At 41.1% G+C, this 450000-nt stretch overlaps 12 protein-coding genes, 3 long non-coding RNA genes and 1 other non-coding gene across 42 annotated transcripts in view; 7 read left to right on the forward strand and 9 right to left on the reverse strand.

Moving 5' to 3' along the window:
• LOC120789302 (nesprin-1-like) overlaps positions 1 to 59700 on the forward strand; it is a 78077-nt gene extending 18377 nt beyond the window's left edge. For 2 of the 4 annotated variants that reach the window (XM_040125944.1, XM_040125947.1), the window contains 80 exons: positions 1115 to 1441; positions 1907 to 2059; positions 2748 to 2915; positions 4139 to 4315; positions 5602 to 5748; positions 6025 to 6150; positions 6271 to 6447; positions 6618 to 6883; positions 6977 to 7133; positions 7243 to 7641; positions 7876 to 9480; positions 10189 to 10526; positions 10720 to 10864; positions 11120 to 11338; positions 12534 to 12820; positions 13313 to 13478; positions 13582 to 13737; positions 14150 to 14302; positions 14777 to 14959; positions 15140 to 15277; positions 15593 to 15778; positions 16515 to 16637; positions 16872 to 17054; positions 18084 to 18227; positions 20640 to 20870; positions 22894 to 23034; positions 24409 to 24522; positions 24950 to 25111; positions 25565 to 25759; positions 25891 to 26064; positions 28631 to 28822; positions 29662 to 29793; positions 29992 to 30092; positions 30271 to 30421; positions 30650 to 30778; positions 30910 to 31083; positions 31354 to 31569; positions 31710 to 31811; positions 31895 to 32014; positions 32148 to 32348; positions 32493 to 32666; positions 32854 to 32985; positions 33154 to 33350; positions 33547 to 33679; positions 33805 to 33987; positions 34172 to 34321; positions 34490 to 34666; positions 34787 to 34942; positions 35036 to 35191; positions 35294 to 35464; positions 35699 to 35832; positions 35953 to 36157; positions 37018 to 37200; positions 37370 to 37516; positions 37768 to 37922; positions 38455 to 38602; positions 38690 to 38784; positions 38903 to 39137; positions 39364 to 39558; positions 40945 to 41070; positions 42352 to 42507; positions 43156 to 43314; positions 43984 to 44150; positions 47083 to 47245; positions 47977 to 48164; positions 48443 to 48593; positions 49069 to 49251; positions 49420 to 49557; positions 50223 to 50414; positions 50913 to 51231; positions 52129 to 52197; positions 52663 to 52796; positions 53059 to 53185; positions 53320 to 53531; positions 53931 to 54137; positions 54625 to 54753; positions 55066 to 55329; positions 55463 to 55552; positions 56213 to 56271; positions 58189 to 59700. In XM_040125944.1, coding sequence (XP_039981878.1) covers positions 1115 to 1441; positions 1907 to 2059; positions 2748 to 2915; positions 4139 to 4315; positions 5602 to 5748; positions 6025 to 6150; positions 6271 to 6447; positions 6618 to 6883; positions 6977 to 7133; positions 7243 to 7641; positions 7876 to 9480; positions 10189 to 10526; positions 10720 to 10864; positions 11120 to 11338; positions 12534 to 12820; positions 13313 to 13478; positions 13582 to 13737; positions 14150 to 14302; positions 14777 to 14959; positions 15140 to 15277; positions 15593 to 15778; positions 16515 to 16637; positions 16872 to 17054; positions 18084 to 18227; positions 20640 to 20870; positions 22894 to 23034; positions 24409 to 24522; positions 24950 to 25111; positions 25565 to 25759; positions 25891 to 26064; positions 28631 to 28822; positions 29662 to 29793; positions 29992 to 30092; positions 30271 to 30421; positions 30650 to 30778; positions 30910 to 31083; positions 31354 to 31569; positions 31710 to 31811; positions 31895 to 32014; positions 32148 to 32348; positions 32493 to 32666; positions 32854 to 32985; positions 33154 to 33350; positions 33547 to 33679; positions 33805 to 33987; positions 34172 to 34321; positions 34490 to 34666; positions 34787 to 34942; positions 35036 to 35191; positions 35294 to 35464; positions 35699 to 35832; positions 35953 to 36157; positions 37018 to 37200; positions 37370 to 37516; positions 37768 to 37922; positions 38455 to 38602; positions 38690 to 38784; positions 38903 to 39137; positions 39364 to 39558; positions 40945 to 41070; positions 42352 to 42507; positions 43156 to 43314; positions 43984 to 44150; positions 47083 to 47245; positions 47977 to 48164; positions 48443 to 48593; positions 49069 to 49251; positions 49420 to 49557; positions 50223 to 50414; positions 50913 to 51231; positions 52129 to 52197; positions 52663 to 52796; positions 53059 to 53185; positions 53320 to 53531; positions 53931 to 54137; positions 54625 to 54753; positions 55066 to 55329; positions 55463 to 55552; positions 56213 to 56271; positions 58189 to 58465 — 15294 coding nt within the window. In that variant the 3' untranslated portion in view covers positions 58466 to 59700. The remainder of the gene's footprint in view (positions 1 to 1114; positions 1442 to 1906; positions 2060 to 2747; positions 2916 to 4138; positions 4316 to 5601; positions 5749 to 6024; positions 6151 to 6270; positions 6448 to 6617; positions 6884 to 6976; positions 7134 to 7242; positions 7642 to 7875; positions 9481 to 10188; positions 10527 to 10719; positions 10865 to 11119; positions 11339 to 12533; positions 12821 to 13312; positions 13479 to 13581; positions 13738 to 14149; positions 14303 to 14776; positions 14960 to 15139; positions 15278 to 15592; positions 15779 to 16514; positions 16638 to 16871; positions 17055 to 18083; positions 18228 to 20639; positions 20871 to 22893; positions 23035 to 24408; positions 24523 to 24949; positions 25112 to 25564; positions 25760 to 25890; positions 26065 to 28630; positions 28823 to 29661; positions 29794 to 29991; positions 30093 to 30270; positions 30422 to 30649; positions 30779 to 30909; positions 31084 to 31353; positions 31570 to 31709; positions 31812 to 31894; positions 32015 to 32147; positions 32349 to 32492; positions 32667 to 32853; positions 32986 to 33153; positions 33351 to 33546; positions 33680 to 33804; positions 33988 to 34171; positions 34322 to 34489; positions 34667 to 34786; positions 34943 to 35035; positions 35192 to 35293; positions 35465 to 35698; positions 35833 to 35952; positions 36158 to 37017; positions 37201 to 37369; positions 37517 to 37767; positions 37923 to 38454; positions 38603 to 38689; positions 38785 to 38902; positions 39138 to 39363; positions 39559 to 40944; positions 41071 to 42351; positions 42508 to 43155; positions 43315 to 43983; positions 44151 to 47082; positions 47246 to 47976; positions 48165 to 48442; positions 48594 to 49068; positions 49252 to 49419; positions 49558 to 50222; positions 50415 to 50912; positions 51232 to 52128; positions 52198 to 52662; positions 52797 to 53058; positions 53186 to 53319; positions 53532 to 53930; positions 54138 to 54624; positions 54754 to 55065; positions 55330 to 55462; positions 55553 to 56212; positions 56272 to 58188) is intronic. The other 2 variants (XM_040125945.1, XM_040125946.1) reach the window with 2 other exon arrangements.
• Positions 49181 to 50302, reverse strand: LOC120789304. Its single transcript, XR_005707367.1, has 3 exons — positions 50201 to 50302; positions 49407 to 49519; positions 49181 to 49283 (listed from the first exon to the last, which is right to left on the reverse strand). It is a non-coding gene; the product is annotated as an uncharacterized LOC120789304 (long non-coding RNA).
• Positions 59701 to 60846: 1146 nt separating the features above from the next.
• Positions 60847 to 74495, reverse strand: esr1 (estrogen receptor 1). 9 transcript variants are annotated; one of them, XM_040125953.1, is made up of 10 exons: positions 74385 to 74495; positions 73250 to 73549; positions 72018 to 72232; positions 70878 to 70994; positions 70005 to 70228; positions 69705 to 69858; positions 67212 to 67350; positions 66070 to 66203; positions 65147 to 65330; positions 60847 to 62455 (listed from the first exon to the last, which is right to left on the reverse strand). In XM_040125953.1, exons 1-10 carry the CDS (start codon positions 74393 to 74395, stop codon positions 62101 to 62103), a joined length of 1833 nt encoding a protein of 610 aa, XP_039981887.1. In that variant the 5' UTR covers positions 74396 to 74495; the 3' UTR covers positions 60847 to 62100. The 9 variants fall into 9 exon arrangements, with proteins under 9 accessions (XP_039981887.1, XP_039981886.1, XP_039981885.1 ...); XM_040125952.1 differs by having other exon boundaries at positions 70023 to 70228; positions 73250 to 73675; XM_040125951.1 differs by having other exon boundaries at positions 73250 to 73675.
• A 1670-nt stretch (positions 74496 to 76165) lies between these two features.
• On the reverse strand, positions 76166 to 79927 carry armt1 (acidic residue methyltransferase 1). The gene is made up of 5 exons (XM_040124895.1): positions 79842 to 79927; positions 79416 to 79521; positions 79053 to 79294; positions 78451 to 78616; positions 76166 to 77876 (listed from the first exon to the last, which is right to left on the reverse strand). Exons 1-5 carry the CDS (start codon positions 79901 to 79903, stop codon positions 77094 to 77096), a joined length of 1359 nt encoding a protein of 452 aa, XP_039980829.1. The 5' UTR covers positions 79904 to 79927; the 3' UTR covers positions 76166 to 77093.
• A 41-nt stretch (positions 79928 to 79968) lies between these two features.
• Positions 79969 to 83212, forward strand: LOC120788783. The gene is made up of 4 exons (XR_005707301.1): positions 79969 to 80070; positions 80144 to 80189; positions 80839 to 80894; positions 81124 to 83212. It is a non-coding gene; the product is annotated as an uncharacterized LOC120788783 (long non-coding RNA).
• Positions 83213 to 83647: 435 nt separating this feature from the next.
• zbtb2b (zinc finger and BTB domain containing 2b) lies at positions 83648 to 93310 on the forward strand. The gene is made up of 3 exons (XM_040124894.1): positions 83648 to 84055; positions 87823 to 88003; positions 88325 to 93310. Exons 2-3 carry the CDS (start codon positions 87831 to 87833, stop codon positions 89739 to 89741), a joined length of 1590 nt encoding a protein of 529 aa, XP_039980828.1. The 5' UTR covers positions 83648 to 84055; positions 87823 to 87830; the 3' UTR covers positions 89742 to 93310.
• A 437-nt stretch (positions 93311 to 93747) lies between these two features.
• akap12b (A kinase (PRKA) anchor protein 12b) lies at positions 93748 to 106319 on the reverse strand. Its single transcript, XM_040125042.1, has 3 exons — positions 106047 to 106319; positions 97522 to 101901; positions 93748 to 96184 (listed from the first exon to the last, which is right to left on the reverse strand). Exons 1-2 carry the CDS (start codon positions 106069 to 106071, stop codon positions 97526 to 97528), a joined length of 4401 nt encoding a protein of 1466 aa, XP_039980976.1. The 5' UTR covers positions 106072 to 106319; the 3' UTR covers positions 93748 to 96184; positions 97522 to 97525.
• A 42196-nt stretch (positions 106320 to 148515) lies between these two features.
• Positions 148516 to 191630, reverse strand: mthfd1l (methylenetetrahydrofolate dehydrogenase (NADP+ dependent) 1 like). Of its 6 annotated transcripts, none has more exons than XM_040124943.1 (29): positions 191511 to 191630; positions 185001 to 185309; positions 183888 to 183972; positions 183541 to 183591; positions 183385 to 183438; positions 182443 to 182567; positions 181228 to 181328; positions 178615 to 178751; positions 177888 to 177999; positions 177366 to 177433; positions 177162 to 177259; positions 176761 to 176934; positions 176273 to 176409; positions 175707 to 175753; positions 174934 to 175041; positions 174555 to 174629; positions 173675 to 173777; positions 173002 to 173078; positions 171569 to 171709; positions 169847 to 169915; positions 165939 to 166050; positions 160753 to 160892; positions 159796 to 159837; positions 157626 to 157729; positions 157239 to 157416; positions 155956 to 156063; positions 155657 to 155809; positions 150016 to 150134; positions 148516 to 149824 (listed from the first exon to the last, which is right to left on the reverse strand). In XM_040124943.1, the coding sequence occupies exons 2-28, from the start codon at positions 185225 to 185227 to the stop codon at positions 150045 to 150047; spliced, it is 2916 nt and encodes a 971-aa protein (XP_039980877.1). In that variant the 5' UTR covers positions 185228 to 185309; positions 191511 to 191630; the 3' UTR covers positions 148516 to 149824; positions 150016 to 150044. The 6 variants fall into 6 exon arrangements, with proteins under 6 accessions (XP_039980877.1, XP_039980875.1, XP_039980876.1 ...); XM_040124941.1 differs by lacking the exon at positions 191511 to 191630 and adding an exon at positions 187425 to 187666; XM_040124942.1 differs by lacking the exon at positions 191511 to 191630 and adding an exon at positions 187110 to 187351.
• Positions 187149 to 193575, forward strand: LOC120788806 (syntaxin-11-like). 2 transcript variants are annotated; one of them, XM_040124949.1, is made up of 3 exons: positions 187149 to 187753; positions 188987 to 191675; positions 192068 to 192179. In XM_040124949.1, the coding sequence occupies exon 2, from the start codon at positions 188994 to 188996 to the stop codon at positions 189885 to 189887; it is 894 nt and encodes a 297-aa protein (XP_039980883.1). In that variant the 5' UTR covers positions 187149 to 187753; positions 188987 to 188993; the 3' UTR covers positions 189888 to 191675; positions 192068 to 192179. The 2 variants fall into 2 exon arrangements, with proteins under 2 accessions (XP_039980883.1, XP_039980882.1); XM_040124948.1 differs by lacking the exon at positions 187149 to 187753 and adding an exon at positions 192377 to 193575 and having other exon boundaries at positions 189903 to 191675; positions 192068 to 192173.
• A 1803-nt stretch (positions 193576 to 195378) lies between these two features.
• Positions 195379 to 195461, forward strand: trnal-uaa. The gene has a single exon. It is a non-coding gene; the product is annotated as a tRNA-Leu (tRNA).
• Positions 195462 to 197989: 2528 nt separating this feature from the next.
• On the forward strand, positions 197990 to 379455 carry utrn (utrophin). 9 transcript variants are annotated; one of them, XM_040125316.1, is made up of 79 exons: positions 197990 to 198385; positions 200304 to 200468; positions 216301 to 216362; positions 217541 to 217633; positions 219026 to 219103; positions 220689 to 220781; positions 221617 to 221789; positions 222851 to 222966; positions 223625 to 223791; positions 227378 to 227608; positions 229056 to 229237; positions 229954 to 230104; positions 230443 to 230562; positions 230957 to 231058; positions 231551 to 231658; positions 231869 to 232048; positions 232735 to 232898; positions 233006 to 233129; positions 233227 to 233314; positions 234022 to 234266; positions 235188 to 235356; positions 236703 to 236830; positions 238754 to 238891; positions 239005 to 239118; positions 239378 to 239533; positions 239887 to 240057; positions 240143 to 240334; positions 241096 to 241230; positions 243060 to 243209; positions 243912 to 244073; positions 244562 to 244693; positions 245013 to 245186; positions 245410 to 245565; positions 245722 to 245892; positions 246694 to 246873; positions 247527 to 247655; positions 248506 to 248676; positions 248840 to 248896; positions 249180 to 249344; positions 250082 to 250219; positions 250349 to 250444; positions 250651 to 250821; positions 251318 to 251490; positions 252641 to 252791; positions 253762 to 253937; positions 254366 to 254501; positions 254969 to 255118; positions 255258 to 255410; positions 255525 to 255626; positions 255832 to 255952; positions 256491 to 256708; positions 256855 to 256972; positions 257170 to 257375; positions 258302 to 258456; positions 258616 to 258805; positions 306094 to 306266; positions 308044 to 308200; positions 317754 to 317883; positions 320947 to 321215; positions 322173 to 322319; positions 324994 to 325072; positions 326397 to 326457; positions 332498 to 332559; positions 333808 to 333882; positions 338037 to 338238; positions 340639 to 340724; positions 342211 to 342368; positions 345499 to 345665; positions 349170 to 349281; positions 352705 to 352841; positions 358687 to 358725; positions 359206 to 359271; positions 363383 to 363448; positions 370464 to 370625; positions 371938 to 372175; positions 375478 to 375553; positions 375788 to 375871; positions 377417 to 377442; positions 378608 to 379455. In XM_040125316.1, exons 2-79 carry the CDS (start codon positions 200396 to 200398, stop codon positions 378614 to 378616), a joined length of 10635 nt encoding a protein of 3544 aa, XP_039981250.1. In that variant the 5' UTR covers positions 197990 to 198385; positions 200304 to 200395; the 3' UTR covers positions 378617 to 379455. The 9 variants fall into 9 exon arrangements, with proteins under 9 accessions (XP_039981250.1, XP_039981252.1, XP_039981251.1 ...); XM_040125317.1 differs by having other exon boundaries at positions 197995 to 198105; XM_040125318.1 differs by lacking the exon at positions 358687 to 358725.
• Positions 379456 to 382778: 3323 nt separating this feature from the next.
• Positions 382779 to 384411, forward strand: LOC120788901. The gene is made up of 3 exons (XR_005707319.1): positions 382779 to 383089; positions 384060 to 384169; positions 384322 to 384411. It is a non-coding gene; the product is annotated as an uncharacterized LOC120788901 (long non-coding RNA).
• A 16274-nt stretch (positions 384412 to 400685) lies between these two features.
• LOC120789316 lies at positions 400686 to 404975 on the reverse strand (the record flags this gene model as incomplete). The annotated part of the gene is given in 2 exon segments (XM_040125973.1): positions 400686 to 400973; positions 400976 to 404975. Coding segments are annotated over 2 exon segments (4143 nt in total), but the record flags the coding sequence as incomplete, so codon positions are not given.
• On the reverse strand, positions 404976 to 406256 carry LOC120789317. The gene has a single exon (XM_040125975.1). The coding sequence runs from the start codon at positions 406254 to 406256 to the stop codon at positions 404976 to 404978; it is 1281 nt and encodes a 426-aa protein (XP_039981909.1).
• Positions 406257 to 433935: 27679 nt separating this feature from the next.
• On the reverse strand, positions 433936 to 443207 carry epm2a (EPM2A glucan phosphatase, laforin). Of its 2 annotated transcripts, XR_005707318.1 has the most exons (5): positions 442779 to 443207; positions 441567 to 441741; positions 437140 to 437384; positions 434900 to 436010; positions 434540 to 434562 (listed from the first exon to the last, which is right to left on the reverse strand). XR_005707318.1 is itself a non-coding variant. In XM_040125155.1 (4 exons), the coding sequence occupies exons 1-4, from the start codon at positions 443023 to 443025 to the stop codon at positions 435727 to 435729; spliced, it is 951 nt and encodes a 316-aa protein (XP_039981089.1). In that variant the 5' UTR covers positions 443026 to 443207; the 3' UTR covers positions 433936 to 435726. The 2 variants fall into 2 exon arrangements, 1 of the variants encoding a protein (XP_039981089.1); XM_040125155.1 differs by having other exon boundaries at positions 433936 to 436010.
• A 6056-nt stretch (positions 443208 to 449263) lies between these two features.
• The window catches only part of si:dkey-17e16.9 (hydroperoxide isomerase ALOXE3), a 7638-nt gene continuing 6901 nt past the window's right edge, over positions 449264 to 450000 (reverse strand). Inside the window, exons 13-14 of the mRNA XM_040125153.1 lie at positions 449585 to 449755; positions 449264 to 449443 (exon numbers count right to left, since the gene is read on the reverse strand). Of these exons, the coding sequence (XP_039981087.1) occupies positions 449264 to 449443; positions 449585 to 449755 (351 nt within the window). The remainder of the gene's footprint in view (positions 449444 to 449584; positions 449756 to 450000) is intronic.

Raw genomic sequence — 450000 nt, forward strand, 5'->3', positions numbered from 1 at the left:
ATTTTATTCCTGATTGAATGAGTAGATGCTGAATGGAACTAACCACTTTTTCATGTAAAAAATCAAGATCTCTTGAAGGTTTGAATGGTTCTTAAAATAGTCTTGGATCTACACTGCACAGTTTTCGGCCAAATCAGATTTTGGAGAACTAACTATGGAGTACTTACTAACTGCCAGTTTCAACAAGATCTTGCAAGTTTGATTCAACATGCAGACAACCAGGACTGCCAAGAAGGATTCTTAATGTCAGGTGTGAGATAAGAGCAGATGTTTTCAATATGAAGTGGAGACAAGTAGTCATACCAAACTGAATCTACTACTAATGGGAGTCACCACAGAGTTTCTTGTTTTAGCTTGCATGTTGATCACACAGAATTGTATGGAATTGAGATATATTGAGTGTCTCCTATTACGGTCATAAGGCAGGGACATAGGCCTTGTTGCTGTAATGATGAACATGCCTGTAGCTTCATATTAAGCAGCAAACATGGATGTGTAAGAACAGGCACAGCTCTCATTATATTATAATATCAACAGGAGTAGCCTGAGATCTGGGGTTGTTGCAGTGTGAAGCTACTCTCTACTCAAGCAATAATAGACTGATGATGGAAGCTTGATGGCATCCCACCGAGTGGAGGTCTGTGTGTGTGTGTGGTGTGTTGTGGTTGCCCTGGAAACCCCTGTGGCTACTTCTGCCTGTTAAGGGTCCTTATAATTGGGTCCTTCTTTCATATTATTCACTGTGGTTTCTCCACACCATGACCTCCCAGTCTTATCCACATCTCACCGTGCAGGTGTCAGTCTACCTGATGGGTTCAAAGACTTTCAAACACGCTGCCAGGCTGGTCTCACTGACTGGGGCAGCACTGAAGGTGAAAGACAAAGAAATAAGTGATACAGTGTTCGAATGTTAACCTTAAAGTCATGGTAACTATGATAGTAGGATTTTTTCATCCAATTTTGGTACATCGGTACAGAGAAAAAGTCTTACTTTTTTCTTTAACTCAGCAATGTGTAAAATGTCTTGGTTGAGGGTTATTTAGTATAAAGGAATGGTGATAATACTGTAGCAACACTGATGCAAAGTTGTATTTCTAATCTCTCTTTCACCCAGGCTCTCCAGTTTGAGCTCCAACATGGCCACAGTTTCCTGAAATCCCTGAGGGAGCGGGCAGAACAAGCAGCAAGCTCCCTGGATGAGGCTGGAGCTGAGAGTTTGGGAGGGGAGGTAGAAGCTCGTCTTGCCCAGCTGGAGGAGCTCGCAAGTGGGCTGAGGCAGGAGCACAGCTTTTTAGAGCGGGCATTGCTTTTAGCTAAGGAGTTCCAGGACCGGTACAAGGCTCAGGCTCAGTGGTTGGTGGAGACCCGAGCTTTGCTCAACACCCCGGTGGAGCCCAAGGCTGAACTGTACCAAAGGAGAGCACAGCTGGCTAAGTATAAGGTATAGCAACTATTTAATTTCTCAGTCTTCTCTATCTGACTGTAGTATATTTAAATTTAAATCATGAGCATGAAGCCCTACAGGGCGTTGCATTAATACTGAGTGATTTTACACTTTGGTGAGTCCAAATGGCAGCGAGACGTTACTGAATATTATTAGCCTAATGGCTCACATGAGTGTCCTTGCATGTCTTAGCCCATTAACTCTAAAACTGAATATACTTTACATAACTGTTGATCATTTTCCGGAGTGTACCTTTGCTTTTTATATTGATAAATATCCACTGTGTAAATGGTCGAGAGTATAGTAAAACCCACTGGTAGAAAAAAACGCTTACATATCCACACATAATCTTTCAGTATTGAGTAATGATCTAATAATGACAATAGTAACTTCATATAACAGATGGTCTTTTCTCTATACTAGAAGATATAAAAGATACACGTTGTCCGTCTGTGTCCGCAGGCTCTGTTGTTGATGGTTCAGTCCCATGATGGATCCATCAGGTCAGTAGTGGAGAAGGGAGACGCTCTGCTGGCTTCTGTCCACTACCCCTCCATCAGAGACAAAATGAACAGACTTCAAAGGGACTACACTGAACTCTGTAAAAGAGCCATGGTGAGGACCTGTGCTCAGATTATTATTATAATAACAATTATTATTATTATTATTTTTTCATTTAAACTCGAAATAACTGAGGGCAAAGCTCTCAATTACAATGATGTCGAGCAGATACAAAATAATAAAGATACAAGATATGAGAACAACAATCCATTAAATCAAACATATATATACAAATAATAAATAATGTAAGGACAACAAACGGAATTAAAACAGGTGCAAACTGAAGTTAAAAGATGTGAGATTATGGATTTGACCAAGAGTTACCATCAAATTAATTTTTAACGCACTTTGTAGTGAGTTCCAAGTGGGAGGTGCAAAGAAACCAAAAACAGATCTACCAAGCTTTAGAGTCGCAGCCAAAGCATGCCCATACAAGATGTCACCATATTCTTAAACTGATACAGATTGTACAGAGAGGAAGAGTTAAATAATCTTCCCATGCAGAACATTTAGCAGATGAAATAAGGCAAAAGGTATGATCCCTTAAAAATTTCACTTATTGATTACATGTAACTCTTAAGTAATACAGACAGGACAAGGTTTAAGAAGAGTTTTTAATCTTTAGAGTAAGTCAGATATACTGTAGATAAAGGGCATGTAACTCAGTGCCAGGAAGGTGGATATAATAGTTTGTTCCATAGGATGAAAGTATTTTGTCTGCGTGTGTGCTCATATGATCCAGGCTCATTTGGAGAACCTGGAAGGCCAGGTGAAGGAACAGGAAGCTTACCACAACGAACTCCAGGAGGTGGAACGCTGGCTGCTCCAGATGTCCAGCAGGATGGTGACTCCTGATCCCACTGTGGGCGGAAGCTTGGAGGCAGCCACTCAACAGCTGGCCAGGCACAAGGTGAACAATCACATTACTTGGTTTTTTGCTTTTGTCTGCAAAGTTTGTAGCATTTGATACACATCAAGCAATGAGCCTTGAATAGAGAGCAAAAGTGCTGGGTTGCATCTATTTCAATCCTCAAGGAACTACCAAATATTCAGACTCTTGCCCCTTGGTATTTGCTGAACTTTCAGATGCAAAGTGTTACAATTGTTGGTGTTATTATAATGAATGAACACTTCGTACATCTAGTTAAACTTACCATTGTTTAAGTGAGGCAGGCATGTTTGTGCACATGCCTTTTGTATCAAAATTGCTGAAGATTTCACTAAAGCTGTCAGCAGGCTACTGTTACTGTTATATGATCAATCCTGGGGAGCTCAAATTATATAATATGGATGAAAATCATTAATAATTAGTATCAGTTCTGCTGCTGATTTAAATAATGTTTTTAACTACTTGTTGTTAATGTAAATTTTGCCATGCAAGAGAGACTTCAGTTGCCCAGACAGTACACGATGTCCAAAACTGTAGCATAGTTTTTTCCATTTTACATGACTGTAAACATATACAATAACATGGGGTAAAATGAATTAATTACTCAAAGCAAAAGTATGACACGGTACATTTGTGGAAAAATAATTGTCCTTGTTGGTTAACATGAAAGTTCATGCTGCATTTGGATAAAACTGGCAAAAATGGTCTGTGTCTTTTTTTTCCATGAACACTGAGATGTATGAGCTGTTTTAATGGATTATAACACATTGTTTGCTGAGTTCAGTTTCACTTGATAATTGTGTGATCAGCTACATTTCACCGTTTCATGTTATGTTCTTTTTTTTGCAGACTTCAAATTAATTTGGATAAAATACTCATATATTGATTCAATGATATATAAACAATACTTTGAAAAAAAATTACAATTCAGTTTCATCATAAAATATTGTCTCTTAATAATTTCTGTTTTAGTCTATAACTGACTTTGTGTTTTGAAACCCATAAGGGCCCATTCCTAATTCCCAAAGCTGTTGTCCTCTGTGAATTTCATCTTCTTTCAAGTTCATCCATTCAGGCCTGTCCGATACCAGGAGTGACCTCACTGTGCAGTTTCAGTCTGTTCTGACCTCTTATGTCATTGACCGGTGGACAGACTCATCCTGAAATATGTCATGTATATATAATGTATCATCCATGGACACTCTTTCTAACATGAGCCTACTTCGTGACTTTGTCCTTCACAGGCCATCATGGAGGAAATAGCAGGCTTTGAGGATCGCTTGGCAGGCCTGAAGGAGCGTGGAAACCACCTGGTACAAGGCTGCAGTGACCGTGTGCAGAGCAGGCTCAGACAGCAGGTCCAGGCTCACCAGCAAGGCACCAGAGACAGCTACTCTGCCATCTGTAGCACAGCACAGAGAGTGAGTGAGGAGGAGGAGAGCGAAAGAGGGAGGGGATGCAGAGGAGAAGGACAAAGACATGTATTCAGCGTTTGAAATTGTGAAATGGTTCTTACACATTTAGAATGTAAGATTTGTAAGACATATTGGTGCATTGGATACACGTACATTTGCACATGCATCCATGGATGTGTATGTGACTATGCGTGCATGCACAGACATACATGCTTTACATGTCAGTTCTGTTAATATTCCAACAGCCTAGGCATCCACTTAATCCTAAACCATTCTGACACTTAAACCCGTCTCTCAAGATAGTCCTTCTCTGCCAGTGTAGAGGGCACCACCAATTAACGCTGCCAAAGTGGAGCTCAACAGCAGCCATACTCAGATGGACCCCACCAGCCAGAATCACTAACTCAATCTACCCATATTAATCTCAGCATATCCCCTGTCAACTTCACTTTTTCATGCCTAAGCCAAAAATGGTCACACGCCACTATTCGGTAGATCTGGCGAGCCCTCTAATCCAGCCCCACTCTGTCATTTTGGCAACCTCTACTCTGTCATCATAGCTCACCTCCCAAGACTCCAACTCCACCACCTCTCATACATCCAATCTGGCATTGTGTGATCCAGCCACACTTTACCACTACACTGCTGGCTTCTCTACAACTGTGCCTCCAGTATTACGATGGCTGCCAACTGTGTCCCAGCACAACACAGCTCTAATATCCTGCCTGCCACTTGCCACCATGCCAACCTTCTAGCCTTTGCCAAATACACTGGGCAGTTTGCCAATACATGCCCCCCCCTTTTTTCAGGCTCTCATATTAACACTGTCAATCAGACCTTGCTGTTTGCTCTCCCCTGGAGGGCGCCTCCACATTCAACACCTGTCAAATATAACACTGCATAACTGCCTACTTGTTCGGGTTCTACTAATTAATGTGTCTTTGTGTTTAGCCATGCTATACTGACTTCAAATCTATGTAGTGTAGCGTTGTGCTCTCTACCTACAGTAGCATTTCTTTCATTTAATATTTGTGCTCTTGCATGTGTGTATTCTGCTGCTGTAGAAAACATTTTTTCCTCACTTCAGTTTCGTTGTTGAACTGAGTTTCAGGATCATACATTTCATGAATGTATGATCCTGAAGAAAATCAAGAAAATTGATCAAGAAAATCAACCCAAAAATGAGATTTCAATCTCATTTTTGGGTTGATTTTCTTGAAGGTTTATTATATATTAGTCTGTCATTCAATCCAGACAAATGGCACTTAAATGTATCTTTCTGTGTCTTACAGGTGTATCAGAGTCTGGACCATGAGTTACAAAGACATGTGAGTCTCCAAGACACACTGCAGCAGTGCCAGACCTGGCTGACCTCTGTTTCAGAAGAACCAGAGCCTCCTGCACATCCTCCTCTCAGCCTGGAGGAAGCACTACAGCAGGTCAGTAAGCCCCTACACAATCCTAAACAAGGGTTTGGTATGTGGCAACGTCATAATTGATTGGTTGATATTACCTCCTGAAATTATGAGCAGATCTCTGAATTAATAGTGTTCATATACATGGCTGTCATATAAAAATCTTACAGTTTGCTTGAATTCATGTTTTTGGATGGGGACCAAAAAGGCCAAATTACATGTAGTTTTGCAGATTGTCCTTAAGGGATAATATGATCAGTCAACAAAATTATCAGACCATTAACAGGCACTTTTTGGCAGGTGAAACAGGAGCGGGCTCTCCAGGAACAGGCCAGCACTTACCTCCAACTTGTGTGCTCAACCTGTGACCTGTCAGAGCCAAGGGTCAGGGAGACTGCAGCAGCTATCCAGCAGGTCAAATTGCAGGTCAGTTGACTTGAACAAGAGACAGTCTCAGTGCCATGTTTGCTGCTGTAGTGGTCAGTTGTTCAGCTTTCAAAATGAAATACCTTGTATGAAAAAATTCTGATGTGTATTTGTGTCTAGAATGATGAGCGTATGCTGCTTTGTGAGGAGGTAGCAGACAGCTGGAGGGACATTGAGGAGCAGAGGGGAGATCTGGAGGTCCAACTGAGAGAGACAGAGCAGCAACTTCAGAACCTCATCAGGAGACCTGCAGAGCTGGAGCCCAAGATTGCACAAAACCACCTCGACAAGGCACAGGTCTGTGTTTGGTTTGTATGCTAAGGATAAATGATTTGTGCTTAAAACAGTTTGTTTTATTTTCTATTGTAGTAAAGAAACTTCTCAATGTCATTGTCTAGACAAATTGTAATTGTTTTAGACTAATCAAATAAAGTAACTGACTTCAGTGTCTGTAATCTTTCCTGCAGGAGTTCCTCCAGCAGATTAAGGAGAGACAGTCGGAGGTAACCCATTTGAATGAAGCCATTGGTAGGCTGACAGATGGACAGGTCTCTCCTGCCCTGGAGGAGATAAGGAGACTTAGAAGAAGCTGGATGGACCTGGGCCAGCGGGCTGAAGAGCTGGAGGCTCAGCGGGGGGAGGACATGCAGCGAAGTGGGGAGTACCAGGAGAGCGTAGTTGCTGTGGAGGAACTCTTCCACCAAGTATCCAGGGAATGGGATTACCTCGCCAGGTATCTGTACATACATTTCTAAATGAATGTGTGATTTATATATCAAGACTAAATAAACCAGATGTCCCTCAAACCATGTCTGTTTGTACTTAGGGCTGACACAGAAAGTACAAGTGAGCATCTAGAGGCTCTAAGGAAGCTGTCCAGTGACCTGGAGGAGCAGAAAACAACTCTAGAAGAGCTCAGAGACCAGAGACAAGCTATTCTACCTCGAATCAGCCTGCTAGACAAAGAGCTGGCCAAGCAACAGGTGGAGCTCGATTTCTCATAGTTCTTCAGCCATTTCCTAACATGGAAACATTATAACATAGAGTTTGAGTATTTCATCCAGTTTTATACCGTGCTCTGCCTCTCACCAGGTGGGTCACCTGGAGCAGCGCTGGGCCCAGCTGGAAACCCTGATTCAGCAGAAGATCCAGGACTCTGCACAGACACTGGAGGATCTGGCTCGGGTGGAATCCCAGCTGAGGGATGCCCGGGAATGGGTGGAGGAACAGCGGCCTGCACTTAACTCTGCGCTGAAAACCAGCCCGCCCCCCGATTTGGCACAGAGTTTTCTGTTCGACCATCTGAGTGTGTGTGTGGAACTTGAGGCGCGTCAGCAGCTGCTGGGTCAGGCAGTGAGCGAAGCCCAGGCTGTGGCTTCCAGACTGGGGCTGAGTGAGAAGAGATGCCTTCAAGGGCTTGTTGAACAAGCCCAGACTGAAGTGGAGGCTCTGGGGGCTCGGGTGGCCCAAAGGAGGAAGTACCTCAGTAAGGTAAACAGCTGGATTTTTGTATTGGATGCAAGTAAAATTTTAATTATGTCTTAAAGGACCAAACTTGCTTAAGGTCTGGTGGGGGGAAAAAAAAGGGTGGTCCAATAAACAGATTGTAAAATAGCCCCATGTTTTTACTGATTAGACTTTATGTAGCAGGAAAAATATGTTCTATCTTTTTCAAGCTCTTAAAACTTTATAAATAATTTGAAGCGTTTAATTCTTCCTCTCTAGGCCTTCACAGAGAGGACACAGTTCCTACAAGGCTTGGGGAGAGCAATGTCTTGGGTACAGCAACAGGAGAGGAAGGCTTTAATAGATGACCACATAGCGCTTCTCCCTGAGGACCTGGCCAAACAGGTTGCTGCATGTCGGGGTGTCCAGAGCGGCTTACGAGCTTACCAGAGGGAGCTGGCATCTCTCTGGGTACAAGGGCGAGAGCTGGAGAGAGATGCCACCGACAAAGAAAGAGCAGAAACTCTGGCAAAACTTGAGGAGCTACAATCGGTCTTTGAAACCGCCCTCCAGAGGACCACTCAGCGTCTCACAGACCTAGAGAAAGCCTTAACCTCTAGGAAGTACTTTCAGATTGACCTGGACAAGACCTGCCACTGGTTGAGACGAGCAGATGCCATCACCTTCCCTGAAATCAATTTAAGCAATGTTGATGAAAACTCAGAATTGCAGACACAACTTTCTAACTTTCAATATGTCCTGGAACAAGCTTCAGAATATGAGAACCTCCTTCTAATCGTCCAAAGAATAGGCCAGGAGATCCTCCGTACTCTGAATGAGATTGACCATTGCTACCTAGATGAGAGGCTTAATGCCCTGCCTCAGCAGTACAATGCCATCCTAGCTCTAGCCAAAGAGAAAAAAGACAGAGTCCAACAAATAATCCTAGAGAGAAAAGAGTTCAGCACTTTCTTTGATATTACTCGTAATGCACTGGAGGAGCTTCAAGAGCAGTTTGACAGTCTGGAGAAGCAGACTATCAGTATTAGAGAGGAGGACGTTGTTTGTCTAATTAATGAATACAGAAATATTAATGAAAGTTTATTCCACATTAGCCCTGCTGTGAGAGAACTTCATGGCAAAAATGAGGGGTTCCTCTGTAGAGGTCAGCAATACAGAGCTGAAGAGACACAGCATCTAGTCAGTCTCCACAACACACTGAAGAGAAGAAATGATAATAAAATTAAACACTTAGATAATTGTTTAATAACTGTAGTTGAACACAACAGAGTATTAACCAATTTGGACTTAGAGATAAAGTCTGTTAAAGAGAAGTTGGTCAGACTTAAGTCAGACAAAGAAGTAGGTGCCATAGATAAAATCACAAGTCTTTATTCAATGCTAGAAAGACTGGATGTTGTGAGCTCTCAGACTGAAAAATGTATTTATCAAACTGAGGGCCTTGGTCTGAAGTTTGAACCTGCTGCCTTTCAAGAAGCTACATTGCAGCGAGAATCCTTGCAGTCCTTACGGCTTGAGGTAAAATCTTCTGTTGACGAAATTGAAATGAAAGTCACAAAAAATGAAGATATCACAAGAGAGACTGAGAAAATGTTGCAGTGGCTGAGGACCATCAAGGACAAATTGGAAGAGCCTTTGACCTTTTCAGAGGTCAAAGTTGAGAGGGTACATGAGGAAGTGCGCAAGCTGGAAATCATGGAAGAGGAATTTAGAAGTAGATTGAGGATAGCAGATGCCTTTGGTAGCAGAGAAAAGCAAATATATTGCAGTAGGAAAGAAATGGTTCCTGTCCATGTTGAAGAGAAACTACAGGAACTGGCAAAGCTGGGAGCTGAAGTTCAAGAAGAAATTCGCAAGAAACAGGTATGTGTACATTCAGAAATTACAGTCATAGGGACATTTTCTGTCCATTTATTTTTCTAACCATGGAAAATACTACTTCAGCCAAGTTCACATTCTCAACTCATCTGAAACCCGATCCATCATTCATGACTCGAGCCTACTAAATATTATTTTCCATTTCCTGTTTGCCCATACTATCAATATTAATAGGCTCAGGGAAGCTGAAACATTTAAAAGGCAGTTCAAGAGATTCCATGAAGTCTGAATTGAATAAGTTATTAATTTATAACTGTTGTGGGGATTTAATATGTTTAAATACCATATTCCAAAGATTCCATTATGCTGAATAGTAGGTAAAAGTTACAATCACATATCAGAGCCTTTTCTAACCTGCAAAGTTTTACAGAGAAAAAATGTAAATACCATTCACTTTATTCCCCACTGAGGAGAATTTTGACCTTTGACATTTTGAGAGGAAGCTTTATGAAAACTTGAATTCCAAAATTAGTTTTCCAACATATTATACATACTACTACAGTTAAAACTGACAACTGAAGTAAGGCTGTAGAACAGTATTTTGTTACACATCGGCACACAATATCCTAGATGTATTTTGCTGACATGGTTGTTGCAATGACCTGCATTTTTAACTGCATTTATGTAAAGAAAAACTCTTGTAGAGAAGTAGCAAATACTGATGTTCATAAAATCACTTTCTGCATATTCTAGCTGGCTGTGGATAAAGTTCTTGCCCTGGTCCAGAGGCACCACCTATCACTACAGTCCATGCAGAAATGGCTGGACTCTGCCGCGGCTTTGCTCCAGAGGGTCAGCTCCGAGGTGGAGCTCGAGAACCATACAGATTGTATGCTGGACCTGGAAGAGATTTCAGCCCAGGAAAAGAGGTTTACAGCTGGTTTAGAGGAACAGAGGACTTTGGATTCTCTGCTGGTGGATTTTATGGAACCAAGGGTGATGAGTGGACTCAGAGAAAAAGTTGAGAAACTGCACCTCAGAAACACAGAAGTCAAACATCAACTGGATGCTTATAGAGAAGTGTTGCAAAGGTGTGTGTTAATGTCTTCATATGTCCACTATTGTTCATGTTTGTACAGTATATTAAGCCAAATAATGAAAGTGTACATATGCAGTTTCTATTCTACATTTACATTTAAATATATTCAACATTTCTACACTTACACTCTACCTATTTTTATATTATTTCACTCTGTGGTTGGTAATTTGTGTAATTTTTCTCAGATGTGCAGCTCTACGGAGCTCCTTCCAACATGAGAGAGAGACACTGGTTGAACAGATGAACGACGCAGAAAGCAAGATGGCCATGTTCACCACAGCTAAAGCTACCAGTATCCAACAGGCAGAGGACAAGTGTCAGCGATACAAGGTGGGTCACTGTCTTACTGTACACTTAGAAAACGGATGGCTGTTACATTAGATTCCAACATTTGTTCTTGTCATGGCAGCGTATGCACATTAATATTTAAACAGTTGAGTGTTTATGCATTATTCTTTGTTGCTTGCGTGTCTGTGAAATTGAAACTTTTAGGAGAGAGTTTTAGTTTCCCATGGTATAAATGTCTCAGAAGAATGTGTTTATTTAAAAGACTTTTGTGTATCTTTTGTCATCTTCTGACTGTAGTCTCTTGTGGCTCACATCGACCTGCTGGAGTTGCCTCTAAACTCCTTGAAAGAGAATGCAACAGAGTTAGAGCAGATCATCTCTCAGTCCAGCAAAGGTGTCACCAGCCACTCTGTGTCGTCACTATGGCAACGGTGGAACAGGCTCCGCGGTGTGGCCCGAGCCCAGGAGAGAGCGCTGGAGGATACCGCGAGGGAGTGGAGGAACTTCACAGAGAAGGTAAGAGAGGATAACTAGCCACCAGCATGTCCGGTGTCATTCCCCAAAACTGCTAGCATTTACTGACGAGGCTGTTTATACTCACCGGGCATTCATTGCCAACGAACAGACATGTATACCAAACTGTTCTTGCCTCTGCAGATTTAGGTCTAGCGCGGCAACAGCTGAATACCAGTTGGTGTGCTGTGATGTAACTCCAGGCTTCAGGCCAGTTGTTTCCGCCTGCCAAAACACTGTGTCATATGAAGCGTTTTCCCGCCTTTTGACCTATTTTGAGTGTGAAAACTGTCAGTTCCCAAGAATCCTCACAAAGCCCTGCTCCTAAAAAGGAAATGAGGTCAAACTGTAAGGAATAGTCACTTCCTCATAGGTGGCACATTCCTGTTGTCAACTGGTTTTGAATGGCCCCTTTGTTCAATTGGACATGATGTCATTCTCTACAGTTGAGTCCCTGGACTCTGGTCTCTGCCTATGACTCTCACGGAGAATACTGTGGGCAGGAATTTAAAAGATTATTAGTGAAAAGCAGTCACAGGTGAGGGCAAAAGAAATATTTCGCTCTCACATTTGAAGGATTTTTAGATGCTTGAAGAAGTTAAAGTGTCCAATATTTTAAAAAAAACTGGAGACAAGTGACAAAAAATAAACTTATAAAACAAATCATCCCTTTACTTATCTTGTGTCCCCTTAAATTTATGTGTCCCAGCCTCCATTTCTGGAACAACTGCAGTTTGGTTTTAAAAAGTTATGTTTACACTCAATGTGTCTCACCAAATGCATTTTGTGTATCCTTGAGGTCTAACTAATGTGTTGAAGGCAATTCCTTTCTCATAAAACATTTTGAATTCTTTAAATTCAACATTGTTTACATCGTTGCCTGCTGGCAGTGTTCTTCTTCATTGCCCTTGTGGGTGCATTGCTACAGTTTATGCATTTTATCACCATCAGCTGTCGTCAAGTGGATCAATGTGATACTGGATGGAGGAATTTGCCTGGTGTTGAGCACATGTACATGCACTATACAAACCAAATGGGGACCCACTCATAAATAAAACTGCTCCATGGTGCTACTAGTGGTCAAAACCTCCACAGAGTAAATACTCACAGATCACAGATATACTAGCCTACTCTGAACCATAAATCTGCTGCATCAACTGAACTGAAATCCTTGAACATACACCTCTCTGGCCCTCAGATGGAGAAGGTGTGCTCTGTGTCCAAAGACCTCCACAGTCGTGTCCCAGACAGCACGGTTGAGAAGGCTGCAACTAGGACAGCGCTTCAGAGCCTCCTAGAGTACCATGACTCCTTCAGCCAGGAGGTGGAGAGGGAGCAGTCCATCCTGGCCCTGCTTAGGCAACACACCCGCAGCCTCAGAGGAGAGGAGGAGGAGAAGGAGGTGATGGAGAAAAAGACAGAGAATGGACACGAGGAGACACCGTGCCTACAAGAGATCAGAAGCATGCAGGAGCAGTATGACAGGTGAGTGACCCAGTGGCTGCTCCTGGCAACCAAAAACAGGATTTACCGTGACTTTATCTGAGCTGAAAATGTATATTGATAGCTTTTAACTAGAGAATCAAATTTAAACTCACCTCAAAGGGGAATGACTACATAAAGAAAAGGAACAAGAAGCCTATCTAGAAAACATTTGATATTTTAAAATAAAAGATGATCCTTGTTCACTTTAAGTTTTATTTTGGCGAGTGGATTTTTTAGTTGTTTCACATTTTTTTTACATTGACTTCTGTCACTGTACTGCCTGTTATTTTCATTCTGAAAAGCCATCAGTGTTTTCAATATTTATGATATTTTTAATAGAAAATGTTTTTTTGTGTGTGTGTACAAGACACAGTTTTATTGTATTTTATTTTCTTGCCAGTTACATATCATCGTATCAAGGAAAGGGACAGGACATATTTCTCATTAAGAGTGAAACATTTTATATCAATTTCTATGCTGTGTCTTGTCTAGTCTTGTGTTACGGGTGCGGGCAAGCAGGGCTCAGGTACACCAGGAGTTAAAGGAAAGAGAGGAGGTTGAAAAAGAGTTGGGGTTGGTCAAAGGATGGATCCAAGACACTCGTGGCTTATTGCTTAGTCCAACTGCAGACCTGGATTCACTGCTTCAAGAGCTAGAGGTAGGCCACTACATGTACACGCAGACACGAAAAATGTTATCATTTAATATAACAGAAAAGACTGTGATTTTCAGTACATCATCTGATGTTTTGTGGGTTTTAGACTGCACATGGTGAGGTCATCAGCAGACGTAAGAGTGTGGAGCGCATGACAGAGCTGCAGCAGTCTAAGTACCAGGACCTCCAGGCTGGTCTGCCCTCAGAGCTCAGCATGCAGCTGGCTGAGGTGGCTCTGGCTTTGGGCTCCGCTGAAGACCAGGTGACTTCTATTGGCTACAGTTTAACATTTTATTAAGTGTGGTAACTTTATTAAGTAGTTAGGACTGTCACAAAGGTGTTGCGTAGGTTTTATAATCAAATACTATGCATAAATACCAGATGTTGACTGTATCTTGTGTTTGTTGTGTTAAGGGCTTTATATTATGTATTTAATTTTTTAGTAAATAAAAAAAAAAGCTGTGGCAACAGTTTAAAATGATCAAATTACTTCCTGGTATGTAAATGTACTGTATGCACCAGTGTAAAGCTTACACTCTCTTGTATGTGCTGTGCTGTACTGTCTGGAGTATGACTTCCCTGCTGCAGGACTCTTTCCATAACCTTTTGACATTGCTGAAAGGCTTATGTTAGACAGTTAAGTGAAATGTGTGCATTTCTGCCATTTGCTTTAGGTCCAGGCGAGGGAAAGGGAGGTGCAGCAGACCAGAGATGTGAAAGAGGACTTCAGCTCCCGACTCGAGGATATCGAGGCAAAGCTGAAGACCATTGCTTTGAAATTGGAAGACAAGAATGCCGACCTGGAGGAGGCTAAAGAAGAGACCAAAGTAATCAACCAGACAGACTGACTAATTAACAAGCAATTAACCCCGGTTAAACTGGCCATTCACTTTGCAGATGTTGAGGTTAATGAGTGTGTTAGAGTTGGAATGGCATGAACTGAATTCTGCCATCAACAGTGACCCACTTTTGAGAGGAGCAGTCCAGATGGGAGTCTGGGCCCCTTCCCTTATGTTCTCCTTCTTGTTGCCCAAACTTTTTTCTTCTGTCACTCCTCTGCCCATCTGCAGACCCAGAAAGCTTGTGTAGTCAAAGGAATAGTTTGTCTGATCTGTAAAACCACAACTTGTTGCTGTTTTTTTTACAGATTACAGATGTTTAGTGAGCTTTAGAGGGGCTGGTAGGCAGATTGTGCTACGTTTTTAGTTTTCCCCTGCTCTTTAACTCCCCCCTTTTCCTTAATCTTTCTCCACTTTCTCCTCCCTTTTTGGCTTACCTTCTCACTCTCCTCTCCTCTCCAGGCTCTTTGTGAAGAGTGTGAATCCTGTTGTCGCTCTCTGGCAGAGTTAGGAGTAGCAGTGCAGGAGTTTGGTGAGCAAAACCCTCTGCTGTGTAAGCAGCTGGGCGATGCCGTGGCCAAACTGACAGAGCTGCAGCGCCACACAACACAGCAGGCCCAGGACAGAGCCAACAGACTGAAGAAGGTGAGATGTCCATTCAGTTTACCAAAGACAAAGACAAGTTCCCAGTATTGCTTGTATGAATGAACAACAAATATATGGAAATCGTTTATATCTTTGTCAGGATTTTGTATAATTTACATTCCTTTACATTAATGTTCCTTATGCATTAATTCTTGACCCTGATCTTTCACTTGTGAACAGGCGGAAAGACAGGTGGAGGAATATCAGGGTATGAAGGCATTCATATTGGGCTGGACAGAAAAGGCAGAGGCTCTGGTCACTGGTAACATCATCTGGAGCTCTGCTTCCCAGCTGCAGGAGCAAATTCGAGCACATCAGGTGAGTCTTACTGAGTCACAACGCAGGGAGTGTGAATGGCTTTAAGAAGTCTTGAAACTGCTGTTCTCCTATGCAAAACACTGGGTTCCGATACACTTTATATTTACTTTTCCACAAATACTGCTTTTTCCCTCATGAGCCTATTAAATCTGAAGATACCGCACAAATTTGCAGCTAATTAAACTCATACACTTGTTTGATTTCCAATGAAATGTCATGTACTGTACAGTGTGTTGGCCAGACTTAATTAGTATAATTGCTCCATTAAAAAAGGCTCCTCTCTTTGACTTGTAATTTATGTTCCTATGGTGACAGGCATTGCTGCGGGAGTGCCGGGGTCTCCATGGTGACTTGGAGGCCATGGGGGAGAGGGAGGGGCAGCTGGGGGAGGTGTTGCAGATGGAGGGCTGGAGCCAACAGGTGAAACACCTCAGCAGATGTACTGAGGAGCTGCAGCAAACTGCTAAGACTCGCCTCCAGAGTCTGCAGGATGCAGCAAAGGTAAACGACATTCTCACTTTCAGGCAACCATTACAGGAATTAGACATCAGTAACACTTAACCTCAAAATCATTTTAGGGTACTATGACCAAATTATCTTCATTAATTAAAATTCTCAAGAGTCACAACTAATTTTATTTCATAAATCCAAACATATTGGTGTATGAAAAGAGGTGCTTTTCCCTTCAGAGTGAGTCAAATACACCAGAGCCACAACCCAACAGTGCCCCCTTGTGGTCAATGACTAACCACTACACCATCATGATGGAATGAACTGTTTGCGCAGCAGTAATCTGTTACACTCATTTGATGATATTCTGTCGCTGATTGTTGCCTAGAACATTGCATGTTGAAAATATGTGTACAATTCCTCTTGAGTATGGATTTTTTTTTCTTGCTCTAAACTGCAGACTTATTTATTTATTATGAGTGGCTTCCACATGAAATACATCTAGGTCAATTAAAATTTGTAGATGAAGAGCTTTGTTTTAAAGGCATACCTAGCTTTCTATTCATAGCTCAAAGTGAATGGAAAAATGCATTTGCAGAGTGGTGTGATTTAAATATCTATTACTGGAAGCAGGTCCACTTCAGCAATAATAGTTTTTTGAAAATCAATTTTTATGTCCTGTGTATAGAAGCTACATTGTATGTTTACGATACGTACATTATAAGATACTCAAACTCCCGCATGTGCTTTCCCTTTATTTTGTTTATCTGTCCATGTCTGTCTTCAGGACATGTTGCGACTGGAAGCAGAGGTAAAGAGCCTCCATGCAGGAATAGACCAGATCCAGGTGACACTTGCCTCCCCTGACCTCAACAGACTAAGCCTCAGAGAGCAGCTCACACAGAGACAGGTAGACTCACACATTTGAAATGCTTTCTGTGTGTTCAGCCTTTACACAAGACAGATCAAGTATTAGAGTTTAAGAGACAGAGAATACATACACACAGTGCATGCCTGCAGTTGTAACAGGACGGCCACAAACAACTTGCAGCTTAAAAGCAGCTTTTCTGAACACAGTATTGCTATATCATACTCCCATTAAATTCTCCTTGCTCTGTAACATCCCTCTTCTTTCCTTCATAAGCGTCTGTTAGTGGAAATGGAGGGCTTCAAGCAGCAGGTGGTGGCGGTACAGCACTGTCAGAGCGCCCTCCGGCTACCAGAGGAGGTAGTGGTCAGTCTGCCTATCTGCCGTACAGCTCATACTCTGCAGCAAGAGGCCAGCCAACTGCAGCATACCACCATCCAGCAGTGCAACATTCTGCAGGTAGAGGGCAGTCCTCAAATTACAAATGCTGTTGATTACACATATTAAGTCAAAGTTTATATAAACAACAGAGCTCAGAGCTATAATCCTGTTAAAGCATGATATTGCCAATGAATGTGATGAAAGGTAATATGTTTTCGTATTACCTTATTTTCATCAGTCTTTCCCCAAATTGCTTTATCTTTCAAGTTACACACTGCAGACTTGAAAATCCTGAGTAGTAAGTAGTAGACAGTTGCCTCTGAGCAGTTGAGCTGTACAGAAAAAATCATTATTTCCCTGTGAGAAGAGTTATGTAATTTTACTTTGTCACTTGCTGAAGTGGATGCTCTGAATTCTGCTGTAGTGTCCCAACAGGCCTCCTTAGGTATGTCTGTGTTTTCTTTTAGCCCCCATCAGACCAGTATTATCCTTAAATCCTTTGGTTCTGGACTGATTTTGCATTTAAGCTCATTGTAGTGAAGATTAGCTGTCAGACGAAGAAACAACTGACCCTCAGAGACTATCTGGATGACGGCCACTTAAAGCATCTGAGCATTTTTGCTCGGAAGATTTAAATGAATCTGTATGTGCTCACAGTGGTCTGGCTCAGGCTCATATTTGAGATAAACTGCCTGTATGCATATTCATATCTTAAACACAATAACCACAATATTCTGAATGTAATGGAAATGTAGCATACACAAACTACAGAAGTCCACAATGAACAGAAAAGGTACCGTGTTGCTCCAATATCAGCAAATCTCAGATAACATGCGGGATTTTATATATTTGAATATACTGCATATTTATCCTGTTAATAAATGCCACACTAGAATATTTTATGTGAATACAATTTCATTATCATGGTAGCATTGCGACATAGAGAGTGTAAGAAATTATTTCACTTAGATGACATCTGGTGACACTGACCTTTGACCACCCTGGAGAGAAATGATTATTTGTCTTCAGGGATCAATAATATAAATCACCCTTTAAGATGATTTAGTGCAGCCTCAGACTTACCTTCTTATGCTTCCTCTTCGCCAGGAGGCTGTGGTGCAGTATGAGCAGTATGAACAGGAAGTGAAGAACCTCCAGAGATTAATAGAAGAAGCACATCGCATCATTCAGGACCGGCCTGTCTCCACCAATAACATACAGGAACTTCAGGCTCAAATACACCACCATGAGGTGAGAGAAGACACACACTTTGTCTCTGAAACTTATCAAATTATAAGTATGCGGACACCCGAGCATTACAGCCATACTGTGTGTGATTTTTGAACATGACATTCCATAACTATGGGTATTAATATGCTGTTATTAAAGTCTTCTATGTTCTGAGAAGGCTCTCCACAAGATTTTGGAACCTGACTGGTGGGATTTTCTCCCATTCAGCTATAATTGTATCAGTGAAATTGGCCACTGATGTCAACCAATAAAGAGTCGCTCGCAGTCTGCATTGCAGTTCATCCGATAGGTGCTGGATGGGATCAGGCCTCTGTACAGGCAAGTCATATCCCTCAAGACCAAACTTGGACAACCATATTCTATATGGACTTAGCTTTATCATGTTGAAACAGGAAAAAAGAAAGTGCCTTCCCCAAACTGTCGCCTCAAAGTTGTAAGAACACTATCGTCTAAAATATAATTGAGTGCTGTAGGTTTTTAGTTTTCCTTTAATTGAAACGAAAGGGCCTAGCCTGAACCATGGACAGAGGGTCAGACCAAAAATATACTTTCGGCCATATAGTGCACTTTAGGATTTATGGGTCTTTATTCGCAGAAATAGTCTTTATTCACAGAATGCATAACTTGTCAGGAAAAAGTACCCCATAAAACAGCAAAGCAAAGCAAGAAGAACCTACAGAGCTTCAGTGGTTCAACTGTAGATGAGCAAGCAGAATCTTAAATAAACCAGGATGACAGCATAATTGTTTTCCTTTAGAGCTCCTACAATATTTTTCCTTTACCTTAAAGGGGCACTCCGATTGACATTTAAGAGAAATAATGCTGATGTCTTAAATGGCTTTTCTAAATAGCTCTTTTTTTAACATCAAAGAGCTAAGATTGAGAACAGACAACTTGAGTCATTAGATATTTCCTGTATTTGTAAGAGTGTAAAACAGCTAGAAAGGTTGAGGCAGCAGGAAATGTACAGTATATCTTAAAATAGTTATGGGCAGCCCTGAAGACTGAATCAGACTGTGCTTCCGTCATTTAGTCATTCAGCCATAAGAGTAGTTGAAGACGTCAAAATCATCAGTTCAGTGTCACATTTCTGCAGTTTTTGGGCTTGTTGTCATTGCTCAATGTGAATTTTTTTCCTATTACCAAAAATGCAAACAATGGTCAATTAATTGATGTTTGTATAAAACTGCCTGAAATCCCAAAATGAAAACATCATATTTAATCCCGTTTTCACACTGTTATCAAAGCAGTCCTGCCAGACAACAACTCTGGGAGAATATTTACTGTGTTGTGACTCAACAAGCCCAACTCTCGCACATTCTTCCTTTATCCGATGGTGCATGTAAATCTAATCTTCATGGATTCCTGTTTGATGCAGTGTAGATGGTTAGAGGGGGTTTCACTTGCATTATTTAAGCCCTGTGCTCTCTGTTGCAGTTGAACTTTGCTGAGTAAGTGTGTTTGATCTCCCATGTGGTGGTGTGGTGTGTGGGGGGCAAGGCAACACATTTTTTTAATTACATTTTAACTTTACCTGTGGGGTTCTGGCAGATTTGATTTACTTCTGGTACTTGACAGGGAACACATGAGGTGTTTGGAGACATTTTCTTGTGCAATCTCTCCATTGCTGCAGAGTGGCTTGGCATGGCAGTGTGTTTATGTCTGAGTTTGATCTCTAAGCTGAGCAGCATAGTTGCAACTCCTGTCACATGACCTGATTATCAGTGCATTGACCATCTGCGGGACAGAGGGAGGAGGAGGAGGAGGAGGGAGGGAGGAGCTGGACCAGCCTGTCGGCTCATACCATAGCTGTAATTTGACACCGTCTCTGTCATTCTTCCCCCATAAACACTCCCTCTCTCCTTGCAGCTCTCTTTTGTTGAAGGGAATCTGCCCCTAGGATTGGTGGAGGAGGCAAGCAGCAAGGGGGGGTGCAGGCAGTGAGATCACTTCCTGTTTTTCCTCACCATTTGTGTATGTGTACGAGAGGGAGTGTCTGAGGGATTTTGAACCATTTCTGCAAGGGTCTCTCTCTCTCAGCGAAACATCCTGTCTGTTGGCTTCACCGCCGATCTGAGTCACCCGCCTCTGTACTGCTCTCATTCGCTCAGAGATACGGAAGAGAGAGAGACAGAGAAAAGAGAGAGAGGGAGAGTGTGAGGCAGTCCTATTCTCTTTCTGCGCTTACACACTGTGATGCCAAAAGCGAAAAACCAGGGGGAGAACAGTATGCGTCTGCTCTGCTTACTCCTCTCATACCGGCACCACATTCAACGCTGAACCAACTCAGCCATCCCCTTTTTTCAGCATCTTATTTAACCAGGAACTATTGATCTTCCATTGTGGCCTGAGCTACGCTCTCCTGACCCTGGGGGCGGTGGTGTTTTCTGTTTGGGGGTGATGTTTTGACAGGAGCTGGCCCAGAAGATCCGTGGCTACCAGGAGCAGATCGCCTCGCTCCACTCCAAGTGTAAGATGCTGACGGTGAAGGCCAAACATGCCACCATGCTGCTGACGGTCAGCGAGGTAGAGGGCCTATCGGACGGCATGGAGGAGCTGAGCGATGAAGAGTTGCCCAGTGCTGTGGCAACCGCTACCCATGTTGCCACCAAGCAGCTTCCAGCACACCCCTCTGTCGTCATGGTGAGTGGCATCGCCTTTTTTGGACACATACACAATCACACAGACACTCACACATGCACATACTACATAGCTGTATGACTGTCTGGCTGATATTTGTGTGCGTTTGCATGTGTAGCCTTTGTCTCCCTTTCTTTTCCAAACCACTGGTTCTCAAAGTGGAATACAGGGATCCCCATGGGTCCTTTTGGAGTTTCTAGAGGGCGTATACATTTCACAGTTCACAATAATGTAATTAGGTTAAAGTTAACCCAAATTAGAGGGTGTCTGAGGATGAAAGTTATGATTGCAGGTTTAACTCTGCTCCCACAAAGTTATATCAGTACAATTCCATTGCAAGTTAACAACAATATAAAAAATCTCCTATATGTGGGCCCCTGGGATTGCATTTGCCTAAATTGGGATGCAGGTTCTTGTGCATCTATTCAGTAGTTCGCGATAGGCAAATATGAAAGAATTCCAGGTTCAGTATAGTTTGTTTCTCTCGGATAGTATCCCGTTTGTCTCCTTCTCTTTCATTATGTTTCTGATTTTTGTTCTGCACAGAAATAACAAGTTTTTTTACCTATCTTCCTTTCACCTCAAATGTTACTATTCTGGCAGTATCCTGTTGTGTATTACAGCACTGATACTCTGCTGTGTCATTTCATTTTGCTTCATATCAGCCCAAATCTGTCTGCTGGCTACTACACTATGTCATCCTCAGCTGGATCATTCCTTTTTCTTCAGTATTCGCACATTAGTAACCACCTCACTAGATTTTCTTCCCCTGTCTTTCTGTGGCTCTCTTTCTGATTCAGATTTCTTCGCTTCCTTGCCTTGTTAGTGCAGTTTGCGGTGTGTTCAGTCTCAGCAGGCCAGGAAACAGGATATTACTGCATGTGTGTGTGTGTTTGTGTGTTTGTGCGTGAGCAGAGCACGATAAGATTTTGTGTATGGCATAAATAGGATGCTGGAACTGCTGATAAAGTCATTCAGTTTCCCCACACAGGCCCGTGTGTTTATGCTCTTCGTTGCATTGCGTTGCATCATAAAGCCCAGGAAAAAGTCCTCAGAATATAACAAGGTCCTGAGTCAGTCGGCCAAGTTCTGAATTAACTGCCAGAAAGCAGCCCAGCAGGGCTGCGCTCACATTTCATCTGTACCTCTCTACTGAATCATGCAGGCAGACAGACAACTGTGCTATGTCTGTGACAGCTGCTGCTGCTGCTTCTGATGTATTCACTAGTCCCAATCTCTGTTAGCTATGCCATGCTTTAGTTATGCTATGTGTAAGTTTGGTTGTGGTACTCCTGGGGATTTCATTTACACTTCTTCCCCTTACTGTTAATATACTGTTTTTTTTAATTTCACTTTGAACTTACTTGTAGTGCGTATTTTTAATTGTGCTTATGCATCAGAGGAGTAGATAAAGAGGAGTATTTCAGGAAAACATAGCATAAATATCTAAGAGAAGATTCAGACTTGTCTGTGATATGGATACTGTTTCTGTGATGGAAAGGAAATTACTGTGGTTCTGAAACTGCAACTCTACAGTATGCATGAGTATGCGTGCGGTGTGAGCAATTACTGTGTGTGTACTTACTGTATGTGTGATTTTTCCGTTCCCCTGATTTATCCTGTAAAAAATCCTTGTGGCTCATTCATTGCCTCTGGAATCCAATGTTTGTCCGTTAGCACAGAGCAATGCTACACTGAATTATGTCTCCTTAATGCTGTGCTATGGCAGCGTGTGTGCTATGGTCGCAGTGTTATATGTCAATAGCAGTATTGTGATCTAATAGGTCTCCTCTCCATGTCATTGGATTACTGACTGTGTAGTTAATCAGCAGTGTGCTCACTGTAATCTGGCTAACCTGCACTCCCCCATTAATTTTATGCTCTCTCTTCCTTTGTCTCTTCATTTTTCTCTCTCTGTTTCCTCTCTCCTTTTTTCTGCCTGTTTTCTGTTCGGTCGCCCTCTTCCTTTCCCTCCGCCTGCTTTTTTGATGTGTGTGTTTGATGTGCCACGTGTATGTGTGGTCAGATGACAGCCGGCCGCTGCCACACACTCCTCTCCCCTGTGACGGAGGAGTCAGGGGAGGAGGGCACCAACAGTGAGGTCTCCTCTCCCCCTGCCTGCCGCTCCCCCTCCCCAGGGGCTAATGCTGATGCTCCTCTTAACCAGGTATTGCAACCACCAACCAAAAAATTCCACCCAATTTATGTGGCATAAAATGTCTGTCTTTATAAGTAACTCAACCAGATATTTAGTCTTAAATGCTGCCAATGGGATGAGATCATTTTGATGTTTTCCGTAGTTAATGAACATGTCTCAAAAGATGTGTTTGTACCCAGTGACATTGCTGGATACAAGTGGAGCCATTTCATTATTAGTGCAGTTTTTATATGCATTTAATTTCAAGATATTGAAGATGAAAGAAACAAGCGAGTCTGCATCTGGAGGTGTCACATTTTTTTGTGTGTTTTAATAAATATAAAGTTTTAAGACTGAATATGTGACTAAATAACTTGTAAAGATGGACATGCAAACTCTGCCACCCAATCCCATCCCATCGCCATCTGATTCCCAACACCAAACCATGACCTCGCCATCATCACCACTACCAACACAATGGATGTTTGAGTTGCTGTGCTGCCCCTGCTTTCTCTCTTTATCAGCATTATGTTTGCAGACTGACTTTGCTGAAGACAGTGTGTTGGCCACTTGCTTTTTCGCTGAGATGAGAATGAGACTGTATCATTTTGTAAACATAGCTAAGTTAATATAAAGTAGCTTTTTTTGTGTGTAACCTGTTACTTAGAATGATGCAGCAGTGAAACGGCAGCACTTTGTTCTGGGAGAAACAGCAAAGGTCATGGTTGCTGTGTAGCTATTATTGTGACTTGTAAATACGGTCCTTCTATTTTGCAATGCATCAGTGAGCCTAACTGTTGAAGGAAGACAAAAATCAATAAGGCGGAGTGTGGGGCAGTTGGAAAGTGATAGAAGGAAAATGTCATGGGAGAGAGTTTAAAGTAATCTCATGGGACCATAACCAGATACTGCTGTGAACACATCCACAAAGAACAAAACAGATATAACTCGCAAGTCATAGGTAGTGCTTACTACTTTAATATTTTGGTCCATACTAGTCCTGTTGATGTATTTGAGCTTGTGGGTATCCGGAAAGACCATAACCGAAGGCTAGCATAACCATTAACTCAGTGATATGTGGCTCTGTCAATTCCGTTTAGAAAATTAGGACAGATTGAGGTCATTTTTTTCAAATGCTTACGTTAGTTTGTATTTGAAAGTGGATAATGTATTACTGTGTACTCCATGTATATAGAGTACAGTATTATATCTACAGCAGATATGGGCTTACTTCCTTAAAACGTTCCAATTGAATTGCATCGTTGACTGTGTTTTTGAGGACATAAGGACGTATCAAAATCACCACACCTCCTCAGTCAACATGAAAAATACTGTGGCAAGTGTATACTGTACATACATTTGCACAATAATGAAACCCACAATGACTGTGTCGTTGTGTCACAGGGTCGAGGCGCCTTAAGCCGAGCGCCCCTCCAGGAGCTGTATGACCCATCCATGGAGACAAGTGCTGCTAACCTTGATGACCTGCAGAGATCCTGGGAAACACTCAAGAATGTGGTACGTCACATCATCAGCTGAAATGAAATAATTGAAATCAAATAGAAAGTATTTCGCTATATTCCCCTTATTCCATACAGTATATTCGGTATGCCATTTCTAAAAATTTCCTTCAACCAACCAAATGGTAGAAATGGGCCAGTTCAATAAAAGCTGCTACGCTGATACATTTTTAATTTAAAGTACATGCCCTAATTTTTTTCATAGCAAGGAAATCTTCCGTTTTGAGGCTCTATTGTGGACTGTACCAGAATCAGGGAGTTTATTTGTAGCAGCACGACATTAGTGCCAAAACTGGAATTGACACAAACACAAGCAGTTCTGCAGCAGCCCTTTGTCCGAGCTCCTGCCCAGCTGCCATCTAATTTTTCCCATCATTCATCTCTTTCTTTCTGTCTTTCTTTCCACCCCTCCTCTCCTGCCACAGATAAGTGAGAAGCAGAAGAGTTTGTATGAGGCTCTCGAGCGGCAGCAGCACTATCAGGAGTCCCTACAGTCCATTTCCACCAAGATGGAGTCCATCGAGGGGGCACTCAATGAGGGCCTGGAGCCCAACAAGAGCCCCGAGAGCCAGATGGCTGCACACCAGGTGAGGGGGGGGGTGTTCATGTGTGTGGTTTAGAGAAAGAGAGAAGATGAGTGGAGTGCAGTAGAGAAGTAGTGCATGTGAAGTGTAAATTTTAAGGCAGAGAGGGGATATCTTTTGGGGAACTGACAAAAATGACAAAAAAACGAGTCTGCTCAGGGGACCCAGTGAATGACTGAGGGTTTTAATATTGCACCAGCCTGTGCACTGGTTGCACAGACTGCATGGCACTGTTCTCCGTTGCTATGCCAACTTCACAGCGATGGCCCGTACAGTTCCTTTTTGTCACACTACTGTCAGGCAGTTTGGACAAACCCTCTATTGCTGCTCTCTCACCATCTTCATTTCAGTCTCTTCTTCCTCTCCTTCAACTATTTGCATTTTCTTCCAGTCTCTTTTTTTCTGTCCATTCTCTTCATTTCACCTCTCACACTTTTCTGATTTCTGTCTGTCTAGGCTCTGATGGATGAGATCCTGATGCTGCAGGATGAGATTGGTGAGTTACAGACTTGTTTCTCTGAGGAGCTGGCAGACAGTGACAGCGATGGGGAAGCAGGTGACCAACTGGCGCTACAGTCTACTCTTACTGTACTGGGAGAGAGGATGGCCACCATTCGAATGAAGGCTTCAGGAAAACGACAGCTTCTTGAAGTAGGTGCTAGGAGACTAGAAGAGATCTTATTCACACACTTTTATTTCATAAAAATTCTCCTTATTTACCTCGTGCTTCTGTATAACGATGAATACCAGTGATATCCAACATTTCACACTGACCACTGCAGGAGAAACTGAGTGAACAGCTAGAGGAGCAGCGGCAGGAACAGGCACTGCAGCGTTACCACAGCGAGGCTGAGGAGCTCGACCACTGGCTGCTCAGCACTCGTGCCACTCTCAGCTCCGCACTTCAGCCCCAAAACGATGACATGGATATGGAGGAGCAGCTCATTGACTGTCAGGTGAGATCTCCTCAAAGGTTGGACTGAAAACTGAAAGATTTTGAGCTTGGTTAACTTACATTCCCAAGGATGACATTTTTGCAAATGATGGATGGTAGCTTGTTGCTCTCCTGATATGTGCAGATTCTTTTAAAGTTTTCCTCTACTGACACATTCAATGAAAACTTTTTCATTCTTACTACTGCCCCAGGCTCAGTATAAAAGTCCTTATGCTAATGTTTTATCAAGAGGGAGCTACCAAAGGCTGCTTCTTTGCTCCAGAAATAGAGCCTATCCTTGGATTCATGCCCTCGGTATTATATTACTGTTACTATTTTAAGCACGTGTAAACTGTTTGATTCATCATCAAAACCAGAAAAAAATTACAGAAATATCACTTTATATGGGACTCTTTAAAAAAAAAACAGAATAGGAGCCCACTAATGTCCAATAAATTGACACTTTTTTAGGATAAAGGCACTGGGATTAGGATTAGGGTCTGACCCTGTACCCCTCTGTGATCAACCTCCTCACTAGGTCCTCAAACATTCTTCCACTCATCATGTTTCTATGGTAACGTCACCTTTATCTGTGGGGTAATTAGGATCCATGGCTAAATGGTACCAGTGGTCACTGATCCACAATCGTGTGTCCTTGTGAAGGTTTTATTCAGGTCTTTGAAGCAGTAAATAATATTCCTTTTTCGGTGATTTTGATCACAAACCAATGTCTGAGAAAAAACTTGTTTGAATAGGTTAGGTTAAATTTTTAGTGACAGTGTTTAACTTGTGCAACCAAATTGGAGAAGTGTTGATGGCTTTCTAAAACAGTACCACTGCTTTTCTTTGGAGTGATTCATTTGCCTTTCCTGGCGGTTCAATTCAATTCTGTCACTGACAAAGGTGTACTTTGATTGATTTTGCACTGAAGTATTACTTTTAGATTAAACTGGCTAAAAACAAGTGTTTTTGTGGAAATATTTGACTTGAACTCTTGAGGACCAAAACATTACAGTGTTTGAAACATTGTAATTGGCCTCTCAGCAGTAAAATGCTATTTCTGTGGCTCAGTCAGAGGAAATCAGTGTTTAAAGTGTGTGTTATTTTAGCAGCCGGGAGACAGTAAGCTGATTATAGCTCACATATGGCTCCTGTTGAGCTCAGGTCTAAAGGTCCAGCCCATGTGGATCCTCATCTCCAACTGTCTGCAAGCGTAGATTATTACAGTATAGATCCACAGGAAAGGATAAGTTGTCAGAAACAATGTGAAGTTAGAGAGGTGAGGCGAGGAACAGTGGTGAGAGAAAGGGAAGAAACTGATGTGGCGCAATTCAGGCAGGGAGAGAGCAGTAAATTCCAGGAAAGAAAACAGTATGAAATATAAAACGCTTTGATTATATAATGACTAAAAATAATTTGTCATTTAAATGTTGTATCAGATGAATGTGGTTTCTGCATTGGGATAGTTAGGATACTAGTAGTAGTTTGGATAGTAGGATTATTTTTGCCCTTCACTTTTGTTTGGCTGATTTAAGTTTGTAAGATGTTGTTAACTCTTCACTAAACAACCACAATCTGTTCATTTGAACACTTATACACTACAAGAAAATGGCTACACTGTAAACAGCTCAGAAACCACTTAAGCATAGTGTCTCATGCATTAGTGCTTAATCAAATACTTTGCTGAGTCTAAACATTTGGGCACACATTGTAATACCATATATAGCAAACACCACCTATCTTGAAATTGTCAAAGCAAGACTTGAAAAACTTTTTAAAAACTATTTGTTCCTGGATCAAAAGAGAAGAAGAGACATTTTTGAATTTCATTTAGAATTCCTTATGGAGGCTTTTTGTGGTAAGAAGGTGTAGAGACAACAGTTTCTCCATCCTCCCACCAAATGACTCAGTAGAAGGAAAAGAGTTATAAGAAGCTCTCTGCATTGTTGTGGAAAATTCTCAGTGGAGAATTGCCAAGGGCTCTTGTAGCCCTGTGTGAATAAAGGGGACACAACCTTAACAACCCTCTTTTCCACTTCTATACAATTCTACCACTTTTCTCACACAGTCTGGACAAGGAAAGGGAGGGTCCCTTTTACTCTTGTTTCTCTTCTAACGAAATGTAGGACGAGAGTGAGTGGCATCTGTGGAAAAGAATTTGAAGGGAAACATATAGTAAACTTGAAAAAAGAATATGAGAACTGATGAACTAATAAGGGGGTCTAAAGAAGAGTGAGTCAAGGAGAGGATGTACACTACTGAAAGGATGCTGCATGTATACAGTGCACACTATGAAGAACCCTCTAAACCACTTGAGCTCTACCTGTCAGTCATGTCCGGATCACCACAGGGGGTCACAGTATAAATGTTAGGGGTCGTAAGATAAAAGCATAGAACTTGGCAGTAACTTATTAATTACTGCTGTTTAATGATGTCGGTATATTTCAAGTAACTATACCAATAAAAAAAAGATTTTAGATTTGTTTATCATCAACCATAAATGAACCTTAAAATGATTTGAAAAAGTTTTACTGTTAAGTTGAAAAAAACACAAAATTTCTGACTTTGCATCGCTCTTGCCTTTCCAGAACATGCTGTTTGAGATCGAGCAGAAGGTGTCGTATCTGTCAGAGCTGTCGGTCCACAGTGAGAGTTTGCTCTTGGAAGGCCGGGCCGAAACCAAGGGAGAGGCGGAGCAACTCACCCTCAAACTGCGCTCCCTCAAAGACAGCCTTCTGGAGCTGCAGCAGATGCTGCAGGACAAACAGGTTGACATACAGGTGAGATCTGAGGTCATGTGTGTTTTGTTTCCCCTCCATCTAAGTGCTTGTTCTCTCCTGTTCCGTGCCTTCAGTTCCCCTTCCCCTGCGCATTCCCACATGTTTTTCAATTTCCCAGCTTTTCCTTCCTCCCAGCTTCTGTGTCATTTTCGTTGTGCTGTGCTGCATTATGTTGCATTGGGTACAGCATCAATGGCAGTATTGTGCAAACACTAAAGGTCATGGCATGCTCCTTCATAAAAGTCCACTGTTTTCCACTATGGAACAACAAGGGCCTGTGGATCTCACAATGGGCCCTTAGTAACCAGACAAAAGGGTGCTACCTCATCACATGCTAACACTAAAGGCACTGCATCAGGTGTGTTTCTGATGGCACAACATTTTGACTTTTTTGCTTTGTGGTTTGAGACAAACAAAATTAATTTCCCTAAAAGGAAATCCATTGTATTGAGTTGCTGGCTCTGTCAACACACTCTTTTAATAGTGACATTCCTAAGCCACTAAATCACTCTAAAATGTAAAGGAACTACAGTAGCTGTCTGATCCAATTAGAAATGCTGGCAGGAATCTCAAAATGCTAAATGTTATTTTATTTAAATAGGATTTAATTTAATCTAATAATTTCTTCTGCCATAGTTGTCATCTCAGCTGGACTTCAGTGGACATCGTAAAGTAGATATAGTTTATATATAGGATGTACCAAAGTCAAAAGGGAACTGCTGCTGTGTTCCTTTCTCTGTTCTTCATAAACTGGCAAACTTTATCACCCCTTCCCCAAACAGAAAAAGGCTTTTTAAGGCTTTTGAGCAAGTGTTGAAGTCCCTCTCTCTTTCTTTCAGGGTTCACTGCAGGAGCAGGAGGACAGTGAGCCAGACTCATCTCTGTCCCAGAGTCCTAATGTCCAGGATTGGCTGTCTCAGGCCCGTTCAACACGCACACAGCAACACCACGACAACGTGCTTCGCCAGAGGGTACGAGGAAGCTGAACATTAATATGCTTCTTGTAATGCCCGGAGTACTGTATGCCTGTAATTTTCCGACTAAATCGGTTTAACTAGTAGTACTGCCATGTAAAACAAGTACGCTCTTTTAAAATAATTCAATCAATTGCAGACTGAAATGTTGCTATTTTTTATAGATAAATCTAATACATGTCTTATATTTTCTAGGCGCTGCAGGAGCAAGTAGCTGAACAGAGAAGGCTGCTCCAGTCTGTGGCAAGTGTTGGGGAAGAGCTACTCAGCCAACAGACCACACCCAATGGGGACAGGTAATTTTTGTCCTCTCTTTAGTCTTGTCACAATTACTTTGTTATCCCTTCCACAGAATGAGCAAACATTACAAAGAGATGGGTAAACCTTTAATTACATTGGAGCTTGCTGGCAAAACAACACTGCAGGGACCAGATATTAGTCAATTATGACAACACACCCCTCTCTCTCCCACAGTGAGGTTTCCATCCCGGGGGGAGTGTTGCTGGAGACTGAGACGCTGTCTCCTTTGGACCAGCTAAGACAGCGCTGGGAAAACCTGAATAAAGATCAGAGCACAAAGCTGCAGCTATCCCTTAACTCCCTGGAACAGGATCAACTCAGCCCGGTACAGATGCAGTGCATACAATGGATTTATGAATTTTCTGTGACATTTTTTTAAAATGTTTTTTGAAGTGTGACCTTTTTTTGTGTTGTGTCGTTTGTGTTTAATTTGACCTACATTTTGAACACTCTGTTGGTACTTTTTCATTCTGCCATGTAATCTTACACTTTTATTGTCATATTTGCTGCCTGACTGACGCTCAGATGTGTCATTTGTCACTGTTGTGTGCAGGTCCTCCACCGGTCCTGTCTGACTAGTCCCGTTGTGGTGTTTAGAGGTGAGTCTGGCAGCCAGGACTCTCACTCTCCCAGAGCTTTGTTTGAGACCTGCAGCCAGACTCTGGAAAGAATCGCCCAAGAGGTAAAGCATTAATTTTCTAACAAATTTTAATCTCTCTTTGTTTATAGTTTCCTAGGTACTTCTTTGTCTTTGTCAAGAATGTCTTACTGACAGCTTTCGATGTACTAAGTAAATATTATTCCTTCTCACAGGCAGTGAGCGGTGACAGCAAACTGGCAGTGTCTTTTGCTGGGGTGACGGTCCAGCAGGACTTGTATGCTGCAGTTTCAGCAGCCTCCCTCTGGCTGGATGCTGCTGAGAATCAGCTGCTCTCTGGTCCTGTGCTGCTGTCCGAGGGTACAGAGACACAACTCACAAATCTAGAGGTGAGTGGAAACAAACACAACGATCAGTTTTGTTTGCTCTTACAGAAATATAAAACTAACATAGAAATCACAGCAGAAAGCGAATGCTATTTAAGAACCTTTATCTTTTACCAATACTGGTAGTTTTGTAGGATGACCTAACTTGTATTGTAGTAAGACTGCCAACAGAGAATGTTAGACACAATGGGCTGACATAAGCAGGGAACACAATTAAAACTCTTCTGGACAGAATATACTTGCTTTGTCCCTGACCTCAACTCTTCTGTTCAGGGTCTGAATAAACAGCTGAAGGAGATGACCAGGGAGGTGAACCAGTGCAGAGATATACTGGGTGGAGGAGCAGGCCGTCTGTGTGGAGGAGAGGAGCAAGCTCTGATGGAGGACACCCTGGAGGGCCTGCAGGAGAGGATGGGCCTGCTGGACTCCACCCTGGAGCAGCACTGCGACAGCATGAGGGACAGGCTGCAGGAACACTCAACTTTCCAGGTGTCAAAGCTAGACTGTTGCACTGCCGGTCTGATTTTGATTAGTGTTGGGATGCATCTTGTTAATGATAGGGCTGCCTGCATCACTGATGGGAGTCCGCATTTTTTACCTTTTAAAATTGCTTTTGTTTTCCTTGCCAGAATGAAATGAGGATGCTGTTCACAGCTCTCAGTGAAAGTAAACACCAATTGCTGCAAAAGATGGCTGGAACTGCAGACAGACCCGCATCCAAACAGATAGAGGTATGATACTGTCCAAGAACAAATACACAACTTAAAAGGACTCCGGAGAAGAGATTTTCATTGAATATGTTGCTCTTTTGTAGGTATTATCAGAAGTGGAGGACAGTCTGAGGGAGTTTGAGCAGAGAGTGACTGAGCTGAAGACCAGAGCAGAGGGACTCAAACCTGAACAATTCTCTAATCAGGAACTACTCAAACTACAGGTAATATCAAATTCACCGTGGAGCTTGTTTCTTTTTCTCTTAAGCTGTGGTCATAACTAGTGGGGTGCACGGTGTCACTAGGGTCATAACCTCCCTGAACTGTTATACTTAACATATTGTTGGTTTTATGCAGGATGCATATGAGGAGCTGGTGCTGATGGTGGGCTCCAGACGTAGCAGCCTGAACCACGGCTTGTCTCTCAAGGCTCAGTATGAAGCTGCACTTCATGACCTCACAGACCTGGTGGACACCGCTCAGGACAAGATGGCTGCCGACCAGAAGATGACAGTGGCCTCTGTCATAGAGGTCCAGATGTTGCTGGATAAACACAAAGTAAGGTGGTGGAATGGAGTAGTATAAATTTTAATCATCAAACTGCAATGTATAAATTTTACTGCAATGTTTTTGTTCACTCAGAGGTCAATGATTTCTTTCCACTCTAACATTCTGTTTCAAATATGTTTTGTTCTGCTTCAGAAGTTCTTTCAGGGTCTTGAATGCCACATGATCCTCACACAGACATTTTACAGTAAAGTGTCTGGTCTGGTGGCACAGAGGGAAAGCCAGGCCCTGGAGGAGACCATGGCTTTAGCCCACAGTGTGCTCAAACAGGCCCACAGGAGGGGAGTGGAGCTGGAGGGCATACTGGAGGTGGGAATTAGTAGTTAATAAAAGGATCGGGAAAAGGAGCAGTACCATTTTGTTCAGTTCAATTCCAAAGTGCAGTTGAAATACATACATACTTTCATAGATAACAATCCATAAACAGAAATTAGATTAAACACCTGCTGGGAATAAAATAAATGACACTCTCTCTTTTTCCGTCTCTCTCCGACAGTCGTGGAGCAGGCTTGTGGAAGACTACCAGGCACTGTGTAGACAGCTGGAGGCTGTGGAGTGTAGCATCCCCACTGTAGGTCTAGTAGAGGAGACGGAGGAGAGACTCACCGAAAGGATCAGTCTCTACCAGGTGAGCAACGTTATACTGTCTGGTCACAGATAGATGCACAAATAAATCTATCCATGCAGTATCAAGATGTCATCTGACTTACCCTAAAAGTTGCAGCCAAGCATGCTTGTTAGAATACTGAATTTCTAATTGAGCACTTATCCATCCGTCTTTCCCTTTGTCCTCTAGCGTTTGAAGGCCAGCCTGACAGAGCATCAGCCCCAGCTGTACCAGGTTCTGGAGGAGGGCAAGAGGCTTCTTCTGTCTGTCGGCTGTTCAGACTTAGAGAATCAGCTGACCCAACTGGGAGAACACTGGCTCTCCTCCACCACCAAGGTCAACAAGGAGCTGCACCGCCTCGACTCGACGCTCAAACACTGGAGCAGGTCAGTAGTCCTAACTTTGATTTGATTTGTCATTAAATCGAATAAGGACCCTTATTGAGTCAGCCAAATTGTTTTGATCTGCAAACCTGTTTATGATACCTGGAGGCTGAATACTTTATAAATTACCACCTAAATCTTTCAGACTCTGTCAGAACTAGATTAAAATATAACATTTTCTTGTGTAAAAAAATTGCAGGTACCAGAGTGAGTCAGCAGAATTGAGCCACTGGTTGCAGTCAGCTCTGGACCGGCTTGAGTTCTGGACAACCCAGTCAGTGACAGTGCCTCAGGAGCTGGAGACTGTCAGAGACCACCTCTATGCCTTCCTGGTCAGTTAGGTTATCACATCAGCAGCAAACATGTACTACAGACATAATTATAATATCTGTACCCAGTATTCAAATCATTTTAATGAAGGTCTGGTTAAACTTCTCTTAACTTCTGTTTCTGATAGGAGTTTTCCAAGGAGGTGGATGCGAAGTCGTCTTTGCGTTCTTCAGTGCTAAGCACGGGCAACCAGCTTCTGCGATTGAAAAGAGTAGATACAGCTGGTCTGAGGACGGCGCTGGGCCAAATCGACACTCAGTGGGCTGAGCTGCTGACGCGTATTCCTGTAGTGCAAGAGAAGTTACACCAGGTCAGCACACTTGAATGATTGTCGTTTGTCAGCTCCTTTTGTTGTAGCAAGATTTTTCTGCTGAGAGATTTTTGTAAAAAATCTTAATTTTTATTATAATCTTTACCGAATGTTTTGGCTAATTGGTATCAGAATTGACATGACACAGATGATGATGCTGTATTTTGGCTGTTTGTACCCTCAGTTACAGATGGAGAAGCTGGCATCACGGCACGCCATCACAGAGCTGATGAGCTGGATCTCTCTCATGGAGAACATCATAGATGAAGACCAGGAGAAGATCATGGGGGCTGTAGGCTCCGAAGTGGTCCAGAACTTCTTGCAGAAGTATAAGGTACAAAACTGCGTCCTCTGTTAACACCACAGTCTCCAGTAGTTATACCCCTCTGGTCAAGCTGCAAAAGATCTTGACATGCTGTACATCAAAAAGTTTAATGGCCTTCAGCTAAATGTAACTCGTCTTTTCGCCTCCTCATCACAATGTCTCATTTGTATGTCACAGGGTTGCCGCATTGATCTGACCTGTAAGCAGCTGACTGTGGACTTTGTTAACCAGTCCGTGCTGCAGATCAGCAGTCAGGATGTGGAGGGAAAGCGCAGTGACAAAACAGACTTTGCTGAGAAGCTGGGAGCTATGAACAGAAGATGGCAGATACTGCAGGGACTCATTGCTGAAAAGGTATGGTTTCAGTTACAGAGCAATCAAGAATTAGACCTGAAATTTTCGACTGTTTTCTTTTCATATTCGTAGTTTGCCTTTTCTGAGTTGTTAAATTGTTCTGAATTGTCCATATTTTAGATTCAGCTATTGGAAGGACTTTTGGAAGGTTGGGTAGAACATGAAAATGGAGTCCAGGCCCTGAAAACCTGGCTCACACTACAGGAGGAGAAGCTGAAGAAGAGACACAGGATAGAGGATGTAGCATCAGTGCAGAATGCACTTAAAGATTGTCAGGTAGGGACACAGCAATGCTATGAATGCGACACATTTTTTTTTTTTTTTTCAGAATTCTTATTTTTAATAAATGTAATTACGTCATTCTCACAGGAGTTGGAAGAATTAGTGAAGGAAAAAGAGAAGGATCTAGAGAAAGCAGAGGAACGAGGAAACGCTCTCATTCAGGATAAGAAAGGAGCAACTTGCTCTGTTGTCAAGGAGAATCTGAAAGTGCTGAACCAGTCCTGGGCTCATTTGGACCACATGGTGAGCTTCTTGGATCCTTTACCCTCATGGTTGTTTCCTAAATTTTGCTTTGCACTGTGCCTTAAGACTATTACAGATTTTGACTCCCATCCTTTCTATCAGATAAGTCAGATGAAGGGCAGCCTGCGGTCAGTGTTGGAGCAGTGGACACTGTATCGGCGAGCTTCAGAGGAGATTAACGGTTACCTGATGGAGGGGAGGTACTCTGTGTCCAGGCTGCGTCTCCTAAACGGGTCTCCAGAGGCAGTGCAGCAGCAGGTGGAGAGTCTGGAGGTGAGGATTGGAGATAGACTCTTTATTTTGGAAAGTGGCACACCCCTGAAAAAAAAACTTTTTAACAGCTGATAGTGAGTAAAGTCATCCTTAAGGTATTTTACTAAATACTGTCATTGTGAACAGGAACATCCACACAGTGTTCTAAAGAAAAATGTCAGTCTTAAACAGCATGTGTTGAGCAAATTTAACAAACACTGAAGATGATTTTTAGTGGGTGTCTGTGTTTTTAAGAACCTGCAGGAGGAGATGGATAAACAGGAGAGCAGTCTTAGGAAATTTGGTTCCGTAACACACCAGCTACTGACAGAGTGCCACCCGTCTGTGGCTGAAACACTCAACAGAGCCCTCCAGGATGTCAACATCAGGTAGGGATAACGAAAGCCCGTCTCTGGGGGGCTTTAACTCAAATTGCACCTGTAATCCTTAACATAAACTAGATGCGGACCTGAGCTCCAATGTAACTTCTTTCATTTTCTCTGTTGCAGGTGGAACCGCCTACTAGAGCAGATCTCAGAGCAGCTGAGGAGTAGTAAGGCCTTGTTGGGGCTGTGGCAACGCTACAGGGGATTGTACGGCCTGTGTGGGACAGCAGTTCAGAAACAGGAAGAACATGCTGATCGCCTGCTGAAGAGCGCCACCGACAGGGAGATCACAGAAGAGGAGAGCATCGCCTGGATAAAGGACTGTAATGTGAGTAGAGATGGGACATTTTAATATCGGCCTCTAGATTGTGTCAGCATTTTTTCATTCTTTTATAGTTATTGCTCCTCAGTTCCCAGGTTTGTTGTTAGTTCATCACTAAGTCCACATTTGTTTTGTATTTTAAAATGTGCATTTTTCTTCATATTGTAACAGAATGCTAAAAACCCCGCCTCCCCCCAATCTACTTTGGTGTGCAAGACCTTGCGAATAAGCTCTGAAACGGCTTGTCAGCACACTATGAGGATTCACAAAGCCTCTATCCCCCTCTGCAGAATACCAAATTGCACCCTGTCCTTTTGTGTGCTTGAATGTAGACTCCAAGCACAATCTAACAAAAGCCTTTTGAGAGTAAGACTGCTACAGAAGAGACAGCCCCCTGATTTACACTACAGGGGTCCCCTACTGTCACACTGGGCTTGTAGGGCCATGCTGGGCAATGTGTAGAGACATGCAGTCCTGATACTGTAAGCAGACCGAGGATCACTGATGCAAGCTGTTGCTAGACACTAAGTAGTTGAGAATTCAGTGTTTTTTATGGTTTACCAAAACCCAGAGAACACACAACCCTTGTTTTACTAATCCTGAATGTATTTACAAAAATGTGATTTTCATGACTTCAGCAAAAGGATTGAATTGTCCTCTTTGGGTTTGGAAAAAATGCATCATTCTTTGATAAATCCAACCCTTTCAAAACCCACTGGATTAAAAAAAATGTAGAAAATGTGACAGTCTCTCCTGAATCCAAACACTTTGGATATGATAGGTTTTCTTCTTACAAACTCATATATGTCTTCTGTGTCTGCACAGACATTCAGTGACTATGTTCATAACCTGTCTCTCTGTTGCAGGCGTGCCTTGGTAACCAGGCCTCAGTGCAGGAGTCCCTGCAGCAGCTGCAGGATTTAGGGGAACAGCTGAAGAGCCAAGTCGATGCCTCTTCCTCTGCAGCCCTCCAGTCAGACCACCTGTCACTCACACACCGTCTAGCAACACTGGAGCACGCCCTTCACAGGCAGCAGGAAGTACTGCAGGTAGGATTGTAGGGATGGGTGGGCATGTGCAGAATGACAAACATGACCTCTCTCAAACACACAACCCCGTACAACCCCTGTGTATGAAGGAGATATGATTGGCAGGACGTCACTTCAATATTCTCTCTCTTTCTTTTCTTTCTTACTCTGTCTGTCTGACCGTTTCTAGTCTGGATCCCAGGCCTGTGATGGTTTCAGAGACCAGTTGAATGCATTAATATGTAAGGCTGAGGAGGCTGAGGAGGTGCTAAAGGAGTCTGACTCAGTTGGCTCATCGGAGCTCAATGTGGTCCAGACGCGTATGGAAAAATTGAAGGTACAAAAAACGCTGCTGTCTTGGCTATTATTGTATTCTCCGTGTTTGAGCATCAGGTGCTTTTTTCACCAAAAAGACTGGACATCTGTGTAATTTGATCATAATACCCTGTCTTATTCAGAAAAAAATCTTTGCTATAAATGAAAATCTATTGATTGATTTTCTTCTCTCTCTGGCCTTTAATTTTTACTGACAAAAAACATGTTTGACCTTTACACAGTCCTTCTGAAAATGTGACAATGTGTCTCCAGGTTCACTTGTTGAAGTTGAGCAGTCTATCTCCAGACCTAGAACGGGTTAACGAGCTGGTGTACAGACTACCAGTCAGTGACCGAGATGTCAAACAGCTGCAGAGTCTCAACAGAGCCTGGGCCGCTCACTGCGCTCACCTCACTGAGAGGTTCAGGTACATAAACTCTTCATATTTCACTTGTTTGTAGCAGCATTCTAAACTTAGAGCAGTCAGTGACCACCATGTTGCAAGTCACTCATCAAAATCAATATAAGGTATAACTATATTGTTTTATGACCTTAAAATGAGACATACTTTAAGAAAACGTTTATAATTTGTCACTAATAACGTCATAAATATTTAGCAAGAAAGTATAAGGTCAGAAAAGTTCCTGGGGTCCTCATTGATTAATAAAGAGGTTACTAGAAAGGTAAGGTGAGTTACGCATTGGAGGGGATATATCTATGTTTGTGTCCTTCACTTAAATATTAGCTTACAGTCCAGCAACTCACAAGTTCTTTATATTTATGGATTATAAGGTTTTATAACTGATCTGTAATATGAAAAAATACATATATACTATATGTAAAGTTAGTAGTGGCAGCATGTAAAGTTCTTATTATAAAGTGGTGCTAATCTTAATGTTGTGTCTTAATCTTAATCCTAATGTTAACGTTCTGAGTGACTTTCCTCTGTCCCTCTCCAGTAAACTGCAGGCGGTGTTGCTCCAGCAGCAGAGCTTCCTCCAGAAGTGCGAGGCCTGGATGGACTTCCTGTCTCAGACTGAGCAGAAGCTGACTGCTGAGATCTCAGGCAACTACCAGAGTCTGCTGGAGCAGCAGAGAGACCACGAGGTCAGAGAAGCGCTACAAGTACACGTGGAATAATTGCTGTCCCTCTATGTACAGTGTTGTTCTTAATAGATACATGTGTACTTGCAGTTGTTCCAGGCAGAAATGTTTAGCAGGCAACAGATTCTCTACTCCATCATCAGTGATGGCCATCATATGTTGGACCAGGGACAAGTGGATGACAGGTAAACCAATAACCACATAAGAAACACAAAGTCTTATTTAACAGTTACCTGTCTCATGAAAATATGTATCCAGTTGTGAGCAGCATACATGCTATTCTGACTCTTCTCCCACCAACAGAGACGACTTCAGTGTGAAGCTGGCCTTGCTGAGCAATCAGTGGCAGTGTGTAGTGCGGCGGGCTCAGCAACGAAGAGGCATTATTGACAGTCTGGTCCGCCAGTGGCAGAACTACCGGGAGATGGCAGAGAAGCTGCTACGGTGGCTCCAGGAAGTGACCCATGATCCAGACGTTCTTCAGCCGGGAGAACCAGTGGCCCTGCAGCAGGCCAGAAACCTGTTAGATCAGATCCAGGTAGGTTACAGTGCTATGGAAGAGCTTTTAACTCATCCACTTCACCCTGAACTAATTATTTTCTCATAATGCTATACATTTTGTATATTCTGTTTAATTAAACACAAAATTAGCCCTAACAAATCTTAACCCCTCTGCTAATAAACCCTCACCCCTTCTCCAACTTTAGACTCCCTTAGTTAACCTGTACCACCCCTGCCATTTTTCTCTGTCTGTGCTCGTCCAGCTGAGGGAGCGAGTGCTCCAGAGGCAGCAGGGAGGCTACATCCTCACTGTGGAGGCTGGCAGGAGCCTGCTGCTATCAGCCGACGCCAGGGCCGAGTCCACCCTGCAGACAGAGCTGATGGAGATTCAGGAAAGGTGGAGGCATGCCCACCACCGCCTGGACCGGCAGAGGAGGGAGCTGCACGGCTTGCTCAAGGTCAGTAAAAACTACACCTGGAATAACAGTGAAGTTTCATTCATACTTCTTTTATGGTTTGTTGCTCTTTTGGTCATCTCTGTGTTTAAGTAAGTACTTGATTGCTTAACATGGCCTAGTTTCCTCTCTCACCCATTAGGATATGGCAACATAAAATTAGGACTTTTTAATTTCATTTTATGGTGATTAGTGCCACTCAGTCTTCTATGTTTGAGTGGCTATGCTCATTGGCATGCAATGTTAAAAAAGCCATATTTTCTATTATTATATATACATGACTATCAGCATTATAATTACTTTGTAATGACAGTTTGTAAGGTTAAAAATATTATTGATCAAACAAAGCGGTTTTGAGGGACATCCCTAACTCTTGCAGGTATCCAAAGCCTCATTGGAGCACGGCATGTGTTGCAGGCTGAGCTGTGTCTCTAACATGCTGCAATGTAAAGGTGCCTACGAAGGGTGGTGAAGAGCTGTGGCCCATCTGAGCCCTTAATGAGCCTGCCCGGTTGTACATGAAGCACAGTGAAACCAGGTTTTCACATGAATTATGCAACGTTGTACGTCAGGTCCTCAAAAGAAGTTAAGGATGGAGATGGAGCACACTCACTTCTGTCTTCAGATAAATGGCAGATAAATCATACAAACATGTGCATGTAATGATTTGTTCTCTGATCTGTGAGGTAGATATTACGGGCTGAGATAATGCCATGTTGTGATAGGGACAGAGTATATAGATTCATCCGGGAATTTGACGTTTTTGTCAAAGGTGGTTCTCTCTTCTCTTCTCTTTCTCTGAATCCTCCTACGGTTGTACTTACTGTGTCTTTATCGTCCTTGGTTTGCACTTAGAGAACAGCTTCTATTCTTGTCCTTTCCTGTTCTTTTATCGTGACTCTTGCTTCAGGTATGCTACTTAGCTGCTGCATTTCTTACCAAATATTACCCCGTTTTACCCTGCACTGAATCATTATTCAGACACTAAAAATAGCTGTAATCCGTGCCCTCTGGAGCAGAAACTTGCTCCTTTGTTATGAAGCTGTGTTAATTCTCCTCTTTGGTTGTTGGATTTTTGCTGTATCACTCTGTCTCACAGTGCTGCTTGAGAGGTTCAGAGCTAAGTGGGATATCTATGGCATGGTAATTTATGTGGCCTGACTGCACCCTGGGGTGTCTGTATGTATGTGTGTGTGTGTGTTCATGCGTATGTATGCGTGTCAGCTTATCATTGTGTATTCTGCAGCTTCCTCTTACTGATGCTAAAGCGACAGCTGCAGGAAGAATTTATAGCTACTTCTCTTGAGTCCGAAAGGATCTGCAGTCTGAGCGTGCGCTTCAGTGTACATGTGTTTATTTTTTATGCTCTGATTCTTATTGTGTGTGTAGAACTGTGAACGATGTGAGAAGGGCATAGATGCGTCGCTGGAGAAGCTGAGGGCCTTCAAGAGGAAGCTGTCGGTGCCACTGCCTGACCACCATGAGGAGCTACACTCAGAACAAATCAGATGCAAGGTGAGGAGAACATATACACACACAAATATTCAAAGAGTTTTTTCCTTGTATATTAATTTTTTGAATGAATGCATAGACACTCCTCGCTCACATTCACACACCTACACACTCACAGACTCAGACTTGTCCTCCCGCTACCCTTTTAATCTTGCTACGTAGACAACCAGATAATCAGACAGACCAGAAGCCAAAGAGAAAAAAAACATCTTTATCTATCAGTTGCTGGTTCATTGTGTAACCTTGTTTTTTCAATTTTCAGTCTGTTGGTGTACATTTTATTTATTCTTCTGCATTTCAAGTCTTTATGTAATTTAAAAATTGATGCTTGGTATTTTAGTGGTCTTGGATATAATTTGTTTTCTGTGTTAATTTAAAAAAAAAAAGTGTTAGTAAAGAATTATCAATATGGCCAAGAGAGAAATAATGCCCAGATGTTGCTGGAATTAGCAAACAGGGATGCTCTTATTTTCTTTATTAGCGTCCGCAGCAAACATCTAATTTTTTTGTGAAAAGTCAAATTATGATCCCCTGCGGTTTGTGTTAACCACTGGACACTGTATGCAGTCATATTTCATGCATGACATGTCCCCAACTCTTCGGAGAGGAGGAGGGCAGTGAGAGTAGCAGCATGTAGTTAGCATCAGCTGACGAGAGAGAGGGGGTGGGGAGAGAGAAAGAGAGAGAGGGCGCATGCGAATGAGAGTGAGCGAAAAAGAGAGAGAGAGCATCCCTGCTTGCTGTGGGGGTGTATGTATGTATGTGTGTGTGGGCATATGTGTGCTTCCTTTTGTGCGTGTTGCATAATGGAGACATTATCCGGGTCCACAAATGATTGCACCGCAGCAAAACTGAGACAGTGACGGAGGAGGAGGAGATGAAAGGTTAGATGCCTCCGCTGCCTTACCCTGTCTTTAACCTTGAATGTAGCTGATGCATTTTCACCAAATCTAACATGTTTCTGTTATTTTTATGCTATTTTCAGAAACCTAAAACTGAATTCTCGCATTTAGAAGGATCGTGTGTCTTTTTGGGACTTGCCCTGCTGTAATACTCAATGTCAGTTTGCTGTTGTGCTTTTCCCTCATCACTGTTTCTGAGGGTGCAGCAGCTGCAGTTGATCTTCCGTAGTCCTGCTCTGTGGTTTTTATTGCTCTACTGTGGCTGTTTATGGGGGGGAAGAGCCTTCTAGACAGGCCAGTCGGAGAGTAGCTTTGCATTTAAGGCTATGGATCACCTTTCTGCGTGTTGTAGATAATTTCTTGACATGTCATGTGGGTGCAGGAGTTGGAGAGCAGTGTGGAGGGCTGGACCGATGACCTCACTTCCTTGTTCCTGCTGAGGGACTCCTTGGAGGGCGTGGTCGGTGCAGATGACATCACTGTCCTACAGGAACGCCTCCAGCTGCTACAGCGCCAGTGGGAGGAGGTCTGCCACCAGGTATATACAGCCAGTACTTAGTACACGTGCTTCTGATGTTTTCTTTTCTTGGGTGTTTCAGAGGTGCCAGTGTTAGTTTATTTCCCCATGTAAGTGCTCAAAGTGCTTTCACTGTGTAATCACAGACTAATTTGTGGTTTTGTCTCCTCACTGTATCTGAGACAAAGTAGATTTAATTTAGCTGCTTTGTGCTCTTGCAGAGGACATCTAAGATGAGGAGAGACAATATCTACGTCAAAAAATGTTGGCTTGAGCAGCGCGCATATTCTCATTTAGTGCCCATCCTCAATGAAGGCAGACAAAGCGAGCATCTGTGGTATATTTGACAGAATCAGTGTTCAGCTGTGGCTAACTCTGCATATCCATGGCTCACACTTCAGGCACCACAGGAACAATTAGTGTTAGTGTGAGTCGAGTGTAATTGTGAATGGCTATTTGGGTGGGGTTTTTTTTTTTTTTTTTTTAAAGCTTTCCCCCGGACAATTTTAGCATATACTGTGCAATCAAACCTGTAATTATTTTTGTCTTTTCTTTATCTTCCACCATTGCCAAATTTCATCACTCAATCTTTTTTCATGTTTTGACTGTTTTTGTTTTCCTGTCCTCTCTCGAACAATCTTCTCCCTGTCCTCCCATGTGTCCCCTCAGCTGTCCCTGCGCAAGCAGCAGGTGAGCGAGAAGTTGAATGAGTGGGCCGTGTTCAATGAGAAGAACAAGGAGCTGTGTGAGTGGCTCACACAGATGGAGAGCAAGGTCTCTCAGAATGGAGACATCGGCATTGAAGAGATGATTGAAAAACTGCGCAAGGTGATTTCAGCACACAGCCTTGACAAAAAAAACAAAAAAAAAATGCACATATGTAGAAATTAATGAACACAACACTCACTACAAACAGGGTCAGAGTCCAGATTGTTTCAGCTTCAGCATTTCCAGGTCTTGGTCCTTGCTATGCACTGATTGATTTATTTACATATATAGTGTATGCACTGAACAAACAATGCCTGAAAGTTCATTTTTTACTATGATTCTAGCAACAAAAATCCAAATAGGGAATTATCCTAAGACTGAAATGTCTTGTAGACAAGGGTTATCAGCACTTGCGTATGGCTTTAAAGTTGTCTTGAAATTAGAGCACATACATTTGGATTTAAATAAAATAAGTAAACAAAAATCAAAAGTTAATTATTAACTAGTTAAGAGTTACAATAATAACTTTGACTTATATGTTAATGGTATAGTTAGAACTCTGATAAGATTGCTTACTTAAAATCACCCTTTAAAAAAACAATTTGAATCACTTGAATGCAGCTACATGATATTAAATTAACTGCTCATTGAGTGGATTGCTCTGGCAATTATGCTACACCTGGTCTTGACTGACTAATGTGGTCTCATCCCCAGCCGTAATGCACAGTTGCGTGAACACACATTTACAATGTACACCACAATGACAGCTCAGTGGTGTTTCTCTGCCAGGACTACCAGGAGGAGATCGGCGTAGCTCAGGAGAACAAGCAGCAGCTGCAGGTGATGGGTGAGCGCCTGGCCAGGGCCAGCCAAGAGAGCAAGGCGGCCGAGATCCAACACAAACTCAGCAAAGTCAGCGAGCGCTGGCAACACCTGCTGGACCTCATTGCTGCCAGGTGGGTCCACAAAACTCTCGTGAACAGGTGGAGAGTGTTGTTTGATAGTAGTTTGAGTTGTGTCTGTGAAGGGGGAAAGGAAACTTTCTGGTGTTCACTTTGTTTTGAAAGCTGAAACTCAAAGGTATTCATCAGTGTGTTTGCACTTGACCCTACACATCACACTTTGAATCACTCCTCCTAGTGGAGAAGGGTTTATATTAGCGAAGGCAGGCCTTGGCCTGGCTTCGTTTCCATGGTATCCCTCCTGACACTCCAGCACACATGAATGGGAGTCCATTTCCCACAATGCTGCTGAGGCATTTCCTGAGCTCCCTACTGGTGTCAGTGGGGCTTCCACTTAGTGGAGCTGCAAACCCAGCAGAGAGGTCACATTCCTCATCACTCCTCATCTCTTCTGTCTCTTTCTTTCCAACTCTGGATGCTTCTGCTTACCAGAGTTGGAACCAGTTTGCTACTGACTGAGTCGACCCAAAATGCACTTTGAAACTGCTGTAGACTAGTTAGAGACATAGGATCCATTCTCATTTTTATGCTTATTTGAAAGAAAAACTCCCTTTCTGCCTGTTGGGAAAGTGACCTGACCCAAACTTGGACTCCCTCAGCTACCCCTCCCCCAAAGCCTTTTTCTGGCTGTTGCCCTCTGGGACTGTCCTGGAGGAGGGAAAAAAGAGAGGACAGTGTCTGACCTCACACTGACAGCTGCACTCTCTTTGTCTCTTATATCCGTTCATAACTAAAAAACAACAAGGACAGGAACTGTGCAGCTGTCACGGAGACCGAAAACCTCACAATTTAGCGTTTCTGTAGCGTTTTTATCTTGAGGAAGGATGTACCAACAGTCTGTAGAGTTTTTATTCACTGAGGAAAAAAGGATCTATTTTTATTCTCCTGCAAACATGTTTTATTGGAAAACTTTTCTTTTCGTTGTGCACTGTTGAATGAGGTTTACTCACATGCATGGAGCCTGCAGCCTTTGCTTCGGTTCAGACCCCCTCTGTTTGTGTTTGGTGTCTGATATTCCAACACAGGCCAGCTCTGGGGCACATGCCTCTGACTGTAAGTCTCTTTTTAGAAACAGCAGCACTTGTCACTCTCAGATAGTCACACTCGCACAGACACACACATATACACACACGCCTGTTTGGAGTTCTCTTTTTTTAACCTTGGAGAGCAACAGTTGATAAGTCACAGTTGTGCCACCCCACCACTACCTGCTGACCCTCCCCCCTCTGCACAGACAGAGTTTAGAGAAAGTCCCGTGTGGAGCTCGCATACGAAAGAGAAGAGTGTTTGGATCGACACTGTAACACTTCCTGAAGTTAACGTTGTCTACGGGAATTCCGCACCCTCATGGTTTTGGATTTAGGGACGGATAATATGGCAGGATGCCAGAGTGAGGAGGATCTGCCAGACTGCGACTGCGATGTCAACAGGCAGGACTAACTTGAGAATTTCTGTTCAAGTTATTTTTTGAAGACTGTGCAGTTTAACAAATATGTACAGTCCTCAAAAAACCAAATTAGCCTCATGCAGTGTTATTTTAACCCGTCTGTGTTCCCAGCATAGGATGGTGACTGCCACATGGGGCTGTACAATAAGTTCCAGACAGTTTAGAGAATAGCAGGAGTGTTAATGTCAGTGTGAATATAGCATCAATTTCTGACTGAAATGGTAACCAACTTGACCTGATGCAATGAAGCTGCACAACCTTGTCAAACATGCGCGTTAAAACTAACACTCACAAATAAGAATTATTTACAGTTAGTGTTTGAATAGGCTCCTGTGTAGGCGTTGTTTCATTTGTAAAGCAATGCAATTTTTGCCCTATAATGTTAACAGTCAAACTACTTTGTCCTACAGCATGTTGCATAGTGAGATTAACAGCAGGTTTTGGAAATTTTGAGATGTGGGTGTGCAACTGAAACCATGCCGCACCTAATGCCATAGAACCTTACAGCTGCAGGTGATTCACATGTCTCCTGAGACAACCACAGTCAGTTATATAGTAACAATGAGTATATAAGGTGGGACAGAACTGCTGAATGTGTCTATTGTTATTGGATTCTTGTCTCAAATTTGTTTATGCAAAGAAGAACAACCACCGCCTTCATTCTCATCAGGTTTGACAGTGAGAGTTGCATTGCTTTGCAGGGCGAGGCGGCGAGTGTTAAGCTTGCTGGGCAAACTGTTGGAAGAGCTGGATGTTGGCTAATTTAAACATGATTCACATATTATAGATTGCAGTAGTCAGAGTAGGGAAATGTCTGGCATTTGCAGATCCAAAATGCTTCCCAGTTGTCGTGTAGGGGTCAGATAAGGTTTCATCACTTCCCAACAAGAATGAACTAAAATAATAAAACTGAAATAATAATTCTCATACTCATGTTACCCTTCTGCTCTGTTTTTAACATGGCACACAGTAACACTTTTTTAATCTGTGTCCACTGCATCGATGGACCCAACGAGTGCTTTCTTTGGTATTCAGTCTCAATACTTTTTTTTTTCCATTCTTAGTTCAAATTCAAAACCAGATCAAAGATTTCTTCAGTATTTTTCTCTGCTGAATTAAAGTATTTCTTCCTGTTCTGCATTGTTCTTGGTCACATGTCTTTTATGTCTTTTACTCTACAAAAATCAACAGTAATTAAACACCAATTCTATGAAAATAGGACACTTTGCTGAAAATGCTTCATTTTAAACTTTTGCGCATTTCAACAACTTTTCATGCCCTTTAACACTGATATAGGCTGGAATACACTTTTATTTGATCCTTTAATTTTATCCGATTTACCAGTTATATTTAAAGCATGTCTCAAATTGTGCAAGCACCTGTCAACAAATTTCTCCCTTACCAGACTGTCTCCCTCACTGTTTACAGTCGTCCCATGCATTGACTCTGACTTCCTCTCTGACTTTGTTTATCTAACAGGGTGAAGAAGTTGAGGGAGACCCTGGTCGCAGTGCAGCAGTTGGATAAAAACATGAGCAGCCTGCGTTCCTGGCTGGCTCACATCGAGACAGAGCTGTCCAGGCCCATCGTCTACGACACCTGTGACCACCATGAGATTCAGAGGAAACTCAACCAGCAGCAGGCAAGTAGACCCACACGCAAACAGCCCTGGGCTACAAAAATGCAAAGCAGAAAAAAATGACTCATTTGTTTACAGGCCCTACGGGGAACGCAGGGTTATCCAGCAAACTCTGTCCTCAAGAGAATGTGTAAGACATTTGCATCACTTGACGAACATGTGGTAATAATATCCTGTCTGGCACAATTACTGTAGGCACACTCAGATATACAAACACCTTCACAGACACAAACAAACACACAGGCAAATTGTATATACAAGTATTTACTTTTCTGTAAAAAATATATCCTAATAAATTATAAAATAAATAATTGCAGAACAATGTGACTCGAACAGAGCTGGTGGAAAATGAGTGACAATGAAAGCACATGAGGAAATCATAGCATGACTCATTCATATTTCTCTGCTGTTTGCTCCAAAATAGCATAGATATCAATATACTTCTTGCTGCTGAGATGCCGCTTTAAATCTGGACTGGATTCTGAGAACCCACTGACCCCCTTTCTCTCCAGAACACAAGCATTTAGTTTACCAGGCTGACTGTTTATCTACTGTATACTGTTTGCAGACATTAGCTGAACTGCAGGGGGCAGTAGCCATCGAATCACGCCCTCTTTGCAGCTTAAAGCAACAGTGGTTTATGTGAAATGCAGTTTTGATCTAGAGAAATGCAGAATGCTACACATACAACCTTTGAGTGCTGCAAAAATCAAGTTATTCTCACTGATTTCTAGGAGCTGCAGAGGGACATAGAGAAACACAGTACAGGTGTGGCATCCGTCTTGAACCTGTGTGAAGTCCTGCTCCACGACTGTGATGCCTGCTCAACAGAGACTGAGTGTGACTCCATCCAGCAGGCCACCAGAGGGCTGGACAGACGCTGGAGGAACATCTGTGCCATGTCAATGGAGAGGAGGCTCAAGTCAGTGTCTCTTGGATAAATTCAGTCCTATTTACGTTGTTCATATGCATCCACTGGTGATAAAATTCAAACATTGTTTGCCAGTGCGGTTTTTTGTGAGTTACAAAGTTAAATGTAATCATTATAGTTGAGAGTTTATATCAAAGATTTTCGCCAAGTGTGTTCCATTGCCTTCTGCAGTATACTGTCATACTTCTGATTATACTACCACCGATCATACAATCCTAAGTTTATATTGGAGAAAATTTAGCCATGACATGAGCGATTTTTCTTTGCAGGATTGAGGAGACGTGGAGGTTGTGGCAGAAGTTCCTGGATGATTACTCCAGGTTTGAGGACTGGCTGAAGACCTCAGAAAGAACAGCAGCTCTGCCGAACTCCTCTGGAGTTCTTTATACTGTCGCTAAAGAGGAGCTTAAGAAGTTTGAGGTGCGTTTATTTCACTTTTATTATCTGAATGTGTTATAAAAGACAGCTGTTATTGCACTGTGTTTGCATGTATACATATCTGAGTTGGTAGCAAAGTGTGTGTCAGACATTTAAATTTCTCCTTGTTAGCAAAATAAATTTCTAGACAGAGAAAGTCACTGCAGGGTAGTGGAAACAGAGAAAGAGAGAAGTGTAATGTTACTGAGACTCGTCTGTACTGGTTGCTCAGCTGCTGCAGTCCTTCACTCTGCACGTGCACATTCCTGCTATCTCACTGTCTGAGCTGGGCCATCACCATCTGCCCTGCTTGTGCCTGACTGGAAAGCACATTTCAGTTAAACATTACATTTCTCAACATATTTCAGGATTTCAAGGGTGAGCTGTAGAAAAAAAATTAACATTGCATGTATATTTCCAAGAAATTGTGTCTTATTCAGAGCTTTAATGTGTGTGTGTGTGTGTGTTTTCATTGCAGGCCTTCCAGCGTCAGGTGCAGGAGTGTCTGACCCAGCTGGAGCTCATCAACAAACAGTACCGTCGTCTGGCCCGTGAGAACCGCACTGACTCCTCCTGCCGTCTCAGAGAAATGGTGCATGATGGGAACAAGCGATGGGATAACCTGCAGAGGAGGGTGGCTGCCATCCTACGCAGACTCAGGGTAACATCCCGTTGGGCGTTGACTTAATCGATCTGAAGTCAGCAAGTCATTGTGAATTTATAGGGATCTGATCTAACTTTTAAATTCATTAGGAAACAAGCTAGTTAATTTGAGATAACGAAAAACACAAGTAAATTTAGAATTGTTTGTCTCACCGTGTTCATGCAGCACTTCATCAGCCAGAGAGAGGAGTTTGAGACGGCACGAGACAGCATCCTGGTCTGGCTGACTGAGATGGACCTCCAGCTAACCAACATAGAGCACTTCTCTGAGTGTGACGTGCAGGCCAAGATAAAACAGCTCAGGGTGAGATGGATGCACACAATGTTTGAATAACACAATTTATATATTATAGTTTAAAAAGGGAAACTCCATGTATCAGTACAAAGCATCTGTTAATATCTACCCTGTTTTTCAGCTTTTTTTATCTGCGACAGTATGAGGTAGCTCTGCAGTTTATCAAAACAGCCTGCCCAGTTCTAGGATTGACATGAAAATTGATTAGATGAGGGTAATGGGAAATGTGGCTGCTGCAGCAGCTAAAATAACTGAATACAATGGAGAAAAAGACAGAATAGTGTGATGATACAAGTGAATTTGGAAAACTCCTTTGCTGAAACTGTTACTTGGATAATTGATTAGTTAATAACCAAAAATGAAATCATTATTTAGTCACTTATCAAGTAAAAATAACAAACATTTGCTGGCTAAAGTTCCTCAAATGCAAACATTCAATTCCTGTTCTCGTGTTTTTTTTATCACTGTAAATTGAAATTCTCAAAATTCTAACTTTAAGCTTGGCTACAGTTAATTGTGAGTGGAATTTTCTATTATTTTAATAATTTTACTGAATATATGATTAATTGATTACTCAAAACAATCTACAAACTATCAATAGATTATTCGGTAATGAAAATGATCATTAGATGCAGCCCTCCTCAGCTCTGACCTCTGCTGTGTGTGTTTCTCAGGCGTTCCAGCAGGAGATCTATCTGAACACGGGGAAGATTGAGCTGGTGTTCAGGCAGGGTGAAGCCCTGATTGAGAAGAGTGAACCTCTGGACGCGGCCGTCATCGAGGAGGAGCTGGAGGAGCTGCAGAGATACTGCCAAGAGGTCTTCGGACGGGTCGACAGATACTACAAGAAACTCACGCGTCTGCCTGTGAGTACAGATATAAAGATGACACATCGTGTAGCGTTAAGAAATCAATATCATGTAGCAATTAATGTACTGCGGGAAAAAGTGAAACCGTCCGCAGGCTCGGTGTTGTGACAGGGAATAGTTGACTCAGGGAGCTCAAAGCGTTCTGTAAACACATTACAAAATGTACACTACAGCTGTCCTCCTTTACCTCCCATGACATGGTGAAAACATGTGTCCAACATAGTTTCCCACCGACAGCTGGTATGGAACAGAATACACACACGTATTATATTAGCATGTTAACAGTCAGTACAGGACACACGCTCACCTCTCAGTGCCTCACGACCTGCGTTCTCACACCTCTTAGTTACACAGTTTGAAATTTGATATCATTTACAGTGTCCTACCCTCCATTTTCTGTGGGCATTTTTCTGTCTCGCTTGCATTATCCTTTCCTTCCTATCCTGGTGCTTTCCTCCCCTCTGCTAACGTTTTTCCTGTCCCTCTCTCTTCCAGCTGGCTGACGATGAGCTCGATGGTTCAGACAGAGAGCTTGACATGGAGGAAGGGGGCGACCTCTCTGAGCTGCAGTGGGTCGACTCCTCTTTGCCCCGGACATCCAGCCGTCAAGCCTCGGGTACGACCGCCCTCATCCGGGCCGACCGCTCGGGACGGGACACTCCGGCCAGCGTGGACTCCATCCCGCTAGAGTGGGACCACGACTACGACCTGAGCAGAGGTCTGGAGAGCCCCGGAGGACGAGGCCAGGGGGAAAGGAGCAGAGGGCAAGAGGAGGAGGATGAGTATCTGAGGACGGCTGCCACAGTGCTGTCAGGTTGGTCCAACTTTAAAGACCTTTATGTATAAATGCTCTTTTTTTGTGGATGAAACCATAAGACGATTTGGTACTGCTTTATTTTACGGGTCTATAAAACATAAAGTCTTTTTTTAATTTCTCTACAGGCAAACAGACAATTCAACATAGATGATGTATAAAATTTCCTGAAATAAATAATAATAGTAATGAAAAATATTTACTCAAAGTAGCCATTTGAAAAATATATATGTCATTAGCTATATAGCAGCTCCCATTTGAGTAATTGCTGTGTTTTTGAGATTATGAAAATGTAATTTAGGTATGATTTTGAAATAAAGATTTTGGTCTAATAGGATTGGTTAGAGGTGTTTTAGTGGTGAGGAAATAATCATTGTTCCTTCCTACATATGGCAAACAACATGACACTTAGTCTGCCACTAGAAAAATATAAATCATAGAGCGGTAAATTATTAAACAAAAACATATATTCCCATTATAGTAATTTGTTAACATTTTGCTGTGGAAGCCGCCTTGAAAACAAGGCACCTATCGTATCTTTTCAAATAAGGGCTATCCCAAGCAAGTATACAAGTGAAGTCCTGTCATTTCTAAAGATCTGTCGCCAGTTACACTCTCAGTGGCCCGCATTTTGAGACAATAAACGAAAACAGCAACCAGCCTCGATGAGAAAAAAATTAGTAATCTCTTACACAAACATTTACAGAAAATAAGAACCGAAGAAACGAATAGAAACAAAACTCAATAAGCGCTGAGATGAGTTGAACATCCAGATCCGGCATGAGGACATCGGTGCTGACGCATTGTCAAATCTTAGAATCTACAGATTAGCATAGATATCACATTCAGTCATGAGCACATTATAAGCAGTGTATGTTGTTATGTCTCTCTTCCCAGATGTAGTTATCCCAGAGAGCCCAGAAGCCTATATAAAACTGACTGAGAACACTCTGAAATCGTCCTCTGGTAGGCAACAGCAGCCCTGTGGTGCTACTAGGGAATGCCACAGCACGAGTTAGAAGAGCATGCCATGAACTACGACCAAAACGGGCTTTTTTAACAGACGTCTACCCCCACACTAGAGAACATAATCAAAGTTGCATGTCCCACCATCTAAAAAATCTTTGTATATCTCCTTGCAAAGATGACACCACCGCATGCTGAGGTCTTGCTCACTAAATGCTACCTTCACCCATCACATTTTTAGTATCGTCTTGAATTTTTGTCCTTCGTTTCACAGCTAATATCATTGTTTGACGTGTTGAAACCTGACCCCACTGTCTCTCTCTGTCACGATGTGCCGTCATTCCGCGTTTCAGACTAATGCATGCCATCACAGCATTTGTCTACCGCCTGCTAACGAAAAACGTTGCCATCGAAAAACATTTCCCCCGCCTAGTTTTGCTGACCCCGGCTGTGTCCTCTGTGCAGGTGAGCCAGGCCAGCTGGAGGCCAGTCTGAGACAGCTGGATCAGGCTCTGGATGCAGGACGATATCACCTCCAGCAGAGAGAGGCCAGCGCCAACCGCTCCAGCCCCGACATCGACTCCACATACATGGGCTATGTGAGTCCTCTGCATTTTTCATCACTGCTTGCTGCCTTAAATCACACTCTGACATGAGTGATAAGTAGATCCTGCTGAAATACTTATCTCCATACAGGCCAAATCTCCAGAATATAAAGTTGTCAAAAAGTTGTCACTTACTTTATAGATTTACAAAAAAGAAAATGTGTTATAAGAAACTTCAATCAGTCAGAACAAATTAGTAGTGTGCTAAAACTTACTGCAAAAAGAGCTGTCGAAATGATTGTAACTCATATTCCAGATGCGTCTGATGGGGGAGTGTCGAGGCAGTATAGACGCAGTGAAGAGAACAGAGGGAGAGCTGACTGAAGACGAGGATGACGTGCCGGGGCTCACCAACCCCACCAGCACAGACACTCAGAGTGCAGGTCAGTAACTCACACTCACACACACACACACACACACACACAGATATCATTTTCAGTCACTGCATACACGTTACCCCCTCCTGTAAATACTATGCGAGCTGTGTGACCCGGATCTATGAACTGTTTACCTCCAGGGGTGATCGAGCGCTGGGAGCTGATCCAAGCGCAGTCCCTGAGCGAGAAACACAGACACAAACAGAACCTGCAGCAGTGGCAGCAGCTGATCTCAGATCTGCAGACCATGAGGGCCTGGCTGGGTCAGTCCGAGGCTGAACTCGGCCAGCTGCGAGGGCTCGATCTCAGCACCGACATACACACCATCCAGCAGAGAATCAAGAAGCTCAAGGTTAGTGCACTGCATGTCTGTGTGTGTCCCTCTTCACGTGCAGGGTGCCCACAATTATGTCTTTTAACTCGACCTCACACATTCAAACACACACTAACACAACACACCTCCAGTCCAGCTCTTGCTGTCTATAAAGCATGAGGCAAGATATCACTATTCTATAAATACACCCCTCTGAAGTCTAATAACCTACATCTGATATGTCCCGACCACCTCAGCCTGATCCTGCTGCACTCTTATCTGCTGGCACCTCATCTATTCTCAGCCTCCTCCATCTAGTAGCACCATAAAGTCTGGCCTGGCTGGTGGTTCAGTGTCATTATACATGTGTATACATGGATATACGCGTGTAGATGCTGTTCTGAATACTTTCCTCTCTCTGAATACTCTTGCTCTCAGGAGCTGCAAAAGGGGATGGACGCCCACAAGTCAGAGGTCCTGTCCATCAACCTGAGCAGCGCTGACTTCCTCCAATCCGAGCCCGACTCTGAGGAGGCCTGGGAGTTGAGGGACGGGCTGAAAGAGATGAACTCGCGCTGGGATCGGCTCGGTACCTCACTGGAGGACTGGAGGGAGGAGCTGCAGAGGGCGCTGATGCAGTGCCAGGTACAAAAAACACGCGAACTCCGCGAAAGTGTGAAAAGTAATAAACGTCTTTATTTTGGAGCCGTGCTTTTATTTCACGCCTGCTTACAGGCAACAAAAAAAATAAAATAAATGACATAATTTTTTTAAGTCAGGAATGCTTTATATAGAATCATTAGAATCTTGCAACAAAGCAAATTTTAAAATGTGGCATACAAAAATTAAAATACATGCCATGTCTTGAGGTATAAAAGTCTTTCATCTTTCCCATCTACATTTTCCCTTTATGAATCCAGAATTAATACTAAATAGACTAAATAAAAAATGTGTACTAGGTTTAACTTAGATGTGTTCTATCAAATTGTATCCACACTTTTCTGTGTGATCATTGCCTCTGCAAAAAGGAATTAACAAATAGGAAGGAAGCGATCGATAGCAGAGTAAAAATAGTCTAGTCTAGAAAAAAAAAACACATACTCAGTGCCAGTTATACCACGTTTCCTTTCAGGAGTTCCATGAGATGAGCCACGGTCTGCTGCTGTGGTTGGAGAACATTGACCGCAGGAGGAACGAGGTGGTGCCCATCGCTCCCAAAGTGGATCGTGAAACATTACGTGCTCATCACAAAACACTGACGGTACTTCTTTTGACTACTAGCTTCGTGCTCGGCAGATTTGCCTATGGTGTGGGGCTTTTCATCACCTCTGTTTTTTATTCATCGCTGTCACTTAAAACCTCTTTGGTGCCTAACGGCCAATTTTGGGAACTACTGAGTTTCAAGAGGAAAGTGGAATTTGTTAAGATCGTAAGGTTTCTGTGATGATGATCCACGTAGAACACAGACAATCATATGATTGGGGAAAAAAAAAGTATCAAATGCTGGTGTCGATTTGTTTAGTGGTTACACACACACTGACTGAGCCGCCCCTGTCTCTTTATTGTCCCGTAGCAAATCAAGCGCGAGCTGCTGGACTCGCAGCAAAAGGTGTCGTCCCTTCAGGAGCTCTCGGCTCAGCTGCTGGTCAACACTAAACCTCACGCCCCGCTGCTGCAGTCGCAGACCTCAGAGCAGATCCAGGCTCAGGGCAGCGAGTGTCTGGAGGCCCAGGAGAAGGTGCACGTGATCTGGAACAGGCTGAGGCTGCTGCTGAGGGAGGTCAGCTCGGACCTGGAGGGGCTGGAGAGGAGACTGGAGGCCGTGGACACACAGCAGGTCAGACGATACTGAATGCAGAGTGAATGAAGGAGCAGTCAGTTTATGTTGAAATAACTAGATGTTCCTCTCCGTTAGTAGCAGTTTTATGTGGATCAAAAATAGTGACTCAGTGTTTATATGTATTTTTCAGGATTGCTTACCGCTGCCTGTTGGCAAATCAGAAATCTGCGGATCAGCTGCTCCTGTGTCAGACATGAACGTCGAAAGTCGCAAACGATTGGTAATGTTATCCCCTATAATGTCTCCGGGGGGGGGGGGGGTCCGGGGTCCATAAGGGACAGCAAATTAACATCACCAGCAACCTACCTTCTCATTCCCAAATAGATGTCTCATAGATATTCCCACTCTACCCCCTTTATTTTTATGGTTAACGTAAATGTTTTTCCCTTTTGCAACAGCTCTGCTAACATGTACACGCCAAGATTTGTTGCTGCCCCCCTCCCCCACCCACCCACCCCTCCATTTCTTGAGATGTTTTTTGCTACACCATGTTGATCTGCTAAAAATGTACAAGAAAACCTGGCTTTTCATTTCAAATGATAAAGCTGTTCTGTAATGGATTCATTGATATATTGTAGAAAACATGCATGAAAAGACAGTTTTATTGTAAATAACAGTTAAACATTTATAATTTTGTCAGTTTCTTTTAACGTGACTTTTCAGGATTTAGTCTTGAGAAGCCAGATTTCTTGGTTCTGTAAGTCAATCACCGTCATTAATTATGTTGCTGCTCTTTGGTTGTTGATGATTCTTTCTCTAGTGATGTTATGGCTCTCTTTATGTTTTGATTTTTCTCTCATCTGAGGCTTGGTCTTTATTTGCCCTTGACTGAAACATTCTTTTCTTTCTTTTACCCCTCCCTGCTCATTGCGTCGTACAGCCCAGAGGCAAAAGTAGTCAGGCCCACCCGGGACACCCTGAGAGCGGCCCGCGCCACAGGTACCTCTCTCCTGGACTCTAGAAACATGGGATGATGATGGAACCAGAGCTACGCCCGACTAAAAAACTTGATTTTTATTAATACAACTCGTGAGAAAATCAATTAATCACAATCAGCCATGTAGTTTTACTCATTGGACTTTGTAAGTGATTATTTTTAAGGCTTTGACCCTGCGTTCCATGATCCTCCCTTACTCTAGAGGCCATGTTACCAGCTCTTAAACGAGTGGGGAATCGCCTACATCAGGCCGCTCCCTTTCTCTTTTAAATGTTTTATTTCACTGCTTCTCTTTGCCTTGCTGCTTTTCGAATGGCATTTTGAAATGTCGCCTTGTCATCCTTTTTGCTTCTCCTTTCTCAGAGTGACTCTGTAGCACCCTCCTCGCCCACTAGATGTCATTATCTGAATCCCAGTGACCCCCCCCCCCAAATCAGCCCTGGTTCCTTCAGCTCTGTTTTTCTTTCTCATGTTTCCTTCCTCTTTCATTCTCTTCGAAGTTTTAAAACAGGATATGATGTATACACTCCTGCGGCTTTTCCCTCTACCTTAACTCCCACTTTCTTTCCTTTGTTTCCTTTCCAGACCTCTAAACTCACCCACCTCTGACTCTGTCATTTCTGATGCAACTTTCCATGATTTTCATTAAATGCCAATAATAATACACCGGCCTGGTTCAAGACTCAGCCTAAACTAGTCTTGCCATGAGTGTTTGTAGTAGAAATAATGCGTTTGTTTTCCCCTGATAGCATCCAACATATGAGAAGCAGTGACTCTTTATCAGATTCTATTGGGCTGCAGAAATTGAAATCCAGCAAAGCAGGAGAGATTGCCTGGCCTTAAACATAAACATGATCCACATACATAAACACGCACACACACACATGATGTGCACATGTTGCTCATGCATGTTCACAGCAGCTGTTTTTTAGGACATAGGAGGACCAAATGAAATTGGCTGCCGAGTGAGCGGCTGGAGGGGCGTCGGAGTGTCTGACCCTCCTTTAGCTCCCATGAGGAGGAGTCGCAGTAGGAACATGCAGTTCCTCCCCTCGTGTCTTGGCTCTGACAGTGGAAATCTCCAGAGAGGCGTTTGGCTTTTCTCCTGCTTCTGTTTGGAATGAGACGTGGCATTGAACTCTCACACACTCAGCTCTAAATCCAGAGCATTTCCCCCCAGCAAGACACAGCTGGCTACTTACAAATGCTTGTGGTTGAATCTTTTTTTTTTTAAGTGTGTTTGTGCCCGTTTTGTGTGTATGTAGGTCTACTGTTCATGTGTGTCTCTGTGTTCAACTTTCTTGGTCTATCTACCTGCTGGATCTGGGTCCATTCGCTTCATTTTTGCCTTCCTTCTTTTGTAAGACATGGGTAAAATAGTATTTGCAAACAACCTATTTGTTTTAACCTACTTAAAATGTCAGAATTGTCAGAATTATTTCAACTATGGATTATTTTCCTTATCAATTACTTATCAGTGCTCAATTAATCGTTCGGTCTATAAAATGTCTGAACATAGTGAAAAATGCCCATCTCTGTTTAAAAACCAAAATGTATTTAATTTCCATTTATATAAAACAAAAAAGCAGTTTTCAGAAACTTAAACCAGAGAATGTTTGAGAAGTTTTTGCTTGAAAATTACTTTAAAAAAAATAGTTCATGATTAATTTCTCTGTCAGTTGAATAATCACTTGGACTAATCCTTTCAGCTCAAGTTAGGAAAGTGTGACAATCAGGAAAAAAAAACAAAAAAAACAGAGGCTGGAGCATTTTTCACTATACAGATGAACTTCCAAACCTCCAATTTTAGCAAAAAAAAATCTAAATTATCAAGCAGTTTTCGTAACACAGCAGTGATTTGCAAATACTAATGACCCCACGTCTGTTCTCTGCATTTTAACTTGTATGTCTTCCTGCAGCCGGAGCAGATCACCAGGCGCCGCTGGCTGCGTTTCTTCCCGTTCTGACCTTCCGGATGGCGTCTCCTCGTCGACCGCCTGCTCCTCAAGGGGCCCGTCCTTCCTGGTGCGGGTCCTCAGGGCCGCGCTCCCCGTCCAGCTACTCCTCCTGTTCCTCATCGGTCTGGCCTGCCTGGTGCCTATGACCGAGGAGGACTACAGCTGCCACCACGCCAACAACTTCGCCCGCTCCTTCCATCCCATGCTGCGCTACACCAACGGACCTCCGCCCATATGAGGAGCAGCTGAATATCTACCTACCGCTTTGCCAAGGACTCCACTGACCCCTGTGAATGTTTCTTCTTCACCCCGTGCCCTAAAGCTACAAACTCTTCCCCTGCTGGGGAGCCACATGCATTATGAAGTGATTCAGAGGTGATATGAGACTTATCCCAGTAACGTTGCACACCCACTCTCCTGAGGAATCACCTCAACCCTTTAAAACCCTGACTCTCCAGACTAAATGGACCTTCATCTGGAACCCCCCCCCATCCAAATGTTTCGTGTTGTTTTAACTTAAATGTGTATATTATTTTTAAGGTTTCTGAAGAAACCTGTGAAATCAATGAAAAACAAAGCACTATTTATATACTCTTTGTTGGGAGCCAAAGTCGACCGTGCTATTTGTCCATGATATCCAGTGCTGCTACTATTTATTTAGTGTTCAATCCATTAATAGATTGTTAGTATTGAAGAAGCTAAAGCACCACCAGTGTGGGATATTGTAACGGTAAACTGTAGAGTAGACGTGCAGTTTGAGTAGCAATCATTCACAGTCTTAGAAGTGAAGAGTTTCTTTCCAAAAGACACACTGAAGAACTACTCACACAAAACGCCTGAAATGGCACAGAAACAAAAGTCAGCAGGAAGGGTGAGACGTAGCTTTGTGTTCTTTGCTTTACACGCTTGAAAAAAAAAAAAAAACTGCTTGAATTTCGAAATGAAGTCTTCGTAAGATGTTAAAGCTAAAATCTGAACCTATAGCACTGACATGAGCACTGTCGGAGGTACTGCACTGAAGCCGTCCAGCCAAGATGGCCGACTTCTCTCCCCAAAAGCCAAGCCTTGTATTCCTGTTTTTAATTTCAATATTTAATCAACCGGAGCCAATATGAAAAAAGATATGAGCTCTCTTTTTAAAAAAAATGCAATTGATTTGTATAATATTGTTGAAATGCCTTTGAATACTGGCAGTTATTTTTTTACCTTTCTGTTTGAGCATGCACTTGAAAGTCCCCAGCTTTAGAGAAAGCCAAACAATCACTGGTAGTGTTTTAGTAGATGGCTGTGACATTAAATAAATAGTGTGCTTTGTAATAACTGCGCAATGATGATGAGACATCAGAATCACTGCGTTGTTAAAACAGAATCTGTAAAAAGTGATGAAATATGAAAATGGTTATTTATGTATGTACAGTTTGCTAATGCCGACTTCATGAAGAATACTCTCTTTGAAAATAATAAAACATGAAATATTTACTCCTGTGTATTCTTTTGGAATATCAAGTTAAGAGAAACATGGTGGTGAACAATGTTTTCCCAATTTATGCTTTTATTTTTATGCACAGTAAACGTATGGCAGTCAGGTCAGGTTTGACTGGATTTACAATTAACAGCTCAAGTGGCTAAATCCAAATTTCTGATCCCGTATGGAGGCTTTCCAAACACATCTGTGAGTGGCACAGATCAGACTGGACAGCTTAAGACTGCACCGTTAACTGCGTGTCTTTGTTTCTTGCTTCTACCCTGGCAACGAGAATTTTATTTGCTCGCAATATCTACGTGTCAGTCAAGTGTTGGCCATTTTCCAAACATATTTGATGCCTGTGTTCAACTGGACCGCATCACTAAGACCACACAGAACAGCGTCCAGAGTTTTTCCACTGATTTGACGTATTACAAATCAATGGTGCAGTAGTACATGCTTACACAATATCATCAACCAAGGATAAAGTGGCTTTAATTAGGAACAGCGTCTTCCTGTCTTTATAGGGAGCTAGGTTTAATAATCATGTCCTGTGTTGAATTGTAAATTTAGATCTAAACCATGTGGTAAAAATTCACAAATTATTTTTTGCGACTTTTTGATTGTCAATTTTTAAAATTATTATTATTTGCATTTATTTAACGAAATAATGTAAATAAGACACATTTCATATATCCTCAGAAAGGAAGAGGTTACTATTTTTAACAGCTGGGTGGTATTTTGGTACTCAATTAATCAATCAGCGGATCAGCAGGAAATTGATGGACAATTACTTAGTCAAGTAGCGAACAATTCGCGCCAATCCCGAGACTCAATGAATCTTTCATGAACACACAGAGACAAGAAGAAAACTTCAGGAGACAGACTGTAGGGAAACGCTAGAAATAAGCGGCGTTTCTTGCGAGGTCTGAGTTCAGTCAGAGGCTGAGCTGAACGAAAACACGGAGGCATTCACCCTGACACGGTAGCTAGCTTTCGGCTAACAGAGTTCGCACATCGACTGTTCGGGGGGAACAGAGGTCTTCATGTCTTTACACACATTGAGGATTTTCTGCTTTTCTTTGTCGTTTGTGATAGTGAATCAAATACGTGTGGGGTTTGGATTGTTGGTCAGAATGAAAAAGCTATTTCACTTGGGCTCTGGGGAATTTTTTTTTTTTTTTACTATTTTCAGATATTTTATAAACCAAAGAAGCACATTTACACTTGGCAGTGTACAGCGGTGATAAAGAAAACACCTGAGCATGTCCACATCAGATATCTTCTTTACAACTGGATCAAATTTGGTCCATTTAAACAAGATTAAAAACTACTTGGAATGTGTGCATACAGCACATCGTGATATTTGGGTTTTTGGAGGTGTGTAAATCCAGCCAAACTCAAATTGTAATCACTGAATTAGTGGATGAATAGTAACTGGTTGTAGTGTTTACATGGTTGAAATGTCAAGCAACTGCATCAAGACAAAGATCTATGCATCAAATGAGTTTGGAACCACTCATAGCTCATTGCCTCGGATGCTTTCAATTTCTCTCTTGCAGTCTCTCTGTCAGACACACACGCACACACGCACACACACACACACACACACACACACACACACACACACACACACACACACATGTAACAAATTCAGAAAAAAAACTTTGGTGCAAGTAAGCATAGAGAACAAACCTGCTGTACACAGAAAGCTGTGGATAAGGTGAAGTTACCCAACAGTAAAGTGTGGCTTCCTTCATTATGTAATCAGTGCTCTGGGATTTGATCATGCAATTTTTAGGTATCCAAAATTCAACAGATACATCCTCTGCCGATGTTCATTTTATAGTTTCATCATTTAAAAATGTTTTTCCGAAATATTTTAAGTTTAAAATTGTGTGTGCATGAGACACAATACCTGACGATTAGTCTTTACTTGTGTAAATAAATTATACATTCATTTTAACTAGTTTTAAAATAGTTTAATGTGTAATCCTCCTTTATATGTAAAAGTAAAAATAATGCCCAATAGTCCCTTAACCCCAAGAGGAAGTGCACTTTGGTCAAGGCGAATAAAAAGAAAAATTAGCTGCTCTTCGTTTGAAATCACCATAGGTAACAGATTGCCACAATATGACCCAACACCGTTTTGGAAATAATACGCTGTGATGTAAAGCTGTTAGAGACTGAGTCAAAGTCACAGATATTATGAAAGGCAGTGTAGAACGATTAACTGCATTGAAGCTCACCTTGTAGTGAATTGGAATAGTGCAAAGGAATAATTTCTCCCTAAACATTTACAACAACAAAAAAAATCACCTAATTTATAAATAATTATCCCATAAAATTAATTCAAATGCAACCGCTATCTTTCGCTGCCAAACCACTTTCACTCTGTACTACACGCATCATTCATAAAAATGACCTTCAGATATGCTTGTGGCGCTCTGTCTCATGTGCGTGCAGTTGGAGCGGGACCCTCCATACTGCAGGACACCAGGACCCGTCGGGGCCCTGCTCGGGCTCCCGTGGCTGCCTTGGGGTCCTGAAGTGGAGCCGGCCGAAGCGGAGCTACTGCCGCCGCTGCCGCCGTTGTTGCTGCTGGTGGCGGTGGTGGAGGGCTCTCTGTTAGCCTGGAGCCAGGACTGCGCGGGTCTCACTGGGTGGTGGAGGCGGTGCGCGTCCAGCATCTCCAGCAGCAGGTCGTACAGAGGCACTTTGTTCTTGCACTTCATGCTGTAGAGGTGCTCCATGCCTTTGTTGCTGCGGGGAGCGTAAACATAAGAGGGTTGAGGAATCAGAGTTGGCTTGATCATGAGTGATGCTTCAGATTCCTGAACGCTCTCGTCTGTGCCAGCAGCTTTTGATTTCATTTTATTTATCTTTCATTTTTCTGGTTTTGCCCTTCAGCTGCTTATTCTTATTTATTTACTTACCGTTCAGTCTTTTATTCAACTAGTGCCGTGCCAGTTCAGACGTACTTGTCAGCTCATTAATACTTCAATATTTTGTTCAATCATCTAATTATCATCGTCTGATTTTTCAGATCACTGCTGTGTTACGATATCAATTAATAATAAACCTTATTTGTCAGATACCTGATCAGAAAATACTGGTCCACGAATTCAATTGCTATGACACATACACTCACTTGCCAATTCATTAGGTACACCTAGATAAAAACTAATGCAGTCTAATACAACAGACCTGCCATAAATCCTCCCTTCATGAGGATTATAATGTTCAGTTTTCATTGCATCTGTTTGAAAGATGTTATATTTTGCAATGTTTTGTCAACCTTAATTCATATAAATAGAATGGAGAAAAAAATTTGGGAACACCTCTCAGTATAACCCGGTACAGTTCAACAGCACCACAAATTACAGCCTCCAAGATGACCATTAAAATAAATCAACATCCTCTTAAACAGATTAAATAAAAACTGAACATTATAATCCTCATTAAGGGAGGATTTAGGGCAGGCCAGTTGTATTAGAGTGCATTAGTTTTATGCAGGTGTGAAATTGGTAAGTGAGTGTAGATTACTTTAATCACTGTGTGTCATTGTAACCCTTCCCCTGAACTGGAGAACCAGCATTTTTACTGAAGAACTTGACTCATAACGTAAAATGGTTATGGCATGGATTTCTTTCATCAGTGGAGTAGTATGCAGTTAAGAAAATCACTGGCATATGTATTTCTGCATCAGGGAGGAAAATATTTGAAATGATTTACAGACTCTAACACCAGTCTGTAACAGTAGTTTAAGCCATTTTCTCACTCGTGCATGTCTGTTAACGGAAACAGAAAATATACAGCAGCCGAATAACAGCGTTAGATGACGCGTAGTAGTAACGTCACGTTACCATAACAGCAGCGGTGCATAAATTATTTGTTCGGCCTGTTAATAATCCTAATATATCATGCTTGGGTGGGGATAAAAAGTAAACAAAACGGTGCCGTCTTTCTGTCCCTGCGTCTTAAACAAAGCGCTCCGGACGCTTTCGCTTCAAGTGACCGTGCACAGCAGTTGAACTGCTTTGATAAGCCATGTCCAATTTGCAGAGCTCTGTCTAAAATGCTCTCACACTTGAGATGATCCTGTGCGAGGTTCTGTAGCTGCAGCTTGTTTCCCCGGGGAATCCATTCTTTGACCGGGCGCAGCCATCTTTGTAACGCGCTGTTGTGCAATTGATAACGTCGGCTGACACGGATGAGTTGCCCCTGCTCTAGCCGAAGGTCCTTTAAAATTTCTCTTTTTGTGTTCCTCGAGAACCGCCCACCCAAAACCTTCACAGTGCACTTCCTTGGGTCCTCAGTAATACACACATGGAGTTTGAAGTCGATCGGATGAGCGGTTGTCGAGGAAATCAAAGGACAGAAAGAAAGAAAGAAAGACAGAGCTTTATTAGTAGGATACTCTTACTGGAGATTTATCTCCCCAGGTAGCTTCAATTAAAGGATACGGCTGGTGTTACTCTGTATTTTTCTTACTGTCAACCAATCCCATGAAAAGACCAAAACCAAGTCCATCTCTAAATACTTATCTAAATATATCTAAATATATCTTCAAAAACAGTCACAAATGTATAGTTTGTATTTTAAAAAAAGACCAAATAATTTCATAAAACAGCCGTTTTTAGCAAATATTACTCAAACTGGAGTAAATGCTGCATTTGTCATTTTCAGATGCGGACTAATATCGTTTGCAACCACCGTGTCCACATAAAACATTTGCAAAGAAAAATGTTGCAAATTGCTTGCATCCACTGCTTGCTAGCTTGCGGTGTTTGCTGGCGCGTTGCGGTGTTTCGCGATGCATTACCGCCACCTGTGGAGCGGTGAAACAGTCTGACACCCTTCGTGCATGTGCGTCCTCGTACGAGCCCATGCGGGACAGTGCACAGTATGTGGGACTTACTCAAAATAAGCTAGAGTGCTCGCTGAGATGAAGAAACACATCGCCCACTGCAACTATGTGGCTGTTCAATGTGTTTTTTTAATGGTTTTTTTGGATAACAACAAAGCTCAACGGTGCAGGGCGATAAGCTATATCACACGTATTTCATGTTGGTTTTGGTCTTTGCCTGGGATTTTTTTCTAGACAATAAGAAAATACAGAATACCACCAGACTTATCTTTTGAGCACCTGTTAACTTTTTTTTTTTTTTTTTAATTTTGTAGTTATTTTGTCGCTTCTACTGTGATTTACTCTACAAGCCATCAGCAGATTGAAACAACTTGGAGATGAGGCAAAGTATCCCCCTGCTTGTTATTGATGATCCATACTAAGATCAGCTTACTCAAAAAATAGCCTATCAATTATGGTTCTAAAAAGGAGCCTTCACCCTTTTGAAGCATTTACGTTTTAAGCTCCAACCACCTTCAGATGGACGTGTCTGAATCAAAAGACTCTTAATATGGTAAAAGAAACCTTTTGGATTTGAATTTCACCTCATGTGCCTGATGTGGGAGAGCAGGAGGAGCAGCTGGGCCTGCCGTCTCGACTGCTGCTGAACTGAGCATCCCGATTGGCTGATATGATGTATGAGAGTGTCCGTGATAGTATCCAGCATGTCCTGTACTGCCGGGCTGTCGTGTAGGGGCTCCATTGTACCGGTGCAGTGGGAGAAAGAACCTAATAGAGGAAGAACATAAGCTTACCGCAGCTTTTCAAGCCAATGCCCCTTTCTTTTCTTAAACAGGGACTTCAGCGGGCGGGTAGCACAACCAATGCAGATATGCTCATGTGCCAAAGTACATGTTAAAGTACATGTTAAAAACCAACAAATACCAACAACGCCAAGGTTTGGGTGATAAAAGATCAGACTCGCACAGTACTGCAATATTTCAATAATGCCCACACAGTAATCAAAGGTTCATCCAGCTCCAGCAGCTGTGCCAGTAGCGTCATCACACTGGTATTTCAAGTCTGCTCAGCTTTTCATATAGAATATCTCAATCTCCAGGAAAAAAAGAACAGCCCCCTGACCTGTGTCATGTTGTCATGGAAACAGTTATTGGGCATATTGACAGTTCAGGCCTTTCCAGAACACGCTGTTCGCCTAATGTGCCAGAGCAGTGCTCAGAGCTTTTCCTCCGTGGTTGCAGTTTGACACTGTTCAATATTTACACTCTGGAACAGAAACGGAAACCTGCAACAAAACTGATCTGCATGCAAGACAAAACTGCGTGGAATTAAATAAAGTAAACTAGAGAGGGGGTATTTTTATTGGAGAAGGGTCTTCGACACACACTGTCAAGTGTCTCCAGGCACCAGTTCACTCTCACTTTCTCTGAAGATGTTTCACAAGGAAGGGACTAAAACTGTAAACAGATGCGGACGATGTGTGGCACACTCACACATGTTGCCTCACCAGAGTTGAGCAAGACGATAGCTTTAAGACAGACAAACTCCTCCGGTTTGAGTTTGAGCATGCGGAAGCGGGAAGTGGTGGCCAGCAGCATGTCAAAGATCTCAGCCATGCCCTCGACACAGTCGCCTTCGTTCCTAGAGGGCGGAATGAAAGAAACACATGAGGACTTCTTGGGTGCTTAAAATTCTCGAAGTCACGCGGGAATAAATGGGATTTTAATATTCTCCCCTTTCCTCCTCATCTCAGAGGTAAAAACAACCTGAATTAATCTGTGACCATGAAACTATCCAGAGAGTGGCCACATAAACAACTAATGGACTGAATCACTGCAGTGCTCCATTTGTCGGCACTGTTGAAAAGTGATGGAAAGATGGATAATATCCAGTGGTTGGAGTGCAAGATAAACTTGGACAGCAAAGAGCCAAGGGAATTTGTCAACCCTGACCCACAGCGTTTTAGTCATCATGTCCAATTGGTGAGGACACTCATATGGGGACTAGGTTTTAAAGATAATACTCTGTAATACAATTTTGAATCCAATGGGACCATCAGGTACATCAGACGGTAAAAGCTCTGTCTGTCTGCATGTCTCCTACATCCCTCTCTGTCTCTGCCTCTTTTCTCTCTGCAGTAGATACTGTGGTTTGGCCAGCTTGTTTACTTTGAAAACGGGGGGGTGGAGGAACAGGCTGTGCTTGCAAGGCAGAAAAGAACTCCCGTATGTCTCATGTCCCCCTGCATCTCTATTTCTCTCTCTCTCTCCTTCACCTCCTTCCCCGTCATCTGTCCCTCCGTCCTTTTCCCCTTTTCTATCATTCCTTGCATTAAGGCTTTGATTAAATCTCTGTCCTGGTTGCCAGCTCAGCACTGTAATGATGAGGGCGCATTTCAAGTTAGAGAGAGGCTGCTCTCCTCTCCATGGGGAACGTGATTAGTCTTTCACTCTATGAAGGATGTGTTGGGATGGCACAATGGCTGGCAAGGTGTGAAATGGAAAATCTACAATGCTGATGTATCACTCTTAAGATCCGTGTGAGAGTCAGAGGAGGACGGAGAAATAGGCAGGAAAAGTGGGGACAGAGATATGAAAAAGTAAAGAGAGGTGCATGTCACAGAAAAGTAAGGCAAGTGTTCCTCGCCACCTGTCCAGTACAAGGTCCTGTGCGAAAATGAGTTTGCCAGGGCAGTGGATGGACCTCCAGATGAGCCCAATCATCAGCACCTCCAACCACGAGCTCTCCAGCAGCTGCACCTGGTCATGGAGGGACAGCTGCTGGAAACCTAGAAAAACACACACACACACAAAGTGCACAATAAAGAGCATTTTGTCAAAGGACCAAGCTAGAGGAGCAAGGTGATCCACACCTAGTCAGAGTACATTTAACACTTTTGTCAGCTCTTTGACTAACTAGCTCTCAAGTCATCTCCAAATAATTCTCACTGAAAACTGTTATTGATAAACACTGGACAATATGTGTTTTAGCCTGATCTTAGCAACTATTTTGCATCCAGATCAAACCCAAACACAGAAAAATATCTGGTATAAGTGCTGTTTTATTACATGGCGTGGAATGTTAACACTCACAGAGTTTAACGTTTTCTATGCACCTTCATCCCACTCATAAAAATAAAAACATGCAAGCCCTTGTTTTCTAGCAGGGAACTGCTACTTTGACGGCACCATCTGCAATCTCTCTGCTTTCACAAGAAGCCTTATCGCTGGCACTCAGCTGTCTTAACTCATGCGTTATTACAGCCAATTAACTCCCATTGTCCCCCTATGTATCCTGTTTGGGACCCCTCGCAATTAAAACGGTGTGCCTTTGGGCTTTTAGTGACACACAAGGTTATAATACCTCAAAATCAGGATTTACTTACTTAGAGAGCCTTTCGGGGTGTTTGTATGTGTGTGTGTGTTTGTGCGTGTGTGTGTGTGTTCGTGCATGCAAAAGGGTGATGTGTCTTATACTGCAATTATGCTCTATGGGGTGCCAGCAGATTGGCCAAACAATCCTCTCAAAGGTGATGACTGTAATTACCATCAATGTAATGGCTCCGTCTGCGCATGTGTGTGTGTGTGTGTGTGTGTGCGCGCGCGTGCGTGTAGGCGCCCAAGAAGGTCTCCCATCACCTTGCTGTTGCCTAAGCAGTCAAACAGACAACAACCGAGGGCTGCCGCCTTTGTCAAACAATGCATGTGCTGTACATTTGAATGTTTGAGAAAGACACCGTTTCCAAGCTTTTGAGAATACACCGATCAGCCATATGTATATATATATATATATATATATATACACACACACACACACACACACACACACACTGTACACCGCTGATCGGTGTATCTCTTACTTTAGACAAGACATGCGATAAATGTCATGGTGCTCCGGCAGACCTGACTCACATGTTTTGCACCTGCCCTCTAGAATCTACTTACTGAGCAAGTATTCATGAATGTCTCTCCGGGGCCACGGGCACAAGCTTGCCTGAGGGCCAAATGTTTGGACGGCTATCTTCTGGATTCCGACCAACGATCAGCCACAACCACCGAATATTGTGGCATTGGTTTCAAGCCATCAATCTGGCTTCAAGAACTGATGATGTTTATGAACCTTGAGAAATTAAAGTTTGCACTCACTTTTATTCCATTTGGGGTCCTATGATCCAATATGTTGATAATCTTAAGCATCCTCTCTAACATTTCCTGAAGGCATTTATTGATTAACTATCTTCATTTCATGTTTTCAGTAACTGTATCATTATTTTTTTTATCTAAATTTTTTTTTATTAATCTTGCACCTTGTCAATGACAACAGACAGCAATGTATCAGGTAATGGAACAAAAAGGCCTTTTTGTTTATGGGTTTAATTAAAAACGTATAAAAATTTGATTTTTTTTCTGTTATCATAGTAACTCTGAGATTGAAAAAAAAGACACTGTTTTATTGGTAATGTGATCTTTTTCTGTCTTTGACACAGCCGTAGTGCTGAGAAAATAGACAAGACTATATTATAACAAGGCTGCCACACAGAAGTCAGAGAAAAACACATTTTTTACCCGATGGTTTGACTTTGCGGTCACGACATCGCTTCTGTCAGTTCGTTTGCTTATGTATGTAAAAACACGGTGTGCAAAGGATGATCATTTTGGACAATGACGGAAGGTGCATTGTAATAATTCCCGACAGACCACATTAGGACCAGGATATGTTTGCTGTTAATGGCCCCATGGACATCACCAGACTTCTGGTATACTCCAAAGTAAGTCTCAAGACAGTCTTAGCAATTCCAGTTAGTAGCAGGTTTATGTTCCAAAACACAGTTCAGGCCAGATAGTGCGTCTGGTAAAGTAACTGTCACTGATCAGTCACTTTATCCACAACTTGTAGCTACCGTCTATTATGGTAATTTTGCAAAACGCTCAGCAAACCCACCCTGCAGTGGGTGGAGATAATTTTACCTGATTCTAACGCAATTTCGTTAAAATCTTTAAAAAAAAATATATCTTAAAAAATGGCTAACCACTGCAGCAAAATAAACTGTGTTAGAGAGTAATTTAGGATGGTTTATTACTGCTGAGAAAGGATTAAGAATATTTACTGGTGGTGTGGCTACATTGCCACTTTGAGCAGTACCTGGAAGCTTCTTGGCCCAGGCAATCATGTGGACCAGCTCTTTGTCAGCCATGCTGGTGAGCAGGGTCATTATGGTGACCTCGGTGTAGGGCCGGCTCAGCTTCTGACGGGAGCACAGTATTGGGGGCTCGGCGTCCTGGAGCAGGAGGAGCACCTGGGGAAGCGGCAGACAAACAGTCACAATGTCAGTCAGTCTAAAAGCCTTTCTCAACAACTAATAGCCAGGCTGCCCATTGTCATGATCCCCAGAGGGCCACTCTTGTGTCTAGGGCCACTTTCAGATCCAAATTTCCTCCTCACCCCCCCAAGAATCAGCACCTGGTCAGGCAGCATGCCAGTGACCGATGATTTTCCTCCTCCTCCTCCTCCTCCTCCTCCTCCTCCAGTGCTGCTGCTGCTGTGCTTCCTCCCATCCTGAAGGAGCACTGTTCTGCGCTCCAGGTCCTTGGAGGCCTTATCTCTGTCACTAGTGCCAGTTCGTCGTTTGTCGCGCCGCAAGACGCGTCCGCGGTCCTTACGCACACCTTGAGGACACAGCAAGTGTTTAATGCTACATAATATGCAGACACACGGAAAAAGCCACGCAAACAGTACCCACACACACAGTACCCACGCACACAATCGCACACGAACTCAATAACGTGCATTCTTCAGGCTTTTCACTCAAAACCACATAAGCATAACTTCATATCCTGTTCTTGCCATAAAATCCAACACTGCTGATTATATGGATGCCTGTGTGATTCAAGAACTATGAAAACAAAAATGTGGGTGTGTGCTAATCAGTGGTTGTACTCCTTAAGAGGAAATAATTTCAGGGTCATGTTAAACTTAGTCTCAAGCTTATCTTCATCCACCAGAACTCTCATATTTGCGGCAATCCTCTCTGCAGCAAGCTATGATTGATACATTTTATTAAAAAGAGGACAATCAAATCCGTTTATTTTGCTGAAATAAAAAACACACAGAAAACATAAAACTGTACAAAAGAAAAATAAATCATAGAGGACTTATCAAACAATTTAACCAAAAAGGAAACAAGTAAAAACAGTAGGATAGCAAATAATAACCCAACCAAATTTACTGACTGACAGCAAATTTCAAGAAGACATTTGCAAGCCCATTTGTCTTGCAAAGATGACAAATCTTCTTTCTGCTGGTGTTTCTACCCACCTCCTTTCATCATGCCCACTTCATAACACTTCCTAAGACGGCAAGCCTGGCAGCTCTTCCTCCGATTCCTGTCAATAGTACACTGATTGGTTGCCGGGCACATATAGTCATTGTGACCTGAAATGGAAGAAAATCTATTACTCCGAGCCCCCCACTCCAGTGTTCAGTTCAGATTTAGGTTATTTAGTAGCCAGGAACACTCTATTCCCATTTTAATCGGATCCAAGATGGAGAAAATTAAAACATGGCATCTTGGCTTTGTCATTGCCATGGAGACTATTGATTTCTTTACGACCAGACTTTCATTGCCAGACTTTGCATCAATGTGCCGAAGCAGCATATCACAAACGTGACTAAGCCACCGACAGCAGACGCAGCTTAGATTTGTAGACAGAGGCAGTGGTACGTGGAGGTTGTTAAAATAATAGCAGTAAAAACTAACTTCTTGAAACATAAATTCTTCTCCCTTTATTTAAGATCTCTGTTTCACAACATCACAATTTATGAATTGTATTTTTCCTCTTTCTCTCCTTTTATATGACAGAGACCAAGGTCAACTTTAACTGCTTATTTCTCTGTTGAGGTTACAGCCAGTTCCCTTCGGTACCATGAGCCTACTAAACAGCTGGTACACTAAATCATCATCCTGTAATATCCAAACTTTCATTTTCTCTCTTATGGATGTTCTTTAGATTCCAAGATGTACCAAATTAAACCACACTAAATTTTCTTTTGTCGACAGTCAGACTAATTTTTTATGGAGCACAGTGCTCCATGTCATTAAGTATGATAAGACAAATTTATGAAGTTCACTATTGTACTTAGAGGGTTTGCTATACAGATTGTAAAGCGTGATTTGGGATACTGGGCTATATAAATAAAATTGACTTGACTACATTTTTGTGTTTTGATATGGTTAATTTTCTTTCAGACATACAGTAAAAGACATAATTTAATCGTGAGAATTTCTTAGGCTAATTAACTGTAATTAATCAATAGAGCTTTAGAAACTTCAGATCATTTTTATATGAAATTTGAACACTAAACTACGACAAAATAAGACATGATCCTTAACAAACAGGCGACACATTAGATTTACATCCACTGGTCACATCTGGCAGAAGCTTACACTCTACCTACCCTGGATGCTCCTCTTGAAGAAGGCCTTGCAGCCCTCACAGGACCACACCCCGTAGTGGTACCCAGAGGCATAGTCACTGCACACCGCACAGAAACGTGTCTCTTTAGCCATCTCAAAACCCCCGGCCCCGACTCCAGCACCTGACTCCCCCACACTGTATGACTCATCACTGGTGCCACAATGGTCCACTCTGGACAGTGGCTGCTGACTGGACCTATAACAAGGCATGGATTTCAGCCCAGTTAAAAGATACCACATATTACCTGATACTTTTGTAAATAAAATGAGTATAAATTGTGATAGTGATGAAACAATAGAGAAAATAGTTTTCTTGCACAAAATATAGTTAAACATTTTGTCCAAAAATGATCTATAGATGTTATTTATCAGAAAAAGGTTGAGCCAACTACTTAAGTACAGATCAATTCTGACATTTACGACACTGACTTTAATTTGACAGTGGCTGAGAAAAAAAGCAGAGTGCTATTTTCCACCTGAGCCAGGATACAATCTGTACTTCTGTTGTTCTTACGTATTGTTCCTTTCTCAAGGTCCTTGACAAAGTCCTTAATCTCTGGAATTAAAAACCAGGGCAAAGCTTGATCCTTTCTATAGAGATAATGGCAATGTTTTGTATAAAGCAAGAGATTAAAAAAACAATGCAGTTATATAATTATGTTTTGCTTATAACATGCATTTTGAGGACTGAACATAGTGCCAATGCCATAATTCATGAGTTAAAGATATGAAATCTAGTTGTGCAACAATATTTTGTCATATTGCCACTCAATAGGACACACAAAGTAGAGTAAATCAACTTAGGAAATATTTGAACCAATTATTAAACATAAACTAAACACTTATTTTCTTAACGGATTATTAAAATTGTATTGAAAATACATGATAGCAAAAGCTAACGGTGCTGTTTTAAGAGTCTGATATTTTGATTGCACTGCTCAAACCAGCTATATAAATACCAAACTACAGCACAAACAAAACCGACCAAACAATCAGATTCAAGCACTGGAGGTGGCACGGTTCACAAATTACTTACGTCCCATTAGATAAAATGCTAAATTTAGAAGGAATGGCCAAAAATACACCAACTTCACCTAATGATTCTAAAAAAAAATCAGAGGAATGACTCAGTCGATAAAAAATGAACTTTTTGTCCAAGCCCACAACCGACACTTTTCACACTCTGGTTATACAGAAAACTGTATTTTCTCACCTGTAGATGGGTGTTGAGGTGGTTTCCAGATAGTGGTGGCCAGGCGGGTGCATAAAGGGGCTGAGTCGGGGGCTGGAGGGCACAAACACAAGAGGACTGGTCGGCCCACTGCCCAGGGACTGAAGACTGCCATCAGAGGGTGGTCCATGGGCGTCTAGAGGAGCAGAGTAGTAGCCAGTGGTGGAGTGGTTGTAGAGAGGAGTCGGGGCAGGGGTGGGGGCAGCAAAGTCATACGTCCCTTCCAGGAAGTCCACAGTGGCTACCCCTCCGGAACCCCGGCTCTCTTCGGGGTACATGTCACTGAGGGGGGCACGCGGCGGAGGTGAGAGACGTGGCGGGGAGAGGGTCTCCAGTTCTGAGAAGGCTGGGCTGATTCGGGGTCTGAGTACTGGTCCACAAGGCTTCCTGTTCTGTGCTGGGCTCTGCCTGAGCAACATCACAGCAGCGCAGCACTGATAAGCAACATATTCTTGACTTGCTATCCCATTTGCTGAGAGGGGGAGTGGAGACGAGTACTGCTCTCCCTCCCTCTTTACTTTCTCCACTATCTCTCTGTCTTTCCTTTTTACCAATAAAGTCTGTCAGGCAACTTGAAGGGTCCACTATACTTTCAGTCCCTTTGCCCTATTTGCCTTGAGCTTCCGCCCACCAAGCTCCAGAATGGAAAAAAAAAACCATCCAAAACACTCCTCCCAACCTCGCTCAGGTTCTTCCTGTAATACATCTTCACTAATTTGTAGAAGGGGGGTAAGGCTGGGGAGAGAGAGAAAGAGGAAGATGGACGGAAATATAGTCCCCAAAAAAATTTCCCTTGTCCTCTCCCACATCACTATAAAAATGTAGTCTTCCTACTTCACCTTTGTCTTACATTGAAAAGCTTTCACTGGTTACAGCTGATATCTAGAGAAAAACCGTAAACTAACTGTACGTCCCTCTCTGAAGATTTATCGTTCGTTTAGCTGATAGTCTGCACACTACCAGCATGACATACGACCAGTCTATTTGTAGCCAGTTTCTCAAATACACCTGAGACTCTTCAGTAAATCAAATCACTGTGGAAATGAGACACATTACGACAATGGTTTAAACAAAAAGGGCTAAAAGAAACCCAAATTCTACGATGATACATACTCACCTCTTACACATGAATCCTCCTCATGTCTGCTATGCGACACTGGGGACTATTTGGCTCTTGCCTCTCCCTCTCTGCTTGCCTCTCCCATCTCTCTGACTCTCAGACATCTAACCTGGGCTCATTGGACACAGTTAGAGCAGTGGAAAGGTTAAAAAAAAGGATAAACAAATTAGAGAAGCAGCCAAATCGATAACCACTGTGTGTTAAATTGCCAGGTCGCCATAACACAGCAAACAAAGCAGGAGGTCAAATCTCATTCTGACAGCCAATAATTACACAATGAATCCCAAATGAAGGGATTCATGGTTATTTTAATCAGACTTTGCGCGGCTTAAATTTTATCTTTTGATAAACCTTGACAGAAATAAAAAATTCTTTCCTGGTGATATTTCATTAAAGGAGGCTGACGTATATTAGAGGACCAAAATATGGACCAGTTAAACATTACTTTGTCATGTCATGATGAAATAGAGCACTGTAAATAAATATCAAAGCAAAGGGGCAGAGCATTTATGCAAATAAAGTTTTAAGGAAATCAAGGTTTTTCTGTCTATAGCCCAAAAGTTCCAGGTTTGTGATTTTCAGGGTTCTTCTTAGTCCTTGTATGTTTTGGAACCAGGCGCCAAGGTAAAAAAAACAACCTTGTGAGCTGAAACGCTTCTGAGAAAAAGTAATAACAAACTATAATGTAGGGGTTATTTAAACACATTCATAGCAGGTGTAAAATGGATCCAGTTACCACAAATGTAGATAATATCAAATGCAGAAATAATAACAAATTTTTAATGTATAATCGCTGTATAACAAAAAGGTCACTTTCAGATTATACATTCCAGATCAAATGATGGAAAACCAAATTATTTGGGAGGTTTGAATTAAAAGCTATTAATTTACATGTGATACTGACAGTTGAGACACGTCGTGAATTATGCAAGAAATTCATAATGATAAACATGATCATAAAGAACTATTGAAAACCACCACTGAGGAAAAACTGAACATTTGGCATAGAGGCTTCATTTTCCCTTCTTTGTGCAACATCTTTCCTGAGTAAACAGCCCAATTTGCAGGACATGTCAGGTCAAGTGGAAAACAAGTAGTCCCGATGATGATATATATTTTTTTTTGCATTTTCCCCCGGGATAAATGAAGACAGTTACATTAGAAAACAGAAAAATGTCAAATGACACAGCTAAATCACCTAAATGGCTCCAGATAGAATGCTTCTTGCAATAATTGACTTCATTTTCATAACAGATCACATTCACAAAGCATGTAAGCAGCCTAAAGGATGCTGTTTAGTTTCACCAGCTCATCCAGAATTGTAATACACATGTTGCAGCATTTCCAGCTGTTTTGTTGGCTGTTTTTCCGGGTTCAACCTGACCCTAAATATATGAAAGGTCGATAGGTGACGACAACGGTCATTAAATAACAAAGTAAAATGCCACACTCCAGCTGAACGATCTAATGATGGATTGTTTTGAGTGTGTACAGATGCATTTGTCCACAGTTTTAGGTCAGCTGGTTCACGTTATTTAGCTGCATATGAATGTAAATAAAATATTGTTGCTGCACAATGGTGATCGAGACTAATAAACTGTCTGGCTGTATACACTAGATAAAAAGGCCAATCAGGTCACCATTTGAGGATTTGCACAAAGAGATACTCTTGAGAAAATAATGTTGCAATATTAAGTCATTAATACCCACATTAAGTCATTAATACCCACCCATATTCAATTTCTCATGCTTGTAAAGTACGACAGTGGAGAAAGAAGACCAGTTGTTGCAGTACTTTATTAAATCATATCCATTAATCAAAGTGATATATTATTCCCCCAGCAGCACTGAGAATCCAGTTAAGATCACCCCTGAAGTACTGAAACCGACAATGAGGATTTAGATGACATAACAGTGTGCACAGATCAACTTTTATCTATGAAGGTACAGAGGTCTGGGTTGCCATTTAAAACAAAACAAGTACACATCGTCACTGTTATTGTTACCCTGCCCCAATAACACTGTACCAACTTTCAAACTGAGCAAAACAGTTATCGAATGATGTTAGGATCTGGCTTAGGTGAATTTAAATAGCTGTCTGCATGTTTTGATGCATGCATATCAATAACACTGAGAGCAACAGTAAAACAACCTGAGCTGAGCTGAATTACAATAAAAATAACTATATATTACATTTATTATCATTCTCCTCAATTGCATGCACAAATTACTGCTGCTTAGGACGGAGATTTATAAAGCCAAATGCTTACTCAATTTCAACTCAATAATTGTTAACAGCATCTACATTCCCCTGTAAACATTGCGACTTAATACACTGTGCACAACACATAACCTATTAGCAAATAAAATGCAACCTTGATTTGTTGCCTTTCATGATAAATATCTCACCGTAAACAACTGTTGTGTTCAAATCATCACCAAACACTTACATCCAAAAGTGCTAGCATTTTAAGTATGAGATCTATACAAATCTGTATTGAAAATAAAACTTTAATATTTTTGTTATCGTGCATTTCTGTATCAAACATGTTTAAGTGCTAACCTACGATGAGGAACAAAGACACCATTTAACAAACTTTTATAACTTAATGGTTTTATGGCTTAAAGGTATGTCCTGCTTATGGTGCTTCTTACTTTAGCGGTTTTATGAATCCACATCTTCCTGGCGAGATCCTGTGGTCAGTCTTACTGTTCTGTTTTTGGGCTGTAGAACTGAATGATGGCGTACTTGCCGCTGGTCATCCAGTCTGGATCTTGGGAGGTGAGCTTCTCCCCTTGGCCCGGCTGCAGACCGACCTGAACGTTGGCCTTGAGAGTCCTCAGGCTACACAGTGGCGCAGGCCCAAAACCTCGTAGTGCAGTATCAAAGCCCACTGTGTGGTCCCAGTCCCTGTCCCCCGTCAGCTTTCTGTAGTTTAGATCACCTTTAAAAAGCACCAGGTCTGCCCGCTGCAGGGTTGCGTACAGGTCAGGAGCATCAGCTGCCATGTCACAGAACTCATGGGGCTGTGTCCAGAAAGGATGGTCATGATAGGACCACACACCTTCCTTCAGGTACCTCTGCCACTGGACACCACTCTTGGACATCCACTTGTGATTGGCTGCAATGGTCTGCTGGATTGTCCACTTAAAATCGTTAGCTGTGACGTCTGACACAAACCACGGTAAGGATTTGCCGTGAAAATGGATCTCACGTGCAAGGCCGGAAGCAACCAGGAAATCTGCCAACACCAAGTCAGAGACTAACTCAAAGCCAGCATTGTCTAGTACAATGTCCACTCTGCCTGCAGTGACTTTCCCTGACTGTTCTGGCTTTTGGGCGGAATTAAGAGTTGACCATACCATGTTGGAGTCGTTCACCAAGATAAAGGGTTGGAGGCTGCTGAGGGAATCTATTGGACTGGTCTTCTGGGAGTTCTCTTTGCCAGCAGAGATAGACAGGTCACACTTGTTCCCCCACAGAGAAACCTGGGAGGAATCAAATAATAAATATGAATGTCCAATAATCAGTTTGTGTTGAATAATATATATCTTTAGAACATTTAAAGCTTTTTTTGTTTAAATAGTGCATAGGAATTAATGTCATATCACACTGGATTCTAAATACTTCAAGTGCTAATCCCCATAGCTGTAAGGCACATCACATTTTTTAACTCACTACTAATCAACCCCTATAGGCTACCACAAACAACACTGAACAGACTGAAACACTAAAGTTGACTACTTGATGAAAACCCTGAGCCTAATAGCATGACAGATAAGCGCAGCATCGTGTTATGTCTTTCTTCCAATCCCGACAGGGATGCATGAGAGTTCAGCTCATCTGGCCTGTAGTCAGTAACACTGATTTAACTTAATTATAAAACATAGTTTCTAAATAAAGGAATAAAGTTAAAGCTGATTATTTTTCAACTTGAAAGGAATAAGAAATATAGAAAAGACATTGGTGGCTGAATTTGTTTTTTACTGCTTCATTCACAATGTCACTCATTAAACTTTACACTGGGCTGTGAAGTATTATGAACGTTTTGGAGATACTGACCAGCAGCAGTTTGTCGAAGTGCTCAAGCCGCTGATTCTTAGACAGCTCTTGCATGCTCTTGTTGATGCTCTCCAAGTATGTACACAAGGCCATTACAGCCTGTTGAGACTCAAAAAAGCTCTGAGTCTTTCCCTCATTGAAGACATCATAGTCACTGATGGGAGGACTGCAATAAAAGCAGAAATAAAGTCTGGACTGGAGGAGAACTGCAGCACAAAATAAAGAAAGAAGGAAAGCTGAATTTACTTCTCCTAAGGCTAATACTTTACTTTTTTTTTATCATTTAACAAATATTATCATTCTTAAAAGTGTAATTTCCTTGAAAAATTCATTGCATAATAAATAATTAAACTCAATTTAGCAGTATGAAATAACAATATCAAGAAATTACTATGGCAGATTTTTCCAAAAATTATTTCTGGACAACTGAGAGTGAAAGCAGATCTTGATGTCAGATAATTTTCTTCATTTTAAATTACCATTTCTTTACAGTCAAATGTGACCAACATCAGAAAAAATAAATAACTGCAAAGTCCAAAAGACTTTGTACTCAAAAGCAGATAATAGGGGAGTTCTCATTAAAAGATGTAAATGTTCCTCACTTGAGCCAGACGGCCTCCTGTATCCTACGGTACATGTAGCACTCCACATAAAGCCACGGTGACTTGAACCAGCTGACGGACTCCTGGTCCCCTTGCAGTCCCTGATGTCTTTGCAAGTACTGGTTCCAAGACTCGGTGTCTTGAAGGCCGTCTGTCAGCGGCAGTATTGCTTTATCAGTTTGCAGCTCATTCCTCAGCTTAGACAGTAGAGATATTGTTTGCTTCTCTGCCTGGATGCCCTCCTGATTGAAAATAAAGAGGAAACACACGCATGACTAAATTCAAGTTCTCAAATGTGCCTCATGATTCCGGATGTAGTTAAAAAAAACCAACCCGATTCAAGCTAGTCAAAACAATTCTTACCTCTCCATGTTCTTCAAAAAACTTGTTTTTGTTGCGATGTATTGTGTCTATAACTTTAGTCAGGATGGTCGGCAATCTGTCTTTTACAGTCAAATAAGCAAATGACCTGCAGAGAAACCATATATCCATTAGCGTTACACAGCCAGTTCTTGATAGTGGAGCAGGTGTATGCTCCAGAAAGCTAGCCAGCTAATAAGCAAGATGTTAGTTATCCCCTTCGTAGCAAACATTTCGCCTGCAAAAATGTTACTTGCAAGTATTTAAGGCAAATATATTTGCTTTAATTTAACTGAGCTTGTTAGCAATGAGCTAATGCTACTGTTGGTTTGAGCACGACAGTCCTAACATTATCTAGCCGATTTGTTACAGCAGTGTAGTTAAACACACTATGTAACGTGGTGACAAAGCAGTTAACTATCAACATACCCAACCACTTTAGCAGACAGTGGCGGAGGAACTCCGTGTACAGTTTGATCGTCCGCCATCATTTTAGCAGTGACAGACGGTCCAAATTCAAACTTTATCGATAAAATTTCCAGGACAAGAACAAATTCCGGGAGTCTGCTTGAGCCTTGGAGACGGTGTGAAACGTTTATTATTCTATGGACGTGACGCAGCAAACGGATTATATCACGCTCGACCTTCTCTGTTTCTGGTAACACATATTTTACATTTAAATATATCTTTCCTGGTTCTCTGTAGACTTCAATTTTTATTTTTTTTTTTAGGATACGATGCTACTATCTAGCGGTTAATGTGTGAACTGCAACGTCGGTAAGTGGTTTTGTCCCATGCCCATGCGTGTTATTACGCCATTATATTTCAAAAATGCTGAACCGTACCGTGTTTAACGTCTTGTGACTGGCTCTCTGTACCACATATTGGCTTTCAGTCTTAGAGGCTTCAAAGTGGGGGGTTTTTCTGAGGTCGATCAGGTCCGTGGTACAGGTTGCTGCATTGCGCATGGCATTCCGTTGTTGCTGCAGCCCCCCGAGCATCCCTCGTTGCCCAGTACAGCGGTCGTCATGGAGACATTGATTCGCCCTATCAACCCTTGTACACCCCCACGAGGCGTTTTGGCGGGAAAAGGAGGGGTTAGAGTATGATTTTGGTAAAGGAAAGCATTTCTCTTGTGAGTCCCTGCTGGGGACCCGGATTAAATACTAGTATACATGAATACAGACGTACAGTATAGTGGGCACAGCATGGCCAAGTCATTTGAGTGTTTAACGTAGCCTGAGTTTATGTGGTATGTTATAATATTCTTTTAGCAAATTACATGAGACTGCCTGTACCTATTTTCTTTCCAAAATGGCTGTGAAGGCTATCTTTGCTGCTTTAACCTGTGACCACTGAACCACTGTTCCAGTATCTACAGAAAATAAGAATGTTTTTTTTTTTTTTTTTTTTTTGTGCATTTTAGTTTCCACTCCAACATGCCGACCTAGAACAAAAGGATAAAGCACAGCGGCGCTTCAAGTAAGCTTACCCGGTGACAAAATAAGAGCGTAGGCAGCTAAGTAATGGCATACGGTTTGGTTTACGGTCCATTTTTGATTTGGGAACCGAGAGGGCCTCTCCGCTCTTGATTCTCTTTTTGAAGAACATGACCAATTGATTGGCTGCACCCACGATTACTAGGCTGGAAAGATACGCATATCTGTCAATTCTGTTTTTTTTTTTTTTGTTTTTTTTTGTCCTCTCTCAGATCAGCCCCGGTCACTATGGGAACACAGCGGGACGTTGCCAGGATGTGGGGTCCTTGGGAGTGGGAGTCCAGCTGCGTCCACCTCCGGTGTTCATCCACCGCCGGCCTCCCATCCCCCCGCCGGGCCCCAGCCTGGCCGGATCTGTTTTTCTAAACCGAGAGAGGAGTGACTCACCACTCCGGTTTCAAAACAGGCCACCAAGGGGGGGGGGGGCAGTTAACGTTAGAGGCCCTGTTTAAACAGGTGTTGCAGCTCACCACACAGTCATTTCATGCAACAACAGGCTTACAGAGTATTTCATTTGAGCGACTGAATACCCTGTATCTAAAGTCGCTTTTGGTTGTGCACTTACGTCAGCATCGGCAATATCAGACGCAAATCTCGCCATACTTTTTAACGTTTTAAGCAATTTCATGCAGACTGTTCTGCTGGTTTTGAAAAAATGGATTATTGCGGGCAAAATCAATTTAGTGGAAATCAATGGCAGGGCAGTCATGTGAAAGTCCAGTCTGCATCTCTTTGGAATAAGCTGTTCTGAGAAAAAGAATCCGGAGAAAGATTAAAAGGGAATAAGAAAGCCTTATGAACAGAGACAGACAGGAGTTTTTCCTAATGGCAGAGCATTATCATACAAGTCTATTGACTAGAATGTAAAGATCTTAATGATGAAAAACGTTGAGCCAGAGTGGTAAACGTTTATCTTCTTTCAATAAACCCCTGCTGTGGGCCTTTCAGCAAAGTAAACATGCTTTTGTTTTGCTGCCATTACCATCTACTATTGCTCTACCACTGGTCTCAATCAATGTTTTGTTTGTGAAAAATGTTGTTTTCTCACAGCCCTAGATTTTTAGCTAATTAGTTTCAGCAATATTGTGGACAGGATCAGATTTAGTTCAGTTGTTTGTTGACTGAACAGAGATTTTGGGTCCCCAGGCCCTGTTTCATAGACATTTCTGTCCCCTCCCATGTCTTCCGTCTCCTTTTACAGACTCTCCACCCATTCTCTGCCTGCCCAACAAGCATTTTCAGAGAGATACAACTTGCTTAGCCTGGTGCTGCTGTAGACTCCCTGTCCTAAGGCTGAAATGCAACTCTGTAATGTCAGGTCTGGGAAAAAAAAATTGCTGTTTAGACTGGGACAACATCCACCAACTCACTGATGACAACATTTAACGGTGAAATACTAATGTGATTCCAAAGTGCGCGTGTGAAAAGGTCCTTCTAAACTTCCTGTGCCTCTGGACAAGCAATGTGTGGTTGAAATCCATTCCCAAGATCTACAAGAACTTTGTTGCAATCATAAAATAATGGCCGGAACTGAAGAGCTCATTAAGGGTCTACAACAAGCAGGGATAATTACTTCTTTCACACAGAGGCAATGAGTCAAAAAAACTGTGTATGCTGTTGGTGTGACGGGGTTATTAAAGGTTATTCAAAGTAAATTAGGTCTATGATACTGTTTACAACTAGGGATTTATGCAGGCCTGACATTGCTTGGGTATGGTATGCAAGGGTGAACACAGGTTACTATACACTGGTATTGCTTACGGGACCAGCCTTTGAGTAAAGGTCTCTTTTCCTATGTATACATTTGCATCACTTAGCTCTCCCTGCCATCATTTGCACTCTTTTAAATAGGTGCTTGGAAATGAGTCCAACATCACAAATTAAAGAAAAAGTGGAGGACTACCCAAACAGCAGATAATCAGCAGATAATCATGTACAGCAGATAATCGGACATCAAAACATTATAATGCTGTATTTACAGTGACACTACAAACTAAAAACCAGTATTTACCAGTGAGCACTATAGTCTGGTAGGAATGGTCAAAGGTCAGTTGAACCTGTTCAATATTTTATGTCATGCTGTTCATAAAATTTGTGTGGGAACTGGGTAATACAGGTCAGGAGAGAATGTGTAGTTTTTCCCATATTTACACTAATAATACAAGTCCTGCATCCACAGAGGTCTGTATTAAAATCAAAGCCTTGTCAAGGGTGAATCCAAACTGTACTCTTAAAAAGAAAACAAATGTAAACTCAGTCATTTGTCCTTTTAAATGTAAAGTTTATATAAAGCTCTCTGCAACTGCCTCAGAGTATCAATTGTGATACATAAATAAACTTTCCTTGTTTTATCTCTTACTGTGGTTGTCACATCAGTTACCGAAATTATGGTTTCAAAGAAAAAGATAAAAAAGCTATGCCCAGCCAGATTTACTTTGAACAAGTCATTTTATAATCATGCTTTCTGTCATCTCTACATTGAGTGTTTTAATATTCGTGTTATTAAAGCTAAAGAACCTTGTTTTGATATATGCATAAAGCCCAATTAGAATATTTTAAATAAAGCTAACCAGGTGCTTACACTAAATAGTTGTATACGTCCTTCAAAATTTGAATCTTCAACAAAATAAAATTTAGAGCTTCAACCAAAAAAATGCAAATGTGAGACAACAGTGGGCAGTGTTATTTCATTATTGCAGTGAGAGACGGTTGGGGACAGCACTTGGTTTTTAGTTTCACATGTCGTTAACGGCAGAGACGCAATTACCAACTACCACATGGAAAGTCAACGTAGCTGTTAGCCGTTTATGTTCGACCTCACCGGCTGTCAAAAAGCTGGCTAGCGGGGGTTCATCTCACGGCGGTTACACAGTGCGGGAAATTAACGTTAACTCAACCGCCCTTTTGCTCAACGGATTTTTACAACGGCTGTTTTTTGGCTGGTTTTTACCCACAGTCATGTGATTGTAACGTAAAACCCCTAACCGGAAAACACCGACGGACGACCCTCTCCGCCGCCAACGAATGCTGCGTTTGCAAGGAACAGTACAAGCTGCTGTGAGCCCAGAGAGGACGGACGAGTCCCCGGTAACAAACAAACAACGGCGACACGGCAAAAACTCCACGGATTTACGCGGAGTGCAGGTACGGCTCTTTTTAGCTATCTGGTCACCGACTCGTTTACTGGCGGAATTACGTTATTTGGCTACTTGTATGCGCTTTGGCTAACTGTAATTGTCACGGGGAAGTTAAAAGAAACGCGTTCGTGACCAGCCCCATCCCCCTTGCGTCGCTCGCTCTCTTTCCCCGCGTGTGCGTGCGTGCGTGTGTGTTGTGTGCTCGCGTGTGCGTGCGTGCATGTCCGCTTTCAGCAGTAGCGAGAGAGAGAGAGAGAGAGAGAGAGAGAGAGACGGAGAGAGAGAGCGCCACCGAGACCCGAGGCAGAAGCAGGAGCCAGTGCCGACGCGCTCGTTTTTGTGTGTACCCCGCATAGGGCTTTATGTACTTAGCTGATATTTCCTATTCGCATTATTGAACCGTTTTATCCCTTTGGTGTGCTCACCTTCCCCACACGCCTCACACACGGGCGGTTTTAACGATGAATAACAGAAAATCTCACTACGGAAGTAACAGTTCCACGTGTCTACATCACAGTAGGGGCGGTGCTTCATTGTTGCAAACAAGTTAGCAGCCTATCGACCAACACATGGTACCGTGGCTAACTTACTGGGTCGTATGAACTCAAGCTGGCCAATTGTGGTCGGTCGACAGTTTGTTTTTTTTAGATTCATTTTTATCTGTGTGATGACAAACATCTGGCACATCCCACATGGGATTACAAGACCCAAGACGCTATTTTACATGCGTCTTCCGGAAACAAAACAAAAAGAGCAAAAAAAGTTACAGTATTATAAGTACTTATATATTCTTTCAAATAACATTATTATGTGAAGGAAAGAACAGCTACATATCCACAGTTAATCCTGATTACTGGTTTATTTAAATGTCTCATGTGAACAGCCAGCTCAGTTTTTGTAAAAATCTATATTCAAAAAGTCACCATCTGTTTTTGTCTTACTAAACAAAGTATTGCGCATTTCTGGGTAAAAGGGACATTAAAGACCAAACTATTTTTCTTTGTCATTCACACAGCACATTGAACAAATCGCTTTTCTTGTTCCAGACTGACATACCATTCAGTTTCAACAGCAAGTGGTAAAATACCAGATCTCATTTGGCCACACAGACATCTTTGTTTTTGGAATAAATTGTACTCTGTACCATATTCATTTTTTATCATCCTAAATGTCTGCAGTTTTGGTTTAGTCCATATATCAACAGTTCACTGCCCTTTTAAAAAAGGGCAAAGATTCTTTGAAAAATCAAATGTTCAGCTTTTCGTTAATACTAAATTGTGGCACACAGGCACATATTCATAATACTTATTCAGAAAACTGAAATGATCTGTGCAGCCACCAAACAACCATGTTAGATGCCCTTTGGCTGACCTGGAGGCAAATCGTGTTTTCGGGGTGGCACTAAACTAAAGCCTCTCATGGATAATTCAATTTCCGCAATAAAAGTCATTATGGTATATGCCATCCAAACAAACTGCACTGTGATGTACTTAGGGAACATGGAGGAGGCTAATAGAGCTGAAATAATAAGCAAATTAACTGATTAGTCTATCAACAGTAAATTCATTTGCAACTATTTTGATAAGTGATTAATCATTTAATCCTCTTTTAAGCAACAATGGCAAAAATTCAGTGGCTCCAGCTTCTCAGAAGTGAATTTTTTTTACAGTTTAAAGATGTGTTAACAGGCAATGAGAATTTCCAATTACCACGTAACAACCCTTTTTTGTGATGTTGTATTTTTGCTGCTTTCACATGTTGAGGTTTTTATAGCTGAAAACCAAACCAGAGTTTATATGTGCAACTTCCCATAAATCAAATATCTTTATTTATCTTCAAGAGCTGCTACAGCTCTAGTGAGATGTGCTGAAGGAGTAGCAACACAGCACATGAGTCAGTGCAAGATTTAATGAAAAGGTATATTGTCTTTCATGTGTTTGGATGATGCAGGGAATGGATGAGGAGTGTTTAATGGGCCACACTCAGTTGCCAGTTTATTAGGTACACACTGTAGATAAAACAGCTCTGCAATAAATCATACTGTCAAGACGGTTATAATGTTCAGTTTTTGTTGAAACTGTTTTAGGCAGGTGTTGGATCAACTTGTATTTGTGGTGTTAAATTGTATTGTGTTACATTGAGATGTATTTATAATATTTCATCTAGGGTTGCAACGAATTATTATTATTTTTTACCGATCATTTTGCTGATTGTTTTCCTTATTAGGCATTTTGTCAATAAAATGTCAGAAAAAAATGAAAAATTTCCAGAGTCCAAATTGCTTGTTTTTTTTATTGATATGAATGGGGGGGGGGGAAATTACTATAAACATATCAGAGTGTAACACAATACAATTCAACAGCACCACAAATTACAGCCTTGAAAATGACCAAAAAATGAATCAAAACCTCTAAAAACAACAAAGTGAACATTCTAACTTTTATGAAGGTGGAATTTTTTGCAGAACTACTGCATTAGACTGCATAATTTGTAGCTAGGTGTATCTGATAAACTGGCAAGTGTATATAGAAGTTATTGGTCACTAGAGTATGGCTGGTGGGTATTGTACATCTTTAGTGCTTGCTGCTGCTTCAGCCCCCTTGCACAAGATGCGGAAACCTAGCCTTTTCCTGGAGTGCCGCAGCGCCAGCATCTTTGCACTCTGACCTCTCTGATGAAATACATATGTGCAGAGGGCTTTTTGAGTGTTATATACAACAGATGTATGCAGAACTCTGATCTATCGGGGTAAATTAGCTGATGAAGTATCTATCATCTTCTGTATTAGCCTGTGTGGGGTGGAGAAAGTGTTGGAGAAAGGAGATTCAACCTGCCCAAAGGCTGTTTCCATGCTCTACTGGAAGGGGGTAGAAGCCATTCTGCCTCAGGAATGTGCGCTAACACCCGTAACCCTGATCATGTGATGGCCTGAAGCCCTCATAGTCCTCCAATGACCTTTGAGGTCAACAACACCCATCTCATTGGTCACCAGAAAGCACGGAGCTCTTAAACGTTGAGACTGAATTTGGAGGGTTTGGGCTCCATCAGCTCCACCAAGTAAAGCCAGGTGGTGTTTCTTCAGACTTTTCAGTGCATAGACAAGAACTGCAGAGATAATAATACTCTATTGTTCAACTACTGTAAGACCCTGATGTTGAAGTCAATTTCTATTAAAGCAGGAGGAACAAATAACACATTAGAGGCGTACAATAGATTTTTTTTCCCATACCCTTGACATTGTATCCGTGTGCTAGAAATTTGACATTTTTTTTAATCACAAAGCCGTGAGTTAGTCCTATTGATCCCAGGGATTCTGGAAATTGTCACAAGAGGTCAATAGGGAACCCTCTCTGCCTGAGTACAAAAATGGTTTTAAAGCTATTAAGGCAGCCTGTACAGGAAGCACTGTGGTTGTCATAGATTTCAAAAATGTCCAGTGTCCTGGAAAAAAAATTTGAATTCACAAATAACTGGTTGTAACTCTAAATTACCACTGCCAAGCATTTCCAAATACTCACTAGTACAATGCAATGAACAAAACAGATCAAGATTTTTTAGTTTTCTAGAGCCATACAATTAATTTCTGTGAAGTTAGTGCTAGTCAAATTGTCTCTAGTGTCGCAAAATTATTCCTCACTGTTATGTTAAGTTAGCCTTTACAAGGTCGTTAGAACACCCCTGTCGGCCTGACTCTTTGTGGTCATAATAAACTCTGGTCTCCTTCCAGACAGGAAACTCATTGCTGCTTGTGTGTGTCTGTGCGTCTTTGTGCAGGTTGAAGAATGGAGCTGGCCAACCATGGTCTTATCCTGCTGCAGCAGCTTAACGCTCAGAGGGAGTTTGGCTTCCTGTGCGACTGCACTGTGGCTATAGGAGATGTCTTCTTCAAAGCCCACAAAGCCGTCCTCGCTGCCTTCTCCAACTACTTCAGAATGCTCTTCATTCACCAGGACAGGTACGGGAGGAATGTAGTAACAGTGATATCAGACTCAGGCTCAGTATCAAGTTAAAAAAACACTTTAAGGTGGTCACATCAGAAATTTTTACCTAACTCCAAATTCTGATGCCAAAACTTACAGGTAACATGGCGAAATAACATTGACAAAAAAGAAAGAAATGAAGAGCAATCACTTCTCCGTGTTGTCCTCTTCTGTTGATAGCTGAAACCTGTTCAACCAGTGCAGTGCTACGTTTGATAATGCACAACGTCATCTAACATTATCAAAACCTCCCACATCATTTCTCACTAGTTAACTGTGATCTGTTTGTTTTTCAGTGACTGTGTGCGCCTGAAGGCTGCTGACATACAGCCAGATATCTTCAGCTACCTCCTCAACCTGATGTACACAGGCAAGCTTGCACCCCAGCTGATAGATCCTGCACGGCTGGAGCAGGGGGTCAGATTCCTGCATGCCTATCCACTCTTGCAGGAGGCCAGTCACTCAGTGTATTCACACCCTGAGCACAGCATCAACCTCTCCACCTCCCTCTATGGCATCCAGATCTCTGACCAACAGGTGGCACTATCAGCCAGACTGCCTGCTCGACGGCAGCTGTCCTCACCTTTTGACGTCGAGCAGCTCATGTCAGAGGGGAAGTATCCATCCACGCCGGCTGCCACAGCTTCATACAGCAATTCCTTACCGTCCAAGCCGGCTTCCTCACCCCCAGACACAGAGGCCTCAACAAGTGGCTCTAAGCCTGCAGCCGAGGACGGGGGACCCGACTTGCTAAGTGCAGGTGGGTCCTCAGCCAGTGCCATCCTCCATGTGAAGCCCAGCATCATGAAGAGGAGTTCCTCCTTTAGGAAGCATTACTCCTGTCATCTGTGCAGTAGCCGATTCAACCAGAGATGTCTGCTGAGGGAGCACCTCCTGCAGCACACCCAGGCTCTTCAGCAGACCCCGACTGAGCCCAGTAATGCCTTCTCACCTGTCATTACTGGAGAACACAGCATGCTAGAGCTGGAGGGGGTCCTTAAGGGAAGCAAGATGGAGTCCAGTGCCTCGGCCGCCACTGCAGCAGTCGAGATAATCAGTGACAGCGAGCAAATGCCTGTTTCAGGTACCAACTCGGACTCTCCCCGAGCAGAGGTATCCACATCCAGCTGGGGGGTGGGGGGGTTGAATTCTCAGGCAGACACACCACCTCCCTCAGACATTGCGGACATCGACAACCTGGAGAGTGCCGACTTGGACCGGGAAGTGAAGCGACGGAAGTATGAGTGCTCCACCTGTGGGCGCAAGTTCATTCAGAAGAGCCACTGGCGCGAACACATGTACATCCACACGGGAAAGCCCTTCAAATGCAGCGCTTGTGGCAAGAGCTTCTGCCGGGCCAACCAGGCGGCCCGCCACGTGTGCCTGAACCAGGGAGCCGACACCTACACCATGGTGGACCGACAGAGCATGGAGCTGTGCACTGCAGGCGACGACAGCAGCCAGATGGAGGCCATGTTCTTGGGCTCGTCGAAGCCTTACAAGTGTAACATTTGTGCGACCACCTTCTCCAGTCCCAACGAAGTGATCAAACACCTGTGCTTCACCCAAGGGGGGTTAGTGGGACTGCAGGGAAACACGGGGGCGGGGATGCTGCTCCAGCGTGAAGAGTTTTCCAAAGATGAAGGCTCTGATTTGTCCAACTCTGGCACCCCATTAGAACCCATAAAGACTGAGGAGATCTTTGTAGAGTAGTACCAAAACTGTGTTTCTGTCCTTTTTAACATGTATGTTTATTTTCTAAATTATGGTTAATACGTAAGCTGAAGTTAATCAGGGTATGTATGTTGGAGATTCTCGATCTACTTAAAAATGTTTTTTTTCTGTTTTGGTTTTGAGTACAGTATTTTGGATTTTTTTGACCCTGTGTATGACATAATATTTGTAGTAAATAGCCTATAGCTCTCAGGAGTTCAAACAAACATCGTTAGAAAAGCAAATAAAAGTAAGATTTGGCTAAAAGTTAAGTTAAATACCAATGAGGGAGAGGAAGGGACTATTACCTTGTTTCATATCATTATTTTATTACTGGTGTACATCAGTAGTAGACTCTCACATCTGTCTGTACCACATTGTTTCTTCGTAAGAGCTACCATTTTGGTTAGGCTGCAATGCCAGACTTTCGGTATAAAAGGAAGAGGAAGCTGAGACGGTTCCGGAGGAGACAGCATGTTGTGAGATGAGTTGGCCGCGCTAGGTTTGAGGAGGGGAAAGAAGTGGAAACTACTAACAGTTGCCCTTCAGCTGCACAGAAGAGTTGTTTCTACATGGTCATAAATGAGGGGCTTATTCTGCAGATCAGGTATAGATTATATTTCCAGCTAAAAGCACACAGACCTGAGACAATCTGTGCTCTTTTGTGAGTTGACACCCGATGTGTAGGAAAGTACATTTGTCTTCCATTTATGTTTTGCTTGGGGTGTTGGCTCAGCGGAATGAATATCTTGAAATGTAATGTAATGACCATTCATTTCACCCTTTTCTGCAGCCATTTAGTTGTTTGTTCTGTGTTTTGTTGAGTTAAGTGTGGTTATGATTCCTGTCCGATTGCAGCATATTATAGCACAATTGTTCGTCGTCGTAAGAGTTGGAAGAGACCAGAAATTGGTCACATCACAAGCAAGAAAGGTCATTGTGTTTACAGTTGTGCCACCTTGATTATTTTATTAATCTCTCATTTTTACTTATGTTGTATAACCTATTGGTTACTGATTGAAGAAGCAATATGTTTCACCCAGACACACATACCTGTACCTTGATGGGAGGCTGTCCTGTACAATATTGTACATCTTGTCTGTTATAATTTGCTTCAGTCTACTCTTAAAAGCCCTTAAATTTTGTTCGACATGCTTTTTCTAATTTTATATACAGTGCTATATTTACAAAGAATACATTATATTGCAAAGGTGTATATATATTAGTAGACAAATATCTTTAAAAACAGAAATACATTAACATTAAAAGTCTATGTATTAGGGATGGGCATGATAAATTTATCTTAATTTCTTCAAGATGTTAAGTTAAATCTGATCTTGATCATCATTTTTTGAGTTTTTAAAGATACGTTATAATTAAAAAGAATATTGAGGGTTTTATGTCTCTTTTCCCATTGTCAAATATGTAGTAATTGCTAACCTCACTCATTTTGTGCGAGGGGAAACATTTTCTCTGTATTGTAGATTGATAATATTGTAGAGACTGATAATATCGTAGACCATCGGGCATTTACATGTGTTCTTTAACTTTGTCCAAATCAGAAACAAAAAGTAGTTGTGGCAACATTTATCATTTATTACAAAAAAAAAACCTTGTGGGAGATGAAATATGCAGATGAACGATGAAATGTATGGGATGTAGAGGTTTAAAGCAGTAGAATTCCGCTGTTTCACTTGTCAGTGTGGGGGTAATGTAACCTCAGGCAGGGATGACAGCTTTAATAAGAAGATATTTGCAAGAAATATAATAACAAGGTGATATCTCTCTATATACCAGGCTGTCTGGACTCGTGTGTTATGGGAATATTAAAGGTGCTATTTATTATAACTAACAGCAACATCAATTCTTTGGGATAACGCAAACACTTTCCGTCTACTACTGATGACTGGAAATTGTGAAAAGTATTTACATGTCCAATAAATGTGAAGTGAGAAGGCAGTTATATAATTTGTCATGTTAAAACTTGTCAAGTGTGATATGATTATATGATTTTAACAATACCTGTTGCAAACCTGCAATTTAACTGCGACGTGCCAGGATAACATGAAATATAGAAATTTGGTTTTTATTTTTTGTTTTTTCTTATTCCTCCATCCTATCTTTCACAATTCCCTGGAGATAGTCTTGTAAAACTGTCTCAACCTTAATATTGTTCTTTCCAGTAGGAACTTAAAACTATAAAGCATCATTATTTAGTTACCTTTTTTTTTGCTGCTAAAACTACAAATTGTTTGGGATCTTCCCAATTTATCTAATCTAGTACATTTTCTCTGTATTGTAGATTGATAATATCGTAGACCATCGGACATTTACATGTGTTCTTTAACTTTGTCCAAATCAGAAAAAAAGTTACAAAAACATGTCTTCCAACTTTCTGTGAGGCATCTGAGTCTAATAATTTTAGTATCCTGTTATCCTACAAACTGAAACAGCAGTGATCACCGTAGATACCAGTTTAACAATTCACAAGATTTAATTATATCATTTTTAATATAACTTCAAAGATGAGTGATTAACTAAGCCACAAAAAAGCTCATTGTGTATTGTAAAAAATATATATTTTAAATGTAGTCTTTGTTGGATTTATTGACCTGTTTCCACCTTTAAATTGTTTTAAGCATTTTGTGGAAAAAGTGCCCATCCCTAGTATGTTTGATATGCATTGTCTTTTTTCCTGTTTTTATTTTGAGCCATTTTCACATATTCTTCATCGCCTAGTACAGTTTTGTGACATGGAGGATGAGGCCCAGTTTAAATTAGTTGTAGGTGGGATTTTTTTTGTACTTTAAATCCTACCACGATAAGTACCAGAAAGCAGTTGCTGCTCTGATGCAATGAGCCCAGTGTTTGGTTAGATGGAGCTGTTTTTCTTTATTGTCTATTCAGGTCTGACATGAAGGGGAAATCTTATCAAATTTGAATGGTGATATCTTTTACTGATGTGGTTGTGTGGTTGCCAAATATGAAACCATCATTGCTATCTTTTGAATATAACCAATATTCCGTCACATTTTAGTTCACATGAAAACACAAATATCTGTGAATTTAATCTTACAAGTGTTTAGTGTTGACTAACGGAAGGATTCGTGTTTGTGTCTTGTCTCGATGTGGGTTTATCGAGGCAGTTGAAATGCTGTACTACTGACATTCATTTCTCAGAGCTCAATTGATACACAGAAACGTGCTTTATGAAAAGTTTAAATCCTTCTTCGGTTCAAGTTATAGGTATTGTTCTTCTGTAGAAGCAGTCTTGTTACTCAAGACACATTTTGGATGTGTGTGTTTAAACATCTCAGTATCTCAGGAAGATGAGAAGTTTGACATTGTCTTTTTTGTCCACTGTTGTTAATCCAGACAATAATTTCAGGACTAGTGAGGAACCCAACTCATGATACTTGAGTGCACACAAAAATACCCTGCTCTCCAGTGCCCATCTGACATCTACTGTGATCAGTCTGTGTTCTCAGGAATGTGAGTAATTTTCTGTATAAACACAGTTTTGTTTTGTTTTTTTTGTTTTTTGCTTCGTTTTTTTGTTTGTTTTTTCAGTGAAGAAATAAAAATACATTTTTTATAATTGTGTATGTTTTTGTCTGGTCTTTACCTCAACACCACAGCACCCGGCGACTTACTTATGTTTGCCTTGTAACACTTCACTAAACGGTGTATAGCACAATAATGTTGCTATAAGCAGATATTAAGGACATTTTTGTGTTTTTGTCACCAATTATAACTTCTTCTATGAAGACACATTTGATATTATTACAACTATGATTCACTTAATTGTCATTCATGTCTGTTTATGCACAAGCCTCCAATTCTGGATGTCTACAAGAAGAATTATAGATGTTGACAAACACTTAAAAATGTCCTTATAGAATACTTATATGTGCTTACCACTACATTATAGCGTGTCATAAACCATTTATTTAATGGTTATGTATTAAAAGATCCAGGAATTAATACGAAGCACACAATTCTCTCTTAACTTTATTGAATGAAATATAGACAAGTTTCTGCATCCTTACTATTAACAGCTTGGAAAATATAAAAGAAAATTAAGACCATGCTACATGAATATTATGCTAAATGGCTGCAGGTTATGAGTTAATATTACAACAATATGATTTTTAAGTAAATACAGTAGGTATACAATCTGTACAAATGTTAAAAGGTTCATAGTTAAGTGTGTTACAAAAAGCAGGGAGGACTGAAGATGGGCGAGTGCCCAAACTAAATGCTTTAAATTATACAACAATAGCAAAAGTCTTTAGTTCACTTTGTCATTTTCATTCAATTATTTTACATAAAGCAAGTGTCATGAATGCGTCACACCCTCTAGAGTCAAAGTAAAGGGAAGAGCTGACCTAACAGGGGTCTGTACCGCCTGATCTTTTTCTCGTTTGGTAGTAAAGCTTAGTGAGATGTGAGCCCCCAAATTATAATGAATGGATTACAGAAGCACTCACCATTAATTCTCAAGGTATCCGAATGGCTTACACGGTTCAACTTCGCCAGATTTGGTTGGGAAATAAACAAATACCAGTGTAACCCGCAGTCACATGTTTGTTTTGGTGGTAAAACTGGAGCCAAGGAATGTTTCAGACATTCCTCCATCCCATAACATCTCTCACTTTGCCTTTAAACAAAACTGCAAAATGAGCCCTGACCTTCTGACTTAGGTTTGACGAGTGAATCAAAGTAGCAGTAGAGTAAATGCTTTAAGAATTTAACTTAAAAAAAACAACTTTCCTATGAGCAATGGAAAAACTGTGACTCCCTGATTTATCCTAACTCGATTTGGCTTTTAAATCAAGAGTAAAATAAGCTTTTGTTGTTATTTCTGGTCCCATGCAGTCTGTGCCTCTCTAAATCCACAGCCAAGTGACTACATTCTCCCTGTTGCCAGTTTAATGAACCTGAGCTATCATGCTTGGTGAAGAACACCACATAGTGCAGGTTTAGCGTAAGACTGAACAGAACAAAGGCCGTTTTCCTACTTTATCACCCTTTTTAACACATACAGTTGAAGTCAAAATGACACAAATGACTGAAGACTAGAGGGTGTACTACTTTTTGTAGACAGCAGAGGGCGTCAACATACTGTCTTTTCATCAAGAAAGCTGATTATGATACATGTCACACACTAATTCAGAAAACATGGCCATCAAACACTGTGAACATGATATGCTTCGCAGGTGTTTCTTACATGCACGTGCCTACCCGGTCTGACTCTTCCAGTGTCCAAAACTGGCATACATATCCTTTACACATCACTGCTTATCAAATACCTCTGCCACATGATCAAATGAGGGTGTTATAATAATATTTTATTGTATTATTACATGAAACACGGTTCAACAATGTCTTTTTCACAGTAAATCAGACAGTGGTTGTTTATCTACATGAAGCTTATTAGGCATTTAGTCGGGATGCAGAGTGAAGAACACATTGTGACGAGAGAATGTGTCAAAAGTCAAAGATGTGCATCTCTGGTGGATATCATCATACTCTCTGCATTCCTGTTTCTGCAGTCACTATTATCACACTTGTACCATGGTTTAGTTCTAATTGCTACAGATACTTGAAATAATCTTTGAATATGACAGTTAAAGCTGTGACACATGAGGCACTTTCATGCAACAGTTTCACATTTGTTTTGGTAAATCTTACTGGAAACTTTTTTAGATTTTTCTCCGTATCAACCTTCAAACTCAACATCATAATGTTGCTCAAAAGAATACCGAATGTTTCACAGCTTAATATTGGAATTTATAAACAGGCAACAACGTTCACACAATAACAAAGCAGGTCAAAAAAATTAAAAAATAAAAACTTAGGGGTGAATGAAAGAATACTCGAGATATATAAATACAATATACAAGATAATAATCCTCCATCTCTTCACCTTCTGACGCCATCTCACTCTCGCTACTATACACGTACACACAAACGTGCACACAAGCATAAATGCACGGATACACACTCGACCAGGTTGCAGACTCTCAACTTATGCAGCAAGGGCAACAGAAAGTCACTGAGACATTGAACATACATCACACCAATTACAAGCCAGATGGGATGCTTCTGAGGCCCAGAACATGCGTGAGTGTGCGTGAGAGAGTGAGTGAGTGGGTGAGGATATGTCGGTGGGGCGTCATGTCTTTGTGACAGGGCCGCAGGATGGGGTCGGAGAACAGGTGGAAGAGAATGGCAGAGCTGTTGCTCAGTCACTCGGTCACTTGGGCAGGATGGGTGAAGCCCAGTATCAGCGTGTTACCACCGACCACTCTCTTTCTACCTCTCTCTCTCTCTCTCTCTCTCTCTTTCTCTCTCTCTCGCTCTCTCTCTCTCTCTCTCCATTATCATTCATTTCCTGGTCCAGACAGTGTGTCTCCCAGGCATTAGTCTTGTAGCTTCAGCTGTGGTGGAGAGGCACAAAAACAGACATTAGGAACAAGAAAAGACAAACCATCGGAGATTGAGATTACAAGAACTCATACTCTGAAAAAAGGATCTTTACGGAGCAAATCATTAGTTCAATTTAGTCATTCAATAAATGTCAATAAAGATATTCAGCTCCTCTGTGATCCAAGATGTGCCTTTTTCCTAGCCTGCTAGAAACAACCTTGTCCAACCTTTTCCAGACTCCTATCAGTTCATACCTTAACTTTTTTTTATATGTACTGTATATTGTATATGGCAGTGTCAGTAAATAGATAGAGAAACAGGTACCACATAACATGTAAGTTATTTATATACTGTGCACATAAACCATGATTCCTTAATTACTTTAATTCCCTTACAACATTCTCCATTTCGTATTCCTTCTTTTAGTTTTTGGTTTTCTATTTTAATGTTTGATGTTTCCAACCTTCATCTTTCATTTGTCCTTTTATGCCTCTTGAAGTATGTTTATATTATCCAGCACACACTTACTGTGAGAGGGCTGCTGTACCTCTGCTGCTATTAAGCTGCTGTAACTCACTAAGCTCTTTCCTGCTGTTCTCTACCATTTCTGTTCCTCTCCAGATTCGCCTCTGCTGCAGAACTTCATGTCTGCTTAATAAGTATAAAATTGAACTACGCCCAGTTTCTTCCTCCTCTTCATTGGTTATATAAGGCAATTTCAGACACTGTCACTAAAACATCCCTCTGGACATACTGAAAATATAATTCAATCAAAGCAACTGAAAAAAACCTATATTTGAGCTCTTTGAAGCTTTGTAACCGAATCTAACAAATGCGCACTCTGACATGGTTTCTTGACTCCTTACTGAGCCTGTGATAGAAGGAAAACAGGAGAAGGGAGTGAAGGAATCATAATCAGTCTTTCAGCACAAGTTCATCTGCCCCTCAGACACCGCTTCCCTTTAAGACCCTGGCCTACAAAGAAGGGGTCAACAGCGGCATTCCTGCTCTGATATCAAAGGTCCCCTGGTTACTCATAGCCCGAACAAAAGCTTTTTCATCTGGTCAGTGGGCAAATCCCCTCCCTTTCTCCCTAATAAAAGTAGGGCCCATTGATGTTTCGAAAAAGCCACTATGAGAAGATTGTATGATAGGCCAACAAAGGAATTTTTAAAATAACTACATTTTTTCATTCCTTACATTTCCATCACCATTTTTTCCAGCACAGAAAAACTAAAAAACACTACTTAAAAAATTTTTTTTAGAACTTGAGATTACTTTTGATCACCTCCAAATTGATTTTCATAAAACATTCAAACATGTATCAGAGTTTTTAGATCAGTTTCACCTGCTCATGATGCAGTTGTGATCTCTGTGGACAGAGGTTCGATATCCTTCACAGCCTCCTCAATCACTTCGATCACCTGCGCCATCACTTCTACGCACTTTCCCGATGCTGTTTTCTCTGCCTCTGTCTGGCTGGCTGCTGGCTCTGTGACTTGGCTGGCAGCAGGGACTTCTCCTGAGGCTGTCCCTTGAGCTTCCTCTGACAGTGTTGAGCGTTTCTTTGCACTTGCAGGGCTGTTAGTATTTATACTGGTGTCTTCAACCATGGGACCATTGCTGCCAAACTCTTCCACAGCCTCTTCTTCCACTGATGGGTCCTCAACCACCTGCGCTGTCTGCAGGACCACCTGGACTGGCATGTGGATCTCAAGCACTTTCTCTTTGTTTTCCTCAGAAGGGGCCTCTGGCTTATTTTCCTCTGATTGTGGTTTCACTTCCTCAGCTGCTTCTTTTACATCTGGTTCCTGAACCTCTGCTTCATCTTTGCACTGTTCCTCCTTGACCTGTTCAAGCTCTTCACCACTCCGACTCTCTATGACTTCTTCCACTACAACAGTTTCTTCACTTACTTTTACCTCAACTGCTTGCTTCAGCTCTTCCTCTGGTTTCTTCTCCTCCTCTTCTACAGAGTCATCAAGGATCTCTGTGACCTCTATTGGGATGGTGTCAATAACCTCCATGGCAACATGAAGTGCCTGAGGTAACTTTGGTGCTGGTTTTTCACAAATGACAGTAACAGGGGCTTTAATGATAACAGGGGTCTCAGTTGTGATCTCAATCTCTTTCTCTGTTGTTGCTATTGCCTGGACTGGAGTTGGGGTGATGGTTTTTTTTGGTTTAGACGTGTCTTTTGAAATTTTATCCATTTTATCCTGAATGGCAGGCTGGGCAGTGACCATGCTCTGAGCCTCAATCTCACTGGCTTGTCGCACATCCTCCTTGATTTCTTCCATCTTCTTGCTGGCCGACTCAGTGACTGCACTGGTCTCTCCTGTTTGAACCGTAGTGGACTCCACAGTCTCTACAGCTGTACGCTTCTTATCGGTTTCCTGCACCTGGTTCGGCTTATAACCAACTGGCTCTGATACATTTTGCACTTGGTCAGACTCCACACTGAGCAGGCTTACAACATCCACTTTTTCTGTGATAACAGGAACCTCCTCACTTGGTATGACTATAGGGATGGCTGGCTCAGTCTCCTCTGTGATAATGTTTTTTGTAGTTTCACATATAGTAGAAGATAACTCCTGAGTCAAGAGCTGAACTACCTCTTTTATAGCTGTATTTTCTTCAGTGGCAGAAAGCTGCTCCATGTCCATGTTCACTTCCTTGGACTCTACAGTTGGCTCACTGACTTCTGCGCTTGTTGTACAAACAGCTGTTTCAGCTGTTGGTGTAATAGCACTGACTATTACAGTTCTAGGAGAGTTCTCGCTCAAGGTAGTGGCCTGAACGAACTCAGACTGCTCAAGAACAGTGCTGATGACTCCAACCTTCTCAATCTCGGCTTCATAGCTCACTGTGGCGGATTGAATGTCAGCCACTTCACTCAAGGAATTCCCAACAACAGGCTCAAGTTCAGTGGTTTCTACTTGGTGCACTTGGGCCTTTAGCACTGCATCTTCTCCAACAATGGCTTCCTCTGTCCTTGCTGGCTTCTCTACCACTGACACTTCTGTGCTCAGAGCATCACGGACCACAGCCACACACTCTGCAAGGGGCATCACAGGCTTCTCCAGAGCTACTTTGGCAATCTCCTTGGTGCCTAGGCCAGTGCAGATAGCCATGGCCTCATTACGAGTATGTCGCTCCAGGATGGTATTCTCCTTAGATTCTGCATTCTCAGTTAATGGTTCATACTCAGTTGTTTCAGAAGCTACCTGTACTGGTACCTCTTCAACAGTCACAGATGTCTGGGTTGGAATTTCACTGATTTGGGCCTCAATACCCCCCACAATCTCCTTGGCGCTTTCCAATTTGGGTCCCTGCGGAACAGGGGTTGTTACTGCAGCTGGAGCTGGGGCGACGGGCTTAACTTCAGCTGTCGACAGCCTACGCCCCATGCGACCTGGAGCTTTAGGGGACAGCATAGCCTGGTCCTCAGTTTCATCCTCTGCAGTGTCAGTGTCAACAGACTTTGGCGTGGCAGCATTCTCTGCCTCCTCTGGGATGTCACTCAGCTGATCGTGTTTATCATCAGAGTCTTCAACAGTGGCTGGAATCCATGAGGGGGATCTATCTTCAGAGGACACTCTAATCTGGACTGCAGCTGGTTCTGCCGCCGCTTCCTGTTCAGCCTCAACTTGCTTGTCATACTCTGAAAGAGGAACGACAGCTGGGGTTTCAGAGTCCTCCTCACCTGAGCACAGTTCAGTGGAGGCTTGTTTTTCAGACTTCTTCTTCCTGCGTCCAGGGAAGAACTTCCTCAAAGAGAAAGATGACTCATCTTTTGGTGCTTCACTGTCTGACTGGGCTTGGTCTGCACTCTCCTCAGGCTTTTCCTCAACTTTGGCCTTATTCTTTGACAGAACTAAGCGTTTCAGTGTGTCCCAGGCAGATTCTCTCTCAGGGGGGCTGCTTAAAGGTTCAGGGGAGGAAACAACTTCTTTTTCAATGTCTGTATTTTGGGAAGTGACAATGGCAGCCTCGGTTTTGCCCTCCTGTTCCCCTTCTACTGCTGCTGTTGCTGCCACTGCCGCTGCTGCTGCTGCTGCTGCTCCTGCTGCTGCTGCTTCCTCTTCAATCTTGGTCTCCTCATCCTCAGAATCAGAGGTCCTCCTTGTCCTCTTTTTGGCTCCACCCATACACATCAGGGCCTCCCACGAGACAGAGGTGTCCATTTTCTTTTTGGGCTCCTCAGTGCTGCTGACCAGTTTTTCAGTGTTTTCAGTCTTTGGTTCTTCCTCAATCGGCTTTTCCTCCTTAGTCTCCTCCTCAACACTGTTATCTGCTAATGCAGCACCCTCAGAAGAGGACAGCGTAGCTGACTTTACTGGTTTCTCACCTGTGGCTTCATCTTCGCTCTCAGACGACCTTTTCACAAGTTTCTTGGGTGTTACTAGTTTCTTGAAGGAGGACCAGGCAACAATCCCCTCTTTTTTCTTCTCTCCATCAGAGGCAACTTCACCTTCAGTCTCTTGGCTAGACCCATTCTGGGTCACCTCAACAGCAATTACATGCTCTCCTGACTCCTCTGGAGATGAGGGCCCACTGTCAGCTTGGGGAGCCTCTGCTGACTCAGTCGAGGACTGAAGTTGCTCAGCTCCCAGCTCCCCAGACTCAGTCAGTTTGCTGTCAGTATCTGTCTTGTTCCTCTTTTTCTTAGTTGACAGCTTCTTCAAGCCAGCTCCTGTGAAAAGTTTCTTCAGTGGGCTTCCCTGGGGCTTTGCCTTCTCCTGTGATGATAACAGCTCAGCCTCAGATGACACCTCTGCAGGAGCCTTCTCCTCTTCTGCACTACCTTCTGCCTTTTCCTCTTCTTGTTTGGTCTCATCATTAGTGGCTGCTTTAGGAGCAGGGGTTTCGACAGTTACCTCAGGCACTGGGCTTGCCTGTGATTTTGCTTCCTCAGGAATAACTGGTGTATCCTCCTTGGGCTCAGATTTTTCTTCCTCAGGACTTGCTGGTGCCTCCTCCTTGATATCCTGCTCCGCCCCGGCCTTTTCCTTCTTTTCATCCAGTGCAGCAGGAGTTTCCTCTGTCTTAGCGTTCTCCTCATCAACAGCTGCCTCTTTCTCCTCTTCCTCTTTTGTCTTCTTGATGCTGGCCTTCTTTCGCAGGTTAGAGAAGATTCCTGCAATGAAGAGCTTTCTGAAGGGGGACATGGTGGTGTCCTGAGAGGGTGGAGCAGACTCTTCTTCCTTCTCGGCTCCTTCCGCCTTTACTGTTTCATCGGTAGCTTCAGCAGCAATGCCTTTAGCAGGGGTATCATTGGTTTCAGCTTTGTCAGTATTATCATTATTGAGTTCTGCTTCAACAGTAGGTGCCTCTGTGTCAACTTCCTTTTCTTCAGCTGAACTCGTCTCTTCAGCAGTGAGAGCCTCCTCCTCCTCCTTTGTGGGTTCATCAGTCCCACTAACCTCCTCTCCTTCTTTATCTTTGACTATCACTAGCTTCACAGGGTCTTTTTCGTCACTCTTGTCCTTTTTCAGCGTGAACTTAAAGCCCACAAAGCGGAAGATCTTCTTGAAGCCCACTTCACTGGCATCATTAGGTTTCTCATCCGCTGCCTTCTCCTCTACAGGGGAGATGTCATCGGCATCATGAGACTCTTTCTCCTCTTTCTCACCATTCACTTGAGGAGCCACTTCATCCTGGATGGTGCCCATAGTCTCAGGAGCCTCCTCCTTCTGAGCCACAGACACACCATCAGGCTGGCCAACTAGAAAAGAAAGAACTCTCAGTTAGATTTTGATAAGATTTCTCACTTAAGTTTTACTACTTCCCTTTACAGCTCATACTCTGCTACAGAAAGATCAGTGACAACATTCACATGATATTCATATAAAATGCTTTGACCATTCAATTCAACAAATTCAAGTAATGATGAGGAAATCAACTCACTGGCCCAAACAGCATAAATCATTGAGTTCAATAAAAATTTCTATGTCATTACCCTGAGGAGAAACTACATTAAAAACAAATGAGATTTTTATATCATCAATGAAAGTCTCTTTGCCATCTGCAGATAATTAGAGATGCTGTACAGAAAGTATTTACTGAGATCCTGACCCTCTGAGATGATTTTATCAAGCATAAGACTACTTTATTATTATCAGATTACACTTTGGTCCTGTTTAACCCGTGCTACGTAAACGTGCCAAAGGAATGAAAGTTTTGGCCTTGACACAAATAAAACATTAATGACCTAAACGGAGATACATAGAAAATGTCGCCAAATGAGAGTAATGCTATTGCCAATTTGTGGACCTACAACGCAACCTTGCAATTGGTGCAGCGTGTGACCCACTTCTAGTTTCTTTTGACGGTCAAAAAGAACAATTATTCCATTATCGTGAGTAATTCCTTGGTATTCATACAAATATAAGACAAATTACATGCTAACAGCTGGGATAAGAGACACCGTCTTTCTGTGTTTTGACAGAGGAAGGCGTAGGGGGATGACGAACTACCAGCGTCTTTGGCTTTTCTTCTTTTTTTCCCCTTTCTACTCAGATCTCACCACAGTCTGGAAAACCTCACATTTGATACCACTGGACTCTCAAAACAAATTCCCGGGACTTTTAATGCTTAGATATCAGTTTACCAGATTACATACACTGGGAAACACAAAGATGCATACGCATTGCCGAAAAACCATGCACATTATGGGAACTATGTTGAGATGTACCCCCTACTCTTTGTATCTGTCTGTCACTAACAAAACGCACATCAAACTACTATACAACTATTAACTATAAAATGTTTCAAATTACTTTTTATAATTCAAGACAAATACAGTAAAAAATTAAGGGTAAAATAATTTTCAATATGCTATCTTCTATGAAAATTTTATTCAGCTGGTAAATCTTTCCATATTCGTGAAAGAAGTGTTCACACACAAAAATGTAAAGCTGTGTGCCCACATCTGTCCACATCCTTTACCTAAATCATAGGCATGAAGCTTCAACTCTGTAGCGCTGCATTCTCGGAATATTTCAGCTTTAAAATAGAAAAAGTGATATTTAACAGTTTATCTCACCAATTGAAATAATTAGGTAAAACATTCGCCAAACACTGCTGCACTTCACACTAAATTTGTGTGATACAATAAAGAAGCGCTTTCATATACTAATTATGTTAGCGGGGCACGCCCATATCTTATGTATAGATTTGATTTGAGAGGAATTTGAGCTATGTTGCTCGCTGCATGTTTGTGGAAATTATTTTAGGGTGCTCTAAACATAACCTGCATTTAAATGCCAGGGGACTTAAAGAATGTTTTTTTTTTTTTCAGTTAAACTGCATCTCATCTGCTCCCGTACAGGATTCAAACCAAACAATACAGGCCTCTCCTACCCCTCCTTAAAATAAGTCCCAATCCCCTTGACCCAAATTCCGCCACAGCAGGATGGATGGGGACCCACCCCCTTCCCAAGGCACACACTCATGCAAACACAATAGCCCCCTAACCCTCTCTGGCCCCCGAAATAAAAGAAGGGGGTTAGCCAACTTTCTGATTATCAGGACATACGGCAGTTTGCGGTTTGCTGACTTTACCAAATTGATGTAAACATAAATATAGACAGGACTTGGGCAATATATAAGATACATGAGTGTCACATGGCAGTGGGGTCCGTCTCACATACGTGTTATTTTCAGGGTACTTGTCCAATCACACTGTTATGCAAGTGAGTCAGGACCAGAAACACCACAAACATCATATAAGCACAAGTCAGCAAGCAAATGTTTATCTGATATGAAACCCAGGCTTTTAATTGGCTGCCATTGAGTTCAGCTCAGCTGCCTAAATAGTAAATGCGTGTTAGTGTACATAATGACACCAGTTCGTCTAAGCTGTTCTCCAGAAAGTTCTGGTGGATTGAAGAGTTTTTGTGTGAAGGCATCTGTGTGTGTTTGTTTGTGTGTCTGTGTGTATAGGAATGGATAATAAAACGGGAACCATGTTGATTTAACAGACTACTGGCATCTCTCATGTCTTTTTGATCTTTGTTTTCCGGCCCAACTTTTTTTTTTTTTTTAAACTGACACACAACTGTTAACATCCCTAGACTGATTTGGTTTGGAGAAGGAGTAAATCTGAGGAGGGAGGGCGGGTGTCTTTAATAACGACTGTACCAGAAAGAATGTGAGTGTGAGAGTTGAGGCTACAGGGGGTGAGTAGGGGACAGTTAAGAGATGATGGGACAGGGTTAAAGGGGGTGTGCAGCTGGGGCTTCCCTGAGGCTGAAACTTTAACTCACTTTAGAGGGTGTTACATATCTCAGAAACACACATTCATAGGTGAAATGCTTCTGTCTGCTGGAGACAGGTTTTGTTTATATGTGAGTGTGAGAGCATGCGGTAAGGCGATGCTCTCGTATTAAATATCATCGCCACAGCCAAAAAAGCAAACGTTGTAAATCTACTCCAGTGAGATCAGATAATGTTTCTTTTGTGGCGGTTTCACCACTACTATGGTTGTAAGGGGGGGTGGGGTTTGACAGCTGAATGGCAGCTATTCTTCTTGGGCACTATCTACAAACTTTTCCAAATATATGCAAATCCTTGTTATAATTATTGTTGTCTAGCGCAGAAGCCCTTTAAACAAAAGAAGTCAGTTAAAAAACAGGGCAAGGAGACAACCCCGTACCCTCCCCCAACAGAACCCCTACTAGCGCCTCCTCTCTGTATCAAAGGTGTGGTCACAGTGTCTCAGTGGCTCCAGGGGACCCTACACATCAACAGTCATAGCACTAATAACAACCACCTTTACACCAAATACGTATTTGTTATCTAATTAACATCAAGTCATAGTCAAGTAACTGTATGCTGTACTAGCTCAAAGGAAAATATAGAAAACACAAATGTTTACCTATTAATATCAGTGTTTTGGCATTCCAGACATATACTGAAACCCAAAACCTGAGGTCAGCGTGAAGCAAAATATCCAAGCCCTGCTCCATTTCAACCATCACCTCCAGCTATAAGGCCTGAAGAAGAATGGGTCTTGGCATGTAATTAATTCCATATACCTCCCTCTCCACCCTCACTGTCTTCTGCGGCTAAGTTGAATAACCCCACTGGGAATTAGGATCCCACTCTAATCTAATGAATTGCTTCACATGACAGGACATTGGGACCTGGCTCGACTGGTGACATGAGCTAAAAGCAGACTTTGAAAATATTTCTGTGAATGCATCTTCATATATTTCTATCTGGCAGCTGTCACAAATTCTTGGGCAGTTGTATGGGTTATATATTCCAGAGTTTAGTGCAGTTGGTGTGGGGCAGAGGTGGTTACACCGCTGTGAATGGTATTTGTTAGTACAGTGGATAAACTAGTTTTTACTACAGAGCCACTTTGAAAGGGGATGGTTTGCAAATACCGGGACTTGTTCTTACACACATTCTACAAAACCACTGGTGATGCACAAGAAAGAGGAATGAACACTCAACAACTAGAGCTCAAAAACAGTTTAAACATCATGAAATGTGAAAAATACAAGAGTTAAGCATTATTTTACTTTTTACACAATGAGCCTCTGCAGTGGTCAAAGCAAAACCATCTCCAACTGAAATCACTTACTTGTGCCAGGACATCTACAAACCGCAATGTAAACTAACCACACCCTCAAGACAACAATGCCTTCAGCTGCGTTCATTCATGTAAGAAGATACCATTGCTTTGGTTTTCAATATATTCTAAATAAATGACTAACAGCCGGCAAAAATTATGAAAAGTCAAAGTTTTAACTTAACGTTGGTACAAGCCCATAAGAGCAGCCACAAAGTTGCATATATATATGGTAATAAATTAGATGCCCGACATTGTAAAAAAAGTTATAAATTAGGCCTTTTGCCTACCTGTTAGAGTAATTGTTCCAAGCATTGGTAAAAGTCCAAAAATCCTTTCTCCAAAAAAATCACAAAAATAAAAAAGATACCAAAAAAACTTAGATGATCAAAAAAATATTTAAAAAAAAAGTATTCTATTTAGTCTTTGTATTGTTCCCCTTCACTTGTCTGCACACTCAGTAAAATCTGAGATTTGTTTCTTTGGGTTGACTCTTCCTTAACTGTTAAACTCAGTCTTGAGGGCAGGAGCTGTCTCTCGTTCTCACTCTCTCTTCCAGCACTTCTCGGTCAGTATGAACAGAAAAGAGGGCTCCACACACATTTCAACAGACTGACACACATGTCATGTTGGGACCACCCCTGCCTCCCTCTTCCTCCCACCCCCCTCTCCTTTCTTCAGCTGTTCTGAATGAGCCGCCCTCCCACCACCACCACCACCACCACCACCACCACCACCCTCTCCCTCTCCTCCTCTTCCTCCTCCTTCCTTATCCACTCTCCCTCACTCGGAGCTCAGCGTTCACCCATGATGACTAGAGCCCATCATGTGATCTCTCAAGGAAGCATTTGTCGCCGACTATTGTACATGTTCAAACTCCATATAACCCCTCCAACCTGCCAGCCCCCACCCTGTTACACACACACAAATACACATTGTTTCTTTGGAGGGCTGGGGGGGGGCTGTACTGTCTCCCTCTCTCTCCTTAATAACCACTTGTGCCCTCAAATGACAGTTTCTCACACACTTTTTTTTAAAGCGACTGGATACCACCTTTTCTCCCCTCTACTCCCTTTTTCAGGAGGCAACAGGGCTCTCCCCCCTTATCTCATGGCTCTTGTCAATAGTCATGTAGGAGGGAATGTTGACAGAGGCAAACCAGAGAGAATGTCAGGATTTTAGTTGGACAAATGGAGAGAGTCCCCATCTGTTCTAAACTGGAAAGGGCTGATTTTTTTTTTCTCTAAAGCAAAATTGATAAAATGGACAAACTTAGATCACTGCACAGTCCAAAAACTCCTCAAACATGTCACTGTTTGAGGAGTTCATACCAAGGGCCTTAACCCAAACTATGGGTGGGGGTGTAATCGAGTTGCCGCCTGCCCCCTCTGAATGTTAATAGGCCCCTCTCAACTACTCCAATACAGACACATTTAATTCAGCTTTTGTCTTGGGGGGTGGGGGGAGTACAGGGAATGCAGATAAATCCTCAGGTACATACCAGCATAATCAGATATGTCACACTTCAGTATTGTCCCGGAGGAATGTGTGAATTCCATCTAGAGGGCTCCCAAATAGGTGATAACAGCAGTAATCAAGTACCGTCTGAAAGCAGCCCCCAACCCAAAGGTGTGTATGTGCATGCTTTAAAATGTGGTCTATAACAAGTCTAGTCTCAAAAATCAAGCAACAAGTCAGTTTCAGTGTTTACCGTTAGCTTTTAAACCCCCTAAATGTCCAATACACAACCAAACGAACATCATTTAAGATCAAACTGGGTCAAAACAAGACAGCCCAGGGTCAAGCAAAACATGGACAAAAAAACCAAACCATCTTATTTTCTCTTCATTTGACACCACTTCCTGTGAGTTTCTTCAGATCCACTGAACGGAGAAGGACGTGAATACCAAGGTCTTTGTCCATGAATGGAAAAGCTTCATGGTTTATTATCAGAGCAGCCAAGACTGAGAAAAACAGGAGTGGAGGCAGAAGGAGAGAAGATAGTAACAAATCTAATGAGATATACTATATTCGGGAGAAATGTTCCAAGGGATAATAAAAGAATCTTTATAACATTACGGATAAATGCTTGCTTTTTCTTTTTTTTTTTCTTCTGGTCTATTAGCTAGTCTTGGTACCTTAGTTACATAAGTATATAATTTAATTCCATCTATGCATTATTAAGTATCAGCAAATTAAAAGTGAATTCCTATTGTTGTATAATGAAGGACTCATCCATTTTCATGACAGTCATTTACAAAGAATTCCATTTTGACATGCCAGCTTTCTGTTATCACAGTGAGTCATGTGGTTGGTTTTTCACGATTGGTACTATGCAACATAATGTCTACTATTACAGTACATTAAGCTGAGTGGGCAGTGAGTCAGCGTGAAGGGAATTCAGGAGTCGGATGAGAGCACCTCCATTGGGTCGGTCCACATCTTCCTTTTCACCTCCCAACTTCCTTCATATGACTCATGTACATCAGTCACATTCCTGGACTTCCATGCATACAGAGATTTTAATTTAGGCACACGCATCGCTTCGGGCTGCACTGAGCTGTATGGGAAATACTTCTGGAGAGAATCCATGTGATTCATCCCACAGTTACAGGACAAGGCTTTTTCAAATATCTTTTTGATTATTATCCAAAAAAAAAAAAAACCCAAAAAACATCTGAGAAAACAATAACCAGCTCTGAACTTATCCTGCTGACAAGTGTGTCTATATGTTACCTTGTCCTGATATCACTAATGGCTCTACTGTATGCCTTAGACCTTCATTGTAATAGAATCACATTTGGATGATATATTCCTTCATTACTATGCAGCAAAGAAGACCAAATAAAACCACTGGTGTAATTCTCTAAATTCACATAAATCTTTTTTCTTCTCTCTTATCCCTTTTGGTCTCAGTGCTAATTTGATCACTCGAACCCTGCATACCTGCAAACTAATGGTCTGCAGCCAAACACTGTTCGAACCCACAGTACTTCATTTTAAACTTGAGTAGAGCTGTAATTTATTATTTTTCAATTAATCATTTGCTCAGTAGAGTTTTAGCACAAAAAACGCAACTTCCCATTGTGTCATTTTAAAATGTCTTGTTTTGCCTGACCCACAGTCCAAAACCCAAGCTATTAGTAAACACCCAAAGAACAATTAATTGATTGTTCAAAGTAGTTGTCAGTTTGTTTTTCTGTCAATCAACTGATCAATGAACTCAATTATCGCGTTAACTCACAGTTTGAGTGGAGATCCCGAATACTGTGTGTCAGGTTGAACTTGTGTATAAAATTAATCACAAGACATCTGGTGCAGCCACATGAAAATGAATATTTCACACACTGTAAATATCACATAGCTGAAGCTAGCTGATAAAGAAATGGTAAATGGAACGGTCAGACTGAGTGGAATATGATTATTTCTTAAATTGATTAAACAGTAATTTGGTTGAAACAGACTTGAATCACAGCAGCTCATAAACTGGAGTCTCATAAACTTAAGCCTTCATAACACGGGGCCAAGTATGTGGGGGTGACGCCCCACATACCTCGATAAATCAGAAAACGTGCCTGAGTTGAGGAATGTTTGAGGAGGGGTCTTGAATGCTCAGGCGGGTGAGGGGGTTGGGGGGGCTGCGTGGGCAGAGGGGCCTTTTGTAGCCTCTAAAGAGGTGCATGACATCATCGGACAGCACAGAAGAAAAAACACCTCCTACTCCTCCAAGAACTGGGTATGATGATGTTGAAATAATTGGAGGAAAGGGAAACGAGGGTTGCGAGTGTGTGACACTGCCAGAGATCATAGAGATTTTTCATGCAGTACTTCTCTTTTCTTCTCCATTTTTAAATTCTTTTCTCATCCTTTCATAGCCTCCTGTTTTCTCCCCAATATCCACACTCCAGTCCTTAATCCGTCTCCCTCTCAAACCCCCCCCCCCCAAACTTCTTTCCCTGTGAGCCCCCATCCCACCCCTCCTCCAGTTTGCGTGTGGGCCGGAGGGATGGATAAGAATGTTGGACAGGAAACAGTCATTTCTTGACATCACTGTTTCCTCTTCCTTTTGCATGTTTCCTCGAGTTACACTTCATTCTGTACTCTGCACAGTCTGTCCAGCAGCCTTTCCGCCTTTTCTTGTTCCGATTATGTCCGTACATTACGTGATGTAGTGTGATGAGATGAACGCTGTGGCTGTGAAATCTCAGATTCAGGTATTGTGTTACTACCTTTTGTTTATTTTTTGCTCTAAAACAAGGGAGGAGCATGACGGCAGCTCTCAGCATTGAGAGAGGAGGTCCAGAAAATCAGTATTATCTTGCACAAAACCAGCTACAAATCCTATCTGAGATCTGAATATGTGTCCTACTATTACTGTTGGCCTTCCTAGCTGTCCAGTTAAAGTCTTATGTCCTATGACCGATGACAAGAAGGGTGCTTTTAAATATGGGTGAAGTGCAGCGACACCAGCTTCCAGAAGAGTTATGTATAGCCAGTCTTTGCCATCTGTTATACTTGTCTTCACTTTTCTTTGCAATCCTGAAATATTTGCACTACCTATTTGGCATTCCAGTTGTTGTTATACATCATCTTGTCTTGCAGTACAGAATGGATTTTAAAAATGGGGAGATGGAGATCTAAAGAGCCCCATCCTGGAGCATAAAAAGGCCTTTGAAATGGTCCACAGTAACAAACAGGTCTAAGAGAAAAGGACCTGTCGGCTCGTCAGCTCTGACAGGGATGTAAACTTTGAAGCATCTCCTTAATGATTTTATGTATTCAAAGTGAGTCTATGATGAAGCTTTGTACCAAACAGTGGAGAGAAGTTTTAAAAAAAACAATATGTTGTTGATAAAAATACCAAGCCCAAATCTTGCTTGACCCCAAAAAGTGGCCCATCTTGCCAGATGCCAAAAGAGAGGGTTCCCATTCCCTACCCAGCTGTATTTCTGTATTTCATGAGAACTTGACCAAAAATGCTGCTCTTATCCGTCATGCTGTTCCTGGCTGCTTATCCAGCTTCCTTACCTCAGTCTCATGCACAGCTCTGTTTAACATTAGGATTTGGCAGAGATCCATTAAGTTGTGCTTAAATCTACACTCAAAAAAATCTCAACAGGTAATTTAATCTCAACTGAGTGTGTAAATCTAATTTTTCCCAAAACCGCCAGCGGAGTGAGATAATTCCAGTTGTTTCCACAACAATTTTAGCTGTGGACTTTTATCCAAACAAATGCCGGTAACTTCAGTCAAGGTGGAACAAGGAAAATTGCTGAAGTATCAAGTATCCAGTACCGAGAAGATTACCTGTAATACTTGCATCGGACACAAGTGAAACACCTCACCTCACTGACAGATCAATGGCTGTCATTTAAAGAAGATTCTATTTTTAAGTGCAAGGTAAAAATGACTTATTATATTACACGGATATGTGCTGCATTGTAACAGGGGTCGTAACACTATCAAGGAAGGAGGAGAAGGAGGGGTCAGTCACATTCCTGGTCCATTCTCTCAATCCCTCATGTGCCTGGGGGAGGTTAGGGGTTGAGGAGGGAGATTAGGTTCCCTGATGCCGGGAAAGATGAGAGAGGAGTGCCTGTGGAAACGAGCAGGTCCTGGGGGTCTGAGAGCCCTGGCGGGAGCCCACCGTGAGTTTGACCTTATTACTGTAATTTTTGGCCCGGTAGGACTATTGTTTGAATACTGCTGAGCTTGATAGTTTAGTTATTACAAATGATTTGGGTTGTGACCGGGATGCACTCCTTGTAAACTTTTAGCCTCATGTTTTGAACGCGTTACACTTATTTCAAGTGGATTAGGCACCAAGTGGGATGTTGTGTCAAGGCAAAAGGGCAAAAGGAGCATCACTGTATCATGTCTCAGTAGAGTGTTTTAATAGACCATCTGATGGCTGCCTATGTTTTGGCAGGCGCAGCGAACTAAGGGATTGGATTTTTGATCAGCTTGCAATCAGCCATCAGGCTGCTACCGATTATGTGGACTGTCAGAATTCAGTCAGGCTTACTTTCAATAGCTGTAGTGCTTTTGAGGCTCTTCCTTGCATTTCGTTACTAAGAGTTGCACAATGTATTTGAGAAGAAGGAGAAAAAAAGTCTCCCGTCTGGTTAGTTTAGAGGCTTAGGCAACCATTGACAAAAGGCAGCTTTCTAATAGAGTTCTCTATCCTCTCCTGCCCTGAAGTGTATCCATGAAGCACCCACTACATAACAAATGACTAAATAAAACATGCAGCACAGATGAACATAATTGAAAAACGGACTGGACAGTGATGGATCTTGAGGGACTGAGGGGCTTTCAAGCACTCAAATCTAAAACTCTGCCTCCCTAACACTTTCCTCTGGTACCTCTTCCTTTCTCTGAGGGGAGAGAAATCGTTCTGATGTCTCACAGCTGGTTAATGGATCAGTGTCTGCACACACCTACAGCACAAACCAAGGACAGTAGAATTCCTGTAGTTTAAGTAAAGTAGAAAAAGATGCACAGGAACATCTTCATCGACTGTAATGAGTATTGTCAGTTGGAATGTAAATGGAATATAGGCAAAAGTCAGAAAGGAGCAATCTGGCAGATGGATTGTGTTATTATTTCTGTACAGCGTGAATCCATACTGGCGGAGATCAGACAGAGTTTAAGCGAAGGGAGAGGTCCCTTCCACAAGCATGATGAACATTTTGGCAACACGAGTATGTACGTCCCTGGAGCCGAGCCTGAGTAAGTTCATCCTGGAATGAAATCATGGCAGCACACATAAACACACACACACACACACACACACACACACACACTTACAGTACACACACAGATTGCGCTATATCCAACTCTAGAAAGTTTACACCTGAAAACAATAGAAATCAAAATGTAGCACATGGAGGCTCTAGGCAGTAATTTCTGACAATTCATGACACACCTGGAACCAACAGCATTTGAAAAATCTGTCTTTACTTTTTGACATACTTGGACTGCTACATGTATGTGTCACATTGTACAAAATTGAGTTGTAAGTACTACGTGTTTTCATTATCGATTAATACTGTATATCAGTTACTTTTTGAACTGAATCAATTTATTGTTTAGTCTACAAAATGACAAGACAACAATGACTGTCCATCGCAAGTTGCCACAGCCCTTAGTGCCATTTTCCAATTGCCTGTTTTACCTGGCACCAGCAAATGTTGGGAATTTTTATTTGCTAAATTACTTAAAACAAACAAAGATTATTACATTTTTTTGTTAATTCATTATCTATTAGTCGACTCTCAAGATTTCGGCGCTAGTACAGTGAGAGGTAGACTTTAAATTCAGTGCTATCCTTCTCTTGGATTGACACCTTATAGTATCCGAGACCGATTTGTACACACACTTCAATAAATGAACAAAATTACTTGATTTAATGTGCCGAACCACACCCAGGTTGTCCCTTTAGTAGGATGAAACAGACAGACATGCAGTATGTGAACTGTGACTGATGTCCAGCGTTCCTACAAATAAAACACAACACTGCAATGAACACACTAACACACTCACATAGACAACATTATCTCCCTCTCAAGCCTTTCAGAAAACTTCATCTGTCCTCTTTTGCAGCCGGCGAGCCATCTGGGAGGGACTGCCAACTCTCCAGCCGGTGAATTACATCACCTATGAAGTCATTCTTTGGGCTCCCTCTGCACCCCATACGCCCACACCCTTGATACTAGCAACCCGCACACACATGCACAAATGCAGGCTTATATGCATATTTATATGGAATACGCGGCACAGAACAAATCTTACTGTTAATAATGAGATTAACATGTGAAAAGATCAACTTCAATTATTTACCACTGTACACAAAAAGAAATCTAATTGGAGAGACTGCTTTTATTCTGACGAAAACAAAAGCGAAAACAAAAGCGATAATGTATCTCATTTTGATTAAATTCACAGAAATGATGTACTTTGTTAGAGACTGGCGCAATAGTGTGTTAATGTCTTTCTTTCTTAATATCCTTATCTATCTTTACTCCCACTGGCTCTGACTCTTTCCCATCCTTTAGCAAAGAACCATTTCCGAGTGGTCCCCTCAAAACTCTACTCTCATGTAATATTTATCCAGTTCCTATCTGTCAAGTAACCTGCTGTAAACTCTGCATTCCTAAGCCTGAGGCCTCCTGCCTGTGCTTTCTCAGCCAATCTGGCACCCAAAGAAGGTTGAAACAGACTTTAAGAATGATTTTTCCAAACAGCATTTCAGCCAACTGGTTGTCTGTGTTTTAAGCAAAACCGAGGGCCTCCGAAGAAGAAGTCCCAAGGTGTCTGCACAGGAGGAAAAGAAGCAGCGACCACACGTTTCCTCTTCAAAAGACCAATATCATACCAAGTAACAACAAAAACGAGAAACTCTGAGCTTGGATTCAGCTATTTATGCTCTTTTCTTATTTATCAGAATTTTCTGCCTTGCATTTTCAGGGTCTCTCAATAACCAAAATACGACTGTTTCCACATCCCCTTTGCAGGGCAAAGTCACCTTGTGTGAGCCAGCAGATTCAGTGTTAATGTTCACAAAGATGTTGACTACTGATGGACGCACTGGAAAGTGTAACTCTCACACCTTCCTCATACTTTGATGCCATTTTAAACCAAATACTTGTGGTAATTAAATTAAACATTCAATGAGAGATGATAGAGAAAAATATTTTTACTGCAACATATATACCTGCTCTTTGCTTATCAAACATTCACACAGTCAAACTATACTTAGACCAACCAATGTTCTCACTAAAAATGCCTACATGTCTGCAGGGGAGTCCAATATTAGGAGTTTTTAAATTATCTTTTAATTCTTTTAATTAAGGTCTATAATTCAAATGTCAAAAATGGGAAACAGAACCAACAGGTATTCCTTTTTCAGGAATGTGAGTTAGATGTGGCATGTTATCGGGGCTGCTGTGTGGCGTGTTTCGGGCGTTCCACCACCGGGCTGGTCCCTAAACTGTAAACACTCTGCCATACCTGATAAAGAGACTATGATTGTGTGCTTGCATGCGCGTGTGTGTTTGCTCATGTGTCAGTCTTTTGATCTGCAGCTTGTCTTTTGTTGTTTTTTTTTGTGTGTGTTGTTATCAGAGAGATTCCTCTTCTCTTCCTGTCTCCCACAATGCTTTGCTGTCTTTATCAGGCTGCACAAGGGGTAGAGCAGTGCTGGGATGTGAAACCCCTCCATACCTTTCACTCCTCTATCTTCTCTCTCTCTATTGTGTATCTCCCTTCCTTTCACTCCCCTGCACCCCTCTACTCTTTTGCCTTTAAGCTCTTTCACAACTTCAGTTGTTTTCTGTTTGCCTCCTGTTTTATTCTTGCTAGTGAGAGCGCCAGGCTCTGTGATGTACGACTAGCAGCTGATTGGTCAGTCAGTTCAAATTTCATGGATCCACTCTACGAGTCGAGTAGTGTCCCCTTTTAACTACCATGGGTCTGTTTGTGAATGCATGTAATACCTGAATGAATCTGAGTGGATCTGCAATGGGCTCTGATCATGTTCTGCGTCAATATCTTCTCAGATGAAAAATATGTTTTTTTTTTTTTTTATGAGAACAGTGTGCAGGAAAAACGGCATTTGTTGCTTCACCTTTTGACAGACGCCACGATGGCTGAGTGGTTAAGGCGTAGGACTTATGGACATATGTCTGTGGGGGTTTGAACCCTGCTCATGGTAAAGTTTTTGGGCGGCTGTGGCTCAGGTGGCAGAGCAGGTTGCCCACTGATCACAGGATGGGTGTTTTTATGCCTGGTTCCTCCTGTCAGTGTGCTGAAGTGTCCTTGGGCAAGACTCTGAACCCCTAATCTGCCTCATTTGTAAATTGCTTTGGATAAAAGCGTCTGCCAAATGCGTAAATGCTTGTTATTTGACAGAGAATCATACTGTTTCCAATGTTTCTATATATTAGATTATTATATATATTATATTTCTATTTGAGTCTATTCAGGTTGGGTGTAAACACAGTATCCTCAGGTCTCTTTCTTTTGGGTTCCTTTCCTTTTTGAAGATTAATATATGCGCACTGGGTTCAGGCAGGTTTGCCATGGGTCCATTTTAGATCACATCCAAAAGTTTGATCACGAAGAGTATAAGGAGCAGAGCATCCACTAGAGGATGCTTGCCAGGATTTCAGCATCAGACGGTAAAGACAAAACCAAATGTCGTGAGGTAGGTGGGGTGGCTGCCATATTCATTTTGCATGATTAGTGGCAAATTTCTAGGCAAGAAGTATGACTCAGGTGGTGAGTGACAGGTGGAAATTAAATCAAATTAAAAATTTCATTGACGTTTTTGTGGACTTTTATTCAAGCAAGAAAGGAATACTGCATCTTATATTTGCCTGAAAACCTTCACACGGTCTATCCCAGTTAGAGAGGGCAAATATGTGGTTCCCCCTCGCTTCTGTTCTATATCTTTCCACATTACTAATTTACTTACAGTACATGTCCATAGACACAACTACTTCAACAATCAAATTACTCTCTAGCAGTCTCCATGCCATATCAGCTCATGCACTCTGCATCTATGTCCTGAAAAGTGTATTAGGTTACTCTCTAAACGGACAGTATCGCTTCATTAAATAGCTTATTAAAAAGGTTATTTGACAGAGTGCTGTGTGACATATCTCTGTGTTTTAAGTAGTATAGGGTTTCTCCTTCCCCTGGGCTATAACATATTATGATGTGCGCAGGTTGCTTTGTGCGGGACCTGGGTCACGGCCTGCAAAATATTTGGGGAGTGCGTACACGCCCCTGCGGCCCTCCCAGACTGAGGGAGACACGATAGAAACGACAAAGAAAATAAACAAACGCAGCTTTGGCGATGGGCGGTTGCTGCAGGAGATGGACGGAGCAGGTTGGTGCACATGTTAATTTAAGGGGAAATAAATTTTACACAGTTTAATACTGGGTAATGATCATGTAAGATTAGAAGATTTAAAATTTCCCTTGTGTCCTCAGAGTACCCGTCACAAGACCACAGCCCTCTTTAAATATTTCCACTTTATAAGAGCAGTGTTTTGACCAGTCCATTAAACAATGTGACAAATGAGCCCTACTTCAGTGTTCATTGGCTTCTACTACAAAACAGACGATTTGGCATCGGGAGGTTCAGAGAGAAACATTTTTTGAAAAAACTTGGTATATCTTCATTCAGATTATGTGAGTAAACATTTATATGCAATCACTTGGTGGGTTAAGGAATAATGAGGGAAACATAGAGAGAAAGAGTATGTCAGGTATGTGGGTGTGTGGGTGTGTATGAGTGTGTGTGTGTGTGTGTGGCTCCTATGCGAAAAGACCATGTAGGTGTCCCATGTGTGTTGACAAAGGGATTAGTTTAGGATCAAGCAGATCTTGCAGAGCCACGAAGACATCTGCAGACAAGAATTTGCAGACACTGACACACACACACACACACACACACACACACACACACACACACACACACACACACACACACACACACACACACACACACACACACACACACACACACACACACACACACACACACACACACACACATGCTGAAAACTGACCCCACACAAACAAGCTTACCTTCTGCCACCGCTGAAGAAACAGTACAAAATCCCAGACACAAACACACACAAACATTGCCACCACTCACCCTACCCATAGTCACACTCTGTAAATAAACAACAGGCTATTTACAGAAGAGACACACACACACACACACACACACACACACACACACACATATACACACACCTTCTGCCAGGGTGTTGTCCTCTGAGTGTCCATTCAGGCTGGTCATGCTGGAGATCTGTCCATTTTTCTGCTGAAAAAGAAATAGACAGCAAAGACACTCTGAGTCAAGAGGTATTTTTTAAAATTTTAATGCATTCGCATACACAGAGACATGAGTGAGAAGCTTGCTCCTTTGAAGGAATAGTTCAACATTTTGGGAAATACTCTTATTCACTTTCTTTATGAAAGTTATATGAGAAGATCGATGGCGTTTTCCTCTCTGTGAGCGAAGCACAGAGCAAGTGTCCAACCACATTTTGTCGCCACTCACCATCATACACTCTATAATGACATTAAAATAATACAAACCAGAGCAAATATTATTACGATTAGCAAAATTATCTCAACCGCCCCATCATGTTGTATGATCAGTGAATCAGCCTACAGGACACTGTTAGATCCTTAAATGGTGTTTGTGCTGCCGCTATTTTATGCAGCAATAAATAATTTTATTATCAGGCAGAACAATTTATTGGTAAAAGAAAAAAACACCAAAACAAGAACCATAAATGGTTGAATTCACCTCAGGTGACATTCACAAAACCTCTTTAAAATGATTTTTATGTTGCTCAGGCAGCTGATTTCCTTCAACAGTCTTGTTACTGGCAAGAGCTGCAGAAATCCTGCAATGAACTGTTAACATACCAACATGGCAGCAAAAAAGAATATTATAGGATTACTGGTGACACAATAGAAGATCAAGAAATACAATTTTACTGTCATTTTTCAATATGGACATACTACAAGTGTGTTTACAAGTTAAAAAGACACTACCTGGCTCATAGCACCTTATCAGTGGATCTTAGTGCTGACATAGCTTTTTTTCTGGCAGCGCTCAGCTTCAACTGACAGCCGTACAATAACAGCCAGGCCAGAGCTTTTGTCTGGCCCTGGCCAGGGTAGGGGGAACCAGAGCCTCCCCTCAGAGCTGCTAATTTAACTAATGGACAACCCAGGCTCCATTCCCACCAGCCCAAAGTCCTTCAGGAAAGACCTGGAAAATGACACCACAGAGAGGGCACTCTGCTCGGGAGCGATTGGAGAGATGCACTAAAAGATGAGAAAATGGAAGCGAAAGCAGGTTGGAAGAGTAGAGGGAGGGAGGGACCGGTCAAGGGGAAGGAGAGCTGTCCTACATGGTGTTGCAACTGTTTGTGAGGAATACAAGAATGACCTCTACAGAGAGGAGAGGGACGCATATTATTGCATGGAAACAAAAGAGAGAGAAAAAGAAATTAAAGTGTTTAGAAATGTAAAACTTATCAAACTGAAGGTGCAAGTACGATCTAGCAAATTCTATACCATGCTTTTGGTTCTTATGCCTACCCTTTTCACCAGTGAATTAGGGCCAAACAATCCCTTCTTTGACAATTATAACATTTAAGGATGTAACTAATGATCCGTTTCACTATCTGTTTTACTGCTGATTATTTTCTTTATCAATCACGTCATTGTTTAATCTATGAAAAGTCAAGAAAACAGTCAAGAAATACCCAAAATGCTTGTTTTGTCCAACCAACAGTTCAAAACCCAAAGATATCTAATTTACAATGATTAAAAAAAAAAAAAACAGAAAAAAGTAGTAAATTCTCACATTTGAGAATTTGTAACCAGAGATTGCTTATTATTAATTGATAATCAATTATCAGAATAGCTGTCAGTTATTTTTCTGTCAGCCAACTAGTTGATTAATTTAGCTCAGTTCCATTCAACAGGTTGTAGGAAGCAACAAATGGAAACACTTGGTTCTCACTTCAGTGAAATACCTGATTTTGTTTGTACTGGCCCCTGATCTGCCAAACTACTTGGAGAGGGGGCTTTGACTGCAAAGTGACCGTGGTTAGTTGTAGATGTAATCAGTCATCTGAGAACACATTTACTTCAAAAAACACAATACAGCCACGCCTCGTATTCTTGTTCACTGCTAGCCAAGTGCTCCCACCCAGGAAACTTCACAGAGGAGTGGAGAACCTCGCAGGTCGTGTACAATATGGCTCCTTAAGTGCCCATGGTGCCCTTCTGTCTAAAAGGCTGGATCCAGTCACGAAAACAGTACTTCAGTGAAAACATGCAAATGCAGCTGCCACATCAGTGCACCGTTTGTGTAGCTCCTAACCCCTCTAGACAAACACAAAGGAGAAAATGACGGCATGACATTTCCCAGAATCTTTATAACCTTTTATAATCTTTTGTTTGTTTAAATATTACACTCGACGATGAAATGGAAACAATGATCTGATCTCAAAGCCCGCATTCAACTGTCAAACGGGAGAACAAATCAAAACTGACTGATGTGATTGGTTATTCAAATGCTGGAGCCAAACCTGCAATCATTCCCTCTCCTTTTAATTTTGACGACTAATAAAACAAACACCATACTTGCAATCCATGTGGGAGTGGTCAAGAGCACGGCAGAACTTGCAAATGGTGGCAATTATTTGTGAAATGTGATGCTGCCACCATTTGCAATCTGTAGGTAAGCAGGGCTCACAGATTGCTTTTGTTAAATGGGCGCCCAATTCTTTACAAGAAATAAGAAATATATTTGAAGCCAGATTCCTATTGCATATTAGGGGCCTTTACACTCTCACACATAAAAAGCTCATTGGTTCAAATGCTTTCACACAGAGGAGGATGGTCCTGTCATGTTTGTCCTTTTAAAGCAATCAGGACCTCTCATCAGATGTGGTGTGTGAGCCCTCAGCTGACCTCCAGACCTGCAGCGACCCCACCCCTGGTCTACCACATGACTGGCATTCCCAGCATTCCTTGCCCTCTTCGCCAAAATTCCACAGATCCCCCAACACCTGACTCTGCCCTCTTTTTTCAGCTCACCTCCCCTAAAATGTTCACCCTTTGGCCACCTTTGTACCTCATAAGCCAACTTCTGACCACTGTCAAAGTGCCACTCCCTCTGATGGGTGTCAAAATAGTCCCACTGCAGGAAGTGTGAGCAATGGCAAGAGTATTTGGACTGACAGGGAGTGCTTGGGTTTGGGATAAATGAGGTTTCAGATCCGCACCTCATGGTTTTTATTTGATGCCAACGTTCAGATCAGATGCAGTAAACATTTTACTCTGTATGTGGCGAGGTGTTAGGTGTTTGGGGTGTGGCGATCAGGGTGGTCGCTAGGGGTGTAGCATGTCTGATCTTCATGCAGAAGACTAGAGTTTGTGTCACATCACAAACCTGCAATGAATGTATGGCCATTTATTGACGGTAACTATAATCTTTCTCTTACTTTAAACAAGTGTTTTAGTTTAGTTAACTCTAACCACGCCATAACCATATTTTATTTGCTCTAACAACAACATTTTTCTGACTATAACGGCAGCATAGTTTCCACGCACAGATATTGTAGAAAGCGAGATTTTTAAAAAATGGAAACGTATAAAATGTTGTCATTGAACTTTTCATGTTCTCATAAATGGTGTGCATCAGAGTGATGCTATGATCTTGTCCCAACATGTAAATAAAATAAAAGTTAAACAAAAATACCATATACTTTTTGAGAAAATTCACTGCAGCCAGTTTCTCTTTTAGGCTTTTTGGCTAAATGAGTTGAACATTTAGCTCACCAAGCCACAGTTCTTGGCCACCCACAATATCTTGACTGGAAAACTCTGGTAGCGAGTGCATTCAAACTTTCAGACATATGGTTCATATTGGCATTTTTATTAATATTTTATTGCATTTGTGTTATATTCTGATCGATTGAAATATACTGTACCGTCTATTTTATGTTCTTATTCTGTAATTAATTGTTATTGCTGTCTTTCTTGGCAACTCTTCAGGGTTGAATCTATATACAACACTCTCAGACTTCTAGGTATGGAGACTTAAGTGCTTGATTTAAACTTTTCATCTTGCTTTAACACTGGTGGAGAGAGTCATCAATATTTGTGCTAAGCAACTCTCATGTAATCAAGCAAGGAAAGAGGATTTTTCTCATATGCCGTCCAAATAAAAATGACTGAGAGTGAAGACTGTGTAGGAATGAGAAGAATTCCAGTTTCAGTTTATCATTTCAGTGAAATGAGACTGAACTAACCCAAAAACTGATAGGCACTGCATTGTCTGAGCTGCTCTGAATTCCTTTCACGAGTCCCCAGATAGAATATGTTAACATTTCACTGCCAGTTGAAAATTTTTGCCGACTGCCACAGGGATCTAAAGACAGACTTACAAAAAAGTGCACAAAGGAACGGCCATCTGCTAAAACAAAAAAACATTGGGGAAAAAAAACAGCAGGTTTAATCGAGCTCATTGGAAAAAACATTTGACCAACCTTATTTCCTATTTATGAATAGATGTATCATTTCTGTTTAGAGAAGGTACATACTGTACCTGTATATGCTTACAATATTCTTGGACCTTGAATAGCCCTTTGAGCTGCGTTTACTAAGTACCTTAAGCCACAGGGAACAAGTATTGGAAAACACCTTTTGCCTCTATTACGGCCTCTTTCAGCTCTTTTCATTTGTTGGTGGTCTCATCTTCATTTATCACAAGAGGCTAAATACTCACAGATAATGTTTTTATCTTCTGCCTTCCCTCTCTGCAGCCCCTTTCCCTTGAGTGTTTACACATCCATTAGGCAGCGGGTTTCTGTCAGCAAGCAGACTTGTGAGGTACTTACGGGAAATGCTGCGTCACCATTCAGACATAGCAGAAATAACTGCTCTAGTTTGTTTCATCATACTTGTTATAACAAATTGTTCGAGCAGGCAGCAACAGTGACTGGCAGAGCAGGTAGCGCTGAACTGGAAAAAGGCAGCCACCTCCAAGAGTTAAATAACAAATCCCAGTTAGCACATTAAATATGGATAATGGTATTGATATGATACAGTACATACATATAATTCAGTTACAATGAACACGGGTCCTGTCGTTTATTCTGAATTAATCACACATACATTGTCCTGCTGGCATAAATACTCACATGAACATTAAACATGTATTCATCCATAAATGAATATAATCCTAAACAGATGTTTGTTTACACCTGTTTGAGTAACGTTGGCTGAAAAACTACAGCACTCAGCTGTTTAAAGACATTACTTAAAGTAGGCTTTTGGGCTGAGAGCCACACAGTAATGAAGTCAGAAAGTATTGCAAGACGCACTACCCCATTATATGGTTATGATCTTTTAATGGGATTTGTTGACAATAAGAAACATACAGACTAAAAGCAGCCTTATCCTAGAAATCCAAACAAAAATGGCATGTGCTTCAAAGTCTCATGTTACCTTGGAGAGGTCCCTCTGTCGACTCCCCCGCTGACATTTCATTTCACTGACTTTTTATAAATTGTGCAGAAAGTGCTGGGAGATAGGGAGTTAATAACTGAAGTCATATTGGTTGACAGAGCTGTGTTTTCCCTCAATTCAACTGTGATGCAACAGTCCTAAGGCTAGGGTGTTAACAAAATAATTTGTCTCTGCACCGAATCATTAGAGCATGCACATGTTACAATTGCTCTGTTTCCATGACATGGAGCTGAACCTTTAGCTCATCAAGCCCCAGTTCTTGGCCAGCAACAATATTTCTTGACTGGAAAACCCGGGTGTGACTGCATTCAAACTTTCAGACATTTAAAGATTTCATCTTGCTGCCATGTGGGGAAGCCATTTTGTGGAAATGACTCTGGCGCACCTTTAATGACAAAGAAATACCCCAACATCTAATTAGTCAGTCCACTTTGTGCAAGCAAACACCTTAAGATGATAAAAGTAATATCCCTCACATCTGATTGTCCAGAATTAGAATGGCCTACAATTTCTGGATCAGCACTGTAGTGAAGATTAGAATTTCTCCATTGCCATTTTCCTATGATCTTTTCTCTCGCTTTACCACTCTTTCTACTTTCACTTTTATCCCCAAGTTATCTGTGATTCTTGTTTCCTTCTATCTGAATCTCTCATTTACTTCTGGGCTGCACTGCTTTACTCAGTGGCTCCTGGAGAGAGACGACCCGCTGTCTCCTAAATCACTCCACAAAGGCCAGCAGAGGAGATTTATATCCCTTAAACCAAACACAGGATGCAAGAGGAGGGGGTCAATGGAAAAGAAGAGGGTGACGCAGCTGGCCAGTTGCATCTCAAACCCAGATCTCCAGTCTCAGAACAGTCTGAGAGAATAGGCCGAACTAAGTATGCAGAAAGAGGATTGATGACCTTTATTTAAATCTGGCCCACTCAAATTAAGCAGAAGAGGCTTGTCTTCATATGTGAGGGTGGAATTGACTTAGGATTTCATGTGTACAAAAGGCCTGCATTTAATTGGTTTCTTCTAAAGAACCTTTTATTTTGTTTCGATTTATACAACAAGCAATTATCAAGATGGTTTTAAAGGTCTAATTCTGAAATTTGGGGTTCATGCAGCAGAATAGTGGGGCAATGAAGCTATTATTGGATTGAATATATTTGAGAATCCTTGTAGAAATAAGCAAATATTGGATACAGATACAGAAGGCTAATATTTTCCAGCTCACCACTAAACTAGCTTTAAACGTCAGTCAAAACACAATAATGATAAAGTGGGAACAGCAGTCGTAAATTAACTCCATCTGGCCACTGTGGTCTTTTTATTGCCAGTATATTGACTATGACTCAGTGGGGTGCTGCTGAAAATGCACAAGGAGAAAAACTCCAAACCTTTTAGCCTCGTACAAATGTGAAGTAAAGAAAAGTTTCAGAAGAGTTTCAGCTGTCTTGGTGAATGACTGCCTTGCAGAACAGAGCCACGCGCTATCACATTAATGTTATTCCCATATGAACATATGCACGCATGCAAACTAGCAGTAGGAGATAACAGACTTAAAGACTCTCTGGGGGGTCGTAGTTTGTTCATGACAGTTAACCTGACAACCTCTGACCTCTGAGGTGTGGACAGTCTCAGAGAAGACGAAAGGAGGATGACGCCTTTGGAGGGGGGGGGGCTGAGGAGAGGAGGAGTGTGAGGAGGTGAAAGCAGATAGTGAAGACAGAAAAGGAGAAGACAGGAGAAGAAAGAATGAGGAGGAAGAAGATGAAGAAAAATATACTGAGAGCGATGGGGAACAGTCCTTCCCTAATTGCTCCAAGTCTATAGGTAAGGGTAACTGTTGTTGGGTCTTACTGAGCTCTTAATGAGCTTTTGAGGTGCTGGTAGGTGGATTTTGATGTTTGGTTTATAGTAGATGCCCAAAAGCTTAGACATTTCAAAGAAAGTATAAGAAAATCAACTATTCAGATGATGAACCATCATCATCTGAATAGTCCTGATGAATCAAACTCCACCACGAAGCTCCTCTGAGCAGGATAACACAAGCCGCGAAAAGTATTTGCCAATAAATATTATTTTGTGAGGTTTCAGGGGCCTGTGTGACCATCATGTCTGTCTCTCTGTGCCTTCATGTCTCTTCAACCCTGCCAGCCCCCAATCTATTATCCCTGACATCCCCACATTCAGTACATACCAAAGATCAAAGCCTGACAAGACCCTCGAAGAACACTCTCACTGTTTCCACAAGCTATTAACTCTGCTCAGGTGTTCAGACTGCGGATACCTGTTCCTCTGGGTGCATATCATGTGCACTGTATGTGTGTGCGTGTGCAGTACAGAGCAGTGTTAATTGGAATAAAGAAACACTGAACAAGTCAGTCTGACAGCATTAAGTCATATCCAGATGTATTACAGATTTACAATGGTATGAAAAGTAACCACCTACTCTTTTCTTTCTTTTTTTCTCTTGTTCACTCTTTCCTTCCAGCGGTCCCGTCCACTTCTGCTCTATATACAGAACAGGTTCAACTGTGTGATTTCATTTATGGCGGCTCTCAGGAAGAGAGGCAGTATACAATAAATCTGCCAACTCTTCACTGGCAAACAAACAGACACAATCTGTATATTGAAAAACTCTGTGTGTGTGTGTGTGTGTGTGTGTGTGTGTGTGTGTGTGTGTGTGTGTGTGTGTGTGTGTGTGTGTGTGTGTGTATGAATAAATTTCAGACTAAATTGTTAATTGTGGGTGGCTTGTCCAATTGGGGAAAAAAGTTGTGTCCCCAACTGGGAAAAAGCTAAATGGTGGGTCAGTGTTTAAGATTAGGGTTAGGCAGGTAGTTGTTATGGTTAGGGTTATGGTAAGTCTGCGGGAAATGAATGCATGTATATGTAATGTCCTAGTGGTCCTAAAGTAACCTCGATCAACGTGTGTATGTGTGCGTGTGTGTGTGTGTGTGTGTGTGTGTGTGTGTGTGTGTGTGTGTGTGTGTGTGTGTGCCTGTGTGCATGTTTTTGTCCAAAGGTGTGGCTGCCAGTTTTTCCATTTGTTTATCTCACATATCTCACATTCAGTGTGGTGTTTCATTGAAAGTTAAAAATGTATCCTACAGTTCATGAAAATATATGGGGATAGCCCCATATACGAGAATGTCCCTGAATGGGAAAGTGACTGAGTGACTGAGTGAGTGATAAAGTTACACCATTGGTCAGCCGAAAGTCACATGACTGAGTACTAATGTTACAACATTGGTCGGTCGGCTGATTGATGGAGTTTCGCATTGGTTTTTGGTCTTTTGAAATGAATTGGTGTAAACAGTTTGTTTTGCGTCATCAGGGGGGTGTTTACAGGCAGTACTGCCAACTTGGCAACCTTTGTCCCAAGATCTACTGATTTTTCACACCCTTTTAGCAATTTTTCTTAACAAAAGCACCCAGCGGCAAATCTAACGACTTTTTGGAGAAAACCTTAGCTACTTTCTGTAGAAGAGAGTCGCTAGTATTGCCCCGCGAGCACGAGGTTGGGCTATCCCTCCACAGACACACCTCTCTATGCTTGTCATTCAAATTGACCACACGGCAGCTGACACTGACGTAAACAAGAATCTAATTTTCTCTCTGAGTGATTATTTTACAAGTGAATATAGCCGAAATCACAGCACAACCGTTGTCTTTAACTTGTGTGTAAGGTGATTTTGTCAGACAATGTCATTCTCACAGTGCAGAGCAGCAGATTGGAAATGCTGTTTAATATCTTGTCTTAATGGGTTTCAGTCACTATTTCATACCGGTTCCGTTGTCTGACAAAGTAAACAGAAAAACATGTCAATGAGACCAGCTTTGTTTGAATTCAGCTGTATTAAAATACTGTATTTGTGAGGACAGACAGTAGGAGAGAAGCAAACAGATAAAGGCCGGTCCATCCATATACTAGGTTTTGACCTGGTCTTGTTATTTGATTAAAAAACGAACCCAGGAAGCATTGTATTTCTTTCAAAACTTATCTGCATAGTATATTAATCAAATTTCTAGGAAACAGTATTGAAAAATTATAAGACCAAATCTTGGAAGAATAAAGAAAAAAGAAAAAAAGAAAAACAATGGTATTCCATGATATGCGGTCCACAGCCTCTAAACACTGAAGACCACATCAGTCAGCTTGTGTAACTGTCATCTGTATTTGATCTCAGTCTGGTTCACATACACAATATAAGAACAGAACATTAGGGACACTGAATTGGATAAATGAAACAGCAGAAGGATAAAAGTAGGCCAAGACTCAAATGTGTTTGTGTGTGCGTGCACGCGTTTGTGTGTGAGAGAAGGGGCGGAGTATAAAAGAAATAAAGAAATGCAAACTAAAACAGTGACCCTGAAGAAGCTGCAGCGTCTACACACCTGTTAGCTGCTATTTTAGGACAACAGATGAAACCAGGTTGTCCTCCTCTACCTACATCAGTGCATCCAGTGACCCTTTCACCCCAAGTCTCTATACCTCCCACAAATTGTCTGTTTTTCATCACCCCCATCCTTTCATCTGTGCGGCTGCTATACTTGAACAGCAAACGGAGCAAAACAACAACAATAGCGTTGTTGCTGGAAAGACCCCCCAGGACACGATCATAATCAGGCTGCCCTAGCCAACGTTTGACCCCAGGGGCCTGCCTCTCTAACTGGGCTGAAATAACAAATCCACCCCCTTTTCTGACCCTCCTGTCATGAATCTCTAAATATCTCTGAGCTATGATAAGCATCAGAGCTCCAGAGTCATATGTGAGAAAAGATGAATGGTAGGGGGAGGTGTACTTGGATTTTTGCCATAGTAGTGTCTATATGTTTGAGCTAAGTTTTGGCTCAGAAACAAAATTCATGGTTAAATGCGTCACTTCAGTTTGAAGCTATCCCAATAGTAGAAGAACATTCTCATGTCTCACATATTTTTGGACACTGTTTATTATCGAGAGGCAGCGGATATTGCTCCTTAAAGTTGAAATCTGTACGTTACACTCCAGCAGGAAGAATAAAATAAATGATTTTCAAATTGCAATTAAAGCACTGAAGAGTGGAGTTGAGTTGAGCATAACTGGAGCTGGACACAACTCTAATGATTTATATTTTATTAGTAGGGCCAATGAAGTCTTCGTTATGTTGGATACTTTCCTGAAAATTTTGCAACACGACCATGTTGTTTTGTTTATGTGCAAAAAGAATTGTATTGTTGTCTATGGAATACTGTTTGGACCTAATATTTCAATTCGATTACCTAAAGACGTACTTTACAGTTTTTTGTTATATAAAAGCTAATAAACTAGCTAACGCACAAAAAGCTGTTTACATCCAAAAACATAAATATTGTTATTATAAATGATCCAAAACTAAAATATTAAAATACAAAAATGGTGTAAGTTTTGCCTCTATTATATAACTATAATGTAGTTATAATCTATGTAACACTGTCAACTTGAACAGGTGCAATAAAGCAAAATGATCAACATTTCGCAACAGCAGAGTTCAGAGTTTCCAGAAATGTGTTACCTGTGTAAACTTTATTATACATATATATATTAACAAAAAGGTGAATACTATCTTTGGTGAACATAAAACTGAATGATAAAGGTTAAATTAAAGGTGCTTTCATGGATTTTTTTTTTTGGCCAATTGGAGGCAATAGAACAAGGTGAAAACACAACATTGACATACTCACCTTGTAAGGTTGTTTCATCAAAAGTGTTAACAAAGTATTGATAATTTACACATTCAGCAGATACGGAGAAACAATAGCATGTATTTGGAGTCCTGTTTCTGACTACCAGACAAACGTAACATATTCACTTTAATTTTAGCTCTGTTTTGGTCTCCACCAACAACTGAGGGAAATATCTGGCTCTTTATCTCAATGTGCTAAATTTGAAGAGACAAAACATTGATCACTGCAGCTTTCAAGCATAGGAACAGATACTTACCTGTCAGCCAGACATTAGGAATTTTAGAAGAAACCTTAATCCTGTCTTTTTAATGACATTTTTCTCACATGTTGCTGGTAGCCATTAGAATTTAACACAGTTAAAAAGACATGTGAAAGAAATCAGCTTTAAAAAGAGGCCCGTCTTCTTGCCAGGAGAAAACCAGTTCTTCAGTGTTCTTTTCCTCGTCTCATTACTTTCATTCGTCTGCTTCACAGAGCAGGAACAGTTTATGGGCTTTAGTCTGCTAATGCAATTATCTAATCTAAAAAAAAAAAAAAGTGAATGGCTTAATCGCAAACAAGCACATGAATAAATCATGGTTGCTTGTTGTCTTAATAAATCATGCAGAATTCTCCACTACAACTTGGAAAATATATTTTTTGTTGTCACCGGACTAATGCACGAGATTATTAACTTTGCCAAGGAGGTTATGTGATCACCCGCAAAAAGTGCTGGACCGATTTGCACAAAACTTGGTGGAGGGATGGGGCATGGGCCAGGGAAGAACTCATAAAATTTGGGGACAGATCTGGACATCTACTATGAATTTGAATTTTTTCCTTGGGAGTCTGGTAAGTGTATGTTGTTTGACATTGGCGTTGGCGCAGGTCTGCGCTCTACTGAATGCATTTTCTATTTATGAATGAGATATTGTTGTTATGAAAGCAAGTCAGCTTATGAAACCTGTTTATGTCTAGAAAATAGGTATTTTACAGTCAATAAGGATGTAGTTCAGTCCCCAAAGCAGTGAGCAGTTGTTCGCCATTTAAAACAACATTTCCATTCAGCTCAAATGAGTAAGCAGTGACCACCTGATTCACTTTGCTGTTTGTTTCTAATTATCCTGTGACAGAAGTGGGTATCATAAGACTTTTGAGAGGCAGGTTTATATCAAGTTTTTTTTTCCCCACAAAGACACAATCAGTGGCAGAACTCCATATGAACCTCTGTCCCTCTTTTTATCAATTTCTGTTTTCAGAGCGTTTGCTTAAGTTAAAGTAGCAATACCACAATCCGTAAAAAACTGCACTACAAGTAAAAGCTCTATACTCAATTTTACTTAGGTTAAATAATTAAATATTATCAGCAAAGCTAAGTATCAAAAGCAGGTAAATATGCAGGCAGAATGGCCCCTGCCTGTGTTATATTGTGGTATATTATATTGTTGGTTTATTGTTTTGATGCATTTACACAAAAGCAGCATTTCATGGTTATAAAATCTTAATCTGCAAAGTACTGATTTACAATAGCTCTCTGATAAATATAGTGGGGGAAAAGTACATTTTTTCTCCTGAGTTGTGGTGGAGTTGAAGTATGAAGTACCTGAAAATTGTACTTAAGTACAGTACTTGAGCAATTCTGCTGAGTTGCTTTCCACCACTGCTCTCTGTTTTTCAGGTCAATGGGATGTTTTTGTTATTGGACAGGGCTTGTGATATACAAGTCATGTGTTTCGTCAATACAGTAAATCAAAGTACAGCTGCTACAAGCGCCCCACGTGAGTAGGCTATGCTGTGATTCACATTTTGTCCTTCAAAAGCTCCGACTCCCACCAGTCACCAACACTAAAAAATACACACCCACATGCACACAGTCTCACACACACACACACACACCCACACACGCACACGCACACACGCACACGCAACATGACCTCACATATCATGCACTCTGCTATGTGATGCATGCAGTTGGTGCTGCATCAGGACCAGAGATGATGAAAAATGGATGTGCAAAAAAGAACAGCAGGGAGGAAGGCAGCAAGGGAGGTGAACAGGTTCATGAAAGAAGGGATGAGGGAGGGAAAGAGGAACACTATGAATAACTCACTTTTTTCTCTTTTTAAGCATTCCGCTTACAGCCCTACAAAACAAACCTGATGGAGCTCTCTGATGCTTAAAATGCAGTGATTCGGGCAGAAGGTTCTTCAGCTGACAACGAAGACTGTTCTAACCAGAAAAATGACAGCGATAGTTGTTTGTTCTAATACTTAATTCTTGTCATCAGGTGTCTCATATCTGGATAAAATTTAATACACTTTTGTTTACACTTAGCCACATACTGTATATGTGTCTCAATTAGCTAACAACTATCCATAAACTACCATGAACACATAGGTGACTTTCACGTATGGACTACAAGCAGGACAAAGGTTTTACGTTCTTCCTGTCGAATGTCCTATAGAAGATGTCCTAAACCTCCTCCCAAGCAAACTTCTTCCACTTCGTCACTAAACGCTTCTTGGTTGCGTTTACACCTAGCTTTTTTGACATTGGTTAGCCGTACAATCTACCGAAGAGGCACGAAGTGGCTAAGTGTAAATGGGGTACTTTACTTACCTCACATCGTGTCTCCTACCAACAGTCAAAAATGGTTTCTTTAAACCAAGACCAGGATCTCTCCACAACCTTAAAGCAATATTTCAATGATTTAGTATCGTGCTTTCATAAAGTTGGGGGACTCGCAAGTGCCATGTTAAAAAAAAAATGGTCAAAAAACGGTAGAGCAGACACTGATTTGTGGTCCCCAGTGCAGGGTCAAGATCCAAATAACACCGGATCCTTCATTTCCCATGATGCAATTCAATAGCATCATTTGTTAGACTTTCCCTTCATTGTAAATGTCTAAACCTGCTGGATACTCATTTGAATATTTACAGTGGGCATATGAGTCGTTTGTTACGGCCTAACAAACGACCTATTTTGTCATTTAGGTATGAGGACTTTTTTTTTCTTTAGCAAAGACACATCTTCACAAACTGTGCCCTCCTCTGTGCAAATGTTACAGTTGTCTCACATACTGTAAACTCTGTGGGATTAAGAGCCATTTTGTTTCAGCTCTTGCAGAAATAAAGTCAGACAAAATGGGAGGCCTGGTGCATCTCCACTATTGTTTTTACTGAGTAAGAGCCGACAGGTGCATGGAAGGAAAAAGGGATGAATCATGGACCAAAAAGAGAGGAGGGTAAAACAACAGTAGAGGCAAGATGGGCGAGCAAGTCCACAGAGGCTCATGATGTAATGGAGTTAAGATGTTATTTTCAGCACAGTGTCGCAGTGGAGCAGCCTGCACAAACTTTAACATGGAGCGAACGTTCTTGAAATATTGAACATGCAAAAAACCAGGAGTGTTCTTTTTTTGTGATGAGAAATTCATGCCTCATCCGTTCTAACTTATAGACATCGACATGGGACTAAATAACTTTATCCGAAACACCCGAAATCAGACAACAATCCGCTGTTTCATGCACAGATGATGGGTCAGAATGGAGTGGCTTGTAGCTAAACTATTCAGAGCAGTCTGTGAGAAATGAACAAAGGAATGATTGTGTATGTCAATTATTGTGTGTGTCAGATTATGCGCAAGACCACAATTTAATTATGCAAGGAAATGTAACCTCATTTATTCAAGATGCTGCAATGTATTAGTAATCTTATGCTTTTTAAGGCAAATATCAAACAATAATTTGATTCTGACAACACAAAAACCTCTTAAACTTGGTGGAGCATAAAGAACGGCTGCGCTAAATGAGGATGCTGATTTGGCAGTGTCTTCCAATCATAATGATTGACTGGAAAAGAGTAGCTGTAACCGTCCCTGTGGGGCGGTGAACAAGCCAAGGCCTGCTGGCTAGACCTGTGATATTCAATAACACATCATCACCACAAGACAACGATTGTCGGGGAGGAAAACCCCTGCTCTACTGCCGAGGACAAGATAGTGATACTGAACGGTCATGTGTGTTTGTATCCCGCAAATCTAACTTGTAACTTCTAAACTGAATTTGTGTTAACACAATTCCAAACTAAGCCTCAGTATGAACAGGGCTCCAAAACCAACTTATCAGTTCGCCTCTCTTTTCATTATCAATGCACTCAAACAGGATACTTCCCAAACTTTTTTTCGCTTGTGGTCACCTAAAACAAAGCTGCAACTGCTGGTGACCCATGTTCACCGGTAGTTCAATTTGAGAATTCTCTCCAGTACTTTCTGTACTTTCTACAGGCCTAAAGAGGTAAAAATATGTGGCAAATAACGACAAAAAAAGCAAAGATTATAGGAGAGTGAAAAATAAGCAGCTCTTTTTTCAGCTTTTCTTTCTTGTTAATCATCTCGCAGTCCATCCGATTTATGTTTCAACCATGACCACAGGTGGTTGGAAACCACCGACTAATTAACATTGAACTTAATTTGTTCCAGTGCATCTGTGAAATTGATTAAAAACTTAGGTCCACAAACACATTTTCAAGCAAAACATCAATACTGTATGAGTTAGTTAAATGATCTCGTAGCTTTTCTGTGTTGTTCAATGTTCTCTAACTCCTTCTGTTAACTTGCCTATTTGGTGGAAAGATGAAAAAACTTACTTATTCCACTTTTGCTGCAGTGCAGCTGCAGTGAAATTTGATAATTGATCTGGAAAAGTGAACACTGAACAGACACTGTAAAAACAAAAACAAGCAGTGGACACAGAAAGAAGCATCGTCCCAACTAACATTTTGATGTTGATGCCATTTTAGGATTTGATATTGTAGACCCATGATTAGATCTAACTATTGAAATCTAATTTGAAGGGGTGGAAGGGGGGGGGCAAAAGGAAAAAGAGATCTGGTTTTTCACATCCTCGAACACACACGTCTGTTTTATTCTGCAAATGAGTTGGCAGTGGATCTCAGCGATGGAAGACAGGAAGCGGCCTGAGAGACACTCTAATTAGCAGCAAGCCACTTTCCTTCGCTCTTCCACAAGAATCAGAAAAAAGAATCATAAGTTTGATTTGATCTCCTTTTTTTGACAAGATATAATGATGGAAAGTTGTCTGGTGTCATTCATAGAGTGGTTGTAGTTTATCTGTCGGAGGCCATTTAAGACTTGATGAACAATTCACACTTTTTTTTTTTCTGGAATAACTTGACACTATTTCAGTAAGCCATATATGGTTAACATCAGTTTGATGTTTTGGAAAATTTTTAGCAATTTTGGTGACTTCATGTGCATAATTTATCACGATTAGCCAAGCTCTTACAGTTTAAATCATAAGAGAGCAAGTTTGGACAGTAAATTTCTCAGAGCAGAAAAGTATCATTACTCTTTATAAACAAAACTCTACTGTAACAGTATGAACACTTAAGTTAAAGTTTGAAGGTTCTGTTTTTGTACTATTTTTCATATCTGTCCATGCATAAAGCATACTTCATTTATTTTGATAGGAGCAGTAGGAATGGTATTTTGCAAAAACTTTGTTTTCACTTACAGAATAACCTTTGTCATTTGACTTTCTGCTCTAACTCGATTAGTTGAATTACTTTGACTCTTCTGGCAGAAACTCAGTGAATCCACATTGGTTTCCATGACAAAGCTAAATTATTGGAGCGGTAAATTCACTCTTGCTTAGTAGACGTGATTATTTTTTTATTCTATATTACTGTAACATTCAAATGATGTGTAGTCTACAGAATGTAAAAGATACAGACCAACAGGAAGATGTGTTTCTTGTATGACTTCCTAAACAGCATTTGCTGAAAGTTAAAGAATTCTGTTTTGTTTTGTTTTTTATCTTTGAATGAATGTCAGTTTGTTTTAAAGCTAAACAATTTAGATACAGTTTAGTTTAAGGGAGCTGCTTTTCATCACAGTAATCTATTAAACTTAAACAGAGTTTTGGTCAATCTTGAAGACATTTCATTCCTCATCCAAGAGTTGGATGAGAAGCGAAATATCCTCTAGATTTACAACCAAGCCCATCTGCCCTCGATTCAACTCTTCTTGGACAACAACTGGTGTTTTCTTGCTTGATATGAATGATAAGCAGATGAAAATAATGTGTGGAGTAGAAATAGCTGATTGATTGAAAAGTGAACATCTCTACGTCAAAACCTAGTATATCGCTGTATATTCAAAATACTAGAATCTGTAGTAAATTACCAACTTAAATCATTCCTTTTGGCACATTCTATTTTAAGTACACACCAATCTGGTTTAAGAGAAAAGCACAACACTGCCACCACTTGTTTTAAATGACATAATTTCAACTTTGGATAATAAGAAACACGGTGCAGCTTTTTTTTTTTATTGATCTTTCATAATCATTTGATAAGGTTGATCATGCATTGCTCTTTAAAAAAAAGTACAACAGTATAATTTTGGTTTTGATGAAGTTGCATATAATTGGTTCCAGAATTATCTCATGGATAGATGGCAGTGTGTGGCAATAGAAACTGTTAAATCTTAATATGTTCAAATTGCAAAAGGTGTCCCACAAGACTTAGCCCTCAGACCTTTATATATTCACTCTTTATATAAAGAGTAACTGCTGTAGCTGGATGTGATATTCATCTTTATGCTGATGATACTATTTTGTATTGCATAGCTGCTACTTCACAGTCTTCTGTAGAATCTCTCAAGCACTGCTTTGCTGTGATTCACCCAATAACCACAAGTTAGTTTTAAACACAGACAAAACTAAATTTATGTTTTTCTCCAGAACCAAAAATATTTATTTGGATAACCTCATCATCACCACTAAAAGTGGCACAAATATTAACAGAGCAATGGTGTACAAACACCTTGGCGTTTGGATTGAAGAGAAGATGTTCTTCAAAAATCGAACCAACTCTGCTTTCCGTTGCACTGTAGAAACCCTTCCTGAGGCAATTTTCCTTATCAGTTTAAGATTATGCATTACTGGTGATGCTTACAACACTCATCAGTGCGTCCTGTACAGAGAGGTTGGATGGTCCTCTCTCTCTGAGAGGCGTGATTTGCATTCATATTTGTTTATTTACAAGGCACTTAATGGAAAGCTGCCTTCATATATTACTTTCATGCTAGTTTGATCCACCGGACCACATTACACTAGGACTAGTGACTGGCTTATTCGCCATGTCCCTCGAATTAACACAGAGCTCGGAAGACCCGCTTTTGGTTTCTTTGAACCTTCCACTGGAAAATCACTTCAAAGCTCTTTAAAAATGAATTTGTTGAAAGCTCTTGGTCATTTTAAATCCTTAATCTCAAACCTTTTAACTTCTGTTTGTACCTGTTTTGTTTGTGTTTGTTGTTGTTACATTATTTATTAATGGTATTTATATGGTTGTTTTAATTGATTTTTTTTCTTTGATCTCGTATCTCTATTATTTTGTTTTGTATTATACTTGTATTTGAATTGTAATGATTTTTTATTTCAAATAAATAAATATATAATAATGTTAATAATAAATAAAAACGCTGATTAGTGTAATTATGATGTAATTGCACCGTATTTGTATTCTGCCTAGTGCCAGCTAGTTTCACCCCTTTATCTGCTTTTCTCCTACTCTCTGTGCTCACAGAGAGTATTTTAATATAGCCGAACTTTTTTATTTTTTCGGTTGTCCGACAACGGAACAAGTATGAAACATTGACTGAAACACGGCCCAATAAGACTACATGTTAAACAGCAGTCACTTCCAAGCCATTTCCAAGCTGCTGCTCTGCAATGTTAAATTCCTGATTTTACAACTTTGACATCGTCTGACAAAATCACTGTACACATAAGTTTAAGACAACGGCTGTGCTCATATTTCGGCTATATTTACTTGTAAAAATGATGACTCAAAGAGAAAGTTAGAAGCAAGTTCACATCTGTATCAGCTGCAGTATGGTCAATTGAATGAGATGCATAGGGAGGTGTGCCTGCAGATGGAAAGCACCACCTTGTGCTCGCAGGGAATACTGGCGACTTTCTTCTATGGAATGTAGCTAAGGTTTTTTTCAAAAAGTCGCAAGAATTGTCGCTAGGTGCTTTTTGCGAAAAGTTGCTAAAGGGGTCTGATATGTTAGTAAATCTAGCAACAAAGGCGCGAAGTTGGCAACACTGCCTGTAAGATTTTTTTTTTGTTTATTACAGGTTTGTCATCAGTTTGTGGGGCTATGATGGTAACAACAGTAGGCCCCATACCTACACTTTCAACACAGAGTTTTCTCTTTTTTGGGCCTGAGCCAGTTTTCACTCAACTTCAATCATCAGTGCCTGTTAAAATCAGGCAGGAGGGTGGACTGAGGGAACAATCGGCCGATTCATCTGCCTTTATGTCACACTGGCGGGTCCCCATCTAACTCTCTCTCTCTCTTTCTCAAACTCTTCTTCCCTCCCTCGCTCTCTGGGCTCCACACCAATCCCCTCCTCCCCTGCCCACCTAAAACGCTGCTCCACCCCCTCCCTATTGGTTCCTTCTTCTTGTTTTGGGCCGCTGCACTCAGGGGCCCCTGGCTTGTCCCCGTCCCGGCTCGTCCTCAATGGATCCTCTGTCTGACCTCTTCCGTCTCCCCCTTCACCCTCTCTGTCTCTCTCTGCTAAACAGGATAATCAGAGCCACAGCAGGCTCTGATCAGCCGCAGCTCATTATTCAGTAACATACAACCCTTAATAAGCGCACATTACATTACATAACACGATGTTGGATCATTGGAGTCACCTGCGGCTGCTATTGTGATGGGTGGAGAACCTGACATGTGATGCAGGTCTCATGTTCAGAGGGTTATGTGTGGTGTGTTTGCCATTGTTTCTTTGTGTGACAGTGTAGGTATCAGTGATTACACTGGCATTTACTGTAGTTTCATAATAGTAGCAGTAACAATATATTTACAGAGAGCTCCTGTCTAGCTGGGGTGCAAGAAAGCGAGGTCGCTTAAGAAATTAAGGAAGAAGAGAAAGAGAAAAAAACTCATTTGTACACAAGCACTTTAATCCTCTCTGTCAATTAAGCATGTTGGTAAAGTTTAAAAATTACAATTAGTCATTTCTCTGTAAGATGTCCTAGTAACATTAAGATTTTCCACATGGACTAAAGAGCAACTTAAAAACCTGCAGAAAATCTTGTTTTTGCTGCATCACCTTGCTGCAGTGATGTAAAGTGTGCAGCAAGGTGTATCAGTTCACTGTTGGGTGCATTTACATGTGCAAAAGAGCACACAAGAGGTGAAACTTTCAACCAGAGAGGGCAATGAAACGCTGCTTTTCAGACTGGTGTGAATAAAATACCAGTAATGACAGTGTAACAGATTTTTTTCCTGTAGCATATAGCATGCAAGGAAATCACCCACACCACAGACGAACTTAAGCATACGGTTTCTTCTTCGGTGTAAGCAAATGTGCAAGGGTGCCGTTCAGAGGCATTTGCATGGCTTTGGTCCATGTGACGTAACTGTCATCATCCACCCATGTCCGCAAGGGTCGACGTGGACCCCTACGCACAGCCCAAAATGTTTGAAAGCGTGGACTGTAAGCATGGCAAGTGCGCGGATTGTGCATGCTCCGAGTAACAAAATGGATTCTTGTTTTACCAACATGGATATGATTCTTGTTTGTAACAATACAAAGACAGCCAAATGGCATTGAACTCCTGACGAGAAATCAAGAAGATGCTCGGGAGAGATGAAAATACCTGCCGTCAAAAATGCTTCTTCATCACTTCTTGATTTTTAATGGCAGTTGGCAAACAACAATGTGGTGTATTACTGCCACCAACTGGAATGGAGTGTGGATCAGGAAATGCACATGCGTGGAATGGCAGACTGGCGCAGACCGACACGGGCCATCAATTCTAGCTTGAATGGAACAACACATGCTCATCCATGCAACCGCAGAAAAGTCTGCAGCTGTCCATGGATGCGGAAAGCATGTCCGAGCCTTAACGTACTTGTAAAATCATGGACATATTTTTCTTCCTTTTCTCTTTCTATGTTGTTGCACGAGTCTATTGTTCGGTAGGAGTGCAAACTGGCTAATCTGTAAGCATCTGTGACCGATGCTTACACACAATACCCTTCCCAACAGATCCACAGATCTGTTTATGTTCATGTATCTCTGTAGACGTATAATTCCAGCCTCACAAAAGACCTTTGAAAACTTTTGCAAGAAATAGAGAATTGCTCTCCTCCCACTTTGAGGATGAGATTAAAGTAGAGATGAGCAGGAAGTCGCAGTCGACAGTCTCTCGCTTCATACATTAAAGGTCACTGCCCACATCAACCCTAATGTACCAAAATTTGACAAACATTATGCAAGCTTTTTAGGTTTATCCATAACAGTCCTGACATGTTTAAACAGAATTTTCAAAACATTTTTTCAAAACAGAAACCCGTTGTTTGCGTGAACAACGGGTGAACCCAGCAATTATACGGATTCCATGTCTGACAGGGGAACCTGAGAGAGAGAGGAGATTCCAGGAGATTACGTTGTGGATGTCTGTTTGGGAAATAAAAGTATGGTATAGACAGACAGACAAACAACCGCAGGTGAAAGAGGTAACATGTGTCAAGTGCGTTTACATACAGTCTTATAATTGTAACAATCTGGTGCAGAACTCTGATAAATTGTTTAAGAATATCAACCAGATTAAGGCCAAATAGGAATTTTATGTACAGTAGGGTAGTAGGAAAGTAACTCATCTTTCTGCAAACCTTGTAAACAGCCTCGTGCATTACAGCCCTAATTATTATTATTTTGATAACACTCGTGAAGTTGCTAATCTCGGAGAGGTATGAAGTAGGCGGATCGGTGGTGGCGTCGGAGAGGAGAGGCATTGCTAAAATTCCTCTGTGGAGTGAGGAGGATATTTATCGGCTGCCTATCAAGCAGGACGGCTCCGTCCGTTCCAACCAAGCACGCACTCTCTCTGACCAAAACACACCACCAGATGCGAATATACTCCAATTTAAGCAATTAACTTCGGTCTCTATGCTCATCATTTAATCTGGATAAATGGTTTAAAAATCAGCAATTTCATCTCGGGAAAATGTGATTCACTCACAGAGACTACACGGCACAGTTGAATCTGAAGGTTTTTCTGTTACTCCCTCTTTTCTCTGAGGTGGTTCAAGAATAAAAAACTTGGTGCTACAGCCAAGGTCATGGTCCTCCTCTCTGCTTCATAACAAACCGTGCAGGTTTTGCCTGAATCTGAAAATTCAGTGCATCCAGGAAGGCTTTTCCTCACTAGAGGTGAAACAGTGATTTGATTAATCGGTTTTGGATTTAATCAGCAAATATTTTGATAATTGATTAACCTTTAGAAAGTCATTTTTTTAAGCGAAAACACCAAAAATTCACTGATTTCAGCATATAAAATTTGAGGATATGCTGCTTTTCTTTGCCTTAAGTGACTGTAAACTAAATGTCTTTGGGTTCTGGACTACTGTTTGGAAAAAAACAACAATGTGATAACATCTCCTTGTGCTTCAGGAAGTTGTGACGGCCATTTTAAGTCTTTTCTGACATTTTCCAGACCTAAAGATGGAATCAGTTGATTAAAAAATAATTGGTAGACTGATGGTCAATGAAACTATAATTACTTGCAGCCATTTTCCTCACTTTTTAGGATCGTTTAACAGATCTGTAGTCGGATTTGTCTAAGAGCAGCCACATGAGGTGTTACTGAGCACAGAAACCGTCTGCGGCAATCTGGATGTGCTACAACACGTTAACCAAACGTGCTGGATGTCATTTCAGCAGAAGAGACTGTCATGGCATCACGTCATCATATTGCTCAGCTCCCAAAAAGAACAATCATAAAATTCACTCAGACAAATAATCTCAAGTTGCAGGGCTCTTTCAGCCAGTCATGCTGATATTAGATCACATTAAAATTTGTTATGCCGATTTCACTCAAATGTGTTTAGTGGCTTGGAGAATTGATGTGTTTCTTGTGTTTCCACAGCTGAAGTAAAATGATCGATTATCTCTCTGATCTCCCAGTGCTCTGGCTGCTATTGATCTAGAATGTGAGTGCAACAACAAACAAACAACATAACAGTATATTGGCAGGCACTGGGACCACCAACCTGCTACATGGAGAGACATTTTGTCAGTGGTAGAAACGTGGGTCTACAGTCACCGACCGTATCTGCCCCCATCACAGCCGGCCTCACGAAACACAACAGACGTACCTAAGTCCGACTAGCAGCTTTGAAACTTTTCATGTCATACATTCCAGTGTCACTGGCAAAATACGGGTGACAACACTGCCACCGCGAAGATATCTTCGAATACAGGTCAAGGCTTAACAAAACATCCAACTGCCGCACAGATGACGTCAATTCACTGGAAAGCAGCTGCACAAACTCGCCAGCATGGAAAAACACGAGCAAACAACACACATTCTTGTGAATTAAACAAGAATGAACAAATGAAGCCGTGATTAAAATCTCAACCTCTTCTTGGCCCTTTCTGCGTTCTGTCTCCCTTCAAGTCCCCCTCACTGTCATTTGACCTTTCTGGTGACCTTTCAGGAAAGAGACGAGGGGGGGGGGCCACAAAATCTGACCTGTTGACCTCCCGCCTATAAAATAGTCAATAAATCCAATAGGTTATACGAGGTGCGAACAGAGCAGGTGGCAAAAACACACACAGTCATTAGTGGGCACTTTTCAAATATTCATTCACACAGTGCTGAGCAATTTACACAAAGGTAACAGTGCAGAGTCGGCAAGATGCCTCAGATGATGGCAGCTGGACCACAAGGTGCTGCACGGCTGAAGATATGAAAGAGCATGCTGATTCATAACTAGGTCTTTTTAGGTCTTGGGTTTGTTTCATTTAAATATAGAAAAATGGTGAGGGGAGTAGATGAAGCATAAAACTGTACAGTGACACAAGAACACGTAGTAAAATTCTCTGCTTATACGCTGCGGTGCAGGTTTTCTCTCCAAATACACTGACGAGGTAAAGTTTTTTTATCCATTACTCATCAATACTTTATCAAACTCTGGAGTCCTGAGGGTAAAATGCTTGATTTGACTTGATAATTACATGATTTGAAGTAGAGCTGAAAAAATTAGTTCATTAACTTGGAAAAATTAATCAGCAACTGTTTTGATAATCACTTAATCGTTGCAGTCATATTTCAAGGAACAAAAAAAGCCAAAAATTTTCTTGCCTCTTTTCAGCCTCTCGAATCTCTCTCTATTATATCACTGTAAACTGAATATCTTTACGTTTGGGAGCGTCGCTGGCGTTTTCTTGACAAAGTGATTAACTGAAATATAATTAGTAGAAAATGACTGTAAAAAAAAAAAAAAAAAAAAATAGATGTTTGTTTCAGCTCTACTTGAAAGAAAATGGTATTTTGGTCCTCTGACTCCTACACATCTGCACAGGATGGAAAAAAAGGATGTCAACATAATGATGGAATTACGCTTGTGGTTTTAAACAGTGAGTTTACGGTGACTTTCACAATACCCTATTTATCAAATTTCTCTTTGAAATGTGTATTTTTACACATGATTCCACTTTTTCCCTATTCCATTTCTATTTGTTTTATGTTAACCCTTTAATTTGCTGTTTTTTTTGTTGTTTTTTTTTAAATCTTGTTTTCCTACTTTCGATATGCACAGGTAGACTAAACAGAAAGGTGTCCATTTTAGATGAGGGGTTTTTCTGTAATTTTTTGCAAAGAAACCTTGTGAAATATAATTCAGGGTTCCCATTTTGGAAGTGAAAAGGTAAGTAAAATTGTGATCATTTCGTGGACAGAATGACAGAGGAGTGCAACCCCAAGTCACCTGTGAGTTATTTTCATAGTGTTGCAGTCTAATTCACTAATCCATCGCTGCTCTCTTCAAAGCTTTGCTTGCTCCAAGAACCTGGCACAGGTTCGATACATGAACAAATCGATAGACGGATGAATGAATACTGTGCTTGTTAGTCATCCGGAGTGTTGCCGAGTAACACCCCGGGCCCAGGAGGCCTGTGAGGCTGTGCATGAGGACCGGGCCGGGCTGCTGACGTTTCATCCCCCGCGGGACTGCAGAGACGACTCGACCCACATTACTCAGCAAAAACGGCGTGAGGCGCGCACGGAGCCTGTGCGCTGCAGCACGTTAGTGATGCGCACCAAGTGAGCCAGAGAAAGCTAAGGAGGGGGGGGGGTGAGGTGGGGAAGGGAGGGGGGGGGGCAGGGGGGGCAGGTAGGTTGGCAGACACACAGGCAAACTGTCTGGCACGAAAACCCCAAAGATAACAGGTACCACACAAACGTCCGTATCAATCAGCAAATGTGACACAACATTGCGGTCTCGGGTTTGTCTCCAGGTCTGCCTGACAGGGACGGGGGTTAGAAAGGAGCCGGTAAGGGCTGTACCTTGCTGTCGAGGACGCCGCCTTCCCCCTGGAGCACCTTCACCTCCGCGCTCAGCTCCCCGGCGGAGGCTGAGGCTGAGGCATCCTCCTGGCTCCTCCCGTCCCGCTGCGCTGAGCTCTGTGCTCCCATGGCGAGCGATCGGAAAAGGTGAACTTCTTCCCGTCTCTTTTTTTTGGGGGGCTTCGGTCAGTCTTAAAAAGAGCAACCCCACCACGCCAAACGCGACCGGGATGGCGCGACTGTGCAAGTGAAGAGAGAGAGAGAGCGGGTATCCAAAAGCGTCCAAATTACGAGCCTCTACAGTGCGGCTCCGCCCCGGGGTGGCCTGGCTCCGGAGTGATGAAGTGTGAGGAGGACCAGCAAACTCTTTTAACACACCACTCCGCCCCCCCCCCTCCTCTCCTTCTCCATCCCCAACACCTCCCTTCAGTATCACATGAGGCTCCGGTCCGCCGCGGCACGCCTTGCACCATCAAAGACGGTGTTGATGGAGGACATTCAGTTAGAGATGTTATAAGACACACACCACCGACACAAACCCTGCCAGGTTAGCAGAGACAATCAAAACCTATGGAAGCCAGTGGGGAGCTGTAAGGAAGTTTTATTGCTTTGTCACAATGTAAGGAAGAAGAAATTGTACAGTAGGAACAGGAGAGAAATACATAGTTTCTTTCAGGGGATTTGGTAGAGGGACACACCAACAGTTGGCAGGTGAAATGTACAAGTCCTGCATGTACGTTAAAATGCAAATACAAATGTAAGCTTTGTACTTCTCCTGTATTTCATTTTAAATGAAAAAAAAAAATGTATTCTTACCTCACCAAATGTATCTGACAGGCGTGGTTGTCAGCAGAATAAAGAATGTCTGCCTAAAACACAAAAGAGAGATCTGAAAACGAGGCATTGTTGCAGCTGAAAGGCCCTGAGGATCCATTTCCTCAATCAGCCTCTTACTATAGCCAATGGGGAATCTACTGTATATGAACACATTGTTTTCCTGCCAAAGTCGGAGCAGTTCGGGTTTTTTCTCAGCAGAAATTCCCCTGTTTATGTTACAACGTGTGCAATATTTGAAAATCTCAAGGCAGTTGTGGGTTTGTTTGTTCACGTTGCCAGGCCACTGTCAATGAAATCAAACCACATCCACACATTCTTGCTGAAGCAGATTAACTGCGCTTTTGATGGTTAAACTCTTCACGAATATCTACCTAATTCTTTAATACTAACTTTGATTGTTTCTTATTTTGGCTTGACTATTACATGTTTAATAATGAAATAGTCATGGGGGGGATTTTCCTCGATCAGCCCTGTAAATGAAATGTAAGCTAAAAAATGTAATAATAATCAAGTTTTGATTCCCCGATCTAACCCCTCTATGTGACATATTTAACTATGTCCTACTTGTTGAAATAGGTTACAGTTTGCAGCGGTTCACTGCCCTGATAGCGCCCCATGAAGGGTGTTAGCGTTTAGCGGCTCTGTCTCTCTGTTGGGGCGATGATGTTCAGGTTTAAATGTTAATTTGCAGGTCGGGCCATGTGTTTTGTTTGGAATTTTAGAACGCGCAAATTACAGCCCGAGTGCTCAGAGCCAAGTTCACACAGGCCTAGACTGAGGGTCCCTGCAGCTGAACCAAAACCAAAACCCAAGCACACAGTTCAACAACACAAACAAACACTTTGAACTGAGAAATGCCCTGTTGAAATATGAAATCTTGGTGGGTTATGACCTGACAAAGTTTATCCAGAGAGCGAAAAGTAGCAACTTGACCTGAAAGTAACTAGAGCAGTCATTTTACTCAGACTGTTGGGGGGAGGGGAGTTATCAGTAATGTGAACAGATGTCATGAAAACTGAAGAAATAATATTTTTAAAAATATTTAGAGCTGAAAAGGGAGCGCCTTCAAGCAGAACTGTAGAATTGAGACTTGGACTCGAGTCAAGACTTAAAGCTGCATTAATTCATTTTTATGGCCACTTACATGCTCACATAGTCATTTGAGCCATTGTTTATACATACATACTGATAAGTGCAGCTTCAAAAAATACTAGTCGGTCCCCTTATCTTTACATGTGATATTCCCAGAGCCAGAAAAATAATTAAGCAGCTCACTGGCTAATGCTGTATGTGGTTTGACTCTATCCACGCTAAAGAAGGTGGTACATTGGCCTACACAGGAAGCAGTTCCCACGTGTGAAAATTAAGACGGACATGAATGTGCAACTATTTTATTAGACTGTTGCTAAATAAAAATACTTTATAAAATACTTTATACAAATACTTTATACTTACTTTATAAAAATACTGCAGGTAAGTTTTATCATTATTGAACCTCCCCAATGAACATGACTTGCCAAAGTGGAAATCTCAAAAGTGTAAAGTTTACAAGTCTTGCTGTCATGACTCTCCAGTCCGGTTTTGTAATTCTGTTTTGCACTGAAGTGGTTTCGGGTTGAATTTTTCTACCTTTTGCAAAAGAGTTACATTTCTCTGTTTTGTTTTACACCTGACTTCCTAAAACACGTATGGTAGCAATGTGCAAGAAAGTGTACATTTATGAAGATGACACCTTAATTTACATTGATGTTGTGCAGGTTTGTTACGCCATTGATAACAAAAGGTTTCTTAACTCCTAAAACCAATTCATGAAAATTAGATTTCAGTGACCAACACATGTTTCGAGCTTGCATGACGGTGCCACAAAAATAGCTAGCACACTGGGGTTCTTCTCTGGATTTGTAATATTTCCACCGGAGTGTAATTCACAAAACAAACATTCTGTTAGGCAGCTTTCCTCCACAGTTACTGAAAAAACAATGGTGGTAGCTGCATGTTTTGTTAAAATCCGGGTTGCAAAAACAAATGAAAGTCACTATAAGAGTCCATCAGCCAGTTGAAGCCAGTTTTAATGTTTGTCATTGAATTAAAGATGTAAAGATATATTTGTAAATTCTTACTGGTTAATATTTGTTTATAAGGAATAGGCCAAATTGCCTGGTATAGCAACCAATGTAGGCTATGTCAGAATCGGAGGAAACACTAGTAGCCTCAGTCCTGGACTATTAATGCTTCTACAGAGCATGAGAAAAGATGTAACTTGGGTTATGATAGTCATTCACTGAGCTGCTTTCAATTACTGGATTAATACAAGCATGTGTCAGGACATTAATGCCTCAGTAACCTGCCTCAGTAAGGCGAGACAGTAGAACTTACAGGCAAGAGTTCATATTTAAGTTTTGAAAAACAAAAATGTTTAAATCTTAAGACAGAGTCGCTGCACACAATAAGTTTTACAATCATTATGGGGGAAAAACTAAAGCACCATTGATATAATTGACACCAGTATTCCCCTATCATGCCAACAGTTTCACTGAGGCTGCAGAGTAGAGGACTGTGTTTATACTGCTCTGTTCCCAGGGGTGCATGTGTCTAAACTGCGCAGGAAGCAGGATGTTTCTAACAACAGAATCTCCAAAACCACAGGAATAAAATTTCCCATCACCTTTGTGGCACAAAATGATTTCTGACTTTGTAAAACAGCATATTGTTAATTGGATTCAGGCTGCTCTCGCTGTAAAATTACAGAATCATTTCAAGCATGTCTCCACAAGACAGAGTGAACCAGGAAAGGAAACCTCATTACAGTCGAACAGTACATGTAGATGGATGAGTTAGCCAATGACCTTCGGCGTGGCAGGCCCATCAGCAGTGAGGGTGATGTCATCTGAAAGACGAGGGGGGGGGCAGAGGAGTAAGAAGGGGGAAGGAGGTCCTCATTAAAGTGAAAGCCTTACAGTGTCTGTCATGGTCTCCGCTCAATAAAACAGTAATGTAAGGGCACGTTAAAGGCACCACGCATGCTTACACCCACACACACACACACAACTTTTAGAGGGGGTAGGGTTCTTTCACACTTACTATCCTATTCTTGTTCTAAAGGCAATGGCCATCCACGCAAGGACTTTGTCCAAATACACCTGAGCTGTTGTGTTCTGCTGATCACTGGGCAATTAAATACAGCATAATGTCATAATGTTTGTAAGATCATCGCTCTACTTAAACGTGAGAGGATGAGAGAGAGATATTCGAGAAGGAACAGCCATCCAAACAACAGATATTTATAAAACCTGTTGTCTTTATGTGAATTGTTCTCGACTGTGTTAGCCGGAGGTGAAACTGTAAAGAATCTCTGGTTTTGCTCCAAAACAAGATGGGCGAAAAAGGACAACTATTTTCTTTATATAACTGTGATAATTATTGGGACCAAATGTGGCGTGAGTGTGGTTTTCGAGTAACTGAAAAACCACAAATTTAAATGCTGAGCTCGATCAGTCATGGCCAGATTTCCGTGTTTGAGGCCCTGGAGCAAAAAATTGCTGTTGTGTCCCTGCTTCCTCGAAGTTTCCATCAACTACAGTGCACACAGCAGACTACAGAGTAGATGGTCAATCAGTCCTCTTCTACTGGAAAACTACCTGACCCCAGGTCCTCTGTATTTCATTTAGTTTGTGAAAAACTTGACAAAACACAACTTTAACTCATAAAAATGTGAATAATATAAACAGGGAAACAATTTTACATAATAATGCAGCACCCAGTAGATATTGTACTTTAGTGGTGCAAATTTACAAACAAATTTGCTAGTAATCCAATTAACAAAGGGCGAAATGATACATGGTGAATCTGAGACTTTTGAGTTCCCCAGAGGTCTGGTCAGGTCTTTGCCCACTTGATAGTCCAGACTCGAATCATCTGAGCCATTTCCCAGCAACCCAGACAGACATTTGAAGGGACCTGTCCTTGGTACTGAAATTAGCCAGTCTATTAAATGTGAGTGCTAAAATGACGGAGCTTAAACGACCCTGCAGGCTTCAGCAGAGCGAGTCAGAAGCTCAACGTAGGCGACTCTTGATGATGACAGAACGGGAATTTTCCAGCCCGTTACAAAGCAATGATGAAGCCCCATCCTCATCACCACCATGTCTTCTAATCTGTCATCAGGTCAAAACAAGAGGGTTCATTCTCTCACACACACACACACACACACACACACACACACACACACACAATAAATATGCTGTTGGAGCACTACTGTATATATGAGAGCATTCCTGCAGCCTTGACTGTATTTAAAGTGCCAGACCCTGCCTGGTGAAAACAGAATAACAGACTGAGCAGGTGTGGAATGCCCGATATGACAGGCACACACATGTGCACACATGTACATTGGCTCCATGCCGCAAACCCAAACACCTCATAATGACAGATGCTGGACCCTGGGGTGCTGCCTGGGGGCGCGATCGTCGGCTTTTAGACATGCTTCCAACACAGGGACCGCCCCCCTGTGGGGTTAAATTTGCACTCGGTAGAAAAACACATGAAAATGATGAAAAATTAAAAAAAACAAACAAAAAAAAAAAAAAAAACAACTGATATAGAGTGAGTGAGTGGAAAGAGAAAGAGAAAGAGAAAATGGTTTTTTTTTTGCATTGAGGCATTGCCTTTGAGAACCATGAGACAACAGGAAGAGAAGGCATGTGTCCAAAGAACAGATGGGCTGAGTCACGAGTCAACTACTGAGTGTGAAAACACAAACGCATGGTTTTGGAGTAAATAAGAGGTTTATTTGAAAGGCAAGTTTGATCTCTGAGAATTAAAATGTTAAAATACAACTGCTGTCAATGAGAAGAATACTAAATAGGTTTTCAGAGCAAACATAGGTTGCTTTCAAATCTAATGCTTGGTTTAGAATTTGTAACCGTAGTTTCGGTCACATCTGACATTTCATCTCTCGTTTCTGTCATTTAATCAACCCAATGAGGGGAAAAGTCAGGACAGGCAGATGCTGGATGTTATCCATGTTGGTATCAGACCATCAAAAGGTCGAAGTGGCCGGCTTGCTTTGTAAGAGCAGCGTTACATTTAACAGTCTGGATGCCAAGCAGCCACCACCTGTGTGTGAGCAATGCAGGGAGGTGGAAAAGGCAAAATTCTGTTGTATTAAAATGTAAAATGTAAAGTCAGTGTGTCCCCAGAGTTTTCTACAGTGAAATGTGGGCAAACTCGCTTGAAATAAAAGGCAACCCCTACTAACATCATAAAAAATTAGTACACTTGCATGAAATAAACCATCAACTTTCAGAGAAAAACAGAAAAGGTGATATTTTACATAGCAAATGACATATTTGATCATTGAGGCTATTGTTTAGGCTGTTATCTAGTACGTCATGAGGTAATACGTGTAATGATGTGAGTTGTTTACCACCACTGCTGAACAATTACCTGGGGTAACCCTCAAATCTCAAAAATGGCTTCAAAATGATGAGTATAATGTGTGACATGTAGTGATTTTCACTTTGGCAGGACAGCAGCTTGGACATTTGGCGGAAGGTTAGGACACTAGACTAGGCGTAATTTGATGGAAAAAAGAAAGACAACAATACATTAATGGCTTTTTGTGCATACATCAGCAATTTTGTTAATAAATACACAAACTGTGCCCATTTCAGTTAAAAAGCTTAGGTTGCAAATAAAAATTGCAGCACTGTTATAAGACGTTTGAGTAGCCTTTTTCACACAAAAAAAGACAACATAAAAAACATTAAAGTAAAATGTAGTATGGTTTGAAGACTTAAACTAACTCTTCCATACACAGAAGATATGATATACAGGATAAAGCTGTAGGAGGTCATCTTTGGCATATCACACAAATGTGCAAATACAGCAAAAATTGGTAATTTCTATTCTTTTTTTTTTTTTCCTCTCCTTTTTCCTCCTTCCCAGAACATGTTACTGTGAAGCGGGGAAGAGTGTGGACCGCTGGGAAGAGGGTGAGAACGTTTGTCCGGTCAGGCCTGCAGTGGATGGACGCATCACATGGAGCTGAAGATCTTGAAGACAGAGCAGAGATCCTGTGAGAAAAACAAGATGATGACTTTAACTATGTGCGTGAGTGAGATGGTGTGGAGCCTCACAGACTGGAGCCTCGGCACTGAGAGGATGTAGTCATGCAACAAGTTATGTAGACAATGATTACTAATTTCAGCTCCTTTAGATGACTGGAATGGCAGAATATTTCATATTGATGTATAAGTGACAATACCTATATGGATATCTTTCATTCGAGCATGCTCAGAAGAGCCCAGTGATCTCCTCTGTGACCGGGTCAAGGTCAATGTCATAGAAACAGGGTCGGGTAGGCAGGCCGGGCATGGTGCTCATCTGGGGAAAAACAACAAACGCAGCGGGTAAGAACCTTGCTGGTAGGCAGAGTTAGAGAAAATGAGAGAAAGAAATGGCTCATGATGGTCAAAAATCAACCTGTAATCCCTTTCCTGGTCAAACTGTTCATGTTTTCAATGTAACTATTCTTTCAGGTTGTTAGGTCCAGTTCAGAATGGTAACAATGTTGCACCCAACCTGATCAGCACTGCAGAACTGGCTGAACATTTTCGAGGACTAAAATAAGTAAGTAAATAAATAAAATCCCCTAACCAAATGTTTTCTGATTAAAAATATTCTTTTCTTTGTCAATTCAAATCTTCACCTTATGTTTGAATTTGCCTCCTCACACCAAAGGTCTGCAGTCAAGCACTCTGACTGACAAAGGCGCACAAATTTAGTATTAAAGTTCTGTGTTAACTGAAACAGGGTGTTTCAGCACTGCTGAAAGGATGTGAATGGATCTCACAAAGGAACAGCACTGGCAGCTGGTTCATAATTTTGGTCTTGATACAGGAGTCTCAAGTGACAACAAAACTAAATAAGTAGGTAACATTAAAATCTATTCAATAACCAAAATCTCATATTAAAGCCTTGAACACAACACAGCTGTTCTAAACCAAAAGACAATCTATTAAGATTCTGTATCAAACCTTACTTAAATGAGACAGAATAAAAATCAACCCCAAGCAGGTTCAACGATTATAATCTGGACTCATTTAACCCCAGAGAGACAGACAATCACTTTAGCACTGATGAAGTTAGCCGTATACAATGGTTGCTTTTTCTCATGGAGATCAAAATGTAGATAACAAAAGGCTGCCTTAAAGAAATTAGACAATGTTAAGGAGATGGATACAAAGTCACAGTGGCAATACAAGCTACCATGAGTACCATGGCTCGAGATCAATGCCAGAAGAAAAAGGAGTATGGAGAAACTCCTGGCTTTTTAAGAATCACAGTGAGTTTCGATTTGTCCAGTAAGTAGCAAAAAGCTGCTGCATTTATCTGAAAAACTGAAATAACTGAAAGGTAAATAATATAAATTTGACCCTATGAAGGTCTGAGGACCATTAATAAAGTGACTACAGGCAATAAACAGTTTTTTTGTGGTTTTTTGCAGGTTTTTTGTGGTCCTTTCACATTAAAAGCTTTTCATATGGTTGTATGTAAGACATCCATGCATGAAAAAAAACAAAAAAAAAAACAAAACAAAAAAACAGCTGATATCTGAAATAGAGGGAACTCCTAATGTTTGGGGTTCCTGAACTGACAATAAACAATGGGGTGTCAAACATTGATGATCATCAGCATAATAATGAAAATTATTTCCCAAAGTACATTTCCAAATTGGTGTACAGTTACATAACATTCATTCACAACAAATTTAAAAGGCTCGGGTACTTGAGAGACTACTTTTGTTCTGTCCAACCCTTTGTATGTGTGTGCGTGCGTGCGTGTGTGTGTGAGGGAGAGAGATAAAGGGGGGGGGGGTCATGCATGTGGAAGCCCAATTACTAGAGCCAGCTTCTGTCAGAGAAGCAAATAACAGAGGAAATTCGGGCTAATGAAATTTGTGAGATGGACAGGAGGGAGCATGTGAATGGAAGCTCACACGTACAGTCAAAAAGAGCTTTATTGACAGCATTTGCTATGAACAACATTGCAATAATGAAAGGCTTTTTCATTAAGTCTATGTGCCAAAACAAATGTAAATCTACATTTTCTAGTCAATAAATGGAGTGGTTTTTGTATGGCAGATGAAAACTAGGTATTGGTTTTTTTGCACTCTACAATTAATCAAAGCCAACTGTCTGACTCATAAAACACTTTGCTCTCCTAAAACCCAGCCGGATCATCCCGTCCAAGCCGAAAAGTAAATTATCTTGCTCATTAGACAGGGAGTGACATTCTTTGGATGCCTCCTTCCTTCTGACCCAGGGCCAGTTTTATGGGCCCATTAGTGGAAATGAGACAGGAGGAAGTGACCAGCCAATTTCCTGCTTGAGGAAATGTGGCTCTGCAAGTAAATGACGGGACAAAACACGGAGTACATGCTTACACAGTCTGAAAGAGCGGATGCTATCTGCTCAGTCTCCTTGTTGGCTGGTCTGATGTAAACTGTGACCAGTTACATGACGCTGTTCTGACCACGTTCACCAGTGAGGCTTTAACCACTGATGACTCAGACTATGTGCAGATTTCAAGGACTTCAGTATCAGGGATGAATTAAAAAACGATTATTTTTTCCACTCAAAAATGTCTTTTGCTTGTTATTACTTCACTTTGATATTTGATCTTCACTGTGTAGAATAATGTGCTGAGCTTGACACTAGAAGAGTCTTTTCCCATTAATCCGCTGAAGGGGGAAAGTTTTTACGTGCTCACCTTAAATATGATTTTAACACGTGTACATACAGTACGAACATGATTTTGTGACATAACAACTAGTTTTAAAGCCAGTCGTAGTCCAATTTACAACATACACAAGTGTGATGTTTGAAACCTGAACTGAGACTAGCCTTTTTAGTGGAGGGAGACATGTTGTGTCCAGCGGTTAAGCTTTTGAGATAAACATTTTTGGGTGTGTATGTAATCAAGATTTTTTCTTTTACTTGCTAATTGAACCTTTTTTATGGAAAAACCATATAAGACACAAATTGGTTAATTATTTAATATGTGTCTTAAAACATCTCTACCATTAGCTGCAGGATGTTCTTGCAGATTCAGTTGATTGTCCATCATACACCTGGCGTCTAGACTCCGGAGAGATCCTGTCCTACCTCCTATCTTCATGTTGGCCTGTGTTTAATGAAGATGCTTCACAGTGATGGAGTCTATTCGCTAAGGTCTTTCTATGATGCTAACCTCAGTTAATACTGTTATATACTTCCAACTGATCTCTCCTGATTGAAATAAGACCAAAAAGCCATGACTAAAAAAGTGTTTTGGTCCACACTCAGCTATGATATCATGTTATTCTGTACCTGCCCCAGCCCCTCTACAAATGTCCAATAAGTCTAGACATAGACCAATATCGACTGTATATACTGTAGGTCTGTTATAGATTACAAGTGTGTTAAATGACCCAAACTGCATATTTAAGTAAGCATCATTATTGCAGACTGTAATAACAATCAGCTGAAGAAGAAAGCAGGCAATACTGAGAGAAATGAACTATAATTAACATAAAATGTGGTCAGAAAGCATGACGTGGTAAAACTATCAGTCTTTCCCCGTCGTTACAACACTAGACATGATTTTTGTGTAAAAATGCACCTGCCTTACCACCCTAATTGACAAAGTAGGGCTGCAAATGAGAATTATCTTCCATTGCTCCTCTCCAGACTGACCCCAGACTTTCACTTTTATTGCTCAAATGAAGTAGATGAAGACTACAAAAAAAAGCTGCTAATACGAAAGACAAACTATTGAGGTTTTGAAAGCAACAAAAGATGTCCTGTTCTGCTGGTCCTCCTCTAAAGGCTGAGAACAATTTGGCACTCGCGAAAACACATAACACTCCGTGGCTAAAGTTTGAAACTCCACTCAGCCAAATCAGTCCCCCCATTATGCCCAACCACAATGTGCCTTTGTCAGGGAAAGGCCCTGGAGGAGACAATGTAGATGGATTTCTAACCCCCTCTGATTTTGGAGAAGAGTCTCGGTCAACAAACAGCAGAGTTTCTAAAGAGGAGGATTTTGGAGATCATGAAATTGAATTCACAAGCAAACACTTGAGCCATTTAAAATTAATGGACCATCAGAGGGATACAAATGTCGAAATTAAAAAGAAAAGTGAAATTAAAGATTAAATTAAAAGTCAAAGTGATGCTTCTTATGCTGACTGTATCATTCAATGAAGTTGCATTCTTGGCTGTGAGACAATCTTGATAAATCAATGGATAAATCGCTCAGTGACTGGAGGGGAGCCGGAGTTACGAGATTGAAAAGTTCATGGGTGTAGTTTGAACTCTCACCTGTGAAAGCGCATTGCTTCCCTAAGGGAGCACTTTGAACTTCCCAGTGACAAGCTGTAAATATCAGAAAGTTAGTCTGTGTCTTGTAAAAGACAAGAGTGTTGCTGAAGATTCAGGTTAGAGTGAAGCGTGCTCAGTGTAATTTAAAGCCAATGTATGTGGAATTTAATACAACGTAGTAATGAGATCTAAAGCTTAGGAAGTAGCTGAGATAGCAACATTAGTTGATGTGGTAACGTACTGTATCGTAATGCTGTGTGATTTGTTTATTTATCGCTGCACTAGTTTTATTGTAACTCAAGATGAAGTACATGTCAGTTTCAATGATAAAAATATGCTTGGATTTAGCGAGCTTGATGGACTCTGGGTCATTGCCATCAAAGTTAGGGAAAATACATTAAGCTCTGCTTTCATCTCATGTGCTTTCTTTCATAGGTATAATCACAGTCCCTTAACCAATCTACAGCTTGTTAGACACTCACCAGTTATGACCATGTGGAACACATAGGAAAGGGTTTTTTATAAATCTGAACTGGTTTGGGTTTAATTGTGCAGTGGAGGTTGCTCTAACGGGATATGAACTCTACAGAGATCTATTGTTCTGCTTGCGACCCCTCCCTCACATATCTGAAGAGTGACATCAGCCTCTTCCTGATTCTTCATCCTGTGAGGACCCTTAACCCACCCCTCCATCTAAAGCTCCCCCTCCTCTCATTCTCACACCCTCATCGCCTCAGGAGTTTTGCTGCTGAGATCTTTCCACTTCTTCGAGTCAAGTATGACTTGAGGGTCTGTTACTAGTTCTAATTAAATTTTAAAAATAGCAAATCATTATGAAATAGCATGAAAACCATAATCAGAGACAAAGTACACCCTCCAGAGACTTTATTTTAACAGCCTCTATAAAAATATGAAATATGATACCAGGGTTTTCATTCCATATTATAGTGGCCCCTTACTACTGCACTGGACAGTAAAAGTGTGGCACCTTGTTATTTTAACCAAATAATTATTTTAAAAATTGACTAGCTGAGGCCAGAAAAACAGAGGCTTTAAAAATTCAATCGATGGATCAGTCTGGCAGAAAGAGGTGAAGCTAAAGAGTTCAAAGAAGTATTTGGAGACACACTTTGGGTTATGAGTCACAGTCAAGGGTCGTCAACGTGCCAGTGGCTCCGCGGGCCATAGCAGATCAAAGGCATGGTGGGGAGGCTGGACTGACACCACACCAAGACACTGTCACCCCTTCCCAGTATGCCCAGTATTTGACACTTCTGCCTCAGCTTATCAAAGCCTAGCCCTCAGGGCACACTGGTGAAACAGCAGGAGGCAAAATGCTCAGGAAGCTGCTTCTTTCCTGCCTGGCCCATCAACAACCAAGGGGGTTCCAACAAGCCCAATTCAGCTCTAACCAGCTCCATAATATAGGTTAAGGAAAAGCACAGGACACGACCAAAGCCATTAATGTGACTATGACCTAAAAGGCATAGACAATGAAGTTAGCATTAGCCTGCTGTTTCTGTTCTCTTCCAGACAACGTACCGTTCCCACGAGCGGGTAGATGAAGCCACCCCCGACGCTAGCACGAACATCTCTGATTGGCAAAACAAACCCGGTGGGTGCACCCTTCTTGTCAGGCATGTGGGACAGGGACAGGTGGGTCTTGGCCATGCAGATGGGTAATGAACCGTAGCCCTGGTTATAGGGAAATGAAAATTTAATGGTTAATTTGACTCTGAGCGGGAATGAAAGTGATACACATGGAGAGAGAGAAAGGAGATGAGCTACATGACTCCTGTCTATGTGTGAGTCAGTTGTTATTGTAGCAGCAGTGATCTCACCTGCTGATTGTAGTAATCTATCTTGGCTTTGGCCGCTGCAGACAGCTCGATGTCATCAGCTCCATACACTTTCTGGGCAATTGTTCTGATCTTCTCTGCTGTCGGCATCTAAAGGAAAGACAGTGCATCGGAGACAGGTGGAAACACATGAGCACTCCAGTCAAAGGGGAACAATCAGGGGAAATAAATATCTGATTTCGTGAATACAAACCCGTGTATCTTCAGGGTTTAAAAGAGGTAAACAGAGTAAATTAAATCTTTCCATATGTTTGACTTTTACTGTTTTACTCTTACTGGATAATTTATGCCTTTCCTCTGCTGTCTCAGCAGTCCAGCATCTGAGAAGTCGACCTCCTGAGCCTTTTTATCTTTTTCAATATTATATTTATAATACCAGAACTGTGGCTCAGTAAAATTTATGATTTCCACTGTGACAGCCACAAGACCTTAGAAGAACATGTGCTATCACCTGACAGGTGCTGAAATCAAGTTACAGTGGCGTGGATTCGCAAAGTGAAGGAGAACTGCAGCTTTTCTGTATCGTCCATCGGTGCCATTAAAATAGAAAATAACAGGGGCGGCTGCTGTTGGTTCGCTGGTGTCTGCCGGATGCCCTGCTGCCTCCACCTAGTCAGACAGGTTGGGTTTCTGCTACATCAACTCTGGGCTGTTCTCTCTGGGGCTGTTCTGTGTTCTAACTCGTGTTTAAATTAACCTGGAGGTTGTCTGTCACTCCATGTATCCTCCAAGCTGCCGGGTTCATTGATCTTCTTCCTGTCCTCTATCCGACCTAGTTGGCAATATGAACTTGGAATAATATGAAAATTGAATACTGGACTTAATAATTAACTAATTTCACTGGCCTTCAACTGGATTCATTAAATTAGCCCTGGACCTATTGTATTACAATTGTTGGACTGGTATGCAGGCAAATACTGTAAATACTTTGTACACACAAAGTACACAAAAACACATGTCAGTGTAACAGGATCAGTTAATTTACGTCATAACTTCCCAAACTACCTAACTGAAACCAGCTGATGTTTTTTACCTCGACATTCTCTGGCTATGCTCCCAGAGACATCATCAGCAATTACTGCAAACAGAAAGTACCCGATACAGAAAAAGTAGGAATAGGGATAATTACAACTGCCTGTCATATAGCAATGAAACAAAGACATCAAATTGGATGACATGTTTTTCAACGCAAGGCTATATTCCGAGTTATGATCAGCTGAGAAACACACAACATGAAGGTTCGCATTTACAGCACCAGCTTTCACCTCTGGGTTGTACAGGAACTGGAAGTTGCTGGGTCTGCTGGTAGCTTCATTCACAGCCTGGGCCAGCTCTATAGACCCGCGCCCACCCTGCGCCCAGTGGTGACACGGCACAGCGTCCGATGCTCCGCACTCTTTTGCAATCTGACACACCAGGTCAATCTCTGCCTGGGTGTCTGTCCTGAAGCATTACCAAGGGAAAAATTAGTAGTGCTTGGTGGCCTTGACAACAAATTATGTATTTAAAGAAAAAATTAACTACACAAAAATGGTGCTTTTGTGAGTCAATATATGGGCAATTCCATTAGTACTGATAAGTCTTTTAATTTACTGTATATTATGAAAATGTTGTTTTTTTGTGGATTATGAGCCAGTCTTTATGCGTCTTACTTGAAGACATTGAGCGCCACCACGACTGGTACCCCAAACAGATGTGCGATTTGGATCTGCTTCCTGAGATTGCTACGGCAACCATCTGCAACCAGGCTCAGATTCTAGAGGAGAAAGACACAGAGGAAAACAGAAAGGTCAAAGGTCAGGAATGTATGATAATTCCATTGAAATTTTTAAAAAAACCTTTAAAATGTACTACAGCTGGCAGTACTATGGCCACAAAAGAACATATTAGCAATCATTTAAAAAAAAACTCGGACAAGGCCTAAGGCTCCAGGATTTCTCCCACTTTCAGAAAATACAACAAGACTGGTTTCGGCTCATAAAAACAGAGTGCTGAGTTTGTGCGTGTGCACGAGTAAATCAGTCGATTTCCTCGGACATCATGGTAGCCTGGTGGGGACCTTTGTTGCATGTCGTTACCAATTTCTCTTCCCTCTTGATTCCTGTCATATATGTCCAGCGACAATAATTCCCTTAGAATTACTGAAAAATCTATGGCAGTTCCTATTATATTGAACATTTACGACACTTGTAAAATCAAAAATTCCTGTATCACAATGAAAATGGCAAACATGATTGGAAGTATTCTCAAAGAAAAGCAGAATGAGATGCTAAAAACCCAGCCTGGTATGTGACTCCATACTGACTACAGTTTTTTTAATCACACTGTCAACACAAAAAGGAAAAATGCTGGCGACCCCCATTTTTTTCCCTTCACTGCAGAGTAGTATGACCGGAAATCTGTAATTTCAGTGAAAGCTTAGTTTAAATGGCCTCACTTCCTTTGTACACATCTAACTAGAGCTGTCCGAAATAATAGTAGTTAAATCAGAATCATTTGTGCCTCGTTAGCAACAGCTAGTTTTACTTTTCCTTTGATGTGGTATCTTGTTAGCATTTGGAGTCATTATACTTGGTCTGGTAATGGTACTACAGTATAGAATAAGACTGTGGTAGTAGCCTAGTTTGTGCAGTTAATCATTATAGTACTACATGCAGAAGTCAAGTTACTCCCAGGCACATTAACAGCATATTCATTCAGCTACTCCAAGTTTTACCACAGTAATCCAATCTTGCGTGTGTGTGGGTGCGTGCCTGTCTGTCTGTCTGTCTGTGGCTGCAGGCTCAAAGCAGTAAGGCCATACAGGTCCCATAAATTCATTTCCCTGGCTCTGTTTTCCCCAGTGCTTCTGGTTCTTGTTACAGGCTTCAGAATTAACTTATACTGCTTCATTATTTACTCAGCTGAACCTTTCTGAGAGACCAGTGATTTTATCCAGATATGAACACGCGCCCACACGCACAAACCAAGAGAATCCCACCTCCACTCTGCTAAGGCCCAAATACCCTGAAACAACATGCAAAGGTTCTATTTGTGCTGTTAATCGAATGAGTGCTCTTAACCATGTTAGTGGGCGAAGTATTTATGCATATGGGTGGGAAATGAAATGTCAGTGAGAATACAGCTGGAAGCCTGAGGCAGATAGGTTGAGTACAATTTGAAACTTCCTTTAATGCACCACACATAAATCTCTATAAATGTGTCAAATGACGGCTCATTGCCCAAGTTTTTCCTGGCCCCTACCACCCACACTTGGCCTAAAGGACAAACCTTGAATAAAGGATTTGATAAGGATATGCAATATTGTGCCAGCTGTGTTGTCCCATTGCTTAAGTGTGCAGTAACTCATCTCCATGTAAGTTAGGGTGATCCTGATGGTTCACATCTTTACAGAAGGTCAGGGTAGTAAGAGGCCCTAAGGGTATGTTGGGAATGTGGAGGGCCACAAAGCTACTCTAAGAGGATGCTGTATCGCCACCCATGGTTATCCATGTCCATGGCTGCTAGTTAACTCAAAAACACAATACACAAACACACCACAAAATAGTGTCATGTTAATAAGCACATGATTGTCTTATGATAGCTTTAAATTTTCTTGAAAACATCCTGACCTTTACAACTAAATGTAATAAACATAGGCTCAGTGAATTTTTTTTAATTTGATTGGAACCCACTAATGTGTCAGCTGAAAATGTTTGTCACAACTCCCTCATGTTTATCTTTTTACCACAGTAGCTATGCTTATTTGTGTGTGTTTTTGGGCATGTTTGTGTCAATACATGTATATTACTGTCCATATATGTGGCTCTATATGGCTCATACCTCATCAATGTACTCTTTAGGGAGAGGTGCGCCTGCAGACACCTGAAAACAAAAACAACAAATAATCACACACTTCAGTATCATCTTGTATTCAACAATATTAAAATTTTTCATATTGTTGAAACATTTATTTGTCACGAAGAACGGATGTATTTCTTGCCTTATTCCTCTTTTTAATGGATCCATGGAAAAGCCAGCAAATACTGCTAATAATTTGAGCCATTCATTTCAGTGAACCGGATGCAGACCAATAAATATCAATAAATTCTAAGAAGATTTCTGTAATTGTTTTCATTGTATGAATGTGGGTCATTCAAGTAATTTTTTTCCCATGGTGAAACGCACAAATATCTGTAAGTTTTAAATTGGAAAAATTGCCGAGCTATCAGAGATGTTGTCTTGCCGTTAAATGCCCTTCATGTTTGCACTAGGGCATATACTGTGTGTACATCCTGTGTTATTCTCAATGTCTGTATGAAGGCATAGCAGGTAATCCTAAGGGCTGAAGACTCGTTAACAGCTGAAAGGTTGGTGGATTGAGTTAAAACACGCAGAAGAGCGTTTACTTAATCATCCATAAAAAGGCATGAAACAATGTGTATGAGTAGTATAATAAAAATGGATATACACAAGGATAATTTTCAGTGACTTAATTCATCAATTTCCATTGAGTTACAGCTCCTTTAAAACATTGCAACTCTTTTCATGACCATTAAAAGTACATTACTATTTATGCGGTTGTTTAAGATGCTGAATGCCATCAATTACTTAATTCCAGTACAACAGAGATGATTTCTGTGTCTACATTGTGATATGTTGAGACAGAGTTATGGAGAGAAAAACATTTAACTCAATAATGTGAGCTAGCCATTATAATGTTGTACTTATCCAATGTAATTCATACATGTCCCTGTGTTGACTGCAGTGTATTTTGGTGACAGTGCCGTGTTAACTTACACTTGGACCTCCTCCATGCATCTTTAGCGCTCGGACAGTTGAAACTAGCACCACCACATTGGGCCTCAAACCTGATGCCCGACATTTGATGTTGAAGAATTTCTCCATCCCGATGTCCGCTCCAAAACCAGCTTCAGTCACTGTGAGGAAACAGACAAGATGTTTTTATACAAGGCACAAGAAACCCCAACTATACGGCACATTAACATATCTACCAATAATTTCTCGAGTGTATTATAAGATTCTGGTCAGCATACAAATATAATGTAAGGAGATAGTGGTAAAGTGATGATGTTTGTAGCAGCAGCGCTGGGTTATCATCTGTGACATAAATTATGGTGATGCCATTGGTAGGCTGACCTGATTATGAGCCAGGCATCTTTCTACTTGTATCCTCTCTACCTCTTTACTTTGTTAAAATACGATGATTTGACCTCAAAACAACCTTACATACTCATGTGAGCTCAGTTCGTGGCTATCATGGGAATAAGAAGTGAGTCCAACTATGTTTCTATCTGAACAGTAATGCTTTATTGAGTAATGGGTTCATTGTAAGAGCTCTCAAAGAGACAGAGGGCCTCTGATATTCACGGCCCTACACACAGGCCTCTTGGACATGCTCCAAACAAAGCAAATAGTCCACCTGGAATGACGGCCTTGTTAAGATAAGGTTTCCTGTTACTGTTGTTATATGTGTATGTGTGTGGGACTGCGTGTATGTGTGTGGCATCACTGTTCTAATACACTCGTTGGTGGCCAAAACTACAATTTCAGAGGAAGATTATGGTTGATTTCATACCCTAACTTGTTTAGTGAGGTTTTTAACAATGTCTGGCATATTTCCCCATTTAGTGCAGTCTGTTTAGCCTGATGGGAATGCTGGGAATGCTGAGACTTGTTTGCAGGCAGAGGAATAAAGTTTGTTTTGATATTCGCCCCCCCAAGTCCATATAATTACATGAGTTACTAGTCTGTCCAAGTGAATCCATGTTAACAACTCACGGTACATTAGAAACAGCTGAACCCTAAATGGCCTAGAACTAAAATGCAAAAAGTGGATCCTTTTTGCTTCGGTTCAGACTGAATGAACCACAGTTAAAGTGTGTGAACAGGTGAGTTAAGCCAAGGCTTTTTGTAATACTGTTAAAATGATGATGAACTCATGAATGTCAAGGCTGAGAAAGGGCTAGAACTACCATGTCAATGTACTCTGATTAAAAACAAACTAAAACACTAAATATGTTTAAAAAGCTAATGTCATAAGCTTTATACCAATAAAACTCACCTACAGATTCTAAGGGAGAGAGGAAGAATCAAAATAAAGTTCCATAAGAAGAAGACAATATTAGGGGATACACGTGTGTGTGTGTGTGTGTGTGTGTGTGTGTGTGTGTGTGTGTGTATACACACACACACACACACACACACACACACACACACAGGTGAAAGGCTTAAGTTGTTGAACACTACCTGTTTGTTTGTGTGTGGGCAGCCTGTGTGTAGAACACAACAACCTAAAGCTAACTCTCTTAACATTTAATTTAATTACAAAGATGATAATTAAATGTGAGCAGGAAGCATGTCAGGAAACACATTAAATTAACATGGTAAATGATGTGTATGTTATTTGCATGCTTGTGTGTGTGTGCACATAGCTTATCTATACAGTAAATGCACACTTTATAGAGTAGAGTTAAGCTGTCACAGCTCCAGGAATGCTTTGTATCAATTCCTTTGGGATACAAAATTCATTTTGTTATCGATTATAGATGAAAAAACAAAGTTAAATTACATTTAAAATAACCCAAAATAAAAAAACAAATTAGCTCCCATACATTCTATTAAATAAAGATAGATTTACTATGAAATTCAACAAAGAAGAAAAGGATCGAAAACATTCATTGTTTGGTTACAAGAGAACATTATACAAATGAGGCCTTTGGTAAGAAAAGAGCTTTGAGTGTTTCTGGCTGACACTTGATAGAGCACATCTCTCTGAGGCTTTGGTAAGAAAATGACTGTTTCCATGTAAAAATGCATCACTCTGCTTTGTTTGATTCTCTGTATTACTAGTGAAAATACAATTTATTTCAGCAGAGACAAATAGAATAGGAGACCTCAAGGAAGGGGAAGAAGAGAGAAGAGAGAAAGAAATAGAGAGGAAATGGAAACGAGACAAAAAGTTAAAATAAATTACAAAGACGAGGAATTTGTCTGGGGGAGAAGAACAAGAGGAGAATGGTGAAAAATAGAATAAGCACAATTTTGTTACTGGGACTTAATAGTTTCTGACATTAAGCAGAAATTTTGGTTCTGAGGGCCTTGGCTGCATCATCTCCAACTTAACAAGTCTCTCTGAGTAAAGAGCAACAAATAAAGCCTGAGGGATGAGCACAAGGATGTAACTAGACTTTATTTGGCCGCAGACTGCTGACATAGTGTAGTGTTTCTCATTAACACCACACTTTAGTTTTGGCTTTATATACTGAACTAGCCTGCCATTCTTAGATACAGTATTTGTGGATATTATCCATACATTCTGTGATGTCCCACAAAGTGAGCACAGGAGTACTCATACCACACATGCACGATAAGCAAAGCATATTCAGAGAGAAAAGAATGGAAATAAAAAAAGACTGCTAATATGTAACAACAGCAAATACGACCAGCTTTACATTACACAGTACACCGAGCAGGAGAGTGACCTCAGAGGATGACATGAGGAAACACTTGCAAGCTTCCTGTTCTGTGTGACAACCTTGAACTGTCCGGAGAGCAAGGGGGGAAGAAAAAGGTCAACATTGCTGTAAATAGGGCCAGCGAGAGACGTAGATGGTGTCAAAGCATTGGTACGAGCAACCGGGCCAACAACAACCATAACAAAAACACTGGAAAGTAGGCTAGATCAGCAGGACCTTCTACAGTACTTCCTGTTTGAATTTTCCATAATAAGCTATGCTGTATTTCTAAGTAAGTGTTGATACTGATTTAATTACCAGTGCAAAGATTCACACTGCATACTGAAATCTTGGAAGGAGAATTAATGACCAATTGGACAATAATTACACAATACAACCAAATGAGTCCAAGAAAATCTTTGAAAAATGTTATATTTTAAATTCAATACAATATGTTGACAAACAAGTTAAAGCAGTACATGTATGTGTCTTGAAATCACCAGGATATACGTGGTTTTAAAAAAACGTGACTCAAAATGAAAACATTTTAGACGCTGAGTTATCATCATTTCTCAGGGGTCACTCCTCTAACAGCCCGAATGATTTGTTGCTCTAATTTAGGAAGGCTTTGCGGCATAGGAAACCTTACGGTAAGTCAGTATCAGGGGGTTATCTGCATTCAATAGTTCAGACTGTTAATGATAAAGGAATCCCTCACATCTGGCATGAGGAATTCATCCCTGAGCAGCCCCCTCCAATAGCAGCATTTCTCCATTTTAAGTCTAGATTCCAAAGTGACTTGAGAAACCCCACAATAATACTGAGCATGATGAAGCTTGGCCCTCAGTATGTCATACACACCTTCACAGCCCTCAATGAGTTCGCAAAGAGTTCATGTACTTCCTTTGCCACATGATAGGAGCTTTCCAAGATAATTAAACTGAACTGTATATTATTTGAAGACACTGTGCTGTGGTTACATGAGGGTCAAAGACTTCAAAGACATCAGAAAAAAAAAACCTCTAGCATCTTGGGTCTAATTTTTATAGTCTTGGCCATTGCTTTTCACTATCCCATCCATTTCCCATCCCTATATAGACTCCACTTAGTTGTACGAGTTTGCGCGTGCAATGAGGGATTACTACCAATATTTCAAGTGCTCTTTCTGTTTTATCTCCTAAATAAAGTGGTTTAGATAATGTAGTTAAAATGTTTGCTAATTTACAACCTGCCTGATCACTCGTTTCTTACTCCCTTCATGTAGGGTTTTCACTGTCCACCGAACTTTCTCAGCAATTACTTTGTTGAGTGCAATGTTTTCATAACCAATAGATATGAAAGCCACAACACGAAAATAAGGCCCCACTTGCAATAAGTCAAAATTACCATTTAACTTAACGATAAAGCTAGATCATGCGAAAAGATGACCAGATTATGTTTGTGGAAATTTCCATTTTCTTAACTTTGCTGTTGTGTTATTAATCTTTTCAGTGATTCAAGGGAAAAGAAAGCAACCCTTGTAGCATCAGAGAAAAGACATGAGGAAAGGGTGTGGGAGACTGAGGAGGTGAGACAGAGGGGTACATGCATCCCAAGCGCCGGGGGGAGGAAAAGGAGGGAGGTTGAGTTCCTGTCATACCTGAGATTCAGGTAACAATCACATAGACAGAGAAGGGAGGGAATGAGACGGACAGACGGAAAACAAGTGGGGTGGAGGTTTAAAAACACATACAAGCCTCCATGCTTCTCTTCTCCAGTGTTGTGACATCCAACTCTCTGCCCATGCTGCCTACACATTTACCCAGCTCACAGATGACAGCTGTTTTTTATGTCACCTTTCTGCTTTTACCTGTTATCGCCCCTCACACAGAAAACATGTCTCACATACACATAAATACAAGCCTTGAGGAGATTTGCATGTACATCAAACGCACCTGACAAGCCCCACAAACTCACACACACACATTCCAAACATATTTCTGTAGCCAAAGTAAATGAAGACAGAAAGAGAGCAGCAGGATAGATGGACAGATAAAAGTGGAAATACTCAAGTATGCTTTGACGTTGAAGGGATTAGTGTGGTTTACTCTAAAGCATTCCCGGGCCTTTTAAGATTATCAATCTGCTTCCTTCCTCTCTCGGTGTTTTTTTCAATGCAATCTTTCCACCAGTTTCCTAGAAAGTTACGCAGGAGCAGGTCACTAGAGCAGTACAGCAGTAAACTCGAGGCAAGTAGAACAGAGCCAGAACCAGAACTAAGACAAACGCAGGCCAAAAGTCGCAACTGCAGGGGAGCAAGCTGAAGTTCATGACTGGAGTAAATTGTAAATTGTAGTTTAATTTGCCCCGCTAAGGAAGCTTGGGCTCTAAATCCCCCCCAATCTAGGACTCCAAGACACATGCATTAACATAAGTTAACGTCTTGTCCGTCATCCCTAAAAGTTTTGTGGTTGCGCATCTGCCTTAGCTCATGTGTGTGATCTGTATGCACAGACAGTTTGCTCTTACCCACAAAGCCGTCCTGTCCAACCAACTTCAAAGCCAGCTTGTCTGCCAGCACCGAGGAGTTGCCATGGGCGATGTTGGCAAAGGGCCCAGCATGGACAAACACTGGCGTACCCTGCAACAATAAAGAGGGGCCCACAAACATACAGGAGGAGTTGAGAAAACAGTGTAACCCACAGCAACTTACCCAACCAAGCTTATATAAGGACTAACCAGCTCTTTCATACTAAATTCAACAGCTTTCAGTCAAACATCCAGGATAAACATTAAAGTGTGGACGCACTTTGGCTGGCACTGTGTTTGTCTAAACATTAGGCAGAAGTTAAGAGGTACTCGACTGGCATGCTGGCCTGATTGAGGGCCAGGCTTCCTTCTCCTGCTGATTTAGATTACTTCCTAAAGGCTGGACACACACACCCACACACACACACAAACTACAAGAGCACTTCAAGTGCAAGTCTCTGTATCATGCAGACACTCAGGCCAGAATTATTTATTTATTACGTAATTACTTTCAGTTGATATTTACAGTGAGACTAACTTTACAACTATGAACATAAACACAACAGTGAGTAAAGAAAAATGCAATTATATGTGATGAACATGCCATATGCTCAGTAGGCACAGATGTTAATGGGAAAGGTTTAATTTATACGAGTAGAGCTTTGACAGTTTGAACGCTTACTCCTGAGCATATGTGCGATCAGTTCTGGGTCAGGACTATGTTGAACTAAACCTGGCTAGTAACATGAGTTCAGAATAGCTACCATATATGTGAAATGATGACTTCAATCTCACAATAGATGAAACAAACAACACTGGTAGAAATATGGCAAGATTTGAGAAAAGAGATCGAGATCCTGTAACAAAACCAGATAGGCTTGACAGAAATGTGCTCAAAATGTCAAGCAGAGGTGGAGTTATAGGCACTGTATGTGGACATGTATCCATATTTGGGAGTACGGAGGTAAAACTATTGGTAAATTTTACTTGAATCTTGATCTTGTCCTACTTGAAACAGAAGCTCAGTATTGGTTCCTCTGTTCACCCAGATCTTAGACTCTCAAAGAAGGCTGTTCAGTATTCTTACATTTGCTGCCTGGAAAATATATTGTTCATTGGTCGATCATGGATCAATAATACACCTTCTACAATTGTGGGATGGCATAAAGCTGATATTTGAGTTAACACCTATGGAATATCTAACATACATATTTAAATTTAAAATGAAGGATTTTTGTATGACATGGACAAGTTTCTTTAAATATAACAATGATGATCAATGATGATCAAAAACAAATGTTATTTTAAAAAAGAAAACTGGCAAACTTTTTTGGACATTTTTGGCTTATAATGCAAAAAGTGTATTTTCGTGTTAATTTAAAAGAACATAAGTTATTTTGAAAAAGTAGTTGTGTGAGAATATACATGACAAATATATCATCTCAGACCAATTTTCTACAAGTGCCTCTAATGGGTCTTTTTTTCCTCGACTAAGGTGAAACTCGGCTACTGCTGCTCACAGTCACAGCTGCTGATAGCTTACAAGCAGCAGACCTATCCTAAAAGGTTTGCAGGAAACAGGTTGGCTTCAACTTTGATTCTGAATTATTCAAAGATATTTTGCATTCAGCTGACACAGGGCAGGGCATCTAAGAACATGGTTGCCAAGGAACAATCAACTCTTCAAGATCACAATCCTTCTGCTGCACTCATGACATACTTTAAAAAGCCTCGGGACAAAAACGGGGGAAAGCCAACTGACCCATTGTTACACTTCAAATTCCTTGAGAAGGAGGGAAAAGGAAGGATAGGAAGTCCTTGCATGATTTTCTAAGCTTTTGTTTGCATACCTCTACCTCTCCCTGTGTAAACAGCCCCCCCCCCGGGAGTAAATCAAACATTTAACAATGCTCTGACAAATGCTGCCACCTTTCTATTTGTCTATGTAAACTAGAAGTACGGATTACAGTAGCATCCCCCTGCATGAACGACAAAGAGGGAATAGATGACAAAGAGATGCAAGTAAAAGGAAAACGAGGGAAAGACAGCACAATATAATGACAAAAAACATCCTTTTAGTATTTTTATTCATTCAGTAACACGTTCTTTTCTCTTTCCTAATGAAAAGAAAACACACGTCGTACATTACGTGGAGTTCCATGTGTGTTTGCAACCACTGACCTTTAACTTGACCCCATTCACACGTTTCACTCTTTCCACATCCATACGAGGGAAAACAGTTCAGGAAATAAATAAGCCAAAACAGAGTGATGACAGTGGAAATACATGAGAAGTCCAGCGTGTCAACTCTTAAATTGATGGACAAGCGGATTATGAAGACTGGGAAGGGATATGAACAATAACAGGAAAATGGAGATCATTTCACTATTTCCTCCTCTTGTGGATCTCTTGTACTGTCCACCGCGCCAGCTGCAGAGAGAATGTCACACTAATAAAATATTCCAAGCCAAGATTTTAGGAGCACAAGGACTTGCGCCCGAGAGCCTGGAGTAACAGGCTGAACTGTCAGGAGTATGCTCTAGTGCCCCTCCCCAGGAAAGATGCATGCCGTTGTTCTGTGAAATTCCACGTAGGCAGGATGTTTGAAAAACGCACAGAAAGACTGAGGTCTGCTTAATTGACACGTACACAGTGAGTGAGTGAATGAGTGAGTGAATGAGAGCCCCATCTGAATGAACATAGAAATGCAAACTCTAACACACAAACACACCAGCTTCCATATGTCAGTTCGTGTCTGTCTGTATAACACACACAATCACAAGCGAAGAGGGCACAAAGAGCACAGGCGGCCGAGCACGATGGAAAATTCTCATGGAGCTCTGGGGCCCGGTCGGTCCCGATACCAGTTCCCTGACCAAAATCACAGGAAACCCACACAGGAAACAGGACCGCAATACTTCCTCCAAAAAAACAAAGCAACCAAATCTCTGCTGAGCAACACGCCACCCCCTCTACACCCTTGAAAACACCCAATCTGGGACAGTCTGTGTTTACTTTTCCCACCCATAGCCATGTAATCAAGCTTTCTGTTCAAAAGCAACAAAGAACAAACAAACGAAAAATAACCCTACAACAACAAAAGAAAGACAAAGCTGCTATCAGAAACGTGACTGCTAACATTGTGTGTATTGTAAACTTTAATGACTAACCCCCTGTTTTTTCTACCACTAATATTTATGCCTGCTGATGAGCCCCAGGACGATGGATTATTTTGAAGCCCACATTCTCATCCCTTAGGGAAGTTAGTTAATGGGCCGGGAGTCTGTAAACTTGATGTTTCTGTAGGCCTCTGCTGTAACAGAAAGGCAGACGAGCTGTTCGGCATGTTGTCTATTAATGAAATAACCTTCAGACTCCACACCCCATCATTTCTCCATCCATCACCTTGAGGGTTGGGTGTTTTACCCTCTAGAGCTGGGACAGCTTAGGGTCACTAATGTGTATGTGTGTGTTTGTGCACATACAGGAATTGTTTCTGTGCCTGTGTGTCCATTCATCTTATAGTCCTGCCTCAAAAGCAAAATGAAAACCAGATGTTGTGAGAGGCAGAGTTATGGTTTAAGTTGTCACACCCAAATGAAACCGTTTCCTCAGGACAGTTTTATGAATCTGGACCGGGTGGCCTCCTGTCTGTGAGCTCCACCTGCCCTCTGCACACTGCTAAACTGCTATTAGGATAAAGAGCCTTGGGAGGAAAAGGTCGATCTATCATCCTTTCTTAAAAGCTCTCAGTGGAGCACTCTCTCTCCTTCTCTCTTTTAGGTAGTAGGTTTAGTGCACCATTTCCCCATGGACTTCCAGCCTAATTATTCTACAAGATATTCATCAGAAGACGCTAAGTTGAGCAGGATAATGACTATTTAAGTGGGGTTATGTACGTGTCTCACCTCAAGGGTCTGCATCAACGTGGGCTTGATGGCATCTTTCATTAACACTGCCAGTGCTCCGCTCACACCCTGACAGGGAGGAAGAAAGAAATACGAGAGTGGTGGTTGGAAACGAGAGCAAGTTATTGGGATTCAGACAAAAAATTTCATCTCACTAATACAAGCAACTGATACTGATGTAAAGAATGTTCAAATGGTTGCCTACTTTAGATGATAAATGGCACTACAGTCCATTGGTAGGTCTCTGACCTTGTAACATGTTGTAACACTTCAAGCAAAGGTTTCTTCCCAAAATATGCCTTGCCAGCAATCTGGACAAACTACCACACATGTAGTGTACACACAATCATACACCATATTCCGACTGGGTCTGGCTCTTGAGGTGAGGTGATGTTTTTGAATCCTGACTAACCAGACTAATGTAACCCTATAGGGGATCCTCCTGTACAGCTGTGAAAAAAAAAAAAGAAAAAAAAAAAACAAAAAAAAACAAAGGCTGCGAAACCACAGCCAGATGACCCTACAGATGGATCTGGTGAGAGGCGCGAAAAGTCTGCCTAACATCTTAATCACAGGTTATACCTAGATTAAACTTTGTTTTGAAAAGGGGGAAGTTGTATTGTAGTGTGTTTGGAGCAAGGGGGGAATGCGGAAATGTATAACATAAAAGCTTGACAGATAATTGCAGATAATTGCAGAAAGGATAATAGAGACTAAATGATGGCAATGAGGAGTTTTTGTACACCTCTAAAAAACACACAAGATTTGTCCTAATCCCTGCCTGTGTCTTTTTTACTCTGTCAAGCACTTGTGACAAACTTATTTTTAAAATGAATTTTATGGAGTGGCTGAGAAGGCTCAACCTACTGCAACTTAAGAAAATACAAGCCAATAGACAAAACTCAAGCAAATGACAAAGAATAGGAAAATCGTCACAACTTTGACAATACGTATGTAACATTTAGAATAAAATGTTGTCAATAGATAAAACAACAGCATTTAAAAAAAAAAAAAAAAAATGCATCACCACTTTGAAAACACAAGCAAATAGAGAAATGTTGCAAGGCATATTTGGTAATGGGACAAAGTTACTATTGTTAACTTGTGGACCTGCTGGTGATGTGTACAAGTCTGTAACTAGATGTAAAGCCAGTACGTCCAATAATATCAGAATCATATAATTATGATGTTAAGCTAAAATAAATACGGTTGGCAGTGTTCCAGTATGTTGGACTTGATGGCTTTTTCTTTGTTTGCTTATGTTTTCTCTATTTGCGGCAGTATTATTTATGCCACATATCTGTTGTTAAAGTGGCAGTGTTTTTTTCTAAATGTTATGTACATGTTGTCAAAAGTGGTGAAGATGTTTTCTTCACTATTTGTGTTTTGTCTATTTGTTGTGTTTTCTTAAGTTGCAGTTTAGCCCTCCCTGCCAACATACTTTTATAATAAATTGTGATTTAATAAGTAAAATCTCAAACTACTCTTTTCTCCCTGCTTTGGAAAAAATTCCCCACCAGCGTACACATAACACACCTAATCCTTACACTTCTTTCTACATCTTAATTTATTTGAACTATTAAAAGAAAAAACTGGAGCTTTAATAGCTCCAGTTCTGCAGAAATGTAGATGACTAATGTAGTGATGATAACCTAACTGTGACGTCTCCAGAGTTAAAATTCTCACATTCCCTGAATGAATAGACCACACAGTAAAACACACCAGGTCCTCTGTGGTGACAGGCTGTCCAGAGCGGCTAGTCCCCACCACCATGCGCGCCAGTCTGTTTCTCATGTCCTCCAGGCTGTCTGCCAGAGCCAGGATGGCCATGATCTCGCTGGCCACTGCAATGTCGAACCCGGTCTGGGGTGTGAGAGAAGGAAAAAAAAAAAAAATCATACACAATGTAAACCACAAGGGAAACAGAGCAAACTTTTTTATGCAGTGGCCACTGCAGCTGGCGGATATAAAAATTCAGATTTTACAGACCATGAAAGAGATAAACAGAAAGTTTGTAGTTGCATGGCTGTTAGTGTGTGAAATCATGAATAGCAATATGTTTACACTTGCACTACAAAAATTGTTCTGAGAGTGAGTGAGTAACCCTCCAGACCACTGTGCTGTAGTGATCACACCATGTGGAAAAAAAACAAAAAAACTGGCAACTTTCCACAGTCACCGGCTTTATCACATGGGCCAGAGAATACAAGTCTTATGAACATGTTCTAGTTTTGGAGTGATGACCCTGAGAAAAAAATTAAACAATGAAGATGTTTAACTCATTTTTGATGTGACTTTCTGTACTGATTTATGTCAAAGATGGAGCCGGAGAGAAAACAAGAGAAAATGAGTGAGTGAGAGCTACCCACAGGGAAGAGTATGTAAAACCAAAGAAGTCTCCATTCCACGCCACAAAAAGAAACATAACTCAAACCACATCAGTCCACCAAGGAACACAACAGTTCTATTCCCACTCCCAGTGATAATACCCTGAGGGGCTATAGTGTATCCAGCAAGGGAGGAAGGTGGAGGACAGGAACGAAAGGGAAACAGAGTGGATCAACTGATGGCAGTAAATGTAAGCATATGCTGAGCTAGCTTAAGAGTTTCTTCCAAGTGTGTGTGTGTGTGGGGATGGGTCATTTTTCTCCTTCTTTAAACATTTGCTTTCACTTAGGCCTGTTTGCTTCCCATCGAGGTGAAGTGTTTATTTACAGGATTTCATTTAGCTGTCATTGCTACAGACATTTGGATGAAATACATCTGGGCCTTATCATGGACAGAGGGGAGGGAAAAGAGGGGAGTGTGTCCGTGTATGTGCATGAGAAGCTTTTAGACACTCATCGTTTTACTGTACAACTACTTGAAAACGCAGGCATCTGATGCCACCTTAATAATAATATTACACCCAAGTTAATGACACCCACCAGGAAAGCCTCTGCAATGGGAAAACTGGACTGATATCACTGTTTGCAACACTGTGTGAGTCAATATTCTAACTTGTGGATCCCTCAGTCCAAAACCGATACAGTAGAAGCTTTCATACTCAGTTTAATGTACAATTACACAAAACCAAGCCAGTGGGTGAAAAACATTTTAAAAGAATGTCATAAATTCAGAGGAATCAAGCTTGTAAAGGCATGATTTCTGCATACCTCTCTGATCTGTCCTTTTTCAGTGCTTGCCTGTCCAACTGTGATCTTCCTCAAGAAACGGTCGTTTGTATCAACAACTGAAAAACAAAGAAAAAGTTTTAATTTAATTTTTTTCCTGCTAAATTTCTCATAAAATCTTTGACTTAAAGTTTGTATGACTTGAATGTCATTGATGTTATGGCAGTTTCAAGGAAACTGCGATAACATGAGTGACAGACAAAACACATGAGCTTTAAATAAAATGGTAAATATAAATTGATCTGATGGCCCAGACACACAGAAGATTTATGCCTCTACAGCCTGTAAATGAGTAGATTTGTGTGATAGTCATGATATTGGTTTTCATGCGGAATACGAATGCTTGTGCTTGCAAAAAATTATACAAGCTGCTCAGTACCAAGCGTTACTATTTCAATACCGCCACCAAAGAGGTTATGTTTTCACCCGCGTCTGTTTTTTGGTTTGTTAGCTTGTTGGTTTGTTAAACACTTAGCAGGATTATGCAAGAACTACTGAAGAAGTTTGCACCATACTTGGTGGAAGGATGGGGCACGGCCCAGGAAAGAACCCATTAAATTTCGTGTGGTACATATGAATGCTGAAATTCAGCTGTATTTCCCTTCAGTGTTAAGTCAGCTGACCCTGGTGTGAATTCCTACACTTCTAAAGATACCTCTCTGCCAGGTGATCTTGGAAGGGTCAAGGTCAAGACGGACGAAAGTGCTGACTTCCTGTGGTGTGAGAGATGCTGGGTCTGTTTTATTGATGCCAAGACGCTGGAATTTAAGAGAAAAAGAAGATTAGAGGATCGTCAGTAAGCGTTTACGTAGGTGAAAATTTGGGTTTTTAGCTCTACATGTCTCCAGATTTTGGTCCCAGCTGAGGCACTAATGCTAGATGCAGAAATTTATTTAATATATTATGATAATTTGACTATTTCTATATTTTATTTCAAATCAAAGTAGTAGTACTTTTCTTGCTATGTCCATATTAGCTGGTTGCATAGTATCACCCCAGCATGTAAAAACAAATCCACGCTAAATAACTATGAGGCAATCAACCAACTGTCCGGTTCAAAAGGTTCACTGGGAGAGCTCTGTTTAAAAACGCAAATTTTTATCTCTCACTCTATCCATTAAGACCTATAAATATTTTATAGTTCATTTAACTTCTCATTCCACAGGACTTTATCCAACAGGACAGACAAACATTGAGGTGAATAATGTTCAAACTTCTCCCTTCTACCTCCATAACATCTGCCATATGTATTTTATCTGTTCAGAATTGATACCAGGCTTTCTTCATCAACAATAAATAATATAGCATCTCTCATAGACATGTAAACAGACACAAGTTTCATGATGCATAAACAAATAACTGGAGAAGAGGAAATGAAGGAGGAGAACATTTCAGACAGACTCAGTGAAGTCACCTAGTGGACCTCAGTGGACCTTTGTTTTTTAATAAGAGTAACCCATAAGATTTAAACAATCCTATGGGTTAGTAATTGCGGTTGACGCTAGTGATTTTGGCACCGCAGTGTTTAGACTTACATGTAGCCTGGAGATCTGAATGGGTGAAAATCTTCTCTCTCCATTCACTGATGGGACCAGTCTATTAAACAGAGCCTTGGAGGTAGGACAAAGCAAATATGTTTGTGAAGTACATGTATGTAAAGTACATTTAATTGCACCTTAGGGGAAATTTAAGTTAAGTTCTTGAATAGAATGCATCATGCCAAATATACAGTTCATACCAAAAGAGACTGGTTAATATTAATTGTCTGAGTGAAACATGTTTTATGCTTCTCTGGGAATTTTGTGCAATCAGGATTGTCACTGTATTAGCATCCAGGTCAAAACAATAGTTTCACATTTTTCACAGTGCAGTGTAAGGATGAGTTATTACTGAGTGACATCATCAGATGGTCACCTTGTCTGATTGTGTCGCCTCATGGAGCATCCTGGCATCGATGGCTGCTGCCACCAGGTTATTGGCAGCTGTGATGGCATGAATGTCACCAGTCAGATGGAGGTTAAACTGAAGGACAAGATGAGAGGGAAAAAAAAGAGGACGAAAAAACAAAGAAAAGGAGACATGAAGGGACTCAACACAACAAATCAAGGCACAATTACACTAATGTAGTGGATACATTGTGAGTTTGAATGGGCTCAGTGGAAATAAAACCTCTAACAATGAGGATTAAAAGGCTGTAAAGTTGGTATCACATGATAAATGTGGCTTCAAACAAAGTAATCTTCTTCTGGTTTTGACTTTGTCCCCTTGGCCTTTAAAAATATCATGACTCATATTTTCTGTTTGGCATGAGCCCTTCGATTTAAAGGAAACAAAACATGATATCTATATCACAAGTGTAGTATCAAGATGGAGAGGCAGAAGGAAAATGCTGAAAAAACCTGTTGTTTGGGTTTGAGAAAAGGAGGCTGCCTTATTGTAGACTAAGTGTCTGGAGCTCTGAAACTGCTCTCCTTTTCTCCTTCCCTCTCCCCTCTCACCCCCTCCCTCTCTGCCTTTATAGACAGTGCCTTTGGTCACAGGCGATGTTATGTCACAGCTAAAAGGGTTGTGAGTGTGTGCATGTGTGTGTTTTTGTGCGAACTGGTGGGAGTCTCTTCACGTCGTGAGCCTTTGAAGCAAGTGCTAGTCCTGGTAGGGAGCACTGTGAGTCTGTGTGTGTGTCTTACCTCCTCCATAGGAATGACCTGAGCATATCCCCCTCCTGCAGCTCCCCCTAGGCACAAAGAAGTGGTAGCACAGTCAGAGGCAGGCAACAGGACAGGGACACACAAAGGAGGAATGCTGAGTGATGGACTCTGAGTGAACTATTCCACCCAGCACAAAGTGTAGCAGTGTATGAAATGCTAGCCTCACACTGACAAAGATAGCTTATCACACAGTTATTGATACATTCCTGACTGCTGCTCTGGGCGCCGGTTTATGGCCTTCTCCACACCCCCCTCAATGTATTCAGTAGGAGGAAAAACAAAATTCATAGTTTAATTCCTAAATAACATCCACCATTTCAAACTGCTGGAAATCTTTTTGAAGATGAAAATACAACTCCTTCAAGATTAGAACTAAGTCGTTATCTGTTGTAATAGTTTTCTTAGGAAAATAAGAGTTTTAGAATGATTATCCTCAAAATCAGAGATTACTGTATTGTATTATAATGTAGTCAAGAGAAAGAGAACGAGCACAGAGAGGTGAAAACAAACTCCTCAGTCAGGATATGGAAGTATTCATTTCTGACCTTTAACCCCAAAGGTGGGTCCCTGGGAGGGCTGTCGGAGACAGGCGAAGGAGTTGAGTTTAAGATGGGCAGACAGGGCCTGGACTAGACCAATGGTCACTGTGCTTTTACCTTCACCCAGTGGGGTGGGGGTTATACTAGAGATACAGAAAAATACAGAACATTTTGTAATTTCATATTTTTTGATGTGCATAATGATGAATGAAGGAATCTATGTGCATTAATGTCATAACCACAATCACTCTACACATATGAACTGCTAACCATTATTCAGAAATAAGTCACAAACTGTGTCCAATGTATTACTTTAAGGTAATACCCTACCAGAAGAATGGATAGAGTGATGTCTTGCCATTGTCCCCTTACTGAGAACAGGTAGGACTTACGTGTACTATGTCACAAATTTAAGCACTAGGGGCACTGAAGAATTATGACAATTACACAAAAAAAAAAAAAAGGATTCAGTAGATCAGTTAGGTCACACTCACCCAGCAACCAGTACATATTTCCCATCAGGCTGTGATTGAAGGCGGTCTAACAGGGAAAGTCGGACCTTGGCTTTGCTCCTGCCATAGGCTTCGAGCTCTTCTGGCAGCAAACCAATCTCAGCAGCCAGCTGGTCCACTGGCTTGGGTACCTGAGCTCTGGAAATCTCTATATCACTGACAAACAGAAAACATGACAGATCATTCAGACACATTTCATCTTAAATCATAAACATATGGACAATGTCTCCTACACAGTCATACACCACACTCAACATTGTTCATATAACATTCAAAAGTTGTGCAGGTGTAATATAGAGATCAGTATGACACGAGGAAAAGCTCCTTCATCCAGGTAGATGCAGTGAAATTCCTAAGAGTCCCTCACAGATAGTGGTCTATACCTTGGTACAGGCGTCAGGGGCTGCAGTCTGAGGCTGCGCAGACGCCAGGGTCGGTACTGCTGCTCCTGGATCCATCGACTGCAACTATGCACCACATTCTAGTTAACAAGCAGAAGAAATAGTGAGACCAACAGTGAAGAAAAACACTGACAGAGCATATTAAGCAAATGGGGCGAGAGCAGAGACAAAAACAAAGAGACAGACCTGTGTTCTGTAAGCTGCTGTGAGGTACCCTAACCCAGACTTTGAGGACGTCTCAATGCCATAGGCATCTACAAGAAAAAAACATTATGATTAATGCACATTTTCAGTAAAAAAAATGGATATCCAAATGTAAAGCTTGAGGTGGACAGAATGCAGAAATATAATAAACACAAAACGCAGGCATGCTGCGTCCCACTATATGGTATACGACTTTAACCTCACAAAACCAAAGCAGAAGGGTACAGCTTGCTACATAGTAAATTGCAAATCTTTATGATGTAAAGACCTAGTATGTCCTTGGATTATTTGGATTACATTCAGATCTAATTTCATTAAATGCATCCTAAAAGGAGAGCAGCAAATAGGATTGAAGTTCAAATCATTTCTGAGCAGCAGTGAGGTCTAAAATCCATGCAACATCAAATGATATGATACCAGGTGGTTAATTGTCATTTCTTTTTCCCTAGATCTCAAACCCATGCAGAGTGATTGTAAAGACTATCACAATATATTCAACAATACCTGTCTCCAGAATGGGCTCACAGCGAATGACAGCAGTCCCTGGTCTAAACCAGGTGGAAGGGACGTCGATATTCCCTGCTCCTAACAGGACCACAGCATCAGCCTCCATCACCTAGAAAATAAGCAATGGCAAAGAAAACAGACGTGAAGAATTTAAAAATTAGGATCAATACATTGGTAAAAAGAGACAAGCAATAAATCATAAATTAAAGTGAAGAAGATGTGCGTTGTGTGTATGACAGGAATAAACAACTTTCATGACAAATGAACCCAGAAAACCTCTCCGGAAAGATGTGACTCATCAGTAAAAAAAATAAAATAAAACTAGCAATATTGTTCGAGTTAGCTGTTAATGATTACATTTTATGACATTACAGAGACTGACCCCATGTGGTCTACCTCTAAAACTGCACATACTGTAACTGGTGCAACTGAATAATGATAGCAGATGGTTGAGTATATGGAGCATAATAACAAGATAATGACTTTTCAGTTATATAACAATGGCATTAACAGTAAAGCTCTCTTTTGTTGTCAGCTGAAAAAATATCCAGCTGACAACAAACACTGTGCTCTTTCAAGGACCAAGCTACAAACTTTTTACAGCTACCTTTCAAGCAGTCTGAATGGTGCTTAAATACAATTTTGGATGGAGAAGTTGTAAGAGCATTATAGAGAAAAGGAAAAAGTGTGTGGAGAGCAAATGATCACACACACGCAAACACACCTGTCTCTGTAGGCTGTCGGAGCTCCAGTTACTCTTGAGAGCTACCATTCCACTTCTCTCTATCAGGCACTGCAGGGCCAACCCAAGGGTTCCTTCCCCTCCAACCAACAACACTGTTTTTCCTTCCAAAGGAGCATCTGTAGAAATGTTTTAATTCGACATTAGGATATAAACTACCTCCATTTATAAAGTGCTTTATGTCCACAAGCAACCCAACTGTCAAAGTCCACATGGTCTATATTTCACTTACTGCCAAGCTCATGTGTTCATGGTCAGTATTTACATGCTGACCTCTTGAACATGGATGACAATTCAGCTTTTAATAGCTTTGTTCAAAACTGTGATCATAATTACAGATGAGATGTGCTGATATGTGCTACATTTCAAAAGCTAATGGCTATAGGCTCTATATTTGGAAAGATTAGATGAAAAAATTATCTACTTTCATGACATCCTGTATGTTGAAAAACTGCATCAAGTTAGTGAATATCTTCTAGCTGTATCAGGGCCACTCAGAATAACCGTGACCCCACGTACATCTGACATTTGACCCATACCCTCTGAACCCCGGCATGTCTCTCCAATTGGTCCCTACTTCAGTTTTTAGCCTGGTGAGTCAGCCATTTTCTTGTGTGTCCCAATGTTGAAATCTTTTAGGTTCACTGGAGTTTCCGACCCTTCGATAATTCCCAGAATGTATTTTAAAAGCAGTTAGTGTCATATTTTTTACCTTCTCTACATCCTCAACTCCTTTTTTACAAATTAGCTGTGTCCAAAGTCTTTATTACAATACAATAAAATATAAAATCTTTGCTTGCTTTTTCTTAATCTTCCAGATTTCAAAGTGCCAATGGTTTTGAAAAGTTGCAGTTTTTTTGACATTCATGAACATACACTCACTGAGGACTTTATTAGGAACACCATATTAATACTGGGTAGGGCCTCCCTTTACAGCCTCAGTACTTAGCGGCATGGAGTCCATAAACTTGGAAACATTTCTTTGATATTCTGGTCCATGTTGACATGATTGCATCACATAATTTCTGCAAATTTGTCAGCTGCACATTCATGCTGCCAATCTTCCGTTCAACTGCATCCCAAAGGTGTTCTGTTGGATCCAGATCTGGTCACTGTGGAGGCCAATGAGTTACACTGAACTCATTGTCATGTTCATGAAACCAGTTTGAGAAGACTGTTGCTTTTTGACATAGTGCATTATCATGCTGGACGTAGCCATTAGAAGATGGGTGAATTGTAGCACATGGTCAGCTACAATACTCGGACAGGCTGTGGCGTTCAAACAATGATTGATTGATAGTAAAAGGCCAAAGGTGTGCCAAAAAAACACTCCTCACACCATTACATCACCAGCACCAACAGCCTGGACAGCTGACACAAGGAAGGTTGGGTCCATGGATTCATGCTGTTGATGCCAAATTCTGACCAGACCATCTGCGTGCCACAGCAGAAATCCAGATTCATCAGACCAGACTATGTTTTTCTAGTCTTCAAATGTCCAGTTTTGGTGAACCTGTGCTGATTGCACCCTCTGATTTGTGTTCTTAGCTGACTGGAGAGGAAGCTGACATGGTCTTCTGCTGTTGTAGCCCATCAGCCTCAAGGTTTTGACATGTTGTGCTTTCTGAGATGTTGTAAAGGGTGGTTATCTGAGTTACCGTACCCTTTCTGTCAGCTCCAAACAGTCTGGCTATTCTCCTCTGACCTCTCATCAAGAAGGTGTTTCTGTCCGCAGAACCGCCGCTCAACTGATGTTTTGTGTTTCGCACCACTCTGAGTAAACTCTAGAGACTGTTGTGCATGAAAATCACAGGAGATCAGCAGTTTCAGAAATACTCAAACCATTCTGATATTTGGTGTGAACATTAACTGAAGCTCCTGATTTGTATCTGCATGATTATAAGCACTGCGTTGCTGCCACATGATTGGCTGATTGGATAATTGCATGACTAAGCAGATGTACAGGTGTACCTAAGTTCAGTGAGTGTATGTCTAGTATCATTCTCTGCAAGTATAAAACAGTAAAATACACTAATTTGATTTATACTAACTAACAAAAACATATAATATGAAAATTAGCACAGTAGTGCTAACTAAAACAGTAGTGAATACTTTATAGTATTAGTACAAGGTACAGAATGGGTTAAAAAGGTATTTTGTCAAGTAGTTACATTTAATTTTGTAATTTTTCCAACATGCCTGCACTACCTACTCTGTACTCAAAACAGAGCTAGACTTCATTTATACTATGCATTTGGGACACAGTGCCAGTGTCATAACTGGGTTAACACAGCTGTAGATAATAAAAATCGTAAGAAAGGAGGCTTTGGTGGACCACAATATTATTGTCAGTACTTGCTATTACTGTAGCTCACCTTAATCAAACTATCTCCTTAACATTATTAGCTACAGCAGTTAAAAAAAAAAAACAGTCCCTTCAGAAGCAAGTGTAAGTACCGTTTAAGTTACATATAAGTGTTTGTATAGTTTGTCCTTTACTTGTCATGAGTTAGATATTTTTTATGAGTTAGAGTATATCCTAGAGAATTAAAAAACAAATGAACATGGGACTCAATTCCTTCCTTTGACTCTCACCGTGTTTCTCTAGCAGATTCAGGACAGCGCTGGCTATAGGTGACACAAAGCCTTTGCTCAAGTCTCCTCGTACCAAACGTCCCATATTCAAATCTGATATCCTATTGCAAGACAAAATTTAAAATATAAAGTTAGGTACAGAAGTATTTGGACAGTGACACAATTAGCGTAATTTTTCCTCTGTACACCATCACAATGGATTTGAAACAAAAGGATCAAGATGTGGTTGAAGTGTAGACTCTGAACTGTAGACTGATTCAGGGGTTTAACAAAAACATAACATTAACTGTTATAATGTTGGTTTGTCCAATTACTTTCAAGACTGTGAAAATGAGGAATTATGTATAAAAATGACTGTAATTCCTGAACAGTACAAGATATCAAAATAAATTAATTATTCTTTTCCCTGGAATTTGATCATTTTTACTGGCCAAAGCAATAAGATTATCTGTAAAGTGCTATGGATAACAGTGTCAAGTACAATCATAAAACTTAAAAAATGGATACACACCAGGCATACACAATTTATAAATTACTGTTAAAGCTTAACAAAGCTTTACCGTTAACTTATCATTGAGTAACATTTTACAGTATGTATTATAGTGTAGTTTTTTAGTTTTCATTATTAGACAGAGATCTTTGATTACTGTTTGAAAAAATTTTCATCAAACATTAAAAACAAAGTAGCAGTAAATCAAAAGCACCATACTGTATATCTCAGTTTTTCAAAGGACAACCTAAACCTAATTTTCATGAATATTCTTTACATAATTTGTCCCCAGCTGAACCAGTTCTCTTCAAGTCATGATAATTATGAAGGGTGCCTTGCTAATTTCCTCATTCACTTGTCTGCTGAAGGCACACACTGTATATTTACTTTGTCTTAATTATGTGCAACCCTTTCTGATTTTAGCAGAGATTTAAAGCACAACGAGAGTTAATGAATTTATCTCTGTTTCGACAGAGAAACATGCACTGCTGATGCACTCCAATTGCCCAGATGCTGCATAAAAATGTCTACTGAGGCACTGGTAGCAATTTTTAAGGCAGGTAACCTAATACAAATTATTATGGTTAAAGAAATTAAACATTATGTGCTATTTGGATATATACTATACTATACTATACTCTTTACTATTACAGATTGTTTTTCTACGTGACAACAGAAAACATAGCTACTACAATAGTCTCTTTATGATGAAATATGTTTTTTACCCGTCTATGTCCTTCTCAGGTTTGAGAGTGTCGAGCACTCGACTGGTGAGTGAAGCCAGGGGAAGGTGGAGGTAGACACCATGCACCCTGGGGTCTTCATTCAGCTTCAACACCTCCTCTACAATCTACATGCACAAACAGAAAAAAAAATCTTACTGAAAAAAAAAAACAAAAAAAAAAAAAACTGCATAGTTCACAGTTAAAAATTTGTGGAAAATGTAACATATCCAATGCATTTGGGTATATATACTGTACCATGTGTGGTGAGTTTACATAATATCCTAGACATCACATGTGAAAAGTAAAAGACCTTTGTTCTTTTAAGAACACACTAAACTAATTAAGAAAAAGTGAAGATTGGGAGATTGAAAGAGCATTTGCACCTTCAGAGTTAACTGGTCAGTTCTGCTAACTAAGCAAAGAGAAGATGTGTGAAAGCAGATCAGTAGACCTGCAGTGTCTTCCTAATGCCAGGAATTGTAACGTATATCATCCACTGTCATCTTAAATGCCTGAGCTATTCACAGGAGTTTCTGCTGTCTATAAGTATCAAGAGTCAACTTCCAGCTGGGCAAAGAGACCAGACCCACTGCTGAGAGGGTCATTCCCATCCCTAATTACATCATGATGAAAAATACCATGATGAAAAATTGAAAACAGAACCTTGGGAGTAAATCAGCTAGGAAATGAAGGATTAGTCATGTAACAGTGGAGAAATACTCACTTATAGGTAATTAACGATTTAATGAAATTAAACCTTATGTAAGGCTCTGACTACCTTGACACAACCACCATGATCACAAGTTGCACTGACAAATTGCCAGGAGACATGGTAATTCATGTGCGGACTTGCTAAACAATTGGGGGGGGGGGGTAGTTGGCCCGCACAAATGTTTAGGCACTAAAGGATATTGACCAAGTATGTGAGTCAGTTTCACTTACTTCATCTTCACTGCACTCTTTTGCCAGGCAAATTTGAGTGATGTTCAACCCAATCTATGGACATGTAGACAAAAAAAAAAATGGTGAACTGTTTGAATTGTTGCGTAGATTTGTCAACAAACAAGATACACTTAGAACAGCAAAGGAGGGAGCTACCTTTCCTGCCATTTTCTTATTGATCTCCAACAAGCTGTCCTCTTCACCTGCCTTTGAGATAAAAATTGGCACAATGAAATAAACACCCACAGACCTTATAATCCAGGAATGTTCAATGGCTTCGTGAAAAAAAAACAAAACACATAACCCTTAGGTCAAAGTTAATTTGAGGCAAAGCAGGCTTAATGTCACTACTAGCAAAACACAGCTCTGCCAAGATAAACGGTCTTTAGACTACTTTTTGCTCCAAGGTTTGACAACATTTCAAGATAATCTGACCCAAATTTGAAACTTGTATATCTATAAATACAAATCCCACGCAGTACTTCTATTTTTGCTTAAAATACCTGTATAATGGCTAACGAAGGTTGGACTGACGGATTTCTTCTCTGCAGAGCCACCATTGCCTCCTTGGTGCTCTGAACCACTTCACTGTTAGAGAAAACAAACTGGTTAGTGATGTCCATTAACCCATTTAGGGCTATACAAAAGGGTTTTAAAATAAATTCAAGTCAAACACATACATTCAGTCAAAGAGCCAACACGAAAGTGGAAAACATTTAAAATTGGTTGAAGTGTTATTGTGGGCTAAGCTGGGGAAAGGATGAAACACCATGATTGTAAATTATGCCTCAAACTCTCCCAATTCCCATATTTAAATAATAATGAAATTAGGCTGTTCGACCCTGTAGAATTCCTATAAACATAATTCCTCTAAATAACTGGCACAGATTGACTTGGCCATATCTGCTGCAGCTAACTAAATGCCACCTCCATCAGGAGCAAAAAAAAAGTTAGCATGGAACTACTTTTTTGTCGTCTTTTGGTGGAATAAAATCCAAGAAAAGTTGTGCACGTGACAATGCTGACCTATGTATTGTCCAAAATTTAAACATTAACTAGATCAAGTCCACTTGAGATCAAACATTCAACTGACTCTATCCCGCCTGATGGTCTACAGTCGCACAAGAAATCATTTGTAAAAATTAAAACCAGCGTGACGAACAATATGTATTACATACAATAGGCTACAGATTACATTAAAACGCACCGGCCTATGCAAACACACACCTACAGGGATGTTAGTGATGTTAGCGTGTCACACATGACGTCGCCGTAAAACTCGCCAGCACCGTCCATTCACAACCATGTGTGTTTTCTCAGCCCAGTTCGCCGTGAATTCGGGCACATCTTAGCGTCGTGTGTTTGGCAACAACGGAGAAAGGTTACATCAGCTGGGCCGGAGACGCTCTGATGATAACTGGGACACGTGCTGAACTGGCTGCTCGCCAACAGCCAAGAGCCAAAACGCCGGTGAGACAGGATGTACCGACTCATCATGGGAGACAGTGTCTTGTTATCGGTTTAAAAATAATAACAATAATAATAATAGGCCAAAGACAACAGTATTTAAGTAGTTTATGACCACATATGTTGTACCGCACATCTTTCTGTCTCACCTCAAAGAACTGTCGCACTCAGAACCATCCTCCTTCCGGGACCGTTTCCCAAAGTGGACCGCTAGCTTGGGGTTGGTACCGCCGCTGCTGGAGCTGCTCGCCGCCCGGATCATCAAAAGGCGGTTGGCAGGAGCACCCGGTAGGCATCTCTGTGACGAGCCGCCAACCCTGCTTCCTGGATGTACCCGAAGACTGCCACAAGCATTGCGAAGTAAAGACAACTTCATGGTCTTCTTTTTTCTTTTTTAAATTGGTTTTTAAGTTTTTCTTCTGTTTGTTTCTCTCGCCGTAGTCGGTGAGGAATTCAACCTTCGGGAGGAACAAAAAGAAAGTTGTGGCGGTGACAGGGTCCTGAGAAAGGCTGGCTTTAGGGGCAGTCGTAAATTTGAAAATTCCGAGGGTTGGCACACACGAACAAGCCCAACAATATGATAAATCCCACGCAGAGAAAGGTGCTCTACGGTAACACTATCAATGTGACGTTTGGAGCGCGGAAAAAACGTGGCTGTCTCTTATACCTCATTGCTGGGCAACATTTTGATAATTAATTAATTTTAGTATTAATTACATGAGAAACGCGCATCTCCCTCCCCTGCCCCAACGTACCCCTGTCCCGTTAAATGTCACAATAAAATCTAGCCAAAACTTGTTTTGTTTTTTTTTCCCCCCAGAGAGTGTGTATTTCATTATTAAGCAGGGACGCGGGAATAGTTGCTTGGAGTATCCCAGAATCCCTGGAAGGATGGGTTTGTGAAACAGAGGTACACTTGAAAGCAGCAGTCTGCTGGCAGTCACGTGTTTTATTGACACAGTGAGAGGGGATGAGGTCGATTCGGGCCATGTGGGTTGCCAAAATATGACCTGTATTCATTTAAAGCTATATCCTTACCAAAGATAGTACGCTTTTTACCCCGTACCTTAGCCATTAGGCACGGGGAGCATATTGCGGCACCGACGATGTGCATATTTTCGCACTCTCCAGCGCGATCATGTATGCATGAGAAGTAACGCTAAATGAAACTGTCTCAGGCTCATGTTGGGGCACCCTGGAACTCGCTCGAACCCCCATGCAGGAGACCAGAGAGTCTTGCGAGCACAGCGGCTAGGTCACCCCAATATGCTGTGTTAGCATGTGATGGAAAATGCGTCCGAGGATCAAAAGGGACAGCGGAGGCTGAAGGTTGCCCACAGACATACTAGTGCAGGCCGCGGCATGGGGCTTTCCGAGGGGGGAGTTTTTCCTTATACGGTTCGAGGGTCTAAGGAAAGAAGGTGTCGTCTGTACGGACTGTACAGCCCCCCCTGAGGCAAATGTGTGATTTGTGATGCTGGGCTATATAAATAAAATTGACTTGACTTTATCCCGGCGTTAAAGTATGCATCGTCCATGCAAATATAAGTTTATATGTATAAGAAAGATTATAAGTCAGTGAATTCTATGGAACAGAAGAATTTCTGTACATTCATAGGAAAAGAGAACGAAAGTTCACCCTCTTCACATGCATGGATACCGACCTTAGTAGGACACGGGGCCAATTACCCAATCCAAGTAGCCTTATGAAAGGGTAGGCCTACCTATATACACTCACTTGGCACCTCTCTGTATAATGCCATACACTTCAACAGCACCACAAAACTACACCCTCCAAAATGATCATACAGCTCAGTCAATACCTCTCAGACAATTTCAGCAAAAACTGACCATGGTAACCTTCATGAAGGCAGGATGTGCTGCAGGACTGCTGAATTATAATGCATTCATTTTAGCCGGGTGTACTAAACTGCCAACTGAGTGTATTTTGACAGGTCCTGAACCAACTATCACCACGCCTGTATTTTAAAATGACCTAAAAATAATAATTGATGCGTTGTATTTAAGCAAATTGTAATTAATTTGAATGTAGTGAATCTGAAACAACTATAAATTTGTCTTACCAGTGAAATGCAAGCATATGTAACTGTCTGATATGATCAGGGACATTCTGAATGTACAGTGCAAGAAGCTGGTAAAACAACATTTCTCTCTCTCTCTCTCTCACTCTCTCTCACACACACACACACACACACACACACACACACACACACACACACACACGGACAAGTGAGTACTTGTATCAGCCATTTGGGCGTGTCTGGGAAGATCTTGACGTCAAACCACCGCAGCATGGCCTTGTGTCTTTCGGCTCCGGCACCGTCAGGTATCCCTGCCATCAAAACTCACGTATAAACCCCTCCACTGCGACCGCAGACTGCGGGACACAGGGCGCAGTGGCCGGCGTATGACAGCCGGCGTCACCGTGGTAAATCTGCAGAGATCCCCGCCAAAGACCACCTTTCCCGAGCTACTCTGAGCATTTACCATTGGCTTTATTCTGCCCTGGAAAAGGGTGGGGTATGGCCTACGAGCTCTAAATTGGCACTCACTTGGTTTACACACAGCTGCTCACACTTCGTCCTATCCAGCTGACGCCCCTGGCATGTAGCGTTGCTGCAAGGCCAAACCGACCGGGCCTCATTCCTGAAGTCAAATCATTGCAGTCGCATGGCGTGGCACAATCCATCCCCCAGACTAAACACCACGATTCAACACCAGTTTTAGCTCCAAAGACAGCTGCATTACGCATGTGGGGCGACTTGTCTCTGCTCGGAGCCCGGAGCAGTCTACCTCAGACCCATAGGATGGTTGTTTGGCACCGCGGCCACCTGACATTAAAGGACAACTTTTGATATCTGTGGAAGCCAGAGCAAAACAGGTAAAGAGCTTTCCTTTTAATCCTGCGACCATGAATGAAACTGAGAAAAAAAACCAAACATATTTTCAGCTAGCTGCTGATATCACAGGAAATGTTGGAGTCTGTCATAGAATGTGTTTGAACTATGATATTGATGTGGTGACAGCTACTCTAGAGGAGACAAAAGCCTGTGGCCTAAAAAAAACCCCTATATTTTCAAACTTCAAATGAAATTTATAATGACTTTACTCATTGATTTATTTCCCTTTTTTTTTTTACCATTATAAAGTCTTGCAACATGCCTGTTACCATTAACTTAAAAATATTATAACCACGAAACTAAGCAGTTGCAGATCATCTGAATAATTCCTACTATAAAAGAATGTTTTTCAGGAGTATTGAGTTAAGTACTGTAATAATCTAGAATAATGATTTCCAACCCGAGGATCGGGAAGACTTGAGTTTGTGTTTATGCAAGAATTATTAAATTTGAATATTTTATCCAGTAGATTTCAACATAATAAGGTCGGTATAAGGACTGTTCCAATCGCAGATGAAGACAATTAGCTATTATTCCCCACTGCAAGTAGGAAAAAACCACAACAATATCTGATAGGAGTTCCTGAAGTTTGTGAACTTTTGGTCTAATAACTTTTGAAAATCCTTCTAATAATGTAAGCAGCTTCCTTATTTCACATTGGAAGTGTTTTTGTTTTTTTTAAGACTATTCCCCAAACTCCAAGATATAACTGAATCTGTTGTACAGAATCTGATACTGTAGTTAGATGAAACATTAAATGAATGTCTGGATAAAGACGTCAGACAGATCACTAGTTAAAAGAACTAGTTTGGTGAGAAGCAACAGCTTTGAGTATTCCTTGGAGAACCTGTTTGGCCAGTGATTGGTACTGGGTATGTCACATCTGAATGAAGAAGGAAAAGACTTAAACAGCACGACATCTTAAATTAGCCACTGGATCTCTTTAAACTTGCAAATTAAAGGGTTGATTTGTGTCTGGATTGTGAAAGCGATCTGTACCTTGTGATGATGATGATCTCGAGATTTTCTTTTGTCAGCGTCTATATATCAAAAAAGTTATCCAGAATGTGCTGTGAATTTAAAGGTTTGTTGTCGATGTCTGACCTTTCAGGTCAGCCCATTTTAATGAGTCATCTTTACCAATGAGTGTTTGAAGAAAGATACCCAGACAGAGAAAATGATCTTAATATCTGTAACCTTCATTTACTCTCCAGCCTAACCATGAGGGACAGACTGAGCCACCTACAGGAAATGTCCAACAGCCATGTGGAGCCAGTGGAGTATGCGGAGTCCACTAACTCCGACTCCTTCAGTAATGTGGAGCTGGAGGAGCTGCCCCATGAGGCAGTAGTGTTTGACAACAGCCCTGCTCTGTCGGAGGTCTTTTCCCAGTCGCAAGATATCCACAGAGAGATCCAACTCATCCGCCTGGAAATTAAAAGGCTCCGTGAACACAACTCTCGCATGGTCCGGGGCACCTCCACCATGGGAACTATTAAAAGGGACTCTAATGCCATTGGTGCAGATATAAAGGGTCGGGCTGAGGATGTTCTACAACGTCTGCGGGACATGGACGGCACAGCCCACAAACTAGAAGAAGCACATGGCTCAAATTCGGCCATCACACGAATCTCCAGAACCCAGTATGCTTGCCTCAGCAATGGTTTCCGCGATGCCATGTTTGACTATAATGAGGCTGAGATGAGCCATCGGGAGAACTGTAAAGCCCAGATCCAAAGGCAAATGGAGATAGTGGGGCGTGAGGTGACAGGAGAGGAGGTGGAGGAGATGATTGAGACAGGTCAGTGGAACATCTTTACTGACAACATTGTGACTGAAGGTAAAACAGCCCGATCAGCTCTGTCCCAGATTGAGAAACGTCACCAGGAGTTGGTGGACCTGGAGACCCGTATCGAGAGCATCCACGAGATTTTCCTGGACATTGCCCTGCTGGTGGAGGAGCAGGGCCCCATGCTGACCTCCATCCAAACTAACGTTCAGAAAACTGATGAATGCATACAGGATGCCCTCGTTAAACTCGGCAGGGCCAAGCGTCATGACAGGAACAACCCATTTAAAAAGATGTTTTGCAGCTGTTTCCCATGCGTCGACTAGTGACTGTACAGTACAGAGATGGGTAGAGCGATGGGAAAATATGCAAAGTGCTGTCCGTACAAAGAGGGAAATCCTAAGGAAATGCAACGTGTTCTGTAATTGTCATTAGTTCACTGTTCTTATTGTCACTAGGTATTTGTCAACATGGGCTGTAGAGTTATGGCATAATAACATTATTCCAGGAAGTAAAATAAAGGTTTGAAATAAAGGTTAAATCTATTGTGTCTAGATTGAGAGACAATAATGCTCAGGTAAAATATTTTAAATGTGTATATATAAGCAATCCATTGATGTCTGTAATGTTTGTATGAATGGTTTGAGAAAGGTATCTCAAATCAGAATTGATTCACCATGACTGAGTTGTGAAGCCGACCCAAAACAAATAGTATTTGAAAATATTTTTCATGTTTTTATCACCTGCTGAGTTTCCATGTTGGAGGGATTTACCCAAAATAACACAGTGCAATGACTTTCAGAAAAATCTTCATACAATTGTGTACTGGGCGTCCTACCTGACACAATGTTTCCCAATGTAGTAAACTGCCATCATAGTAAAACCCAAAGAAATGTTATAATATGCAAGTCCAATCATCCATAAATCTTCAATCAATTATTCTCTAGTGTCTGACCCACATTACTCAGGTCAAATAGTTGGTCACTACATGTCACTCCACTGGTAAATGGATTTCATAGTTGACATAAAGCTGAAAGAAAATGTTTTAGAGGCTGTAAAGTTAGGTTGGTCTTGATTTATATCGTAAATATTTTCTGCATTACTATAAATATAAATTATGAAATTCTTGGGTTGATAGTAACTAGCCATTTTGTCCTCTATTATTTTCTCATATTTACTATCTATTTTGAGGACACCAGTAACTGACAGCATTTTGAATAGGATTGATTGTTAGTCTTGATATTATGTAGGGATCACACTGTTTGTGTTTTGATGTACTTAATCTGTTACTTTCACTGCCAATTTATGACTTCATGTATCATATCTTATTTTTGTCTTTATTCTTGTGGTGTCTTGCATATAACATAACTAACTGTATTAAAATATAGCATGAATGTGGGTTTATGCCTGTTGAAATCTACATCAACACATGAAAATAAAGACCTATTTAGACTTAGTATTTGGTATACATTCATGCATTTTCTTAATTTAAGTTCTCACTCAGATACACAGTCACACCAGGGGCACTGCTAACAATTTCGGGTCCCCTGACCTCAGTAACAACTATGATAATATCTGTAATCCATGGTATGTTGTAGGTTCTTTGTCCAACTTTTGAACTCCTGAATCATTCAGGTTGCCCTTACCTCAATAACACCCTTGACACAAACATCCACACACACAGGTGTCATCACTCTATATAAATATGGCAGCTGGTTCATTAAGCCAATGGTGCATTGTCAACTAGTTTAATTCCTCAGATTTCCTCAATAACTTTCTCATGAACACTGGTTCCAGATACCTAATTTGGGAGGAATGTCATCTTACTTAATCTACCCAGACTATTACTTCCAGAAATGAACAGAAACCGATTTCAGAAAAGAAAAAAAAAAAGCATCTTCCTTCGAGGAAGTACTGAGAGTTACTGAGGGAAAGCTCTTATCTGTCACCTGGGAGGGGAAGGCAGTCACTCCCACGCTGAGCACCCAGCAGCCAGCCAGCTTCCTTCATCAGTAATAAAAATGATGCTTTCCAAAGCGCATTGGACCAAACATATCGGTGTAAGAAACACTGAAGGGATGCCGTTCTGATATTGTGGGAGCCAATCACAACAGGTAAAACAGTTTAATTTGAGAATTGGATGACACTTGATTGATTTGAGTGTAGCAGGGGCACCTGGAGATAAGTGGATAAGTGACAGGACTTAATTAGCTTGGAAAGTTGGGACTATTTCAGTGAAAATCAAGAAGAAATCAAAAAGAAGCTTTATTGTTTTTTCATATATTTTGACAGCTTTTAAAATATGAGGAAATTGATTTTCTGTGTAAAGACTGCGACTGCATGAGAGGGTCAATGAGAAAGATATAGGCAAGCACCACAATTTTGAAAGTTTTGTCCAGTATGAGGTTGAAAAAGTGAATGTACTGAGAACTACTCAGATGGCTAAACATATATTGCACATATCTTCTACAATAACCCCAGTTTCAAAATATTTGTGTTTTTCAAGAAAATAAGGTCTTCCTTGTTCCTGGTTTAAATGACGAAATTCCACTGAGCTGCTGAGCTGTGACTGCTGTCATTGTTTTTCAGCAAAGAAAGAAAACCCACTGCAGGTAAAACTGACCAGTCATTATGTGTATCAGCTGCAGTAGTTATATAATAGTAACTTGTACATATATTGTATATTTGTTTTTCAAAAAAACAACGGGTAAACATAAAACGGACACTATATTTTCATGACTATAGTATATCACACCAAAAGCTAGACTAGAAATAAACCCAATAACCAACATTTTATTTTACACTGGTCTCTCAGGCAGAATGCGGGACATACTGGAGAAGCTGCAGACCTTTAGTGAGGACCAGGAGGACTGTGAGCCAGAGTTTTATGGACCTGAGTATGAGGTAGACAAGATGACTCTGTCTCAACAGGCAGTGGTTTTTGAGAACTCCTCAACTATTGACAACATCCTGAAGGAGGCCCACTCCATACGAAAGGAGATCTCCTTGCTACACTTAGAGATTAAGCATCTGAGCACACACAATGAACGCTTTGGGACTTCCGTGCGACGCTTCAGCCTAATCAAAAGAGACTCAGACTCCATCGCCAGGGGGATCCAGCAATGTGGGGAGGCTCTGTACGTCCGCCTGCAGGCTTTAGGTAAGGAGAGCAGCCACCTGGAGGAGAAAGAAGGTCACCACTCCGCTGTCAGCCGCATTGCCCGACTTCAGTATAATACACTGACCCGAACCTTCCATGCTGCCATGAGTGACTACAATAAGGCCGAGGAGATGCAGAGGAGTACCTGTCGGGGGAGGATCCAGAGGCAGGCCTCCATTATGGGGACTGAAATCACTGATGAGCAGCTGGATGTGCTGGTGGACAAAGGTGGTGAGGGATGGGCTGAGCTGTCCCAGAGTTTGCAGACACACGGTGCACGCTCATGCCGCTGGGCAATGGGTGAGGTCAAAGGCAGACACAATGAACTAGTGGAGCTGGAGGCCAGGCTGAAGGAGGTCCATGAACTGTTCCTGAGCGTGGCCATGCTGGTGGAGGAGCAGGGATCCATGATCAATAACATCGAGAACAATGTGTGTAGCACTCAGGAATATGGTGAAAAAATCAATGTTCACATTAAGAAGGCCATACAGTACAAGAAGAAAAATCCTTTTCTTCACTGTTGCCCCTGTCTACCTTGTTGGAGACACAACCAAACATTTTAGGACTTTGCTTTATGCAATTTTATGGATGATTTGAAAACTGAAATGAATATTTACCTATGAAAAAGTAATGGACAGCTGAAATGATATGTTATGCAGTGTGCTTTATTCATGGTAAATCCAACTTTAACAAGGACACTCAGTTTTGCCCAGAAGAGCACACTGAATTTCTTTACCTGATGTGAGAAGCTGTGAACTGTTCAAGGTTTGGAGTTACCAGCGGTCTAAAATTAGATTTACAGTAAAGTACAGTACAAGTTTACATTTTAAAAATGTTTTTTTTTTTTTTTTTAAATTTAAGCAGACGTTGTAAGCCATTCATAGACATGCAAAATAAATTTTGTTATAGTAAATTAAAGGCAGCTTGTCGTCGCTGGCAGTTGGGTCATGTGGGAAAGAGGATCACATGTTCTACAGAAATTCAGAAGAATTGGAGTCATGAGTGATCAGGAGCAGTAAGAATGAAAGGAGGGTTGACAAATTGCAGTTAGTGGAGTTAGATGAGATCCATTTAGAAGAGTTATGACTATGCAGCAAAGTCGTGCTTCAGCAGGAATCTTATCCTGGCCTGTTGGAAGTGGGAGGAAATTGAGACGGACATTGATGTGTAAAAAATGAAAGCTGAATTTGCCAGAGATGATGAGAGGTAACAAAAAAGTCTTTTAAGACTGGCCAGTTTGGCCTCAAATATCAAACTGACATGGTAAGCAATAAGGGCTGCAATTACAAGCTGAACAAGGTACAGAGATGGCATCTATCTCAAGAAATAGTGATATCAAGTTTTAATCTAGATGTTAAAGGTCAGCAATGACACCTCTCAGCCCATTGAAGAATGGGAAAAATCTGTTTGGACAAATCAGCTGGCTCGTCCACATTCTTTTACGAGTCAGACAAGCTGTTACATCTTTGGACTGGAGAAGAGATACGACACACGATCCACTGACATTATCTAAGCTGTATCCTTGGTGTAAAACAGGAGAGATGTGGAGCTGGTACCGAAATGGCGCGTCACACTGTGTGGTCCTAGAAGAAGCCAAATTTTGTTAACAGCTGCTGAGTTGAGTTCCGCAGTGAGTAAGTCCAGTAGTTGCATGTAGCCTATATCTTTGTTTCTGAAAAATAATCAACCAATATACATGTCTGGGGCACTGGGCCAGTTGATCATTTTGCCCACTTGGTTTCACTTTCTTTAAATTTAGAATAAAAACAGATTAACTAACTAAAAGAAACCCTTGAGAATGTCTGCCCTCTCTTCTATTGCTGATATATAAAAGTTACACTATCAGTGCCAGTAAGAGCCACTGAAAACAGCTTTTACAATTTGCATATACTACGTTTGAGTATCAGACTTTATCGTCTTATTTTAAAGAGTTTGGTTTCAAACAAAATACCAATATATGTTGTAAAGAAGTATATGCAAAGACATGATTAATAAACTACTTGGTAGCGCGGTTCCTGTTTGAGTGGTCATCAGTGTCACTTCCAAGTCACCGAAGTTTCCGCGGACCTTTATTTGGCAACTACTTTTGCGCGACTCCGTGAATGTTTACAGAGGTGTCTTTACCGTGTTCTTGATGTTTTCCTTTGCTTCGTACCTCGTTTGGTCACAGCGTGTGGCAGTAATCGCTATAGGCGCTCCACCTAGTGTGGCTGAACTGGGCCGAAGTTGAGGTCCAGGTCTGCCAAAACTTGGGCGATCAATTAGCATCTGCTAACGTTATTAGCTGGCTCTACTTAGGTAGGGATATAGTGACGATAGATACAGCAGGGGTTCTCGCAATCCAACAAGCTGGCATTTTTGCTTTGGGTATGACATTGTGTGTCACAAGCAAAGCCTATGTTACGGCGGCAGTCTGTTGAAAAGCTGTATCATTAGCAAGTTTCGTTTCGGTGCTACTCAAATTAGCTGCTAGCTGCTAACACTGCGCTAGCATCATAGTTCTACTCAGGAAGCACTGTTAATACGGGACTAGTATAACGGTTACGTCCATGTAGCTAGCGCAGTAGTCATTTGAAAATTAAATGCAAAATATAGCTAGCAATATTTGCTGGGTGTTTATTTTTTGAAAGGGAATTGTGGCGGGATGTGGTGTGTAAACCAGGATGGCCGAGTGGTTAAGGCGTTGGACTTAAGATCCAATGGACATATGTCCGCGTGGGTTCGAACCCCACTCCTGGTAAAGTATTTTGGTGGTGTGTGTGTCTCTCTCAGCTGCACGAAGGTCTCGCAGACAAACAAAAAGCAGTACGATAAAAAAGTCGTGATATCAAGCATCAGATGCATACCCCCATATCCATCTAATCCGCCACAATGCAGACTGTAGGTCGGAGAGGGAATGCACCATGAGCCTGCATAAATCGCCTTAACGGGACAAAAGCATAAAAATGAATGTTAAATTCACTTCGTCCATTGTGATAGTAGGTGTTGTATTTCTGCTCTGATCGACATCTAAGAACTCTCTAAACTGCCCTACCTTGTAACAGTTCTCTGTTTTTCACAAAAATACGTTGTTCAAAGGTTTTTCTACAGTACAAGCACACCTCCTGCCGGCTCATGCAGTCAGAATACCCATACCTTTGGCATATTTGGTGGATGTGCCGATGTGATGATGCGATAAATAATTTCGACGAGGCTAACTGTGGGGAAAATTTATAAATGAATGAATATCTGTTGTTTTGCACTTGTCTAGTGAAGTCCTGTTGTAAATGTGGTCGATCTTTTACGAGTAGTTGCACCTTTGGGACAGAAGAGGGCACCCTAAGGCCTTCTTGCAGTCTCTGGGCTGGGGTCCAGCACTGGCCCACTAGAGGCCCGCACACGCTCATCCCTATAATTTCAGCGCAAGGGCGATGCCTTGGACTCATGGATACCCAGTCATCTGCATCTGGCACAGGGCAAGCTTCTCAGAAAATAGCTGGGGCTCTTCTAAAGTAGGATTCAGAAGATTGCTGTGCTGAAGTTGCATAGATGTAGGAAGTGTAGATGGAAAAGGAGCCTTTTGAAACTTTCAGCAGTTTTGTGACAAAAATGCGAAAAAGACAGATGACTTGAATATGTAAGATTTCCTCAATTGTACATATTCATCTTTGTAAATATGTCAGAGAATTTACGGGTATGAGTTCCCACCTGTCTGGTTCCTCCCTCTGTAACAACCACCAAACAAATATAGCGTCACCTGATAGGTGTTTGAGGCCTACGAGGGCACTTATTTGTGAAATTGAGCTGCTGCTTGGAGCCGTGTGAGGAAGCGTCCACAAAAGCGCCCTGACAACGGAGAAGAGGGAGGGGGAAGAGTGAGGGCCCAGAATGGAAGATCAGCATCTGCATTCCCAAAGCCTCAAACACTTTCCAGTGGGCCTTCATCTATTATTCAGTACCACAGGTACTGGAAAGGTTGTTGCTTTTCAGGCCAACATGTCAAACAGTATAATAAAATGAAACCTGAGACAAAAGATGGTGGAAGGGTTTATCGTAATGATAATTGCTGTTGTTATTACGAGGGTTATTTATATTGTTAGTGTTATTTTTGTTATTTTGTCATTTTACTTCCCTTATTTTTAAATATTGAACATTTATGAAATATGCTATATAAATAAAGTTTATTATTATTGAAAGAAATGTTTTATATGTTGAATACAGTATTTCTAAAGTAATGGAAATGAAAGAGGAAAATCATAGCAAGACATTTTCCAAAATGTGTGTTACTGACATTCGCTTTGAATGCTGCTTACATGTTAATGCATCAGTAATAATAATCAAATAATAAATCCGCATAAGGAGTACATAAGTTTTGATAGTGTACATTATTGATGCTTCATCTTCAGTTTGCTGTACTTTTACTTGAAAAAGCCATTCGATGTTGAGCTTTTTTAAACTGTGGCTTTGCTACTCTCCACAGTCAATAGTTTTCATCATTCTGGTGATTAAAACATTATACATATGACACAATAAAACACATGGCTTTTTGTAAATAGTCTATTTATGGTGCGTTTACGTGTAAAAGTTTGGAAAATCCTCGTCCTAAGAAACACGGCAGTTACTATTCCACAATTGAGTTTTTTTTTTTTTTTTTCCAGTGGGAATCACTGGTTTTGTTGGAGTTACGTCACGTGACGGCCACCGCGCCATGTTTCCATCTCCGAGTCAGAAAAAGTTTTACAGCCAGAGGGAAAAGCTCAAGTCCAGTGTCAAGTCACCCGGAGTGAGCGCTGACGCTCCGGTCAAAACCTTAAAAATAAATTTGACTGATACGACGTTCATGAAATAAATATAATAATAATAATAATAATAATAACAATAATAATAATTATAAATAATCCCTATACCGAGACAATATTGGGACTCAGTAACAAATATCAACATTACCCTCGGTATGTCACCCACAGTTCATGCCAAATTAATTTAAATTTAATTTGCATTTAAAATTTAATAAATGTGTTCAATGGGCTGGTTGGGTTTCTGTTAATGCCCCAAGCCTTAATGAAATCCTTTCATTACGTTACGATACGATACCGATAAATTATTCCAGATTTGCGCATTTAGCGGAAAAAGACAACGGACGCGACCGCTATCGCCAGCTGGTTTGACTTGGCAGCGATCTTTGGAGGCTTTTACTTTGAAGGACATGCTGAAGCATTTCCGCTGCGTTTGGCTAACTCTGCCCAGCTTAACGCTGGCGCTGGCAACAGGGAGAAAGAGTCAGGCAAGCAACAGGAACAAAGTTGTGGGGCATGAGTCCACAGTGCTGCGGTGTTGGCCCGTGATATGTAATAACCATCTCTCTGTTTCCAAGAGACAGCCTGCCGTGTGCTTTCCAGACTAAGGTAGTTGTGCTTTGCTTTGCGTGGCAAAAAGGCGTCTCTTAAAGCCCCTTTTTTTTTTGTTTTGGCAAATTGTGGAGACTGGATGCGCTTGAGGACGCCTGTCTTTAGTCAGCTAGTTAGTTAAAAAAAACGAGTGCCCAGTAGCTCGTAGAAAATGCCTTAAATGAATTGGATTGATGTACTTTTTAAGTTTCCTGGCTTCATTCGTCTATCCATACTCTACACGTTTCGGACTTGTTGCGAGGGGAACACGTCTCCCGACTCCTTGGTGACAGCAGAGGTGAGTGTGTGACTTGGGTCCCCGAAACGCCTCGGACCCGTAAGCTAATGTTAACCGTCATTGTATCAACGGACACGATGGTACCTTTTTTTTGTGAAGTTTTTGAAGTCGGGCGTCGGGCGTAAATCGGGCGTCAAAACCTAAAACATTGGACTAAGGTACCAAACGGTCATTATTCTTACTTAACCTGAGCTGCTGCACGTAGCTGCTGGTGTACACAGCGACCGTCCACATTGCTCAATGAAAAGTTAGGCAAGCTCTTAATACTGCAGTCATAGTGAAGAGATAAAACATTAACTTCCACAAGGCCACCATAGATCCACTTTTTGAAAGTCTCTATATGTGTTTAGTAGCAGTATCACTGTGTTTTTTTCCTTTGCATGAAGGGCGGTAATCTCGTCAGATTAACACAACAAAAAACTGCTTTAAATTTACTGGGCTAAAAAACCATTGAAACTCTGGTATCGCCCCAATCAACCAAACTAGCTAAGTACTTTACTACGCTTGTGCCTGTCGAAATGTGCAGCTTTAAAGGGTTCAGATTAAACTCCAGTTGTTTTGCCTCGGTCGTTCAGGACTAGTCCTCGCCCGGTGAGAGGAACCGAAATTGTAAAGACACCAGCAAGATCGATGTGGGCTTGCCTGAAGTTTACAGTTGTTATTTTCGGATCCTGCATCATCCCTCCAGAACTGTAAACTCACCAAGCACCGCTTGATAAAACTTCACATAATGTCCTTTCATGGTAAGACCGAGCTATTTTTGGGAGTGAACATGGTTGGGTTTTTAAAAAAAAAAAAAAAAAAAAAAAAAAAAGGAACCACATGCATTACAGTTACAGTAAAAAGCAGGTTTTCAAAAGCTGCAATAACGCTCATAAAAATAACCTGTGAGGCTGCTGCACCAAGTGACCCATTCACTTGGTCAAATTGAACCGCTGGAGATTTTTGACAGATGGCGTTTCATTTTTGGAGCTAACTGAAAATTGAGAACACATGACAGCATCCTGTGTGAACCTGGAAATCAACAGATAGGGACAGCAATGCCATTTTGCAAATTTTAGCACAGGACAACAAATTAAAAGTTCTGTGTAATACAATGTTTCATTCATTAAGTCCATAAAAGAAACTCTCATCACTCGCACCCCTTTATAAGAAATCAATCAGTTCAGTGTCACTAAATGAAAATCTGCTCCATATAGTTAGAAGCAGTTAATGTGTTTTTACTGAAATCTTACTGCTAATGTGTCAGGAAAACTTTGCAATTCAGCATGAAGTGCAAAAGAATTAAACATTGGAAGGGAGCATTTAGATTTCTAGGGTGTAGATGGTTATTGGGGACCAACATAAGTATAAAAAAAAAAGCACACAAAAACAAATGTCTGTGTTGGCTGGCCAGGGATAAATTTCCCCTTTACTACCTTGCTTTGTGGGTGTTTCAAACTCTGTGATTATTGACTACTATGTTCCCGAGGTTTACAACTGTCTGCAGCATAAATGCCAGTTATTACAGCATCAGTTACTATTACAGGAGTCGTTTTGCGCATAAATCGATGCCCAAATTGTCAGCCTAAGGCCGTGGTGTGAAACCCGCTTGTTTCTATCCTCAACAGTGCTGAGTGGACGTCAAGGTGTAAGTCTCAAACAGCTGTTGGTGCTTTAATGACCTGAGGTGTTCCTCATGAAGTGCCGGGTCTTCCTGTGTGTTAGGCGACCATGTGTGAATGTTTTGTGTGTGTAGCTCCAATGCATGTGACACCTCCGCTTTCCAGGCCTCCTTTTGAGATAAGTTAGCAGCGCGTCACGTCAAATTAAAGCAGAAAAGAGCTAATAGAAGAACTGAAGTTTCTATCATTTCATTAAGTGCTGAGCAACTATGGAATTGATTGAATTTGATTTTAAGATTTCTTCTTACTTACAGGTACAGAAAGAGGGCTGTTACACTGTGTGTCAAGAGGCCTGACACCGTATCACACAATTTCAACTAATCTAGCATTGGATTAATTGGCAGCCATGGCATCACACGGAGACATCGCAGAGGGAGGAACCAATGAAGAGTTCAACGACATCATCAAATGGAGATCTGGTATGTTTTTTGATAATTCAGGGCATTGTTGGAAATGCTGTCTTGGATCTTTACTTGTTTAATGCACCATATGGCATGCAGACTGTGGAGGTCTGTGCTCCCTGTAAATCCAGGTGTTGTCAAATTCTTGAGGGGTCTTCAGCATAGAGAGAACTGTTTGTAGTATGTGCATGAGAGCAGTCCCTGAAAGGAAACACTGACACAAGCAAAAATCCTGTTGTGCATAGTTGCCCTCAGTTCCCATGGAGGCAAGGGGAAAAGGGACAGAGGCAAAGCCAGCAACAAAGGCATGAAGAGAACAGGAGATGGTTGACTATACGATGTTTCCCTGGAGAAAGAGAAAGTAACAGGAAAGGAGACCAATGGCAGCAGAGAAAAGGGAAGACAAGAATGCAGGCAGGGGTTTAGAAAGCCACACCCTGTGATCCCTTTATCTGTGGATCATTCCATTCCATAGGTAAATCTTTTGTGGATGCCACCCTCAGCGAGAGAGACAGACACACACACACACACACACAAACAAGTTGTTGTTCTAGCAGGAGGAGGGCTTTAGTTGAGCAGACTTTAGACATTTAAGGTCAGCACAGTATGTAGAATATGTACCTGATATTGTGTGTCCATTTCTGCTCAAAGATCAAATTCATTGAATAGCTTTTGGAACAGGATTGAACTTTAATTGACATTGTTTGTGTGCTGTACATTTGCCAAAAAAATTGTGTTGGTGTAAGTGATTTAGTGTTTTATGCTTTCAAGCACTCACTTTCTTAACTTGCAGGACTTTAGTCTGGTACTGACAAAGGTGTATTTTACACTTTGTATTCATCAAATGAATATATGAATACTTTTATATCAGGGTGGAAAGGTTGGTAAACTTTAACGCACTTAAAAATCTTTGTAAACTGAGTTTAGTAGATAATGTGGTAGGTTTATGATATTGACGATAATGATGATTTTCATAGTGAATTACTGAATGAGTACTTAAATTCAGGTGTCATATACAAAAGTGGTGGCCAGCACATATGGGTTTACAAGACACTACTTACATACAGTGGCAAAACAAAGAGGGAAGCAAACAAACATATGGAAGTATATTCATAGGTGCCAAACTTAGTATATTAGACCTAACAAATTGAGCATGTGATGAGGTCATGCTTTAGCAAAGATTGAGCTAAGTCATATGGCTCTTATGGAAACTGCAGGTATAAGTCATTGGTATGCAACTCTTGTAACCTTCATTGGTGTGATAGTGTTGACTGTAATGTGCAGTATGAGTTCACCATATAGAAACTTATGTTGGCATCAAAAAGTGGTGGCCTGTGCGCTTGTGATGTCCTTGGTTCTAAACCTGCCTGACACTGTCGCCCAGTCCCCCTGTCTACTCCCCATCCTTGCTTTCTCTCTCTCTGTCTATCGTAAACTGTCAAGTGCAGCAGAAAATAATACAAAGAAAAGTGTAGATTTATTCATCCTGTCCAGTCCATGTGCCAGCTTTCCCCACCCGCCCAGCCTCAGAGCACTGGCAGATTCTGTGCCAGGAATTCCACCGTGCCGATGGAGTTTGTAATTTACAACGCTTGTCTTCTCCAGACCACAATGCTTTTCTTACAAAGATTCAGGTTTCCCTAGCAACCCTAAAAGTAATGTTTTCTTTTATGGCAAAGAGGGGAAAAATTTAGCACGTAGCTTAGCTGCCCACCATCACAATCCACGAAACACAGCAGAGCACATTTGTGTAGAGGTAACTTGCAGGCTGTGGTCCAACTGTTTCTGAGCTACACTTTGTGGACTGATTTTTTTGGTATTTGTGTATTTAGTGGACTTATGGAAATATGGCTGAACTTAGGTGTTCTATTTTATAATTAAGACAATGTGTGAACTCCATGAAAACAGGTTAAATCAGGGGAAACACCTGCTTACACCACAATGATATATATCTGAAATTTTTAGCCTGCATGGGTCTGAAACATGGGCAGGGAGAGGTCATTAACAAGCAGGTGTGTGTGTGTGAGTGTGTGTGTGTGAGAGTGTGTGTGTGTGTGTGTGTGTGTGTGAGAGTGTGTGTGAGTGTGTGTGTGTGAGAGTGTGTGGTAGGCAGGTGGAAGGATGTTTTCACAGCTGAGACAAGCCTTGTGAGAAAAGCATTAGCGCATTTGTACAAGTGATCTCCACACTGGCTACCACGGCGGTGTGTTTGGATGGTTGAAGAATTTATTCACAACAGGTGAGTGTGTACTCAAACAATGTGCCCTCTCTTTTTGTATCATCATTACTGATTGACAGGAAGTTATCGCTAGCTGTCCTGGTCTTGCGGAGAGAGTGAGCACATTCAGCTATTTTGAAGCTTCAGCGTTATTTCAGCTAGTTTGCATTTCATTTCTAAACTAAAGACTGAGATCATCGCTGTATTGTCTGTTGAGGCAGGAGTGTGTATGTGTGCTGTCGACCTGCCTCCTACGATGGAGGTCAGCATCCTAGACAGTTTGCTCCATTCACAGACATGTGCACACTTACCCCTCTTGAGGGGCGTGGGGGTTGGCTCATGTTTTCCAGCGTGTCATGTTGTTATGCAAGTCCCCACAATGTACCAGGGAGGGAGAGGAAAAATGTTGAGTAAAGGACAGAGGACAGAGGGTGCAGGGTAGAACCGTGTGGAGATGGCAAAAGTAGTGCATCTGGAGAAAGATTACTTAGGTAGGAACTTTATAACAATCATGTGCCTGCTTTAATGATTGATGGGTTTAAGCATTAACACATAAGGCCAACATTTACTTGTCCACAATCTGGGTCAAATAATTCTTGGCTATTGATTTTCCTTGGTGGAATATCAGGTTGGTGGGATGTGACATTTAAGTGTTTTGAGAGTTAAGCAGATGCTACTGAAAAAGTCATTGAAGCCACTGAAAAGATATACTAAGTTGACTAGTTTTGAAACAGTTATTGTAACACAGAAAGTGAATCAACAAAAAATATGATTATAGATAATTGTGCCAGTCATTCATTGAAAAAATGAACTGGTTCCCTCTTCTCAGCTGTGAGTATTTGATGCTTTTTCTTTTTGTTTTGAGTGATTGTAATTTGAATATCTTTGGGTTTTGGACTTGTGGTCAGACAAAACAAGCAAGTTGAAGATGTCATCTTGAGCTGTGGAAATTGTGATGAGCACAATTGTCTCACATTTAATAGACTAGAAGATTAAACAGTAAATCAAAAGAAATCATCTACAATCAAAAATAATCATTATCTGCAGCCCTAAAATAAGCTGAGCTCGGCTGGGAAACCAGATGTGTGTTGTTTGCTAAATGGCATGGCAGTTCTAAAGTGGCTGAAACAGATGTTAAGGAGTGCTTACAAACAGTATTTGACAAAGTTCTGGTTGGATTATCCTATAACCCCTGAAGCCATAGCTACCTATCCAGTCTGTGCACTTCCCCTCCCCCTGTCCATTCCAGAGTGCAGACAAATGTGAAAGGTCAAATATCATCCACTGGGTTACAGGCTGTTGTTTAACAGCCATTATACAATAATGGACACTCATCTGACCTTTTTCCTCTCTGTTTATTTGTCACTTGAGAGCTCGGCTGTGGAAGAGCCTTCTCAAAATCACACTTATACAGCTCTTGTTACCTGACCTGGTCTTGTTTTTCTCTGTCGTTCTTTTCTCCTATCTTTGGGAATGACATGCAGCACAATGAAAGAAATATTGTTTTATCTAATAAGAGAACAGGAATGTGATCGTCACCAAACAGAGGGTGTGGTCGGTGAGATTTGTGACCATACTAACTCAGCTACATGTTGTAGATCCTTAATTCTAGACTTGGCCTCTTGCAGCAGGGTGGACCGAGTACTTGGAAATATTTCAGCTGCTGTGCGTGTGTATGTGTGGAAAGAGGTCAGATTACACGTTCAAAAATAATTGGATGAAATGTTAAGGCTATCTGGAGTGATATCCACCACCTTAGAGAGGCATAGAAATGTTTTCTCAGTGAGTACAGTGGCATGCTGTTATGCAAATACGTAATAATGGGTGTGCATCTGCATGTGTGGGTAGCACTGAACACAATTCAAAACAAAGAAGCTTTCACTGTGGCCGCCCCTTCATTCTGAGATGTCATGACCTGAATTAGTTTTTTTTTTTTTTCTTTGCCTCTGGTGTTTTAGCTTCACTTTGCTCAATGGGTCTGCGTTCAGTGAGAGTTCTCATGAGAGCGTTCTGACTTTAAGGATGGGATGTGTCCACGGGGAATGCAGCTGGATGTGTCTTCACAGCAATTTATAGACACAAGTGTGTGTTTGTTAGTCTCTTTGCTAGTAGCTGAATCTGGTTGCCTGGGAAGTGGGAGGAAACTAGCTCTGCAAAATCCTGGCTGGAAACCTGGGAATGGAAGCACTGGCCAAAACATCTCCCCTGGGTGCGGTTGGTTTTGGGACTCTGCCTCTTTGATCCGAATAGATGTGAATGTGTATGTGCATGAAGTAGCATACAGACACTCCACCCAGCCCATATGACACTTAAACTCTTCTAGAGGAGGTTGGAAATGGCAGAAAATGATCAGTCTTGAATGGGCGTGTGGTTGTTAAACACATACAAACCAGCCTCCTCTTTCTGTGAATCTCCCTTTGCCAAAGCAACCCCTTCCAGTTTAAATCCCCCTCTCTGCCCCCTTTTCGTAGCTCATTAGGGCTACAAAGCCATGTTGCCCAATCTACCTTCTGACCCCTCGCATGACAGGATTTAATAAAACAAAAAAACAGGCTGAGGCCCAGAGAGAGTTTAGATTAACCCTTTGAAGCTACACTGGTGTTTCACTTTTAACTTAATGGATTGAATCCCTCTATATTGAAATACCCACTTTCTCCCACTTTGGTTGTTAACAGGTTTGTGCTACTTGTTCTATTACTTATGGTGCTAAAACTAGTGCAAACATTTTAAAGCTTTTTGACACTGTGTTAAAAGTGGTATTGATGCCAAAAACTCTACAGTTAGGGGTTTCATCTGTAACTGATCCGATCCATCACAACCTCGAGGGAATATTATTCAACTTTTCCCTAGAGTGATTGGTAGAGATAGAGAGAGGACAGAGAAGGAGAAAGACGGGAACTGATGTCCCAAAAGGTTCCACGTCAGACGTGAACTGAGGATATTGTGGTTCCATGTTATGTACATCTACAAAGAGATTTTGAAGATCTAGACATTGGAATCTACTTTTTCAAGTTTGTGGGTGGAGGCCTGTGGCATTGTGGGAGAAGTGCACTTTCCATTTCTTCCGCCTGGATGTTGGACCACTGACTCATGCTCTGTATGAATTCATTTGTGTGTGTGCGTGTGTGTGTGTGTGTGTGTGTGTGTGTGTGCGCGTGTGTGTGAGATCATGTCTGTGATGTCACATGTCACATCAGACAAGTCAGCCCAGCTTGTTGAAATTTGATGGTGTGTGACTCTTGCTGTTTTGTGACTTGTGAGGATCACAAACTGAAATCAAAGTCGACTATCAGGAAAGGGAGGCTAAAGAAAAGAGGGCACAACAGAAATTACCCTATTACACTATTTCATCCCAAACTCCTGCAGCACATTGAACTTCAAAGAGTGACAGCACAGTGGCAGTTTCCCTTAGGGAATTTGATTTTTTTTTTGTTTTGTCAGTGGCGAATGCATGTTAATAGTGAGGCCTCATAGAAGGCACAGGCATGTGCTGACCTTCATTTTAAGTGATTGAGTTAATATGAAGACTAGATCTTATGTGGTTTCTTGGGCTCGTGGGATATGAATCTTTGGTTGTCAGTCACACGAGGATACACAGCCAGAGTCTTTCCATTCAGGACCCAAGCCATAGCTAATTTTATTTTCATAGGGCTGAGTAGCCTATAAAGTAGTTTCTTAATTCATAGGTCAACAGAAAGAAAATCATACCTATTTTTAAAGGTGATTGTCTCACTAATTACTCCAGTTCAAATACCAAACATCCAGTAAACAGACGGCTTCTGAATGTCATGTAAACCCAGCCAATGTTTGTGGTGAGAAATGAAAAAAAGAGTTCACTTATTTCTTCCAACCATTAGTCAGACATGGGATTTGGATTTGAAGAGTTACCATAAGCAAACAAAGTGTGAGAGAGAGAGAGCGAGAGAGAGCGCGAGAGAGATTTTTATGCCAGTGTACACGCACTTGCACGGCTTCATTCAAGCAGCGCGATGATGGATGCTCTTGGGGTGGTGTGCGAAGACGAATTGACAAAGGGGGACGCCTGTCTCTGGGTTCATGACTGATGTAGGCCAGTGGAAAGTCCCTTTTTATCTCTGACTTCTTCAGTCACTGCCAAGGCCAGCCTCACCCAACCCAGTTCATTCCTCTGAGTTGTGACCAGAGCAGCTGCCGCAACTCTCCATGGAAGGAAGTGGATTTTAATTCAGTCAGACTCTGGAAGTTGGTCACGGGTGGACCGGGCTGGTATTCCTCCTCTACTTCCTCTTTGTGAAGCAAAGGAAGAGAGAAAACAAAACACAGGAAAATGAACTTTCTCTTTATGTCCCCCCCCTTTCCCTCTACTCTCGCTCCCATCTCTCTATTTCACCCTCTCTGTGGGACTAGAGTTGTTTGCCCAGTTGATCCTCATTGACTAAATATGTCAATGAACAAATGGACTCAGGCCCTTACCCTGTTCCACTGCCCTGGCTCAACGACCTGCATTAAATGTCAGGAGCTACGTTACAGTTTTGACTCTTGTCCTGCGATACAAATCTTTTTTTTTTTGGATTGTCATTGGTTTCACTTTCATGTAAACATTAGCAAAGGAAGTGGCTGTTGTAGCCCAGCGTGTCAGCATTTTGTGTTAATGTTTAGGTCACTGTGGGTCATGTTTATCTGCTGTCACTTTCTGCAGTTTGGGAGAATGAAAACTCTCCTTCCTGTCAGTACTTTGTGTTTTCAGGGGAGAATCAGCTGTCAGTTGCAGCAATGCATATGACGACACGCGCATGCACACGCATGGACACGCATACCTCTTTCTCACCTTTCACTTAACTTTTAATTGATGATCTGAACAGTCCCTGCTCTTGTCACTCACTTTTCTCACCCTCCTGTTGTGTGTGTGCATGCGTGTGTGCCTGCGTGCGTGCGTGCGTGTGTGTGTGCGTGTGTGTGCGTGCGTGCGTGCGTGTGCGTGCGTGTGTGTGTGTGTGTGTGTGTGTGTGTGTGTGTGTGTGTGTGTGTGATCATGTCTGTGATGTCACATGTCACATCAGACAAGTCAGCCCAGCACCCCAAATAAACACAGCCAGCTTACTTGATAAATGCTCTAACACCTCTACTTCCTCTTTCTATTTTCTCTTTGTCTCTCTCACTCTCCCACCACTACCGTCACCTTGTCTTCCTGTTCCGGACTTATTCTTTTTCTTTCTTAGTTTCTCTTCTTGTCTTTTTTTTTTTTTTTGCAAAAACACTTGCTTTCCGTCATGAATTTGAGTAAGTGGATGTCATGGAGAAAGCGTAACTTTTTCAGAAGGAAAGGACGGCATGAAAATAATCATGATTTAGGTAAGTGGATGAGCACATCTGTAATACATCGGGGGAGGAGTTTAACAACGAGTTCTAAGAAGCATTACAAGAAACAAAGCTGTTTATCCATTTAATGTACAAACTGACTGGCCACTGTTTTACTATTTAAAGGGTACTTTAAAACCAAACTAAATGTCCAAATGACAAAAAATGTTAAAAAAAAAAAAAAAAAAATTGAAGAGGCTGTTCGGATGTAGATGCATGTGAAAAGGGAAATATACAGTAGGGGAATATTTCCCTCATAAGACTGAAAGACTAGGGTCCTTTTTCACAATTTTTTCCTTATTGTTTTACCTTTTTGTTTCAGTTTTTTGCATCTAAGGAGCCTTTTCTAGTATTTATTCAGAGTGCGGGCCTTTTTGTCCCATATGATACTACTGTTCAGATTTTAGTGTGTGTGTCTATTCACACACATACACACACACACACACACACACACTCACACACACACACACACGCCCACACACACGCCCACACACACAGCCACACACACATAACTTCTTTGCTAATTTAATCTTTTTTTATTTTGACAATCAAATCACTGTAGCTATTTTAAACATGTTTTTAATTGAACTCATCCAAGTGCTCTGTAGGTGCAAGTGTAATTTAATATATATGGGGGATAAGATCAGATGAAGGTGGGCATGTGTTGTGTCCCCGACTTTGAGTTGGGTAGATTTTTAGCGAACACAGATAAGAAAGTTAATGCTTTCACCCCATCACATCGTTTCCACTATAGTCCTGTGTTGTGTCTGTTAGTACGCTGATATATGCTTGATATGCTCTTCTTTGTCTCGGCATTTGCATTCTGTCCTGTTGCACGCAAGGATGGTGCTGAACAGCGTTTATCTGTGTTCATCCCCTATCGCACGATGCATTACGACTCTCCACCCCTGGCTTGCCCTGTCCTGTTCTGCTCTGCCCCCAATCTGTTTCCCTTTCCATGGCGGTGTCCCCCTTTCCCTCCCCTCTGTTTCTGCTGTGGCATTCTTCTGATCTTTTCCTCCCTCTCCGGTCAAGGAGTGACAGAGGCAGAGGAGAGAGGAAGAGAGGGAGGCAGGAATGCCAAATTCAGTTTCGTGCTGATATTCTTGGACTATTTCTTCCTCCCGTTTTTGCTTTTGCTGCTTCTTTGGTTCAAGATTGTGACGGCCTATAGTAAAAGATGGCCGAGCATCGGCTCAAACTAAGAGGTAGGAACTTTGACAGGTGTTTGACACATGGCTTGGTGACAGCTAGTTGTGCCACAGTTGGTGCATTAAGGTGCAGAAGACTCAGACTGCAGATACTGGTGAATAATGCTGTGTACTTCTATTGCTCTTCTGCAATCTGATCAAGGTGTGTTAAGGTTTGTAAGCTTGGTATGAAAGCGAGTTATTATTTTCTCAATTGGATTGTAATTTTGCTAGCTTAAGTACTTGTTCTTTGGTAAATGCATTAAATATGCTGCATGTTTTAGCTAAGTTCAGATTTTGTATACATTCTTAAAGAAGGTTTTTGGGCATTTCTATTTAGTTTTTTTAGATGGAAAAATGAACAAACCTCCCATAGGTTCAAAATTCTTCTGTCTTTTATGGACAGGCTTACAAAAATGCAAGCTCTGTCTGTCTTCATATCAGTAAACCAAAAATGTTTCCTTATTTCAGTAAAAAAAAATCCAATAATGGGATAGAGATGTTTCAGTTAATGGCATCATGGTAATGTGACAATGCTGTATTAGCATTTTAACACATGTAACACCAAACAGTGGTTTGATTGGATTGTGAGAAATTGCCCAGATGGAGTTGAAGTGAGTCAACTTACATTTACTTTACAGTTTTATTTCGTTTCTCTTTTCTTTCCCCACTCATTTTACAAGCTGCAACAGTGATTTACAATTGGCTTGTTTTATCTCTAGTTTGTGAAGAGAACTGGCTTGCCGCTCACAGTTCTTCATTACGTTCTGACTTCACTATATACCAGTACACCTCGCCTCACTATTCTTGCTCACCCCTAATTTCACCAATGAACGCGCCTAGGTACGTCACAGGGGTGTTTTCCAAACCGCTAAGTGGGGATATGGGCTAATCTTACTGGACGTTCGGAGTGTTTTCCTTACAAATTCCCAGATCTTGGCACGGGAAGAGTGTCAACAAGGCTGTTCTGGGTGGGACAAGCTTAGACAAGTGACCACTGGCGGGAGGAGGGAGGAATGCATGGGCAATTATAGGAATTCTATGCATTCCTCTCAACCTACAGTGTCAAAATAATGCACATCTCCACCAACTCGATGAAAAGGACTGAGTTGTATGTGCACTTTTTTGTGTACATATGCAAATAAAGGAGAAAGTTTGTCAGAGGGCAGGTAAGTTGAGTGATGTGCAATGGTTGACTTGAAAACCTATCAGTTTGGTTGTTGTAGGGCTGTGTGTGTGTGTGTGTGTGTGTGTGTGTGTGTGTGTGTGTGTGTGTGTGTGTGTGTGTGTGTGTGTGTGTGTGTGTGTGTGTGTGTAAGGATTACTGCCCTCCAATAGGCTGTGGTTGGTGCTGTACTGAAAGACAAGACAGCCAACAGCTGAGCCTCCTTCCGGACAGCCCTCAAGGTGAAGTTCACCCTGGGAAGGTTTTTTTATGAGCACAGCCTCCTCTTGAGAGTTGTTTCATTGCCAAGCCAAGAGCTTGCCTTAGTGCTTTGGTCACCAATGACCTGAGAAAAGCATGCACTTTGCACTCTTAGTTTATTAGTTTATTTATGGTACTGTGACTGACCACCTTGACATCTTTCAGACTGTAGTTCAGTAATTCAAATTACTTTAGCTGTTACTCGGGCTAAATGTTTGGTTGTCATGTTAACTGTGTTCATGGTGTGTGTGGCCACACATGCAAGTTTTACCAGTTAAGTATAACTTGGTTCGGCTAAACTAAATAGAGTAAATATCTCTATTTGTCTAGGCTCTGAGGCTCATGTTTCTGTGTGATGCTGCTATGGAAACCCTGATGGTTTGTTTGATTTTCACCTCTGACCACCCCCGCTGGGTGGTCACAGGCACTCTCCACCTGTGAGATGGAGGGATATACTGGGAGACTGGGGCTGTATATTTTATGTGTCTGCTCTATGTTCACAGCTGGCTGCCTTGAGGAACGTGTGTGTTTCTGTGATTCTTTTTAACTTTCCGAGTTATGTCATGTTTTGAGGTTAGCTTGCAGTTCATTTTTCTCAATTTCCTCAGGGCTGTTAACTCTTGGTTATGTAATGTTGGTCAACACTGGGTCAAGGGAATCTGAGCAGTCTGGCAATTTGATAGATCACGGTTATATTTTAGAAAAATAAACTTGTATCTGAATTTCTTTTTTTGGAGTTTTGGAGAATTGTCTTGGCTGTATTTGCATTCATTCATCTTTTTGACTGAGCCTCTTGCATTAACAGAAAGCTATGAACATAAATGTTTGAGGTCATGGAAAGGCTCTTGTCATGTAAGTTATTGGAAAAGTAAGATAATTTGTCTTTTTGTTTGGAAGGGAATCCTGCACACCGCTTGAAACAGAGCACGGTGGTCTTGATGCTGTGGTGTGAGTATGCATGTGTGTGCATACAGTATATTGAGAGCATGTGTGTGTTTACTGAGCTGTGAGAAGATACCGGTGGGATCACTCTTCCTGATGTAATCACCACTTCCTGTTTGGCTGTTGCGGAAGAGAAACATTTGTTTCTCAGCACATTCAGCGTACATGACTCTGCATTCTCTGTGCAAAGTGACATCCCTCTGCTTACACTAATGTGTGTGAGCAAGTGTGGCTCAGTTATGTGGAATATGATGACTAATTATTTGACAGGTGTTTAATATTTGTTCTGCAAAGAAATGTGCCCGTGACTTTTGCCTCAATGTGCTGGTGCCTTTAGTTCATTTCTACCCCGGGGCTGATAGGATATCTTTATCATATGACCAAGTGACCCATAAAGACTGTTTTCCAGTGAAAGCTTATCAGTATTACTAGACTGTTTAGAGTTGCCTTCAATACGACCAGGCAAAAACATTTTTTTTATTCAAGGATAAACACAAGGTTTGCAGAGGCTTTGAACAACATTTATATGTTAATGAGTTCTCTGTATACAATAAGACCATGCTTAACTGATTTCCTCAGTAACAATTAACATTACTAGAAAGTAGATTATTTATCTCCAGAGGAGTCCACCATTTGATATGTCCGGTGCCTCTATTGATACATTTTGTTGGTATAAATTTACACCCAGACCAAGATGGCATGTTGACAGACTTCTGCACCCAGGAATTGCATCCTGTGAAGTCTGTTATCTGTAGCCGTGTACTCTTTAAATCAAAGGATCACAAGATTAGAGTGACTGACACACTGTTGAGCTGTGGGAAAACATTTGTGTATTTCTCTTTTTTTCTTGCATACCTGACACAAGACACTCTTCAGCTAAATGGTTAGTCTCACTGTGGAATTCCAGCTCACAGGATATGTGCATTTGTGCATAAAAATCTCAAAAAATCTCTAGATTTAAAATGAATGTTGATTCATATGATGGGTATTTCATGGTCCCAGCATAACTAATTAGACTGTAAGACCTTTATTTACAGGTGCTGGGTACTAAATTCATTTTGTTTGTGACATCCTGCACCCTTTAATTTCATCAGCTAGAAGCTTTAACACTCAGGTGAAGCTGAATTTGAGGTCCCCCTTATTGAATAGCACGAACACACAGGACCACAGGTGATTTGAGAGTCTGCTTTTGATTTAGGTGTGTGTGTGTGTGTGTTTTGTACAGTCACATAAAGGTTAGCATAAGACGTATGAATGACATACTGTACAACAATTGCTGAAGTACTTGAATGGGCAGATGTAAATAGTAATAAGCAAAGTGACATAAGTGGACATATGTAATGGTGTATTAAAGTTGTATATACAGACTCTCCTTGCTGAGGGTATTTTTTCTCTCTTGCTCACACACACACTCACACACACACACACACACACACACACACACACAATTGCACTCGCACACGTACAGCCCTGCCGCTCCTTTGATCAGTCCAGCAGTAGGACATTCCTGTGCTGTGGTGAGTAGAGGCAGCAGACAGATTGAGGGGAAGCAGCATGTATGAATCAGGTGTATTGTCCTGTTAAGGTGGTATGGTGGAGAGCACAGGAGACCTGAGCCCACAGGGACCCTCTTCTAAGGGGCTTCGGAGGCCCTGCAGAGGGTGCCGATAAGGCTGTAAGGACAGGAGGCCTCCACATGCGTTTTTTTTATGAAAGGAAAATTGATATTTTGTTGAAAGCATAGCTGTACTCTACCTGTCCTGATCTTGCTCATCTTGAGCTGATTTCTAAATGTTCTTGCGAGCATTTTTCTCTCCCTCCGGCTACCTCTCTATATCTTTTTGGCTCTCCCTCCTTGTTTTTTTTTTTTTTTTTTTTGTACCAATTTTTTTTTGTTTTTGTCTTGTGGTGTGCCTGTCTTTCTTTCATCCTCGCGCCTTGTCTGTCAGGACATGTTAAACCATTCCACCTGTAAGTTATCCACTGTGATGAATTGCCGTCCGTTACTGGGTCCCCTGTCATGGCACCTACCCTTTTGTCAATCATGCTGCCTGTTTTATTTTTCAACATGACCCCTCCTTTGTCTCCTGTACCCTCTACAAGAATTCTTCATTCATCACCACCTTCAGCCATCACCTCTTTGTCCTATTCATCTCTTAAGAAAGAATCCTTAAGGTGTTATTGTGGCTGCCTGAGATTTATGTGGAAAAATGGGTCAACATACTCTCAGGAGGGCCTTTTACAGTGTTACGGTTTGAAGTGCTTTATAGGCAATGACACAGAGAAGAGGACACAGTGCCAGTGGTTACCAGTTTAGGCAACTAGTCTCTCCTGCTTTTGTCTCCACCTCAAAATCTCACCCTTCCAGTTGTCTTTTTCCACATAGATAACTCTTCATAGTTGTTGCCCCAGTCCCAGTCCTCCTGACTTCTGCATCCCCTGGCATTTTTGGAGAATTTCTAAGGTGCAGAAATGATTCTTGTCGATTTCCTGCTGTGACTGACACAGAAAAACTAGAAATGAAAACATCTAGCCAAAGTATGGAACATCGAGATTAAATGGAAATTGCAGTAGCCATATATTATAATCTTCCAATTCTTTCGATTCCAATCCATTTTATTTGTACAGTCCACAGTCACAAATTTCCCTCAAAGGGCTTTATAGTCTGTAAAACATACAACACCCTCTATCCTTAGACCCTTGATTAATTTATCTCATCCCCTCACCTCTTCAACTCTTTCACCCCCACCTCTGGCCTCCTCTTGCAGTACATTCTTGTTTTTATGCTCCTTCTCACCCAGCCAGTGGCTACACACACACACACACACACACACACACACACACACACACACACACACACACACACACACACACACACACACACACACACACACACACACACACACACACACACACAACATATACACACAACATATACACACAACATACCCACCACACACCTCAAACAAAGAAGCCGACAACTGCTGGGGCTGGTGATTGTAACCTTTGACCTTTTTGTTCAGATCATGGTGCTTTACACAGCGACGAGTTGAATGACACTGGCAGTTAAATGCTCATACACCACTTATATACCAATTCTCCGCCCCTATATTACAGTCTTAGACTTCAGTCATTCTGTTAAGAAGCAGACATGAATGCGTTTCTTTTTTTCTTTTCTTCGTTCCCTCAGGTGTACAAATCTGAAAGTCTGACAACTTAATGAACCTGTTATTTAGGAGGCTACAGGAAAGCCATGAGAAAAAAAAAAAAAAAAATTAAACATAACTTCAACTACTCACAGAACTTTGTGTCCCCTTACTGACACACGTGCATATGCCTGCAGTCTTTCATACTTCAGCTAAACTTTGTTTAGTAATGTGATTATGTGTCTGCAATTACTTTATAGACTGTTCTAGAGTTGAATGAACCAGGATTTTGATTGTTTATTACATGACTATGTATCCCTGTGTGCAAAACAAATTCTTTACAGAGTCTCTAAGGGCCTGTCCTATTTTATTTAAGTTGACTGAAGTTTTGTCTAATGTCATTTTTTTTCACTTATTTGTTAAGTTGATAAAACGTCAAATAATGAGAAAAGCTAACATAAAGCTCCAACTGTATTTGTAACACATAACTACTATGGCCTTCACATTAAAACACATAGTGCACCCACACTAAATTGTAATCAACAGCAGTAGTGTAGCACATCACGATTAACTCACCAGAGCAACTTAATGGTGCTCCACAAAAAACATTAAAAGTAGTTAAAGTGTATTGCTCACATCTGAAAAGCTGTAACCAGTACATCTTTTGCTTTGCAAAAGACGTAAAAGTCTGCTGTTCGGAAATGCTCGATTAATTTTGCCCTCACTGATTGATTGTCTGATCATCAAGTGGGTATACGGGTACAGATTTCTCAATTTAATTATCTTTATACACCGTACAGAACATCTGCAGAGGCCTTTAGGTTTTCTGCTCACACAGTTTGTGCCCCTAAATCTAATCTTCAGTTATGATTTGTAAAACGTTAATCTTAAGGTATAAATATAGTCATAATAATTGACATACAATGTTTTCCTCCATATTCTTTTAAATGTGGGACAAAGTCGAAAGTAGGACTCCGAGATAAGTCCGAGGCTTTGTATGAGCTACCCTGATCCATTACAGCAGCCAGCCATCGCCCAGGCACATCAAAGCAGCTGACCCTCTGCCTGACACACAATGAGGCCTTATTATAGAGTCATGTTGGAGAGAATAAAGGAGGAGCTGGGAGGAAAGGAGTCAGATGGGAAGAGAATGTGAAATATTTGTACAATTGGATTTAGAGACCAGGGGAAAATTATAAATGGACAAGGGTCTGCACACACGTGCGTGCAGTTTCTATTTTATAGCAATGTGGTGTGTTACCTTTACTTCTAACACTAGGCACCTTTTGACATTTTGTACACATGATCCAAATACCTGTCTTTACCCACATTTTTTTTTGTTGCTGTAATTATCTGATGTTCCGGCCACATTGATCATGATGCTTTTAAGCAGTGATGCCTCCAGCTACGATTACCATTTACCATCAATTCAGTGTGAGAGTGATTTTGGACAGTTGGTTCCTGACATAAACAAGTGGAAATGGAAATGTTCTTTGTTGTTATCATAAGACTCACCGTACCGACTGCCGATGATCAGTTTTTGATACATCCGTTCAACTTTCTGAAAGCCCATCTTCTTTCTGTTCCACAGATGAGCATGATGCAGTACAGAAGAAAACGTTTACCAAATGGATAAATGCACAGTTCTCCAAGGTAATGTAAAATACTGACTAGTTCAAATTGATGCAAAACTTTTACTGCACTTGTTAAAACACAGTAGAAATTGCAACTGTATTCTGAAACCTCAAGAAGATGAGTGAATGATTTTAAAACTAAAAAGTGTAATCTGCCCGATATTGAAATTAAGTTTCTTGAAGTGGGACTGAAGTATTGCGACTACATGCAAGTTATTTCAGCCCTGAGATCATTAGTCTGTCTCTGATGGGGAAAAACTGTCCCTGGATACTTTGATTTTTGTCCTTGAACCCTTTGAAGAGGTTGACAGGCCCGCAGCAGGCTAGCTTTGCTGCTATCAGAAGCTTAGACTAAACTGATGAAATGATTATTTATCATTGTACAAATGTTGTTGCACTTACACTGCAGTTAGCAAAAAATTGCCATATTTCTTCTTAAGTTGTTAAAGCACAGAACCTAATTGCAAATGATTAGAACAATGGACCAACACATTATTTTCTTTTACTGCTTGTTTCGGTCCATTACTCTACACAGCAGCAGTGTCTGGCAGAGAGCTAATGGCTTTATGTCTGGGGTCCTGTTCTTATATTTCATTATTCTCACAAACAAACCACTCAGAGAATTGTGTTAAATATGATTGGTTGATTATTCTAACTGGTCTATTTTAAATATTTGCACTCCTTAGACAAACCAACATAATATCTGAAGCTCTTAAATGCTCCTAGTTTCACTCTCAATCTTCTTTTCTCTCTGAGTCTGTTCCTGTGATAGTGGCCGTTACAATCTCCCAAACTTTCTTTTCTTTTCTAAATTTGACACTTTCTGATTCATGCCAAACATTGCCATTAAAAGTGTATCGTGCACCAAGTTCTGTGTTAATAGCCTGGATTGGGTTTTTGAACCTTTTTATGAAAAGAAATGTACAATGTATGAATTTGAAGGGATCTAAGTCCACTATGACATCTAAGTTTCCTCTCAGTGAGTTGATTACATGGTTGATTCATTGCTAATACTTAAACTGATTTATACATGTCTACATGTGATAGTTGATAGGCTTGCTTGTTGATTACTTGCTGCACCAACATCTTGATTTTTGTTTCTGAGCTGCAGCCACGCTCTGCAGCTTTCATCCTTTGTACAGACTACAAATTAGTCACAAAACCTAACCTACCAGTTGAACTGTTTTCTCCAATCAGACAGGGAAAACGCCCATCAAAGATATGTTCTCTGACCTGAGGGATGGGAGGAAGTTGCTGGACCTGCTGGAGGGTCTCACTGGCACTGTCCTGGTGAGTTTGCGTAAAGGTCATAAACTTTTTGTTGCCACAGAATTTTAACATGGTTAAGAATGGGGTCATCTGACCTTAAAATTCAGCTTCAGCACTATTCATTTATCTAATTTGATATGTGTGCATTGCAAACAGTGGCTGAAGGCCTGGGTATGTCTCCGAGTTTGTCTTTATGTGGAACCTGAGCTTCGGCAGAAAAAAAAAAAACATGTTTGCTTTGTGAGTGCATTTAATCAAGCTGGACACCACGGGCAACCTTTGCAAAACATTGAGTTTAAGGGCGGGTGGTGACACCAACAATATGCTTATAAGTTTTTCTGGCAGTGCATGTAATGAAATTACAGGAGTGTAGTGTTTTTGTAGCTGAAAGGTGACTGCTGCATCCCCTGAAACCAGCACAAGCACATGCGTACCTTGTGTAAACTCCAACTTTAAGTCTAATGTAAACATAAGAGCCATTCAAGGGCCTCAGCAGATGTTTTTGCATCCTGTAGTAGAAACATAGAAAAATTTGCCAACACATTATATTTCACATTTAATCAAATATAGATGAATAGATGTTCTTATATTATTTGACCTTTTGCCAGTTTCTGCATCTTGGTATTTTCTGCATGTATGTTATTTTCAGTAAGACAATTCAGTTTTTCCTCCAAATAGGTTTTGCTCACCAAAGGTGGTTAGGTGGTTAAATTAATAATTTGTGTATTGTTTAACCTATAAACACTTTATCACAAAAAGAGTTGATAAAGAAATAGATTTTAAAAATCCTATTTATAAGCAGAATTGATACTTTTCGTCCATGCCTTTGTATGTCTATCTTCAATGACTGACAACGCACTTATGTGCACACATTTTTTAACCTCTTTAACAGCATATCTGCTTTCTATCACCTGTAGCTGTACTAAGCGCCAACGGTCTCTATGCCATCCATGCAGGCACGCACATGTACACACACATTCACACACACTCTGATACCAGAATACTAATTCTATAATTGGGCGCTAATGAGTGGTTGAAGAATGTGAAGACTTAAAAAGGATTTGCAGTTGGCAGCTATTCATCCTGCCATTCTTTCCATAAGTTGACCTGTAGACACTGCTGATAGGGTAATGGTTGTGATGAATGCATGGTGAGAAACACCCTGCTGTGTGATGGCATACCATTACTTCGTTTAGCAATGAAACCTTTTGTACATTTTACTCCCTAGTTTGACCTGGGACTAACTGTGAATATTTGCAAATGAATACGTCATAGATTCCAGTTTACACCAAAACTAATTCTTTTGAAATCAACAAATGATTCCATGAACTGTCAAATAATCCTGTACGCTTATTGGCTAGTGAACACTGAACAGGCAGTCAGCTGATTTCTGCTGTATTTCCTCTTCTTCAGACCAAAGAGCGAGGCTCCACCAGAGTGCACTCTCTCAACAACGTCAACAAAGTACTTCAAGTCCTGCATCAAAATAATGTGAGTACCTGTTTTGGTGCTATTGTCAACATCAGCTGCCATTTGGTGGATGCTTCTAGTCAAATCATGTACATCAGTGGTTTTGTAACCTGGGGCCATTAATGCTAAAGAGTCTGCAGGGTTCCTATTTTAGCCGTACAGTACAGCGTAGTACAGTCAGAAAGAGGGAACTGTAATCAAAAGTTAAAATATTCGCTGTTGTGTTTTCTTGAAAACCCGCAATTCTTTGGCCACAATACATTTGGCATTACCAGTGATGTGTACATTTCCAGCCAAGGTGGCACCGGCTTGATTCAAACCAGTAACGCTTCCTATAACTATACAGGACTACATGTTCTCCAGTGGCCTGTTATCTGAACTAGTCAGTTTTGTCTTCATTGTGTTCTGTACTTTTCTTTGTCTGTCCGCCTCCCTCGCTCCTTCTCTCCCTCATTCCTCCTCCTCTCTGTGTACAATGGTTGGTCTTAGTGCCTTGACCTAAACAGTGGGAGATAAGGGGCAGGGCATGCTCATGGGAAGTAGCAGAGGCTGGAGTTAGCATGCAACCCCTGCTGGTTTCTCTACTGCAAGTGCCAAAAACTGTCAGCTGCCAATGAAGGCCTGAGTTCCCATGAGCCTTTTAACATCTGCTGACTGGAGAAAACGAAGGAAGTTTATTTTAAATAATAGATATAATAATATTTGCTCTTTCTAAGAATAGAAACCAATTTTTTCATTGAAATGTGCTTGACTTTGATGTCGTGTTCTAGCTGTGGAAAAACTTAACTTTCCCGTGCACATTTAACATCTAAAGCTGTATCTAAACAGTGGTGTTGGCCACAGCGATTGAACAATGTGTTACTTACAAGGTTAGAATGCAAAAAAACAAGTAATGTTTTTGGACACAAGATGTTTGAAGGTTCTCCAATCTCAACTGCAATGTGCATGACCCCTTTGCATTTAGAGAGTTTGTGTTATTGCACTATCATGTATTCCCTCTGCACTGTCTCATGACCAGAGGTTAAATGTGTGCAAGGGAGTGCTGCTGGATGATTCTTGTTGCTTCAAAAGCTTTTTGAGGGAAAATTCGAGTTTGGATACGTGCACACTGGTGCAGTAGTATTATGTACTGTATATGTGAGCTTCTGTGTGTGAGAGACAGAGACACAGAGGAAAACAGAGAGAGAGAGAGAGAAAGAGAAAGAGAGAGAAGTTATGGTGTGGTAGGATGAAGCTGATTGGGAGTAGAGACAGCTCTGAGGTCAACTCTGCTGTAGCCAGGGAGGTCACTTCATAGTTTGACCAGACACTTGACCTCATGTTCCACTCTGTGCCTTGATCCTCTCCAAAATATTTATATGTAATCACACCACACTTGGCCTCACCTCATATGATTAGTGTCTGGCGAGCCTGCAGATAAATTTTGTAGGTAGCCTATAGTTGGGGGCGGTGTAATCCAATGTGTGCCGAAAAATGCAGGGTTGAGCAGCTACATAAAGAAAGAAATAGAAGAAAAACTAGATAACTTTTAACTGTTAACTATAAATATTATTAATTATGTATTTTTAGCAAGTGTTTGTCTTATATTGTCTGCCCCCTCTTTCAGGTTGATCTGGTAAACATAGGAGGGACAGATATTGTGGATGGGAACCACAAGCTGACTTTAGGCCTCATCTGGAGTATTATCCTTCACTGGCAGGTGAGCACACAGACCGACACACAGGTGCTGTTCCTTCTTTCCACCTACATCCTCCACATACACACACAAAGACTCTTTAATGTTTGCTCAGCCAACTCACTGATGTTCCAGAGGGATCAACAATACAGATGATGGAAAATCAGTATTGGCGTGGACACGTGTGTGCATGTAAACATGCTTATCATCCACTGCTTTGTGCGTTCGACCTGTTGAATTTTGAAACAGCCAGGTCTTTCATTATTAGTTTTTCATTACTCTTTCATTACTACTGGTTTACATTGATGTCACTCCTGTCACTGTATGCACAATGAATGAATTTAATATGTGCGTGTGTTGTTGTGCATGCAAGAAATGCTCGTCATTATCATAACAAAACCCACTTAATTTTTTTAAATAACCACAGAGCACTGGAGATGGGTTCTGATCTTCTCATATCCTTTCTCATACATTTCGAATATCTGTGCCAATCACAGTGCGCATGAAGAAAGTAGCTAACTTTTAAAAAGTTAAGTAGGAGAATACCTGATTTTTCAAACAGTTTGAGGTGTGCAGAAAACTGGTGTTGCTGTAATACAAATTTGACTCTTTGCTCTTGCTTTTATCTGCCATGGCCCCCTGCTAATAAGAGGATCAATAGAATGATTTTCATTTTCCATATCAACAAAAACCATACAGAACCAGAGTAACGCAACTAACGTTACATTTATGAGCAACTGCAGTGTGTGTGAATCCTAGTAAAGAAATGTAATCAACATGTGGAGGTGTGCAGGTTTTTAACTCTCGTTTATTCACCCATATTGATGTGCCTTTTTTCCGTGTGCACATGTTCCTGTAGGTAAAAGACATCATGAAGGACATCATGTCCAACCTGCAGCAGACCAACAGTGAGAAGATCTTACTGAGTTGGGTGCGCCAGTGCACCCGCTCATACCCGGAAGTCAATGTGCTGAACTTCACCACCAGCTGGGCCGATGGCCTGGCTCTCAACGGCATCCTCCACCACTTCAGGTGAGGACGGAACATAGACTGGGATTTTGACTGCTGTGGCCTGATGAAACCGATAAAAGGTTTCATCAGATTAACTTTCTACATTCATGTGTGTGTGCATTTTTGAACTGCATTTTTTTTTCTTCGGAGACTGCATTTCTCATACTTGAAAGTACACTCTTTATGTCTCATGTTGTGATATTACCGCTGTGAGATGAATCTTCTGCTTAAGGTTACCGTTGCATATTTGACATACGCCCTTTGACTTTGAATGTAAATCATACTGAGTACAGACCAAGAACTTCAAATGCAGTCAAAAAACCAGGCCTGGAATTTGTGTGTAGGAATATTTCTGTGTGTGTGTGTTAAAGTGTGTGTGAAAGGGCAGGAGAGATTGTGAGGATACCCGGGCTGTGTAAGTGGTGGAAGGTCAGGTTGACAGGTCACCGCCTGCCGGGTCTGTGTACACTGCTCGACTTGCTCTGTTTACGCCTGCCATGTCACTGTTTGCACACGCTTGGTATGTGTGTGTATGCTGTTGTGTGTGAAAGAAAGAGAGGGATGTAAGGGGTGTTTTCCACCCTTTCTGTAACCCCTTGTCCTTACTAGTGACATGCATGCACACACACACACACACACACACAGGCCTGCGAGCTGTGAGACAGGCCAGTGTTGGTTTAGACCTGGGCCAGGGTTTAGGTGGATCACTGAACACACACATTCCACGTCCCACTGGCCTCAACACAAGTCCCCTATGCACTACTCAGGGAAGAGTCTCATCTTTACGCAGGATATATATATAAGTTTCAAACATAATCACATTTATGGAATGTACACAAATTCAATATTTATTTGTGTATGTACGACAGAAACTGTGGTTCTGATAAAACGATGTTGAGATGAATTCACTTGGATGAAGGAAAATGGTTAATTCTTCTATTGGTGTTTCAGATTTTTCTGCTTCACTTAAAAAGCTCCGGCACTTTGAGAAACACATACACATAAGTAGAAATATGTGTGTCTTAGTGGTTTATAAATGATCTGTTATGATCTTAATTTTGAATGAATTCTTGGGTTTTCAGGCCAAACTCTTTCAGCTGGGATCAGGTGGTCAGATTGAGCCCCGTGGAAAGACTGGACCATGCCTTCACTGTAGCAAAAGACCAGCTGGCTATTGAGAGGCTACTGGATCCCGAAGGTACTGACACACTAAGTCATTTTGAACACTTTCCCATATTGTACATACAAGTATTTATTTGGACAAGAATGACTGTGAAAAGTTTTATGAAAATGAACATTGGTTACAAAAGAAGATGCATCAACTGCGTTTTATAGTAGTCCCAAAAAATGAAAGTTGGATATGGAATGATTTTTCTTACCATCCAAAATTCCAACATATTAAAGCATAGTCTGTGTTCACAAAGCCTACCTTCATGTCCTGCCAGCAGTTGGACAAACTCACGGTGAAGCAAATAACTTAGTGTTGTCTTTGGCCGAAGAAGAAACTGTATTTGCTCAGAATGTTTTTGTAGTTCGTGTAGCACCTGTAGTTGCTGAGTGTGCATGTACCTGAGCTGTCTAAATTCAGAAACTTCTTGTTATGTCATGACCAAGGGGCAGTCACAACTGACCTGTGTCAAAGCCAGGTTCAGTCAGTACAACCAACCTCAACCTGCCTCTTTTGCTCCCCATATAATCTCCTCCTGTCACCCTTAACTGCTTTCTCACTCCTTCTGCCATGCTGCGTTTCTGCTCATGCAATTTTCACCTCTTTATCCCCCACTCTCTCCCCCCTGCTTCTCACGCTTCATTTGTATCTCTGATCTTTCTGCCCTACATCCATCCCCCCCCCCCAGACGTGGCGGTGCAGTTACCAGATAAGAAGTCCATCATCATGTACGTGACTTCGTTGTTTGCGGTGCTGCCCAAAGATGTGAGCATGGAGGCTATCAGAGAAGTGGAGACACTGCCACGCAAATTCAAAGCGGAGGCTGAGGACTCAGGTCCAAGCCTCAGCGCTCAGGTAAAATATATAGAACAGTGTGTTACAGCTTTTAACCTATGTGACATAATACATGAGGATACAAGACTAACTTTTAATTTGAGGGAAAAGTGGGATATACATGTGGGTCTAGGCCAAAGGGAGCATCACCGTAGTATTCTCAAAACCTTTAAAACTACTCGGACAAAAGGTGCTCACTGGAATCCCTGGCTACATCTGTTTTTCAAAGAACTCAAGGTGCTCTTTTATGTGTAAACTTTAAAAAAAATCCACAGCTGGTACCCAGCAATGAAGACAGAAGCACAGTGGGTCCAAACATCTGGAATTTATGATTGGAATTGAAAAGAGTGTGTCTTAAAAAATAGCTTTTTTTAAAATATTTTTTTTATTTTTATTTTTTTTTATATAGATAGATTTGGAATCAGATGCAATGCAGAGCCAGCTGTCAATATCTTTGTTTTTTTTGTTAATTTGTTTTTCAGTATGATTTAGCGGTTAAGCAATTAGGGATTTAAAAACAATAACTGACAAGTTTTCCTGATGGGACCTTAACATGTAAAATGATCTTCCACACCTGCCAACATCTAGAATGCAGTTGAACTATATTAGATCAGCAGTTCCCAGGAGAGGTGTCATGGCACTCTGGGGCGCCTATAGGACAGGAAAGTCGCCGCAAGGTTTGTTGATTTTTCAATTTTTTTTCCCTGTACATTTCCAGTAATGTTATATAACATAAAAAACATCTACATGAAAAGGAAGAAATACGTTTAGCCAATAGCATACTTAATAAAAAAAAAAAAGGATTATTTCAAGTTAAATAATTATCTGCACAACAGAGCTAGCAAACGTAGATGAACCTCAGCTCCTTTTGAAGAACTGAAAAGCTGGGATTGCAATAAAATTTAACCCATAACTGCCTCAGCCTTTGCTGCTGTGTTGTGACTCTGATAACATTCAGTGTGAAGGCCACAGACTCCGTTATGTGCAAGCATAAGGAATATTGTGAAGTGTCTCATTGTGTGTTGCCAGATTGAATGAGTCATTCCCGCTCTGAAAAAGCCATCTCCTTCATTCTCTCCAGCACTGCTCATGAAAAGCACAGCAGGCACAGGCAAATAGGGAGCAGAGCCATGACTCACCACTCTGACATTAACCAACAGACCGAACTGCATGCTGCTGGAAACACAGAGCTGTAAAGGGATGGAAGGAAATGAGGGAATAAATTGGTGAGAATGGGAATGCGTGCAGAGAGTTGACAGGGAAGGTAATTTGAGCATTAAAGATGTCTATGTGCTGGTGGGCGAGTGACTTTGGTATGTGACGGACATCCACGTACTGTGGACATTTCAGCGTCGACTTGATTTATATGGACTTCCCTGCTGTTTCACTAACTTGTCGTTGTAACCTATGCACGACTTTGCTTTATCCTGTTCATATTCTTTACATATTTTCCATAGTAACTCCAAATTCAAAGTCAGGGAAAAAATGAACATACCTGATTGATTAGAATTTCATGTATGCACGTTGGGCTGTATGTATTGGATACATTTTCAGCCCCTTCGTATCCTCTGTGCTCTTTCCTTACAATCCCATGTAGCCCCAGAGGCAGCTCGTTTTGGAGGTTTTCAGTCAGAAGACAGAAAATCCCGAAAACCACCTCTAAAGTTTTTATTGTCCATGGGCACATACTTCACACGCCCTGGAACGAGTGCTGGAAAAGTCTTTTTAAATAGTTCTCTGATTGGTCCAACATGGGGTTTACTTTCCTGGCATGCTTCCTCTCCCCATAGGAAGAGATGCTAAATGCTGAGACTGAGTGGAGGAAAAATAAAGGCTCTTTGTTTTTGATGCCTGTGTTTTGTTCCCCCCTTACGTTTTAGATTCATATTGGTTGGTGATATTGTATAGGTGTTCTAAATGTTGATTTTACGTAATGATTGCTTTCAGTATTCACAACAACCTTGGTTTGAGATGCAGTGAAATGTTAGTGCAATACCATCCGACAAGTTGGAATATCACTGATGATAAGTGCACTGGCCTGGACATGGTAATATATTACATGCCCCAGAATCACAGCTGCAAAAGTGATGAATGCAAGGATTGAGTTGAGCAAATCATCTGGTGATAATAAAACATTCTGTTGCGCCAGACCACAGCTATTCAACAGCCATTCAAGTCAATAAATAGACGTAGGCTGCAGTTTTCTCTCTCACCCGCTCTCTCTCCCATGCCTGTCTTTCTTTCCCTGTTGCTCTGTCTCTACCATCCTACACTGGTCTAACATAAGGGCTTACAGTATTTTTGTGACTTATTCCAAAATATCCTAAAGGTCATTGAATATTTTCTGCAGGTGACCTTTTCCCTGCAATTGCTACACCGACATTACTGCTCTGTTATTTCAGCCCGATAAACAAAGGTCCATTCGACTTGTCACTATACTGGTCCCGACACACCCATTAGCATTTTTGTCATCTTTGACTTGGCATGGCTGCCACGGCAGAGATTTTATCTCCTCTTTATTTCAGCTCCAGACAGATTTGTTGAGCTCTGTCAAGCCTTTTACTACATCTCCTTCAAAAAATGGAAACCTGAATAGTTCAGTGCTGTTGTCTATAAACGACATCACATGTCCTTGTGGTGTTTAACGATGTGGTATTTAATGGGATTCATAACTGAGATTTTGCTGAAAATATAGCTGAATGGCCTATTTTATAGTGGTTTGATTTAGAAAAGCATGGTTAGGTTGTTTAGAGAAGTTGTTGATGAAGCAAACTGCACTAAATAGACTACTTTCACTGCACAAAAGGTTACTTTTCCATGTATACCTAGACTGTTGTGTAATTTCGAATTCCAGAGCATGAAGTGTGAAGTGAACAGATTTGATCCAACTTGGTCTCACGTAATATTTTGCATTGATTTAATCACACTCTTACCTCCCTCTCTTTAAAGCAATCATTTCCTGTTTGCAAGTTTGTTTTTGTGCCTCCCTTCCTTTGAGGTAGTACCATCCATCTCTCTGACAGCACACTCAACTTTACTCATGAAACCACTGTGTTTCAAACTTAATGCTATTCCTAGAATGCGTATTGACCTGCCCAGCGTGCCAGGGGCACCTCCCAGCCTCCCATAATAGGCCTGCAGTTGTTTTATTTTTATTTTTATTTTTTAACTGAGCAGGGCAGGCTGCTCTGCATGCTCCAGAGCAGCACGGGCCTCTGCTAGATGCCTGGTTCTATTTTTAAAATTTGCCAGCTGATGACAGAGGTTTTGGGAAATGTGTTTCATAGGCCTTGTTGTCCTGAGAGCTTTAGCTTTTCAGTTTTGCGTTTGAGCTTTGATGTGGCCATGTGAATGTGACGTGTTAAAGAAACAAAAACTTATGTTGTTTTCTTGACAATTTGAAGACCGTAGGCTTGGCCACATGTAATGACTTTAAAATAAAAGATTACATTCCTCCTGTTCCTTGTTATCTGTAAATGTTTGACTTTGTACAGTATTTAGTTTTGGTAATATTTCACTACGATACAATAATGATCACACAAAATGTAAACGCAACGTCTATAAACTGGTCAGCCTGTGCCTTCACCCCCTGCCTGATGTTTCTCAGAGTGTACAGATGGAGCAAGCAGGCAGCAGCCCCCGGCCTGAGACCCCCAGCACCCTGACGGAGACAGAGGGGGAGATGGAGGGCATCTTGCTGGAGGTGGACCTGGATAGTTACCAGACAACGCTGGAGGAGGTCCTGACCTGGCTGCTGTCGGCTGAGGATGCCCTGCAGATTCAGGACGAGGTGTCGGACGATGTGGAAGAGGTCAAAGAGCAGTTTCACACACACGAGGTAGGAGGAGACCTGCGGGCTGTCTTAGATCATGCAGAGATGCAAGCATGCATGCATATGTATACAAAGGGTACATACAACTGTGCTATTTTTCTTATGGACATATTTATCGCCAAAATGGTACATTGTGTGGTGCTTCTCAAAGGTTATTAATTAAGTCTAAAATCTTAAAAATTAGAAGCTTAATTATCTTTTTCCTGAATGAATATGTATTGGATATCAGCTTGGAATGGGACGTCATATTGAGAAACCAAATTTTTAAGACAAGCGATGACACACTTAATTGACACAGGCGATATTTGTCTGACTTGCACACCAGTTTTTGGCTTAGAACTGTCCCTCTCCATGTTTGAGACTGATGATAGTATCTCACAGATAGAGGCCTCCCACAGCCAACAGTACATGCTCCGTACATGTTGGGAATGCCAGGAATTCTGTTTAGAAACAGTGGCGCAGAGCACCCCATGGTGCCCTGGCCCAGAACTCGCTTGCTTGCTTGCGAAGGCGTAGTTACAGGGTCTGTGTCTGTGCATGTGTGTAAAGGGGCTTTGGCTGGATTCCCTTGGCTGAAATGTGAATATTTGTAAAGTCTAATGTCTGGAATCCAGGTCATGGCAGAAAGCTGGTAGTGAGACAGAGAGCGACAAGACCCAAAGCCTACTTAACAGCCAGGCTTTTCAGGAGGTCTAAAAAAAAATCGGCCCAGTTTGTTTCGGCCTGGTTGTTCACGTACTTACTCCAACTTCTCCAGCAAAGCCTCATGAAAAAACAATGTGCTCAGAGGTGCAGTCAAAAATGCTTACTCATCCAGAGAGCTCACGGAAAACAGACAATAACTCAGTTCATTGGTCTTCATATTACTCACTACAAGAACCAGTAAACTGCAGCTCCTCTGCGGAGTTCAGAGGAAAGCAAACTCCTTCAACTTTGCTCTTGTATTTCTTCTAGAAGCATTTTTCTCTCCCCTTTCTGCTCTGCAATTGGGCTTAGTGGGCCACTTGACAGAGTCTGCCGTTCAGTTAGCACTCACAGGCGTGTCTGAGTGTCGCTACAGCAACACTTGCCAATACGAGGGTGCAGATGTGATGCTCAGTACTTCTGCAGGGTTTTCTTAAGTGTTATACCAAGTGAAGTTAGAGGGTGGGGGAGAGAAACCTATCCAGATTTTAGCATGCATGTGCCAAGTGCCAGCATGGAGCCCCAGATTATATAAGCAATGTTTGGCCAGGGAGTTAGACTGAATCTGAATAATATTTCAGGGTATGTGGTTATACATTGTCTCCCTTAATTTAACTAACCCATATCATTTTTTAAGTCCAGTATCCCATCTTTTGTTTCTGGCACACAGCTTGTCAGGAAGACCAACACTTCAAATTGAAACTGTTTTAGAGTCAGAGATTTGCTGTCAATTGTTATCATAACCATTTACCCCTCCTCCCCCTCTGAGGCCTTTATGATGGAGCTGACAGCACACCAGAGCAGCGTGGGCAATGTACTGCAAGCTGGCAATCAACTGATTGCCCAGGGAAACCTCACGGAGGAGGAAGAGGATGAAATTCGGGAGCAGATGAGCCTCCTCAACTCCCGCTGGGAGAGCCTCCGAGTGGCCAGCATGGACCGCCAGGCCAGGTGGATACACACACATATACACCTGCCTGAGTCCTGTTGTGGTATTGCAATACCTTTGCTGTTGTTTATTAGCGAATGACAAATACTACCTGCTGATTTGTGTTATGAGACCAATGAAATAATTTTACTGTCATTTTTATCTTTTTAAAGTAAAATAAGGCTTAGAACTTGAACATTTTAAAAATATTTTTTACAGTGTAGTGTGCAGGACCATCACATGAGCCACAAATTATCCAGTGGAGGCAATTTTTCTCTCAGTGTCACTGTTTGACCCCACATGTTTACGAGTTTTTCCTGTGAATAATGTGCAAGGCTGCGAACGCCGTAAAGGTGACACCTGATGAGCCTTGAGCCTTCCAAAACCTAACAAGTCTGATGCTCAATCTGTGTTATCAAGGTTTATGGTGCTTTAGACACACACACACACACATTCACACAATTGTTCATAAATCATATTCATGATATCCACGAGAACATTTGTTGACCCTGATTTCAAGTATATGTCCTTGTGTGCGTCATGACTCATCGTCCATGGAGTCTGCACACAGCATTGTCACTCATTCCAGTGTTTGTGCTACGGTCAGGCAGTTATATAAGCAGCTGAACAGGCAGTTTCCCCTTAAAATCTATTAAACTGACAACCTTTCATGTCCTTCTACCTCTACACACCCACTTCACTGTCTCTTCATTCATACTTTCCCCTTTTCTCTCTCCAGGCTCCATGAAGTCCTGATGGATCTTCAACAGCAGCAGCTACAGCAGCTTTCTGATTGGCTGACGCAGACTGAAGAGCGAATCAGAGAGATAGAGACAGAACCGGCAGCTAAAGACCTGGAGGTCTACAAAGAACAGATAGAGCAGCACAAAGTAAATACAGCTTCCCTCCGAAATATTTTCTGTCTTGCATGAGTCGAGTCGGTGAAGACTGGGTAACTGATTTAACATGGGCATGATCAAGGAGATTATAAAAAAAAAAAATCCTGGTCTATGTATGTAATTATCACAGTATTACTGTGCTGCTCTTCAGCAAACAAATCTTGTGATCGTGTTGTCACACGTGATCCTGTAGTTTCATGAGTTATGCACTGTCTCCATGACGTCACCATAGAGCTGAGTAATTTTTTTTTTTTTTTTTTTGCCAGATCTGTTGGGTAAAGGGGTAATATGCGACCTGTGCTGAATTCACTATTTGTGTTTCCGTTCAGGAGCTTCAGAACGACCTGGAGGCAGAGCAGGTGAAGGTCAACTCTCTGACACACATGGTGGTCGTGGTGGATGAGAACAGCGGTGAGAGTGCCACTGCTGCCCTGGAGGAGCAACTGCAAGTAGGTTGTCAGCCCGATGGCCTTTGGGAATTTGTTTGGGTAATATTCCTTGTCAGTTCAAGGAAGAGAGTCTTCTTCTAGTACATGCAGCACATTTTGTGTGCCTTTTAATTCCCACTCTGGAATGATAACATGGTACGTTTTTGCCAAAACATGATTGGCATACTGCTACCTTATGTATAAATGGGTTTATACCTGAAATGATCAGCTTTTTGTCGTCTGAACTTAATCTACAAAGGCTGGCCGTGTACAACAGCTGTTACTTAGCATTAGTTTTATACAGATTTTGTTCCTGTAAATTGTTTCTCTATGTCTATGAACTCTGGTGTAAAAGGGACCGTCACCAGACCTTTGCTGCCTGTATTGATTTTTCTTGTCTTTATCCCACATTCAGTCATTGGGTGAACGCTGGGCAGCTGTGTGTCGGTGGACGGAGGAGAGGTGGCACAAGCTGCAAGAAGTCTTTATGGTATGGCAGCAGCTTCTGTCAGACCAGGTAGGACTGTCTTACAAACACACACAGTTACATGCAAAATAAATGTCTTTCTTTCCCACCTCTAATTAAATGACCAGTTATAATGAACCAGTTCAAAACTAAGACTCACTGACCTATATTGAGATGTACCAAAAAGGTCGCAGTGTCATTTAAATCTTCAAAACTGCTTGAAGAGGCTAAGGACAGCGCATTCTGTCCCCCTCTCCATGAAACAGAAGAATTTACAAAAGCCCTTTCAGTGGGAAGGGGAAGTTCAGTCTTTCTGATCCACTGTTCGTACTTAAACAAAAAACCTTTGAATTGGATCCTTGTTATTCGATCTGTAATCCCTACATAACCCTGAAAACACAGTTTATTTGAGTTGGAAATGCGTCTGTTTTTTAAATTTAGGATGTGACCTGATTGCTGAACCCAAACTGGCCACCAATACTGCGTTTTTGTAATGTTTACCAAGTAATTGAAATTGATGCTGTTTTCCCACCTCTTTTACAGAGTTTTTTTAGAGCGTGGTTGGCAGAAAAAGAGGAGGCTTTGAGTGAAGTACAGACCAGCAACTTTAAGGACCCAAGTGAAATGAATACTAATGTGCGCCGATTAGCAGTAAGTGGAGTGCCAGTTCTTGGTAGTTGCTATGCTGCAATTATAACATTTATTCTGAAATATAAGTTGTTGTAAATGTTGGTTGCTAATGTAGTGAAAGGAAATTGAGCCATAGAAGTTGAGCTCAACAACAACAACAGATACTTAAACAATAAGTGCCTTTAATTTGTGAACTTCCCATGTTTATTTATTTGTCATTCAATCTTTTAGATTTTAAAGGAAGACATGGAAAAGAAGAGGAGGACTCTGGACCAGCTGTCTGATGCAGGACAGGATGTGATATCACTACTGCGGAGCCCTGAGGTTGGAGCCAAGATCGAGGCAGAGACAGAGGAGCTGGCACATAGATGGGACAACCTGGTGCAGAGGCTGGAGGATTACTCCTTCCAGGTGTGTGTTCCAGGGGTTTCATCTTCCTGCTGACTGTATTTAATAACGGTCACAGTGACTAGGAGACCTGAGATACCAGCTGTGGCAATGCAGGGATGTTGCAAAAAACCACATGGCTGTTGAGTCTCACAAATTCAGCAGGTGCTACGTTTCAGACGCCTTGGCACCTTGTAAAGAAACCTTTAGACGGGCTTGACAGAGTGGATGTATTGTTTTGGCCTATGCAGTGGCAGGATGAAAGAGAAAAAGGGAGGTCCATTGGTTTGCTCAGGGCCCATATGAGAGACGGAGAGAATGATATCAAAGAGATTCAAAAGACTCACTCTGCTTCTGTAATAAAAATAGTTGTTTTAGTTGAGTGACAAAAAATAATTTACCAACACCACCATTTATAATTTGAAACTAGTTAGACAACCAAGCCGTCCAAAGAAAACTGTAAACGTTTGAGTAAAATCAATACAGCATTAAGAGTGTGTGGAATTTTAATGTCAAAAATGTCAAATTGCAATGTTAACTAAGATGATTTTCTTTTTTTCACCAACTAGACTAGTAGGGTACAAAATGTTATGTTTATTTTTAGTTTTATGATAAAATGCTTTGTCTGCATGTCTTGTTTTTTATGGCTGTGTAACTGTGGTTGATTTCAGTCAGTCCTACTCTAACGAATACTCTAACTCACTGCTAAGGTAATGGAAGCTGTGACAGACGCTGGGATGACACATCTAGGAGAACAAGTCGTTGTGGATACAGTTGCTGTGGCTGCGGCTGCTTCGATCCCCGACCCGGAGTTGGGCCCACCCGCTCCCCCTAAGAAACGACTGGTGGAGACAGATGCAGAAGTCAGACGAATGTAGGAACTGGGACCCACATGGACAGACTATACCTCCCTTGCGAAAAGTGCAAGAATAAAAGACGCAGACACACACCAATGCATACATTCTGTTCTTTGTTCTGCAGGTTTGAAAATAAGCTCTCTGAGCTCCTGAGCTGGATTAAAACATGGAAGACGTCCGCTCAGGCGCTGGCCTGCACACCCCCTGAGACTACACCTGACGCACCGGACCTGCAGGAGAAACTAAAAGTAAATTGCTGACGATACATCTTAAAAACAGACAAATGTAACTTAGAGCATATTTTTGAAAACCATGCATTAAATTTGCGGTGACCAATCACCTTAGGGGTTGGAGTTGGACCTTACAGCAAAGGAAGCCACAGTTACACAAGCGATCCAGGAGGGACGGGTCTTACTGGACCAGTTGGAGAGAGGTATGAAGGAAAGAAGAGATTTTCCTTGCTCATTGACAATGAAATGGTACATTAATATACACAATAAACCAAATAATTAGTCTAAACAAATCTATCCAAGTTCTTCTGCAGTGTACTTAGATGCCTGCTCAGTTTTTATCATTTCTTACAGGCTCACAATTACTTGCCTTAACGGAAATCTTCCATTTCCCTGTTAAATTGTGTTTGTCTTGTACGATTTTACTACTTTCTCACAGCTGCTTGGCATTTTCTGTGTATTTACAAGTCTAAATTTTTGTCACTCAGTTTGAGATGCCAGAACTTGGAATGTGTGTTTGTGTTTGTATGTTTGGAGTAGTACAAATCTGTCAGCCTGCAGGGTTGCTGACTTAATATAGCTGCTCAATGAAATGAGGAGACACGTGGGATTTTTATGAGTTTACACTTTTCTGGAGGCAGTGAGGGGTAGTGGAGCAGCACCACTAAGTTGAAGTAGATTTATTAAACATGAAACTTTCCATTAAAACCAACTTGTTTTATTTCCTCATATATACTGTTTTCGCATCCGTGGTGTCTTTTTTCCAATTTTTTATCCACCAATGTTTTAACTCTGGCCAAAAAGTCACAGCACAAGCTGATGGAAACATTTATTGAAAGTCAGCTTAATTATTTGTTAAGTGCTTTAACTGTTAGCCTTAATATCTGTTGGCTTCTGTGTCTCTCTTTAGAGGGTGTGTGTGTGGACTCAGTGAGGGCAGACGTAGACCTGATCCAAACTGAGTGGGATGTGTGTGCAAGGGAGCTGCAGGCAGCCCGTGAACGAGTTCACACTCAAACCCAGGTCCGGGCGGTGTCTGCGGAGCTGACAGACATGGACCGGGTCTTGGAGGAGCAGGACCGGTGGCTGGACTCAACCTTGGCTATAGAAAAGTTCGACAAGGCCGAGCTGAGAAACCTGAGTGGAGAATGTCAGGTAAGGGTCATTGTCTCAGTCCACATTCAGGCCGATCTCCTGTCTGTGACTTTAATCCTGAATTTCACCTCTAACCCTTTTGTCAATCCTCTTAGATTCAGCACATACAGTTACTTCATAAACATTTCATGTTTCACAGCAGAGATTAAGCACTTTAAAAGATAGTCACAACTCAAAACAACCTCGGGGGCAGAATTGGGATGTAGTAAATATAAAACAAGTTCAGAGTGGCCTCAAATACTTGAAAAGTCAGTGAAATATGCACAGAGTAAGACAGATAAAACCCTCCTTGGTATGTCCTGAAGTGTGGAGTTAAGATTTTTAAATATGAGACTAATTCACTTTAAGCAAGGAGGGAGAGCCTGTCGGTGTAAAGCATGACTCCATCCAGTAACCTGTGAATTTTCTCTAGACTAACGCATTGTTGCAGTGTTTGTGTTGCAGGTTTCCATAATTTTTATGAGGAAAAATTTTTTATAAAAGTCTGAATTCTTTAGGATGAATCTGACTGTACTTAATGGCACAAAATTTAAAAAATACAAGCAAAATGAATTGCTGAAACATGCACTCTCCGTCTTGTCTTGTTGTTCCGCAGCATCAACAAACAGAAATCAATGAAATGTTGGAGAAAACCACTAATCAGAGAGGCTGTAACTGTAGCCCTGGCTGCTTTCAGTTCATTAAACATCATTATTCAGAATTAGCTGGCGCATTTTTAAGTCAAGTGAATAACCCCATCTTGAGTCAGTTCTAAAAACTCCCCCTTTCTGTCTGAATGTACTATAAAAGCAAAAATGATCCCTGTTGAATTATCCATGAACAGTTCTTTACTTTTAGGAGCAATAAAGAGCATCGTAAATGGTGATAGCCCCTCAGTAGATGCAAATCAGTGCACTTTTCCCTTCCTCTTGTCTTCCTCAGTCCCGACTTGTCCAGGTCACTGCGCTAAGCCTGCGACTGGAGCAGCTCTCTGCAGAGGCAGGATCACTTGGAGCCGTGCCCTCTCTGAAAGACAACATGGTGGTGGTATCTGCCCATTGCGCCTCCACACTGCAGCGGCTACAGAGCAGGGAGCAAGAAGTCAACGGAGGTACTTCTGCTGAAGCATATCAAAATAATTTGTTAAATCAGCGAAGAGGACACCTGTTCCAAAACTCCTGAGCAGGTTGCCTTGTATTAACAATACCCTACGCTTTTCATGGGACCTGACAGCCTTGTGGCATTCTCTTATTTCAGACAGCGGCAGGACAGGAGATTTAAGCTTTCCTTAAGACAAAGACCGATTTCTCTTTTCTGTCCTTGGCTCAAAGCTTTCAGGTTTATAGGGGGACTGATAGAGTGATAGCTAAGATCAGCAGAGCTCAGTCCCACAGTGGTCGTGTAAATTTGACATGAGCTTTTATATGAAACCTTGGCCAGCCACAAGTAATAGACGATGCCCTTATATGGCCTCCAAAAGCTCACAGACGCGTGAGTGCACACGTGTTTGTAAGATCTGTGCCAGCTCCATCTCTACCTGAGGACGTGACTTGGACCTGGAGCAGCCATGAAAATCATTCACCGTTTTACCCCTGGAATTCACACACACAGCTCTGGGCCAAAAACGAGCCTGTAAAGGGAGGCTTGAAGGCTCTCCTCCGCTCCTGACCATAGGTGTATATGACTGTGTGTGGGTGTCTGTTTTGCTGTGCCTCTTGGGCTCTCGGATTTGGATGAGAGCCAAGGAAAACCATTTTGTTTCTGCTTGAGGGCAGTTTGCCTCTTGCTGGGGCCTCTCTCTATCTCAGTCCCCCTCTCCCAGTTACGCTCCATCTCTGCTCTTTGTGTATATAAACACAGCCATATTATGTAAGCACGAAATCACCTGGTAATTAAAATGCTTAAGGAGGAGGAGAGGAGGGGAGAGACAGTTGAGGAGAGAAGCAGGTAAAGATAGAAAAGTAACTTTTCAGTATAAATGAGGTTGAAATAGTTAAAAATTGGTACTCCTTCACCTTGGTTGCTTATTTAATCACCTTTGGAATATGTCTAAATAACATTTCAGCCAGGGCTTTATAGTGCATTCAAAATGTATCTGGCATGAATGACATGCATGAGTTGGAAAAGAGAGCACAACTAAACTTACTTTAAGAAACATGCTGTCAAACATCAGGGATCCTCTTACAGCAGGGAAAACACTCACGTGGGCGTGCGCGCGCGTACACACACACACACACACACACACACACACACACACACACACACACACACACACACACACACACACACACACACACACACACACACAGAAATCCCAAACCAGTTCACTGCCCTCTTGTGGTGGAATGGAAACCTCATGCTTAAGACCTGATGTAAAAGTTTTTACACCTTAACTCAATTGTCTCTCTTCTCTCTCCCATTCTACACAAATGTCTCCTCCCCATCGTCTTATTCCAGCCTTGGCCACTCCTGAGGCCACCCAGATGGTACCATGTCCGCTGGAGGGTCTAGAGGCCAGGCTGGCCAATCTGAGAGTAGGAGTAGTAGACATCCTTACAACTGAGGGGGCAGTGGAGCGGGCACAGGTGAGTAGTCTCATAGTCCTGAATAAGGGCAAATTTATTTCATGGTTCTTTGTGAAAACCAAACAAATAACAAAATAAAGTGAAGTGAAAAGTGAAAAAACATTGCATATTAGTTATTTTGAGTAATTACCTCCACCAAGAGGTTGTTTCCATCCATGTCTGTTAGTTGGTTTATTTGTTGGTTTATTTATTACGTAAAAAGTATTGATTTGAATTGCACCAAACTTGGTGGAGAGATGGGGTATGGGCCAGGGAAGAACCCATTACATTTTGGTGTGGATTCGGTTAAAGGGCCAGATCCAGGACTTTTTTTATCACTTCCCTTAACATTGCAAGATAGGGCATTTTTTTCGACATTTTTGTCAACATTTGGCCTTGGCAGAGCTATGCGCACTGCTGAGTGCCATTGTAGTTGTTGTTGTTATGGTTTCTCTTGAGAGTGTGGCTAATAACGTGTGCCCTCTGGTCTCTAAGCTAAGTGGATTTCATTCTCAACAGTCGTTTGTTTGTGTCTATGTGCTTGTACGTATATGTGAGTATTAATCTGTGTCTGCTGTCAGTTTTTTTCCGGCGCACAATAGGCCCTTTATCAGCCAGTCCCTTCCCACTGTATCAATCCTCTTTGTAGGAGGAAAAGTGTGTGGGTACGTGTGTGTGTGTGTGTGTGTTTTGGTATGTGGTTTTGAGATATATTTGTTGTTGTGTTTCGTGTGTGTTACTGTGCGTGTTTCTCTCCTCCTCCATCTTCAGTGGAATGCGACTCAGCCCGGGCTCTTGTTATCGCGGCAGATAGGGCATGGTGCCGGTGAGGAGAAGTTGGGGTGGGGGTGTGTGGGGGGTTTCTTGGCACATTCTGGGCAGCGAGCCCATACATGCAGCATGGAGCTCCTAGCAGCTCAGTGTGGAGCTGCTCAACCAGTCAGTCAGCCTGACAGCCACAATATACAATCCTATTACAACATCTCAGTCCTATTAAAAAATTAGCCTAATTATAGAAGGTGATAGTCATGCTCTTCATCTTGAGATGGACGTCTTTCACTATACACAAATGTGAATTGTTTTAAGCAGGTTTGACTGTTTTTCTCCACAATAAAAGTGTTAGCACTTTAATAACCAGTGTGTGCTAACCTGTGTCTAAATATAAGGTACTTATACCTACTAAAAGTAAGTACACAGTTCAAAAATACTGTGAAGAAAGTTCCTTTGATTGCAAAGTTGTAACAACACATTACTGTCTTTGTACAAATGCTGTTATTTGAATACTCTGCCTTTACATTGTTGTCACACTCCCTCAAATTATATTCAAGATGTATTAAGAATTTCATTACATAATTAAAGGTACCCTGTGGAGATTTTGACCACAAGTAGCGCTGTAGAGCAATGTTTTAAGGAGCGGGTCCCTTAGCACACAGTTGACACGTTACGTTTCAATTTCGCACTATTCCACTGAGCAGTTTGTTCCGCTTACATGCATGCAAACATGGATGTAAACAATGCAGGTTTCAAAATGTTAAAAAATGTGCTTTGCAAATGTTTTTTGAGGAAGAAAAACACATTCAGCACATATGTAAGGCCTTGAGTATACACAAAATGAGTTTTGGTGTAGAAAAACAAAATCTAGACAAAACTACATGTTTTCAAGAAAACTCCACAAGGAACCTTTAAAATATATATATATATATCACAAATGTTTACAAAACTTTTTTACTTTGATAACGAAGACCCAGTCAATCAAAGCGATTTAGGGAAGTCCTCTTCCTTCTTCCAAGAGGATGACTTTTAAAAATTGTTATCCTTCAGGTTTCAGTGTAATTTTTGAATAGCAAATTCCTTTACTGGCACTAAGAGTTTCCATGGTTGTCTAGTACTTATACACACACAGCTTAGAAATGTCATTTAAGCCCAAACTCTTGTTCACCTCAGGGTCTGTGTCTAGAGATTGAGCAAACACAGCAAGCCTCCGATCCTGCAGAACTACAAAGATGGAGTCGGCTCTCCTCCAGGGCCCGTGAGGAGCTGGGGGCTCTGCAGTGCATCCTGGGTAGCATGAAGGACAATCGGGTAGAGTAGCTTTCATTTGTAATATAGAAAACTTGCCACTGTTTGTTAGGGTTTTTGTCCTTACTGGTAGAGATATGAAGGGTAGTAACACAGTTATTCAATGTTGTTTTTAGCTATGTTTGGTGCAAGTTGAACGTTGGTTGGATGCGGTTCAGGAGCTGTTGTCTCGCGACGCCACGGGGTTGGCCGTCACAGAGAGTCTACAGGAAGAGCTTAACCAGTGCAAGGTGAGAGGAAGAAACCAAAAAATTAAAGCGTTGGTTTTTCTTTTATAGTCCGACAGATTTGGACATTCTTGTGGCAAAAACAACACAACTTTACTACATAAGAGTTAACACACCTGTTGTTTTTAAGACAGCTATCTCTTAACCATAAAGATTTTGGACGTTTTTGCTTTGACCAAAAATGGTTATTATCGAATTGGGTTTTAATATCTGCAAAGTATTTTTCCTAAAGTTTTTTTTTTTTTTTCTTTCTGGTAACTAGGAGTATGTGAATGAGATGGAGTCAGTAGAAGGTTCATTGAAGCAGATGGGAGAGAATGTGAGCGCTGTACAGGCGGCTACAGTCCCAGGACTGGCCAAGTGGGGCCAGGATAAGTTGGATGAGTACCAGGGCAGGTGGGACTCACTCAGCAAACAGGTGAGGAAAACTCTTAATATGAGCTTTTGTTTGTATTCTGTTTGCACGGTGTGTTGTTTTGTACATTTTCTGTGTATATGTATGCATTCATTCACATACTTACACTGATACATGATTAATTTGTCTTTAACAGTGAAATCTTAGTGTCACCTGCAAACTAATAAAACATCAGCTCAAAGTCACATAGGTCTTGCATTTAAAGCTTGATTTCATGTAATGCACCTGTAATAATCACCAACCAATAACCCAGGGTCCATGTAGTGCCCACTCTAAATTAGTTATTAATGTAAAGTTTTACTGAGATTATTTATGATGTTTCTTTAACAAACCTGATGACATTTGCTTCCCTCCAGCTGCTGAGCCATCAGGAGCGTGTGGCAGAGAGTCAGGAGAAGCAGGTGAATCTGAGGAAGGACTTGGCGGAGATGCAGGAGTGGATGGCCCAGGTAGATGAGGAGTTTCTCATGAGGGACTTTGAGTACAAGAGTCCTGAGGAGCTGGAGGCATCGCTGGAGGAGATGAAGGTGGGCGTGACTGTTTGACTGCTGAGTGCTTTATTTGTGTAAGGGTCGTCGATGTCGTCCTCTCACCTGTCCTCATCTGTCACAGAGGGCTAAAGAGGATGTGCTACAGAAGGAGGTGAAAGTAAAGATCCTGAAAGACAGCATCAACATGTTGGTGTCCAGAACATCGCCCCCTGCTGGAGGCAGTGGACAGGAGCTGACCTCAGAGCTAGAGGGGGTACTAGCAAACTACCACAAGCTCTGTGATCGCTTCAAGAGCAAGTGTCACACTCTGGAGGTAATGTGTGTGTGTGTGTGTGTGGGGTCCTTCTGTAGTGGAGAAAGTTAAAAGAAGAACAAGTTTTTTTTTTTGGTTGTTTGTAAATAGAAATATCAGTTGCGTGAGAAACTAACTGTGCTGCATTCAGTTAAAAAGGATGGCCAGTTCTGCTTTTATTGTTTTAAAAATGTACTTGCACCACAGCTACACAAAGGTCGTTTCAGAAAATGGAAAATGCACCTGTCTTTTTCCAGTACAAAAAGCTGCGGTGACACATTCACATCAAAATAATTCATAATTTTATGCATGAATGGCCCAGTTTGACTGTCAACTTGCAGCTCTCATGGTTCAGTCAGCATTAGAATGGCATGTTGGTTTATGCGACGTGTCCTTTATTCAGCTCCCTTCTGTTAATTTTAACGCGAAGAACAAGAGAAGCTAGAAGGGAATACTGGTGATCCTTGTCTTCATTGCCAGTCTGCGAGTGTAAAATAGTTCGCTGCACTGTTTTTGATTATCATCCCCCAGACTCTGCAGGGTAAAGGTCAGAAACATCACTGAGTTGTGCTTATGCTCATTTTCACTCTGTCTGAAGTCCATTAGTCAGCATCCCATCTTTGTCCTTCTAGTCTTGCTGTTTAATTTGAGTATAAGACTTTAAAGCATTTTTTTTTTTTTTTTTGGTAAAATGCTTGTGACTCTTCAGTAACAGCATTTGTGTTTCTCCGGTTGTGCAGAGCTCTATTTAAATACGTGTTTGTGTCTGTGTGTTGGGGTAGGAGGTTTGGTCCTGCTGGATGGAGTTGCTTCAGTACCTGGACATGGAGCAGAGTTGGCTCAACACTGTGGAGGAGAAGGTCCAAGCTACTGACAACCTGCCGGAGAGCACTGAGGCTGTCAATGAAGCCCTGGAGGTGCGCACACACACACACACACACACACACACACACACACACACACACACACACACACACACTGTCTAATCACATTGAAATCCTCGTACTCCTTTTTCTTTATCTCATTTTGTCCTCTTTATTTTCGCCCACTCTTTAAAGGCAAGGTTTAGTTTCTTGGGGATTATTAGTGTTTAACCCACTTACCCGCAGTCAGACTTGCTCAGTAGAAGCTTTCCTTTGGGTTCAGTTTGAAGGAATGTTTAAGGGTGTCATTAGCCATCTTAACTCAGTTGCTGGATGTCTATGGGATCAGTAGCAGCAAAAAGAAAGGAGTTGCACAATCCTTTGACACTGGGTTATTGGCTACATAATTAGTTATTTAGTGCGAGACAGCAAGACACAAAAACAAAAGAAAAACATCAATTACAGGATTACACATTCAGTCCATCGCTATTGTTTCAGGTGCAACAAGTTTATGTGCAAAATTTCACATACTGTACATACATAGAAAATGCCATTATATTGGAACTACTCAATTACTTTTGAAAAAGCTTTATTTGAAAATGCACATAGTTGTTCTCCATGGCTGTAGGCCCATGCCAACCAAAAGTAAATGATAAATATATAATTTGTGTTCTTTCTTATTGTTGAAATGAGTTATTTTATAAATTTGTAAATTACAATGGATAACACATTTAGACCAGCAGTCCATCTTTGACTATGTTTAAAATTGTGCTTATTTCTTTACTTATTTCTGTAGCCATTTTTGAGAGGTGCTGCTACTCTATAGACAGAGACCCAGACATGTAAGTAGCTGGGATAAAATGTCACCCCATCATTAAACATACATTCAAACTGCATGGAGAGACATATAAAAGGCCAGTAGTTTGGGTACGTTTGAAAATTCCAAATTCCTCAAACCAAACCAAACCATCCATTTGATATGTAACTGAATGTTAATAACCACATTGTCTTTGACTTTGTCTTCTAAATTTCTTCTGCCTTCTTTTGCTCTGCTGCTATATCTGTACACTGCCTGCAGCATGACTGTCAAAGTTACTTTAATCACAGCGCTGCTTCTGTAACATCGCATAGTGATGAAGGAAATTGAAGACCCTGGAAGACAATGTTTCCCCTTCTCTTCTTTGTCCTTGTGTTTTTGGATGTTTTCTGCCCCCCCCCCAACCAAGTATTTCTCTCTCTCTCTCCCTTTTCATTCCTCTGAACCTTGTTCTCTCACTCTTCCCAGTCTCCCAGCTTCCTAATCAGACTCACCCCTCTGGAGGGGGCTGTTGCACTCGCACTCTGTCTGTCCATTACCTCTGGGAAGGAAAAGCACTACTAATGACCCCACATAAAAAATGACTGTTGGATCCAAACAAGTGCCGTCACTTGACAAGCCTCTCTCTCACTTGTCTCTCATTTGTCGTTCAGTTATCATCTTTTTTTTTGGATTGCCTCCATCTGACACACCCAGCCCAGCAATTTCTGCATCTGCACTCCATCTGTTTGCTCAGCTTTTCGGTTCTTTCTTAATCCTTCTCCAGCTTTTTGCTCATTTACTTGATTTCTTTTTCCTCCCTGGTGTTTTGTGTTCCTCGAGTGTTTTGTTTTCTAGCTTTTGATCTGTGTTTTTACTCACTCCTGCTGTTTTTCTGTTTCTGTGGTAAATTTTTGGAACTGTGGAGCAGTTCAGCTTTCTTGATCTTTGTTGTGGCTTTGTCAAAGGACTGTTTTATTGAATTTGGCTTCCCCACGGTCATTTCCTTTCTTTCCCCTTTTGCTTGATTGTTCTAATTCTTTGCTCAGAAATTTATCCTCTTCTCCATCTCTCAATTCACCACCAGTCTTTGGAGAGTGTACTTCGCCACCCCGGGGACAACCGCACGCAAATCAGGGAGCTTGGTCAGACACTGATTGACGGGGGCATATTGGACGAACTCATTAGCGAAAAACTAGAGGCCTTCAATTCTCGTTACGAGCAACTCAGCCACCAGGTCAGGACCTTGTCTCTGTATATAAGCAAATGGAGGGTGTGTCTAGGTTTATATTTGTTACTTTAGAAAAAAGGTATTCTCTGTGAGTTATGTCTGGATTTTTTTTCAACAGATTTTCGTCTACACATTGTCTTTTCACTGTTTCGGTTTGTCTTTGAATATATCATTTCCGTATATTCCACTGTGTCGTGTTTCTCAGACTTATTCATGGGCTGTACTCGGCTGTTGTGTCACCAGTTTATGTCTTGCGATCTATATTTATAATGACACAAAACACTTGATACACCTTTTGTATTTTAATATTTGTTTGTATTGAGATTCAAAAATTATATATTTTCAGTGCATTTTACACTTAAGACTTTATTTTTTTTATCGTGCACTTGGTACAAGGTATTTTTTTGAGCATCTATAAGTATTTGGTGTCCTCCGTCATGTGTTCTCTTACAATAAGTGATATGCCTTTATGCATTGTTACATCCAGTTAAAACAACAGAAACAAGCTGTATTGGAGATGAGGTGTTTACCTCCCTTGAGTATTATGGTTAATAATAGCATACATCAGCCATTATATTCTACTATCACATGTTCTTCTCCTTGTCAGCTTCCATGTAGAATACCGGAATAACCGAATACATAGAAATACACTGATATTCCTGACTGAAAAATTCAAACTCATGACTTGCTGTCTGTGTCCTTGTCCAGGCGGTGAACCGGCAGATCAGCCTTGAGCAGCAGCTGCAGACACTGAAGGAGAACGAACAGGCACTCCAATCACTGCAGGACTCTCTGAACCAGCTGGACCACACACTCACCTCCTACCTCACTGATCGCATAGACGCCTTCCAGCTCCCACAGGAGGCACAGGTACCGGGCGCATGCGCAGTATGAGCACATTCACGCCCAGAGAAGTCACCAAACAAGATGTGACACTTTGAGGAGGCACCAAAGCCTGGTGGATCTTATTTCATAGAGTGTCACCTCACCTGTCTGAAGATTCCCCCCTATGGGCAGGAGCCCAATAAATAGTCGTAAAATGATAATACATAACAGCAGTCAGCAGCCTGAAAATCTCTTAAATAGCATTACATTTAAGTGATGAAAAATATATATTTTTATAGATTTGAACAGTATATAATTTGGTTGTTAAATAGGTCTTAATTGAGGAGCCATAAGTAGATTGATTTTATGAAATCTCAAGATACAATAGTTGTACATGCAGTATTTATATTCATGTTACATGTACATAAACACTCAGAAAACACCTGATGAATGCACAGATACACATGAAGTAGGGTCTGTGCATGTGAATATCATACTCATGCTGCATGTCTTCGTTTCCACTCTTCCTTCAGACCATCGGGGCAGATATCACAGCCCACGAGGTAACAGTGGAAGAGATGAGAAAGAGGAACGTGGCCAACTTACCTCCCCCCACCAGTGATGGCAAAGCTGCCCGTGGTGGGACCATGCTGGATCAGCTTCAGGTAACACTGACTCCTCCTGGAGAACATCAGAAACTACAGAAACTGATGTCAGATTTCTAGTGACACCACCACTACATTATCATGACATTGATAAGGTAGTACTCTCATTAACCTCATGTTTGGAGTATAAATGAGAAATGTGCCTAACTAATTTTACTGTCTGGAAGTCTTCCTGGAAGCTTCTCGTTCACATATTGCCGTTGGTTGTCATTTAGAAAGTGTTTACGTGCAGAACAAATAAAGAATCGTTGCAGCTGCTCGTCATCCGGCTTGTGTAACAGTGGCATTACTTGGTTAACCTTCCCTTCGCTCACTTCAGAGGAAGTTGAGAGAGATCTCCACAAAGTACCAGCTGTTCCAGAAGCCTGCTAACTTTGAGCAGCGCATGTTGGACTGTAAGAGGGTCCTGGAGGGTGCCAAGGCTGAGCTACACATTCTGGATGTCAAGGATCTGGAACCAGAAAAAATCCAGTCGCACCTCAGCGGTTGTATGGTGAGAACCAGACCTTTCTCAATCTCTATTTTACACAGCCTGTTTAAATGGTTTATTTGTAGCTAAATGTTGTAGTTTATTCACATTATAAATGCTCAGCAAAGTTTAAAGTAATTACAAGAAACATAAGCAGAGATACCTAACAACCTAGCTACCCCTTTTTGCAGTCACAAACAAACACTCTATTTCACCCACACTCATTGCCCTTCTTTTTGCTGTATAGAAATTATACAAATTGCTGAGTGAGGTGAAGCTAGAGGTGGAGACGGTGATAAAAACAGGTCGCCAGATTGTGCAGAAACAGCAGACTGAGAACCCCAAGGCTATGGACGAACAGCTTACTGCTCTCAAACTGCTCTACAATGACCTAGGGGCTCAGGTAACTTTTTATTTTTTTATTTATTTATTTTTTAAAATTTAGATCAAAATGAATTCTCTTTGCTCTAAAAAAAATTCAGCTCATGTTGAATTATAAGTGATATTCACATATCTCTGCGACCATACTAAGACACCTTCGTTTTCATTCTCTTTACAGGTAACAGAGGGCAAGCAGGACCTGGAAAAAGCTTTGTCTCTGTCTCAGAAGTTCCAGAAGGAGAGCGCTGCCCTGCAGGAGTGGCTGACCACCAATGAGGCTCAGCTCCAGCAGAAGAACAGCTGTGAAGACATGCCAGCTGACATTGATGCTGAGATTGCATGGGCTAATGTGAGCAGCTGTCCCAAACCTTTTATTACATCTCCCCAGCAGGGCCGAAGAAGGGATTCTGTCCTAGGCCAGTAGGTGGAGCAGAGGGACTGTTCGATGCTAACTGAGAAAACTAATCTTTCTCTTTCTAAAACTGGAAATGACGTGTATCAGCATTATGAAGAGAGGGCAACTGAGGAACTGTTGAGGATGCTTCAGTGTTGAAAAGCTGTGACTTACGCCATATTCACCCTTACAATGGAAAAAATGCGTAGAATGATGTGTGTCTTAATGAATCACTGGCACTCGCCTCCCCTCTCTCTCAACCCAATTCTGTGAAAAAGACAGAGAATTTTATACAATCCCACACACTGAACCAACCCCTTCGACCCCTTCGTCAAAAAGACTTAGCAACAGCATTAAAAATGAAACCGTATGAATTTTAAATGAGCCATGGGTTCATGCCAAGTCCTCAATGGCACTACAGTGCATGAGAGCGTGTAGGAGGTTTCTTCAAATTCGCTTTTTTTTTGTTCTTCAAATATAATTGCCTTTAAATGTATATAATGTCTGTTAAATTTACATGAATTTGAATATATGAATATTTATGTTCATTCTAGGTTGTGGGATATCATGGCAGACTATTTATTATGGTTTATGTTACATGTAAATCTTGCTTCATTTTTTTGCATACTACAGTGTGTGTGATAAATCCTGGTGACAGCTCACTGATATGGCAGTAAATTATCGAAACATGGAGGCCATCCCATGAACCTGTGTAATAGATTGTACCGTGTGTGTGTGTGTGTGTCGCTCCACCAGGGCCTGCTGAAGGAGTCAGAGCGTCGTAAGGTGGAGCTGTCCAGCCTGATGGAGACCAGCGCTGGGCTGCAGACTCTGGTGGAGGGCAGTGAGGCTCAGCTGGAAGACAAACTCTTTGGACTCAATGAATCCTGGGGTCGCGTCCGCACCTGGACAGAGGACTGGCTTAGCGCTGTGCTGGTGAGAGCAAATATGTTGTACAGTAAGGCTTAGTAAATAAAGAGTTGCTGTGTTCCTTAATCTGTTTTCTCAGAATAAGTAGATTCTTCCATCTGCCTCAGGCCACTCTTGAGTGAATAATGCACATATTTTTGTCATAGCTGTGCCTTTTAGCATGTTATTCTTCTGGATAATGAGAAATCTTCTATCAGTTATTCCTGAATTTATCATGTTAAATTTATAATTTAAGCAAACATGGTAAGTTTTGAAATTCTAAAAAGTTCATTAAATTTGAAAGTTGTTTTTCCTGTCCTTGGAAAGATTTAAAAAATGGCATTACGAGGTAATTTCTTTGAAAAATTTAAAACCCAAATAAAGCATTTCCTCATTATGCTGCATATATCAAGTGATTGCAGTAGTGAGGCAAAGAAATACACTTCAAATCAAGAACAAAACAAGGGCATGCAAATCTCCTTTTCAACAAAATGTATTTACCATTTGAACAAAGAGACTAAGAAATGTTCTTCTTGTAATTATGCACTGCAGCAAGTCGTGTAAAGTTTATTGAAAACTCACATAATCAGTAAAAATGTTGTTTTAGATTAAGTAGTAGGGAGTTTTCGTCATGTCCTAATCAAAACACTGAGCCTTTGTTTTTCTTTGTGTTTGTGCAGAGTCACCAGAATGAGGTGGAAATATTTGATGAGAACTTGGCTCACATCAGCACCTGGCTCTATCAGACCCAGATCCACCTGGACGAGGCTGAGCGTCTCGCCCTGTCAGAGAGGGAAAAGGTGGTAAAGGTAAGGGAGAGAGAGCTGTCACAGTGCGACAGAGAAAGCATCAGTATGATGAAAGGGAGAATGGCCCCCAAGTGTGGATACAGTGCACCCGGTAAATAAAGGATAGTTACCGGTCTTTTGTTATGCCTGTCATCATTTCAAAGTTATTAATTCATACTGTTTTTCATCGACTGTTGTCTGAAAAATATGTAATTGGCTGAGGTCATACCATGGCAAGCTTAGAAGTATGAAATAGTAGTTTAGAATTGCTTTATGGAAATCACTGCCTCTGGCAAGGAAATGCACTCTGTGAAAATCCATTGAGGAATACCCCTCCTGTTATCTTCTGGGACAGAGAGATTTTAATGCGTTTTCATGAAAGGATTAGGGAGGTAATGATCAATCATTTCTAAATCTACCATTCTGGATGGTCCTCTGTTGCAGCAGAAAGTGCTTTGTTATGATGGAAATTTTATATTTGGATACCATGAGGACATTTTTCTGTGGTTCTTAATAATAATTGCCCATTGTCAGCATGCTTCACCAAATGGAATAAAAAGGACGGTGAGAGATAGTCAGGTTAGAGGCAAGAGAGAGGTTTGTTGAGGGATTGGAAAGAAGGTGGCTAAATTTGAGCCTCAAATAATATATCTTCCAGTTATATGAAATTCTTGACCCTTCTTCTCATCATGACAACCGAAGGTCTCCACTGAATATCAGCTGGTCCACGGGCCTGCTAGCCTTGATCAGTACATGCTGTGCCAAACTCTCCGGTCTGACCCAAGGCTACTCTGCCATCCAGTCTGAGAGAGAACGACTGATAGCATAAACTGATAAAGAGATGACCAGCTATTCCGTGGTCTGTCCTCAGAGCATGCTCGAGGAGCTGGAGGACATCAGTCTGCGTGTGGACAACGTGAGGGACCAGGCCATCATCTTGATGACCAGCAGGGGGCCGGCCTGCCGAGATGTGGTGGAGCCCAAACTGTCCGAACTCAACTGCAACTTCGACAAAGTCTCCCAGCACATCAAAACCGCCAAGGTACAAAAGCACAAACTGTTTGCAAACTAACCATCATTACCATCTTTACCAATGAAAAGCTCAGTGTGGAATTCAGTCCTGCTGTGTGCACAAAAGGTCAAACTGTCAAATAGAGAGCAGTCTGTTCCATCAGTGTATCTGTTCCCTGTCTTTTGGCATTCAGATGATCACCAGCCTGGAGTCAGGCAGTGTTGAGATGAACCAGCGGGCACCCCAGCAGGTACAAGAATCTCACAGTAGTGCACGCTTCAAGGTCAATTAGATCATATCTTTAAGGAAAACCAGTTGCCCACAAAATACTTACCCAGTGACAAATGGAACATCTTTCCTTTTATCCAAATAACATTACAATACCTACAGAGTTTTTCAGACAAAATACTGCAACGCTCTGTTTTATCACAATTTATACCCAGCGGATCACTTTGTTTGAGGATGCAGCCGGTCATTTATCTTACTGGCTCTGACTGATTGGCCTGAAGTGGGTTTTTGTTCTGTCTCATTAGGTCATTCACAGCCAGGAGATCCGAGTAGAGAGTCAGAGTAAGGCTCTTCCTGCTGAGGCTCTGGTCTCCAGTGAGGTGACGGACCTTCAGGCAGAGCTCCAGGACACACTGAGGGCTCTGCAGCAGCAGCAACAGGACCCAGTGCACATCCTGGATGACGACAAGGTACACAAGGTCACCTTTCAGTTTTTCTTTTGTAACGCTTTCATTTTTTGTTTTTAAAATTTTCACAGAAACAGTGCTAAAGATGATGATTGAAAATAAGGCCAATATTATGAGATAAATGAGCAGCAAAGCAGTAATTACTTCATTAAAATTGAGCTCTAGATACTGTAGTATTGTGGGTAGGGGAACAGGCAGTCTTTCTGTAAGGTTTGCCATATCTAGCCTTTTTTCCAGAGGTTGCCCCAGGTTGCCTATTAGTCTCTTTCTGTCTCTCTAAACCTGAAGTTTTATGAGAATTTCTATGAAGAATATGCCGGGCTACAGGCTACATTATATAAAGCTGCCACATGATAAGACAAGCTTTGATTGGGCATTTCAAGGCCTAACGAGTCTGGAATTCAAGCTTTTGTTATCAAGGTTTATGACGTTAAACACACCAGCTGAACAAATCTGACCAATCCAAAGCAAGGTCACTGTGCAAGTTGGGAAGTTATTATTGTGTTTCTGCGGCGTCTCCACTCTGAGCAATTTATAGCTTGTTTAGTGAAGGAGCAACTCACAGCCAATGTCAGTTTCAGGTGTGTAAGTTGTTCTTTTTTTTTATGCCCATTGAATAGAACACAGGTAGATTTAAGAGACATTGAAGATATTTTGCATTACTATACTAAAATCTGTCTGCAGATCATTCTTGCAATTTTCAATTGTAGTTGACCTTTTACCCTCTCTCTTTGTACCAGATGGATGAGGAGAAAGCCGGTGTGGAAGACCTGCTGAGAAGAGGAGAAGAGGCGCTGCAACGAACTTCAGACGAGGGTCAAAGGGAGGAGTTGAGACTTCTGCTGCTCCGCCTGCAGAGCCAATATTCTGCTCACAGGGTGGGACGCATAAAAAATAAGTTGTGTCTTCATTGAGCAGGGCAAACAAAGCTCTCTGTCATTTTTTGTTTTCCCTCTTTGCACTCATGCCGGCGGGTTAACTGCTGTTTATGTGTCTGCCCGCTTTAGGAGCTGAGGGTGCTACGAATCCGGCAGGTCGAAGTCTCTGTGGAGTTGTCGTCTTCTCACACCTTCACAGAGCAGACAAGAGAGTTTTCAGCCGAGGTGAGGGATTTACACATGCACCCATGCATACGCCGTACACATACGCACTGACTAGGAAGTCACTGAGAGTTGTGTCCCTCACTGGAAGTGCTTGATTGGATTGATGGTAGTGTCACTTTAGCATAGTGTGGCTTGCTGAAATATCATGCGGCACAAGAGGTGTTGATGTAATTTTGCAATTTTCCCCCTGCTCCTCTGCGGTGTAGGAGATGTCTGCAGTGGAGCGTAGCATTGCTCCTTCACTGAGTCCCTCCGACTACCTGTTGGACATCAACAAAGTGCTCCTTGCCATGGCCGACAACGAGTTACTTCTTAACTCCTCCGAGCTCAGCGGGGGGCTCTATGAAGACTTCTCTAGCCAGGAGGACACACTGAGAGTGGGTCGTCTCTCATATACCCAAAACTGATATGTCAGCAATTACCATCACAAACATATCACAAAAATGACATGTGCCACTGTACTGTATTTGCTTTTATATAGCCACCTTCACAAAGTTAAACAAGGAAAAAAAAAAAAGAAAAGTTACAATTAATAAACATTTGTTTGTAACAGATGTAGAAGAAATGATTTAATAGAAAACACAAGTTCTGCGACTTGGAGAGGGCTTCCCCTGACATCAAAAGCCTTAAATCTGGAGGTTAAAATTGAAAAGTTTTTGATATATATATATATATACCTAGATAAGACTGGGACAAACATGCCTTGTGATCAGCAAAATATTAAAGTCAGTCTGTATCAGATTACCAGCTCCCACAATCAAAGTGATGTGATTCTCTTCTGTTAGCATGCTCGTTGCAGTAACTTTGAGCCACTGTTTAAATTCAGTCATTTTCAGCCCCTATTTCCTTTATCTTTCATTTGTCGATTTACAGAATGTCAAAGCGAATCTGGAGAATCTGAGCGAGCAGGTAGCGGGGATCCATGAGCGCCAGCCCGATGCCATTCGGGACGCTTTGTCTGCTGAGGTGACTCAGATTGGAGACGCCCTCACGCAGCTCAACGCCGAGTGGGACCGCCTTAACCGCATGTACGACCACCGCAAGGGGTACGTGCACCAACCTCACACACAACCAGTACAATATAGAACAGTACAGTACAGATTACATTGTACATGCATTCATCAGATAGAAGTAGGGTTTTGAATCACAGAAAGTTTTGTGACAGTGGAGAGAAACGAACAAGCAACTATTTTCAGATGTGAATGTGTGTGAATTTTTGTGCCAGGATATTCGGTCGAAGCTGCAGGGACATTAAATGCCAGCTGTGCACTACTCAGGAGACAGCAGGAACAGATAAAGAGATAGACCAGGGCACACAGTCAAGCGCCCTACACACACTTAAACACACACACACACACACACACACACACACACACACGTACAAACACACACACACACACACACTGACCTTGATTACCATCAAAAACAATTCCTTGGGCATAAACAATCTCGTGGCTATTCCCATATTCTCTCACTCATTCACACACGTACACAGACACTGGGTGACCTTGACTCACATCCACACTATTCCTTGGTTATAAACAGTCTATATTTGCGGAGTACAGTATGTGCACATGCTAGAATAAACTAGTAAGCTAATTTTGAAGATTGCTCACAATTGCACTCTATCTCTAATCAAAATGATCTCGAGGCAATAATAAAAACCAAAGACTGGAGTATATTTTGTGAAATTACTCATCAAAACTAATTTCCTCACCTTGTCTCTCTAATCAGATTTGTCCCGCTCCAAGTGATGCTGTAAGAGGAAATAGCCCTCATGCAGACCATCAGTGTGATAAAAGATCTTTTTATGAATTAGGCATTTTAAGTAATCAGCCTCTCGGTCTTTGCTGATTTTTTTGTTTTTGTTTTTCAGTCACATCGCTGTGAACTTTCCAGTGTTGTTCGGGGTTCCTGATTGTTATGACATTATCTAGTGTTTAGTAGAGGTCAACTGTTCAATTTGTCCTTATCAGAATTTCCCAGTGAGTGAACAGTTTTATACTCAGAGACCAGAATTCCTTGTTTGTTTTGGGTTTTTTTTTTTTCCAACCTTTCACATTAAATTAACTACAAAATGAACTCAGGTTTAAGGTCACAACAATGGCGTGTGTGTGTGTGTGTGTGTGTGTGTGTGTGTGTGTCTGTGTGTGTCTGTGTGTGTCTGTGTGTGTTTCTTTCCTTATTCTGCTGCAGGACTTTTGACCGTGCCATAGAGGAGTGGGGGCAGTTCCATTGTGACATGAAAGACCTGAGTCACTGGCTGACTGACACAGAGGCACTGCTGTCTGAGAGTGTTGGTGCTGAAGGACAGCTGGACCTGGACTCTGCACGACAACACCAAGAGGTCAGTGGAGGCTGATGGAGCGTGTGGAGGTCTCAATGCTGATGTTTTGTTCGGCTGTGTGTGACTACCAGATTTCACATGCATACTGCGGTATTTCACATGGGTTTTTTTTTGCATATGCCTTTGATCACATCATATCACATCACATCAGATCACATTATAGAAAGTACTCAAGGCATACCACATTCCTCGGGACAAACCAGTAATCAGTCACATATATAGTCACAATATCCCATATGTTTATAAGATGAAAAAACAAGATTATTGCCTTCCCAAGACGCCACAGTGATATGCAGTAGCTGGATGGTTGGAAATGTTAGATGGGAGATAATTGCGTTTTGCTCCCCAAAGGGAAGAACGAGTGCCATACTATACCTGTTGATAAACACACTGCACATCTAACTGTTCATTATACAGAGCTAGAAATGGAGAGAAGTGAACCGAAGGGTAAAATGAGAAGGGGCCTCTAATTTTGCTTTGTTTGATTACTAAAGCAGCACTTCCATTTTCAAGGGGAATTAAATTCTCTGACGCTGCGGCGATATCGCTGACAGCACCACCACCATTAACACCTTTTATAAGCGTGATTTGCAAAGCTCGGGCCACACTCCGTCTGCCTTGCTCTTTTACATGTTTTCACAAGCGCTGAGAATGAGACGGGGGATCAAGTGGATGGGAATTGAGAGATGAATTAGCTGACTCACCGTTTAACTGACGTTACAATCACTCACCCTACTTTACGGGTCTGTCTTAGCAAGTTAAATCTCTCTCGGCTGAAGTAGAGATTTTGGCAGTTTAAAAATCGTGATTTGTGACGAATCAAGCTAATGTGTCAATTAGAGATTTGCCTGGAGAGATGGATTTGAGCGGGGGATTTGGCCCTGAGTCAGTTAGCTTACGCTGTTCGATTGATCCCCGATCTTTCTCTGTCTCATACTCGTGTCATTCCTTTATACTTTATACATTTTAGGAGCTGGAGGAAGGCCTTGCCAGTCACCAACCTGTCCTGGCCGTACTGAACCGCACTGGGGAGCAGATAATTGCGCAGCTGTCATCTCTTGATGGACAGCTGCTTGAAGAGAAGCTAGACACTCTGGGTCAGCGTTGGAGGGCTGTCAACCGCCAGGTCCTGGACAGACAGCGCAGGTAGTGTCTCCATAGAAAAACACAGGATGCAGTGGCATGTAAATGAGGCTGTATGGATTGAAAACATTAAGGGGATATAGTCTAATTTGGATTCTGACACAAAGAAATATGTAATACACATCTTTGCTGTGTCTTCATAATATAACATCTTGGGTTTACCGTACAATGTAGCACAGAGGTTAGTGCTCACTCTCAGTCACTGTCAGACTTTGTTTCTGTATCGGTGTTTGGCAGGTTAACATTATCAGTGTGATCTATAACAGTACTTAAAATGTAAATTTTAGGATTAGGCCTGCAACTTGCAGGAAATGGAGATCCTTATCTGTGTGTGTGTGTGTGTGTGTGTGTGTGTGTGTGTGTGTGTGTGTGTGTGTGTGTGTGTGTGTGTGTGTGTGTGTGTGTGTGTGTGTGTGTGTGTGTGTGTGCAGGCTGGCTGGCGGGGACCCGGCCCTGTCGGACCTGGTGAGAAAACGCGAGGATCTGGCTGTATGGCTGGAGCAGGTGGAAAACGCTGTCAGCTCCTTACCCGTCACTCCCACTGACAAAAACCTCAAAGAACTCAAGGTACAGCGAGGCCCAAAACCTGCTAAAGTTAGTGTGATTCATGGGAGCACAGAGGTTTCTGTTCCTGCTCTAGAGCTGGTAGATTCAGCTATTTTATGGTCAGCTCGGTGTTTCCAAGTTGCTCTCTGTATCTCAGTGACAAGCAAAACCTGTCAAGCTCAGCAAACACAGAAAGAACCTAACTCTCGCATCTCGTTTTGAACAATGCAATTTTGTCCAAGAAAATAAAATGACTCAGAGTTTTCTGTCTTCATTCCCTCTTGACAACAAGCTCAGCCAGACTTTTTCCCCTGTGGAGACACGTCGCAAAAAGTCGAATGAAAAACGTTATGTGGCTAAGTAGAGCAACTGTTCTACTGCTGACCTGCACAGCAGCACTTCTTGATTCCCGTTTTCTTCCTTCCTTCCATTTTCAACAAATCAGTGCTTCTCTGTGAGATTAGGCATCGGTGCATCTTTCCTTGCAGGACCTTGCTGAGGAAATGGAAGCACACAATGAACGTCTCGGTTGGCTGAACAAGCACGCTCCTCAGATCCTGGCCAGTCCCAGTGTGAGCCCTCAGAGCAGAGACCAACATGTTGGCAAACTGAGAGTCATCAACCTCAGCTGGAGCAAGGTGAGAGCTGTACCAACACTAAATCCAAGTTCATATTCCAACTTTTTAACCTTTTTATTAGTTTATCTCTACCATCCTCTCGACCTTCTCCTCCTCCCTATTTCCCTTACTCAGTCTTTACTCTCCATTTACCCTGCAGGTGACCCATGAGTTATTGGACAAGGTTGGGGAGGTGGAGGCCAACCTGCAAAGTCATGCACAGTTCCAGGACAGGATGGACAGACTCACTGACTGGGTTGTCGTCACACACCAGACAATCGTGACCAGAGGCCTGAATCCTGGGCAAGCTCAGGTAGATCGTCTGTGACCCAAATACATTACTAGAACTAACACACCTAACCTCACTGAAAGTCCAGTTGCCATACACACAAATATTGTGTCGAAAGTGAGCTCTCACCTGTCACAGGCTCTGGAGGCCTCCATGAAGGACAGGAAAAAGGACCTGGAGGAACTGTTGGCTCATTCTATAGACCTACAGAGACGACAGCAGCTGTTGCCTCAGGAAAAGGTCCCAATTTCCACTGTAATATAATTTAATAGAGAACCAGTTCTAATTGTAGCATATAATTACACCATATTGCACTGTTAAACTGCCACTACCCCACTTTAGGTAACTCAGTTTCCTATGATTTATTATGGTTTAACTGGCTGTTTTATTAAAATCTGGATACACTCATCATTATATGTATGTATGTGCGCCTTCATGTGTGTAGGGTAAGGTAGAGCAGCTGGCAGCCGATTGGAAAGCCCTGGATGGTCGTGTGAGGGAATCTCTACAGCCACCTGTCTCTCCGTGGACACAACACCAACATGTCGTCCAGTCCCAGCAGCTTGGTAAAGATGCCTAGAAGTGCACTTAATTAACGTCACGATTTCTCTCATTTCTGTATCACTAGCTCTGTCTTTATAATTCATCAAGGGCATAAGGATGAAAATACTCAATACGGCCCAAATGAAGTATTAAGCCTTTAATATGAGAGGAAAAATTAGATATTTGAGATATTTGTCTTATGGATCATTAACAGGATATGACGAACATATAAACATGTACTTGTATTAGCGGTAATAAGTACTCAGGTCACAAATTTGAAATTATTTATTGGCTTGCCTTAATCTGAAGCATGAAAATGCATGATGGAATAATATATAAGAGGTGAGCAACAAAGTCCTGGTTGTATAACACTAAAACAAACCCGATCCCTCATTCATCTTGATTTAGTGTGATGCCACTATCCTCTGAGAGCCATTTGGCAGCACCTCCTCTCTCACTCTAACATCTTTAATGTTCATTGCATCATTTCCTTTTAAAGAAGCTCTATATGTCAACATTATTTGCCTTGAGTTCCTCGCCTTTTTTTCGCCCCTGCTTCAGTGTCTACGGTCCCCTCAGCCGTGCAGATGGCCAGCCTGGTGAGCGAAGACCCCCACCATCAAACCCCGCACACACCGGACACGGTGGCGCCCACTGACCTCAACGAGACAGCCACCGAACTGGCAGACTGGCTCCTCCTCATCACGCAGATGCTCAAGTCTAATATTGTCACTGTGGGGGACACGGAAGAGATCAGGACCACTATGGGACGTCTTCAGGTGAGAAGTGAGGAGATTAAAGGAGGAAGGGAGGGAAATTGTGAGTCGTTTAGTCATAAAATTGAACCGCCAAATATTATCGTATGTTCTCTACACTTCCTGTGAATGTCTCTGTGTGTATTTATACATGTGCCTCGCCCTGGCAGGTGACCAAGAGTGACCTGGAGCAGCGTCATCCCCAACTAGAGGACATTTTCACCCTGGCACAGAACATCAAAAACAAGACCTCTAATCTGGATGTTCGCTCATCCATTACTGAGAAATGTATGTAAAGAGCAGGGTGATCACACTGGAAAGAGTTAACAGCCATTGAACAGTTTCAGAAAGAGATGTCGCAAGGAAAAAAAACAAAACACATTAGCTGCTTCAAAGACAACAGCGTGGATGTTTTTTTTTTTTTTTTTAACAGTGTCACCCCCTCCCTCTCCATTGCATATGCATCTGTCTCTGTCTGTCTGTAGTGGAGAAGGTACGCAGCCAGTGGGACAGCACCCAGCATGGCGTTGAGGCACGGCTCCAGCAGCTGGATAACATGACTGGCCACAGCAACCAGTGGGAGGAACAGAGGAGGGAGGTGAAAGCCCTCATTGGGCACAACGAAGGACGTTTCCACAACCTTCTTCAGCTGTCCAGAGACCCCCTGACTAAACAGCTTGCTGACAACAAGGTTAGGGAAAAGTTTCATTGCTAAACTTTCTCTCCATGTCCTCAGGGTGTCTAATGCCTGTCCTACCTGAGGTCATTTACACTGATTCTGTATCCTTGTCATTATGGTAGACAAGAAATTTTTCAAGGGAATTTGTCCACTCTCTTTCCTAATACAAAGAAAAATCTTAGACCAAGTCAAACTTTAATTCATAAAGTATTAGAGGTCCTTTATACATCCATATAACTCGGTAGAAAGTGAGAATTAATAAATCCCCTCTCTGCAGTATCACTGTGAATTCGTGCACCCACATCATCCATCATTTTAATTTGAGATGATGACTTGGCCGAGAGTATCTAGAAGCAAAGTCTGCCCTCCCGAGTGTATCTGATGCATTACAGGAACCAAACACTAGAGGGCAACTGAGTTTAACAGAATCAAGCCCATTAGTTACACTCCTGCTTTGTGTGGTCTTGTAATCATGAGTAATTGTCCATTTAAAAAGTTGAAATGTACCTTTTTGTTTCTAGAATATGTGCCTTGGGATCATATATGGATGATTTATTTGCTAATGCTAAATTTAGAATAATAATGTGCCCCTATGAATGACAATTGAGTCTTATGTAACCTGCTCGATTAAGTAGAGGTTAAACAAACAATGTTAGGTGGCTTAGCAGTAGAGTAACTAATTTTGTTGTGTTTTTTAATGCATGAAATTTGATTTAATTTTATTCAGTTTAGAGAATATGTCATTAGTATTCTTGCATTGCAATTTGTCTTTCTAAAGTCAGATACCAAGCCACGGGAATATAAAGACAACAGTGCAGGCAAATTAACAACTGCAGCAATGCCAACAGGGCCCTTCATAGTGACTTATAATGTTTGAGACACATCTGTCACATTTTCAGTGTCATGACGACCCTAATGCCACCGAGATTCCTTTACAGGCGCTCCTCCAAGATCTGGGCCGAGGCCAAGGTACAGTTGCAGCCTTCAACGATCTGTCCAATCATCTTTTGCTGGAGTATTCTACTGACGACACCAGGAGAATCAAGGAGGTCACAGATAAACACAATGCCGCCTGGAACAGCATCAACAATAGGTACGTACAAACTCCCTTGTTTATCTGTCTGCACATTCCATTTGTAAACATCAAATTAGAAGATGATGTTGAAGCAAGAGTTTTAGTAGTTTTAAATCTTTAAATCATGTGTTTTCTCATGTGTAGTCATGTATTTGACCCATCAAAATCGATTGACAGGGCAAGTGACCGTTACGCCCAGCTGGACAGTGAACTGAAGGGTCTGCAGATGTCTCTCAGGGAGCTGGAGTCCTTCCTCAAATGGCTCCAGGAGGCGGAAACTACAGTCAACGTTCTGGCCGACGCCTCTCAGAGGGAAGACCTGTCGCAGGACTCTGTCCATGTGAAGGAGCTGAGGCGACAACTGGAGGTAGGGCTGTAAATTGAAAAGCTGTGAATCTATGCACAGGTGCCAGCCTATTATCTCAGTGTCATCCTTCATTAATGCATCCTTCACCAGTAGAACTGAGGCTGGGGTACGTGTGGGTGCATCCATTTGTACGCTGCTGGTTAAAAGTGTGTGAATGAGAGGCCATGCAGAGGACGTGTGAGTGCTTGTGTGCATTGAGAGCAGCTCATTGATCGTCTTATCCAGTGCTGCTTAGGAATTCAGTGTGTGGGCGCATTTTTGTGTGTTTGTGCTGCCTCTCACCAGCTTGTCATTTACCCAGACCTTCCCTGAGGGATTTGTTGACACATATCATCTTATGCTTTGTGCAACATTTTAATTCTGAAATCGCTTTACCTCACCCTTTCAACAGATAAAAGAAGCACTAATCTTTCTTTTTTAACATCTTACTTACTGTGAAAGGTATTTTTTAAATGAAATACTGACCCTGCCAGTCTTGTCCTCATCTCTTTTGGTTTGTATGCTGCAGGGCTTTCATTTGTATATCCTCCTCCTTTTCCTTTTTTTTCCTTCCAGAAATGGTCAGTGATTTGGTGTATGTGTGTGTATATATCCAAGCTTCCTGTTGCTTTTATCCTAAACTCCTTCTCCTTGAGAGAATGCTACACTGTAGTTCATCTTTCAGAAGCGAAAGCTTCAGGCCAATAATAACGTTGTTGGTTTCATTGTCTTGAATGCCAGATTGCTATCACTCCCATTTGCGAGGCCAATAATTTAAAAACAGGCCAAGGTTGTAGAGAAATAGAATTACCGTCTTGTGGTTATACTGTATGTCCCTGCCAGCCAGTCAAGTTGCAATTTACATCCATGTCTGTCCAGTCATATAATATATGTAGTGAAGACTTTGAAGGAATTTGGTAAAAAGGTATCGGTATCCGTAGGTGTAATTTCAGAGCAAGATTTCACAGTGAGGTTTACCATTGACCTCTTGGATATAGACATAAAATGTCATCACTTCATCATTTTATCCTGTTAGACATTTCTGTGAAATATTGTCATAATTAGTGTATAAATTCTTGACTTATGGCCGTGACCGTTTAAGAAATGTGTTTTGTGAGGTCACAGTGACCATTGACCTTTGACCACCGAATTGTAATTAGTTCATCCTTCCAAGTGGACATTAGTGCCAGATGTAATGAAATTCCCTGCAGGCGTTCCTCACATATTGCGCTCACAAGACTGAGACAAACGTGAGATCACAGTGACCTTGACCTTCGACTTTTTAACCAACAAAATCCCAAACTGACAGAGAATCGCTGCATGAATGTCCACAAAAATTTCTGTGAATTCACTAACTTGGTGTGAATGTTAGGCTGAGAGACTTGTTGAGGATTTGGGTTGTGTCTAATATAATTCTTGTAATTGGGAAAAAATGTATATCATTATCAATTTATATTATTATCAACATTTATTGTATCAAACCTAATCCATCATTATAAGCCCTTTCAAATTTTTAAGGACACAAACTGTATACTGTTATTCCTAAAAAGTGCGTCAAAGTAATCTCAAAGGTCTTGTCTGTGGTAATGTGATAAAAGTAACTGAGTTGAAATTTAATTTAAGTATCTGTCAAAGGGCTAATATACCGTATGGCATATAAGTCCTTTTAATCACACCACACCCCACACAAGCTGTAACAATAATGGTATCCACCAGAAAAGTGCAAAAGTGCACACAACTTGAAGAGCTGCTTTTTTTTTTCAAGCTTGCTTTGTACGTGTTTGGCTTTGGGCTTAAGACTAGTGTGTGTGTGTGTGTGTGTGTGTGTGTTTTGACCATAGCAGTGTGAGCAGCAGAGACGTACACGCCTCCTCCACCCTCTTAGTTGTGACCCAGTACTTCCATTAACACGAGCCAACAAAACACTCAGTCTGACTTGTAATTCCCTGTGAAGCAGAGTCGATACTATGTGGAATGACTTAAAATGGACGCTGTAGCCAGTTAAACCTTGTCTAAACAGAACTCTTCAGTAAGCTCATGATGATCCCCTCTCTCAATTGATGTGTGTGTGTGTGTGTGTGTGTGTGTGTGTGTGTGTGTACACGAGCCTGTCGGTAAATGATGATTATTCTAGCCGGCTGTGTAGGTTAGCTGCATGTTGATTTGAAGGAATTTATTTGTATTCATTTATTTGTGTTCATTTCTCCTCCCTGCCTTGGAGTCTCCCTTCATCTGTATAAACTGAAACTACATGCAGGGACCCATAGTGCCACACAGAATACACCATTTTTGTATGAGTGTCGGTTTGTGCTCATTGTAAAAGTATGAGTCATAGTTACGGGGAACCGTTGGTGTGAAGCGTGCTGCTCTTGGGCGATACAGGGGTTTTCATCCTCACTTCAAATAAATGCCTCTTGTCTTTTGGTTGGGAGAAAGAGTGTTTTTCAGCAGCACTTCAAATAAAAGTCCAACAGAAAGAGTCATGGAGAACATGAATAGGTTTAAAAGACCCACCTGTGTGTAATACTGTGTGGTCAGCGGCTCTGCAGGAGCTGAGTGGCTGTTTTATGATAATCTCTGCTGATTGTGAACCTATCTCTGCTGTTACCTGACTCTCTTGTTCTTCTCCTACTCTTTTGTCTCTTAATGTCATCTCTGCTGTATTTGTGTGCCTCCAACAGATTTATTCTCTAAAGAATTAGCTGTTTTTTCACTGATTAAAAATGCTTAAAAGACTTTTATCTTCTCTTGACATTGCCCTTCTACCCTCCTTCTCCTGCTCTACTTTTCTCCCCCTTTTTCTTTCCCTTGTATTTCATCTGCTCGTTTCCAGTAAGGCCTCACATTTTTGTTATCAGTTAATCTTTTCAGTGCTGCATTTTGACACCACAAATATGACACATAACAACAAGCACACATGCTCTCACACACACACACACACACACACACACACACACACACACACACACACACACACACACACACGAACACGCGCGCGCACATGCACATGCACACACACACGCTGACATATGCACACTATAGAGATGCAAAGTAGGTGGAGCTGCTTGTGTTGGAAATATTTTTCTCCACTCTAAATATCCTCGGTGTTTCTTAACAGATGAGTCTCTTGGATTATTAAATGATACTGTAGTTTTATAGCCATCAGTTGATGAAAAAAACCTTTTTAAAATTATTTTTGTGGGCATTTTATGCCTTTTATTACATGACAGTAGAAGGAAGACAGGAAATGTTTGGAGAGATATGAGTAATGACATGCAAAAAAGGTTCTTGCCCAGACGCCGCTATATAAATATATAAAAGGGCTATATGTAAGTTTTCTCTACCACCGAACATGGTTTCTTGCCGAGTGTGGGTGGTGGTGATTGTTGCACGACAAGAGCTTCAGCCATTGTTGCCTTTAGGAGACAAAAGGTTAGAATACGCCCTCTGGGCAGCGCTACTTCTTCGTCCTCTCATGTTGGACTGAGGGCAAAATGGACACTATAGTGACTATTGGACAGTGATGAGACAGGCTGGCCGGTTCGGGGCTAGTTAATAACTAATAACTAATAACCAGCTAATAACTGCAGTTGAAGAAAGGAAGTGATAGAAATAGGAGCAAAACAGGAGTTAACATTGGTGTTGCTCTCCACCACTGGAGACACCTACTTCATTTGCTGAGGAAGACAGTGAGATGCGAATGAAAACTCCAGAAAAAGCTACAAAAATCCTCCAACCTGAAAAAAAAAGATCCCCCTACCTGAATGGCCATGTAGGTCGTTCGTCCCTATCCACTGATACGCTCCATGAGAACATCACCTGAAATAGCACCCCTACGGTGGAAGGCATACCGGACGTTTGTCGTCACGGTTACAATAATAAACACATGGTTAAGCTTATGGAACGTTCACGGTTTGGTTATGTTTAGGCTCAAAAAGGTAGGCTTAGGGAAAGATCATGGTTTGGGTTGAAATAAGTTCTTCATTAAGGTTAACCTGTAGGAAACCGTTAAAGCCATTTTTCCCCAGAGAACAGTCTCCAAACTGCTGTGCTCTCGATTGTAGATTTTATTTTCAAAGGAACAGATATACTGTTTCATACAGTTACTCCTCTTTTGTACTCCTGATTCAACCAGGTGGGTGTCATGCACATCCAAGCCATGTAGCTGTCAGTCACTAACATTGCCAATGCAGAAAATGAATGGGACATTTACTTCCAGGAACCCTGGATACCTGAAATGACTCCTCCCTCCCCGTAACTCACTTGTGTGTATGCATTGTATTTGTGCGCTGAGTTCTCGCTCAGTCCTCTCTTCACTGTTGCACTCTCTCTCTCGCTTTCTCTCTGTCTCTCTCTCGCTCATTGATCTGTTGTTTGCCTTGCGTAATGTCATTCTCCCTTCACGGCGGAGGCAGTGTTTTTTGTCCCTTACACGGCTGCTTTTGATCCGTTTGTCTCCTTCTTTACCTCTCCTCTTTCTCTCTCTCTCTTTCTGTGGCCAACAGGATTACTGTGGTTTTTCCCTCTCTCTGTCTCGCTCTACCTCTTTCTCCCTTTCTTTCTCTTACTCGCTCCCTGTTCCTCTCTCTCTGGATCACTGGCAGTAAAAAGTGAGCCGCGTATGACCAGCTTTTCTTCTCATCCAGCGCAACTCGTGCCTTCCTCTCTCCTTTCCTCCTAGCTTGCCGGCACTTTCCACTCTTCTCTCCCTGTTGATTTTTTCCCCTTTTTTTCTTCATCTTCTTCTTCATTTCCTTTTTCTTCGTCACCCTCCTCTGACTCTGCAGGGTGCCGTCACAAGTGATTTGTTTGATTCTCTTCTGGCTCTGTGATCGGGGTGCGCGTGTGAATGTCCGCGTGGAGGAGAAAGTGAGTGTCTCGTCTTGTCCTGCTCTCCTGCATCATCATATGTGTGTGTGAGTGTGTGTTCGTATGCTGAGGGCTGTGTCAGAGTGTCTGTTTATAAAGAAAGAGAGAGATTGAGCTAACTGAGGCTGCGCTCACTGTGTGTTGTTTTTTGTGCATATGTGACGAAACGTGGGGGCATGCTGAGCTGAGTACACTTGCGAGTGTGTGTGTGTTTTTTGCTCTTTGTTTGTGTGTGTGTGTGTGTGTGTGTGTGTGTGTGCACATCACGTCAGCTTGGCTGGGGTCTGGTCGGCTGGCTAGGGAGAGGGAGAGGGAGAACAATATGAGCGGGGTAGGGCAGTGCTAGCATGCGGACCAGGAGCAGGCTGCTGCAGACTTGTAGCAGTCTTAAGATGATGGCCATGGTCCGGACCTCCCTCCAGAAAGTGGTGGTCTTCCTACACAGGCTCCAGAGGATGGCCATCTCCTCGCCGCGCTACCAGAAGCTCTGCAAGGTACGTGGGCTCCAAGAGAGACAGCAGGGTGGAGGATGGAGAGTTTCTCTTGTTGTTTTTTCTTTTTTTCCCCTACTTAATTAGATGGGAATTTGTTTTAAACTTGAATGTGTGGGCCGTTTATTCAATTTTTTTTAATGATTTGATTCAGCTTACCAAACTTTTATGTTGTATGTATGTTTTGGAGTTTGCTTGAGGCTTTTTGATTTGTTTTTGAGACTATTTTTCCAATTGTAAAGGCTGTTTTGATTGTGTGTTTGCCTATCAGCAGACAGTTCTTGCTAGGTATGTGTATTTTTTCAAAGTACAAGCGCTTTCTTTTCATAAATAATGAGTGGATCACCCAGTTGTCTATTGTATCTTTGCCTTATCCATTGTTTCTCCTCCACTCTTGGTCTCTTTAGTCATGAGTCATTTGGTTGTAAACACATTCTGTGCCAGCTGATGTTGTTTTGGGGACTGTGTCACCTTCACAGTATGCCATTTAAAAAAAAAAAACTTATATATATATATATATATATATATATATATATATATATGAGATAGAGAAATAGAGAGATATAGATAGATATATATACACATATGCGCACACGCGCGCACACACAACTCTCACTGATGTGACTTTTGGCACTTTTCTGCATGACAAATAATGATTCCTACTGTGCATCCCTGTTGCGGTGTGTGTGTGCGCCCTTGTGTGTGCGTGCGCTCAATTTTTTTTCGTCTGTATACTGTCAGTTTTGAAGTGAGTTTTGACTTTATAGGGGTGCAGACATAAAGCAACTAACAAGGCAGTGTGTGTATACTGTATTTTTACCGTTTATGTGTGTGAGAATCATCCTGTCAGGATGTATTGTGTTAGTGAAAGTTGTGACTTTTTCATTTTAACTGACCGATTAACTGACTTTGTTATGGGGAAGTCATTTAAATGCCAAAATCAGGCACTCAGCTGAACATGTTCTTTCCACACAGATTATTTGGAAAGAGCTGAACAGACTGTGTTTTTGATGTTCAATGAAAAAACAAACTCGGTTGTATCACTCACCTGTTACAGCCGTTTGTCAGCTGTATTGATTTCACCTTAGAGGAAAATACTACCGGTGTGTGGTGGACTTGGTGTCATTTTGTACCTTTGTTGATCCTTATTGATCTCTGATCTTCTTTGCTCTCTCTCTCTCTGCATTGCACAGCACTGACCCACTCTCAGTCAGAGGGCAGAGGGGACCAGCTGTTGAGATTTGACTGTGCACAGAGTGAGAGAGAGACTAATGCATCACACCAGTTTTCAATCAAGCCAACACACATGTGGTGTGTCATCTTAATTCATCCTTAATCCATAAATCCAACGCTCTTTAGTGCTCCGCCGTTTTTCTACCGCCTTTATTTGGTTGTTTGTCAATCTTTACTTGTTGCCAAAGGGGGATCGTGGGTAAGGTCTGTTACATTATTTCACAGGTTTTGCTTAGATCTCTAGTCTCTAAAACAGAGAAATGCAGAAAGTAACAGAGAGATGGCACAAGGATGAGACTTGGTAAAAAATGAAGCGCGAGAGAGAGCAGCAAACAGAGCATTAGGTATTCATAATTTTCCTGCTGTTTCTCAGTTATTTGTCTTGTGTATGCCATGCTTACGGTGTCCCTGAGGGCCAAAAACACAACATTTCACAAAACACAATGACATTTCACATTACGGAAAGGGTGGGACAACACTTCTTATTTGTGATTGGACAGAATCCAAGTCAATTTGGAGTTTATTCACTTGATGTGTTAAGGTTGGTTGGTAGGAGATTGGACCAGCCGGAGGGACGCTCTAAACTCTATGCTACCATTGGCTGTTTTTTTTAATTTCCAACCTATTTTGGGCTGAATAGGTCCTCCGCATCTCGTGGCCATTTCTTGAAATTTTAATATCATGATATGTTGAAGACATAGAGAATCACATCATTTAAATGTCCTTTGTTAAAAATTCCCTATGATTTCAATCTCCTCCTCCATCCTTTCAAACTCAGTTTTAAAAGGACACTGCTGAGAGTAGTACACAATAGAAACAGGAAATGACATTGGACTGTCCTTTCTCTGAAATGGTGTTGTGTTTTTTGAAATGTTATGTTTTGTGAAATGTCCTGTTTTGTGAAATATTGTGTTTTGCCTCTCAGGGCCACAGTACAAGCTTGATCCTGCTTGTTTTACCAATTTAGGGCAGAACAAGTGGAATCTGATCTTTCCTGCAGCCTTGCACATGTACAGTGTCTGCATACTCATCACTTGCTCGTTCTTTCATTGTAAACTTCAACTCTGGACTAGAATCACTCCTTTGGCTCCATTTAGCATCCTTAGAGGCCAAACCTTCCTGGATCGCTTCCCTACCGTTGGGAGACATCAGTCATTCCACACCCGATTACCCTCCCCTGGGTTGCATCAGTCATTCCAGCTTAGTTTGGCCTTCCCTTGGGGGAATCGCTAATACTGGGCTTGTCCTGCCTCCCTGGGGCACACTCACTGGCTGCCAGACTGGAACAGTGACTTCTTGATGATGGATTTGCTTGGGGCTCACCCTCTTGGGTCTGGCCATTCTTGCTGTTTCAGGACAGTGCTAGTCCTAAAAACAGCCCACCTGGCCATTGCCTTATTTAGGATATTAAGTACTTGAATGAACTAGCGACCCTTCTTTAAGCAGATTCATATTGATAAATACTAAATTAAGCACTGTAATTACTGTGAGGGAGTGAACAAGCTGTGGAGTAGTTTTGAGAAGCATCATATGTGATATTCTTGTTTTTCTGGAGAAAATACTGTATTAATTGGAAAAACAAACAAACAAACAAAAAAACACCAATAATTTCTAGCCGATCTGACTGACCAAGTCAATATTTATTATTGTCATCAGGCCCACTGACATAAAGGCTTTATATTACATGCAGGCTGTATTTTATCTTTGGCAGTCCAATTAAGCTGCAAAGCCAAGCTATCTTCTAAAACATATTGACCTCCATCATATTGGTCCTCACTATGTCTAACAGTGGCAGGACAGAGCAGATTGACCACTGTGCCAGCTCACCCTGCTGTGAATGATGGGAAATTTATAAAGTCTACTTAGTCATAACATTTTAGTCATCTTTTTCTGTTAAGTCAGTTTCACTGGCAACTTTTGGGTTTGTGTGTTTGCATTCCCCTTTAATGGCACTCATTATGTGGATGTATATTACTGACCTTTGCAGTCTTTGTGAACATAAGACATTTAACTTGAGCTGTTTTTAGAATTGTATCTATTTGGTGTGTAAATTGTTTTCGTCTCCCACTTTCCCCCGAATCAAAACAATAATGCTGAATGAGGTTATACACTGTTGGAGAAATTTCCACATCTATAGTGTTCCCTAAGGCTTTGTTTATGTATATGGTCCTAAAGGGCACTTATCCCACACACAGAATCGCACTGTCACAACTGGTGCAAACAGGGTAACAAAGACACAGAGGATAGGACGCAAATGCAGACACTGAGGAAGAACTATTGCAGTTAAGTATTTTATGAACAACAAAGACAAATAAAAGGCTTATGGGAAGGTGACGCAGACAAAGGTCAAATCCGGAGAGAACAGTCCAAACAGGCAAACAAGCAGAGGCAAGAATTCAAAATCAAGAAAACAGACAAAAGGGTCAAAATCAAGGTCTGACAGGCAAAACACAAGGAACCACGGCAAAAAGCACACATTAACTAAACTTAAAATAACATTCTGGCAACTGAAAGGGGGAAGACAAGGTTATATATACATAAGGACTAATTAGCAAATGAGAAACAGGTGAAACAGAAAACTGGTGGGGGAAAGAAAACTAAACAAAAAACACCAAGACAGGAAGTAAATTTACAACAGACACATAAGGGAAGTAATTTCAAAATAAAATGGGAAATAAAACAGAGTCTGTTCAGGAACACGCAGAAGGGCAGATCACGACACTTCCACCAAAAATGTCAGACAAATGCCTTAACTGGGAATGTGAGGTTGACTGAATCCTTGCAAAGTCCTGGTAAAGCCGTTTACTTCTCCTCTGTCCTTGCATCCTTCCTCTCTAGTGTTCGTCCTCTTGGCTTGCATGCTTATGACTTGAGTAGTTTACTGGTAAAGAGTACTTGTGAGTAGAATGCCTGGTTAGTCTATACTGAGGCATACAGATGGGCCCCAGCGGCTCATTTCATCTCCGTCTTTTGCTCTGTTCTGTCTCTCTGTGTGAAATCACTAGCCGAGAATTGGCTAAAGGGCCCACCTCTCTCCTGAGGAGTGTCCTCCTACTCTCATTACTGTGGCATTGGCTCTTACTGTGTGTGTGTGTGTGTGTGTGTGTGTGTGTGTGTGTGTGTGTGTGTGTGTGTGTGTGTGTGTGTGTGTGTGTGTGTGTGTGTGTGTGTGTGTGTGTGTGTGTGTGTGTGTGTGTGTGTCCAGCCAAAACCCACTTTAGAAACAGCCCTAAAGCAGTGGCAAAGAGTCGTGCTTTGTCTTTTCCACTGTTTGTCTGGCCAATACTTTGGCCTTTGGGCTCAACACTCCATCCACCTTTGCTCCTGGCACACTGCTACCCCAGGACAGGTGACTCAGGCATGGACATGGAGCCCAGCTGTCTGACCTCCCTGTCCTTGAGTTTCACCAGGATCCACTGGGTTATTAGCATTAGCAGTTAGAGCCTCAGGTGCAGGCAAATAACCCCCCCCCCCCCCCAGCCCCTCCACGGTAACCTGGCTCACAGTCATATCTCAGATATTTTCCTCCACGCATGCTTAGGCTCATTTAGTTTACAGATACACATGCCCACAATGCATTCTGTTCTCTCTTACACACTCACGCATGCACACATTTGCTCACTCAAGCGCAAGTATACAGACACGCACTTACTACACAGCAAGCCTGAGTGATGAGTCACAGGCAGAAGAATTATGTGGCAACAGATTCATAAATGCAGATCATTTAAATTCATTTAGACGGTATTGGGAGAGAGCAGGGACAGTAAAAGAAAATGAAGACAGGATTCTGCTCCCAATAAACATTACATGTAAATCCCCACAGATGGACTTCCGATTGGCAGTAGTGGTGATTTCAAATAGCACTTAAATCACTGATACAGCCCAGAGTTAAGCTGTTCTCCTGTTATCAGTTGCCGTTCGATAAAGATGAGATGAGGAGATGATGACTGAGAAACCCGTGTTCTATTTGACAAACGTCATCTGGGATTATATGAAATATGTAACAAACTAAATTTCATATTAGAGGATGCAGATATAAATGAAAAGAAAGTCCTCCCTGCCTCCTTTCTTTCTCTCTTTTACATCCCATTTCCAGTAAACCCCTTTATTGAGCTAGTAAAGCGTGTGTGCGTGTGTGGTGCGTGTGTGTGCGTGCGTGTGTGTGTGCGTGCGTGCGTGTGTGTGTGTGTGTGTTTTTTTTTTTTTTTTTTTTTGCACTATAGCAATGGATTTTGTGCACATACTTCCATTAGTGGCTTTCAGGCAGGCCCTGACAGCAAGCTGAACCTGCTAATGCCTGCACGGTTTATCATCAGATAGACTTTATGGTACTGGAAAGCTCTGTAGCCACCCAGGCTCTCGAAATGTGATGGTCAGAGTAAACAACAATTTGTAGCCAGGAAGGAAGAGAGAAAAGAGAGGACAGACAAACACAAAGCTATCCATGGGAAATTACACAAGTGTATATTTATATTATGGTTGCATTAATATTGCTTAAATGACAGTCACAGTTCTCTGTTTTGGTCAGATATCACGATCAAAATGTTTGACCAACAGTTCTCAAATTATTATTATTTTTTGGCTCTTGGTTTCTCTGATCACCATGTAAAGAAATAGTTGATTTTCCATGTACTGGTTAATAATCATAGTTTTTTTTTTTTAGTATGATGAATCATTATATTTGGGGGAATATGGGCTAGTGCATTTAGGTCTTTGGTAAGTAGGGCTGGATTTTTACTGGAAATTTTTGAATACTGGTGTCAGCGAGTTACCTATGTTTAGGGCTGGAGCCAGGAGGTGACTAGCTTAGCTTAGCATAAAGACTGGAAGGAGGTGGAAATAGATTGCTTGGCTTTCTCCTTTTATAGTTTGTTTGTTCAATCCGTAAATAAAAAATGTAAAAAAAAACGACAACTTGTGGTTTTAGGGGGAGCTATGTGCTGTGACTATTTTTTTTTTTTTGTGATATTACCAAAGCAAGCCAAACTCATCAAACACAGTCATACAAGAACTAAAATGTTATGACTTCAATCAGAAAATCTCTGATCAAAAAATATGTAAACAAGGCATTTTTTTTTTTTTTTATACACTTAACTCTCAGTACTTGACAAAGGCAATGAGGTTCAAGATCAAGCTCTCGTGGAAGACTTGTTTGTTTTCAGACATAAGACTCGGCCAGAACTCTCTGACTCACCTGACATCATGATCTATGGCCAGCTAAGACTACCCGAGCCGATCACACCAAGTCGAGTCAGGATAGAGATTATGATGTCCTGCAGGCTCAGTGGACAAAAGGCACATACTACATAGTGATGCATTCAACTCCGTCTCCTCCTTTCTTTGCTTTCCTTCATGCCATGACCATCTCTCCCTCTAATAGAACAGAAGTGCTGTAAAAATAAAATTTAGATTACAGAAAGATTTGTAGAGAGTAACCTAGAAACAGAGAGAAAAGGGGTATGCACTGATCTGGAGGCAGTGACAGGCAGGAGGCAGTCATTTTTGTTGCCAGCTTGAAGTCTCTCTGACCTTCCAGCTTCCTCCCACCCTCCCTTCACTGTCTCCCGCGCTGCTTGCCAGACCGAGTCAGAGTGTAACCAGGGGGCAACGTAAGTGGGGGAAATAAAATGAGGGGTGCAATCAGGTTTCTTCTGCTGCTCCTTCTATTCTTGGTCGTTCAATCAATCTGCGGGGGACAAGGCCTGAGCTCTGCACCCTGCCCGTGTCCCACGCTGCCGATCTCTACGGTGAGCTCACAAAATCAGTGCTGACTCACAGTCCATATTGTCTTTTCACTCAGTGTACGTGAGCGTCTGTACCTCTGGTGCTGACAAATATCAGTTTCAGGTTGAAGGAGAGATGATGGTGTGTAACTTTTCATACAAACATACTCAGACACATATGTTGCCTCACTCAATCAGATAACAATAATCCAGAATAATAATAATCACATGGGAAGGATTGAGGAATGAACCAATTATGATTCAATTGATTTTACCTAGAAATTGTATTGCTATATCCCCTTCTCACTCTTACTCCCTTTTACTCCTCTCCTCTTTGACTCTTCCTCCCTCTTTGCCTTCTGTTTACCTGAATTCACTTTCAACACTCATTCCTTCACCTTTATGATTCTCTACTACCTTTGGCCATTTTCCTCTCCTGTCAAGGGTAATTAATTCTTTAAAAGGAGGTTGCAAATTTTGCTGGAAGATAACGTCTGCTTCTGCTACGTGTCAGTGGTTTGGTATTTTATTTCTGTGGTGCACTTAGTCAAAATCACTTTGTGTTTCGTCTGTTTTGTGGATGTCGCAGGGCAAGTTTTAAGTGATTTATCACTCTTCAAATCTCTTATTCACAACCAAGCAACTGTCCTCATTTTGCTGTCGTACTGTTTCTGAATGTTGCCCTTTTTGTAGAGACAAACATGTCTTTGAACAATTAACCGACCTTGTAGGCTCTTCATACAATCATACAAAAGAAAAAAGAACTTGATTGAACTAAGCAACTTTTTTAGCTGTAAAGTATGAAACCAAACTCTCTTACTGTACCTGTCTTCTTCCTTTCCTGTCAAAGCTCCTCTCAGTACCAATTTCCCTAATACCGCTCCTCTGTAAGCCATATGCAGCATATGCTCCGGCTCATATCCTCTTTCTATTTATGCCGTCATCTGCTCCTCGCATGCCACTCTTAAATCATTCATGCGCTCCCTCTTTTCCTCCCATCCTCCTAAAACTGCCCATCTTTTCCTCAAGTCTTAGACAGATGGCTTACATGCTACTTGAGCCCGCCATGATGCCACGCTTATGAAGCAGATCATTACATGCTGCTAAAACATTGATCAAATGTTTTTTTTTTCCTGACACGGCAACATCTAATCATTCGGGGTCAGATCCTTGGAGGGCCAGTTACCATCAGTAAAACTACACCCTCTTGCGCCTTAAGAGCCCAAGGTTGGATGCAAGTTGGTGTGTGTATTTCAGTTCTAGAGCTTTTGTGTGTCTGCATCTCCTACTGAATGTGTGCATAAATGATGCCTATTAAAGACCCTGCCTAGCAGCCTCCTGAAGGAAATGTTTCCTTTTCCTATTCCTGAAATTAAGAAGTATCCTTCAGCAAGTTCAACTCAACATTTTGACAAGAAGATCTTAATTAAGAAATACTCTAAAAACCTTGTGGATCAAAACATTGGAAATTAATTTTCAGTTTACATGTTTTCTTTGAAGGGCAGATCCCTGACTAGGGGGGTTTCAGTGGCCTAAATGAAGAAAAGCAGAACCCAAAAAAATGAGTGAGGCAGGCAAAATGGGAAATTGGACAGGAAAGAAGAAGAAGAATAACTCAGAGACCCAGAGACAAGGTAAATGGATGAAGTAAATAGCAGTAAGCATTGGTTAAAGGAGGATAGTGCATTGAGCTTCCCCTCAGAGGTAAATACTGTGGTGCTGCAAAAACAAAGAGCAACTGAAAATGGTTTTCGCTGTTATATCACAGGGAGATTAAAGATAAATCGTGCTATATATAGTCTGTAATCTGCAGGAGGATACAACCAGCTAAAGGAGCCAGAGTCAAATGCCACAGTAGAAATACTGAGTAAAATCGTGCAGGAAAAGAGTTTGATGGGTATGATGGGTAGACACGTTTGCTTTACAGAAATATTAAGCAGAGTTTGTTTAAAATCTCAACTTTGCCCAAAGGAGTTCTTGCTGTTTGACATGTATTTTCTGCGCTGAGCAGCTTTTGGTAAAACTAAAAAGACGTGTTGAATCAAACATTTCCTGTTCACACAACATGGTTAAAAGATTAGACATGAGACAGCTCCATCAAATGTGAGATATTCATGAAAGTTGAGAGAGGGATCAGAGATGACAGAGGGGGATCAGTGTGAGCAATGGAAATGTTTGTGAAAGACAGCCCAACATAAGCCTTAACTCTGCTTGAGTGGTACCTTCACACATTGGACCACAGACATCAAAGAAAATTCTGAGCAGTTAGATGCGAGAGGAATGAAATTAGATTTACCACAGGGCTGCCAGTGTGGGTGTTCATTGGTTCATTGGTAGTTATCAACGCAATGTCTGGGAAAAAAAGGCACATTTTCACTCATCACCCCAGAGGAGATGAATCTGGGTTCCCCGAAAAGGAAGCAAAGAGGACTCAAAATGCAGGAGAGGAAGAAAAACATAACCCGACGGGAGAAAAATGGCTGCCAAGTGTATTCTTTAATAGAAAAACTGAGGTGAGGAAAGAGAGATTGAAACATGACATTTTGGAAGAATAGAAAATGAACAAAAGGAGATGGTTATTGTGACAAGAGGAAGTGGGAATTGGATCTGGAGAAAGGTTGGGAAAGATGGAAAGGAAAAGGTTGAAGACATGGAGAGACCAAAGAAAGGAGAGACGAGGAAATGGTCGATAGAAGTGTACGATTGCCTTTTCCATCTTTGAGGTTTGCAGGGCCTATTTGACGGTCACTGAAGAGACAATTCCCCGCACACGCACATACACACACACACACACACACACACACACACACACACACACACACACACACACACACACACACACACACACAATCCAGAATGAGTGATCAGCCTATTTTCAGTCTAAAGGATATTCTCCAATTGGGCATGGGGTGAAAATTCATTTGTTGCTTCAGTACACGAATGACTTCATTTTTGCCTGCCTTGCCTCCCACTGTGGACAAAAGAGAAATACCAACAAAGCCTATTACACATTTGTCCAGTGTACAGACGGGTAGGTCTTGTAGAATCTCTCCTTCGTGTGTGGGTGTGTGTATGTGTGTGTGTGCGTGCACGCCAGTACGTGCCTGCTAAATATCATTGGAATTAGCACCGGGGGCTTATTTAAAAAGCAATTACCTTTGGTCGCTGTGGGCAACGCTTGGTGGAGAGTAGCTTGGCTAATCGGGTGACTGGTGTGAGGGACCCTTGGCGTGCAGCACACACACAAACGCGCACACCATTTGTGCAATTGTCTGCAGAATTAAAGAAGGATTAAAACAATTGTTAATTAGTGAAGTGGGCTCGAGGCTGAAAGGGTAGAGGAGGGGCAGACGCACTGCATTCCCCTCTGCCTCTCATAGCCTCCGTGTGTTTATTTATGAGGTTAAAAGGGCAAATTATATACCCAGAACTAAATTCATTTTCTGTGATGGACTTGTAAGAGTGCTCTCTTTCTCTTTGTCGGTCTCCCACTCTAAAATCCTAAAATAGGTTAGCACAGTTAGCGCCAGAGCCAATCTTTTAATTTTAAAGCTCCAATTAGATGATGCTAATGACACTAATTAGATCATCTCTCTGAGACTCACTGCGAAGTGCCCTTGAAAAACCCAGTATGCTTGAGAACACAGAGGGGAATCTGCCAAAAATGTGTGTGTGTGTGTGTGTGCGTGTGTGTGTGTGAGACATTTCCTTTACTATAAGAGAGACCGAGCTTTCTGAATACAAAGGATGCTCTGTGTTCACTTGTAAAACTGAGGATTTACGTATGAGGGTTTTGAGAATTTGCCCTTGGCGCAAGTTTGGGTAAAGATTTTGGTATCAATTTTGCTGGTTGAAGCTAAAGCACAGGAGATGTAGTCAGTGAATGTACAGTATGTGTGTGTTCTTCTGTGTTTGTAAGGACCATATTTTCACAGAAATAGTCAAAACAAGGGAGGCCTCCAAGTTCAGATCAATTTTTGTTGGTCTTCAGTTAGACTGAGTGCGGGGTTACGGTTATTTCTGGGTTTAGGGTCACATTTAACAAGTGAGTGAAATTTAGGGTTAATTGAATGGTTTGTGTTTAGCAAAAAAGAAATTGAGTCTAAATGAGGTTTTGGTCCTCACAAAGACAGAGCTGCAAATTGGTTTGTGTGTATTCTGTGTTTGCCCTCAGGTTTGTCGATTTGTGGTAGTTCATCAAGATTTAATTTTGGATTGATGTTTTCCGGAGAGAGACCATTAATTACCACTAACCACTCTGTGAAAAGCACACGCACATACACACACACACACACACACACACACACACACACACACACACACACACACACACACACACACACACACACACACACACACACACACACACACACACACACCGTCCAGAATCGATCTGAGTGCTCATTTTCAGTCTAAAGGATATTCTCCAATTGGGCATGGGGTGAAAATTCATTTGTTGCTTCAGTACACGAATGACTTCATTTTTGCCTGCCTTGCCTCCCACTGTGGACAAAAGAGAAATACCAACAAAGCCTATTACACATTTGTCCAGTGTACAGACGGGTAGGTCTTGTAGAATCTCTCCTTCGTGTGTGGGTGTGTGTATGTGTGTGTGTGCGTGCACGCCAGTACGTGCCTGCTAAATATCATTGGAATTAGCACCGGGGGCTTATTTAAAAAGCAATTACCTTTGGTCGCTGTGGGCAACGCTTGGTGGAGAGTAGCTTGGCTAATCGGGTGACTGGTGTGAGGGACCCTTGGCGTGCAGCACACACACAAACGCGCACACCATTTGTGCAATTGTCTGCAGAATTAAAGAAGGATTAAAACAATTGTTAATTAGTGAAGTGGGCTGGAGGCTGAAAGGGTAGAGGAGGGGCAGACGCACTGCATTCCCCTCTGCCTCTCATAGCCTCCGTGTGTTTATTTATGAGGTTAAAAGGGCAAATTATATACCCAGAACTAAATTCATTTTCTGTGATGGACTTGTAAGAGTGCTCTCTTTCTCTTTGTCGGTCTCCCACTCTAAAATCCTAAAATAGGTTAGCACAGTTAGCGCCAGAGCCAATCTTTTAATTTTAAAGCTCCAATTAGATGATGCTAATGACACTAATTAGATCATCTCTCTGAGACTCACTGCGAAGTGCCCTTGAAAAACCCAGTATGCTTGAGAACACAGAGGGGAATCTGCCAAAAATGTGTGTGTGTGTGTGTGTGTGTGCGTGTGTGTGTGTGAGACATTTCCTTTACTATAAGAGAGACCGAGCTTTCTGAATACAAAGGATGCTCTGTGTTCACTTGTAAAACTGAGGATTTACGTATGAGGGTTTTGAGAATTTGCCCTTGGCGCAAGTTTGGGTAAAGATTTTGGTATCAATTTTGCTGGTTGAAGCTAAAGCACAGGAGATGTAGTCAGTGAATGTACAGTATGTGTGTGTTCTTCTGTGTTTGTAAGGACCATATTTTCACAGAAATAGTCAAAACAAGGGAGGCCTCCAAGTTCAGATCAATTTTTGTTGGTCTTCAGTTAGACTGAGTGCGGGGTTACGGTTATTTCTGGGTTTAGGGTCACATTTAACAAGTGAGTGAAATTTAGGGTTAATTGAATGGTTTGTGTTTAGCAAAAAAGAAATTGAGTCTAAATGATGGTTTTGGTCCTCACAAAGACAGAGCTGCAAATTGGTTTGTGTGTATTCTGTGTTTGCCCTCAGGTTTGTCGATTTGTGGTAGTTCATCAAGATTTAATTTTGGATTGATGTTTTCCGGAGAGAGACCATTAATTACCACTAACCACTCTGTGAAAAGCACACACACACACACACACACACACACACACACACACACACACACACACACACACACACACACACACACACAGGACTACACCTCTACCTCTGGCTGATGTATCATAATTGTCCTCTGTCCTTTTTCCATTCTGCTTCGCTCTATTTATAGCCCATTTTAGGCCCCACCCTGCCAGACAGTGCCATGGCAACTAAATGATTGACAGGGCAATCAGTGAGCATGCTCGATCTCTGTGACTCTCCCCTTCCTCTTGTTGACCTTGCCTCTGACGTCACTTTCTGTCTGACTGTCTGGTTTTACTCCTTACTGACCGTGTGTGTGTGTGTGATCATAACTCAGTTAGTCAGGATGGCCTTACACCTCACTGCTAAATATCCCCCCTCACGCAGAGATAAAGTACCCAGCTCACAGAGGGGATGTGGGTCAAAAAACACACACTCACCCACACACACTACATTAACTGTACTTGAATACATTAATTATTTACTCTTTAACCTTAACCTTTGTCTGTATATTAGCTGGACTTTCAGTTTTTATTCAAAATTGTAAGAACAGTTTAGATGGGGGGAAGATATTAAGTATTCGATGTCTAGTCATCTGTTAAAATTCATAATTTTCAGTGTTTAAACAACAGGCTGTGCCTTGTACTCCAGTTTGCGGCGTTCCTTATGAGTCATTGCGTGCCTTGTTGCTCTCAATAAACTTGACTAATGTTGTTTTCTTACAACAAGATAGAGAAAAGTAGTGAGTTGTGATTATTTTATAATCATGACACCAGAAATCTTTGAAGTATCACAAGGAAACATTTTGGGTCAGGTAAGGTAAGACTGTTTGCTGACATTGTAAAATAACTTGCAGCAAGGTTGTCGCTTGAGTGAAGCAACGGTGAAACCACGAATGAAACAATGTTAATTATACAGCGTTGTTTAGAAATAGGCAACAAGGTTTGGATCTAAATGAATTCAAATGAATTGCATGTTAGTGCAAATTCTTTTGAACTTAATTTTTATTAAAATTGACAGTAAACAGCATATTTATAGTATGCTGCAGATATATTTCTAACAAGCCGTTTGCTTTGACATTATCCTGTATGTTTATGTCAAACTCAAGAAAGCTTGGCAGCTTCTAACCCCCAGCGTCTGCACATTGGAGGTCAAGTGTTGTATTTACAACTGTACAGGCAGCAGCAATTTTATTCTATTTAAAAAACAGTTTGAGTTACAGTAGAAGAAAAAGCGATAGCCACCACTTACAGAGACATCATCTTTATCAGGTCTCCAAAAAAAAACCACTCACACACACACACACACACACACACACACACACACACACACACACACACACACACACACACCAAAACAATACAACACCAGTTTGAGTAGTGCGGCGCAAATAAACAACAAAAATTGCAAAGTCATGAGACGTTATCTGTGGAAGCACTGGCAGGTAGTGTAAAAGATAAAAAAACAAATTAAATTTAAAAAGAAAAAGAAAAAACCCAAAACCCGATTCGGAAGTGGACTTGACATTTTTAGATAGTAATATTAAATATTCAATTTTATTTGGTGCGGGTTTGAATGCCACCTTTCCCCCTCCTTTTTTTTTTTTTTTTTATCACAAGCCCCAACCAATTTAACTCAACTCCAGAGTTTGATTGAACCACTCCACATATGCTGCCATGCTGCTAAACTCAAATTGATTTTCACATATCATAAAAACTACCTCATACTAAAACCAGCTCAAAGTCTTCTGTTTGGTCATTTTGTTGTCATTGTGGCTTTACTGTGACAGTATCTCTTTTCCTGTCTGTCTACTTCTCTTTTTGGCTGGAAGATGTATTAGTGCCCTGGAGTTTAGCTCCATTCACCACTAACTTTCCACCAATGGCACCACTCAGACTCCTGGTAGCACTACAGAGATATAAATTACCATTTCATCCACCAGCTCTATTTTAAAGCTTTTTAGGCCTACCCTGTGTTTTCTTAAATATTTGTTTACTTTTCTACTATACATTCTCAAGTGGTTTAGTAAAGGCTTGTGGAAAACCCTGCTTTCAATTCATTTCAAAATTTTCCCACATGAGGTTAAAAAGCACACTTTATCAAGAAACCCATCCATGGCAGCAAACGAAGTGGAGTACTTTAGATGTCTTTCTACCCAACCATGTCCTTCACCTTCTCCTGTGGGATCCTGGGCTGTTCCCAGGCCAGATGGGATACTTTATGTAATCCTTCCAACATGTTCTGGGTCTGCTTGAGGTCTCATCCCGGTCGGAAGTGCCCGCCGAAGTACCTACTCATGTAGATTTCCCGGAGGCATCGTAATCAGCAGCCCACAGCAGCACAAAGAAGTAGCAGTTGCACTGTTTGTGTATAGGTGAGCCTCTTACCGTAATAACCATGACAGTCTGTGAAGGAAAGCCATTGCAGCTGCTTTATACAGTGTACAGTGTGATATTTTTGCTTCGGTCACAACCCTAACTTGTGATCAGAGTTCAAAACTTGGAACATACATCCACTGCTTATAAAGAGCTTTTCCATCGGGCTCAGATCCCTATTCATTGGACAATCCGATTCAAATTCCACGTGCCTGAGGTTTCCGCAAAAACCCGACCCGTCGACCTCAAACTCGATCTTTTTTCACTTGAAACAGCAGCTCATTCCCAAGGGGTGTCCGTACTTTTCTGTAGCAATACTTAACATGTTGAGGTTGTATGAAAAGAGTGACAGCATTAATAAGTTTTGAGCTTCATTGTGTAAGGGCTACAATACAGCAAAGCAAGCATGAACTCCAAATGCTGGTTGCCATGACATTGTCACTGGCAGTCTGACACTCTTTGGAAAAGGGACTAGTGAGTAGGCAGATGAGAGGAAATGAAAGGAAAAATAATGAAGGCACAAGAAATGTAATTTTACCGTACACATGCAGATATACTTAGGTAAAGAAGGTTGTTTAAAAGCTGCATTTTCATAACAGGCAAGAGGGACTAAGGCTGACCCCACATAACAGATCTGACACAATCTGTGCCCCTCCACACCTCACTAGTGCCTCATGAATCACGCTGATGCCCTATCAGTCCTTCCAGGCCAGATGTCTTAATGTTCCTCAGCACATTGTTATTTAAGAGTTTGTATGAAATAACAAACAGTTGTACATCCTTAATTTGTACTGTACATGGCACTTGAGGGACTTTTTTTTTTTTTTTTTTTGAGGTCGAGACAGAAAACTCAGGAAACCAGTGACCTCAGTGCATGAAATCAGTTCAAGTTAAGTGATTTATGAGTCAGATAATTATAGGAAAATTAACATTTTTAGGACAGATGTCCCTGAATCTAAAAAAGACTGCCAGTAAAGTGTTTTGGGGTTGTTTTTTTTAAAAGGAGAGACATAATTCAAAGTCATTTACAGTCTGGCTTCAAGAGGCTGTTCATTGTTCATTCCCAGCTATTGAAATATCTGGTACTGATCAATTATGTCAGAACTGGCTTGCACTAAATGGCATGTATTAGAGTAATTGAACTGACTTCAGTAGCTGGTCTAAAAAACTCACCTGCTGACCTTTTCTATGCTTATGATCTAAGGTTTTTTATTAGAAACTTGGCAGCGTGTAGCCCTCAGAAGTTCCAAATGAAATGTTTCCTGGTGGTCTCAGTTTTGTGTGTACACACACTAAGAAGATGACTGTTGACCAGGCTGACTTGTAATTTGCAAGATGAATGCTCAAAGGCCCAGAGTTAATCTTTAATAGAAATTAATGAGGCAGTTCTGCGCTGCTTTTATAAAAATATAATAATAGAAAAGAGTTATAAAACCCCCTGCTGCTGAGCGATATGTAATGCACTTAGTACTTGGATGAGAATTCACAATACATAGAAATGTCCAGCCAAAATTCTCTTGGGCATTGCTGACCTTATCGCTGCCACAGTGCCATTTCATCATGTGAAACAGTTGTAAGTCTGATTGAATGGCTCCCAAATTGAAGAATTGTATTTTCCCAGTAGTATGAGAGATATTGGGTTGATGTGCTGTGTATTGCCTCTGGAAACTGCATGTATAAAGGAATTGAATTGGAGGGGACAAATAGTCAGTGTAATGAAAGATGGCTTTAGGCTATATCTGTGATATAACTCAGATTTTCCCAGGCTATTGTGGGTTTTATTCACCGCTGTTATCCAGTTTTAGTATAGAGCAATCATACAAGGTGGAGCAGGTTTTCTCAATTTTTGTGTGTACTTTATTCATTTTTCTTTTTTTTGTGAATGGCCCGCTGTAACCTGGTGACTTAAACATTGGTGGTGTGACATTGCAGTTTTTCCTTTGTCCGAGCCCACTTGTTACTGTTTATTGGTACACTTGTACTGAAAGACCTTGCCCTTAAGCAGGTGGTTAATCAATTTAGGGCTCCAACCTTTCCAGAGACGTGTCACTCATCACCTAATTGCTAAGTTCACTAGTTTATTTAATTAACTATCACACATACACACACACACACACACACACACACACACACACACACACACACGTAGGCGTGCACACACACAGCAGCTTTGCCACTCTTTCTAGTTTGTCACAGAGCAGACTAGATTGAGAAATGACTTTAAGACTGGACCTGCTGACTGGTTTTAGTGACTGTGACGCTTATTGGGAACACAGTTAAGACGTCTACATACACTCTGTCTCTAACTCTATTTCCATTGTTTTTCTTTTTCATGCCTCCACCTCACTCTCTGTCTCTGCCAATGGCGATAGTGTACTGTAGTGTGCCTTGTTAATGCTTGACTGACATTTATAAGTGACTGCTTTCATTATAATGATGATGAAGTTGTTTCTGACCTTGATGTACTGGAATCACTAAAATGGCAATTGTATTCTAGAAATCAGTTGGTTAAATGGCTTACTATGATGTCTTTTTAAATCTTTTTTTTATTTTAGCGAGACATGGACTGAGAAGATAAGCAAAGTAAATCTTGTCAAAGTTAATTATAACTTTATTTTTAAAAATAAAAATTCTTGTAGTTTGTCAATGAAGCAAAAATGTGGATATTAATGGGATTCTATGTTTATTTTCTATGCATGATGGCTGTGTCTCAACGACATACAGCGTGTACTTTGGAAATCTTGTGATTAAATTTGAGTTACAATAGTGATTTGCAGCGTCTCATATGTTTCCCTCTTCATGTATGCATTGCTTTATATTTCATGAAAATCAATTTGAAAAGAAAGCAAAACTCACAGCAACACTCCCAGCACAAACAGGAAACCTAGCCTGAGGAAAGCTGTTTGTAATGTTTATTTAGTTAAATGTTCATGGTCCAGCATTACTTTGATCTCTCAAAATAGACCCATTTGTAGTATTGTTAGTGAAAGAAAATCGCTATTTATTTTTTGTGTACAAGAACTGGTATGTGTCAGTAGTTGAGTTTTGCCAATCGAATATAGTGACTCATTGTTGGCTCAGTGTTGCTTCCCTCCTACAGCAGAATGTACCAGGTACGTTAAAAGAATGTATATGGACCTAAAGTGCATGAAAACACCCATTTTCCTGCTTCATATTGTGTTATTCCTTTTCTAAAAACCTGGCTGCCCTGCTCCCCTTACGCAAGGACTCACCTTCCAGCTATTTTACTCTCTCCTCATCAATTCCCTCTCTCAGTAGCGGATTGGTGTTGCAATTATTGTCTCAATTAGGAAAAAATCTAAAATGATTTGATATTACTTTTCATTTCAGCCTCGGGATAACTCACATTTTTCTTTGATGTTGAAGGTTGAGTCGAGGTGAGATTGTTTTTCATGCCTCCTTTTCTGTGGCATTTTGTCTTACTGATGCAGTCTAGTTTTATGGGATGAACTTTCTGATAAGATTATGTGCTGCATATTTCTGTTGCCAGGTGACTTGCTTACGTGGTGGTTTTCATATTTTCACATCAGTTGAAGGATCACCTGCTTGCTCCTCCGGGCATTGAGAAAATTCTCTGATCTTTGATTTCTAAAACATTTTTGATACTGAGTGGATTATATTAGAAATACCGTATCATCAAGTAACAACAAGGCAGTTGATTCTTGAAAGACTGACATTTAGAATATTAAGGGTTTTCATGTAACTTAAACACTATGAAAAATTTCAGTTTCATGAGTTTTAATGTGGGAAACATTTTTGTGCTTGTTGGTCTTATTTGAAGTGCAAAAAATATGATCCATGTATCTTTTTTTAAATTCTTACTCAAACTATGTGGACTCCACATTCTCCAACCTTGCTATGAACCAACTACCTGTTTCTAGATATGTCCCAAAGCTGTGATACCAAACCTAAGGTTCAGATGTATATATTTAGCAGGTAGCAAACTTGGTAAGTACGGAATATTTTATGCAGAATACAACTGTTAGTTTAGCGTGGTTGGAAGGAAAACATTTGTAAATGTTTTCATTCCAACCAATAATAAGCATAAAGTAGCCAAAGTAGAGTTTATGGTTCTAAACCACCCAATTTTAAGTTGTACAGTGTATGACCTTGAACTTCTCTCAAAGTAGTTTATATGATCAGAACTAATCAACCATGACATGTGTTCAAAATCTTTTCTAGAAAAAATACATACAATCTCCAGTTTTAATTAATCTCTGTGGGGTTTTTTTTTGTTATAGCAGTGCCCCAGGTCATTGATATGACTGGCACAGATGTTGTGCCGTCAGACACATATGCCTGGTGTCTGTACCACAGTACTCTGATATGAACACCAACCGTCCTTTGACCCCGAGGATGTACTGTGGTTCAAAGTCACATCTGGCTGATCACAGTAGAGAGACATTTCTACACGAAGAAGGGGTCATCTGAGTAAAAGCTACAAAGTGGAGGAGAAATGTCCCATTAGCATAAACCGTACTGTCAATTCTGCTGCCACAGCCAAGGCAACAAACATCCAAAGCTATTTTTATGTTGTCTTTGCAGGAACAATGCTAACAGAAGTAAAGTATAACTCACTCATACTTTTCCACCTTACATTCCAATCTTCCTCACTGAATCCATCAAGAGTCACCCTTAATTAGTTTTTCAGCCAATGTTGTAATTAGGCTGTAGTCTTTTTGTCTCTCCTCCCCTCACTCTGTTTAAATAGTTGCTACACATAAATTACATTTACTCAAATAAACCTTGCTTTTGGACTGGAAGGAAAGTAGTGGGTCACATCAGATCATCTTTGTTTGACTTTACCCTGTACAGCTTTCTTCTTTTTCTCTCATTTGCTTTTCATATTTTACTTTTCTCTTGTGCCAGGCAGTTTGGAGGTCGTAGCCCAAAAGCCTGCATTGCTAATAGTTTCTTTTCCTTGGTGCCTGTCAACATTACAGAGTCATCAGTTCTTGCTTTATTTTCAAAGATTGATGGTAGAGATTACCAAATATGAAATCTCAACCCAGCCAGCATCAGTCAGACTAACAATTACATTGCACTAAGTAGACACTGCCTGTCGCTTTAGTACAGAACAGTATGTTCTGTTCTGTCTGAATATTTGGCTTCACTGTGTTGCAGTGCTGAATCTCTGCCTCTGCAGGACCACAGTTCATAAAAACTATAAAAACAAGTAAACAAATAGAGAGAGATGAGCCTCACTGCACCTGTCGTAAAGCTTTTAGAGCAACTCTTCTGACTTTGAATCAATACTTGTTGCCCTGGAAGAGAAGCTCTGTAATATTAATGCATTACTGTAGACCATTGAGTTTAGTACATTTACCTTGTGTGAGATGTACTTGTGTGTTTGTTTGCTTGTGTGTGTGCGTGTGTGTGTGATAGAGATGGAGCTCTCTGTATGGGCTGCTATCAGTGTCCTGTCAATTTCGAAGCCCTGTAGCGACCTAATGTGTCTAAAGACTGCTGTATCAGGGAGAAGTGGTCAAGTGGAGAAAAATGAATGTTATATGGTCTGGGAAGACAGTGTTAGTGTGTGTTAGTGTGTGTGTGTGTGTGTGTGTGTGTGTGTGGGTGTGTGGGCGCGTGTGTGCGTGTGGCTGTGAGTTTGCTTTTAACATGATTTAGAGATTGGGCCTTAAGTCAAGCCAATTACTGCATCACAACTCTCCCAGTCAGGGTTAAGTGGACCAACAGAGGCATGAGGCATAAATCACATCCCACCATCGGCCTCCAAGTGGGTTTGACGACAGTCACGGTGCTGGGGGGTGGAGAGAAATGGGGAAAAAAATAAAATTTTGCAGAGTTGGAACCTTAAATTTAGTTTGTAAAAATATAATCAAGTCCCTTCTTTTTTGGAGATTAAACCAATCAAATTTTTAAGGGGAGATCAATGGCCTCAACGTCAATGGTAACTCAATTGTTTTTCACTTTGTATCTTTTTATTCACACTGTTCTTTGTGTTTTAAAGCTAGCTGACTCGGTCAAAACCATCACACAGAGAATACGTTTTTTAAAAGTATGTGTTTAGAATGCTTGTGATGATAAACATCTATCACCAGGATGTCCTGGATTCTTCAAAGCATGTTATTCTTTAATTATTTTTAGCCTGGAAAAAAGGATCTCAGCCACATACTGGGTTCAATTACAGAGGCTGCTATCATCAGGGAGGACGGCTCAGCAGTTCAGGCTTCATTAAAAAAGGGGAACTGTATCAGTAATTTTTTAAGCACTGCCAGTCAGAAACATGCATATGCTAATATACAGTACACAGTTGCATAAGGAGTTGTGCTGCTGTTTGTTGCAAGAACATGTCCTGACCTTATAAAGCAGACTGAGCCTTTATGGTTTTTGCAGTATGTTAAAAACAGCATCAACTGCTGAACAACGTGGACAAACTTCTATAATTGCAATTACTCTGACAGGCACTACAGAACTGCTATGTCTTGAGTTTTAATTTACATGCTGTCTTATGAATCTATTTCATGTGAGGTGGATTTAAACACTTATGTTTGCTCAGCAAAAGCAGATTGCGGGAAGACATTTTAACAGATCTCCCAAAAATCACTTTATATTACACAATATTTCTGGACTTGAGGCATCTCTGCTGTTCTCATTCTCTCTACCTTCTACCTTGCTTATGTGTGTGATAAAATTAATTTTAAAGGTCTCTTGCAGCCACTGCAATCTCTGTACTTTATCATTTTACTTTGTTTTTGTTTTCATTCTTTTTTACGGTATGTCTGTTGCTACTATAACGTTATTGGTACCCATCTTGCCTTTAGTTGGCTTCTGCTGTCTCCACACATCTGTTGCAGACTACTGACTATGTCAAGTCAACAAACAAAAATGAAATAGTCTTTTCAGTTTGAAGCAGTCATGCTCTTCTCTGTTCTTCCCGTTAATACAGCTGCTAAATGTACAGCAGGTTAGTGGGGGTTAATTGGGTATCGAAAGGTGAGCAGCTGCTGACACCACTCATACCCTCAAGCACTAAATAGATGCAAATTATAGGCGTGAAAATGGATCTTAGCGGTCATCGCACACTTACCCCAGACAGATCTTACAGCCACTTAAAAGGATCCGCATTAAATATTCTAATGCATTTCTTAGCATGTTCTGCATTAAAAAGCTCATCATCCCTTTAAGAAATGATGTATGACATGAAAGGTTATTTAATTTATGAAGTTTTTCCCATTGGGAAAAGCACTCAGGAGATGAACGTATGCCTTGAGTGTAACTGATACCTGCTAACCAAGCAGTTTTATTTTACTGTGTGGTCTCCAGTGGGCTGGTGCTAGGGATGAAATCGTAAGTCTGTTGGTTGGTCAGCCCATCATCTTGGTCCAGACTGAAATATCTCATCAACTGTGCAATAGATTGACAAAATACTGCAGAATTAATCACATTCTCATCAGCCTCAGCTGTGCTTTGTATTTAGTGTTAACTATCAAATATTACAATGCTGACATGCTAAACTAAGATGGTGAACGTCCGTAAACATACTGGAACATGTTAGCATGTTGACATTAGCATTCAATTCAGAGCACTGTGGTGCCTAAGTGCAACCTCAGGGTGCTGCTAGCATAGCTGTTGGCTTGCATGACAGATTCCTCTTATGTGCCATTTATAGTAAGAGTGAGAAGTAAAATTACTTCCATTAAAATTATTTGATATATTTTACTGGCGCTTTGGTCATTTGCTAAATCGTTTCGGGATTACCAAATACAAAAAGTCCTTAGAAAACAAATATGTTTCAGTTTTTGTTGGGAAGTCAGCTTTTGCACTGTTTAAAGCATCTCCATGTTACTTCAGCTGTAACAGCACAGGCCTCCGCGATTAGACAAGCCTTTGAAACGAACCATGAAATTGATGACAAGCTAACAAGCAATCCAGAGAATCCATTCAAACCAAGAATAGTCCATTCAAATTAAGCATAAAATTGATGCCATGCCAACAATAAAAAGTTATCTATGGACAAGTCATTTAGTGTACATCAGTAGCTTACTGTATATCTTCATTCAGTTTTTGTAGGAAGCTCTGAGGTTTGTATCACTTAAGTGTGCAGGTAATTTATTGTATGGTGGGATGGTAGATATATTTGAGCATAACCACAGATATTAGAGAGTAAGTAAAGGATTATAGTATTAAAAAAAGTGTGTTTGTGTGTATGTATGTGTGGGTGCATATATATATAATATTATGGACAGCTGTGTTATGCCATAGTGGTTACAGTACCAGAAGGTTCAAAGCTCCATAAAGACACTTCAATTATTGGCATGGCTTCTGCTTTATTATTGAAGAACTGTATTTGGATTTTACCAGTAGATCTGTGTTGCTTTTTTTAGAGTTAAAATGTTCTGTATTAATGATGTGTCAGACTATGCCTTCTCTCTATTTAAATGATTAACTGGATTTATTTACATATTCATAATGATTTCTAACCTCTGCGAAGCTGTAAACGTGTTGGTGTATGAACTTTTCGCAGCCTATCCAACTAATGTGTACAAGTGTTTATGAACAACTGCATATTTAAGAGATCGATTTAGTTCACCATAATTGGACAGGCCTTTCATCTCTCGCTCTTGCTGCTTTTGAATATGCGTTTCCTCATCGAGGCAGATCAAAGACACCATTTACAGATTAAAAAGAAGACTGTATAAATGTGTGTGTGTGTGTGTGTTTATGTATGCATCCATGCATGTGTGCTTGTGAATACTCATCACAAATAGAACATCTGAAGGAACAGTGATATCAACCCCCTCTTTTCTGTGTTTATCCCTTTTTATCTGTTTGTCTTAATCCTCATTTAACTTTACTGCACAGCTCAAATTATGACATATCTGAAACACTCATTTAATAGTGGGGTAGAAAACGCAACTTTTTATGTTGGGTATTTAAAGCTACTGGAGGGATTTTGACCACTAGGGTGCAAAGAGTAACCTCCCAAACAAACTCAGAGCAACGTTCCCTGAAATAGTGTATTAAACTTGTCATGTCAAAAAGCACTTATCCAACATTAGTTACGCATACAGCACTACCAGAGCAACGCAGATTCCTTATTAGAGTCTTATTTGATCTTTCTTTCTTTTTTGTTTTTTTCTTTTTTTTCTTCTTTTTTTGCTGCTTGTGGAGTGCAAGTCCAAAATGAACTCGTATTTTAACCCTATTTTGGTCCTCCAACTCCCAGAAAAATGACTGTCTCTCTTTGCCTTCTCAGATGTTTGTCTCTCTTCATCAAATACTTTGTATTTATGCCATTTTGCAACAGACTGTTTGCAAATGAACTGTATTTTGTGAGCTTGTAAGGATGGAGGCGCTTGCCCACAGTTTTGAAAGCTGAAATGTCTTGTAGACTGTGTGTTGATTCTCAGTTGGATTGGCATGACTAGCAACCCTTTCACATTGCAGGCAGTAATTTGATTCAATGTTATTATAATAAACATTGCTTAACAAGCTTTATTTTTAAATGTTGTGCAGCTCGGTTGGTGCCTGAAGCTAATACCTTACCTTTTTCTTTCATTCAGTACATGTACGAATGTTTTTATTCACTGGTAGCTGATTTCTTGTAATTTGTATTTGGAAAAAAACAAAACAATGCAATGTAGTTTTTGTTATGTTTTAAAAAGTATGGACGTTTCAGAGTAATAAACTTGATCAACGGCAAGGTGAATGTAAAGAGGGAAAGTGAGTGGAAACTGCTAGTTGGATCGCCCTGTAACAGAGCTGTACAGCTGGTCCCCGCTTGTTAATGAGGTGACTGTATTAATGTGAGGCTAGTTTCAGAATGCAGGTGGACCAAATGGACATAAGAGGTTTGGAAAAAATAGGTCCTAATGTAAGAAGTCCATGGAAACATTTGTTGACATTTGATATATGCTGATGATCACAAGGAATTTAGGACATTTTGTAAAGCTAATAAAAAACTATACTAACTCTTTTTCTTTATGATTGCTCTTAATCCTAAATGTCTAGTCCTTCAGATTTCAGTAATGACAGGTAAATTTGTTTTTTCTCAAAACTGCGAAGCTGTTTGCCAGGCCCGCAATAATACAAAATCAATATTTAGTTCAAATGCAATAGCGATCTTTAAGTTCCCTGGTCGTGCATCTATTAGTGGATTATTCTCGGCTTCTGGGAAACTGACCCAGACATTGGCTCAAAGTGATGAGTAATGGTCAAAAGTGTGGATATAAAACATGTTAGTGCTGTTTTTCCTAATAAAAAGAAATTTGAAGACACCGGAAAGGCAGTGAGGCCGACATTATTTTAGTTAGACTCATTAGATGCAATATCTGACTCTCCTTTTTCTAATTCCATCTTGTTATAATTTTTATCTAGTGTACTTGGCCAAGTATTAGAGTTACAAAGTCTCTGGTTTTGGATGTTTTGCATTTGTGACAGTAATGTTGACTAGCTCTTTATTTTCCTATCAGTTCAGATCCCCTTACGACTGTTCTCACTTTGTCATGTCATTGGCTCTTCTCATGACCCAACACAGATCTCCCAGGCATCCAGAAACATGTTTAACTTGTATATTTGCATCTATCTGCTGATTTTTAAGTGACAAGGCATACTCAAGGCATACACAACATTTGTGTCTCCTACAGTTCTGTTTGTGAAGTGCGTGCTGTAGCCTACCCTGGCCCAGTCTGTGTGTCTGTTTGCCACCGTTCTCGCCCTACCTTCTCCCCTCTCATCTTCATTTGAGGTACTGAGCCATGGCAGACACCACAGAGACCCAGATGAGCACAAGCAGTGCTCCTTTCCTTTTCTCCTCGTCTCTCTCATTTTCCCTCCAATCCTCATGCTCCTGCTTCTCAGTGATGGAAGCAGCTGTTGTTTGATCATTTACTTCTTTTAGATAGCACAGGCATCCCACAGTGTTTAAGTGATGTGCTCGTGCAATCACACATTACCATATGTACATATATAAGCATATGTACACACAAACACTTTTTTCCCCCTTCTAGCACATCTCTCTCTCAATCTTGCTTCTGCATACTCATTGTTTGTACCTAACCATCTAATTAGACTAATTTAGTTTTTGTTTCTCATCTTATGGCACTGCTCTTGAGAGCATGGCTTTTGTTTGATCAGTCTGAGGAAAGTTTGAGGAAGAGAGAGGCACAGAAAGATCAGACTGGGGGGAGAGAATGTTTTTGTGCAGGCTCAAAACGATTTCCCTCTGTGCGAATCAAGGCAAAAAGGAGATGTCAGACTTTTGAGGGCAAAAACTGTCTCTCTGATCTTTATGTATCTCTCCCCACCTGCCCTGTCCCTTTTGCAGATTCATTTGAATAACCCTCTGGTATACTTGTAAGTGCAAGTTCAGAGCTGTGTCATCGCGTCCTCTCCTCATGCATTTGATTGCCCTGATTTCCAAAGTGACGCTGTGTAAGTGAAATGTATATAGAAACAACAAAGTTGCTGGTGCTTATGCTTTCACCCCTTTCAGTCTGTTTGTTAGTCGGAGTAATCCTATAATATTATGAGTGGATCCGTACTACCTTTGTTGAGACAATGGAAGGAGCAAACTCTTCTCATTGATTGATCAAAGGGGTGTGTGAATTCTTATTAAAAGATGTGTAACTTCAGAACACATTAATGTAACACATTCAACCTTTGTGGACCAATACACAGAAGAGGCAAATCCGCTATAATTGGCCCTGTAAAAGTTAGTGTAGCCCCTAGAGTTCTAATTTATAGCCCTTTCAATTTTTCCAACATTTGATACAGTACACTGGTTCAAAACTGCCCTTTATGGCTACTGAACATATATATTCTGATATATGCATGTACTGTTAGAAAAATTACTTAAAACCAGTGGTAAGAATGAAAAACTTAATTGTACCTCTAATGGCCCATTTTCATGCACAGGCATAGTCAGCGACATAGTAAGGAAGGTTTCCTCCATGGACATGGCCATACCCAGGTGTCTTTAATTTTTTTTTTTTTAAAGAACTACATCTAAAAGTATTTTTGAACTTCAAGCTCCTGAACAGTAACATCTTCCTGAATGTTGTAGCACAACGTTTTGTTTCAAGGGGAAATGGGCTGAATTTTGGAAACCCTAAAAAAGCCATTTCTTAAAGATTTTTACAATGAAAAATGCTGTGAAGACACTCATGTAACGGATGACTGATGACATTCTCCCAGAAAAGATGCATGTTGCATCTCAGCTATCCATTTGAATTATTTGGTTGTTGAATGTATTAATGCTCCCATGTTAATTTGATATCTGTTATGTGTGCATCTGTACCCTCGTTTGTCTTAGTGACAGAGTGTGGGCATGTGTTGGGGTTGTTATGTCACTGAAAGGAACGATGGCATTGTGAAAAATAGTATGTGAGTCTCATATTTTTTATAATGTGACTTCAAAGAGCAACAGAGATAGATGACTTTAAAATTTATATACTTCCAAAAAAACAATGTCACATGAACATGCCAAACCAAGAGACGACCAGTCGAGCCATAAAAACATAACGTAGCAAGGTAGACTGTCTGGTCTCACAAGCATAATGCTTAGTGCCTGTCTAAAATATGTCATTATTGAACGGTCAGACTGATATTTTGTTGTAATAGCACCTTGTTGTTTCAGCTGTTATGTCCCACTGAGTTAAGGGGCTCTCAAAACTGATTGGTTGTCAGATTAATGATTCCCTGTCACGGCCTCTCTTTTATTGTGGGACCTAACCCTTAAATAATCTCCTCCTCTTAAATAATGACCTCAAATGGGCCACATCTGAGTTTTCTTTTCATCCCCTTGAATATTTTGAGGGAAATCACACAGGGCACCAAGATGATGTTGGAAGTTATTCCAGCTCAATGAATCTTCAGAACTCCACTTGTGCCTCAGTAAACGTCTCACAGAATACGTCTCATTAGTAGCAGTAAAAAGGTTCTATATTGAGTCAAGTGTGTAGCTAATTAGTGGAATAATTACTGGAATTTAATGTCAAAAGTTGTGTGAAGCAGTAAAGCATATCATCTGCAGATGGATATCCCCGCATGAAATCTACATTTCATAACATCGGCATCACCCTGTATCTTAGTCTGACAAAAAGAAACCGTACAGTTGAGCTTACTCTAATCTGTAAGGAGTGCTGAGGTAACGTTGCATTTATTAAGTAGGATACACCATCTCATTAAATCGACTGCCAGTCCAACTAACAGCTTTGGAGATCCTTACCCATACTTTAGTTTTGAACACAGTATCTGAAAAATATTTTTGCTTGTGAGCAGTTAGCAGTGTTTGAGAGGTCAGGAAAACTGCTGAATGCCGCTAGTGACAGCAAGGCCGCGAGGCAGCTAGTGTTGGTTGTTTCCTCTCAATCTCCAGTGGAGGTGTGCAGGCTGTAAAAAGTGAAAAAGGATCTTTTCAAGTGGTCCTGACTCCCCCTCTGGAGGGAGTAGTAGCACAGGCAAGTTTGGAGCATTATGCTGTCCTGACTTCAGGGTTTACAATTATAGAGCAGGATCTGATCCTGAGAGAGAAACCTGAGGAGGCCACGAAGGCACAGAATATTACCTAAGATGAATTTATTCCCCTATGGTCTGTCTGGGTCAAAGTCAGCAGGGAACAACCAGGATCTGAGCTAAAGGGAACTGAGAAAAATGAGCAAAGGTGAGTCATGAAAGATTAGAATTTTTAAGGTGACGACTAGGGAACATTACTGCATCTCTAGAAATGTATCTCTAGAGATAGAGTTTTTAGAGAGAAACCCTAGAGACAACAGGACACACTCTATTCATTCAATTTTCTTATTTTCACTTTATGCCCAGCAGAGTGAAAAAATCGCCTCGGTGCTTGTCCAAAGGAAGAAAATTGACCACTGGGATCCACGTCATGCGCCTATTTGTTGCACTGTGCAAACCATCTTCAGAGAGTAGAGTGGTTCCACACGGTGATGAAATTCATCAAAACTTGTAATGGATTCACAGTGGGATACTGCATATTAAACTCCAGGCATATACAGAGATTGAAGCAGTTTACACCAAGGTAAAAATGTGATCCTGGTGAGGCAACATGGAGTCAAATCTGTTCTAAATCTGATGGGTACACTGGATATCGGAGTGCTACAGATAGTAAATCATTACATTAGTAATTTCATTCCGAAGTGGCAAATAGCTTCTAAGTTGTGGTCTGAAATAGTGGCATACAGATTGTATGGTAAGTGTTAAGACATTAACACAAGTAGAGGGACATACTGTATATAAAGAGGGAAGTTGAGAGAAGCAGTAGATGGGAAAGTGAGTGGAACAAATGAAGACAGAGACTCCAGCCGGAGTTGTGCATGATCACAGCTTGACGGAAAACACTGCAGTGCTATAGGCCGAGCTCCTACAGTAATCATTCCAGGAAGTAATATGCCAACCATCAGCCAGTTGTTATGGCGATGGGAGGAGGGATGAGTTCAGAGGGAGGACGACCTGCGGAGGTTAGATATCTCACTCAACTTCCCTGGGCAATAAACTAACTGGAAGGAGGAGACGAGAGAGAGAAAAGATGAGTAGGATGAAAAAGAGGTGCTGAAAGCCAGAGATGGAGGAGAGGGAGGAGGAGGGAGAGGGGGAGAAAGAGGAGTTGAAGTTAACAGGAGCATTGGAAAAATACGAAAAATGACTTAGACAAGTGATGAAAAGTTTATATGAGGGGTAATATGGAGAAGCAGGAGTGTGGAGGGAGAACTGCAATGCAATAAAAAGAACACATCATACACTTATGCACCCACAATGTCAGTGTCATTGCTTCCTCCTCAGTGCCTCCTATCCTGTCATATTGTGTATTCACTGAACACTGCTGGCTTTGTTTTTATCTGGCACCCTGGCATTGGTCTAATAGAGTTTTGCAAATAATTCTTGTTTGAATCTCCGTGCGGTTTGACTTACAAACCTAGGACTTAATCACAGCAAAGGACTTGAAGGGAAGAGAAATTGTGGCATGCTCTGTTGAGGAACAAACCTTTACGACCCTGTCTGAGCAGTTATGAAAAATAACCGGCATGTTTGGGGGTTCAAAAGCGGACATCTTCAAAAAGCACTCAGTCAATTTTGGTGGACTAAACAACCTGGGTTGCCATCATGATATACAGTACAGCGTGCATTAATGCATATTCATTTATCTTCCCCTCGTTTCAGCTGAACTTTATTGGACATTGACTCAGCGCCCACCAGGGATTTGCCAGCTGTTTTGATTCTTACAAATATCTTTAATGTCAGGCCAAGCAGCCGCTGTCTGGCTTTGCTGAGATTGTTTCAACAAGCACCACTCCTCACTTACAATCACTAGTCCTCACTATTAAGCTGTCTGAATTATTTTTGATTAGAGTGTCCTTGTGCATCTCAGACCTCCAAGGTACCCAAGGATTTGGGAGAATCATATCTGGGCAAAAATGCCAGTCTATTTGAATTAAATTCAGGTGTTAGGAAAGATGAGTCAAATGGGATGCCCAGGTTGCTTTGTTTTGGATGAATTTGTAATTAGGAATATATCTGCTATAATGTTAGCCAGAAAAAAATGATAAGCCACAAGTATATTAAAGCTCTGTTGGTGTGAGTTTGGGTCTGCCTGTCCTCAAGTGGTCAAAAATCTCTCTCGGCTTTAGAAGTTATTTGGGCAGTTTTTACCTTTATTTATGGTCAGTGCCTTAATCCCTTAGGCCACCAGGGCACTGCAAAAGTTTCCTGATAGTAAAACAGCTCCATAGTCCCATTTTTTGAGTTGAATAAATTGGACTCTGCGGTGTTGGTTTTGGTCTCTAGAAAAGTCACGTGTGTTGTAACAGCATAGGGGGTTAGTGTTTGGAAAACTCCAGGGTCTTATCTTTCCCCTGAACTGCAGCTCTGTTGTGAGTCCCACCCAGTGGTTTGTCCCTGAAGGGCTGGACAGGAAGCCTGTCTGAAGCCTGCAGGCAGTCACACACACCCTTACACTGCGTGGTTTTTGTTCATGGAAATGTGCATCATCTATCACCAATCAGTGCTGCTTGCTCCCTGTATTCCACTGGAGTGGCTGATTACAGCGACATAGTATTTATAGTCATTAAACTGAGACTAACTCAGAGCAGAGTGGAATGTGGGTTGTGGTCATCGATCCAAACAATGTTCAATCAACAGGAAGCATATTATATATAGATTTTTAACCGTAATGAAGCTCTTATTCTCATCCAATCGTCATCTCAAAATCCCAGCTGGGCTATTTGTTATATCGATAGAGCAGTCTTTTGAGGGGGCAGAGAAACTGTCCGATTATTTCATGTCTGCATGCGCAAAGCTGGACCCCAACCAGCAGGGCCGCTGCACTTGGGAAACACTTCCCCTTGCATGGTGCGACGTGAACTCCCCACAAATTGTCTCGCAGACAGAGGAAAAGTAAAGGTCACACCAGAGCTGAACAGCAAGTCTGAAGCATCAATAAATGGCAATTGTAAACAGTATGTGAAAAGTGGGTCAGTTTTTACGAGTTCAGTGTCCAGAGATTTTAAAGTTATCCTCTTGTACCTCTGAATTGTGTTTTTGTTTTCCTTCACTTTGCTGCTTGAAGGCAAGGATAATGTTTGATGTTGAGGGTGAAATTCAGGGTAGAATTAATATTTATAAAGGAAGTGTATTAGGACTGAGTCCATTTTTTTCTTTTAAACCATCTATGAAGCAATTGAGTTGATACAGGAAGTATATTAAATAGGATGTGTGGGTGTGTAGGTTGTTATCAGAAACTTCAGTGGAATGTTTTTTTGGTGGAGGTGGGGGCAGACGAGGATTTGAATACAACCTTTCCCACGCTACCTGTTATTCATCTTTCTGTTTTTTCTTGTCACAAAACAAGCTATGCTGATGACTGAAAAATAACCCAAGGTAATCCTGTCATGCCTCTATAACTAAACGCTTCACTTTCTGCACATTTATCTTTACTGTTGCTTTCTTGAGGGTGTTCCAATGATACAATCTGTTCTTTTACTGATATTATTGCTGTCTTTCTCGATTTTTCTTCATTCCCGTATTACTTTTTCTGCTTCATTCCTTAAGCATATACTAATTTATCATTGTCTCCTTCCATTCATCCGTTTCATCTTGTCTCTTGCTTCAGACCAGCCAACGGACCAAGGCCGTTTGCGGTCTTTATATTAGGATGACAACGCCTGACATTTTCTCTGAGGGTGTCTGTGTGTTTGAGTGTGAGTTTTCTTTATTTATGTGTGTAACATATTGTTTGTGTTCCAGTTTTCTATCATCATGCTCAGAGTTTGTCCATCTTTCCCTCCGACTGGGACGTCTTAGTTATGATGTTTAATGGCCTATTATTTTGGCGTCAGCCCCCTAACTCCACAGGACCATCCTTTTGAGTTTTTGTTCAAACAAGGGTCTTCTACAGCTGGAAATAACACTTGTAAGTGCAACGTGCTAATTGGTCCAGTCACCTAACCTTTTGAGGCTCCGCTCCTCCTCATCTTACGCAGCAGGTGGGGAGCTCATACACTAATTGTACTCTTGTCTCAGCCCGTGGTGGAGGCGACAGCAGTTTCAGAACCATTCACGTCACAGTGACTTTAAAAAAAAAAAAAAAAAAAAAAAAAATTCTACTGTGGTGTACTGTGGTGTACTGCGGTGTACTGCGGCTACATGCTGACAGACCACCCACCATGGTCAAGGTTCTCAGTTCCCAGGAGGCGGAGCACTTCAAATAGCTGTGAGAAGAGGAGAGAAAGTGAAAGAGATTCCTCGCTGGAGGAAAGCAGTGATAAAAGGAAAGAGGGAGGGGCAGAAGTCTTTGAACGCCAGTGAAGAGCAGGGTGATAAGAACCTGGAGGGCCCTCAGCAGGCCTCTGGTTTTAAAATCTGGTGAATTCAGCAAGTTGATTTTCCTCAAAATTCAATGACTGGAAATCTTTTTGCTTAAAAATATCTGCTATCCAGGAATTAATTATTTCTTGTTGTAACGGAGTCATCAGTTTTGGTGTTGAACTATGTTAAATGTATAAGCTGTAACATTTTCATGAATCAAACCTCATTTTTGTTACTGTTTGTGGCCAGAATTTTTCTAGCAATAGAACTTAAAAAAATGCTGGGTGGATTTAAATTGCCTACCTACGCACAAGGGATTCACAGGAAACGATGTATGTATGTATGTATGTATGTCTTGTAGACACACAAAAACACAAAAGGCTCTCTAGAATCAATAGCTGATTATCGGGCAACAGCACACAGCACCCCTAATCAATTTCAATTTCCCTGTTTAGGAGCTTGCATATGAATTTCCGGATGTCCTTTTTCTTGCCTATGGTTACAAGGATGTGACTTGTGGTCCATTATTGGATCCCTGGAGTCATTTATTAGTGATCTGCATGACCTTTGACTCCATTTGTCCTCTCTAATGGCAGCTATGTCACATCACTGGAGGTCAGGTGTCAGACAGTGGCTTTGTAATGTGCATGTTTTCAGTCCACAGTTTCAGGGACACGCTTTATTGCTTTGACTTTGCTCTACATGTCATGTTGATTTTCATCACACTTAGCTAGCTCTTGTTTTGTTTTTATGTTATCTTGGTTTTGATCTGGACTGGAGTGGACATACAATTGTTCTGATTTAAACAGAAACTAGATTAGTAAGGCCCTCACCAGAGTCATGTGGACAGGCTTTGTCAGATATAAGCATGTCATCCTGGCAGTGTGATCTCTGAGCTCTGACGCTGCAACATGAAGAGAATACTTTTCTCCTGTCAGCTGGTATATATGCCATATATAATTTATGTGTATGTGGTGCAGGTACTTAACTTATATCAGATAAGTTTTCCTGGGAGACACAGGACAAAAAAAAAAGTATGTATACTTCAAGTATACATTTGAATGAAGAGCAGCAGACCTTTAACATACAGGAACAGTTCTTTCATCTTGGCGCCCCCACTAATTTGTTCCACAGTTTGACTGGTTTGTTACGCTGCCAAATGAGCGGCAGAGAAGAGCTACTCCGTTTGCCAGTTACACATACACACACTTACACACATATACACACACATCAGGGCCGTGATCTCCCCAGAATGATGGCTGCCATCCCAAAAGGAAGAGGAGTGTCAGTGATAACCTGGGAGACAGGAAGTGGTCTCGTTGGATCTGGCCTATTTGAGAGGCTGAGAATTACAGTGGAATGCTGCAGCTACATTGATTTTTGTCAGACACAGTACATTGTTGTGGCAGAGAACCTGGATTAGGTGGGATTTGATGAATCTTTGATGATCCCACTGGGGAATAGCAACTGAGCTATACCATGGTAGAGAGGTCTGCTATTGGAAATGGGCTCTGGGGTTATTTGTGCATCTGTGTTTATGTGGTCATGTTTGTCTTATTTCTCTCTGGTGTTCCGTTACTCTGTCTGTGTTCCTGAGATATGGTTGCCTTATTTTATTTAGACAGCATGGCCTCTGTTCCCTCCTCCTCAACCTAGGATCAGGAAAGTTCGAGACAAGGTTAGCAGTATTTGTTTGAGGAATTGATCAGATATATTTTAGATACAATATACCTGCTCTTTCCTTGTTTTGTTTTTTGTTTTGTTTTTTCTTTTGTCCAAATTGTTCTGTTAGAGTAATCTCTCTTCTGTTTTGGCTTCTGTTAGTGAAGGAATAAAATGCTCATTGACAAATTCAATTGGCCAGAGTGAGTAAAAAAGTAGAAAAATGCCCAATACGATTTAACACTTTTGCAGGTTTATGAATGGATTTTCTGATTTCATTCTTTTAGCCCTGGTACACTGAAATGATCTTAACCTGCATAACTTAGTTGCCTCAACCTTCCTGGCCTGTTTCTCATAATTATCTATTACACAAAGACACAAAAGCTGAAATATTTGTCAAGATGCATAAGATGTCTACAATTATACAGCAATAACTCATTTTTAGAGCGGTGAATCAAACTATAAGTGCAGTATTGGAATATTCTTACCTTAGATAGTTGTTGTGGCATATGCCTTAGCAGACAGTTGCCTATGTACATATTCACAGGCACAGACCAACATTAGCATTTATTTTGAGTTGTTTTTCTAGCCACCTTGCAAAGTCTAATATTCATTCTCATTTTGGCTCAGTTTTTGTTCTCCACCAACTCCTGAGGGACATATCTTGGTCTTTAGCTGCTAATTACTCCACTATGTTCTCCAGCAAGTTAGTGTTGCATCTGGAAATGAGGTTGATGAGAGCGGTGAGAGTGAACCAAAACAGTTAACTTGTGGGCTGTCAAAACCTAAACAGTAAGCTATTGTAGAAGATGCTAAAACTCTCGATAGAGCTGAGGGGACCTGCAGAGTTGGTGATAATTCTCTGTGGGTTCATCACTCTATGAGCAATGCTGTCCACATAGTAATTTGATCCATTGTTAATCTAAGAATAATGATTTGTGCAGCTGTAAGGGTTTAAGTAACAGAAATTCTGGAAGAGTATTTATGCTCTGCCCTGCTGACTTCTCAGTATTTTGTTATTTACTTTTGGATGTTTTTTCCTTTGTCCTTTTCTTGGTATAAGTGTTACTCCTTGGCTCTTGTCATCACTGTCTCTCGTCTTATTCAGTTAACTTTATTTTTCGCTCCTCTACACTTTGCCTGAGGGACTGGAAGCGTTACATTCTTACCCCTGTAATGTTCCTAATCCGCTTAGCTTAGTAATTTAGCCCTACATTAACCCCCAAGTCTCACGCCTTAAGCTCCATATATGTGTGTGTTTGCATCCTTAACTAGAATGGCACTCAGTTCAGCACATACCACCACCAAAGCCAATGTCAAAGAACATAAACCAGACTTCTGACAAAAATATTCAAATTAATAGTAAATGATCTGAATCTGCCCCAAAATTTAATGGGTACTTCCCTGGCCCATTCCCCATCCCCTCACCAAGTTCAGTGCAAATTGGTTCAGTACTTTTTGCGTAATCCTGCCAACAAATAAACCAACAAACAGACACTGGCGAAAATATAACCATAAGTGTCTGTTTTTGTGAATTACAGTCTTGGATTTAGAAGTTTTAAGTTAAAGTATCAAAACCCTTTAATTTTTCCTTTATTTCCTTTAATATCGGTTTCCACTCATTGTTGAATTAGTTATGCTATCAAATATACCAATTCCAACCAGTTAATTTTTACATCCTTTACTGGAAAGACCTCACACAGTATATATTTGTCAGCATACATCAGAGATGCTGTTTAAGGGTCTTGGGTATGTAAATATTTTTAATTAGCTAAGCGCACTTCAAAGTCTTTGTCTTATGAATATGTATTATTGTATTGTATTTTTTTTCTCACCTGACAGCCATCTGTCTGCATGTCTTTGATGCACACCACGTCTACCCTGCTGTTCAAAATGCCAACACACACTCACACATTCCAGATACAAGTTTAATATATGTAATGCATTTTAATGTTCGCACCTCTTTAACATAGCCCTATAGACCACAGACGGTACCCAAGCCTCTCCAAACATGTAATAACCCACCATTTATAGACTTCAAAGCATTTGGCCTTTGTTTTTAGCATGAATTTCGGGACTTGCTTAATGCTGTCCTCTGCAGGAAGATTGTATTAAAACTGTGGGATCTGAACTTTAATGGGCTTCAGTAGGGCTGTAGTTCCAGGAGTTGAAACTTGAATAACAGCTTTCAAAGAAACGTGGGTTTTTTTGTTGATTAAAATGCAGGAATAAGGCTCTCTTTGCAGTAGATTATATCTCCCCTGTCCCGACACCCAGCCACCCCATTATCCCAAACTTCCATCACTTTCCTTTTTCCGTTCTTTTAACAAAACAGCCACGTTTTCATCACTCCTCAGTTAGACAGGTAGAAAGTTCCACCAGTGAGACTCTGCACGCCTGGCCCTCTGCCCTCACTCTCCTTCTTTTAACCCTACCAAACATCCTTTTCCTTTATATTCTTCTTTTTGTCATGTTGCACTTGCACTGTACCCACTTTCTTTCTTTCATCACTTCCATCTTGCAGCCACTCTTAGTTTTGTTCATACTGAATACTGATCCCTATTTAAATTCCATCTAAATCTTACTTTTCTCTGAAACTTTCCCCTTTCTACCATGCTCTCTGCCTGTACAGGCCTCAGGAAGTGGGTGTGTGGTGTATTGAGTTAGTTTAGGGGAGAGAGAGAGAGAGAGAGAGAGAGAGAGGAGGGGAAAGGGAGGATACTGATTATAATAATAAACAGCTGTGTGAAAGAGAGGGGGCTAGTGGCCAGAGAGAACGAGAGTAACAGAGGAAGAAGAGAGAGGGAGCATCCACAAGCATGGATGTTTGTGTGACCCCTGGGGAACAAAAAACTAAAGAAGAAACATAACTTTTTAAGAAGTTTCCTCGTCCCAGGAAGGGAGAAAGGATGGGATGACGAACAGATCAACCTATCCCCCTTCTTAAGAGGAATAGAGATATTCAGCAGAGCGCCGACTCAAAGAGGCCAGCAAGTCAGATTCGCTGCCTGGGATCGAAACGCCGAGCCTTGAGGCAGCTCCCTGCCAACACGTGGCTCCAGAAAAAGAAGAAGGCATTCTTTGACTAAGTGGCCCAGTCATGGCAGTGATTAGGAGGGTGTGATCGAGCTAGACCAGACTGGGGCTGGAGACCCGAGGGTCGTATAGGAAGGCAGACACTGAGGTGACTCTGTCTCCTTTAGCCTGTGTTACTTTTACTCAGAGGAATGAGAGGGCAAACCATGTGCCTCTTTGTGCAGCCGTCTCTCCTCTTGAAGTGTGTAGGGTTGTGTGACTGGCAGGGATAAAGTGCTTTTTATCAGAGTAATTGAGAATAGATGCCCCAACCCTGCCCTGGGTTGGGCCACCGGACAGCGTGTAAACAGCTTCCTTCATACCCAGAGGGGAAGTGGAGGAAAGCCTAGCAAAGTTGAAAGAGAGAGCCAGACCTGTCTTCGGCCACTCGGCAGTTTGCAGCAGTCTACCCGTCCCTCAAGACACAAACTGTTATCTCCACTTTGCAGACCTCCACCCAAGATTTGTTGGATTTCTCTCCCAGTTTCAGTACCCCACTCCTGGCCTGAGGATCTCCACTGTCACCCTCCAGCCGCTGCTTTGTCAAACCTCCACTGGCACCAATTGTCCCGTTAATCCCAGTCCCAGCTCTGAAGCATGACTGCCGGGTAGCTGTTACCCCTCCACACTCAGCCTGGCTGCCTGTCTGAAGAGGATGCTACGAACATGTGGTGGGCGAGCACACACACTGGCATGCATGCATATGTGCTGCCAAGGGGTGTGTGAAGTGTGTAAATCTCCTGTTTTGGATCTGCGACTTGGATTTGACCCTCCTGTGTTTGAATTGTTTTCAAGAGCTGGGTTGCTCTATTGCTGGACTCAAGATTGCTCAAACTTTGGATTTACTGTTGACCTGAGCCCTGACCTTGAAGGTTTTGACCATAACCACTGGAGGACTTACCTATCCATCCCCATTCCGTGCTACCCTCTCACCTGTTTGACAGTAGAGAAGATGTAGGCACTGGAGGGAGTGGGAGGAGTCAGAGCACACACTCCAAGATGATTGGCTTGAACTTCAGCTTGCAGGAGTTCCTCAGAAAGTTTGAACAGGTATATATCTACAGATTTTGGAGGCATTTTTTTAGGACGGCTTGGCTTTGGTCTTTCAGTGCCTTTTGAATGCATTTTTTTAAACAAACATAAATGCTGCATAAAACTAATACAAACACAGCCACTATTCACCTCCCATCTCCCCTTGTGTTTGTAGTTGTGGACCTAATGTAGTCAGTTTTATGAGGTCTGAGCACTCATTATCAGACTCATTAAAATGGAATAATAGGTTCTGGCGTGCTTTGCTAGTTATTAAGGAGCGCTACCATGCAGAGAAAAAAATTAGTATAGAATGATTCTTGAGTTGGGCCTAATTTGTCAAAGCAGACTTTTACTGTTATTGTGTTTTTTTAAGGGCTAAGGACAAGTAAGGGTCAATGTTGTTTGTCAATAAAAAATACCTATTTTGGGCAAAATTATCACAAACAAGACAGCGTTTTTGTGTGTATTTTGCTTAAGCCACAGCATAACTTTTTTTTTTTTTAGTTTCCAGGGAGATTCTGTCCCATCCTACCTGCACACCAATGAGCCCAGGGCCAACAAAACTCCATCACTCATTACAATGTGCATGGGACGCAGAACCCATTAACCTTTCTGCCGCCTTTCTACCCACACACACATCTGTGTGTTTGTTTGTGTAGTAGCAGGTCAGAGAAGTAGTGGTTCAGTTGAGTGAGTAGTTTACTGTGTTTTATATGTATGTGTTCTTTTTTTGTGTGTTTGTATATCTAGTGTGCCTACAAATATTTGTCACTTGCTTCCATAATTGCAGACATGTTTTCACTGTCTTTAGTATCTTCACAATTAGCCTAAATTTAAGTGATTACTTGCTTCTTTCTGTGAATGTATCTGTAGATGGGAGTTAAACAGCCCAATTTGAGATTCTCTGCCAGAACTGAAAACCCCATTTCTAATTAATTTCTATCAACAACCCATGGATAAAACAAAACATAGAGTAGTGGCTTTGTGTAGCTGACATGGTGACCTGTGGAAAACAAATGCTATATTTTTTTTATTGTTTTTTTTCTTTCTGTGTGTGTGTGTGTGTGTGTGTGTGTGTGTGTTGTGTGTGTGTGTGTGTGTGTGTGTGTGTGTGTGTACACACTTCTGCATTGGTGAGAGAGAGCAAGAGAGAGAAAGTGATCAGTCATCATACTTAAGCACCTCAGGATACAGGTTGACATACATAAACCGCTGGCTCAAAGTAGTCTTTCACTGGGTGAAATGAGATTAAAAGAAAGCTTTTGTAAATGAATACAGCATATGCACCTCTATATGCCCGCACAGTCTGTGCATTTGGATAATGACTTGAAAAACAGCCAGATGGCTCAGTGGCAGAATGACTTTCTGTCTTTCCCTCTTTGTCTGTCCTTCTGCCTTTCTTTTTCTGTCATCCTGTCTGTCCATCTCTTTCTCTCTTACTCTCTCTTCTCTATGACCTTTCAGAGGCATTTGACTTGTGTCAAAAAGCCAGCAGACGATTATCCGTGCAGATCACAGTGGAGGGATTTGCTTCAGCCTTTGTGAAATGCCTATGGCATTCAGTAAATTGCAGCACAGTGCCACAGATGACTGTGGTAATTGATGGTTGTTTTGTGTGTAGTCTGGTTCTACTACAGCTGGACTTTATTTTGTCCACTTTTTCCAAAAACACGGTTTCCAGAGTAGCTGAGCTGTTGTCACCCGTTCCACTTAATCTACACATGGTATGTGTTGTCATGTGCATCTAACATCCATTTTCTGCGTCTCTCCCCTGTGTTTTCCTGCATCTTCAATATCTTGATTGTGTGCATGTGGGTATGGGAGTATATGTGTGATGATGCGGGTTTCCTCAATACTATTCCCCCTCTAGTGCATATTGTCTAGTTATGTGTGTCACTATTTTTGACGTGTGTGATTTTGGCTGGTGTTTAATAATTAGTGCAGTACCACATTAACGCCATTACAGCAAGTTTCCATTGCTGTACGCAGTGCACCTGCAATAGATTATGTTTTTTCAGGAACAATCTGTATTCAATATCCAGAATATGAACATTATGAACCATCTTCTGCTTACTGTTAATAACTTCTTTTTATAATTGTTAATTTATTTTAATAATGCAGAGACTACCATAAAACAGTGCAGCAACATTAGCATTTTCCTAGATAAAGCCGTTCTACAGCGATTGTAAAATGGAACTCAGTTAATAGCATCATTTCCAATCTGTAATGCCGCAATGAGAAAGATACACAAGTAACAACTTCAGGCACTGAAGATGGCTCATTTCACACACAATGTCCAGAATTTTTTTTTTATTACTGTGCTGTTGTAGGGTATGGGTCTCATTACACTTTCCTTATCTGGACTAATCGTGTCCCATTTGCAAATCTGTCTCTGTGCTGCAGGCAGTGTTACACTCGTCCATATAGTATTGGAGTCTTTTCTTTATCTGCAGTTGAAATGAGTTGAACCAAGGGGAGTCCCAGTAGAGAGAGGGAGAGAGAGGAAAATGGAGCAGTTACACACGGCTAAAAATAAAACATTTGACAGGATCGTCTGCTTGCATCAGCCCCCCCTGTGGTTCATCCCTCACACACAAACACTCACACATACCCTTTGAGATGTGGTTGTGTAATAGAGCTGCCTTGTTAAGGACACACACATACACACGTACACATGGAAAAATCGTGCTTCATCACATTATTGAATGTGATGGCCTGTTGTAGCCACACACACATAAACGCACAGTATTTTGGAACAACATTGCATTACATTAGTATTGCATACTGTATCCCAGCATAAAATTAGCAAAGCTTACTTTGGTGTAGCCCTGGTATAACCTAAAGCGGCATTAGTATGGGGGCACACATTGCTTTGGGACTGGCTCCTGGTTGGGTTGGGCATTCGGACTCGATGAAAGGATGGAAGTTAAAATCTTTTTTTTTTGTCAAAGAGTCAAAAAGTAACTGGAGGATATTTCATGAAATACAAACTTCTCTGCCCTCTGGAAATTTTGTGAGCAATATACCGTGAACTCCCTCAAGACTAGTGTTTGCGACGAAATCAAATGTTATTTCTGCTTCATGAATAATCAGCTCTGATGGTGAAGAAGGCTGTGACGTCCAATTTTGGGTGTGATATGAACTTACTTTTGGTTTCCTTGACTGTACATTTGCACGGAAACTTTCCCTGAAGAAACGGTCAGCTTTGAGAGTTGTTCTTTGTCTGCGTGTTTGCAGGACATCCAGGCTGAGATCGATGCCCACAATGACATCTACAAGAGTGTGGACGGGAATAAGTCGAAGATGGTCAAGGCTCTGGGCAGCTCAGAGGAAGCTGTGTTCCTCCAACACAGACTGGATGACATGAACCAACGCTGGAGCGACCTGAAGGCCAAATCAGCCAACATCCGGTCAGTAAAACCCTATTAAAACTTAGAAATAGGAATGTTTTTTTTCCCTTTTCCAGTGTTTTGGATAATGCAGCTCAGATCTCAGCTTTCTGCTCTTTTGCCGCTCTCAACTCTGGAAAGAAAAAAACATCTTGGCAGAATGTCTCAATCATGGCAGTGGCTCAAGTAGGTCTCTGCTTCAGTTTATTATTTTAATCAACCAGTGATTTGCATGTTGCAGAAGTTATTTAGAGAGAGTGTGATTCTCTCATATCAAATTAGAAAAAACAACAAAAAAGAAGGCTCAAGAACTCAAACACTGAATTTATCTGAAACCCCAAGCACTCAATCTCCAAGGTCTCCAAATGGACAGATTTCAGTGGCTAAGCTTAGTCCAAGGCCTCTATTCTTTGTAAACACACCAATACACTGTACTCTGCATTTAATTCATAGTATATCTCCCTTACTGTTGAGTGGACCATTGAGTACTCTCAACTTGTCAAAAAGAAAAGATAGTCCTATTCATGACGGAACATGACTTGAATGTCCTCAATTCATGTGAAAACCACACATGACGTATATTGAAGCACATTGTGGAATAGCCATGTTGGTTGTACTGTACAGATACAGTAGCTCCTTTTTCACTTGTCCACCAAGGCACATGGGGATGAAAAAGGACCTGACAGCCACCACATTGGCACATAAACTTTTGAGGACAAAAGCCAATGCCGCGTCAGCCACAACCCTGGCATAAATAAATGTGATTGGTGATGGGTGGCGAGGTAGAGGATGAAGGAAGTGAAGATGAAAGTGAAGTTGAAAGGGCCAGATGGAGAAGTTCAAAGACAAAGAGGAGGAGAGAGGGTGGAGAGAAGCAGCATAGGAGCACAACAAAGCTACAGGGGCAGGTGGGAAGGTTAGAGAGGCTGAAGAGACACCGGGGGAAATAAAAAAAAAAAAAAGGTATGGGGAAAGATTATATGCTGAAAAGTCGTTAGCTGTGAGTGGAAAAGAATAAATGGGAGTGAGTCAAGGTCAGGCAGTGCAGACATAATAGGCTGGACTTGTTCCAGAGGAAGACAAGCAAGAGAAATATAGACAGTGAGAGATCAGTGTGTGTATGTGTGTATGTGTCTGTGTCTGTGTCTATGTGTCCGTGTGCCTGTGTCTGTGAGAGAGAGAGAGAGGTGAGGTACAGTGTGTTGATTGTATACAGCCCATTATGCCTTAATTGCAGTACATGTGTAATTAAGGCTAACTCTGCAAGTGGCAATAGAAGGTCTCTGTACACAGTGTTCGGATGCGTTATGCCCAGAGGAGAGCAGAAAAACAAAAGTTCCTAGCGACATGTATTGCATGTATGGTAGCACCCACACAATTAGCAGCCAGCTGTGTTCCCTTTTACAAATAGTACTACTCCAGGAGGGCAACAACCTCTTCGAGTGGTTAGTGATGAGGTTTTTATGGAGGTTTTGTAGTATTTAAAGCTTTTTAGTTGATTTTCATATGTTTTAAGCCTTTTATATAATCAGTATAATCAAAATAAAAGAATATACAGTATGTGGCTTCACTTTTGTATAAACAAAGCATCAGCCTTTAATAGGGGCTAAGTCTACCTTTATATTAATGTAAACCTGCATGGAGGAATGATGAAAAGTAAGGTGCAATGCTTAACTACAGATGCGTCTCTTGAATAGACCGCTTGATTTGTCAACACAAGACTGTTTATGCTTCAACAGTGAGAGTTAAAAATGCATACAGTATAATAATAATTTAAGTGGATGGTGTACGTTGGCAGGGCCCATCTGGAGGCGAGTGCTGAACGCTGGTCTCGTCTGCTGGGCCTCCTGGAAGAGCTGTGGAGGTGGATCTGCATGAAGGATGAGGAGCTGGCCAAGCAGATGCCCATCGGAGGAGATGTACCCACCTTGCTGCAACAGCAGAACCACTGCACGGTACGTACTATTGCCACGGGCAATGTTCCGGCCACGCCGTAAAAGATTTATCATACCTTGTACCTCATTGTTTTCATCCAGTTTCCAAAAAGATGAGTTTTCGAGTTTGTCACATTTTGACACTCTTGAAAAAACAGGAGTATGGGTTTCTTGTGTATACGTTTAAACTACGTTTTTTGTTAGCCATACTCTCAGCTGGATACATTAAGTGCCATGTCATCTAATATAAAAGTATTAAAGGCTCTACTTTAATGCCCTAACAAGGTGTTGTCCCTTATTTTGCCTCATTTGACCTCTTAAAGGCTCTTTGAGTTTCTATGGACTGTGCTTGACATCTCCATGACTCACACTTCCCTCCCTGGTTTTCTGCTCCTATAAGCATGGAGAAGTTTATCATTCCTATTGACTTATGGAGTTAGGTGAGCTCACAAAATTCCAGCTCAGTCCATCTTCAACCTGACTGGATGTCTCATTATCCAAAATAAACATTAAGACCTATGTGGGTTTGCAGGACCTCTAAGTCAAAGGCAACTGGATGACTGGGGATTTTCATAACATGCATCATGTTTATAACATGACCACCACCGCTGCCACATGTCAAGTTAAACAACCATTGTCCTCCTCTTGATTCATGAGGTGGGAAAGTACTAGTTTTGCTCATAACTTTAACAATGGCTCCATTCCATTTAAGGGTCCCAGTAAGCCTTGACACTGAGCTGGCATTCACAATACCAGGACCATGAAACTGAGCCATTTTTCACTCTATTATTTATACCTGTGCCATCCTACACCTACTTGTCAAAATGTCTAATGTGAAAAAAGCCTATATAAATGGTATATAGATAAAAACTTCCAGACTAGACCAATCACAACAGCACTGGCTTACATTGTCTGAATCTTGCTAAGGGGACAAAGTACCTTACAACAGAAGAAAAATCTTACATGCCCTATCTATACTCTGTAATGATCCTGACCGTAGTTAATTACCCAGGCAGCTGATGGACGTTATTTTACAGTGCTATTGCAAGTGTTCATATACAGCACATTCAGTTACTGCATTCAGTTTCTACACATATGCTGAACAGTCAGTACTGAAACCACAGGAGGACACCGTGACTCCAAAGCAGTCGCAGTAATCATTGTGACATTCTCAAGCATCAGGCTCATCAGTAGTGGGTTTACAGTAGATTCAACTAAACTACACATTGCAGCAGTCACGCATAATCACAGCAGGGTGTACCATGTCTCCATGGTTAACAATCAGCAGTGTCGTTACAGTCACTCACTAACAGCCATAGACAAAACTTGTATCAGTGGAGAGTTAAGGACAGTTATCAAAATCACTACTGCTCAATCAGTACTGTTGTTCCACCTATGTCATTCTTAAAATTGTTGTTGTTTATCACCCTTATACCTCACTGTATAATTTATTCAAACAAACGATCAATACCATAATTGTGCCGACCCATTCACACCTTTGTCATTACTGCTATTTGTCATCTGCGTTCCCCAGTGTATTATTAATTTTAACCACTGGTTGTTGTGATAGAGCATTGATGTGTAATTGCTTTCAGATAGATGACTCACCCTGTGGCTACTCCCAGTCCGCTGGCTGCCACTGCTGTTGATGTTGCTCTTGACATCGTAATGCGTTTCTCCGCACCCCGTTCACCACACTATTATTTTTTTCCACAAAACGCTTTTGGAGAGTAAACAGATGTGCAGTCATGCATGGGTGCAGGATCACACACACCCTCTGGGACACACGCGCACACACAACAGACACACAAATCAACCATTTCATACATGTAAGAGTGTATTGTGTGACGCTTGCTAGACCTGTATATAACAAAAGTGCATTTGCATCTGTCTGCACCCTGTGCATGTGCATCTACTTTAAGTATGTATAAGGTTTTATTACAGTGTGACAAACAATTCTAAGCATGAGCATTACTACATTTTGTAATTTAATTATTTACTTATATATCACACTACATTTTCTCATCACATTTTGGTAGAGACAATCAAGACTAATCAAGCAATCACCCACACAGAGACACAATCAGTTTCCAAAAAAGCTGAAATTAGTTATGTCCTCATTCATAAGGCCGGTATATTAAACACAACTCAATACTGTTACATGGAAAGAGAAAAAGGAATATAGGAAAAACAGGAAAAAAGGGAACTAACCCTTAGTTCATTTCTTAGTGCATTTCTGAAGCCACTTATTTCAAAGACAAAATATCGAGAATGACTGATCTGCTGTAAAGCCAGATTTTAGCTCTTAGCAGTGGCACATGATCAATTTCTTGGCCACTCTAATGCCTGCTAAGTATAGTGTTTTAATGGCTTAATGAAGAATAATCATACAAAAGCAGAGCAATTTGCAAAAAAGAAGAGTTTTCCCAAAGATCATGGAAAAAACATATTTCAAAAAAAGAATATTGCAACCAGGTCAACACCGGACCATGTGAATATGTTGTACACCAGGGAGCAAAAACTACAATCAGGCCTGAAAGATGTACTGTGTGTAAAAAGAAAGCGGTAATCTGCCATATTGTTTGCCATTTAAGATCTAGAATCGAGAACTTAATGTCTAAGTTGTAGTTCAACCGATGCCTTGCAGGATGAGACAATTTGTGGCTATCCAGGCTAGTCAAAATATGTCCATTGAGGTCTGAGATGATGTTGTCTTGTAACCAACATCTGATGGAGAACAGAGACAGGCCTCAACCCAACAGATCCGACAAGCTCCATCAGATAAGGAATGAGGCTGAGAGCACACAATAACCGCAGGAGAATAAAATCTTCCTGCATCTCCACTTTCACCTTCCTTTTCTCTTTAACCTTTTTCAGCTCCTCTGTCTCATTTTCTGTCATTCTTCTCTGTGGTGTCCAGCCCGGTGTTGGCATCCTGACTTTCTCTACACTCCTCCTTTCTCATTCCTTCTCACTCTGTCCTCTCTCCATTCCCTTGTTCATCTCCAGGTCTTTGGCTTTGAGAATGCTGAAATTAGAAATAATGGAACAGGGGAACAGAAAGTGAGGAAGGCTCAATTTTCATTTGGACTATGTTATATTTTCCCCTTCACTTCCTTCTCCTCGTTATTCTTAATAGATTGGCCTGGAGGTCTCTCCGACCCTGAGAGTTATGAGGGGGCTGAGCAGCACAAAAGAGCTCGGGCTTTGAACACGTCATGCTCTATTACTTGCTTACACCAACAGACACACACACACACACTCAAGTCCTCTGTGCTCACACATACATAGAAACACATTTGAGTCACTCACTGATATACACACACACACATACACCAGCTGCTCTGTCAGATAGATGAAGGAAATGTGTATAGCTACATGGAAATTGGAATCTATGAGGTAGGGAGGGCTTAGAGGGGATGTCTTTTTTCTCCTCTTTTTTTCTGGGACACTCGGAGAGATAAAAGAGGGAGCCTAAGCCACTTAGCCCAACAGAGAGCAACGGATATTGCCCTTATTAAAGAATCAGAGGAAAGAAAAATATGAGAGAGCAGTGGTCCGAACAGTCAGGGAAGAAAGTGATGGACAGGAAGCAGCAAACAGAGGTACAGTTACATCAGGAGAAAAGAGGAAGGAAGGAGGTCAGTGGAGATAGAAAAAGGACAATATGGTGCACGTTCACCTGTGTGTTTTAGTATATTTAGTTCCTTCTAAAACTGTTGCATTGGTTTCTGTCTGGAAGAAGCTGTTTACATTGCAATACACTGAAAGAATTTAAAGTGTGAGCGGGAGGGAGGGGTATTGTCCTATCCTACTTGAGCGACTTCATGCTCCCTCCTCTGTGTATTGATCTGTGTCTGTTTTTTCTCTGCTAAAATGGTCATAATAGCATTTATTAATCGCACATTCAATTATCCAATAAAAGGCCTTCGTCAGCATCCCTCTGATTAAATTCGTTTAACCTACTCTATTAAATTACAGCTTTTAGATTGAGGAGTAGGAACAATAGACCAAATGCTTGTGGACATTTTTAGGACAGTCTGGTCTTTTCAAATGCTCTTCCAAATGTTACAAAGGGAATAAATATCAAGACAAACTGGTGAAGTGTGATTCCCTTTAATACAAATTTGCTTAACTTTGTTTTCTGAAAATTCTGAATATGCTGAAGTAGTGTACAATTAACCTATCTAAAGCGAGGAGGGTCTAATAATCTGTTACAGAACCCATCTTAATCATTGTGCCTGCATGATTGATTAGCACCATTTGCACTTGAATGGACAGGTCGTAAAGCAGAATGAAATGGATTAAAGTGCTGCGTTGGCCTTTAACTTATCTCTTAGGAAATGAAGGACTCTCTTTTTTTTTTTTTTTAAACTCCCAATTGCCTCGTTTTGAGTAACTTTTAAGTGTTTTTGTCTGCGTCCCCTAAACTTGTAGGGAGCAGTTTTTTAGACTGTAGACTTGTGTCCAGTCTGTGGCCCTGTCCCTAAATATAGTTCTGTCTTAGTTGATTCAAGCACATGCCTTGCAAATTATTCAACTTTATTGTACACCATTGGGGAAATATGTCTACAGTACACCTGAGCAATATAAAACATCAAAGCTGCTATAATTGATATTTCATAACAATGGCTCAAATGACTATGTTAAATGTGAAAGGGGTCGCTGGTTGTGATGAACCCACCTCAATTCCACCACAGTTCCCCTGAGTTTCACAGAGCTCTACAATGTCTTTAAGGTCATTGTTTTGATTGTTTTATGGCCCGCAACTTCCCTGTTTTGGTTCACTCTCACTGTTCTCATTAGCGTCATTTCATTTGCGGCCAGCAGTTGTTTCAACAAAATCGTTCTAAAAACAAAACTGTACACCACCTAACCAGCCCCAAATGGTTACTAACTGGCGGAGCTCTTAGCGGATGAAGATACAGATATTTCCCTCAGGAGTTCGTGCAAACCAAAAAAATAAGCAAAAGGCAGAGAAATTGGACTTACATCCGTCAGATAGTCAAAACTATGATTCCAAATGAACGCTGATGTTGCCCCATGTCTGCTGGTAAACAAACAACAGTTGATAAAGTTCACCTTATCAATTTTAAAAGTGATAACATGTCAGTGTGTTGTCACTATCAACAACAACATCAACAAAGACACAAACGACATCACTGTGTGGTCGGTAGTAGTACTGATTAGTAATAATAAAGAGGAGAAAAGCTGCTGTGATTTCATGCTGAAAATTCCAGTGGAATTGGGAATGAAGGACTACTCCAAAATATTCATTATCGCCAGAAGCATCAGAAAATGCCACTTAAATGTTCTCTAAAACATATCCAATCCACATTTTAAAGAAAATCATAAAATAATTCTGTTGTGTCAGGAACTGTCCCCGAAGAAACTTATCTATACATTATTATTTAACTGTACCTTCCCATTTATTAGCTGCAAAGCGGTTGCAGGTAGTTTTCTGACACATCTGTTGTCATTAAACAGCCTGGTGGCATTTTACTTATTCAAAAATGGCCACGGCTGGAAGCAGCATATTAGTAGAGCATGTCAAAGAGTTTCATTTCAAGCAACCATCACCTATCACTAGCTTTGAGCTGTTCTGATAACAGTGGATTTTAGGGGCAAGCGAGTAATTAAATTCTTAGGTTATTCACTCTGAGGCTCCTTCATTAAGTATGTAACTGTATGTAGATACAAAGATCTAATTTGGTTAATTTGGTTCCGACTACGGTAGTTCAATACCTAAAAAAAATACCTAAAAAATACTTGTTTCTATTATTTATTTTTATTTGCTAGAGAAGAATTAAGTCATCAGTTTCTTGACAATGTGTACGTTGTTTGGATGTGAGTGACCCCCTTTGTTGAAGGCTCCTTGAGCTCCTGTCAGATGCTTTTCTGATGTTGAGAGCTGGTGTGTTGTAGTGGACCTTTTGGGAGCCCTTTTTTTTTTCCCTGGAAGAAGATGAGGGTTGAGGTAATATTGCAAAGAGGCCGAGATAGCGGGGGTTTGAAAGCGGGAAGAGGGATGTTTGGCAGACCTCTGAAAGTAGCTGTGTTGTGATGTTATCTTATCGGCGCCACAGCACAGTGCACACAGTGATAAGAGTTTGCTGTGCCAATGTGGCCGCACACCACACACAAACACAGACCTGGACACAAACACTCGAATACAGACACGGTCATTCAGATACCGAAATGCATGCACCCACAGCCAAGGTCACAGTCATTCGTAACTACAAGATAGATGCAATAAGAATTAGGGTACTGACAAGAGTCCTTTATTCCCCTGTTCTTCACAAATCACACAAGACCAGATCATATTCTGATCTGCAAATGCGGAAAACCATTAAAAAGAAGGAGAGCAAAGTGAAGACCTGCCCCTTTTTATCTTTGACATAGACAGCCATGCCTTATCGCTCATAGGCCAGCTGGGATTCACTTGTTTTAAAAAAAAAAAGCTCTATTCTTAACCTGAAAGCTGTACATGTGTTTGATATTTACCTCTCATGCTCCCACTGAAACGTGTGTCCCTTTGTGGCACACTGATAATGTGATCGTGTTGAAGTTTCGCTAAAAAGACTTGTTTGAGTGTTAGGGAAAGGTCTTTGGTGTTGTCATCTGTCTGAACTGCAAGGATACGCAGTGGCTGGGTGACATGCAGAGAGGCTGGTTGTAACACAGGGAATAACTTGGCATTACTTGTGTTGCCATTGTAACAACTCTCTGCAGCTTTGTCTGTGTCTTTTTGGAGCCAGTTAACATTGAAGAACACCATTTGGGGAAACACTACTGTTATAATTTCAACATTTATTGTAATAAACAAGTAATGCAATTAAGACCACTAGGCGAATAATATTACTCGGTAAGCAAACCTACTGAGTAATATTATTATCATGATACTAAGATTGAGCTTCAGAGTTCATTCTTGACCTTGGAATCAGGCAGTTGACTAAATAATCTGATCGCAAGGTCCACTTAGTGGCTGTTCCTGTGCTTTCAATAATGTCATTTAATCTTCATCAGCAGATGGAGTTTGCCCTGTTGTCATGGAAAATTTCTTCTGAGCACTTTAAGGATGTAAATGTTGAGCTTCAACGTTATTTGATAAAGATGTTTTCCAAAATCAACAAATACTTCGATATTGTAAAATGTATGCAAAACACATACAAAATTATCAAACTGTGCGATGAACTATGTTCCAAAATGCCATGATAAGATTATATTATCACACGTAAAGAAGCTGTTAAATGATAATCTTACTGCTGAACCGATTAATTGGAACTGAATCGACCAAAATGTTCATAATCACTTAATCCTTTAAGGCAATTGAAAATCAAAAATGCCAAACATTCTCTCCAGTAAATGGAGTTTGCTCTGTTGTCATTCTTGATTTTCATACAGCTAAAACAATAATCTATTAATATAGGCAAAGCATATTGTAGAGTAGACAGCTTGCTAGTTTGAGGTTGTAAATATTAGTTCCCTTTACATTTGGTTGTAATCAGGCGTCTCTGATTTATCCATCCAGGGATGTTTCCACCAGGATGTTGTTTGTTCTCACATTGAGCTGCCGATCTGTGATTTGCAGGAAGGAATTCGCATTGTGATGTTACGAAACCGATATCAGCATATTGTACTTGCTAAACTCTTGCAATATGCAAAGGATATTTGTGAATAAACAGCCTTTTTACCCTCAATTCAGTCCCTTCTAAAGCCTAATTTAAGCCATCAACAAATCTTTGAGAGCGAAACAAAAAACATGAAAAACTGAGATGTTGGTTTTGACTGGTACTTGTCCAAACAGCTCAGTTTCCCACCCTCCTTTTCTTATCTCTGCTTCCCACACACCTCTTCCTCTCTTCCTCAATCACCGCTCATTCAGTTTCTGTCTCTGATGGTCCCCTCTCTGAGCTACCTGCCTATTATGTTTTTTTTTTATGTAAACCATTTTTTAGCGGCTTTAATTTGTGTTCGGCTGGATGCTCCAATTCGGTGGGAGGGTACATTTGTCCACAGGAGGCTGTGTGAAATTGTCACTGCAGTGGTCTAAACTTAACTTTCACACAAACCTTCTCCCAGAAATGAGCTTTTTTATTTTGAAACTAGAACAAAAAGTGGTGTGTACATCTCGATGCCTCCGAGCTGACTGTAACTTCCCATCCTCCTACTCTGCCACTCTTTCCCTTCTATTCTTATCTCTTCAAAATCATGCTGTATATATGATCCCACTGAACCCAGCATGTTGTCATCTGCTGCTCAGTCAGTCAGTGTTTTGTGCATGACTAATAAAACTGAATTTTTGGCATCTCATTTTTGCTTCACTCGTCTGTTTGATAAGTCTGATAAATGTGAGACTTTATCAAAGTGAGTCATCCCATCTAATCAACTTGCCTCACACTGCCTTAAACTACATTTGTCTCCACACAAAGCAATCACACACTCCAATAGGCAATGAAGTCCCCCGGGGTCACGCCTATATCAAACAAGAATAATTATACTGTGACATGCCATGCTGACTCCCTCTATCTAGTTTTATCGCCTGCTTGTGAGCTGTGGCAAGGCCGACTAGTTGACACGAGGATAAAAAAAAAAAGAAAAAAAGTGTCTGTCAAATTGCTGTGTGAACTTTTGGTATCTGTTTTTCTGTACTGTAGGGCCCAGAGTGTGTGTGTGTGTGTGTGTGTGTGTGTGTGTGTGGGGGTAATTTTGACTATCGCAGTGTGAGCTGCTCTCTAAGAGGATGAGCAAGATATGTCGTATTGCTAGCCGGCTCTGTAATGATAATTCCTGCAGGGTTATAGCACCCAGCAACTCACTTTATTCTGCGGATCGCTCAGCTAATTCCACACCAGCCCTAAGGAAATGCCCGGTTTGACCCCGTACTCTTGCCTTCACTTTCCGCTCTGTTCTCAGAGCTACCACTCCCACTAACACTCCTAACATAGCTGCTGTCTTGCGCTCTCTCTCTCTCACCTCTTGCTTTTTCTCTTTATAAGGGAAGACTGGGCAGGGAAAGTGTTTTGTTTTGCAGCAATCACCTAATTAACCGTTGAGAGTGTCGTTTATCTCCTCCATAAACTGAACGTAAACATCTGCGATTGTTCTTTGGTCGAATGTTTGCATTTACATGCGTGAGCGTGAGTTAATCACAAGTTCCTTTACTAATATTATGAATGTCTAAGGTGATTTAAGCAGAACTGGTTGATTAGTAGATATTTCTGTGGGGGGGGCAGCAATCTGAATACAACACACTGTTTAAAACACTCCCAAGTTCATTTGGAGTTCACTGGTGCAGACAAGATCAGGAGACAAGAGTCAAACATGCACATACCTGCAGAGGAAATGCATTAATTACCCCTTTTTCAAATTCTCTGTTAAATATAATCTCTGCTTAAAAATGCACTCTCTCTCTCATTGAGATAGCTTGTTCTCTTTTTAAGTCACTGGCAGATCTTTCCTGTTTCCACATGGATCTATTGGGATCATCAGAGAGTTAAATTTAATTCTAATGACTGCCTTCCAAGAGAGCAATTTTGCGATTTCAACCTGCTGCTCTGTGTTTCTCCTGCAGGCACTACGGTCAGAACTAAAGGAACGTGAGCACTTGGTGATCAGTACTTTGGACCAGGCTAGGATGTTTCTTGCTGACCAGCCGATCGAGGGTCCTGGAGAGCCACGCAAGGACCTGCAGCCAAAGGCTGGTACGTTTGCACTCTTCTTAAAAACCATCTACATATTTATACAAATGTTTGGAAAAGAGATAGAAGAACATCATCTCAGCTTTCATCACACTGTGATCTAACTTAATACCTCTCAGTCGCTGATGTCTGGAAATGTTTTTTGAAATAAGAAATGTCACAAAAAACTGTTACTGCAGTACCACTTACAGTCTATATTAACCACTCGTGCTCTTTCTGCTTCCTTATCACGGCAATTTCTACTAAAATCAGAGCTCCTTTTAAGCCTCAGGTGGTCTGATCTTGCAGTAGTACAGTCAATCTTCCAGTATCAGGTCAAAGGGAGCTGAACTTATCACTGTATTTAGTCTTGAAAGTGGTTTTTGCGTTTTATCCATTGAGCCTCATCATTTTTGTCGACTGTTGGGGAGTCCTAACGGTGAGTCCCGTACACTTGCACTGTGTCTGAAATCACCTTGTTACCAGATTTACCAGGGCTTTTGCACCAGTTCTTCAGGTGCAGATGTCGACGCATTCAGCCCCAAAACACACGTGTTGCATGTGTCAAACAGCTGCAGAAGGCTGGAGTCACAGTTTGCGTGTCATTTATGCCAGTGTCTGCATTGTACGTCTCAGTCCTCATTGAATACGCATTTATGGGAGGATCTTACAAATAATAGGGAGACATTTTAAAAGAAGATGATTATGTGTTCTGCTGGATTTACTGAGGTCACCCTGGTTGCAACTATAAATTTTCCAGGGAAACACAGAGCAGATGGGATTTACAAGAGCCACAAGTAAGGTTGTATTGAATTCAGAAATGAATTTTCATTACCTATTGTCTTATAAAACCTGATTATTAGAAGCAAATAGGCAATTATTAATGAACACAATATGTGATTACTGTAATGCAAAACATGGTGGATGAGGAATTGTGTTTTGTCTCCATCAAACTTGGATTTTAATTTAAATATCAATGATGAAAAATCACCAGAGACTGCTACAAAACTTTTCTTTGTTTTGTTAGGAAATTGAAGTGAGAGTTTGGCTGCATTTACCTGAGTATTAACATCCATATCAACCCCATCTCCACTTCCACCCGCTCCACTCTGCTGGACCTTCTCTCTCTCTCTCTCTTTCTCTCTCTTTCTTTCTCTCTCTCTCTCCCTCCTCTGGTTGCAGTGCCATCATTTTGTGTCATTACTGACTGGCCTTGCACATTTCTAATTTTTGCATCTATAAAATTTAAATAATTCCATTGTGGGATTGTGTGCAGGCAGCAGTATACATGCCACAGACATTTTAGGGCACTATGTAGAGCATACATTTCACACTCAGAATTAGGACACTAAAATAAGATGGTGGAGGGTAAAAGATAACACTCTCTATAGTAAATAGAGTCACTTAAGAGAGATTAAGTCGCCTGACCTCTTACCTGTTTCATGTAAAGGGTATTTGTCATTAAATTAAACATCTTCAAGAATATACAGCAAGACTAAATTGTAATAATAGTATTAACAGGCTCTTTTTGTTTGAGTATTTGGAGGTATTTTTTGCCTTTATTGGATGAGATACTGCAGAGAGCTAACAGGAAATGAGGGGAGAGAAAGAGGGCGATGACACGCATCAAAAGGTCCTTGGCTGTACTTAAACTGGTTTGTAGTATCAGATCAGAAAGGCAAACCTGTCCGGTTGACTTCAAACCAGATGCGAGGACCTATTTGGCCCAGTTTTGAGGTTAAGTGTCCTTGAAATGCCATTCACTAAAAGTTGAGCTTGTGGTAATACCCATAAATAACAGAGCACCCAAGAATCAAATATGCACTGACTCATTCAACGTTTCCTCTCTGTCTCCGTTGGATGCGGTGGTTAAGTCAGCACATTTCCTTCCTAAAACCCCACTGTGTAAATAATTAAACCGACCCAAGGGGCTGTGTAGGGGTATGGTGAGACTTCAGAGTGCAGGCAGATCGGCTTGTTGTCTGTGATCTTTGATATGGATATCAAAGCGTCATCTCATTGTATAAATAGATAAAAAGCTGATCTAAAATCAGAGGCTGCGCTTGTTGTGTAATCAGAGGAGATGGGATTTCTTAGAGTGACATTTTGGTAGAGTCTGAACAATTTTAATTGTCCTACATTCCTACACTCTCTTAGTATTTTGTTTTTTCTATGCCACTAAACTGACTTTATTGTTTTGTTTGTATCCCACATTCTTCAACATCATCACACTGTATACACTGTAGTTTTCTCCTCCACCGACCCCTTTCTCTCATTCTGCATCCTCCAATATGTCACGATTATCCCATCCTCTCCCCTGTCCTGCCATCATCATTCCCCAGATCCTCGACTGCCTGTAATTGAGATCCTTTTTTATTTTCTTCTTAGCTTCTTCCCTTTTCTTTCTCCCTCCTCATCTTGAGTTTTACTTATATGCCCCAGTTAAAATCGAACATAAGACATAAAACATAGAAATAATGCAAAGCAATGTGCAGGAAGAAGGAAGATGCCCAAGAAAGGCGTATTCAGTATCTTAAACCTAAATGATACAAAACAACATTTACAGAATTGTTATAGATTTTGAAGGAAGAGATAATTGCCAAAATAATAAAAAGCTTTTGATCGTGTTCTTTATGATTTTACGGAAGATGTAATTTTAATGAAATGACTGAGCTCCATTATGAAAACTGACCGAAAAATTTGGGAAAACGAAAATGACTTTCTGATCAAGTAAGTGGATAAAAAGAATGGAATTATGTGAACATTTTTCCTCTCTCTTCTCTCATTTGCAACTTGTGTATAAAGGTGTATTTTTGGAAAACGTTTATATCATAATATTGAAGATGTTCAGGTTTCGGAAATAAAAAGAGTCAGCTGGGTGGAAGGATTTGACTGGGTTGCATTTCTAACATTTTTGGAGGAGGGTTGTAGAAAATATCCCCACTGATACCATGCAGTCGTATGGAAAGTAAGTATGTATTAGAGATTAATAAAGGGCATAAAATCTGTCTTTGTCAACATAAACTTACTTCTCTCTTAACTTGTCTGTTCTCTCTCTTCCTTACTTCCTTCCTTCTCTTCCTGCAGACCTCACCCCAGAGGAGAAGGCCCGAGGGCTGGCCCGGGCCATCCGCAAGCAGACGGGCGAAGTGAGGGAGCGGTGGGAGCGTCTGAAAGGACACATGGGTGGCTGGCACAATCAGGTGGAGCAAGCCTTGGAACGGCTCCAGGAGCTGCAGAGCTCCATGGACCAGCTCGACCTGCGGCTAACTCGAGCAGAGGACGCCAAAGCTACGTGGCAGCCTGTGGGGGATCTGCTGATCGACTCTCTGCAGGACCACATCGACAAGACCGTGGTGAGTCAGAGAGACAACAGTGTTGTGTGCACCATCGCTGAAGTACTATAGTCATCAAGATATCAAGTCAGGAGTTAGATAACCCACTCCTCTGAACCTCAGTTTACTTCAGGCTTCTTCAACAAATCCTGTATTTTCTTCTACTTACAAAATCTTACATACGGCCATTCACTGTGATTTGTTGGTGTGTAACTCATAAATTACTGATTTAACTGCAATTTGATCAAATAAAAGCATAAACCAAAACCGCACCTGCACCTCAAACAAAAAGAGTTTTTGTCTAGTTTGTTTGCAAAATGCTACTCATCAAATGTGAGAAGGTCTTTTCACGAGGAGACCTGACCTAGAGACAGGGAACACATTTAGTTAACAAGCGGAAAACTGACAGACAGCATTTCCTAATAAACAGTAAACAAAGAATGAAAGAGCGACAAAGGTCAAATGGAGGACAGAGGAGAAATAGTGGGACCAAAAATAATCAAATCATGGTTCGCGGGTTGCACGAGGAAAAGCAACCATAGCATTAATTTGGCTGTCCACATCAGATCTTAAAGATTGTCTCCCTGTGGTATAGACAGTCTGTCCAATTTATCTCTTAAAATGCATGTTATGTAGGGACCTACTTTGGACAAAAATGTCTATTTAAAAATTAGAATAAAACCAAAGTATAGTATAGGAATTAAGTTCTTATTGACAGTCACAGTAAAGACTGTAAATGCAAATTATAGCACAACAAGACCCAACTACAGTTAGAGGTCATGAGGTCAACGCAGTAAACATGAAAAGACAAACAGCTATTAAAAGGATAAAGAGGATAACCAACATTCTTTGAGACATGGTGGTCTTTGTGAAAGCACAAATGTCACGATTAAGAAATTAGTGAGACTATCTTTATATGTGTTATACAATTACAATATCAGTCTTTCACACTGTAACAAAAGAAGTCTTTCTGTCCAGACCTTCAGAGAGGAGATCGCCCCATTACGTCAGGATGTAAGATTCGTCAATGAGCTTTCTGCAGAGCTAACGCCACTGGACATCCAGCTGTCCTCCACCGCCTCCAGACAACTGGACCAGCTCAACATGAGATGGAAACTACTGCAGGTAGTTTAAATCCTCCTGAATCATCTGCAGATGTTGAAGCGGACATTGTTTTTCCACACACTTTTTTTTCTGCGCCTCTTTTCCTCCTTCAGTATTTTGTCTACACTTGTCTTCAGTATATGTTGATCCTCTTTCTTCCTTTTCTGTAATTCTCCCTCTGCCTGTCTGTGAGTTTTAATCTCTTCTGTGTGTTTGTCTCTGTCTCTCTGTTTCTCTCGCCGCGTACGTGCTGATTTTACTTTGTGTCAGCCAAACACAAAGGGGACTGAGAGTTGTCCCTCTGCCTGTGTACCTGTTTTATTTCAACACGGCTCTGTGCTCGATGCGACACTTTGTCACTACACATCAATGGACACTATTCTCACAGCGCACCAGTCACATTCTTGGCTCTCAATGTGCTTGAATGTCTTGGTCTGATCCGCTGTGGGACTCGCTGAGTGATTCTCAGACTGGAGCATGTCTCAGCCCTTGAGGGAAAGTCATGGAAGGGTCTTCTTACAAGTCATCACAGGCAAAGAGACTAGAGGGGATGTTGGTTGTGAATTAGGGAATAACATCCTCTTTGTTAAGTTTTGCAGCAGCAAACGAACATAGCAACGTGCAAATTTAAATCAGCAAGTTGTGAGGAATTCTTTCAGACACATTCCTGTCATCAATTGCCCTATTTCCTCTCTTTTTTTTTTTTTTTACCCATTTCTCTTCTCTCTTTCTGGTTAGAAACAGAGACAAGAATAATCTGACAAAATCATGTGTGAATCAGATCATGTCTATAGGATACGTAGACTGGTATAGGCAGAGATAGGTGCTGAGAAATATTATGTCAAAGCATTTTTCTTCTTCAGCACTGACGCTTTGACCCTTCGAGAACCTTGACGAGGCTGGCTGGTGATGCCTCTGGTGTCCAGTTGTAGGGGAAAAATGAATACAGGTCACGCTGCCCAGCTGGGATGGCATCAAGCAGCCACAGATAGACTGTGATTTCAAAGACACTGACATGGAAACTTGGGTTTTTATGGAATTCATTTGAAGGTTCCTTGCATGCAGCTACATAGCGGCATAGCTGTAGAGAAATGAGCAGGGAGTGTGGGCAGAAAAAAGGTGTGTGGGCAGAAAAAAGCAGGAAAGTGTGCTTAGAAAAACTGAAATCTCAGAAAGAAACCTAAAGTCACCCCTTCTAAGTGTGTAACTGCTGCAGAGTGAAACTGGGCAGCTGGGCTAATTTGTAGCCTTGTGCTACATCCCATGTACATACACATACCAATAGTCCTTCTGCCTGGAGAATGACCCTAACTCAGAGTAGGGCAGGGTTTCAATGGACTCCACAGTTTGGGCCTCTGTTGTACACTTTTTTTTTTAAATGTATCTCAGTCTGCAGGAACCTGACACTAATAAACTAGGTCTTACTGTGCAGTTTGGTGATTTGGTTTTCATATGCGGACAGCTCCCATCTTCCTGTCATTGGGACAGTAACCGTTATGGCCAGAAAGAGGCTGAGCTATTGCCTTTTCTATGCTTATAGTCAGGTTCCATGTGTGGGCAGCTGTGATCTGGCTGCCATAATACCTGAGGTGTGTGTGTGGACATCTTTCTATGGTTGCGTGGACAAAAGTTTGGTTTGAAACCAACCGTTGTGAGGACATTTTGGCCGGTCCTCACAACTTCAAAGCACTGTTTGATGGATAACACTTGGATTTAAGGTTCAGGTTAGAATTTGGTTTAGGTCAGCTCTAGGGGCTAAGGAATGCATTATGTCTTATGCGAGTGTCTTCATAACTATAGTAATATCAACGTGTGTGTGTGTGTGTGTGTGTGTGTGTGTGTGTGTGTGTGTGTGTGTGTGTGTGTGTGTGTGTGTGTGTGTGTGTGTGTGTGTGTGTGTGTGTGTGTGTGTGTGTGTGTGTGTGTGTGTGTGTGTGTGTGTGTGTGTTGAACTGCAGTTGAACTCGCATTATTATTAAGCAAGTCTAACCATTTGTTTTTGAAATTCCTGTCATAGAAAAGGTAATACGGAGTATAAAGGGAAAAAGAAATGGTTTTGAACCTTGTCCTAGTTTTGATTATATTGCTTGAACGCTGTGCTCACATGCAACATGAGACGCCACATGAGTCCAACATCATTCAGGTTTATGATCTGTGTGTCATTGCCGTCATTTTTTCACTCCTTCATCTCTCGCTCTGTCAGTTCTGCAGCTCTTCAGTTACCTCAACAGTAGAAGATGAACAAAGTTTGGTTTCCGGGAGCCTGGATACAGCTGCATTTACCGCTCTGCCCGATATGGCTTCTCTTCTTATCACCATTAATGGAAGCTGAAAGAAACAATACAATTTATCCCCTGCATTCTCAACGTCAGACTTGCACTTGCATTTCGGTGTGGACATCATAGCATCATCATGTATCATCACCTTTTTTTCCTTTTTTTGTTTTTGTTTTTGTTTTGTTTTGTTTTGTTTTAATAACCACTGACCACTACCTAACTTGAGTTGACGACACACCTATGCTACAGGTGGACAACATGACAGTATTTACCATGAGAACGTCAGTGACCTGATATGCAAATTGAATTCATCCCGACCATGACGCCAGCTCCAGCCACTGTAAAATTCAGTCAGTGCGAGTACATTTTCAATTCCACAGCTGACTGTCTTCTCACCTGTCTGTCTGGTCATCGTGCAGGTGGCAGTTGAGGACAGACTGAAGCTGCTTCAAGAGGCCCATCGAGACTTCGGGCCCTCCTCCCAGCATTTCCTCTCCAGTGAGTACAGAGCCACTTACCTCTCTCAGGGAATTAGAAAATATTGGGCAATCCGGTTTCATTCCACTCAGTTACACTGCTTCACATCCCTTAATTTTCATGTCCCATCTTCTCATCTCCAGCATCACACTTCACTTTCATGCATGCTCGGTGGATATGTGGGTGCACGCATATACTCGCACAGTTTGCAGATGAAGCACTCTACTCTTGAATAATGCAAGGCTTAATCGCAGCTCTCCACTGACTCCCTCCCTTTCCTGCCTCTTTAGAGTGGTCATTAGCAGAGAGAAGGAACAGAGAGAGTTAAACACAAAAAGCTAGAGAGAAAAAGACAAATGCGGGAGTGTGAACATTAAACAAAGCATCCGGTCTATCGCTCCCTTTGCCTCTCTCTCTGTCTTCATTTTCTATAATCATACAGCCATTAGTGTTTCTTTCTGCACCACCTGATTTGCTTTGCTGGCTGTCAGACACGAAGACAAAATGGACGGTGTGCGATTCAGGCCAGGTTGTAAGCTTGGCCGCCCTGCTGTGTTTCCAGCAGACATGAATTTACAAAGTGAGCCCTGCTGAGAGCTCAGCGACTGCACCAGACAAGATACCCCTCCGTCTCTTCTTTCATCTTCCTGGCACTATGACACTATCTACTCCATCACACATTCGCTCTCATTACACTAGTAGCTTAATATTCCCTCAGGGATCAATAAAATACTGCGTTCTAATCTTGCCCTATCCATCTCATATATGTCCCAATCTCGCTTAATCTCTTTCTCTTACTATCTTTTCATCTCTCTATCTCAGCGTAGAGCTGTGTCAAGGAGGAGGGAAAGTGGGAGGGCAGTAAATCAAGCAACATGTCTGCTTCGTATTGCTCTTGAGAGCTTCTTAAGTCTTATTACGTGGCTGGTTTTAACGCTGCATCAGCTTCTCATTTTAAAGATTTCCCTGACCTGTCAGTATTTATTGTCTTCTTTCATACCAACAAAGATTAACATAAACCTGGGCACATGGAGCCCTTTGTCAACATTTTTTAAATGTTTTTTTAACATTTTCTTTTTCTTTTCATGCCCGATTGTCTCCTTCCACCCTCTTTCTTCTGAGTAAACAATACCCATTTACTTTTCCCACCGCAGTTTTAAAGGACTTTAAGAAGGGCCGGATTTTAGAATGATTTCAAGCGTGAAACTCTAAATGGATTACTATACTGCATGGTAAAATTGTGAAATATTTATTAAGATGGTGTTTCAATCTTGACTACTTGACTTTTGTCTCTCTCTGTCTATCTCCCTTTTCTCTTTCTCTCTCTCTCACTCTCTATCTGCAGCTTCTGTACAGCTCCCCTGGCAACGTGCTGTTTCTCAGAATAAAGTTCCATATTACATCAAGTAAGTGGCGAGAAACGGCTTCAATAGTTCTCTTTGTGCCTGTTGAAATTGTATGCATTTGTTTGTTCGTTTGTGTGTTAGTGTCTGTCAGTGATTTATTATACACTGGCAAGGCATTCAAGGCCAGGGTATTGTATGTAAAAATGCTGTTGTTTCTAACAACACTTCCTGCTTTTTTTTGGTATTTATTTCCATCTCCTACACTAATGGTGCCAGTTTTATTTTTTGTGACTTTTTAATACAATACATTGCTATTGTTTTGAGAATTGAACAGTGATTATTTTGTTTCAGATTGATTCATTTGACCAATTTTTAGAGGTCTGAAGAGGTCAAATTATGCAGAATGTAAAGAAAGCAAAGGTTAGAGAAAAGTCTGAAAAATGAAGAAAAATTAAACGTATTTTGTATAGCAGAGTTAAGTTTCTTTTGTTTTTTGGTATCTCTTACCCCAGTGATTTTATTTCAACCTCTTATATTCATTATATGACCTCTTGTGCGGGTTGTGATCCTTAGGTTGGGAACAACTGTTCTTCATCTGAGATTCAAGCAACTGTAGACCTGTAGATTGTGCAAGTTTGTAAAAAAAATATCAGCAAAATACCTCTTGAATATTCCTTAGTCATTTATGGAACATGACCTGTAGGTCCCGCAAGTTGAAGCAATCGGACCAAGCCATAATATACCTTATAGTCCAACTGTCAATTGATCTTTGATGCCTTGAATCTTGGGTCACAGTAGATGCACCCAAATGTACATATGGCAGTATGGTGCAGATGGAGTTGAATTTTACGTTTTGGGATTTTGCATTTTCAAAAACATTCCAAGTTGGCTTTGAAATAGCTCATTATCTCAGACACTTCAGACATCTCAGACTGTGGGTAATCTAATAAATTCTTAGTCTTTGTAACCTTTTTACCGCTACTGACCTCTCACCTACATCACCCACAGATGGTCAATTGGTAGCTGTTGTTTCATGTATATTCCTTGCGCATACATAATTTATTTTACTCCCACTTAGGAAATTCTTTCTTAGGATTTGCTCCTCTGCGTATATTAAAATTAAAGCAGTTTCACCTACACAATTCTCATTCAATCCAACATTAGCACCTCCTTTTGAGTAGATAATACCTATCTGAATCCCAGGACAGGTTCCCACACTTTTTTAAAAGTCGCTATATCCAAATCAGGCCAAAGAGCAGGTTTTTATTTGGTGTTGCGTTGGTGGCAACAGGGCAGCTTCTCTACTCTTCAGGATAGCAGTTTTGAAAGTTCAAAGGACCTCATTATCCAGAAATCATGTATGTCAGTGAACTGCTGACCAACCAAACCTGAATTCACTCTTATTTTTGGCTGTTGGTTTGAACAATCGTAAGATGGCAGTTTCAGCTCTATTTTGTCAGTCCTGCTCACTTTTTTTCTCTCTCTCGTCTCTGTTGGGACACTGATGATAAAATGGGTTTATTTTTTTAGGGCTGCCACACCTAAATTGCCCTTTTTCCTGAGTCGAAATATCCCTGTCTCTGCTAAATGGCCAAATGGCCATTTTAAAAATTCTCCTTGTGCCATTGTCCACAGAACAACCCACAATAAAAGCGTCAGCTGCGAAGATATCAAGTCTACTCTTTTTCTGAGTGATGGGTTAAGTGTCTCCAAAAAGTGTGATGCAACCTTTTTCCAAAGCATTTGTATTTATGTTTAGTATGGTAGTATGGTATGACATAAAATGTTAACTTGTAGAGACATGGGGATAAAGGTAAATTTGGTTGGGACTGTTGAAGACTCTTGCTTGTTGGCGCTTTAAGAAAGCTACTAAAGAATTTTATCAATCTTAAATCCAACAATTAAAAGTAGTTGCTTCAGTTTATTGAATTATATTGAAGATTATGAGCTAATTTGGGAGCAGGTCAAGGTAAAGCTTTTTCAGACAGATGGAAATGGAGAAAAATAGGTTTTAGACGAGGAGAGAGGGGGCAGAACACCTGTGTCGTGTTTGGGCCTGCAGCTTGCCACTAAAGGGGGATCAGAGATGAAAGCCAGCGACAACGACTCAGAGGACAGGCTTAAAACTTTAGAGTCAACAACAGCCCGTGATCACAGATGTGCCCAGCCAGTTAACTTGCATTCGCCCACTCTCACAAACACATGTGCACAAGGGCATTTGCACAAAACAATACACACAAATGCATTTAGACACACAAATACACAGTGGCAAAGGAACACTGACACAACCCCAAAAGACGCATATGAACTCAAACTGGAACGAAGCTGAAACTTGCCACACACATAGACTCATTGTGAGCACACTCCATGTGTTCCGTCGATGCATCCAGGGTGGGTGGACCAGGTTTTTTCTCTTCATGGTGGCTTTCACATCAACCCTATATTGCCTCTCAGAAACAGGAAGAAAGAATCAATCCTCCTTCAACTTTAACCACACTGTGTGGTGTTTCCTTCATTTCAAAAGGAAGATACTTTACTCTACACTGCCCTTTCAAATCTTCCTCCACGCACAAATACACAGGCATGCAAACCCACTTCATTTGAAGCTTGAAAAAACTGAACGCTAAATCCGTAGCGCATAGGACTAATAACCGGTCACATTCAGTGTGGTGACATTCTTTGGGACACCTGCATCAGTCTTTGACAAATTGATTTCCCAAAACCCCTCCTCGTCTTCTCTTCCATCTCTCATACTGTGCCTCATTTCTTTGGGCTGACGAAGGGCCCCTGATTACAACTGCGCCTTGTCCACCCCCTGTAGTGAGGAGTTCAAGCAACATATTGGGGGAAAATCAAATGGCTTCACACGAGCTCTATGCCAGCAGCATCATGCTGGCAAGCCCACATGCTGTCCTGTATCACTCATTCTGGCACTTTAGTGGGTCTTGAGGGCTTTCTGAGAGGGAATATAGAGAGACTGCATCTCTGCAAAGACCAGAGAAACTCTCCTCTACACTCCAAGGCTTTTCTGGTTTGTACTGTCTCTTTGTGTTTTTGTCAGGAAACATTTGGTGCTGGGAAATCAGATGTGTGGTCCTATGTACCTAGCAGAGCTGACAGCCTTTATATACATGGATGGGCAATGTGCATCCCTTCCTCAAGATGTCTCGTTTAAGAAATTTTAAAAAAAGAATCCCAAGCTGTTTGAACTGTATTCCAAAAGCAGAATGCGGATAACTTTGGAAGGGAGGGGGTTAATTTTTAAAGAGCAACATAAGAGGCAGAGGAGGAGAGGTGAAAGCCAGAAAAAGACAGCTAGACACTTATCACCTGTCAGCTACACTTCGTGAGAAGTCTGGCAGTTTGCTTTCACTGGAAAAGAAAAAGTTCCTTAAATCTTCCTCTTGCTTACTCAGATATTTGACTAATTCTATCTGTTTGGACATCCAGATACGCTAGTAATCATTCATCTGCTCACTCATTATTATTCATGGCGGTCTCTGAGTGTTTTACACTGACAAACTCCCAGCAGCAAATACAAGTGTTGTGCAAAAGTGTTGGTTGGATTCACCCCTTGCCCCATGGTCCACGATGGGGTGGCTGTATCCGGGAGAGATTTTGTCACTGTTATTTGAGATATCTTTCTCGCCAGAGGTAACATTTTAATATTTTGTCCTTTTGTAGGAGCGACAGAAAGACAGGCATAGACACTGTTTTGTGGGAAAATGTGTTTATGCTTAATTATGGTGCAGCAGAGAAGAAGCGAGTAATTAGCAAAAATCACTTTAACCTTCCGTTGGACTGTAATAGCTTGGAATGGCAGGTCTACACAGGAAACGTCGAAGGAAATAGCATTTATTTTTGATAAGCTTAATTGTTATCGTGGTGATCTGTTAGTGTAAGAGGGTCAGACTGCTCACTTCTGTCGCCTGGCTTCAACTGCCTGCGTCGGTCACTCGCTCAGACAGAAATCTCATAAAAACGTCTTGTTAAAGGTTATTTTCCCACTCGCAGTGCCCTAGTGGCTGCATAAATTGCATTCTTTTTTGCCCTTCTGTGGTCCCATTTGATTTGTTGATTCTCACTCTAGTCTAGATGTCATTAATCGATGTTTATGAGGGAAAATGTCACGCACATTGCATAAGGTCCAAGTGGCTTCGTCCCCAGACCCTCCCGTCAAAGAAATCAGGAAAAACACCATTTCTGATTACAGGCTATTTTAATAGCCCTTGTTTTGAATTTTAAAAAGTGGAGAAGTTATTTCTTTCTTGGGAGATACATGCCCAAGAAAAGACTCATTGTCGGTTATCTTGTCAGACATGGCATGGACACAGAAGTGGCATCATTTTTATCCCAGCAATTAACAGTTATTTGCTACACTTATTAATTTTTAAGTCCATGAAATGTGAAAACCAGTTTGAAATACCTATCACAAGTTCCCAGAACTCAGAGCAGCTCTTTAAATTGTTTGTTTTGTCTGACCAACAGTCAAAAACCCATTAGATATTTAATTAACAATGATACAAGCCAGAGAATAGCAGCAAATAATTACATTAAACATGGTGGAAACATAAAATGTAAATGTGACTTAAACCTAGAAGTAATCATGTAACTTTTTGTTGATTAATTTTCTGTGTATATAGTGTATATACAACGATCAGTCATAATATTACCTGTTACCGGTGTTTTGTATATATAAAGATATATACTGTGTATATATCTTTATATATACATCTATATGTCTATAGCTGTGTGTGTGTGTGTGTGTGTGTGTGTGTGTGTGTGTGTGTGTGTGTGTGTGTGTGTATTTCTATATAAATTTATATGACTTCAAGCTTACAGCTCCTGGTTCGTTTGTAAAAATGGCAGTGTGAACAGAAACCAAATTACAGGTGTGAAAGCAACCTTAGATTTGAAATTCTTCACACTGTGTTTAGGTTCATTGAGGATGCACAAAGAAGCTTTGAAATATCTGCCATAAAATCTCAGTTTGTCCCCTAGTCCTTAATAGTCTCCAATGTCTCTCCCCTCTTCCCACCGCATTATCTAAACTGTAGCAACTTTTTAGTAAATGTGTCATCAATTTGTTTGGTTTTTCCTCCTTTTGCTCAGACATTACAAAGGGAATGCTATGAGGGGAAACTGTTGAGGACAGTTGAACCTGACAACTCAGTTGTCCTCCTTATTGTATTCATGAGCTGTGTATAAGCACAAGCTGTCTAATGTATTTGATAGAAATGGTGCCTGCTTGTGGTGTGAGTTCATAGATGCGATACAAATTTTTGTTGTGATGGGAGTTGGTTGTGTATCCCATCATTGCACTTGCTCTTTCCAGTCTGTGACGTACCCTTCTACACTTGAATGACAAAAATGTTTTATGGCGATAGCTGTCAGCCAATTGTGGCCTGGATGCAGCCAGTATTCTTCTAGTTATGTGCTTGTGCGCAACAGATATCAGCAGATCCCCTGACTCGGATTCACGGAAAATGAACAGTCAATTCAGGCAAGGTCTTTGTGGTCCGTTTAAATAGATCACAAGCATGTCCATTAGTGATGCTGGTGCAGGTGTGAAAGGGGTCATAAGGCCATTAAATAGTGATGAACATCTGTGGACGAAGAGGGTACCCTATTGTCTTCTTTGGCACCTCAGTTCACTGTCAGCACTTGACCTCACTTCCCGCTGCCTGTCAGCGGAGAGCAAGCCATCGCAGAAACTGCAGGGGAACCACTGCACTCAAAAACAAAAAAAACAGAAATCTCCTCAAACATTCCACACAGATCCGAGTGCAGCTTCTGACAGCACATGTCAAATAATGATGATAATAGTGATATTAGCCGATGTGTATTCATTCTGACATGTCTTTGTGTGTTATTTTGAGTGTATGTTTTGTGGATCTTACCTTTCAAAGTACTTTTTTCTGTCGTTGTGTTCTTTTGTTGTTTTTTTTTCCTTTTTTTGTGATCATCCTCTAAAGTGTTTGTCAAGTTCTTTATGTGTGTGTGTGTGTATTGACATCACTGGTTCCTGTTCAGTTTTTGTGTCAGCTTATGTGACTTTTGTATTTTTAGTTTAACTGTTCTCTCTTGTTTCGGTTTTCAGTCACCAGACACAGACAACCTGCTGGGACCATCCAAAGATGACAGAGCTCTACCAGTCACTAGGTAGGAAACACACACAATCCCTCGTGGTTTTTCTTGAAGTCCTGAGTGTCGTAGGTTATATTTTCCAAAGTATAAGTCTCAGGACCTTGTTAAAGGTTCGTTCACACAAATGTTTTGTTTTGGTTTTATCTGCTCAGGTTTTGGGATACTGTAACTGTGCCCTAGCACAATGTAGGAGAATTTCCTTTGTGGGGCTCCGGGTATTAAAAAAATGTGAAAAATTCAACAGGAATCCACAAAATATGCTGTCAACTGTTTTTATAGTCTTTCTGCTGTAAAAAGTTCCAGTGAAACCGGTTCACTCCATGTTCTGTGTGTTGCGGCTGAATTTTTTTAAATGTAACCTTTCAATGCTCTGAGCACCACAAACAAAATTCTTTTCACTTGAAAGGCAAAACTTCCAGAGATAGATAATCAAGAACCTGGGCAAATAAACTCAAAACTATCTACATGGCTGGATACCACTAGAGGTGAGTCAGAAAAAATGTTTTTCTGCAGTTTTGTTGAATTGACCCTTTAATAAAATGACTAAAGCCTGTTTTAATGACAGTTCCCTGGTCTTTTAAAGGACTTAGGGGGCCGTTTCAAGAAAAGCAATTTGCTAGCACCGATTAAATGCAGATCATCAATGGTGGTATTGTCGCATTTCACGAATGATTGTCACACACACAATTAACATGAGAGGAAATTATCTCATGTTGCAAACTGCAGCCTCCATGTTGTAATCTGGTGAAACCAGCTTCAGGTCTTTTGGAGACTGTGCTGCTTAGGGATCAACTACATCCTGCAGATCTATTTCACGCTTGTCTAATAAGTTTACTCTTTACATTTAACTTGATGAAAATTACTCCCTGATCTTTTCCCTCTCTCCTGCTCCCTGCTAACAACCATATGCATGTCTGTGTCCCTGTGGGGTGGCCAATATGACTGTTCTTTAATGAGCAGCCGGATAAGTAATAAGCTGTGAAACTTTGGGAGTGTTCGCTGTAGGCCAGCAGCTCAACAAATAGCACCAGCCCCCACTGAGACAGAACTCACTAACCTAATTACATAGTCCACATTAGCCCCCCCCACCAAGTCATCTCCATAGACAATGACTAACAGAAAGTCAGCTTTCATTGAAACAGAAGTCCTGCTTGTGTTGCCCAGTAGGCAGATTTTGTTGCACTGTGCTTTCTGATTCCTTGCCTCTGTTTTCTTTTTGTCCGTCCGTACCTTTCATCTCTGTGTCTCCATCCCTGCATGTAGCGGACTTGAACAATGTGAGATTCTCAGCATACCGAACAGCCATGAAGATCCGCAGACTACAGAAAGCACTGTGTTGTAAGTAAGACACACACACACCTTAATACCTACAGCTGTGGTCCACTTCTTTTGAAGTCTGGGTGCAACGAGGGGATGCAGTAATGATTTGAAGCTTTGCCAGATGCTATGCCAGAGCAGCACAGGAGCCAAAGATATTTTGGCTTTAAAATTGCGAACACCGTGTCAGTGTGTGTGAATGTGCATGATTTTGTCCATGCACAGTCACAGCTGGAGCTTGCGTTAAGCCTGTTGAGCACACCCTCATTTGGTGTGCACAGGTGGGAATTTTTGGGGCTGTGTTTTTAAATTTTTTTTCTCAGAAGGGAGCTTTTGTTTTCTTGTTTTCTTGCTTTGATAAAAGTGGTTATTACCTACACTCAGTGTCGGACTGGCCATTCAGCATACCAGGACAAATACCGGTCGGCCATCAAAAAATCCATAGAGTTTTTACCGGCTGTCAGTCTCTTGACTAGCCCTCTCTATTTGCCTGCACATGAGAGCGTGCTGCAGGCGTATTCCGGGACTGGGATCACTGGCTCACTCACTTCAGCCCAGTCTTTACCTGATAACGATAACACCATGGCTGAATTTCTTTTCCAGTCCAGCCCTGCCCACAGTCGCCGGTGGCTATCAACCCCATTTTCACACAAGTACACACACAGAATGCAGGAGTCTTCAGCCTCCCCTCTTGTGAGGTTTTAACCAGCAGGGCAGTGGCTGCTGTGGCTCAGCACAGTGTAATAATGGTTACAAATATTAACTATTATCCAGCTGTTCACACTATTATAGCAACACACACTGCCAGCCCACACTGCTCATTCACATCCTGCTGTTTGTAGGAAATTGGCTCTGTGTGCATGTATGAGACAATCAGATAAAACCTACCTTGTCTGATGTAGCTGTGTTTGCTAATGTAGATGTGTGTACCTGAATAATCGTGGGTATCAAAGTGTGTTATTGTGTAACTTAGTTGTGAATGAGTTTGAGTGATTTAGGTGTTTTAGTTTGCTATCTCATATTGCCTCTCTGATCGCATGCGTGTTTGTGATGGGAATGCATTAGCCTGAGTGATTTTGACTTGGGGCACTGCAATTCAATTTTATCCATTAGATTAGAACAGTCACAAAAAATGTCACACAGCGTGTGGTGCAATTTTGACACACGCGCGCACACACACACACACACACATGATCACGTGCACAGCAAAAGGATCAGTAGTTATTAGTTATGAGCCTGGATTCATGCGGAATCTTTGCTTGAAGACCTTAGTGTGCTGTGTGAATGTGTGTGATTGTTTGTGTATGTACATGGCTGTGTGTGTCAGAGAATGACATGTGCCTCTGCACACACACACACACACAAATATGACAGGGATACTCTAAAATGGCTAATTGGGTTAAATCTTTGCCAGGGGATGGAGAAGCACAAATGAGCTTGCGTGGCAAACCCCACTAATGTGCCACAGCCTCTGAGCTTTATGCATGTAGTGAGAGAAGTAAAGTTACGCTCTCTGACAGCATGGCTGACCTGCTGCACCACCTCCACGTGGATACACCCCAGCAATTAGTTCTGTCTGGGGACCAGGGGGTAACATAAGGCAAGGAGCCGCAGAGGGGGGGACAGTGACAGGGGCAAATGAGGAGACTTAAAGGGGCAATATGTAAGTTTTTTGTTTAAAAGATTCAAACATTAACTAAGATTATCATCAGAATGTTAAGAAATAAAAGTTTGGACATCATGTCAAAGATGCCTATGTATTGTGTAGCAGAGATACAGTATCTTCTTAAGTTAGAATGCTAAACAGCAAGCCCCGTCTCGTCCTGTCTTGTCATACCCGTTTGTACCTCAGGAGGTGATAGTGAGTCACTGTAGCGTCCGATCTGCCCTCAGTCAAACATCATAGGATGAAGAAGTAGTAACTGCGAGTAGGCTATAAAGCTGTGTTGCAGCTGTCCCCTCTTGGTGACATTCCTCCACTCTCTCCTAAAGCTCAGCTACTGATGCTGCTGCTCTAGCTGTTCTCCCTCTCCCTCGGGTTCTTCGATGTTTTGTGACTCGTCCTCTTCTCCTGCCACCACTACATCTTCCCTGTCTCTCTGACTGGGCAGACTGGGTGTGAAATTGTCGTCGTCAGTCCAACAATAACTGAAGAAAAAAACCTACCAGTTGATTGCAAGGTTACCCTGTGGGGCAAACATTATTCCCCAATCCACGCAGGTTTGGCAACATGTCGACGACTGCCTTATGCTGCGGTTAGATTTATTAAAGCTAACGTTAGCTCAACGTGAGGGTGAGGGTTGCAACTTGGTTGTGAGTGGCCAGCGAGCCCAGTCCCAGAACACGCACGCAGCACACTCTTAGCTGCACCCCGAATGGCAGGTACACAGATAGGGCCCTTAAAAACTATATGGATTTTTTGATGGTCCACTGGCCCACTGATGCGGAACGGGATTTGTCCTGGTACGCCCAATGACCAGTCCGACTATGGGAAAGGGGAAGGGGAGGGTTGGAGGAGGGAGCAAAGAGTGCATTTCCTTCTTTCTTACGATGGAGGTGGACACCCAAATGTTCTGGTAATATGCTGCCCCCAATTTGTTTGGAGTATGAATTCGACATTTGGCCAATTCTTACACATTGCCCCCTTTAAGTGAGGAGAAGAGGTGAGAGGGATGAGAGTTTAAATGGGAGAGCAGGGAGAGCGGTGTTTAAATGTTGTGGGGGGGGAAGTGGCAGATGGTCAGAGGAAGATTTGCAGACAGAACAACTGAGGCTTGATGCCTCATGAACCATACCAGTAAAATGTTTTTGAACTTCCTGTATTTTAGTAATTGTTGGATAACTCTGAGGTAATAGAGTGTAATCAATACTCTGGAAATAGAAAATATACGTAAGTACTATGTCTGTGCTATTGTAGAGTATGTCTAAATAAGTTTGTAACATTTATCTTAGTGATAATGATCTATATCTACACATGAATGACTTTCATTTTGGTCATCCTAATTAACCACCTGTAGCAGACAACCCACTGTGTATTTGTTTTACCACCTAGAGCTGTCTACATGTTTTGAGCAGAGATGGCGTTAGCTGGTTGACCTTTCTACTGGACCTTGAATAAAACACTAATTAGAAGTCCATTCGGATTTTCAGATTTGTTCTTCAAGATTTCAGGGAGTGTAAGTATCTTGATACCAGACGGATTGGGGCAAATCATTGCACCAGAAAAGGTGAAATAATCTCGCCCCACAGGCAGATCTTTTGCTGATTTTAGGAAAATAATATTTTAGGACTCAATAACAGATTGGGGATTTCTCAGTGCTCAAACACTATAAAGACCCCAGCTTTTCAGTTAGACACCACCGACCATTTGTGTGTGTGCTTCTATGTGTGAATGGCGGTATGTACTGCACAACAGCTGCTGAAAGTATTTTGTATTTAAACAAGTTTTCTATTACTTTGTTTTGTCTGGGTGTGTTTGTGTTTGTCCCAAAGGACCTGATCAGCCTTTTTTGTTAAATTTTCTCTCTTTTTTCCAGTCTGTCTTACTGTCAAGATATATAAGTAAAAGCTAAAGCATAGAAGATGATGGAAGTAGGATTTAGATAGTGATTATAAATATAACATTCCTTTTTTTCTTGTCTTTGTCATTGAAGATGTAGCCAACAAATTAAATTAGAAGACACTAAACTGCTCTCAGTCTGACGCTTACATTTTTTCCTCGTTTGTCTTTTTCTATTCAGATTTCTCTCTCATATTAATATTTCACCATGATGATCCCTCTGTTTTCTGTCTGTACTCCCGGCAGAACTCCACACTTGGTTGTTTTGAACTATTTTGGGCGAAATATCAGTCAAGTCTGCAGTTTTGAAGTGCCTCTATGAATAGTCTGCTGCTGAAAGCCCAATGAACACTTACTAATGGCTAACTGGCTCTTTTTCTTTCTGTCCCATCACCCCTTTTTTAAACTTTTTTCTTTGTTACTTCTGTCTGTTACTGTTAACCTTCATCTACTCTCTTCCCTTCTTCACTTTCACTTCTTTTCCCCAAATAATTGTCCTTCCTGTCTCCTCATTGTTTCTCTCCTATGCTGTCCTCTATTTTTTATTTTTTCCATTGAACTCCTCTCATCTGGCCCACTACTCCGTCTATCTCCCTCCTCCCTGCTTCATCTGCAGTGGACTTATTGGACCTCAGCGTGGCCCAGAACACCTTTGAGCAGCACAAACTCACCAACAACAATCAGCTGCTGTCTGTTCCCGATGTTATCAACTGCCTGACGTCCATCTATGATGGTCTGGAGCAGGAGCACAAAGACCTGGTCAACGTACCACTGTGCGTTGACATGTGTCTCAACTGGCTGCTCAATGTCTACGACACGTACGTATGCCATCTGTTTTAAATTCTGGACAGTAGATTATGCATCAGTCACCAATTTGTAACAGATATTTACAAAACCAGGGAATTGTGCATGTTGCCACCTGCATCTTGGCCTTTTGAAAATGTAACTATATATGGTTACTTGTTTACAAATTTAAACATGTGCTTCAAAATACAATGTATGAAAAATCTTAAATCAGTTCGTATGAAAGTGACAGAGCAGAGGCATCTCATCACTATGCTCTTGAAATTTCAAAACCATTTTTGTTGGTATTATCTGTGCATATAAATTATGTTGCACATATTTAGACCCTCATATTCCAGTCCATCCAGGATGTCGCGTTGCAACTGTTAACGCAAATTCAAACAATCCCTGTGAATTCTGCGCAACCTTGCAGTTTCATCCAATCACCGCAACATTTCCGCAAAATTTGACCAATCATCGTAGTTTCCCGCAAGTTTCACCAGATATAGCAGTCCCTCGCGCAAAATGTTTACCCATACACAAGTACATCACCAGACTCACTTCCTTGTTTCTGGCTTTGAAGATGCAGACGTGTGTGACACGAACTTCTCACATTTACGTACAACAATTACTGCTAAAGACTGTGCAAGGCAGCTCTCTAATGTTCTGCACGAAAGCGGAGGTAAATTGTTTTGTACCTCGTGCCCCATTGTGGTGGAACAAAAGTGAAAATCATTGATTGACAAACACTTTTTGCCACAAAAAACCAGAAAATAGTTGAAACTTATGGTCAACAGACAAGACAAATCCCCACGACTGGAGCTGTTAAATCCGTGGTTAGTGGTAATGTTAGTGTAGTATAAATCACAATCACGTGTGTGTGTGTGTGTGTGTGTAAGTGTGTGAGATAAAGAAAATAGTTTAGGAATAAAAAGTCTCAAATAAAATGTTTAAACATGGTGTGAAAGCTTTATTCAAAATACCAAGTTGGATGAGTAATGAAATCAGAGATGGCTAGGTTTAGAATTATTCAAAAAAAAAACTTCTGCAATTTTCACCTGCTCCTGCAATTTCATTGCAAAAAAATGCTTAAAAACATTTCAACATGCATCACAATTTATTCGAAAGGCTACCGCGACCGAGGGACTGATATTCTGACATTTTCAACATGCTATGCTGATCAAGCCCCAGTTGGTATGCAAATGACTGTTACTCACTGCGTTTGTTTCGGAATAGACATACAGAGGCACGTGTGCAAATATGCTCTGCAGTTACCGGGACAGCACGAACATACACTACTCTCTATATAATCACGTGTGTTCACATTGTGTAAACCATCTCACTTACTGGTCTAAACATTGTTTTGGGGTACACAGAAAATGCAATTAGAATCTCGCCAGCTCTCTCACAAACTACAGGAACATAAATATATACTTGAATGTTCTTCTCTTTCCAAGCACATAATGATTTTCTGTCACTGCTGTTGCATACATTTCAGATCTGCACTGAACTAAATACGTATAAACACATTGTATATACAATGGCAATAAAAAGTAAATACTTAAAATATGGTCAGGTCCTCATCTAGATTACAATAATGAACAAACACAAATCTATTTCACAAATAACACACAAAAACTTGTAGTGTAGGTTGGAACTAGTAAGTGAACCCCTCGGCTAATGACATCAACTAAAGCTAACTGGAGTCGGGAGTTAGAAAACCTGGAGTCCATTCAATGAAACCAGATTGGTGTGAGTTAGAGTAACTTTGACTTATTACAACTCATTTTGAGGCATTTTGAGTTGGTTATTCACAGGAAGCATCTGCTGATCTGAATGATGCCTTGCAAAAAAGAGTTTGCAGAATATATAGGATCAATAATTGATGATTTGCATAAAGCTGGAAAGGGCTACAAAGTAATCTTAAAGAGTTTAGATATTCATCGATCCAAAGTTAGACAAACTGTCTATGGAGACTGTTTAATTCTGTGGCCACTCTCACTAGAAGTGGGCGCCCGGCTAAGATGACTCAAAAAGCACAATGCAGGAGGCTCGGTTAGGTAAAAAAAGAAGCTCAGAGTAAAAGCTGAAGGCTTAAAGGAATCATTGGAACTGGTTAACATCTGTGTTCATGAGTCGACCATACACACATCATGGAGCATGGTTCCACGGAACATGGTTTCCACGACAGGACACAACGGAGGAAGCCGCTGCTCTCCAATAAAACATCACTGCGCGCCTGAAGTTTGCAAAAGAGCACCATAACACTCCACAACACTACTGGGAAAATGTCTGTGGACTGATAAAACTAAGGTTGAATTATAAATGTAATGACTCGTTGCCACTGTGTGTGTGTGTGTGTGTGTGTGTGTGTGTGTGTGTGTGTGTGTGTGTCTGTTTGTCTGTGTGTCTGTGTGTCTGTGTGGGCTTTGCAGTGGTCGAAGCGGGAAGATCCGCGTCCTCTCCATGAAGATTGGCTTGCTTTCTCTCTCAAAGGGACACCTGGAGGAAAAATACAAATGTAAGTGCCAATGAGTAGGTAAGATATCTGTCTGCTGATGTACGCATGCACTTAAGCCCCCCCCCCCCCAGTATGGCCGGTACTGAGGGGGGGACCCACAGGCCACTATGTGGTGAGTCCATCCCATATAGCTCCAGCACAGCTGTAATCCCTGCAGTATTAATCAGACTCACAGAAAACCAGAGACAGAGTCGGAGAACGGGTCGTCTAATTGGAGGAGACACCTCCTACGCGTTTCCCCTGTTTTTTATGTAATTTTCCATTCCGCATTATTTTGAGAATTAGGGAACGGGAATATAGGCTTGCTGCACTGGGAGGGGACTCATTTTGGGTTGCTTTATCTCTCTCTGTCTATCTTCCTCTGCTGTCACTGCTCACACCATTGTTCATCTGTCTAACAGTGCCACTTTGTCTTCTGTCCTGCTTTACTTACTCTTGCTTCTCCTTCTATTCTCCATCCTCCTTTCCCTCTTTCTCGTTGTCCTCCCTTTCTCTTTCCATGGCATTGACTCCATCCCCGAGCCTATTCGTTCCACTGGCACTTTCTATTAGCCTGAGAGGGGTATCAAACACGGTTGATTGCGTCCTTCCTCCTGTACTTTAGAGTCCCATTGTCTGTCAGTCCCATGCATAACGCTACGCAGCAACACACACACGCATGCACACACCTAACCAGGCATGGCGCCATTTGACGCTCTTTTTTTCCACAGTTGCGTATGTCAAATGTAATCTTGTCGCAGAAATTAGTGAGTTGGAGATGTGGGGGTTGATGAGTCAGAGGATAAAATAAGTGTGTGGAGGAAGGGTGTCACAAAGACACATACAGTGCTGGTGTTTGCATGTCCAAAGCGTGTGCACACACGCACACACACACATACATTAACGGGAGCTGACATCAGGGCCAGGCCTCACACAGAGATCAAAGTCAGCTGCAAGCGGAGCAGAAAGACCAGTCTTGCCCTCAGTTTCTCCCTCTCCCTCCTCTCTTTCTCCCCTTCTCCGCGTTACCCTCTCTGCTCTCTTTGCTCAGTTTGTGCATGAGCTCTGGAGATGTTTCATAAATGTTTCATCTAAAATATAATGCCGGAAACATGTTCACATGTTCTCCAGTGACGAGCCTGCGTGTCACCGGGCAGGCATCCATGTCCGGTACAGCTCTGTCAATCTTTATGAGAATGTGGTAAAGAGTTGGAGGCAGGGAAGGAGAGATTAGAGGAGAGAGAGACCGGCATGCAAGACGTATAACAGAAAGATTAAAAATACATCTTTTCCTTGTGTGCTCCCCACCACCTGCCACCCACTTATACACACAATAACAATTTCCCTCCCACTCCCTGCTATACTGTTACTCTTTCTCTCCCCACGTCTATTTATACCAACGTGAATCTTTTATTTTAAATATCACCCACATGCTCTGACTCTTTCCCTCACTCTCTGTTTCTCTTTTCTTTTCTCCTCTCTACCTCCCCCTTTCCTCACCCCTCAGACCTCTTCAGCCAGGTAGCATCGGCAGGTGACACATGTGACCAGAGGCAGCTCGGTCTGCTGCTTCATGAAGCCATCCAGATCCCGAGGCAGCTGGGGGAGGTAGCTGCCTTCGGAGGCTCCAACATCGAACCCAGCGTCCGCAGCTGCTTCCAGCACGTACGTTCACACACAAACAAACGCAAGCATCAGTGTGCTCGTACACACATCAAGAATAAATAAGCGTAGAAATTGGGGGTTTAATTTCTTTTCTTTTTTTTTTTTTTTCACTGATTTGAGTAATAACATAATGTTCTTAATACTTGATGGATTACGTGCCTTGGGAAGAAATCTGATATTTAGTCATCTGTTTGAAGCAACAACAGAAGCATATCTTAATATTCTGGAGATAGTCGGGTGTGCCATATGTTGATAAGGGTTGCAGTTAAGTGGCGTATTTAACTTCTTTTCTAGGAGCCTTAGCTTCTTGAAATGCTGCTGGTTGTTTTTTTTGGAGGCAGGGCTCCTCCTTATTTATGTACAGTGTTTGTTGTGTGCTGTCACAATATATATTAATTGATAGAAAAATAAGATTGATTAGGTATATTAGGTATGTCCCCGTAATCGATTAATCCCTTACTTGTACACATCCCTAGTACCCATCCGAGCCTATAAAATTCATTTGAGTCACAGTCGGAAGCGTGTTCTGTCTGCCACAACTAATCCGGCTACTGCTACCTGTTCAGAATAGTCAGTCTAGTTTGAGATGGCAACATTACTGATAACAGTTTTTGGAAAGTAATCAGGGCTGTAATAGATTATATTTTGTTCACACATCTTCCCCAAATCTAATTGTCATTAAATGCCTCAGTCTCCTCCATATTTCTCAGCCCTCTACCACCTGCCACACTCTAATTCTTTAAAAGTGCTACAATATTTAAGCTCTGCTGACCAACCATGAAGCCTCAAATGGCCTCCGGGCTTCTGCTGCCTGTCCTCCAGTGTTTTACTGTGGCCAGCTAACCACTTTCCCTGGGTGTATCTCTGGACGTTCCGGCATTTAATGATGTCTCCATCCCCCGGGATCAGTGTTTAATTTTTCTCCCTCCTTCTCCCCTGGCTCATGCCTCGGCAGTCATAAATGGGAGCCAAACATTAAAATTAGGGAGCTATAAATTTCACTGATTTCCGGAGCTGCGCCTCCCAAAATAGCAGAGTGAGGCAGTTTTAAACCTTGTCTCTCTCTCTCTCCCTCTTTTTTTTCTCAAAATAACTCAAAAAGGGGGCAAAAACCTTGCTGCTTTGCCTGCAATTCACTCCCTTGATGACATATTAATACACACATGCACACAGAGAGGCGAGCATGCACAATACACACACAAGCCGGCACACAAATTGCTCACAGACGTGATCATGAATTGCTGTGCCAGCTATAGTCCAGGTGCTCATTAATCATTCAATCATCTAACCAAGTTGGCAGGTAGAAATTGACACACACACACACACACACACACACACACACACACACACACACACACTCATATTTACATTTTCACACACAATTCACAAGCGAAGCCCTGTCCCACCTGTGTGTAAGTCTGCCCTGACAGTGAAGGTGCAGTCACCCAGTCCATTTGGTTTAATGGGCCTGTGATAAACGGGATGCGCCTCCATCAATATGGCCCCTTCACTGGTCCTTTGTCACTCTCCTTCATTTATCCATCCATCCATCCGTCTATATAGCCATCTCTTCCCTGCATTAATTAATCTGTAAGTGCTATAATTCTGCAGTTAGATGGCACGGAGGGGGTAGGAAAGGTGGAGATGAGACTGAAATATGGGAAAGGAGAGACTGAGAGGTAATCTGATTGTGCAGGGGAAGGTCAAATAGAGGGGTTAAGGACCTAAAGATGATTTGGGATGTCTGCTGGGTGAAGGTTTTCTTAGCAGTGTTGTTGCTTCTCAGAAACTTAAAAGACCAGAATCCTAAAGACCCTTTCTTATGCTCTTAAACTCAACTAAAACAGTCACACGTAATTAACATTTTGTGGTTTTCAGGTTTACAAAAACTGACATAAAATTCACTTAACGTGAAACATAACTTGCATGACTTTTATTTAGTAAAGAGTAGTACAAATCTGGATAAATATTTGATGCCGGCACCTGGTACTTGACATTTTTTGATATTTTATACTAGGAATATATATTTGGATTAGCACCAAAACAAAACGATTTTCAAGTTGGAAGGCTTCCTTTTAGTTTTTTCTGTAGCATCAATTTATTTTCAGAAGGATATGCTAATAAAATTGAGTGACTCTACAATCTTAAACACCATAAAACTTGGGAAGGGATCAGGGGAACACACACCCACACATGGACACACATATACACACACACACACATATGTGCTGCATTCCATTTGATTATTCTCTCTACTTATTTCAAATGTATTCAGCCTATTTGATGCATTTGCTGCCCTTTTTGTCTGTCAGGGATGATGGAAAGGTCGTGTTTGATTTGTTTAGCGGTAACAATAGCCATGTCAAAGCTTCTCAGCCTGAGTTGGCTGTTTGAACAGGTTCTTTATAATCTGCAGTTGAACAAAGATTCTGCTGAAATATATTTTGTGAACGATGCTCTATCAAGTCATGTTTCTTGTTGTCGATAGGTTGTTGGAAGGGAAAAAATGTTGGAAAGTGACACTTGTTTGTTCTAGCTTTTTGTTCATGGAGTAGACTAGAAATAGTTTCACACAACCCGAGTATTTTAAACAATAGGCAGAGCTCTGTGCAAGTAACGGTTACATGAACAGTTATAGCTTCCAAAAGTTTAAAGCAGCAGTTAAGAGAAGGAGTTTGGGTGTTTTTCATAGCTACTTGCATGGAGAAATAGGGCTCTTAGCTAACGGCTTGGCTACAGGCGTGTAGGACAAGGACAGTGAGGGTATTAAAATAAATCACTGTTTCTGTGAGATATTTCAACCAATAAACATGAATAAGGTCCTTGTAAAAGTTATTTAGTTATGTCCAAAATTGAAGGCCATAATGCGCCTTAGGGAATCATAACTTTAATATCTATTGTCATCTTAAATTTGCCTGCATCTTTATTAAGCTTTCGGTAACAAGCAAAGAGTTACAGCCTCTTCTGCATTTATGGGAAAGGTGTGGTGCATGTTTCTCTATCATGCTTATGCCATTACAATTTAATTGCTCTCTTTGTTGAACTTTTATAGAAACTGCAAACTTCAATTCGTTCCCAAACTTTTGAGTCAAAGTCATCTAACTTTAGGCCCCGCTTCTTTTACGCTCAGGTGACCAATAAGGTGGAGCTGGAGCCCAGGCAGTTTGTGGACTGGATGCGTCTGGAGCCTCAGTCCATGGTTTGGCTTCCTGTGCTGCACAGAGTGGCTGCTGCAGAGACGGCGAAACATCAGGCGAAGTGTAACATCTGTAAAGAGTGTCCTATTGTTGGCTTCAGGTAAACACACACACACACATGCTCATGTTAAGCATTTCATTCAGCATTTTTCAAATACCCATAATAGATGGGGATGATAAGTCTGCAACGTGTAACAGCCCAAACACACACGCGAGCAAACACTCACACACATACAGTGTTGTGCGTTGTTCTCTCCTGGTTGAGCCTAAAGGGCAGATCTGCTCTGGAGAGCAGGCATTTATCTAAATGTCAGCAGCTGATAGACCACTGACTAAATACCATCCGGAGGTTTGCAATGAAACATACACACATACAAACAAGACGATCATACACACAACCATGCATTACACCGTCACATTCACAAAGTTCACAGGGAGCCATTCGCTTGGCAAACAATCCATAACAGACCACCCTGTGATACTGTGCAGGACTGACAATAACATACGCACACACACAGGCACACACAGACACACACAGACACACACAGACACACACGCGCGCATATACACACACTCACACACCCCTTGCTGCCTTTGTTTCAGTTGGTTCCTGATCAGTTAGACTCGTACTGTAACAACAAGTAAAGAAAGACGTGCGTTGCTGTTCAACAGCTTCAGTCGGTTTATCATAAAAGTCCCTTTTTCACTGACTAGTCTCACAAGGAAACGCTTTTTTCATGGCTGGAGATAGGTGTAACACCATGCTAAGTGGAGCAGCGTGGTAGAATTGTCCCCTTCAGATCCCCTGCGTTGCCAGCAGAAAGAGAAATACAGTCAGACATTTGATGAAGCACACGTCTCCCAGGTTCTGTCATTGATCGATGGGGGAGAGGAATGGAGGGAGGGAAAGGCACAGAGCAGGAGAGAACGAGGAAGGAAAGTGCATAGCAAGCATTTTGTGTGGGCTTGAGACATGATGCTGACCGTGTTATTCCAATAGATTTCTTCTTTTTTTCTTTTTCTTGTAGGGCGTTGTAGTTTTTAAACTGGCATGGTACATGGGATCATCCCAAAATTCCAACAGGATTATAATAGTCCCAGGAGGATACTATGTCAGAAGATAAGTTTACATGTGATAAATGTTAACGCAACTGCCACAAATGAGTGGGATAGTTTACAAGCCTCCAAACTACATTCAGCATGCACCATTCCCTGTGCGTTCATGCAAACTTGCCCCGTGCATGTGTTATGTTTACATATTTACTTGCAATTGTGAACCTGCCAGCAATAATTATAACTTATTGGCTTTTGCTACAAAATGCCAGTGATACAAAAGACCTTGATAGTGTTTTTTTGATAATTTGTGGGATTAATAAAGTAAAAATGGATCCTGACCTTTATTTTTGATGCAGTTTATTTCTATTTTGCTGTTTTTAAACTCTCCCTGGCCATGTCATTTGCCTTTATTGTGCTTATTTTGTCTGCTGGCATTTATGCTTTTAATGTTCTCCTTTCATTCCTATTTGAATCATTGTCTTGAATTGATCTTTTATTGATGAATTTCTGTGTAAACAGGGTTCCTATGGTCAAAGGCAAACTCTAAACCAGGTTTGGTTGCTATGGCTGAGATCAATATAACATTATTAATACGAATTTTAAGATGTCATCCTATATCACAAATTTATTGAATTTCAACGCAGTGGACTGTGTTCCACTGGTTTGCTTTGCATCAGACAAAGGTCTTGAAATATGTAAACAAAACTGTAAGAAACTAGTTTTGTAGTTGTGTTTGTAGTTATAATTTGCTTTGATAGATTGATTTGGCCAGCAAAAGTTTACTATATGATAACATAAAATGATCATTCCATCACTATACAATTCAACTATAAGTTGAGGAAAGACAATATTAAATTATCACCCAATCCTGCAATATACAAATGCACTTCCTAAATTTGGCGGTATATATAATACCTACTTTTCATGTAGACACAGAATTCACAAAATTTTCAGGCACTAAAATTGGTTCAAAGTCTTGGATTATCATAAGCACTGTTTAAAGCATCGTGTGGTGGAATATTGCACAAAAGGATCTTAATAAGAAGTGCTTTAATGTAATATAATATCTAAGCGGATGTCACCTAAGAAGACCCGACAGGAACCTGATACAGGTACATTATTAACCAAAGTTGTTGGTGGATAAACTGACTAATTAAGGGCCATCTCGGCATCTCCTGCTGTGAAGGTGAATTAACACCTCCTCCTAACAGTAATATGCTACGTGTCAGTACGTAATGGCTCATTTGAGTTGGTGGTGTTGTGTGCGCTGTTGAATCGCTTGATATATGACTCTCTCCCGTAGCTCATCAGTCAGCTAACCTTGGGAGAGCTGACCAACACACACACACACACACACACACACACACACACACACACACACACCAGCACACCCTGAGGACATGAAGGTCACACGCACACACCAACACACACACACACACACACACACACACACACACACACACACACACACACACACACACACACACACACACACACACACACACACACACACACACACACACACACACACACACACACACACACACACACACACACACACACACACACACACACACACACACACACACACACACACACACACACACACACACACACACACACACACACACACACACACACACACACACACACACACACACACACACACACACACACACACACACACACACACACACACACACACACACACACACACACACACACACACACACACACACACACACACACACACACACACACACACACACACACACACACACACACACACACACACACACACACACACACACACACACACACACACACACACACACACACACACACACACACACACACACACACACACACACACACACACACACACACACACACACACACACACACACACACACACACACACACACACACACACACACACACACACACACACACACACACACACACACACACACACACACACACACACACACACACACACACACACACACACACACACACACACACACACACACACACACACACACACACACACACACACACACACACACACACACACACACACACACACACACACACACACACACACACACACACACACACACACACACACACACACACACCAGCACACCCTGAGGACATGAAGGTCACACGCACACACCAACACACACACACACACACACACACACACACACACACACACACACACACACACACACACACACACACACACACACACACACACACACACACACACACACACACACACACACACACACACAGACACACCAGCACACCCTGAGGACATGAAGGTCACACGCCACACACACCAACACACACACACACACACCAGCACACCCTGAGGACATGAAGGTCACACGCACACGCCACACACACCAACACACACACACACACACACACACACCAGCACACCCTGAGGACATGAAGGTCACACGCACACACACCGCTTCCCAACTCCACTTATCTCACTTTTCACCTCCTCTTTCTCTCCCCTCCTCTCTCTGTTTAGGTATCGCAGTCTGAAGCATTTCAACTACGACGTGTGTCAGAGCTGCTTCTTCTCTGGGCGCACCGCCAAGGGCCACAAGCTCAACTACCCCATGGTGGAGTACTGCACACCGGTGAGGGAGTAACACACGCACTCACACGTATACAAAGACACACATGTTGTTCAGCAGCTCACCTCATATCTCTTCTCCACATGCTCACACATTTCTGCTCATCCATTTAATGAAAGCGCAGATATTCACATTTAGAGTCGTGGGTTACCTCCTAACCCATCTTTCATTAAAACTGTCTCTCTCCTAATGTCGCAGTGACTCGCTCTCTTCCAACTCCTTAATATTCAGGCTTTTGTCTTTTTTTACAGACTCAGGGACTTCTTAACTATTAGAGCTTTCAAATTTGAAAACATGCTGTTGTTTTAATTTCCGAAAATTTTGTATATCTGTGATTTGCATATCAAGTTACGGTCCTTGGGCAAAGTGTGGACCATAACTGTTACATGCCTCACCCTAACCTGTACCCTTATCTTACAATGTGGGCTCGCTTTTGCCAGAAATAGGAGATTAATTCCCTTCAGTGTGACTCTGTGAGCAGATTTTTATCCCCTCACTGTGGTTAATACAAGTTGATATTTCTCCTCCCCCTTGCCTCTACTTCCCACTTGCCATGCGGTTGATTTCTCCAACTTGTTCCACAGTCAACCCCCCCTGACAGACCTGTGGCTTCATTTGAATTTACGTGAACAAATGGTAAAATGGGCATGACTCTCTGAAGTCTTTTTATAAATTCTGGCAGAAAGCTATATTTCACTTTACTACTACACAGATAGAATACTATTAGAAAATGGGGAGCTTGGCAGAATTGAACATTGCTCTCATTATCAATTAGGATCACTTACATTGTGTGCCAACTCGTTTCAGTATCACTTTAAATCAAACTTTGAGTGACTCAAGTGGAGACGTTTGTCATTTCTGTCTTTTAATTTGCTTTTTCAATTTTGCAAATGGGATAGATATTGACTTTGGAGGAGTAGCTGTAGGGAGCAGTGATGCTTCTTCCCTGAGTTAAGATGCCCAGCAGCTGCCTGCCACAATTTTGGAAGAAAAAAAAAACCCCATTATCTTATTTTCAGCTTTACTGCAACTACAGACACTTAAAATATTGGTTAAAGATTAGTACTCAGCGATAGGGAATGTTAATCACTCGAGTTCACTGATCATCAGCTTTACCAGAAAGCAAGAAATAAACAATGACATCAGAGAGGATTCAACACTTTTCCCATATTTTGTAGTTTTACATCTTAAAACTTGAGGTGGATTTAATCTGAAAATATGTCTTTTCAGATTCATACAACTAATAAAAAAGGAACCCACATTTTTTAATTTGCTTAGAATTCCACCCCAAAGTTTCAATTGAGGTTCTTCCAAATTCTTGTAAACTGTCCTGTGATTTCTTCAGAGCCTGACCCACACTGTGGCCAGTAGAGTTCATTAGACATGATTTCAGATGATTTGCTTACATCTACGTATGTCAGTGTATCCCTGAGTTGCCCAGTAATTGCTATTTTACACTGTCCTACACTCTCTTAGAGCGGGATCAAACTGATCAGAGCAGCCGGGGAATACAGACTTTGTTCAGATGAGATCACGGACTTGAGGACCACACTGATAAAACTGCTCCGATAACAGATCTTGCCAGAGGGACAGTAATCAGTGCTGCAGAGATCTGGTCTTTTTGGCAGAAAAGATGCTCATGATAGCCGCCTGGAAGTTGCAGAGAAGCCGGTTAAAGACTGAGACCTCAAGACAAAAGATTGTATGCACTGATTAAATTAATATTTGAACTTATCTGCCATAATGTTAAGCTCCCTGTCTGCCAGAAAACAGTCACAACTAATCACCAAGTTGACGAATGTTTGGGACAAGTCCATACTGTCTGCAGGCTTTTCCGCACAAACAGCTGGAAGATGTGTGAGGATAAAGGAGCAATGAATGGAGCCAAATACAGATAAATTATAGAGGACAGCTTGCTTCACGGTGCCAAACACCTCAGACTGGTGCAACGGCTTATGCTCTGCTTGAACAGTGACCTGAAGCATACAGCCAGATCAATAGTTGAATGGCTGTAGAACAAAAATAAGAAAAACCTTGAAACGCTTCTACTCGAATCCCGCTTAAAAAAGCATCGTCATATGACGGGAATCTAGAAACCCCAGCAGCTCCAAGCTGTAAGAAGAACTGTATCTTAGAACCAAATCTGTAACTCCTGCTGCGGGGAAATCAAGTGAAAACTCATCTGAATCAACTTCTTCTGTCATCTTAAATCCTACAGTTCAACTCAACTCTATTCGACACCTTCGTATTGCAAGTTGTTTCTCTTTGTGTTCTCTAAAAATATCAGTATAATATATCATTATATTTACGCTTCTCCCCATGCTCAAACCAAATAGCATTTTTGTTTTATACCTTTGAAAATATCAAGTCCATATTTAATAATGATGCTAAAAAAAAGTAATTTTTGCAGAGAGTTACAGATTGATAGTGGCCTTTGTGGCGCCCAGTGCGGTAATTTAATAAGATTTGTTCTCTCATCTTTGTTGCACTGTTTCTTTTATGGCCGCAATATTGCTTTTTTATTAGGTTTAGATTTTTATGGGAGTGGCATTTTCATAGTTCCAGTGGACTTTTTCAGTGATATTGAAGAAGCCATATTTGGTGTTGTGCTGCATTGATTACTGTAATTTAAATGTTTCTACATTTCCTAAGAGGAGATGTTGCTCTGGTTCGACTGTGACTCATGTGTCTGGTGTCATTTTACTGGAATGAACATTTTTTTCTAGCTGTCTCAACACATCAGATGGCATCCTGGTGACCTATTGGTTAAGACACACATCATATAACTGCAACGTATCTGATTCGATTCCAGCTGGAGACCTTCATTGCTCTCTCGTTTCCTGTCTATATCTACATTGTCACTATCTAATAAAGGGCAAGAAAATAATCTTAAAAAGAAAAAAAAAAAAGTCTATTAAGCCAAACAGGAAGGAGCTTGAAAAAAACACACACGCGCACATATAAACTTGCACAAATTCTTCTCCAGCTTTAGTGTAATTGTTCTGTAATTGCTGTTGGTTTGCTCAAGCTACCATCTTAAATTGTGTGGATTAGTCAATAAGCCAAGTGAACTCAACAGAGTCTGTACATTTACGCACATCTGTCAACTCTGGGAGTTGTGTATTTGTCCGTGTGTGTGCGTGCGCGCGTGCGTGTGCGCGTGTGTTCAGCGGTAGTTGTCTAAATCCTCTGAAAAGGGATTTTCTCACCGTCTGGTCAGACTGTTGTGGCAATTTGTTGTTTGCTTGCAAGGCAGAAACCGCTTCTGCAGGAGGAACACCTCTGCTAAATATCTAATTAACAAAAACACAGCCTCTTCCACCCAAATGCTTAGGCTTCTTATGTGTGCACAAGAGACACACTCACACCCACACACACACACGCAAACACTGCAATAAACAACCTTTTTCTCCGTCTCTCACATAGACGACATCAGGTGAGGACATGCGTGATTTCACCAAAGTGCTGAAGAATAAATTCCGATCGAAGAAGTATTTTGCCAAGCATCCTCGGCTCGGTTACCTACCGGTGCAGACGGTTTTGGAGGGCGACAACATGGAAACGTAAGTAGCACCCGAGTGTCTTTATGAATCAGAATGGTGCTCAAATCTGATTGGCTGTGGTACATTACAAACTCCTCATACACAGCATGTCTGTCGGGTCATGCCTGCCAGCACCTTTCAGCTGCCCTAAAGTCACTTACAGTCACAGTGAAGGGGGAAGTGAAGGCGTTTTCTAGCCTCAGCAGCATGACGTATTTGTGGGTGGAACGGAGTGTGTCGGAGAGGTTTAGTTACGAGTGGGATTAAAGTCAAATTTTCAAATTTTGATTGAATTGCTCAAAAGGGGCTGTGACTTTGTGAAAACAGTGCATTATGGAGCTCTAGTAAGTTGTAGAGGACAGGTGGCCTCCACACACACCTCTCTCACTTGCATTGTTAGATTAGGAGGAAGAAGATGAGGGAGGAAGAAATAAATTAGATCATAATCACCCTCTTTTGGAAAATGTAAACAAAGTTTTTGCCAACTGACATAAATGCATAGAATGCTTAAACTGTATTTTAAAGTGGTGCTTCACTGATTTAGTATTGCATGTTGATAACATTAGGGACTAATGAGAGAAGAAAATAAGATGGGTCAATCGAGGTATCCTGACTCAAGATCCCAAAACCTTGGATCCTCCACTTCCCAAAATGCAACTGGGTAGCATGTCTTGTTAGAACCTACCTGCTCGCCTCGTCTCTCTTGCCTCCTGGGCAAGATTACTCAAGTGGCAAGACTTGTAATAGTAATTCTCTTCGAATTAACGAAGCTTCTCCAGAGCCACACAAGACATTACACAGCAGTTTTCGCTGGTTGAGTAGTACTCCCCATGTCTACCAAATTGACTTTGACACGTAAAAGTGGTGGAGTGCCCCTTTAAATATATCTCACTGTCCAATCACTCTCTCTGTCATAAATATCCTCAGGTCACAAGTTAGGAAAACTCTCACGTGTGACACTCGGCAAACACACACACACGCAACCCTGTGCTCCAGTATGTAGGGAGTGTTTTCCCACTTTCCCACTCAGTTTGTGTGTCTATGTACCTGTTGGCCCCTTGTGCTCAGAGACTTTCACACTTTGTTACATTTTCTTTGTGTTTTCCTCTGCATTCTATCTATCTGTCTATCTACTGTCTCCTTTTCTCTGCCTGTCAGCCGTCACTCAGTCACTACTCATGTTATAGTCTGACGTTTCCCGCTCATGCTCTGTTACCTTTGAACAAAGTAGTTGTGCAGCTTTTGAGTGCCGAAAACGTGTCAAAGATGTCCGTGCGTGCACGCACAGTGAGTCACCTATTCACTTACGATAGATTTTCCCTGACATCCAGCTGCACGCAGTCACCTCTCAGATGGATTGCACTCCCTCTTTCATCCCTCCCATCTTTGCCTGTCCTCCTCCTCACCTCCCACCTTGATCCATTCTCACTTCCCTTCCTCTCTGAAAAATGACTCCTGCAGAGCTGCCTGCCTGATAAATGCCTTGAATAGGTATAGAAATTGTTGGGCGAAACGTGGGGATCTTTTCAGAATATGCCAGAAGGGAATGGAGACTATTTCGTGGTCATCATATTCCTGTCTCTTTTACTGCATTAGGTCTCTCCTGTGAGCTGTGGGCTATCCACATGTTGCCACAGGCTTGTGTACTCTAGAGACAGCTTTATGTGCGGAAAGAAGCCTGTATGTGCAATTTTTAGCTTGTGAGCTTGCTACACGATCTGGCTTAGTGTTAAGAAATGCTCGGCATACCACATTCATTTTAGACCGTTATTGTCACAGTTTGTGGGTCTTGCCATCTTCACTAAAAAGAATACTGTGACCTAAATGGAAATGGATTTTTCTGTAATTGGAACAAGGTTTAGTCCCTGCTTAAAAAGAGGAATTATACAGATAAAGTAAACATCATAACATTTGCTGCCATGTTGGTTGTTATAAGAATGTGATTGCTCCCAATTTGTCATCTTCGTTGATGGACTACTAATGGACTGAACATCACACTTACAGAAGTATTCCGGTTTCTCTTTCTGTGTGCAACTTTGAACAATATCAAGAGATTTCATTCTTTAAATACCCCCTGAAAACCCTTTTAATGCATCATCAGGCTCCATTGGTTGTCTTAAAAAAGGGAACTTCCAAGAAGTTATAAGCATTGTAGAAGCAGAAACGAAAATTAGATTGTCTGCCGTATAATTGCCCTCCCTAGTGCACTCACTCCCTGTCTCTCTCCTTTCTACTCTTGTATCATCATTTCTCCTTTATAATTCCACCCACTCAATTTCCCTCCACCTTGATAGAGCAAAACACCACCCACTCTCACCTCCCACTTATATCTTTGCTTAATTTCACGCCAGATAGGATTTTTGATTTGTCACAGCTATCTATATTTGATAATGTGAAAGAACCCTTCTTATGGTTTCCCACTCAGTGTCGGTATTCTGTTTTTTCCCTACATAACCAGATAGGTAAGACGGGTCTCTGCTGCATTAGGCATTTGCAGAGAGGTTAATGGCTTTGAACGTGGATTTGAAAATTATTCGCTGAATTTTTGTTTTTTTGTTTTTTTTTTCTTCTTGTGGTCATGGGAAAAGTTTGGCCTTCTGTTCATTATTGGGAAAAGCCAGAGAGACACTTATACAGGACTGAAAAAGTAAAAGTGAAAAGCGTTCTATTAAAAGTAAAAGTAGTTTTTGAATTTAGAATTCATTACATTAAGGAAACATACACTTTTCATGTATGTATGTTTAGTACATGTATATGTAGATAAGTGTATTGTATGAAGGTAGGTCGCCAGAGCAAATGAGTTTGTAGTAAATAGCACTTAGGTGTCAGGTAGATTATATCTTGCATGATATCTTTGCCTCCAAATTGCTAATTTAATTATCTGCTTCCAATCATACAAACATCAGATACAATATATACATCAAGGCACATAATTTATATATAAATTGTATATACAGTATTCTGTACGCTCATATGCACACACAAAGCATGTCCACATTTTTATGTATTTACTGTAATCCACATGCCAATGAGGAAAACAGGAGTATCTCTCAGTCTGTATCTGTATCTGGAGAGCAGAGAGAAGCAGTGCTAACTGTGACTGACTACCACAGCATAATGGACTAAATAGATTTTTAGAAGCCTTGCTTGGCACCCCCCCCCCCAAAAAAAAAACACAGTGAAACATATAATGTAATATTTTTCACAAATACATAAAGAGATGACAACAGACATCAGATTTTTTTTTGGCAGTTTCTTAAGTTCTTTCTGAGTCAGCAGTTCTAAGTTTTCTAGAGTAGCCAGCGGGAAACACAGCACTCCAAGTGCTAAGTTTGGTAGTATTATTTGAGCCAGGGTTTTCAAAAAACATGCCCCTCTACATGGGTTTCACAGCCTGTGAGAGGGTGTTTATTGCTTATCCAAGTTCCATTACCATTTGTTTACTCCAGGCTCAGCCTTCACCCTACTCCCAAGACGTTAACCTTTATTAGTAAAGACTTTGTTAAAATGTCACTGTCTATATACTGATGGTGTGTTTGGAATTTTCTGTCTGATTGAGTTTGACTTACGATGTGTGAGCTCATTCACACGAGTACCAAATCAAAGGGCAGAGACGCAGAACTGTGTAATTTTTTTCAAAACCAACCTCTCAGATTGAATAAAATAGGCCACATTCTCACTGAAAGCAGTACTTTCTCAGTATTTTTTTTAAAATGAGGCAGTTAACCTAAAATATTCATCATACATTGGCTGATTGTGATATCTTATAAATACTGTTTTTAGTTTTAGGTTCACTGTAGTCAAGATTTTAGCAACAGCTTTTTGGACAAAGTTCACCTGCTTTCCGTAGAAAAGAGTCACCAGCATTGCCCCGCGAGCGCAAGGTCGTGCTTTCCCTCCACAGGCTCACCTCTCTCTGCGTCTCATTCGACTTCTCTCTGAGTGATCATTTTAGTATAGTTAATATAGACGAAATCACAGCACAGCTGCTTTCTTCAGCTAATGTGTACGGTGATTTTTTGTCAGACAGCATTGAGGTTATAAAACCAGGATTTTAGCAGTGCAGAGCAGCAGCTTGGAAATGGGTTGGAAGTGACCGCTGGTTAACATGTAGTCTGAGTGGTTTAACTTGTTCCATTGTCTGACAACAGAAACAGAAAAACATGTATATGAGAACAGCTTTATTAGGAATTCAGCCTTATTGAAATACTGTATATGTGAGCACAGACAGTAGGAGAGAAGCAAACAGATAAAGGGCTGCAACTGGCTGACGCTTGACAGAATGCAAACACGACGCAATGGTGTCTCAATTTTTCCTAGTTAGTGTATTACATCGACTTTTCGAGCAGGCTTTAGCTACTTTACGCTGAAAGTATTGGTTTACAGCAGTTCCACCACAGTTTTCCTGAATTTCACACATTGACCATAAGCAGACCAGCCATATACTAGGTTTTGTCCTAGTTTTGTTTTCGCATGCTTCATTTCCAATTTCTTCTCCCTCCCTCCCTTCCTTTCTGTTACATGTGTTTTTCTCTTCACTACAGACTACTTCCTCTCAAGTGCAGCAATCTGAAGGTTAAAGTTATATCTTTGTACACAGGTATGCCAAATTTGGGTGAAAGTAAAAACAATCTACGTTCTACGAAGCTATCAGTTTTTGGCAGAGATAAAAACTGACATCGCTCTCCTGAAAAACAAAAAGAAGACACTGACTGTTCCTGCTGGCAAAGATATCGGCGGGGGCGAATGAAACGCTTGAGCTCTGTCTCAGTAGTTAACTCAGTCTGCCCTGCCGACCCCGATTTCCCTTTTTCTCTCACTCCCTTTAAAAAAAAAAAAAAAAAAAAAAAAACTCTTCTCTGTCTGAATCCCCTGCTACATTTTGAATTCTCCTTGCCGCTATAGAAGTCGGACTACATTGGCTGCCCAGCTGCGAGAAACATAACCGCCATGCCATACGTCTCCCTCTGAATTTCCCTGCTTTAATGTGGGAACAAAAGCACGAGGCAGAAGAATATCAACCTCAACTGTTATCTTATCAATTTTCTAGCCAACCTCCTCCATGAAAACAGCACATTTCTTTGTGCCTCTGAGATAAGAAGGTGTCCCATTTGTTTACGAATAAGAATTTATGCTGTGCGTCCCTAAGAATAGCAGCAATTACCACGGACTAGAAAACAGATACTTAAAAAGACTTTGACATCAACACACATGGCTTATCATCCTACTTTGTCATATTTTATTTCCAAAAACTCTAAAGACTTCATTTGCTGGGTTCTCATACCGTGTTTTAGTTTTCTTCTTGTAACATAATGTACTCAATAGCAGATTAACCAGAAAATAGATTGTGCTGTATATATGTTTTTCTGGCGTGCTATTTGAGTAAATCCTGCTGGAAATAAATGAAAAAAGGGAATGAATTTGGGCCATATCCTCGTGTATGCAGGAGAAATTGTAAAAACAATTTAATGAAATGTGTGTGACAACAGCGAATCAGCTGACATACAAAACCCTTTTCTGTGCGAGCTTTCACACACATAACCTGGGTTTATTGCAGTGTGCTGACAGGTCCATTTGCACATTTTGACACAAATCTGACTGTCACCATACATATTTTCTGTGTCTCAAGTCTATTTTAAAGCAGGTTTTACATAATGTCACAAGGGACTACATGTGGTGTATGTATTGGTGACTGTTTTACATGTTTTACATGCTTTCCCTGTGCATTGTGTCCAGCCGCTCAGCTGTTGGACAGACTCTTCCTCCACCTGCTGTGTTTTTCTGTCTGACCGACTGAGTCGATTTGACCCTCAAATGTTTTTTGGTACCTTTACTCCCCTTCCCTCCCTCCCCGATTCTCTTACAGTCCCGTCACCCTCATCAGCATGTGTCCGGAGCAGTATGAGTGAGTATCTACGCCACCAGAAACTACACCTCGTCTCCAGACTGGAATGCCTTCAGACAACACCTCCTTTTACTCCCTGCTCTCCCCGCTCATCTCCCCCTACGTCCTTACACCAACTAAGCCATGAGTGCACTGCATGTTGCATGCCTGCATGCCTGATCCACTGGCTGAACATGCAACCAAAAACCTCACCCACTGTCTCCTTACCATCACCTCCTTCTCCTCTCTAAAGCATCCAACTAGCATTCAGTTGCTCATCCCAGCAGCAGCTGTCAGAAACTGTCCAACCGCTCCGTAGATCATCCTGCTGTCCTATTTCTCTTTCTAGGATCATCAGATTTGTTTCCTAGGTGATGTTGTGAAGGGCCGTTAGGTTGTGTGCAAGCGACTGTGTGTGCATGAGGCTGTGAATCTGTGTGCTAATGAGGTTGTGTGAGCGTGCCGAATCTCATTCATATCCATTACCCCATTCATTTCCAGGCTGTCCCAGTCACCTCAGCTCTCTCATGATGACACCCATTCCAGGATAGAGCAGTATGCCAGCAGGTATGCACTGCACTCTCCACTCATCATCTCATGTCAGACGCCACAAAGCCTACATATAAAGAATTGCTAACTGCATTTAAATGTTGCATATTAAAAAAAAATCTCAAGAGCTTCATTATAGAATGAGAAAACCCACTTATAAATGGCCATACCAGTGTTTTTGCGTGTTTTAGAGGATTTACTACAAATAAAAAATCATTTTTATAGTTGCACACCATTCTCCAAGGAATGCCAGAATGTTTTGAATGTGTAATTCCCACGCTCCAAGTCATATATGCTTTCAGTCTGCGTTTGTAAAGATATATAAAAATCAATCATCTGATATTAACAATGATAAGACATGACAACCAAATCAAATCTCTGTACAATGACTCTAAAAGCATGAAATAAATGGAAAACAGCAGCTGCCTGGAAGCTTGGAAAAATCACATTTAATGACGGTAAACACTATATCAGTAGAAATGTAAAATGTATAAATAGGATTTGCAGTAGATGGGGAAAAAAAAACATTATTTGATATCATAACATGCCTCTCTAATGGAGACATTTTTAAGGAAGAAGTAGTGTGGAGCCTTAGGGCTGTGTTATGCTTCAAAAGAACTAGTTCATACATGCCAGAAATCCAGTGTGTTCATACCAGTTCTAAATGGCCACACTCAAAGGCAGGGTGAAAAGACGGCTGTCATACAGAGCCCCCGCCAACTCCTATGTTGGCAACGTGTGGGAGAAGGGGGTTTTCAAAGCTATTCGACCTTCCGTCAAGCACTTCTGATGAAGCATACTGGCAGCTTTAGACTGTTCAGTATAGCTACAAGGCCATCATGTAAATAGAGATACCGTTAATTATCTTTATTAGTTGCTCCTGTCCTGCATATAGGGAAATATTGTGGAGAATAGTTTTCTTTTCTTTATGCTATTTATTCTGATTACAAAATGAAACAGATATCAACCTGACACTTTTAGTTCAGAATCAAACACAAAGCATCCTGTGCCAGTATCTATCAAAAAATCCTGTTAGTTATTTTGAGAATCTGAACTGGCTCTACTGAGCTGAGGCATTACAAAGTCAGAATGAAGGTTTTTTCACTAAATCTGAGACTAAAATAAACATCTTAAAAGGGTAATTTTGAGATCTGTTTGAGACCTGTTTGCAATGACAGCCAAATGAGAAAAACAAAAATGCTTTTTTCCCTTGAGGCTGCACCAGAGCAATATCAGGATTTTTGTCATGGACAGGAATATGTACAAAAAAATACTTAACGAAATTTCACTGTAACTTTAAGTATAGACTCACAAATGTCAGTCTGAACTTTTTAGATATTTTGCAAACCTTGAGTGCAGTGGAAAAATGCAGCTGTGACACAAGAAGTGTCATGTGTTAGTCGACTATTGACATTTTTTATTGTTTGATGTCAGAAAAAGTACAGCCATAAACTACACCTCTGAAAAGGGTGGATCTGCTTTTTATTTTGTGACAAACGGTGTTCGCAAACATTAAATATCAGATGACTGTCGGAGTCTGCTCGGTGAGTAAACTCAGAAAACATGCAACCGCCCACCACTGCGGCATGGCTGGTGACATTTTGGATTCACTGCTGAGATCAGAGTAGCAACAGATTCTAACGATAGCTTTTTTTCAGCCACCCACTTCAAATGATACTGCTGCAGTTGCAGTTAATCATTACCACCATCACCAAGGTAATGTTCTGCTGCACTGAGACTGAAAACCTGTCATTTTTTATCTTAAAATAAGTCTGAACATTAAGATCCACAAGTGTCACTGTTTCCTAAACCCATCTAGCCCCTTGAATTAAACCTCTACTCAGTCCAAAGCTTATCTTTTCCAAAACGGACAAGGTTTCCTTGCATCATAGTAGATCCCAATGTGTCCTTCCACACAAGGCTTAAATCACGAATTGCCTTCTGATGCAGCACTGCTCTGTCTGGCCTGTAACCTTCCATTGGTGACACGCCATTAACCTTCGCTCAGTGTGTCTGGCTGCATTGTTTTATCAGCAATGACACAGACATGAGCCTCGTGAATTACATTTTTTTTTTTTTCCTCACAATCTGTTCATTTTCCCAATCAAACAGATAAACAATAGAATGACATAATGTCAGAACAATAGTGATACAGCAAAGGTGCAAATAGTAAGCAAGATAGAAACAATGCAAAACTAAGACAGGACCATGTCAGGACAGATACTACAAGCATGACCCAAGACTAAGGACATAAAATGATTTAATAATAAAATAAAAATAAAAGATAGAAAAATATAAATGTATAATGATAGTAATAACATAAAATAGTTGAACACAAAGTGATAGCTGTTTGTCAGTCTGATGCTTGTCATGTCACAATTTTAATATTGCTAAAAATACCTCATCAGTCAATCAGGGATATCTGGCAACTCCAGCTCTTGTAGATCCTCGCAGAAAGAGTCCCACATCTTGCATATTTTTCTCAGGGAGCTCTTAGTTTTGCATCTGATTCCTTCCAGTTTGACAAAATGAATGAATCCTCTTGCATCCATAGGATATGCAAAGTAGGTGTTTGGAGATTTCTGCTTGAGCACAACAGGCGTCTGGCTAGTAGGGTGACAAAGACTGTAAAGGCTGCCTTTAGGGAAGAGAGTGGTACTGTGGGGGGAGTTACACCGAACAATGCAATCATAGCATTAGGTTAAATAGATTTTCGAGTAACCTTTGACAATGATCTAATATTTCCCCCCAGTAGGACTGTCAAGTAGGACAAGACCAGAACAAATGTACATGGCTTGCCGGTGCTTGGCAACATCTGTCGCAAGTTGGGGTCCCATCTTTATAGATTCTAGAGTGCAGTGCAGGTTGGTGCAGTTTACAATGTTGCACTGGATCAGTCCATGTTTTGCACAAATAGATGATTTGTGTACTTTATTAAGAGCATCCTCCAAAAGTTCCTCAGAGTTCTCCTCTGCCAGATCCACTTCCCAAAGTGCCTTAATGGAGTTTAAAGAGACCAGACGTAGGGAATGAATCTTAGCATAGATATATGACATCTTTCCTTTCAGAGCAGGTACTGGCATGAGGGATGTGTCCAATGGTGAATGGTTAGGTTAGGAAACTGAGGGAATTTACTACTAACAAAACTGTGGATCTGTAGATATCAGAAAAAGTGTTGTTTAGGTCAGGCAAACTTTTGAGATACCTGTTTGGAAGACACAAAGGTGTTTAATAGTATATAGGTCTTGAAACAATTTGATGCATAGCTTGGACTAAATAGTGAATTCAACATCTACCAAAGATGGAGGAAAAGCATGATTGGCAATTATTGGGGCTGGAGTAGAGTATGTTTGGAGACTAAAACAGCGTCTTAACTGATTCCAGATTCTCGAAGACGTTTCGACAATTAAATTTTTCGTGTAGCCAGAAGAGGAACTCTTAACGGGGAGTGGTATGAGTCAAACTATAGCCGGGACTGTATTATTCTAAGATTGGCTGCCCAGAAGTAAAACCTCAAATTTCCCCCAGCACCTTTGGCGTCGGTAAAAGTTGCTGGCATATCCTTGGGAGTTTTCTTATTCCAAATGAATTCTAACTGAATTACAATTCTAACCGAACCATAAACGCTGACATTGTAGCTAATAGATTTGCACGGGGAAATGCACAAAGTGCATCTGAAGATTTGACTCATGAAATTCAAACTTAAAGTATCTCTTCCCAGTGGCTTCCCCCTATATTCTTTCACAGTTCAACTTCATCCTAAAGGATATTGTGTGGATCATATTATTAATCTTCTGGACAACGCTGCTGCTGCTATATTACAGAGTTCGGTGAATACAGGCTTTGATCAGGGGAACCAGCTTCATTGTCACCAGAAAAAATAGACATTTCTGCTGTACGTGTCTCAAAAAATATGTCCACACGTGTATAAAATTGTATTTGGACCCTGTAATCCTTTTTTTTTTTTCTTTGTCATTTAATCTGTTTAGAGATTTCACTGCATGTTTAAAATCTTATTTGGTTTGTTGATGTGGCATTGAGATCCCCATTTGTTCATACTGGTATTTAATGGTATGATGACAGCTTTGACATGTTTAAGTTTTGTCCCTGATGATGGTTTCTTTCTCAGGTTGGCCCAGATGGAGCGCTCCAACGGCTCTCTGCCCACAGACAGCAGCTCAGCCACAGGAAGCATGTAAGTCACCCCTTGTCATCGCCAACATTTTTTTTTTGTTATACACACATTTTGACATTTCCTACACCATGACTGCATATTTCCATAAAACATTGTTTCACAGATTTCATTTTCCAATTGCTGCAATCTTACACCTGTCCAGAAACATCGTCATGCAAACATCTTTATTTCCACATGCAATTTATGAATGTAAGCTAATTATGTTTTCCATTTGAATGAAGTCAGATGAACATCTACTCCAAAGAATGAACCATTTTTTTCAAAGTTCAAATGAAATTTTCTTTACTTATTTGTTGATATTTGGTTTCGTTATAATGCTAAGACATCTCCAAGCGTACTGTTTAATTGTCTTTCCCTGGTTTCAGTCAATCAAAACCAGTCAAAGAAGCACCAATGTGGCTTTGCACATTCCTGAAACAAGATCAAGGCAGACTGTGAGAGAACTGAGAGAGGTTTTGGGAGAGCGATAGAAGTGTCGGGGAAAAAGAGTGAGGGGAAAAAGACAATGCAATGTGGTTGAATACAGCGGGAAGGAGAGGACATTAGAGGAAATGTAATGGAGTGCCAAAAATGAAAAGTGAGAGTGATTGGTCTCAGGATCTCTGATAACGACCAGTTATCTTTAGTTGATAGGAGGTGAGAACATGGCAAACTTGAAAATAGAGGAAATCAGAAAAAAAGGGGAAAAAAGCTGAAGAGGACCATGTGATTGTGTGTGTGTGTGTGTGTGTGTGTGTGTGTGTGTGTGTGTGGGTGTGTGATTGTGTGTATGTGTGTGTGTGTCCTACAGGCCATTCAGGTTGGGTGCATTAGTCTCTTTTTCCAGCTGAGATCCTAATCGGGGGAATGAACTCTTGAAGCCCACTGGGCCAGGCGCACACTGTATTATTGTCTTGTAGATCTCAAGATTTCCCAGATCATAGATCATCCTCTTAGATTTGGAAATTAGCAATGTGTGTATGTATGTTTGAAATTAATTTGTACATGCGATTGTAACACGAGTTTTTTTTTTTTTTTAAATCAGCACAAAGCCAAAAAAGAGAGAAAGAGAGCAAAGAGATTCCCTGCATGCCCCATGAAAAGAAGGGAAAAAAGCTTTTGGATTTTTAAAAAGGAAATTCTTTAAAAAGGAGAATTTACAGCACAACAGTGGAAAAGCACATGGGAAGATGGTTAAAACCTTTGAGAGTCTTCAGTGAAGATGAAGTGAAGCATCAGTTTCATTCTGAACTTCTGTTGCATCCCTGGCTGATGTGTGTGCATCATGTGGACCACTGCTCCCACACTTCACCTTCATCTAACCTTGCAATAAGAAACAAATGGAAAACCTCAGAATAGCGGTTTTACAAACAGAAGGTCTTCGATTGAAGACTCCCAAAAGCTGCATTTTTTCCGCACTCTCTCTTTTCAACTGTTCAGTAGAAGGACAGAAGAATAGAAAGACAAAAAGTGTTGGTGGATTTATTTTTTCCTCTCAAAGCTTTCATAATGAGGGACAAACACATTCATCCCACTCCTCCTCGCTTTCTCCTTTACACTTTGTACAAGGGCTCATTTAAGAGAAAAAGCCATTATCTTTGGCAGTTCCGAAAACAACAGTGACGCTCGTACACGGAAGTGTGTGGAGCGCTAATGAGGTGAGGAAGATGATTTGATGATGAAGGCTAATGGGTTTAGCAGCAGAAGGAAAAAACACCCCACCAGGGCACATTTGGAACATAATCATAGTTCTTGTGCGTTCACTCACTTTTACATCAGTGTAATTTCTGTCAAATTTGCATTCCGCGTTCCTGCAAAACAACAACAGCTAGAATGTAGCTGTGAAGATAAAAAGAACACAATCCTCCAAGAAAAAGGAAATTTAAATGCCAATCATAAAAGATAACTGTGAATAGAGTATTTTTGTAGAACACATCTGTGACGAGAATGGCTTTGTACTTATCAGCATTAAACACAATATAGCACCTGTATGCGTACTTTAAATATCAAGAAAGAAATTGTCCTTTTTTGAGGTTTATTTTGTGTATTGTAAAGCCAGATTTGATTATTATTATTGTGTGTTAAATGAATAACCAAGCTCTCGGTAGTGAACACTGGGGTCTGAGAGATGATATAAACTTTTATTTATTGTCTTCTGAACGGTACCACTAATTGGACAGGAAATTGAACTACATCCAATTTATCTGCTGTTGTAGATTGTTTTTTTTTTCTATTTTTGTGGAGGATAATGAACTTATTTGAATTGATTTCCTACACATTGGCTCTTAATTTTGACTAAGAGGTAAATAATGTTGATATTTGTAATGTAAATTGGTACTTGTGAAAACAGTCATCATTACAGCCAGCTTAGTTTCCTAAAAACAATTTTAGAACACAGTTAATGTAACACTTTGAAGGGGAAACTTTTTCTTTCTTTTTTTTTTTTTTGCAAGTCTACTGTGTCATAAATGTGATAACATTCACTTAAATGCTACTGTGCAGCAATAACATGTCATTCACATTAGTTTTTAAAAGGCAAGAATCAGCCAGGAGCCCTGTTTGTACACACCAATGTGTCCATCGAGGCCTCCTTTTAAGGAAAAGTAACTTTTGAAATCTGTAACAATAGCAGTATTTTGCTCTATAGATGCCACAACAGTATAACAGTCCCCACAGCCATATCTCTTCTCAAAAGATGAAGCTGTACATTGTACTGTCAGACTTCTCAGCAAAGAAATATCTCTCCTTCCTCTTCCTTTGTAAAGCCTTTGGTTTGGAGTGTTTGATTGTCTCTCCTCTCTTTTTGTAAGATTTATTCTTTCCTGCCTACAGTTGATTTCACACAACCCTCTTTGTCTATCGCTCCGGTCCATCTGGTTGTTTATGAGGACACACACTCACAGAAATTATCCCCATGAGTCACAGGACAGTAGAAGGTGTCTTGGTAACATAGTGTAACATGGGTGACTGCATTAGCCAATTACATGCACGTTTGGCTTTTGGCTTGTATTTTCTGATCTTTCAGAGGCTGCAAACACTGATGTAGACTCACTGCCAGCTGTGCAGTGATATCAATAATTAGTTTGTGTGTGTAAGAGAGAGAGAGCTCTAGAGATAAAGCTTGTGCGCGTGTGCGTGTGTGTGTGAGTGTGTGTGTGCTCGTGCATGTGGCCTCAGTGCTTGTGTCATTTTTGTCCTGGGTTGCTTTTATCTAAAAGGGAATCCTTAATTAGGACGTCATTGTTGCCTGTTTTCTCTGACCTCCAGCTGAAACACAATTTTCTCATCAATGCCTCGGGACATCACTGAGGACCAAGACTCCCCGCTTCCCTTTTTTCACCCGGCTTCTTTGTCTGGTTTTCTCTCACTTCCTAGTCTGTCCCCCAGTGCTGTCCCCTTTTCTTGTCGTTCATATTTTGCCATTTATTCCTCTCCTTCTCCCTTTAATTTATCCCGCCCTTTTCTTTTTAAACCTATTTTCATCATTAACCTGCCTTTCCCGACTCTCTTCTCCTCCTTTCATCATTTTTAGTTGTAGACTAATCATGTTTTACCTTTGGGCCCAGGCAACCTTCAGATTAAACACTAAGAACAGAGGTAGACACTGAAATCCTTTTTTTTGAAGCCCTGCATGATAAATAATATACTTCACAACGATCAGCCCCAAAATGTGGAAGTCTTTCACATTTAGAGGTTTTAACATTTTAGCAGAGGGGAGGAATGAAGGACTTGTAGCCTCTGCCCTTCTTTCATCCTCTCCTGATGTCCGTGTTCCTCTCTCTTTATCTGTTACTGTTTCTTTCTGAGCTCAGTTTACGGAGCTGATATTCAGCTGGAGAGGAGCTGCTTGCTCTGCGATATATTAGCTAGGCATCAGGCCCAGAGACTAATGTTGGGTAAAGACTGTAAAATATCCCTCAGCAGTGTCCTCCGCTCACCCTCACCAAACACGACACTCATATTCACAGTGCAGTGCAGCTAATAGCCTCGCCATTCATCACCAGTATTCACATTTAATTCCTCTCCCACACTAATGCTCTCTTTCTCTATCATCTCTTTCTTCTTTCTCTGTGTCCCTTCGTCCTCACCGCCACCACGCTGCCTTGGCCTCCAGTCCTTTCACTGTACTTCCTCTGTGTCCCAGTATTCCAGAGCAGGTGATTTGCAAGCCAGCTCGACCCCCCGTAGTCCCCATTTTCACATGTAATGATCCCCTTTGTGCTGTCCTCTGGGGTCGTCCTGCCCGCCATATTGTCCGGGTGCAGTTTCCTGTTGCCAGGGACCTGCCTAATTGGTCACTCACTGTGCCAGGACCCCCCTCCCCTGGCCCCAGAAGGCATCTCTGCCGCCTATTTTCAACATTCTCTACAGAAACTAAGGCTTTTCTCCATCATCCCTGTCAGTGCAATGGCAGTGTGAATTTCAGATTCTTATGTCATTTATCAGTAATTCAGCAGGTTCAGTCTGCAGTTTCAGAGAAGTTGATGAATAACTACATACAGTATATCAGTGCATACACATAACAAAGGCTCTGTAAGAGTGTTTAGAAAAACTGCAAAAGTTAGAGTTATGTAAAAAAAAAAAAAAAAAAAAAGGGAAAGTAATGACTAAAAGAACGTCAGGAAAGAGCTGTAAAAAGGGAGGGGGGGGGGTACTGGTTACATGGTGTAAAAAAGCAGTGGAATGTTTTTGTCTGTAACGGAGAGTTCAGAAAGTTCAAAAGATATTGCACTCACTGCTTATAAAGTTTATTTGATGTGTCTTTTATCAATGGTGCCATTCAGTATAGCTGAAAAACATGAGAGGTTGAAAGCAAGGTTGATGCAAATCCCTTTTCTTAAAGGAAAATAAGGCTCTAAACTTGTGCTTCAAATCACAGAATGAGCTTAGGCTGGTTAATGATAAAAAAACCTTTTTCTCTTCTACGTGCACAGAAGCCTACTGGCTTGGCACATTGTTCCTTTTATGTAAAGAGGTGAAAGCCTCATTCTTTGTACCTTTCATCAGCTATCCGCTCGCCCCAGTCCTTGGTCACGAAATAGTATAATTACTGTCATCTCTGAGAAAGAAAAGGCTTCCTATTCGTAACCTCTCTTATTATGCATGTGGTGATAATGGCATTCTGAATATTTGCTGAATACTCATTCCATGGTGCTGTTCAAGGGTGTCTTATGTAAAACTTGAGACATTTCAGTTTGTCAGCCTGCTCTCCGGAGCATATTTGATTAACTTACTCATTATAACCCAGGATTATGCACTCAGCTACGGTCTCACCCAGATAAGAGGGTGTGAGTATACAGCGAGTCACTGTGTATTTTAAAGGGTGCCAAGAGTATACTTAAACCAAACAAGTAGCACTTAAATTAAAAAAAACAAAACGTCAATTAGCGCTGATTCTTGGTTTTCCTCTTTGGTCCTGCTTTTATGTGACCTAAGGGAAGTTCATCTACCTAAACCAAATTACCTGCCTTTTGATTTGTCTGATGTTTTACTTGCCTCTCTAGGCAGATGGGAATATTTATCAATTAAAGTATCCAACTTTAATGTCGTTTTAGTCGTCACTCCTCTCTGTATATAGCCTTGTAATAACCTTGAGTTAATCGCTGAGATTTCTGAACATGGCGAAAAACGCAACACTAAACAGAAGCGAGACGGTGCGAGAAACTCGAGCAGTCTAAAGATCATACTCCAGGTTAGTCAAACTTATTTGGGACAGAAAACAAAAGTGAATTTTAGAATTATTGCCCGAAACGTCCATTGTGAACATCAACCGCAGTTCAGCTTATCTGGCATGCACAGTTTTCCGGTGCAATGATGAATTATAACCAGCATTTTGGGTGCACTCGCTTTTGGTTTATCGCTGTATAAAATAAAGACTGTTATCTTGCGCGCAACCTGTCCGATTATCTGAATGCTTGTGTTTCTTGCCCTGTTGAAATTCATTGTGATGATGTTCCCGTGTTCCCAGATTTCAGCAGCTGTTTCAGCACTTTCATTTAATGTACCATAAACTGAAATTTTCCTTTAAACCCATATTATATATTATGGGAATTATAAACAGACTATTTACTCATACCAATACTTTTGGCTTTAGGCTGATCAAGTGTTAAAGCTACGTAACCGCAGGATATTAACACAGAATGACAGTCCGAACACAAGTGGACATTTTAACTGGCTGAATTTCTGAAAAATGCCAAAATGGTTAGAGTTGGTAGTGAATAGAAAGTCACGTGTGGAGCTACCATGCCACTAAACTACCTCAGCTAAATTCTATTTGAAGCTGTCAAACTGGCTCTGGAAATGACAGTGACTTTAGCAATAGAGAGGACTTTTAATTCACAGTCTGCCACCTTTTTTGTGCGTGTGTGGCTATCAGGTTTTGATCTTCGAGGCTCAGGTTGTGTTTTAGAATGATGTTGACAGCTGGGCTTTGGCAAGACTCGCCAGTGCCTTTCAGCTCACTGAGTTTCACGTAAAGAGACCGACAGCCAGCCAGACACACACATGTAAAGATACACAACAGCAGACACCAGCAGCTGTTTCTACCTCCTTCCCTCCCTCCATATCTTCCCATCTGTCTCTTCTCTGCTCCCTCCATCTCCTCACAGCCCTCCCTTATTCCGGTTATCAGATAGTAGAGACTGACATATCTGTGTTCCAGCAGAAATTGTGGGGGGTTACAACATTGCAGACCTACAGTAGCTGAAGATCTTGTATATATCGCAGCAGCTAATACAATTTTTGTTTAGATTAGGTGCTTGGAAGCTTCTGTTTTTTATTAGATTTTACATTTGGCTATGTAAGTGCATTTGTTACAACCTTGTGCTACTTGATGTCCTCTGAAACAGGTTCGTTAAAGAAGACAGTGAAACCCTTTAGTGGCATCAGTTCAACCTCTTTTAATTGTGGCACCGTGAAGAAAGTGCTGAAGTTAGTCGCCCCTCCCTAACTGAACCGAAGGTGAACTGAACGGATCTAACAGGGACAAGCTGTTTGGCTCCTCAGTCTTCAGATGACTCTTCATTCCTTTCTATAGGGACGATGAGCATGCCCTGATCCTGCAGTACTGTCAGACGCTGGGAGGGGAGGGCTCCCCATGCAGTCAGCCCCAGAGTCCTGCCCAGATCTTACAGGCCGTAGAGAGGGAGGAGCGAGGCGAGCTGGAGCGGATCATCGCACGTCTGGAGGAGGAGCAGAGGTAGGGCATCATATCGTATGTCTGTGAAAGAAACTTGAGATCATTCGGTGTGGAAGAGGTTGGTTAAGACCCAAAATATAAGGAAAATACCGCTTATGTTTGGACAGTCTTCTTAAGATGGACAATCATGTCTCAGCTGAGATTTGTAAGATCAATAAGAGGTTATAAATACGTAAAAATCAGTGTTTATCTTTTTCTTTACTTTTGTCACATTCACTGTTTACTCACAGCGTCCTGGTGTCATTTGAGTACATGTGCCCATTGTCACATCCACTGCACAATACATAAATATTCCCACACTTCCCATACCCCCAGTCAGTGTCAGATGCCAAGGTTTGATTAGTAAATGGAGATGGCTTAGAGACAGAGTCACCGTACGATCTATTCTTGTAGAGATGCTTCTGCACAGCCAGTGGCTCGACTGGAGTGATTTAACCCTGATCACCCGCATACGCAGGCGCTCCGGGAGGGCGAGGAGGGGAGAGAGAGAGAGAGAGAGCTTTACTGCCAGGCTCATAAATGCCAACTTAAGCGGAGCACTGCAGCTTATGGTTCTGCACTGAGAGGGAGGGTCAGGAGGGAATGAGGCGAGAGATTTTTCAGGGGGTCCTTTATGTTTGTCTAATCGCTTCAAATAGGATTTCACCGAGAGAGAAGAGGTAAACATGAGTGTGATATTTTTGTGTGGCACCTCACTGTAAGGGTTGAGTCGAGGAAGAAGCTTTTGGATGCGGTGTTTGAGAGCACGTCAGGAGAAAAAAATAAAAATAATAATAATAACAGCAACCTTTAACCACATATTCGTAATAATTATTTAACCACAGGAAAGATAACGTGAAAGAGAAGTCCCCTCTTGGGCTAGTAGTTGCAACATGCCCAGCTCTCAAGAACACAAGTCCTCTGAGGCCAATTCACACATGGCTCCTAGGAATACAACACTGTCAAACTAATGGCTATAAGTCCTACAACTTAACAAGTATGTACAATATTTTAAAATAAATCATAAGGGAACCCTAATCTTTATATAATTAAAAAAAAAAAAAAGAATAATATAACATACATGTTAGATCTATATATACAGATAGTGTACATAGAGTAAACTTCCTAAACCATAAGCATATACAGTAGACACATACATACACATACTTACACCTATGAACATAAATGACTTCTATCTTGAGATGGATGACAAATTTTAAAAAACGGTTGTCGTGTCGGGCAACTACAAGCCTCCGGAACAGCTTCAGTGCTTCTTGGCAAGGATTCTTCAAGACTCTGAATTTGTGCTGTGTTTGTAATCCTTATTTCCCAGGACCCTGCAGAGGGAGTATGAGCAGCTGAAGGAGCAGCATGGCCAGCGAGGGGCCCCTGCTGGAAGCCCCTGGGAGTCAGAGGGCCCCTCTGCCCATCCTGATGAGGCTGACCTCCTAACTGAGGCCAAGCTGCTACGACAACACAAGGGCCGCCTGGAGGCCCGCATGCACATCCTGGAGGAACACAACAAACAGTTGGAGTCTCAGCTCCACCGCCTCCGTCAGCTATTGCACCAGGTGACATAACACTTTCACTGATTTGTTGGACAGTTTTATCCCAAGAAGCCGCAGGTGATGGCTGAATGGAGGCACAGATAGATATTCTGCGTTGTCAAAATAGTCATTCCTCAGAAAAAAAAGCACAAAAAAGGGTTGTTTCTTGCTTGTGTGGATTTCTCCTTAACAACTGCAAATTACTGGTTGACTGGTTGAAATACAGTCGATTCAAACTGCAGATATGAGGGGGCCATTTGCAGATAGGATGGCTGTAGTTGTGGTGCTTAGGAGACAGAAAACAACAAAGACGAGGACTTGAAACTTCAAGTAGCTTAATCGCAATAACATTTCAGACAGGCCATTTAGTAGCATTTGTCAGCTTTAACAGGAGGACTTCATAATGGAGCTTTCAAAATAACGAGACAACTACTATTTTTTCCAAGCTTTAAAATTACACTGGTCAAATAATCTCAAAATCGCACCAATATCTGTCAAAAAAAAGACAGTGTATCAATAAAAGTAGTTACAAGTTGAGACTAACAAAGTAGAATATGAAGGACATACACAGCAAATTAGCAGCAAAAAAGAGATTGACAATTATTGCTTAATGGCAAGTTGATACAGCATAACCCAACTTTGTAGCAGAGTTTACCCTGATGATTTATTTACGTGCACTTTTCCCTAGATAAGTGATATTAATTTTTTCCTGGACGAACTACTGTTTTTGCAGCTTTTTAGCGTTGCACATACACAACTGTGGTTTTTAAGCTCATCTCTGCCATACGTTGCCTTATCTTTTAATTCATTGGGCTTGTTGAGGAGCAGCGGGGCAGTAGTCACAGTTCACAGACTCACTCAGACGAACCAGCTGGCAGGGCTGTTTCAGTGCAACTCATCCGATAGTCAAAACTCAGAAAGCTGAAACAATGACAAAGAACGCTTCCAATTAATTAAAAGGAATCATTCAAAGTCATTCAAATAAATAACCGATGTAAATATGTACTTGTGCATATTAACCCCTACATAAACATCCACACATGTCTACAGGCAAAACAGGATAGCCCATTCAGTTTTTATCCATAGCTTTTTGTGTCTGTGAATAAGAGAACCTGCTCATCAATGCTCAGATTAGATCCTAATCACATCATTACCATTCCATCCAGGAGTCCAGCATCCATCTGCAGTCCTGTTATCAAAAAACTTCCAGATTTGTTCATTGGCACCCTAATGGCTCACCGAAGTTGGATTGTTGCTGCCAAATGAGAAATGCACAACCCTCAAGGCAAACAAACAGCAATCCTGACAAATCAGACTGCGCAAACACGGGGGCAGGTATTGGCTGTCTGGGAGCCGCGGAGCTGAGAGCACAGTAATAACTCTCAACAAATATGGCCCGAGGAAGGCAGCTGATGTGACTCGGCAGATTTTTAATGGGTGAAGATCAGCATTTTGACATAAAAAAAAAAAAAAGTTTTGAGTGCCCCCAGCTTTCACCCTATTGGAGATGTCCCTCCATTTTTAAATGCTAGATTTACCTACCGATTTGTCTTGAATCTTGAATCTTGAAAAGTAAAAGTTCTCATGTGGCAACATGATGTGCCCTTAATTTACAAAAATATATCATACATTAATCACAGGTTTTCTATCTAACTTCTTGGACTGTAACTAGTAAGTATAACTTTTGTGCTGTATCTTGGCACTGCCTACATTCAGTTGAACATGTCTTTGTTTGGATTTTTCTGCACCAAAGCCACCACATCCTGAAGTAATGTAATTCTGATACTGATTCTTAAAGACAAATATTGCAAACATAATGGTACACGCAACGATCTGCATCCACACAGACATCCCTACTCTAAATAAGAGTAGGGATGTCTCTGTTTTCTTACATTTGAGTTCCTGGAGTCCTGGGGATACTTCAACATGTCTTTCCATCAGCCGTGCAGTGTTACTGCCAAGCTGCAGAATAATAACCCCCGCCAGCTTGATGGCACGCACTAAATTCCCGCTCCTGAAGGCTGACCAAAGCCCTGACCTTAGCTATTCTAAGACAAGCCTTAAGAAACTGGCTATGCTCTAGAGACGCTTCCAACATGTTAGCCTTTACTAAAGCCAGGGGCACCAGGCGATGATGAAGAAGAAGAAGAAGAAGAAGAAGAGGGATGATGTGGGAGGGGAGGGAGGCAACATTGATTTGGTTTATTGCAGCTGAAAAGCTAAAGGGAAGAGGGAATGTGGGATTCTGCTGTAAATGTCACTTGACCTCAAGTATTTGCTTCTGTGCATCGGAGTAACAGGGCATGTTTTCACCAATTGATCAACTGTCCACAGTATTTTAGCTACGAAAAACCCTCATGTCTAATTGAATGATTAAAGTGGTGTTTTAGTTTTGGGGGTTTTTTTTTTTTGGCTTTTTCTTTCAAATTGCTTGTCTCGTCAGACTTCTCTTCTCAGCCGTGACTTGAATCTGAGGCATTTCTTTATCGTGCTTATTTATATGAACTATAAAAAGAAAAATGAAAAAAAGGGATCTGTGATATTCAGTGATATTCAAAACATTTTGGGGCACACGTTTACTGCAGGTCAGGCCAAGTCAGTTTGAGCTCAGTAGCGTGAGGCCACAGAACAGGGATATCACACAGACAAACGGTGGGGAGGAATTTTGAAGCAAAGGAACAGCGATACAATCTGTCACTGGCAAGACCCTGTCAAAAAACATCCCGAATATCAATATTGTTTTTTAGATTATTGTAGGTCCTCTGGATTCACTGTCTGCTGCTTTAGCACCTGTTGTGACTGCATTAATGTCAGACCAATCAGCCTCAGGTGAGATGGATTTTCAAATGAGGTGTTAGGGCAGAAACCTGTGGATAGAAAGACAAGACATATGCATGCCTTCTGCCTCAGGCAAGAAACTTTCATATTGCATTACACAGTGTGTATTATGGACCTCAGCCTCAGGTGAGATGGATTTTCAAATGAAATATGAGAAATCAAATTTTTTTTTTTGTTTTTTTTTTTTTTAAACTGTTGCACTCACTTAAATACCTAAGCATACAAAAATGAGCTAGAGAACAAAAAAATCTATGAAAATGTGATTCATACTGTAGCATGTTAAACTCAGTTTGGGACATTGGCAGAGACATGTTTATGAGAAATGTTTTGGGACACATGACAACAGCCTCATTGTGCCGCCCTCCGGTACTCTCTTGTCTCCGCACGGCTAATTTTGAAGTTGTCAAGTGAATGCCACGCAGGATAATTATGTTGTAATGATGGGAGTTTTCTTTTCTGTCTTCTTCTTCTCTGTCTCTTTCTGTCAGCCGGAGGTGGACTCAATGGTAAATGGAGTGTCCTCTCCCATTGTGCAAGATCGAGGGCCACTTAGTGAAAACTCAGGTAAGAACCTCAAGCTCAAGAAGACTACTCAGACACCCACACGACCATTGATCTAAATAAATTAAGGTCTGTCCGTGGAATTCTGCACTGTGGCAGAAGCTACATTTTGCAGCATTTAGCTTTGAACATTGCTCACAATATAGCTGTAAATTTCACCCTCTGCAAATGAAACTTGTGGTGTGGTACCATTTATTAATTATGCGTCTCTCCACATGCGTGTGTGTGTGTGTTCAGATGAGCTAATGGACTCCAACAACAGCAGCTCCGACCTGGCAGATGTAATGGAGCAGATTAACAACTCCTTCCCTGCATGCAGTCGTAAGTTTCCCACTCCTCTTCCTCCTCCTCCTCCTCCTCCTCTTCCTCCTCCTCTCCCACACCGTGTCTTCCCAGCCTCTGAGGGCAGATTTGCCACAAGGTCGCTGGTCAGCAGAAAAACAGCGCATGGCACTCCGTTTAACTGTTCATACCTCATCCCTCACAGGGGGAATTCGGGTGCGGCGTATAGTATGTGTGAATTAGGCAAGTTTGTTCCAATATGAGAAATTGTTTCATTTTACTTATTATTATTATTATTATTATTATTATTATCTATTAAAAACAATATCAACCTGGAATTTGTAGGTGTGTTAGATGTGTTTGTGAAGTTACATGCACCTGCTGCATTTGGGAATCTGACATGAAAATATTCAGACCCCAGTTTGTGCAAAGCCAAACACACATCAAATTGTCTTTGCAGAAATTTCAAAACTACTTTTTCCCATTTATAAAAAAAAAAAAAATGAAAATCACATTTCCTTTGTTTTCTACTTAGATCATTTTACAGATGTTGTTTTTATTGTTTTTGTTTTTAATTCCTTCCGATGATACAGTCGTTTATTTTGTTATTTCTCATCTGTGTCGTCGTCTAAGAGGTTCACGATGCCATGTTATGATTTAGCAGCAATAAATGAAATGATAAGAGGAAGGGGAGAAAAGGTGGTATCTACCTGATAGTCAACAAAATTTACAATTTCAACTCGACTCATTGTACATCTTTTGATCGTGTCCTTCACTTCCTCTCACTATTTTCATCAGTCCTTCTTTCTTCTTCCTCTTTCACAATCTCACACACTCCTGCTGTGCATTTTTCCTGTCTTTTCTTACCTCATAATGTCATTCAGCTTGATTTGTGGTGTTTGAGTGTGTCTGTGTGTGTGCGTGTGTGCTCGCCATGGAGTGCCATGTATAAATAATGGCTTCTCGAGCAGCTGTGCAGTCATCTGTAGTCATGAATTCACAAGATCTTGTCCTGTATTTCAGTGAAAAGTGGTACGGTATTTAGGGTGTGCTTTTTCAAAAACTGGAATAATTGTTTGTGTGGTACTAGCACCTTCCTCTGCACTGTGACTTTTTCTCAAACACACAGATTTTAAATATAGCCTTGAGGTTTTTTTTTTTTTATTATCATTTCAATTTAGTATTTGATATGATCAGGAAAACCGTTAAACCCTCATTACTCTTTATAGCAGAATTTGAAAGACTATCCACCTCTCGGGATGTTAATCAAATAGAAAAATAAAAAAAAAATCTTAGAGCTCACTGACTTTAAATTGCATTCGAATTTTTAGAGTTGAAACTCCTCTGAGGGCTTTAGTTAAAAATCCATTCTAATCTGGCAGACGCTCCAGCAAGCATTATTAGCATTTAGTTACCGCGCAGCTCCGAAGCCCGGGGAACGGGCAGCACAGAGCGGAGTGTGTGCATGAATATGTGGGAGAGACCCAGAGGCTGATAATTTAGTGTAGACTCATAAAAGCAGAAATGAACTGTGGAGTTCAAGTGTTAAACTACTCTATTGTCTTTTTGATTTGTCTCCCACAGCCTCAAGCCTCTCCTCAAGACCACAGGTAAGACGGAGTTCTTCCACACTTTTAAATATGCAACAGTACAGTAAATCAGTCTGCATACTTGCAGCTTGTACAGAAGCTCATCTTCTTTCTGTCTGCTCCACTCTGCAAGTTTTAGAGTCAGTATTTTAGTGACTGAAGGTGAGAGAAGTTGGAGCAGAACAACATTTCAGAGCCTGAAAATGTAGCCTTCACCTGTCCCATCCTTCCACACTGGGTGGCCTGTGAGAAAGAGACAGCTAATGGATTCTCTGTGGAGTGCCATTAGCGGCTCCTCTCAATCCCCTCCTATGTGGCCAGGGTACATTTTGGGACAGAGTTGTAGTGGAAGCACTGCCCTCTTCCCACTGTAATTATTTTCCCCACCCTGGTGCCCCTCCGCTCGCCCCAGTCTCCCTTTTCACAGTGTCTTTTTTAAACTGCTTGGCTCGTCTCTTCACACACAGCTAATACCTTCACACTCCAGTTGAACTCCCTACTTGCTATGAATCCATTTGTGGTGGCTGTTGCACATATTTTCCCTTTGATTTCTACTTTTTTTTTTCTTCGATGACCTTTCCACTTAGCTTATCGCTTTCTGCATTTTTACACCTCCAAATTTAATTTAAGTCAGATCAAGTTTATCATCACACCGTATAACACCCATAATATGCAGCAAATGAAGTGTACCACACGCTGCTTTTACTGGTATTTATTTAAGTCGGCCCTTTTAATCTTTTCTTTTTTGCATTGTCCTTGGCAAATCCCGTTCACAATACACTTTCTGCTGATTTTTTTTTTTTTTTTACACAAAGACATGGGTGAATAGGTTTAGAGCCTAATTCCATTTCCAAGAAGACAGCTATGTTTTGTAAAATCTTTCCTGCATCATCCGCGCCCACCCCCCTCCCTTTCCTCCACACCGAGCTTCTAATGGACTGTAACCGGCTTGGGGACAACAGTCCATTTACCATTCAAAACCCGACTACTTTGTTCGAACCTCTGATGTTTCCACACAGTGATGTCTTGATGAAGAGAAATGAGGTGGCTTCACCTGGAGTGTTAACTTGCAGTGGGTCTACTTGAACTCAAACACACTTATTTGCGCCATCGTGTTTTTAAAATGTGTAACGTATGTTGTCTGATCCGACATTGGGGTTTCATGTTTGCGTTCTCTGTTCGGCAGGTGATGTGAGGACAGTCACCACACAGGATGGCCTGTCTTTGTGTATGCACACGTGAGTGCGTGTGCGGCGTGAGCGTTGGGAGAGACGGGACCATTCACAAACAACCCCCTGACCCTAAATCCCAAAGATGCACAGGACTGGACAACTTAACTACTTTACCAACTTGTCTTGTACTATGCAAATTGTAAATTTTATGAACTGTGGATTGTACCTGAACTCGGTTAAACATTTGTCAGTGTTTAGATATGCAGATGAGTATATGGACACAGGGCTTTGTATAGTGAAACATGCTTTTTGTTTTTCAGAGGGTGGTTTGGGATTTGCGTTTTGTTCTTGTTAAGTTCTGCCTTTACTGGGAATCAAACTGTTACAATTTATTTTTTTTTTTTGGTCTTTCCACTGCTTGGAACCCTACAGCCCCCAGTTGCTGTTGTCAATGGAAGTAGCCAGAGATTTTGTTTCATGTTTGGGAGCACGCACAGCTCCTGAGTAATAACATTCGGTGGCTGAAAGGATCATTTTGAGGATGTAGACTACCAAAAGCATCTGCTTTGTTTTAAAGATCTATCTTGTAAGCATGCTTGATGTCAAGTTCCCCTTTAAAGCATTGATATGCCGGGAGACTTTGTGTCGACTGCGATTTGTTAATGTAAAGTTTACCCCTTCTGTGCCTATACAGTTTGTCATTCCACATGCGGAAGACAAGGTGAGAGATGATGAATTAAAGTGGGATTGTGTATAGAGAGAGAAGTTTTGGAAAATATAGATTTAAATCTGAAGTTGTTCTGAATCTGGGTTTGTAAGGCCTGCCGTCATTATATAGAGTAGTATTTTTTTTTTTTTTTTTTTTTTTTTTAAAGATATATGTTCTGAAATCAGAGGAAAGCCATGATTGCCTTGCTACCTCAGACTCATAGACACAGTTTTGTTTTTGTGGTTCGTAAACTTGTTTAAAACAGTTGTGATCATTTGCAGAACATGAACAGCCTGGTTTAGCATACTAAGCTTTAGCTTACTGTATTTGTGTACACTGCAACGAGGAGATACCAAGTAAAAAAAAAAAAAAAAAAGGATTATTATTACTGTACGACAATGGGTCTGTGGACTGCTGAAGCTAGCCACCCATTAGGGCGACTATTATTTTATCTGTTGTTGGTTTTTCCACTGGCCTTCTAGCACTGGTCCCTCACTGCGTTGTGTTGTTGTGCTATATGCTATCCTGTAAAACTTGTGAGACTGAACAACACTACTATAACCTCCTCTGACTGTAGACCGATGATGATGTTGGTGATAATTTTAATGATTACAATCACGATGAACCGTACCATGGCAGAACTGTGTCGCTTCTCCTGAGGTATGTAAAATAGATTGACCACACTACGTGTAATATGGCTATTATGTTTTATTCTAAATAAAATTTTTATAACAAGTATGCTTTTCCCCCTCTGATGTCATTTTCTTTACTGTCTGCTCTGTTTATTGAATTGTTAGGACCATACTGGTTGATCAACACTGTAGATAGTTAAATATAGTTGAAACCCTTCAATGGATTTCATTCAGACTAATCAGAAATTCATCTCACCGCTTGAAGTTTTTCACACGCAGCACATGCTGACTGCATTTAAAAGCATCTTATACACCCACACCTGGTTTGAGGAATACAGGCCTCATTACTGCCAACTCCTCAGTAGTGTTATTATTTATCAAAGGAACGGATGGCGCAATGAGAGGTTGTATCATTATCACATGTTTGCGGTGAACGTGCTGAGCCGTAACTGAAAACTTCAAATGAATGATGAAAGGTAATAAGCATCTTCACCTTTTAATCTAGCCCTTGAAACCCCCCCCTCCCCGCACACTTTTTTTTTCAGTTGAGCAGCATTACTTACTTGTGGCAGCATGCATTAATTATTCTTAAAGATTGTGTCGTTCAATGGAAGACATTTACATTGGTCTTGATTGACTGTCCTGTCGCCTTTTTGGTGGTTATAAATCAAATCTGACTGCACCAGTGATTTCATGGTGTAAAATGAGCTCATTTTAGCAACCTGTCAGAATAAATTGTGTTCCAAACAGGAAATTTTCTGTACTCTTAAGGCTGCAGTTACTAGACCACTCCGTACTCAAAATGATTGTTTACTTCCTTTAACTTCTCCTTCCTGATCTTTCTTTCATTCATTTTTTATCACAAAATATTAAACAAGCAAGTCATAGTTGTATAACTTGCCTCTCTCTACTACATTTCCAAAGAGAAGGGATTACTGACTGACTCTCAGTCCCCGGAGCCATTTCCATTATCTTTAGTTGTGGCACCTGTGCAAATTCAACACGGAGTAATTCAAGGAGTTGACTTTCCCATGCTGGACAAGTTTTCTCTTAATGGCACTCCCAATCATATATGGTCCAGCTGTTCCATAACACGCTTCAATAATGCAACAGTAGGCAAGTGGTAGTGCACCCTAATTGGATCTGGGCTACTGTACATATTCCAGCTCCTTATAGACCGTGTGCTTGCATCTTCTGGGCTCCCTGAGGGGCTTTAATCAGTCTACCACCCCAATTTCTTTAATGCACTGCAGGAATCGGCTTGTTTGTAAAGGCAAAGGAGTTTGTAAGTAACAAACTAGCGTACACAAGGGAGAGGTGGTACTTATTCCTAACTGGGTCCCATTGCAAAAAGAAGTGTACTGGTATTTCTATTAATATTAATGTGACAATTAGGCTCCATGTGAAGGTGGATTTGGTTTAATTACTGTAACAATCCAGTGTGCTCATGTGAACCTTGATCAAAACAAGATTGCAAGAGTTATCAGCAATTTCAGAGTATTTTAATTTTATGGTTTAGACACAGCTCTCTGTGACCTAGCACATCAGACCGTCAAGCTCCCGTGAAGTGCAGTCTGCTTGGTAGACAGAGCAAAAATTAGCGCTCTCCTGTACAACAAAAGCACAGCTCATATTGTGGATGTTTTCATAATTATATGATAACAATGGAAGTGAAATTCTCTGGCCCTCCAAATGGAGGTCAAAGGTCGGGCCCAGCTACAGCACAGTGCACCCTTGGAGCTGGTAGGCACTGATAGATGCTCGCTGGCATGGAAGACTGAACCTCGGGGAACTCTAACTAACAGCACCCCTCCAGATGTCCTCAGTCTTACTTGTACAGTGAGGGCGCAGTAAGCTATGCTGTAACCTGTATCAAAAAGTTCACAAAATGATCTTAACTCAAGGTCGATTTAGTAATTGTTCTGGAGCATTAATTTTATCATGATCTTCCTCAGCAGATGGAGCTGTGAGGTTGTCATGTCCGTTAATCTGAGCATTTCTGAGGACTTTGCGTCATCCATGTTGGCTCAGATGTTGAGACCGAAACTTCATTTCTGACCTTAAATAAAATAACAGCTGAGAAAACAATCCCACTCAGTTGCTGTGGAGCTTTCAGTCTTCCTTTCTGTCTTCCTCAGCAGATGGAGTTACCCAGTTGATGTTCAAATTTAACTTCTGCTGAGCAACTAAGGTTTTCTTGTCCATGTTGGCTTAAAAAATTAGATTAAAAAAAAAGGCCAATATAGTAAATCCTATTTATTTATCAAAAGGTTTGTTTACCCAGTTTACATTTAAATATCGTTTTATGTCACCAAGTAGCACAACCAGGAGACCCACTGATTCAGTTGGCAGTTTATCGAGTACACCTAGCTAAAACTAATGTGGCTTACTTTGTGGTCATCTTGGAGGCTGTATTCTGTTAAACTGACAGCTGTTCACATTATTTTGTCCGCCCCATTTATATCAATGAGGGTAGGCTGAATAACGTACACCTGTCTTTATAATGTAATAACGGTTCAACAGCACCACAGGCTACATCCTCCAGTGTGATTATACAGTTGCATCAACACCTCTATAAAACAGTTTCGACACAAACTTAACATTATAACCTTCATGGAGGAGGATTTATTGCAGCACTGCTGTATTAGACTAAGTTAGTTATAGCTATGTGTACCTAATAATCTGGCAACTGAGTGTATGCCTCCATTATGTCAAACATGTCGCTAAATAATAATCTATTTAACCTTTTTAACTAGTTTATATTATATTGAGACTACGTCTAGTTTTCTTATACTTCGTTTCCCGACCACTGGTGGAAGCACTGAGCACAGTGCTGTCCGACCGCCAACCGGCCAGTGATCGAAAGTCCTGCGCCATATTGGAAATATCTCCTCAAAATTGGACTAAATGTGGTGTTTGTTATTGTGCGCCTGCCAGGCATTGTCTCCCCCCCCGCGAAATAAGTCACCAAAGAAATTTCCTTCAATATAGATAGTTTGTCTTTTGGTTTAAAATTTAAAGTCTTCCCATATGAACGCGTTAATGACCGACGTTGTCCGGTGACCTGCCCCCTGAGGTCTTGAATCAGTGCCGAAGGCAACTTGATTTTGCGTAACTCTCCCTTCATCAGCTGGAAGTTTCTCTGAAAAAAAAAAGTGAGTGTGTGCCGGGTGTTAAAATTGCGATAAAATTTTATTTCCAGGGGTTCTCGGTGTGGTCCAGTGTTGCTGTGTCTAATTTTAAAGATGTTAATTGAGTATGGCATGTTGTTGTAACGTGCTAGTTCGAAGATAAGCTAACGGCTAACTAGGTAGCATCCTCGGTTATTTTCTATTGTTCAAAGGGGCACAGCCCAGGAGCCCATTATCTTCTAAAACTGCTTCTCATTCAGTTTCTATTTACTATGTTAAGTTTATGGCCTCTCCCCATTCGTTTGTATTGCAGTTTCAGTTTCACGCTTCATTTTTTTTAGCGAACCTGTGGGCGTGGGCGTGACCCCGGGGATGTCCGTGTCCTCTGGTTGGTTGTTCGCTCCGCCAGTCGGTAGATCTGCTTCCGTGGGGTGGATTGCAATTAAATTTTGTACAGACGTTCGTGGTCCCCAGAGGATGAATCTTAATGACTTTGGACGTAGCCCCGTCATCAGGTCAAAATTTTAGTATGTCTAAGGCTCTGGTTTATGACTAAATACTTGCAAAACTAACAGCAACGTTTGTTTCTTAGGGCCACGACCCCTTTTTAAAAAACCTCTATATCTCAGAAACTAGATTTACAAGTGGAAAATTTTGCACACTAGTTGTTGGGTACAGTGACATTATTTACATAGAGTATGACGCAAATCCAAGGTGGTCAGTCGGGAGGCCTCTGTCGATTTGACATGGATTGACACATTTGTTGTTAATTTTCAGTTTCATTATAAAAGCTAGCCACTATTGTATAGTGAAATTGAACTTACTGACTCCACAAATTGAACTTACTGACTTTTTTGATAAAATTATTGAGAGCTGAATATAGCGAACAGTTTGTGTGTTTGCTCTTTCAGCTCAAAGCTTTGCTGAGAAGAGGTGTGCATGTAGAGGCCCAGCATCTGCAGCTACTATACTCATTTCATTTCATTTTATGTAGAATAAACCCAACCAATTGGAAAGACAACCGCTTCTGGACTCTCCAAACTTCAAAAAACAGATTTTGCTGCAAGGTGTTGAAGACCAGACCAGTTACACATGCACGCAAAGGTAAGTAACTAAGCAGTTAACTTCATTGGTGCCTATAAAGGGCACAGCTAGAAAATTTAGGGGCGTCATGAAGAACTTGACAAAAGGTTTGATGCAATGAATGTCTTAAATCCCTCTGCTCTCTGTCTGTTTTAATGCGTTGAATCATCCAGGGATTCCACTGTTCCACATTTGCCCCTGGTGCGTCCTGCTTAGTATATGCGACCTCCCTGGCGATCAAACCTTTCCCCTGGCCTGGTCAGTGATCTGCTCTACATGCAGAATTAAACTGCATTACAGGTTCTCCTATTGCGTGTGTATTAGCCTCTCACAGGATACCAGACAATGTCTAATCTATTTCATTTGCTTGTCCTTATACTCTTCCGAGCATCACCATCTGTGATCTGCTAATTATTCTCTTTGCTGTGTGTAAAACCAGATTATGACAATTCCTACAGGCTTTGGGCGTATGACTTTTGCTGTCCACAACCAATCAGACCATTTTTCTTGATGGGACAGTGGTGGTGCTGGATGTTTTTTTTTCTTCCCTTCCTCTGCCCATTTCTCATTCATGCAGCAGGACTGGCTGGCATGCAGATCCGTTTGACAGCTGTCGCCTTTGATCAGATGCTTGGCAGGCAGCGACAGAGCTGGTGCCGATGGTATGGGTGTCTTGGCGGGTAGCCGCCTCTGGCAAGAGGCATATGTTGATGAGTGTGGAGGCAGGACACTGTATGACCTGTGTGGGATATGGGATACAGGGTGGATCCCCAGAGAGATGGTGTCAGCGAAAGAGAGGAAGGGATGAGTACAAGGCAAGCAACCTAGAGAGAAAAAATTAAAACAGATTAGGAGGAAAGCCAGTTTTTATTTTCATTATTGCTATAATGTCAGCAGTTGAATCTCTGTGATGCTGACACAGTAGTCCTCTACATAAATATTCCAGCTTACAAAAACTAGAGTCAAACCTGTATCCTAATGAACCATCCAACTTTAATAGCTCCCTTGCTGTACTCTGTGCTGAAGTTTATTGTCCTCAGCGCACTTCGGATCTCCACAATATGCTGAGTGCACATGGTGAGTTAGCATTAGCACCATATTAACTCTCTCTTTGACAATTAATTTTAAGTAGCTAACTGCACCGGACCTTCTTCTGGCTGGCATTAACTTAGGGTTTTCACTTTAGATTCTTTAGGGATTATTCTGGGCATTTGTCACATATCACCATTTTCTTCTGTGGACTTTAAAAGATAAAGAAACAGAGAGGATTTTTCAGGTATGCTTTCTTATATCCATTTTATGTACTTCATTAGGAGCCAGCATAAAAGCCCGTTTCACACTGGACAAAAAACCCACTAACACCCACCAACATCTGGCTTTGGTCCTCAGTGGGAAAGGGTCATTCCCAGGTCAGATGACTCTGATGTAGTCACAGGTAACTAACGGCTCCATTTCTGATTGGCAGTGACGGAAACATTACACCCGAGTGGATGTGCAAAGTTTTGCCCAGATGTTGCCGTGTAAATAGCCAGGAACGTTTATAGTTTTTTACAGTTTACGGGAACAACATGCAACAACAGTTATTTCGTTCTTCGTATGCAACTCTGCATGTGTTGAGTTTGAAGAGACTGAAGTAAAAGATATAAAAAAGTAACGGCCATGAAAAAGATAAACTCGTCTACTGGCAATGGGAAAGGAGTCAAACGCCTTTTTTTTTTTTTTTTTTTTTTTTGCAGGTATACCTGCATTTAAACAACTTTCATATATGCACTAATGTTGGTGTAAAAAGAGCATTAGTATGGCACAGAGCCACCACAGCTTTTCAAATTTTGACCCTCTAGTGTTACTCCTTTCACATTTTATAATTGTTAGATTTTTTTTTTTTGATTTTTTTTTTTTTTATATTCATTTTCACTAATTTCTCATAGCTTCCCTCTTTTCTTGAGCGTAATGTCATCCTTGTGTTATCAGTCACCTGCCTCTGTGCTCATATTTCAAGTCTGTCATTGCCACCCAGTCATTTGCTAACATTTATCATCCCTCTTTACACTTACAGTGCATTCAGACAGAATTCAGACCCCTTCACTTTTTTCACATTTTGAATGAAATAGTAGATACATGTATAATAAATGTCTAAAATTAAATTTAACTTATCTTTTGAGTAGAAGTGTTGTTGTCACTACTTTCACCAAATGTTAGAGGGACTTACTACATATCAAGCTTCACTGGATGTCTGCAAATGAAAGTATTACACCAGTATTTAAATTTTTTTTACCAAATATTTACTATACATTAAAAAAAAACACAGAAAACACACAAGAAAAAAATACACTATTTACAACATTTACCTATTTACAGGTGTGGCTGCTGGAGAAATGCTGCATGTGGCTCAGTGGGCAGTGAAACAAGACTAGGTCAAAACCTAGTATATGGCTGGACCGCTTATGGTCAATGTGCGAAATTGAGGACATTGTTGAAAACCGCAACCACTGTGAACAACTTCTTTCAGTGGAAAGTATCTAAAGCTTGCTCGAAAGGTCGCAAAATGTAATAATGCTAATTAGCGTATTCATGACATCATTGCGTCATATTTGCATTCTGCCTGGTGTCAGTCGGTTTCAGCCCTTTATCTGGTTGCATCTCTCCTACTCTCTTTCCTCACATATACAGCAATTTAATACAGCAGAATTCCTAATAAAGCAGTTCTCATATACATGTTTTTCTGTTTCTGTTGTCAACAACGTAACAAGTATAAGATAGTGACTGAAACGCGGCCCGTTAAGGCCCAAGTTAACCAGCAGTCACTTCCAAACCATTTCCAAGCTGCTGCTGTTCATTTTATAACCTCAATGTTGTCTGACAAAATCCCCATACACATAAGTTAAAGCCAACGGTTGTGCTGTGATTTCGGCTATATTTACTTATAAAATGATCACTCAGAGAGAAAGTTAGAAGCTCGTTCATGTCGTTCAGCTGCTGTGCGGTCTATTGAATGAGAGGTGTGCCTGCGGAGAGGATGCCCAACCTTGCGCTCACGGGGCAATACTGGCGGCTTTCTCTGAAAAAAAAATCACTTATTTGCCAATTTTGGAAACGCCCAACACTTGCCAGCCAACCAATGGTGTAATTTCAACACAAACTCAACTTTATCTCTTACTCACTCACTCACTACACTCTACGCTTGAACAGAGAATTCCACAATTTTACATTCAGTTTAAAATCTTACACACACACACACACAGATAAATTAAAAAAATATATATATATGAAAGACAAAATCTCATCTGCCCAGAACAGTATTATAAAATAGTCAATGGCCTTTACATTTCTATGCTATTTGTAAGTGAAGCTCACTTTAACACAAGGAAATAGCTTTTACACAGAGTAAATCTTTACTAATGGATAATTTTGTCAAACAAATAGTTCATGATTATTGATAAACATATTGATTTTATGCATTGCAAATAGGAACAGCATTTAGGTCTGTGATATTGCAAAACAAAGTTTTTTGTTTTTGTAAAATAAATACACTTACCAATCTTCAAACGGATCCCTGTTATTTGGATTTTCCTGTTCATTGTAGGAATCAAACTCTTCAGGCTCTGAAGCTCCGTCACCATCGTTGCTGCATTTGTCAAAGCGAGGATTCATATCTGGGTAAATACAAGATAGTTTGGCTTTGCACACATGGGCCCTGTCCTCAACCGTAAACGATAACAGACAGTGTCGGGCACAGAGGGATGTTGAATTGACTAGGTTGAAAATTAAATCCCATACGTTGTCCAACAGAGAAATGTTTAGATCCTGCTCCCAGGCAGTATTAATTCTGTCAGGAGAGGCATGTCTCATACCAGCAAGCTTGTCATAGATAGTGGATATTAAAACCTTTTTGTGACAGGGTGTAAACTAAGAAACGCATCAGCAGTGTTTGTACCAGGTGCCTCAGGGAAATTTGATATCTGAGAGTGGATACAGTATCTGGGTTGCAGGTACCTGAAAAAATGGGTATTCGTTATGCTGAACTTTTCACAAAGTTGTTCAAATGATGCAAAGTTGTAATTGATAAAAGATCGTCAGAAGTGCTCAATACCCTTTCTATGCCATTGTTGAAATGCAGGATCGAGTAAAGAAGGTGGGGGGAGATGGTTGGATAGAATAGGACTTGTAACAAGCTTTTTAAGACTATTGAATGTCCCACACCTGTAACTGTATATAACAGCCTCATCCATGATTCCTGGTCAGCGCCAAGGACTATTGAAAGGAGACAAATTGAAATTGGTGTGTCTGAAATGGGAGCAGTGGGTGATTTGAAGGTAGTCAGTCAGTATCTTCCTAGTTTCATATACAGCATAGACCATTAGCTTCATGCAGATCATTGGCATTCCTGCTCACAGTATTTAGAGCCCTGCTGCCACAATAACAGTATGAACCAGTCAGGCCACTTGTAAACACAGAAGACGAGGCGCTAATGAAATTTGATGGGCATTTTGTATTGGTTGTAGAGAGAAAATACAAACTGGACCTCGTCTAAAGGAAAAAGAATTACCAATCACAGTAGCCATGCCCATTTTGTGCAGACTGATAGCAGTTTGATTTACACGTTTCCGTCTACATTATGTGTGAGTCTGAAAGTTCTAGGGCTGTAACTTTTTATTCAAAATTAGAACATTCGTTGGAGTGTGAGGGGAAAAAGTTAATATTTGAACTGTAATGACCTGTTCGAACTCAAAATTTACAGTCTATAAGCACAGCAGACTGTTTGAAGTATTTTGCCTTGTGATCCATCAGAGGGCGCTCAGTTTGACCTATGGCATGCACTGTTGACCTATCAGTAAACTAAGCTAGTTATGTTAAGTTGTTTGCTATGAGAATGGAGGACACTAGCGACCAAAGCTGTCGAGGCGGACAGTCATGACACCAAAGCATCTGAGAAGCAGTGTGTGGAACTATTTCGGATTCTGCAACGTAGATGGCGAAATTTCCAACAAAGATAAGGCTGTTTGTCGATTTTGTACAAAGCAGCTGTCTTACACTGCAACAAATCTGCGGACTCATCTGCTAGCTTGCCACCCAAGTGAGCAGCAGAGGCACCGCAGACAAGCGGAGCATTGTCAAGTGCACAGCCTCGTCTGACTGCCTACTATTCGGCACACTCACCTTCACCAGGCTCCATGCCAGAAGCTTGTCAAAATGCCCTCACTGATAAGATAGCAAGATTTATATGCAAGGGTATGCGCTCCATTGGTACTGAGGGATTGTGTGTCACTTCAAATTAATATGAGCTTGATTTTTGGAAAAAGTGACAGCCCTAGAAAGTTGTGGCAAAATATCCCAAATGTTTTTTAATACCCTTTACTTTCATAATAAACCATGTGCCAGAGGCAAATCTAATGCTCATCACACCTCTGTGGCTGACAGGTTGTGGCTGATGCACCACAACCCCTCTGCCACAATCCTAACGATTGTGAATTAGAAATACTCTGAATTATAAAAAGATTGCTCTTGGACATAGTGCACAGAGGCCAGTTGCCACAACACCAGCATATTGATGAAAGAAATATATTGAATGCAGAATCCAATTTGTATAAGATTTGGATGAATTTTAGAGGATTCAGTGAAAGGAAACTGTGACCTGGAGGTATGTGGTCCATATTTTTGAAATTAGAATGGAGAGGGTACTGTGAAATTGCAAAAAAGTTTCTGGTACCAAAGGCACAATGATTTTTAATCACTTTTGCATAATGATAGTTGTTTAGTATGCAGATGGTTTTCTGATGTTTAAATGGGGCTGAACTTTTGGCATGCTAAATGTGCTTGCAGGTGTTTTGCTCATTGCCGCTTTCATGAAATGCCCCAAACAAGAGTGATTGAAACCCTGGCTTTACACAATGTTCTTCATGTTTATAAAACCAAATATGCCTGCTACTAGAAAATCCAATGATGATTACGTCTCCATGCTAGACAGGTTCAGTTACATGCTCCAAATAAGCCCGAGGATGCGTATATGAAATTACATCTTGTCTGTCCTCTTAATGGTTCTCTGTAGTAAACCCATGTTATCAAGTTTATGAACAGACTATAAATGCAGCATACAGTACAGCCTTATCACAAGTGCTTTACAGAAGAGACTGGGAGACAAGAGAGAGAGGTTAGGTTGGGTCGAATATCTGTATTTTCAGATCATTCTGTCGTCATTGTGCTCGATTGCCATTACCTGAAATGGTCGAGGCATTGTCTCCCCCCCCTGTACAGGGGCACAGTTTCAGGTTCCTGGTATTGTTCCAGCTGACTGACACACTGTCATGGCTTACCAGGACATTTAAGCCATTGTTAATGTTATTAGTAAAACCTGTGGTTCCTACTTTATAGCAGCTCAAGATAGGCTTGGTCCGACGAGTCCGCAATATAACAATAACAGCTCAGCTTTGGTTTATCTGCGGTAGATGTTTAATGTTTTAGAATCAAAATTTAATTTGTTTTTCCCCATAACGTTAACTTTCCTCACAGTGCACAGTGCAATGCTTTTGTCAGTAGATAAAATGCAGTCTCATTATATTAGATTGTATATAGTGTCACAGCTGATTAATTTAACTATATTAAGTCAAGAAGCAAAGTTTCTCAAACTGATTAACATCATGTTCATCATTTTATTTCTGCCTAGTTAACGGTTCCCTTCCCAAACTGTGATTTAACAGCAGCTTGTGAGAGTAGAGAGCAGAGAGAGCTGAATGACAGCTGGAGCTGGAGCAGGGCCTCTGTCAACTGTGTGAAGCTTCCGACACACAGAAAATACACTAGAGGGAGCAGGTAGTTATAAATTTAAACTAATAACTGGGGCATTACTAGTGGATCACCAGAGAAGACTGATGAGGATTTTTATACAAGTCATAAATACGTTGGGCATCAGCACATGGCAATCGTCTCCTCAACTCTTGATGGTCAGTGTGATCATCAGTTTGCAAAAGCCTAACAGTCAATCTTGAAGATTTCAGCCCTGGTTGATTTGGTGACACCTGTAGTTCCTTGTGGTAACAGCAAATGTGGTTTAATAATGCAGGTCACAGAATTCTGGTGGCAGCAAAACAAACTTGTCATTTTAGTAAAGAACTGAGGCAGTAATTGGCCTTTTTCCATCATTCTGTGAGCAACTGGGATCTCATTTTATGCTGCACACGGCATGAGTCCGCAAACAGCAGGGCACAGTGAAAGGAGTTGGTTACCTCGCTGAGAAGTTGGAGGTGTGCAGCCTATCGCCTGCAGTTCTTCATCTAACAGCTCACTGTGGATGCTCTTTCTTGTTCCACTACTCCCTGGAAAATTTTAAATTGATCCACTGTCCAAAAATGCTGAAAATGACTGTTGTCTCGTTTTGTAGATGCATTTTTGATTAATAATAGCAGTAAGTGCTAAGCTCACTGACAAACACATTGCATTTCCTGTGACTACATCATAAATACTACTTCGCCAGTTATATGCTTTTTTTTGGGAAGCTGCGTCAGTGAGAATTGTTCAGTTTGCATTAGGACTAACTTAATACATGATTTTTTTCTGGGACTGTCGCCGCAGACACCCAGGTCATAATACTGCAAATATATAAATATTTCGATACTTCGATATCAGTGGACCATAGGCTCACTTACCATTGTGTTACCTCATTCAGTAATAGATAGTGACTTAACAGACATTTATTTAAATGAAAGTTTACGAGATCCTCGCTTAAAGTATACTTAGAGTATCTGATTCCTCAACAGGAGAAGCGAGAAGCTTGATCCTTAGATAAGGCTGCATGGGGTAAGGCTTTTCACCAGGTTATTCTTAGATTATGCATATTCATTTTGAGAAATGGGGTGCTAATAATCAAAACACAACTCACAGAGGCCATTAAAGAGCCTGTCAAATTCAGCTGGCACGGTGATGGGAGGAAGGAGAGTTGTCGTGTCAAAGAAATAGGTAACTACGCTACCACCTGAGAAACAAGGAAGAAGATGTCAGTGAATAATGTAAGTCGGAGTTTGAATGAGAGCTCATTTGACTTGTCACTAAAGAGTGTGAATGGCTGTGTGTGTGCATATCAGTGTGAATGCGTTTTTGAATACTGCAAAGCTGCAAGAAAATTTTTTATTTCTTTCGTTAAAAAGCTCGGCTAAAAAGCCTAAAGCAAGGCTTTTAAGATACAACTTTTCACCTGACAGTTGGAGCGAAGAAAGAATAGCAATTAAATTGAAGAGAAAAACTGTGCAAAACCAAAGAAGAGCACAAAAATCAAAACAGGAAGGGAAGTAGCAATGATTCTACAATATAAGCAGAAATAATATAGTAGTCAAAACCAAAGAGAAATGAAAGGTAAGTAGAGTATCAAGTTTACAGCTGGTGGCAGCCACCTCTGATTCAGCCCATCTTAATCAGTTCTATTATGAATAATTGAATACTGATTGACTTTTGATTCATATTCCTCACTCATATTCTCGGCGTTGTAATACAGTATGTGATCTGAGACAAAGACAGTCTTCTGCTTGAGTTTTTAATAATAACTGAAGAAGTAATGCTTTCAATTATCTGAGTACATGAGCTATCCATCATTGGCCTCCATTTTTCATTTTCTCTAATTGGCATTTCCCGTGGATGCCGGTTAGAAGTGCTCCTGTCTAGTTGTGCAACTTGAGGTGCTAAAACTCTTGCCTTTCTTTATTTCCTCGAGCTGTTCCTCTCTTATTTTCCCTGCTTTTTTCCCTGTTCTTCTTCTTCAACCCACTCTCTGCAGATGTTCCCAAGCTCCCTTGGTTGCTCTTAGTTAAATTTAAGCTCCCTCCTTACTCCAAGACAACTTGCATCTTTGATTTAACATCTAAATGTTTGTTTATGATCTACATAACATCTTTCTCAGTTTACCATACTGTAATTCCCTTGCAGAAAACCAGCAGAATTCATCTGTCAAATATCCTTTTGACCGTCAGGTGTGACAGTGGGCTGTGAAACAAAATAATGTCCCTTTTTAGCAAGGTTATAATACAAAATTTGATACAGTGAAGGAATTGGGAAGAAGTGCTGACTAAGATTAGGGTACATTTCCTGGTTCAAGGTAGCCTTCACATAAATTGATTGTTTGGATCAAAAGTGTAGTCCATGACCAAAGCAAACGAATAGTGTACAGTATTGGTTCCGTACTAAGTTGTGGGGAGATGAAAGTGTATATTTTTTGTTTCTCGTTTTCATGAGCTAGAATCTCAGTCCCAATTTTACTCCCTTGCTCCCCCTACATCTCTTTATTTCATTATTCATGTATGACGAGATGCCAGGGAAAGTGCCTCACCTCCCAAACATACATGTTGAAGAAAAGATAAAAACCAAACTCGATTAAGGTCCCTTCTGTGTTTTCTCGTCGATCCCTTCCATTGATGTAGCCCTAATGAGAATTAGCTGGGAATCAGGCTTCAGTTTATGATACAGATTGCAGTTGGAAAGCAGGTTATTCTTTCACAGGAAGAGGCTTGGGATGACACAACCCAACACCTTGTTTTTGTTCCAAAAATCCGCAGGTGAACAACAGATGCTGTACACTGGCATCAGCTGAACCAGAGCTGCCAGCCTTGTCTTTTACTGCCCACTGTTTTCTGTTGATGAGGGACAAGCCAAAGTGCAAAAGTGGCGCACACAGCTAAATATAACATAAACCTGTTTACTGCCCAGTGATCAGTAATGTGGATGCAGTTTCATTAGCTTATATGTTGTGTGCTTTGATGCTACAGAGAGCTTTTTTTATGTGTGTGCAGTTGTGGGCGTGAATATTGTTTAGGTGTAGTACACGTCTATGGCTTTGGGGTTTTGTGAATTCTACTCAGGGAGCTATCTGTTCAGTCTTTCCATTAAGAATTGAAAACAACATCTGCTTTGGAGAATTCCTTGTCAAACTCTGGATCTTGCGAAGAGGTTTGAAGAACCATTTAATATGGGCTCCTTCTGCGCCTGAACAATCAGAATGCATAGCTTCTGGCACTGGGAATTATAAAAAGACAAATACTAAAGGCCAAGAGGTTTTTCAAGATGCCAGGAGATTTTTCAAACAAAAGTTTGAACTGACAATTTCCAAACCAAACCTCCAGCTGAATTTATTTATTTTTTTTCCAACTAAGACAAAACATGTCGATGGCTTTAATTTTCACATTAGATGATAGTTTTCAAGGGAGAGCCTAGCTATGGATTTCTAGGGAGCGCTCTTGGAACATGATTTCAGCTTTGTAATTCAAATTTCATCAAGTAATGAAGCGAACCAAAGGCTAAATGAGCATAAAGGTTAATCATCTGTTCAATAGCTAGAAGGTCAGACTTTGTGTTCTTTGGATTATGTGAGATATTATGTGTTAAGGCTGCTACTATTGGCTGTGCACTGACATGAAACTAATGGACATGTTAAGTGTGAGCTCTGACAAGCATTGTTGATTAAAGGTTAATTGTTAATTATCACATTGCATGGAAAAAAAACGCCAATGTCACAGCAGGAAAGAAACAAAAATTGTTTATGACCTTGAGAAACTCTGAGCGGGGGCTTCTGTGAGAGACTGAGAAGGAGAGAAAATGAGCAAGTGCCTGCACTATGTAATCTATGTGTGCACACGTGTCTCTGCATGTATTCAGCAGAGAGTCTTATTTCCTCTGCACGCTGATTACCATACAGCCTTTGTGCCTGTGATCAAACCTACTGTAGGGTAAATGATTGCAGGTGAATTAGTTGGCCCAGAGTGTTTTATTGGGAATCACCCAGTGGGCCATATCTATCCCCTGCATTAGTGAATCTCTCCTTTTATTTTCCCTTTTCACTTTCCTCCACCAACCTCAAACTCACATCTCTCCTGCTGAAATTGTATTAATCCCTCTCCCACATTTCTCTCACTTTCTTGCATTGATTCCTTCACTTTCCCCACTTTTGCCTCCATTTTGCTCTTCCATGCGTGAACAAAATGCTGAAGAGATGATCTCAGTGTATTTGTAAAAGCCACCCTCAAAGTACATATAGAAAGTACAAGTTGCTGTCCTTGATACAGGTAGAAAATGAACAGCCAGTACATTTATTCAGTGGTCCAGACCTCCACACTCTTATCCAAGGAAATGATAATGTTTCCATGATAGTGCTTGACTATTTAGTGTATGTCCTGTAAATGTCTTCACAACTACTCCATACTGCCAATATAAGCACAAACCTGTAGCCAAGAGCTACAAAAGACTTCGAATGTGCATCACATAATCCCACAATAAAAAAACAATCTACTTAGACTAAGTTTCTAAATTTTTCACAGTCCAATATGGGCACTACTTACTACCATAACAAGTGGTAGACTTGAATTCTTGAATTTTTAATTATCTACTGGAGGTGTTATGTGTGCTGGTTTCTTTGTTGTCAGCCCCAAGAAACTCTTCCGTAGTCGTCATTTATGTAATCTTTCGTCATCTTTCAAGTGGCAAAGGGCGAGTGAGAGCAATCTGGTGATGCTACATCACATGTGGAAAAGCCACAGTAGTCTTGCTTGAAAGGTTAAATGATAAGGGTTAGGACTTGGACTACAACTTGCTGATGAAGCTTTAGTGTTAGGTAAAGAAGTTTCTTTTTATTTATTTATTTATTTATTTATTTTTTCACTGGATGCCAGACAAAAAACTGGATTGCATACAATGGCTGGAATTTTTAACTGGCACATTCAAAGACTAATTATAACTTCAGTTTTTTTCATGAATGAGAATCTGTTCAGTTCTCTTGAATTAGACAGACAATGGCAAATACACATTGGGTTTAAGGTTTAAATCTGTGACAATGTGATTTTATTTGCTGTTGTGTATCCTCATTTGTTACATAATAATCCACAGATTTACTTCTGGATCCATAAAGCTAATTCTTCCCCTTGATTGTGAAACAAAACCTGGGCAAACGCACATGTGAAAAAAACGCACCTCTGTAAGATAGATGCCAGTTGCCATAACATGCTCACAGTGTCTGGTCTTTATTGATTTAGGCTAATCCCCCCCCATGTACAGAATTATCTCTGTCTGACACTGTACAAACCACTGTTTACCAGAGACAACAGAATGCATCAGAAAGCCCAGCTGAATTCAATCAGAGCAGCTGCTAACACTGATCCATGGTAATCTGCCCAATGATGGGGTCCGTCAGAACAGGTTGTCATGGTGACACCTGATATTCTGGCATGGAATCTGGGAACCATTTCGAATTCATTCCAATATGCTGCTGGTCACTTTCTGGCCTATGGTGGAAAAAAAATAAAAAATTTCTCTGCAAAACAATAGAGAATTTAGCGTAAGAAAAGCCTCAGAAATATAAACAGGAGAACATACTGAGTGTATACATCACACACATACAATTTCATGTGGTTGTGTTTGCATGTTCACATCCAGAATAAAATCAAAACACAAATACAGACAGGAACGCAGACCAACGTATTTATACTGTACACATATATTTTTTAGCTTATATAGTCAGCTTATATAGTACCTATCCAGTTTCCCTCTTGCCAGCCACTACTAAATGACAAATTGTTGTGTTTTTCTCTGATCCACTCCCAAGTGAAGCACACTTCAGGGCTGTCTTTGGCCTAGTGTGTGCATGATTCACTGTGTGGAGCATTTGTGTACTCTGCGGTGTGAAAACCTGCACACCCCTGTGTCAGTGTTTTTTTTTTTTTTTTGTTTTCCAGCCAAGTTGTTGAGTAGCAGAGGACCAAGCCCAATGTGTGGTGTGGTCTTTGAGGCTGCGAGCCTGCTGTTTTATTTAGCTGTTTTTGTCAAACTGTTTCATGCTGATGTGATGGGCTCCGACCGCCTTGCTGGCCATTATAGTAGAAAAAGATGACACACCTCATTCCTCACCAACAGAAGGATTTCTGCAAACTAATTTGTCGTTGTTGAGTTTTGCTATTTTTGTGAGTGTGAGTGTGGGTGTCGGTATATACCACGTGTGCATATGTGCGTGTGTGGTTATGTGTGCATGGAGTGCTGAGGGCCACGGAAAATAATACAGTGATGTTTTTCTTCTAGCTTCATTTTCTAACCATGTAAATTGATGTTCTTGCTTGTGTGGAAACAAATATACTCTACACTGATGTCTATTCGTCATAATAATATCACACTATGATATTATTAGTCACATTGTGACTGTCTAAAATTGTGGAAGATGAGCCTCAGCTGAATTAACACCAGCATCCTCTGTCTGCACAGGAAGAATTGATAGTGTTTGTTTTTGATTTGGAAGAGAAAATTGATCAAATGTCTTGGCATTAAGATTGGGATGTAAGACATGGAGACAGTTTATAGGGCCCCTTTATTGCATGTACCATGACATAACCTGATGCTTATATTGTGAATGTCTCGGTGCAAACCCGTTTCTTTAAATGCAGAAAAACATACCCTATATATGTTTATATGAAAAGTAATATGAGTAATATTAAAATTATGATTATGAGTACTGGGCTTTTTTTTCACAATCTAATAATAGCATTGTAAGATTATTTAAAAACACATCTTTTATGTGTACATCGTTCTCCTCCCTGCCTTAGTTTTTCATTGAAGGTTAATTTGAGGTTTGAGGGTCCCCAAACTGAGCAAGGCCTTTGGGTCTTCCATTCACCAACATGACCAAATCCACTTCTCATCTTCATATTTACACTCACACAGACTCAAGGCAGAGACATATTGAATGCCCTTTTCTTTGCTCTCCCAAGATTACCTGTCAGGGTTGTCATGGTTGGCTGATGTGGACATTGTTTCAATTCTTTCTTTGAGTGTGGTGTGTTCGTAAGTGTGTGTGCAGTTGCTCTAGCAATCATGGCTCGGTGACATTCTTTATCTACATTTCAGACAAGTGCCTTAGAGCTCCCTTGGTTACAGAGCATGAATAGATCCTACAAGTTAATCCTAGCCTGGTAACATTGCACAGCCGCAGAGATCTCTTGAGACTTGTGGGCTGTATAAATGACGGTATTCTACTGCTGTTTATTCATGAAACCAGGCTCTATCTATCTTATGCTTGGACTCACAAGGAACAAGCAAACCCTCTTAAGCGGGGGGGGTTAAATATTTTGCATAAAGAAAAGATGTGATGGCGTTAGTAGCATACACCAGTTTCAGTTTCCTTAGGCGCTTCATCACACACTAGTCAAAAGGGAGCATGAAGAAAGGACTTGACTTTGCCCGCTTTGTTTTGCATTTCCATTGAATAAATACGATGAGAAAGGAAAGGAAAGGATAAGAAGCAACCGTAATGGTACATTTATCTGGAGAGAAAATATCTTTTTTTCTCTCTGAGGAGGAAATCTGTTTCACACCAGTTTCATAGGAAAAAGAGATCAAGATGTTTAGCTCATACTGTTTCCAAACTGTGGTCTAGATAGCCACAAAATAACAAATCATGCATTTTTGAAGAACCTCAATACAAGTGAGTATATCAGTGGCAGCTTTGTAGATTGGAGAGCAAGCCCAAGGCAGTGACTTGGCAGTGACAATCCAATTTTCTTCCATGGAAGAAGGCCAAAATACATCATTGCCACTTACTGCCTGTTCTGTATGTATCTTTTCTGTATGACCCCAGCTCTTTCCCTTGATGAACAATTTATCTGTATAGTAGCAGTTTCTGGCTTTATTGATGCTGGGCTACTATTTTATAAATTAAAAAAAGATCGATACAAATTAAATTCTTCTTTGCAGGCATCATTGCAATGATCGTTCATTTAATTATTAGGTATTTTTCTCTTAGTTGGTTCTGCAGCGTCAATGACCGAAGGCCAGGAGTAAAGTGGTCTTAATCAAAATATCAATCAAAATAATGAACTTGCCGGATAACTGTTTTGCCATTCCAAACATTGTAAATCGGTGACAGCTGGATAGCATTGTTAAATACCAATGATTTAAAGAAAAACTACACCTAAAAACATTTAATGAGTAGTAATCCTTTATTTATTGCTCATCACAGACAAACAAAACCGTAGTAATCATGTCAACAAGTGAGTGTATATGTGTGTATACTCACCTCAAAAAAATCTGTCTCAGTGAACCACCCCCTAAATCAAACCAACAGACAGCATTAATTTTTAGATGATTGGGTAGAAAAAAAATAATTACACTAAGCCACATCATTTATGGAAATAAAGTTTCATATGATTTCAGTTTTATTAATATGTGGTATTTTCCAGAATCCTTTTTCAGTTTTAAGTGGCTTTTGTCTTGCTAACTATTTAAAAAGGTGGCTATGAACAGCGGCCAGAAAAACCTCTAGTTTTAAGCTAATTGAGTTGGGTTCTTTGCTGGTAATCTTAATAAGCCTTCACACATGCCAGCAGAGAGAGGCCACTGTATATGATTAACAGATTTATTTCTCTTCTGTGGCAGTAAACAGAACACGAGCCCTCACGAAGAGAACTGTGTTACAATGTCCTGAGCTTTTCCAGACCTTTAGAGCTAAATGACAGAACCTCAACAACTCCAATAAGAATGTATTTTACAATGGCTCCGACTACTTACTGGCATGTTTCCCACACACATCGAGGGAGACTTTTGTATCCATATTGGCTGCCAAAGTCTTCACGCATTTCCTGTTCAGACTTGCACAGCCCATCAGTGGCTGCTTACAGCTAGTTGACGATTCACTACCATCAACACAGGCATTCAGTCTTGTCCTTGCTAGCTACAATGAGCGGCTGCAGTTATTGAGTCTCCTAAAGTTGCTTGGTACACCTATGCGCTGAAGGTCTGACCCATATACTCTTAATTTTACTCTGTTTTCATCATAGTATAATAACTTCTAACTACTGTTTAATCTCTAAATTAACTTTATTGTCCAACAGAGTGGGACATTTTTCTTGGGCTCTGTGCATGTATTGTTTGACTCAGCCACCATTGTTGTGACCTGTTCTGCCACAGTCTCTCCCAGTTCAGATGTGGAAACAAAGTACGGAAACTCAATTGAATAAGTATGAGTATTTATTCGCTGTCTGCAGAGAGCGGAGATCAATCAGGTCTGCACAAGCAGCAATACCATGAAGAGATCTGACTTGAGCTCTATGTGTGTGTCTTTTATATGCTGTATGTTTCAGTCAGCCCAATGGGGGGTAACGTAAAGCCCGCCTTGTGGTTTATGGCTTGTGCCTGTTTCCTGATTCCTTGACCTTTGGGGTCATGTCCTGTGTTTCTGTGATTCCTGCTGATCAGTGAAGTGTGATCTCTTCTTGGCTTACATGTAGCTGCATATAACATAAGGCACAATAGATAACACAACAAATATTGAATACCCACAAATCCCCCTTTTGATCTCGTTTACGAGATCAACATTGAAAAGGAAAAAACATAAAAGAACAAAATTGTTATCTCATTGAATTAATCCTTAAACTCAGGAACACCCTCAAAATCCCACATTTCAACCTCCTCTGCGTGGAGCAGGGACATCATCTGATGTGATGGGATACGACCTTCAACAGTAGTGGTAATAAGTCTAGTGATCAAAGACCTACATCCAACATAAAACAAAGAAATCGATGAGTGGCTCATTCATTTCTTCACTTCCTCATACTCCTCGATGATCCTGGTTGGTGGCTTGGCACGCCACTTGATGGAGAAGGACGCTATTTCACTCCTTCCCTTCTCAGGGTTATTGGTTAGACTACCTCACCCTTATTGCCACCAGGGAATTATTCTGTCCCTTGTTGATTGGTGGTCTTTCCAGCGTTGTCTTCACACAGAGCCCTGTGTGTTTCTTTCAGTGACCTGGTTGGCGCGTCAGCCGCTGCACATTGGCTCCAATGATACCAGGTGTCACCTTTACCATCCAGCCGACAGCATGGGAGGTGCGTTCCGTGACTTTGTAGGGTCCGGTCCACCTTGGCTCCGTCCACTTTCTCTTGATGACCCTCAGTAACACCCACTCAGTCTCTGGCGTTGTCGTTTCGTTTCCTCCTGCTCGCTCGCCTACTTGTTCTGCGAAAGCTGCAACGAGACTCTGTAATTCATGGAAATACTGCTTTGGAGTTAGAGTTTGAGAGTCGTGTCCTAGTCCTGTCAGTTTTGTCGGTGGTCCAGGAAATGCTCTTCCTGTAGTCAACTCATGGGGAGTGAATCCCGTGCTCTGGTTTACCGAGCTTCTAATAGACATGAGTGCTAGGGGCAGGGCGTCTAACCAAGTCATTTTGGTCTGTGCACAGATTTTGCCCAATTTAGTCTTGAGAGTCTGATTCATTCTTTCTACCTTGCCCTGTGATTGGGGATGGTACACGGTTCCGAACTTGTGCTTAAGCCCAAGCAACTGTTCAACCTGTTGGAGATCTTTGTTTTTGAAATGTGTACCATTATCTGATCTTACTTTCTCAGGGAACCCGTGTCGTGGAATGTACTGATTGATTAAGAATTTGATCACTGTTTTGCTATCTTCGCGCTTTGTAGGGACCGCCTCTGGCCATCCTGAATAGGCGTCGATGCACACCAGCAGGTACCGGAAGCCCCTGACTGGCATTACCATGTCTGTGTAGTCAATGATGATTTCGCTACCTGTTTTTGCTATCAATGGGAAGTGACCTGGGTGAGGTTTGACTGTCGGCCTGGCGTTGTAACGCATGCATTCCTCGCATGTGTTCACATGGTGTCTGCACATATCTTTCAAAAATGGATGCCACCAATGCTCCAAATTTCGCATCATCTGCGCCACTCCCACATGTCCTACTCCGTGTGCTTCTGCAATGGCAGTTTGTCTGATTCCAGGGGGCAGAATTAACCTGCCGTCCGGTCCTCTCCACATGCCCTGCACGTTTGTGCATCCTCTAGCTATCAGTAATGTTTTCTCCTGTGGAGAGGCTTTGTCTTGCTCCTGTTTAATCTGCTCTAATCCGGTGTCAGTGTTGTGTGTTGTTTTCACTGCCTCTGTCTCTGCACACAGCATTACCAAATTGTGGTTGTAGCCTGCTGCTTGTTTCGCTGCTGCATCTGCCGCGTCGTTTCCTGTTTTAGTGCTACTCTGCATTTTATCATGTCCCTTGCATTTGATTACTGCAACTCGTTTCGGAAGCATCAGTGCTTCTGTCAGTTGTTTCATCTCCGTTTCATGTTTAATGGGTTTGTTGGCCGCTGTGAGGAAACCAGTCCTTAACCACTGTGGTAGCTCTACGTGTACTGCTCCTACCGCATACGCTGAGTCAGTGTAAATGTTGATGTTCTGGCCCTGACCGATTCTGAGAGCCTCAATGACTGCTACAACTTCTGCCCTCTGAGCAGATTGCGGTCCTGTGAGTTTTTCTGCTTTCAGTATGCGTGTTCCCTGTTCCGTCTGTTCTACCACTGCGTACGCGGAGATCAAGCCATTTTGGTCATGTCTGTAGCAACAACCGTCAGTGAACAACTGTCTTGCGTCTGTCAATGGTTCTGTTTGTAAGTCCTCTCTAACCTTTTCCTCCTTCTGAACTTTCTCTGTGCACTGGTGGGGTTCTCCTGATCCTATCTGTTCTGCCATGTTGATGCCTTCGTGTGTGAACGTGAGGTTTGGTGCTTCCAATATGTTGCAAATGCGTCTTTGACGCAGTGGTGTGAGTGTAAATGCAGAGGATTGAACATATGCCACTACGCTATGTGTTGTTAGAACGTGTAGAGGGTGGTCCATGACGATGTGTGCTGTTTTTTGAATGATTTTTGCAATGCCAGCTACTTGTTGTGTGCAAGTTGGGTGGCGTTTTTCCATGTTGTCCAGCATTGTGCTGACGTACATCAGAACTCTCCTCTCTCCCCCTTTTTTCTGGAACAATACCCCGTTTACACAGAGGTTTGTTCCAGAAACATCAAGAAAAAACGGGGCAGTATAGTCTGGAATGGCGAGCTCTGATGCCGTCGCGAGGCTCTGTTTTAACTTGATAAAGGCCTCTTCAGCCTGCGCCGTCCAGTTAAGCTGGGCAGTGAGGTTGCGCATGCCATGTTCTCTGATCATGTCCCTAAGGGGTGTTGTGAGGCTGGTGTAGTCAGGAATGTAATTCCTGCTGTAGCCAGTAAGGCCTAGGAAGGAAAGCATGTCTTTGACGGTGAGTGGTTTTGTATGGTGCAAGATGGTGTCTCTGTGCTGCGTGGATAATCCTGACCCTTTCTGCGAAATCTGTCTTCCCAAAAATGAGACTACCCTGCGTGCAACTTGCAATTTCTCCTTGCTAACCTTGAATCCCTTCTTTGCAAGGTGCGCCAACACAGAACGAGTGGCCGTCAAACAAAGCGAGGCAGTCGGGGCAGCGAGTAGGAGGTCGTCCACGTACTGAATCAAGGTGGTGTCAGGAGGCAGGTCGCAGTCTGCTAACATGTCTTTTAATACGTGATTAAAAATTCCCGGTGAAAGAGCAAAACCCTGGGGAAGTCTGGTGTAAGTCAGCTGCTGACCTTGGTAGGTAAACGAAAAGATGTCCCTGCACTCCGCAGCTAGCGGAAGGCAAAAGAAAGCGTTTGCCAGATCAATGCAAGTGAACCACTGGTGTTGGGGTTCAAGGTTTGTCAAAGCCACATACGGGTTGGGAACTGGAATAGTGGCGGTCGACAGTGCAGCGTTGATGGCCCTAAGGTCATGCGCCATTCGAAATTTACCAGTGTTTTTCTTTTCGATTGGAAGAATAGGCGTGTTCCACTGCGAGGTGGATGGTTGTAAGACCCCCTTTTGTAACAAGCCAGTAATGGTATCTGCAATGCCTATTTCAGCCCTTGGTTTGTGTGGGTACTGTTTGATCCAAATCGGTTCTGGAGATTTAAGCTGGAAAGAAATAGGTTCACATTCGACTAGACCCACGTCCGTGGGTCCCGTTGCCCACAGGGTGTTAGGGAGATCCTGTAGCATGGTGCTTGTGTCGGGGTGATCAGTTTTCTCCCTACCATGGTGTCTGGAGACCTGAACATGTTCCAATAAGGCAGTGTCGTTACAAGTGATCTGAATTTTGTAAATTTCGGCTTTAGGTGAATAGTGCACGTGGGGCACGGCTGAAGCCTGCCAATCTGTCTGTGCTAATGCTGTTCTCACGATCGTCCCTAATTCTTTAGGCTGATGATCAGGATGGAGGGCGAGCGACACGTGAGGCGCCGCCTCTTCACCCATCATGTACCATTGCTGTTGCTCGTTTGTAAGGTCAACTCCTGCTACAACCCCTACTCTTGCCACATAAATGCAGTTAGTGTGAATAGTCCATTCATGTCCCTCGATCTGTTCTGAAAACTGACTCTCATACCATTCGGAACTCTGCCTGTCATAGAATAGGGTTACGTGTAGGGGATCAGGAGGAGTCACATAAGGGTGTAGCTGAGAAATCCAGGGCTTCCAATGGAGGTAGGCCGACAGGATGCCCTCGTGCTTTGCTGTTTCACTGCGTAATAAACCCCAATAGATGTCAGCAGCTTTCTCCCCTACTGGCTGTATGAGGAACTGGCCTCTGGAGAGGGTAGAGGCGGTGTTACAGTGTATCTGCGTGCCGTCAGGAAAAGTTACTGTCAGACCGTCTGGTGTGCAGAGAATAGAGGCTCCCATTCGGGTCAGCAAATCCCGCCCCAGGAGGTTAGACGGGACTGCAGGAGAGTAGACAAAAGAGTGCATCATAGTCTGTCTTCCCACTGTGGTTGGAAGTGGTTTGGTATATGGCAGAGTAATGGACACCCCAGAGAAACCTGTCACCGTTATTACGTCAGATGATAAAGAGTTCTTAGGCACAGTCTTTATTGTAGATACAGTAGCACCAGTATCTACTAGAAAGGGCAGCGTGGTGTTCTCCACAGTGACTGACAGCACCGGTTCTGCCGTTAGGTACTTGTCAGGGCGGCTCTGTGGGGTGTGTCACTCAAAATCATACCAGGCGGGGAACTGAGTAGCGCTTGGTGTTGGCTGATGCACAGCATGTGGCAGTCCATTTCCTCTCCCTCCTCTCGGGTAGGGGCTGCCTCGTTGTGGTCGTGGTTTGCAGGGGCAGTCGCGAACCCAATGGTTGGGGTCACCGCAGATGAAACAAGCACGATTCCCTCCGTACGACCCACGCCCCATGTTACCTCGGAATCCTCCCCTCAGCGAACCTCCCCTCCCTCTATAAGGTCTACCTCCCCCTCTCGATGGTTGTGGCCCCCATGGAGGGGTGGGGTACAGGTCCGGATAAGCCTGACCATTACCGCTGTCCCAGCTTTCAGGTTCTACCTGCGTAGCCATAAGCAATTTAGCCTGCTGGTCTCCTTTGTTTTTCTTTTTATCGCTAACCTTCTGTCTGGCCTCATTAAGTTGTAATTTAAGCAGCTGGGCCTTCAGATCCTGCAACTCATCCTGATCCTGTTGGTTTTTGTCCTGGGCAGCTGTTAGATAATGTATAAGGTGTTTCTCCCACACGTGGGACTCACAGCCCAGCATGTCCGGGTTGTCACGCATTTTTTGTTGGGCTGTGTCAGGAACACCTTTCAACACTGCCTGCCGGAACCATTCGGTCTGCGAACCCTGGTTACCCGGACAACAACCTGTGTGCTTTACCCACAGTTCCTTGGCTTCATTGATATATTCGCGTGGGTTCTGTTTGCAGTCCCAGCGCATTTTGGGCATGGCTGCAGCGTTTGGCAGAGGAAATTTAGTGCGCATGGCCGTGCCTATTTTGGTGCTGTTTGTTGTAAAAGGATTCTCGTCAGGTATCCGAGAGGTTCCTGCATCATATTCGACATCTCTTAGGTCACCAGGGGTCATACATCGTGCAGCTACTGCCCTAAAGTCTCCTAGAGCTAGGGTCTGTCCTGCAGTCAGGGAGTCAAGTTTGCTCAGCCACATATTACCACCTTCAGAGACTGGTGGCAATTTATCCACAATAGATTGTAAGTCCCCGATGGTAAACGGCTTGTAACGGTCTCTGTGTCCAGGGGTCACTGTCAATGGGGCTTGGAACAGGAGTCCATCTACTCCCTGTTCCTGTTCCTGTTTCTTCTTCAGTCTTTCGGACCTACGTCGTCCTAAGGCATCCGTCAGACTAGCAGCTGTGTTCAGCGCTTGATCCACCTCATTCACCAGCTTGTCACACTTTATACGTAGTACCTGATCCCGAAGTGATTCTTCCTCTATCTCGTCCCTGTATTCTCCTCTTACTTGCATTCTGACCCTTACTTCTTCTTCTTCTCCTTCCCATTGTCCGAAAGCCCTCATTGTGGCCTTTTCTGTACCTTCCCTATATGCACCGCAACTTCCTATTTCTTCTCTCTGTCTAGCCGCTAGCTCTCGCCGGAGCGCAATCTGTTCTTGTTGTATCAGTTCCTCTTGTCTTTCCTGCTCTGTCTGCCTCTGCTGAACTTTCTTTAACCTCTGTGTCCTTTCATCTTCACTCACTTCCCTATTTCTCTCTCTGGCCCGTCGGTCTGCGAACGGGGTTATCTGTTCCTCCCTTGCTGGAGTTGGCTGGTTATGTGTTGTGCTGCTAGCTTTTCTGCTTGTGCCTGACAATGGTTGGCTAGTGCTGCAGGACTCTATTGTATCCTCATCCTCATCCTTTCCAATGTCTAAGGTTCCACTATTTATGTAAAGAGTGGGGTACAGGCTAGCTGTGGGTGTGGGTGGCGCATACGGAGGTGGGCAAGTGGTGTGGGTGTCAGATGCAGTTACCGTTTTTTCCCTTTGGTTGTTTTTGATGCAGGTGTTTCACGCTTTGCCAGCAGACCGTCAGTTCAGACCAAACCCGTCGCTCTATGTCCCATTCGTCGGCTTTTTTCTTCAGCTTCGATCTCTGTAACAGACCAGCTTGTTTTCCCTGCTCTGTAGCCTCATCTTTCTTAGTTTTAGCTTCCATTATTTTCTCATATAGTAATTTGCCTAGGGATCCTGTATCAGTGGGGTTCTTGCCCTTTTCTTTTATTAACTCTTTCAGTTTTGTTTTAGCTTTATTCACCTTCTTGTCCCTGCTGTGTTGAGTGCATGTAGAACCGATGGCCCTGAGGGTGTTATCCATTTGGTCCTGCAGTGTTAACCACAGTCCTCCCGGACTCCATCCTCCATCTTCTATCTCTCTGTCAAATTCTCCATCCATGTTTCTAAACTCTGTTCTCTTCGGCTTTATTCACGAACCGTGTCGTTTATTTAGCCGGTATTGGTTCAATGCCTAGCAGCCAGACAGTTTGTATGCCACGGCCGAGCAACTGCCCCGAGTAGCTGTGAACCGGTGGTTTTGTTGACACCGTGAGGTTTTCCCTCCACGCAGACAGATTGTGTTAGCACCGTTAGGTTTCCTCTGTCCGCTTTACAGTTCACGCTACGACACTGCTTATGACACTGACCTCCACTTAAGATTGCAGAGTTTTATTTTCCCGCACCCCCTTTTTTTTTTTTTTTTTTTTTTTTACAGTTTAAATACACACATTAATTATTATTACACACGTATTTGTAGGACTTCAGCCTACGGGCCTCTCACCCTCTGTTTTATAGTAGACGTATTTGTAGGACCTCAACCTACGGGCCTTTCACCCTCTGTTTTATAGTAGACGTATTTGTAGGACCTCAACCTACGGGCCTTTCACCCTTTATTAATTCTATTTTCTTCAAAAAGTTCAATTCAAGTTCCGCAATTTTAGATAGAATTCGGGGAGCCGCAATCCCCGGGACTCTAACCCAGCTTAGAACCCAGTTCTATCCGCCCTCCGTCGAGTAGCGGTTGGGGTTTGCCACACCCACGGTTATCGTCTACTTTTCTTCTTTTCCTTTTACACACTTATATTCTATCTTAATTTATTATACTCGTACTTATTCTTTTGGGCAGAGTTCTTGCACGATACGTCAGACAGGACACAGTTTTAAAATATTCAATACGCAGATTTTGTTTTAACAGGTGTCTGCTTACCTTATTTTGTTGCCGGCTTGTGTCCCAGTCTTTTGTTCATGAAGAACTCTTTTAGGTCGAATGTTCCGTTTTCTCATTTACCACATCCCGGACGAGCCCCCAAAATTGTTGTGACCTGTTCTGCCACAGTCTCTCCCAGTTCAGATGTGGAAACAAAGTACGGAAACTCAATTGAATAAGTATGAGTATTTATTCGCTGTCTGCAGAGAGCGGAGATCAATCAGGTCTGCACAAGCAGCAATACCATGAAGAGATCTGACTTGAGCTCTATGTGTGTGTCTTTTATATGCTGTATGTTTCAGTCAGCCCAATGGGGGGTAACGTAAAGCCCGCCTTGTGGTTTATGGCTTGTGCCTGTTTCCTGATTCCTTGACCTTTGGGGTCATGTCCTGTGTTTCTGTGATTCCTGCTGATCAGTGAAGTGTGATCTCTTCTTGGCTTACATGTAGCTGCATATAACATAAGGCACAATAGATAACACAACAAATATTGAATACCCACACCATATAAGATGTGCTAGGCAGGTTGATATTGTTAGACATTGACAGAGATAGATAAAAGTCACTAATCACTTACTAATATCCAATTAATTTCTTTACCTACTGCTTTTGCTCTGTTGCTTGTCACCATTAATGTAAAAGGTGTTTGTGGAGGTACAATGCTGTAAAAGCAACCACTTTAAGAGAAATTCATATTGCTTCCAGCCCACACCCTGAAAGACTCCCTCTTTATATTACTATAAACAGTTCTGTTAAACCATGTTGGTTTATGTGGCTCTCTCACAGAATATAGTGTGTATAGGCATAACTGCACAAACTCTTAACTATTAATGGGACGAAAGCACTAGATTTTATTGCAGGTCAATATTGCACGATATGCAATTTGCACTGTGCACATTCAGCTCTATTTGTGACATTTTCATCCTCTAAAACAAGAAAAAGCTCTTCATTTCATTTATTTTATGTGATCATTCAGCATAGAGGCTGTTTTGCAACCAAAATAGCTGCAGTCGTTGTTTTCCTGTCATTTCTGTTGAAAATGCCACTGCCTGGTACAAAAAGCCATGCTGACACAGTTTGTGGGCAATTGTGAACCCAAGCCGCCATCAATTGTGTACACTTAAACAAACTGCTTGAAACTTTGTTACCTACTTTTGAGTTTGAAGCGTTAAAAAAAACAACACCAAAAAAAAAAAAAAAACACAAAATAAAAACTATCAGACCTCTAAGTAAGCATAACAATCTTACAGTCTGATACGGTAGTGATTGTATAAAAAGTTTGGTCAGGTCTGTTGTAAGAATCCTCAACAGCCATTTAACCCACTTTATACTTAGATTGCTTCCATTAAATGTCATGAATAAGTAATTGGAATCTCTGCTGGCAGGATGGGGAAATTATGAGGAAATTGAATTTATACAAGCATACGCACAAAGTAGCACACATGAAAACATATTTTTAATTGCATCTATTATGTGTCTGAATCATCCAACTGCTCGGAGGCCATGATGCGATAGGTCTCTTGTCTCTGTGAAGACAGGAAGCAGGTAAAAATTATAATGACATTAGTGTACTCACTTCAGACCTTCTGTTGACCGGTAATAACATTCCTCAAACCTCTAACAGCTGTTCTGAGGACTGGATGGCAAAGCCAGCCAGCATCCATTCTGTTAGCCAGAAATAGGTTGCTAATGCCACTTTTGGACAATTTAATGAGATTTTCTGAGACTGGGCCAAACATAGCCAACAGGACCATTCTACCCCCTTCAGGTGTCTGTGCTGAGATGAAGCAAGTTGGGGAAATAAAAACTAGTAAAGGTGTCACAAAGAGAATGAAACATTTCCACTGCAAACTGGAGCCGTTGGCGCGAGCAGGACTGAATTACAATGCCAAACTCTGCTCTAATAAAATACCCTCATCCTCACATATGTCATTTCCTCCTTCCATTTCTAAATAAAGTCAGTTCCATACACTGTGTGAATCATTTTAGGGACGCTTTCAAACTTAGTGATCCATGTCGTTCTGCAACAGTCTTCTGAGAAAGAAAGTGGCTGAGTCAGTGATGAACTAATCTGCTAACTGTGAAATGAAATAACTATGAAACAACTATGCTCTCTTTATTGTTGTTTTTCTTAGTAAAGTAGATCTACCATAAACTTAGAGACAATAATTTGGCAGTCAACAATTTCTCTCATCCAAGGGGTGGAATCTAAGGACTTTAGACACTAGCCCACTGGGCAGTAGTACCAGGGCAAGTTATTACTAGATTAGTGTTCAGGGTGGCAGGTACATTTTACTATTTGATTTATTAAAAGTAATATGTTCAGGGGGGGTGCTCAGTGCTTACCACGAGATTGCTACATACTGACAAAAAAGAGTAAAAACCCTAAAACCTAATTTCATTTAACAAAATCTGTCCTGTCATCCCAGTATATTAACAGTTCCATGCAATTTTTTCAGAACTCTACAGTATGCATGACTCTTACTTGCCTTTCTAAAAAGCATATAAAGTGTTTGATATCAGCTTACTGGTTAACCTGTGCCCAGACTTTTCTCGAGAATGTGTAGCTTTGACTATTGCGGCTTTCACTGAACTACAATACCTTTTTGATACAATTTTCAGTTTTCCTTTGTTATTTGGTACAAACAGTAGCGTCAGCAGATAATTGTGGAGCGAAACTAATAGCATACCAAACCCGCATGTACGTGCGCACATTGTGTTCAGGCCTGGCTGCACAGAAATTGTTTCTGGTGCCCTGGGTTCATATATTTACCTGCAGGGTAAAGGTAGACTTAAAGTTGAAGTTTAAGTTTGCATCATTGCGACTGCCTGGATGAATTGCTTATCACTGTCTGACCTAAAAAAAGGAATACATTTATTGTAAAGGTCATTTACTACCAGGATAGCTATTGAATTTCACTGAACCTTGCCCTTTTCTTTCTCCACTCCCAAAACAACAACAAAATATGCATTCAGACATACACGCGTCTCAAAACTGAAAAACACAGACACTTTCTGTCCACTGCAATCTCATCTGGAACGTGTCCACACTGATTCTCTAAGGAAAATGTCATTTTTAGGATGTAGGAGATGAAAAGCATTAAGAGGGCCCTTGTACTGATGAACATTGAAGAAGATTGCATGAGATGGGAAGAGGGCAGGTAGAACTGAAGGTGTAAACTCTGACGAGCACAAAATGAGAAATTGGGGAAAACATTTCAGGCAGGAAAGTGGCTGGAGGTGCTTATTATACAGGAGAGAGGAGCTTTATGTCTCTATCACTGCATCAAGGTTGAACAGTAAAGGACTTCGGGGACTGCAAAGAATGACTGTGTTTTTTCATGACTCCACTTCCTGTTTGTCCCTGTCTGTCCTCACTCTCTACGACTTTGTACCCCTGACTCACCACCTGTCCCATCACAGTAAATCTCAATGCGTGTCTCAGCAAATGCTCATAAACATGTTACAAATGCTAACTGTGAATGAAACAGAAAAGGAACAAGTCACTCATACACACATTTGTCTCAGATTTGCCACCCACTCCACACCTTGAATGGATGTGTGAAGAGGATTACCTCTGCACTATCGGTAAACCTTCTTTCCGGACCTTATCTAATCTTAATAAACACAGCTACTTGTTAATTCCTAACAAATGGACACTATGTCGCCTAACGAGCACAGAACCACATCTATTAACAGCTACACATATTCACCAAGCTAATGATAATAGGAGGAGAGCTTTAATGAGGGTCGTTTTACAAAATGTTCTACTGAATCTGCTGTCTGGTGCAGAATTCATAACAAGGCTCATTTTTGACCTGCACGCTCTCTGTGTTCCTTGTGACTATATTTATGATAAATACAATGCACTTCTTCTTGCTACCCATATTTTCTCTCCCCTGCCCTCCCCATATGATGACTTGCAAGCCTGCCTGGGTAATATTAAATGGGCCATGCTGATTTAACAGGGTAATACAGGTTCAATTACTGCATGAGGTGCTCAAACTGAATACTACACAGACAGCTTATTCATAAGCTGAGTGAGAAATACTTTAAAAGAAGGAAAAATCAATGTATGTCATTAATATCCAGACCAAGACCCTATCTGCCATATGCAGCTTTCCCAAATGAACCTATTTATCCTGATGCTTGAAACTGAAGTCAAACCTGCATGTCGAGCCATTTTCAAACTGTGCGCTTCCACACAGAGCTTTGACCTGCACAATTATTCAAGGTGGAATGGATTCAAATTGCCCTCTGATGAAAGTGGTGCACGCTTCAAGCAGAGAGGGCAATCAAGGAGCAGAATGGGAATCCCAAGTAGGGCAGCAGCTGGCTGCAAAGAGGCTAGGATCCAAGCAGAATAAAGAGATCCTGCTCAGGGCCTGAGGGTGATACTACAGCCACTGTCCTGGAACAGAAGGGTGCTATCAGGACACTGGCACACTGACTTCTGCTTCCATTACTCCATGGGTGGAAAGAGGGGTCGGTGCACACAGACTCAGACACCTGTGGGACGATTAACAGCATCCTTCACTCAGCTTTTAATATTACTGTCTCCACTGGCCTGCACCGACTGTACCCCAGATGTCTTTTTTTTTTCCTTTTCTCCTCCTCCAGTCCCAAACGGCAGAACGTCAGCAATAACTTCCGCACTTTGAACTGATGCTAAAGAGTTTGCAACAATTAGGTAGCAGTCTCTCCGATCATACGAGTCATATTTTTCTTTCAAACTAATGTTGGATGCCTAAAATGCTACGTAGAACATTGGTCGTTTGTTATCAACATCTGAGAGAAAATTGCTCACCTATTCTGAGCTTCCCATTGCTGCTTAGTGCATCCCTGCTATTTCACTGTTCCTGTTACTGTGAGCCATTAAGCATTAAAGTCACTCAAATTAGTTTGTTGACCATTCAGTGTTTTATTCTCATCATAAAATAAGCAAGCATTTTATAGGGAGAGTAAAGCATTAAAAGTAATCTGATGTTTTTTTCAAGGGGGTTCTGGGCTTTCCCCATCCTGTGTCAGTTTAGCCACATAGCTGTGGGAGTAACAGCATGTTGAACCATTGTACAAGATGGAGCAGTGCCGGAGTTTATGGAAAGTTTTGAGACATTCATAGGCTAAAGGGGGGTGAATCGGTATTCTTTCTTTTGTTTCAAAGAGTAAACCTTTGTAAGCCATCATTGCAGCCATCATTGCTACTGAGCCATGACTTGACTTGACTTCACTTGACTTCACTTGACTTCACTAAACTTTGAAAGAAGAATGGCTAGTTCCCCATGATATAACACTGACATTCAGAACAAGAACAGGTGGGCTAGGATGGGGCTTTCAGTTAAACAGAGACAAATACACAGCTGCAGTTCATCACACAGGGATTTTACTCTCAGTATTGACATAAAAAAGAGTCGTAAGGATAGATGGCGGGTCTCTGAAGCCAGCATTTGGTAATAGTTGTTTTTTTTAGCTTGCTACTGTGAGGATTTACAGGTTGCATGTATCACATCTACTCAAACCTTAAGGCATATTTCGAAAATACAGAAAGAGGAAAAAAAAAACAAAACATCAACACTCAAACCCAGTGTCCTCTACACTTAATGTCCCACTTCATCCAAAAGAGGCTGAATATAGGGACAATACCAAAATTTGTAGTCATGGTACACCAGTACTCATTAACACTTCCTCCAGCAGGAGTAAATTGGGTTTCAGTCAATTTGGATTTCTTTTGAAGAATTGTAAAATACCAGATCAGATTTTTTTGACAAAACTCTCTCCATGTCAGTGTATCGGTAGAATTACACTGATTTTCCAAGGCTTGCAGATTAAGATTTTGATTAAAGTTTTCAATTAAGATTGGTATAGCACAGATAGCAGGGGGTCATATTTTCTGAAAATGATAAAGTGTATAATGACTCAGTGATGTTATGAGATAAATATGCCTCTCATAAAATATTCTCACTCGACAGTAACAATGATTGACCATTATTTAAGCTTCAAAATTGCCAGATCAGTGGTGCCCTGGCATCAAATTCCTGGTGTTATAACTGTGTGCATTCAGTGTAGTGCATGAGCTGGTGTCCTCTTATTAAAAGGAAAGATTGTGGCATGCCTGCTGCCAATAGGGCTGTCTATTATTCAGCTGCATACAACATCAATTTCTGAAATATATTCAGAATTGGGTCTGATTTCCTCCCCAGAATCCATAAAATATGAATTCCTATAACTATTTTTTTTTCTCTTCCACCCTGGTCGCTACAGAACATGATTGACTATTTAAGAAGCCTGGGGATAAAAACAGACTTCACATAGACATCAGGAATATGCATTGCTGCAGAGCTCTGACTGATAGGATGCACCAGGGGTTGATTTGTCATGGATGCCAAGATTGGGACTGTGTGCTAAAACACATTTGTTTGTCATACCCTTTAGCGGAATGTAAATGTAAAAATACCGAAACAATTGGCGGAATATTTTAACAATCTACCCATCTACGTCCTTATCGCTTGGTTTCTGAAGGCCAACACAAGACATGGAGGTCTTGCGTCACATTTTATGACACTTACTTTGTGTTTTGTCGTTTTTAGGTGAAATTCTTTTGGGGAGGATTTTGGATTTCTGAGCAGTTTTTTGGACAGCGACTTAGCGAGCTGCTACTGACAGTCTGCATGTGCGGCTTTTACATCTGTAAATTGTCGATACAGAAAATAACCTGGGTTACACTCTACCCCTCTAAACTGCATGAGTCTCTGCATGCAAAATCGGTCAGATGCGCCACCCATCACCACAAGTAAATTCTCAACCTGTAGGAAACAATGTGTTAACTTAATTTTAGCTAAAATGGGCCTACGTTACTTATGATGTAGTTGATGTTGATTCAGTAGCATAATTATGTCGCTTGAGAAGAGCAAATGCCAAGCTCACTGAAAACGCCAGAAAATGAATTGAAATGACCTTGAAATGATCCCTGATGAGTTTGCACCCCTGTTTGAATAGGCTGTATAAGAGACTAAATGTCATCTTTCCCACACAGCCAATTATGACATCCGCACTTGTGACTTTTTCAGAGGTCTATTCAGCCGTTGGCATCAGCTTGAATTAAAATTTCTGCAATATTTTAATTGAGTATCTTTTCTGGACTAGTCTCACTTAGGTGCCCAGGAGTTTAAGAGATCAGGTGTTGTTCTGCTGGGTTTCTCTCTGTGTAACAATTTTACGAGACAAGAAAATGAAATTAGAAGGATCTAAAACAAAATAGTCTACATTAGCACTATTCGTAGTCATATTTATATGTTTCTTGGTGGAAATCACCAGCTGTGATGTCTGCTTGTTTGTGCGCATGCATATCAGCTTGCTTGCCGTGTATGTTTCTGGTCACTCTTGTAATAACTGGATTGTCCCCTTTTTAGCTTATAAGAGTTTTTTGGGTCGTTATCCACAGTCCTTTTAGTTACCAGTAATTAAGAAGCAGCCAGGTCAGAACAGCTAAGTGGAATGAGTTTCCATCCAAAGCAAAGTGTGTTCAGCTTGTGTGTGTCTTTGTGTCTGTGTACTGAAAGTCTGTGCTTTATGTGTGGAAAAAGCAGAGAAAGAGAGAGTGAAAGAAAAATTGAGTAATTTACGATATTATTCATTAAAAAAAAAACAACACACACTTCAAACATTCAAACATTGTATCCATCTCTATCTGAGCCGGCACTGAAAGTGCACAGTGTTATGGTGAACTTCCTCAAAGCAACTGATAAGGTGAAGGTTTATAGAATGGGTTTTGACTACTCTTCTGCATTTTCTCCTGGTTTGAAGACACGTAGAGAAATTATAATGAAAAGCAATGACCAAAACAACCCCCACATTTAAATCTTATTTAGAATAATGAGCTTCAAGAATATATGCAGTACCCAGTAACTAGTGAGGGAATGAACAACTTCAGCCTATACTGTAGCCATTTCCTTATTTATCTGCAGTGTGTACCTGCAGTCAGTCAGTCTTTTTTACCTTCATCTTAAAAACACCACACTATTCTAGTAATAGGCATACTTTTAATTCTTTCAGTGTTTTTTTCCACCTGTTTAATATAATATTATATAATCTTACACCAACTAATACAACACCAGCTGCATGCTGAAAAGAGGAAAAATCCAATTAAAGTCAAGTATCAGTTCAAATATTTCAGCACAATTTCCCTTTACCCATACTAAAAAGCTTAATTTCATTCCTGTCAGGGTCACAGGCTGCTGAAGCCAAACAACCAAATTCCAGGCCATTTATAAACTAATGAATGCATTATCAAGCAGAAGATTTTTACTCCTTCTGCCCGTGTGTGCTCTGATGTATCCCATCTAAAAGGTATAATTATTAAGCAGAGAACATAGAGCTAATTTACAGCTCATTTGCCACTTCATAGTCTGGGTGAGACACCTCTTTCCGTTTCAAAGTTTAACCTTCATATATTTAAAGCCACTTGAAAGTTTTCAGGGTTACTGGAGACTAGATATATCCCAGCATGCACTGGGCAGACAACTTGGGCATAACAGGACTATAAGCAATAGAGACACTCACATTCGCATATGCAGGGAAATTAATGTACAATACGGTATACATCTTTGTCGGTGGAACCAAAGTAGCTCTATCTCCACATGCTACAGCAAATACATTACTTGCATACTGTGCAACATATTTTTAATAGCACTGTCTAGGCGTCTTAAAACATAGGCATACGGCATGATGGGTATTTCTGTGAAAAGGCATTGACATTATAACACTCCGTGGATCACCAGCTGCTCCGGCTCACAGACGGACTGTGATGTATCACCACTATTACTGTGCCATTTTGTTTTCTGATGCACATAGTATCAGATCTGTGGTCTTTTGGCTCATTTCTCTCCCAAACCCTAAAATAATTTTTTACCTCCTGCTCACAGACAGACAGATACACAGACACTTACGCACACAGTCTCATTCTAAGTCAGTGGAGGAATTTGGGGAATTCTTTGAGTGTGTGTGTCCAATGTGCTGTGTTATTGTGGGGAACCGGGTGCTAATATGTGGGTGGCAAATGGGACAAAGCTTCCCTTCTCAGCACACTAGATATCCTCCCTCTCACACCCATTGTTTTCTGTCCATGAAAACAGCCACCAGACAGATATTAAAACCTGATACAATCATCAACAGTCTCGGCCATCACACCCTCAGAGAGATGAAAACAGAATGACACAGATGGAAAGGATAATAAAATACTGGCAAAAAAAGATCAACATGAAAGCAGTGCAGTTGTTACTGATGAAGCTTACGGGGACTGGGCTGCTTGTCAATGAAAGAGACTCATTAAAATAGGCGTCTTCTGTCACTGTATCTGTGTTTGTACAAGTTAAGTATGAAACCAACATCTCCAGTTTCAGTTTGTTTATTATCTTGTTTTATATTGTATTTAGAAAATAAAGAAAGAAAAAAAGACAAAAAGACGTGATTTCACCTGTTCCTTACAAATAAACATGCAATTTTTCCTAGAATTATGTATTTTTGCGATCCCAGCGCAGTAATCTGCCTCATCGTGTTTTGTTTCAAGATATTGGAAATTATTTCTAAAAATTGTTTTAAAAACAAAAACTACATTATGAATAACACATTTTCACACCCCTTTACCAGATTTTTTTCTCAAGAAAAACAAGCCTAAATGTTAAATTTGTGATTAGAGCTAGCTAATTTTCTTAAAAGTAACAAATCATAAGGCCTCTTTGTTTCAAGTAATATTTATAGACAGGAATTTGTTATCAAAAAATCCCAGATTTAAGAAGTCCTTCACTGGAAAATGTTGACTTTTTACTTTTTACTTCTACCAGTGTTTTTGAATCTTACGTGGAAAATTCTAGTGCTGAACAAAAAGAAATGTATTTAAAGTGAGCAAAAATCATTCGAAGGTTGGAAATCATTGAAACCTATAATTTTCTGCTCAAGGTGACGCTATTGTGCCAAGGTATCGCATTGAGTTACAAGTGTAACTATATCAAAAAAACCTTAAGCACACAGCATTGGTGTCATACATGCTACAGATTGTAAAGCCCTCTGAGAATAACTAGTTTTGGACTACATAAAAATTGACATCAATATATTATTCAAAAAAGCTGCATCCGACATGCCAAAACTTCTTCTTTGTTGTGCAGACTAGGAAGCAGAAAATGTTCTTTGGTCTTTTTCACAGCACAAGTTAAATAGCTCCCTAACTGTATCATTTTAATTAGATTTAGTAACACTGCCATTGCATTCAGTTGTTTCTATAGCAATTATTATGGAGAGGAGATCCTAACTTCCTTTGTTATTGTGTCCACACTCTTAGCTTTTGCGACCCAAATTTATTTTCCTCTCTTTCTTTCTGCATTCCATTTTGAAACTTCTTATCTCCATTTAGATGAAGTTGGCCGACTGCCCCAGGACCAAGCCACAATCACTTGTACAAAATCAGTCCTCAATTCTTGTTCTTCCATTTCTTCATTTCCTCCCATCTCTTTTGTTGCCATGCCTCCCAGCAGTCAGAGCCTAACAGTGTGTCTGCGCCCAAATTACAGAGCTCAAATCAGGGGGACTCTTCTGGTGGACCCCTCGGTGGATCTCTCTTTTCAAGCACCACACAAATTGATGCAACCAATCTCATACTTGTCATCATGGTGCATTGCTGTTGATTCTCAATTTCATCCACATAGTGACTATCTTTTCCTAATCACTCATTGAAGTGTATTGTGTTGATGAAACGTGTCATAGTTGTCTCCCTTTCCTCTAGTTTTGTATTCAGGTTTTTTGTCTTCTTATGTCCTCCATCTTGCTCCAGTAAGGGGTTGTTTGGACCACATGATCAATTTCATATCCAAGTTTCATATCCAGTTGTGATTACTGAATGTTTTTCTTGATTTCAGAATCATGGGTTAAATCAATTTTTCCCAATATCCTGTGCAGAAAGATGATAATATCCTGAATGGGGGTTTCTTCGCTTAATGTAGTCATGATTTTTCTTGAATTACTCTAAAGTACTTTCAAAGTTTTAGTTCCTGTTCCTATTTTCTACATACCCTCAAATAATTAGCATTACTCAATCATTAATCACTTCTTTCAAATTAGACCTCAGTAGACACTAAATATAGCAAAGTCCCAAAAGGGCCATTGTTCTTTTCGTGCAAGCACAACTGAAACCCACAGTTTTCACACAGAAACCCACAGTTGTTTATGATGAAACATGTACAAACCCTATTTTAAGTTAAGTGAAAAATAATCACAGAAGTAGCAAATAAAAAAGCAAAACTAGTGAATGTTTGGACCAACAACAACATCTTCTATTCGACAGGGATCAAAAGAGGTTACATACATGTAAACCAGACTCACTCTGCAGCTACAAAAATGGCTATAAGCTGTTGGTATGAATTAATTTAAAGTCATACTCAACTTGAACTGCTATCTTATTCCACTCCAAAATATTTAACATTAAATCTTGTTTTTATTTAACTTCAAGTGCAAAAGGAAGTTAAGTTTTTGAATACGAGAACTACAGCTACTAACTGAAATTCATTCAATTTGCAATGTTGCCTGTGGGATATTTTCAATGCTGCCACACATGACTGTTTATTAAATGAAGCAAAAGGCTGTTGAGAATTGATACGTAACAGCACGTAGCTCTGGAGCTGCTGTTTACGTGTCTAAGGTGATAGAAACTTTCGCATCTCATAGTGGTGTGAGTGTGACATTTTCCTGCAAATATGAGTGTAAAGAACCATATATAAACACTAGCTCTCTTCACTTCTTTCTCTCTTGTATCTGATGCTGACAGGGCAGCTGTTGAACTGGGGGCAATATTTGGCACGTACCCAACTGTACTCTGGTACATTCACAGCTGTATTGACAATGTCACTGTCAAACAATCACATCCAAACTAGTGTACCTCAACCAGAAGCCCTGGATGACAAAGGAGGTCAAAACTCAAGGACCATGACACAGCCTTCAGGTCCTGATGCCTCTGTTCAGGCCACATCTTCACCTTGCAGGAGCGTGATGTGAGGCGTGTGCTCAGAGCAATGAACCGGAGGAAAGGTGCTGGCCCTGATGGTGTGACAGGAGGGGTGCTGAAGCAATGTGCAGACCAGCTCTCCGAGGTCTTCATATAGATCTTCAACCTGTCCCTGACTAAATCCATCATCCCACCTTGCTTGAAGTCTGCCACAGTCATCCCACTGCCAAAAAAGACATCAGCGGCCTCAACGTCTCCCGTCCCGATTGCACTTAAACTGCTTATCTGAAATGCTTAGAGATGCCGGTCCTGCAGGACATCAACGCCAGCCACCCACCTAACTCTGACCCACACCAGCGTTTGGGTGTTGCCTACAGAGGAAACCTATTGCCTACAGAGCAATAGGTTTCCAGAAGATGCCATCGCAACTGCTATTCACACTGCACTGAACCACCTTTAACACCAGGGGTCTATGTGAGAATGCTTTTATTCATAGACTTAAGCTCTGCCTTTAACACCGTCATTCCAGGCAGACTGGTTTCTGAACTCACTGATTTAGGATTTTCCCAAACCACCTGCCACTGGATCAAGGACTTTCTGACTAACCGCCCCCAAACTGTAAGACTAGGCCTGCACCTCTCCTCCACCCTTACACTCAGCACCGGCGCCCCACAGGGCTGTGTGCTGATCCCCTTCTCTACACCCTCCTGACTGTGGCCCCACCCATACCACCAACACCATCATCCAGTTCGTGGACAACACGACTGTGGTTGGAATCTTCTCAGGAGGTAACAAGATAGCCTACAGAGATGAAGTCCAAAGACTGCCAGCGTGGTGTTAAGAGAACATGTCCCGAACTCATCGCAAAAAACAAAGGAACTCATAATAGACTTCCAGAGGAAAAGTGCAGACCCCAGTCCACTATACATCAACGGGGACTGTGTGGAAAGGGTCCCTATTTTCAGGTTACTAAGTACACACATCGGTGACCACCGCAGTAGTCAAGAATACACAACAGTGACTAGTCCCTGAGGATCCTTAGGAAAAACACATACAGGAGAAGCTGCTCGTGCCCTGCGTGGTATGCCAGCTGCCCAGCAGCGGACAGTTGTTGTTTTTATGTGTGAAAGCACCGGCAAGATTACCACTCAGCTTTGTTTTAATGACAATGAAAATAACGGAATCTTTCTTTCTCTCTGTCTATCCATCTGTCTATCTATCATTCGATCCATTAAAGTCAACCTACCCAACATTACGCCCTGGGGCCCTCGCAGTGATAGATACTAAATTGCTTGTTGCATTTTTATCAGCACTGGCAGTTAGAATTCACATCTGCTTGTTTTTTTTAGACTGAGATACATCATAAAAATAAAGCTGATGATGTTTTATTCTCTTGTGGTCAAATGCGAAAGTGTACGGTGAGAACAACTTGAAAGACAAGCACTTTAGATGGAGACTTTGTTTTATTCCTCAAAAGTTTGAAAGACAGTTAACCGTAAAAAAAAAAACAACATAAAATGAAAAATCGTCTGAGAAAAGACAACTATGCCTCAAATGAATGCTGTCTATTTGGTTTTACCTGTCAAGGAGTTTTAAAATGATGTGGTTGGTTTCCATAACATAAGCCTGGCATTTGTCAAGGGAAGTAAAACGTACCCATGAATCTGGTGTTCACTCAGTATTATTTGTTGTATGTTTTTCCAACTCCACTGCATATTGATACCACATTTTAACACACAGTGGGAGGCCTATTTTTAGACCCAAGAATGTAAACTGTAGACCTTTGCATTTAACTTTGAGTCTTTTTTGCATGGGAATTGGCATGTAGGTTGAAAGCATTGTTTTGAAGGCATTTGACCAAGTCATTATTCTCCATTCAATTCACACCAGTGAGCAAGTAAAAAAAAAAATTCAGATTTTCTTGGCAAAATAGATATTGTGAATGCCATGACAACCTTCATGCCAAAGAGTAAAATGCTTGAATATTTTGTGCAATTAAGAGTTTGTTTGTGTATATGTGTTTGAGTGAGTGTGCGTGCATGTGCGCGCCGGGTGGGGGATTGACGGAAAGCGTGGTGAAGTTCATGTTTGACTGCATCTGCTTGTGTGCGGGGATGCACCATTTACTGTGTCCACTGAAGCGCAGACCCAAACATTTTCCAATTTTCTACCCATGAAGATGCCAAACTAAATTAACAGCCAACACAAAACAATGAGACAGTGTTGTCAGCCCTGGCAGTCAATGAAACACACACTGCTCTTGTTTTCTTCCTTGAGTCTTACTGTCTTTTCACTAATAGACATTATAAATCATCTGTTTATTTAGAACATACAGCAGGATGTGTTATCAGCCAGGCAATTCAGTGGCATAATGTCTAAAGATACAGGAAAACAAGAACAGAACTGGCTGATGGGAACGAGTGAGATGTGGGAGGGGAAAAAAAGTGAAAATATACTGAAATAGGGAAAAGAATGATGAGACTTTAAAAGTGAGATTAGTGAACGAGTAAGGCATGGGTAAAGGCACTGGATGAGAGGGAACGTGAGGATGGGAGAATAACCAATGATGTTCATTGTAAAGCACAGAGGGCCCAGTTTAGATCACAAACTCTGCTGTTTTACTTGAGCAATTTATCGAAGGAGAGGTGTGTATAGGGGGATGGTGGAAACTAAAAATAATGAAGTTTTCTGCAGAGACCAAAGGGCAAATCAGGAGTTGAGAAAGTGGATAAAGAATATGTAACCCTGTTTTCTACGAATGACATTTATATGCAGCTATTCTCTACCAGTGATTGACATTCAATAACTGGCAATACAAATACGGGAGGCATGATAGCGTTGATACAGATCAACAAAAACAGAGAATGAGGACACGATGGTGCTTTATACAACCTGTAAAGGATTCATGTCCCTGCCTCACAATTGTAGTAAGATTTTTGAAATGTTTCAGTACTTGTTTGTTTGTAGGTTTTACCATCTGCATACAGGTTTCATTTTTCATGCAGTACTCAGATATGAAACACACTACATATTAGGCATCATCAATAATAAATTAAAAATTTAGGCTTGTTACTTGGTCAAATGGAATTGGTCAAATAAGCCAGTAGGTAAATTTAGACATCATAGTTGATACATTTTCTTATTTTCAGCATGATGTACCTAGTGTTTCTCCTCAGATTTCTGTCCTGGAGCTGCAGGTACATGTGGCTCGGGCTCCTTGATCTGGTTGGGCCCTGTTACTTGATTGCCAGTGAGCTGGCTTTGGTGTTCACTTCTATACATGTTTAGTTTGGCTAGAAATCAGTAGTGGTCTGTTTCTGTGTTGAAAAGTGTTGCTTGAGAAGTAGAAGAAGCTTGTCAGAGGCAGAGGTGTAGAGAATTCACTTAAAACCTTATTTTTGCAGATGGGAACAAAACAGAGTTGCCAGTTGCTCAGAATTCTAAAAGGGAACTTTGTTAATGTTTAGCTTCTGCCTGTTGCTAGCAATGCATTTAACAGTTTTTATATCTTGTGGATTGAATGTTTCTTACCAAAATGCATATTGGGAGCCATAGTTAACTTCTCCTCTTACATTTTTATACACACAAGCTTGTACCTTTTTGATTTTTTTTTAAATATAAAAAACTAGACCTTTTCCAATCGGTTGTTCATCTTTTGTACTGACTATTGTTTCATGTCTACCTGATTCTTGGTGGTGCTTCAGCTGTCCATCAAAAATGAATAGAACTTGGGACTACTTCCAAAACCTCAGATGCCTGAAAGCAGAACAATGTGGACTGCAAAAGTTCCACTTCATTACAGAAGTTGATAGAGGGCAGAATGAAGTCTACCTTCATTCTGCCCTTTTAATAGGGTGGAAACACGTCTAAGGATGAATTTGTTGTCTAAGTTATCCATCCTACTCACTTGATAATGGAAGTGTATTATTAGTGGAGGCAATGGGACTAGGGAGCCAGTAATGGCAATATTCAGAGAAACAAGCAATTTTCATGTGCCTCTGCAAATTTAGAAATGTAGAAAAACTGCAGATACTCCTCAGAAAAACACATAGAACCATTTCTGGAAAAGTAGGGGGGTTGAAGGAAAGAAAAGTAGAGTATTTGAAGAGAGGGCTCATTGTGACTTTGCCTTTTCTGTCACTGTGTGCTGTAGGCTATTATCTGTCCAAAGAGACATCAGTCTGCTGGAAATGTGACATGAAATTACCCACAATCCCCGTCTGCCCTCCCATCAGCTTGGCAGTTTCACAGCCCCCCAGAGTTGCAGGATAATTTAGGTAGGGATTTCAAGTGAAATTTGTCTGTGCTTGTGTGTGCATCTCCATGTGAGTGTGTGTGAGGGAATGAGAAAGGGATAGCTTGTATACTCAGGTTGAAAGATTGACATTGAATGGAATGGAACTTTCTTTCTGAAGATAAAGACAGATAGGTGAAGTCCAACTGCACAAACGTCTTCCTGTTACTGCTTCATTTGCAAAGTCATTATGGACAATTCTGACTCTGACTTTGTGTAAGTGATTTGACAGTGAAGTTAAACTCTTAAACTGCCTCATTAACTACTATATGAACTTTAACAACTTTCCTCTCTTAATATGTCATCTGTTTTGACAGTATATGACACCTTGTAGTATAATATTAGTTCGCTTTGCAAGACTGATTTGGCTTTGAATATTGCCTCAAGGCTTCGAAGTCATATTCAGGATCAACAGCAAGACACTGAAGACTCTAAACCTCTGCCAAAGACCCTTACTCATGTCTTTTGGGATCTCATGTTACCAGTATATTCATGAAATAAGTTATGAACACCTGGCTTAGTCCCCAGACTAAAGACAGGCCTCATCTACTTTCCATCTGTCTGGCTGTGGGTCCCAGATGTGCTGAGGAGGAACAGTAATGAAGGCAAGGTAGAGAGTAGAAATTCAGGACGAGTGAGCAAAAGGTATTGAGTAGCATAAAAGCTAAACCTCAGATAGCTACATTTATATTGAAAGAAATATCTTTTTGGAACATTTTAAATTTAAATACAACAAATAAACAAGCAAATTAGTTTTCATTCGTTATGGTTTTGGGACCAACATTCTAGCTAAATCATTTTTTCATCCTGGTTTTAACTTAACTGGTGTATGTAGTTCATGTTGAATACAAATGTTTGTGTAAATATAAATTCTGCCATCGCTTCACAGAGCTGATATAGAAAACCAATCTTCTCTGATAGGCTTGCATTCATTATCTGTTGTCACTGGTGATTTATGAGTCTGGTGGTCCAGGGTACTGGCAGCCGTATGTCTGCTCATCCCTACACACACAAGACCTTCCTGTTAATGATGTTCGTATTCATCATCCAAAAACAAAGAATGAACTTGTAATGGTATCCACAGCACCAGAGGTTTTCTTCTTTTCGACTCCCAGCTCTGCTAAACAAGAAAAAGCTCCATAGAGCAATTTTGGGTTTCTTTTTAGGATGGTGTTGCCAAACACGGACAGAGAAATAAACCTACTCCAATTGTCCATCAGCCAGCGTGGTATTAGGTTGAAATAGAGAAAATCACATTAGGTCCAAAGATGACCATTAGCTGGTGGGCAATCTAAATTTGCTTCCTGTTGTGTTGAGTGAGTCATTTTCTGGTTAGTGCCCTAATACTATATAAATGATAATATGAGCATCATCAGTTTTTAGCACAGTGAATACCGCGACTGCGTGTTATACATTTGCATAAAATGCTACTTACTAATGCCCCCTTGTAAATGCTTATTTTGACGGTCTGTTCAACTCAGAGACCTTCTTTAAATAATTAGAGACGACTAATTAAGCAGACTGTTTTTCCATCATCTTCTTCATGTTAATACAGACTCTATAACTATCCACAGTGGTGAAAAGAGGTCAGAGGCTGTGAGGGTGTGTGTGTGTGTGTGTGTGTGTGTGTGTGTGTGTGTGTGTGTGTGTGTGTGTGTGTGTGTGTGTGTGTGTGTGTGTGTGTGTGTGTTGGACTCACTGCTCTGTAGTAAATGTTATCTGTTCTGGCAGGGAGTCCATGTCAAATAGTGTGAGGGTGAGGAGGGTGACGAAGCAGGTTAGAGTCACACTCTGTCCTCTGTCAACCCTTTTCAGGTCACCCTTTTGCCCCCTAGATGCCTGCTGGGTCTCTGTGATCATGGACGAGTCAAGCACACTGCTCCATCAGATGGGATCAGGCCAACCATGTTGGATCTGCTTTCCTTAGTGGAATTGCAGCCCCTTCTAGGATTAGTAATTGGAAAAGGACATTCTTGGACATGGTTTCGTTAGAGCTGTCATCTCAGAAAGCTCTCTGTTTTAAAGTCTCAGATAAAACGTCAGAAGAAGTGTGTGTTAGATTAAGATGATTGTATTACAAAGATTCCTAAAATGAATAGAGTTGTGACTGAAATCAAGTGTAATGATCTTGTTGTTCTAGTACCAAATGTCAATATGTGCTGTTACACTGCATTGACCAAGTTGTTGGTACCACAACAAAAGTTAGAGAAGATGTGAGTGAGGTACACAAAGTAGAAAAACCATCAAAACTTCCAGGGCATGCATTGATTTAAGCAAATGCGATCCTTCTGATTTAGATTCTTATTGTCAAAGCACAATTCATCTTTATGCAGGGGGTGTTTCCATTGTCAGGCGGAGGACGGTATTTACAAACAAACAAAAGTTAATGTTCAAATATTCAGAGTAAACCACTGATACATATCACATGGCAGCCTTTCCGCTGCAGAGTCATGCACAAATGATGGACATGTCTTTCATTGGATCATTTAGTGCTCATTGATCTCATGATTACCATGTTAACTGAGTTGTCAGCTTTGGCATCTGGCATCACAAATTTAGGCAGGGGGAAAGAAACTAGGGAGGCAGGCCCACTTTTCATGCATGGCCACACAATCTCTACTCTCTTAAGGCTAGCTGGCTTAATTATGTGCTAAAACGTCTTCAAAACGACCTCCTTTCACAAAGTAATGTATACCTGTCTGGTCTTGTTTAGTTCGAGTGCGATGACAAATTTGAACAAAAACAGATTGTACAGATACACACAAACAGCACACATACATTTCTGGTGGAGAGATGGGAGATCTAATATCTGTGTGTCAGTTCGCCGCTGCTGTTTACTGCAAAACCATATGATAGATTAGTGGATCAGGAGACAATTTACAAAAATGAACTGAAAGAAAAAGCATTAGACATGATTTGGAGAGCGCAGACATCTGAGTGATTGTTTTGTCAAATTATCGTGCCTGTCCACCTTCAAACTCAAAGACAAACAGTTTTCAGTTTTACCACCACCAGCAATTTAATGATACTATTTTAGCTGGCTCAGGTTCATTATGCTGTAAATCTGCAGGGCAGCATTGGGAAAAAAAAGCACATCATCTTTCTTCCTTTGCACCATAAATCATTTAGGCAAAAATAGTTTCAGGGGTTCCAATTTTGATTAATATTCTAATCAAAACGCTTTAAGCTTGATTAGAACACAAAAGCAATGCAGGTATGATATTGGTTAAATAAATCGAAACCCACAAAATTTGAGGTGCTACTTTATCACTTATTTTTTTTAGTTCGTTGGAGTGTGCTTTAATGCACTACTAAGGACCATTTTGAAAATTGTCCTTGCCCACAACAATAACATAACTTAAACAACCATATAAAGCCGTAAAAATGTTTGCTTTCATGGACAGCGAATAGAAGTTTGTAGTTAATGAGCCAAATCATACCAGACCCCTGTTATGGCTATTTAATAATGCTGCATTTGTCCTTGTAAAAAGTAAAACAAGGACTATTAAACCTTTGGTCAATTTAAGCCAAATTCATTAGACTTGGTAATTTCTCACGATTAACAAATATATATTGAATCAGTGAGACTATAGTCAGCTAGTTAGTGACATTAGTTTCCAGCTAACAATCAGCGACCGATCTTAACCTCCCAAAAATAAGTATGGCACTTCTTCAAATGTTTCCTTCGTCCTCTGTGTGACCAAAAAATCTTAACCCAATTTCTTATGTCAGAAACGAGATATAGAGGGAGTGCAATACGGAGTCCAGTCAGGGCTGTGTGCATAGACCCAGCGCAGAGCTCCAGGTAATAGATGGAATTTATTGATTTGGTATGTAGCTCTATTAGCCGAGTCCAAGGTCACTGAACCTAGTGTCTACTTCTGAAGTGTTGTCAGTCTGTGCTGAGCATGATAAATGACATTCTATCCATATAGACCTGCAGAATTTGATACATGATAGTAACATTTCTTGACAGTATACATAAGGACACCAGTATTTTGATAAGGGCTTGTGCACAACACGCAACCCTTACACTGTCATGCTTTTCCCGGGGACACACAGTTACTCTCAGTATTCACTGTGGCACAACAGCTTTGTTATCCCCCCTGTTCATATCAGAGTCTGTCCTGCTGAAAATGATCAATTGCAGTGGCAATGTGGAAGATGGTGAGAACAACAGAGGTATTGACGGCAAGAAATGGATTCCACAGTGAAGTTGCACAGTGACTAGCTTTGGTGGGGACTTGTCAAAGCAAATGATTTACCTCATCCATTTGTCATTTTCCCTTACCCAGCACTCTTCCTTTCACTGTGATGAACAGTAATGTGCTCAAATTGAGTTCAGTGCTTGATTATCTTAAATTGAGGCAATCATTAAAACCACCAACAATCATTTATATTGCATGGAGTTGTGTCTTGAAATTCAAAATCTCTTTGCAGTCTAGCAGCATTGGACAACAGTCCGGTGCCATTATTTTAAATAACTTAAGACATGCATGTAATGAGAACATAAGCGATCTTTGCGTGACGAAGATTACTCTTTTCAACACTCACACACTTAGGCTCACAGCTCACATTTATCAGCCAGGGTCTTTAAATCTAGAAAAGAAACCTTCCAAACACTGAAACAGGAATTTTAAATACAACCATTCAATTCATCCATAGAGACGGTTTTTGACATCAATTACTCTTATTAAGAGAAATCTGAAAGAGACTGTTCAGCCGAGCTGATTGAAAAACTACACCATTAAAGAAATTAATTATGAAGCAGACAGATAATTTTTTGGGTGAGGCCACTGTTCACAGTCTGACAGACACAGCAAACGAATATAGAATCTATGTGTAATAATGTTTCAAATCAGTAACCGCAAATTAAAAAACAAAACAGCAGTTTTTGTATAATGTTGTCGTTTGCTTTGTAGCGTGAAACTCAAACACCCATATACTCATGCTCTGTGGATCACTGATGTCAAATGTCCAAGTTAAGACATACAGTATGTGAATAGCTAATGTGTGACAAACAAAATGTCCTGTTTTTGCACCTTTTTTAGAGAGAGATTTGTGGTATAATGTATCTGTAAAAAAAGAAATACATAATGGAGAGGGCAACATAGTGTCCTTCGCCCCAATGTCAGTAAGGTTCTTGTTTTTTTTTGTTTTTGTTTTTTATTTATTTTTTTCTTTTTTTAAAAGAGAGTGCGCCCGGAGTAAAGGTAAAAGTCCACCACCTGATTAGGAAATGAATTGGGTGCATAATTTTTTTTGCAGCAGTGAACAATTTTCAGATTGTGTGCACACAGTCAGCCTGAGAAATGTCAAGTCTGCACATATCAGGCTAGATATTATTGAATATCAGTAGGGCACTGCCCCTAGCCCCTTGTGGAACGGCTCAGACTGATGATAATACATTAAAGTTCGGCTGGCCTATAGACCAGCTTAGCAGATGTTGGCTGCTCGGATAATCCCTCCAATTGGCTCTGGTGGATGTTTTGACGGCTCCCTCTCCTTGACTCTGTACTTTTGAGTTACCACTTTTGAATCATTATAGATCAACATAAGTGAAACTAATGCTGACCATATTCCAGACTTCACTACTGTCAGAGTCTATACAGAATTTATGTCTATCAAGCATTGTCTGGAGTAGTACGTGCCATATTTTGGCATGGCACAGACATAAAAAAAAAAAAAAAAAGCCATCCAGCCTCAGCAGTTTGTCCACATCTTGCGATCTCAGATTTATTTATTATTTAATAATGTTACACTGCAGGCTTCTGGATTTGTCGACATTCTTCATAGTTAGATGTTCATGAACTGCATTTATAAACCTCCCTCCTGTCGTCCGACAAGATGGGCTGCTTTAGCAAGCTACTGAAACATACATGGTAGAATAAGCCTTTAAATGTGGAGCTATAGCCAGGACTCTACAGTCAGTATCTGACAGGGTGACTGGAGTTCTGCCCTGGAGCGTCAAAGTAAGGGAAATGTCTTCATTGCTGGATTTTTCTTAAGCGCATAGTGAGCCCAGACTATGCAAATGACATGGCTGGACTTGGAATCTATTAAATAAATTGGCCAAGGGTGCCCAGACTGACACTGGGCATTTAAATAATTTCTGACTCTCTCAATGTGTGGCTTGTGGGATTGTCTGCGCAGGTGAAGAAGCTTTGCCACTGTGATGAATGACTGCCTAGTGCACACTGGTCAAGCTAATAGAACTTGCATGGAAGATGAATAGTAGTTGCTTCAAAGCGCAGAGTTCATGCTCGAAGTATTATGTGTCTTGGAAGACTAAAGGCGTGTTGGACAAAATACAATTAACTCTCCAAAGCTTAAATAGACTGGCTGGCTGTTTTTAGATAATAACATCTAATAGAGAAAGCAAACAGATAAAGTCTTCTTGTGAGAGTCCCTTACTGACTTTAAATAGCTCTGCTCATCTATCTCACAGATATGCAAAATAAAGCAGAAGGATGTTTAATGAGCCTTTGCAAGATGTGGACTGAATGTCTGGCTTGTTACCGAAAACCACTTTGTTACCAAACTTTTGGATGAAATGAGACAATGGTTGAGGATAAATATAGCCATAGAATACAAAGTATTCATCGTTACACAGCAGACATCACACAGTTTGACTTCTGTTGTATACTTGCACTTTAAGTGTCTGTACTGCATCTGCATAGTGCATGTGTGTCTGTTTGCTATCTCTGCAACAGATAAATCATGTCATATCCCATATCAAATTTAAAGGGATTTTGATTCTGGCAACGGTATCGGCTGCACACACAGTTGTATGTTGTGAAGACTGTAATACTTGCAAACACGAGAGGTTGAGGAGCACCAACTGTTCAGGAGGCAACACAGTTACACCATGTGGCACCCTCTTCACATTATAACAAAATCCGAATCCACGATCTGGTGTTTTTTTTTGCTTAATTTAAAGTTCATATGCAAATGTCACAAGGACCCAGGACTCAGCTAACTGATTGTAACTATACTAATGTACATGATTATGTGTCTGAATTAAGTTGAATTTGATTGGCAGCAATGTATAGCAAAGCCAGCAGTCACATGGAGCAGGGTACAACATGAACAGCTAGGTTAGACTACATATAGTAATCAGTCATAGCTGTATGCACTGCAGGCATGCATTTCACATTTAATTGTTCCTAACTCACAACAGCTTAACATTTGTTTATTGATACAAAATAACATTAAGGGGCCAATTTCACGCTGTTGGAGGGTACATATTTTTAATGATGATATGTAGGGCTAGGTGGTAAAACAATGCATTTGTATCAGGCATCTTCTTCACAATCACTCTATTAGGCCAAAGCAATAGGTTTACATAGCTGATATCTGCAACCTGTGCTGACGTGACTGGAACAAACCTCTCCACCATGTGGAAAGGTACCATCCGGTACCATCCCACCAAGTATATGTAAAGCCAGAGTCTGCAATCCAAGACTGCCGGCACTGACACAGGCACCCATGCTTGCAAACAATAAGCCTCTCGTGGTAACGTTAATTCAAACCGCAGCAGTCGCTCGTGTCTGCCTTTTCAAGCGATACCCCATATGATAGTCGCTCAAAAAGTTTATTTTAGTAGAGTGAGTCCATTTTTATTGCCTCTGCCAAGGAAGTTAAGTTTTCACCTGTGTCTGCTTGTTGGTTTGTTTTGAGTGTTTGTCAGCAGGATTAAGCAATAAGTACTGAACTGAATTGCAGCAAACTTGTTGGAGGGATGGGCCTTGGGCCAGGGAAGAACCATTTAAATTTTGGTACCGATCCAGGAATTCTTTTTTTTATCACTTTCCTTAACATTCCTAGATAGGGCATTTTTCAACATTTCGTCAGGCCTAAGCAGATTAATACACTCTACTGAGTGCCATTCTAGTTTTAGTTATGTGGGACATAAAAGTAAATGTAGCTCCCAGTAGCAGTGTGCAATACCCAATGTGTTTAGTTTAACATGTTGATCTTTTGTGTGATGTATATGTAAAAGCATCGTTGCTTTGTCCTTGTTTAGGCGTAAATATTACACCATATGGCTGTGGAGAGTATCAAGTTATTGATTCAAAAATAAATTAGAGTTTAGAAACTTAATAAAACTTTATTTGATTTATTTAGAATTCAATCCTAAACTTAAAATTAAAATGTACCAGGTGGATTTTTCTTATAAACAAACAAAAGATATATTTACATTCAGTGTTACTCACCAAAACTTATCCTTTCTAAATCACTTATCCTTGAGCTCTAACAAACATGTTGAATCCATTTCCTTTCTAATTAATTGAATGAAACGTATATCACAGTAATTATATCAATCTACATGAAAAAAAATGTAGCCATAATATTTTTGACTTCCAGGTCTAATGACATGGGCCCAGGTTTCCTTGTGATTTTATTTTCCAGCAGTTGCATGTCTCAGGTCAATGTGACAATAAGTGGATCAGCCTACAGTCTATAGTATCCTCCTGCTAGGGATGTGTGGGCTGTTCAGGCTACTTGCCATCCTTGATACAGTAACCTCTATGATTTATACTGCTAACAATGATTGGATACAATCTTCACAGCTGGCGAGATTTGCCATTTCAGCCTTTTTGTTGATGTTTTTTGGCAGTAAATTCTGGGCAAAGCTTTGGTATTTTGTCTTCCTCTTTTTTTGTTGTCTCTGTGTTGTGTCACTGTCACGAACTTGTACTGATTGGTACTGAATTCACCACCTGAAACAGACTCTAATGCTAATAAGAAACGTCATGGCATTTGGGCCTGTTTAAATACACTAAACATCATAATGTGTGGGATTTAAGATTCATTTTGATTAACATCCCTACCATGACTTAAGCAGTTTAATGGCTGAAATCATTAATTTATTATAACTTTAATCTCAGTTCAGTAGGTCAGTATATTTTGTTTCTCCCTAATATTTTGTTTGCTTAATGCAAATGAAAAAGGATTGCAATATTTCACTATGTAAAATGAAATTCAGTACTGCATTCTTTGGACCAATACAAGGTTATGGTAATCTTTAACATTGTTTTAGTAAAGTTAATATAATCTGCTTCACATCGTTTACTTTCTTACTGTATGTTGATCGTTTGGCTACTTTCTATACAGGATATGAATACTGAGGATTCCACTAAAAATGTCTGTTACTGACAGAATATCTCTTGCTGTTACCCTGGTCAGTCTCAGTTGATGGATCAATACAGGGGAAAAGGAAAGATGTTGAAACAAATTTATATAATGGGTCTGTGATGCTTTAAATCAACAGAATGAATGTGTCCGTTATGATAATCTCAGAATTTTGTAATGATTTCTTTTTAACTCCTTTGTATGTTATCATTTATAGAGAACTCTAGTTGTGTGTCTTTATGAGCAATAGGCCTCCCAGGCTCTAAATCTTTTTCTTTCCTGGGAGAGTTTCCACTGTTCCTTGTCTTACCTCAAGGTGTGTTCAAGGACAGAATCTAGAAACGGCCAATGAGTTACCGTGTGTGCTGGCTATAAATACACTTTAATACAGATGTATCAGTTATGATTGAATGCTAGAGACAGGACCGGATTTTCTGGTATTGTATAGTGTGGTTTCTTTCCTCCTATTGCCCAATAAAATTAAACTCAAAAGATATCAACACTTTATTTATTATTTTTCCTTTATTCATACCCAGCCTTGTACAGAAAATTCCACCCCACCATAGAGGATGCAGCAGAAGAAATAAATATAAGTTGATGGCTTGCAGGGACACTGCAAGCCAAAACAGTGGGCAAAACACAAATACATAGTGTATTTTTGCATCGCATTCTGGATTAAATGGAACTCCAGAGATGTTTGTGGAACATCTTCCACACCATATAAAGCTGTCTCTCTGACAGTTGAAAATGCTCCCTAATATCTACTCTAATTTAGATGCAAGGATCTGGGGTAAATGGTGCAGGTGACTGACAGATCCTGGAAATGATGTGGACTACAAATACTTTATAACATCAAACACTGACAACAACCTACTGGAATAAGTGCAACATGTTTACCTATTACATTTGCATCCATTAAGTGACAAACCCCAACAGCCACACACATACAGTAAGGCATAGACAGGCATAATTTTTTTCAAACCTGTACACATTCTGCTTTTTATTCAGAAAATGAAATGCATGTCACATATTCCCTATTGAGTTTTTATGAGTATTTTTAGGAAGGTTTAGAAATCCACGATGATTCCCTTTTCGCTAGCACATAGGCCAACTCAATCAACCCACCCTCATAAGGTGCTGTCTTCTGCAGGAGCTCACTGAAAAGTAATGAGAAGCTATAAGACTTGTGCTTGAGAAGAACAACCCTCCCTATTCTCTAATCCACAACTCTCTTAAATCAGGGACAGGTAACAAAAATGTTGTATCTTAAAAAAAATGCAATATCTCCTGAATAAGAGTCTAGGCAGAAGTTCAAAACTGACAACAAACAGTATTCCAATAATGTCTTATTATGTCAGGCAGGGATGTGTTTTTTGTTATTTAGGAGATGGGTCGGAATAGCATCCTTCGGATAAATAAATAAAGATGAAATGCAATCAAGCTCTCCGAGAGGTTGGGCGGAGCTGTACTCTTTGTTTTCTGGGAGCAAAATACCTTTTTGACAGAGATGGAGAGGCATTGCCGTTTTAATAACTGATTGGTTGCTTTGGCAAGGACGGCCATTTTCATGCAGCATTAAGACTTCTCTCCGGAAAAAAAAGACAATTTTCCCCTATGAAATAAAAAAGGGAATTCTCTTAAATAATACACAATCATGCAATAACAACCGTGGAAAGAGAAAGAGAGTTTATATTTTTGACCTACTTCTCTCTCACCTCGAAATGAGAAATCTCTTGTATAGTGATATTTGCTTTGTTTTGCTCTGTGTCCCTCTCAATTGTTGCTGTTCAACACATCAGCTAAAAGTTGTCTTCTCAAAATGTCAACTCTATTTATTGATTATTACAAAAAGGGGCTAAAAAATTATATTTCCAAACACCCCTGCGGGCATTTACTGAAAACTACTAATAGTGTCCTCAGCTGACTCAAGTGCATAGTTTGCAACTCTATGTGCTAAATGGCAGAGAGTAATTCCTGAAGTTAAAGCTAACACATCAAAGTAGGATTAATGTCTTTTAGCATCTGTGCTGGCAGCCAGTAGACCTCTCTCCAGATACTTCAGCATCAACAAGATTTTGAAAGCCACTCAGCGGAAGTGGGTCATTTACGTACATTTAAGTAGCTGTAACTAAAAAGAAATTAATTTTCTTGCAACAGTTTTTCATCATCTGGCACCTTTCAAGCTGACTATACATATATATGTTTTTTTTTTTTTCACACAAGTCAGGAACCATTTTAGTTTCCAGAAATCCAGTACAGTACAGTTCTCCATAACTGTAAATTTCTTCTTCAATTCTGAAGACTTCAGCACAATGACACTGTCATGTCTCGGGGTAAGAGACGGATGGTCGCAGTTGTCCAAACTTCCGGATGAAGTCTGCCTGAGCCTGGACTAAAGCCTCCTCATCTATGTACACTGCTGGCCTCCTGGCTGCAACAAAGTACTGCACCTTCCTCAGGCTCCAGCCGAGGATGTACATTAACAGGCCACACAGAGCAGCCGTCGACCTGCCTACTCCAGCGTTACAGTGAACATAGACAGTGTGACCACTCTCCAAGAGACCATGAAGCAAGAATACAGCCTGGGGAAGCATCCTGATACGACCTGTATAAGGAGAGAGTAACACCCAGTACACTTAAAGGAGTGATTTCAGTGATTTCCCAAAACAGCTGGGTATTGTAGTTTCTACCAAACATTATGGTTCATTTTTGGTGGACTAATTCCAGCTGTGGATTTATACACATTTGGTGCTCCACTGAGTATTTACAGAACCAGGAAGATACATGTGGGATTGACTCAGAGTTAAGAAACATGTCGCCTAATGCAATGATTTAGCTCCTTAATGTGTTTTTAATAGTTTTTGGTCAAAAATGGAGGCACAGAGGAATGATGTATCACGCTTTGGATACTCAGACGATACAATACGAGACGATTTTTGTTTTTTCATGGGATTTGTTGACATTAAGAAAAATATAGAATATCACAACACTTGCCCTTTAACATACTGTGACCTGTATGGATTAACTTGGATATTTACCACTTTGCATCACCCTTTTGAGAAGAAACTTAAATATACCTTAAATGACTCTCAGTCACTGTTTAAGTAGTTGTTTGCCTCAAACCATACCCATGCATACTTAAAATGTACATTTATCACAATCCTTGTGTGGGTTGCTGGATTCCATAGGAAAATACTATACTGTTAGGAATGAACTAAGTATCAAGAGGTGGGTCACACCAAAGATTATCTTGTGTAATTCTGAATTTTCTTTGCCTTAATTCAATGTAGAAGCGTACTGTAAATAGCACATATTTTGTGACTAACACAATGCATGAGATACTGTACTTTATGAATAATTCTTAATGTTCTCGGTAAAAGAAACCTTGGAGGGTGATTTGTGTTCATCGTTGGCTGTAATTTCATCAATCACAGATCCTTTTGAGGTGTATTTCTCACATTCATCTAGCTCTGGAAACTGTTGATAAAAAATTAATCCTTGCTGATTTTCTGACCTTAGAAATGTTTGAATGAAACTCATTGAGCTTTCTGAAAAAACAGCACAGTGAAGGTTGGCATTATGACTGAGTGTAGAGCTTCAACCGTGTGCACTGCCAAACTGTCTTTCAGTAAGACATCGAGTCAGTAACAGCCCAAAGCTGTGTCTCTTCCCTCGATCTGACTTAACTAAATACTGTTATTATTAATGAATATATGCCACAAAATTCTTCTTACCCTCAGTGCTCATGTCAGATGTTGGTATCCACACATACACCAGGCCACAGTCCTTGTACAAATGCATCATGGTCTCCGGGGTCATGGCTTCCTCAGGGTTGCGTCTGCAGCCATAGGAGTTGTTCACCACATCCCACTCTGTCTGGAAGTTCATCACCGCAGTAATGCCCAACTCATGCTTCATCTTGATCGTCACATGTTCTACCTGTCGAGGGCAGCTGCCCAGCCAAATACGTGGTAGCACCCTGGGGGCAACAAACGCATGAATCATTTACTTTTATGTTTAAGTCCTAATTATACAATATGTTACACGTTGAAATTTGTCGTGAGGTCTAGGCAATGACTGACAAGCCACTAAGAAATTTGTAGGATAATGTAAAGGTGAATATTATTAGATTACACAGGATTGGAATGGATCTACCATTCAAAAGCAAGATTTAAAAACTTGAGATAATGTAGAAAGGATAAGTTGCTTTTTTGAAAAGTGTTTTACAGACAGATCAGAAGAAAGTTGATCATAGCAGATCGCTAATAAGCAAAAGGTTTATCTGTTTTTCTTTTATCCTACATTCCTCCCTCTCTCACTCATACCAATGATGGTATGATACCAATATGATGCCAATGATACCTCTTGTCCCTCTAGTTTTCTTCCTGACAACTATGGTCTGAGGAATACTACATTCAGTGCCCGTTAGCCTGCATAAAGTCAACAACCAGAGGAGGTGACACATAAAAGGATGAAAAGATGCTGTTAATCTGTGATGTTCAAGTGTTGCACTGCAGTGAAAGTCTCTAGTCCTGACTGGCTGTTACCAGAGGACCTCTGTTTTGTACATAAATATATCTACAAAACAGCTTTGTTGTAGGTGAATCAAATGTCCTTTTTTGTCACTGAAGAATTATACACCTCTTTTTCTTACTCTCATAGTCACTATATGTATCAAGAGGTCTATATAATTATATCAAAAGATTTAACTCTACAAGTTCTGCGAGAACACTTTTCTTATTATCCCTTATATTACTGGCAATTTGAATTTTTCAGTCTATTACAATAAAATGAAAATATAAGAAATATTCATGCTAGTAGATGGTTTTATTATTTTAAATTGTCTTTTCATACACTGCATAATTTAACCAAACAATGCAGGATTATATGTTAATTTTTGAGGATTTAATTTAAGGATGTCTGTTTTGTCTGTTTCTAGTGTTTACTTGCTCCAAGATGATTTTAAAAATTGACAAAATCTCCACATGTTGAAATACCCCATTTGTTCAGTTCAGCAGTAATAAAAACTCATTACAAAAATTACTATATAACCCTTAGGCCTCTTCTTCTCTGACTATGAGCACAAGAGATGAGGCACCAGCTAAATAGTGAGCTTAAGTCTCTTTGAATCATATAATGCTTCAATACAGAGGTGACTCAGAATCATACATGGGACTACACAGATGCAAGGTCTGAGAGATTAATTTAAAAAGCTTTTAATTGGCAAGATATGAGGGCACAGTCCTTCCTACTGAACACAGGTCCTTGACTCAAGCCTTGTAAGGTCTTCGGACACAAATTAAAACCTGATGGCAGCAGCCAAGCCGGCTCATTTTTATGCAAGTTATATGCTCACTGCTTCAGGGATCTGTGGTTAATTTCTGCTGTGCCTGGTATACCATGGCACTGTGTATATGCCCGTGAAAGGGAAGGCATGCATGGGTAGTTGTGTGTGTGTGTGTGTGTGTGTGTGTGTGTGTGTGTGTGTGTGTGACTATTTGCTATCATAAGTTTAGGCTCATTATACAGATTTTATTCAAATATGAACATGCATCCTCCAAACCATCCCTTTTTTTCTTGCAGCTAACCTCAGAGATTTAGAAAATTACACCAAGCCCTCCAATCCTTTCTGTCACTACTTCTCAGGCTTCAATATTGCTTTGACTTCAAAATTCTAAATGTCATAAATGTGTGTTTATATTGTAAGAAGCAACTGTAAAACATGGTGGTGGACTGTGTGGTGTTTTTGGTTTTAATTTTTTTTTTGGGGGGGGGGGGGGGGGTTCCTTTTAACTACTGATAACTGACCAAAGTCATACGTTCATCCTCTGGGCACCATGGATATATGTACCTAATATCTCAGCAATACACTCAATACTTGTGGATACATTCACTAAAAACCACAAATGTCATCCTCACGGTGGCTCTAGAGGAAAAGTCAGGGGGATAACCAAAGTCAGTTGGAATCGTCCTCTGGGCACCATGAATGTCTGTACAAAATCTGATGGCCATCCATGTCAACAGTTGTTGAGATATTTCAGTCTGGACCAAAGTGGTGGACGGACGGACAGACTGACTGACTGACTGACTGACTGCTCAATGGACATTGGCATTTCCAGAGCCATACTGCTAGCGTGGCTAAAGATTGTAGCAAACGATTCAGAGATGAGCAAGGAGAGTTTGCTTTCCTAGATGAAGGAAAGCGAATGGAAAAAGGCAAAACACACTCACAGCATGAGACATTGAAAGGATGCTGAAATCGTGCTGGAGTCTCATAACCTACAAAAACTTGCAGAATAAATGCCAGGCAAGGTGCAAAAAGGGTTTAAGGTAACAGTGCACATGCAAACCACTGATTTTCAGCAACTTCTTTGACAGATTTATTTACATTTATCTGTGATAAATAATGAAAAAACAGAGTATCTGGTAAGGATCCCACTTGGAATTCTGTAATAAAAGTTTAGCCCTATTTTGACTGGAAGTCACTGAGATGTTATGAGCTGACACGAACAACTCACTACCTTTCTCTAATAACCTTATGGATAAGAAGGAGATTAAAAAAAAACATACCAAGGAGTCCCACAAAGGCTGCTCCGTAACTCTCAGTCACTTAGGCAAAATGAGCCAGTCACTGTATGATTTGCCTTAAAAATAAAGACGAATGACCTCTATATTCCACTGAGATCGCCAACAAGGTTGAGGAGGTAATAACACAACTGCTAGTGGTCAGCTTTTTCGAAGAAAAATCATTTGCAAAAGTGACAGGCAATGATTATAACTAAATGGCAGAGAACAAGGTTAAAAAGCAAAGGAGTGAAAAGGCATTATAGGGTGACCGAGGCTTTGTCTGCCCTGTAACCTCCATCATAAAAGGGCAGTATGACATGACTGCCCTGCCCTCTTTGCAGGACACTGAAGTGCCGCAGAAGCATTTTCTCTTCAGTCTTAGATTTAGTATCAGGACAAAGCAAAATTCAAGCTTGCACTGAGAACATAGATTAATGCACAAGCCTTACTAAGGAAGATTGGTTATGTTTGAAAACTGTAAGGAAGATAAGAAAAGGGGAGCTGATTTGATCCTTACAGTTCAGCATGGAAAGTTACTAACCCCAGGGGACCTCATTAATTTTTTAGCATTATTAAATTTTCACATCAGATTTCACATCACAAAGGCATAAAACTTTCAAGTACCACATTTCATTGGACCACTGTATTTACTTCAGGATTCACAAAGTTTACTTTGGCAATTCAGGAGCTAAAGGCTTTTTTTCACTTGAACCTGCAGATGTGAGGCAAAGAATATATGAATGTCCAAATGACTGAAAATGACAACAGAAAACCTTTAAAGCAATAGTTCAGGATTGTGGGATCTCTGTTTTTATTTGCTTACTTGCCGAGAGTTAGTTGAGAAGATAAACATGAAGTTTCCTTCAATAGCTAGTTAGCTTAGCTTAGAATAAAGGCACAGGGGTAACGCCGCCAGCCTGGCTCTGTACCAAAATAACAAAATCCACCTACCAGCACCTCAAAACCTCACTAATTGACAAGATATATCTTGTTTGTTTAATCCATACTAAAGCCGAAGTTTAGAAGTGACAAATTGCGGTTTTACAGGATGTAATGAGCCAGACTATTTCTTGGCTGGGCGAAGTCACATAATGGGACTTCATTGTTCATAAATGTTGATTTTATAGAATGGGATGAAGTACAGAGACTGTGCAGGACTCTAAGGGGGTGTCATGTTTCACTCATCCAGATGATGGGCTGTGAAAAACGATAAAAATATACTATCAAAAATATCAAAGTCTGCCAGTTTGTTTTCTGTCTTAGTTTACCCACCTAGCATAAATCCTCTTTTTTACTCGGGGTCAGAGGTAAAGCTCAACAACAACAACAACAATTAAAAAAAAAAAAAACACCCTGAATTTCTAATGCTGGCATGCATCTTTCTAAAGTACACCTCGGTAGTTTGCATTCATGTTGCAAGACTGACTTCAAATAAAATGCCACCGATGCCCCCTACCTGTAACACTAATGTCAGGCTGCCAACTTACCAACACCGTGATTTCAGTATCTTTAGCTGAAACGGTGACATGCTTCACTCGTCACACCCACAGCATTCCCCATAAACAACAAGCAGAGAAGGCTTTTGTTGTATTACCTGGAAAAATGTATGGCCTTCTGACCAGCCACACCGAAGTAAAAGTTGGTGGTGTGTTTCATCTCATCTGTGTGTCCTGTTTCCTCTATCCAGTGACCAATCGGGTGGCAGTACACTCCGTCAACAATGTTCCTCTCATCATATGAACACCACCTGTCGTGGCTTGGACCGCTACCTGGTGAACAAGAAGACAAGCATTGTGCAAGTTAGTGAACAAATACCCATTTTAGCATGTTTTGGTACACAGAGTAGTCATAAAGATGTTTTAGAAGGATGTCTCTCCTAGGAAAAAAAAAAAAAAAAAGTCAGATGTGGCCTGCATTTTTCTTTGAAGGACACAATGTAATGTGTTATGTTGCATTAAACGGTAAACAGCTGTTCAATCCTCAAGTAAAGAAGGAAAAAATGTCTCTGCTGCTAATAAGAACCAGTGGTGGAGAGTAGCAAAGTAGGGTACATTTACTTTTTGAGGTATTTACAATCGTCTTGAGTATTTACATTTTCTGCCACATAAAGCTTTAACTACACAAGAATTCAGAGGGAAATATTGCACTTCCACCTCATTCATCCAGCAGGGACAGTATCTAGTTACTCAACTGGTTACCCTGCAGATTAATTAAATAGAAAACATATAAGCAGCATAATTATATCTTTATAAAATATGCTGTGTTTTTATAAGCAAACCAACCATATATAAAGTAAAAAAGTAGCTCCACCTCAACCAGCTCCAGCATTAAAATGCTGCTGAGATGTTACAGAATCAATTATAATAAAAATCCAGCAATATAAATAATAATATAACACTCTGAAAGTGGCCATTTTGCATTCTGAGTCCTTTCTCTGATGAAATTTGTAGGATAATACCTTTGCATAATTTTGAGTGCAGGACTTTTACTTGTAATATGTTTACACTGTGGAATTGCTACTTTTATTAAACCCCCCATCACAAAAGCACCACTATTTGAGTATTCAGGTAGAGTGAGACCATGGAGCCAGTGATCATGTAGTGGATGACAAGTGTCCCTTTACTGCCATCGTGCGGCAGTAAGGATAAATTACGCTATGCATCAAACATGGCGGAGCTGCTTTCGTCTCTTGCCTGAAATTCTTCCGTCGATGGGAATTACATGAAACCCGCCTGACGTCTCCTAATGCACTATCCTTACGTACGCTGATCAGTGGGATACGCAAGACTGCAACGTTGCCGTGTACCTTCCCAGATATAAGTGCCCCCGAGTCTCTTGACGAACTTGAACCACAGGGTGTCTCTGAAAGGCTCCGCCAGCGGCACGTCGCCGGTCCACAGACTCGGTTCATGGGGCGACAGGAGCGTCTGCGAGGGTTTCATCTGAACCGCCCTGCCGGGGTCCCAGTGGCCCATTTCCGCACGCGAACCCAACACGAAGACCTCAACGTCCGAAGACTCCGGCGTGAGAATGACGCCGAATCTGAATAGCATTGCTGCAGTCTCGACTAACAGTCCTCGGTTGTTTAGCACGGCAGCTTGGGTTATTATAGCCTGTATTATAGCACGTGTTATTATATATAGCAGGGCCGTGTGGCCGGTGTGGTGTAGACTAAAAATAATCGGGTCTCGGATCTTGTTTGGACTGGTGTAGTTTACCGCAAAGAGGGGGAAGAAAGAGGGACGTCCCATTCTGTCACATTTACAGGGCACCATACATAAGACAAATTAGAGTGTCTCATAAAAAAAAAAAAAAATATATATATATATATATATATATATGTGTGTGTGTGTGTGTGTGTGTGTGTGTGTGTGTGTGTGTGTGTGTGTGTGTCTGGAAGTAACAAATTGACTCACTGTTCAGATGGCCTCCTATTTGAATCCAAATGCACGCACACCTGACACAAAGTCTCTAAACAAGCTTGTTTTGTAAAGTAATTCAGTATAAAAACTCTTTAGCCAGCTGCGACACGCTGGATATTCAACCCCCCCCCCCAGCCTCCTTGCGCTGGCTCTCAGTGTGTTTTAGAATTGATTTTAAGATCTTACTGTTGACTTTTAGGGCTCTTCGTGGCCTCTCTCCCTGCTGTGTATCTGACCTCCTAGTTCCAAACGAGCCAGTATGTAGCTTGAGATCGTTGGGTAGGGGTCTTTCAGAGGCGTGGGTGAAAACTACAGGTGACGGAGCATTCGCAGTCAGAGCCCCGAAGCTATGGAACGAGTTGCCTGAGGAAATAGTTCAGTAGAATCAGTGACCTCTTTTAAATTTCTTCCTAAAATATACTTTCATTGAAGAGCTGCTTCTGATTTTACTTGATTTTTATTGACTGCCCTTTTGCTGGCAACACTTTTCTTATTATTCTATCGGAAACTGGTTTCAGGATCTGCTTGTTTTGAAGTTGTTGCCCTGTGTGAAGCACTTTGTAACGTGGGCTTAGAAAAGTGTTCTATAAATAAAGATTATTATTATTATTATTATAGCTCCCTCCAACTTTTTTCCTCTCTATTGCTTGTTCCTAATATTTATTTATCTATTTATTATCTGTGTGTAATTTAGTATAATACATTTCTCCTAAATTGATATGTTAAAGTGTAAAATTATTTTGTACTGTATAATATGTTGACATCCCCAAAAAAGATATGTTAAGATACAAAGTTATGGAGTGTCCTGGGGGCCTAGAGGTTTAAGGTTCTCAATCGCACCATCAGTGGTTCAAGTTCAACCGGCGCCCTGTATTGCATACATTCCTCATCTCTTTCCCCTTAATTCCTGTCTCCTCTCTACTATTAACTCCCCAATAAGAACATAAAATACCTCAAAAATCATTCATTACAAAGCCGGATCATCAGTTCAGGTCCAGGAAATAGAAAAAAAAGTGAACCAGCTCTATGATCTCTGCTGTGTAATTATACCTCGTAGAGGGGATTAATCATTGGGGCGCTGCCAAGAGTGGCAATTGTATAAACCCCTGCCAGAAAGTGAGTGGTGATGCAACTGGCATCAGTTTTCTTGGTTCAAGTAGAAAAACAGACAAGCGGTCATGTGCAGTAGGTATTCCATCCATCTTCTTTTGGTCATAATGGAATATATCGCTCTTCTGTATGGGAAGGAAAGGCAGAAGAAAGAACTGTTTAAGGCATTAAGAGGTAGCACCTATTTGTAATAAACCAAGGAATTACTATTTAGCGACTTTCCAGTGAGATATAAGTACAGGCTTTAAATGTACAAATCGTCTCTCAAAGAAAAGATTATCACCCATTTAAAGCCACTCTTCTTTCATACTTCCATTTTCTCCTGCAGAGAGCAGCCCTTTTCCACGAACAGCTTCGCCATTACCTCTGTGACTGGAAATATTTGGGAAGCTCTGAGCAGCGGCTCTGATCACATTGGGGTGGATCTGTTCAGAAACTGGGATCCATAAAAATCATCTTCCTTCCGTGGCCCTGTAACATACTCTGGAAGAAAAGCAATTGGCAAATATGATGTATAATGTCTAAAATGTTTTTCATTGTTCAGGTTTGAATTATATCATCGTCATTTAACTAAAAACAAGATTGTTTGTCCTAAAAGATGTTTACATTGTATAAAAACATGTCTTTTACCTATGAGGGACAGCATCTCTTATTTAACGACGGAAAGAAAAGGTGAAGCTAATCTTTAAAATAAATATAATTCAACATTGCTAGCACATTTTATTTATTTAAGATTACATTGTGTCATTGACATTTGAGATGGAATGCAGTCAAAACCTTCACAAGGGATGCTTTGTGGCTTTGCAGTTTTTTTTATTTCATTGCTGAATCTTTTTTAACAGAACATATTTCAAGTCTGTAAATATTTCGAGGTATAATCATACTTAGAATAAACTTGCCAAATATAATTTTTTTGGAAAATATTCTATCATTAGACAACTTTTTATCGAGTTTACATCACCTTACAATGGCAAATAGATTCTAGAGCTGACAAAAAAGTTAATAATTCAAAACAATTTCCACAGGACTGAATATGTGGTTTCCCCCTACTAATAAATATGTTATATTTAAAATTGATTACAGATAACTTATTGCTGAGTCCATTTTATTGCTTAGGCCCATGTTTGCCTTTTCTCTCTGTGGGAAAATAAACTTTAGTAAGGTGTTAAGTAAACAATTTCTCTTACCATGGACTGAATAAAAAAATAACTTCAGCATTTTACTAAGCAAACCTATCCAGAAAACTCAGTAAAACGGTTTGAAAGATACCCCACAAAGGTTTGTCACATCTTGGATGCATCGTTTTTTGATAATGTAGCAGCATGTTGTTTTTTAGTTATATAGTGGAGGCAGAACTGATCTGCAAGCAGAAATAATGGGTCATTGGTTTTAGCCCATGTACTGGAACTAACTGATTAGTTTGAACTTTGAAAGTCAACTAACCCAACCTACTTGCTGTAGGCTTGCTGTTCAGATATACAATAATTCATTTTTTCCAGTTCCCCAGAGTGCTAAACTGTATAATAATTAGCTTTGTAAGTTCAGACAATAAAGGTAGAGTTTTATGAACTAAACACGGTTGGAATAATTTCTGATTGGGCTGTTAGATCACTTGTCAGTGATCTATAAAAAACTGTTTAAGGTGATGAAAGTGTGTCTGCCAAATCCTTATATGCAGTCACCTATTAGTTTGAAACTATGACAATGACATTCCTGTTGTGAGTTAAGCAGCAAAACTGGAAAACTGGACTTCAGCTAGGAGCACAGACAGATTATTGAAACTGTGTTGATGAGGGGTAGTACTTGAGCCATAATCTACCATCTAAAAAATCACACAAATGAACAAAGTTAGCTAAAAACACTGTGGAATTTCCCCGTATAAGTTTCTGAGGCCAAAACTGCAGCTCTAAGTACATAATGTACTGCATACTTACTGGCACAAGCTCTTTTTGCCGGTGGTCAATCAACAGGGGATGGTCCTCCTCAAAATCTTTCATGGCTGAGAGGTGAAAAGAATGTAACAGCAGTCAAATTAATGTTTAAAAGTAATAACTGCCATAAAAAACAAACAAAAAAAGTGTTAAAAGAAGTAATATCCATAAATACTAATATTAATTATCTATAATAAATTAATTGGAGAATTTGAAGCAGACGTCTCCCTCCTCTCAGCTCCACCAGCTCTCCCCTGGAGAGCCATTTGTAACAGGGGAAGAGAATGGCATCTCCTTCTGGCGTCGTCACCGCTATGGTGGAACAGTACCACTCATCTTCCGAGTGAACAAAATAGGGATCTTTCTCCACCTTGACCAGCAGAAGTTTCCCTAGAGACAAACTAGTTCTCATGGTGTAGGTCCCCGTCTGGAATTGAGGATCAATATAAATAGTACAATGAAGTAAGTTCAACGTGTTGAAAAGGGCATTTTATTTGTGTCATTTGTGTATGGTGGAACCAAGCACCTGAAATATACACAAACACCAATCAGAAGCTCCTAGGACCCATCCAGTTTTACTTCCCAAATGACCATTGGTGATACAGTCCAACTGTAAGGTCATGTATTTCGCTTTGCTCTGATCTGAACATGAGTTGCTACGCGAGGTGTCAGGTCTGGCTGCTTCTCTTGAGATTGCTCAGCTGTACAAATTGCAACGTGGCAATGTTGAAGATTTCAGTCCTGGATTTAGTCGCTGACACCTGTAGTTACGGGTAGTAACATAAAATGTGGTTTAATACTACAGGTTACAGAATTCTGGTGGCAGCAAAAACAAACTTGTCATTTTAGTTGGAGCTCAGGCAGTAATTGGCCTTTTTCCATCGTTCTGTGAGCAACTGGGATCTCATTTTATGGTGCACACGGCATGAGTCAGCAAACAGCGGGGCGCAGTGAAAGGAGTTGGTTACCTCGCTGAGAAGTTGAGAAGTGTGCAGCCTGTCGCCTGCAGCTCTTCATCTAACAGCTCAGTGTGGCTATGCTTCTTGTTCCATCACTCCCTGCAATATTTCAAACTGATCCGCTGTCCAAAGATGCCCAAAATGACCGTTGTCTTGTTTTGTAGACGCATTTTTGACTAGCCTACTTCATAATAAAAGTCAACTCGTCTTTCGCCAGTTAAATGTTTTTAATGTGAATCTGCCTCAGTAGGAATTTTCGGTTTGCATTAGGAGTAACTTAATGTAACTTTTTTTCTGGAAATGTCGCCACAGACACCCAGTTTGTAATACTGCAGATATGTAAATATTGCAATACCTTTTCAACAGTAGGCTCACTCACTCATTTCGTTACCTCACTTGGCAATAGATAGTGACTTAATAGACGTATATTTAAATGAATATTTTCGATATTATCTCTTCAAGGTAATTCACATTTTCATTCAGTCTCTTTGGTGAAATGGATAGATGTTTGACTATAAGCACAATAAGTGTTGCCAGGTTTCTTTCACAAATATGGAAAGGATGATGGTCAAAAACAGCATGAAAAAAAAAACTTAAAATAACTTAAAAATTCCTCGAATAGATCCCTCGAAAAGATTTCCTCCTCTGACTTGCTTTCATTGCCTAACCCACCTAACCTAAAATCATTATTTTCAATCTGCATATGGATCTGCTCATTTTGTTTCGTGCCCCTTTACTGTACCCAGTAGTTATCCAGTATTTACAAAATAAGATATATTCTGCTCCGTTCCTTTAAGTTCAAGTCAGTCTCGCCTACAGAGTAGCTGCAAGCATGACACCCACCCACCTAAATTCCAACATTCAGCTTTGTGAAACATCTCATTGACTACTATCACAAAATGAATGAAGACTAGTCCTACAGCCATTGCGAGGCAGGAAATCTCAATCCAGATTCTTCTCATATGTGGTCCCTCTGTGGTTTTAGCTTTGTTTTACAAAAACAACTGATTTGCTTGTGAGTTACTAATGAACTACACATAATAAAGTAGTGTTTTCACTAAATACATTCTTTTTTACTCTCACTCAAGTTATATTGACTTCTACATCTCTAATAAGTATGCAACACATGTCGAATCATTGGTTCACATTTTTAATTTGAACTGCAAACAAAGCAAACAAAGAGTCCTCGGTAAATCAAAGTTCATACTGGTGAAGCTTGTCCCCGCACAAGTACATAAGCAGTCATACATCATCATATATACTTCTACATTTTGTATAAACATCATGAAAAGGTAAAAAGAAATTAAATACATAGAAGACATGCACTTTTAACATTTCAGTTAGCTCCTAACAGCACTGGCAAACAGAAAATAGGCTACCGTGTTCTTGGTCTTCTGTGCAGGTAAATGCTGAGGAACCTAGTTTCTTGCGAGATCATTTCATCAAAGCCAGTTTCATGTCTTATAATATGGAGTACCGAGCGGTTACATTTCAGCGCATTATGTCATCCTTTATCAGCAGATGTTTGCTGTTTTGCACAGTGGCCCAATTGATACAGATCATGAATCCAAGCTTAAGCATTTGCTGCCAAACTGCTCTTTTATGTAACTGTATTTCTCAACATAGGTCTACGTGATACATAATTCAAACAAAGATACGGGTACCCAACCGTAGCCCCACTTAACATGATAGAACCAAAAGATATTATTCTTCACCCAACATGAAACCACCCAATAACTGTCACTACCACTTCACTTACTGTATGTTACCAAATTCAAAGTTTAATGCACCTCAGAATGCAAGATATGTCAAAAAGGGACGGATGTGGTGACTGAAACCGAAAGATAAGAATGGTTTCTTCTGGGTTACTTAGATAGTTATACTGTTCTCTATCTGAGTAGGGTTCAGATATGTATAGGGTACTTGAAGCTCTGAGTTTCTTTCTGTAATTACTTCACTGAGAAAGGACAGCTCTGCTTGAAATGCCTTAATCATCTGCTTTGGCGCAGGCTCATCGAACTGTTCTTCAGGGTATGTACCCAAGGGAATCTGTCAAAATGACAAAAACAAAACAGTAAATCCGACTGACACGGCACTTTGTGTGTGGCGCAATTTCTTAATGCACTTTGGCAATTTGGATGGGTTATAATGAGCTTTGTTTATTTGTGTTTTCATCAACACTAAACTTACCACATCAGTGTACTGGTCTGAAAGTACCCACAACATTGCTACAATGCTGACTGACTGTCCAACATTTGGGAGGGTCTCCAAAATTGTCTTCATGCTTGACTGCCCCTTAGTGGTCGGAGGAGGTTTGCACAGGAGGAGTGAGCTATTAGGCACCCAGGAGCAGTAGTCAAACTAGAGGATGAGAGAAACTTCAATATGTATCACTTTTTATGTTTGTAATTGTTAAAGCCTCCCTACACTCAAAAATGTGTTTTGATTGTTGCTCACTTGGATGTTTGACCGTCACGGTGCAGAATGATGAGCATGACACAAAAATTTGTTTTCATGTTAAGAAGTTACTCTGTGCTCATCTTAAAACTGAGTCTATGTGTGCGTACGAGCTTGATTTTGTGACAGCACAGCTGGTTTGGTCAGAA

The sequence above is a fragment of the Xiphias gladius genome, chromosome 4 (assembly GCF_016859285.1).
Source record: "Xiphias gladius isolate SHS-SW01 ecotype Sanya breed wild chromosome 4, ASM1685928v1, whole genome shotgun sequence".
In the NCBI taxonomy this organism is placed as follows: Eukaryota; Metazoa; Chordata; class Actinopteri; order Istiophoriformes; family Xiphiidae; genus Xiphias; species Xiphias gladius.

What these genes read in the sequence shown, in the direction of transcription:
- mthfd1l (XM_040124943.1), bottom strand. Translation starts at nt 185,227, where the DNA reads ATGAAGTTGTCTTTACTTCGCAATGCTTGTGGCAGTCTTCGGGTACAT. An exon ending in CCCCTGACGCCTGTACCAAG is followed by an intron (nt 176,935 to 177,161) that starts GTATAGACCACT and finishes TCTGTTTGTCAG; the next exon opens with TGATATAGAGATTTCCAGAG. An exon ending in TAGATTACTACAATCAGCAG is followed by an intron (nt 155,810 to 155,955) that starts GTGAGATCACTG and finishes CCCTATAACCAG; the next exon opens with GGCTACGGTTCATTACCCAT.
- LOC120788806 (XM_040124948.1), top strand. Translation starts at nt 192,382, where the DNA reads ATGCGGGACATACTGGAGAAGCTGCAGACCTTTAGTGAGGACCAGGAG.
- LOC120789317 (XM_040125975.1), bottom strand. Translation starts at nt 406,256, where the DNA reads ATGCAAGTAAGAGGAGAATACAGGGACGAGATAGAGGAAGAATCACTT.
- armt1 (XM_040124895.1), bottom strand. Translation starts at nt 79,903, where the DNA reads ATGATGGCGGACGATCAAACTGTACACGGAGTTCCTCCGCCACTGTCT. An exon ending in TTTTTGAAGAACATGGAGAG is followed by an intron (nt 79,295 to 79,415) that starts GTAAGAATTGTT and finishes ATTTTCAATCAG; the next exon opens with GAGGGCATCCAGGCAGAGAA. An exon ending in CAGGAGGCCGTCTGGCTCAA is followed by an intron (nt 78,617 to 79,052) that starts GTGAGGAACATT and finishes CTTTTATTGCAG; the next exon opens with TCCTCCCATCAGTGACTATG.
- akap12b (XM_040125042.1), bottom strand. Translation starts at nt 106,071, where the DNA reads ATGCTTGGAACAATTACTCTAACAG. An exon ending in TGGAACAATTACTCTAACAG is followed by an intron (nt 101,902 to 106,046) that starts GTAGGCAAAAGG and finishes TTTCTTTTCTAG; the next exon opens with TTGGCCAGCCTGATGGTGTG.
- epm2a (XM_040125155.1), bottom strand. Translation starts at nt 443,025, where the DNA reads ATGCTATTCAGATTCGGCGTCATTCTCACGCCGGAGTCTTCGGACGTT. An exon ending in AAGGCCATACATTTTTCCAG is followed by an intron (nt 437,385 to 441,566) that starts GTAATACAACAA and finishes TGTTGCCCCCAG; the next exon opens with GGTGCTACCACGTATTTGGC. An exon ending in ATCTGACATGAGCACTGAGG is followed by an intron (nt 436,011 to 437,139) that starts GTAAGAAGAATT and finishes CTCCTTATACAG; the next exon opens with GTCGTATCAGGATGCTTCCC.
- zbtb2b (XM_040124894.1), top strand. Translation starts at nt 87,831, where the DNA reads ATGGAGCTGGCCAACCATGGTCTTATCCTGCTGCAGCAGCTTAACGCT. An exon ending in CTCTTCATTCACCAGGACAG is followed by an intron (nt 88,004 to 88,324) that starts GTACGGGAGGAA and finishes TTTGTTTTTCAG; the next exon opens with TGACTGTGTGCGCCTGAAGG.
- utrn (XM_040125316.1), top strand. Translation starts at nt 200,396, where the DNA reads ATGGCATCACACGGAGACATCGCAGAGGGAGGAACCAATGAAGAGTTC. An exon ending in GTCTCACTGGCACTGTCCTG is followed by an intron (nt 217,634 to 219,025) that starts GTGAGTTTGCGT and finishes CCTCTTCTTCAG; the next exon opens with ACCAAAGAGCGAGGCTCCAC. An exon ending in ACTGGACCAGTTGGAGAGAG is followed by an intron (nt 233,315 to 234,021) that starts GTATGAAGGAAA and finishes GTCTCTCTTTAG; the next exon opens with AGGGTGTGTGTGTGGACTCA.
- esr1 (XM_040125951.1), bottom strand. An exon ending in CTGGGCCAAGAAGCTTCCAG is followed by an intron (nt 67,351 to 69,704) that starts GTACTGCTCAAA and finishes GTGTTTTTCTAG; the next exon opens with GTTTCCAGCAGCTGTCCCTC. An exon ending in TATCGTCTTGCTCAACTCTG is followed by an intron (nt 65,331 to 66,069) that starts GTGAGGCAACAT and finishes TTCCTCTATTAG; the next exon opens with GTTCTTTCTCCCACTGCACC.